This window comes from Harmonia axyridis, chromosome 7 (assembly GCF_914767665.1).
Source record: "Harmonia axyridis chromosome 7, icHarAxyr1.1, whole genome shotgun sequence".
NCBI lineage: Eukaryota > Metazoa > Arthropoda > Insecta > Coleoptera > Coccinellidae > Harmonia > Harmonia axyridis.
The window spans coordinates 10,401,181-10,877,345 of NC_059507.1; the positions used below are offsets into that span (position 1 = coordinate 10,401,181).

A 476,165-nucleotide genomic window follows, 5' to 3' on the forward strand; every position below is an offset into this window, starting at 1 on the left:
TCATTCGCTGTATGAAGTAAATAGACAGTGAAAGTGAGAACTCCCGACGCCTTCGCCATTTTGCAACACACGTAAGACCACATGTGTATATCCGTCACTTCCAAGTCCAATGCATGTTTTCACCTAAAGTTACATCATCTCCCATATCCTTGAGATCCACTTCGCAAGCATCACCAGTTCCGAGTCAACTTACGAATAGCTCTGTATAAATTCATTAGGAAGGTCCTTTGTATCTGTCCATGCAACCCCTTCCGCGCTTCTCCATTCAAACGAGTATCTGGCTCCACGTTGTCATATATACGAAAAACAGCCGACGTGCGACAAACACTTCGGAAATTATCGTATCCTTTCGCACAGGCTCCGACGCTCGCTCTGATCCTGGACCAGCACGCTCCTGCAGTTCTCTCTCGGTCTTGGAGCATCCCGTAACGTACGGTGTTGACGTGGGAAAGTGTGGACGTCGTACGACTGGTTTGCTGTGGTGATTTTTATCGTCCGAGGTCGGACGACAGGTCGTTCAACCGTGTTGTTGTTTGTCGTTCCGAGCTACGTTGATGAGGTGGTGGATTCGGTGGTGGATGTGATTGCGTGATTTTGATCGTTAGTTCATTTTCATCGTGAGTTCTATTCAGGTCTTTGGGAAATGTAGATTTTTTGTTGTGGATTTTCGCGGGAGGAAGATGAGAATAACGAAGGTAATCGGATTTAGAATAATTTGAAATGTAAGGAGGGAGTTTTCAATTGGTCGATTACACAGGGGAACAGCTGTTTTGGTGTCGATGTTTTTTGAGCTGATTTTATATCAATTTGATGTTCTGAATTCAAATTTTTAAGATAGACAATTTTAAAGAAATATAAGTTACATTATTTCAACCCAATCCGTAAGTGTAGTGAACAAAAGTAGATACGAAATTTTTATATCAGTTATACAAAATACAATATTAAGTCGTACTAAAAAACAGAAAAAAACATTGAAGAAATCGAATAGTCACTCAACAATTCAAAAACTTCTTTTCCGCGTCATTCTTGAATGTTTTTTTAAACAGTCCCTTTTTAAACTCCAGCAGTAATCTGCCATCATGTGCATGTCCTATCTTCCTTGGTAGCGGTCCTCCATAACTTATATCTTGGTGAAATCTTTCACCTTGTTCCTCACTCATGTCTCCTAAGTTTTCTGGAAAACGGTCTAAGTGGCTGTGTAAATAGTGTATTTTAATACTCATATTGAACCCTAAGGATTTGAAACTATTAAGCATCTTGTTAACCATTTCAACATAGTTTTGAGCTTTATGTTTGCCTAGAAAATTTTCTATAACTGCAACAAATGATGTCCAAGCTTCTCGTTCAACTTGATTCATTGAATTAATGAAGGCAGAATCCTTAATTAATTGTCTTATTTGTGGGCCGTCAAATATCCCTGCTTTGAGTTTTTTTGTGCTCAACTGATGCATTTTTACCCCTATATATGCAAAACATGACCCATTTTCACCAAGAGCCTTTAGAAATTGCTTCATTAAGCCCAACTTTATATGTAACGGAGAAAGTATGATTTTTTCTTCTACTTACCCGAGTTAGGGAATTGAAAAGGTCAGTTCAGGTACCTGGTAGGCAATGGTTCCAATATTTATAGATTTACCTGGAAGTCAGCTCTAAAATCCCAGGCACCAAAAAAATGTTTGTTGTTGTTGCCCTGTGTTATGTTTTATAATTATCACTTGAGGAATTGTTGCTAACCATTATTCATGTGAAAGAATAATGAATTATTTGTTTTCAATTACTTATGATAAAGTTTTTGAGTGGCGATTTTTGAAATGAAAGATACCTCTATACAATGGTCGTATATTTGTTGAATTGATTATAATTACCGAATTTTCAATTCTATATGCTCAGCGTATTATTTATATTTCATTCGATATTCAATTAGTATAATCTAAATTCAGGTTGGACAGGTTGGTATTTGTCGATAATAATTACTATATTCTGGGCAGTCGTGCGTTGGAAATAATGATCAATAAAATTTGTGTTTCGTTGTATCATGTTCGGATTTTATGAAATATATAGTCTCATCTGAAGATTAATGAGAAATAGTTATCAAAAAATTTGCAATTTCTTCTTCACCTGAATATAACTCATGTTGCATTTTATGAACACATCATTTTTCTTCGTGTGAAACACTTTCAACTTGTGGGAGGAATTTTAAAAACTTCGTGAAATACTTACGATGGATTCTGCCTATTGATTAGCCATTTTCTTTTCAAATATTTTCTTTCAATAGATATATCACATAATTTTTTTTCGGTCAAGAAATGCTTGAGCCTTGTTAATCAATCATTTAAAAAATATTGCGATCAAAAACTACCTACAGGTGTGAATAACTGTGCATACTTTCAGTATAAATAGGGGACATTTTGGAGAGTCTTTACGTTCATAAGATACAGGGTGATTCATGCATTTCATGAAAAACTCTCAACCAGTATGGAACGTTCTCATAGATGATTCGAAATTTGTTCGAATACAAAAAGTAATAATATTGGTGATATGTGTGTTAGATACTTTGCTTGTAATTTATAAGCTTAAATATGTTTTTGGAAAAAAGAAAAACAGGTTTTACTAGATATGACCTCGAAATATAATTTTCTCAGCTGATTATTGACTAGAACTGAATATGGTTGTTTATAATTCTTGAAACTTACATTAAAGTCCATAAATAAATACAGCCTCCAACCGTTTGGAAGTTTTTGATAAAATGCATAAAACAATCTATTCCAAATGAAGACATATTACGAACACTGATTCCAACGATCGAAATTATCCTCCATTCAAACTGAAAGTGTATCTTCAGTTATTTATGAAACACCCTGTATATCCTTCTTGAAGATTGATGCCGATCTGACGATATTTGAAAGTTTAGAGGGAATATATTTCGATTGAACTGGTTACGTTTGTTTTCAGAATTTTTGCTGTATTTATTAGGTGGACTAATTGCTTTCGCCATTTTGCAATCTATCAATCGAGTGATGAAGTACACAAAGACATCGATTGAAAGTTTCAAACTCTAATCATTGAGGCAGGTTTTGAATCTTGTTACGATATAAGAGAAATTTAGTGATTGTCGCCAATCATAGAATATTCACGCCTGTAAGGCCTTGCTATTCATTCAATGAAACCAAATCGATGTTTTGTGTTGTGTAATCGGCTGCAACAATCACAACCGATCTGAATCGAAAACAATTGATACGTTTGAGCTGAGCACTTATGTCGACAGGCTGAAATTCCACAATATACACAATGAAGTGATTTTGTAACATGGTAATGCCTATGTGGTGAAACCGGTCGAAACATACTTGCAATGAGAACCTAAACATTGTTGCCTTTGATTCGATTATCACCTATTTCGATTAATGACCTATGGTCTGTTATTCTTAGCTAGTGAGAAATTCGTTTCGTTAAATCAAGATGATCATTTTTCAATGCTCTTTTCAATTTGTTATTTTCTCATTCAAATACTCTGAATGAATATAAATCAATATAACCTAATATTACGTTGAATATACACTAATCGAAGAAAGTCAACAAAAATGGGTTAGATTTTATAGCACGGCTCATTCGCCATTTAGCATCAAATAAAGAACCACTATGGTATCAAATGTTAGTCGCTCTCATGTGAATTTAGCGAAGGAATTCAATTGATAATTGATTAGGGTTGTGAGAAAATCAGTAGTGACCCACATTTTTTCCAACGATTCGAAAATAACAGCCAATACTTTATAACTCGGTGCAGAAACAGCTTTCGTTAGAATCATCTATCGTAGTTCTATAGTGAAATTGAATTGAAAGGAATTGAATATGCGGTTTTATATTGAGACACCTTATTTTCAAATTTAATTAATTCATCTTTAAAAATTTGCCTGAACAATAATAACACAATTTTTCGCAACGAAAGATTTTTTTTGAAAATTGACTTTGTTAGGATATGGGGAATAATGAAACAAAACATGTTTACACTTCTACACACCAAATTCTTTGTAAGTTACTCAATCATTGTTAATTATATTAAAGAGCTTGTCGTTTACGAGTGCTCATCCAAAATAAGACTAATAAACGTAAAGAATATTTCATCAGAAAGAAAGGGCGAAAGCAAACTTGCACACCTAATACAGAATCCGCATTTCATGTTTGTTATATAGTAAAAGCCGGTGGACGCTTAACTTACGTCATAGTATAAAAGCCGAGAGTTTCTGTATGCAGTCAAGAAAGTAAATGTGGTAACTAAAATCCAGATCGTAGCGACTTTGGCCGAAAGCGGTTGATGAAAGTGCATAAAACTAAGACCCACTCACGTCATAAATATAAAAACTGGCCCTGATATATTATACTATAAAAATAATTATATCTCAATTCACCTTTTATAATAGATGCCCCCTCTGGACACTGCAAAAGTTGACAAATTTTGGGGTTGATATATTTTATAAGTATAAAAATTACAATTGTATATGTTGCTTATAAAATGATTTCATCTCACAGTTGAGACTCTTTGCATAGTGGAACCCCCTTCCAGACATTCTTAAAATTAATCAGTAATAGCGCTAACATAGCATGCATACTACAGTCGAAGATCTAAGGATAACCACACATTATCCTCTGATTAAAAATGTATCCAGTTCAGCATAATTTGTATAGACTTTGGTGAGCTTTTCTCGAGCCAAATTACGAGGTGCGCCCTCTACCAGGGGTTTGGTGTTTCGTCCCGAGATCGCTGGTGTACTCTTCAGTTAGGCAATCCAGCGATCCCCATCTAAGAAACACCATCGTGGAGAGGTGTACATCGTGAAGTACTGTGGCGCGAACACCCATAGCGCCATCTGTGAGCAGACAGAGTCACTACAGACTATGGGGATATTTAGAACAGCTACCAACAAATTTATGATTGCCAATATTCGAATCGGATAGGTACTTGAAGAAGTAGATGAGTATATTGGATTGAACAATTTGGAGATATCACTTGCTAAAGATACATGATAATATTGCAATAAACAAACTTTTCTTGATTGATTGCTAATTTTCATATATGTAATTGTATATACATGATAACTACATGTGGAAAGGGTAACGAGGGGAATTGTTCATAAAACAAAGGAAAAAGAATAAGGGCAGTTCATCACAGAGAAGTGCTAACCGTAGACACGTGTTTCGGGCTTTCGGCTCTCATCAATACGGTGAAAAAGTGTTAGAATGAGCAACACTTGAAGAATACAACAAACAAACGGAGTCAACAACAAAAACCAGCCGTTCATTTGTTGTTTCAGTAGGAAGACCCAATGGGTTTTCGGGCAACAACCATCACCACGTGGGAAGTTACAAATGGACGCTGGCTTCTTTCTGTTGTTGACTCCGTTTGTTTTTTGTTTTCTTCAAGTGTTGCCCATCCTAATACTTTTTCACCGTATTTATCAGGGCCGAAAGCCCGAAACACTTGTCTGAAGTTAGCACGTCTCTGTTAGGGACTGTCCTTATTCTTTTTCCTTTGTTTTATACATTATAACATCAAAAATGAGTAATAAGTATTGCAAGACTAACTTAGGGGTCACTACTTTTCACCAAACGCTCTGAACATAGTGAGAAAATAGCGTAAACCACTATTTTTGTATTGGCTATTCTTAACCTAATCTAACCCAATTGGGAACATGTTGTATAGAAACTTCCAACTGTTGTACTATGACGTAAGCCGCGTCCAGCGGCTCTTAGTCTTCCAACTAAAAAACTAACTATTTCCAATCGAAAAAGCTCGGAAGTGTTTCACACGAAAAAATCACCAACCGAACATGCCACATGACTCATCTCATTCCTTTCAGCGGCGATGAAAAAACGCATCTAGCACGAAATTAGCATGGAAACATTCATTTTGCTCGGTGTGTGTATCCTGTGCTACGAACTGTGCGAGTTTCTCTACCAGTGCACCGGTTCTGACGGCCCGGAAGTCCAAGCGTCGACAGCAGAGAGCAGCGTCGCGGCGGTCGACGAGCAGCGGTCGGACAAAAACGGAGAAGTCGCGACCTCTTCCGGTTCCGGAGCGGACGCAGTGATTTACACCATCGGCAACCGCTGCGGATCCCAATAGGAACGCACCCTTTGACGTCCGAGCCGTAAATAAAAAGATATATATTGTGGTTGTCCGATGGGGGCTTTGGAAAAGGGTATTAGTGAGGTTTCGGTGTGAAGCGGAATTAACGGATTCTCCGCGTAGGATAGGACAGGAATCTGCGCGTTCCTTCCTTGGAGAAGGGTCGGTGAAGAATGAAAGTTTTTGGTTGATAAGGGTAGGGCGTTTTTATCGGGGGTTTTTGAAGTCTGAATGCGGTCAAATGTGTCCAGGTTTGATTTTTCACATTGCTATTCGCGAGTAAATAGAGGAATCAAAACTGTGGACTATTCTCCTACTTTTGCATGTAAATAATTTATTTTGGTGAAATATATTCACAACATTCGGTGACTAAGGACTTCTAAGACATATTCAAAGAACCAACTAAGTGTACACTGTTGGTTCTTTGAATATGTCTTCGATATTGAATCGGTTCGCTACTTTTACGGTAAGTGAATATTGAGATTCACTAATCTCAAATTCAGATAATTAGAAATTGCTTTGATCTTGCTTTACAAATTGACCACAACTTTAAGTGAGCTTTAGACTTTACACTTCATTACCGTGGTGAGTCATCATACAGGATGAAGCTCTGGATTGGTTCCAATGGACTTCAATGTTGAGTAAACCCTTTTCGGCAGTCTTCTTGGACGATGAAGCTTTTCAACACTCCTCTGGATATTCTTATTATGTGGTCGGTAGACTCGAATTTTCTTCCTCGATAGGTAAAAGAAGGTTGAGTCGTGGTTGTCTGAGTCCTTGAGAACCTCTTCGATGAAGATCTTGTCAGCCCATCAAATTCTCAGCATTCGCTGGTAGTTTCAAAGCTGCAAGATGATCGAATTCCAGGGGCGTCAAAGAAGAAAACACTCACTGGTCCTTGTATCCAGATCTATTTTTCCTCTGCTGTGTTAATCCTGGCTGAACTGAAGCCTTGTGGTCCATGGTTTCTCAGCATGAGATTAGAGAGCCCTAAACCAGATGATACGCCACTAGGAATGCTGTAAGCCTCAATGGAGGGGTCCCTCTCACCAAAGAAATGTAATTTTGGTTTCTAGTTGAGTTGTCTTTAACTCAGTAAAGTTCGTGTTTCAGCACCAGTGGCGCAAGGAGCAATGTTCAAAAGATGATCAGTCTTCAATCTCAGTTGTCTTATCTCAAGGGCCAGGCGTTTTTTTGGTTTCAGGCTTAGAGGCCTCGATACATTTCCTTGTGCGAGATTAAGATTGAGATTTAATTAAGGTGGTCCTGTTTCACTGCGAACATTCTCTCCATAACGTGATTTACAGCTCGCCTTCCAGTTCCAGAGTTCTAATGAACTTCAATATCTGGGATGGTTTCAAGGAGGCTACTTCCCAATTCTACAAGTTTCCTGTCCAAAGCAGATTTTGCGTTGCCTAGCGATGGCGAGGCATTCCGTCACCAGGTGATCCGAAGTTTTTTCCTCCTCTCCTCAGGATCTGCACTCGTAATTTTCTGTTAGACCCATTCCCATGAGGTGTTTTCTAAGGCGACAATGCCCTGTGAGGAGTCCAGTAAGGAGGTGTAGCATATCATTACTAAGACCCAGGTACTTCTTGGATCTCTTTCCTAAGTCCTGTTGAACTCCAGTATCTGGAATGGCTTCAAGGAGGCTACTTACTTACTTCTAACGGGTGTTTTTTCTCGAGGTATATAACTTTAAGTTGGCATTACTGTTCGAGATGGCGACCGATTTAACAGTTGTCAAATGATTTATTCTCAGTTTGGTTTGGCATTTTATCATGAATAGACTCACGCCTGAACAACTCTTGCAAATAGTGCAATTTTATTTCGAAAATAATGGTTCTGTGCGGAATACGTATCGCACACTACGTCCATTTTATCGTTTAGCGATGAAGCGCACTTCTGGTTGAATGGCTACGTCAACAAACAAAACTGCCGCATTCGGAGTGGAGCTAAACCTCAAGTGTATGTCAAAACACCGTTACATCCAGAAAAACTGACTGTTTGGTGCGCTTTATGGGCTGGTGGAATCATTGGTCCGTACTTCTTCAAAAACGATGATGGCCAGAACGTTACAGTCAATGGTGATCGGTATAGAGCCATGATTACTAACTTTTTCATTCCTGAATTGAACAACCATGATGTCCAGGAGCTGTGTTTCCAACAAGACGGCGCAACATGTCACACAGCTCGTGCCACAATCGATTTATTGAAAGACACGTTGTAGTATACTCTTGCTAATATCCAGATACTTCTTGCATCTTGCTGTGAGTTTCGAAGAAAAACTTTTTGGATTGATCCAACCCAGAAAGATTCTGCCAGAGTGTTTCTCTTTCGGTTTTTTCCTTCTTTTGAAACTCTTGCTTGTAGCCTGACTGTTAGAATATATCGCTATATAACGTTACGAATATTTCATAAATAATACTCCACCATCCCTCATAGTAGACCCAAAAGCTGACAATGGCAACTCCGACCTTAAAAATTCTTTCCCCGCCCGTAGGATTCGAACCCGCGACCCCCAGCCTCGTAAATTATAAAACATAAAGCCTCACACACAGAAACGAACCTTGCAACGTCCCATAAATCGGAAACGTCACTAGCCGATAATAAATTATCGGCATAATTCGGTATGCCGAATTTCCGAAGCGACCGGCGCCCGATCGAGTGGCCATGAAAAACGATAGGCATTTAACCGCGAAATAATGGAAACTGCCTGATTCATATCATCATATTAACTCCGGTTCCTGATGAACGAGCGCTCGCGTTAATTTTAATAGGCTGATATAACGGGCCTCTGAAGTGCTCGCCTCGTAGGTCTTCCATCTCAATCTGGGCCTCATTATGGGAGTTGCGCCGTTATTTATTGCCTGACAGGAATTAACTGTTGCCAACCCCAGGTGAGGAAAAGTTCCGGCTTTATTAGTATCGTATTCTTAATTGATAATTAGGGATGGAATGGGCTTTATCGGTGAGGTCTATGTTTAATGGGACGGAAGGAGTCATGTTTATTATTAAATAGTAGAAGGAGATCATTGTTTTAGTACTGAAGGTACTTAAGTGAAATAAAAAGTGTGGGCAAATTTTTGTTGTTGTTTGTTTCTGATTTTCGTCGTAGCAGGATGAATGTACTTTATGTATCTTCACACTGTGGTTTGAAAAAATGTGTGATGGTGATAAATCATCTAGACTTATTTTCTGAATGGAATATTCCGGGTGATTTTTAGTTCACCGACAATACGACATACGAATGGTCTACAATTTCAGTGTAACACAACATTACAACTAGAATACCCACTGACAATGAACTGATAAGTGTATTTACGCTTGTTTCTAAGCATTTTTTGTTATTAATAAATCATATTATCAATAGACATTAATGGAACTGTCAAAGCCATTTATTCCCTCAAATACTCGAAATCCTACATTTGTTCCCATAATTTTTTTTTTTCGTTGAAATTACATGGCCTCTCATATGGAAAAGTTTGTAGGTGAGCTGATAAATCAAGCTGTATTGCGATCTGCAAGGAAGAAAGCACTGAAATATCATTTTAGAACTTTTAATTGAATGAACTGTAGGGTGTGAGAAATGATAAACCTGTAAATGAAAATTAGCCAAATATTGGAGGTGCATAAAGCTCCATATTCATAACGCCGATGGGAAATGTAAGACAGAAATTATGTAAGAAGAAAATAATAGAATAGAATAAGTTTGAATTTTGATTATTTGAAATATTTATCAGAAAAGCTGAAAACAGACTTGAAAGCATTCTAGCTCAACTTGACGCTGGTTGACGAGGACTGTCAGCTAACGATCTGAAGACTCCAGATTTTCGTAGATTCGTCATTCATGCGTTGAATTCAAATTCATTGCACATGCATGAAGTGAAAAATCAATGTAGTAACAGAGCTAATGCTGGTATTTTAACTTCTCACCAAACTAATCACAAGAACTACTGTACTTTTGGATTATTGTGTGCTTTCAATGATTTGAAGAATAATAAGTATTATTATTAAAATGAAAAAAAAAACTCTCTTTTCCAAATGACTGAAATGGCTACATGTTTCGATCGCCTTCAGGCCCTTCTTATTGAAAATAAAACATTGATTTGGTCTGTTTGTTTTTTTTATTAGTAGGTCGGAACATGTTGCCATTTTAATAAAACATTTGGAGTCGACAGAAAGTTTTTTTTCTCTATTCAATTATTGTAACTCCAATAAAAGAAGATGGATTACGTTTACATAAATATTTTATTATTTTCAATCTGTACCGCCAGACGAACTGGTATCCTCACAAAAGTGAATTGACGCGTCGAGTGAGGCTCTACAAGAATGCACTCAAGGTCAATCGACGCGTCGATCAGACAGCGTTTCGTCGCGTCGACTGTGTAATTTTTCTGCCTCCATGAAACGGTTATCAGTAAGGTTTGCGACGCTTTGCGAAGGGCTGTCAAGGATACCATTTTTGGGTCGTATACGCAAATGACCATTCGCAACAATGCCATTCGTAGAGTTGGGTATGATGACGAGCATAGCGCGCCCCTGGGTGCCCATTGACGTCATTATAACGCAGAACATCACGATTATATAAATCGCTACAGACCGAATCGCTGGAGAGGACGACGGCGTCGTCGACGTCGCGACGCCTTTTATTAAATAGATTCGATGGGGCCAATTAGACAGGCAGAGATAATTTTCGATTCATATTCATGGAAAACCACTCGTTTCGCATCGTTTGCGACTTGTTTCGAATTAATTATACCCCCTCCGCGCAAGCCCCTGAAGTAAAAGGTACGTCGATAACAGTTCTTCAATACTCTGTACCGCCCGGGGATGCTTCGTCATTTTTCCGTCAGACCGAGATGATTAAAGGTAATCTGAGATCGTTGGGGTGGAAGGATGGCGTAGTCGGTTCTTAATTAACTGCTGGGTTTTTGGACGTTTCTTTTCCGTCTGGCGAGAGGAGAGAGAGCTTATTTTCAACATTTCCATGTTGAAAGATTTTGGATGGGTCTTTAGCAGAATTAACGTTCGGCTTATGAGAGGTTCACTGGACCGGTAACTCTATCATTTTTTTTTCCAGCCAAAGTCTAGTAGTTTTTCACCTGATGTTTCGCTTACTACTGCGGAAGCATCTTCAGAGTTTTCTAGATCATCTATAGAAACCTGAAGATGTTTACCGCAGCTGTGCCGTTAGGTTAAAAATCTATTGAAGTACATTCAGATATAAGACGGAGCAATATAAACACAGTAAATCGAATGATTTGCGCATTGGTCGAACGATTTTGAATACTACACCCGAAATACTGCCAGGATCCTACCCGCAACAGAATGTGGATATAAATTGTCAATTGATGATTTGTATATCAATTTCAGAAAAGTAAAAAAGAAAATCTATGTCTTTACTTGTTGAGATATAATTTATGTTGATTTGTTTTGTATATTTCATTTTCAGATTAATGTGAAGTACAAACTGTAAGATTATGTGAATTATCCTTAGTTCGACACTTCCTATTCCAAAACTTGCTCCGTCTAATATTTGAACTGTATAGACCACAACTTAAAAGCCAGAAATTTTCCAATGCTGGCGACTATCTTCTCACCATTACATCTTGAATTACGTGTATCTTAAAAAAAAATCAAGGGAAACAAAACTAAAAGTGTAACGTTTCAATTGCCTATGAGACTCTAAAGACTGATTTCTAGGGGTGGTTTGGCTTATTTGGCAACAAAACTCCTTCTCAGGTTTTTACCAATTTAATAAAATTAAAATATACAAAGATCGATCTACAACATAGTTGACTCTAAAAAAACCACTTATTAGATCATTAATTGTTGAATGCAAATATTCATGTCAACACTTACCGAGAATCCCGACACAATTCTCGCCGATAAATTGAATTCCAACATTCAAATTTAACTAATTATGGCTAAAATCTAAAACAAGGTACGTATCCTTCCTGAAGTCTCCATAACTATTGAAAATATTTCAGAAAATTCTCTGTTTCTTTCTCCAGATACGCGCATCCGCATCCCGACCAATGGCATACGATGAATTGACAAATTACCGCGTCTTTGAAAATTCCAGTAGCGTAACATGAATTGAAGCGTGCAAATCGTTGCAGAAGATGGCGAAAAGGATAGTTCTTGTAATGCACTGAGCTTAACTCTATAAATTTTCCAAACTGTTTGACTGGGTGTTAAGAAATTGAAGTATAAATATATGTTTTTTCCACCTTGTATAAATTAGCTATCAACATTTTTGGAAAGTTTTTTTTCGAAATTGTTTTAATACCAAAGAATTTATCTTCAATTTGGCGTAGAAACGATTAGAATCGATGAAAATTAAGAAAGTTCTGGATTAATGGACAGCAAAATTTCAGGTGGCCGAGTTTTTTTGCCAGTCAGTGAATATAAAATATCAAAAAAAGAGGAATTTTGTATTGAAAATTTTCAAGAAATATAGACACAAACTGCATATACCTTTAACTGATATAATGAGGTGATAAAAGTCTCTAGTTCTCCATTAAAAAAAAACCCTAATGTTATTGATATTAGTTAGATTAGAGCTACTACATTAAGACTGTTCAAACAGCATTTCAATCACGCCAATCTGCCTCCATCAAACTAGCAGAAATCCAAATTGTCACGCTCCTTATCCCAACAGGCGTTATTTTGTCGCGTCTTTCCAGCGAATAGAACGAATTAGGAAAAACACTTTTGACATATTCACAGTCGCTATAGCGAAATAACTTTTCCATTTTCCTAAACACAGCGCCAGAGCCAGCTTAGCACGACTAGGCGGGCACGTACCAAACATGAATCAACGTCCGGAATACGCGATGACACGCAGACTGCAACGCCACCTATATGATTATTTTATGTCACACATGTCGTGGACGGAATTGGCCCGTCTAAATCCGTTGGGAAATCTAACTTCGGCAAAGATTACCGCTCGTGATGCTGCGTAACACTTTCTTACGTAAACAGGGCACATGGATTATTTACTTTCAGAAGGTTTATAAGATATTTTGGGGTTTGGGGATAGAGAGTATTCGGGGATTCGGCACACGGCGCTGAATTTGCGATTTTCGCTTTGTCGCATGTAACCCTGGTCGCAATCAGGGAACATCACGTTCATGCGAAGTCTTGCATAATAACCGAGCTACAATCGGGAATTAGGGTGGGGAACATGTGCCTTTGAAAATTAGAATTTCGTTGCTTGGCGGAAGCCACAGTTGAAATGAAGCAGTGAAGACCGAGAGCCTGTTCATTGGATGGCTATATCATGAAAGACTGAAAATTTCACACTTTGGTTTATTATTTCCTTCTGAACTATTTTGTATCGTTAAAGACAACTGAAATTTTTATAGTTCTGATCCAGCGATTTACACGAAATTTCGCACAAAGATTTAAATTATAATAATGTTTTGTATATTATAATTATTAGGTGTACAACTTTGCAGCCTCCGTTTTGATATAGACGGCTCTATGAAAAAATCTGCGGCTGAGGCTCTTCGAATGCTCTCAAATATCTATGGTGAGGTCGCTATTAGTAAAAAAACATGCCGAGAGTAGTTTCAACGTTGCAACAATGGTGACTTTGATGTTGAAGACCAGCATGGCGGTGGAAGAGGGAAGATTTTCGAAGATGCAGAATTGGAGGCATTATTATTATTATTATAATTTGAACTGGGGTCGTTTTGGTTCGGTAAGCCTTCCGGGAACTGCGACCATGTAGATCTTTTGTTCTCTTCCTACTCATTCATGGAAACCCAAGGAGGTCGTCAATTATGTTAATAAAACTGACAACCTCCTTAGGGGCCTTGACCGTTACCTCTCTGGTATCCAGGACCGGCTTACCCATATGAATGGTTCTTAAGCCAGCCAGCTCCGGACACTTGCATATTATTATTTGAACTGGGGTCGTTTTGCTTCCGGGAACTGCGACCATGCAGATCTTTTGTTCACTACCCTACTCGGACACTTGCATAACATGTGTTCAGCTGAGCCTGCAAATCTTATCTGTTAACTTTCCTATACGGTACAAATGATGTTTGTACCGACAGTGCCCCGTCAGCAGTCCCACCCTCACCCGAAGCTCGGCTCGTGACAGCTTCAAGAGCTTTTTGGCGTAGGTGAAATCGTCACGAATTTCTTTGCTTGAGCAAGTCTAGGAGTGTTAGTCCAGTGGATTATCCTGTTGTTCAACTCTCATAGCTGGACCGCAGCTTTATGTTGGTCTTTTGCTGGCCCATTACTTGACCAAGACTCGAGTCAAACCCAACAAGATCATTGGGAGTGACGCAATAAGCCATTTCAAAACGTCTGAAAGTCATGGAAATGACAGCCAGACCGAATATTCACGGTTCTAAAGTCACGTGGGACCAGTTTGACGTAGTGTTCATACGTTGTTGAAACCGACTGAAATAATCACAGGAGATCTTTATTGAACGCAATTAATGCGTTTGAGCCGCGCATGGAAAGACAACCGGCCGCAATACAACGAGAGATGTGATAAAGTGATTTTACAGCATGATAATGCTCGACCTCATAACTCGACTATTACTTGACTTGAACTTGACTTGATTTCAAGTCAAGATCAAGCCAAGCAGCTTGAATATCAAGTCAAACCATGAATCCCTACATGTAGTCAGTAATTCGAACCCAGAATTCGAAAAATACAGACATTAAGACGAAATGTCTGTGGCTCTCGAATCGAATCAAACTAAAAACCCTTCCTGTTGAGATACAAGAGAAACGAAACGTTCGGTAATTTGGTGAAGCATTCACAACAAATTCCTCGAGAATTAAGGGAATACGTCCCGGAATCTCAATTAAGGAATCGTTTCATTAAAGCGCTTCGCCATTTGGAGAACCTAAGCTCTCGTATAATTTCATCGGGATTCGCCAACGATCGGAAAATTGATGCAATTTTCCGAAATTATCATTCGGGACGTAATAATCCAGTAGGGGGGGTAAGGAATCCTGGGAACGAGGCGACGGTTGGAGGGCGTCACACAATACTTGGAAACAATCGAGGCGTCGAGAAAATGGCAGTAGCGGATTGAATAAAAGCAAGGCAATGCAGCAAGCGGCTAAGGGTTGGCTGAGACGTCGGAAGTATCGAAGCGGAAATTTGGTGCAAATGTACCGGCCCATTCGATCTCAACGCTTCGGATGAGATTCTGATTGCGGATTCGAAAAATGTTCCAACCGGATAAAGGTACACTTGGGAGGGATGTGGAAATAGTTGACTGAAGTCAATTTATAAAGGGTACTCGATCTCGCGAAGGAGAAAAAGATCTCCTAAAACTTGAACAGTTCACGCTTTGGAATATAGGGTGTTCCTGAATTGGAGGTACGAACAATATTTTATTCAATGATTACGAAATCATAACATTCTACTACAAACCTAAAACAATAATGGAGAATAAAAAGTCAACAGAACAGGGATAAATAAAAAACTTTTAGGCTGAAATCTGAAACAATTTACATGTCTTTCCTGAAGTCTCGATAATTATGGTAAATCTTTCAGAGAATTCTCTCTGTTTCTTTCGCTAGATACGCACATACGTTGGCGCTTCATCGGCGACCAACCACACACGACGAATCGACAAACCACTGCGTCTTTGAAAATTCCAGTAGCGTAACATGAATTGAAGTGTGCAAAATTGTTGCAAATTGTCAAGAAAGTGACATACACTGATATAAATAGATAGATGAAACTTTATAACCGTGCTTCGAATACGAGGACCCTTCAGATGATTTGTGGGCTGTGTAGGATTGGTGTCGAAAATGGTTGCTTCCTGCTTGATTCTTTATGTCATCAAGCCATCTCTTCTGAGGTTTACCTACGGTTCGCTTCGACATTCTTGGTCGCCAGTGTGTCAGCCTATTCGTCCAATTTGTTTGATGGTCTCGCGCCACATGTCCTTCCCATCGCCATTTTAGTTCAGCCATCTGTTCTATCACATCTTCTGTCGGCCAGTCTTCTGTCCGTTTCACATCTAGGCAGATATAATCCCAGGTCTCAATATATAGTCGATTGCCTCTGCTAGACTCCTGTTGACCACATCATAGCATCCTATGATTTGACCTGATCTCACCAAGTGACGGCTGAGATAGCGAAGGTCAGATAGATGACCTACACGATTCAAGGATCACATGAGAGTTGCAGACTGGTAACGCGTTTGAACACTTGAACACTTCATTGCAGCGATGTTCCTCCTTTGATAGAATATGCTGCACCGGTGTGGTGCGAGCAATCAACTCCTCTTTGAGTCTGTAAAGCGTACAAGAATTTCCTTTGGGAGGATAAGAGCAGATTGTCACGCTCATTTGAGACCACTGAATCTGCGAACCTTTGGGGATTAGCGAGATAGAGGTGATTTCATTGTAACTTATCAGGCTCTGTATGGGTTCTTTGGTGTAAATAGAGATCTCCTCTACATGAGAAGCACTATACAGCTTCAAACTGGCGAAAGAGAATTTCAGGTACAGAGATATCGTTAAACATGTCTTTCCAAAAGGGTTTTGGACTGATGAAATGAATTGCCACATAGTGTTGTTGGTGCAAATTCCTTCCAACACCGACTCGATCAGCTCATTCGAGACCAGAAACTCCTCTAACTTCTCAGTTAAGCAACTGTGAATAAATGTTGTTTCTTTATTATTTCTAGTAGTTCATCAATTCCATTTAACTTGGAATTTTGAGTTTATGAGTTATTATAATGAAAATAGTTTTCTCTTCTACGCGTATAGGCTGAAGGAGTCGAATAATATTTATAATGTTCTCTTTTTCGTGTTTACTGCAAGCATTAATGACCAGTATTCTACGGAGTTTTCCAATAAAACTTTGACGCCCAAGGCCTCAGAAACGAAGAAGTTAAAAAAAAGGGTAAACTTTTGTTTTGAAAAAGGAACAAATTTCTATCCTGAGTTTTTTCCGAAATAACCACCCTCATCAAAGTGGCATCAACTGCCAATATTTTTCGCAAAGGATAAGATGTCGAATTTTCGTTGGGACACCCTGTATATTCCTGTTCATGTTTATGAATATAAAGGCAACGTCTCACTGTGAATTCACCAGGAGAATTATATTTTGATGAGAATATTTCACTGAAAACAGAGCTTTACAACCTCTCTGTGTTGCGCATAATTTCGTAAAAAGAGAACAGTGGAAACCCCAAAGTAATATTATAATCCTTCGTCTTTTCTAATGAAAATAATGTTTGAAGCGGAAAAATCAACTCCTAAAAGGAATACAATCTTCTTCATTATTAAGTAGAATTCCGTATTTCAAAAGAGTACCCCTTCGTAGTTACAATTAATAAAAAAAAAATCCACTAATTAAATCTCAGTCTACAAGAAGAACGTCCATGCAGAAAATACATCGGAGAAAAGAGGATTTTCCGTTGGAAAAACATAATTTAATTGCGTAGTGGATGGAAAATTTTCCATACACTCGATGATAATAGCAAAGAATTCAAGGCCTGATTGCCCTGAATATCCCTCAATTTCCTTCTCGCGAGATAAAAGGGATATTTGCCTTTCAAATTCGTATTATTTCGTCTGAGAGGCGAATGTAACCGAAGCCTTTGTTCTACGCAAACATCTGACGGTAGCCCTTTCTGCAGAAATCTGTAATGATTACGTTCAAAGGAAAAATGCTCTCTTCATCCCCCTTATTTATCTTGGATTTCTACGTTTCAAACAGAAAAGGTTACATCATTCTTTCGCTAGATTCGACAAAGGAGATCCTGATTCATGATGATATATCATTTGAATGGGTTTGAATTGAAAGGGAAGGAAGAGATCTGTAATTCTACGGAAGAATGGAATTCTCAGGAATGAAGAATAATAGAATTTAGCCGAACAAGACGAAGCTGAATATCACGAATTGAGGAATTTCATGAAAATTTGAACACTAAAATCATTCTAAGGACTAAACAGACCGTTTGAAGAAAATATTAAATGAATGGAGCTGAACCTTAGGAGAATTACTATAAAGGTCGATTCACATCAATACCTCCTAGGTCTAAGAGGTATGGTTCACACAATTCAGCCACGTCACGTTTCCGTTTCAATCTTGACTTGATTTCAAGTCAAGCTCAAGTCAAGAAGTAGTTTTTCAGTCTCAAGTCAAGTCAAGTATTTATTTATCAAGTACTTGAATCATATCAAGGTACTTGATTTTGAGCAATTTTATTGTGTAGTATCTCATAAATAAAAAAAATGATGCAATGATGCAAAAAACACTTTTATTTATGAAACTTATTGTATAAAAGAACCGAAAATATCAAGTTTTTTGAAATAGAAACTTAAATTATATCACTATAAGACATAAAATAAAAAATAATGAAAAAATAAAGTTTTTTAATATTGGGAAACCTCCAGGCTTTGTTTGATTTCATAATTCTCCATCCAGGATCTAAGACACATGAGGCATCTTATGAATTTATCGCCTTACCTATTGCGGGTTTTGGTAACTGTAAGAGCAGATGTGGAAAATGTCTTTCAACAGGTGCTGACGATGCTGGCGTTGATGAAAAATCCTTGGCCATTTTGGCCAAGTTTGGAGAGATATTTCTGGAACTACCAAAATCTATCAATGGATTTCATAGAAATGTGAGAAAACTACTAATAAAGTCACACTGGCGAATGCTTCAGCCTCTCGGCGTTTGAGGAATCCCCTTAAGCGCGCACGAGATTGCAGAAATATATGCCGTGCGACGCGTGCATATCAAGCTCAAGTAATATTAAGTAGCTTGATATCAAGTCAAGTCAAGCTCAAGTAAGTAATTTTTCACGAGCTTGATTTTCAATTCAAGTAGTTGGTTAAAATGTCAAGCTACTTGGCTTGATGAATCCATACTAAACACTGAAATTTAGAAAAATTCTCAACCATGCACATACTCAAAAAATCACCGATCTTCCTTTGTTTTTGAACATAGAGGAGTTATTTTGAAAATTCATCGGTCGCCAACTTTCCTATGGCCCTTTCACACCGATTCGATTTTCACGGCTTATGTCACAAATATCGATGCAGGAAATGGAACGACTGAAAGGTGTGTGAAAACAAAAGGACTCCTCTAAACAAGGGAATCCATGCTCAAATAAACTCATCATTCCATCATGCACCTCCGTCCCAAAAGAGTGCCATACGCGTTGAAACGTGCATAGGAAAAATATGAAAATGGACGGTGTTCGCAGCGTGTTCGGTGAGCGGAACATCAAAGCGGGACTCCCTTTTGAAAACGAGTTCATAGGAAGCCGAGCGCACCAGAGTTATGCTTTTTCTAGCGAACGAGGCGATATAATTTTCATAGAATGTCGGTAATTTACGAATTGGGACAGTGTTGGATGGGGTCAGTATCTGGATGGGCGATCTTTCATTTTTGCACGATACATTATATATAATTTTGATGCTGTCAAGATCTTCGTGATGAGAGAGTATTTTTTGGGTCTGGATTTATGAGGATCTCAAATAAAATGATCTTCAGGCCTCCCCAATGAAGGAATCTCATTTAGAAAATGAGAAAAATTATCTGAAATATTCAGTCAGAAACTCATAGACGCACAAGTTCCAAAAAAGTTCACTTCGAACTAATACTAGCAGTCCTACTTAGTGACTATCCTCACTACGCCATTGAAAGAAAAAACTCGTTTATTCGATATTGTAGCGCGCATCTACGATACGATCACTTTTCCACTGAACCATGAGTATTCGTTGAAATAACGTTGAATATGCTATTTTTCAATACATTTTTCAAATCTATATAGCTCTCGCATTCTTTCTTGTTTGTTTGTAGATGGGAGACACGGATTTTTGAGAAACTCAATTAAAATGATCCTTAGGCCTTTCCAATAATCTTAGAAATCTCATTTAGAAAGTGAAAAAAATGATCTGAAATACATAGTCACTCATAAACGCAACAAGATCCAAAAAAAATTACTATGAACTAACACTAGCAAAATCGTATAACGCCGCAGTCTTGCTTTGTGACTATCCCCACTTCGCCATTGAACAATAATAGAGTATCGCGCATATACGATCAGTTCTCCAATGGACAAGAGTATTCGTTGGAATAACGTTGAATATTCAATTTTTCGAATCCATTCTCCAAATCTATATAGCTCTCGAATTATTTCTTGTTTGCTTGTAGAAAATTCCAATCGAATCGATTAGAAAATAATAAAAATATCAAAGAATGAACATTTTCTATGATGTTGTGATAATGCAAATTGAAAGCTTCTATTCTTGACAAACATCAACCGATCAAACCATATTTGCTAGGAGAAGGAAATTCTTCTAGGAGTAACAATTTTTTCAGTAAATAACTCTTGTGATGGGAAAATTCGTCCATAATGTATGGAGAAACCAAGATTTTCAGCGAGAGGTTCATATATCCTATTAATTTATGAACTTACAGCATGAATATTGCGCTCATAAGTCAAATATTGAAGGGGCCATAACTTAACGTCTACTACTTATTGCTATACTACGTGCTTCAGCCTCGAAGAAAATAAATCCTTGAGATTGACATTATTCACCATCATACCAAAAGAGTTCGGTCCCAGTGGAGGAAATAGTCAGATTTATTTATTAGGGCGCAGGAAATATACCTCTAGGGTTGACTCTCGATATCGGCTGTTTATTTAGAATATCGAGTAATTCATCTGAGGATTTTCTGCATGAATTATTGATGGTTAATTTCAGAAATGGAAGAATGTTGTGCGTACTGCTGGGTATTTGCTCCACCTATATTATAAGTGAGGTTCAATGAAAAATGGTAGGCTATAACAACATCAAGTAGGCGTGGAAATTGTCTGAATTGTGAACCAACATTTTATGGAGATCTTTGCAATAGAATAATAAATTTTTTTTTATTAAGATGGATCTTGGAAATAATGAGCTCAGTCACATGCTCAGAGCAATAAACATAAATAGAGGGAGCATATGTCAGTAAGCAAATTTTGTCCCCAACATGAATTATCAAATTTGACATGAAGCGCGCGGAAATGAAAACACATTAGTGATACGATATTTCACTCAATTCGCGAGTTTCTTCACAAAGAACGCACTACTTATGTCCAATAGTGAATCAACGTTTCATATTAACTCAAAATATATTGAAATGAATATCTAAGTATATCAGAAATTCAGAAAACAAACTTCAAGCGTGCCAAACGAAGTGAAACAACCGATGACACTAGGAGAGTAAAAATTGCCAAACCTTGGATTTCAGCAGGTAAATACAGAAAATAATAAATATTCTGTTTATTATGAATTCGATAATTAGAAAAAATATGCGATTCCAAATATTCAAATCTGCATATTTAATCAGGAATATATCAAATGAATATATTTCATTCGATATACATTCATAATTATATAGTAAAATTCTGGATTTGAAAATATCACAATTCGACAACGTTATCTAACCATGTTGGGGACATGTAAAAATTGCGTATATTCCTTCTATCTATGTTTAATACTCTATGGTCACAACTCGCAACTCGGTGAATATATTCATAGAAACATATTTATCCTAGATGTCAGTTTGACATATATCAGGAATAAAAAACCTGGAGTAAAGTGAATTTTTTAGATGTAATGTGGGACTACGTTGAGCCGTTTCTAGTCCTTTTTGTGTTCACTTTGTTTAGTTAGTTGCCCCGTCATCCTGTGCGGGCTCGGTAAAAGTCCTTTCATGCTTCAAAACACAGGAATCGAACAGTAATTATCGACAGGATATAACCTCGAAAGCGGCCTGTACCATTATCAACCTACTCCACTGAGTAAACACCCGATTTACTAGGGATCTGGTCTCTATTCGTAAGGGAAATCTACCCGATCTCTCCCTCTGTGGACTCACTGAATGCTGCGGATTTTCCGAGAGGAAATAGAGATGTACCCGGATCACAGAAACTCATTAAAGCGCGATATACCCATCCTGGAAAAAAAAATTGTTAATCCTCTTTCTTCCGGACGTCGGAGCGATATGGCCGATTTCATTTGGCGAGTATGCACGAGCTTCCTGAAAGGAAATAGGGATGAATTCGAACTCGTCATCGTCTCGTATGTTGTGTATCGTCTTTGTCTAATCCGCCGTTATTTCAATATGACGTTGAGGGTAGCTGGATTGAAATATCTGTATTGAAATCGAGAAAAAGTTCACTTATGCGTGTTATATTTGGAATAGTTTTTGTTTTGTTTGGTTCAAGAAACAAATTGAACGATCGGAAAGCACTGGCGATGGACAGATTCGAGTACCAGTTCTTCGAGAACATTTAAGATCCCATGTGTTCTCGGGATCTCGATAAGAGTTTTTGGTATCGATAACAGTTTGGTGGTCTGGTTTCGAAAACACTAACAAGAAACATAATTATTGATGTAGATACCGAGAAATCTTATGCATACCGAGAACTCTTATCGGGTTCTCAATAACACAAGAGAACTTAATGTTCTCGAGAACTCGATAAGAGTTCTTGGTATCGATAAGAGTTCTCGATATCCATATCAATACTCCTGTTTCTTGCCACTGTTTTCGAAAGCAGACCATCACAACTGTCAGTCGATACTGAGAACTCTTATTGGGTTCACAAGAACACATGAGAACTCATTGTTAACGAGAACTCAATAAGAGTTGTGATGGTCTTGTTTCGAAAACAGCGACAAGATACCGAAGTAATGATATGGATATCGACAACTCTTATCGGATTTTCGAGAACATTGAGTTCTCATATGTTATAGAGAAACCGATAAGAGTTCTCGGTAACTATAAGAGTTCTCGATATCTATATCATAACTTCTGTTTCTTGCCATTGTTTTCGAAACCAGACCATCACAACTGTTGTGTTCTCAAGAACATATGAGAGAACTCATTGTTATCTAGAACTCAATAAGAGTTGTGATGGTCTGGTTTCGTAAACAGCGGCAAGAAACAGTATTGATATGGATACCGAGAACTCTTATCGATACCGAGAACTCTTATCGGGTTCTTCAGAACATTGAGTTCTCATGTGTTATTAAGAACCCGATAAGAGTTCTCGGTATCGATAAGAGTTGACGGAGTTGATATTTTTAGGATAGATATAAAATAAAAGTTTCGAACTGTTCACATCTTCATGAAATAATTCGAGAAGAAGATTGAAAAAGAAAGAGCAACATTTCCCTGACAACAGATACGGTCGGGTTGAAATATTGAAAACTTCAAGCAAAATTTCGTGTTGATATTTTCTTCAGAACCATAGTACACTCAAGCAGAGTAACTAAAAAAAAGAAGAAACATTATGAAATCTGTGACGTGAATACAGGACCTCTTGAGCGCTATTTATTCATGCGCCAATTCTGCGATCTCTATGGGCGCATGAATTAACGAGCGCTCATAATTCCATATCAGTGCTTTCCCCATTTTTTCATAAAAGTAAAAAAAAATCCGATGGTGTGATTTAATATTACACTGTTACAAATGAATCCATATTTTGACCAAATTTGACTAATGAAAAGCAACATCCATGTATGTTGCCTTCCATTAGTCGAAAACACATATTTCAATCCCGTAGAGTACGAGGAAATCACACATCCTATAATTCCCGCAAAGAGAATGAAATGATATTTTCACTCGTTCGTCACGTGATCTGGCGTCAGCGTTTCCCGTTGGTCCGTACTGACATCAAACGGATTTTAATGGCAGAGTATTAAAATTAATGAGCAGGAATATTGAAACAAACGAATCGTGCCCTCATCAAGCTGGAGGCCACTTCAAGATAACAATGGAGTTCCCAATGCAAGCTGGAGTCTCGTTCAGATAATAAGGAAAAGCTCCAACAAATCCACGTCCCATTCTTTCGCCGAGAGAGGGGATTAGAAGTTCACTCTGTGCAAATATTTTTGTTTATTTCGAGATGTTGTGGAAGGCGAGAAGATATTTTAGGGGGAGGAAGCTGCCCTTCACTTAATTTTTTTCCGTACCCTGTATATTTCGTCATTTGTTTTTGTTTTCACTAGAAAACTATGAAAATGCTGCTCGGTTTTCTTTCCGTCTCCTTTTTTTTTATGAAGCCACGTTATCAGTGTGTCTCAATGTCAATCCGAAAAAATCAATTCAATGATCGAAGAGATGAAAGATCTGTGGTCTGGTTCAAGTTTTCTTTTTTTTTTTTGGGCCATACTAGTTCATGTTTTACTTACGAATGGCATTATTGAGGACATTATGTCCTTGGACATAATCTAAATCCTTCATGGCGCGTGGGCCTATAATGCGTTATAAGTGTTATTAACAACATCATAAATGCCATGAACATGTTTCATTTAAATTGATTATGAAATTGGCAATTCTAAAGAAAAAACCTAATTTTGAATAGCCTGCAGCAAACATGGTTTCATGTTTCAATAAAGAAAAACCAAGATTATAAAAACGTTATTAACAACATCATAAATGCCATGAACATGTTTCATTTAAATTGATTATGAAATTGGCAATTCTGAAGAAAAAACCTTATTTTGAATAGCCTGCAGCAAACATGGTTTCATGTTTCAATAAAGAAAAACCAAGATTATGAAAACATCGGTTTTTGTCTGTGGTATATTTACCGAAAGAACTCACTTTTATCTTCCACATGAGTAAGTAGCATATTTTCTTGCGATCGGCATCCACCAATCATCGTTGCCTCTAGAATGAATTCCACATCTTCTCTAACAAGAATTTTGTTTTTTTTTTTGGCCGATAGCCCTTCGATCCCTGCTTCAAACATTCGACCAACTCACGGTTATTACAGACATCAATACTCTTCTTCATCATCAGAGTCTCTATTGATTATTTGGACCATTAAGAACTCGGAGAAAATATTTCAGAAATATTGGTAAGTATCCGAGTAGCACAGTTCCATTGATGTTTTCTACACCGTTTTCTGTGGTCTACTCTTTGTCATAGGAGTTTCGTGACCTTTTTGGCTATGAAGTTTGTACTCTCTTTTTTGTTTTTTCAGAAATTTTTTTCCAGTTTTTCAATCGAATTTTTGAGCATCGAATTTGAGACACCCTGAACAGTGACCACACTTAAAACTAGAAGGCATATTTACATCTATAGTAGTTTGGCGAGTCGTTCTCGAGCCAAATTTGAAGGTGCGGTGTTTCATCCCGAGATCACTGGTGGAATCGTCAGTTAGGCAACCCAGTGATCTCTGCCTAATACCATAGTATAAGGAAAGGATAGTAAGCCAACCGCCGCTTGACGGCAAGGAAATAATCACCAGGGGTCGCTACTGTAGTTGGATTTGGATTTGGAGAAGTAACTCGATAATAGATAGCGCTGAATCATGAGCTATAGATGGCGCAGAAATAATACTATAATTCATTCAGTGGCGTGGTTGAAAAGGGGTCGCATGACATTGCCAACAATTTTTATGTTATTATAAGTTATCACAAATACACGCCACTGGCGTAAATGCTTATTACAGAGCAGAAAAATATCAAAATATAGAAATATTCTGACCACTCTATTTCAAATATTTTAGTTCTTCAAAATAACACCGATTTTTTCAGAGGGCTCCACTTTACGGACCAATTTTTGACAGTAAAATTCGAGTAAAACGTGAGTACAACTAGATGGCGCTCAACATCAACAAAATCGAAAAAAGCACTACACTGGCTTACTATCCTTTCTTCATACTATGCTAATACACTTTCCCACTACATCGTGGAGGGGTGACGCTGCTGTAATGCGGTAGCCTCTATAAACCCGCCGGGGCCGCATTAGAGTGTGTTGCGAAGCCCATAACGCCACCTCTCGAACATACAAGGTCACTACAATAGTAATAAACTCAGTAAAAACGACATTTTCGTTAATAAGATATAATTTCATGTCGGTTCTGGCAAAATCTATCTATTTTATCTGAAAATGTCTGAATGTCCAACCATATCTATCAACTGTGAAACGTTATAGAAGAAGGAACGAACCAACGCGACAAGGAATAACGCAGCAGCCATCACTCTTACCATCGCGTCAAATTAGAGGAAACCGCTCGGCAGGTTAAAATTGCAGCATCATCGCTATCGTTCGAACCGGATACATCCCGGAACATTCGGAATAACCGGAACATCGTGAACGTGAAATCAATTTAGGTAATGATACCGCGTCTATCTGGAGGTTAGAATGGGTTGTTACGGGTCCTCATTTGGAACGGCATGATTTTTGGACAGACAACCTCGTTTCTCAGTGATGGCCGGTGGGATAAGCGGTTATTGTTACTTATTTTCGGTTCATTGAGGGAGACTTGGATGGAGGAATCGTTTGTACGGAATGTTCAATGTTTTGGTTCATTAGGTATCGGTTCATCTGCGTGGTTTCAAGATGAAAGGGTCTTGATTCTATCTATAGTGGGCAGTATTGATTTGGGATTGAAAGTCTGTTGTGTTCTTCTTCTTGGAATATTGTTGTCCGGGAAAGGTCAGATTGAATCTAGTGGGATATATTGTGCTGGTAAATCTCAGGATGTAATATCAATGTATAAGAGAGAAGTACATAGAGAGTGCCAAAAGTCAAATGCTTCTTAGCTTTTCCCTTCCATAAACAGTGAAGTCCTACTAGAAACAAGAGGACAGTATATCCATACCTCTGCAAATCTTCATCTCCGTCAGCATCATAACAGGCCAATTGAAAAGTCCCCCCGGTCTACCATAGTAAAACACTTTTTTTTTTTTGGCAAAATTCGATTTTATTATTCAACATAGTTGCCTTCGAGGGCGATACAGCGATTATAGCGATCTTCCAACTTTTCGATACCATTCTTCTAGTATGATTTGTCTTTCGCTTCAAAAAAGGCCTCCGTTTCTGCGATTACTTCTTCACTGGCGCTGAATTTTTATCCAACGAGCATTATTTTGAGGTCTGTGAACAGGAAAAAAATGCTGCGGCTAAATCTGGAGAATACGGTGGATGCAGAAGCGATTCGAAACCCAATTCATGCGATTTTGCCATTGTTTTTATTGATTTGTGACATGGCGCATTGTCTTGATGAAACAGCACTCTTCTTTTCTTCGAATGGGGCCGTTTTTTAACGATTTCATCCTTCAAACGATCCAATAACGCTATATAATAATCGCTGTTGATGGTCTGGCCCTTTTGGTGGTAATCAATGAATATTATACCTTGCGCACCCCAGAATACTAATGCCATAAACTTGCCAGCTGACAGTTGTGTTTTTCCTCGCTTTGGATTCGGTTCATCGTGTGCAGTTCACTCAGCTGACTTTCGATTAGACTCCGGAGTGAAATGATACAGCCATGTTTCTTCCATTGTGACATATCGACGCAAAAATTCAGGTTTATTGCACTTACACTTCAAACACTGCCCAGAATCATTAACACGTTGTTGCTTTTGATCGATTGTGAGCTCGCGCGGCACCCATTTTGCACACAGCTTTCTCATGTACAAATATTCGTGAATGATGTGATATACACGTTCAGATGCTAACTTCACAATGCTATCTCGCTTGACTTCACTTTACGGTCATTCAAAATTATTTTGTGAACTTTTTTGATTTTTTCTTTGGTGACAGTCTCTTTTAGGCGTCCATAGCGTTTGTCGTCTTCGGTGCTCATTTCACCACGTTTAAACTCAGCATTCCAATCAATGATTCTTTTGATGCAGTCCCCGGAAACTTTTCATCAAGCCAATATTTTGCTCCAACTGTATTTTTTTCCTCCAAAAGGCAATATTTTATCAGCACACGAAATTCTTTTTTCCATCTTTTTTCAAATATATCAAGTAGCTACACACATAACGCAATAACTCACAAACTAATGATTGGACTGATGTCAAATTTTGACACGTATCTTTTGAAGGTTGGTACTAACTTAAAATCATATGGATTTAATACTAGCACCGCCATTTGTGCATTAGACCGGGACTTTTCAATTAGCCTAATACTGCGTTATTTTGATTTTAAAGAATGGAAGTCAAGAAAGGAGTTTACAGAAAAGTTAAAGCTGGATTGAGTATCAGAATGAATTTTTGTGGTGAAAGGTCAATCAAAATTGATATATTTGCAATGTATCGTGAACATTCAGCTGACAAGTTGTCACATATACCAACTATTCATAATTGGAATAAATTCGTTTCGTTTTCATAGCGTTGAAATTGAGTTATCTAACTTCATAATGGAATATACTATGTGCGACTGCTGTTTCGGTTACCATGAATTTTAAACTTGTAAAAGAGTGAACGAGTACCTAAAAAGTTTTATGCTTGAATAAATCAGAATATATAATGCATAACCTGTGGGCTGGCATAAGGGTAGTTGACATGGAAACAGTATACCCTTTTATGTTATTGGACCTGGAAATTATTGTTCTGGAATGTAAATTTTTATTGCGATGATTGATGGTTTTAGGAATTTTTATGTTCTTTATGGCTTCAATGTTTAGTGAACATCCTGAATTCGAATGAAAAGGAAATAGTTTGTGAGACTTTGATATTATCCAGGTAATTCAAAGTACTTATATTAGAAAATTGTTTTCTCTAATTCTGTGGTTATTCCGTTCATTCTTCCACATCTTGTAGAACAAAATCGTGCGAGAATATATCAGAAACGCACAGTTTTCATGGTTATATTTTATTATTCTATGTTGGTACTCCGAACTTTCCGCCACGGCTTTATCTGTCAATTCATCAATTTGCCTTAAAGAAATCAGTTCTGCCAACCAACATTTTTCAATGCAAAAATCACTAAAATATATTTATGGAAATATTTCATTAATTTCAATGAAAATGCAATGAATTAGAGAAAATAATGTATAATACTCGTACAGAAGGCTCATTCTACCACTCGTTCATTCCAAAACTCGCCACTTCGTGGCTCGTTTTTGAATTTTGAACTCGTGGAAGAATATCAATGCCTTCTGCACTTGTATTATAAATAACTATTATGATAGGATGATTGAAATCAGTCCAATAAATGAAAAATATATAAGGTGATATATTTTGTGGAACAATGACCTTTTTTGCCCTCAGAAGTTATTCTCGTTCCAGAAAAGTAGTTTGAAAAATATTAAAAACAATATTTTAAATAACCCTCGAATAAAGTTTCGAACCTTTGAACAATTCTCTTTGATTCATCAAAAAATAAATTCATGGTTACTATTGGGGATCTCCTCAAAATTGGTTTATTGAAAAAAAATTGATTCAAGAAAACTCCAAATAAAATAGAAGAACATTCAGCAAATACACAAGGAAAAATTTTATGTCGGTGGATGTGGCAACATGATTCCTGAATCTTTGATTAATAACTCTCCTAATAAGACTATATAGTACCTCAATATAATTGAAATGAAAAGTTCGAGAATCTATCAATATCACATAAATCTTCATCGTACCGAAACCTCACTAATTAAATGGGATTAAAACATAATTCTTCATCAATATCAATTCTTATTTTGCCATTTGCTGCTAAAAAACAAGGTATGAATACCTGGAAATCAGGGTTATTTCAAGTATTCATAACTTGTTGGCGAGAATAGCTGGAGTATATGCAAAATCGCTGCATTTTCCCTGTTCTCTTCAGATTTATTGATTTCGTATTTATAATACTTCTCAGAACTTGAAATTCCGTGGACGTGTTGATTGAGATCCATCTTGTAAGTAACAATCTGCCGTGCTAACATAAATTAGTGGCCTGTGAAGTGCGCGAGAGGACATAAAAAACCCGTCAATCCGTAAGTGAAACCTTCAAAATAGGCGAACCAAAGTGTAAATCTCTAACATGGACATCACGTTCTCCTGACATGGACTCATTAGAGCGGCTCATCAGCGCCGCCAAGCCGATGCCTAGGGTATTGGCGGCAACTGGTACGTCATTGCCTAGGAGGGCCCTGGTGCATGCCAGCTTGGCAACGTCGGCTGCTGTGGGCAGAAGGGGTAGACATTTGACCGGCACGTTTTGCCTGACTGGGGATACTATGGAGGGTATAATACAGTGCTTGGTGTTCTTGAAGGCCTTCTGGGTGAGTTATGTTGAATGTCAGATATTTTAAATCACATTGGATGCATGTGTAGCGTGTCCGCAAATGACATATTTTCACCATGTACTGTATGTTATGTACTTAACACTCGACACTAATATGAAATAATATGATATATATATATATATATATATATATATATATATATATATATATATATATATATATATATATATATATATATATATATATATATATATATATATATAAAACACCTCAAAAAAACTATGTTTCTTCTTCAGTAACAGTTGGAAAGGGCTTATCTCAAGAAATGAATGTTATTAACTATCCTTCAACTTAATTTTTTCCACGACTCCATATAACTCAAAGTGTCTTTTCAGCCCTTAGCTTTCTTAGTGTTCATAACAGACTTCAAAGCAAATTAGGTGAAAATTTCTTTTAGAACTACTGATCGATGTGAAATTGTAAGTCTTCAGTAAGCCCAAGTGCAAACGACAAAAATTAAAGAAGTCAATCATTTGCTGTATTTCGCAGAAACTTCAACAAGATGCCTGCTTGAATGTGATTGGTGTAGGAAACCGCAGTGCTATAGTATCATCTATCTCCCTTACATGTAAATGTGAGGGAAGGTAGCCTACCTGATGCAATTAAGATCAACCTGATTGAGAAACTAACACCATATAACCTCTGGTCCAGGCAACCTCTGTCTTGCAAGGAGGGATCCTAGTTAATTGTTAGTGTCTTAAAAAGAGCAGACATAAAATGGGGTTTTCAATAGTGATGGCAAACAAAAAAAGATATATGAATTGTTCAGCGAGGCAAGAATTATCTTTTATTTGTACGGTTGATAATACGATTATGCATGGGAAATAACATCATTCAAATCACCACCAAGACTTCTCCCTACCAACTGCATTCTGTCGACCCAATTTTTCATAATTTTTCCACATAAATTGGGCTTTATTTCATCAATATTAAGTTCAATGTTATTTTTTAATTGCTTAGTTTTGACCTAACATTTTCCCAAAGAGAGAAATCACAAGGCGTTACATCACACTACCTGGGAGGGTAATCAACTGGACCATTTTCAATAAATAGATAATTAAGGTGGCTGTGTGGAAGGTGGCACCGTCTTGTTGAAAACAAGTGTCCTCCAGATTATTTTCAACAACAGAAGGAAAAAAGTTATTCAACATTGTTCTGGTTCGTTCTTCATTGGCCATTACTCTTCGACCATTCTCTTCAATGAAATATCGACCAATCACTCTGCCAATCATTGGTGAATTATTGAGCGGACTTTACAATATAAGGTCAAACAATTCTCTATTTAGTAAGGATGTATTTTTAGGCAATCAAGCCTTATATTCAGCTTATTCTAAGCTAGCTCTCTCTTGTCTTGTCTTGAAGGATGTATTAATAAAAATATCATGGCAGATTTTTAGTATAAACGTTCTGAGGTATTATATATATTCTTCTGAGAAAGAGCAATACAAATTATTAATTTCAAACAAAGAAGCATATGTGTCTATGAATCTCAGTATTAGCAGAGGAAATGTAACGGGGCATCATACATTTCAACGTATGATACAAGTTTATATCGAGAGAAGAACAATAATATACAACAGCTTTTTTTTGGATGCACCACGTACATTTCCCCTGATGTACGGGGGCAAGTCGACAAGAGTCACGCCCGCCTCACGATCGTCCCACAATTCTTTCCAATAAACGATTGATCTAAACTGCCCCCTGCTGTCGCGACACATACGGGCCGTGCTCCTCTTTTCTACGTGGCGTTATTCGTCTTCATCAGGAGGACATTGTTCCGACGCTGTTTTCCACTGGGAAAAACTAGTCACGTCCTACTGTGACACATGCATTGGAAATAAAAATGCGGAAAGGGAGGGGGAGTTTCGAAGAATGCCTTGTAATGAGGTTCTCCTTTCGATGCCTGTCAATTTATGGCGGGAGAAATGGTGAAAGTTCCGATAAGTATACAGGGTGGCGCGAGGAATGTTTCAGATGTAATAAGGGGGTACGAGGGATTTATTGTCATGGCGTCATTAACTGGAGTACAATTGCGGCAATTGAATTAAACAGTTTGAACACTTTGAGACTATGAGTTTTGCTTATCTTTGAACATTCAGATTGATAGCATTTTCATCGGGGTGAAAGTACAGCAATTTTAAGATTAAGCCATTGGCATAAAGGGGTTTTCCTATAAGATGTTTCATTTTGATTTAAAAAAACGAGTATATTTTAAGATAAATCAATAGGAGTTTGTTTCATTGTGAAGGAAAAGGTATTTCATCAATTTTTCAATGGAAAACGATATATGACGAATGTCTGCCACGGCTACGGTTGCAAGTATGATATTTTTCAGGACCAATTGCCCGTTTGCAGCTGTATGTCCTCGATAACTTCACGAATTCCACCTTAAGCGTATTGAAAGGATTGCGGAGCATTATCATAGACCTTACCTTGCCCCAAAGGTAAAAAGTCTGAAGGTTTAAATCATAAAATCTCGGAGACCAATTGTGATCACCTCTTCGAAGAATAAAATGTCCAGGAAACTTTTCTTGTTGGAAATAAAAGTCGTCCACATCAATATCTTCCAATTCCGGTCTTAATAAGTCATTGATCATAGTTCGGCAGCTCAATTTATTCACCATAACAGTTGCAGCAGCCTTATTTTCGAATTCGTAAATAAGGTCTAATCACACCATCAGCCCAAACAGTGATACGTTGAGGATGGAGGGGCTTTTCAATAATTATTCATGGATCTTCTGAGCCCCAGATACGACAAATTCTGCTCATTAACGTAGCCACTGTGGTGAAGATGGGACCCATCACTGCATATGATTTTGAGATGAAAATCCGGATCATTTTGATGCATTTCAAGAACCCTATCAGCGAAGATACGACGTTGCTGGTGATCGTCCGGTTTGAATTCTTGTGTTGACTGAACTTAAAAGGTTATAAGACATAAGTCTGCGCAAAATAAGCTGTAATGTCTTTTGTGAAATCGATAAATCTGGTGTTCTTCAAAACTACGAGCTACAGCAGCAATGTTCTTAGGTTCGAATCTTCACATCACTAGTTTGTTTCAACAGCTCAAATTTTTCCATAAGTTCGACTATTTCCAACCGAGAAGATGTTTCACGGTGACCCAAAAGTGGTTTAATTTTGCTATTTGTGACTGCTAAATTTTCACTGTTCTGTAGTGAATTTCATCAAAATCAATGCGTTGTTGAAGCGTACATTTTCTCATCTTTAGTAAGGGCGTAATTTTTTCTTGTCAAATGTCAAACGATTACAGCTTTAAGCAGATTCGATTCTCTATCTCCATAGAGACGGGCGTATAACACCGAATATGGGATTGAATTGTTATATCAATAACTGCACTTGAAATGCATTGATGTAGAAAGCACGCGAGAAACACATACACAAACTCGTCCAGGGATTGCTGCAGGAACACGTATTCATATCTGTTATTCGAAACCATGATAAATCCGTATATTCAAAGCTTTTCAAAAGTATTAGGACAAAGCTACAATGACGCATATGAAGGATACCATCAGAAGCCGTAGGTAAATTAGTTTCGTTATGTCTACAGCATTATTCGGGATATCAATACTTCTATGACTCTTTTCGAGTTTTACTATGTATGCGGACTCGTTTTGAAGGGCTTTCATTTTTGGATTTTCACCGCCGTTTTTGTTCTCAATCGTATGAAATATTAATGCTGATTTGTGCTTTACTCCATTTGGATTTTATATGGGTGAAATCCGAATGTCTCCACATAACAGGAGACGACCAATCTTCATAGGACATATTTTTGTTATTCGACGTGGGAACATCAACCCCATTTTTAGGTTATCTTGGAATAAAACATCCCAATTAAAAGTATTTAATCTTTAATGCTATGTGTTTACAACTACTTTTTCGATATTTCATTGGTTTGAGTTGTTTTGAATATCATATTTTTATATTTGTTTCATTGGTTTTTAATCGACGGAGATCCATCTTGAGATTTTGTAGTAGAAAGTAGTAAAAGAAAACGCGTGTTGAAGGAAGCAGAATTCAATTGTAGATGTTTATATTGAATACTACTAGTTTATTATATTTTCAATGCCATAATCAGGATGAATCAAGTAGTAGTCATAACATTCTTTCGATTCATACTCACATCATCTTACTGATGGCTCAAGAAAAATTGAACTGAGTGTTGCATATCAATATTTTTATACAAGATAAATGCAATGTTCTTCTTTCTCTAAATGAATTGCTCTCGATTTGAATGAACTACCAGTGTACAACAGAAATTATTCTTCTTATCAAGGAAATTTTTGTCACAGTGTTCTGTTTTTTAACATGGAAACGTTCGAAGTTTGAACGTTTAGACATGAAAATAATTTAATTATTTATATGAAAATGAAAAGTTGAATGTACTTAATGAAATGAACAACTATAATAAAGGATTGTGGATGAATATCAGAGCTAATATGGGAGGTTGCAAATTAAATTCGTTGTTATTATAGAACATGAAATAGAAAATAAAAGAAGTATATTCAATATTTATTGCCAACAAAATTGCTATAAGTAGTTTATTGTATTTTGAATACTACTTCGTTCACCAAATGGAATAAAAAAGTGAATTTGTACTGGTTTTCCAATATAGTTGCTCATTTCCAAAGTTAAAACGTTATATCTTATGATTGAAAAAACTTTAGTGTGGAGGTTTCTAGGAGTGGCATAGCTCGTTATGCAAATACAAAATGCCTATATCTTTTTATCTAGGTTCAATCCGAAAAAATGATAGAGGAAAACCATGTTCGTGTTTGACCTCAAGAACCTACTTTTGAAATATAAAGGGTGTTTTTTTTAGGGCTATAGAACTTTAAATTGCAATAAAACAACGATGGATTATTCGATTGACATGAATTTTATTTATCCGCAAGATAATCTTGTGGCATTACATTTTAAATATGATTTCTGACATATGACCGCCACGGCTGGCTCGGATGTAGTCCAATCTGGACGTCCAATTTTCGATGACTTTTTCCAACATTTGTGGCCGTATATCGGCAATAACACGGCGAATGCTGTCCTCCGAATGGTAAAGGGTTTGTGGCTTATCCGCATAGACCAATGACTTTACATAGCCTCACAGAAAGTAGTCTAGCGGTGTTAAATCACAAGATCTTGGAGGCCAATTCACAGGTCCAAAACGTGAAATTAGGCGGTCACCAAACGTGTCTTTCAATAAATCGATTGTGGCACGTGCTGTGTGACATGTTGTGCCGTCTTGTTGGAACCACAGCTCCTGGACATCATGGTTGTTCAATTCAGGAATGAAAAAGTCAGTAATCATGGCTCTATACCGATCACCATCGACTGTAACGTTCTGGCCATCATCGTTTTCGAAGAAGTACGGACCAATGATTCCACCAGCCCATAAAGCGCACCGAACAGTCAGTTTTTCTGGATATAACGGTGTTTCGACATACACTTGAGGATTAGCTTCACTCCAAATGCGACAGTTTTCTTTGTTGACGTAGCCATTCAACCAGAAGTGCGCTTCGTCGCTAAACAAAATAAAATGGACATAGTGCACGATACGTATTCCGCACAGAACCATTATTTTCGAAATAAAATTGCACTATTTGCAAGCGTTGTTCAGGCGTGAGTCTATTCATGATGAATTGCCAAACCAAACTGAGAATAAATCACTTGACAGCTGTTAAATCGGTCGCCATCATGAACAGTAATGCCAACTTAAAATTATATACCTCGAAAAAAAAACACCCGATATGTACAAGTCAAAGACCGTAATGAAAAGTCACATCGCTAGAGAAAGACTGGCCCAATTCAGTCGCTTCCGATTGACCCGATGATTAATTCTGCACATCTATGTTCACTTCGTCCGACCTCACGTTCAGATTTCGGCCCGATGGCTCCTGAGGTGAGGGTTACATTGAAAAGCACTCCGGGCCGGAACTCCAGGGTTCGGAAATAGCTTCCTTGAAATAATTAATGAAGATACAGTTCGGAATTCGCTAATGAATTTAGATTATCGCGGGTTCGATCTACGTGGCAGATAAACGCGGTTTGATTCGGCTGAAAAACGGACGAATTAGGGCTGAAATATGTTGCCGGAATGAGGGTGTATCGGGCAGGGGTTGATTGGATGCTCCAATCTAGAGGATGAGGGCACTTGCGATATCGAATGGATTCGTTCTAGATTACCAGGGAAAAATAAGTGGAACACATGGAAGTTTCTTTTTCTTTTATAGTATTTGTATTATTTCGATGCATAAAGTAATAAACATAAATAAATAAATAAATTTTGATCATGTTATTTACCTGCTTTTCAATAGTCTATATTATTCTCTTCATTTGGAAGTGTCAGGTTTGTAATGAAGTTCTTTATTTCATATAAAAAAATATATATAATTATACGTTTCGGAGAGACTCTCCTTCTTCAGTAAAAATGATATTCATCTGATAGTTTACAATATAAAAAAATAATTAAAATTGAGCCTGCAAAAAAACACAAACATTTAAAATAGTATACACAATAATTTACTTCACAAAATAAGTTAATTAAAATAAAATGTATCCCACATTCAATTTCTCGTCAATTCCCAATATTGGAACGCGAATGTCAAAGTCAGTCTTCCCTCGTATGTGTCACGTTTTAGGTCTTGTCTTCTTCTTTTTGTTGTGTCGGTTTTTTAAGGTGTGGTACATAAAATTGACTGAGTTGTTTTACGTCTTGTCTATCATTTACTGTTTTTTCCAAGTTTGATTGTATGTGTATCATCTCCCATATTTCTCTCTGTTTTCGTTTTGGCTCTATTGTTAATATTTTTGTCTCGTCATAGTCAAATTCGTGTTTTTTTGTCTTTTTATGTTTGTGTATTAAAAACCTGACACTTCCAATTAAAGAGAATACTATTGACTAAATAAATAAATAAGCTTTATTGATCCATTAAGACAGTACAGTATAGGACAAGTCAAATACAAATGATTCAAAGAAAAGCAACAAAATAGAAAGAGAAGAAATAGCAAATAATTAATCAACTTGTAATCACTAATTAGTGATTACAAGACCACAACACCAACTCGGAATCACTCAAATATTCAGAAACTGAATAGTAACCCTTGCTAAATAGCAAACTTTTTATCGTATTTTTGAAACGGATATGTTTCAGATTTTTAATAATTATGGGTAGATGATTGTATATTCGTATACTCTGGTATAAAGGTGAATAGAGGGAGTATACGCAATATTTACATGTCCCCAACATGGTTAGATTACGTTGTCGGATTGTGATATATTTTCAAATCCACAATTCTACTATATCGTTATGAATGTATATTATATTGAAAGAAATATATTTATTTGAGTGGTTCCCGATTCAATATGCAAATTTGAATATTTGTAATCCGATATTTTTCCTAATTGTCGAATTTATAATAAGCAGAATATTCAGTATTTTCTGTATCTACCTGCTGAAATCCAAGGTTTGGCAACTTTTGCTCTCCTAGTGTCATCGGTTGTTTCACGTCGTTTGGCGCGCTTGAAGTTTGTTTTCTGAATTTCTGATATATTTAGGTATTCATTTCAATATATTTTGAGTTAATATGAAACATTGATTCACTATTGGACATAAGAACTGCGTTCTTTGTGGAGAAACTCGCGAATTGAGTGGAATATCGTATCAGTGATATGTTTTCATTTCCGCGCGCTTCATGTCAAATTTGAAAGTTCATGATGGAGACAAACTTTGCTTACTGAGAATGATATATGCTCCTCCTATCTATATTTATTACTCTGAGTTTCGCAATGAGTGAAATGAAAAGTAATTTTTTCAATGCGCGTTCAAGTTAATTTTTTCCACATTGTATGAAAATCCGAGAACACTACATGCCCCTTCCTTACTTCCTCATTGCCTCTGTCTCCACTCTATCCATTGTCATACATCCTGTAGAAGCACCCCATCCGTCTCAAACCTATTTCACTTTTGCCATCTTTCTCAACTCTTGATTATGACATCAATCATTGTTTTGCGTGTTCGCTTGATAAGATTGAGATTTAGCGTTTTGCTTTCATCTTGATGAGCTCGAAAACAACTCATTCTAATTGAGGAAAATCTCACCTCGTCAATTCATTAAGCTCACCAGCTCTTTCAACCTATTTTCTATTATACCAACTCTTACCTCATTTGTTAAGTGAGCCATTGAATAACCTTCAAAAAAAGGGACGGTGACTTATTACTAAACTTAATCATTATAAACGAATCCTGGAAAAGCATTCGAATTGTGGTTCCGTTTATATCCAAAGAAAGGAAAACAATTGGTTCTGATGGCAAGGTAGATTGGATGCCTACATTCACTCTATTAATAGAAAGCAGTTTATTATTTCAACATTCTTTACATTTCTTGTCATATGAAATTCAAGTTTATCCATATTTTCAGTTTTTTTCTTTCCTTTTTTATTATCAATTCAAAATAATATTTCTGGTGTTGTGGTGCATGTATGAATTTCTTAATTTACACGAAATGGTTTGTTGATAACTTGTTCTGATTGTACTCCATTTATCCATATTCTGAAAAAATTTATTACCATTTAACGAATTTCTTTTATCAAATAGAAAACTATATATCTTTAAGAATGAATTCGTGTTTGAATGAAACACTTGTGGGGATGTCTTCATTCACCATTGCAAAAGAAAACAAATGATTGACTGATACAATTGAAATTAGAAAAGTATTTGTGCTGAAATGGATATGCGATCTATTTTGTTTCCATTTTGAAGCTATTCTAGGATTCACAATTCTCATCTTGATTAATGATCATAATCAATTGTGAAACTCAACATTCGTGTATTAGAATGAAATTATTACAATATTCTCATAACATTGTGTCCACTCTGAACTCAAAACAGTTCATATGAATCAGATATTTCGGACAATCGATAATTCATTATCACAAATGCAACAAACAATAATAGAATATCCAAAAACTCACCAAGTTCAATTTGAATTCGTTATATCATAAACTCCAAGCCGGCAGAACAGGCTTACCATAAGCAGGGAAAAAATAACAAACATTCCTCCAAAAATTGACATTGTTATGGCGCGCTCCGCTTTACTCTATGAAATAATCTGTCTGTTATTTCAATATTTCCGACAAATGGAAAACTGAAACGTTTTATCTGTGCGGCTATCATTCAGATGATAACAACAGTTTGTTTTTCCGCTGCATAAACATCCTGCTAATTGTTCCTTCACCTGAAAATATCAATACACTCGCTCAAACATTGAGGTATTGAATATTTGATAAAAAGCCGATTATTTTCGTTATTTTCCTTCATTCATGCACATTTCAATTCGATGCCATTATATTGAATTTAAATACACTTATCATTACATTTCTTCTTGAAAATTCTACAAACATCTTTGAATGTTTAAGGCTTTTAATTTATTCACATAATGAGACAGGAGTTATGAAACTCAAAGACGCATTTTTAAGGAATTTTTTAGAATCTACCAGGATTTTGTTGCAGTTTTCAAAGGTAGATGCTGATGCTAAGTTCTATCAGAATCGAATGAAATTGAAACAAGTTATTGACATTCAGAATGGTATTTGACAAACCAATAATTCGAAAACAGAAAAAAACAACACGAAAACCGTGAAAATTCAAAGTTTGACTTGATATGCTAGCTATTTGACTTGGCTTGACTTGAAAACAAGTCAAGTAGTAGTTTCTCAATGTTAAGTGAAGTATTTGTCAAGTACTGTGTAGTGTGCACATTATGAAAAAATGATGAAATGTGGAGGAACCTTACAAAAAACACTTTTATTTCCAATGCATAATTTGTATACAATAAAATAAATATAAAAACTCCAAGCACTATTTGATTACATCATTTTTCATCGTGGATCTAGACACATGAGGAATTTTATGGATTTTCTTCCTAATCTATTCCGGTTTTTTTAACAATCAGAGAAGCTCTGGTAAATTGATTTCAACAGGAGCTGACCATGCTGGTGTCTTCGGTTATATTATCAAAGTTTGGAAAAACGTTTTCATCTATCTTCCACTATTCTAAAATATATTCAAAACTGTCAGCGTGTGGTTCAGTCAGGAATATGTCTATTTCATAACGCCAAGCCATTCAATTTGCTTGATATACAGAAGATAACTCAAAAGGAGATCGATGTTAAACTCATCTATGTATCCTTTGAAGATGATTATTTTGCCGAAGCGCACAAGAGCTTACAGAAATATATGCCATGCAACTCGTGCGTATCAAGCTCGAGTGATATTAAGTACCTTGATATCAAGTCAAGCAATGAATATCTCATATCAACTTAATTAAAGATAAGTAGTTGGTTAAAATATCAAGCTCCTTGACTTGATGAATCCCTATTTCCACAGTAGCTCTGACTTCGATACTTCTGCACATCTGTGCGGTGATCCTTATCTCTAGAATACGTTCGATGGACTTCAGCAGCAAAAATCAAGAGAACAATTAAAAAGATTCATTCTTCGAATACTTCACAAAGGCTTACAGTTTCGGAGTGATGAATTTTTGACTATATTGATATCCTATACGTTCATCATAATCGCGCAGCTACATGAAGAACCTGGGTTCAAATCCATCAGGATATGAGATATTTTACGAATAAGGCATATTGTAAAAATTTCAATGGTTTTGCTTTACGCACGCTTAACGATTTTCTATCGGACGGATGTTCTTTGCGGGTTTATAAAGCTAGTGAATTCGTTCATGAGAATTGAGAATGAGCGGAACTTCTAGACCACTTGCTTTGGAGGAATGCGGTTTGCGGTGATGGATTACCCCTGAGTGGAGAGTGGAGGGGGAATCAGTTGTCGGCGGTTTGGCTTTAGGGTTTTGCCTTTGAAAAGTTTTACAATGGAATCAAGGATGTGGCGTGAAATGATGAATTTTGGTGTTAGAATGTGAGGTTTTTTATTCCGGAACATTACTTGAAGAATTCAGCTGATTATGTGACTCGCAGAGATAATTATTTATGGAGATGAAAATTTTTTCAAATATTCTTCCGATTTGCAACTAGTAGAGGGTTGGGATACTCAGACTTGGGTATTCTATACTCTAGTATGACGACTCCAATAAAACGAAACTCAGTTAACTGATGCGCAAACAGTATTATCCTGTTGGATTTATTTCTTAAAAACGGACACGGTTTCTATTGCCTTATTAATAATAATAATAATAGATTTGTGTCAACATTCTCTTGAGTTAAAACTTCTAACTTCCTTGGCGTAATATATACTTCAATAAAATAAGGAGAATCGGGCAATGCAATACACTTAACGATGAAATACTAATTTTTCAAACGAATTTTCCTTTACGTTTTCTGTAAACTGTAGGGGAGCGCATCGAAGAGGTGATTTGAGTTTTGAGGAGACACAATATCGGTTGGGGTCTTTTCAGGGGACTGTTTAATAGCATTTGTTGAGCTTCTGGCGAGTCACTATCGATGTGTGTGGCCTGGCATTGTCCTGATGGAACACAATTCCTTTTTTATTGGACAGAGTTGGCGACTGATTCATCTAGACGGTCCAATTGTTGACAATACAGTTCCGAGTCAACAGTTGTGCCGTATGGGAGCAGCTCATCGTCGAAAATTCCCTGCCAATTCCACCAAACATACACCAAAACCTTCCTGGACGTCAATCCTAGCTTGGCCACCGTTTCTGCCGGCTCACCGCTTTGCGACCACAATCGTTTTCGCTTGACGTTGTCGTAAGTGATCCACTTTTCATCACCAGTCACGAACCGCTTCAAGAATGGGTGGATTTTGTTGCAATTCAGCAGATGAAAATTCGGTCCATGAGGTTTTTTTTTTGCGTAAACTCCTGTGGTATCCATACATTGAGCTTCTTCTTGAGACCAGCCTTATGCAAACGGCTCAAAAACGGTTTTTTGTGCAATCTTTAACTCTTGGACAATCGAAACAGTGATTACATGACGGTCGGACCCGACAATGTCTATGATTTTATCGATATTTTCGACAATTGGCCTCACAGTGCGTGTTGTATCGAAATTACCGGAACGGAATTGACGAAACCTAAGATGCGTGTGATTGGCTATTACAGTATTAGGAACCTAAACACTATTTACATTGCTTGGGTTTTCGCCTTTATGGAAGAAAAATATACCTAATTATTTCTCCCTGTTAATGTCCATCTTTGAAAGGCGCTCAAACTGAACTGAACCAACTAATCACAAAACTTCCAGAGAAGTTTTTGTAGTATGAACTCTTATATTTCTAACGCCATCTAGTGGAACTCGATTAAACTTTTACAGCGTAAGATGCAGATAACTAAAGCCATCTATTGGAGAAATAATGTATTTCTCTTTACTACATCTAATATTATCAGAGTTCCTTATTTAAATTGAATAACCGAAAAAGATTACATCATAATGGACAAGTTTAGTGATGTTGATAATATATATTCGACACGATAGAATTAAAATATAGAGCAAAACTGATAAATCAGTGAAAAAATTTTGAAAATCTATCAATAAATGACTGAGAAATAGATTATTTAAATTTACGTATTTTAGCGCGGAACGTCTTTGGTCTGTGACGTCACGGCTCTTGCCTGTGATCGCTACACCATAAATTAAGTTTAAATACTTAGCCGCGCCAAGGCTCTCGCGCCGTTTGTAGTTGTACAGTGTAGTTTTAACTCGAGTTTTGTTTTTATGTCACCATAATGGAAGAAGGCTTCGTGAAAGGACAAAGTGACAATTTGCCTAAAATAGATATATTCGCAGTGATGGAGTTTTTTTCTTCAAATCCATCTTATGTCAGTGCAGAAATAAAAGGAGTTAAACTTTTCAAGTACGTATCTACTTTTGAGTTTGCTTCATCATGGTTCAACTTATAACGATGATTTATTTGAAAAACGTTTCATAAACAGTTTGTAGTTGAGTACTGGTTGTTGAAGTCTATCAATGGCAAAACATATTTATCTGAGGAGTAAAAAGTAAAAAGAGAAAAAAGTAATTTATATGTATGTATATAGTAAGTTATTTCAGCCATCGTGTAACGAACAAAACACGACACGCACGGCACAAGTGGTTGTACACCAATGAATTCGTAAGCACTCTGCGAATACCAGTCGTCTAGTGTGTGACGTCACGACACTTACACGTACTATGAAATTATTCTTCCAAGCGCAACTTCAAAGTCCCATAACTTTTTTATTTCTAGAGATATTTCAATGATTCTTCCACATTTTTGTGTCATTTTACTTAAATTTTTAAAATTAATCCTCAACAAAAAAATGAAAACTAGTCCATTAATCCTATCTCATATAAAACTTACAACAGTTATGTGATCTTCACTAGACGCACAGATAGACGAACGCTCAAGAAGACCAAGTCACCGATTCTCTGTAATTTTTCTTCATCACTTGTCCCAATTCCCTTCGATCTCGACTGCACAATAGGAATGTGCCGACACACATCTAGATCCCGTTGGGAAAACTGGTTTCCATGGTGTGAGCTCGTGAAATACGATTTTTCAGCTTCAGTTTGATTCAATATAACTCCGGAAATCCCCCGAACGAACGCAAATAATGAGGTGAATATACCTTGGAGAAGTTCGGATGTCGAGAAATAATGGTGTCGGTTTCACATTTCCAGGACCTCAGTATTAACGTCACGTTTTTCATTATTTTTTGATGATCTTTCTCCGCAGTCAGCAGGAAATAAGACAAGGACGGCTCAGGATTACTCAGCTATAAATTGCACAACTGAAGGAGAGATGTTATTTCCGGTAGAACGGACATACTGATAAAATCCGATATCCATTTATTACTGCACCGATGCAGTATCAGTGAACTTCTCCAGGCTTCTCCATTTTGCTGAAAGAGGAAAACTTTTGTATTCGATATATTTTCTGTACAATATATTGGCACAAATATCGAAATTGGCTAGGAAATTCAAAGCTTCAATAGATGAGATGACAGTATTGTAAATGTAGAGAATAATAACATATGTTCAAAGAATGAAAATTTAAATATTGGTATTAATGAAATAGAATCATAAAACACAATAATATGTCATGTTGAAACACCAATCAGAGTTAATGTTGTCACTTTCAAGTCTATACATAGAGTAATAAACATAGATAGAGGGAGTATACGCAATTTTCATATGTCCCCAATATGGTTAGATTACGTTGTCGAATTGTGATATATTTTCAAATCCACAATTTTTCTATATCGTTCTGAATGTATATTATATTGAATGAAATATATTTGTTTGAGTGATTCCCGATTAAATATGCAAATTTGAATATTTGGAATCCGATATTTTTCCTAATTGTCGAATTTATAATGAGCAGAATATTATTTTCTGTATCTACCCGCTGAAATTCAATGTTTGGCAAATTTTGCTCTCCTAGTGTCATCGGTTGTTTCACGTCGTTTGGCGCGCTTTAAAATTGTTTTCTGAATTTCTGATATATTTAGGTATTTATTTCAATATGTTTTGAGTTAATATGAAACGTTGATTCACTAAACGACATAAGAAGTGCGTTCTTTGTGGAGAAACTCGCGAATTGAGTGAATAATCGTATCACTGATATGTTTTCATTTCCGCGCGCTTCATGTCAAATTTGATAGTTCATGTTGGGCACAAAATTTGCTCACTGAAAATTTCAAGTGCTCCCTCTATCTATGTTTATTACTCTGAGAGTCTATATTATTTGTTCATTGAGAAAATTCATCGCTAAAAATAAATATGTTTGAAAACTCATCATTTTCTGTTTTGTTTCAGGTGAGTTCCATCTCTTTCGTCTACAATAGTAAATAACTTAGGTAAGTTCTCGAATAATAGAGAATTCCAAAGATACAAAACGTGCACCGACACTCGCCAAATTGGTTGTTATACATTCTGTGCCGCCTTAATGAAATTTTCCTATTCTAACAGGAGTTGCATGAAAATTGAGGTGTAGTCGTGTTAGAAGCGTTCCTCTACTTGAATATTTCAACGACGAAAGCTTCAAAGGTCAACTTGAGCTTATGACTCACTTTCAAGATAATGAGGGTCAGAGTTCGCGGCGTTGAAGTTGTTTGTTAAATTTTGAGTGAAGCGCTCTTCATTTTTTCTTTTAATTATATTTCGGGCTTTGAAGAGATTCAAGGAGTTCATGCATCATGTATTTTATGATGGAATCAATAAGAGGTATATCTTCCAATGAACATTTTATGACTACTATTTTCACCTTATTGTCGATATTGGGACAATTCGTCGACTTTTCATATCTGTTTATTTTTTTAATTTTAGATGGAATAGACTATTTTGTCACTTACAAATTTCGCCTTGATAAAAAAATGAAAAAAAAATTGTGGAAATCAGGTCCGGACTAAATCCTGTCATCTTGAAGATCAAGCTCGGATAAAACTCTTGTATCCATACTATTTTTCGCTATAGTTTCCATATTTTCAGGTTTTCACACATCTTAATCTCGAAACTATTCCTTACTATGACCCACCTGCATTTTATTTTCAATATTTTTTTTCGGCTTTGTTGGTATGTAAAGGGTGTTTTCTTTAGAGCTATAGAACTTTAAATTGCAATAAAACAACGATGGATTATTCGATTGACATGAATTTTATTTATCCGCAGGATAATCTTGTGGCATTACATTTTAAATATGAGTCCTGGCATATGACCGCCACGGCTGGCTCGGATGTAGTCCAATCTGGACGTCCAATTTTCGATTACTTTTTACAACATTTGTGGCCGTATATCGGCAATAACACGGCGAATGTTGTCTTCCAAATGGTCAAGGGTTTGTGGCGTTTCCGTATAGACCAATGACTCTACATAGCCCCACAGAAAGTAGTCTAGCGGTGTTAAATCACAAGATCTTGGAGGCCAATTCACAGGTCCAAAACGTGAAATTAGGCGGTCACCAAACGTGTCTTTCAATAAATCGATTGTGGCACGAGCTGTGTGACATGTTGCGCCGTCTTGTTGGAACCACAGCTCCTGGACATCATGGTTGTTCAATTCAGGAATGAAAAGGTTTGTAATCATGGCTCTATACCGATCACCATTGACTGTAACGTTCTGGCCATCATCGTTTTTGAAGAAGTACGGCCCATAAAGCGCACCAAACAGTCAGTTTTTCTGGATGTAACGGTGTTTCGACATACACTTTAGGATTAGCTTTACTCCAAATGTGACAGTTTTGTTTGTTGACGTAGCCATTCAACCAGAAGTGCGCTTCATCGCTAAACAAAATAAAATGGACGTAGTGCGCGATACGTATTCCGCACAGAACCATTATTTTCGAAATAAAATTGCACTATTTGCAAGCGTTGTTCAGGCGTGAATCTATTCATGATGAATTGCCAAACCAAACTGAGAATAAATCACTTGATCTCAAGTCAATGTTTTTTCAAACTTTATGTGTCTCGAGAACGAAACTTGTTAGGATATATGTTTATAAGAACTTTTTCCATAAAAAGAGTTTTTCTATCCGACACCAAAGTTAGTGCACTGAAATCTGAACCACCCTGTATATCAGTGCAAGAGTTCTACTCTTTAGTTCACATTTTTGCTCGCTGATATTTAGGTGTAAACGCTGAAAACGAGATTTCGTTCGCACAGAAGGATCAACAAAAAATGTTCTTGTTTTAGCTCCTGTTCTTTGTTCGTTTGGTTCAAACCCACCTTAAGCTAGCGACATTCCATACCAAAAGCGAATATCAGTCTCCACACCATCGAAACAAATATAAATGGGGATTAACACATCAAGCGAATGCCGTTCGGAACGTCTCCAGAACCAGAAGAGATGAACTCTCCTCCAAGACATCGAAATCATTCCAGACATCTGATCCGAGAAAAACGAAGCGAACCTATTACGTCTCGGAACTTAACGCGCCAATCAGAAAGCCGTTGTTTTTGATGGCTCGTTTTTTTCTTGCCGCGATCGGGGATTTTATAATGCTGCGGAGAGTTGGAGGGGACAAATTGGGAGATTTTTAATTAAATGGGGCCCTCGGATCTGGAGAAGGTCGAGCCGAGGAGTAGGGTTTCGTTTCTGGAGAGTGAATTTGCGAGGGACACCATTGAATTTCTGCCCTCGCCCCTCACTCTTCTCTCGGGGGTAGGTGATTAAAGTTTAAATCTTCGTTTGTGTGTTATGCTTTACGACGAAAAGGAACGTTGGATATTGGTCGGCCTGATTAATTTTTTACGGTCGAATAGAGGGCGGGTACATCCGTCGCGGTGGCGCCCTCTAGCCATGGGATGGGGAAACGCGAGTTATGGCGTTTCATCTGCTCTATGGCGCGGATGAAATTTTATGACTTTGTCGGATTTTATTTCGTGGAAATGGAATATGGATTCCTGATTTTTTTTGCGATTTTATGAGCCTATGAAGCCTATTTTATGTACGTCATTTACGGGTTGATTATTTTGTAGGAGGGTTGGAAAGAGAGGAACTAGACCATCCGAATATGATGATTCACTATAGAACACTCCTGTTTGTTTCATGTTCATGTTTCATTCCACCTTGACGTTTATTGTGTCCCCATCAAAGTTGTCTTGGCATTATTCGTCGAATTCTACAGCTCGCTCTTCAGTTTCAGGGTTCTAATGAACTCCAGTATCTATAGGATGCCTTCATGAAGGTTACTTCCTCAAATTTACAAGCATTTTTTACATTGGCCAGTGGTGGCGAGGCATTCCGTCACCAGGTGATCCGGAGTTTCTTCCTCCTCCCCACAGAATCTGCACTCGTCATTTTCTGCTAGACCCATTCTTATGAGGTGTTTTCTGAGGCGACAATGCCCTGTTAGGAATCCAGTGAGGCTGTGTAGCATATTCTTGCTAAGATTTTGGATCTCGCAGTTTGGAAGAAACTTTTACGAATGATCCAACCCAGGAAGATTCCTCCAGAGTGTTTCTCTTTCGGTATTTTTTCCTGAAGCTCTTTCTTTTGGGTACATTTACTACCTACATCACACAAAGGTACTGGGCCAACGAAAGGAGTTTGGCTCCTTTTCTGGAAAGTGCGTTGACCTCTCCATTCCCTTCAATTCCTGAAGGACCAGGAACCCAGTCTAAACAGATTTTGCTATTCATACCTATTCCATCGGATTCCTTTCAGCACTTGAATACCATCTTAGAATCTTTGATTGCAGCCTGACCGTCAGAATGTATCACCAAATCACAGTTCTGAGTTTTTTAGTAGGTTCTTTTCCACACATTTTTCGATTGGAAGTATCTCTGCCTGAAAGGCACTTGAACAGTGGCCTAACGGTAGTGGGAATTTGGTGTCAGCCCTGTTTTTTTTTATGAATGACAATTGTCGAGCAGAGATTCTTACCCTAATTCTCTCATGGGTGATTTGGAAACCCTGACCAAAAACCCGTGCTCAATATTTCACAATATACGTAATTTACAAAAAGTCGACCCTTCTACCCTCCACAGAACTCAATATTAACAGAAGATCTAATGGGCTTCTCTGTGGTTATACATGATAAGGCTCTCCTCTCTTTTAATCAGATTAGCAGTAATGAACGAAGACTACAGATTTGGGAGATTATGGAATACGGAGACTATGGAAGTATAAAGAATGTTCAATACAACGTTATCCCATCATTAGATATCGAATTGGACCAAGGTGTACTTCTTTTTGAAGGGATCTAATTAGTGGCGTTGTTATATCGTGGACGCTGCATGTAGGATTACTTTCATCGTAACCATAATAATTTCAGACAAACTTTGGTGAAATTCAAGTATCACACTTGTATTGATTGGAAATTTGAGCAGACACAATCTGAAATAGGAGTGAACTCAATACCTAGAAAATTATGGACTGAACGGAGTCACAGTACCTGACAATATAATGAAATGTGAGGAAGACTTTCTGAAAAATAAATCACAAATTCAACCCTTGAGGGGTAAATAGGGCTTCGCAAAGAAGTTTACTGAATATATAGGTTGCGTTGATAGGAGGTTTACAGGAGTTCTTGAAGCGATAAATGAGTTGGGTTTACAATTTGGTTGTGGGAGTTTTCGCAGGGAATTAATTCCTCACTTCATTAAGTCCTCTCCGGAATGTTCGAACCCATTCCAAACTGATCGCATCCTGGTCCTTACTACGACCCAAAAGAATTTTCCTTCGCTTGATGGCATATTAATGTGATTATTCAGGTTTTGATAGTGATTTCTGGTGTACTATGCGGCGAACATTTTCGTGATCTACGCAGTCGAATAAATCAATAAAATGGTACAATAGTCCCATGGAGGAACTTTTAATTTTTTTCTATTTTCTAAGGGTTAGGTATGGAAAATTTTACGAAAAATTTTCGACAAAAACATTTTCAGGTTAGATCGAAATTCGGCTAATCAGGGATCGACAATTCTGGCACCGCTCACCGATTTTGCGTAGACCTAAAAGTTTTGAGGAAATTTGAACTCGATTTTAGGAAAAAAATTGAATTTCCATCCAAAAATCGTTATATCTCCTAAATTATTCGTCACAGACCTCTCAAATAAAAACGTTTTTGAACATCTGAATTCTGATCTGGAACATAGTGTGGTTTTAAGGACGTAACTTACGTCCAGCTGAAATTGCAGTCTCGGGAAATTCATCCATTTTTTGTAAGGAAATTCCGGTTTTTTACCTATTAAATCTCAAATAATGCACTAATCGCCAAACTGCAAGCATTTTCGTGATCTACATAGTCGAATCAATCAATGACATGGTACAATAGTCCCATGAAATAAAATTAAAAAAAAAAATTGTCAGGTGAGATCGAATTTTGGCTAATCAGGGATCGTCAATTTTGGCACCGCTCACCGATTTTGCGTAGACCTCACAGTTTTGAAGAAATTCCAACTCGAAATTATGGAAAAAATTATGAATTTCCATCAAAAATCGTTATAACTCCTAAAGTATTCGTCACAGACCCCTCAAATAAAATAGTTTTTTGAACATCTAGTTCTGATCTAAAAAAAAATAGTGAGGTTTCAAGTGCATAGCCCACGTCCAGAAGTAGTGGCAGCTTCGAGAAAATTATCAAATTTTTCATTCAAAATTTCAGATTTTTGCCTATAATTTATGAAATAATGTTCTGATCGCCCAACTCAAGCATTTTTGTAATCTACATTGTCAAATCAATCAATCAAATGATACAATATTTCCATGAAGGAACTTTTGTTTTTCTTCAATTTTCTAAGGAAAAATTTGGACAAAAAATTTTCAGGTAAGATCGAAATTCGGCTAATTAGAGATCTTCAATTATGGCACCGCCCACCGATTCTTCGTAGAGCTCCCGGTTTCGAGGAAATTTGAACTCGAAATTTGGGAAAAAATTGAATTTCCCTCTGAAAATCGTTATATCTCCTGAATTAATCGTCACAGACCCCTCAAATACAAACGTTTTTCAAACTTCAAGTTCCGCTCTGAAACATAGTGAAGTTTCAAGTGCGTAGCCCACGTCCAGAAGAAGTAGCAGCTTCGGGAAAATTATCAATTTTTTCTTTGAAAATTTCAGATTTTTGCCCATAATTTATGAAATAATGTTCTCATCGCCCAACTGCAAGCATTTCCGTAATCTACATTGTCAAATCAATCAATAAAATGATACAATATTCCCATGAAGGAACTTTTATTTTTTTTTCAATTTTCTAATTAGGCATGGAAAATTGTAGGAAAATTTTCGGACAAAATTTTTTTTATGAGATCGAAATTCGGCTAATTAGAGATCTTCAATTATGGCACCGCCCACTGATTCTTCGGAGAGCTCCCGGTTTCGAGGAAATTTGAACTCGAAATTTGGGAAAAAATTGAATTTCCCTCTAAAAATCTCCTGATCCTTATATCTCCTGAATTATTAGTCACAGACCCCTCAAATAAAACGTTTTTTGAACATCGGGTTCTGATCTGAAACATAGTGAGGTTTCAAGGGCAAAGCTTACGTCCAGGAGAAGTTGCATTGTTGATTCTATTGTTCATGTTGACGGAAAAATAGATGAAGTGCTTTATGAACTCTGTGAAAAGATTTAATGTTGAGAATGCATTCTCGCCCTTTGGAAGCGTTGTTCTGGTTTTTAACAATTACTAATTAATTGCAAAACCTTACTGAACAGAAATGTCAACACAGTATGACATTCCCAACTGTCAAACCATTGAAACTCTCCATACAGTTAAAAAAAACACCCGTTATTTCTGAATTACGGAGTGTCGCAAAGATATATTGTTTAGTCCTTTGCTGCTTAAATGCTTCAAATTTGTATAGCATTGTTTCCCGTTGACATTCAATAACTTAACTGACTAACTTCAAACGGTCGCTAAAAGAAACCGGGAAAGTTTCTTTCCGAGCTCTTAGGGTGTTCCAAATAATGTTATTTAATCAGGTCAACTGGATTCTAGCCTCCACTTTCTTCGCCCCCTTTCTTCTGCAACTTTTCTCCGACGTTTGTCAACTAAATGCACTTTTTCATTTCCCTAAATCCCTTTCTGGCGGTCTTCATCAAGTTTATCCTTTTTGTTCCATCGGCAGGCTATTTGGGAAATTGAATTTTCGAAGTCTCTCGTTAATATGATGAATAACACTATTTGCACTTTGCTTAAGAAAGGGGCTTGGAAAGGGTGCTATTCTTGTCTTGTGGGAGGCAATTTAGCTCGAAGAAATGTTTAGAATTTCATTTGATATTTGATTATAGAAGAATAAGAAGATTATAGGCAAGGCAGAATTGCAAGGACTTTAAATTCTTTGAACTAATTGTGAGATATTTGAGAACTAATTTCTTCTTTTCTTATTAACTCTTGGGCCTATGGTTTTGTATCAACGTTACTACTGCACCATTCCGAAACAACAGTAGCCAACTCTCTCAAAATGAGAAGTATAAGCTCCCTAGATTGAGCCATTTTGAGCACAGTTGTGTCATCAGAAAAAAGAACAAAGTCCGCATCAGGGTCATAACTAACAAGATCGTTGACGTCAATGAGAAAGATAAGCGGTCCGAGAACAGATCCCTGTGGTATACCACAATCTACACTCGACAAGTCAGACAGATCTCCCCCGAGATCAACACACTGTACCCTATCAGATAAATAGGAGCTCGAAAGATCAATTGCACCCTGATCGAACCGGTTATTTATAAATAAGATGCTCTCTAGACATGCAATCAAAAGCCTTGTTCCTTGTCACATAAAAATCCACACACGGCATTGGTTTATGCCGACAAACCAGCAACTCTTGAAGCATCGGAGTCAATATTCAAGCCACCATCGGCACCATAAAGCCAAATATATTTGTAAAAAGAAGCGAAAAATTAGACTATATGTAACTAGTAGTCGCGGCGGATATATACTGGCAATCATATAAAATGTCATGAAATTATCTACCAGGTTATAATGATAAAAAATTAATTCCAACAAAATCTCTGTCCAGTATTAATTTTCAAAGTTCTCAAGATTAAAAAAAACACCCATTACAAGAATGAATTCTTATGAGCTTTTCTTTCTTATTATTTCTTCCACTAACTTTACTAACGTAAAAAATGTGTTTTTTTTGTTATAATCATGACTGAAGATAGAGGGCAAGAGCCAGATAGCAGAGCACAGTTGAAATGATAAAAATTTCTGTCGACTCAATAGTTCGCGTCGTTGGAAGCGATAAACATTTCAGTCTAGAATTTATTGAGGGCCGTCCAGTTGGAAAACTTCAGCAAGTTTATAATTCAATTAGGTGAGCTGCCTCGTAAAATGGTGGCATTATTTTCGTTTACGATGCTGCTTAATTACAGAAAAATAGCAAGTACGGAATGTTACGAATGAATTTTACACTCGTACGTTGCAATCTTTTCCGCGGTTTTCCTTTTTCAATGCATTCTGCAGTACAATTGTTTCGTGATATATTACTTCATTCGACACCAATGAATTTTAAATGATTGTTCGTTTCGTGTGTTTTTTCTAGCGGAAGTTGATAATTTTTTGTATACATTACATCTTTGAATGTGATGAAAGATTGGAGGCTTCCAGAGCGGCTACCAACAGTGGAAACAACGTAGCCATCTTTGTGTAGCTGCCCAAGGGAATTACAAAGGAACATTAGAAATTACTTGTATAATTTCAAGAAAAAAGTCATAAAAACAAGGGCCCGCAAACGCTTTGTTTTAGAGATACTTGGTGCATCTTGAAGTCCTATTTTTTTGTGATAATTATACCAGTTTATCGAATCTTTATAAATCTTCCCTATAGATTGGGTAAATAAGTACCAAAACTTTAAATTAATTTCTCTATTTCAGTATCGTAATGAGTTCATTACAGTTCTAAAAACAGTGCTGTAATGAACCCATTACAGCATTGTTTTCAGTTATATTTTTCGTTCTGTGGTTGTCTACACACACTTCCAATCCTATCAAAATTCAACATACGTCAAATTGTCAATATAATATAATTTGGATATAGTGAAATGATTTGCAACTTTATTCGAAATTTCTCTTGATTTTGGTGGTGTTAAATCGATTTCGTTAGACATAATTCACGAATTCAATGCGTATTTATAAATTATTTCAAAATTCGAAACGTACGATTCAAATTGAAATTCCGTAATTTGTCAATTTTCGTAACAGTCACACCAACTGCCAAGATACAATACAAATGTCACTAGGATGTATAATCTGAATTCTTCATTGAATTTCGACAATATTTCACAAAAATTGACTGAAATAGAGAAAATATCGTCTAATACTCGTTGCAGAATGAAATTCCAACACTCATGCGTTCCAAAACTCGCTCCTTCGTCGCTCGTTTTCGAATTTCGCATTCGTGTTGGAATAGGAGCCCATTCTGCAACTTGTGTTAGAATATACTATTATTCATAACAGCTTACAAAGTGGATCTTCATAATAATATGGATTGTCCTAAGGATTACTAAAGAATTGTTAGAATTTTTTTCTCGAAATCTGTAGCAGATTGGACCAGAAGTTTCTCTTCACATTTTTCTAAACTAACAGTGGTCCAGCAAAAAAAAATCCAGAAGGAAAGAAACATGAAGAAAACTTCAAATTGGAATATCAGTGCCAAATTTAAGGTAAACATATTGTAAAAGGATGATGTTTTGAGGAAAACACCCTGTATCTTGGAAACAAATCAGGATATCGAAAAGCAAAGCGGAAAACACTGACATAACGTCAGTATCTTTTGAGCGATCTTCATTAATACGCCAGTTGAGCCCTTGGAGATTATACCTTCTGTTCTATGGTCTCCAACTCCCAAAGAGCGCATGAATGACAAGCGCTCAAAAGCCCCGACTCCTCTATATTTCTTTCCTAATATTTAGAGATATAATTTCAAATAGAACCTTATATAGTTTTAGGAATATTAATCGACTGATGAATTGAGTTTAATGTTAATTGAATGTTTCTGTTCATAGATTTTTTGCTTTCTTTTTGATTTTTTCCCGAAAAAGGCTTCTGTAAGGGTCTTTTCGGTTTCTTGTGTGAGAAAATGGCTGAAAACATTAGGATCAAAATTCCATCTTTTCATATTCAAATCGCGTACAAAGGATGGTCCATTTCTTTCAGATTTACCGCAGGATTTAATGGAAGGGAATAAACGTGAATAAAAAATATCAGGAAACAATATGTAAAAGGATGTCTAGCTTGGGATATATCCCCATAATACCGATGCTATTCCCTTCATCCGGAATTCCGGTCCATTTTATTTTTTTCGTGTGCAAACGTGAAAGTAGATCCATTGGATGTGGAAATATGGAATTAAAACTAGCTGAATTTTCGGGGTTGATTCGGGATTGTCTGGTTCATGAACCGGATGTAACTGAGAGATACTGAAAATTGCATTTTCAAACAGGTGAAATAGACAGATATAATTGAAATGCTTCTGGTATACATTCATTCGTCAACTTTGTTTTCATAATTTTTAGCAGCCTCCAACTCCAGAAATTTGAGGGAAAATCGAAAAAATTACCATTTATCAGTAATGTTCGGAACTATGCCAACAATGTGCTTCCAAGCAAGGGTTAGTTACAATATTCCACGAGCACAACATACTTGATCCTTTGAGCATAACTCGAATGCCTTGTGATGGAAATAACACGCTAACTTGTCTTGTCTGAACTTTGATTCGCTCCAGGAAATTTAATTTACCTTTAGGAGGGAACTTTGACCAGGTAAAATAGTTTGTTATTGGTTTCACATATTTCCACAAGACCTCTCGATATTTGTAAATATGCCCCTCAAGAGCACCTTAATGGTACTGATGAATGAAATTGTTCATATATGAAATAGCAAATCAATAAATCAATCGGAGATAAAGTGATGTTTCATTCTGAATAGCTTGCCATCCGGGCAGCTGTCATTTGTTGACATTTGATAAGTAAATATTACGTTATTGCTAAAATATATATTCGTACTTCAATAACACATTGGAATTGTTATCATTCATGCCTAGACAGAGAGAGCATATGTAATTTTCAGTAAGCAAATTTTGTCCCCAACATGAACTATCAAATTTGACATGGAGATCGCGGAAATGAAAACATATCAGTGATACGATATTTCACTCAATTCGCGAGTTTCTCCACAAAGGACGCACTTCTTATGTCCGATAGTGAATCAACGTTTCATATTAACTCAAAATATATTGAGATGAATACCTAAATATATCAGAAATTCAGAAGAAAAAACTTCAAGCGCGCCAAACGACGTGAAACAACCGATGATACTAGGAGAGCAAAAGTAGCCAAACCTTGTATTCCAGCAGGTAAATAGAGAAAATAATAAATATTCTGCTTATTATAAATTCGACAATTAGGAAAAATATCGGATTCCAAATATTCAAATTTGCATATTCAATCGGGAATTACTCAAATAAATATATTTCATTCAATATAATACACATTCATAACGAAATAGTAAAATTGTTGATTTGAAAATATATCACAATCCGACAACGTAATCTAACCATGTTGGGGATATGTAAAAATTGCGTATACTCCCTCTATCTATGTTTTTTACTCTATGGCCTGAAAGGACACTCACAGTTCTGTGAAAAACCATCAAATTCTAAAAAAACCTGACACTTTTTTCCGACAAAATCACAGGACGTCTGTGGCGTACTCCACAGAAACCGGATATTTTTGTTTTCTGGAAACAGCTACAAGAGCAGAGACAACAATCTATCAGACGCCAGAAAGCCAGGCCAAACAGAAATGTGAGCCTTTCAGAGAGAGTTCCGTAAAAACGGGAGCACTCCCTGTTTCCCTTTAATCCATTCCGTTGTTCTGTGCGGGAGAAAAAAAAAGGGAAAAAACCAGAGCTTTTCATACAGGACGTTATTTATTACAGAGAACAAGCGCGCGAAAACAATGGTTAACTGGATGAACCTTAAACGAGATTTTCTTTTGGACTCAGATGGCCGAAAGAGCTAATCTTTCTTCAGAAATTAGGATCAGAGTGTGTCAGTGAATGGGTCGATGAACTTTGCCAACTTGGGATATTTTGGTTAATTATATTGGGAATGATGCTAATTTAAGTGAGAAATGGGTAAAAATTTCGTGAGAAAATTCTTGAAAATATAAAACCACGTCGGGAGCATTTGAGTGTTTGATCATTCTTTATTATTTCTAAATGACGTTATTAACTTTCAATGAACGTTTCATCAACTTGCTGTCAGTTCCTTAGTGCCGCTGTTCGTTAATGTGGCAAAAAAACAGTCAAATTCCTATAAAACGTCGATTCAATCTGAAAAAGAAAATTCAATACAGAATATACTTTTTTCATCTTTTGGTGCCGATATTATTTACTTATAAAGGGTGTTTTTTTTTAGAGCTATAGAACTTTAAATTGCAATAAAACAACGATGGATTATTCGATTGACATGAATTTTTTTTATACGCAAGATAATCTTGTGGCATTACATTTTAATTATGATTTCTGGCATATGACCGCCACGGCTGGCTCGGATGTAGTCCAATCTGGACGTTCAATTTTCGATGACTCTTTCCAACATTTGTGGCCGTATATCGGCAATAACACGGCGAATGTTGTCTTCCAAATGGTCAAGGGTTTGTGGCTTATCCGCATAGACCAATGACTTCACATAGCCCCACGGAAAGTAATCTAGCGGTGTTGAATCACAAGATCTTGGAGGCCAATTCACAGGCCCAAAACGTGAAATTAGGCGGTCACCAAACGTGTCTTTCAATAAATCGATTCTGGCACGAGCTGTGTGACATGTTGGAACCATAGCTCCTGGACATCATGGTTGTTCAATTCAGGAATGAAGTAGTTAGTAATCATGGCTCTATACCGATCACCATTGACAGTAACGTTCTGGCCAAAATCTTTTCTGAAGAAGTAAGGACCAATGAATCCACCAGCCCATAAAGCGCACCAAACAATCAGTTTTTCTGGATGTAACGGTGTTTCGACATACACTTGAGGATTAGCTTCACTCCAAATGCAGCAGTTTTGTTTGTTGACGTATCCATTCAACCAGAAGTGCGCTTCATCGCTAAACAAAATAAAATGGACGTAGTGTGCGATACGTATTCGGCACAGAACCATTATTTTCGAAATAAAATTGTACTATTTGCAAGCGTTGTTCAGGCGTGAGTCTATTCATGATGAATTGCCAAACCTAACTGAGAATAAATCACTTGACAGCTGTTAAATCGGTCGCCATCTTGAACAGTAATGCCAATTTAAATTAAATAAATTAAATTTACCTCGAAAAAAAAAAACACCCATTATACATATATCTCTAAATCCCAGATATTCGAACAAAATTATAGCCTGCTGTATGCAAATTCATTCCGATTTGGACTGATAGAAAACCACATCACGATTTCCTTGACAATTTTCTTTGCAATTTTATCTTTCGATATTATTCCTCGTTTAAGGAATATTACTCCTATTTCAGTTCGAATTCTCAGAAATTGTTTGCAAGGAGAAGCAATTATTCCCGAAATAACGAATCCCCAGTTTATCGAAAGAATCAAATTCTGTTTCAGCAGTGAAGGGATCAAGTGGTGCCAATCATCGAAGCCTCATTCGTGTCGGAATTTTTGTATTTGTTTTTCAATCTTCAACAGGAACAACCTTGATTTCCCAAGAGTTTTAAATGATGCAACGGCGAATTAAGCAATTTCTGCGGATTACAAAATGACAACGGCCGATTCTTCACTTTGAATTCACAATGTGTTTTTCAGAAAAAAAAAATTATTCGCAACCGGATCAGAATCTGATTTCCCTGGAGATTCGTATGCTGCGTCGGCGTCGCTTCAAATTCAACTAGTACGGATTTTTGAACGCTCGTCTCCAGATTCGATCGCTTTATAATTTGTCACAATGTCTGTAATTTTGAGCCGGAAATGGTCGTAAGGTCCCACTCACTGATTACGAATCCGTCCTCAAATCCAATTCTGTCTGTCCTTCCGGATGGTCGTAAGAATGGTAACTAAGGAAGTACCCAGAAACTTTAAATTTACAGGGTAGGTTCGGATCTCGAATGTAGCGGTTAAGTTCGTTAATGGATAACGAACATGGAATTTTTTTTTTTTAACAAATTTTCGAACAACAACGAAAAATTCGAGATCCGGACCTACCCTGTGAATTTCAAGTTTCTGGGTACTTCCTTAGTTACCATAAAACTTTCCACACGCATTGACGTTTGGAAAGTAGTATTTTTCCGCACGCATATGCATGCGGAAAGTGAATAGCAGGTGTTTTTTCCGCACGCAAATATTAAAGAGTAGCATCAATCATAAAATTTTGGCATGTCTCTATGCGCCAATCATAAAATTCAAACGTTTCTCTATGCGGCTCGGCGCACAAAATAGTAATTTTTCGGCAACCGTCCGGGAAATGCTCACTGCCCGGACGCTTTTTCTCTGAGAAAGTAGCATTTCCCGGCCTAGTCCGGAAAGTACGTACTTCCCGGACTAGGCCGGAAAAGAATCATAGAATCCATAGCAACCGAGATAACGGCTGACAGTTCATATGAAATTAGTTGTCAAAAATTTGCATGTGTTTTGATCGCAATCGCAATAAAATATGGAAAGCAGCAGCGATAGTGTTATTTTACATGGTTGCCGAAAAAATATTGTATGCAACACGCCCGAAAATGGTTTTTTTGGACTCACAGACTTCCAGGACGAGCGTAAGCGAGTCCTGGAAGTCTGTGTCTATTCGTCCAAAAAAACCCTATTTTCCGGACTTGTTACGTAAATTACTATTACGTAACATTTTCGGGCGTGTTGCGTACAATATTTTTTCGGCAACCGTATAGAATAACACTATCGCTGCTGCTTTCCATATTTTATCACGATTGCGATAAAAAAACATGCAAATTGTTGACAACTAATTTCATTTGAACTGTCAGCCGTTTTCTCGGTTGCTATGGTAATGATCAACTGCATTTATTAAAAATATACCTATCAAGATTTTCATATTCAGAACGACACGAACAACGTGATTCTTTTCCGACCTAGTCCGGGAAGTACGTACTTTCCGGACTAGGCCGGGAAATGCTACTTTCTCAGAGAAAAAGCGTCCGGGAAGTGAGCACTTCCCGGACGGTTGCCGAAAAATATAATTTCTTATGACGTCAGTAGGTATCAAGACAAAAGGTCTCCGAGAAAGTGTTTCAATTACGCTTGTCGAAAAAATATTGTTCCTAACTCATGTGGAAAGTGCCTTTTCCGCACTCGACAGCAGTCCCTTTGGGAAAAGTATCACTTTCCACACTTGTTAGGAAAATAACTATTTCCTGACAATCTCTATAAAAAGAATTTGATCGATATGATAACTGGCAGTCAAATGAGGAATGACAATTTGAAGCCTCCTCCAAAATTCTATGTACATTGCGAAATTAAAACCCCAGAAATTTCAAGAAGAATATTCGGCGAAATTCAGATGCTGGGTGTTGATGTCAAATAACCATCTTAAGCTGCGTGCATATATTCCTAATTGATGAAATGATCGGAATAATTCAAAAAGAATATTGCAAAAAATAAATACACAATATTTGCGTGAATTCGTATCCGATCAATGCTGAATGTTCTCTTTTCATCGTAATTAGGTGCCGATATTATTGCCATATATCTAAATTGGAACCGTTCTACCAAAAATTTATCAGTATTATATTAGTTTTCATTATTTCAATGAAGGTTTGCAGGAAGACATCGCTTTGCGATATGCTCACTTTTTGCACTTTGTTAACATACTGTTGTACAACCTTTTATGCAATAAAGAGTTCTAATATTAAGAATAAAGTAATAAATAACATTGGAAGAAATTAGGTTTCTCTATTTCAGTATCGTAATGAGTTCATTACAGTTCTCAAAACAGTGCTGTAATAAACTCATTACAGCATTGTTTTCTGTTATATTTTTCGTTTTGTGGTTGTCTACCCAGACTTCCAATCCTATATCCTATCAAAATTCAACACACGTCAATTGTCAATGTAATATTTGGATTCAGTGAAATGATTTGCGACATTATTCGCAATTTTTCTCAATTCTGTTGATGTAAAATCGATTTCCTCAGACATAATTCGCGAATTTAATGCGTTATTATCAATTATTTCAAAATTCTAAATGTACGATTCAAATTCAAATTCCGTAATCTGTCAATTTTCGTAACGGACACACCAACTGCCAAGATACAATACAAATGTCCCTAGGATGTTTAATCTGAATTTTTCATTGAATTTCGGTAATATTTCATAAAACTTGACTGAAATAGACAAAATATCGTCTAATGCTCGTTGCAGAAAGCAAATCCAACACTCATTCGTGTTGGAATAGGAGCCCATTCTGCAAATTGTTTTAGAATATACTATTTCACGACATACCACTTTGTAGGTTTAATGATTCATTCATTGATCTAGGTTTGAAGCTAAATTACATAGGACGAATTCACTAATGGGTGAAATCCACTCAGGGATGACGTTTAACATTTAAATTCACCTCTATCTCCGTACTTACAGATACGATAACGCAGAAGCCTACTACTTTGTTAGAAAATAAAGGTGTGAAGGTTTATTTCAATTTTATGAATACGAATATGAACTAACGCGCAAAAATTCTTGACGTCAATTCGATGTTTTTCTCATTTTTTCTATACCAAAATATTCCATATTACGTAAGCAAAATATTCAATGAATTCAAGTTTCGAATCGTTCACATTTTCCGGAAGAAGTCCGTATGACTTGCGTCATAGAAAATAATACACGATTTTGTACGAGGACCTTAACAATAGGAGCATTATATTCGACGACGAAACTTTCATAGAATATTGTCCGAACAAGTCGATGAAAAGAAATGCCACGTCACCGCTTCGATTATTCTCCACGGGGCCTGTTCAGGGAGAGGGAAAGTGTCGGGAAACTGGAAGGAAACAACTTCGAAAGAAATTCATTAATCATATCTTTGCCATATCCGACATCAGTAATATCGAGCGAGATATAATGACTTTTTTTAGATTAAGAAATAAACGTAGTGGAAGCGTGATGGCTTCTCATATCTTGATAATTAATTTTCCTGGGGATAAAATTGCTATTTATTAGTGGCTGAAAAGACGTTCTTTTTTATTGGTTACAAAATCGTCGATTCATTCGTTTTGTTGATGTGACGTGAGTTACTTCATTTTGCATTTTTGGGCGATTCAAGCAGCTAAATGGATTATTTTTCTTTCAAGAAACGGTTAATGTGGAGGTTTATTATTTATTTGATTTAACTCCATCCCGAAATTTCCATTTTGGAATGTCAATAATTCGAAAATCGGCCTAAAAAATCCATTTAGAATGCGGGCGTACCAGAGCTTTTCTCGGTTGCAAAATGGCGAATGCGCCGGGTTTCCAATTTTTCTGCAATTAAAATTCCTATCATCTATCTGTATCAATACTTCATTTCTTTTCACTCCAAGTACCTATAAATTCGCCATAGCTGATGAGATTCTATTTATCTGACTTGAAAATCAAGCTCGTGAAAAATTACATACTTGAGCTTGACTTGATTTTAGACATTTATTGCTTGATTTGATATCGAACTACTCGAGCTTGATATGCACGCGTCGCACGGCATATATTTCTGCAATCTCGTGCGCGCTTAGACTGAATAAGGGGATTCCTCGAGTGCCGAGAGACTGAAGCATTCACCAGTGTGACTTTATTAGTAGTTTTCTCACATTTCTATGAAATCTATTGTTAGATTTTAGTGGTTTCAAAATTATCTTTCCATCTTTCTTTGGTCAAAATAGCCAAGGATTTTTCATCAACGGCAGCATCTTCAGCCTCTGCCCAAAGACTGTTTTCCAGAGGTGCTCTTACAGTTACAAAAACTCGCAATAGGTTAGGCGACAAATCTATAACATGCCTCATGTGTCTTAGATCCTGGATGGAAAACTAGGAAATCTAACAAAGCCTGGAGGTTCCTCAATATTATCATAGGAAACTTAATTTTCTTATTATCTTTCATTTTGTTATAATTTATAGTTATTTAATCTATGTTTTCGTTAAAAAAAAAATGATATTTTCGGTTCTTTATACAATAAGTTTGATAAATATAAGTGTATTATGCAAAGTTTAGTCTCATTTCATCATTGTTTTATTGACGTGACATTACACAATTAAACTGCCAAAAATGAAGATACTTGATAAATAAACACTTGACTCGACTTCAGATTGACTTGAGCTTGAAATCAAGTCAAGCTTAAGTCAAGTACCATGAGAATCAAGCCAAACCGTGAACCCCTAATAATTCAACCATCATCTTAACATAATAGCAAATCCTAATCTGAGCATTAACAAAATGGCAAATATCGTAAAAATAAGTTCTCGCCAAAAAGTGAAAGAAATTAACAAAAAATTCCTGTAACAACATAATAATACCAATGAACAGAAAAGTTTCAGCATAGCTCAGTAGAGACTATCATAAAATCTCGAATAATCGTACGAATGTGTTGGTTAAGTAGCGAGTCACACGGTAGATCCTTGTAGCGTTCAAGTGCCAAGAGAATCAAATTCCTCCCGACTTCCCAGATTGATTCCGCTAGGAATCAGACAAAGCGTAAAACCTGAAGTTTTCCCATTCAATTTAATGCTCCAACGGATATATTCATGCGTCATAATCCCTTTTATTCCGGTGATATCGAGGCAATATCGTCCTCAGCCTGAAGAATATTCCAGAAGATCAGTGGATCTCATCGCCGTCGACCGTAGCACTTTAAATTCTAGGTCGATCCGAAACTCTGCGCCGACATTTCCGTCCTACATAAACGTAGCCTCCTTAAAATTTTAAGCAGCTCTCATATTGGCGATAAATATCGTCTGCCGACCCCCCAAATGGTTTTTGGGATTTTACAACCGTATACTTTTTGAGAGGTGGTCATTCTGGGGATCAGATTCTGAATAAATCAGGAAAATCGGAGGTTATGACGCCAATTTTTGAGGTTATGGTTCGACGCACAAGGGGTGGAGCCGATCTGGAGTGGAACTAGGTTGCTTGAAGAATAAAACATGTATAGAGAGCGTGGAAAAAGTGATACAAGAAGTTAATTCGCCCTTCCTGGCAGTTATATTTTGGCGTAGCTTTAATTAGGGGAAAGAGTATCAAGGTTAGATTGAAAATCTGATAAGGGCGAGCCGGAGACGATCCTGAGGAATTAAATGTATCGGATTTTCATTCTTGATATCGAGTACCCGACTATACGTTTTCCAAACCCTAACAAACTAAAAAACATAGAAAATGATTTTTCGGCTGAAAGTAATTAAGAGAAGAGATATTGGCACACAGGCTATTTTGGAACCTTCAGCTTCCTCGATAGCTCATCGGTTAGGGCGCTGGACTAGTGATTCGGAGATTGCGGGTTCGCTTCCCGCTTGAGGAGAAGAACTTTTCATAACATATTTTTAAGAAATGGAGTTATGTTTGTATGCGTATGTATTTGTGGTTGAGAGCTTGTTCAATACAGGTCTAGAGCCAGTTATTCAAGAGATGAACGTATTAAAAGAATTGAGATTTATTGGTGTTTCGCCTATATTTTTATTATTAGTATTTCTGTTATTCTCTAAAATCTGATATATTTTTCTTTACAGGTGAGTTTTGCATATTCGAGTCTATTGAGAAGCAGGTGAAGTAGGAAACCGGTGAGGTGAAAAAAGACATAAAATTGTTATATGTTTCAGCTTGGAAATAATAATGAAAATTATCAATGTTTTTCGATTTTATGTCTGCAGTACTTACAGCGAGACTAAGAGTTTTCTTTATATAGAAAGGATCAAGCGTAGATGTCGTCAAAGTTTATTTTATTTCATCAGAGTTGAATTACAAGGTGGGAAATAGCGTAGAGAATCTATAATCAACTTAAAACTTGAGTCCGAATCCATTCCATTCTTTGTTTGCAGACAATTCCAGCTCCTAGAATTCATGCATACAGATAAAGCCATTAAATCAGAGCTTCAAGAACAAACTAAAGATGGAGCTATAATAATTTCAGTCCGTAACCACACTTTGGCTCCAACAGTACAATCTAATGACGAAAATTGAATGTGTTTTGTTCTGTTTTGTCGAGAACTAAGATGGGTCTATTCGTAACTAATTATGATTGTTCACGAGATATGATCAAGCCAATTTTATTATCATGAAGATATATTACTTTGTTTGTAACCCTTATTTACGATTTCAACTCTTAATGAAACAATAAGATTATACAAAACGCGTGGCTTCTGTGTGACAGATAATAATTAGTTTAGGACTGAGTTTAATGAATTGAGTTTGAATATGAATAGAACTACGACAAACCATTTTTTTCCCAGAAATATTGTTTTTTATATCCTGCTTGAATGTTCTATGGTTCTGGTGAAGTGAGTAACACATGTTGCAGAGTTAACAGGGATTACCACCAGGTGGCTTTCCGTGTATCAGTCAAACATTTGGTAGCTATTCATTTCCCCTCTGGCTCTTATTATTTTGCATCCAAACTCTTGGATTTTACCCCATTCAAGAACCTATAATCTCGGTATAATTTTACTCTGAAAATTTAAAGTTTCTTTTATATTTTCTATCGCATAGTTGTCATATTCACTGCTAGTTGGATGGCCGGCTCAAATGAAGTTCAACTAAAGATAATCTTTTCTGAAGATTAAAAATCAAACGAACGCTTTTTGATCTTTAATAATAACTTTGCAAGCTAGGATATGAAACGAGGTGAAGATGATTAACCTTTCGAAAATGCTACGTCTAACTTTGTCGCGACTCAGTAGAATAAATAAATAACTCCGTAGAAAATCCTTCTTACCTACTGAGATTCCAGGTTTTTTCACTGAACGAAATATTCGATTTTACAGCCGTCAGGCCTGAATCCAATTTATAACATTAAGAAGTTTTCCGCCTCACGTTCAAAACTTCGCATGAAATTGAAAAGCAACGCCTGGAATAGACGATACAATATAATTCATCAAGTGCATCTGTTGCAGACAGAAAGTCTATTGTAAAGAGCACTTCGCTGTTCTTCGGTGCAAAAGGTCGAATACTTCACTTTGAAGAGATAGATCGGGGTAAATGCGATCATAATTCACCTAGAATGAGTGTACTCGAGTTGTTTGAGTATGAATTCTTCGTGGAAAAAGGTCTTAAGTTTTCCATGGGGGTAAATAACGCTTTCCATGATTTATATACCTGCAGATTTCAAGTGAGGAATATCAGGATGGAGTACGTTGCACATCAGATATACAGAAGGTAATTCCACTGCTGGAAATACTTCGTTTCCTTTCTTAAGAGAATTATTTATATATCTCATCTAAACTTTTGGAGAAAACTTAATTTTTTTCAAACGAACAATACCACGATGACAGACATAGGAGATCATTGCTCATAATCCATCTAAGCGAAAAATAAGTGATGATTTCATTGAAATTCAATTAAACTCTCTCTTAAATTTTTTTGGTGATATTTGTATAATACAGGATACTATTATTATGTATTTAGTTCAGAATGACTCGAAGAAATCTATATTCAATCTGTAAATACTCCAGTTACCATTTAGAGTTGATTATGACGAGTAGAATAAATACAGTATTACACCAAGAATATTTCCTTGTGGGACACCACAAGGGGTTGGATCCATAATTCTTGTTCGAAAGGTTTTTCAAATCGTTTTTTTTTGGATTATGGGATCTTTGGATTCAATATATACATGTTGGAAAAAATGTATGAGGAATGCTGGACGTCAAACGCACAATGATAAAGTTTTTTCCTTTTTACTTACAGAAAGTATGAAAGTCTTTCTCAGAAAAAAGATATTATACCTCTCTCTACAAATTATAATTCATATGAATTTGACGAATTATTTATAACACGTTTACGTGTACCTCCTTCCCTCAAAGCGACGTTGGCAAGGGAATTGCTCTAATGACTTCTTTTTTAACTGAGATTTCTTTTCTGTGCTTCGTATAGAATATCTAGTGAAATATTAACGTGTTATTGTAATTTTTCTTGATCCGACTATGAGGTACATTACTAGTTCAAAAACCTGAGCAATACACAGTAAATCAATATACGAGTATCACTCGCCCGAAATCATCTCTTTGTGGAATAGCTGAGTCGCCAACTCGTTGAGGAGACAGTAATTGAATAAAGAAAGAAGAAAGAAAGAAATAAAGAAAGTGTATAACAGAAACATGAATATTCTTTGATTAATTTAGCTTGTTGTTCTTATAGTGTTAAGATGTTTTCGTTTATTATAGGATTCTAATACATACATACGTGAAAAATTCACAGGGAATGGACATATCAATATAACAGCATAATTTTATTGGATGATTTCCAAATATGTCACATCAAATGACTATATTAATGGCCTAAGAACACTGCCTTCTGGAACCCCGATCAGATTGAAAAATTAATCCATAAATGTAGTAATGTCTACCATCAAATTAACAATTTATTTTTGAATATTCTTACGTATTCGTCTCTGACGAAATCCAAATCGATAATAACACAACCAATTTCACAAAACGAATAACAGTTTAGAACAGAAATCCATTCGGCACCAAACAGGCCCAATCAATCCTCCTACCCTCGGCGTAAACTTTAAACGTGGCCGTAACATTTCTTGGTCCTATTAGAAGATTGTCCGCCCTTATGAAGTTGCCCTCCCCTCTTATCTTTCCAAAGCTCCTCGATCCCCGGACTTGGATGAGGCTAATCCCTGGCTAGGGGTAGTGTCGCGTTGAGGCGGAAGCGTCTAGCGCCAATCTCTCTGCTGTATCACATCGCAGGAAAGCGGCAAGACTTCCATTTCCTCTGGTGTTATTCTTGGCCGGGTTCGCTGAACCTGATATTCTGCAATGTTTACCGAAAGCCCCCTTCGCTATTTATAACATTCTGGTCCGATGGATGCTCGTCAAGTGTTTGATTTTGGGTGAGAAGGGTTGGGTAAATAGTGTCTGTATAGTCTTGTTTCTTGTTGGGATAGTTGGGTATGATGGTTGCTCGGGAGATGAATTGGTATTTGTGGAGTTTGACTGGTCATTACCTGGAGAAACTGGAATCGTGAATGGCCCGTGAATGCAACCTTAAAATATATCAATGAAACATTAATATTTAATTTGGAAGAGAAGGTGAAAATTAAGCTGAAAATTTCTGTTTATCTCTATCTTAATCAGCTGTGCAACAGAAAACAACTTCAATATGGCTACCCTAACCTACTGGCACTTTTCACACAATAGTAATAACACAATGATCACTAAATTATTTAATATAACGGGTGTTTTTTTTCGAGGTATTTAACTTTAAGTTGGCATTACTATTCAAGATGGCGACCGATTTAACAGCTGTCAAGTGATTTATTCTCAGTTTGGTTTGGCAATTCATCATGAATAGACTCACGCCTGAACAACGCTTGCAAATAGTGCAATTTCATTTCGAAAATAATGGTTCTGTGCGGAATACGTATCACTTCTGGTTGAATGGCTACGTCAACAAACAAAACTGCCGCATTTGGAGTGAAGCTTAACCTCAAGTGTATGTCGAAACACCGTTACATCCAGAAAAACTGACTGTTTGGTGCGCTTTATGGGCTGGTGGAATAATTGGTCCGCACTTCTTCAAAAACGATGATGTCCAGAACGTTACAGTCAATGGTGATCGATATAGAGCCATGATTACTAACTTTTCCATTCCTGAATTGAACAACCATGGTGTCCAGGAGCTGTGGTTCCAACAAGACGGCGCAACATGTCACACATCACGTGCCACAATCGATTCATTGAAAGACACGTTTGGTGACCGCCTAATTTCGCGTTTTGGACCAGTGAATTGGACTCCAAGATCTTGTGATTCAACACCGCTAGTCTACTTTCTGTGAGGCTATGTAAAGTCATTGGTCTATGCGGATAAGCCACAAACCCTTGACCATTTGGAAGACAACATTCGCCGTGTTATTGCCGATATATGGCCACAACTGTTGGACAAAGTCATCGAAAATTGGACGTCCAGATTGGACTACATCCGAGCCAGCCGTGGCGGTCATATGCCAGAAATCATATTTAAAATTATTACTTGGTTATCATCCATTGTTATTTAATAAATAAGAAAATATTGGGAATATTGGACACAATTTTATTCTATTGTTTAATTTGTAACAACGCCGACGTTTCGAAACAGTTCGTTTCTTTTTCAAGGCTAAAAAAAAAATATAAACAAATATATAAGGTATACAATATGACATAACATGATAACACATTACCTAGTTACGACAAACAATATTGTACGTTTATTAAAATCATTAAGACACTCTTCAAGGAATCGAAATTCTTTTACACCGCAGATAATCAACATCAACATCCATTAAGTTATTTCCAATACGACAATGACATAAACATATGATTACGATAAAAATATTTAATGGACTTAACACTATTGACGTGGCCAGCACTCATCTTCTAATTATATTGTTATAAATCGTGCTTAGGTGTTGTACATCTTCTCTATGATTAACTGTGTTATTTACTTTTATATTAATCATTTCGCTTATATTTCTTTTATAACCAACCTCTTCCCTATCAAGAATCTGTACATTATCAAAATCAAATTTATGGCCCGTAGTCATTTGATGTAAAGTTAAAGCTGTTTTATTAAAATTTATAACACTCTTACTATCATATTTATGTTGTTTAATTCTATCTCGTAAATATTGTTTTGTTTGGCCAATATAACACTTGTTACAGTCAGCGCAAGGTATCTTATATACTAATCCCGATTCTAAGCTATGAGGAGTTTTATATTTTAAATAGGTGAAAAATTTTTTTGTGGTGAGTAAATTATAGAAAGCACACTTGACATTTAATTCCCTCAACACTAAATTTACTTTATGAGAAAGGCCAGGTAAGTACGGAAACTTGAAGTACGAAGTAACAACTGCGTTGGAAGGAACATCAACTATATATCCAACATTAGAAGTGTGTTTACTTATTGTTCTATTTATCAAGTATAAGGGATAGTTATTCTGCTTCAAAATGTCTCTAACCCTATCTAAGTTCTTCGTATGAAATCTTTTGTTACTTAACTCTAATGATCTTTTTATCAAATTACCCATTATATTAATTTTTTGTTGCATGCTGTGATTGCTGAAGAAATTTATGCATCTATTAGTACTTATCGGTTTGGTGTACCAATCTGTGATAATACCAGAGTTTTTTCTAATTATTAACAAATCCAAAAAAGGTAAACTATTATTTCTCTCTACTTCAAGTGTAAACTGTATTTTATGATGGTAAGAGTTGAAAACATCCAAAATGTGTTGTGCTCTATCGTATGGTACCAACAATAATGTATCATCTACATAGAATTTAATGAGTGGAATGCAAAAATTAAGTGTTTCGACAACATAATAAAATATTTCATTCATAACTAAATTAGCGAAAGTAGGGCTTGTTGGTGCACCCATTGCAGTACCATAAAGTTGTTTATAAAATTCCCCTTCATGTACCATACGATAGAGCACAACACATTTTGGATGTTTTCAACTCTTACCATCATAAAATACAGTTTACACTTGAAGTAGAGAGAAATAATAGTTTACCTTTTTTGGATTTGTTAATAATTAGAAAAAACTCTGGTATTATCACAGATTGGTACACCGAACCGATAAGTACTAATAGATGCATAAATTTCTTCAGCAATCACAGCATGCAACAAAAAATTAATATAATGGGTAATTTGATAAAAAGATCATTAGAGTTAAGTAACAAAAGATTTCATACGAAGAACTTAGATAGGGTTAGAGACATTTTGAAGCAGAATAACTATCCCTTATACTTGATAAATAGAACAATAAGTAAACACACTTCTAATGTTGGATATATAGTTGATGTTCCTTCCAACGCAGTTGTTACTTCGTACTTCAAGTTTCCGTACTTACCTGGCCTTTCTCATAAAGTAAATTTAGTGTTGAGGGAATTAAATGTCAAGTGTGCTTTCTATAATTTACTCACCACAAAAAAATTTTTCACCTATTTAAAATATAAAACTCCTCATAGCTTAGAATCGGGATTAGTATATAAGATACCTTGCGCTGACTGTAACAAGTGTTATATTGGCCAAACAAAACAATATTTACGAGATAGAATTAAACAACATAAATATGATAGTAAGAGTGTTATAAATTTTAATAAAACAGCTTTAACTTTACATCAAATGACTACGGGCCATAAATTTGATTTTGATAATGTACAGATTCTTGATAGGGAAGAGGTTGGTAATAAAAGAAATATAAGCGAAATGATTAATATAAAAGTAAATAACACAGTTAATCATAGAGAAGATGTACAACACCTAAGCACGATTTATAACAATATAATTAGAAGATGAGTGCTGGCCACGTCAATAGTGTTAAGTCCATTAAATATTTTTATCGTAATCATATGTTTATGTCATTGTCGTATTGGAAATAACTTAATGGATGTTGATGTTGATTATCTGCGGTGTAAAAGAATTTCGATTCCTTGAAGAGTGTCTTAATGATTTTAATAAACGTACAATATTGTTTGTCGTAACTAGGTAATGTGTTATCATGTTATGTCATATTGTATACCTTATATATTTGTTTATATTTTTTTTTAGCCTTGAAAAAGAAACGAACTGTTTCGAAACGTCGGCGTTGTTACAAATTAAACAATAGAATAAAATTGTGTCCAATATTCCCAATATTTTCTTATTCATATTTAAAATGTAATGCCACAAGATTATCTTGCGGTTAAATAAAATTCTTGTCAATCGAATAATCCATCGTCGTTTTATTGCAATTTAAATTTCTATAGCTCTAAAAAAAAATACCCTTTACATAGTGTTTCATCATAAACTGGACAAACCGTCGAAGAGATGACACCGGGAGAATGAGTATTGCCTCAAAAATAATACCTTGTTTCCAAAGCATGAGCGAGATACAAGGTGTTCAACAGGAATATGAAAATAGAATATGGAAATATCAAACGGTACTGGTAGAATTCGAGCACAATCGCTTGCTGGTAACCAGTCGATGCGAACAATTTTTGTCTCGTCCCTCCTGCATATTGAAATGCTTTTATATTCCTACAGTTTCCATATTCATTCTCGAGTAGTGGTTTTTGATGTTAGGCAGTGCATACAAGATTGGTCTTCTTGGAGTCGGGTCAGAATGCTTCTTCTTAAGATGAAAAATTTTCACTGTTGCAAGGTATCCGTTGAAAGCTAGCCTTGGAAAGCCTTGGCATTTAGAAACTTTTCCCAATTTTTGCGTTGATTCGAATAATTCGATGTTAAGCCTCTCAAAAATGTTAAATATTCAATACAGAATAATCAAGTATCAAACCAACTAAACATTATTGAGAAACCGAGAATATCCTGATTCAGGATAGATGTAGTTTGAATTTTGACTTATAATGTAGAAAAATTACAAAATTCCATGAATTCGTCTTCTTACATTGCGTTACAATACATTATTTTGCTTCCTAATATACATTAGTCCTCAGGATGTGTAGAATGAGCTCAACTGCCCAGAATATTCAATCTCTTTATTTTCAGAACGTTATTACAGGGCGGATCAATACACCACCACTCAGCCAACCCTTGTTCCTCGGTCCTGAAGATAAGATGCTGCTTGAACGAAGGTTCATCTCGTATAATTATCTACGAGCACATTTCGTAATATACTGCTCCACAAGAGTTAAGGATATGATGGAGAGCTGAAGTATCAGAAAGGCCTTCCTCGATGAATTATTATGGTTTCAGTTTGAAGTATATGAAGAAGTTATTAGTTGATGGTAAAATATACAGGGGGGTATACCTGAAATGATTCAAAAATTTTGCAATTATTGCATTATTGGGGCAAATTTATTGTTGTCTGTTGGGTTGCCCAGTTTTACTTTAGTGTTCTGAAGCAACTCGTATGGTACTTTTGGGGAGAATTATAAGAGAGAAACACTGCAAATTTTACACAAAAGTTCATTATTTTTTTATGTCCGAAAAATTATTCAATACAGAAAATTGTGTAAAAAAAACATTTATTCTGTCGGATTTGAACGTACGGTAGCAAGATTGGTAGTTCATCGCCCGACAAGACAAGAAATATTTATTCAGAAAATTTCGTAGGCAATGTTATCTTTTTAGTTGGTATTATGTGTTGGATAAACAATTCCAACATGTATGCTTACACTCTTGTTATAGTTGAGAGTGATTCAAATGATTCTTACAATAATCAATCGATGATTTCACTAATTAATTCATGATTCTCACAGAGAAAGGTGTATCAAAATGTTTTCTGTGATTCAAAGATCTATGGAAAAAAGAAGAGAAAAACCTATTTTAGACAATCTTCGAGTAAGAATTATTAGTATGTCATGGTTATTTCTTCGTTTTTCAAAAAATTGGAAGATGTTAGAATGGTAGGTTATGTTTGGAATTGGAGTCAATGTTGTTGGACCTCAGGAGATTGATTTGTTCTGTTGTTTCGCTGGCTTGACATTGATTCTCGTAGAAGTGCTTGGATATTCTTATATTATTTTTATTTAGTTATACGGTTTGCTTGAGTAACCCATCTCTTTTCTTACGTAGAATTTACTGAAATAATGAAAAATATAGGATGTAATTTGAGAATATGAGTTTAAATGAACTTGTGTTGTCCAACCGCAAACAGTCTCATAATAATAGTTATTGGCAGGATTGAGAATTGAAAAGGTTTCATTGAAAATAACCTTTCTGCGGAAATATGAAAAAGAGGCCTCGTGGCCTCAATTTGGGGCGGCAATTTTGAGGTTTTTAAGTCGATGAAAAGACGTTTTCTTGAAATGCGAGAACAACAAAAACATCTATCGGGTGTCCCAAATTCGTTGTCTAGTGAGAAGATGAATCCCTTACAGTGGGTCTGCTATTTGAAACAAGAAAGCAGTAGTCTGTTTTAGGTAAAGGGTGTTTTTTTTAGATCTATAGAACTTTAAATTGCAATAAAACAACGATGGATTATTCGATTGACATGAATTTTATTTATCCGCAAGATAATCTTGTGGCATTACATTTTAAATATGATTTCTGGCATATGACTGCCACACGGCTGGCTCGGATGTAGTCCAATCTGGACGTCCAATTTTCGATGACTTTTTCCAATATTTGTGGCCGTATATCGGCAATAACACGGCGATTGTTGTCTTCCAAATGGTCAAGGGTTTGTGGCTTATCCACATAGACCAAAGACTTTACATAGCCCCACAGAAAGTAATCTAGCGGTGTTAAATCACAAGATCTTGGAGGCCAATTCACAGGTCCAAAACGTGAAATTAGGCGGTCACCAAACGTCTTTCGTATTTCAATAAATCGATTGTGGCACGAGCTGTGTGACATGTTGCCCCGTCTTGTTGGAACCACAGCTCCTGGACATCATGGTTGTTCAATTCAGGAATGAAAAAGTTAGTAATGGCTCTATACAGTTTTGTTTGTTGACGTAGTCATTCAACCAGATGTGCGCTTCATCTCTAAACAAAATAAAATGGACGTAGTGCGCGATACGTATTCCGCACAGAACCATTATTTTCGAAATGAAATTGCACTATTTGCAAGCGTTGTTCAGGCGTGAGTCTATCCATGATGAATTGCCAAACCAAACTGAGAATAAATCACTTGACAGCTGTTAATTCGGTCGCCATCTTGAACAGTAATGCCAACTCAAAGTTATATACCTCGAAAAAAAAACACCCGTTTTAACCTTGCAGAAATCTTTTTGGAAGAAAGATCATCATCTCAAACCCCAATATGCAAGTTTTGCAGCACAACATTATGATGAGTTTTCCATTACCATCCAATAGGGCATCGTGGTGAATAACTCTATCTTTTGAGCCTAGGCTAAATTTTCAAAAAACATACATTGTGACGAAATGGTAGAGCAAGCATTAAATTTTTAGGCTCCGTTTCCCCAGCCGTATCATCCAGTCTGAAATAACAACGGATAGCCAAAGTCCCAATCGAACCACTGGTTACGGTTACAACAAAGGTATTACGCGAGCGTAACCGCTATCCATGTACGCACTACTAATGAGCATTTCAATGACTCCTGATTTCGATACGAAATCTCCTCTGCGAAACACGACGTACTCACGGGGGCACAAATTACGAATTACTGCTGGTTAGGATGTGGTCATGGCCACCACCGAGTTAATCCGGCCGTATGATGCTGATTACTCACACTGTATAAATTCCATATTCATTTGCAATTACAAACGGGGTCGTTAACAAGGAGAGGACGCGAATGTTGACGAGCGATGGAAATATTATTTCGAGTGAGACCTCATCGACCGTCTAAAGGAGTGGCCTGGTTTGTTTCAATGGCGATCAAGGACAGTGTCTGTGTCAAGTGGATAATAAACTGTTCGGATAGACTAGGGAGTATTGGTTTACATTGGGTATACTTCGTTGGAATTTATAGTGAGGAATGGTTCATTGGTTTATTATTGTTTCAATATTAGAAGCTGTGATGTTGACGAGATTGTCTAGCTTCTGAGGAGGTGTTGTTGTTGACTTCCAATATTGTTTAGACAAGGAAGATCGACCTAGACAGCCTATAGTTCCCTGCGAAACATTCACCAAGGGCTAGATAATGGAACTATTACAATTGAACTATTTCTAGATCTGCCCAAGGCATTTGATTCATTGTCCCATGACTACATCATTGAGAGGCTAAAATTATATGGAATTAAGGACTAGGATTAACTTGGTTAAGTCTAAACTTTCAAATAGAATATAGATAACAACTGGAAGAAAAGATAAAACAACTACAATGTCTTTTTAGGAATACCCCAAGCATGTATTTTAGGCCCAGTACTTTTCATAGTTTTCTTTAACGATTTTGATGACTAAAAGGGGAATTAGACAATGAAATATTGAGATATGCAGATGACAAGAACATCATTAAATACAAATCATACCCAGAAGCTGTTTCCAGGACTGAAATGGTCAGGTGCAATGCTGTACATTGGTTCAGAACAAATGGTCTATTTTTCAATGACGAAAACTGGCGTTGACGATTCAGTCATTTTCGAAGGCAGTTTGGAGGTACTACAAAAAATTAAAATTGAGATCTTAGCTTTTAGCCAACAATTTGGCCTCGACATCAACTTAAATAAAACGAAACTAATGATTATCAGTAAGATAAGTATGCATCATGTAGGGCTGTTGTCCAGTGCTGAATGTATGCCTTCTCTAGGTTCTTCCATGTCTTACGGTTCTGAGTCGTCTTCATCCAATTCCTAGCAAATTTCTTCACCTCATCGCTCCAGCTTGTCGGTGGTCTGCTTATGTTACTCTTGTCCAATATTTCACTTTCGTTTTAGGTTCTAGCTATATGACCCGCCCATCTTCACTTCATTGTAGCCATGTGTTCAATTATGTCCCAAACTTTATTTTTTCTCCTGACAGTACTGTTAGGTATTCTATCTCTTCTGGTGATCCCAAGCATTGCTCTCTTCATGGGTCCCTGGACTACCCCTGTTGGTTTTTCTGCTGACTTTTTTGTTGGTGTCCGAGATTATGCTCCAAATGGTAGCAAACATAGTTCATACATATAGGTAAACCACTCTTGAAAGTATTCAATAATTCACCAAAAGCAGCCCAAACCAAACTTATTCTACGATGTATCTCGTGGGTTTCATTGTTTTTTCCAACTCGTATTTCATGTTCAAGGTATTTGTGTAGCAGAAAGCAATAAGACATTATGTCTGTGTCTATCCGAAATTGTCGTCACAATACTTAATATAAATGTATAAATGTATCTGCATTAGTGTAACAATGATCGTTCGTGGTACTTGTGCATACAACTTTCTCATTCATAGGGTTCTCAGAAAGATACAATAGAGAATATCTTCCCTCTACCCTAATTAGTGTGCAGGCACCATGAAACCATTGCGCAGGCAAACAACTTAGAGAATAAGAAAAGGAAGAAGAAATTCACGGTGACAATATGATTTTATGTTTGTAACCCAGGTATGAAACTGGGAAAAGGAGAGTTCAGTGGAGTAAGTTACGAGGTGATGACCAGTTGAGTTAGTAGAATGTTCAAGGATGTTTCCAAGTGCTGTACCATAATAAAGTTCTTGTCTGTCGTCCATCAGTGTTTAAATAATCCCCAGGAAAAAGCGATACCCCAAATTTGTATGTGTGTCTCTTCTATTCTGGAGTCGCCCAATGTGATGTTTTGTGCCCGTACAAAATTTGTTTTTATTCGTGTTTTACTTGCATTTATTTGGAGACCGATTTTCAGTGAGGAATCTACTAATTCCTGAAGCATTTTCTTCTATAGTGTCGCAAGAAATAATCATGAAATGCGTGTTATTGTGCTATCTAAGAATGAATCTACGGAGTCGCGTATTCAAACAGCCGGATACCTGAAATTCACAAAATGAAGACGAGCTTCGAATATTCGTTGTATCTAAATTATTCATCATATTTTGAAAGACTCGACGTACTTCCAAACGCTCGCGCTGAAGACTATCAGGCATTTAAGATGCTCCGGTTGAAAGCTTTTCATTAATTTTACATGATCTCACGAAGGAATTCCCGGCTTGAATTACGTATTAAGTCTTCTTAGCTTCCGAGTAATAACTTTGTTATCTAACCTGCCCTTCAGGGGCGGCGTTTATATTCAAATTTTACGTATAGTAAATAAATTCCGAAAGTCCTTTGCGTTCCGCTTCGACGGGAGAAAACTTCGCTCTCATTAGGTAAAGATTGATGAAAATACTATCGAGATATTCTTGAGAGGATATTCGGAGGGCCCCAGACATGAATTTTGAATCTTGATGAGTTGCGTCCAGATTGGAGGAAGTTTAGGGATTATATTCGGATCTCGTGAAAGTTTTAAGGGGGAAAGAAAGTGATGAAGGTACGTTTTTGAGCGCTCGTTCTTTATGCGCCAATCGCTTCTTTGTTATCCATGTCGTGGGTGGATTTCTTAGCCCTGTTACAATGACAACAGTATCCAAAGAGTCATATGCTTGGTTGAAGGTCAGCCATTCAACAATATGGATAGTTTAACTACTGCTGAACGTGTAAAAACTTGCTACATTAATAATGATTCTAAATTAGGACGTTTCGTGCAATACGGGCAGATTATGGTCGATATAATCAGGGTTTCATCAAGCCAAGTAGCTTGACATTTTAACCAACTACTTGACTTGAAAATCAAGCTCGTGAAAAATTACATACTCAAGCGTAACTTAATTTTAGATATTTATTACTTGACTTGATATCAAGCTACTTGATATTACTTGAGCTTGATATGTACGCGTCGCACGCCATATATTTCTGCAATCTCGTATGCGCTTAGACTAAATAAGGGGATTCCTCGAGTGCCGAGAGACTGAAGCATCCGCCCGTGTGACTTTATTAGTAGTTTTCTCACATTTCTATGGAATCTATTGGATGATTTTGGTAGTTCCAAAAAAATCTTTCCAAACTTGGCCAGAATGGCCAAGGATTTTTCATCAACGCCAGCATCTTCTGCTCCTGTTGAAACACAATTTTCCAGAGCTGCTCTTACAGTTACAAAAACCTGCAATAGGTTAGGCGACAAATCTATAACATGCCTCATGTGTCTAAGATCCTAGATGGAAAATTATGAAATCAAGCAAAGTCTGGAGGTTTCTCAACTTTATAGTGATTTAATTTATGTTTCTATTTCAAAAAAATGAATTTTTTCGGTTCTTTTATCAATAAGTTTAATGAATGAAAGTGTTTTTTGCAAGGTTCCCTCTCATTTCATAATTTTTTTTTATTGATGTGTAACTAGACCATAAGACTGCTTAAATGAAGTAGCTTGATATGATTCAAGTACTTGATAAATAAATACTCGACTTGAGATTGAAGAACTACTACTTGATATGAGCTTGACTTGAAATCAGGTCAAGATCAAGCCAAGTAGCTTGAAAATCAAGCCAAGCCGTGAATCCCCAGACAAAATCGTCCATCAGAGCTTACAGACAGTAGACAGTAAAATAATTCGAAGATACTTGATGTGTTACTGATGACCTAAGACCCATACATCATCGAAATGCACGCTTGACCAAAATATTGCTGCTTCAAGTGAAAGTGTTGAAGAAGATCTAAATGTATCCATTTCTCGACCCGTCCAACATTTGGGCCTCTCTTACGTCACGCTATGGCATACGTTGCATCTGGATTTGCATCTTCATCCTTATGGAACAGCTCACCATGGCATGCGTATCGAATTTCATTGAGCAATGGGGCAATAATAATAATAATAATAATGTTTATTCAACATAAATAAACATGGTGAGTTACAGAGGTTTTTAATTCTAAAATTAACTACCTGTGCGTAACTATAAATTAACATTTTCTCTTATTTTTAACCTGTGGTTGTACACAACTAAACTTATTTTCTAATCAACCCTGATATGGAACAACACAAGACAAATACACATCAAAATATGTCTTATCGGGTAATATATGTCTAATCGGGTTATATATGTCTAATCTATAAAAAATTGATCGGTTTTCAAAATGAAAAAAAAAAACATATTTTGCCTTTTTAACCGGAAGTGCTTAGGTATAGAAAATATGTTAGCTTAGTAGAGATTATCCAATAATATCATAATACCAATTCTCAGATTCCGCATATGTGCAAGAATATCTATTAGACACTCTCAACTAGGAACACCCCAAAGTTCTGTTTCAGTGCATATGCACGCTGATCTATGTTTTGTGTGGAGCGAACTGTATTTGACAATTCAATTCGAGCACTAGGCTCCATCACAAAGCAGATGTTGACGTTGTTTTGTACTCTGCTATGATTATAATCAATTATTCCTTTTATGCATTCAAGTAACTCCTTGCTTTGTCGGTTCTGTGAGATGATACGAAGGTGCATGCTCTTGCTGATGGGATATTCAGCGGTTCACTGAATTGGCTGATTATAAATTATCCTATTATTCCGAATTCATAGCATCACGTCGACTAAATATCAATTATAATGGAACATAATTTAGATGGAGAGCTCTCTAGAACATTAATCAGCGTGAATCGGATTATTGGAAGAGATAGAGAAAGATCTTCAAAGTGGCCGCAGGGTAATCTTGGATCTGTTGTCACTGAAATATTAGTTTTGTTTTTATATTTCGTGAACTTTTCCATGAATAAAAAGCACATTTAGGGCTGTATGTACTCGATAACTTCACTAATTTTATCTTTAAGGTCTTGAATCGATTTTGGATTATTGGCATAGACCTTTTCTTTCAGGTGGCCTCAAAAAAAACTCTAATGGAGTTAAATCACAATATCTCGGTGGCCAATTGTGATCTCCTCTTCGAGAAATAACACAGCCAGGATACTTTCCTTGCAAAATTGGGAATGTTTAGCTGTTTATGTGATACATTGCGCTCTTGCTTCAACTTAACTGTTAAAACAAATAAAACGGCTAATATTTGGAAATAATTGATGAAAATAAATGAATGACGAAGGAAATACCAATCGTAACAGGGATACGACAAGGAGATAGCCTGAGTCCAATATTATTTAATATTATTATGGACGAAATCATAGGACAGGTTAAGATCAAAGGCCGAGGATATAGAATGGGAAATGAAGAAATCAAAATTTTGTGTTATGCGGACGATGCCGTCATAATTTCAGAAGATGAAGATAACCTCCAGAGACTCCTCTACGCCTTCGAAAGAGCAGCTGATTCATTCAACATGATTATTTCCACCAAAAAAACCCAATGCCTATCTATATCCAGGGAACCAAGAAGATGCAAGCTAGCGGTATATAACAAAAGCATAGAGCAGGTTATGTCATACACATACCTTGGTTCCAATATAACAAGTAGAAGAAATCTGAAAGAGGAGGTGAACAGCCAAATTACAAAAGCCTCGTTGATATCGGGATACTTGCGCGACATAATATGGAGGAACAAATATATGAGCCTATCTAGCAAGGTCAGAATATACAAGACTTGTGTTAGGCCAATCATGACGTATGGTATTGAAACAAGAGCCGAAAATGCCGAAACCAAGAGACAACTAAGAACAACTGAGATGAGAGTGTTGAGACATATAGCAGGCTATTCATTACTCGACCATAAGAGAAATGAAGAGATCAGAGATATCTGCGGGATACAAGATGTAGTGAGATGGGCAAGGATAAGACGCAGAAATTGGAGAGACCATGTGGATAGGATGCCTGATAACCGACTGCCCAAAATAGCAAAAACGAAAAGGCCTAACACCGCAAGACTTCCAGGGAGACCACCAAAGCGCTGGTATGAAAGTTGGACCTCTGCATCCCAGGAATGAGGAATATTGTAGAAAACACAGGACTTTGTCCTAACGTATGAAGAAGAAGAAGAAGAATAAAAATAGGTACAATTTCCAATAGAGTAATAATATCATACGATATTAATTATTTCATCTGGTCCATGTATCAGCAATAGAAAACTGCCATCAACACACTCAACACTTCTGTCTGACAATGGTTGTGTTGATGGCAGTTTTCTATTGCTGATACATGGACCAGATGAAATAATTAATATCGTATGATATTATTACTCTATTGGAAATTGTACCTATTTTTATTTTAACTGTTAAAACTTTAGGGCAGGCCTAGGTCTTCATGCAAATTACGGTGTAATGTCGTTTAAGGAATGCGTGATCCCCAAGGAATCGACAACTCCGAGTTTTCATCAACAGTACGTGATACTGCAGTAATATTTTCAGTTGTATTAAATTAATTTCACTGCATTCAGACAATTTTTCAATTCTGGAAAAAGTACCTCCACGGGCAGGACTCGTACCCGCAACCTCCGAATTACTAGTCCGATGCTCTCGCTTTTGAGCTATCGAGGAAGTTGAAGATTCTCCGCATCGAGGAACCACTTATCCCAGAATTGAGTGTTAATATGCCTTATATATATAATTCGCAAGGGTTGAGGAAAATTGAAAAATTGATGGTTTCAAATTAATTTCGCGGCATTCAAACAATTCTTCAATTCTTGAAAAAGTACCTCAAAGTTGTATCGCCATAAAACTCATCTCAGCTTCGCGTAGCTGTCAAGTACGCGAATACACAAATTCCCGATTTATTGACATCCCCACTTTGAATCCGTATTTGGTCAAACGTATGTATATAATTCGAAACCCGGGTATTCCGGTAACGAATACGCCTTCATTCCCATGCAACGCTGATCATCGGCGTATATTCCATTCTGGTTAAATTTGGAACCGATTCGAGCCAAGTCTACCGGTTCAATTGAAAAACAATTCCGGATGCCCGACGGACCGGAATGTTTTTCAGAACATGCAGAAGTGTATCAGTAATTCCGATTTTCAATTAGCCTGAAACGTGTGCACGTATTCCAGCTCGAAAAGCAATTCTGTGTGGAGTCGTTGTAGGAGGGGGATGTGTTTGGAAATGGTCAAACGCGGTGTAGATAAAGAAACGATCTCTATTCTTGCCGAATATAAATTCGTGGGAAACGATTACTCGCGTAGAACTCGGAATCAAAGATTTATTTTTCAATTAATTGAAGTTAACGCAAGTCAAGATGGAATGAAGACTATCAACATGAGTAAATAAATGGAAGAATTTGTACATTTCCAAAGGATCTACTCGATAAAGGGTTTTCAATATGAATATTCATTGATTCAAATCTTCATATTCGAGAAAAACCTTTTTCAGAAATATCAATCTGCAATTTTCATTTCATTTAAGAGTAAGAACAATAAACCATGCCTTTTTATGGTTAGGATTCTACCTCTTCCATCAATATCTATGGTATGCCATCCTCTGCCGTGTTAGTCTAAGTTAGATCTCAGATCCAAGTCAAGGAATTGTATAGGTGGGGTTTCAGTTCGTAGTTTTACTTGCTTATCGAGCATTTTTCTTTAGGAGAGTGGAAGTTTATTTCACTTTATTCACTTTCAATTCTCCCTGGTATTTGACGACATCGAAGAAACATTTATATCTGATAATAAGTTATCTGATAATGTTGAAGACCATGTGGTTTATCAGAGGATTGCAAATTTTAGGGAAGAGAGTAAGAAGTTGAAGAATCAAATTATGGTGGATGTGTGGTGTGTTTTTCGATTTTATGTCACACGAAAGCAATAAGAATTCGTATACTTCTTCTTTGGTCGGCGAATATTTCCAGCTAGAGTTAAGTTGAACAAAGAATCAGAAATTCCTATCATTTGACTTTCTCTAGGTATCAACCTCAAAAAAGTAACTCTAGTCTCTCAAAAATCTCCAATGGCTTAGACCTCATGAGAATTGGAGAAAAATCATCTTGAATGACGGCCTTGTACTGACTAAAGCTGGCTAGTGCAACCATTAAAATTTTCTCCATCGGATCCACAAATGCCCATATCCATACTCATATATGGTCTTCCAGAAATGCATAAGGAGATATATTCTTATCAGACCAGCTTTCGCATTAGTCCTGTCTCCTCTTCATTAGCGTATGTTCTACAACTGATAAGAAACTTAAATAACTACACCTGCCTATTATGTATTAGGAACTTTGCAATTGATTAGAAGAATTGAATATTTGCAGCCTGATAGTGACACTTTCAAGGTTTCCTTTACCTCAGCAACCCACAGACATCAGTAACTAGATCTGAGACAAAAAGCAACTTGGTTATAACTTACACGCAAATATGAAGTTCACCCTGTATTCAATTTCTTGGATATAAGCATAAAGAGCATATTAAATTGGAATTCTTAAGGTAAAGATTATCTCTATGAGTAACTCATCTCATTAAATTCTAATCACCTCTGGCAACACAAAATGTCTGGCTTTAATTCTTTCATTCACAAATCTCAGCATCCCTTTGAGAGCACTTAAATAAAGACGAGAGGTGAACATAATTAAACAGATTATTATTTTCATTATTGGAATTGAACCAGAATCAAAGGGGCCAAAAACCCGCTTGTACCAACTCTGGAGCTACTTCAAGGAGAAAATTATGTAATGATGTAACCTCATCTGATCCCCACTTGGATTAATTTCCTCCGATCCACACACATGGATATGTTTGTGGATCCGATCCACACACATATCCATCTCTTGTGATCATTAGAGTTAACATCTTGTTATTTCGATTGCCATTCGAAATTACACACCATTATTTCCTGAATATCTCGTTTGGGGGCCAGACTATGGATCGGTTTCATCCCGCATCCACCTCACTCATCCAGAGATTTGCTCCCGGGCTTCAAGGAATTATCTCCATGCCGAATTACACCCGCCCTTATGATGCGTCGACGAAATATCAGTCAAATTTATAGACGCTGCTCTAGCTCGCTTTGAACCCGATCTACAAAAAGCTCATTATCGAGCTCAGCGCACATCGCGCTTTTGCGAATAGATTTTCAATTACAACTAGCAGGACGTAATGGGATGGGAGTTGAAACGTCGATGTTCGAATTAGTTCAACTTTGTTCGATCACCGATTTTGGATTTTGGCTAAATTGTAGGTGTGAAAATTGTACGATTTATTTTCAAATACTTTCAGTTAGAGTTGAGTAGTAGCTCAAGTAAAAGGTGTTTTTTTTAGAGCTATAGAACTTTGAATTGCAATAAAACAACGATGGATTATTCGATTGACATGAATTTTATTTGTCCGCAAGATAATCTTGTGGCATTACATTTTAAATATGATTTCTGGCATATGACTGCCACGGCTGGCTCGGATGTAGTCCAATCTAGACGTCCAATTTTCGATGACTTTTTCCAACATTTGTGGCCGTATATCGGCAATAACACGGCGAATGTTGTCTTTCAAATGGTCAAGGGTTTGTGGCTTATCCGCATAGACCAATGACTTCACATAGCCCCACAGAAAGTAGTCTAGCGGTGTTAAATCACAAGATCTTGGAGGCCAATTGTCAGGTCCAAAACGTGAAATTAGGCGGTCACCAAACGTGTGTTTCAATTAATCTATTGTGGCACGAGCTGTGTGACATGTTGCGCCGTCTTGTTGGAACCACAGCTCCTGGACATCATGGTTGTTCAATTCAGGAATGAAAAAGTTAGTAATCATGGCTCTATACCGATCACCATTTACTGTAACGTTCTGGCCATCATCGTTTTTGAAGAAGTACGGACCAATGATTCCACCAGCCCATAAAGCGCACCAAACAGTCAGTTTTTCTGGATGTAACGGTGTTTCGACATACACTTGAGGATTAGCTTCACTCCAAATGTGGCAGTTTTGTTTGTTGACGTAGCCATTCATCCAGAAGTGCGCTTCATCGCTAAACAAAACGAAATGGACGTAGTGCGCGATACGTATTTCGCACAGAACCATTATTTTCGAAATAAAATTGCACTCTTTGCAAGCGTTGTTCAGGCGTGAGTCTATTCATGATGAATTGCCAAACCAAACTGAGAATAAATCACTTGACAGCTGTTAAATCGGTCGCCATCTTGAACAGTAATGCCAACTTAAAGTTATATACCTCGAAAAGAAAACCCTCTATACATCTCAAGGCTCTTAAAAATTAATCTTCTCTTTAAGAGCCTCGAGACGTGCTTGAGCTAAGATCAAAGTCATGAAGAGAAATATTGAAGGGAGTGTTAATTTGAAAACATTTACATATTGATTGAAATCTGAGGTGAATTTGTGGATATCCATAAGAATCTCATGCGGATTCTTGCAAAACAAGCCTACCCACTACAAATGCACTACAAATCTACAGAAATAATTTCCTGTATTCAAGAAAACATAAAAATGAAACTGCGAGCTCTGTAAAAACGACCCACATCAACTAGCAGTTTGTAAATATTTTCTAATATGACTATCAAAGAAAAGAGAAAATAGGCAAAGGACCAATCACATACCACAGGTGCAACTTCCCAGTGACGAGATCATAAAGAGAATCGAAGAAACTTTCAGTACGATACTGAGTAGAGAAGAAATTGGGAAAGGAAGACCACAATCCCAGTACTCGAAAAAATACCATTAAATGGTATAGAGATGGTTCTTGAATCACGACAAGGATTGGCGCTGGAGTATTGGAGACTGGCACCAAATGCTCACTGTCATTAGGCTATCTAAGTGTCTTTCAGGCAGAGTTTTTAGGCAATAGAAAGATAGGTGGATATTAACATAGTGAGAAACTTTCAGAAATGTGATATTGTAATACATTCTGATAGTCTACGATCAGACAGTGAATCAGTTAATGAGTTTCAAATACCTCGGCGTCAACACTACTAGTAGCAGAAACCTGACAATGGAAGCGAAGAGCTAGGTGACGAGGGCTTCTATGAAATTGGGCTTTTTGAGAGATATCATTTGTAAAAATAAGTAAGGGGGGTTTTTTTTAGAGCTATAGAACATTAAATTGCAATAAAACAACGATGGATTATTCGATTGACATGAATTTCATTTAGCCGCAAGATAATCTTGTGGCATTACATTTTAAATATGTTTTTTGGCATATGACCATCACGGCTGGCTCGGATGTAGTCCAATCTGGACGTCCAATTTTCGATGACTTTTACCAACATTTATGACCGTATATCGGCAATAACACGGCGAATGTTGTCTTCCAAATGGTCAAGGGTTTGTGGCTTATCCGCATAGACCAATGACTTTACATAGCCCCACAGAAAGTAGTCTAGCGGTGTTAAATCACAAGATCTTGGAGGCCAATACACGGGTCCAAAACCTGAAATTAGGCGGTCACCAAACGTGTCTTTCAATAAATCGATTGTGGCACGAGCTGTGTGACATGTTGCGCCGTCTTGTTGGATTCACAGCTCCTGGACATCATGGTTGTTCAATTAAGGAATGAAAAAGTTAGTTATCATGGCTCTATACCGATCACCATTGACTGTAACGTTCTGGCCATCATCTTTTTTGAAGAAGTACGGACCAATGATTACACCAGCCCATCAAGCGCACCAAACAGTCAGTTTTTCTGGATGTAACGGTCTTTCGACATACACTTGAGGATTAGCTTCACTCCAAATGCGGCAGTTTTGTTTGTTGACGTAGCCATTCAACCAGAAGTGCTCTTCATCGCTAAACAAAATGAAATGGACGTAGTGCGCGATACGTATTTCGCACAGAACCATTATTTTCGAAATAAAATTGCACTATTTGCAAGAGTTGTTCAGGCGTGAGTCTATTCATGATGAATTGCCAAACCAAACTGAGAATAAATCACTTGACAGCTGTTAAATCGGTCGCCATCTTGAACAGTAATGCCAACTTGAAGTTATATACCTCGAAAAAAAAACACCCTATATATGTCAAAGCAAAATAATCTACAAAACCTGTGTGAGACCTATCATGACATATGCTGCAGAAAAAAGAGCCGAAAAAACATTTACTAAACGCTTACTCCGAACAGCTGAGATTAGAATACTGCGGGCGATAACAGGACATACTTTGAGGGGCCACCAGAGGAACAATGAGACAAGACAACGCTGCGAAGTAGAAGATGTTGTCAGATGGGTTAGAGGTAGAAGGAGAGGCTGGAGAGATCATGTAGACAGGATGGCTGCAGATCGGATAGCCAAAATTGTCAAGGAATGTGAACTGAGTAGGCAGACCACCGAAGAGATGGTACGAAAGCTGGAACTCAGCCTCCCAAGAATAAGGCCAAGGCGTTGCTGCAAAACAGGACCATGTCCTAGAAAACGAGGAAGAAGACGAAAAAGAAGATTGCAAAGTTAGCAGATTGTTTTGTGGAATTTGTGGCAGACCTGATTCCTGTGAAATTCATTGTCCTAGAGACCTAGCATTAGTTCAACCATCCATTCTAAATCACAGATATTCAGCCTAAATCAACGCTAATTTATAGCCCCGCCGCTCACGCAATACGTCACGCATACTTATAATTCGATTAAACCTAATATATCGCCTCGTAACACTCCCAGGTAGAGCCCCTGGATGAAAACAGTATCAAGGGCGGCTGTTGTATTTCATAGTCAGTTAGAGCGGCTCGTAAATCTGGGCGACATGTGGCGGCATCAGCGCAAGGGAGAATCGCTTTAGTGGGAGAGAGAGTAGCCGTGACGCCAACAAAGGAGCCGACGCGTCTCGACGCCTTATGTGTCGGTTGCGTCGGATGGGTTTCGTCGATATCTCAAATTTTCTCGGTCCCCGAACTCGATTATTTGCTTATATATGAGCGGCCAGGGTTATCATTTTCGAGAAGCACGTCTCTGATCAGCATATTATTAAGACGTATGATGAGAAGCATGGATTCGATTATGATGCTCTGCAAGCCTTCTTGATTTATTTGCAATCTCGAAGATACTGCCAAGAATATAGGAGGTGTATCGTGAATTTTATTGATAGAAAGAAAGTCTTTATTTCAAGTAACTCAGGCATCGAATAGAAGCTAAGATGTCGAATATTTTCAACCGGGGAACACCATCACGTGACTTTCTCGTGATATGTCAATATTTGTTCAAGATGAGAAGGGACAAATATAATGTGGGGTGTGGCCAAAAGTCTTCTTCTTCAACAGCCTGTCTGCATCCACTCCTGGACATAGGCCTTCCCTTGAATTTTCCAATTTTCTCTATCTTGAGCCAACTGGTGCCAACATCGTGAATGATCAGTAGAATTCAGAAACATTAAAATATTTCCAATGCTTCCAGCAGGCTTCATTTTCTCACATGTATGTAGATATAAGGGGGCACATCTGGTATAATCTCAGGTGCTGCTGTGGAAGTTGTTTGCATATTTCCAGTCACTCCAAAACCTGTTCGATTTTTGTCTACCAAGCTGAAGACACATGGGGCGTACAACCACAGTACCATTTCCGGTCTCATGCCTCATGTCTTTCCAGAGATTCTTTCACATGTGCAGTGGCTCTGGAAAGAGTCTCATCTATAAGGTTTCTCCAATTGAGTCCAGGATAACTCCCAGATACTTTCATTCACTGGAGAAGTTCAGAGTCTGGTTATTCAGGAGAAGGGTTCTGATATTGAGTTCCCTTCTTCTAGTAAATGGAATCAGTGTTGTCTTTGAGGGATAGACAGTAAGTCCTTCCAGAAGAAAATTGAGTACACTGAAGCAAAAATGTACCTGGCATATTTCGATGTGGAAATAATCGAATACAAACGTGCAAAATCTCCTGACTTCATGTCATTCATCTTCTTCATAAAGTGCCTATTCTCTGTGGATGTTGGCTATCACATTGGACCACGTTACTTTTTTCGCTCTAAATGATCTTGTTGATGTTATTCCAGTCCATGCTCGCAGGTTACTTAGCCACGATATTCATCTCCGTCCTACTGATCTTTTATCCTATAGGAGTATTTTTTCCTGAAGAATAACTTGAGGTAGGTGATATGTTGGTGATGTGTCCATAATAGTCCAGTTTTCTGCGTTTGGCAGTGGGATATTCTAGTTTTCCCCGATACGTTGTAATATGGTTTAGTTTGTTACGTGGTGTATCTGTCATTGCCTTTTTATTTTCATTCGACTCTTTTGGACTTCTATAATAAATCTCAGTACCATTTTCACCAGATAGATTAGATAAGATTAGATTTAATAAAGGAGGTCTCGTTTCACTGCAACCTAATGGTCTATTGTGCCCACCATGAAAGCTATTCTCTCCATAACATGATCTATAGCTCGCCTTCCACTTCCAGAGTTCTGATGAACTCCAATATCTGGAATGGATTCAAGGAGGCTAATTCCTCACTTCTATAAATTTCGTGTCCAAGGCAGGTTTTGCGTTGCCTAGCGATGACGAGGCATTCCGTCACCAGGTGATCCGGAGTTTCTTCCTTCTCCCCACAGAATCTGCATTCGTCGTTATCTGTTAGACCCAATCTCATGAGGTGTTTCCTAAGGCGGCTATGCCCTGTGAGGAATCCAGTGAGGTGTAGCATATTTTTACTAAGATCCAGATACTTCTTGGATCTCGCAGAGTCAAAGTTTCGAAGAAACTTTTTGGAGTGATCCAAACCAGGAAGATTCCGCCAGAGTGTTTCTCTTTCAGCTACCTCCTTTTCCTGAAACTCTTTCTTGTTGGTACATTTGTCTACACCACAGAAAGGTTCCGGACCGACGAAAGAAGTTTGTGCTCCTTTTCTGGTAAGTGTGTTGGCCTCCTAACAGATAGATAGGTTGAGATTCCAAATAGTGGATACTGTGTTGGGTGATCATCACCTGTATGTATTCCTGCTTATATAAATAAAGGATATAAATATATCCTATCTTCATTTTATTCTCCCACGCTTAAAAACTTCAATGGGGACCAGGATTCGTTTTCTGTCATCGACCTCCTTGATCCTAATTAGCATCGTTGACGATCGGACTGATTTAAATTGATTCTAGATCCAATAACGTCGACTATAAACAAGTGATAGGGGAGCCAGGTCGCGTTAGTTGCAAATTTCCGACACAGCAAATTCCCATAATCGAATATTCTGTTTCGGTGATTGATTACGGATAAGCCAATCCAGGCATTAATCACCGCTAGGTGGCGTAGATTCTGATGGCTTGTCGATGATCCAGACAGGGTAGCGGTCATTTCTGTAATAAGATTCGGGCTGTAAATCGATTGGTTGGAGTTTTAGGGGAAAGTGTCTCGGAGTTTCGGATGAATCCTTGAATATAAGGGATGTATCCAAATAAGTTTTCCGATGGTGAATTCTTGTTGAGGATTCAAAACGATCTTTTATGTGAACGGTTCTTAAGCTTTTCCTTGAAATGAGAAAATATATATTTTTGAATTGCTGAGCAGTTGAAGGAATGCCATTTTCTGGGCATGTTTTAACAATGAGAAAGTCTACTTATTATAATTTTCTTTATTTTATAGCATAGATAGATGCAACCCCTATTGTATTTTACACTAGAACTGTTCAATGAAGCGGAGACGTTTTGTTTTCAGATTTAATTATAATATATGGGTTGTCAACTTCTGGTGAAGGATTAAAGAATTTTGTTTAGATGAAGAAGACTCTTCAATATGAATAAGCCTGCTCATTCTGTAAACAAATACATAAACCAATCACTGCACCTTTACGGGGTGACAGAGTTTTTGCTGAGGTTTTTATCTGTTCTCTTGAATCATACGTTGAAATGTTTCATGCCCCGTTCCATTTTCTCTGCTAATACTGAGATTTATGGACATATGCTTCATTGTCTGAAATTAACAATATTTTTGTATTGCTCTTTCTCAAAAGAATTATGGTAAACAACAAAAAATTTTGTAACTAGTAATTGTCATTCTACATTCAAATTTTCATCTCGATCGAAAATGCAGCTTTGGAGTTAACAGGAAAACAACATTTTGAACAGCCATATTCACGGGAACCCTAGACGAATTCTGCCCATCAACAAACTTAGCCGCGGCATTCAAAATCCAAACCTACCGAAAGGATAGCGATCCAGACATAATAGAATTTAAAGGTGAATTCGCCATCAGATGATCAAACCTCATCATTTGAGTCCATTAATGGCTCAAAATTAATAAATTGTGACGCAATGATATGACAGCGTTCTGTTCGTAGCGAGAGCTCCAAAATCTAGCAGTCAATGAAGAACCTGAGTCTCTTAAATACATTCATACTTCCATTAATTAAAGTCATTATTCAGTTCATCAATTGCATCAATCGAATTTGACGTTGGGAACGGCTGAAAAACTTGATCATATCACTAACAAAATGATTCTTCATTACGACATTCATCAAAATCTGATTCAATTGTTCTCAAATTGTTTGCCTAGATTTTCCTGATCTACTTTCCACCCCATTGCAGAACTGTCCCTATCAGCAAAAGATGAAATTGGCAGTTTATTGACAACGGTCTGGCATTACCTCTGTTATCTAGAGTGCCCTGTTGATCCAGGGCCATCTGCTCTATTGTGAACGAGTTGATCTCATTAATTTCCCGAAATGAAAATTATGATCGACATATAGGCGACGAATATCGAATAATAATCCAATGGTGTGTGGATAGAATATCATAACGGTTCCTGTCCTGTGTGAATATCGAATATAAAAACCTTTTTAGATTCAGTAAGAGAGTTGAATCTTTTTGATATATAAGTTTTAAATCATTTGATTTTCGTTTTGGTTGGTTCTTAATATGTATTTGTTCAATTTGGAATTATAGGTACAATAATGTATAATTTTGATAATTATTTCGAAATGACTTCATCAAGTACTCAATAAATACTTACGTTCAAACACTACCGAAATACCAGTCCACTGCCTCTTTCTAGGTCTTATGTTTCAACAGAGTACTGTCAGCTGACAGCTACTAGGAGGACAGTCACCACTCCACAGAGCTGGAAAGACTTCTGTTTGGTCACGACTATCAATGACTACTTTGATGTTCTATTAACCCCCATCAGCTCACCAAACTATAGAGTATGGACACTTTTCTATTGTGATGTTTTTTCCTCCATTTGTGTTGGATCTCAAACTGCTTTATTATTGGAAATAACAATGAACTTCGATTTTTTTCTAGTCCTAGTTTCATTGAATTAGTTAGAAGAATCGATTCCAACAGATAATTCCAATCAGAAAATCTCAAAAAAGCATACAAACTGAAATTTTGAAATAAAAAACGCTCACTAATATGGCATTCAGAGAATTCTCCAAGTTCAGTTGAAAACCATCCTAAAATATCAATAACGAAATGTTTTATTCAGCACCTCGAATAATATCCCATTCATAATGGAACGGGATGGTTTATAAATGATGCAGTGTTGCCGTTAGATTGTCACGTAGAAATGTCTCAGTCATAGCCAAACAGTATAGCGCCAGTAATACGCTTTCAACTGTTACTCGTGCTCGTGCATGCTCAATAAGTTCCACCAGCAAAATCCGTTTTATGGCTACTAAACTGAGATAATATACAAAGTATACGTTGCAACGTTGGAAATTTATTCAGGAGAACGATCGCACTCAATTCAATTAGATGCAGCTGATCGATGCATTGAGGAAATTGGTTTAGGATGAAAGTCATGATCTTCCTCGACTGTTTTCACTGGGATGGATTTCTGCTGATGCGAAATAATCGCTCTATAAAAATGAGAAGATGAATAATATTCTACCGTTGATGGCTTATCGATCTAGTTAGTCAATCAAATGGGTTACTGCCCCTCGGTAATACAGAAAGAAAAGATCCATAGTATTTGATAGCAGAGCAGGTCTACTAGTCTGCGACATCCTTATGTTTTCGGAGGAGATAATCAGGTCTACTGCTTTAGGTGTCTGGTCACTCTGGGATCACCGAAAACGAAATAGCAAATAAGTTAGTGAGATGAAGGGGCAACTCCCTTCATTGGACCAAAGCCTTTCTGTGGTTTACCAGGCATCCTTTAGTAGATGACAATTAAGGAATAGGAACAGGTTAAGTTCTGATGAATGGTCATCCTACACCTCTAAAGTCTCCTGTGACATGCTACTGAAATTTTTGTTTTCACTAAAAGGCAAAGAATCCAGTGAAGATTGTGATCTACAGAGTTTTTAGTTCCAGCAAGATGGTGCTTATCAGCCAGTCTTACACGCGGTACTTTTCAGGAGATGTAACTTGGCCTGGTGATTTCTTCACAAGAGCAGCTTCAATCGCCAACGCACTATCCAGAATTGGCCCATGTGATTTTGATCTGAGGGGTTACTTCAAAGCACAGGTTTCCAAATATCGTTTAGGGGCCCAGAATAACCTGAACATTGCAATTGTAGTAGGAATCGCCCAAATTACCGCTGTGTTTCTCGAAAAAATCATGAAAAACGTTTACGAAAGGTGCAATATGGGTATTGCCAGCCAATGTCATCATGTAAAGGATGGAATTTTAAAAATATCAATCATTATTATCTTTCTGATAAATTTTTTTGAGAACCTCTCAAAATGAGAGATCGAGTCGTGTCGAACGCTGTGTATCTAACATTTATTTTATTCGTCCCACTCATATTTCCTCAAAAAGTTTCCTTGGGATCGGGAAAATAACACTTACTTGCGTCGAATTGAAATATATTTTGAAATATATGAATTTAACAACTCAGTGATATGACTCAAGTTCTCTCCACAAACTTCAGACCCGAAAATGTCCCAAAAAAGGTTAATTACAGTTGTTTCGGGAGTCTGATGTTGAAGAGCATATTTCCAGCTCTAACTTTTCCAATTATCGGAAAGACCACGTCCTACAAACGAGCACTTTTTCCCTGAAGGTAGACAGGCAAGTTCGAATTATAAATTAAGTCTTCTTCCAGACTGTCGGGATCAGATTCAAGTCTCTTTTAGTCTCTTATCGATGAAATATGTATCCAGTCTGAAGAGGCACAAATTGAATATACTAACTGACAAAGGAACTGCAATAATCAGAAGGAGCTGTTTAAATTTTTAATTTTTTTTGGTGAATCATAGATAGTGTAGCAAGGAGTAAATTATTGAATTTGGAGAAAAAATCGTGAAGGTTTTTTATGTGAACAATTTTTGTTTCTTAAATATTGTGGTCGTTTTTTGCAAGTTTTTTAAATTTTACAAGAAACCAGCTGTTCGAGGAGATACAAAGTCGATGTTTAGTTGTTGTTAAAATACCTAGAGCACGTGTTTGTGGAATTTATGGCCAGCTAAGTGAACTTAAAAGAGGTTGAATTATCGGTCTACGGGAAGCTGGGTTGCCATTTCGAGAAATCGCTTACCGTATGAACAGAAATCCAACTACTGTTTTGAGATGTTGTTAAACGTGGTTTTATATTGCCCAAAATCGAAGAAGAATAGGCACCGGACGTCAAAGGATCTCATGTGGCACGAATGACCGATGGGAGTTGGACGAAAAGACTGTTCGAAGAGGAAGACCCCTATATGTTGGACAGACGATTCAAAGACGTGTGCAGGCAACTGGATACAAAGAGTTCAAGACAGAAAGGAATGGACAGAAGTGGAGGAGGATTTTTTTCTTTATGTGAATGGCTTTCTCAGCCATTGACACAACAAAAATTTCATTTTCTATAAGACTCTTTCAAATTTATCAACCATCACCAGACATATACAACGTTCATTACCTAGCCAGGATTCGTACCCGGTACCGTCGTCACCACAGAAGACTCTTCAGTCCACCGTACTACCGAGGCAGTCTGGAGGAGGCTTAAGTCCAGCAGTGGATTATTATTATTATTTGAACTGGGGTCGTTGTGGCTCGTGAAGCTTTCCGGGAACTTCGACCATGTAGATCTTTCGTTCTCTACCCTTCTCATTCATGGAAACCCAAGGAGGTCGTTAATGACGTTGATAAAACTGACAACCTCCTTAGAAGCCTAGGCCGTTACCTCTCGGGTATCCAAGACCGGCTTCCCCATATGAATGGTTCTTAGGCCAGCCAGCTCTGGACACTTGCATACCATGTGTTCAGCTGTGTCTGCTTCTAATCCACAGAGCCTGCAAATCTCATCTTCTGACTTTCCCATACGGTACGAATTATGTTTGTACCGACAGTGCCCCGTCAGCAGTCCCACCATCACCCGAAGCTCGGCTCGTGACAGCTTCAAGAGTTTTCTGGCGTAGGTAGGTGAAATCCTCATAAATTTCTTGGCCTGAGTAAATCCAGGAGTGTTTGTTTAGTGGGTTATCCTGTTATTCAACTCCCATTCATTGACTGCTGCCTTATAAAGGGTGTTCTTTTTTAGAGCTATAGAACTTTAAATTGCAATAAAACAACGATGGATTATTCGATTCACATGAATTTTATTTATCCGCAAGATAATCTTGTGGCATTACATTTCAAATATGATTTCTGGCATATGACCGCCACGGCTGGCTCGGATGTAGTCCAATCTGGACGTCCAATTTTCGATGACTTTTTCCAACATTTGTGGCCGTATATCGGCAATAACACGGCGAATGTTGTCTTCCAAATGGTCAAGGGTTTGTGGCTTATCCGCATAGACCAATGACTTTACATAGCCCCACATAGAGTAGTCTAGCGGTGTTAAATCACAAGATCTTGGAGGCCAATTCACAGGTCCAAAACGTGAGATTAGGCGGTCACCAAACGTGTCTTTCATAAATCGATTGTGGCACGAGCTGTGTGACATGTTGCGCCGTCTCGTTGGAACCACAGCTCCTGGACATCATGGTTGTTCAATTCAGGAATGAAAAAGTTATTAATCATGGCTCTATACCGATCACCATTGACTGTAACGTTCTGGCCATCATCGTTTTTGAAGAAGTACGGACCAATGATTCCACCAGCCCATAAAACGCACCAAACAGTCAGTTTTTCTGGATGTAACGGTGTTTCGACATACACTTGAGGATTAGCTCCACTCCAAAGCCATTCAACCAGAAGTGCGCTTCATCGCTAAACAAAATAAAATGGACGTGGTGCGCGATACGTATTCCACACAGAACCATTATTTTCGAAATAAAATTGCACTATTTGCGAGCGTTGTTCAGGCGTGAGTCTATTCATTATGAATTGCCAAACCAAACTGAGAATAAATCACTTGACAGCTGTTAAATCGGTCGCCATCTTGAACAGAAATGCCAACTTAAAGTTATATACCTCGAAAAAAAAACACCCTTTATTAGTATTTTTCCAGTCCACCGAAAGGCTCAGGTTCAGCAGGTGTTAACCTTGATGTACTTCCTGCAAATTCTTCGGCTTTTTCATTTCCTTCAACACCACATTGCTCTGGTACACATAGTAGAGTCTAGCAGTGGATACAGAGAGCTGAATGATGATGATGAAGATCACTGTTTTTCAATATCGACAGACCCAATGACACAAGTTATCATTTCTCTTTAAACCAAAGAGCCAACTAGCCATATTGTCTTACGCGAAAACGCCTCCATAAGAAGATAGCACCCCAAAGAAAATCTACTCCATCATATGCGAAAAGATTATGACCCAATTCTTCGGGTGACGACGGAAATCAGTGGCCACTCCAGATGCAGTTATCCCCTTCCTCGCCAACTTCCAGAAAGTATTTCCATACCAGATCCACTCTGAAGAGGGGTCCAATTAAAGCGATTTGGAGGCGAACTTCCAATTTCGCCGAGATAAAAGCGTACGCTCGTCTGCGATCGGCTTTATTTGAAATTGCAACGAACCACCAATATGGATCCCTCCCTGGGCGGACGGAAAATGAATTCCGACTCTCTAACGCGGACTGGATCGCGTTAAATGAAATCGTCCTTATCTATGCGTCCTCGGTCGGACGAGAAGAGAGGAGATTTCGGGGCGGTATCTCTAGCAGACCGGACTAATTTGCGAACGAATTGGCTCGGGATATCGGGGGCGAGAATCAGCGATTTGGGAATAAGGTTTTGGGAAATGGATTGACGGTATGATGTACGAATTGCCACTCAGACGGTGAAATGACGTGGAGAAGAATCTTGGGTGTTAAGTGGACTGAGGGTTTGCGACTTTTTACGGATCTGTTTATGAGAATACGAATTCACATATATCAGCATTGGAATAAATATAACAATAAACCTATCTATATGTCAGCGATTTTAGAAGACGGGCCAAGTCGGCGATGTACACCAAGATTGACAAATTCAGGTGTTTAGTGGGTCTTACCTTACGATTAGGCGATTTTCGGTTCGATGTTTTTGTTACAAATCTGGTGTTCCTCATGGGTCTATATTTGGTCCACTGCTGTTCATAAAAGACATTGGTTCACATTTTTTTCGCCAAACTCTACTTTATGATTATGATTGCAAGTTGTTCCGTCGAACTCAGTGTGTTGAAGATTGCTGGTATCTCCAAAGTGACATAGATGAGCTTAATTGTTGGTATGGCAACAACTTGCATACTCTTCTTAACATCCTCAAGTGTAATTTGATGTCCTTTAGCCGTAAAAATAGTAGCAATTGTAGAGCTCTCATATAACAGAAAGGTTCAGTATAGAGACCTTGGCGTTCTATTCGATCAATAACACAGTTTCGCGTCCCATGTGCGTTCTCTAGAATCTAGGTTTCATCATGAGAAATTCAGGATGGTTCCGGAATATAGAGACATATTTTGCTGCATTCAATGCTTGTGAGGTCAAAATTTGAGTACGAGTGCGTAGTCTGGAGCCATAGATATAATGTACACATCAAAGGTTTAGAAACTATGCAGAGGCGATTCTTGAAGCACGTTTATTCATATATCGGCCTAAGAATCGATACGCGAGTACACAAATCGATGTCTTGAAGAATGTCTATCGCTGTCTCGTTCACGTTTAGTGGGTTTTTACTCCTTAGAAGTGAAAATAGGACAAAATGGTTGCTACAATGCAGAAACCAACTGCCGCTAAGGTTCAGCCAAAAAAGAAACAACAAATTCGTGGAAAGGGTCTCAAAAAGAAGAAGGTATCCTTGAAATTCACCATTGACTGCACCCATCCAGTTGAAGACAGTATCATGGATCTTGGAGATTTCGAGACTTACCTGAAGGCTAAAATAAAGATTAACAATAAACTTTCCAACTTCAGTGGCAAGAACGGACAACACTATGTAACATTGTCCAAGGAAAAGGGAACGAAACTAGTTTTATCTGCTGAAATTCCTTTCTCCAAAAGGTATCTTAAATATTTGACCAAAAAATATTTGAAAAAGAACAACCTCAGAGATTGGTTGAGAGTAGTAGCATCAGGAAAAGATAGTTATGAGTTGAGATACTTCCAGATCAACGACCAAGAAGAGAATGAGGAAGAAGATAAAAGAATTGACGTGAAATCATGAGCTTTTGAGCGCTCGTCATTCTTGCGTTATTTGCGCTATTGAAGGCGTCAGAACTGTGTGTAGGTATAGGTGGTGTCAAAGTTTTTTTTGTATTCGTCTCTGTACTCTCCCTTTTTTTCTTGGAAATCATTTGGGGCTGCTTTCTCTCAGTTCATTCAGCGACCTTTGCTGATTTTATTATCATGCTCGCCCGTACCTATTGATTACCTATTTGTTGATATTTTCACCAGAACTCTTATTGTTCATGAAATATCCGTTGGCCTTAATAAAATCCATGAACTGTCGCCATATATGCAGTCTGTTGGATTTGGTATTTTTGGTTCTTTTTAACTATATTTTCTGCAATCAACTGTATTGCGACATATGGCGACAATTACTTTTTGTGTTTATCTGACATTTTCTATATTGCTTGTGGTCCCATTGGCAACAAGATATTTTAACGATGCAATATTCAATCAGCAGTGGAATTCTTTCTGTGATTTTTTTCTAATCATATTCCTTTAATGGGAAATTTCATGTTCGAGAAAAATATCCCTTTGATTGCATAACTACTAGAAAGGAAAATAACTGTATCTCTCAGCAAACTCTAGCGATAAATCTAGCTCTCTTCCCTGTGCAATTTGTACAATTTTGTCGTGGTCCCTGTCGATTTAAGCGGCAGAAATTTTTATTCGCTCAGTTCATGACATGAAATCGCGCTCAGCACCCCTTGGGGTAATGGAAGCACAGATATGTTTTCCCTTTGTGTGTAGAACAACGATATATTCGTATCTTGTGTTTCCAGGTGAAGGGCCAATTCCAAAATCGTTTTTCTCTGTCGCCCAGTTTTTCCCGCTCGTCGCTGGAGTGAGGGGGAGGGGCAAACGTTCCGTGTTATGTTTGTAGATGGCGATTCGATCGATTTCTACTCGTCCGCGCGTTGTTTGTTTGCCATGATAAAAATGATCGGGGACGAGCTTTTGGGGCCTTGTTCTTCTGGAAATATAATCCCCACAAAACTCATCTGTATAGTGGCCTACGCAAAAACTCAATTCACTTCGAAAATATATAATTTGAATGTGAAGGCATTGTCAATTATAAAAGGTTTCAAACTTAAGGGATAATTGATCTAGCATCAAGCTTTGAAAAAAGGTCATATAAACCATAGTAGAAATGTTGACAGTTGTGCTTCAATTTAACGTCTATTGATTTCCAACATATTCTACTAGTACCCATAACATTCAATGTTTTTTATACCTAGTATTGCAGTATTTCTTCAAGAGGCAATGGCTCAGCTATGCGAATACAGTCATCATAAAAAAGGTGTAGTAAAAACAAATCCTTTATTGCCTCTTCCATAAAAGCCCTCGCCCTATTGGCAAAAAACTGAGACAATTGATTTTCACAAGCCCCTGTTGAAGCGAATTCTTCACCAGCAAAATTGTTTGCCATCGACAGGAACATATGGCGATCACTTGGTGGCAGGTCCGGACTATAAGGTGAATGCATAAAAACCACTCAACCAAGGACCCGGGGCTTTTGGTGAATCACTATCGATGTGTGTGGCATTGTCCTGATGAAACACAATTCCTCTCCTGTTGGGCAAACCTGGAAGCTTCTAGGCGATTGCTACCTTCAGACGGTCCAAATTGTTGACAGTACAGCTCCGAGTTAACAATTGTACCTTAGGGGAGCAGCTCATAGTAAATAATTTTCCTTACAATCTCACCAAACATATAGAAAAGCCTTCCTGGCCGTCAATGCTAACTTTGTCACCGTGTCCGTCGGTTCACCGCGTTTCGACCACGACCGTTTTCGCTTGACGTTGTCGTAAGTGTTCCAATTTTCATCACCAGTTACCAACCGTTTCAAAAGTAGGTCGATTTTGTTGCGATTCAGCAGCGATTCGCAGATAGAAATTTGGTCCATAAGCGAGATACAAATAACTAAAGCCATCTTTCAAAAAAATAATGGATATAATTTCAATACACCTAATAGTATGCTTTTTCTACAAGTGAGTCCTTTAATCCCTCGGGTAAAAAAGCATAGATAACTCATTTAAATCAGCTTAGTTGGTTCATTCGATCTTAACTCCTCTAGCGCTTCTAATGGTTGTAACCTGAATTAGTAAAAATTTGTTTTCCAATCAAAATCATAATTTTCAATTTCCTTAGCTGTAAGGAACTTTCCATACTTTCCGTGAATTTTCCGGTATTTTTGTGGCAATACATCCACTACTAATTTTGCAGCATCCACTACTATATTTTCGCGATATTCATTCAAAAAACTTTTGACAACAACTTAGGAAATGCTAGTATTCCTTTTCCGATTTTCACAGAAGAAATATAAGAAGAAAGATTTGAGGTGTCAAATCAACTTCTTGTCGGCATATCTAAGTTTTCCTTACAGACTCTTATTACTCTTCTACTACATGTGTTGGTCATACCATTTCACTTTTGTGCAGATTCTCTTATTATCTTATTCTGTAAATGGCTCAATTCAATTGTAATTCTTTTTTAATTTCGGAATCAACATTGCGGATATCTAGACCAATTACCCACAATATCCCTTTCCTCTAACACGCCAGACAAGGAACAAAATAAAGAGATCAAAAATATCGTTTGGACCGAGCTCCTCATTCTCTCTCCTGAAATAACGTAATTCGATTTCGCTAGTCGCCTTCTAGCCACGCACTTTTTCTGCTCTTGAATACCGCCAAGTCTGAGCCTACCCAGATGAGGCTCCGTAAAAGGAAGAAAACCCTGGGCGGCCCTCATAACTTGATTACGAACAAGACGTGATGAACTCTTAGAGTCTCCCACCCGTTTCTGCTCGGATATGGCGTATCCTGTATCAAATTCAATTATAGGGAGTGAGGGATGACTTGAAGACGTAGAGCATCGGGAAAAGATGGTATTAATACTTTCGGAATTGTGCATCGTGCATATTTCTATCGATAAGAGCTCGAATATCGAATGAAGATGACTGAAATGCAGAGACGGAGTCGAATGAATGGACAGCATCTGCTGATGTGCAAAAAAATAATCATTTTCAGGAAGTTATAACGGGTGTTTTTTTTCGAGGTGTATAACTTTAAGTTGGCATTACTGTTCAAGATGGCAACCGATTTAACAGTTGTCAAGTGATTTATTTTCAGTTTGGTTTGGCAATTCATCGTGAATAGACTCACGCCTGAACAATGCTTGCAAATAGTGCAATAATGGTTCTGTGCGGAATACTTATCGCGCACTACGTCCATTTTATTTTGTTTAGCGATGAAGCGCACTTCTGGTTAAATGGCTACGTCAACAAACAAAACTGCCGCATTTGGAGTGAAGCTAATCCTTAAGTGTATGTCGAAGCACCGTTACATCCAGAAAAACTGACTGTTTGGTGCGCTTTATGGGCTAATGGAATCATTGGTCCGTACTTCTTCAAAATCGATGATGGCCAGAACGTTATAGTCAATGGTGATCGGTATAGAGCCATGATTACTAACCTCTTCATTCCTGAATTGAACAACCATGATGTCCAGGAGCTGTGGTTCCAACAAGACGGCGCAACATGTCACACAGCTCGTGCCACAATCGATTTATTGAAAGACACGTTTGGTGACCGCCTAATTTCACGTTTTGGACCTGTGAATTGGCCTCCAAGATCTGGTGATTTAACACCGCTAGACTATACTTTCTGTGGGGCTATGTAAAGTCATTGGTCTATGCGGATAAGCCACAAACCCTTGACCATTTGGAGACAACATTCGCCGTGTTTTTGCCGATATACGGCCACAAATGTTGGAAAAAGTCATCGAAAATTGGACGTCCAGATTGGACTACATCCGAGCCAGCCGTGGCGGTCATATGCCAGAAATCATATTTAAAATGTGATGCCACAAGATTATCTTGCGGATAAATAAAATTCACGTCAATCGAATAATTCATCGTTGTTTCATTGCAATTTAAAGTTCTATAGCTCTAAAAAAACACCCTTTATATGGAATCAAAACCAATTTTAATACTCCATTAAATTTCATGATAGAATACTCGTAACACGGTACATCTTTGGGTCGAAGTGTTTGCGAGGCTAACATGGCCTTATCAGCCCTCCCATAAACTAATATAACTACGTATAGCTTTTATTTTTTATAAGGAACCCAAATGTTGCGTTGATCTTGATGTGGTGCTTTACCTTACGGTTTTGCAAACTAAAAAAAAAATAGGAGCAGTTTGGTGTTTGCACAGAGACTGCATATTTTTCGCTGTAAGAAAATATTTGGAATTAAAAAAAAATATATATTTCGATATAGTTCATTCTCACGTAACTCTTATATATTATTATCTTTTTCTATTTAATTTTTCTTGAAGGAATTTATTAACGACAATGGTAAACAAACCGCGAGTAAATAGCACAGCAGAAATTATCTGCAAAAAATGTACCAAAGATGTGAAAAATTATGTGACTTGTCATAAATGCAAAAGTACTTTCCACCCCAGCTGTATTTTGAAAATCAATGGACTATACGTGAATGAAATTGGGGAAATATTCTGTTGTGATGACATAACCTCCAAGAAATGTAATTGCGAGGAGAAAGAAATGGAAATTCAGAATTTGAGAGCCCGACTCTCCAGTCTGAATGAGATTTGTTTTGAGAATTCTATTAGTCATCAGCCTGAAATTATAAACGATAATGAAAATTCTTCAGTTGTTGACACACAAGAGAAATGCTTTGAGGATACGGAACAAGTAATATCGTGTACGCATTGTGTGAGATATCAGTTAAAAACACAGTATATGAAAAGCGAAAATGCATTGAAAACAAAAATGATAAATCAGCTTGAAGAAAGAATAGATGAACAAAAACATTTAATAAGGCTTATTACAGCAAAAAATGGAAATCCTGTTGAGGTTAGCCAAGGAAATGAAAACCAAAACAAAAGTAAACATGACGATGAAACTTCAAAAACGATATCTACTGTCAGGTTATCTGTGCCTACTACATCACATGGGAAAAATTTGCGAATAAACGTCACAAAAGATAACAATACTAAGGCGCCGTCTGGAGGAAATATTAAGAAAGGAAATATGTTGACGTCTTCTGAGGAGGAGAAAACTAATAGAAAACCTTACAAGACTCGTAGAATAGGCGTTATAGAAGGGACTGGAACAGAGAACTGCAGTCTCAAATCAGCAAATAAAAAAGCGTGGTTACACTTAGGAAAAATAAATAAAGATTGCAAAGAAGAGGATGTAGTTGAACTTATAAAGGCAAAATTTCCAGAAAATAAAACGGAAATTGTTGTTGAAAAAATTTCAAGAGAAGATAGTACGAGTGCATCTTTCAGACTAGGCATTGATTTCGATCTGTTAGAGGAAGTGAACAGGGGAGACTTCTGGCCAAGGGGAGTTACTGTCAAGAGGTATTTTTTTCGAAAATATCGAAGACAAGCTGAACATTAAGCCCGATTCCAGGTCTTTCAACCTGCTGAACGTCAATATAAGATCAATTAAGCAAAAAACAGATCTCCTGGAGGAGGTGCTTTTCGAGAAAAAAATCGATGCGGCCATTATCACAGAGCATTGGATGGCGGAGGAAATCGTTGAGGAGTTGAAGATCCAAGGATACAACGTGATAGATAATTATAGTAGACTTCGAGGATATGGTGGAGTACTTCTGCTTGCTAATACCAAATATAGATTTGAGGTATTAAAAGACCTCAAAAAATTTTCCGTGAAAGACACCGTTGAGATGGCTGGTATGTGGGATGCAAAGAACAGACACTTAATACTGGGAATCTATAGGCCTCCTCAAGGATCCGTTGACACTTTTTTGGAACAGCTGAGATGCTGCCTGCATAGCTTACACGAGATGAAACCTGAAATTAAATTAATTTCTGTTGGTGGTGACTTTAATGTGGATTTATCGAAGGACAAGGTGGACTCGAGCAGATTACGAGAGGTGTTCATGGATTTCGGTCTCCAGGCTAAGTTTATGGAACCATCTAGGATATCTTCGTCAAGTAAATCTACAATCGACAATATATTTTCGAACGTGAATGATTGTGAGTCACTTACTTTTCAACCACACCTTTCAGACCATATGGGTCAAATATTAAGCTATGCTACTCACTCTGCCCCGGGAAAGGTCAAAAAGATCATCTCTAGGGACACAAGAAGGTCAAATATCAATAAACTGAAGAAACTTCTAGAGGAAGAGATGTGGACAATTTCCGAAAGTTTATCATGCAAAGCTGATTTCGATAATTTTTGGGAGAAACTAATCCATCATTTCGATCGAAGCTGTCCTGAAAAAACAATTTTGAAATCAAACAGTATTAAAATGGGCAAGAACAAAAAAAGCAAAACTATGATGGAAATGAGAAAGCGGTTGGAGGCACTGGAGGCAGTAATGAAAGTACGAGGGGACGAAGGGAGTAAAAAGGCATACCATATCTACAAAAAAAAGTACGCCCAGCAATTGACAGAGTCGAAGAAGAAATCCAATATCAAAAGAATTGAATTGGCAGAAAATAAAAATGATGAAATTTGGAAGATTATAAGCCATGAAAGTAATCGTAAAAGACAACAACAACATGAGATAAATATTAGCCCAGATGACCTCAACAGATACTTTGCTGAAGTTGGTTCGAAAACCTCAAATGAATGTAACAAGGTGAAAATTACACCAATACAGTTATTGAAAAAAGTCAAAACCAAATATATAAAGTCTATTTTTCTACAGGGATGTACAGTTAATGAATTGAGAAAAGCAATGAAGAAAATAAAATCCAAATCTTCGAAGGACATCTATGGAATGACCACCACCATCTTGAAAGAAATATTTCCCCTAATAGAGATACCCCTCAGTGTCATAATTACGAAGTGCCTGGAGGAAGGATACTTTCCGGAGCAACTTAAGAAAGCAAGAATAGTACCTGTTTATAAAAAAGGCGACCCAGGTTCCCCAGAAAACTACCGACCGATCTCAATCCTTCCTGCTCTGTCGAAGTTGTTCGAGGTGATTGTGAGGGATAGACTGGTTAGCTTTTTCGAGAAACAGAAGATTTTCAGCTCCAAACAACATGGTTTTTTAGCAAATAGATCGGTGGAATCCGCAATCACAGAAGTAATGCAAAATATAAGTGCATGTTTTAATGATAAAAAAAAATGTAGCCTACAAGCATGCGATCTCTCAAAGGCGTTTGATAGTATCAAACATCCAGTGTTGCTTGAGAAGCTTGAATTCTACGGTATTCGAGGGATGGCATTGGATCTGCTGAAGAGTTATCTTACGGATAGAACACAGAAAACTTGTTTAGACGAGAAAAGTTCATCCTGGTTAAAAATAGACAACGGTGTCCCTCAAGGGTCAATACTGGGTCCCATCTTGTTTGTAATATACATCAATGACTTGCCAGAAAATGTAACAGCTGATCAGTCAGTTCTCTTTGCCGATGATACCTCATTCTTAAATTCAGGAGTAGAAGATCAGGAATTGCGGTCAAAAGATGAGAAGACAATGGCGGATGCAAAGTCATGGTTTGATGCGAATGGGATGATGATGAATATTGATAAAACCCAGAGGCTCCTCTTCGAGACCAAGCCGTCGTCTTCCGGTTGCTCCTTGAAGCTTCTTGGTGTCACATTGATGCCCAACTTGAGCTTCTCACTTCATGTTGATATGCTGATTCCGAGACTATCGAGAGCAACGTATGCTATAAGGAGAATCAGGCAGCTCGCGGGACCCGAAGCTGCGAGATTGGCTTATTTTGCACACTTCCATAGTGCTCTCAATTTTGGCGTGCTCTTTTGGGGCGATTCCTCTGAGAGTGCCAGGATATTCAGAAAGCAGAAGATCGCTTTGAGGGTGCTGTGCGGGGTGCATTGGCGACAAAGCTGTAGGGAATTGTTCCCGAGGGAAGGCATTCTTACCTTGCCGAGTATTTTTATACTTGCCTGCATACTATATATTTTCGACCATCAGGAAATAATAGAGAGGAACAACTGTCATCATGAATATGAAACACGAAATCGTGATAATTTCAAAATACCATATCACAGAGTGAAAGCAGCTCAAGTGAACGTAAATCACTTAGCTATTAAATTATATAATAAGCTACCTTCCAACCTAAAAACGCTTGAGAGGGGACAGATGAGGAGAAGGCTCAGAGGGATGTTGATGGAGAAAGCCTATTATAGTGCCAAAGAATTCCTCGATGATGACCTAGTCTGAATTCCGTTTCGATGTGTAGTTGTTTTTCAACGTGTGTTTGTGATCATTGTAACAATTTGTGTTATACATATATATATATTTTTTTTTTTTGTATAATTCTAGTGACTCCCCATGTAATTTTGATGGGTCAAAAAAAACTTATTTACCACAGTTTTTATGTAGATAAGTGAATAAATAAATAAATAAATAAATAAATAAAAAAAATAATTTTTTGAATATTGTTGCTCTCGTAACCGCCAAACACGCCCCTGTTCATCACGACAATTCAATTGGTTTCAATTTTCGAATGCGATATCACCCCATATTTCCTGAAATGGAAAAATAATTGAATATTCTAATGGAATTATTGGTTATATACATTCGGACATTTCATTTTCGCAGAATATAAATTATAGGTATGGAGGTATGCAAAACATTTATATGGGATGCTAAAAAAATAATCATAATTCACGAATTCCATGCCACTTCATGGTTATCTTAATCAAATATATCTTCATATTGCCATTGGGATGAAAACTTGCTTTTAATTGGGAAACCTTACAAAATAGGTAAAGGAACATGTTTTTCAGCTTTCTAGGTTTCCAGGTATCGAAGTAATGAATGTTCAATTGAAGTTATGTTTTGCACCAAAAATAGGAGAAGATAAGGGCAAGGAAGTTAATACATCATTATTCAAGAGGCTATATACGGTAAAACGAAAAAATTATGATATATTTTATTTGAAATGTCGAAGTTGTTGATAATCTTTTATATGAGCGGCAACAACACAGCGCTGAAAATATTTTAGATTGATAGAACAGTGGTTCCTACCCAAGAAAACAAATTTCCAATAAAATCGTACCTTCCGTTCTCCGTAAAAAAGTCCAGGGTACCATCGAACCTGGCTCACCCTATATAGATGATAAAATCTGTAGAATAACATCCCTTATATTCAATTTGAATTCTGAATAGTTCTTGGAAATTTGTCCTCCATTAATATCAACTCACATTCAGTGGATATTTATACATAATCCATTGAATTCAACATGGCAACATCCTACCCGCCATACAGACCAACCAGAGCTGTGAATGCCTGTGGTTACCAATTATTTGCGGTTTCTATAGGATAGGACGAAATGGTCTGCTGGTCCATAGAGCTGATAATGATTTAGGTTTGCCGAACATCGTCCTTATCTCTCTCTACTCGGGTTTGTTTTCAGAGAGTTCTATGAATCGGGGTATAATATCAGGGAGACCCATGAATATGTCGAATTATTTGTTCAGTGAGCCTTCACTCTCCTTTATCAGCTGGGCTTTAGCTTTTTTGCTTAAGCGAATTATCATTGGACAAACAATATAGATAGTGAATTCGTCAGAATCAAACGTTTCTAGCAGTAATAATAATTAACGTGGATTTCCTTAATTTTTGATGTGAAAAGTAAGCCATTTCTGAACAGACGTTTTTGCTCAGGGTGCATGAAAGTAGACTTCCACTTCTTATACATACAGAATAATACCTATATTTGTAATTATCAATATTCGAATTCAATAATTGCTGTTATTTTCTATGTTGAATAGTTAGAAGGAGTCAAAGGCACAAAAAAGCAACAATAAATTGTTTATACAAAATCGAAGTTTTGAGAAAAATTATTCCATCAAGCAGTAGATTAATAAGTTTGGAGTTTTTTTTATATTGAAAATCCAAGTATTAGAAAATTCCATATTTACAACTCGAATAAAACGTGAGGTTCTACAACTCGCCTAGTGCTATCAAAAATGTCGTTTTCACAGTGTTTCTTTCTATAAAATAGGATTATAAACTTCTGTCAAGAAACAAAAATTGAGTTAACTACCAGTTGTTGCTCTTACATGCTTAACTCTCATTTTTCAATTAATTTCTTGCTTCTTCTGAAACTTATCTCTTTAACTTTTTTTAGATTTCCGTTGAAGTGGGAATATAAAACTTCCATAGAAGTTTTGGGCGTCTCCCAGATAAAATTCAATATAAGGCACTTACCTAAAGGTTTCACCTACATAGAATAGAACTTAAACTTTAAATTGTCAACCGAGAGTGCCAAGAAGTGAAATGGGATTTTCAAAGGAGACGAGAGATAATTGACAGATCATCTCGGAATACACTACACAGCATATCCTGTGTATCATATCGATTTTATGCTCTACTTAACCGCCTGATAGTTCAGAAACATGGAGAAAACAAGTTTCACAGATTATTTCGTATACTACAGTATGATGATTGGTTTTTATATCCATTATGTTTGATGAAATATAGATTATGACAATTTTTAGCTCAACGAATTCACGATTGCTGAACACTAAACTGAAAAAAGCTCAATATACATAGAAGTGGCGCATTCGCCAATTTGTGACAGAGACCTAGGCTAGATCGGAGAACTGTTTCCTAAAACAACCAGTTTACAATTTTACAAGTGAGAGAACTTGTAATGCACCTTGAAAAGTTTTTTACAGAATGTTGCCATAGTTGTCTTACGAGTTACAATTTTACAAATATTATCCCAACACAGTAGTAGAGTTCCATGGCGAACAAAATCGTCAAATCATAAGGAACGTAAAGAGGCCTGTGAGAGAAGGTGATATCCTCAGCTTGCTGGAATCTGAAAGAGAAGCTAGAAGACTCCGTTAAGAATGCCGATGACTATCTGAGGGGTTATTTTATTAATTAAAATAAATAGCTATAAGATCACATTACAAAGCCACCATAAATAAAGAAGTTGCTCCTTCACCATTTTGCGATTCAGATCGACATGATTCGGGGATCTATTTCATAAAACAAGCTTACAATTTGATAAGTGGAAGTTCTTGTAAAGGACCTTAAATATTTACGAGTGTTTCACCAAATGTTGTTTATAGTGTAGACGAGTTACAATTGTATAGATTAATTTCATTACCTCGAATTGTCATTATTGAAATGATTTGATAAACGAGAGTATGTTTCTTAAATTGAAATTAATTGTATGGGAGTACACAAATATTGGGATTCAAAAAAAAAGTAAAAACTTTTAGAACATTTGCCTGTGAACTTGTAACTTGTTGTTTTAAGAAACACTGGTTTTCGAAATTATTAACTTTCAGAGGGAATCAACTTTCAGATCGACCTTAAAATTAAACACGTGACATTCTCTTGATTTGTCGATATTAGGAGGCGAAACACAAATAATGTGCGGTGTTGCCAGAATGATTGAATACTTAGTAGAAGTTAGGAAAGGAAAGACTGAGCAGACACGTGGTGGTGTTCCCTCTTAATAAAATCAACAGTGGCTGGTGATGACAGGAACCCCTGTCCTCGCAACTCCCTAGGAATGGATTTCTTGAAGTTATATCGAATTTCCATCGGAACCAACTGTCCTAAACTAATTTCAACTCCACGCTACGCATTCAGATACATCAAGGTTTCTGTGACTTCGTTTCTATGGACTACGGGGTCCAGATGATTATAATTCAATTCTGTACATCTGGCAGTCAAACAACGTCCGGATACATATCCTAATAGGGGTGAATTCACCCTGGACACTGGCAGATTGGCCATTTCTGACTGTTTCAGTAGCCTGCCAAATTTGATAGCTACCGAGGGTTCCGTAGATTAATTCAAATTTGGAGGGCTAGCTCTAGGGACTCGTAATAACTAGATATTACATTTGGATTCGTACTGTTCATCAACTCGGATGCTGAGCAATATAACCTTATTATTGTGAGTTTATAGATAAAATTGGACAGCTCTTTGGTGATTTTGCATATCTGGAAATTAATGAATTGAACTTTTGGATTCAATGTACTGGTTAAACGACAAAATTAATTTTATTCTTATTACTTACGAATCATTGTTATCACTTTTGTGGGAGAACGATTCAAAATTTTCCTCGAATATAATATTTAGTTTCATGTCCGTCTGTGTGTCCACACATTCTTGCAATAGCCTTAACTTCAACAACGATTTTGATGGAATGGTTCCACACAAAATTCAGCTATTTCATATAAAGAGTAGGCATGCGCAATCCTGATATTCTGTGGTTTCGAGTTCGATAAAATTTAGTTAGAATTGATTTTGTGGAATTTAAGCACTTTCAGGGTCTGTTGGACCTTTCTCATGCTCATTATTGGCATTGCAGGTTGGCTCATTAAATAAGCCGAAGGAAAATTAGCTATTTTCATTTTAAGGCGCAAAATTTTTTTCGAGAGTGAATAGTTTTGACAAAAATAAGTATAGTCTTAAGTCTGGATCGAGAATGGACTGGTTAAATATGCTTTATTTGTTGTTGTTTGAAAAATGTATGAGAATGAGAACGAGCAATTTTTATTATGATAACAACATTTTTTCAAAGCATTTTTAGAGATTTTTCAATTTAAAACATGAACTGAAGAATTGAGGAAAAACGAATTCTCTTTGAAAGGTTAAACAAATTCATTTATGAGAAACAAATAATTATAATACGTCACAATTAAATATAAGTTATGGAATTATAAGAGGTCATGATGATTTTTTTTCGGACTTGACAACATCTTCTAGGTCCACTATCTGAATTCAAAAAGTGAATTATCAAAAAAAAAAAAAATTCCTTCATATCAAACACTCCTAAATACTGATCTGTTTCCGAATAACACAAACCGAATTTCAAATTGGATGAGGGCGATAAACGGACATATTCATGTACGTCACTTGTCTCTGTTTTTGACGTGTTCGAATTATATCAAACTGCCCTCCATCAGCGTAAAGTCTTTTTTCGCATCTAGACCTGACAAGGGCTCTCAATTCAGCCTCTTATGGAAGATCATCGTTCATTGATGTCAACGGCAGATGGTTACGATATGGAAGACCTTCACAGGGAAAACCGTGAAAAACGAGAAAACTTTATCGTGGACAACAGATAGGACTCCGATAAAATCGGTTTAATTCGAGAAAATTGCCTAGAGTTTCTAACTTTTTTGGCTGCTTCAGCTTCCATTTGAATTTTCGTTTATTTAGAACCACAGAACGATAAAACTCTCAATAGTTGTGCTAAATTTCTTCAGGATTGTTCTACTAGAAGATAATTATTTATTCATATGAAAATTTACCTTCTGAAATATCAAACTCTGATAATACATTTTAATTTTTCAATGTAAAGAAAAGGTCTTCTAGTCAATATTCCAGAACTGACAAGCCAGAGTCAATTCGATCGAACCGATATGTTTTCTCAAACAAAATTCCAGGTGGTTAACCATCAACTGGTGACAGAGTCTACCAGACTGCGCCATATTTAAGTCATCATATCTTCCACAACAACATGGCCATCAACGATGAATGCTGTTAGGATGAGTTTGTCAAAATCATTACAAGCCATTTCAAAACGCCTGAAAGTCATGACAATGATTAGAAACAAGAAAATTGGGTTCCGTACGAGTTGAAGCCGAAAGATGTTGACCGGCGTTTGTTTGCTTGTGAACAACTGTTTGAAAGGTAAAAACGAAAGGGATTTCGTCATCGCATTGTGACTGAAACGAAAAATGGATTCATTACGAAAATCCCAAGTGCAGAAAATCATGGAGATATCCCAGTCATGCTTCCACGTCGACGACCAAACCGAAAATTCACGGTTCCGAGATCATGCTCAGAACCACCTCGGCGTAGTGTATTATGAGTTGTTAACACCGACTGAAACAATCACAGGCAATCGCTATAGACCGCAATTAATGCGTTTGAGCCGAGCATTGAAAGACAAACGGCTGCAATACAACGAGAGACATGATAAAGTGATTTTACAACATTACAATGCTCGATCCCATGTTGCGAAAGTGGTCAAGATATACTTGGGAACGTTACTCCCTCGGACTATCACTTGTTTCGTTCAATGGCACGCGGCCTTGCTGACCAGCACCTCCGGTCATGAAGAAGTAAAAGATTGGATCGCTTCAAAAGATGACCAGTTTTTTCAACCCGGGATTCGTACACTACGCGAAAGTGAATACTTTGAGTAATAAATTTATAACCAAATTTTCACAATAAAGCCTCGAATTTCGGAAAAAAAACGATGGAAGTAAAGTTGTACGCCTATGTACATGAATATATTTATATCATCATGAAACTTTGACCTTTCCCTTGCAACTCTTTTTTATATTAATCGTGAATTTTTTCTCATTTGAATGTCCAAAATACATATACTATGCAAGTTATGTTTCTTTTCTGTTGAAAACTTTCGACTCACCCAAAGAATGCTTTTTATACTTTTTCAATATTATGTTGAATTATTCATATTTCGATTTTGATACCTAAAAAACTTTGATTTTTGTCATAATGCTTTCAATGAGTGACTTCATCACTTATTCGAGTGTCACCAGTTAGAGGTTAAATGGAATGTTAATTAATATTCTTATGTTGCATCACGCTTCGGATATGTCGATTATTATAACATCAAAATTATGCTGAAATTATATTCTGAACTAATTTACATGCAACATAAATGGACATATTATAATTGCAATTCTGAATAGAAATATTGCCGGATACGTAGCTGCATCAGTTCGTTGAATCGAATAAATTATACACTATGGCCACTACAGAATTGAAGCTTTTGTCACAATTTCCGGAGTTCTATTGAATTATCAATTTCTGTATACCAAAAAGGCCGACTCAAATTAGATCCGACAGGGAAATTTGAGACTCTAAATTGAATCGCCGTATTTCGTTCATATCTGATTGATATTTCAACATGAACATGTATGCAATCGTATTGAACGCCTCGGTGACATCCTGTTTACACGATTGTCATACCCTTCATTTCTACTAATAGAATAATGGATTTTTAGAAACGTCCGCTGCAGAAACAAGTAAATTGCTAAAACAGAGTGATAGGTCACTATATATATATATATATATATTCTTTTGAGAAAGAGCAATACAAAATATTAATTTCAAACAATCAAGTATATGTGTCGATGAATCTCAGTATTAGCAGAGGAAATGTAACGGGGCATCATACATTTCAACGTATGATACAAGAGAACAGATAAAAACCTCAGCAAAAACTCTGTCTCCCCGTATCGGTGTAGTGACTGGTTTGTGTAAACGTTTACAGAATAAGCTGACATAATTTATATTGAAGGACTTCCTCTTCACTATTACAGTCATCAATCAGATCATTGAATAACAAGCAGTGCAAAAAATTATATTCGAGCCTTTTCTTCCCTCTAATACTTTGATTTCTGAAGGTGAGAGTGATGATACTGTAGAATATACGATAACTGTAGGTTGCTCACAATTATTCATGATTATCCTTGCAAAACCCTAGGTAAAGTAAGAAATCTAACTCCAATGAATCTCAAATGTCATTATGGCTATATGTCTTCTTAAAAGTTTCTGAAAAGGATCTCAAAGGACGTAGATATACCGAAATATACATAACAAAACTGCTGGGGTACGCTCAGGAACTCTACCAAAGCTCTTTGCTGCCATAGGGAAGTGGTAATACCATAAAAAATTTGGCTAGAGGCAGCAAAGTGACTCTGCTCTAAGTGCTAGAGCCTAGTGATATTGAAGGCAATGAATTGCAAAAGGCTTGAAAAACAATACTACAGGGTTGCAGTCCAGTAATTGGAGCTCAGGAAGAAGATATCCTCATTGAGAAATACACCAGAACTTATTCAAGCAAAAATATTTTTGTTTCCTATACCACGTCACTCCCCAAGTTCAGGGTCTGGCGCAGAGATGGCACCGCCAAAACCATATCACTTTTTTCTCCTTAGTACTAAACTTCAAAAGGTGCGTGTCAACATGAATACTGTTTTTTTTTTTTTGAAGTACCACTCCGCTTTCAGAACAGCATACGACTTGGTGAACCAATTCTAAATCATCACGAAACGAAAGTTAAGGAATAAATGGGATTTGTCAGATTTTCCAATATGGTAGAGGATTTTCTTGAGCATTGTTAAGTAGGGCATATGGCAAAGATTCAAATTGTTGGAACAGGAAGGCTACTTCTAGCTATCGCCCCTTACATTTAATCTAATCTAAAATAACAAGTGTTGTCATCCAAAGATCTGAAATCTAAAAACACCTTTCCATTCTCAAATTTCCATATATTCAAGCAAGAGCCCAAGAGAACTTCCTGAATGCCAACCACGTATCAACTAAATAATTCAAATACATACGTTATTTACTCGAAAGCCTGAAAGTGAATTGCACATGGCTCCTATCAGTTTTAAGAATGCAATTACTTGCTTGTCATAAACGTAAAACCGACTGCGACATTCGCCGGAAAATAAGGAAATGTCACAAAAGATACGAAGATAACTGGCTATGTTATAGATAAAACTGGCGGACAATCCCTAAGGGAGTTGCTGAATTAGAGAGCGAGCACGTCGGTTATGTTATAGACGGTTTTAGCGAATGTGACCTCTGAGGTAAGCACAATTTATGTGCCTCCTTTGTCCGATGCTACAGCAGTGAAAAGGGAACAGAACTGCTCCCATCCAATTTGTAGAAAGTTACCAAAATTCAACTGCAGAAAATTCTACAGCGAAGTTCTACGTTACGTTTATTGAATTTCAGCGAAATGACACACTGATGTGGGATTACATTATGGATGGCAGCTTTGAGTTTCTATTTCGAGCTGACCACAACATCAGAACTAGCACAATATCGAAAAAATGTATTTCCGTAAAAACAGATCCTATTATATTGAAACTTAGTTTTGTCTAATTTTCTTATTATCTTATCGATGTTTTGCCTTTTATTATATCTCTTGTCATTCCTGGCATTTTATTCCAAAGAAGACATTAATACCTCAAAGAACCTTCAGAAATTCGAATCAAATCAGATTTAATTCTATGCATCCTATAGTTTATAGTTATTTATGTATCAAGGGAGTTATGAGGGTTTTAACCACAGAGGGCAACAGATTTCAATCCCGAGGGACGTAAGTCCCGAGGGATTGTTGCGTTGCCCGAGGTGGTTAAAATCCAATAACTCACAAGATAGATAATTAATTTTATTTCATACTGCATGAAATATAAAAACCAAATTGTTTTGGTTTTCAGAACAAAACGAATTATCTTTATTAAGAATTAAGTAGGCATGGTTGCCATGGAAATGTCACTGACAACATTGTAGATATTTGTCATATCGTGTTTCTCATCATATTCAAATTTGTGAAAATGAATGCAAACTCAGAGAGAATTGAGATTTCAAGAGATTTGTTGGAAAAGGCTGAAAAAGCTCGTTCCGTACTACTACCGATAAAGTCGGAACTTAAGTACAAAAAGGAATATGAAAAATTTCTGCAGTGGATGGAAGTTAACCATATGGATAGTAAAAACACGAGTGAAACTGTAATGTTGCTCAGTTCAACCGGTTGGAAAAAATACATTCGGGAAAATTCCAAGCAAAATTGCTAGTTTTTTGGAATTGCCGAATCCAGAAACATTCACAGGACATTGTCTGCGAAGGACTTCTACGACTGCCTTGGTCAATGCAGGAGCAAATATGACAACATTGAAGAGACATGGTGGATGGCGAAGTTCAACGGTGACAGAAGGGTATTTGGCCGACAGCATGGAATTGAAAAACAAAACTGCAAGAATGTTAGCTGGAATGTCAGATGAAAGAAGGGAAACAACTTCATGTTTGAATACAGTCATTAACAGTGACAACCGTTTAATAGAAAATCCTTGCAATTCGGGTAACAACTTTAGTGGTAAATTCGACAACTGTCGGTTTGTTTTTGTGAACACTTTAGAGGGAGTTAAAGATCTATAACTGCCCTGTTTAACTCCCAAGGGAGTTATGACAATGTTTATAGTTACGGTAACTAAGCATTTATTCTTTTGTAATGTATCAGTATGAAATAATACCTATCTTCTTCAACTCTCAAATTGAGCTACACTGTTTTTTTTCCAAGTCTCATGGAAGGATTGATACATTTGAATATAAAGAAAGAACACACAAAAAACATAATTGTTCTTTCATTTCACAGGCTATTATCGGTTTTTGTTACTTCATAGGTTTCCCATCGTTCAATATCCTTACGTCATCTGGAATTCGACTACTCCAATATAAGGAACCCACTATGAGAATGCAGAGATTTATTTCATTCATGTCATTTCTGTTTCCATATCTCATGAATATTAGATAATCGCTTTCTCCTGCCATTTCTCTACTTCACGTATCTTTTTTCTACTACTTGTTACTACTTTTATCGTATCGTATCTCAGTAGTATTGAGATATTCGAATCCCCAGAAGATGTTTATTTGTATTTAATAAATCACTACTTCAAGGTTTTTTACTATAAAGTAAAATTTGCAGTGTTTTCAAATATTTAGTCGTTCCTTTCGATAATATGACTAACTACTCCTCCTGAAATACCAGTGGAGTCTGTCTTTTTATTTCAATTTCACTTTGATAATATATACATCGTCTTTGGGAGGAGATGAAGGATGAAGAGTCATAGCTTGTGGACCGTTCACAAGATGATAAACATCACGATTCAGTAATCAGTATATGGAGCTTCTCATCACTGAGATTTGCTCCTCACGACATCCTCTTCAGACGGAGCATGAGCCACGCTACCTTGTCACTACGCGTCCAAACGCAGCTCAACTCACAAGCCACGCATAATCACAAACGATAGGTAATGACTGCATGTTATTACCCGATACTCGGATTATGCGTTGAACAAACCTCAAACTCGTAACGGACGGATGGAACGATAATCGGATCTCATAACGATGCCACATGAACACATCAGCGGTCGTGACAGGATCGGAGGCATGACATAGTTGTAATTCCACTGTCCATCAGCAGGTTACGGTTTAAAATGCGAAAAATCGGATTTTTGAAATGAGGGCGGCAGGATGATAACTATCACCGCACGTTTCGATGTGACAGAGGAAAAATTGTTCGAATCGAAATTGGCAGACTTAACCCTCACTATTAATTATACACCTTATTGTAGCCTATGACATGATGTCAATTGACAGTCTGTGATTCTCATCTATGCACATTTAATTGAAAATTTCAGGAATTGATATTCAGCAGTTATATGCCGAGTGCTTGCCAAATACTCGTATATTTTACCGACTGCACGACGTCCAGGAGGGAGAATATTCGATAATTTGGCAAGCACGAGGGGTATATCAAAGAATATATTTCCCAAAAAACTGAAACTGGAACTCTTAGAGGGGAATAGTGAGCATTATGTTTTTTTTTTCAACAGGAAGCTTGTTTGAGTCGATGATACAATCCTATCATCAAATGGTGCATTTCGATCAGTTGCTCCACAAATCAAATACTCATCCAAATGATCTGAAATAAAATTCGTTAGAGAATTCTCATGGTCCAACGAATCTAAATAATCTGTATTGATGTCTCTAATTTGATTTATTCCGGTAATTTACCCTCCCCATATCCAATCCAATACGGGATACCAGCTCTCTTGTGTGGTTAAAGGAACCCGAATCGGAAAAATGCTCCTAGCTCATCCATCCCAAAACCACTGTTTACCTTCACTTAGTCTCTGTCCAAATTAACGCCAGGCGTTTAATTAGGATTGGGCTTGATAATCTTCTCCCAACGTCCAGAATGGACCAACTCGATTTTCGAGAAAGAGGGACGACCATTTGGCTGATCACAGATTTCCATTATTCAACAGACAGGTTCTTGGCGTCGAGAGATCGAAAGATGGGGAAGAATACAATTTTAATTAAAAACCGACCTGAATGAGGACTCCCGATAAATCTGAGGATTTGAAATGATTTTTCTAATTAAAATTTTCCCATCTTATGAAGTCCATTTCGAATGTCGCTGTACTGGAAATTTTCTTAATTTAATCGCTTCAATGGGAAATATGATTCGTTTCATATTCAATTCCTTGTGCATCTTAAAGCAGTAGGATGATATCCTTTGAATTTATAGTTGAATGGAAAATATTAATATTGAGGAAGTTTTAAGTCTGGAACAGCATTGGATAGGATTCGAATCTATCAGGAATGGGGAAAGCACTGAGGTGAAAGCTGGAGCTCTTGTGCGCTCGTTCATTCATGCACCAATTGTCTATATTCTCATTGAATTTTATATGATTATGTTGAAACTATCAGCTCGAAATTTTGCACGGATCTTGACATAGTAATTCTATATATAATCACATAATAAGACTCCATTCTATACCCGTATTTTCGAATTGCTATTCATTATTGGATATTTTATTAAAGACCTATTGTCAACTAAGTTATTTTCAATCAAGAGACAATGTGTGAACCGAATTTATCCCAATTATAATAACCTATACAACGTATTTTCAATACTCTATTTGCTACTACATTTTAGTAACAATGTATTCTGCTGACCCCACTGTTTTGACATAAGTGTTTCGAGTCAATTTCAAATAGCAAGTCTTGATAGGATCTTTTATATTGAATTAACGAACTAGTTAGAAGAGGATTTTCCTAGTTGACGTGGGAGTCAGATTTTCGAGGTACCCGTGGAGAAAGTAGTCAGGTTTTTGTCCGCTGGGTGGCGCACCGCAATAATCATACTGCGTAGCGTCTGCCAGCGTTCAATAAGATGCCTGCTATTTCGTTTGTTTGTCATCTTGGGTTGAGTTATGCGGTACTGATGATCCCTAATAATGATTTAAAAGTTTGGTTCTATTGCCTAGACTTCAATTAGTGTCAGCGCCGTAAGTGTAGTGTTGTGAGTAAGAAACAAAGACTTAAGTGTTTAAGTTTTTCGAAACCAGCCAATAAAAAATGAGTGTGAGCCCTACGAAGAGGAAAAAAGTTAAACTCCGCGATGAGGAGAATCCTAACCAGACGCACCCAGGAGGACAATTTCCGCCACTACCAATGGAAATTTCAAGTCCCCCGCGCATAACATTGAAAAATCGTTTCGAACCCCTAGGAAACGACATTCCCGAACCGTCAGTCCCTACAAAACCTAAATTGAGAATACCCCCAATAGTTGTAGATGGGGTTTTTGAAAAACACTCCGAAACGGTGAAAATAATCAAAAAAATTATTGGCGAAGAGACAAAATTCCATATCCGATATGGGAAAAATACATCGAACGTCTTTGTGGAAACCGAAGAGGCGTTCAACAACTTAAAAAAATATTTCTTATCCGACGACCTGGAATTCCACTCATTTACCAGGAGAGACAAAAAATCCCATGCATTCGTCGTACGAGGCCTAAACGATGACCAAAACCTTGAAGACCTGAGAACAGATCTGTCGGAGAGTAACCTAAATATAAAAGACATCTTCAAAATGAAAGGAACCAGAAATCCAGCGTACTTGGTCATAACCGACCAAAAAACCACACTTCGATACCTGAAACAACATGTCAGGATTGTCAACTACACCGTCGTATCATGGGAACGACATTACTCTAACAGAAAGATCACGCAGTGTAGGAGATGTCAAAATTGGGGCCATGCTACCTCAAATTGTTTCAGATCCTATCAATGTCTGAAATGTGAAGAGGGACATCTGACGAAAGACTGTACGAAAACAATGGACACACCTGCGAAATGTGCGAACTGCGGTGGGGATCATCCAGCAAATTCCATAAAGTGTGAGGTATATATAAACCTTTTGGAGAAACTGCACAAAACCTCCAACAAGAAGAAAGAAGAACCAAAAAAATATATACCAGCGCCTTTGCCGAAAGAGAACCCTTGGGAGGAACGCCTGAGAAGACGGGAGGCGAAAGAGAACATCCGTCAAAATAGTTCAAAAGAAATAGAAGAACGCAAAATTCCAAAACAACCCACAGGTGAATTCGGTACATTTACAGAACTCAAAAATGAATTCAACAAATTGAATAACTTCATCAATATCTCAGACTTCCTGCAAAAAATTAGAACTTTAAACGAAAAATTGGCTAGATGCGAATCTGGCTATGAAAAATTCCAAACTTTTCATTCTTTTCTTGATAGCATATAATGACTAGTAAACCAGCACATAGACTTAATTTAGCTTCCTGGAACGCCAACGGAGTTCGTGATAAGGAGTACGAAATTTCGTATTTCTTAAAACAACATTCCATCAAAATTTTCTTATAAACGAAACAAGGTTAACATCATCGGATAATTTTAAAATAAAAGGCTTCCACGTGGCTAGAATGGATCGTTCAAATAATACTCACTACGGAGGTGTTGCCATTCTCGTACATACTTCAATTCCATATAAAATTTTACCTAGTACTAGTTGTTCAATAGAGAATGTAGGTATACAAGTGGAAAATGGTCCTAAAATAATTTGTGTTTATAATAGCCCTTCGAATAAATTCAGAGAAACCTGCTTAGAAAGTCTTTTAAATAACAGAGAAACTCTTGTAATTGGAGACCTAAATGCCAAACATCGTGTTTGGGGAAATCTCAATAATAATACAAACGGAAGAACCCTGTTGAAATTCTTGGAAAAAAATCCAGACTGTAATCTACATTACTCACCCAGTCCTACCCTATTTCCGTATAACAGCACCACTCCCTCAACAATAGATATTTTATTAGCAAAATCCTTTACCCGTATTAGTGAACTCGAATCTTTACCTGAGTTAAATTCAGACCATAATGTCATAAAGTTTGAAATATTCGGAAACTTTCGTAACAATACTTCCAAAAACATCTTTGACTATTCAACTACAAACTGGAAGGAATTTCGGAGAATTCTTAATGAAAAAATAGTCATAAATAATGCCGTTAACTCTGCTGAATGTTTAGAGCAAGAACTATTGAAATTTTCAGAGTGTCTCACTTACGCACGGAACCGTACGACAAAATCCAAAAGAATCTATCCATTCGCCGAATCACTCCCCTCATATATTGTTGACTTAATTAGACTTAGGAATAGAACTCGCAAACGTTGGCAACGCTTTCGTGATCCCCTAGAAAAAATCAATTCTGAATCACTTTCCTCAATGATAAAAAGAGAAATCCAAATTTATAAAAATCAAGAATGGAATAATAAACTTCAAAAACTCAATCCATCGGACGGTTCCTTGTGGAAAGTAACAAAGACTCTGAAGAAAAAAGATACTACCATACCCCAATTGAATCACGATTCAAATTTCTTTGTCACAGACGGACAGAAAGCCGAGTTAATGGCCAAAACCTTCGAAAAAATTCACAATTTAGATCATTCTGATACTGATCGTCTCATAGAAAATACCGTGTCTGACTTTTTACGGAATTCCAACCAAAGTAACACCGAATCCAATAAATACCTAACAAATCCCTCAGATCTTCAAGAACTAATTAAAACCCTCCCACCCAATAAATCCCCAGGACTCGATGACATCGACAACAAATTAATAAAAAATCTTTCTAAAAAAGCTTTGGTACAATTGACCTATATAGTGAACGCTATCATAAAATTGAGTTATTGGCCCAGAATATGGAAAACCGCAATGGTGATACCTATTCATAAAGCAGGTAAAGACAAACACTCGCCTTTAAGCTACAGGCCTATTAGTTTGTTGCCGATGTTGAGTAAACTTACAGAAAAAGTAATTTTTAACATACTCAAAAAAACGCTTGAGAGGTCGGAAATGCGAGACCCATTTCAATTCGGATTCAAAGAAAAGCACAGTTCAACCCACCAATTAGCAAGAATCATAACCGACACCATCAATGCATTCAATAAAAAACAGAACACAGTGATGGTACTATTAGACATAGAAAAAGCGTTTGATCGAGTTTGGATCCAAGGACTACTATACAAAATGATCAACCTTAAACTCCCCACATTCATCATAAAATTAATTAATTCTTACCTATTAGAGAGAAAATTCATGGTCAAATTGAACCAAACATTATCAAATCCAATCACAATTTCGGCAGGTGTACCTCAAGGCTCCGTCCTTGGGCCCAAACTATTCAACTTGTATATACACGATCTCCCACCATTTCCCAATACGAAAACTGCACTTTTTGCGGATGATACCGCGATTTACGCTCATTCTTTCAGTGCAATAGTGGCTTCGAAATTATTACAATACCATTTACGAATATTGATGGATTACTATATTAGGTGGAAAATTAAAGTAAATGGAAATAAAACCGAAATGATCGTTTTCAGTAGGAAAATTAATGATAGAAATTTAGTTTCGCCTCTCACTTTTAATAATCACATCATCAAACAGAAAGAGTCTGTGAAATATCTAGGATTAACACTAGATTCAAGATTAAACTTCCACAAACACATCGATAATACATTAAGAAAAGCGTACGCCGTTAAAAGGACCCTACATTCTCTGTTGCACAAAAACAGTTTAGTAAATACAGAAAACAAGAAACTGATTTATACTGCACTGATCCGCCCAATTATTACATACGCAGCACCTACTTGGTGTCATTTAAAACCTACACCATTAAGCCCACTACAAAAATTCCAAAACCAAATACTGAGGATGGTTTTGAAGAAAAATAGGTATACAAGGGTGACAACACTCCATGACGCCTCAGGAATTGAAACTCTGAAGGAATACATAGATGGCATAGCCTCCAAATTTTATGAAAAATCCTGTTATGTGAGCGATCCGGTTAGTCGGATAACAAAAATTCGATTCTGTGATAAGAATCGAAATGGTCGGCATGTTCTTCCCTATGAACACCTACCAATTTTCTACGAAGAATATAAACAGTATTCTAAAAAATAGTCATAAAACCCCGAAAGGTAAAACTTAAAACCCCACATCAATAATTTATATTGAACAAATTAAAGCAGGTTTTTTCTTATTTTATTTCCCTGTAAAAACAACGAAAACTTAAATTTATAAAAGAATACTCGACTTGTATGAAATTTCAACTATTGTAAGGTAATATAATACCACATAAAAAGAAAGATAGGTAAACATCTTATGTAGGAACTATCATTGTATAAGAAAATATGAAAACAATTATGTATATTGTGTGTATTGTATATATTTTAATGTTTAATAAATGTTTTTCTGATTCTGATTCTGATGATCCCTAATAAGGGTGAAACCGGTATATCGCTACTCTTCCTTGATGACATGCATTCTACTTGGTTTACTTTCGATTATGATTCCTATGAAATAGCGTGGAAATCTTCTGTTTGACAATGGTTATGTTGATGGCATTTTTGTTGATACATTAACCAGATAGATAAATAATTAATATCGTATGATATTGCACACTTGGAAATCGTAATTCTTTTTCTTTTTGTATTTTCATCTCAATAGACACATGTAGGCAATTCCATAATCCAGAAATATGTTAACATATGAGATCGGTGTGAAAATCAAAATTGTATTTCTTAATTAAAAGTTTGTTTTGACAGTGATTGCAATTCATAATAGACTTTTTGTTATGTATGTCGTTCTTTATTAGATAATATTCATTAAACATAGTGTTACTGTCAATTTCCAATAACCTCGAAACTCAAAAACCCCGTAAGTCCTACGGAGACATCCTTAATTTAGGATCGAAAGAACGTAGTTTTCCAATTTAACTCTTGAATTCAAACCCCCACATCTGACTCAGTTCCCTCCCTTTCAGCTAATATGGGAGAATCGGCCCTAACTGTGTGTAAATCTCTGAATGTTGAATATCGGAGAACCCCGCCAGTTTTCTTCTTTATGATTCGTTAAACAGGATACGGGAATTCGGCTCACGATCCTGTGGAACTTTCTGGAAAAGCGGTCGGTCCTGCCAGTTCAAATTAGAATTTCGCAATGTTCCAGAAATACTATTGCGAAATGAGAGAAACAAACATAAAGGGGAACATTCCTTCCGAATGATAAGAGTCTAATTTGTGGCATTTCATCATTTCCGTGGGGGAGGAGATGAAGCTTGAACTTTCGATTGGGAGGGGGGAATATATTGGCGTGGAAGGAAAACATAGGTCCAGCTCACAAGACTTTCCCTTCCTTTCAGGAATTAGAACTAGAACTAGAATTGACACACAAGTGCACTCAAGGTATAAAACCCGCTTAGTAAAGGGTTCTGCAAAAAGGGGTTTCATTTTTATATAAAAAAAGAGTATAATTTGACAGAAATCAGCAATCCGACCTAACCTAACCCAAAACCCAACATTCAATTCTGGGAAAAGCGGTTTTTCGATATGCGGTAGCTCAGTTAGTGGAGTACTGAAATAGTGATTCAGAAGTTGCGGGTTCAAGTCCCTCTCGAGCAGGTACTTTTTCTGGAATGAAAATTGCCTGAAAGACAACCTATATTATGCTATTCGAATTTTTAGATTACTACATTTTCATGGTTGTTGCATTTTGTTAACGATTCCACATATTTTGTGGAAAAGGAGGAAAAACAAGCAAACCATTGTATAAAATCAGTTTTGCTCTCAAATATATTGTCAATCATTCGGACCAAATTTAAATTTCATTTCCAGATAATTGACATGTAACATGAATGAATCGACAAATATTGTAATGATTCGATTACTATTCAGCAGAGAAATATTGTAAAATTCGTAGCGGCAGCTGAATTGATTAGATTCTATATAGTCATCACTATTGAATTAAACCTTCTATCGCAAATTTGGAAGCCCCATGAAATTATTCATTGCTGCAATATTAAAAGGTTGGCTAGAATTGAATAATTAGCGAAACTTGTTGTTGTATTAAATTCTCGCGTTTTATGCAACTGATGTTCGTAGAAACGTGAACTGAATTATGTCATTTCAGTTGTATGCAACCGCTTGTAAAAAATGTTTGTTCGAGGTATATTAGTTAGTACTTATTCAAATTATAGTGGCTAAATGCATTTGTTTCTCTACAAAAGGTTAATGGCTCGAATCCCTCGGTCGGAAAATGAATTTTCAATTCGTATTTAAATTTTCTATTCCATTTTCATGAAATTGGAATTGAATTTAAACGGCATTAATAAGGATCTCAAGAATACCATTGCCATTTCTATTATTTCAGTAAGATCGACAAAGTCGTAAATTTCTTCAGGACATCGACTCCAGAATTGATACTTCAGTATATTTATTTTAACAATGGTATGTGATATCATGAATGGTTAATCGGGTATGTCGACTGCATCCACCATTAAAACATACATAAAACCCGGCAATTTCTAAAGTTTGTGTTGTTTGCCATGTTGTTGAGATATTTATCAAGATTGTACTTAAGAATTGGTTTTGGTTGTTTTCGATTTAATATTCATCTGCTATACTCATGTATATCAGCATTTAATTTGAATCTTCATACAAAATACGTTATAACTCCTAAAATATTGGTCCCAGAGAGAGTGTTTTTTAGAAGATCGAGCTCTAATCTACAACATAATGAGTTTCCAAGTTTGTTTCTTCCATCCAGGAGAAGTAGCAGCCTTGACAAAATTATCATATTTTTTTGGAAAATTTCAGTTTATAACATATAATCTCTAAAATAATGGACTAATCGCCCAACTGCTTGCATTCTCGTAATCTACGTGTTCGAATCAATAAGATGAAGCGGTACTAAATCTCCATGAAGGGACATTCAAAAGAATATAATTGAATCATTGGTAAATGATCTTTCAGTTCACAATAAAACTTCTGAATATTTTCTCGAAATTTGTTTTTTAAGCAGAGAAATCATCGTTTCCTCCGATCACTGACCAAAGAAGTATTTTCCAATGAGAGATTCCATTTGTATATTGAAAAAACGAGTATATTTTAAGAGAGAATTTCAATGCGTTGTTGAAGCGTGCATCATTCCATTTTTAATAAGGCGTAGTTTCATTTGTAAAATGTCAAAAGATAACAGCTTCAAGGCTGACAGCTACCATAATATCAAGCTCTTTACAATGAACCGATGAAAAAAATTCCATTCAATTTTATCTTAATAATTGTATTTTATTACAGCTCGTCGGCGGTGAATTTGATATGGAGTTGAACTTCGTGATACAGGATGCTCAGAATATCAGGCACATGCTCGAACTTTTGGATCACTGTCCACCAAATCTGCAGGTGAGTACAATTTATATTCAACTTTTTTTTAATAAAAGGTCATATCACCAAAAATTTTTGAGTCGAGCTATGTATAATGTGTTTCCTCATTTTTGCTTCTGTTTACACCGGTGCTGCATTAATTCATTAGTGGATTAATGGACCCTGAAATTGGATATAATATTGATTCGTTAATGTAATGGCTTTTTTTGTATTAGGTTGAAATTCTGCGTGAGGTTCGAAATTGGATTTCTATGTCGATGTCACAGGAAAATTACAAAATATAACCATCCGGTGAATTGAGAGAAAAAGTATGCAGCTGAACTAATTTTTAAATTACCCATAATACCTTTTAGTTGACATTCAGTTTTTAAGCGCTAGTTCCCCGAAAATGCTTTATCATTTCATGGTACATTGGTAATTTAGTCAACTGATTCCGTTGGTATATATTGTTGGAACGAGTTGCAACATTCACCAAACAATATATTGCTCTATAAAAGTTTGATATAAGGGAATGTATGATCGGAAAGTATCATATCAATTTGTATCGTGCATTTTTTCTGATATTGGTAGATATCTTCTAGTTGGTATTTCATTACGTCAAAGGTCATTGGTGATTCTTTTTTCTTGATTTGCATTTTGATAGAAAACATTTTCTCATTGAATTGTATTGTGTCACGGTTTCATATAACTATAGGTTTATATTATCATATTTTTGAAAGTTTTTCTAATAGGAATTTAAAATGGTTATAACGGCAACACGTCTAATGTCAATTGTTTCAGTAGGTTATTCCAATCAATACTCAAAGGAAAGACGCTTCTGCAAGGTTTGGAAATTATTAGTTTTTTCGTTCGAAATCAGTGCTCATTTATGAATACTGAGAGAAATTCATGGACGACATGATTCAGTTAATATTCTCATTATTATGACTCATCCCCCGACTTTTGCCTATACGCGTAGGATTTCTCCACGCCGTCGGCTTCTCACTCCTCGCTAAGAGGAACATTCACTCAATCCCAGATATTTAAAATATCAGAAGGGCAGAGCTCGGTCGTGTCCGGTCCCTGTGGTCCCCCTGGTTCTCGTCGAACTTCTGGTCCTCTTACAAGCGATCCTTGGACCTGTCCTTCGCTTCCTAGGAATTTTCTCACCGTCCTTGCAGTACCTAAAAGAACAGCTTTTTGCATTATATTATATATATACTCACTAAGTCCTAGTTGCTTGATATTTCTCTTGAGATTTTTGGGTACTATTCCTGTTGTTGAGATGATAATTGGAATAGTTCTCGTTGATATCATTCCCCACTGGCGCTTTATCTGAAATTCGAGGTCCCTATATTTTGAAATTTTTTCGACCTCTTTTTGACGCATGTTGTTGTTATTGGGTATTGCTACGTCGATGAGTATTGCTGCCTTTTGATGTTTATCAACTAGCAATATATCTGGCCTGTTGTGAGGGACTGTTTTATCAGTTATGACTCATTATTATTATTATTATTATTATAACGTGATACAGAGTTGAGGCTTAGCCTATAAACTCTAAAATATGTTAAAATAAGTAATGTTGTCACAAATTACAAGCTTAAAAAATATTGAAAAAAAATTATAAGAAGAAAGGGATGAAAACAAAATTCGTGCTATTGAATGAAAAAAGATCACAAAAAAAAAAAAACAATTCAATTTCACAAACACAGTACATTCTGTGAGGCCCACAAGTCAAGTTTGTTCTTGAAACTGTTCACACTAGGCGCACAAACTATCTCGGTCGGCAATCTGTTCCAAACCTCGAATACTCGAATACATTATAGTGATTTTCGGATTTCTTTCCTTGATGAGTATGATAGTGAAGGGATTAAAATCGACAGTGCTTCTCCGAATATTTTCAATACGTCCTGTGCTTCATTCTTTCCTGAAAACCCTATTAAAAATATTTAACACTCATATCGAATAGAAAGAGGTTTTCATATTCGATATTCACACAGGATAGGAACCGTTATGATATTCTATCCACTCATCATTGGATTATTATTCGATATTCGTCGCCTATATGTCGATCATAATTTTCATTTCGGGAAATTAATGAGATCAACTCGTCCACAATAGAGCAGATGGCCCTGGATCAACAGGGCACTCTAGATAACAGAGTTAATACCAGACCGTTGTCAATAAACTGCCAATTTCATCGTTTTGCCGATAGGGACAGTTCGGCAATAGGGTTGAAGGTAAATTTGAAAGTGAATTTTCTTTACGAGAGTATCAAACACTGTATGTACTTGGTATCACTCCCAAATTTGTCTACAGTCTGAATTAACTCGAATAAAAGCGTGTATGTTGTTCGTAGTTTTTAACCCAATTTATAATAATGGGTTTTTTTTTTCGAGGTATATAACTTTAAGTTGGCATTACTGTTCAAGATGACGACCTATTTAACAGCTGTTAAGTGATTTATTCTCAGTTTGGTTTGGCAATTCATCATGAATAGATTCACGGCTGAACAACGCTTGCAAATAGTGCAATTTTATTTCGAAAATAATGGTTCTGTGCGGAATACGTATCGCGCACTACGTCCATTTTATTTTGTTTAGCGATGAAGCGTACTTCTGGTTGAATGGCTACGTCAACAAACAAAACTGCCGCATTTGGAGTGAAGCTAATCCTCAAGTGTATGTCGAAACACCGTTACATTCAGAAAAACTGACTGTTTGATCCGCTTTATGGGCTGGTGGAATCATTGGTCCGTACTTCTTCAAAAACGATGGCCAGAACGTTACAGTCAATTGTGATCGGTATAGAGCCATGATTACTAACTTTTTCATTTCTGAATTGAACAACCATGATGTCCAGGAGCTGTGGTTCCAACAAGACGGCGCAATATGTCACAAAGCTCGTGCCACAATCGATTTATTGAATGACACGTTTGGTGACCGCCTAATTTCACGTTTTGGACCTGTGAATTGGCCTCCAAGATCTTGTGATTTAACACCGCTAGACTACTTTCTGTGGGGCTATGTAAAGTAATTGGTCTATGCGGATAAGCCACAAACCCTTGACCATTTGGAAGACAACATTCGCCGTGTTATTGCCGATATACGGCCACAAATGTTGGAAAAGTCATTGAAAATTGGACGTTCAGATTAGACTACATCCGAGCCAGCCCTGGCGGTCATATGCCAGAAATCATATTTTAAATGTAATGCCACAAGATTATCTTGCGGATAAATAAAATTCATGTCAATCGAATAATCCATCGTTGTTTTATTGCAATTTTAAGTTCTATAGCTCTAAAAAAACACCCTTTAGTAGGTCGATAAGGTACTACTGTGTCACCGCTTCTAGCATACATATCGTTTGTGAACTCGCGTTGGTCTACCGACCACTGCTCCATTGTGACTGAAAACCAACATGGCCGTTCTTTGGAAGACGAATAAACGCCCCCATGACTTGTAATTTTTGAGTATTGATTCAGTTTCATCGAACATTCGTTTCACATCCGTTTCTGATGCATCGTATAGTCACTATTAGGCCGTAAGTATCGACTGAAAAATTCAAACTACCTATAACGCAACATAACCTCCGGCAGCAACGTACAAACGACATGTGATAGTACAAAATGAAATATCCCTAACGGTCCAATTGCAAGCGCCATTCACCTACGTTACCGACGGCAGAATGTTCATCTGCAGCTATTACGCTAAGCAAAATGTCAGCCGTAACCGTTCGGCGTCACCATTTTAATCGTCCTGGGAGAGAGCTCTCTATCCATAAAAATGCGATAAATCAGGAGAAGGCTCGGTAAACTGCGTCCCCCAGAACCTGTGAGATACGGCTGGTAGAGCTGCTGGATGTACAGAATTTATTAGCACCGATAACGCGAAAAAAGAATTACGTGATATAAATAAGAAGAAGAAAAGATGGCACAGTCTGTGGATAACGTGGCGGGTCGGGCGGATACCGCAAGAGGCCTTACGCTCGGTATTTATGGACCTAAACTTTTGACTTTTAGATCCCATAAAACAGCATATTTTAGAAAAAAAGCTCGAGGTTCTTTTTTATTTTGCAAAGAGGTAGTAAAAAGGTGGTTACATATATCATTCTGGCATGACAAATGGAGGTATTTTTTTTTTGGGAAATCATTCGAAGGGTTTGATAAGCATATTTACAATGTTGTTAAAAAAATTAGCCTCAACTCGTCTACTGTCTACTCAAGCCTTTGAAAAAATGGTTGCAGTCTAACAGTTTCAGAACAAATGAAACGGAGATCCTACTATTAATAGTTATTAATAATTGATAATTGAATGAATGTTTATTAATGACCAGAAATGCTATCTGTTCTTGCTTCAGGCTCAGTTTAGTTTCTTTGAATGCATAAACATTCATCTATAGCTCACATGTTACAAAATAAATTCCATTTTGATGAAGTTTTGGAGTGTTTCCAACTCAAAAAAAGCAGTCTTGAAAGAAATTCTGATACGTGCTCAAAAAAAATCATGACAGGTGGAGACTAGATTGCTGTTCCAGATTGTATCATATAAGTGGAAAATGCGACAGCAGAAACTAGTGAAATTTTTCAAAATTCTTCTTGGCCTCTCTCTTCAGGAAATCCGGAATAGAGTACTATTCATTTTGAATGGTAATCGGTTCCAGACTTCCTTCTCATAGCCCAGTCGTTCACTTAGCTTTTTCCCTGGGCTATGAGAAGATTGGTGTCGCTGCTTGTGGTAGTGCGCAGCGCGTGGCGCCATCTTATCAGCTAATGAAAAGCAACCACAACTTGTCTCTCCGATAAAGTGATCGTTTGATTTTCAATTTTTCATCGAACGAAATTCATAACTAAACTTGTCTTCTCTTTCGTTATTGTGGAAATTATTGATGAAAAATTCATGACTGGGAGCCGTGTTTTCATTTCATTTGGTATGGATGAAAAATATGTATTTATAATTGAGAAATCAGCGTAACGGCAAGATCGATATGGTATCAGTAAAGAGCAGAAGAAAAAACAATTCGTTCTAACTCTGGTAATCTCCATAATGAACTTGCAAATTTTTTTTTCTGGAGGCTGTTCTCACCCAGAATTCGTCATTTTTCCTATGGGAAAACGAGATGGAATGTTGTGCTGAATAATTTCGTTCGAAATGCGTGGAAAATATTAGCATTGGAAATTAAGGAGCGCATTCGTTGAAATGATTTTTACATAAAATACGGATAATTCTGGTGTCCTGTAGTTAATCGACTTCGCAATATGCTAATTTCCCTTTCTATCTCTCGCTGTTTTCCACTTCGTTAACGAGTTTCCAAATTTCTTGATGAGTCCAAAAATTTTCTCTACAACAAGCCGTTGTTTGCCATAATGAGTTGTACCAAATAAATTTCTTCTTTATACAGCGTGGGCCACGGTCGATGGTACTCTTGACTTGAACGGAGAACAGAGGGTATGAATTTAATGAAAATTGGGTATCTTGGGTAGGAACTACTGCTCTTCCGATCTGAAATACTTCCAGCGCTGCGCTGTTGCTGCTGATACCAAAAAGTACAAATAACTTCGATATTTTTTCATTTGTATAGTAATCAATGTAATTTCACAACGATCCTGCAATTTTAACTCATCAAAATTACACGGGGTGTCATAACTACAATATAATATATACAGGCATATGAATACGAAGCACTCTTTAAATTATACAAAAGCAGTCAGATGACATACACTTGAAAAGGTAGGCATAGATACGGCAATGGACATTCTTACACGAGTAACAAATTTTTTCCACTTGACACTGAAATTTTATTATTATATTGCATTATATTGCACTTGGTTTGAAAATTTTCATCCCAAGACATAATGGTAGGTCGACTAGGGACTGCTCCATGCCAGCCGATGCTCATTGAGCTGCTACCACAGAGTCGCCGTTTTTAACATACATATCGTTTGTGAACACGCGTTGCTCTATTGACCTCTCCACCATTGTGACTGAAAACCACAATGGCCGTTCTTTAAAAGGCGAATTAACGCCCCCTTATTACGCCCTGACTCACTATTTTTGAGTACCGTCCCATCTCAAACGTAGAAAATGTTTCTCTTGGTCATCTTGTAATGGGTGTTTTTTTTCGAGGTATATAACTTTAAGTTGGCATTACTGTTCAAGATGGCCACCGATTTAACAGCTGTCAAGTGATTTATTCTCAGTTTGGTTTGGCAATTCATCATGAATAGACTCACGCCTGAACAACGCTTGCAGATAGTGCAATTTTATTTCGAACATTATAATAATGGTTCTGTGCGGAGTACGTATCGCGCTCTACCTATACGTCTATTTTATTTTGTTTAGCGATGAAGCGCACTTCTGGTTGAATGCCTCTGTCAACAAACAAAATTGCCGCATTTGGAGTGAAGCTAATCCTCAGTTGTATGTCGAAACACCGTTACATCCAGAAAAACTTACTGTTTGGTGCGCTTTATGGGCTGGTGAAATCATTGGTCCGAACTTCTTCAAAAACGATGATGGCCAGAACGTTACATTCAATGGTGATCGGTGAAGAGCCATGATTACTAACTTTTTCATTCCTGAATTGAACAACCATGATGTCCAGGAGCTGTGGTTCCAACAAGACGGCGCAACATGTCACACAGCTCGTGCCACAATCGATTTATTGAAAGACACGTTTGGTGACCGCCTAATTTCACGTTTTGGACCTGTGAATTGGCCTCCAAGATCTTGTGATTTAACACCGCTAGACTACTTTCTGTGGGGCTATGTAAAGTCATTGGTCTATGCGGATAAGCCACAAACCCTTGACCATTTTGAAGACAACATTCGCCGTGTTATTGCCGATATACGGCCACAAATGTTGGAAAAAGTCATCGAAAATTGGACGTCCAGATTGGACTACATACAAGCCAGCCGTGGCGGTCATATGCCAAAAATCATATTAAAAATGTAATGCCACAAGATTATCTTGCGGATAAATAAAATTCATGTCAATCGAATAATCCATCATTGTTTTATTGCAATTTAAAGTTCTATAGCTCTAAAAAAACACCTTTTATAAGGAAAAAATCTTTTTAAATAAATCTACTATGTTTCAGAATCTAGATTCAGCGAATAAAGCCTTCAAAACTTAAATATCAGATCCAGAAGTTAGAATCTTGTATTCGTCTCGACCCCAATTGTTGGTGTCACATTTCACGCGCCAAACCCCAACTTCTCCGCCACTGAATAAACTGAACGCCGTTCGTGTCCGTGCATTCCAAATTCCGCGCACATTCTCGAGGCATTCTTTTCATGGGGGTAAGTCTGGATCCTCCACTCCGCCAAATCTTCAGAATTACATTTCTGCTCCTAATTGCCGGCAAAGAGATCAAAGAAGCGTCGGCGAAATTAGTTTATAAAGTGAACGCGATGCTGGAAGGCTGTCTAGGCCGGAATTAGTGGGATTCCTTTCATCCTCTGCTGTCGGGACGTGATGAAATCGAGTGGGTTCTAGGGGAGTCTCGACGTTTCAGAGGTAGATTGGGATTCATAATCGGAGATATTAGGTACGTCGTTTCGATTAAGAAGAATTTGTGTTTTATTCCAATTTCAGAACGAAATTCCGAAAAAAAAATTTGATATAAAAGAATATTATGGGACTTTCAAATTACCGAATAAATTTTCAGAGACTCCTCATCGCTCTACACTTTTTCCAATTGAAGTTCATAAAATCAAAGATTAATTTCAAAAGAAGAACATGTATTTCAGAATAGGAACGTATCATTATAGTTGGTTTAATTTCACGAATTTAACGAATCGTTATCGACCGCAATTAATGCATTTGAGCCGAGCATTGAGGGGCCAACTGACCCAATACAATGAGAGACTTGATGAAGTGATACAGCATGACAATGCTCGACCCCATGTTGCGAAAGTGGTCAATACATACTTCCAAACGTTTAACTGGGAAGTCCTACCCCACCCGACGGATTCTCCAGACGTTGTTCTCTCGGACTATCACTTGTTTTGGTCAATGGCACATGGCTTGGCTTACCAATATCGAACCGTAAAGAATAAAGTTTTGTATTTGAAGTTGTGCCACATTTAGACTCGAATTGCCTAAATATCTTCTAAGGACCACCTCTAACCAATTGCACCCTAAAAACCCAGAAATAAGCATATCAAAATCAGTTCTTGGATATCCGATCCTAATTGATTTTTGTCTGGTCTGTGTTATGAATAGTTCTAATCAAAACTTATTGTGTTAAATCAGACTTAAATTTCGAACGGAATTCAGTTTTGCCGGAAACGTTTGAACTGTAAGATGAACGCTACATGTTCCTCATTCGTGCAATAACCCTAAAACGCGTTCTTATAGCGTAGGGGGAGAGCAGCAGCTCCATACCGCAATTCAGGCTTTGGGATTTGAACACGAATTGAATCCCGACGCTAAAGTGTTGGTGAGAAATTGCATTTCTTGCCTACGCCAACTTATCCCCACCCATTTTTAGGTGGCGTATCACGGAAACGGAAGATTTTTCTACGTCAGGTCCAGTTTGCAATCTCTCCCTTGGTGAATCTGATATGAGGAAGTGGGGCGTGAAGGATGACCCAATTTGAGGTTTTTTATCATTTGATGTAGGTGATGTAAGTGACAAATTGGCTAGGAGGAATAATTTCTTTCGAGTATACAGGGTGTTCCTTGAAGACATGCTTATATTTGAAGGGGCGATTTGAGAATTTATGAAATAATGTCGTGAACGTCCTCACTTTGGAGATACAATGTGATGAATTCAATTGAGTCTGAAAGATAGTATTTCATCAGTTATTATTTGTTCCACGATGACCAGTTTTGTGTTAAAAAATATAAGTCGGTAAATATTGCGTTATAAACAAATTTATTTCTTCTTTCAAACAGGAAGTTACAAAATTGTAGAGAATTTAATGCTCTTCAACTTTAAAAATGAACGTTCCGGTAGAAAATTCATTAAGTTAGAAGTTATGAACGAAAAACCGAAAAAAGTCCGAAAATGTTGAGGTTCTTCGGCCCTCCTCAAGTTAGCACAGGATCCTCGTGTTGGACACCTTGACAGAATCATCCCACAGCACCCCCAAACAACCTGTGGAAGTTTCATTAAGTTCGGAATTTTTTCGAGGTAAAATGTACAGGGTGGGCAAATAAGCGAGGTAAGCGGCTATTTCTCATTGTAGAGACTTGCGGTAAAAAAATTTACCACTAAAGTGTACAAGAGAACACACTGGAAATTGTTTTGAAGTTCATACCTCTACCGCTAGGGGGCATAATAGCTACCGTCGAGTAGAAAAATGAATTTTATTCGAAAATGTTTCATATGAAGTTGAAGAAAAAATATCATCACTGTAATCCTTGGAAAATTCTCTATCTTTTTGAATTGTCACTTTCGATTTTAGGGAGAAATCTGACTGATTGAAATGCCTGTAACTTCAGTTTGGCTCAACATTTTTGAGCAAACTAGATCTCGTCTGAAAGATAATATCTTGTTGATTGAGGACAAAATATGATAAATTTGTTTTTGCTGCTTTCGATAGGGGGCGCTAAGTCAGAAGTTCATTGTTTTGTTCATTTTACTCCGAAATTTCAAATGTAATGATAGGATTTTCTTAACAGAAACAGAAATTCCATCAAATTTGCATGAAAACACCTGAAGGTCGCAAAGCGATAATTTCAGGCTTTCTGAAGTTATGACCGAAAGAAGATATTCTTCAACTGATGCACTGCGAAAAACCAAATTGTGTCTTGTGGCGAAAACTTCACCTGCATTGGTTAGATACCGTTTCGAAACACGCATCCTGGGCCAATTGTGTTGATGCCTTTTAGGCTCAGTGGAATACCTCATTTAATTTTGCGAAATTTCCATACATTCTGAGATATATCGTGTTGGTTTTGTACCGGATATGTCTCCCATTAGAATATTTCCCTTCTGCTTTTTCCACGGAATCATTTTTTCGCAATATGCTGAGAGGTTTTCCTTTTCCGGAGTTGGGCTTTTCTGCTACGTCATTTATAACTTCTTTCTGACGTCCCATTTTTTATTTCTCTTTGAATCCCCATATATGTATCGAATTTATTTTCAATGAATATTCTTTCGAATATGAAATGGTAGAACTGTTGAAAACTATATTCGATGAACTATATGAATTTAATAATCTTGAGCTACAGAATTAGGAATACAAGCCTATCATATTCATTAAATAATAAAATTAAATAAATAAATAAATTGAAAAATTTTGCGTGTATATTCATATTCTCATTCGTTAATTTTTTTTTTAATTTGCTTTCAATATTCTGAAATAAATATGGATAAATTCTGCAATTGAAAAAAAAATGTAATCTCTCAATTATACGGTTTTCCAATTATTATTATTATTTGAACTGGCATCGTTTTGGTTCGGTAAGCCTTCCGGGAACTGCGACCATATAGATCTTTTGTTCTCTACCTTACTCATTCATGGAAACCCAAGGAGGTCGTCAATTGTTAATGAAACTGATAACCTCCTTAGGGGCCTTGGCCGTTACCTCTCTGGTATCCAGGACCGGCTTACCCATATGAGTGGTTCTTGAGCCAGCCAGCTCTGGACACTTGCATACCATGTGCTCGGCTGTTTCTGCTTTTGATCCACAGAGCCTGCAAATCTCATCTGCTGACTTTCCATACGGTACAAATGATGTTTGTACCGACAGTGCCCCGTCAGCAGTCCCACCATCACCCGAAGCTCGGCTCGTGACAGCTTCAAGAGCTTTTTGGCGTAGGTAGGTGAAATCGTCACGAATTTCTTTGCCTGAACAAGTCTAGGATTGTTAGTTCAGTGGATTATCCTGGTTTTCCAATAGAAATGATACAATTCAAAATAGTTATAATGGCAATATTGTGTAATATTTTATGACATTTCTACTCTAATTTGTGTTCAGTAGGTTATGCCATTTGATCATTATAAGATACACGCTTCAACGTTTGGAAAATGTTGAATTGTTTAATCAAAATCAGGATGTTCATTCATGAATACTTATTATTAGAGTTATTTGAGAAGAATTCAACTTAACCTAGATACGAGTATTTTGACCCTAAACCTATTTTGATAATATCAAGTTTCTATCAAATTCCACATAAATTAGATTTTAATCTCGATCTTCATCAGTGAGTCGAACTACTCGTCGCTCAATATTAGAAAATATCAGACATTATCAAGGCAGAATAATACACCTGCACAAGGTCACAAATGAAAGAATGTATTTTTCCACTGAATCGACATCGTCGGTATCATAAGAAGCACTTTTACAGTTGGAAATATTACAGCTTGTTATCTTCATTGGAAAGCCTATTTTTATCCTTTTCATACCGTCTTCCTATTTCGAACCACGCCAGGCCCATTTATTACCAACCTAATAATGCTGTTTCGTGTTTCTACGAATAGGAGAAGCAAAGGGAGAAAATGATATTACGACAATAAATATCGCATACATAGTCCAGACCAATCTCAGTAACAGCTGGAACTTTGAATGGATATCATATTTGAATTCAGGAGTAAGAAAAACATTGCCTGGGCATATTCTGATTGTGACAATGCAACACATTCAAGCAAATATTACAAATTGAATAACAGTTGGAAGAAGTTGAAATAATAGAACAGAATTGAACACTGACAAATAAATACATTGATTAATAATTTAATCATCAGAATCATAGAAAACTCAAGCAGAATAGTGGTTTCTCTAATTCTGTGGTTATTCCGTTCATTCTTCCACATCTTGTAGAACAAAATCGTGCGAGAATATATCAGAAACGCACAGTTTTCATGGTTATATTTTATTATTCTATGTTGGTACTTCGAACTTTCCGCCACGGCTTTATCTGTCAATTCATCAATTTGCCTTAAAGAAATCAGTTCTGCCAACCAACATTTTTCAATGCAAAAATCACTTAAATATATTTATGGAAATATTTCATTAATTTCAATGAAAATGCAATGAATTAGAGAAAATAATGTATAATACTCGTACAGAAGGCTCATTCTACCACTCGTTCATTCCAAAACTCGCCACTTCGTGGCTCGTTTTTGAATTTTGAACTCGTGGAAGAATATCAATGCCTTCTGCACTTGTATTATAAATAACTATTCCAAGGGTGTATTTGGAGTTCACATTGCTTTTTTCATCGGAACGTTCATTTCAATGGGAATATTATGTAATCTAATTCGAAAGAGCTCACCATAATATTATGTCCTTGAAACTCAAGTTGACATGTTCTTGCATATTTTATAAGTACGCCTCTAAGAGATGAACTGTTATTACGATTATAAAGACAACATTGGAATACTGTTCACTTTGTTATGTTTCAGGGAACTTCATCTCACCGGATCCTAAGAAGTTATTATAGCTTACTACTGTTATTCCAATTATCTCAGTTGAATTAATAGTGGCGTAGAGTTAGTTGCGTGACGTGAAAACCCATAGCGCCATCTGTTAGCAGTCAGAGTCACTACACTCTATCGGATGTTAATGATACTGCGTTGAGAAAAGAATTCAGCACTTAACCGTAATAGAGCGTCTCCTCAATGGTGAAAGACCATGTATATCCTATGTTATGATCAATTGGTGCACGAATGAACGAGCACACAAAATCTCCCAACGTCATGCCTCTATTTTCCCAATTTTTTCTGGTCGTGATGATCATTCCATTTTCTAGCTTCATAAGGGACATTCGCCTAATTCTCTTCCGCTACCTCAAATATCCATCGTATATATTGTTCCCCAGGTTCATACACGCGCATATCGAGCTGTTTGTCCAGTGGCTCGGAAATTTAATTTTGAAATGTTCCGAAAGCCTCATAACATCCAATCGAATACACGGAACGCGCAACCGAACTGTAATTTCTGGAATCTGGAACGTAAAATGAAATACGTTACACCGGGTAAACCCCCGCGCGCGCCAAGAGTTATTGTTCATTGTAGCGCGATTTTGCGCACACATTTTCGTGCATTCTTCCCTTTCGCTACGTTATGAAAAAACCTTATTAGATACATGAAAATATTATGGAACGAGTTTCGTTCGGTCTCGGTGTATGGGAGTTGGATTTTTTTTTATTTATCATGCTCGGCGGTGTATAATTGGAGCTATTCTGTATGCTGGTGTCAGGTGCGGGTAGCAGTTGGACTCTATTCATTGTATGGTTAATTTAATTTTGGGGCGAGTGTGGTGCTCTCTAGATAATTAAAGAGGCAATTATCTATCCGGTAGATTGAATGATTTTAAATAAATACTGCTGCTCGCTGAGGATTCGACGATGAAATGAACCATTGGTGTCCAAATATTCGACTAATTCAAATAAAAATCTGATGGTAACACTCCCCTTACTATCCACATCTGACTTATCTGAAATTGAAAAAAATGAGAACAGCCGACGTGAGTCAATTGCACCTTTGGAGTCCACTTTTATACCCATATGCAGTTATGTGGCCTCTAAGGATGCAATTGTCCTTTGATGAACAAGGGTTTAAAAGCTCCTGACTTCACGTCAATGCTTTCTTCATTTGTTATAATTATTTATTCACCTATAGAATCTCAACTTGATCGTAGTAACGGAATTATTGGCTAATATTTTTTTACATCAACGACATCAACTTTATGTACTGTAGGCAGCTTTGCGGATGATAGTACTCCCCATACTGCCTTTTTTTTCATGGTTTCAATACCATCAGGCTGAATCAGAAACGAACGAAGAAGATATCTCAACAACATAGATTTGAACTTAGTAACAATTCTCGAATGGGGATCCAATAACTTGCTTGAGTTCAACTTAGACGAAACATAAGCATGTATTTTGCCTAAATATGCCAATCTCACTGTGCCCAACACATAAGCTTGTCACGTGTAACCTACCATTGAAGTAATCCATCTCGATCATATCAGCAATAACCTTCCTTAGTCACCTGCGATCAACTGCTCGAAGTGCATCCCAAAAACCTGGTTTTCTGTTTGGTGGCAGGAGCTATTTCACTCCGAATTAGCTGCTTATGGTACAGTTCCCATGTTTGTCGTGGGTGATGCCTTGCTTACAAACTCGCTTACAAAAATACCGTAGAAAAGTGGACGATATAGCTTCATTTTAGAGATATTTCCATGGACGATGCTCTCTAGAAATATCACAAATAATTTTCTCGCCTGGAGGTTAACACTTACAATCTTCTCTCACACTTCTTCGTGGTCACTTTGGAGACATGCAGAACATCTCTTTTCAAGAACTGGTTCATCCAACGAACAGCGAGGCTTTGGGAGATGTTTCCCGAGGCATTTAACCTTCAGAAATTTAAGAACGCTCTTAGTGTTCTCTATGTTTTCTGAACATTAAAGGATATCCCTTCTCCTGAGAACCAGAACAAAACAAAATATTCATTCAACACGAAATTTTGAAATGATTACGCTTTATAGGCATCCAAACTTATTTTTGATTAGCTACAGTCATTCCCTGTTCATTATTCTTGAATTTTATAAGTTTTTGATGATACTATTGTTTGAGGCTTTTCTTGGCTCATAATTAGAAAATCACAGAATAATAGAGATATCGATTCAGAGAACGAGCGCTCATAAAAAACTCTACTGCACCAAGCCAACATTACTTTGCCTCAAGCTTAAAGCTGTTCGCCTCGAACAGGATTCCCAGAATCTCACATCTTCTTCATACATAGCAGTAATCGGTGCAAATAAACGAGTAAAAACTTTGTGGAAGTTCTCAAGTGCATTGTTCTTGGTAACCTCTTCGATGCCCGCTTTCTAGGAAGCTTGAGTTCCAGCTATTCCAACCTCGTCTGGACCATGCATCAGCCATATCTTCCTTTCAGGACTCCACACTTCAGAAGTTGTAGCATCCAATATTGTCCCCGATATTGGTCCGATATCAGTTCAATATTCAATATATAAATGAAATGAAAATAGTTATTTATAATACAAGTGCAGAAGGCATTGATATTCTTCCACGAGTTCAAAATTCAAAAACGAGCCACGAAGTGGCGAGTTTTTGAATGAACGAGTGGTAGAATGAGCCTTCTGTACGAGTATTATACATTATTTTCTCTAATTCATTGCATTTTTATTGAAATTAATGAAATATTTCCATAAATATCATTTAGTGATTTTTGCATTGAAAAATGTTGGTTGGCAGAACTGATTTCTTTAAGGCAAATTGATGAATTGACAGATAAAGCCGTGGCGGAAAGTTCGGAGTACCAACATATAATAATAAAATATAACCATGAAAACTGTGCGTTTCTGATATATTCTCGCACGATTTTGTTCTACAAGATGTGGAAGAATGAACGGAATAACCACAGAATTAGAGAAAGTATCAATATTGGACTACATAAGTTTGGAATCAGGAATTCTCGATAATTCCATCTTCCACATCTTGAATTCACATTCAAGAGTTTTGTTGGCTGTTTCAAAAACCATTTTATATGTTAATTTGTTGAAATCAGTCGGAGAGTCCACAATCAATCAAATATCTGAATGATGATAACACAGATTGATGTTTGGGGAATCTGTAACTCAATCGGATATTTTGAAGCCAGGTGTTTCTTTTGCTTCGAAACCTTTTCTGAGTAGTATAATTGAATTGAATTGAGCTAGTTGAAATAGTGAACAAGGCCATGTAACTAACGCTCTTCTAAAAAACCTCTCGGATCCGCCAGTGGATCACATCTACCGGTAGGTGTCGAAAACACGAAATCAACTCCGACCACGCACGCAAATAAATGAGAAGAGACGCCAACAACCGGGCAACGGGACAAATCGGCCGTACCAACAGACAATTAATTCCAGAACGACGATCTTCTTCCGCTTCCGGTCCACTGATCGATTCTACCGTCTACGTAGGCAGGCAACGGGATAATTCCCGGTAACCGGACTCCGCAGATCCCTAGGGACGCGCGTTTTCATTAACTCGCCAAGACGTCCCTGATCCATATTGACTTCGACGTGTGTTGACGGTCTGCAGTGATTTAGGACGTCGACTGAGTTATTTCGATATCGATGTCTTGGTTGTTGGGGACCGCTGATGGATGAGGGAGGGGCTCTGGTTACGGGCCGCACGTGGAGGCCTAGATAAGATCTACGTTTTGGGGTATCTGTTACAACGTTATCGGGATATAATTACTGCCGGCTTCCTATCAAGTAGGCTCTGGTTTCATTGGGTTGTCATCGATGTTGGGTTGTGCGATGATGGTAGCTACGAGAAGGGCGAGACCTGTCTATCTTTACTCACCTTTGATGACAGCAGGTTTCTCTGTGGTTAACTCCTTACCTAGATTTCGGAAAGTGCAATACGCAAAGAGATTATTGCTTTCAGAAGATTCCCTTTCAGTTTTCTGTAATGCAGAATTATTAGAGGTGCCTTCATCAGTTCTTTAAAAATTACAAATGTTGGAGGAGAGAAAGGAAATGTTGAAAATTTATTTCCAGAACAATAACTGTGCTAGGGCTACTGCGAGGATTTTAATGAACGACATCCGGATAAAATGTTTATCATTCAGTTGGTACTTAAAATTTGAGGTAACAGGATCAGTTGCAAACAAAAAACATAATCGCACCCGTACGGTTACGGGTGAAAATGATCAAGTTGCATTAATTGGTCAACTAATGGCTGAGGAATTGGAGAAGTTTTGGTAAATTTTACTAATACTGAAATATCATATTATAGAAATTATACGATCATTTAAAACATCTCTGTTTCATTTAGTTTTATTGGTACCATAATTTCATAAACAAACACACAGTAACTTTGTGAATATTCACTTCATAGAACACAAACTACTAGTTCATACAAATTTGAATCCATGCATACAATTGTGCTACGAAACTACCCACTTTCCCTATTCAAATTACTGATGGGATTGCAACCCTCTCCAGAGAGTTGCTAGTAGAAACAAGTTTTGTATACCAGATCATGTCCCTGTCTGAGTGTTTTCACAAATTCTGATTCGTTGTTGAGTTATTGAGGGTGGACACTTTTAAATGAGACACCCTGTATATACTGACTGAATTTGTACCTTTTCTTATCTATTTTTTGTTATTTCGAATGAAGGCATCGACTGCTATGGTCATTATCTATTCTCACGAAAATTGTTTTGGGAGCTGATGAGAATCATGAAGAGGAGGGATGTACCGATCTGTTCGTAAAACAAGGTGTTCTTTTGTAGAAGCTATTAAAGCATTATTCTGTTTGAGATATATCATAGGCAATTTTCAAATCATATTCAGCCAAAATATCACCGGCAGTGAAATGGAAAAGAGTCGGATTCACCATCAATATAGGTTGGAGAACCTCAGGGGTCCATTCTTGGTCCAATATTGTTCATCACTTTCAAAATGATCTTTTCAGTAACGTTATATCCTTCAAAACTTTCAGCTATAAAGATGATAGATCAATATCGCGGGAAAAATCTGTTCGAAAATTCAGAAGTTTGTGTAGGGAGTGGTTCCAAACTAATGGACTGATTCCAAAAGACAAACGATCATTTTCACGAAAACTGATATAAACACATCCCTATACTATCTTGGGTTGGAATTTGAATCCAGTCTGTGTCATCTTCTATTTCTTATATTATCTAACGGTGTTAAACGCGAAGATCTTGGTGACCACCGAATATTTCAGTTACCTGATGTTCACAGATTATCAAAGATAGGCACTTGGTTGTTTTTGTCATATGAAGCTTGAAAACAGTTCAATTCAGGAGGTTGCGGTTCTAACCAAATAAATTCTCTCAAAACTTGAGCCTTAAAATGTGTCATTCATTTTTTCTAGACCAAAAGGATTCTGAGATCCCCTTACTAGACAACAAATTTGGGACACCCAATACCAACGAGTTTTAAAGATGTGCTTGTCTTGTAACCTAAAGTCATTAAGATGTGATCTTATAAATCTGTCAATCTTTATGAAATATACGTCTGTAAACTCTACACAAAAATGAACAGTCACTGAAAACAGAAACCAGCAACAACAGTCAATCGAATCAATAAACCCAACATTATAACAACATCAACCATAATCGATATGGGTTGGAGTGAGACTCAGATGTCATTCCGCAATTTCTTGATCAAAAAAAAAAAAAAACGAGAAACGAGAAAATTCTTCAGCACCGCCTGAGATCTCGCGCTGAGATGGAAAACCGATTGGAATATTTTCCGGGCGCCGATCATCATATCGTATCACGCTAGAGCGCTCATCTGCGATGTGATTTTCATGTTTCTTCAGCCCTGGAGATGAGGATGTTTCGCGTTATGTCGCCATGGATATCGACACTCGCATTCCTGCTCGTCGATAGCGTGTAACTCGGGGGTATACGGTTTGATTCCGGTCGAAAATGTGAGGAATTTAGGGTTGTCTTCCAATCGACTGAGGATTTTCCGGTTCAGACTAGCGGAGAAGATGGATGCTCCGGTGGCGAGGAAAATATGCTAGAATTCTCTGAGTTAATTCCCGTCGGAGATGAGGTTTTATAACTTTTCGTGGAATTATTAGGTGTACAATTTTGCTTTCGTCGTTTTGCATTAGATGGCTTTAGCGGTGAGTGGCTGTCGAAATGAATAGATCGTAGATGTCATACAATGAGCTTAGGTATTTGTTAATATAACGCCATCGAAATATTAGTCGATTTGTGTCTGCATCATGAAGTTATTCTCGATTAAACATGTCAACTTACGAGCCAAATCTCGTCATTTGCGGGATGTTTTAATTTTCTGCTTTAATATGAAGAAATCTGCGGCTGAGCCTTTTCGAATGCTCTCAAATACCTATGGTGAGGTCGCTATTAGTGGAAGAACGTGCCGAGAGTGGCTTCAAGAACGGTGATTTTGACATCGAAGACCAGCATGGCGGTGGAAAAGAGAAGGTTTTCGAAGATGCAGAATTGAAGGAATTACTTGATCAAGACTCGTGTCAAATGCAACAAGAACTGGCAGGATCATTGGGAGTGACGGAACAAGCCATTTCAAATTTCCTGAAAGTCATGGCAATTATTCAGAAACTAGGAAATTGGGTGCCGAACGAGTTGATGCCGAGATATTTCGAATGGCGTTTGTTTTCTTGTGAACAGCTGCTTGCAAGGCAAAGGCGGAAGTGATTTCTGCATCACACTGTAACTGGAGTCGAAACATGGGTTCATTACGATAATCCCAAATTCATGAGGGTATCCCGGCCATGCTTCCACGCCGACGGCCAAAACGAATATTCACGGTTTCAAGTACATGCTCAGTATTTGGCGGAACCAGCTCGGCGTAGTGTATTATGAGTTGTCAAAACCGACTGCAAAAATCACAGGCGATCTTTATCGAACGCAATTGATGTGTTGAGTCGAGCATTGAAAGATAAACAGCCGCAATACAACGAGAAACATGATAAATTGATTTTACAGCATAACAATACTCAACGCCTTGTCGCGAAAATGGTCAAGGCATACTTGGAAACGTTGAAATCGGAAGTCTTACCTCACCCGTCTTATTTTCCAGATGTTGCTCCCTCGGACTATCACTTGTCTCTATTAATGACACAAGGCCTGACTGACCAGCACTTCCGGTCTTATGAAGAAGTAAAAAATTGTATCGATTCGTGGATCGCTTCAAAAAATGACGAGAGTTTTTCCAACGCGGGATTCGTACGCTGTCGAAAGAAAGTAGTGGCCAGCGATGAACAATACTTTGAATCATAAATGTATAACCAGTTTTTTACAATAAAGTCTCGAATTTCGGAAAAAAAAACGGCGGAAGCAAAGTTGTACGCCTATGTATTTAGCATTCACTTAGGGTATTGTCCCTATATCGCCGAGAATTTAAGAGCGGTTACAAGTGGTTTTCAATGTCTGAAGTAACCTGCTTCGTATTTACGGACCGCTTGACACATGTCAATGGTCAACAAAATTTTTCATCGACAGAATTTGGAGGTTATAAACGGTTGATCTCTTTTAAATCGTAAATAACTAATAGTTCTTAATGGCTTTGATGGTCATTTGTTTCATAATTAAAATAATAAAGTTAATCTGAGAATTAAAAATCACAACTGCCAACCGGAGTGGGCGTGGTTACCGATCCTAACCAGAATAAAAGTACGGTTGCTCTGGTGACAGATAACTCACCGAAGTTTGAGAGAATAGTCACCGGTTTTTGAGGAATTTGACATATACGGACCACTAACTTACTAACCATAGTAACGAAGGTGATATAATAATAATAATGATAATTTATTGATCCTTTCAGACGAAACAAGGTATACCCTTATTAACGATGATGGCTTAATTCTTGTAATTTATTTATTTTGCATCTGAAAAATGGCAGGATCGAGTGATCCCATCTCCTCGCACACATTATTTATTTTAAATCGGACAGTTTTTCCTAAACCAGTGCGAAAACCCGTATATCGTCGTTATGATCTATCCTCTCGGGTTCCGGCCAAAGGGGTCTTCCTTGATCTATGGGTCCTCCTTTCCGGTCGTACCCGAAGCCTTACTTCGGGCCCCGGATCCAATAAAAGTAACAGATTGAAGTCAGTTGGTGGTAGGATCTTCTTTATTTTGTATAACCGGTTAGGGTGCCAAACTTTGCCAAAAGCTTAAAGGAAATTTGAAGTAAGAGTGAACGACAACACGACAGATTATGCGGGACAGTGTCCTGCAAGGAAGCGTCTTTGTCCCTCTACTATTTTTGTTATAAACACCTAAGCTAAATTGTCTAGCGATTCTGAAGGATTGTTGAGGACTTGTCACTAGAGAAGACCTCACAATAATACTCAAGATCTTCTAGCTATGAACCAGCAAACAAACTGATCCGAAAAACGATGCTAAACAAACTGATCCGAAAAACGATGCTAAAATAAACCTTATTTCTACTCTGTTATTTCAGCATTCACTTATTAACGATGAAGACTGAATTCTTATAATTATTGATGAATACATTATGTCTATCTGAAAAATGGCAGGTTAGAGTTACAGACCTCGTCCACCATGAAGGATCGAGTGATCCCATCTCCTCGCACACATTATTTATCTTAAATCGGGAAGTTTTTCCTAAACCAGTGCGAAAACCCGTACTGTCGTTATGATCTATCCTCTCGGGTTCCGGCCGAAGGGTCTCCCTTGAACTATGGGTCCTCCTTTCCGGTCGTAACCAAAGTCTTACTCCGTGTCCCGGATCCGATAACCGTAACAGATTGAAGTAAGTGGGTGGTGAGTTTTGTTTTTATTGTTTATAATAGGCCAGGGTGCCAAACTTTGTTAAGAGCTAAAAGGAAATTTAAAGTCAGAGTGAACGACAACAAGACAGATTATGCGGGACAGAGTCCCGCAAGGAAGCGTCCTTGGCCCTCTACTATTTTTGTTATACACTCCTAAGGTGAATTGTCTAGCGATTCTGAAAGATTTTTGAGGACTTGTCACTAGAGAAGACCTCACAATAATACTCGAGATCTTCTAGCTATGAACCAGCAAACAAACTGATCCGAAAAACGATGCTGAAACAAACCTTATGTTTACCTTGTTAGTTCAGCATTCACTTATTAACGATGAAGACTGAATTCTTATAATTATTGATGAATACATTATGTCTATCTGAAAAATGGCAGGTTCGAGTTACAGACCTCGTCCACCATGAAGGATCGAGTGATCCCATCTCCTCGCACACATTATTTATCTTAAATCGGTCAGTTTTTCCCAAACCAGTGCGAAAACCCGTATATCGTCGTTATGATCTATCCTCTCGGGTTCCGGCCAGAGGGGTCTTCCTTGATCTATGGGTCCTCCTTTCCGGTCGTAACCGAAGCCTTACTTCGGGCTCCGGATCCGATTAATAGGGCGCCGAGATAAATCATTCGGACGTGGAAAATTAAACGTTTTCCCAAAATGTTAAATCGGGCACGGGAAGGCTGATTGCCCTGCGAGTGACGATAAATCAATTAAGGAGTCGGCACAACAAAAACAAAGGGGTTAATGCATGTATCCGGCCGCCATTACCCGAAAGTAACGGCTTCGTTAGAGAGAGGGAAGTACCGAATTGAGAGTAATCAAGCCGCAGAAGAGAGTTATCACGGTCGACGGACCATAGAAAATTCGGTTGGTTTTGTTGATGGGTGGGGGGTGGTGTTGATGATTGGTCGTTGGTGTAGGGTGGCTCCCTCTTGCGGGAGTTATACGCGGCTACTTAACAGGTACTATTTAATGAGGGTTTTTTTTCAATAGATTGAGAACTTTAAATTAGTAATACAGGACAGAAATATTGTTGAGATCAATTATGTTTCATTATAATCTGGTAGATAATTTCATACATGTCCATCGCGTCTACAATTTACATAGCCCATTCGATCTGTCCAGTATTCATTTACATAAATCTGACCGTATGGCGTCAATAGTGACTTCAATATTGGCTTTCTAAGTCTCAAGAGTTGCCGGTTTGTCGGCTCAAACCAATGGCAAACATAGTCTCATAAAAAATAAAGCCAGTTTAAAGGACCACTTTCGAAAAAAAAAATTTCATCATATTGATTCATTATTGAAAACAAAAAATCAGTCAGAATGGCTCGATAGCGCTCGCCTAGGGATTCATCAAGCCAAGTAGCTTGACATTTTAACCAACCACTTGACTTGAAAATCAAGCTCGTGAAAAATTACATACTTGAGCTTGGCTTGACTTGATTTTAGAGAATTATTGCTTTACTTGATATCAAGCTATGTACTTGATATTACTTGATCTTGATATGCATGCGTCGCACGGCATATGTTTCTACAATATCGTGCGCGCTTAGACTAAATAAGGGGATTCCTCGAGCGCCAAGAGACTGAAGCATTCGCCAGTGTGATTTTATTAGTAGTTTTCTCACATTTCTATGAAATATATTGGTAGATTTTGGTAGTTTCCAAAATATTTCCCCAAAAAACATGGCCAACGATTTTTCATCAACGCCAGCAACTTTAGCTCCTGTTGAAAGACAACTGCTCTTACAGTTACAAAAACCCGCAATAGGTTATGCGACAAATCCATAAGATGCCTCAAATGTCTTAGATCCTGGATGGAAAATTATGAGATCAAACAAAGCCAGGAGGTTTCTCAATATTGAGAAACTTTATTTTTCATTATTTTGTACAATAAGAATAAAATTCCAAGAAATCTCTTTATCATAAAAACCCGTTTTACGAAACTGTCAAGCAAAATCTCGACGTCTTTTCTCATCCCAGATGCAGCACAATATTTCAGAATTACGGTCAATGAAGAATTTGTATTCGTTCTCCAGTCCCAATCCCAAAGTACACTTTCAGCAAAATACCTCCATATAGTGCAAGCTGTGGCTCGGGATGATTTTCTCATTTTTCACTTCGGTGTAACATGTTTCTACCGGATCCGCAAGGTTTATGGAATATTTGAAAAATTCCCCCCATCATGAAACTCACGGGTTCATTCCCTTCATTTGGGATTCAGGTTTTATGGGCAACAGAGTTTATTCGAGGCATCTCCGCGAGACTGAATGAATAACTGAATTCGAGGGAGATTTTGGGAGAACTTATTGGATCCTACAGGTAATGGCCCTCCGTACATCATGAGAATGAATGGGTGGAAGTTGACTTCCATTTGAACCTAAAGATACTCATTGCTTGAAATAATGCAGCTGTATTATTTTTTGACATGGATGGATTGACAGCATCCTGTAAAAAAAAACGATATTTCGTTTCAATGAAATATTTGTGAAGAACCTTTTATAAACGCCAAAGATGTTGATGGCTCAAGACTTTACGTCAGTGCATTCCTTGATTATAAAAAAATCGTTTTTCTTAAATATTAGAGGAGCATTTCAAGTAACTTTCTCATGAAATGTCGCATGAAGTTTGTTGGAATTCTTCATTAAGAAATGTCTGAGTTGGATGACAACCAAATTTACAGCAACATTAATCCCTGTGAAGAGGAGAAATATGTAAAATATGTGACTGATATATTATATTGAATATAGAATGTCCTCTCTCATGACTTGGTGCCATTGGCTTGATTATCAAGCTACTACTTGGCTTGAACTTGACTTGAAATCAACCTGAGTTCAAGTCAAGTAGTGGTTTTTCAATGTCAAGTCAAGTATTCATTTATTAAGTACTTAATATTGAAAAAAATAGCTTGGCTTGATATTCAAGATACTTGGCTCAAGCTCAAGTAGCTTTACTTGAAATCAACTTGAGTTCAAGTCAAGTTGTAGTTTTTCAATATCAAGTCCAGTATTTATTTATTAAGTACTTGACTTAACATTGAGAAACTTGGCTTGGCTTGATATTCGAGCTACTTTTCTCAAACTCAAGTAGCTTGAGCTTGACTTGAAATAAACTTAAGTTCAAGTCAAGTATTAGTAGTTTTTCAATGTCAAGTCAATTATTTATCCATTAAGTACTCGACTAACTACTACTTGACTTGAACTTGAATTGATTTTAAGTCAAGCTCAAACTACTTGAGCTTGAGCCAAGTATCTTCAATATCAAGCCAAGCCGTGAATCCCTAATAACAGTAGAAGATTGTTCTACAAAATTCTCTCTCCAAAATTGTATTTTTTTTTTAGTTCCAACATACAACAAAAGCTGTGTCCATTTTGATGTGAAAACCACAAGCTAAATTCAAGAGATCAAATTTGTATATCACAAACATTTAACTGATTTATCAATTCAATATAATCAAATATAACATTAGACGAGCAGTTTATATCTGGGCAGTACCCAGATATTTTAATTTATTTACATATGATAGTCAGCATATGGTTAAATCATGCCCCATTCTGGTGTAGTATATGAAAATTAAAAAAAAAATTCTTTACTTGGCATACATCCTTCTTGGAGATAGTGTCGGAAATATCAAACTCGAGAATGCCTCCATCTCCTTCACCTCGAAACTTTAATCTCCCTACTTCGTGTAGTAGGCACACAAACTTCATCCTGTTATCGTCTCCATGCTGAATTGCTATTTGCATATTCATGATTGCTAATTTAATTTGACAACACAATAACATCGAAAACAAGCTGGCTCTTATCTGCTCTTCTCGCACCTGTTTTCATCTTCGTCTGCGTTCGAAGAAAATTATGGATTAGGTATTGAAGATTATATTATAGAGAGAGAAAATTTAGGAGGTGAAAGATGAAGTTTGGAAAGATTCTCTTGAATGGACTAGTTTAGTGATGTTGATAATACTATATTTGACACGATAGAATTAAAATATAGAGCAAAACTGATAAATCAGTGAAAAAATTTTGAAAATCCATCAATAAATGAATGAGAAATAGATCATTAAAATTTACGTATTTTAGCGCGGAACGTCTTTGGTCTGTGACGTCACGGCTCTTGCCTGTGATCGCTACACCATAAATTACGTTTAAATACTTAGCCGCGCCAAGGCTCTCGCGCCGTTTGTAGTTGTACAGTGTAGTTTTAACTCGAGTTTTGTTTTTATGTCACCATAATGGAAGAAGGCTTCGTGAAAGGAAAAAGTGACAATTTGCCTAAAATAGATATATTCTCAGTGATGGGAGTGCAGAAATAAAAGGAGTTAAACTTTTTAAGTAAGTATCTACTTTTGAGTTTGCTTCATCATGGTTCAACTTATAACGATGATTTATTTAAAAAACGTTTCTTAAACAGTTTGTAGTTGAGTACTGGTTGTTGAAGTCTATCAATGGCAAAACATATTTATGTGAGGAGTAAAAAGTAAAAAGAGAAAAAAGTAATTTATATGTATGTAAATAGTAAGTTATTTCAGCCATCGTGTAACGAACAAAACACGACACGAACGGCACAAGTGATTGTACAACAATGAATTCGTAAGCACTCTGCGAATACCAGTCGTCTAGTGTGTGACGTCACGCCACTTACACGTACTATGAAATTATTCTTCCAAGCGCAACTTCAAAGTCCCATAACTTTTTCATTTCTAGAGATATTTCAATGTTTCTTCCACATTTTTGTTACATTTTACTTAAATTTTTAGAATTAATCCTTAACAAAAAAAATGAAAATTTGTCCATTGGAACTCAATCATTTCATTAGATATCAAATGTGGTTATTCATTCCAAGCAAATCCTGAATTTGATTGTTTGCATTTGCCTTCAGTGTTATTCACACAATCAACAGAATTATTCAGCATCATTTACGTCAGTCGAACAATCCATTCGAAGATAATTCCTGATTGAGGATTCACTATCTGTTGTAACTACAATAATTAATTTCGAATGTTATCATTGTTAATCAGTAGTGATCAACTCTCGATCGTTCAATGGAGCATATATCATAAGAATCGCATTCTATACATTCAATTTTGTACGCAAATTATCTATAGATATTATTGTGGAAGATTGAGTGTCAAATTCATGTTACATGCCGATTGATTAACAGGCCAATTGAAAAGTCCCAGGTCTACCATAGTAAACAAATTGGATTTTATTATTCAACATAGTTGCCTTCGAGGGCGATACAGCGATTATAGCGATCTTCGAACTTTTCGATACCATTTTGTAGTAAGATTTGTCTTTCGCTTCAAAATAGTCCTCAGTTTCGGCGATTACTTCTTCATTGGAGCTAAATTTCTTTCCAGCGAGCATTCATTCTTTTGAGGTCTGAGAACAGGAAAAAGTCGCTGGGGGCCAGATATGGCGAATACGGTGGATGCAGAAGCAATTCTAAGCCCATCATGCAATTTTGCCATTGTTTTCATTGTGGCACAGCGCATTATTTTGATGAAACAGCACCTTTTTTTTCTTCAAATGGGGCCGTTTTTGAACGATTTCATCTTTTAAACGATCCAATAACGCTATATCTCTTTTAGGTTGGCCCACACTTCTTATTGTCCCTCTTGGTCTCCATATTATCACCCTCTGGGTCCATCTGTCCGGCTCCTGTCTCACCACATGGCCGATCCATTGCCATTTTTGGCTTGCTACTCCTTTAATAACATCTGTTACCTTGGTTCTATCACGTATCTGGCTATTTCTAATTCTGTCCCTCAAGGTAACTCCCAACATATTCTCTCCATGGCTCTTTGTGCAACTCTCAGTTGTTCTGCTGCTTTTTGGGTTATTGCCATGGTTTCCAAGCCATAGGTAAAAACAGGTAGGATGCAGCTGTCGTAAGCTTTTCTCTTTTCGTCAGAACAGTGGCAGGAAGACAGTGGATGAGATTGGCAACAGATCGTGTGGCATGGAAAAACCTGGAAGAGGCCTATATCCGACAATGGATGGACAGGGGCTGAAGAAGAAGAATAACGCTATATAATAATCGCTGTTGATGGTCCGACACTTTTGAAGGTAATCAATGAATATTATACTTTGTGCATCCCAGATTACTGATGCCATAACCTTGCCAGCCTACTGTTGTGCTTTTCCTCGATTTGGATTCGGTTCATCGTGTGCAGTCCACTCAGCTGACTGTCGACAGGACTTCGGAGTGAAATGATGAAGCCATGTTGCATCCATTGTCACATATCCACGCAAAAATTCAGGTTTATCGCACTTAAAGAGTTTCAAACACTGCTTAGAATCATTAACACATTGTTGCTTTTGATCGATTGTGAGCTCACGCGGCATCCATTTTGCACACAGCTTTCTCATGTACAAATATTCGTGAATGATGAGATGTACACGTTCAGATGATTTCTTCACAATGTCTGCCATCTTGATCAACTTCACTTTGAGGTCATTCAAAATTATTATTTGAACTTTTTTGATTTTTTCGTCGGTGACAGCCTTTTTTGGGCGTCCACTGCGTTCGCCGTCTTTGGTGCTCATTTCACCACGTTTAAACTTAGCATACCAATCAATTACCGTTGATTTTCGTGGTGCAGACCCCGGAAAGTCTTCATCAAGCCAAGATTTTGCTTCAACTGTATTTTTTCCCTTCAAAAAGCAATATTTCATCAACACATGAAAATTTTTCCATCTTTTTTTCAAATAACAAAAGAAGCTACACTCACAACGCAATATCTCACAAACTAATGGTCGGACTGCAGTCAAATTTTGACACGTATCGTTTGAAGGTTGGTACTAACTAAAATCATATGGATTCAATACGAGCACCGCCATCTGGGTATCAGACCGGGGACTTTTCAATTTGCTTAATATTATGGAAAGGGTGAATTCTTGTATTCTTTCTATTCGTCATTTATCACCTAACCCCATCTATGGAAATGCAATTTGTGAGGTGATTAGTTTTCGTTGTACCCCACATATGTTTGCCTGAGCATTTGCATCCTAGAAAAATGTAGACTTGGAGGTTCTAAAAGTTCTGCTCGAAGCCCTCAGAAGGCTGACCGAGCCTCAACGATTCGAATTCAAATAATAATTGAGCATATCATAACAGGTCCCTTATGCGCCTACTGTGAAGACTCGTGATTCGAATGCCTTTGAAATTGCAACGATCAATTCAGACGCAGTTGCTGCATATCGTTAATGGATAATGTTCGATTGATCAAGGGCATGTATCAATGAAACCTCACTCGCAGCCCGTCCATTAGGAAGGTTCACAAACTGTCTATAGATAATTATTATGGAAGTCGTGTAGGTAGGGGTAATGGTGCGGATTCAACGTTGTGTAGAGGAGTCTGCCTGTTGACGTTCACCACGATAGTTACATTGAATATCCCATCCAGAATAGACTGTACAATACGGGAGTAATGGCGCGATATATGAATCACAATAACTTGTTTGATGTTCAAAATTCAGTGGCAAAGAGAGATATTGAGGCATAATGCTAAAACAAAAGCTCATTTAATTCGTATTGAGTCTGGAAGGGAGAAGAGATCGAAGTTTGTTATATTGAAAATAGAACTATCGGAAAAAACAATTGTGTTCATCTCTTCTCTTTGATGAATAATCATTTTGCCGATTAACGAACTTGTTGGTGTGGTTGTATTCACGATCGAGTGGGAGTCTTATGCATTCTGCAATCAGTATCAAATTATACCACATGCAGGCATCATCTGTACCAGTTATTGGAATAAATATTAAGTTCAATATAAAAAGAATTTCTTTCTTACAAAAGTTAATTTACCCTAAAGCAAAATACATCACAAGATTTATAACCGTTTGACCATTAAGAATTGCTCCTTGTGCAAACTCTGCTATTTATGTAGTTTATATTGCTCCGCTTTATATTTGAATGGATTTTAGTGGAATTCTGCCAATTGAAGAACTAACCTCGGCATTCGGAATCCAAGGTGAAGTGATGTCACCAGAAGACTAGACTCCATTTCCTCTTTTTTAGAATTTCATATTCATTCAAACCCAGGAGTGTTTTATCCCACCAAACTGATATCTACGTCTTCATCTACAGAATAAATACAAGTTCTGGTCGAGATCCTGAAACAATTATCCCCTTTCTCGAAATCTGTCTGCACCATCATCCGAACTCCGTATCGAATACAATTTGACATGTATCCCAGTTCTAGGTCTCCTACCCGGGCATAATAACAAAACTTCAGGCACGCTCCTATTCTAATTCGAAACTTGGCTCGGCGTGAAAAGTTTCCACATTAATTTCGATGATGTACTGTTCCATCCCAGCAGTGACATTCCGCCAGGATAATGAAGCGTAATTCACGGCGAAGTAAAATGTACATTTTGGGCGAAGATGCGGTGCGCGTATCCCCTGAACTTATGCTGAATACCCTTATCCGTTGAGTGATGAAATTGTACCCTTAGTTAGTGGGAGGACTGGCAAAATCTGGAATTATCGTGATCGATAATGAGGCGGTTGGGAGAGGATTCGTGACGTATTCTCCGTCGTGGTAACGTTGCTTTATCGAGGAACTGTGGCAGAAAGGCTAGTAGGCTTGACGGATTGTGGGTTGAATTGTGGGTCATGTGGGTAGGTCCGGCCTTGAGGGTATTCTTTGCATCATTACTATTTCATCACTATTTGTGGTGATTGATAGATGAAGTAGCAAGTGAATTATCGTTGATATTTACATGGTTCGTCAAATCTTAATATATAGGGTGTTCCTTAAAAAGAGGTACAAAGGAAAATGGGAGATTCCTTGGATAATTGTAAGAAAAAAGTCTCGAGATACTAGCTGGTTCTTGTAGTCCTAATTTTTTGTGATGATTAAACCAGTTTATCGAATCTGTATTAATCTTTGCTACAGATTGGGTACATAAGTACCGTTGAGAGATTAAATTGTACCCTTAGTTAGTGGGAGGACTGGCAAAATCTGGAATTATCGTGATCGATAATGAGGCGGTTGGGAGAGGATTTGTGACGTCTTCTTATTCGTGGTAGAGGCGATATTAGAAAAGAACCGAGGGCCGAGAGTGATTTCAACGCTTCAAGAAGGGTGATTTTGACGTCGAAGACCAGCATGGCTCTGGAAGAGAGAAGGTTTTCGAAGATGCAGAATTGGAGGCATTACTTGATCAAGACTTGTGTCAAACGCAAAAAGAATTGGCAGGGTCATTGGGAGTGACGCATCAAGCCATTTCAAAACACCTGGAAGTCATGGAAATGATTCAGAAACAAGTAAATTCTGTGCCGTACGAGTTGAAGCCGAGAAATGTTGAACGGCGTTTGTTTGCTTGTGAACAGCTGCTTGCAAGGCAAAGACGGAAGGAATTTCTGCACCCCATTGTGATTGGAGACAAAAATTGGTTCATTAAAATAATCCCACTCGCGGAAAATCATTGGGATATCCCGGCCATGCTTCCACGTCAACGGCGAAACCGAATAATCACTGTTCCAAGGTCATGCTCGGCATTTGGTGTGACCAGCTCGGTGTAGTGTATTATGAGTTGTTGAAAGCGACTGATACAATTACAGGCGATCGTCATCGAACGCAATTAAAGCTTTTGAGCCGAGCATTGAAAGACAAATGGCCGCAATACAACGAGAGATATGATAAAGTGATTTTAAAGCATAAAGTTGGTGCTCGACCTCATATTGCTAAAGTTGTCAAGACATAACAAATAAAACGGCTGATTTTTGTGAATAATTGATGAAAAGAAAAATAAGTACAATCTTTAGTACAATTTCCAATAGAGTAATAACATCATACGATATTAACTATTTATCTGGTTAATTTATCAGCAATAGGAAACTGCCATCAACACAACCATACTTCGAAACGTTGAAATGGGAAGACCTTACCCACCCGCTATATGCTCCAGACGTTGCTCTCTCGGACTATCACTTGTTTCAATCAATGACCCAAGTGCTGGTCAGCCAGGCGACCAGCACTTCCGGCCTAATGAAGAATTAAAAAGTTGGATCGAATTGTGGATCGCTTCTAAAGATGACCAATTTTTTCAACGCGGGATTCGTAAGCTGTCCGAAAGATGGGGGAAAGTAGTGGCCAGCGATGGATAATACTTTGAATCATAAATGTGCAGCCAGTTTTTTACAATAAAGCCTCGAATTTCGGAAAAAAACGGCGGAAGTAAAGTTGTACGCCTCAAATTCTGGGACTTGTGATTGAAACAACGAACTGTTATTCTACGATATGCACTTCTCAACCGAAGAATCAAGTTCCAAGTCTTTTCACAAACATTCTGTTGTATTTCTCCTATTCCCCATTATTTTCGGGATCGAAGGGGATTCAATCGGAGTCGACTTCGTCCCGCGATAATCTGTTCGTCGTGTTTCCCGCGGAAAATCGGCGTGGAAATGGAAATCAATCACGAAAATTTCTCGTCTCAACGACCTGATAGGGATAAGGCGACTCGAATTAATGGCAGAGTTTCCTCGCTTTGGATTTCCTTTGACGATTTCCATCAGTCGAGGTTCCTCTTGGAAAATGCCGATCCGTGGCACTGTTTCCGATCGACGTTTTCCACGATTTTTGTAATCTTTGTTCATCGCGTCGCTTCTCCTCTTTGTGAGGCGTCATCGTTAAATTTCTGATGTTATCTGTTAGGATTCGTAAATATATGAACAATAAATAAACAAATAATTATTGAAACGAACATTCAAAAGTTGTCACAACATGACCAGCAACAGCAGGTTATTCCCCAGAATAAATGGCGCTCACCCTCTCGAAATTTGGTGGTATTTCATGCAGGTTTGACTGTTCAGTGGTCCCTGCCATATACACCTCCACACATTCATAGCGGAGTCTTGTAACTTGGGCTTGGGCATATACCCAAGCGCTCTATTAAGTATTGCGTTGCATGCAGGGCCATCTTACGGACTGGAATAGAGTCACCATAATATAGGGTGTTTTTTTAGATCTTAAGAACTCTGAATAATAACACAGGGCAACAAAAAAAAATCTACAAAAATTCTTCGACAAAAAATTTTTCGGGTGAGTTCGAAATTCGGCTAGTTAGGGATCGTCAATTCTGACAACACTCACCGATTTTTCGTAGATCTCACAGTTTTGAGGAAATTTGAGAAAACAAAATAAAAATTGAATCTCTATCTAAGAATCGTTATATCTCCTAAAATATTCGTCACAGATCCCTCAAATAAAAACGTTTTTCAGAGATCGAGTTCTGATCTTGAACATAGTGAGGTTTCAAGTGCGTAGCTTATGTCCAGAAGAAGTGGTAGACTCGAGAAAATAATAATTTTTTTTTTTGAAAATTTCAGATTATTACCTATAATTAATTAAATAATGGCCTAATAGCCCAACTGCAAGCATTTTCGTGATCTCCGTAATATAATCAATCAATAAAAAGGTACAATAATCCCATGAAGGAACTTTTAAATTTCTTCAAATTTTCTAAGGGTTAGGTATGGAAAATTCTACAAAAATTTTTCGACAAAAAATTTTCGGGTGAGTTCGAAATTCGTCTAATTAGGGATCGTCAATTCTGACACCGCTCACCGATTTTTCGTAAACTTTGTTCGGGAAGATTTATGAGAAGATAAAAAAGGGATATTTTTGCACTCTGAATAAATTGACATCAATTGGAATATCAGGTGGTTTGAAAATTTGAGCTTATTACGATGACGCAAGGATGTAGATGGTGAGTGAAAATCGGAAAAAAGAAAACATATCTTCGAATTGAAATTGATTGGATGCCGCACATGTTTTTCCTCCTCGCGTCCCGACCAGATGAGATAAAATTTTCTGAACCAGAACTTCAGAAGTCGGAAAAAGAAGCTGAATTGAATGTCTACAAAGCTGAATCACATTATTAGATTTGAACTCTGTCCGAACGAATAATCCCCGAAGACGAAAAAAGAATAAGAAGTTGCAGATACAAAGAGGCTCTGGATAGTCTGAGACCATTCGATGCCAAGAGAAAAAGGAACTGTCACAGTTATATTGTGAAAACTCTGGAGGGTTGAGATTCGTAACCATTTTGGGGATACTAATATGATTAAAAGGAACCAGGAATTAATCAATAAAACATTAAATATGCAATAATTATCTGTTTCTACTCCCCCTACTCGCCATCTACGTAATTGCCTATTTTAAGTACTGTGCAACGGAAAACTGCGCGATTTACTTTACCGTAAACAGAAAGCACGATTAACTACCAATGCGGTAGCATATGTAAAGTGAATCGCACGGCGGAAAACCAATAAGATACAACCATTAGCAGTTGCCACGGAAATCTTCACTATCTGAATTAATCTTTTTCAGCAAAACATTCTCAATATTTAGATATCAACTTAATTTGAAAACGTCAAAATTATCAAAGTTACATTCCTTCCCTCAGAACAATAATGGAATATTCCCTTTCGACCAATCGAATAGAAGCAGAGAAGTATAGAAGCACAGATTCAACTTTTCAGATTTATTATAGTGAGTTATAAAGGGGGTTTTTTTTAGAGCTATAGAACTTTGAATTGCAATAAAACAACGATGGATCATTCGATTGACATGAATTTTATTTATCCCCAAGATAATCTTGTGGCATTACATTTTAAATATGATTTCTGGCATATGACCGCCACGGCTGGCTCGGATGAAGTCCAATTTACGATGACTTTTTCCAACATTTGTGGCCGTATATCGGCAATAACACGGCGAATGTTGTCTTCCAAATGGTCAAGGGTTTGTGGCTTATCCGCATAGACCAATGACTTTACATAGCCGCACAGAAAGTAGTATAGCGGTGTTAAATCACAAGATCTTGGAGGCCAATTCACAGGTCCAAAACGTGAAATTAGGCGGCATCAAACGTGACATGTTGCGCCTTGTTGGAACTTGGAACCACAGCTTTTGGACATCATGGTTGTTCAATTCAGGAATGAAAAAGTTAGTAATCATGGCTCTATACCGATCACCATTGACTGTTACGTTCTGGCCATCATCGTTTTTGAAGAAGTACGTACCAATGATTCCACCAGCCCATAAAGCGCACCAAACAGTCAGTTTTTCTGGATGTAACGGTGTTTCGACATACACTTGAGGATTAGCTTCACTCCAAATGCGGCAGTTTTGTTTGTTGACGTAGCCATTCAACCAGAAGTGCGCTTCATCGCTAAACAAAATAAAATGGATGTAGTGCGCGATACGTATTCCGCACAGAACCATTATTTTCGAAATGAAATTGCACTATTCGCAAGCGTTGTTCAGGCGTGAGTCCATTCATGATAAATTGCCAAACCAAACTGAGAATAATCCACTTGACAGCTGTTGAATCGGTCTCCATCTTGAACAGTAATGCCAACTTAAAGTTATATACCTCGAAAAAAACACCCGTTAGTAGTGAGTTATTATAACTCACGCTGTTTCTTGAAGGATACTATTAATTGCTCAAAAGCAGTTGAATAATGAAAATAGAACTCAATAGGAGTAGATGAACATGTTAAAAGTTACAATGGGGTAATCACGGTGTGTTTTCTACGGAACGAATGTTTTATTCATGGTTTGCGGTAGATGGAATCACTTTCGAGGTACACATTTTATTAAGCAAATAGCTGGAGCTGGCAAACGCTTCAGAAAGTAAACAGAGAAGTACGTTTCACTTCGCGTCATACTCTTCCAGTGTGGCAATACATTACTCGAAGTGTTATTGTTAACGTATTTTTGTTGCGCAAAAATTTCCTCGGTCTTGTTTATTTCCACGTTCATTTTCGTGTAGTCTATTCGAGCCCGAAGTGGGCCGATGGAATTTTTTTGTTAGTGCTCGACAGGTTTCATTGACGTTGCTCTGAAAGCCTTTTCTGGGAATGTAGAAGATATGGAGTGTGGCTCTTTGATGGAGTTGTCGCCAATAATGCTTGGAATCTCTCTATTTGGAAATTGGAACTGTGTGACTACGTTGATTTATTCGGCTAGCATACGATGTTTTTGTACTAGAATTGGGTTTTTTGTCACTCAAACATTGTAATTTGCGACAATCTTGGAATCAACATCAAATAATCATCAGGAGAATATGAAATATGATGATGTTTTCCTCAACTCCTTTCATAGTACGCAGAGATCATTTTTTTTTTCAATACAATTTTTTTTTTGTGTATAAAACTTTATTTAGGTAGGTATGTGACTTCTTGAACAAGATGAAATGGAAATATCGTTACTTTGAACAGAATCATAATTTTTCTTCTGTCTTCGCTTTCAAATAATAGAATTTGAGTTATAATATAACGCTCTCTTTTCCAAATAAAGTTAGATATATCTTATTGTTTTTTTTTCATGTCGTTCTTTGTTGACAAACTCTCACCTTCTGTTCGAATATTTAATGCAACAAATAATATTATTCAACATCCATATTTTCCACTATGTTTACATTCCTCATATAAATTCTGTATTTCACCAACTGGACTAATTGAAAAATATTGTTTATTCGAGTTCATAGTTCATTGCGAATTGCTGAATTGGAAACTCCGAAAATATCATCATGGATGATTTAAAAAACAATCCATTGATATTTTTTTTATTACGTCCTTTCCCAATTTTCCGTCAAATATCATGCAAAATTGAATTAAACTTTCGAACGGTATTGGCATGGGTATAATACATTGCTTTATATTGAAAAACTGTAAAAATTGAATTTCTACACAATAATCGTTATATCTCCTAAAATATTGGTCACAGCTCCCTCAAATAGAAACGTTTTTTGTAGATGACATTGCCATCTTGAACATATTGAGGTTTCAAGTCCGTATCTTGCTTCAAGGAGTATTGGCAGTCTCGAGAGAATTATCGAAATTTTTGGAAAATTCCAGTGTACAACATATAATTTCTGAAATAATGGACTAATCTCTGAACTGCAGGCATTTTCCATATCTACTTTATCGAATTAATCGAAAGAATTGTATTGAATACCAATGAAGCAACTTTTAATTTTCAGAGATTGGGAATCGCTGTTCATCACTTCTATGACTTCAGTTTTTTTTTTTGTCGAACGGATTCCCCTCCATATTGTTGGAAAATTTAATCAAGAACTACTACGCTGAGTTATTGTCCATTTCCTCTGATTCTATTCACACAGCATCCATTTCGATGATGACAAAATAATGCTTTTTCGTTTTAGTCGTGGTTCGTCCTTATTTTCATCGAGTTGAAAATTTCAGTGGCGCGCCCCTTTCTCATTTATTTACGACACTCATCTGCGTTTCACGCTTGGTTTATGTCCCTATGAGACCGTCGCTCGGATTCTGTTGTATCTTCGCCCTCTCATACACTTGGCAAATACATTTTTTACAACGTTTCATTAGAACTGTCAAATCCTTGCGGATTTCAGTGGTATATGAATTGCACGGAATATGAGTCAAGCTGAACATTGTAGTAATTACTTAACTCAGTTCAATATCAATACAGAATTACTATAACACCTTTTCCAATTGTTATTCAGATAGCGTTAGATGTGATTGAGAAAAGCAAATTGAATTTCAGAAGATCGAAATTGTTGAAGTTATATTCAGAATGGGAAATTTGAAATTCAGAGAAGAACTTTATATTCAGAAACGGTGCATTGTATTTCAGAGTAGCAATATGTATTTCAGAGTAGCAATATGTATTTCAGAGTAGCAATATGTATTTCAGAAATATAAAATTGTGATTCAAAATTGGTTACATGTATTTCAGAATCAATTAAAATGAATAGCCACATGTATGTAATACCTGTGTTGCACATTGTACTAGTACCTCTCATTCTCTACTGTTCTGAATTACATATCATAATATCTGAAATTGAATTGACAACCTCTGAAATACAATTTTCTTTTTCTGAAATATAATTTGCTGTTTCTGATATTAAATTCAATATTCTGAATAACAACTTTGTTTTTCTGAATTCCAACTTCGTAATCAGAATTTTAATTTCGTTTTTCTGAAATTAAATCATCTATTCTGAAATACAACTTTTTTCCCTGAATTATACTTTCTTATTCTGAAATACATATTCCCTTTCCTGAAAATAAACTTTGGTTTTCTGTACCTTGAATACGAATAGTGATGTTTTCAACATATTATGATTTATCGATATTACATAAAGATCTAATAATTCTAACGCTTCAACTTGAAACATCATTGTTTGGCGTTCATCATTTCCAGGAATAATATGGTTTTCATATGAATATCAATGGACCAATTGAACAGAATATCGGATGAAGTTCATTTCAGAATTGAGATATTATTGATGGGTTATATACGTGTCCATCATATATCTTCATTAGGATATTGTTTTCGGTGGTATCCAATATTTATCGAGGCAATATATATGTGCACGTGATTGTATTGTTCATTTCCGAATTGGTTGGTCGACGTGTGGTGTCTATCGGTGGGATGTTTCGAAAATGTGTTCTATTTTAGAATTGACGTAATTTGAATATGAATTGCAATCTTCTGGTTTTGACTGAAGAGGATTAGGATTCCGAGAATTTTGGCTTTTATAATGACATATTGATGTCATGCGAGATAGTTGATATATTAATCTAAACTTGATAATCATGGGTTTTTTTTCTTCAATTCGAAAAAATTATTAGGTATACAACTTTGTTTCCGCCATTTTGCATTAGATGGCTGTAGCGGAAAGTGGTAGTCGAAATAAATAAATCGTAGATATCATACAATAAGTTTAGGTATTTGTGAAAATGAAGCCATCGGAATTTAAGTCGATTTGTGTCTGCATCATATTCCCGATTGAACATGTCAGCTTACCAGCCAAATTCTTGTCATTTGCGGGAGGGTTTGATTTTCTGCTTTAATATGAAGAAATCTGCGACTGCGGTTCATCGAATGCTCTAAAATACCTATGGTGAGATCGCTATAAGTGAAAGGACGTGCCAAAAGTGATTTCAACGCTTCAAGAACGGTGATTTTGAACTCGAAGACCATCATGACGGTGGAAGAGAGAAGGTTTTCGAAGACGCGGAATTAGAGGTATTACTTGATCAAGACTTGTGTCAAAAGCAAAAAGAATTGGCAGAATCATTGGTAGTGACGCACCAAGCCATTTCAAAACGCCTGAAAGTCAATGGAATGATTCAGAAACAAGGAAATTGGGTGCCGTACGTGTTGAAGCCGAGAAATGTTGAACGGCGCGCTTGTTTCCTTGTGAGCAGCTGCTTGCAAGGCAGAGACTGAAGGGAATTCTGCATCGTATTGTGAATTGTCACTTATTTCGATCAATAGCACACGGCCTGGCTGATCAGCACTTCCAGACTTATGAAGAATTAAAAAATTGGATCGATTCGTGTATTGCTTCAAAAGATGACCAGTTTTTTCAACGCGGTATTCGTTTGCTGCCCGAAAGATGAGGGAATCATGAATGTATAATCAGTTTTTTACAATAAAACCTCGAATTGCGGAAAAAACGGCGGAAGCAAGGTTGTACGCCTATGGATATTAATCTGAGTTCCATTTTTAGTTGTTTACTTGTCAGTTATCAAAAGATGACAGCAGCCCTGATAGCGGACTATTCAAAATGAAACCTCTCATTGGAAAAGCCTATATAATGGCTATATATCAAAAGGGGGAAAGTCGGATTTGTCAAGAATACATTAATCATTTTCATATACTTTTTCGTTTTCTCAAGAAAATTGTTCCGAAAAGTGATAAATGATATGGTGATGAAGTATTCTATGGCATGCCACAGACCACGAAAGATTCACTTAGAATATGAATTGTAGAATAATTAATAAGTAAGTACATCGAAGCAAAAATCTACATGCGATATTCCGTTAAAAAAATTATCTGTTAACGAACATGAACAAGCATGCGAGAGCTCCCGACTCAACGTCAGTGCTCTCCTCATTTTTTTCATTCAGCCTACTAGGATTTCGCAATGAAATATGCCTCGTTCAACATCAAAGTTCCTGACGCTGCGAAATTAAAAGCGCTCGTTCCCTGAAATGAAAGGGATCGACTCACTCAACTTCCTCTGGTTGCGAACAATAAATTAAAAGGTGCGAGTTTTGAAGCCTGAATGAAATACTATACCCTTCAGCAAATCAATGGCGCATATTTCACGGTGAAAAAACACATTCGATGGCAGGTTGGACATTTATGGAGAATAACAAACTTTCGTATCAAACTTTTCTATACATCCGAAACGTATCTTTTTGTTTAGGTTATGTAGTTCAGAATGAATTGCTGGAAAACAAGGATTATTATGGAAAAGCAGCCAAATCGGTCAGAAAAAAGAAGAAGTTTGTACTATTAATATAAAAGTCAAAAACACACTGAAAGAAATCGTGCTACTCGAACGATTTTTTCAACCAACTATTAACTAGCCAAAAATTCTAAGGAGTAACGAACCTTCTAATGACGCCTCATCTAAAAAAAATCATGATTTATCAAGTCAAGTTACCCTTCAGTTCTCTAATGAAGGGTGTTTTTTTTAGAGCTATAGAACTTTAAATTGCAATAAAACAACGATGGATTATTCGATTGACATGAATTTTATTTATCCGCAAGATAATCTTGTGGCATTACATTTTAAATATGATTTCTGGCGTATGACCGCCACGGCTGGCTCGGATGTAGTCCAATCTGGACGTCCAATTTTCGATTACTTTTTCCAACATTTGTGGCCGTATATCGGCAATAACACGGCGAATGTTATCTTCCAAATGGTCAAGGGTTTGTAGCTTATCCGCGTAGACCAATGATTTTACATAGCCCCACAGAAAGTAGTCTAGCAGTGTTAAATCACAAAATATTGGAGGCCAATTCACATGTCCAAAACGTGAAATTAGGCGGACACCAAACGTGTCTTTCAATAAATCGATTGTGGCACGAGCTGTGTGACATGTTGCACCGTCTTTTGGAACCACAGCTCCTGGACATCATGGTTGTTCAATTCAGGAATGAAAAAGTTAGTAATCATGGCTCTATACCGATTACCATTGACTGTAACGTTCTGGCCATCATCGTTTTTGAAGAAATACGGACCAATGATTCCACCAGCCCATAGAGCGCACCAAACAATCAGTTTTTCTGGATGTAACGGTGTTTCGACATACACTTGAGGATTAGCTCCACTCCAAATGCGGTAGTTTTGTTTGTTGACGTAGTTTGTTGGACGATTTTGTCGACGATAAAATGGACGTAGTGCGCGATACGTATTCCGCAAAGAACCATTATTTTCGAAATAAAATTGCACTATTTGCAAGCATTGTTGAGTCGTGAGTCTATTCATGATGAATTGCCAAACCAAACTGAAAATAAATCACTTAACAGTTGTTAAATCGGTCGCCATCTTCAACAGTAGTGCCAACTTAAAGTTATATACCTCGAGAAAAAACACCCGTTACAAGGTGTTTCTGAATTGGAGAAATAAACGAAAATAAGAGATGCCTACATATTCTGATAGCATACAAGCTTTCTTCAGCTGTGCATTTTTTATTAGATTGCGTAGTAAGTACTGGACTATTTTGATATATCCGAAACGTCATGAACCAAGCTTGGACATATTATGGAAAACAAACACATTAGTGATTTTATTTTGGCTTCATATACTCCGGGTTGAGTGAATATATCTCATTTTGCGGGAAGTGTTGATTACCTTATTCTTCCATTCAAAGAAAACGATGGCTGAAGCGTATTGAGAGCTCCAAAAAGTTTACGGAAATGCTGCTCTATGAGAAAAAACTGCTGTTATTGGTTTCCTCGCTTTAAAGACCATGATTTCGATGTTGACGACTTTGTGCGTGACCTCCCGACCTCTGGAGATGTTGGATTGGAGGTTAGGCGAGGCTTTCTCGAGCCATATAAAGTAGGAATTACGTTGTTTCGTCCCGAGATCGCTGTTGGACTCATCACTTGGGCTATCAAGTGATCTCTGTCCAAGACACACCCTTTCACACCATCTTGGAGAGGTGAATTCGGGGATTCTTTATGTACCCACCGATGTCTCGCTAGAGAGTGACGCGAAGCCAGCAACGCCTCCTCTCGGGCATGCAGAGTCAACTGCTCGATGAGGATCCGTGACAAACGCAAGAAGATCTTTCCTAAGAATTAGGAGTTGCCTGCCAGGCTTTTTCCAAGCGACTCCATGCGTTGGGTATGATTCAAAAACTGGGAAGTTGGATTCTTTATGATTCGAAGGATGTTGACGTCGTTTTTTTTGCCTGTAACGGCAACCCAACGAAAAGAAAGTCATGGGAAGTATGTTGTGTATTTGGTGGGACCAGGTCGTTGTTATGAGTGAAACCATTACTAGGAAAGGGTATCGACTTCAATTGATGCAGACCCATTAAAACCTATCTGGAAAAGCCCGAATAGAAAGTCCTACCTTCGGTCTTACTCCACATACCCTATTCCCCAGATATTGCACCTTCAGACTTTTACTTGTCCTGGTCGATGGAACATGGTTTGACTCATAAGCAGTGCCACTCACGGGAAGACACCAAAAAATTTCTTGAGTAGTGGATAACCTCAGAAGGTTATTGTAACGGAATTCGAGCTCTAGCAGAAATATGAAAAAAAGTTGTAGCTAACAGTAGGAAATACTTCGAATGTTTCATTTGTAACCGTTTTTCAAAATAGGTGCATTTTCATAAGAAAAAAACAGCTGAAACTTAGTTGCGCATCTTATACTAAACTTGTAACTGGTAACATAAAGAATGAATTGCATTGGATTGAATTGTTTCCAAGAAATCAAGTTGATGAAATCATTTCTCTATAGGAATGTCGAACATCTCCATTGAAAGTTTATAGATCACAGCATCCTAAAAACGACGAAGACGTGGAAAAACTCATAACTCAATTTCGCGAAATTTTTCCTCCCATTCTCAAGTTTCATACTTTATTGCAACTTTCAGCCAGAACCATCCAATCCATACACCATATGGGGATCGGGAAGTCCCCGGAATATCTAGTTAGCCTCTCAATTTCGTGCATTCAGGACTCTCCTTCGACTAACCCCCCTACACACCCATCCCAACTCTTGCACAAAGCATCCCTCTAATCTGATTCGATTGAACCCGCGGACGTTTCTCCTTGACTGAACAGATCGATGAACCGACAATGGAATAACTTCTCAGGTCGCTGATTTTCGCATAATTCAGGTCTGGTCTGGATTCCAGTCTGTAATCGCTTTGTTTCGAAGTTTTCCCGATAAAATTTTTTTCGGTTTGGGGTTCCGAAGGGAGCCAGATGGTTCAGATTGATGGAAAATGCGAGTTTGCGGTATTTGCGGCACGCAAGAAGTGGCAGCAGGGCTTTTGTTACCTGGTATAGGGACGGTCGACTCTGGATATTGAATTTTCACGACTATTTTCTTCGTCGTTAATTTCCACCAATCTCAATCCGCAACACCCCGTATACTCGAAATCTAGGGTTTGGAAGTTTCCTGGGGCTTCGAGACGATTTCAAGGGGGTCGGTCTTATTCTTGTCATTTTTGCTCTAGATGGTCCCATTTAGGTTATGATTTTGTATACCTACATACCTGGATTCTTATACAGGGTGTTTCATTGGGAAACGAAAATACTTCACAGGTGCATAGGTGGCACCAAGGCGGTTCTGGAGATACCCCATTTATTGGGTCTTACTGTCTTCGTAGCCGAGATACAGTGTTTTATGAATTTTGCCCGTTTCTTTCTGAGTTCATATCAAACGAACCACCCGGTATATTTTCTTCATATTTGGCAAATATGTTCATAATGGAGAGCCCAAACGTATCATGCAATAACCACCTTGAAAATCCAGGTCCGGGTTAAGAAAAAATTATGAATCGTTTGATTCCTTGTAACAACACCCTGTACATCGGAATTTTGAAAATCTGTTTTAATATTCGGAAACACCACTAAAAACTGAACTGAGACGTGTACTTCGAATTTTCGCGCAGACAGTTTAACTGCACAAATTTTCAACGTAAAAGTGAAGTTTTTAAGAACTTGGATACCTGAAAGTGGTTTGCAGTGACTTTTGACAATGAATTATCAAAAATATTGGATCCATAATTATTTCAACATTACTTTGTAATTCATTTTCACATTGGTTTTCCTTTTTCTAGCTGTATACTATTTGAGTTTCTATTTATTGAGAATTGAGTTGCATTAGGTTGATATCGTATATTTTGAAACAATTATGAACAGAAAAATATAACAACAAAATAATTAATCAATCTGAATTATCCTAAACAACAATGGTCTTCTGTCAAAGTGATGGTTGTCAACCTATACTTGATTGAATACGAAATTTTATGATTATTCGTAGTAGTGAAAAACAGCTCTGCTAAAAGAAACAATAGACTTTACACACAAAAAAAGGCTATGCTCTCAATAACTCACTTATAGATTTATCACTAAAAGTTACTTTAAACCACTTCCAGCAAACCAAATTCTTAAAAACTTCACGTTTACGTTGAAAATTTGTGCAGTAATGAGAAACGACGAGAGAGTCACTCAAAAATAAAAACTGAAATGGTATACAGCTATAAAAAGTAAAACCAATGTGAAAATGAATTACAAAGTAATCTTGAAATAATTATGGATTCAATATTTTTGATAATTCATTGTTAAAAGTCACTTCACCCCACTTTCAGGTATCCAAGTTCTCAAAAACATCACTTTTACGTTGAAAATTTGTGCAGTAAAACTGTCTGCGCGAAAATTTGGAGTACACGTCTAAATTTAGTTTTTAGTGGTGTTTCCAAATATTAAAACAGATTTTCAAAATTCCGATTTACAGGGTGTTATTTCGAGGATTCAAATGATTTATAATTTTTTGTTAACCCGGACCTGGAATTTCAAGGCGGTTATTGCATGATACGTTTGAGCTCTCAATTAGGATTCATATTTGCCAAGTATGAAGGAAATATACCGGGTGGTTCGTTTGATATGGCCTCAGAAAGAAACGGGCAAAATTCATAAAACACCCTGTATCTCGGCTACGAAGACAGTAAGACCCAATAAATGGGGTATCTCCAGAACCGCCTTGGTGCCACCTATGCACCTGTGAGGTATTTCCGTTTCCCAATGAAACACCCGGTATAAGACGTAAGTCAAGCTTCCACGTGCTCTTCGATAACAACCATTGTGTGTTGAATCAAATTCAACACTCCCTCATGACGAAGATAACCAGGATAATGTGTGTGTCAGGAGGGTAAAGTGATGTGTGTCACGAAAGGTGACATGCGAAATCCTCTGTATTAACTCGTCGAGGATTCCGATTCCGAAGGTTTTAAACATTCATGAGATGAGCTCTTTCCTGCACGACGAGTAGAATTCGATATCCCCTGTTGAAAATCAACTCTGCTGCATTCATGTGCTCTTACTGCGCTTTTACGATGCTGCAATCTGAAGAAAGAATTGATTTTGTCGGCGTTGGCAGGGATTATTCTGTATTAACGTTAATTTTTAAATAGGAGGAGGCTTAGGTTACCACGTTCGAGCCAAAATAGAATAAATATTTATTTGGTGGAAATTGGAATTGTGCTCAGGATTCGTTATTTCCTCTGAGAAATATCTAATCAAAATCTTCTTTACTAAATATAACCGTAACTTCAAAAATCACTCCAAGGTTTCTAGCTCTGTAATTAGGGGTTTATTGCAGAGTTTTGGGGTTTGAATGAAAAAGACCGGAAAAAATAAGATCCTTCAATAAAATTATGTTCCACCGCGATATTGATTAAAATGTATTTGGTATAATTCATAACGTAACTTATGAAGGATCCCACTGTAATCATCGTAAAATCTAATATCCTTGTCGTAAAACGAAGATGGTCTTCTCTTTATAATGTGGTTAAGGATTGTGATATCATTAGTCTTCCAGCTCTGGCTTTATCACTTCAATAATTATTATCCTTATGATCCTAATCATCGTAAATTATATTTCTCTCGTCTCAACCATTAGGTTATTTGATTGTCTTCGAATGACTGTTCTAATCCATTATTATATTATGTATTCTTCACTTAGTAATTACCGGGCTTTACCAATAAAAAATATTTGAGGTTTCATTTTAAAAACTGCGCCATTACTAAAAATAGAAGATATTCGCTTTGACGACTGACTCAATTCCATTACAAGAATTGGTGGAAATCTCGCTAAACTAAAGCACTTCTGAGTCGTCTATTTCTCATGTGGCAATAGTAATAGAAAAATGTATTGATAATACTGAGATTTTATCTACACATGCCTTATTGCTCGAAAGTAATAATTATTTTTATTGTTCTCTCAAAGGTAAATCTTCAACAAGACGGTACTACGTGCGACACATGTAACGAATCGATAACAATTTTGCGAAAAAAAAATATATGGATATGGCACTGCAACCATAGTCGTAGATGCTATTTGGCCTGATCGTTTTCCATCGTTAATGGCATACCTTTCTCTTAACAAAGGAAAGGGAAAATTTGAATCCATTGATTTCTCTCGATATATACTCGTTATGAAATGAAACCTTTTATTGGAAAACCCTGCACTGCAACATACTCAATTTGTTTTTTTTTCCTTTCAGGCCGAAATATGGAGCGTTTTCATCGCCATCTTGAGGAAAAGCGTCCGGAATCTACAAGCCTGCACTGACGTGGGCCTGATAGAACATGTTCTCAAAAGACTCAGGAATGCGGACGTCGTGGTTGCCGGTAAGTGTATGAATTAACGCCTTAATGGAATCGAAATTCCCCAAATTCCTTCACATAGAATCTACAGGTTCATTTAAAGGAGAGTATACAAGGGATTTCTGAAGACATCGTGTTGAATGCACTCTTATTGTTATCCTTCTTCGTCCTATTGATTTGATTCGCTGAATTGAATGAATGGTTGTATTTCTATGAGGATGAGGAAGTGGCAGTAATAATAAAAAATTCAGAAGTGGGTAACCCGACGAAGAAGACATCTGTTTCCAGAATCTGATTATGCTTTGTTATCGACTGAAAAGATTTCATATTCTAAAATATCAACTGATTTTGTACCAAATTTCATGCAAATAGCTCTTTATGTTTCTGACAAAAGTTTCTGAAGGACCGACGGTCTGATTTTTAGCTCACCCAAAATCCGGCAATCCCAGGCAAAAGATGAATACCTACTGATTTTTATATCAGACTCTGTTCATCCAAGAGAAAATACCGCAACGATTCAACTTTCAGGGCGTGTAGGGAATATAACGGAACTCACTCCATTATGTTCTAGCAGCACTCAAGTGAAGATAAATGGCCATAAATGGAGATTAAAACTTGTAGAATCCTACGCTCCGCATTCATTATAACTGCAAGTTCTGTGTAGCTTAATTCGCAATCAAATATGGGGTTGGTTAAAGTTTCAATTGAATTACACCTTAAATGCGTACTTGGTTCGAATTCAATTCGAGTAATATATTGTTTGGGATTGTTACTTGCTCAACAATTACTGTTCAATTTAAATTTATTATGTCATGGCGAAAAATTTTCTGTTCAAGTTTTAAAATATATGTATATCGGATTATCTACAGCTCTCTTCGTTCCCTACACTTTCTGTTGAAACACATATAACATCCTTAGGAATAATTTGGAAATCCTAAAGTAAAACCCCAGATCTTCAATCGAAAGCTAAACATTGCTAACTTTGAGTTGCGCGATATTTCACATTTAAAATGACACATTGTGTTATGAAAGAGCGTTATATGACGTATACAAGTTCAAGGATATGGAGCTTCACTCAATAAAACATTACAACAAGTATAAAAATAATTTGACTTGTAAGCGACATAGCTTTGTAAATGTGCCTGCATTTACTCGCGAAAGTCACACGAAATTTTCGCGAGGAAATTGCGCTCATGTAAACTGAAGATAAAATGATTTGCGGCTAGTGCGATAAACCAAACATTTCTTAAGAGTGTACAAGTTCGATTCACATCTATGAGAGTAAGAAATGTGGTTTTATCAAATTTTGCCCCCAATTTCATTGGTTTCAAACCGGGCAGAACTGAATTAACATAAAGACACGAAATACGAAATTTTGTATTTTTTATACAATTTTTCCTCATCAGTGCCTTATCGTTCAAAAATTTATCGAATTTACCAACTTGTAACGGGTGTTTTTTTTCGAGGTATCTATATAACTTTAAGTTGGCATTACTGTTCAATATGGCGACCGATTTAACAGCTGTCAAGTGATTTATTCTCAGTTTGGTTTGTCAATTCATCATGAATAGACTCACGCCTGAACAACGCTTGCAAATAGTGCTATTTTATTTCGAAAATAATGAATCTGTGCGGAATACGTATCGCGCACTACGTCCATTAGCAATGAAGAGCACTTCTGGTTGAATGGCTACGTCAACAAACAAAACTGCCGCATTTGGAGTGAAGCTAATCCTCAAGTGTATGTCGAAACACCGTTACATCCAGAAAAACCTGTGAATTGGCCTTCAAGATCTTGTGATTCAACACCGCTAGACTACTTTATGTGGGGCTATATAAAGTCATTGGTCTATGCGGATAAGCCACAAACCCTTGACCATTTGGAAGACAACATTCGCCGTGTTATTGCCGATATACGGCCACAAATGTTGGAAAAAGTCATCGAGAATTGGACGTCCAGATCGAACTACTTCCAAGCCAGCCGTGGCGGTCATATGCCAGAAATCATATTTAAAATGTAATGCCACAAGAATATCTTGCGGATAAATAAAATTCATGTCAATTGAATAATCCATCGTTTTTTAATTGCAATTTAAAGTTCCATAGCTCTAAAAAAAACACCCTTTACTTAACAAAAATTGCAATTGAGGAATCTCGACAGGTAGTCATAGATTTCTCTCTTGTTCTTCCTGACAAATATAAATTAGCTTGAGCTTGGCCCGAAAGCTCACTGAAGCATTAATAATGTAATATAAAATCAGGACTGCATAGCCCCAGTATCCTACTATCCTAGGAAACCAGCATAACCCCTGGCCAATGAAGCTGCAACTCCAATCCAGTTCTTTCCCTGAAAACTATCGATTCTACCTGAGAGGTATTATCGAGTTATAAATTACAAAGTCCCCCCATGGAACTTGAAACTTTCCTAGTGTTCCATAGATTAATTCCCACGAATTTCCCAACCGGAATTGTAGCTGTAAATATTAGCACTGTGGCAGTTCCTCCGCAAAGTTCAGACGGACATTCCCTCCAACAGTTTACCACCTCAGAATCACTGGGGATTTGACCCAATTTCAGTTCCTTAGCCAGGATTAGGGTAATTTCTTGAAAACGCTTCTGAGGGGTCGTAATTGTGCGGTCTTTATTCTGGTGAAGTTTTTATTCCTTCACGTTCAGTCGTTTTCAATTTTGTATGGTTTTTGATGGTTATTTTGAAGGAGGTATTCCATGTGAGAGAGTAGTAAAAAGAAATTAATTATTTTTCCAATAGGTCGCTTCAGTTATCTGTATCTCGCGTTATATAAATTCGATTGATTTCCAATAGACAGCGTTAAAAGAATGAGATTTGGTAATATAAAAACTTTCCGACAGTTTAGTGATCAGTTGACTCCGTTTAGTTTGAACGCTCGTAGAAGATGGACACTTGCAAAGAGAAAATACACTATATTTTATAGTTTTTCTTCGATAAAGGAGAAAATGCAATCCAGGCAACTGAAAATGTAAATAATGTTTATGGTCCTGACACTATAGCAGCCAATCACGCGCAGTTCGATTCCGTTCCGGTAATTTCGATGTCAAGGAAGAAAATTTTCGGAAATATAATAATAATGTAGTTTATTTTATCATAAACACTCGCTCTGCTCGCCGAAGGGGCTCCGCCCCTTGGACCCCGTCACTATGCCGGTAGATCCTTCACTGGGTATCCCTCTAGAAAATAAAAGATTTTTTTCGGAAACCTTGTATCGTTAGCTGATTTCAGACGATTCACTCGGTCGCAACATGGATATTTGAGAGGCAGATCGGTTCAGACTGCGGTCGCACAGTTCATAAACAATATTCTGAAGTACCTAGAACAAGACAAAATAGCTGCTGGAATTTTTATAGATCTATCTAAAGCTTTCGACTGCGTTAATAGAGAACTCTTAATACATAAGTTAGAGAAATATGGAATTGTGAGAAATGCTCTGAACTGGTTTGTCTCTTTTCTATCAGATATATGGCAATGCGTAAAAGTTAGTAAAAACAATACTACTGTGTCTTCAGATTGGTTGAAAAATGAGGTTGGAGTTCCACAAGGAGGTGTTTTAGCATCACTCCTATTTTTGATAATGATCAATGACTTGTTTTTTTCGGCAGATGAGATTGAAGATTCTGACATAACCAACTATGCAGATGATACCAATCTACTAGTAGCAGGTATGAACTCCAATCAGTTAGAGCAGAAATGTGCCATAATTTACGACTGGGCAGAACAGTGGTTTTTCAAAAATAATTTTGTAATGAATACCACTAAAACCAATATTGTAATATTTCGTGCAAGTAATATAAAACCTAAACCGTACACAATAAATTTTAACAACTTCACCGTAAACACAACAGAAAGCACCAAATTCCTCGGAATTGTCATAGATGAGTTTTTAAAATGGACTCCACATATAAACAACTTGGTGAAAAAACTTAATATATTCTGTTATGCACAAAGAATATTAAACAAATATGTGAATGAAAAAATTAAAAAAATTCTATATTTTGCTAACTTTGAATCTTTGATTAGATACGGAATAATTTTTTGGGGAATTAGTGCCTCAGTACAGTCGGTATTTATTATTCAAAAGAGAGTAGTAAGAATACTTTTGAACTTAAGATACAGGGAATCGTGTAGGGGAAAATTCAAGTCCTTGGGAATATTAACTGTATATGGTCTTTACTTGCATGAATGTTTGTTGTATCTTCATAGTAATAAAGCTGAATTCCTTCAGAATAATACAAATTTCACCTACAATACAAGAACAGCCAATATCAATGTTCCCATGCACAGGTTGACTATATCCGAAAAGTGCCCTTCTTATATGTGCATACGAATTTTCAATAATTTGCCCCAAAATATTAAATATATACAGAATTATAGACAATTCAAATCAAAAACTAAGAAGTTCTTGATAGATCTTGAGGTGTATGGTTTAAATGATTATTTTGAACGGAAATTGTAAAATATTTAGTTATAGGTTGAGTTTATTTGAGTAGAGTTAAGTTATGTATTATTGACACTATTTCATTTCTTCTTTATGTATTATCAGGGAATATTTGAAATAAAGATATCTATCTATCTATCTATCTATACTATGCTGATTCTAGGGTGGAATTCTATATGATTTTTTTTCCTAGAACATACCGTTTGGCCCTTGCTCACATGAAAATATTTGATGCAAATAACTTTCCATGACGACAAATCAAGGGCGGTCCTAGCCTTAAATTTTGAGGGGGTTCGCCGTTATTAGCTTCGAGTATTTCTATGGGACCAAATCCCAGATTAAACAGATATCAAGCCTTACCTCTCAAAAATATTTATATTTAGATATTCATATAATAAGTCCTATTTATTTGGATATAGACTTAATTGTGTTTCTCTGCAATAAATGAGGGATTTTATTAGCAACAATTACATCAACAATATAAAAACAAACCTGCAATAAATGAGGGAAACTACATTAAAAGCCTCTATCACAATTATGAAATAAAACAGATTATCTTTTTGACAATTCTGAAATGTCAGTTATTGACATTCCAGGTAACTAGAAAACTAAAGGAAACCCTAATAAAATGTGGTTTTCTTTACATCTCCCCTCCTCAAAGAGAGAAAATTTACAATTGATAATGTGCATAATAGATCATTCACTGACAAATACTGGAGATAATTTCGTTATATGATAAAAATTTGATTCTGCCTTTCTGTGTCCAGTATCCACTTCATAGATTGAACCGGAAATCTTCTTCAGAATTTCAAATGGGCCAATTCTCAATTCGTCCAATTTCTTCCTATTCAATCGATTTCCATTTTCTACGTAGACTATGTCTCCCTCTTTGAATTCATATTCCTTCCTGTGTGAGTCGAATATTCTCTTATTATATTCATGTGATTTTTTTGTGTTTTCAAAAGCTATTTTTCTATCTCTTTCAAGAATTTCCTTGGTACTTGTCGATTTTAATTCATTAGGTAGAATATTTACATTTTCACCCTCCAAGAGATATTTTGGAGCAAACTTTGTGACTGTATGCTCTGTTTCATTATATTTTTCTACACATTTCTGTGCAATAGTAGACCATGCAATTTTTTTTTTACTTTCATTAATTTTACATCTTATTTTATTTACTATAGTTTGATTCAGTCTTTCATTGAGTCCATTTGAAAATGGTGCATCCACAGCAGTAAATATCAATTTTATGTTTTCTTTCATCAGAAACTTCTTGAATTCTTTCGAATTTATTCCAGGGTATTGGTCTGTTAATACCATATCAATATTGTAAGTTTGTATCACATTTTTTAACAATTTAATGAAATCATCAGAGCTTTGATTTCTCGATGTTAAAATGAAGGCATATCTAGTGAAATGATCAACCAAAAGATGCAAATATTTTTTTTTTGATCGCAAACCTCCAAATCCTCCAATGGTGTCAATAGACACAATTTCAAATGGCCGAGTTGCTGGACCTAATTGTGACATTAACCCATATTTTGGTTTTCTCCTCGATTTGTTTTTAATACAGATTTCACATTCATCACAAATTAGTTTTATGTTCCTGATGATATTATTTGCTGAATAAAATGGTGTTATTTTATTTTGCATCTGAGTTCGTCCAATGTGACAGTAGAGATCATGTACATTTTTAATTAAAGTTATACTAAATTTTTCTGACAGCATAATTTTTTTTCTTTTCTTATTCCGCTTGAAATAAATTCCATTTTCTAATATGAATTTTCCATTTTGTAAATTCAAATTGCTATGTTGGTCTCTTTTTATATCTTCAAGATTTATTAAATTGACTACTTTCAAAAAATCATCATCATTTTCATTTGGTTCCAAAACAGGATTTCTGCTCAAACTATCAGCTTCTTGGTTCGTCTTTCCTGGGTTATATTTGACTTTAAAATTATATTGGGATAAATAATATGTTAAATCTCCTAGTTCATCATCTGTTCTAGATTTAATGTTCATGTTTTCTAATGGTTTATGATCTGAGTAGACCACGAATTCTTTTCCCATCAGCCAATGTTGCCAATATTTCACAGCTTCTTTTATTGCCAAACATTCGAGATATATTGCCTTCTTCTTTTTTTGTGCTTCATTTAATTTTTTTGAAAAATAAGCAACTGGTCTGCTGCATCCGTTCTCATCTTTTTGTTTTAGAACCGCCCCCACTCCTTTGATACTAGCATCTGTGTAAATGTATATTGGCAGTTCAGAGTCGAAGATCTTTAGGATTGGTTCAGAACACAGTAATAACTTTATTTTATCAAATGATTCCTGGCATTCTGTAGACCATATAAATTTTACATCTTTCCGTAATAAATTGTGTAAAGGGTCTAGGATTAGGGAACTCTTTGGTACAAATTTATTATAAAAATTTATCTTTCCTAAGAACTGACGTATATTTTTTTTTGTAACTGGAACTGGAAAATTTTTCACAGCTGCTAAATTATCTTTCAGTGGCCGGATTGAATTATTTTCTATAATGTGACCTAAATATTTGGCATAACTATTCGCAAATGTACATTTTGAAAATTTTAGTCTGAATCCTTCTATTTGAATTTTTTCCAACAATATTGATAGATGTGATAAATGTTCTTCAAAGCTTCTCGAAAAAATCAATATGTCATCTATGAAATTTACTGCAAAATCGGATAGTTTGTATTTTCTAATAATGTTACTCAATATCCTCTGGAAAATGGCTGGAGATGTCCTCAATCCAAATGGAAGACATGTCCATTGAAAATGGCCTTCTTGTGTTACAAATGCAGTTTTGTATCTATCTTGTATTTTCAAAGGAATTGACCAAAATGCTGAATTAATGTCGAGAGTAGAAAAATATTTACAATTTACAGTTTTGATCATTAAATCTTCGATCAATGGAAAGGGTTGTGATTGGGGAACAACAATTTTGTTTAATTCTCTGAAATCTATACATAACCTTGTTTTTTTTCCATCTTCTTTCTTATATGCCAGAGTTACTGGAGCAGCAAAGGGACTATAAGATTCTTCGATCAAATTTTTTTCTAATAGTTTTGATACTTGATTTTCTATTTCCTTCCTATCTTCATTCGTACATCTATATGGACGTTTGTAACAGTATTTATCCACTATCAAATCAATATGAGCTTCGTAATGTCTTACAGTACCAACGTCATATTTATCTTTTGCAAATACTGATTTATATTTCTCTATCAATTTCTCTATTTCTGATTCTTTGTTTGAATCTAAATGGTTCACGACTATCTCAAATTCATCTATATTTATATGTTCATTGAAATTTATCTCAAACCTATTAAAATTTTCGATTTCTTGATCATCAGAATCAGAAAAATAATTCTCCTCGTTCTTTTCACCCAGTACATCAGGAATTTTTAAATTTGTTGAACTCAGGGAATTATTTTTTACGAGATTATTCCTTTCGGCAAACTCTTTATTGGAGCTCATATCATTTTGTTCTAAATCAAATTGTTTGATTTCTAAATTTTCATTTTGAACTAGTTTGAAATTTTTGATGCAATCTAAACCAATTAAGAAATCATACTTAAAATCTTCATTGTCCACTACAAAAATGTTCATAAATCTTTCTATATTATAAATTTTGATTTTAAGAGTTACTATACCTTTTGTTTTTCCATCACCATTGATAGTCTCCAAGTTCACTATTTGATTATTGCTAGCAATTTTGTTCGGGTGTATTTTCAATAATTTCGCATTAATCAACGAAACATTCGAACCTGAATCATAAATTCCAGAAACTTCTAAAATGTCATTCAATAGTAACTTTACTTTTATCAATGGTGGCACATCTAGTTTTTTTGGTTAATCCCATTTAGTTCAATCTCCAATTCAGTGTTATTCACATTCTTCAAATTTCCTCTATGATTTTCCCCATTGTACCAGCAGTTTTTCTCGGGATGATAACGTATCCCTTTTTTTTCGTTCACACAGATTCGGCATGGTTTCCTATCATCATTTCTTTTTGGTTTTTCATCAGAATTCATATTTCTTCTGTTATCATATTTAATATTTTTCGCAACCAGATATTCTAATTTTCCAATCTCATTGTGAAGATCTTCGGTTCCTCGTAAAGTTTCCCTATCAATCTTGTCAACAACATAATTAGGCAAACCAAATGCTATGAGGTCTATAAGTGTCCCTGTATCAACTGATTTCCTGACTTCTAACAATAATTTTTCTTTTTTTATTGCATACTCGAGCAATGAACCTGCTTTATATTTGAAGGCTAAAGCATATCTAGCCGGTGACCATCCTCTGTTAGTGAAAGTATCACAAAAATTTCTTTCCCATATATTCCATTCTGAGTCTATTGAAAATTTAATCATCATGCAACTGTACCACTCTGCACCGGAATATTGCAAAAAATCTTTCAAAATTTTAATTTTCTGTTTATCCACATTGATTTCAAAACGTTCACACTCTTTATTAAAATCTTCAATCCATTGGTTTGCATTGAAATTTCTGCCAGTAAATTTTCCTATCATAAATTCATTCGCAATCTGTCCTAAATTTTTTGATTCTAATTGTGCTGGCTTATTGTCAATTAATTTTTCTAGGAGTTTTTCCAAACTTTGCTCTGAGCTAGTGCTAGTAGAGGTAGATTTATTAGTATTTGCTTCTTCCCTTATTTCTTCTAGGTAAATATCATCAAATTGTAAATTTTGCTCTTCATCTAAATAAGTGTTCGCTAAATCTTCTGTTAATTTTATCCATATTCTTCTATTTTGATATCTCTTAGTCAAGGATTTTTTCACTTTCATAAAATTTGGAGTATTAATAAGGTGCTGATGCAAATTTACTGGTTGGTATTCATCAGGTAATCCAAAAACCTCCCCGTTGCCTGTTGCTATTGAAGTAACACATAAAATATTTGACTTTCCATCTGCCGTAGGTTTCACAACGAAATCGAATCTGAGTTTTTCCATGATTGGTAGGATAGGTACGAGTAGATGACGAAAATGTAGTTTTATAATAAGTCCTATTTATTTGGATATAGACTTAATTGTGTTTCTCTGCAATAAATGAGGGATTTTATTAGCAACAATTACATCAACAATATAAAAACAAACCTGCAATAAATGAGGGAAACTACATTTAAAGCCTCTATCACAATTATGAAATAAAACAGATTATCTTTTTGACAATTCTGAAATGTCAGTTATTGACATTCCAGGTAACTAGAAAACTAAAGGAAACCCTAATAAAATGTGGTTTTCTTTACATTCATATGAATATTTATATAAGGCGTACAACTTTGCGTCCGCCGTTTTGCAATAGATGGCTGTAACGGTAAGTGGTAGTAGAAATAAAATCGTAGATGTCATACAATAAGTTTAGGTATTTGTGAACATAACGCCATTGACATGTTAGTCGATTTGTGTTATTCACGATCAACCATGTTAGCTTACGAGCCAAATTCTCGTCATTTGCGGGAGGTTTCAATTTTCTACTAAAATATATAGTGAGAACGATATTGGTGGAAGAACGTACCACCGATATTGTTTATGTCTAGGTTTAGTTATTTTCTGGTACATCAGTAAAATGGCTTGTTCCGTTTGATTAAATAAATAAAGAAATAGATGAGTGGTTTCAACGCTTCAAGAATGGTGATTTTGATGTCGAAGACCAGCATCGCGGTGAAAGAGAGAAGTTTTTTGAAGATGCAGAATTGGAGGCAATAATTGATCAAGACTCATGTCAAACGCAACAATAATTGTAGGATCAATAGGAGTGTCACTAAAAGCCATTTCAAAACGCCTGAAAGTCATAGGAATGACTCAGAAACAAGGAAATTGGGTGCGGTACGAGTTAAAGCCGCGAGGTGTTTGAACGACGTTTATTTACTTGTGAACAGCTGCTTGCAAGACAAAGACGAAAGGGGTTTCTGCATCGGATTGGGACTGGAGACGAAAAATGGATTCATTACGATAATCCCAAGCGCATAAAATCATGAGGATATCCTGACAATGCTTCCACATCGACGGCCAAACCGAATATTCACGGTTCTAAGGTCGTGCTCAGTATTTGGTGGGACCAGCTCGGCGTAGTGTATTATGACTGAAAGAATCACAGGCGATCGTTATCGAACGCAATTAATGCGTTTGTACCGAGCATTGAAAAACAAACCGTCGCAATACAACGAGAGAGAAGATGAATTGATTTTACTGCATGACAATGCTCGACCCCATGTTGCGAAAGTAGTCAAGATATACTTGGAAACGTTAAAATGGGAATTCCTACCCCACAACCCTACCCGACGTATTCTCCAGACGTTGCTCCCACGGACTATCACTTGTTTCAATTAATAGCACACGGTCTGGCTGACCAACACTTCCGATCTTATGAAGAAGTAAAAACTTGAATCGATTCGTGGATCGCTTCAAAAGATGACCAGTTTTTTCAATTCGTACGCTGTCCGAAAGATGGGAGAAAGTAGTGACCAGCGATGGGCAATACTTTGAATTATAAATGTATAACCAGTTTTTTACAATAAAGCCTCGAATTTCGCAAAAAAAGTTGAACCCTTATGTATTTGTTGTATTATAATACCATTATTTACTTATCAGGGTTTTAACCATTCAGGTAGAAATTTAAAAAAAATTACATTGTTTAATATGAAAAAAAGAAGACAACATGGGCGCCCGCAGGGGAGGGCCAGGGGGGGCCGTGGCCCCCCCCTGAGATTTTGATTGCCTCATTTTTCAGCACAACACACTCAATATTACTTTCTCAATCCTAAGGGCATGGAAAAAAGGAAAGTAATGGATTCTCAACAATTTTCCGGTTTTCAATGACAATCATGGACGCCTTATCGTTTTTCAATAATTTTTTTTTTGCCCCCCCTGAGAAAAATTGCTGCGGGCGCCCATGGAAGACAATTGGCAACTACATCACAAAATCTAATTTGGTCTTTAAAACTTTGAACCCTTTGAAAACCTTGTAATCGCAGCGTCCTCGTCAACATCAATGTCCCTATAAATGTTCAGGAGGACAAAATACTCCATAAAAATGGAAGCAAACTACTAAATATGTCGTTTTCCACTGAATCTTGTCATCTGAATCTTATTATTATCCTCTATGATAGAAAAACTTTATTCAAATCAACAGAATTTTCTCACACCAAAATATCACAGCGATATATATCGATATTTTACTCTTACATATTTCGACACATTTCGATAGTGTCAGAAAATATCGATACAATATATAGATATCGATAGTTTTCTGACCTTTGTCCATCCCTAGTGTGGATTTGCCGAACGCAGTCATAACCATAAACAAAGTTTTCTCTATGATCATAATTGTCAGTCACACGCATGTCTTAAAATTTTGTTGAAATATAAATCGTATATTGTATTCTTTAATAATGAATAAAAAATAACCGATATCAACCAAATTCTCAGATCTCATTTTTCCAGTAATGGCAATTTCTTTCTTTGAAGAATTTGGGAGAAATGAATAATCAAAATGTGAGCATCAGTCTTTCAAGAAAGTTATTCATGCGTATAGGTTTGTAAAAATTTTTTAGAGAATATTGAATAATAATATAATCCCAACATTAAGATTTTAAATTAGCACATTTCTTCTTTATAGAGACATGTATGATGCATAAGTCCAAATTTAATTGATGATTGGGTGGGAAAAATTGACAAAAAAAGTTTATGTTTGTTAGTTAAGTTGTAATCCTTTTTATGGTCCTTTTTTTTTTGTTTATTTAATAGTTACAATAGACAATTATTAGCATATTTTTCTCTGAATTTCAACTTTGAAAGAAAATTTGTCGTTTTATGTCTTGCCGATGAAAATATTGATACTCTTGTAAGTCAATTCGAAATGAATAATAGATATATTTTAAGGGCTATTATTCCATTGGATATTTACTTGTGGGCCCTAAAATGAAGTTACATTTATTCAATTGACTCATTAATAGAAATACTACCTGAAATAAAGAAATTGCATTCAATGTTTATTTTCAGTTTTGACAAATATGGAATTTACATAATCGTTCGATAAGATCTATGAAAAGACCTACAGTGAGATTTCTGTTTTAGGAATATTCAGTATAGCTGCAATAAACAAACTGAAAAGAGGCAGAATGAATAATAGATCTACCTTTCGGATACCCATATCTGAGAAATCAGGTTATAAGAAGTCCCTCATTTCCAAGGTTTATCAATACATTTTTCAGTTGAGCAGCAAATTATTCTTCTATTCCATATTTTGTGAAGAAATACAATATAATTGCAACAATTTGAAGGACCTATTGGAAATTCCTGACGAACTAAGGAGTTTTTTAGTATCTGAAGATTGTATTGATGCTATGTTATAGAACGAGACTTGTGGCTCTGGGTGAATTAAACAGGGCAATTTATGTCCTATATAGTAAATAAAATTTTGATAGATAAAAGTTTCAAAAGATCAACAATTGATCATAGTATTTACATAAATCAAAAAATAACTGGCTTACTATTGTTGCATTGTACATGGATGACTTTTTTGTTTCAACTAATGATAATTCTGAATGAATTTTCTGATAGAAAATTTTATGATAAAGAAATTAGGGGAAGCTAAAAAATGATTAGGGATGAATATTACTAGAAATTATGGAAAAGGTAGTAAAGCTATTGATTATATTCTTCAAATATGTATTGCAATAATTCAACATGTCTGATTGTGAACATGTGAAAACTAAATTGAATTTTGATTCAACAAAAGAGAGTTGTAATGATGAACCATATAAGAAATTAATAGGTTTATTAATATCTTCAGCAGTATTAACTAGTCCTGATATAGCATACTCTGTTAATTTCTTGAGTCAATTTAATAATTATCTCATTGTTGAACACTGGAAAAGTGCAAAACTCATTTCAAGATACAAAGATCATTGTTCAATTTTTACTTCAGTCAAAAGGAACTGAGTATTTGAAATCGGTACTAAAATTGTATCGGCCAATACTATTTACCCATATTAGTGGGTTCGAATAACTACATTGACTTGATTTTTTCAAATGTTAACTTTGGATCTGAATCAATGAATAATTCAATTCTTACCAAAATGAAAAGCAATGAATAAATCAGTAGGATAGCATTTTTGAAATGGCCATATAGCACCTATTCCTATAACGATTAAAAAATTGGAAACTTTAGTGAACAAATAGGTAGGTATCTACATTTTTATACAAATTTGATCATTCATTCATGACATGAAAATTTTCAATAAATAGTTGCTTTTTAAAGTATTTTATACCTTCATTGAATTGCTGGAAAATTGATACCAATTTCGAAAGTGACTGCCATGTTAAAATTCTTCATATACTGAATGATCCTTCAAAATTTATTTGTGTCGTAACATTTTGACTAGTATTTCAACTGATATATTCCATACGTCATTGAAATCAATATCTTCAAAGTACTATTCGAAAGACTTATAATGGAATTTAGAAGAATATGTCTTTCTCAATTTCATAGTCATATATGATATGATGTCCAAATTTAATTAATTCACATCTGAAGTGAATGTTATTTTTAGAAATATTCAGTATAGCTATAATAAACCAACTAAAAAGAGACATAATGAATAGACTTGCCTTTCAAATACCCATGGCCTATGTTACCTCATAAGCAATTACCTACAATATCTTATCTTGGTGAAACCTTTTTGAGAAATCAGGTTATAAGTTTGAGAGTCTCTAATTTCCAAGGCTTATTAATACATGTTTCAGTTGAGTGGAAAATAATATAACAGGGTATATATAGTTGAAATTATAAGTATGAAAGATTTGACTTATTCATTATAAATTCAACAGCACTGCACTCAAATTCTTCAAAAACGGAGTGGTCACTTATATTTTTGCACTCCTCTGTCGTAAAAGTGTATATTTTAGATATTCAAAAAACTCATGGAAACTTTTGACTGTTATCTGACTAACTTGGCTCTTTTTTTCCAGTAATAAAGCCAATTGTGAATTATCTATAAGGAGTCTTTCTATCTGTTTAATACTGTTTCATAGTAGCATAACTTTTACTCCAATCCAAGACTGAATTGATGAATGAAGCTTCTATTCTCTTTGGTAGTTCCATCTTCTGTCGCAATAAATTCAAATTCTCACGAAAGGGAATGTAGTTTTATAGATTGTGGAAAATAAACGAAAAATTCCTGAAATAAAGTAACATTCATCCAATTAATTCCAAATAATACAAACCCTTCAAACAAACCTGAATTGAGGAAAATGCATTCGATGTTATAAATGTTCATTTCCAAATTTTGACAAATATCTATCGAATTTTTGATTCGCCGAAGACTTTGCATTTTATCTGTCGGCATTTATTTAAATATTGAATAACAATTTTGGAAACTGCAAACTTTTTCAAGAACTTTCATATATCGAAATGGAATATTTATTATTAACATGACACTGACAGTCAAATTGTCCACAGATACCACAGAAATATGGGACTTGAAATGTCAAAATGATCCGAAACACCCCGTATACTCGAAAACCGCGGGGAGAATCGAAGGTTTGGGATTTTTCCCGGGATCTCCAGACGATTTTGAGGGGGGTCTTATTCTTGTCATTTTTGCTCTAGATGGTCCCGTTTGGGCTGTGATTTTACGTTTAAAGTTTGACGTATATGTGCAAGCGGTTTTATATCTACTTAGACTCGCTCTGCTCGCCGAAGGGGCTCCGCCCCTTGGACCCCGTCACTATGCCGGTAGATCCTTCACTGGGTATCCGGCTAGAAAATAAAAGCTTTTTTTCCGAAACCTTGTATCGTTAGCTGATTTCAGACGATTCACTCGGTATACTATGCTGGTTCTAGGTTGGAATTCTATATGATTTTTTTCCTAGAATATACCGTTTCGCCCTTGCTCACATGAAAATATTTGATGCAAATCCTAACTTTTCATGACGACAAATCAAGGGCGGTCCTAGCCTTAAATTTTGAGGGGGTTCGCCATTTTGGGCTTCGAGTTTTTCTATGGGACCAAATCCCATATTACACCGATATCAAGCCTAACCTCTCAAAAATATTTATATTTAGATATTCATATGAATATTTATATAAGGCGTACAACTTTGCTTCCGCCGCGGCAACGGCGCGCCGTTTTGCAATAGATGGCTGTAACGGTAAGTGGTAGTAGAAATAAATATAACGTAGATGTCACACAATAAGTTTAGGTATTTGTGAACATAACGCCATCGACATGTTAGTCGATTTGTATCTGCATCATAAAGTTATTCACGATTAGCTGCCATACGTCCCGGTACGCCGGGACATGTCCCGGTTTGGACCATTGAGTCCCCGTGTCCCGGTTAGTTATTCAATTGTCCCGGTCAGTAATTTGACCGTTATGAGATTCATATTTCCTTATATAGTGTAGGTGAGACAAAATTTGTTTTCATGGAATCTCAACGGATTCCAGTAATCATAAATCTGAAATGCTGTTTCCGTTGCTCAAACATTATTTTTCAGAAACCGAAGGATTGAAAATAAAATTATTAAAATTGTTCAAAAAAATAGTCTTATGCAATCACTTTATTTTATATTGAATCCTTAGAGTACCTTAATATTTCCATATAAAATATTTTCGCTGTCAGTGCGGTACTTACTTCGAAGTAAAATAAAGGCGAGTTTTTTTTTAATTCGACAATGAAACTATCGGTTGTCCAGCGCATAGACTTCACAATACTGCTTCCACTTCCGCCGATATGATTTTAATTTCTGTGCATTCTATTGGTCTTAAAATTTTCAAATATTTTTCGATATTTTTTGTAAGGGTCGAACGATGAAAGGTTTTCGTGAGTATGCAGAAACAACTTACAAGCAATGTTCTTTCTTATTCTAGAATTCGATGGCTTTCACTAGTTCTAGCTATTGAACGCTTGCTGAAGCTATGGGTGCCATTGAAAAAAAATTTCTTAGCTGAAAAAAAGGCCTTAAAAGCTGTAACCGATTTTTTTTGACTCTTTATTAGAACTTTATACTCTATTTCTACACAGTCAAGCATTTCTGATTGACAAACCGATTGAAAGTATTGAAAAATCATTAATTACTGTTATTAAAGATTAAAGTAAAAATTAATTGAGAGGATAGGTACTAAGAAAGAGTTGAATGGAAGATTACTAAATAACTATTTCGGAAACCAAACAAGACAAGTCTACAGGGTGGCCACTTTTTTAATGGGTTTGTATTGGTAGCTTTTAAGCCATAAGAGTTAGAAGGTCGGTCAAATGGAGAAAACAAATCGAGATTATCAGGGCCGGTTATTGAGATATCATAAAAAAAGTAAATTATGTCATTTTGATTTTTCTTTTTTTCCCACTTTATTTCAAATATTATCAAAAAATGTTACATGAATTTTTTATTCGACAGTAAATTATCCTCAATTTGACGTATTCAGATTTCGTATCCAGCGTTTCGAACTCTCTGGGACACCCTCAACCTCATTTTTTTCAATACGGACCTGCATATTTTATGACATTTTTCGAAATAACTTTTAACGCTGAATTCAACGATATATCACACAATGTCATTCAAAGTTGATTTTCAGATGATTTTGACCCTCATCCAAATTTAATGGTGTGTATGTAAGAAAAAATAAGTTTATTAACGATATCAATGTTCTGACCCAAATTCAATCGAACCCAGAAAAAAATCGAGAACTGTGGCCAGTGAATGGAATTTTTCAAAAACTGCTGTTAATAAAATAGTCAACAGACGCGAATACAATGATTTCAAATTTGAATACCAAGCCTTGCACAAATTATATCGTAATGATCTCAAAATAAAGTTCGATTCTGTAATTTGTTTCAACGGAACAAATGACAAATACAACAATAGTGATACCTCGCGAGAAAATTGAGAATGTTTCGAAAGGTATTCAAGGAGACCAAACAAGCAAATGTATAAGAAGTATGGGTTCCAGAACCGTAAAGTGTACCTATTTTACAAAATGGTGGACATTTCAAGATCTCAATTTTCATTTACTCTAATTTTCATTTACTTTCGAATAATCATCTGATTTTTCTTTCGTTAAATGATACTTTCGTTTAATTATTATGAATTGAAATATTTAAATGATTATTATAAAAGAAGAACCAAGAAACCAGTATACTGGTTTCTTGCTTTGATTCTAATATGTTCCATTTAGTTCAAGATGGGTAAGTTGACTTTCTTATCGAAATTTATTGCATATTGCATGTTGCCAATTAAACTGAATAAAGGTAATACAGATCCGACCCAAAGAAAATTGGATAAGGGTCAAAATCACCTGAAAATCTACTTTGAATGATATATCGTTGAATTCAGCGTTAAAAGTTATTTCGAAAAATGTCATAAAATATGCAGGTCCGTATTGAAAAAATTGAGGTTGAGGGTGTCCCAGAGAGTACGAAACGTTGGAAACGAAATCTGATTACGTCAAATTGAGGATAATTTACTGTCGAATAAAAAATTCCTGTGACATTTTTTGATGATATTTGAAATAAAGTGGGAAAAAAAGAAAAATCAAAATGACATAATTTACTTTTTTTATATCTCAATAATAATGCTTCTATGCATGCAACTTTTTTTCCATTTGACCGACTTTCTAACTCTTATGGTTTAAAAGTTACCAATACAATCCCATTAAAAAAGTGGCCACCCTGTAGACTTGTCATGTTATGAGTTTCCATACAGTTTTATAATACGTCATAATCTCAAACAATTTATTAATATGAATTTCTACCAAGTAAAGACCGATCCCATCAAGAAGATCTGGGCATACTGGCAACGTTGCAGATTATTTGGCATTTGACAGACGTTACGTAAAGAACATAATTGCCGCCACCGGATGTAAACAATGAATAAAATAGTAGTTTTTGACGAGAAAAAGCCATTTTTTTTTAGGGAAAAGCTTGAAATGTGATCAATTAATCATTTCTAACGAGAATCAGTTGATAAAATACAAGAAAACTAGCTATTAATGTGGATAACCTTACCTTCATCAAGCCAATTTTACAAATTTTTAAAAAAAAACAGCAGGATTGAGGAATTTATGTCACCGGATTCGTGATCTAATACCCAAAATTAGTAAGTAAGCAAAATTTCATCACTTTTGAATCATTATCAAAATTAATTCTATATAGTAAACATTCACCTGTTTTTCTTTTCAGAAGATGGATTATTATACAGGATTTGGATGGATAATTATACAGGATTTTTATTTGTGGAATATCAATTAGAAATATCTAGAGATGTTGGACCAATTCAAGTCTGAAAATTGAGATTAAAGCTTCAAATTATTAACTAATTTGTAAAGAAATACACAATATTTGATCAACTATTATATAGGGTGTATATATTTGAAGTAGTAATTAGTCATTTTTGGAGAAATGAGACATTTTGAAATCTGAAATTCTCATTTCTCTAGAAATGGCAATTTCTTTCTTATTTAAAAAATTTGGGAAAAATGCATAATCAAAATGTGAGAGTTATTATCAGTCAATAGAAATACTACCTGAAATAAAGAAACTGCATTCAATGTTTATTTTCAGTTTTGACAAATATTGAATTTACATAATCATTCGATAAGATCTATGAAAAGACCTACAGTGAAATGTTGTTTTAGGAATATTCAGTATAGCTGTAATAAACAAACTGAAAAGAGGCAGAATGAATAATAGATCTACCTTTCGGATACCCATATCTGAGAAATCAGGTTATAAGAAGTCCCTCATTTCCAAGGTTTATCAATACATTTTTCAGTTGAGCAGCAAATTATTCTTCTATTCCATATTTTGTGAAGAAATACAATATAATTGAACAATTTGAAGGACCTATTGGAAATTCCTGACGAACTAAGGAGTTTTTTAGTATCTGAAGATTGTATTGATGCTATGTTATAGAACGAGACTTGTGGCTCTGGGTTTTACTCAGAAGTGAATTAAACAGGGCAATTTATGTCCTATATAGTAAATAAAATTTTGATAGATAAAAGTTTCAAAAGATCAACAATTGATCATAGTATTTACATAAATCAAAAAATAACTGGCTTACTATTGTTGCATTGTACATGGATGACTTTTTTGTTTTAACTAATGTTAATTCTGAATGAATTTTCTGATAGAAAATTTTATGATAAAGAAATTAGGGGAAGCTAAAAAATGATTAGGGATGAATATTACTAGAAATTATGGAAAAGGTAGTAAAGCTATCGATTATATTCTTCAAATATGTATTGCAATAATTCAACATGTCTGATTGTGAACATGTGAAAACTAAATTGAATTTTGATTCAACAAAAGAGAGTTGTAATGATGAACCATATAAGAAATTAATAGGTTTATTAATATCTTCAGCAGTATTAACTAGTCCTGATATAGCATACTCTGTTAATTTCTTGAGTCAATTTAATAATGATCTCATTGTTGAACACTGGAAAAGTGTAAAATTCATTTCAAGATACAAAGATAATTGTTCAATTTTTACTTCAGTCAAAAGGAACTGAGTATTTGAAATCGGTACTAAAATTGTATCGGCCAATACTATTGACCCATATGGGTCAATAACTACATTGACTTGATTTTTTCAAATGTTAACTTTGGATCTGAATCAATGAATAATTTAATTCTTACCAAAATGAAAAGCAATGAATAAATCAGTAGGATAGCATTTTTGAAATGGCCATATAGCACCTATTCCTATAACGATTAAAAGATTGGAAACTTTAGTGAACAAATAGGTAGGTATCAACATTTTTATACAAATTTGATCATTAATTCATGACATGGAAATTTTCAATAAATAGTTGCTTTTTAAAGTATTTTATACCTTCATTGAATTGCTGGAAAATTGATACCAATTTCGAAAGTGACTGCCATGTTAAATTCTTCATATACTGAATGATCCTTCAAAATTTATTTCTGTCGTAACATTTTGACTAGTATTTCAACTGATATATTCCATACGTCATTGAAATCAATATCTTCAAAGTACTATTCGAAAGACTTATAAAGGAATTTAGAAAAATATGTCTTTCTCAATTTCATAGTCATATATGATATGATGCATAAGTCCAAATTTAATTAATTCACATCTAAAGTGAATGTTATTTTTAGAAATATTCAGTATAGCTATAATAAACCAACTAAAAAGAGACATAATGAATAGACTTGCCTTTCAAATACCCATGGCCTATGTTACCTCATAAGCAATTACCTACAATATCTTATCTTGGTGAAACCTTTTTGAGAAATCAGGTGATAAGTTTGAGAGTCTCTAATTTCCAAGGCTTATTAATACATGTTTCAGTTGAGCGGAATATAATATAACAGGGTATATATAGTTGAAATTATTAGTATGAAAGAGTTGACTTATTCATTATAAATTCAACAGCACTGCACTCAAATTCTTCAAAAACGGGGTCACTTATATTTTTGCACTCCTCTGTCGTAAAAGTGTATATTTTAGATATTCAAAAAACTCATGGAAACTTTTGACTGTTATCTGACTAACTTGGCTCTTTTTTTTCCAGTAATAAAGCCAATTGTGAATTATCTATAAGGAGTCTTTCTATCTGTTTAATACTGTTTCATAGTAGCATAACTTTTACTCCAATCCAAGACTGAATTGATGAATGAAGCTTCTGTTCTCTTTGGTAGTTCCATCTTCTGTCGCAATAAATTCAAATTCTCACGAAAGGAAATGTAGTTTTATAGATTGTGGAAAATAAACGAAAAATTCCTGAAATAAAGTAACATTCATCCAATTAATTCCAAATAATACAAACCCTTCAAACAAACCTGAATTGAGGAAAATGCATTCGATGATATAAATGTTCATTTCCAAATTTTGACAAATATCTATCGAATTTTTGATTCGCCGTAGACTTTGCATTTTATCTGTCGGCATTTATTTAAATATTGAATAACAATTTTGGAAACTGCAAACTTTTTCAAGAACTTTCATATATCGAAATGGAATATTTATTATTAACATGACACTGACAGCCAAATTGTCCACAGATACCACAGAAATATGGGACTTGAAATGTCAAAATGATCCGAAACACCCCGTATACTCGAAAACCGCGGGGAGAATCGAAGGTTTGGGATTTTTCCCGGGATCTCCAGACGATTTTGAGGGGGGTCTTATTCTTGTCATTTTTGCTCTAGATGGTCCCGTTTGGGCTGTGATTTTACGTTTAAAGTTTGACGTATATGTGCAAGCGGTTTTATATATACTTAGATTAATCGCAGAGGCTTTAGAGCCTTACGCGATAAAATCATGAACATTGTCGAGTCCGACCGTCATGTAAGCACTGTTTTGATTGCCCAAGAGCTAAAGATTGAACAAAAAATCGTTTGGAACCAACAACATAAAGCTGATCTCAAGAAAAAGCTCGATGTATGGGTACCACATGAGTTAACGCAAAAAACCTCATGGACCGAACTCCCATCTGCGAGTTGCTGCTGAATTTTAACAAAATCGACTCATTTTTAAAGTGGTTGGTGACTGGTGAGGAATAGTGGATCATTGACGACAACGTCAAGCAAAAACGGAAAAACCAACAGAAATGAATAATTGCAAAGTTCTCACAGGGTTTATTACATGAAATTATAAGTTCTGTTGGGATATTGTGTTTTTGTCAAATTGGCAACGTTTGAAGTTTGAACGTTCACAGAGATAGAGAACTTTTGTACGAAATGAAGTAAACAACGATAATAAATGGTTATAGATGAAAGTTAATGTGGGTGCGATTGCAAGTTGGATTTGCTATTATTATCCAAAACGAAATAAAAATCAAGAGAAATATTCAATATTTATGGCCAACGAACTTGCGGTATTTTGCTGAGCAGGGATAGATATTTGTTTCGAAATATTTATTGAATATATATATATATATATATTGAGATATACAATTCAAGGAAATATTGGGGACGTGAAATTGAAAATTCCACGACGAGGAATGGGATTATAACTTATTTTACTGAGCGGATGGAGTGAGTCTTCTATGTATATCGATTTCTATGCGGTAGAATGATTTCAAGATTAAATTGAATTCTGAGGAATTTTATGCCTGTACATAAATAAGATATGGATGAAATTCAACTCGTAAAACTCTTAGTAAAAGAAAAGAAAGAAAAGGTGAATTCCGTTTAAAATTCTAGAAATAATTGAAGTCGACCTGATGAGTCTTTTATCGCTGTGAATTTCAGCATTAAATATACTCCGAGATATAGAATTGAGAATGCTTACTGTAAGTGAATATATAATGCCTGGTTTTTAAATATCTTCGATAAGTGAATTGTCAAAAATTAGGCATTCCTGATTATTGAAAAGAACCTTTAAATGAATTATTGATTTTCTTTGGAGTCATAAGTATTTCAAACTATCTATACTTTGTAACAAAGTTTTGCAATAGTCTGATAAAAATAAACTGAGTTACTTCAATTCATAATATCGCAGATCTCCTTAATGTTTGCAAAATATAATAGAGATTGAACCCGAAGAAATTGAATATTTACATTTCAGTCATTACAGTTTCTTATTGAAAAATCTTTGAATTTGGAATATTTTTAGAATTGAAATTTGATTTATTAAAACATTATATAAAATTTGCAGCATTCAACAACTTTCACGAAATGATTGTTTTACCTCTTTTGTAATAATTTAATCAATAATAAGTATTTTTTCACGAAAATTTCGAAAATATAACAATATTTTGTATCATAAATTTTTTTGCGAAAAACGAAGTTACCGAATTTTTTTTCATGTGAAAATTAAAAATATTTACTTTCTTCAATGTAGATCATTGTTTGAAGAAATTATGTGAAAACCTCATAAAAATCGGCGATTTGTAAGAAGAAATATCTCGTTTTGAACTGAGCAGCCACGCAGTGGTGTTCCCTCTCAACTCATCTCTACCTCCGCATTTTATCAAATTGAAAATACGATTAAACCACTCGGTCATAGCACTTCGTGGTCCCCCATAATTCTCGTAGCTTAGGATCTAAGAGATAAGGATTTTCGTTAGGCCCTGTGTGTATTTAATGTATTCCATTTATTTGCGGGATCTCAGAATTTACGGCAAGAATGGAGGGATGAGATTATGGACCAGAAAATTGAATTAGACGGGCGGTATTATAAAATATCACATTTAGCGCAAACATACGAGGATAGCTGAGCTAAAGATTAAAGCTTATTGACGTTCGCAACTGCAAATCCATTGAGTATAGTCTAAAAGCCGGTATATGACAGGCTCACGTTATAGTATTAAAGCTGAAAATTTTTCATGTCCACCATAGGGGTAGACACAGTGCTTTTAATTTAGATAATGGGTTGTCGGGACCATTTTCAGAACTTATTGAATTCACAGCAAATTTGGATTATTTAGGGGATCCCGAACTTTTGTGCAAAAATAAATCCTGGTACTCTAAAAAATGAGAATGATAAATTAATTTCATACATATATTATAAATAGGTTGAGTGAATTAACCAAAATAAGTGGCAGTGGAGCTTTTCGAGATTTTTAGAAATCTAATGAAACAAAGAAGTTATGTACCTACGTAATTTGTATGCCAAGTTCATGAAATTTTTTCAAGTAATACACAACTGATTCAAAGAAAATTTCCAAAATAAAAAAATAAGTGTGCGTCCAATTAACAGCAATTATTTCTAAGATGGTATAAGTTTTGGGCGACCAAACGACCATTCTACATTCTGAAGTGAACACTTTTTTTTCAGCTTTCAAAAAAGCTTTAATTGAATTTTCACACTTCATAGTTTTTACACAATCAATATTTTTCCGAAACAACTAAAAGTTATCCTGAAAAATCGAAAACCTCCATTGCTGAGTGAGCATCGTTTTTTGATCCTTAGTTGTCTGGAATTATAAGGTGCACAACTTTGCTTCCGCCGTTTTGCAATAGATGGCTGTAGCGGTAGGTGGTTATGGATCGTATAGCTTAGGTATTTGTAAACATAACGCCATCGAAATATTAGTTGATTTGTGTCTGCATCATAAAGTTATTCTCGATTGAACATGTCAGCTTAAGAGCCAAATTCTCGTCATTTGCAGGAGGTTTTCATTTTCTCCTTTAATATTAAGAAATCTGCTATTAGTAAAAAAACGTGCCGAGAGGTTTTCATTTTCTCCTTTAATATTAAGAAATCTGCTATTAGTGAAAAAACGTGCCGAGAGGGGTTTCAACACTTCAAGAACGGTGATTTGGACGTTGAAGACCAGCATGGCGGTGGAAGAGAGAAGTTTTTCAAAGATGAAGAATTGGATGCATTACTTGATCAAGACTCGTGTCAAACGTAACAAGAATTAACAGGATCATTGAGGGTAACGCATCAAGCCATTTCAAAACGCCTGAAAGTTATTGGAGTATTTCAGAAACAAGGAAACTGGGTGCCGTACTAGTTGAAGCCAAGAGGTGTTGAACGGTGTTTGTTTGCTTGTGAACAGCTGCTTGCAAGGCTTGCAAGAAGAGGAAAAATGAGTTCAATGCGATAATCACAAGTGCAGAAAACCATGGGGATATACCGGCCATGCTTCCACGTCGACGCCAAAACCGAATATTCACGGTTCCAAGGTCATGCTCATTTTTGGTGAGACCAGCTCGGCGTAGTTGCACCCTCCTATCATTTGTTTCGATCAAAGGCACACTGTCTGGCTGCTCATAACATCCGGTCTTATGAAGAAGTTAAACATTGGATCGATTCGTGGATAGCTCCAAAATATGACCAGTTTTTCCAAAGATGGGAGAAAATAGTGGCCAGCGATGAATAATATTTGAATCATAAATGTATAACCAGTTTTTTTACAATAAAGCCTTGAATTTCGGAAAAAACGACGGAAACAAAGTTATACGCCTAAGTATTTAGATTATGACATTCTTATCGTTCAGTTTAGTGAGGGGTTCTGTTAATTAACATTCGATTGGCTATTTCAAATAAAGAAACTCATTTTTTTTCGAATTTAAGTATTGTTACGGAAATATTTGGTATTTTTTTAGTTTTTATTTTTTTATGATTCTGCCTAGGTTTCCGTCATGAAGTTATGTAACAACCATTTTGAATTCCAGATACGACCCTGCCCTGAGGGTAAAAATTTCCAGTACGCCAGAAAACGAGTTCCGAATTATGAAAGCGGCCCGTGAAAAGTTCATTCCTCAGCGGAAGTTTTCATATTTCATGACATCCGGGACTGAGACCGCCCCATTTCAAATTAAGCGTTTAGATTCCTTCCATTGGCCAACGAATATAGCATTAACGAGTACAAAAATGCGAGCAAACGAGGTAAAACGTGATGCTTTAGCAGCTGCGGCTCGTGGAAACATTTGTGGTGGCTGAACTGCGAAAATTCAATTTGAACTTAAACAAGTTTGCTTGGTGAAATGGAGAAATTTACTTTTCGAACAAGATTGCACTTAGTGAACATGGAAATTGAGCACAGTACGTTTATTTTTCATTTCATTTTCCACATTCACCCTCTGCCGTGGAAATCTGTGGACAGGGGCAAAACCGGAGCTTTTCTTGTGTACCTACATAAATCGGAGTTCTTTGAGGGCGTAATTTGATGCTGAAACCTGAGGAGCTTCCAAGATAGAAAAACAGATTTTTTGTATTCTATCAATACGTTTGTTGTCGTTGAATTCGGTTTCCGAATGAACATCCGAATGTGAGGAGAGCGTGCTCCTCTGATCTGTCTCTAAGGTTACAATCTGGGGATTGGTAGGATGTTTGAAAGTCTTTTCTCAGATGGCTTCCTTGAATTGCTAATCACTTTGGATATATGCAGGAAAAACATTGCCTACGTTCATATTCATCGTATATTGTTCTTTATAATGTTTGATATCAATATATCCTAATCATTTTGCTTGTTGTTCTTCTGTAACTAAATTTCGAAAGATTGACCTTCTCAAATTATGTGTCTGTTAATAATCATCAAGGAATTCGCTCAAGGAAAAAGAGAATCAATTTTGGGCTCTGGGCAGCTGACACCTTTGAAGATGTCATCTTTTGACATTTTACGAACAAAAATCATTACTAGAAATGAAACAATACACTCTTCAACCACGCAATGAAGTTGTTGAAATTCACTACAAAAATGGTGAAAATTCTGCAGAACTAAAACACTTTTGGATCATCGTGAAGCAGCTTCTCAGGCAAAAGTGAAACTGGTGCAGGAATTTGAGCTGTTGGGACAAGTTGGTGATGTAAAGAATCCAAACCGTGTACGTCGCTCAAGCACAACTGAGAATATTGAAACTGTAGCCGGTGTGTTGTCGATCTTGGGAATTAGGCATTCCAGGATAGATATTACACCGTATTCTGCATAAATACTTAGGTCTTAAGACTTTTAAAGTTCAGTTAACACAAGAACTCGAGTTGGTCGATCACCAACAGTGCATTATCTTTGCTGATTGGGTCCTTGAAATGCATCAAATTGATCCGGATTCACATCGAAGAACCATCTTCAGTGATGAGGCCCATTTTCATTCGGAGGCTACTTAAATAAGCAGAATAGTCAGATTTGGAGATCGGAAAATCCAAGAATGATTATTGGAAAGTCTCTCCTTCTCCACCGTGTCACTGTTTGGTGCTTTTTTGGTTGTATGGTGTCACTGGACCTTAGTTATTTATTTTTGTTTGAGTTATTCAAAAATGAGGATGAGGCCACTGTTACGGTGAATGAATTGCGCTCACCGAGCTATGATTAATTTTTTTATGCTAGAATTGAAATAAATTTATGTAGATGACATTTATTTTTTATGGAGCTACAATCTACACAAGCAACAAAACGCAATTTTGCAAGTGTTCAGACCGTGTTATATCTAGAAGAGGTTATCACAATTGGCCACTGAGATCTTGTGATTTAACACCTTTGGCCATGTGAAAGATTTAAAACATTATAAACAAAGACCATTATCGGGGAGATCGTATTTGATTGATAATCTGGTACAAAATGGCGAAGGCGCTGGGTACTTTTAACGCATTTTTTCCTGAATTGATTAGCTGTATTTCCCCATGAACTATTGACGAAAAAACATTCTTATCTAAGATTAATGTTTGTTTCAGATCTACTGATTGAAATGTTGGGTGTCCTGGCAAGCTATAGCATCACTGTAAAAGAACTGAAACTACTTTTTGGAGCCATGAAGGCTGTGAATGCAAAATGGGTAGGTATCAAACTGCTGTTAAATCGATAGAACGGCGAGGAAAACTTCTTTTCAAGATCCTCCCTGTACATTTCTATTGTCGTAAATTATAGTTGAGTGGACAGTGCCGTAATCGGGTATGTTTATGGGGGATGTTGTCCAAAGCACGCCGTTTGTCCCTAACTTCATACCATTAGAACAGGGTCTTTATTGCCTGCTACAAATTATTATCTACCTCCAGCGATTTTTTGTCCCCCCTGACTTATTGGACCCCGCCTACTTTAACTGCTCTTCTCCTGCTTTCAGCCCCGTCACTCCGCCAAACTACTGAACGTGCTCCGTCAGATGCCCCAGAGGAGCGGTCCAGATGTTTTTTTCAGTTTTCCAGGACGCAAGGGATCGGTAAGTGATTTCTAACGACTTAACGGAGTTGAGAAAACTCCTTCCTGTTCCTTCGGGCCATTCAAAATTCATGAACAGCTGAAGGTAATCTGGACGTTTTTTCGGAAATGTATACGGGTCGGTAACGGAAATTCCTATAAACTGGCTTGTTTCACTCTTCATAACATTCATTTTCCTATCCCTTTATCATTAACTATTCAGGATTTTATGATAACATTCGAAAATCGCCTGAGTATCCATACCGTATGTAGATATATTATGATGAGAAATAGTTTCGGGTTCAAACAAGAAGATGGCGCTTGTGATTATAACTCTTACTACAAATTTTCCTATTTTTTCAGTTTATAGATCGTTTTTATGGCTTCACATTCGTTTTTTTATGAGCTGAGTATAAGCAAATTCGCCCAAAAATAATGATCTAAGGCCTCTATTTGAGGGGCGACAATTCGGTCCAGTTTGCAGAACGCCTTTTCATATTTCATCATTCTTATCCATGTTGTTAATGAGGTTTTTTCTGCGGAGAAGCTGAAAATTACTTTGCATCAGGCGCCAAAATTACTCACGCTAGCCCTGATCTAGAGTTACTATCAATTGCATTTTTTTGTGACGGCATAACGATCGATATTTCATCTCTATTGACACTACTTACAAAACTTATTTGTACCCACAATTTGATTGATACATTTCCCATTTTGATATGCATAAAATCTCAGACTAATAAATATAGATAGAGGGAGCATATGCCATTTTCAGTAAGCAAATTTTATCCCCAATATGAACTATAAAATTTGACAGACAGTGCGCGGAAATGAAAACACATCAGTGATACGATATTTCACTCAATTCGCGCGTTTCTTCACAAAGAACGCACTTCTTACGTCCCATAGTGAATCAACGTTTCATATTAACTCAAAATATATTGAAATGAATTCCTAAAAATATTAGAAATTCAGAAAACAAAATTCAAGCGCGTCAAACGACGTGAAACATCCGATGACACTAGGAGAGCAAAAGTTGCCAAACCTTGGATTTCAGCAGGTAGATACAGAAAATAATAAATATTCTGCTCATTATAAATTCGAAAATTAGGAAAAATATTGTGTTCCAAATATTCAAATTTGCTTATTTAATCGGGAATCACTCAAATAAATATATTTCATTCAATATAATATACATTCATAACGATATAGTGAAATTGAGGATTTCAAAATATATCACAATCCGACAATGTAATCTAACCATGTTGGGGACATGTAAAAATTGCGTATACTCCCTCTATCTATGTTTATTACTCTATGCATAAAATAGACTGCTGTTGCATGAAGAGCTAAATGCTTTCGATAAAAATGAATAAATTCATCTGTAATAACTTCAAATCTACTATTTATGTCATTCTTTGTTTGCTCAAGTTTCACAATATAAATCGTCTCTGTGAACTCTGTGAATAACCGGAAAAGAGCAGACCATGAAAAAAATGTATTATTCAGAAGGTCTGCACTAGTGGAGGCAGTAAAACTAGATGGCCAAAAGATAAGGCAGACTAAAAATGTTTGAATGAAGTTTCAGACAAGGGAATTATGCAGTTCTACGATGATACATCCGTCGAAATTTCTCTTTTGTCTTTGAATGAAAAGAGTGGAAGCTTTTCCGCTACATTTCTGGATTGAGAGGAATTTTCCGACTAGTTTCCACTTGCTATAGATATTGATGGGCTGGTTCATTCGAATGAATGGTTTTTATCAATGAGTAAAAGGTGTTTTTATTCTAAAATCACAGCTGGAAATTCATTCATTTCTGAAAATACTACACCAAATTCCTTTCTCGTGTAATCAAACTTCAACAATTGTAAGAAATATTCTTTTTTGCAGTACAAAGTACGCTACTGGTTTATTCCTCCAGTATTTATTATAATTTATAATGATAGACAATGATACAAATCAACTCATAAGCTTCAACGGGTCGAAAGTAACATCGTTTCGAAATGTTCTGATTTGAAAACACTCCATTTTTCCGAAACGAAGAATCAACAGAATATTTGAATCAGTACATATATCCCCTAACTACAGCCAATGTTTGAGTTATATAATCACCCTGTTTGAAACGATTGCTCTTAGCCATTCCTAAATCTAAAAGCAAACTCTCATCCACAATATTTCATTGACAAACTGATTTGCCAATGTGAACATCCACTAAATATCAACGTTATAACTCAAAGCTCACTTTTGTTTGTTTAACAACTCAAACAAGGTGAAGGTACATATGTTTATCACAGGATCAAAGAAAAATGTTAACCGTAAATTAATAGACGTGAATATAAATTCAGATTTAAGCTTTTGAGATTGCAGAGCTTGCGGTTGGAAAATCGTAAATTACTTTAATTCCTAGGACATCCATATAACACCGAGCTACCGAATTCTAGTCGAAAAAGCTTTAATGATATTCCGATAACCCTTATAGAACGAAATATGCCAATGGGCGAATTTACCGCTCTCTAAGGATATAATTTATAAAGATTACGAAATAAAGGGTAGGTATTATTCGAAATTTTCCTGTCGCAGGGCATTATATTTCATAAAAATGTGGATGGGGTGAAATTGAACCGCAGATAATTTTTCATTGTAGAATTTTTGTGATCGAAAATATATGTTCAACCTAATCCCTAAGCCACATTTTTCATCTATCAAATTTTTTTGAAATCCTCGTGGGTTCCATCAGACTGCTGCAATATTGGGAAGCTTCCAGAATTTTAGGTGGAATTAATCAATATAAAAAGTATAACTCCGTTTCAAAGTTGACAGCTGCCAGGCTATTCAAAAAGAAACATCCAGGAGGGTACCTGGAGGGGTATAATACCCCGGAGAAAAAAAACTCTGATTACTGCTGAACTGACGGAAGGTCAGTACCAGTTGGTACTAAATGCTATCATGATTAAATGATTGGGTGATCTTTTAGAAGAAATGACTCCCAGAAAATACCATGGTAACAAAATGGCGGATGCGTCGGTTACATATTTCTTATTGATTATCAAATTTTATTCTGTAGTGTGTCTTTAGTGTTCGTGATGTGTATTCAACACTTTTCTAGAGGTAAATAGATGATTACATGAATTGTATTGTTTTTCATGAATGACTAACATATTATTCATAAAGATCAATCTTTTTTTTATATACACATAGCATATTCTAAAACAAGTTGCAGAACGCATGAGTGTAGGAGCCAATTCTGCATCTTGTTTTCGCATTCATCTTGGAATTGCCTTTTACAAGGAGTATTAGACGATATTATCTCTATTTATGTCAAGTTTTGTGAAATATTGTCGAAAGTCAATGTAAAATTCAGATTATACATTCTAGTGACTTTTGAATTGTATCTTGGATTTGGAGAGCTTTTTACGAAAATTGACATATTACGGAATTTGAATTTGAATCGTACATTTCGAATTTTGAAATAATTCATGATTACGCATTAAATTTGTAATTTATCTCTGACTAAATCAATTTTACACCACCAGAATTGAGAGAAACTGCGAATAATGTTGCAAATCATTTCACTATATCCAAATTATATTATATTAACAATTGATGTGTGTTGGAATTTGATAGGATCGGAAGTCAGTGTAGGCAACTACAAAACGAAATAATAACTGAGAACAATGCTGTAATGAGTTCATTACAGCACTATTTTTAGTACTGTAATGGACTCATTACGATACAGAGATTGAGAAAGCATTGAACATAATTTTCATCTTTTGTATATAAAAAAACGATTGACTTTTATGAATTATGTGTTTGTCATTCATGAAATACAACACAATTCATGTAGTCATCATTCAACTGTAGAAAGTTGTTGAATAGACATGGCGAACACTAGAGACTCACAACAGAATAAAATTTGACAATTTACAAGAAATCTGTAACCGACGCATCCGCCATTTTGTTGTCCTGAAAAATAGAGAAAATATCGTTTAATACTCATTGCAGAAGGAAATTCCAACACGAATGGAAAAATAAGTTGCAGAAAACTATGTTTAACGACATTTCGAATTTGCCACTCAGTGTAATATACCCTTTAGAAGACATAAATTCATCTATTGTACCAAAATCTTTCCGTGTAATGGTATTGAAGATTCTCATCATTACTGAACCTTGCCGTTTTAATACAGTAAAAGCATTTTTTCTTCGTTTCATTCTATCGAATCCCATCTCCCACTCCAGAACGTCAGAAACGTCACTTAATTCCCCAGCAATGAGTCCCAGAAATAGTAATCAAGAAGATTGAAATTCCTAAAGGAACGATCCATGCAGAAGGAGAAAAACTGGCGATCCATTCAAGTTCCTTCCACTTCCGACGGTTCTAAAGATAACACCCTTGTTTGTTTTACGATGCAGTTGTTTGTGAAGCTGCTAGTCCTCCTCCGTTGTTTGAACAAGGCGGATACTTCCCAAAGGAAATATTATAACTAGGCTGTAAGCGGCCAAGAAGTTTGTCTGCAAGCCTGGGGCCATCTTGAATGTTGATGCTATGCGGCTAGTCCAAGAGCTGCCTATTAAATTCAGCAAGAGACCTGTAATGGCCGTAATACAATATGATGATTATAACATGCCCTACAAGTATTTTATGCTTATCGAAACTACCCAAGTAGCAAAACTTATTTCATAAGGGTTGTAAGAACTATTATACAGCATATCTTATAGAACAGTGAAATTCTTATAATGTGACTATAAACCATTATACAATATCTTTACAACCAAAAAGGGCCCCAGTTTATACAACACTTCAGTGCTTTTAGGACAATCTTTTAGTACACTACACAACCATTATAGGATAATGATTATATAACTGTCCTATAAGTATGTCTTCAAGATAACTTATACAATGCATTTACAAAACTATTTAGGAACTGCTATAAAACTGTTGTATAGAACTACTAAAAAAGTATTTTATAAGCATTTTATAATGCAGGCAGAATCGCCAATACAATAATTTTGTTTTCTACTGTTGAAATTCGGAATAGAATTGTCACAAAAATATTTTATTAGGTAGGTACATAAAAGTTTTCATGACAGAGATGTTAGATCCAATATCAGGCAATATTATGGCGGTGGGTGATGGAGTCATTATTGTATCTGTTGGTTATCATATAGAAAATATTAAAAACCTTTATCGCTAATCCAGGGACAAAATTGATTTGCGAAGCTAGCTTTTCTGACATTATATATATATATATTTTCGATGAAAAATTGATGCGCCTCATATTAGCATACATTTTATTGAAATTATTAAAATAATAAAAATAAAAATTTTGTTTTATTTGTTGAATTTTAAACTCAAAACAACATATATTATGACTGTTGTGAAAGCGGAAAGAAAATCTCTATATTTCTTTGAAAAATCTATTTTTATTTCATCTTTTTACGTTTCTATATGATTTTTTCAAAATGGCGGTGGTTTCTGATGATCCGAACATTCAATAAATATAGCGTATATGGTAGACTACAAATTGGAAACCTTATACAATAATTCTGTTTCCTACTGAGCACTATACGATATTACAGTTTTATTATGTTGTTCAATGCAGCGCCATAAAATTGTTTTTGACAATCTCAGGAGTCAGTTGCAGTTTGATTTTTGACCACTTTTGAATGTTGCCAGATTTAATAATATATATAAAATATTTTCCCTCAACATTTTGTTTTTTACAGAAAAAATAGGTAGAATTCAATATAAAAGTTGATATTGATATAAAGGTGAGTTTAGTAAGTAGTCTACCACATTGTGTGCAAAACATATACGTCACTGTTCTGCATAAAATGTAGGTAAAGAAGATTTTTTGCTATAATTATTCAGTTATTATAGAAATAAAGTTGTTTTCTCAGTTAAAATATGGGGATCTGTCGCAATATAGTGTTTAATCATATGACGAAACTCCCTTCAATACAAGTTTACAGTTAAAAGTTACAATGAACCCCCTCATGACAATCGGTATCAAATAGAAGACTTTTCACAATAGAATTGCCAAAACATACATTATAGGTGCATTTAGAACATCTTGAACTACAAGATGTAGGTATCATAATAAAATAAATAGTCCACCTATTCATTGCTACTAATTTTATGTATGTTATAGCTACTTACTGCCTAAACTAGCAATATTGCACGTTAGATTTGCGTGTTATCTTATAGCGCGGTTGCAAACTACATAATAGGACAGAAGTATCGCTTAACATGCGTACCGTACAACAGTAAACAATTATTTAGTTATATTGCGTTTCGAATAACTTCTGCAAACAGATTCTTTCCACGCGTGAACTACCCCAAATTATTGGATTTGGATATGATGTGCATTAAAATTCGCTACTCCTGAAAATAAATAAAAATTAATGTTGAAAAAAATTGTCACCTTTGATGAAAGCTCGCGCGGGAGAATCTGCAATAAAACATCGAATTTTTACTTGAATTTTCTTTTTGTGGCGCTCAACAAAAATTCCATTCGTAAGCACTTGTTTTGCCTCGCTCACAAAATATCGCAGATAACTGTTTATATCAGAAGGTTTTTCAGTTCCACTATAGAAGTATTTTATTTTTATGGTATTTCTTTTTTACTGATCTTTCAAAATGACCACTTTTTCTTATTCGTTTCCATTCAGATATTGCCGAATTCATTTTGTAAACGAAACCTGCTACAAAACCCGTGTAAATTTTTATTGTTTTATGTGTATAATGTTCTTTAATATATAGATGAAATGAATATATTTTATAACGCAGAACTTGGGATAAATTTATTCCTGGGAACTACATTTTTATTCTATAACCTCTTCATGAGAGAGAATACTGTTGTGGTTATAAGATTATTATAAAATAATTCTATAATTATTGTGTAATGTTTTACTTCTGCATAAAGCAACAATTTTATTACTTTTCTTAAGCAACTCTAATGCAACAATTTATACAGCTTCTTTACAACCATCTTTTAACGTCGCTATTAAAAGTAATACAATAGCTATGCAACCGTATTATAATTTGTATAACACTGTTTTATAATTATTCTATAGGAATTTTATAGTACGTTATGCAACTGTTATAAAGTTTATATACTTACACTATTTATTTGTCGTATAATATTAGTTGTAAGAACGTCTATACAACAGCATTATAGAAATCCCTTCATTATATGATAAAATGGTCGTATTCACACGCATTAAGAAATTATTTTATTCTTTCATGCTGCACTTTACGATAATTATAAAATAATTTCATTCTTTTAGTGTTCAATTTTGCTACTTGGGTATGCAGATCTCTGGTTTTAATAATACAACAAAATTTGAAAAAAGGATTGACTTGGCGTCAGAAGCTCAGGAGAGTTTGTTAATTCATGCATATATTGCGCTATTTGAGACAATTTGTATATACCGTGCGCCCGTGAAGTCCGAGGTGAAGTCTAATATCATCTAAATGTTTTTCTCTTGCATTGCGGATTTCTCATCAGGTTAACTTCAAACGGAACACCTGAACATTATTGTATGTCTCTCATAACATCACCTTATTACTTTCTTGTCAACCGATTTTGTGCACAGATCTGCTGTTGTAAATTGCGCTCCAGAAAATATCAACTTCTTATATGCCTTCAATAGTTATTTTCTCAAGAAATGGCGAACTCGCGAACTACTCAATAGATCAAAGAAAACCTACACAAAATTAACGTAGAATTGAAAAATACATTTGAATATGCACTAAATACAGTGTGTTTCATTCGAAATGAGCCAGTTGATCTTGCTTGATCTTGAAATTGAGATTTGACTCAAAACAATGTAGAATATATGAAAATCATACTGTAAAGAATTCGAAATCACATAAAATTTTTCAACCCTGTTAGATTAAATCTAATTCTTTTTTAGGTTTATGTTTTCCATGTTATCTTTCTCAAGACAATTTGTTTTTCTAGGCGGTTGTGTTACCTCCATTAGCGAAATGGCCTTATGAAAATGGATTCACCTTCACAACCTGGTTCAGATTAGACCCAATCAATTCAGTTAATATAGAGAGGGAGAAGCCTTATTTATATTGGTGAGTATATGATATCGGAACTAACTATACGTCTATACATATTAGTTTGTTATTACCAATAATAATGAAGATATTATTATTCAATAGGTATCGTGGCAATACATATTTTCAATTCCATTATTATATGTTGTCTAGTCTCTGAGAAATAATTATTTTTAAATTGGTTTTTCTATTAAAACTTCATTGATCGCATTCTCAAACTACGAGTACTAGGATTCGATAATAACAACTGGTTTTTGTAGCAGATTTTATGCTAACATGCGAACTTTTATACATTCAAAAACGTAAACTACGTAAGTTTAAAGAGGATTCCAAAAGGTTTATCGTTAAAACTTGATATTACCGGTTTTCCTATTTTAACTATTGTCGAATGGATGTTGGCATACTAGAGATGAAAGAGAGGTCAAATGGAATATTTTTAATTGCATTCCAATAATCCTTTGATTTTTATTTACTGAAAATAAAATCGACATCCACATATTGAACGAAGCATTTTAGTCATTATTCACGTTGTTGGAAACACAATATAAACTCTTGAAATGCAATCCGCTTAAAAGATATACCTCTATTTTCGTCCAAATTATGGCTTCCCATTTCACCCTGAAGTGAGAGTTGGGTAAACAAAAAGCATGTTCTTCACTTGTGTAAATAGAATTTCAGTCCAGAGTAGCAGGATATGAGGGATTCGTTAATTAAACCTGGGCTTTTGCACTCAGAAGGATTTATTTAAAAGAAAAATTTTGTTCCGGATACCGTATGCCTAAAAATATGTTTTAGGGTTATGGGAATCGAAGTATTCTCCAATCAATCGATAAAAAGCTTTATTGTTTATAAACGGTTTTTTGATGTAAAGGGTGTTTTTTTTAGAGCTATAGAACTTTAAATTGCAATAAAACAACGATGGATTATTCGATTGAAATGAATTTTATTTATCCGCAAGATAATCTTGTGGCATTACATTTTAAATATGATTTCTGGTATATGACCGCCACGGCTGGCTCGGATGTAGTCCAATCTGGGCGTCCAATTTTCGATGACTTTTTCCAACATTTGTGGCCGTATATCGGCAATAACACGGCGAATGTTGTCTTCCAAATGGTCAAGGGTTTGTGGCTTATCCGCATAGACCAATGACTTTACATAGCCCCACAGAAAGTAGTCTAGCGGTGTTAAATCACAAGATCTTGGAGGCCAATTCACAGGTCCAAAATGTGAAATTAGGCGGTCTTTCAATAAATCGATTGTGGCACCAGCTGTGTGACATGTTGCGCCGTCTTGTTGCAACCACAACTCCTGGACATCATGGTTGTTCAATTCAGGAATGAAAAAGTTAGTAATCATGGCTCTATACCGATAACCATCGACTGTAACGTTCTGGCCATCATCGTTTTTGAGGAAGTACGGACCAATGATTCCACCAGCCCATAAAGCGCACCAAACAGACAGTTTTTCTGGATGTAACGGTGTTTCGACATACACTTGAGGATTAGCTTCACTCCAAATGCGGCAGTTCTGTTTGTTGACGTAGCCATTTAACCAGAAGTGCGCTTCATCGCTAATGGACGTAGTGCGCGATACGCATTCCGCACAGAACCATTATTTTCGAAATAAAATTGCACTATTTGCAAGCGTTGTTCAGGCGTGAGTCTATTCATGATGAATTGCCAAACCAAACTGAGAATAATTCACTTGACAGCTGTTAAATCGGTCGCCATCTTGAACAGTAATGCCAACTTAAAGTTATATACCTCGAAAAAAATACCCTATAGAAACAAAGATTATATTATAAGAGAAATCAATGTTCATTTTATTGTAGATCATTCATCTTAAATCAATTTTTTCTTTCAGTTTTAAAACTAGTAAAGGTGTAGGATATACAGCTCATTTTGTAGGAAATTGTTTAGTTTTAACCTCTATGAAAATTAAGGGCAAAGGTTTTCAGCACTGTGTCAAATACGAATTCCAACCAAGAAAGGTGATGAACAATCAAAATATCTAATATTCAAAACGAATTCATTGATTATATTCTAGTGGTACATGCTTGCAATAGTTTATATATATAATAGATGGACAAAGAGTGAGATAAAATGTTTAGTCAATGGTCAATTAGCTTCAAGCACAGATATGGCTTGGTTTGTTTCTACGAACGATGTAAGTGTGAACATTCTATCGATTTTTCTCGTTTCTTACCTTGTTTTTTTCAGCCTTTTGATAAGTGTTATATTGGTGCCACGCCTGAATTGGACGAAGAGAGAGTTTTTTGCGGTCAGATGTCTGCCATATATTTGTTCAGTGAAGCACTAACAACGCAACAAATTTGCGCTATGCATAGGTTAGGTCCAGGATATAAGGTGGGTAAAAAAATGGAATCAATTTGAGATTTTTATCTTATGATCTCATGGGCAATCGCATTTAAAATATGCTCTATTGAATAAGCGCATGATCATATTTTTTTGCTATCATAAATGTTTCATAAATTAAGTTCCACGAAAAATATTTAGAACTGAAAAGTCAAAGAAAATATTGTAGTGTAGTGTAGTATTTTTCATTTTGCAGATCAATAACAAATTTAAAGTGACATTTTATGAAGTAGTTTGTTACAATAGCTCCTTGACTTGAATGTTGTCGCATCTCTGTAGACTTTTCAACAATGATTTCAAGATCATTATAATTCAAAAAAGTAACTTTCCGATTCAATACAACCAACCTTGAAAAATTTTTTTTTTCAGAGTCAGTTTCGTTTTGATAACGAATGTAATATTAATTTGCCTGACAATCACAAAAGGGTGAGTGATAATGACCAATCATCTAGCATGCCGTTGACTGCAGTGGATGCACGTACCGTAAGCATTTTGTTTTTTTTATTCATTATTATCAGGTCTTAAAACATCACATTTCCCTGAAATAGACCATAAGATTATGTCACTGCTGCTACGATTCAGATTCTGTATCTAAATTTTAAATCAGAGATGATACTAGTTTGAATTTAATACCAATACAAGAATAAATGCATTTAAAATATCAGTCTCCAGGATCTTTTTTATATACTTATATGAACCAACGAAAACTCAACACCTCGATTTCCCAACTTTAATATGACAATGTGGAAAATCGCTCGGACAAGTCAATTTCTGATTCAAGGGGAAACAACTTTTCCGTTTTTTTCATCCTCGTATTGTTACGAATAATGTACTGATCGCCCAACTGCAAGCATTTTTGTAATGTACATAGTCGAATCAATCAATAAAATGATACAATATTCCCATGAAGGAACTTTAATTTTTTTGAAAATTTTCTAAGGGTTAGGTATGGAAAATTTTACGAAAATTTTTGGACAAAAAATTTTTCAGGTGAGATCGAAATTCGGCTAATCAGAGATCGTCAATTATGGCACCGCTCACCGATTCTTCGTGAAGCTCCCGGTTTCGAGGAAATTTGAACTCGAAATCTGGGAAAAAATTGAATTTGCCTCTAAAAATCGTTATGTCTCCTAAATTATTCGTCACAGACCACTCAAATAAAGCGTTTTTCAAACTTCAAGTTCCGCTCTAAAACATAGTGAGGTTTCAAGTGCGTAGCCCCCGTCCAGAAGAAGTGGCAGCTTCGGGAATATTATCAATTTTTTCTTTGAAAATTTCAGATTTTTGCCTCTAATTTATGGAATAATGTACTGATCGCCTAACTGCAAGCATTTTCGAAATCTACATAGTCGAATCAATCAATAAAATGATACAATATTCCCATGAGGGAACTTTAATTTTTCTGAGAATTTTCTAAACGTTAGGTATGGAAAATTTTACGAAAATTTTTGGACAAAAAATTTTTCAGGTGAGATCGAGATTCGGCTAATCAGAGATCGTCAATTCTAGTACCGCTCACCGATTCTTCGTAAAGCTCCCGGTTTCGAGGAAAATCTGAACTCGTAACAATCCCCTAACGGGGGTGAACACAACCCATTGATTTTGAATAGGGATGAGTTCAAGAGATCCATCGATAATGAAATAACAGCGAAACTAAGCAAAAAGGCAATGTGGAATTTATCTCGAGAATATCATTCATATCCGACACATTTCAAAGGTACTCATTAGTTGTACTCTTCCACTATTTCACCTGTCATTTCGTTATCGATGGAAATTTTGGAACGAAATTTCAGGATCAGATAGTACTCGATAAAATCTTCAAAATGAGGTATCGTAATACCCCTCATCCCTTTTCAAAATGAAGGTGTTGTGCTCACCCACATCAGAGGGTTTCAGTTACTGGAATGCAGGGAAGTTTTCATTGGACCACACTGTATATGTTATAAAGGGTGTTTTTTTTAGAGCTATAGAACAACGATGGATTATTCGATTGACATGAATTTTTTTATCCGCAAGATAAACTTGTGGCATTACATTTTAAATATGATTTCTGGCATATGACCTGGCTGGCTCGGATGTAGTCCGATCTGGACGTCCAATTTTCGATGACTATTTCCAACATTTGTGGCCGTATATCGGCAATAACACGGCGAATGTTGTCTTCCAAATGGTCAAGGGTTTGTGGCTTATCCGCATAGACCAATGACTTTACATAGCCCCACAGAAAGTAGTCTAGCGGTGTTAAATCACAAGATCTTGTAGGCCAATTCACAGCTCCAAAACGTGAAATTAGGCGGTCACCAAACGTGTCTTTCAATAAATCGATTGTGGTACGAGCTGTGTGACATGTTGCGCCGTCTTTTTGGAACCACAGTTCCTGGACATCGTGGTTGTTCAATTCAGGAATGAAAAAGTTAGTAATGATGGCTCTATACCGATCACCATTGACTGTAACGTTCTGGCCATCATCGTTTTTGAAGAAGTACGGACCAATGATTCCACCAGCCCATAAAGCGCACCAAACAGTCTGTTTTTCTGAATGTAACGGTGTTTCGACATACACTTGAGGATTAGCTTCACTCCAAATGCGGCAGTTTTGTTTGTTGTCGTAGCCATTCAACCAGAAGTGCGCTTCATCGCTAAACAAAATAAAATGGACGTAGCGCGAGATACGTATTCCCCACAGAACCATTATTTTCGAAATAAAATTGCACTATTTGCAAGCGTTGTTCAGGCGTGAGTCTATTCATGATGAATTGCCAAACCAAACTGAGAATAAATCATTTGACAGCTGTTAAATCGGTCGCCATCTTGAACAGAAATGCCAACTTAAAGTTATATACCTCGAAAAAAAACACCCGTTATAAATTAATGGAAAATTCACCGTACTAGAATGGGATAGTGTCTGATTAAACAATGATGAAAAAATAAAATAATCAGTTCATCCAACCAAAAATCCCATTATGCAATTCCCCTTTGCGAATGCAAACTCATCAGAAATCCTATTTCGAATATACTGTATAATATGGAATTAAATGAATGAATTCCACACATCTGATTACGTGTTTCGATGCAAATATTTCAGATTCAGGCAAATCCACGATACAGTCACATGCGCAGGTACAGTTGCCTATTAAATTCGGTAGTCATGGGGTAATCAGTGATACGGGCCCCCAAAGACAAACCTTGTTCTGGTTCCGAGGACACACCACAATGCATTGTTGACGCCCGTTGACGTAGTAGTGACGCGATATACATATAGCAATAATTAACAGCGTTATAACAATAGGGTAATCAACACCGTTGATTGATTCAATTCAACTGGAAACCTACCCCAATTAATTTTTTTTGTATGGAGGTGGCGAATATGCGTAGTAAAATTTCAATGCCACATTTGCATGGGCGTCTCTATAGAACTACTCTATATTCGACGATATTTCACAAAATACACACACAAAGCGTCCGAATAGAAAATTTATGGGAATTTAGTTACTTTAAAGCGTTTCTCGGGAGAATATCGCGCGTTGTGCGAATTCCGCTACTATATCGCGGAGAAATTTCCATAATATTCGAGGTTTTTGTCACCTAAATAATGCGCCAAGCATTCCTCTCATTCATAAATGGGTAGAAAAGTTTGGAGGGGCCGGTTCAACACTAGATAAAGTAAATCCGACATTCAAAGTTTATTGAGAATATATGAGGAGGTGGAAGGGGTTATCCGTCTGTTCGTGAAGATCCCGACCTCTCCATTCGGAAGCGTGCAAGTGCTTTGAATATTCTTATATTCTTTTTGTGTCCCATTTCGCACATATATGAAGCCTTTTAAAAGTCACGTAAATAAATTTAACGTTAGTAAACCCGTTAAAATAAAATATTCGCCATCAATGGAAGCCGTCACACAGCATACTTGCAATTGAAATTTAGTGCAAGATTGAATACGTGTCGTAAATGCGTCATTTGACGACATTATTTTCAAGAAGTAAATTCCCAAATAGTGTATTTTCATAATTAAAAAATATTTTTTCGCCTAACAAATTTTTTTCAATCACTTTTCTACACATGAACATTATTTTGAAATACCTTGTGCTATATGTCGAATTTGCGTAGGCAGCAAAATGATTATTCCCAATGGGAATAAAATATTTCATAAGTTGTCTAACTACTCGTATAATTATTATGGATATATACATTTCCATAGCAGCCAATCATTCCAACAATTGCGATTTCTATCAAATTTTGTATTAATTTATCACTACAAAAAAAGATTGTGGGAATTGTAATAATTTGCAAATACAATATCCTACATATATCGGGTGTCCCAAGGTGAGTGGCCTATTAGATTATTATGGAAACTATTGATGGTAAAGATTTCAAATTTTGTGGATAGATATTTGGCCATGTAAGGTACATTTTTAAAATAATTTCACATTTCCAGTGTTGCCGGATGTACGACAATTTGGCAACAACTTTGTTATTTTGAATAGGACATCCGGTATTTCTATTTTTTTTATGATACTCCATAACATATTGAATCTATTCACTCTTACTTGTCCATCCCTATCTTCAACGGTTTTTGAGTTATTAATTATTTTTCGAAATTTTTGATCAAATTGGCGTATTACGAAAATGACTCTAGTTCGTTCAATATTTGAGATTTAAGTCAGAAATTTTGCAAGTCGTTAGATATTGATCTGATCTGTGTCACTGCTCTTGAATTATGGTTGTCAATAATACAGGACGGACCAAAAAAATTCATCATTTGCCAAGTTGCAAAAATTGTGAAAAAGTCTATTTTTTCAAATTGAACACCTAGTATATTTTCAATTTTTGGAATCAGTACAACACACTCTACAATTTTTCTATTCACGTCCCTATACCTATCTCAACTGGATTCCGAGTTATATGCGTTATATGTGTATATCTTTCTTGAGCCATTATTTATAGAAAAACCTCGGAACAAAACACCTGTTAGGCAATTATTGTTTATTTTGACATTTATGGATTGAACTGATTCATTGATATATCGATCTATGAACCACATAGAGAACATAACAATACAAAAGATATTAACACTTATTGAATCAATGTGAAATCTAATAAACGCATATAACTCGGAATCCAGTTGAGATAGGTATAGGGACGTGAATTGAAAAATTGTAGAGTGTGTTGTACTGATTCCAAAAATTGAAAAATATACTAGGTGTTTAATTTGAAAAAATAGACTTTTTCACAATTTTTGCAACTTGGCAAATGATGAATTTTTTTGGTCCGTCCTGTATTATTGACAACCATAATTCAAGAGCAGTGACACAGATCAGATCAATATCTAACGACTTGCAAAATTTCTGACTTAAATCTCAAATATTGAACGAACTAGAGTCATTTTCGTAATACGCCAATTTGATCAAAAATTTCGAAAAATAATTAATAACTCAAAAACCGTTGAAGATAGGGATGGACAAGTAAGAGTGAATAGATTCAATATTTTATGGAGTATCATAAAAAAAATAGAAATACCGGATGTCCTATTCAAAATAACAAAGTTGTTGCCAAATTGTCGTACATCCGGCAACACTGGAAATGTAAAATTATTTTAAAAATGTACCTTACATGGCCAAATATCTATCCACAAAATTTGAAATTTTTACCATCAATAGTTTCCATAATAATCTAATAGGCCACTCACCTTGGGACACCCGATATGACTATAAACAATCGGAGAAAAAATTATATGTTCAACTCGGCAGCAAAGTAGATTGACTGCCTTGGCTGAATTTATAGCTATCAGCCGTGGCAGTCAATCTACTACTTAGCTGCCTAGTAAAACAATTCAAAGTTCCGCAAATAATATTGGAGCATTTTAAATCAACTTCTACTGGAGTATAGCGGATAAATTTCATTATTACGAGGCTACATTCACATGCCTTCTTAAGATCGTCACTGAAAAGTTTCGACTAATCAGTTTATCTTCAGTGGAATTATATGCCAATACAAAACCTGACTACACATTAAAACTTTATGTGATTCCATTGGTGATTACCAAATTTTTGTTAGAGTTACCTCGAAATATATTCTTCCGATATAAATTCTCATTCGAGAAAGTAGGAAACTCGAGGGTTTAGGATGTAAGAACTATAGGTAAGATCGGTAGTTAGAATTGCTGCAAATGCTTGCCTAGATGAAGTAGATATTGAGTCCAAAATTTGCTAGCTACACATAAATCGAATGCATGTTCGTCCCTGAGGTATTTTCTTATAAATTTGCTTATCGTTGTTATAGATGTTAGGAAAAAATTGAATGATTGAAATTAGTGAAAGCTGATAAATCCTTGTTAGTTTATATCCATTCGAAAGTATATTTATTTATTTTGTAGTGACTTTTGAACTCTGATGTACGAACTTAATTATCTTGACGGATTTTTTCAGGTTTTATATGACGGTAAACTTTCCAGTGCTATAGTTTTTATGTACAACCCAGTTGCCACAGATAGTCAGTTATGTTTACAATCAGCACCTAAGGGCAATCTATCTTATTTTGTACACACCCCTCATGCTCTTATGTTACAAGTGAGTATAAAACATTGAATTATCTCAACTTCCACCATAAAAATACGAAAATTGGATTAAAACTCTTGATACTTTCGGTTTCATGAAAAATTATATCTTGAGCTCAACAACTTTTTATAGCTCCCAATTCGAGTTGAATGGTTTCATCATTCTGTAAGTCAGTACAGGTAGTACAGAATTAGCCCAAGAAACTTTTTTCTCTGAGTCCTACTAAAGTTGATTCGAAGGAATGTAGAAACAATTATTTAGAATATTTTTTATTGGTTTGTATTGCAACCCCCCTCTTCATCTTGGAAATGTGTAGTATTACCCGTAAATATTAGGCCAATTGAAAAGTCCCCGGTCTGATGCACATCTAAACGTGTACATCATATCATTCCCATGAGAAAGCTGTGTGCCAAATGTGCCAAATGCAACAACGTGTTAATGATTCTGAGCAGTGTTTGAAACTATTTTAGTGCAATAAACCCGAGAATAAACCTGAATTTTTGCTTCGATATGTGACAATGGATGAAACATGGCTCCATCATTTCACTCCGGAGTCCAATCGACAGTCAACAGAGTGGACTGCACATGATGAACCGAATCCAACAGTCAGCTGGCAAGGTTATGGCATTAGTATTCTGGGATGCGCAAGGTATAATATTCATTGATTACGTCTAAAAGTGCCAGACCATCAACAGCGATTATTATATAGCGTTAGTGAATTTTTATAGGATGAAATCGTTAGAAAAAAGGCCTCATTTAAAGAAAAAAAAGGTGCTGTTTCATCAAGACAATGCGCCGTGTCACAAATCAATGAAAACAATACCAAAATTGCATGAATTGGGATTCGAATTGCTTCTGCATCCACCGTATTCGCCAGATCTGGTCTCCAGCGACTTTCTCCTGTTCTTGCTCGCTGGAAAGAAATTTAGCGCCAATGAAGAAATAATCGCCCAAACTGAGGCCTATTTTGAAGCGAATTACAAATCATACTACAAAAATGATATCGAAAAGTCGGAAGATCGCTATAATCGTTGTATCGCACTCGAAGGCAACTATGTTGAATAATAAAATCGAATTTTGCCAAAAAAGATGTGTTTTACTATGGTAGACCGGTAGACTTATCGATTGGCCTGTTATTTAACGAATACTCAAACTCGAATTGAGCAGTTTATTTTACTTTCTTTTCGTTTCCGGAAGTTATCTACATTCATATTTAGTATTGCGAGTTAGTAGGGCCATTCTCGAAAATTGCATTTCGAGACCACTTCGACAACTTCCATCGCCCAATTAGGCTAAACTCCAACGCAAAACTCATTAGAAGCATCGCGGGTGCTCGAGATCGTAATGCACCGGGACATTGAAGCTGCGCATCTTGCGTCTTTTGCCTGCCTTATGCCACAAATTTCGTTTTGCAGGACGTGAAAGCTGTGATAACACATTCAATCCACAGCACTCTTAATTCCATCGGAGGTATTCAAGTATTGTTCCCGCTTTTCTCCCAATTGGACCTGCCTTACGAGTTGAACTCTGCCTCAGACTTCAAACGTGATCCAACTCTATGGTAAGTCTCATCTTCAGGTTCATTAACATAACGAATATTTTTTGGCAAACCCGTGAGAAATTCCAATGTTGAAATGCCTTGAGAATTTCAATTTAGACATCAGGTAGTAATAGTAATAGTAATCTTTATTAATCCTTCAGATTGAGAACATTCAATATAGGACAAGTCATTGAACAATTATATTATAGGTGGTACACAATTAATTAAATTCACTATCATTCAAGAAATCATTAACATGGTAATAACATTTATCCAGTAACATATTTCTCACGCTTTTTTTGAATGCAGAAATATTTTTCAGTTCTCCATTGGAGTTTGGTAGCTTATTGTATAGTGATATACCAAAGTAAGCTGGATTCTGTTCACAAATACTGAGATTATGCCTAGGTATACAAAATTTCTCACAATGCCGTGTGTAATACTTATGATAATCGCTATTCCTCCGAAATTTATCCAAGTTAGATTTAACAAATACAAGAGTTTCCAAAATATAAATACAGGGTACTGTGAGCAATCTATACTCAATAAATATGTTTCTACATGGAGTATATCTTCGAACACCTGATATTATGCGCACAGCTCGCTTTTGAAGTTTAAACACTCTTAAACTAAGAGAGGAACATCCCCAGAAAATGATACCATATTTTATTCTGGAATAAAAATGAGAACAATAATAGGTCATTAATATATTCGCATTAGTTAATTCCCTTAATCTATACAAAGCATAGCAAGAAGATGCCAAGCTATTACATACAGTACTAGTATGGCTTTCCCATCCCAAGTTGTTCTCAAGCCATACCCCCAAGAATTTAGTTTCTGAAACCTGCTGTATACTTTTACTATTGATTTTTATCAGAAATGATTCCATGCTGAGTTTAGTTCGAGGGGTAAAGTTGATAAATACCGTTTTTTCTATGTTAAGGTACAGTCTATTATCTTTAAACCAATTAACGAATCCATCTAACATTTTTTGTGCATACATTATGAGTTCTTCTTTATTTTTATGGCTACATAGGTAGCTGATATCATCGACAAACATTTCAATCGAATTTCTCTCATCTATATCTGGTAGGTCATTTACAAATAGTAAAAACAATAGGGGTCCCAATACAGAACCCTGAGGAACACCAAACTCTATATTTTTTTCTTTAGATCTTACACCATCTATCTCCACTACCTGGGCTCTGTTGGTCAAGTAGGATCTCAGCAAATTATTTACTTGCCCTCTTAATCCATAGGCTATCAATTTTTCGAGAAGCAATTCATGATTAACCAGGTCGAAAGCTTTACTCAAGTCCATGAATATTCCTAGAGTTTTCATGTTTTTACCTACACTGTCATATAGTTTGCTCAAAAAGTCGTGAATGGCTGTTGTTGTTGATCTATTTTTCAGGAATCCATGTTGCGCACTGTGAAGGATATTGTTACTAGTCAGGAATGAAATAATTTTATCGAAAAGAATTCTTTCAACTATTTTAGATATGACGGACAGTACAGCTATAGGTCTAAAATTTTCAACTTTTTCTGTATCTCCCTTTTTATAGATTGGAACAATTTTCGCCAATTTAAGAATCTCCGGAAATACACCTCGATCCAACATCAAATTTATGAGGTATGCCAATGGGTGGGCAATCAAATCTGCGCATCTTTTCAAAACTTCCATATTTATGCCATCCACTCCAACGCTATTCGAATTTTTTAGATTTTTCAGTACATCCCTGACAATTTTATCATCTACTGGCGTAAGAAACATTGAATGAGTCAACCTTGAGGGCAAATCACAATTAGTAGGCGTTTGCGGCAGTTTTTTATTCAATTCGACTGGAATATTCACGAAATAGTCATTAAAATAGTTGACAATATCCTTTGTTTCCGAAATAGTGTGATTTTCTATTCTTATTTTATTTACTTTACGATTTTTGTTACTTTTATGTGAAATATTACTGCTGATGACCTTCCAAGCCGCTTTTGATTTATTTTCAGTTTGTTGAAATATGCTGATATTCTGCCTCTTTTTTGCTTCATTAATAACTTTGGAATAAATTCTTTTGTAATTTCTATAGTAATTTAGTATATTATCGTCATAGTTGCTGTCTAATAAATCACAGTATATTCTTTTCAAGTGTTTAGATGACGTGCGAATGCCAGGTGTTATCCAAGATTTTTTGTTGTAGTGTAGATTTGGCTTGTATTTTCTGAGTGGAAATGTTATATCCGTGTAATATTTCATAGTTTCAACAAAATTCGAAAACGCTTCATTTACCTCGTGACATGTGAAAACTTCACTCCAAGTTTCTTTTAATAAATAAGATCGAAATCTATGATGATTTTGTTCCGTGAATGACCTAGCATACTGCGTCAATACAGGTTTATTAATATTTTCGCCTATGGTTAAGATTTGTGCAGAATGATCAGATAACCCATTAAAAACAACGTTGCATTTCAAAACATTTCCTGAATTATTTACACAAATATAATCTATACCTGTTTTTGAATTTTTTGCGACCCTCGTTTCAGTATTTATCAATTTAGAAATGTTGAAAGATGATAGTACATCTGTTAGTTCCCTCTTAGCAGTGGCGTCGCCTAGGTTATCGATATTTAGATCTCCACAAATTATGATCTCATTATTGACGTTTCTGCAGACTGAATTTAGAATAATTTCCAATGACTTGAGAAATGGAGATATCTCACCGTGAGGAGGGCGATATACAGAGATAATACATAGTTTTTTGTTAGTCAAATATACCTCGATTGCACTTATTTCTACTATATTTTCAGTTGACATTTCCTTTATCTTTTTTAATTCTTTAACATTGTTTATTAAAGATTCTTTACAGAATATGGCACTACCACCACAACTTTTCAGAATTCTACAAAAAATACTAACTAGTTTATAGCCATTTAAAGATATATACCCTGACAGTTCCTCTGTTAAATGATGTTCTGTAAGACAAAGTACATCAATTTCCTCATCCATCAGAAATATTTCAAGTGAATCTAATATTGGATAAAGAAGCTTGTAGAAATTCATATCGCAGAGAGATCTGCGGTAGGATCCTACTAAGACGCCTAAAATACTGGTGTGCTCACTTACTATTGAAAAACCTTAAGATTAAAGTGGCGACTTCTGAAGGGACCAGCCTTCTTGGATTGTAATGGTATTGGTCCCTTTTTACTTGATTTCCGCATCGTTTTTTATGGTGGCGCTCACGTCGTCTTTCTGTCAATGTCATTTTGAGGTTAAATCAACAATAAACTACTTTTGACAGACAAAAGTTGATTCTTTGTATAGCGCCACCTTAAGAAAGAAAAGGGCAAAAGGACCCATGCCGAGTCGAGTCGTCAGAATCATCTTGAACAAAATCTAATCAGTGAACACACCAGTATTTCAGAGATCCTGATCTGTGTATTTATTTCTATGTCATGTTAATCAATGTGTCAAAACGAATACTCGCCAAGTTTTTCATTCTTATTAATTTTTTTTCGAATATTCATGAAAACAAGATTGAAAATGTATTTATCTGATGAGGAGCTACCAGAAGATATTCTGGAAGCAGCTAATATAGCAACTATGGATCTATTGCCTGAAAATCTAAAGAAAGGTACGAGAAGCAATATGCTAATTTTTTGCACATGATAAGAATGTGAACAGCTTTAGAGAGGAAGTGCTTTTGGCGAACTTTGGTAATCTCAATAAAGTACTCGATCCAAATACACTTTGGTTACGTTATTCAATGATTGAATGTTTATTGAACATGAAGGAAAAATTTATATAAAATTTTGTTGTAATTTTATAATACTTGAGGTTGTGAAAAAAATATTGTTTCTGTCTTGAGCGGAAAGTATTTTCTAGATAGTAAAATAACCATTTCCCTATTTAATACATTTTTTGACCTTTTCAGCTCAAAGCTTCTGGGGTTTATTTGCGAACTGGTGGAGACATCTCAAACAGTCCAACAGCACATGATACAGAACCGTGGATTCTTAGTGATAAGTTTCATGCTGCAAAGGTCTTCTAGAGATCATCTAACTGTTGATGTACTCGGTTCATTCCTCAGCTTAACTAAGTATCTTGTTACATGCCTCAGTGCCAATAGCGAGCTCTTGCTCAAACAGGTTTGTATTTGGTATATTTAATTTTCAAAAACCTTTATTCTCCCGTATAATTCAAAAAATACAAATGAACCAACTAATTATGTCAGGAATTACTCATTTTTGATTAAAAAAAAATGACAGAATTGAGAGGAGTTATCATTCACCAATCTCAACAAAATTGATTCCGTTTCTGGTTATTATTCTGGAGACATTTATTTTCTTAGTCTTAATCACACAAGTGATTGTTGTCTACCAGTTGGGTGTACTCCCTTTGAAACTAGAGAAAATTTTGAATGCAAATCTCAAATAGTCTGTCAGCAAATTAGCTGTGCCATGAAAAGACACCTTATTTCATGACAAACTTTCAAGATTTGGTTATAAGATTGATTATATGTCTGAGAAAAAAATTGAAGTACGTATTCCATTAAACACAATAAGTTTATGAGCATGTTATGACCCACAAACCATATAAGACTGCAAACCTCCGCATCGAAAATCATTATCTTCAATTCATGGTTGAATAGAATGAATTTCCCTCCCAACAACCTCCAAACTTCAAAACTTCCCAAAATCGGAAGTTTTAAAACCTCGACCCATATTGCATCTACGAATACAACAGAGAACTTGTTCCTAGCTTAAATGATGCTTGAGATCCTAATTGCAGAAGTATAAGCTTAGTAATTTTTTTGCATATCCAATTAGTTTGTGAAGAACTTGGAGTGCCCAGAGAGCTTTGCATGTTTCCGGTTAGATTAAAATTTGAATAATTAAACTCTTCATAAAATTAAAACGCGGAATATTGAGTTCAATATGCTGCTGTATTTATGATGGAATTTCTAAATAAAAACAAATTATGTAGCGAGGTGATTCTGGAATAATCTCCGTTTTTTCAAATCAAAATTTCAATAAAGTGCAAATTGTACTTTTTTTTTTCATTTTAACTGGGTAATATCAAAATATCGAATGATTTTGAATCAACGAAATATTGAATGATCTACTTTTATCTTCCATTTGAAACCAGCATTATTTTGCGCTTTTTATTTTTATTTACCAACCCGTACTTATCCAAGCATGTGTAAAGATCATCATGATTATTTTAACCCCCCTTCTATGCTTCAAGTCAACGCTATAATTATTATCTTCTCCACTCTCGCAAGTATATACATGTCAATGGGTAAGTACGTGGGACAGATAGATCAATTTTGAGTCAGTTGTTTTGCTTTTCATTTCTGACCTGGCAGCTGTTGGACCACGTGCTGTTCAACCCAGCACTCTGGATATACACACCGGCTCCTGTCCAGACGAAACTGTACTCCTATCTGGCCACAGAGTTTCTGTCGGACACACAGATCTACTCGAACGTGAGAAGGGTTTCGACGGTTCTGCAGACTGTACACACGCTCAAGTACTATTACTGGGTGACAAATCCGAGGAATAAGAGTGGGATAATACCGAAGGGTTTGGGTAAGTTCAGTTACAGAATGAAATAGATTTTCGTATTTTTTCTACGGATGAAATTCAATCAGAGATTTTCAATTTAAAATAATATTATTGGATAATATTTGAATTCCCTTAAATCTCTTATAAAAATATGCATGTGATAGTAATTAGTTCATTACAGCACTGTTTTTGGTACTGTAATGAACTGATTACGATACCGAAAATGAGAAAATCATATTGTTTATCGTTTCATGCAACAAGGATTGAATTTTGGAGGAAGTCTATGTACATTTATAATCGTCACTCTTGTAAATCAGCACATCAGAAAATAATATGGGGTTATAGTTTCGAGGTTCAGTCTGTTCTTCAGTCAAGATTTCATTTCCTAGATGCTTATCGTGATAAAACGGTTAATCTCATTCCTGTCTTCAGATCGGAAATGATTCTCTTTCATCTTGCTATAATCTGTCCGTTCTATTCCCTTTGATCAGTAAGCCTCTAGGATTAAACACACTAAGTATTACTTGTGTTGACATCAGAATCCTTCGGCTTTTGATACCTTAGATATTTCTGTTTGAACTTAAATCTGAAATAGTATATCGTTTCATTTGGAAGGAAGACATTATTAGTTTATCATTTGAAGAGAATGCCAAAGAAGATTATTGAAGTTCCTTTTTGACACAAATGTTATCTATACTTATCCAGCTTATGACCGCCATCTGTTTCGTGGTTTGTTCATAGTGCTCCATTTTATTATGTATTTTGAATGGGCAATGGAATTTCATGCGATAAAGCATTGGGAATGTTACATGAGGTTTACCCTAAATTACTTTATCAAAAACACGTGCATATAATTTGTACAGCTCAAACAGAAGCTCCATTTTGAAAAGTGTACTATGGAATGTCGTTAAAAGTATTGAAGATGACTCGCAGAGAGATGAGGACAGTGAAGTGCCTTCAGTTGAAATCATTCCAACTTTTTAAGAGAGAAGGATGAAAAAATATAATGTAACAACCATTGGCAGTTTCTTCACTACATTTTCTAATGATTTGAATAACCATAGTGTAAAATTTGCAATGTTTTTTCGATTATCAAAACACCACCTTGCCAGTTTGTGACATTTATCAATACTGAATTCAGTTTAATGATAATAATATAATAATAATAATATCATTTATTCAATTAAAGTATACATTTAGAATTAATTACATTTTTGGAATGGTGAATAAATGAGCATACTTACGAAGCAGAGCACGTCTGCTTGTGTGTAAGAATATATAGCATATAGTGTGATCAAATATATAAAAATCCAAAAGGATCCACATGAACAAAAATTTCAAAAGTAAAAAATATAAATATAAAAGCATTAAAATAGATCGAGCATACAATTGTCACATGATAAAAACAAATATGCCGAAGCAGACAAAAGACGATAAAACACAAAATTACTGTTTAACTCATTTGTGACAACAAGTCACTTTCAGTTCTCGATCATCTCGTGCATTTCAGAACGGGAAGCATGTCGAACATAACATTTAAGTTTATTCTTGAATTTTCTAAGGTTGAGCTCACATTTTAGTTCTTCTGGTAGACTGCTAAAAAGTTTGGGACCCAAATAATTATAGTTCCTTTGGCCGACCGACTTGTGCATGACTGGTATTACAATACTTTCTTTATGGCGGGTCTTATAGTTGTGATCGTAGGTGATTAATTCATTTTTGTACTTGTATTGAACTGTAGCAACACTTATGAAGAATAGTTGTCTTGGGTCAAATATTTTAGTCTCCGAGTATAGCAGGTTGCTAGGATAGTCGTATCTCCTCTGCAGAATACATCTCAAACAACGTCTTTGAATTACCTCAAGGGAACGCAGATGCGTTTTAGAGACTCCTCCCCAACCAATTATGCCGTAATTCAAGTGAGACTCTACCAAACTTTTGTACAAAATTATTTTTTGTTCATTATTTAATATACTGATCACTGTCTTGAACCCATACAGAATACATCGTAGCTTTTTTACAAGATGTAATACTTGTTGGTCCTATCTTAAGTGGTTGTCTAGAATAATAGTTTATCAATATTGAATTGACTATGTACAATATAAGGAATGGAAAGGTTCAAAAGGTTTGAAAAAGTAATCAAAATTTCTTATTTTTGCAGATGGCCCTAGGCCTGCCCAGAAAGACATTTTGGCAATTCGGGCATATATACTACTCTTCCTGAAACAACTTATAATGGTTGGAAATGGTGTGAAAGATGACGAATTGCAAAGCATACTGAATTACTTAACTACAATCCACGAAGTTAGTATACTACCATATTTTTCTTCTACTTACCCATAGCTGCCCGATATAATCACAATTTAATTGAATGATTAAACCTCTCCGTAGGATGAAAATCTTCACGACGTACTCCAGATGCTGATATCTCTGATGTCGGAACACCCATCCTCTATGGTTCCTGCATTCGACGCTAAATTTGGAGTGCGCTGTATCTTCAAACTCCTTGCTTCCGAAAGTCAATTAATACGATTACAAGCTCTGAAATTGCTGGGATTTTTCCTCAGCAGGAGCACCCACAAGAGGAAATACGACGTTATGAGTCCCCACAACCTCTACACGCTCCTTGCCGAAAGGCTTTTACTGAACGAAGATAGTCTGTCATTACCGACATACAACGTGCTGTTCGAAATTATGACGGAGCACATCAGCCAGCAGATTTTGTACACGAGACATCCTGAACCCGAATCACATTTCAGACTTGAAAATCCCAGTAAGTACTCGTTTACCTTTGAATCATATAACGGGTGTTTATTTTCGAGGTATATAACTTTGAGTTGACATTACTGTTCAAGATGGCGACCGATTTGACAACTGTTAAGTGATTTATTCTCAGTTTGGTTTGGCAATTCATCGTGAATAGACTCACGCCTGAACAACGCTTGCGAATAGTGCAATTTTATTTCGAAAATAATGGTTCTGTGCGGAATACGTATCGCGCAATACGTCCATTTCATTTTGTTTAGCGATGAAGCGCACTTCTGGTTGAATGGCTACGTCAACAAACAAAACTGCCGCATTTGGAGTGAAGCTAATCCTCAAGTGCATGTCGAAACACCGTTACATCCAGAAAAAATGACTGATTGGTGCGCTTTATGGGCTGGTGGAATCATTGGTCCGTACTTCTTCAAAAACGATGATGTTACAGTCAATGGTGATCGGTATAGAGCCATGATTACTAACTTTTTCATTTCTGAATTGAACAACCATGATGTCCAGGAGCTGTGGTTCCAACAAGACGGCGCAACATGTCACACAGCTCGTGCCACAATCGATTTATTGAAAGACACGTTTGGTGACCGCCTAATTTCACGTTTTCGACCTGTGAATTGGCCTCCAAGATCTTGTGATTTAACACCGCTAGACTACTTTCTGTGGGGCTATGTAAAGTCATTGGTCAATGCGGATAAGCCACAAACCCTTGACCATTTGGAAGACAACATTCGCCGTGTTATTGCCGATATACGGCCACAAATGTTGGAAAAAGTCATCGAAAATTGGACGTCCAGATTGGACTACATCCGAGCCAGCCAGTGGCAGTCATATGCCAGAAATCATATTTAAAATGTAATGCCACAAGATTATCTTGCGGATAAATAAAATTTATGTCAATCGAATAATTCATCGTTGTTTTATTGCCATTTAAAGTTCTATAGCTCTAAAAAAACACCCTTTACATACCAAAAAGCCTAACTGCTAGTTTCAGGCGTCTGTCAATGTTTGTATTCTGTAGTTATAACTAGAGACTTGAAATTTTCAATACAGATTTGAGGTCTGAATTTGGGAATCTAGCTGGATGAAAGGTTTATTCGAACCTCAGACTGCAATTTATTCTGTAAAGATATTCTCCTGAAGTTTGCAGTATACATTTTGTTCTACTGAAGTTGTAACAATCTCAATCTAATCCACAGAATCTTTAATATCGTGTAACAAATGTTTCGACAAATATGTTGTTATCTTCACAATCTTAAAGTCATATGTGATGATATAATAGAGAAAGTTTTATCCATTCATCCATTCATAATTGAACTGTGCATTCTACTGACATTTTGTGTTAACATTAGGAGGTCCATTTGTCGCCGGGAACAATATCTTCTGAGGCACTTAACGTTCGAACGATATCAAAAGTTTATTTGTTCAAATATCCACTTCATTCCTAGACTTGTTCTCTGCTTTAATCGGCTTTATTTAAATTTCCAGTGATTCTCAAAGTTGTTGCCACACTGGTGCGTCAATCGAAGCAAGACGAGCAGTTGTTGGAGGTCAAGAAACTGTTCCTGTCAGATATGACGCTTCTCTGTAACAACAACAGGGAAAATAGGAGAACTGTTCTGCAAATGTCGGTTTGGCAGGAATGGCTCATCGCGATGGCTTACATCCATCCCAAGAACACCGAAGAACAGAAACTGTCAGACATGGTTTATTCTCTATTCAGGATGCTCCTACACCATGCTATCAAGTATGAGTATGGAGGCTGGAGAGTATGGGTGGATACACTCGCCATAGTGCATTCGAAGGTAAATCATTATGTCAAATGTCATCCGCTCTAAGAGAAATACCTGATACGCGTTTTTTCAAAGCTGAATTAATCTCCTACTTTTGTTTTCTCCAGGTTTCCTATGAAGAATTCAAGCTTCAGTTCGCCCAGATGTACGAGCACTATGAACGCCATCGTGCCGACAACATAACCGATCCCTTGGTGAGGCAGCAGCATCCGATTAGCACCATTTCTGGATGGGAAAATCAGACGCAGGCTATAGCGAACGGTTGCCCAGAAGATCCCGATGAAAGATGGAATGGTAGAGGAAACATGCGCGAAATCGCACATGGTAATGATAAGTCTGATCATCACTGTAACTGCGACTACAACATGTCAGAAGATAGTCCCATGTCTTACACTGCGAAACACGAGGATAGTGAAGGTGTTAGTTTAGACTCGAGGACTAGTGATCTTTATAGTGATGTTAAAGTAGGCAAAGATTCACCTTATTCCATGGACTCGCCGTTGAAATCGCAGATAGCTGAGAGCACACCCGAGCCTTGTGAATATCAGATGGTGGTGTGCAATGGTCTGCATACCGGAAGTAGTTCTAGTTTCGGATCTCCTGCGAAGAATGCTGAAGAAATGGAATCGACAGAGATTATAACTGAAATTGTGGAAGAAATAATAAGAAAGTCTGAGAAACTCTTGGAAGACTGTGATGAAGACCTTGAAAATTCAAAAGTTCCCCCTTCTATTTTGTCTAAGGAAGAAATACATCAAGCTGTAAATGAAATCGTTGAAAGCATTGTCGACTCTGTTAAAGAAGATGAGGAGGCTAACATGGAGTCCACGCTGACGCAAGATCAAGAGGATGAAGAGAGAAATGATAAATCCATCGTTTCCCAGCAAAGCATTCAGAGTATTGAAGATACAGGCTCGCCAACAAGTCCGGAAAGAGATATACTCGACAGTGATTTGTCAGAGAGATATCAAACTCCTACTGATTATGATGAATTTGTTGAAGTCGCTACCAGTGGGTCGCCAATCAAAGTTATATCTATTGAAGATAAGAAGGAAGATGAAATAGTGAAGGCTGAAAAAGGTAAGATTTATTAATTAATCATTGTCTAAAAATCTATGTATTTATTTCTCTATTTAATTTCATTTTCGATTGTTCTTTAGAAGAAGAGAGTAACCATGATGAAGGAATCTCAACTGATTCAAATGAAGACCAGAAGTTGTCAGAGGAAGAGGCTGCTCAAAAGAAGGCTTCAGAGGAGAATATTTCCGAGGAGAAGGCATCCAAAGAGAGCTCCGAAGTGTTTCATGAAGCAAAATCCGATTCTCCCACCCCTGAGATTGTCCCAGATATTCAAGAGGAAGTCGAAAACGTTAATCCAACTGAAGGCGTTGAAGGTGATGTGAGAATCGATGAACCGAACGAATCCACCATTAGTGAACATCTAGAAACTGAAAACAGAAAGTCCGAAACTGTGCCAATTTTCGAAAATAGTGCTGTGTCTGTAGAATTAGAACCGTCCAATATTAATTCTAGTCTAAATAATGAATTACCTGAAAACATTCCTAATGAAACAAGTGAACTGAAATCTTCTGAAAACAATGTCGTTAAAAGTACTGAAGATGACTCGCAGAAAGATGAGGACAGTGAAGTGCCTTCAGTTGAAAGCATTCCAACGATTTCGAAAATCTGTGATCCTAGTTACGATGTCGAAAATAATTCTTCTCCTAGTTTTCCAAACCCCAGTGGGAGTGAAAAGGTGACCGAAGTTGATGCGTCAACCCAAAATGATAGTAAGTATTGCACAAAAACTATTCATTAAATTGGGGTTTCTCTCTATTACGAACTCTTTTTGCTCTTCAGTTCAAAGATATATCATGGGTTCTTGTAGATTCACCATAAGATTCAGATTCAATTAAGGATGTTTCGTTTCACTGCGACTTAACGGTCTATCGTACCCCCCATCAGAGCTATTCTCTCCATAACGTGACTTACAGCTCGCTTTCCAGTACCAGAGTTCTAATGAACTCCAATATCTGGGATGGCTTCAAGGAGGCTAATTCCTCACTTCTACAAGTTTCGTTTCCAAAGCAGATTTTGCGTTGGCTAGCGATGGCGAGGCATTCCGTCACCAGGTGATCCGGAGTTTGTTCCTCCTCCCCACAGAATCTGCACTCGTCGTTTTCTGTTAGACCCATTCTCATGAGGTGTTTTCTAAGGCGACATGCATCACCCTGAACTGGCAGTGCCAAATGCTAATCGATTTTTTATGGACAATCTGATTACACCATAATTGTTGTCATATTTCAGTGTTTTATTCTCGGGAGTTTCTTTATGATTGGGTTTCGCTAGCTTAACGGTAAATCAAGGAGAACCCAGGAGATTTTTTGAAACCTAAATTTAGAAATTTCACCGTTTGTTCAAACGTGAGCTTGAAATTATGGTGTACTCAGTTTGTCCATAACTAAGCGATTGGTTCTGCTAGGTTAGCATTGAGCTAGCAGAATCCTCTATTCTTCGCACAATAGAATTCTGGGCTAAATCTTTCGATACAAGCTGACCTATTAGTAGTAGCGTATTGATGAACATTTTCCCTGATAGGAAGGACATGGAGCTATAAGTTTGAGAAACTCTGCATTGAATACATCGCTCATGAATTATTTTACAGCAACAGTGCCTCTAGAAGAACCCAAACGAAGAGTCAGCCTACCTAGCAACCACTTAGACAGCCAAAGTAATGATACAATTAATGAATGTTCGGAAGAGAGACGACCAAGAAGTGCGTCAACTTCAACCCAGGTGGATCCAAATCATTTTGGAGGTAATATCTCTTTTTCCACCTCATTGTTGAATTATATCTCTATTCATTCATTTTAACTTCCGGAAAACACAGGAAAAAAACTGAAATTCGTTTCTCTATTCATAATACTTTTGTTCAGGTAATAAATACGCTAAATCCAACTCTACCTCATCGAGGCCTATGTTCAGCCCTGGACCGACTAGACCTCCTTTCAGGATACCAGAGTTCAAATGGTCGTACATACACCAGAGACTTCTATCGGACGTCCTCTTCTCCTTAGAGACCGACATCCAAGTCTGGCGCAGTCATTCAACCAAGTCTGTGCTTGACTTCGTTAACAGCACTGATAACGCCATATTTGTTGTGAATACCGTACATTTGATATCGCAACTTGCGGACAACTTGATCATAGCTTGTGGGGGATTGCTGCCATTATTAGCTTCTGCGACGTCTCCGAATGTACGTTCCATTTTATACTACTGGGTCTAAAAATTACCGGGAATTGGTCAGTGAAACAAAAAAACAAGAAAGTCTGCTTCGAAGTGATCTCCTTCCGAAATAATACACTTCCCATTGACGCCAACAAATTATTCAATCAGAAGACTTTTTCCGAAGATATTTTCGAAATGGCAATGAACTACTTTTCATGTCTGCCAATAGAAAAAATAAAAAAGTAGACCAGTGCCATATAAGAAAACATAGTGGTTGTTAGATAATATTTGTTGGAGATCAGTTGTTCCAACTTCAAGCGTATTTTTTTGATGATCAATTCCCGGTACTTTATTAAAGTTCCTATAAGTTTTCTTCTAAATAATTCCAAGTTAAATTTCAGAGTGAACTCGATGTGATAGAGCCTACTCAAGGCATGCCTATTGAAGTAGCAGTATCGTTCCTTCAAAGACTTGTCAATATGGCTGATGTACTTATATTCGCTAGTTCCTTGAACTTCGGGGAGCTTGAGTCAGAGAAAAATATGTCAAGTGGAGGAATTTTGAGGCAGTGTTTGAGACTGGTACGTTTGCACACAAAAAAACTAATTGAAAATGGAATATTCATAATCGGATATAATTTTATTGATAAATATTTTTGAGATAGCTTTTCCTAGATTATATTATATAACTGAGTAGATGAAATAGATCATCTTTTAGGCAATTGAGAAAAGAAACTTCGCCATTATCTGTTCATGTAACATTTATTATCTCAACTCTTTATTTGTAGTGTATAGTATGAGTCAAATGACAACTGAAGGTGTAATTATGTTTCTGAATAAAATTATTTTGTAGTAGTGCCCATAAAATAAGTGGAAAACAGGTCATATTTATTTCAAGAAATAGTCTTGATAGGATCCAATTTTTATTTGAAGTTAAATGTAAATAATGCAATCAAATGATGAGATTGTTCTGTATGTTAAAGCACATTGATAATTTTAAGTATTTTGCCACTTTTGTGTTATGCATGAATTTGTTTTGACAACTGTCTATGTGCTTGTATTAGGTTTGCACTTGCGCAGTGCGAAATTGTTTGGAGTGCAAAGAGAGAAGCCGACCGCACCTATCACTTGCACCTGCCTCCATTAATGCCAGTCACAAAGCTGCACACCTCCAGTCTTTCATTCGGGGTGTACAGAATTCACCCAAGGTAAGTTTTGAGGCACCTGAATAAAATATATCCCGAATAAAATGATTTTCATATTAGCTCGAATATTACTTCCCAACCAGTAGGAAAAATTGAAAATAATTGCTTTCAGAATGTCGCTGACAACTTGTCGAATAATTCAACACCTGTGAAGGATCCGGAGAAGCTCCTTCAAGACATGGATGTCAACAGGTTGAGAGCAGTCATATACAGAGACGTGGTATGATTATTATTATAATTTCACTGAATCGGGGTCGTTACGGCTCTGTTAGCCGACCGGAAACTGCGACCAAATAAATGTTTTGTTCTTAACCCTACCTATTCATACAAACCCAGGGCGGCCGTCGATACTGTTACCGTTGCTTCGTGTATATCCAGAACTCACTTTCCCATGCGAGTGGTTTTTAGGCCAGTCAGCCCTGGGTACACTATGTGTTCCATAGTGATTTGAATTCGCGCACCTTTAAGGCTTCTTTTAAGACACTCTTGGGCGCAAGTATAGACAGCTAGTGTCTCGGTTTGCAAGATAGAGGGCTCAGTTCCTAGGGATATAGAAATCCCCGTTTTAGGCCTATACACCCCAAAAACTGTACTTTTTTCTGATTTCGATCCATCAGTATACCACATGAAGGACTTTTTGTCCAAACGGTTTACGAAGACGTGGCACGTATTAGTTTACTGCGAAATTGATAAATTTTTTCGTAACGATTCACACTGTCGGCATCATATTCTGAAATACCCTGTATAAGCATATTTTCATCTTTTTCTTGAAATAATCGATTAGTGATTTCTGTTATATACTCTTTAATTACAGGAAGAAACGAAGCAGGCCCAATTCCTATCGTTAGCTATAGTCTATTTCATATCTGTGTTGATGGTATCCAAGTACAGGGACATCCTCGAACCACCAGTTTCGATAAGGGTTGCAACACCACCTGTACCTGCCAAAAGCAACGGAACATCACATCACTCCAATAGTCCACAAGGTATGCTATGCTTTTTCAGTCAATCGACATTGAGAAACTTCTAGCAGAATATAACATAATTTTTTTTGAATCCATAATTTTGATAACATGGATTTGAAATAGTGCCTCATCACTTATCACATCCACGCTTAAACATTTGCACAACGCTTCAAGAATAGTTTCTGAAGAAAGGAGACAATTTTGAAGTTGCTCATATTTCTATAAAACTAGAAAATTCACCTAAAACCTAAAGGTTTTAATCTTGAATATAGTATAACAGTGCCCTTGACTCTTTAAATTAAGTTACCTATTCAAAACGTGTGGAGTTGATCTACTTGATTTCTACATCTCAAAAAGAGTCTCTTGGTAATTTGGAAGCAATAATTTAGGGGACATATTTGTTGGGAGCTTGAAACATTTATGTTTCTTAGGAATGATGATTTAATTCGTTTTATTTCTCTCTTTGTAAAACGTAAATAATTATTTGTCTACACCTCCAATTCAATGTTGAGTGTACTTTTGTTTGAAAATGCTATTCGAACTAAAAAAAATGTTTAAAATCATAATTTGAACAATTTCCATTATCTCATACCCACATACATATGGAAATCAATTTATTTCATTCTGTGTTGCAACTAAAATTTTTCTTCTTACGTGCTTACGTAGGAGGGAGTGCCAGACCTCTTTTTCCTCAATGGTCCCACCACGTCTACCCCCAATTCCTACCAGGTAGCCACCCCAACGCAATTCCTCACCACACCTATATCCGCCACCGTCATTCCTACATGAAACATCAACACTACCAACATAACCTGAATAACAATCACCATTCCCACCACCATAACCACAAAATCGACCACCGCTATCACCGAAACTCAATAGCTAGCCATCCAGGTAAATGGTATTAATGGTAAATTGATGAAGTTGAGGATCAGGATTTTATTTATTTTTTGAAGTAGTAATTTAGATAATTTCATCCCAACAACGTTTTTTTCAACCAAATACCCTTCATGATTATTTAGATACTGATCTTAAACTCCATTGAATAATACCAACATATTGTTTTGCACTGTAGATTTTCACTTAGCACTCTTAGTATGAAAGTAGTTGATGTTTGTTTGGTCTCGTCAATAACTAATATTGCGAACATTATATTTTCGGTTACTTTACTGTTAATGTTTAATTTTCTAGTGTTTGACAAATTTCTGAAAGATATTTCTGAATAAGTACTCTTCTTTAAAATTTCCTTTGACCTTATTGTTATTTTCTTGAGTATATTAGTCTAAATTGAAATATTTGATGAGTTAGGTACAATATTTGTGTCTTTCCTGTAGACAATAGCAACCTTCAAGTAGGTGAGGATTCTGTAATCTGTCGTACAGTTCATTAACGAAAATTCTGTTTGAATCATCTAATCATACTAATATTCTTATGAATTCTCTTTTATTGCTCAGTGGATTTCACTGTGAAACGTCTAAAAATAACGGAGTCTCATTTAAACTCTCGATTTCTCAGCTACAAGGTCTATACACAACCAGACACAAGAAGACACCGACTATGAAGTTATCACTGCCTATGTCATGGATGATAACCATTCCATGAGCCAAGAAAATGAACTCCACTCGGGTCCTGCATCGATGAAGGTTTGTATATTGCTACTCACATTGCATGGGGTCGTAGGTTTTAAGGATTTAGTTCAATCTAAAAGAGATTAGTATCTACAGAAGTTGAAAAAATAAGTTTGATAAAATTTTCTCTTATTCGTTTTCTATTATGTTTAACTCTTTTTTCAAAGTTTTCTAACTTTTATTTATTTTCCTCAAAATGTTATTAATCTTCTGTTATGTTTATACTAATGTTAATAATTAAAATTTCCGTTTATAGTTTCTGTATCTATGTATGATATAAACTGTACAATGTAGATGGTAAAAATAGTTTTTAATTGCACTAATATTGGTGTTGTATCTATGAAAATGTACTGCCTATACATTCCTAGTAAGATAAAACACCAATATAAAAGTTTGATTCTGCACTAGTTCTAATAGAAAGAAAAGTTTCAACAGTGTGGAATGACTTGAGAAATGTATAAAATTGGGACTGAGTAGATTATTTTGGAGTTTACTATACCAGAGTAGAGTTAGATTGATGCATAATTATGTTCATTATCTTTACTGCTACAAAACGTATACAAATTGTTTGAATTATTTGTGATGGATTTGTAATAGGAGCCTCACACGGTATCTGATCTGAAAATAATGAAGGGGACTATTTTGGGTGCCACGGTTCTAGCAATTGCCTGTTAACAAATCCAGGAGTTATTCAATGATTCATTTGGTTCCGTTGTTCAACTAAAACTCCATAAATCTGATATTGGTTATCGGCTATTGCAAAGACATTCACTGTTCAATTTCCATTTGAAAATATTCCTATTAGCGAATTCGAAGGAATACTATGAAAGTTATCAATATTATACATTTTTCCCTACTTAATCTCTTACTAACTGGCTTATCTATGGCGTTTTTGCCCATGACAGACCAGCACTACCGTAAGGCAAAGGCCGCCTGTTAAGGGATATGGGTTTTCTGTAGATTACTCTTTGGATGGAATAAGGCATGCAAGGTCTCGTGATCATGCTCGTTTTAATACTAAGGTAATGCTTGTTTGTAGTTTAGTTATTGCTTTATTCTTTTAGATTGTGAATAACTGTTCGAATCGCTGGGAAAATGAAAGTTGTTCAGATGGTTTGTATATATTTTCTGCATGGTTAATTTTTATTCATGGTATTTGGAATCGAATATTACTGTTCATCTTTGAAAGCTATTCATTGCTGTGAAGAGTGAAAATAAAGAAAAAATGGGTGGATTAAGGAGGAATATTTAAAATATTAATACCGGCAAAAAGATCTGTTCGATTTGTAAGTTGACGAAAAGCATAGTACGATTTGTCGTCATTTTAAACATAACTTTGCCAAAAGCATTCAGTGTGAATACAATTTTAAACTGTACTGAAAAAATGGAAATCTGTGGCTATGTTATAAATGCAAATGTTCAATGCAACTCAAAATATATAATATAATTCATCCAAACTCAATCTTTCTGCTTCTTATGAACTTCTCATATCAAACAGTTTTTTCTGTCGTACTGTGAACCATCAAAAATCAACATAACACATTTTCATAATATTAAATAAACCTTAGAAAAATATGCCTGGCACATTGGCACCCTTAGAAATAAAATCTTTTCATTAATAAAAACAAGTTCCTTACAACACTTCACTCAAACATTGAACTCAATGTAATCCTGATGCACTGATACACTTTCGTTTGATAGATATCCGTTAATCCGATAATAAACTTTAGTGTAAATTTGCAGTGTTTTTTATCATTTTGTTGTATGAACAGATGAGGATTTCTTCTGCTTCATTATATTATGTATAAATAAAAAAAATGTAAATATCTAGATCAGATGTGGTCGATGTACACTGGTTTGGTATTAAATATACAATGCACGAGAGAACCCTTATAGGTTGGATTGCCTCACTTATCACATTTGGTCAATCTGCTTGATATATCTATCCGCCTAGAATATCCCTCTTAAGTTATTACTCCTTATCATTTGCAAGTTTAATGGTATCCAACTTTTTTAGAGCACCGATTCAGTGGAAGAAATAAATTCTGAAAATTCAGCGGATCTCAACAACATGGGATCACAAAACGAAATCACTATACCAGATAACAAAACACTGTCAAACGATGAGAACTGGACAGATATTAATCTAAACGAAGATAGTGAATCGAAAGATGATTCGCGCAATATGCAGAATATGGCTCATTCTCATCCAGGTCTAGTGGACATCGAAGGAAATATAAAAGGTGAGGACATTCGAAAAAATAATATATTGATGTATTCAACTATATATTCTTGCTCCTAGATAAACATCATTCCGAAATCTCAGTGGTCCAAATACCGCATGACGTCATCCAGAACTCCAGCCAAATCAGAGAAGATGACCTTCCCATGAACAGTATCGTAGAACATATATCCATTCCAACACCATCTAGAGAAGCATCCCTCACCCAAAAACTAGAGATGGCACTCGGATCTGTATGTCCCCTGCTCAGGGAGATAATGGTGGATTTTGCGCCCTTCCTATCGAAGACATTGGTTGGGTCACACGGTCAGGAACTTCTGATGGAAGGAAAAGGTCTCACCACTTTTAAGAACAGCAATTCTGTTGTCGAATTGGTCATGCTGTTATGTTCCCAAGAGTGGCAGAACTCGTTACAAAAGCACGCTGGTTTGGCCTTCATAGAACTGATCAATGAGGGTAGACTGCTATCTCATGCAATGAAAGATCACATTGTTCGTGTGGCCAATGAGGCTGAATTCATCCTGAACAGGATGAGAGCTGATGATGTTTTGAAACACGCAGATTTTGAAGTGAGTTCTTTAGCGTGCATTGCATTTAGTTCAATTGGATGCATAGATCATCGATATTAATATTTGTTCCTTTCCAGAGTCAATGTGCTCAGTCATTATTAGACAGAAAGGAAGAAGAGAGGATGTGTGATCACCTCATAACTGCAGCTAGAAGAAGAGACAATGTTATAGCAAGTCGTCTTCTCGAAAAGGTCAGAAACATCATGTCCAATAAGCATGGTGCTTGGGGTTATATTGACCCTTCATCTCCTAGGTAAATAAAATAAAAATTGATAAGTAGTATAGTATATCCAAAGTCACTTGAACTAGTCCGTAAAAACGCTTGACCAGATATCCCTTTGAAGAGGATACCGCGATTCGCTAAATACTGGGGTTCATTTTAGTAGTATTGTGTGGCAATAAATTCACTGGTCCGAAAGGAATTTCTAGAAACTTGGACAGCCCTTGAATAATCGAAATATTCTGGCTACCTCCAAGTGACTTTGGATATACCATACATGATTTGATAACTCTGTGCACTTCAGGATAACCGAATTTTGGAAACTGGATGCTTGGGAAGATGATGCCAGAAGGAGAAAGAGGTTCGTCCATAACCCCTTAGGTACGTCACATCCAGAAGCTAGTTTGAAGGCAGCAATCGAGCATGGAGCCCCCGAAGACGCTATATTGCAAGCTAGAGAAGAGTTCCATGCTCACTTGGCAGCAACGAGGAGTCATCAGAATGTTCAAAATACGGACTTGATGGACGATAGTGAACTACTGCTAGATGACAGAGAATTAGATAATGATTTAACGGGTAAGTTGAGCATTTAAGGCTGTCTTTTCATTTTTTTTTCGATTCCAAGAACAATTTTCTTATTGTGGTGATTTCAACTTGCAGGACCTGTGAATATAAGTACCAAAGCTAAGCTTATTGCTCCTGGTGTGGTGGCGCCTGGAATAGTCTCCATCACTTCTACAGAACTGTACTTCGAGGTTGACGAGGAGGACGAGATATTCAAGAAGGTCGATTCAGAGGTAGGTGACCTTTTCATTCAAACCATGTGCAGGGAATTTTATTGGGAAATTGAATGGATCGAATTATCCATAATGTACAATGTACTTGGAGCTCTATTCTGTTGACAATTTCCTGAAAATAGAATGATATTCAAAATCGAAGATATAACGCTATATAAATATCTAATATGAAATTTTGAAAAGGATTTCAATCTAAGTGTGATGTCTAGATGGCACTACTGAATAATGATTACATAAGATATACTAAGGTCGAACTGACCTTTACTTCATTTTAAGGCCTTTTCGATTTATATAGAGTCGATGTTAGAAATTAAAAGTTACTTACTTTATTCAAGACTATACATGCAACAAGGAATATCAAACTAGTTCCAAAACTCAATCTATTATAATCTATTGCTAAGCTTTCTCTTTTCGGATAAATACAGTAAATAATGAGGATCATTACTAGGTGTCAAAATTGAGAAATATTTCTCTTTACATTGGTAATAGGAAAGGTTTTATTCGATCATTTTGAAAGTTTCAATGAACCTTTCATTTTTCACCCTAAAACCCATAAGAAACTGCAGAAAATTTTATAATTGTTATTGAATATGTAGAGATTAATGGATTGATATGGATACAAACTGATCAATTCTACCACTTCTTTAGAATTGAAAATATTTCTCAACTCTTCAAAGAAAACTGTACACGAGCAGTTTCATTTATATTCGCCTAAAAAAAATCAATACTATGGTATTGAGGTAGAATAGCCTTCGAAATAGACTACTTACTTCGAATAAGGTTAGATGGCGCTACTTGTATGGATGAGGAATAATCGTTACTAGGAGTAATAGAGCATGAATAGATGGCGCCATTAGTTGCAGTTATATTGATTCATTTCTAGAAGTCTGGATTTAAGAGTTACATCTCCCTGTACTCACACATTTCGAAGTTTTATTGCGGAGACTTATTTTACTTGAATTAGTTTTGGAGAACTCTCACTGTGCTTGTTAGAACTATGGAAAAATTAAAAATAATTATTATTAGTCGTGTTAAACTTTTGAATGTATTTGAAATTTTTCTATCGGATACTTTACGATGTACCTATTCAATTGATTCTTAGAATAGTGAAGGAAAGGTTGATGTTGCTCATAGATACATCAATATTACCAGTAGCAGATTGGATTCATCTCATATTTTATTCAGCAAAATTGTAATTTTTCAATGAAGATCCCATCATTTTCGAGTAATCTCAAGATGTTTGATGCTGTTTTTCTCAAAAAAGAAGTTTGTTTACAATACTTACAGAATGGCTAAAGATATTTCAATGTTACTAAAAATAGCAACATTGCTTATTAAAAGTTATTCTTTTAAATTCTTCCATGTTTGAAAATTTTCAGTGACTCAAATTAAAAGATCATTTAAAATTACAACGTTCCTCACTGAAAGGTTTCGCAAATTTTTTTATGGAATTGCAGTTTTTAAAGCAAATGATTTAATCGCTTGTATAATTCAAAATCGACCCTATTAGTCTATTTCATCTACTTTAGGACACCCTGTATATGTGATCATTTTCGAGTCTGATATCGATAGCATCAGATATACATGCCCTTAATTCGTCTTGTACTGTATCAAAAAATTTTTTTTCATGAAACCCAAGTAACTAAGAACTCTAATTCACCATTTGTAAATATGAAATTAGGCGTTTCGTATTCGTATTCGTGTTAGGCGCTTATCGATTCCCGAACATATCACGGAAGGAATAATGACATAATGTGTGGTTTTCCATCAAATATCATAAATCATACTTGATATGGGGAAGATAGCTCATAAAATGAATGAAAATTGTTTTAGAATATAATGTTGGGATCACTCGTCGATTTTGAATTATTGGAGCGATCCAATCATTAGCAGAGAGATATGAGACAGGTAAAGTGGATGCTGTACAGGTGCGGATTCAAGGGAATTCATAACGTCTGAAAAAAATCGGACTAAAATGTCCATCATTCAGTTTTATTTCGAAAGTTTTTATTCTTGCTCATCCAACTCGAGACCATTCGCTGAATATAATTTTTCATCTAAAGGGTGTTTTTTTAGAGCTATAGAACTTTAAATTGCAATAAAACAACGATGGATTATTCGGTTGACATGAATTTTATTTATCCACAAAAAAAAACTTGTGGCAATCTGGACTTCCAATTTTCGATGACTTTTTCCAACATTTGTGGCCGTATATCGGCAATAACACGGCGAATGTTGTCTTCCAAATGGCCAAGGGTTTGTGGCTTATCCGCATAGACCAATGACTTTACATAGCCCCACAGAAAGTAGTCTAGCGGTGTTATATCACAAGATCTTGGAGGTCCAAAGGTCCAAAACGTGAAATTAGGCGGTCACCAAACGTGTCTTTCAATAAATCGATTGTGGCACGAGCTGTGTGACATGTTGCGCCGTCTTGTTGGAACCACAGCTCCTGGACATCATGGTTGCTCAATTCAGGAATGAAAAAGTTAGTAATCATGGCTCTATACCGATCACCATTGATTGTAACGTTCTGGCCATCATCGTTTTTGAAGAAGTACGGACCAATGATTCCACCAGCCCATAAAGCCAAACAGTCAGTTTTTCTGGATGTAACGGTGTTTCGACATACACTTGAGGATTAGCTTCACCCCAAATGCGGCAGTTTTGTTTGTTGACGTAGCCATTCAACCAGAAGTGCGCTTCATCGCTAAACAAAATAAAATGGACGTAGTGCGCGATACGTATTCCGCACAGAACCATTATTTTCGAAATAAAATTGCACTATTTGCAAGATTTGTTCAGGCGTGAGTCTATTCATGATGAATTGCCAAACTAAACTGAGAATAAATCACTTGACAGCTGTTAAATCGGTCGCCATCTTGAACAGTAATGCCAACTTAAAGTTTTATATCTCGAAAAAAAACACCGGTTATATAGGATGATTATAACTTCAATTTCGAAAAAATATATTCCCAACATTAACTAACATAAATGGTATCTTTCATTTTACACTCCACGTCCTTTTCACCTCTAAGGGTGTAACATTAGGGCAAAATGTTTCGTAAACAAAAATTCAACGATAGACACCCTCAATATTCACTTCAAAAGCAAGAAATGTGAAATACGAAAAAAATTTTCTATTTTAACATTGAAAATCCTCATCGTTATTTTCGAGGTTATTTTAGTAGTTTCAATACAGATTAAGATTCGGATTTGTTGAAAAAGAGTTGACATATTATGGACTATGTCGCTTAAATTTGTTATTCGTTGGCGGTGCCCAGTTCAAAAGAGAACTCTTCTGAATTCTAAACATGTTCCTTTGTTAAACACATGGTCTTATGTTACATTGTGCTACGTGTTTGGTTTTCGAAATGACGTGAAATAAGAGTACCTAAATCGGAACAAAAGAGTTCTTTTCAAAGTTTTAATTCTTTCAGGGAATATCACAAATCTGTTTCTGATTTCGTTTTTCAAAATGAGAATGATTTTCACATTATCTCTTTCAATGGTTTAAATTCTGAATGTTTTATTTCATAAAAAGAATCATTTCTTTTTGGTAGATAGGTCCGATAGGGGTCCAATATTCAGTGATTCTCACCAGATAATTATGTATAATAAAGTGGTAATTATGTGTAATGGCTCATTGGAATATTAATTATGACAAGGAAAAAAAAATTAACATCGATATCACAATTGAATAGAGTTTAATTAAATCTTATCGACAGTACATCCTTACAAATTTTGTTCGTGTTATCAAATATGAAAAAAAAAACAATTTCACGCTATGATTTCTCATTCTCTATTTCAATTCAAAACATGTAACGAAGAATGTAAAAATATTCATTTGAAAAATTTGAATGAATTTTAGCAGTGGAATCGAAGCCGGTTTAATTTTTTGAAACACAAATAGAAATTTAAAAATGTTCAACTCCGAAAGTCTGTATGCACTCAGTATCATCGTATATTTTCCTAATTTCATGATTGCATTGTTACGTTTTCTATACGCGATAACTCTCGAATGTTTTGCGGGAACCATATAATTTAAATATTTTCGGAAATCTTTTGAATAATAGAAAAACACACGCTCATGTAAAATTTCTTGAGCATCGTTTTTGGGAGAACACATTTTTTTTAAATTTCTCAGAAACTATTCGGCAGTGATTTTTTTTTTTAAAGTAGTAGTGATTTTTTTTATATGTCTTATCGAAACCAATAAATATTAATTGGATTAAATTGATGTAAAATTGTGAGTAAGAGAAGCTAGATCAACAATATGGATAGTCCGGTACTGAGATAGCACAGCAATTCCTCACTCTCTTCTCTCTCCATCCTGCAATGAGTGCTAGTTTTTCTTACAGGGAAAATCTCTGGACAAACAAGCCTAATTTGCACGTGTTGAAATTCTAGTTACAGGGCAGTCTTAAAATACAGCTTTTATGGGCAAAACCTCCATATTTTACACGGGGCTCGATCGCATGTAAACTGCCACTTATTATTCAATAATTCCAGGGACCCCTTATAAATTATGCATAATCTACCATCGGGGAAGAGCACAGTCAAAAATTATGGACATCGTTTCGACGCAATTGAAAAGGAGTTCTGAACTGTTGGTAACCCTGCTTTATTATGCGTCATTTCGTAGTGGGATGTATTCGGTTTCCATGTACGGGTACCAACCGATTTGTGAGTTTCTTCTATTGGTATTTCTTTTTCGAAAGACGATTTATTTTACGAGCTATTGTACTGAATGAAACAGTACATTGTAATAAGTATTGTATCTATTGTAAATTCTCTGTTAGTTCTTGAAGTTATCCTCTTTATCGCCTAATTCGATGGATTTGTTGATAACCGTTACTCTTACAAATAAAACACATATAATTTCAAGAAGAAAAGTTTGGTCTCGCAAACGCTTTGTTTTCGAGATACAGGGTGTTTCTTGTAGTCCTACTTTTTTGTGATGAGTATACTAGTCAAATTTTAATAATTTTCGCTACAGATTGGGTAAATAAATACCAAAACTTATAACTAATTTATTCATCAAAGCTCACTAACTGCATCTTCATAATAATTTGGATTATCCTGAGGATTACTAGAGAATTGTTTGAAATTTTTCTTTCTTTTCTCTCAGATACGACAAAACTACAAACCAAAAGTGTAATTATATTGGATCAAAGTTTTTTTCGACAATTTTCTAAACTGCTAGTTGGCGGCCATCAAATTTGCTTCAAGTGGACTATCTTGCTTACCGGCAAGTAGCAAATGCACTTTTTTGCTGTTGAAGCATGGCAATTTTAGTGTCCGCTAAATTAGCTAAGTGTTGACAAGATATTAATTTTCAGCAATATACAGGGTGTTTCCTAAACATGCGGCAAAAATTCAGGGGGTTGTTCCTTGGACTATTTTAAGCATGTTTTGTCCCTGGATGATTTTTGAAAAACCTCTTTGTTTCGAAGATACAGGGCGAACAACATTTTTCATATTTTTAAAATTAATAATAGTTTAAATAAAAATGCGTACCGCACTGTGTTTACTAAGTAGGTACAATTTATTTTTAAATTTGTTTAACAACATTCCAATTACTAAAAACGGCCAGTGTCTTTCCTATGGGGCCATCTAAAATCATTAGTTTATACCACTCCAGTAGAAAATGTGGAAGACTTGCGAAATCGGATCATTGCTGGGTGTAACTTAATAAGAAATGATCCTGGTGTTTTTGAAAGGGTTCGGCAGTCAATGAGGAGAAGATTGGATGCTTGTATGCTGGCTAGAGGTGGTCATTTTCAACAGTTTTTGTAGGTTGAGTTGAATTTTCATGTAATTTTTCATAATAAAATGTTATTATCTGAAATTTTGTTTCCCCTATATCTTCGAAACAAATAGGTTTTTCAAAAATCATCAAAGGACAAAATATTCTTAGAATAGTCCAAGGAACAACCCCCTGAATTTTTGCCGCATGTTTAGGAAACACCCTGTATATCAAGAACACTACTTACTCTTCTCAGACCGTATCTAGGTACTATAGCGCCTGTGGCAATATCTTAGACAGCGCCCCGCATTTTCTAAGATTTTTTTTTCATGGATTATATTTTCTCATAGTATTTTTTTGTTTATAACTTAAGTCATATATTTTGTGATTTTTTTATGCTTAGTACGCAAATTCTAGGGAAGGCTAGCAATATTTTCAATGTTTCTAATAAGGGCGTAGAAATGGGGGGTAATTATACCCCTCCCCCCAATATTTCCAAAATATAATATTTCAGAATTCTCGCAAAGACGAAAAACTAAAATTTCTTCATAAAAAGAACCAATAAACATTTTACTTTTCTCTGAAATCGACACGAACTACAAAATCGGACCCTTCTACGGTTAATGAGTTTATTATCGCTTTCAAGATGAGTACTTTTACTGCGAGCACATCTATGTCCGCGGTTCATTATTTTCCTTTATCTATCCGCTTTGTCGCCGTCGTCCGTTATTTGCCATCTGTGATTTTTGCATTCGTAATCGGCATACACTTACTCGTTGTTTTCGGTTTTTTGTTCCATTTCAGTCACAAAATTTCAATACTGTAGTTATCAAAGCACTGAACTAAGTAATTCGCAGCGATCAATTGTCTGGGCCGTGTTATACAATTTATTGTGATTCATTCAAATTGCAATTTGATTGTGCAGATATCAGTTTTGAATTGATTATATCTAAACGGTGTTCCTAATGTGTACAAATGAAAATGACAGATTTCTCGGATCATTTTAAGAAAAAAGTCCTATAACATGAATCCGCAAACGCTTTGGTTTTGAGATACCGGTATTAAAGTTCAAGTTTTTTTTTCTCATATAGCACTTTCCCTTCACAAGATATTTAACTTGAATTGGCATAGATCTTCCGATTCAAAGTTTTCATCTTGTGATATGCTTATTTTGTATGCAAATCTACAGGGTAATATTTTTTCTGATTCTTTCCACCTGAACTATTTTTTGATGAAGCACTGGTACTTTAAAAGAATGTGAAAAGAAACTCTGGTCTAGTACAACACTTTTTGATTTTTTTATGTTTTGTAGTATCTGCTTTTGATTTCGAGAAAAAAAATCAAACAGCTCTCTGGTAATCCTCAGGAAAATCCAAATTATTATAAAAATCCAGTTTGTAAGCTGTGATGAATAAATTAATTATAACTTTTGGTACTTATCAACCAATTCTGTAGCGAAGATTGATAAAGATTCGAAAAACCAATAAATATGAGCATCCTGAAAAGTATAACTATACAAGAAACACCCTGTATCTCGAAAACAAAGCGTCTGCGGGCACATGTTTATGAGAATTTTTATTCTTAAAATTATCCAAGGAATCGCTTCTTTTCCTTCGTAACTCCGTTTTATACCCAGTATAAGGTGAGAACAATCGAATAAGTAATAAAAGAATTATTTTGAGTAATTTGGTTCATACTTCGTTATCAAACCTCTTTTTCTCACATTACAGATATGAGTAAACGTTGTTGTAAAAATTTTTTTTTTCGAGAACCCCCAAGAAAAAAAAAAGATCTCCGTCCTTGGTTTCCATATGCCTCGGCATTGCCCGTTGCGAGGCGTATACATGAAAACCGAGTCGTGATCTTCCGAATTATTCTGTTTGGTGCTCCAATATTTTTTTTCTCTTGATATTTTCGAGCGCCCCTTCAGACCTTGCGCCCGTGACAAGTGCCACCTTTGCCACGCCCTAGATACGGCACTGACTCTTCTTCCTCGTTAAACGTTGAGAAGTCTTCCTGTATGGATTCTTCTATGGCAGTATACAAAGTCATATTGTAGCTTCTGATTAATTTAAGAATCGGTTCACTTAAGCGACAAGGTAACACAAAATATGTGAACAAATTCAAAGATGACACTGTTAATAAACTTCTTATTCTTCTTTTTCCTTTAGATGGGAAAGTCTCCCTGTTTTCCAGGCTTTGGCTTCTATTCAGTAGATGAGGAAACCAACTTTGTCTTCATCTTTTCGGTGGATGTCCATGTTTTTTTTCCATTGGGTCGTTCATGTTTGTAGATGTATGCAATTCTATCTGACGCCATCCTATTAACATGGTCTCTCCATTTCCCCCTTCTTTGCCTACTCCACTTGATAATATCCTTTATACCTAACCTTTCTCTAATTGACATGCTGGTCTGTTTATCTCTCAATGTTATCCCCGAAATACTCCTCAAGATCTTCAATTGTACCATTCTGAGCTTCTGTTTGGTTCTCTCAGTTTCCGCACTGGTTTCCATGGCGTAGGTCATAATTGGGCGCACCATTAATAATAATAAAGGCCTTTATTTATAGAAATTATGATACAAAAAATGCAACAGAATTGCTGTATAAATTTTCACTTCCTTCGAGTATGTATTTGTTTTGCCAAACCATTGTGTTCAGATATCCAGTTATTTGTGATGCCTCAATGGCTTGTTGTTGGACTTCTGCATTGAGATCTCTGTGACTGGTGATTTCAACTCCGAGATATTGTCTGTTGAATGATGGTGCCTTCCAGTTTTAGTTTGTATGGCAGCGGTTCTTTAATTATCACCTTGCATTCAGTTTTGTTGCTGTAAATAAGCGAAAAGCGTGAAGAGTACTTAAGTTATGTTCCTTTTTTTTGCTAGATCAATGAAGCACATTCTAGAAAACTATAATCTTAATAAAGTTGTTGATTCAAATTCCACCCAGCTTTCAGCTCACCTGGAGATTCTGTCTGATTCTAATGTAACTGTTACAGTGGTCGAGTACTGAAGTCCTTGAAAAATCGCATTCTACGCGGAAGAACATGAAAGAGAAAGACTACGAATATCTTGCTTCAGATCTAAGAGAGCATGTAGGATATCTCCGACCTCCACATAACGTATTCAGAAAATGACAAAACGAGACTATCGAACAATCGCGTATTATGCTGCGAGCATAAATATGGAAACATTTCAATACCTCCTCGGGAAGTTATTCATAGTTCTGTACGCGGTTCATTGGACATGATTTAGAAGTAGTTAACTTTCTTTGTTTTTTAGATAATCCATTAATCTTGTCTCTCGGTTTATTGAAATTAGTTGCGCGCATTGCATATTCATCAGCGGAACGATAAATCATCTTATTAATAGTTGTTCTGACCGCCTGTCCGGCTTATGTAAACATAGAGACAGGGCCGTAGACCGGAACTGGCCGTCGGGGTCTGGTATTGAATATCTCGAATGTGGTGAAGTCATAATAGATTTATGTTCCTGATCTTTCGTACTGTTATGTATTCGGTTTTCCTTCATCTCTGTTTTTTTTTTCTTTTTTGTTCTTACTGTCTGGATGGTGTTTGTGGGGGATTTTATGAATAAATATTAACCCATTTAAATGTCCCTGGTCTGATGGCGGTGCTAGTATTAAATCCATATGATTTTTAGTTAGTACCAACCTTCAAACGATTCGTGTCAGAATTTGACAGCAGGCCGACCCTTAGTTTGTGAGATATTGCATTTTGTGTGTAGCTTCTTTTGTTATTTGAAAGAAGATGGAAAAAAATTTCATGTGCTGATAAAATATTGCCTTTTGAAGTGAAAAAAATACAGTTGAAGCAAAATCTTGGCTTGATGAAGAGTTTCCGGGGTCTGCACCAGAAAAATAAACCATCATTGATAGGTATGCTAAATTTAAACGTGGTGAAATGAGCACCGAAGACGGCGAACGCAGTAGACGCCCAAAAGAGGCTGTCACTGACGAAAAAATCGAAAAGGTTCACAAAATAATTTTGAATGATTGTAAAGTGAAGTTGATGGAAATAGCAGACATTGTGAAGAAATCATCTGAACGTGTACATCATATCATTCACGAATATTTGTACATGAGAAAGCTGTGTGCAGAATGGGTGCCGCGCGAGCTCACAATCGATCAGAAGCAACAACGTGTTAATGATTCTGAGCAGTGTTTGGAAGTATTTAAGTGCAATAAACTTAAATTTTTGCGTCGCTATGTGACAATTGATGATACATGGCTCCATCATTTCACTCCGGAGTACAACCGATAGACAGTTGAGTGGACTGCACACGATGAACCGAATCCAAAGCGAGGAAAAACACAGTAGTCAGCTGGCAAGGATATGGCATCAGGATTCTGGGATATGCAAGGTATAATATTGATTGATTACCTCCAAGAGGGCCAGACCATTCAACAGCGATTATTATATAGCGTTATTGGATCGTTTAAAGGATTTTTACTTTAAAAAACGGTACAATTTAAAGAAAAAAGAAGGTGTTGTTTCATCAAGACAATGTGTCGTGTCACAAATCGATGAAACAAAGGCAAAATTTCATGAATTGCTGCATCCACCGTATTCGCCAGATCTGGTCCCCAGCTACTTTTTCCTGTTCTCGGACCTCAAAAGAATGCTCGCTGGAAAGAAATTTAGCTCCAATGAAGAAGTAATCGCCGAAACTGAGTCCTATTATGAAGCGAAAGACAAAACGTACTACAAAAATGTTATCGAAAAGTTGGAAGATCGCTATAATCGCTGTATCGCCATCGAAGGCAACTATTGGCAATTGTTATATGTTAAATAAATAATTTCTGAAGACGACGTCTGCCGCATCTACTCATCCAAAAAATTATATTTTATCTTTTGAAACAATCAACCAAAGTAATGAGTTCCACTAGTTAGGTACGTCCCTGGCAAGCCAAACAAGAGTCTCTCATACCTTTAATAAGACGCTTTTTAATCAACAGCGCCTCCTCCAAGTCAGTTTTGTCCGTCTCAGATTGATTATCGAGGCAGGACTACCGGTCCAAATTATAAGCAATTAAAATCTTCTCAATCACGGTCATACCTCGCATTTTTCACCCATCAAATTGGTACATGTGTGTGCTTGATCAGATACCAGGGGCATTTGGCTTCATATTGACAAGGGTTATTTTTCTTTGGGACAGAAAAAGTATCGATCATAATTTTTGGTTTTCGCCTCGTTCTTCGACCACTCAGACTGGTATTTAATGGTGCAAAGAACGTTAATTATTTCCTCAGCTGGGTGGTCGACCTCCTGCTTGACTTTGTGCTACTTGTCTATCAAGAAGCTCACGGGAAAGTGGTCGATATTTTGTATGAAGGATAATTTTTTTTTTAGTCGACATTTCCGATTGAATCTTAAGTAAGTAGTAGGTACCTTTATCATAATACAAATGTATAGGTTAACAATTGAAACACGCTCAGCAAGTTCGAGGATGATGCGGTGTGGAGTGGTCATAAGGTTACAAATTTTTTAGTCGCTTATACCAATGTATCATAAGCTTTTTTATTATATCAGCATTATAACTTCAATAACACTGCTGAAAATTAATTTTAGATTCGAATCCGAATTATTATTTGACAGTTGATATGAATAGTCATAGCCAATAAAAGAAAATTCTCTTTCAAAATTCGAAAGATAAACAAGGATTCTAAATCAAAAAAATCAAGAGATTTGTATTACAGAGAATAAGAAAAGTTAATGCTATGTCTGGAAAAGACACCGATTTCATTACCTAACTACATTTAGGACAAAACATGCTTTAATATAAATGTTCTTCACAATATAGAACAAAGATTATGATGATGAAAGTACGATGAAACGGTTAAACAAAAGTGAATTGAAATAATTCAAAGTGTGATTGAATATTATATAGTCGTTGAGTTGTTCAAAACCTGGATTGTAGATTGAAAGGAATGTTAATCTGTGACAACTAGTAGGTAGGGCAAATTAACTTGAATAAATTAATTAATTCTCGTTAATCATGTTTTCTAAGGTAACTATGGTATGTATTCTCATTATAAAATTTACTTGAAAATCAATATTTGGAATCTTCGAAACTTTTAGATTCTAGAGTTTGAGAGGTTCAACTGTCTGTTCAACATCACCTTTTGACGGTGAGTTAAATATTATATTATTTCGGGAATTTTGAAAATGCAAAGTGGACAGAACATGAATAACTTTGAAACTAACCGACATCTATTCCCTATTCAAAAAATGTTGGAGGTTGATGCCACCTTCATGGGTTGTGTTTTTTTTTCGTGTCCCACTCGGAACAGAAGTTGACCTGTTTTTTAAAATTCCGAATTCTTCGTTTCTGAGTTCTGGGGAGGTCAAATTTTTTTTGGGATGTATATCAAAACTGCATTGTTTTTTCAACATCGAACCTCTAAGATCACTTGCCGAAAAAATTCATAAGTTTAAGTAAGGCAGTTTTTTTTTTCAGTCGAGATATTTCGGACCACCTCTCAAGTCAACAGTTCGAATCAGGTCCGTAAATAACAGAGCGGGATATAAGTTTTCTCAATCGGTTTTACATCCCGCTGTTTGACAATTTTCCACGTAATTAATCGACCTACAACCAGTTTTACATGCTGAACATCGAAGTTGCGTGATTAAAAATTCGGTTGCTAATAAAAAGCATCCAATCATCCGAATGGCTCTGGATACCGATAGTGCACGTATAAGCCACGCTATTCTTTAATTTATGCCATTTTATAGAACCGCATATCGTATGAACTTGCGAAGGAGTAATCCTGCAACGCTTATGAAGTGAGTATAGATCTAATAAGTGAGGTTAGAATCATTCTGTCGGCGGAAATTTTTTAACCGTGTAATGTTGTGGAGGACGTGGAGGTTCAACCCTCGGTTCAACCTTGAGATGGAGCTAATTAAAAGTGAATCTAGGTATAAAGACATCAAATATTTGGTAGTGAAGGAACAGAACTTTTGCTTTCCGAGTGTCATCGGTTGTTTCACGTTGATTGACGCGCTTGTTTTCTGAATTTTTGATATATTTAGGTATTCATCTCAATATATTTTTAGGTAATATGAAAGGTTGATTTACTATGGGACATAAGAAGTGCGTTCTTCGTGAAGAAACTCACGAATTGACTCTAATATCGCATCACTGATATGTTTTCATTTCCGCGCACTTCATGTCAATTTTGATAGTTCATGTTGGGGACAAAATTTGCTCACTGAAGATGACATATGCTCCCTCTATCTATGTTTATTACTCTGAGCATGTAACACATAAATGAAGTGGAAAACATCACAGTTTGAACATAGAGTACCAATTGTCTGAAAACCTTATAGTTCAGAAGATTACCGAAGTCTTCATCAACATCAATGGATTTTCACTGAAAAAAAAACGCAGATGCTCATGTAGCTGAAGCTTTTGTGGAATTTTTATTTTTTGTCAGTTAATATGCTATTATTAATGCAGTTGTGGCTGTAAGTTTTCACTTCATAGAAGTAAAATAAAGCTTCTGAAACGTGAGTGGCATTGAGTATATGGTAGCTGCATTCCTCAGATTCGGAAAGTTACAAAACCATTTTTTCGAAGAATTTCCGTGAATACGTGAAGAAAATGTCAGGAATTTTTATGGTCCGCCCAGTGTGTCTCTTAATAATTCAAATGGGTTGAAATACTAATTCAATCAATTATTCCCTGGAAATATCTCATTATGGTATTAGTATACGAATATAATGATGAACACATTCCGAATGCTAATCAAGAAGCCAGACCTCAAACAGTGTGGCTCCAAAAAAGGGCCCTAGGAGGTCCTTGATTTAACAACGGGGTGTCATTGTTGCTTCGTTCAGGGACTGAAAAAAAAGTTGCTACCCGAGAACTTTTCAATATGCTATTAGCATGCGTTGACACGGGTCAAGAGAATGCTGTCTGGCAATTTCATCCAATATTGAATGTTTTCAAACCTATCCACTTGAAATCGGGTCGTTACTCGTTCATACATTCTTTCAAGAAATAATAATAATAATAATAATAATTTTATTTAATTCTTTAAGACACTACATGGTGTATAGGACAGGTCACAATAAGAAAACTCATTACAGAGGACCTAGGTAAAACATTCCTAATTCTAGCGATTGCAAACACTGAACTGTTTAATTTTTACATAACACGTCAATATGAGTAGTCCACCTTAAATTTCTGTCCACATGGATTCCAAGAAATTTAGTTGTTTCTGATGTTGTGATAGTGTTATCCCCACATTTCAAACTAAAGGTACTAACTTCATTATTTTTCATAGAGAAGTAAACGCATACAGTTTTATCAACGTTCACCATCAAATTGTTTGAGCGGCACCAGTTAACAAATTCCCTCATAATAAATTCACAGGTACTCCGAAGTTCCTCAGGACTCCTGCCAGAAACCACCACAGACGCATCATCAGCAAATAGCGTTATTAAGAAAGAAGCTAATTTTATAGGCAAATCATTTATAAATAATATAAATAAAAGGGGTCCTAGCACGGATCCCTGAGGAACTCCAAGACCAATATCGTGATTTTCAGAATAATTAGATCCTACTTTAACAGACATAGTTCTTTCATGTAGGTAACTAAATAGCAGGGAATTGATAATTTTATTATTTTAAAAATCCGCTCGAAGGATTGTCTCAATTTTTTGTCGTTGAGTTGGTACCACTCACACATCTACTACTAACCCATGGTATGACCCTCAGAGTAATAAATATAGATAGAGGGAGCATATGTTATTTTCAGTCAGCAAACTTTGTCCCAAACATGAACTATCAAATTTGTCATGAAGCGCGCGGAAATGAAAACATATGAGTAATACGATATTTCACTCAATTCGCGAGTTTCTCCACAAAAACTGCACTTCTAATGTCCCATAGTGAATCAACGATTTATATCAACCTAAAATATATCGATATGAGTACCTAAATATATCAGAAATTCAGAAAATAAACTTCAAGCGCGCCAAACGAGGTGAAACAACGGATGACACTAGGAGAACAATAGATGACTAACCGTGGATTTCAGCAGTTAGATACAAAAAATAATAGATATTCTGCTCATTATAAACTTGACAATTTGGAGAATTACCGGATTGCAAATATTCAAATTAGCATATTCAATTCAGAATCAATCAATAAATATACATTCATAATGATACAACGGGTGTTTTTTTTCGAGATATATAATTTTAAGTTGGCATTACTGTTCGAGGTGGCGACCGATTTAACAGCTGTCAAGTGATTTATTCTCAGTTTGGTTTGGCAATTCATCATGAATAGACTCACGCCTGAACAACGCTTGCAAATAGTGCAATTTTATTTCGAAAATAATGGTTCTGTGCGGAATACGTATCGCGCACTACGTCCATTTTATTTTGTTTAGCGATGAAGCGCACTTCTGGTTGAATGGCTACGTCAACAAAGAAAACTGCCGCATTTAGAGTGAAGCTAATCCTCAAGTGTATGTCGAAACACCGTTACATCCAGAAAAACTGACTGTTTGGTGCGCTTTATGGGCTGGTGGAATCATTGGTCCGTACTTCTTCAAAAACGATGATGGCCAGAACGTTACAGCCACGATTACTAACTTTTTCATTCCTGAATTGAACAACCATGATGTCCAGGAGCTGTGGTTCCAACAAGACGGCGCAACATGTCACACAGCTCGTGCCACAATCGTTTTATTGAGAGACACGTTTGGTGACCGGCGTGACCGCCTAATTTCACGTTTTGGACCTGTGAATTGGCCTCCAAGATCTTGTGATTTAACATCGCTAGACTACTTTCTGTGGGGCTATGTAAAGTCATTGGTCTATGCGGATAAGCCACAAAACCCTTGACCATTTGGAGAATAACATTCGCCGTGTTATTGCCGATATACGGCCACAAATGTTGAAAAAAGGCATAAAAAATTGGACGTCCAGATTGGACTACATCCGAACCAGCCGTGGCGGTCATATGCCAAAAATCATATTTAAAATGTAATCCCACAAGATTATCTTGCGGATAAATAAAATTCATGTCAATCGAATAATCCATCCTTGTTTTATTGCAATTTAAAGTTCTATAGCTCTAAAAAAAAACACCCTTTAGTATAATTTTGGATTTGAAAATATATCACAATCCGACAACGTAATCCAACCATGTTGAACACATTCCGCCATATTTTTTCCGAAATTCGAGTCTATTGCAAAAAACTGGTTATACATTTATGGTTCAAAGTATTGTCCATCGCTGGAAACTACTTTCTCCCATCTTTCGGGCAGCGTACGAGTCCCGCGTTGAAAAAACTGAACGTCTTTTGAAGCTATCCACGAATCGATCCAATTTTTTTACTTCTTCATAAGTGCTGGTCAGCCAGGCCGTATACGTATACCATTGATCGAAATAAGTGATAGTCCGAGGGAGCAACGTCTGGAGAATACGGCGGGTGGGGAAGGACTTTCCATTTCAACGTTTCCAAGTCTGTGTTGACCACTTTCGCAACATGAGATCGAGCATTGTCATGGTGTAAAATCACTTTATCATGTCTCTCATTGTATTGCGGCCGTTTGTCTTTCAATGTTCGGCTCAAACGCATTAATTGCCTTCGATAACGATAGCCTGTGATTGTTCCAGTCGGTTTTAACAACTTATAATACCCTACGCCGAGCTGATCCCACCAAATACTGAGCATGACCTTGGAACCGTCAATATTCGGTTTAGCCGTCAAAGTGGAAGTATTGCCGGGATATCCCCATTATTTTCTGTTTATGATATTGAAACATTTTTGGTTTTCCACTTCAAGTTAAGAAAGGTTCTTTTAATCTCCAACACATTTGTCCATCCTTGAAACGATTATACTCGCACTAGAAGCGAAAGCGTTCATTGATTTCCACCAGAAATACCGATACCGATCAGAAACAACGCCACGAGCACCGAAACCAAGAGACAGACGACTCCGTATGCCTATCCCAGACCATCGAATCTCGCATCGAATTATGTATCGTTATTTATAACATAATCATAGAGTAGCGTTGTGACAGGGTGTTGCCCGTGGAGTGCGTGGGACCACGGTAGTCGGGCCATAGACCGAGACCACCGAGTCGAAGCCGCTAATTTCAGTGATTATCTCGGCGCTCGATTACAATAGGTCGGGCTGGACGTGTCGATGTACTGCCTGATGGATGAACGCATAAGCATTAAGGGATTATTTATGGATTTATGTGGGTACCAATGCCATGGGTGAGGTTGAACGAGTGTGTATAAACGGTCCGAATGAAATTTATTTCTTTGATATGGGGAACGGCGGATAACTTCCATTTATAGCGTGGTTTTAGGAATAGGGATGTTGCCTTTATTTTGAAATTGCTTTTAATTTGTAGATAAGCCCTATATAAACTCAAAATAAAAAACATTTTTATGGAAAAATACAGGGTCTTTCATTGGGAAACGGAAATACTTCACAGGTGCATAGGTGACACCAAGGCGGTTCTGGAGATACCCCATTTATTGGGTCTTACTGTCTTCGTAGCCGAGATATGTTTTATGAATTTTGCCCGTTTCTTTCTGAAGCCATATCAAACGAACCACCCGATATATTTTCTTCATATTTGGCAATATGTTCTTTATTGAGAGCCCAAACGTATTATGTAATGACCGCCTTGAAAATCCAGGTCCGGGTTAACAAAAAATTATGAATCGTTTGAATCCTCGAAACAATCTGTTTTGATATTCGGAAACATCACTAAAAACTAATCTGAGACGTTTACTTCAAATTTTCGCGAAGACAGTTTTACTGCACAAATTTTCAACGTAAAAGTGAAGTTTTTGAGAACTTGGATTCCTAAAAGTGGTTTGAAGTGACTTTTAACAATGAATTATCAAAAATATTAAATTCATAAGTATTTCAAGATTACTTTGTAATTCATTTTTACAGTGGTTTTCCTTTTTATAGCTGTATACCATTTCAGTTTCTATTTATTGAGAATTGAGTTGTATTAGGTTGATATCGTATATTTTGAAACAATTATGAACAAAAAATTTAATAACCAAATAATTAATTAATCTGAATTATTCTAAACAACAATGGTCTTATGTCAAAGTGATGGTTGTCAACCTACTTGATTGAATACGAAATTTTATGATTATTCGCAGTATTGGAAATCTCTGCTGAAAAAACAATAGACTTCACACACAAAAGAGGACTATGATCTCAATAAATAACTCATAGATTAATCACTAAAATTTGCTTTGAACCACTTCCAGCAAACCAAATTCTTAAAAAATTCACGTTTTCGTTTAAAATTTGTGCAGTAATGAGAAACGACGAGAGACTGAGAGAGTAACTCAAATATAAAAACTGAAACAGCTATAAAAAGGAAAACCAATGTGAAATGAATTACAAAGTAATCTTGAAATAATTATGGATTCAATATTTTTGATAATTAATTGTTAAAAGTCACTTCAAACCACTTTCAGGTATCCAAGTTCTTAAAAACTTCACTTTTACGTTGAAAATTTGTGCAGTAAAACTGTCTGCGCGAAAATTTGAAGTACACGTCTCAGTTTAGTTTTTAGTAGTGTTTCCTAATATTAAAACAGATTTTCAAAATTCCGATGTACAGAGTGTTGTTTCGAGGATTCAAACGATTCATAATTTTTTGTTAACCCGGACCTGGATTTTCAAGACGGTTATTGCATGATACGTTTGGGCTCTCAATAAGGAACATATTTGCGAAATATGAAGAAAATATACCGGGTGGTTCGTTTGATATGGCCTCAGAAAGAAACGGCAAAATTCATAAAACACCCTGTATCTCGGCTACGAAGACAGTAAGGCCCAATAAATAGGGTACCTCCAGAACCGCCTTGTTGCCACCTATGCACCTGTGAACTATTTCCGTTTCTCAATGAAACTCACTGTATAAACTCGAAAAAAAAAACATTTTCATGGAAAAATATAATGTGAATAAAAATAGTTTTCAAAATTCCCGCTGAAACGCTCCATTCTGTCACGGTATTATAGTGACGTCACTGTATAATAGAGTCACCACCATAGACAAACTAACTAGTTTATCTATGGTCACCATGTGCTAACGGTCTGTCAAACTGAACTGATATCAGCTGATATTGACAGTCAAGTCGGTTTGATTATATCATCTGACGTTCTAAACTATAGACAAACTAGTACTAGATAAGATTAGTTTGCCCCGATTGGCGTTCGCAGTCACGTGCTAGTCGATAAGAATTAACACAATTTAAATCAATTTTATTCAATTGAATTCAGGAAATAATGAAATTCTATTTTAGTATTTTAAAAACGACCTTCAATATGGAAAACCTAAATTCATTTGATTTTATTATATGACGCAACATCCCTATTCAAATCGACATTTTTTAGGAGTTATAGCAAGAAGAAACAATACTACGTACTTTGCAAGATCTTAAATTGTAAAAGAAGTATTGAATTGAAAATTCAAAACAACACTGGCGAGCAAAAAAAAAGTCACTAAGATTTTACACTACTTTTTCCAATTAAATTAGATTAGATTTAATTCGTTTCACTACGACCCAATAGTCTATTGTGCTCCGCATCAAAGCTATTCTCGCCATAATGTGATCTACAGGCTCTAGAGCTCGCCTTCCAGTTCCAGAGTTCTAATGAACTTCAGTAGGTATCTGGAATGGTTTCAAGGATGCTAATTCCTACCTTGTTCAAGTGATCCGGAGTTTCTTAATTTCATAAAATGAGTTTACCAATTCAAGATTGTGCGAGAATAGTGGCACTAATTGAAAATAGGCGGAGCCAGAGATATGTTGCTAGAAGAATGAATGTTAGCCTATGTACAGTCCAAAAAATATTGACAAGGCATCAGGAGGCAGGCAGGCTGATCATAAGATCTGGATTTGTAAGAAGACGTTCATCGTTGAGAGATGAAATCGCCATATTACTGCTGTTTAAGTTCCAAACCGATTGATCTAGGTACGTCAAGGTAAAGTGAGATGACGTCTCAGAATCGAAGTTACCACCACACAGACCTGCAACAGGTCCAGAACTTCTCAGAGAGCATCGAATTGCTCTTCAATTTGCACGAGATGACATAAACTGGTAAGAAGCTCAGTGGACCCAGGTAATTTTTTCTGATGAATATAGATTCAGCATTCGATGAGCTGATGGTCGCACACGTGTTTATAGACGTCCAGGAGAAAGATACGCCAATGCATGAATAGAGGAACGAGTTCCATTCGGTGGAGGATCTATTATGGTCTGGAGAGGTGTGTCTTTGTACCTTAGTTCCATTTCTGGGAGATTAGGGAATTTTTATGGATGATAATGCACGCCCACATTCTGCTCGAATAGTGACAGCGTATTTGAATGAGGTTGAAATATTTCTGTTCTATTGCATCAAAAATATATGTGTGAGTTTTCGAAGATCATCACCATTTTCGGTAACAGGCATACCTAGTCTTTTATTCATTAAATTCTATTTGGATTTCCTCACTGTCAAAAGTTAGTCTTACAACGAAAAAAAAATTATGATGAATCTGCTAAAATAATTAACAGTGTCCATGACTATATTAAACAAGAGTAAACTTGAAAAATTCGAGGAAAACACTTTCTTGTCGTCAGGAGTTTTTGAGAGTTCTTTCTTATATTCCTATGGCGTCCTTGGAAACCCAATGGTTGTCTAGATCTAAAGAGATCTAGAATCTGGATTATATGATCCCCTGAAATTAGGCATTGGTTATTTTACATTTAGAAATTAAATTCAAACCTAGTCGGATTTGTTGTTAGGGAAATACTATCAGGTAATTTTTTCGATATTTTGCTTGCAGTTTCTAAGGTTCTGTTCACACCATCAACATCAAATCCTGGATCGAGCTTGGAATTGCTATTATACATATACAAGCAAATATTTTCACTCAATATTATCTGTTGTCACTGAAATAAAATTTTTCGATATTCTGCTTCTGTTTTATATCGCTATCTACACGAAAATTGAAAGAGGATGAGCTTGTTCTGCTAGATACACGAGAATTGCAGGAGGCCGAACTTGTTATACACCATTGTGTTAATTTTATTTGTGTTTTTCCTAATGAGTTGCATTCCGTGGGATATTGAAAATAATGAGCCTTTGTCCTAAAAAAAAAAATCGTTGCCAATTCATTCATTTGAATTAATGAAAGTACGAATTGTTGGAAGAAGGTTACCTTTGACTGATATAACCAAGTTGAAATCATTCGCATGATATATATAGTTTCGGCAGTTTGTCAATATTCTTGAACTGGTGTGCTTCTTGTTATTGTGAATAGTGTTAAAATCGACTGGGTCATGAAGGAACAGAACTATTCCTATGTATTCAAATTTGAATCGGAATTCAATGAACAAAAAGCTATAGCTTGGATAACAGACCACTTTAGCCATGCATTCTACTACGATGCTATTTACTTGACGGTGATTTTCACATTGAAGAAATTCATGGAGAATAGACCTCCCTTGAAGATGAAATTACCTGCAGTGATCTGGAACATCTTTCTTGCTACGTTCAGCATAATCGGAACATCAAGAACGATGCCTCATCTGATACATTCCATGAGACACCATGGACTCAATTATACTATATGTGATCGCTCATTCCTTCTAACAGACCCAGTGACCAGAGTGTGGGCATACTTTTTTCTGCTCAGTAAAATTGTGGAACTAGGGGATACCGTTTTGGTAGTTCTAAGAAAGCATCCTCTTATAACTCTTCATTGGACCCACCATGTAATGGCCCTTACGTATTGCTGGTGGGGCTACACAACAGCGACATCAACAGCCAGATGGTTGGGTACCAACAATATTTTCGTTCATTCGCTCATGTATTCTTATTATGCCCTTCGTTGTATGAACTTTAAACTTCCGAGGCGAATACCAAAGATGATAACGACGCTTCAGATAGTGCAGATGGTCATTGGTGTTTACGCCAATAGCTACGTTCTTTGGCTTCACTCACAAGGCATTGAATGTGGTTCTACCAGTGTTAATGTTGCCTGTTGTTTAGCTATGTATTTTTATTTCTTCGTTTTATTTACCCGTTTTTATCTGAAAACATATAGATCTAACAATAAGAAAAATCATTTGAAGAATAATTAAAATTTTGAATTTTTAAGAGCAAGAAGTATTTTCAAACTGTTTAATATTTTGAACATTTTTGTTAGTTGGTTAGGTATTTATGGAGAAATAGAGATATTTATTATTATTATTATTCTTACTGATGTTGTTGTTTGAAATCTTGAACTATTATTAATTCATCGAATATGGAGAATTATTCGAGTTTGGAGGGAATAATAGACAGTTGTGTAAAATTCGTAATGATTCAGTCACATTAAGTTAATCTCAATTCCATGGAGTAATAAATAAGTGGAAATATAATTTTTTTGGTTTCAATTATTCCTTATATGAAAAAAATGGTTAGTTCGATTCGTTCACATAAAATTTTAACGTCTTCTGTTGAACTGTTCGTACATGTATTGTCATTGATCATTCGAAAAAGGGTGAAATTATTTGTTTTTGTTTCAAAATACTTCTCATTAATCAAAAACGATGAGAAGATTTATGACATCTGTAATAAATATCCGTCAAGTCGTCTATCTTTAAGCACAGAACGTTTTTCATTTTTTCAACAAATATTTGGACAATTTACGACTAAAATTTCATTTGAATTATTAATGGAACGTCTACATTGAGGTCGTTTACACGGAAAATTGAAATTAGATTACAGAGCCATCTATGATGGATCGTACAATACTTTGGCATTTATTGCCGTAGAATACTTATATGCAATAGAAAACAAGGGTTTCCATTTGGAATTCCCAAATTGATCCCCGTATTGCCCACAAGAGGGAATTGATTGAAAGAGGTTCTGGCATGAGTGGACTTCCCCGTGGACATTTTTCCGTAAGTAGTTTCCTTTTCAAGATTTCGATTGACTCAACTAGGATGTCTAAAACATTGATGTGCTCACTAAACTCTCGAAAAACCTCAAGATTAAAGTGGCGACTTATGAAGGGAAAAGTCTTCTTGCATTTCAATGCTATTGGTCCCTTTTCACTTGATTTCCGCATCGCTTCTTATGACGCTCACGTCGTTTTTCTGTCAATGTCGTTTTGAGGTTATATCATATAGTTATAAACGTAGATAGAGGAAGTATACGCAATTTTTACATGTCCCCCAACATTGTTAGATTACGTTGTCGGATTGTGATATATTTTAAAATCCACAATTTACTATATCGTTATGAATGTATATTATATTGAATGAAGTATATTTATTTGAGTGATTCCCGATTAAATATGAAAATTTGAAATCCGATATTTGACGAATTTATAACAAGCAGAATATTTATTATTTTATATATGTACCTGCTGAAATCCAAGGTTTGGCCACTTTTGCTCTCTTAGTGTCATCCGTTGTTTCACGTCGTTTGGCGCGCTTGAGGTTTGTTTTCTCAATTTCTGATACATTTAGGTATTCATTTCAATATATTTCGAGCTAATACGAAACGTTGATTCACTATGGGACATAAGAAGTACGTTCTTCGTGGAGAAACGCCACGAATTGATTAAAATATCGTATCACTGATATGTTTTCATTGCCGCGCGCTTCATGCCATATTTGATGGCTCATGTTGGGGTGAAAATTTGCTTACTGAAAATGGCATATGCTCCCTCTATCTATGTTCATTACTCTGAGGGTTAAATCTAATGTCGATCAAATTTTGACAGAACAAATGAAAATTTCAAAATGATGCCGTTGATTGGTTAATTCTTTGTATAGCACCACCTTCCGGGCGAGTTTTAGATTCAACTTTTAGACGAACAAAAACCATAGAAAATGCAAGATGATGATGATAATTATCCGATCGGGACGAAACTTTTCACATATGGATACAGACACTCCTCGAAAACTTTCGCCTAGTTTCATTCTCCTAGAGAAACAAAAACCATAGAAAATGCAAAACTGAATTTTGACACAAAATGGCTTTAATCTATGAAGACACTTATCCGATCTGGACGAAACTTAGCAGATATGGATACAGCCAACCCACGAAGACTTTTGCCAAGTTTCATTTTCCTAGAGGAACAAAAACCACGAAAATATTCAGTACTTTTTCAAGTGGTACAGTGGTAGGTAAAGGGTGTTTTTTTTTTCGAGGTATATAACTTTAAGTTGGCATTACTGTTCAAGATGGCGACCGATTTAACAGCTGTCAAGTGGCAATTCATCAAATTCAGCCAAACGATCATCAAGTAAGGCGTAGATTCGTCGAATGGGCCCAAAATGAGATTGCCATTGTTCCCGATTTTCATAAGCGAATTTTGTTTAGCGATGAAGCGCACTTCTGGTTGAATGGCTACGTCAACAAACAAAACTGCCGCATTTTGAGTGAAGCTAATCCTCAAGTGTATTTCGAAACACCGTTACTTCCGGTCCGTACTTCTTTAAAAACGATGATGGCCAGAACGTTACAGTCAATGGTGATCGGTATAGAGCCATGATTACTAACTTTTTCATTCCTGAATTGAACAACCATGATGTCCAGGAGCTGTGGTTCCAACAAGACGGCGCAACATGTCACATAGCTCGTGCCACAATCGATTTATTGAAAGACACGTTTGGCGATCGCCTAATTTCACGTTTTGGACCTGTGAAATGACCTCCAAGATCTTGTGATTTAACACCGCTAGACTACTTTCTGTGGGGCTATGTAAAGTCATTGGTCTATGCGGATAAGCCACAAACCCTTGACCATTTGGAAGACAAAATTCGCCGTGTTATTGCCGATATACGGCCACAAATGTTGGAAAAAGTCATCGAAAATTGGACATCCAGATTGGACTACATCCGAGCCAGCCGTGGCGGTCATATGCCAGAAATCATATTTGAAATGTAATGCCATAAGATTATCTTGCGGATAAATGAAATTCATGTTAATCGAATAATCCATCGTTGTTTTATTGCAATTTAAAGTTCTATGTGTCATTTTCAGTTGTGGTCCCAACTGAACATCTCAAAACAGAGAACCTGTCGTCCTCTCCAGGAAAGGACGGTCCATTAGAAATTATCTTATCTAACGTTCACCTGAGAAATGGCCCGGTCCGGTTCAAACGGCCCGTAAATCTGAATAAATTGACATCGGCCGTATCGATTATAAATCAAACGGGGTCTAAGTTGTTTCGACAGATGAACGTCCCGGTCCACCTCTTATGCTAACCAGACCGGACCCATCGTCGTGCCAGCGTCCGAGAGTGGGACTAGATAACCCGCGGGTGGCCGGCCGGCCGGCCACGTCTGTCAGTGCCCCTTTATCCAGTTTAGGTAAATATTTGTCGGGTTTTATGAATAACGACGGGCTTCCGTTTTTTAATTTACGGGCCGTTTAAAACGGGGCCCCACAGCCCCCCCCTGAATCGGCGCTCCCGACCGAAGACCGAAGACCTTCGCCGGGACGGCCAATTATGGAAAATGATTGATCGCGATGGATGCCTCGTTTTCTGGACCCCCTAACAGGAAACATCTCTATAAAAATTCCGTGTATCTACGTCCTCGTGGGTTCTTCAGGGGCGCGTTTTTGGTTCGTTATTTTCGATAGATGGTTGTTCTTGATTCACTCGAAGAATAAATACGCCTCTTATTATTCCTACGTAATAGGATTCGAGCATGTGAAAAGGAAAAATTAAAAATAATCAATAAAATGATAACTTCAAGTATTACACATCCCGAAAAACTCTACAAACTTACATCATCATCTTAATGCTAAATAATCATAAAAATCAAATCGATTTCTGCTTCAGTTTTTTGGCTCCATAAAGCATTCTGATCTCTCCTAGTCCTAATCTCATTATGTATTGAAATGATGGAGTATAACACATTCTTTTGGAAATAAAAATTTATATTTTGTTGGCTCCAAATAGTCTCAAATCAAATCGTTTAATTATGTTGTACATGTTCCCTAAATATCCAAGCTGCCTCCACAGCTGTTTGTTTATTAACAAGGTGATATAGTACTCTTACAAAACTCGAAACTAAAGGGTGTTTTTTTTAGAGCTATAGAACTTTAAATTGCAATAAAAAATCGATGGGTTATTCGATTGACATGAATTTTATTTATCCGCAAGATAATCTTGTGGCATTACATTTTAAATATGATTTCTGGCATATGACCGCCACGGCTGGCTCGGATGTAGTCCAATCTGGACGTCCAATTTTCGATGACTTTTTCCAACATTTGTGGCCGTATATCGGCAATAACACGGCTAATGTTGTCTTCCAAATGGTCAAAGGTTTGTGGCTTGTAGTCTAGCTAGCGGTGTTGAATCACAAGATCTTGGAGGCCAATTCTCAGGTCCAAAACGTGAAATTAAGCGGTCATCAAACGTGTCTTTCAATAAATCGATTGTGTCACGAGCTGTGTGACATGTTGCGCCGTCTTGTTGGAACCACATCTCCTGGACATCATGGTTGTTCAATTCAGAAATGAAAAAATTTGTAATCATGGCTCTATACCGATCACCATCGACTGTAACGTTCTGGCCATCATCGTTTTTGAAGAAGTACGGACCAATGATTCCACCAGCCCATAAAGCGCACCAAACAGTCAGTTTTTCTGGATGTAACGGTGTTTCGACTTACACTTGAGGATTAGCTTCACTCCAAATGCGGCAGTTTCGTTTGTTGACGTAGCCATTCAACCAGAAGTGCGCTTCATCGCTAAACAAAATAAAATGGAAAAATAATGTAGTGCGCGATACTTATTCCGCACAGAACCATTATTTTCGAAATAAAATTGCACTATTTGCAAGCGTTTTTCAGGCGTGAGTCTATTCATGATGAATTGCCAAACCAAACTGAGAATAAATCACTTGACAGCTGTTAAATCGGTCACCATCTTGAACAGAAATGCCAACTTAAAGTTATATACCTCGAAAAAAACACCCGTTATTAACAGCTAATGATTTAATAACAAGTAAATTGCATAGAAAGAGAAGAATCGACTCTAACAGAAAGGTGAAACGTACCAACCAACCGATGTTTTGATTGATTGAACATACACCACCATTTGATATCACGTGATGTTTATCCTCTTATCATTAGTTGAAATTGCAAAATCTTTTCTATACCTTGTCGTCACGCAACATCAGGCTCAATCTTTTTCTTTAACGTTGAAGACAATGCTCTGCACTGCAATACTGCTCAAGGGCGTGTGTCTATATTATTAGATCATTGGTCTCAGCAGACTAACCACAAATTTGAGATGTAATGCGAACCTGTTACAGATAATTTTATCAGATTCATCTAGATCTATGCATCTGTAAGAAAATCGATGGCCAACGCATTGATTCTCCGAGCACAAGCACAAAATTTATACATTTTTAAAGCAAAAACAAGCTGATTGAACTTGAAAAAGTGATAACTTGAAAGAAATGAGCTTGAAATTGAAAACATGAAAACTTTTTATGAGCAACTCATCTATAAAGACCAAAATAAGACTATCGACTCTTTTTAGTACTTTTGTATTGTGTCGAAGCATGGACATTTACTGAAGCACCCTGCAGTATATTGGAGGTGTTTGAAATGTGGTTTTACCGTCGTATAGATCTCATGGGTGGACCACATCAGAAATGAGGACGTACTCAGGAGATTCAACACCTGAGAAATGAGCCCTCTATCTTGCAAAACAAGACACTAGTTGTCTCCTCTTACGACCAAGAGTGTCTCAAAAGAAACCTCAAAGGGGGGCGCGTATTTACATCACTACGGACAGCCAGGACACGCTGAGTTCTCTGGAGTTCTATAGTCAGGGCACTCTACATGGGAATGCCGTAATACCATAAAGCAACTGGCCAAAGGCAATAAAGTAACTCTACAATAGGTACCGAGGCATTGTGGTATTGAAGGAAATAAAAAAGTCGATGAACTTGCAAAAAGGACCTCAAGGTTGACACTTGTCGGTCCTGAGCCCTTCTGTGGGCTTGGAAAATACTCCTACGAGACAGCGGCCCAACAATATGAAAATCCTCTGGAGGAATACTCCGGGTCTTGCTCAGGCAAAGAAATTTTTGGTGCTTCCACCGACCTATACCATATTTATACCATATTTCTAAGCAAATCATTAATTTTGTCTTCCCTATTACCGAAATCTCCACCTTCTACATAGTGATTTGCCTTCTTTCTCCATCCTCCAGTAGGTGTGTTTAACTTGAATGGCCACAAGAAGTTTGATGCAAACTTGAATTTATCACCAACGGTGAATATTTCATGAATCAAATCCTCCACACAAATAATGTTGGACTGGCTGAGTCGTTCTTCTATCAACTCGTTACTAGTGATTGGCACTCTCTGCCCTTTGATTTTAGCGAACCCACGTTTGTAGTTAAGTTCACGAACTGATTTGAGGTTAGGATAACCCCACGCAATGTAGGGTTCACATATCCTCAACATATTGATGGTAGCTTTGTTCAATTTAACGAATACTCCATTATTAATTTGACGCAATCTGAATAGTTGCAAGACCTTGCGTACTTTTGGGGCTACCTTGTTGATACCCCTTATCCTAATTACGAAAGCCAATTTGGCTTCTCCGGGAACATAATAGTTTCCACGGTTTTTAGCTTGACGGTAAGCTTGACCAGTGAGCTCCTGAAGCTACCACGAGCTGAGCTTTGGATTTTGATGGGACTGCTGACAGGACACTGTCGGTGCAAATACCTGTTGTAGTGCATGGGTAAATCAGCAGTTGAGTTTTACAGGCTCTGTGGAAAGGAGGTAGAAAAAGTCCAGGGCTGACTGACCTATGAACCTCTTACATGGGAAAGTCGGTCCTGGATACTCACGAAGTAATACCCAAGGCTCCTAAAGATGTCATTGGTTTTTAAATAGCATCGACGGACTCCCTGAGTTTATATGAATAGGTAGGGTTAAGAACAAAGGATCAATTTGGTCGCAGTTTCCGGTAAGTTAACAGAGCTGTAACGGCTCCGATTAATTGAAATTATAATAGGAGATTCAAGAAGGAGAAAGAGATCTTGTACCAGGTGAAAAAACGGAAACTTTCATAACGGGTTTTTTTTCGAGGTTTATAACTTTAAGTTGGTATTACTGTTCAAGATGGCAACCGATTTAACAGCTGTCAAGTGATTTATTCTCAGTTTGGTTTGGCAATTCATCATGAATAGACTCACGCCTGAACAACGCTTGCAAATAGTGCAATTTCATTTCGAAAATAATGGTTCTGTGCGGAATACGTATCGCGCACTACGTCCATTTTATTTTGTTTAGCGATGAAGGGCACTTCTGGTTGAATGGCTACGTCAACAAACAAAACTGCCGCATTTGAAGTGAAGCTAATCCTCAAGTGTATGTCGAAACACTGTTACATCCAGAAAAACTGACTATTTGGTGTGCGTTATGGGCTGGTGGAATCATTGGTCCGTACTTCTTCAAAAACGATGATGGCCAGAACGTTACAGTCAATGGTGATCGGTATAGAGCCATGATTACTAACTTTCTCATTTCTGAATTGAACAACCATGATGTCCAGGAGCTGTGGTTCCAACAAGACGGCGCAACATGTAACACAGCTCGCGCCACAATCGATTTATTGAAAGACACGCCTAATTTCACGTTTTGAACCTGTGATTTAACACCGCTAGACTACTTTCTGTGGGGCTATGTAGTCATTGGTCTATGCGGATAAGCCACAAACCCTTGACCATTCGGAAGACAACATTCGCCGTGTTATTGCCGATATACGGCCACAAATGTTGGAAAAAGTCATCGAAAATTGGACGTCCAGATTGGAGCCAGCCGTGGCGGTCATATGCCAGAAATGATATTTAAAATGTAATGCCACAAGATAATTTTGCGGATAAATAAAATTCATGTGAATCGAATCATCCATCGTTGTTTTATTGCAATTCAAAGTTCTATAGCTCTAAAAAAAACACCCTTTAATATCATGTTGAGTTTGGTTCAACTAAACAACTACAAGGCTATGTCCATGTCGCCATCATATCAGCCAACATCCAAAGTAGATAGGCACCAAGAGAAGAATAAGAAGAATGCGCTAACAAGAAGATCGATGAAAGATTCAGATCCGGATCTCTCAACAATAAAACGAGCGCGCGGACTGGCCCTATTCACATTAATTAAATCTCGGCGGTGCCATAAACCATGCAGCGTCAACCTAAGGGTTCCCGGCGCACATAACGGTCGAAGACATCGAAGATCATTATAGGAACGCAGCGGTGCCCCGCGTGCCCGAGGAACCAAAGAACAAACACACGGGTCGTCTTAATGAATGTTCCTACGTATGGGGTTTGATACGTCGGTAATGGATGCTGACCCGTGGCGATGGAGAAGTGCGACGCCGTCTTTGATTAATCGATCGATCGTAATTCCTAGGTTTCAAGGTACTGCCTAACCTATAATTGCGAGGTACGTGTAGACTGTGTAGAGAGACCGTCGGAAAAATGACGCCAGGACGTTTGTCTTGTATCGGTATGATTAATTGTAGCGTTGTTGGGTGTTGTGACTTACGGTTCAGCGCATTTTTGACGTTGGTAAAGGTGGTACTTGTGTAGCGCCGAACTTATCTTGGTATCCCATTTGTCGTTTATCAGTTGGAAACGGGATTCGATGCGAACTAACTACCTATTCTATTCAAAAAAGCTAGTTGGATAGTACCATTCAAGCCTTCACATTATTGAAAAAAGGATTTTTTTTTTTTTTTATATGCATCTCTCGGGAAAAGACTGAGCTTATAACGCCCTTTCAAGCACCCCGAGATGAGTTTAGAAGAAATCGGTTTGTGCGTGTCTTAAACTGCTGTAAGTTGTAACCAAGGGGGAATACATCTTGAGGTAGGGTATTCCATAGCCTTGCAGTTCGGTAAAGAAAAGCCTTCTGATACACCGATGTCCTAGCTGTAGAAAGATGCACGACAAACTGGTGACTATTATCGGCTAGCCTTGTTCGTCGATCAAATTGAACCCCTGGTGGAATCATGGAGGCAATGGCAGCAGAACACCTTCCGTGGTAGTATCTGTAAAAAAGTAAAAAAACTATAAAACCTGCTTAGGTATTCAAAAACACAACGCAATCGAAATATCAATCGATTTGTGTCTGCATCAGAAAGTTATTCTCAATTAAACATGTCAGCTTACGAGCAAAATTCTTGTCATTTGAGGTTTTAATTTTCTGCTTTAATATGAAGAAACCTGCGATTGGGGCTCATCGAATGCTCTCAAATACCTATGGTAAGGCCGCTACTAGTGAAAGAACGTGCAGAGAGTGGTTTCAACGCTTCAAGAACGATGATTTTGACGTCGAAGATCAGCAAGGCGGTGGAAGAGAGCAGGTTATCGAAGATGCAGAATTGGAGACATTACTTGATCAAGACTCGTGTCAAACGCAACAATAATTAACAGGATCATTGGGAGGGACGCAACAAGCCATTTCAAAGCGCCTGAAAGTCATGGGAATGATTCAGAAACAAGGAAATTGGGTGCCGTACTAGTTGAAGCCGAGAGATGTTGAACGGCGTTTGTTTGCTTGTGAACAGCTGTTTGCAAGGCAAAAATAAAAGGATTTCTGCATTGCTTTGTGACTGGAGATGAAAATGGGTTCATTACGATAATCCCAAGCACAGAAAATCATGGGAATATCCCGTCCATGCTTCCACACCGACGGCCAAACCGAATATTCACGGTTCAAAAGTAATGCTCAGTATTTGATAGGACCGGCTCGGCGTAGTGTAATATGAGTTGTTAAAACCGACTGAAGCAATCACAAGTGATCGTTGTCGAACGCAATTAATGCGTTTGAGCCGAGCATTGAAAGACAAACGGCCGCAATACAACGAGAGACATGATGAAGAGATTTTACAGAATGACAATGCTGCGAAAGTGATCAAGACATAGTTGGAAACGTTGAAATGGGTCCTACCCCACTCGCCGTATTCTCCAAAAGTTTTTTCTTCGGAATGCCCTTGTTTCGATCAATGGCATACGGCCTGACTGAGCTGCACTTCCGGTCTTATGAAGAAGTGAAAAATTGGATCGATTTGTGGATCGCTTCAGAGGAAGCAAAGTTGACGCGTTCAACCCGCGAAATTTTGCATAAATCGTAATGTTGTTATCGTATACTCTTTGTCATAAAAAATGCAACACCAAGAGTGAAGTTTTTCGACCACCCTAGGCAAAAAACTAGTCAAACTAAGTTATTCATTAAAATTTCTACTAAACAAAAGAAAGAGGATTTTTCTATTGATAATGCGTTATACCACGGCTATTAGTTTCTAGTTTGACACTCCCGCAACCTTTTTGGCATGGATTTCACTAGGTGATGGTCTGGCTTATGGAGGATTAGATTGGTTAATTGCTTCAGTATTTTACCCCTCATATCCTACACAAGATTGATAGGCAAAAGGTCGGGATATTTGAGTGCATCAATTTCGTGAACATGAGCACTATTGAACCAAACAGAACAACAGTAGTCAGTACTCAGCAGCAGAGAAAACCAAGGCCATAGCTATCGTACGAAATGTACTGGCATCAGCACTCCATGGGGAACCAACTAATTTTTGAAGAATATTATCCCTAGATTTTCTTAACGAAAAACTCCATGAGTGTGTCTGGTGATGAATTAGAAAAGAAAATGGAAGACACACTAATTTATATAATTGTATTCTAAGACAATCGATTTCGGCACTAGGCCAGCATCAAGTCAGCTGAAAATAAGATATAAAAATAAAATCACAACACGATAACCTAACATATACAATTTTCACAAAGCTTTGACAGTGATAGTGTCCGATATAAATAAAAATCCCTAGACTTCAATTTCATAAGCAAGTTTTCAAAATGGACCACGAAGAAAAGAGAATAATAACATAAAGGTAGGGATCATTCAAAAAATAACAAAAGACAAAAAAACCTTGAACAATTATGATTTTCAATAATGATTTCAGATCTAGAAACATCATTTCATACACGTCGAAGCATCAGCAACCATATCCACCTTTTTTGTCGATCTCCAACTCTACGAGAGTTTTCCCACAGCTTTCTTCCAACGGTCCTCGTCGACCCGGTCCCTTTGCCACCCACGTGAACCACGGCGAGCGCCTCGGAATTGATTTTAAATACCTCGATAGCCGTTTTATAGAACGATAATGGCCGCGCGAAATTAAAAATATACCCGCTCTCTCTTTCTCTCTCTCGAATTATGCTAATCCGGCGACAGCGAGCGTCGTCTGTTTGTTTTCCTGCCTCTCGGATCTTCCTTCGCCACAAGCGCAACGTTCGCTTCTTCTTCTTCTTCTTCTTTTTTTGGTGGCGTTACTTTGTTCGTTTTTCTCCCTTTCCGCTTATGTTAAGGTGATCATTACAACTTCATAAATCTCGGGCTTTGATAACTCAACGGAGGTAGTGCGGATAAAGAGCCGAAAGCGGAATGAGGGTTCCGCGATTCAAACTCGTTCATCTTCTTCAATGAGCTTTTGAACATGTTCTGAGGAGAAAACACGTTCAAGACAAACCAACGAATACTTTATAAACTTTTGCATTCTTGTTCTAAGGGTGTATTTCGCCCAAATGTCTGTAATAGGCTAAATGACACTATTAAAGATTCCAAAAACTAATGATATTAGGGAATAATCCATATACAGGGTGTTCTGATTTGTTTCCGACAAACTGAAATGGGTGATAGATCACATCATTTTAAGCAAAAAAGTTCCTATGAACATGGGTCCGGAAATGCTTCGTTTCCGAGATACAGGGTGTTAAAGTTGAAAAAATAATTCGCGTTTTCTTTAATACGTTTTGACTGCTTCGAAATCCTTTCATGAAATTATTCCTATTCAAATATTAAATTTAAATTCATTTTGAAAATTTCTAAGGCGAAATGCATGCGGATTTTCTATTGCCCACTAATAAGTAGAAGTGGTATACTATGTAATTGTTGTTTTTAAGTGTTCTGAATATTCTGTTTCCTGAACTATTGCGTTGTTGGGATGCTTTACGAATACTGAGTTTTTATTTTCTTCGAAGGTCTGTAAAATCCTATTTCTCTGTAGATGATTTCTTCTTTGTATGCTTCGTTCGGGCCTTTGGTAACCAATACCATTTTCCTGTATTTGTTGATAAGCTATCAACTTAGTTAACTATAATTATAATTAATGACATCTGAACCTAACACACTTTGAATCTGTCATTGTGTATAGCCATTTTAAATCTATTGCCGCAACAATTGTTGAATGTAAAACAATCAATCATTTGTGCATTCAACAGAACGGTGGACATTTCGAACACCTTCTTTAAAAATTATTATGTTATTTTGTTTTGTTCTAAATTGTTACTTCTAAAAAATATTTAATTTAAAATTATTACAAATTTGTTTCTACATGTTTTAGAGATTACAAAAATATGGATTTGGCTTTAAATGCGGTTTTCTCTGAAACGGTTGCCCCTAGCAACTTAAATGAGTTATACCTTTTTTAACTAGAAAAGTCAGGGGAATCGATTTTTTTAGTCCAGAATGACGTACAGGGTAGCACAGAAAAGTTGCTACGGTTTAAATGGGACGAAATGATTGCCAGTGGCGCCCTCTAGAAAATACAACCAAATCGACCACAAATTTGAATTTCTCACCTCAAAAAACCCTATGTACCAACTTTCATGCAATTATTTGGAATCAGTCGAAAGATATTCAAGAAAACGCGAATTATTTTTTCAACTTTAACACCCTGTATCTCGTAAACGAAGCATTTCCGGACCCATGTTCATAGGAACTTTTTGCTTAAAATGATGTGATCTATCACCCGTTTCAGCTTGTCGGAAACAAATCAGAACACCCTGTATGTATTGAAAGGGTATTTTGGTTTACACTTTACAGTCATATAAATTACAACGTGGTTCTTTGGGGCTCCTCGACAGTGTCAAGTCGAGTGTTCATTTCTCAGAAACGTGTCGTACGACTTATTTTCAGACTTCGCCCATGCGATTCATGTCGTCCGATTTTCGGTCAATTTGGTATTCTTCCCTTCCCATGTATTTACATTCTTAATTGCCTCAATTATATCCACCTTATCATCAGTAAATACAAGAAATGCTCTGACTTTCATAGGTATGAAACGCGCCATACTGATATAGTATATCCAAAGTCACTTGGAGGAAGCCTGAATATTTCAATTATACAAGGGTTGTCTAAGTTTTCAGAAATTCCTTTGGAATTTATGAAAATATTGCTATCAATACTCTCAAATAAACCCCGGTATTTAGCAGATCGTCTTGGAAACAAGAATGTCCCGATTTGATTGATCTTATTGGCTGAATATTTCCCCTTGTATTCCCCTTTCCACTTTGAGAGCGTTTTTGGTTACACTCATTGGCTGCATCTGTCACTTCTTAATTACTTTCTAATAATTCGCATAGACCAGTGTGGTCCATAGGGGTATTATTGAAATGCATTTTTACGTAGTTTTAGTTCGTTGTGTGACTGATGCTTTTAATGATTTCGACTATGATGTTTGGCACAAATCTACGGTTTATGTAAAAAAGATGAATATTTCGCAATCATATCTATTCCTCTCTATTTTTGAAAGTAATTTCAAAGTCGGAATTGATGTATGATGGGTTCTGAAGAAAATGGTTTCGCATCCTAAATATCTTCATTCCACTGAAGGCAGAATTGATTAAAATGAGATTAACCAACAAAATTTTCATTACATTTTCTGATTTTTAGCAATGTTATTACTGGTTTGAGAAATCATGAAGAATAGGCGTATGATGTTGAGGCTCTTATACGTCAAATTAGCAGCTACGTAGCCAGATCGAAAAATCAATCAAGTATTTAATAGATAATAGAAATATTTCACCATTTCCTGCCATCAGTCGGGACAGTTTTAATAATATGTTACATATATCTTTGAATATTTATTCTGATTCTGAATACGAAAAAGTTATCGAGGAAGAACTAAGAAAATACTACAATTTCTAACTGGGTGAAGTAGTCTATGACTCGGTCTATGACTTCCGGAAAACATAGAAGCTAATATTGAAATTCAGATAACTAAATTTGACATTTCATGAAATGTCATTAATTATTCGTAATTGAAAATTTTATTGGTTTATGGATTTTCAACCATCTTAACGAATAATTTATTACAATTCATGAAATTTCGACTTTTTAGTTTCTTTTTATGTTTTCTGGAAGTCATAGACTACTCCATTCAATGAGAAATTGCAGTTTTCCTTAGTTCAAGTTTTTCCTCGATAACTCTTTAAGTATAGGATTTGCTTGAGACCCCTCTCTTTTCATACCTACGTTGAATTTACTAAATGAATTAAAAATATAGGTTTTTTGCAAAAAACTTTTCATAAGATATCTATAGGAATCTCTTCAACTTATGAACCGTTGAGCTCATACTCAAGTATTGCCATATTGCTGGAATTATCATCAACCAAGCTATCTGATAATGCAATAATATACTGGGTGTGCCGTTTGAAATAAGAAAGTAGTTCTCTGTTTCCGGTATAAAAGGAAATTGTATAAATTTTCAGCACAAAATTATTATTAGTTTACCATAAACGTCTAATAGGCCATCGCGGTGAACCACCGTGTACATCATTATCATTTAGCCTTCTGCTTCCACTGAGGGACATAAATTTCGCCTTACAATAACGAAAAAATAAAATGCAATTCGGCAACGTAGCTGCTAATTTGACGTAGAAGGATGTCATTCAAGGATCTCAAAGTCATGCACCTATTCTACTCTAGTTTGTTTTAGGTTTCAGAGAGAACATTTCCGAATTCATCTCATGCTCTATGCAACGATCGGTTCATCATCGTTGATAACGTTCCTTAATAGTATATTACAGGTCGAGAATAAAGAATAATCAAATTATAACACCGTAGAATGACAAAGTATCATTTTTGATGTAACAGAAAAAGTTACTCACGTCACAAATTTTCTGAAAGAATCGACATCTGAGTCACATACATATCTACGCAAAAATATTATTTTCAACTCAAGGGTTTGAAAATTGTGCGCTTATGGTTTATGACTGTTTTGCAATTATCTCTGGCCAAGCGTTTTTATAGACTAGTTCAAGTGACTTTGGATATACTATACCATAGCCTTCCCCAAACATCGTACAGCTAAATATGAGTCCTCACCGACCTTTATGGGCATTAAATTGTACAACCGTTTGCCTAGTAGGTTGAAATCAATGAATGGAAGGTCTTTCAAGCGAGAAGTAAAGTTGCTATTAATTACAGTATGCTACTATAGTGTTGATGAGTTCCTTAAGGACTCCATTCATTAAATCTGTTTTGTTTTTTTTTTCTATGAATGTATATACTATTTTATATGACTTGTCCTATACATTTCTTAAATGTCAAAAAGGATCAATAAACTTTTTTTTTTTATTATTATTATTATATTTTTTTTATTATTATTATTATTATTAAAGGATTCCAAAAAAAATCACTCGAATGTAAACATTTAGGTAAATAGGATGAATGAAATGCTCAGAATAAGAGAGATAGACCAAAAAAAAGGGCTAGTCAAATATAGAAAAATATACGGGGTGTTCCATTTGAAAAAATGAAGTTGCAATCAATATGTTGCCCCCTCTGTATATATTTCATTTTGTGGAATCATTTTAAAAAACACTAGTCGATTTCGTGAAACTTTTGTAGAAAACATTTTTTTGTACCTCTTTCAGTAACAAAGTTAAAGGGGGGGTCAAATTATGGTGAAAACCCCTGTATATCTCAGGCATCTTTGGTATTGTGTAACTCGACGCTGGAGTACTTTTAACTGACGGTAACGGCCGACGTTTACTTCCTGATGATCAGGGTGAAAAGGAGTCCAGTTGAACTCCTATACTCATTGCATGAGGGGAGTCACACACTAAGTAGTTCTTATGAAGATACCAACGCGCGTATCGAAGAGAGTACCTTGTTTGCAAAATATGGCGTGCGCAAACGACGCTATCTCAAAAGCCGATCGGAAATTAATCATTCAGCTCATATTTTCGCTATTCGTCGACGTGTATAATCCAATTAGCCAGCCGATCGAGAAAAAGTTGCGGAATGAAAAAGACGCCCAGCGAGAACGGCGGTAATAAAACTGTCATTGGGGAAATCGATGCCCGAGGAATTTTTTCGCGGCGGCATCTCCGTTGCACCCGATCGGATTCTTATGGGGGCACAACGGTCGACAATTAAATCAAGAGTGCCTGGGACGTCTCGGTGTTAATAACGGTTCGAGTGTCACCGTCCAGAATGTCTTTCTACGTCTCGGGAGGGTTTTTTCGGGCGCAAGTCGACCAGTTTATCCATTATTTATTGAGCGATCGCGGTGGACGGGCGGAATCTGGGTTTTTCTGGGGTTGGCGAAGCGGTAACAGGCCAGAGGCGCCCTGATACCCGGATTCTGGGACAGATTTTCGACTTGATTTGGTTCTGGACTGTATGAGTTGTATGGAACAGGTGTTTTTCCAGCTGTGTGAAAAGTTCGATGGTTGTTGTCTATGGTTTTAAGTTGAGAATGTCAAATTCTTCTTCTTCTCAAGGTACCATCTCCACTCAATGAAGGTTGGACACAATCTCAGCAAATCTGTCTCGGTCTTTAGCAATCTGAAACAGGGAGCACTCGTTCATACCAGTCCAATCACGAATATTCTTCAGCCAGGAGTATTTTCTGCTTCCAACGCCTCGACGACCTTCGATTTTACCTTCCATTATAAGCTTCAAGAGGCCGCATCTGTTACTCCTCATCACATGACCAAGATAGGAGGTTTTTCTCCTCTTAACAATCGTTAGCAGCTCCCTATCTCTCTGTATCCTTCTCAGTACTTTGCAATTAGTAACATGTGCTATCCAGGGTAGTTTGAGCATTCAAATTGTGTTGATATTTCTCTTAGGATAACTCCCATCACCTTTGAGCATTATGTATAACGGAGTGTTCGCTTCAAGTGGCAAAGATATAAGAAAGACAAAGCCAATGATGATTCCCTTGGACTCGTGGTTTGCAGCTCATTCAAATCTATTAGAGTCATTCTGAAACTAGTAGGTAATGCCTTAAGGTGTGAAACCTTCTACACAACAGAAACCAAAATGGTTTCAGTTTTAAGAATCTACCAAAGAGGGCATATTTATGACAAACCAATTTTAATCAATTGTGAATATATTCCTTGGTGCAAAACAATTCAAAAATGGACTCTATCTCATTTTGTGGGAATGATTAAATGCAGAGAATTGAAACTATAGACTTGGCTTTCCTTCGAAATAAAACCCTCCATAAAACCCATATATCACCGAAATTTCGAGGCAGGAGAAAATAAAATGACCTGTTTTTAATCAGGATCGGTAGAGGTCTCCTTCCTACAATCACTCCTCTACTTAGAGACTAATTGATTGAAGTACAAGACCTGTCTTGACAAATTAACCAAAATAAGAGATAAAAGGTCCTAAAACACACATTGAGATTCTTTCTTAGGCTTGTAGTGGATTATTATTATTATTATTTCACTGAACTGCGACCAAAATGATCTTTTGTTCTTTACCCTACCTATTCATACAAACCCAGGGGGGCCGTCAATGCTGTTAATGAAACCGACGACATCCTTAGGAGCCTTGGTAAATACTTTGTGAGTACCACGAACTGACTGTCCCATATGAGTGATTCTTAGGCCAGTCAGCTCCATGCATTTGCACACTAAGTGTTCGGCTGTTTCTACTTCCTTTCCACAGAGCCTGCAGATCTTATCTGCTGACTAAAATCCATTTGGTACAAAAGGTATTAGCACCGACAGTATCCTGTCAGCAGTTCCACCATTACCCGAAGCTCAGCTCGTGGTAGCTTCAGGAGCTTTCTGGTATAGGTCAGTGAAAGCACCACAAATTTCTTTGTGAGTTATTCCTCCAGAGGGTTTTCATATTGTCCCTTGTTGGACGCTGTCTTGTATTGTTATTTTCCAAGCCCACAGAAGGGCTCAGGACCAATAGGTGTCAACCTTGATGCTCTTTTCGCAAGTTCCTCCTTTTTCACTTCCTTCAATACCACAGGTACCCATAACAGAGTTACTTTATTGTCTCTGGTCAGTTGCTTTATGGTATTTCGGCACTCCCATGTCAGTAGAGACCCCTGGCTATATGAATTCAGTGACCTCAGGGTGGCATGGCTGTCCGTAGTGATGTAAATACGCGCCTCTTTTAGGTTTTTTTTTTGAGACACTCTTGGGCGCAAGTGTAAACAGCTAATGTCTCGGTTTGTAGGATAGAGGGCTCACTTCCCAATGGTCTGGAGATGCTCGTTTCAGGCTCATATACCCTGTTGTGACTTAATTTCATGGATCAAGTTATACAAATCCGAATTGTTCATCATACATCAATTGGTCATCAGAAAGTTCCTCCTTATATCCACACGTTACGCCAATGGGTTGTCCTTCTGACATTCGTCCGGCCATTGTTTCTATCTTGTGTCGAGTCGGGCCCGAATTTATTCTCGCGAATCTCCGAAATAAAACAGGCCATTGTTTTCGCCATAAGAAATAACTTACGTGCCGATGCGATCGTCAGCTGCCTCGCGCCCAAGACTCTCCGTTTTGGTTACCGGTTTCGGGCATGGCTTTTGGTGACACAGAGACGGTGCGACCGGTGTGTGTTCTTCTTCGTTTCACTCCTACTCGCCGCGAATGTTTATGCCTCGATTTCTGCGGTTTTTCTTCGTTTGAAATCAGATGAGATGGTCGAACGCTATAGCTGAATCGTTTTTGTCGAACCGCGGGATTTGGAAACTCTTATTTGATTTGGTGGCACGTAAGGAATTAAAGAGCCTATTTTGTTGGTTGATTTGCTTCGCTTATTTCAGTGCAGTAGCAGATTTCAACTCTTTTTGTTCATTGGCTATTTGGAAAACTGAATTTTCTAGAATTCTGTATGTCCCTCTTCTAATTGTTCAAATCCCTTAAAATGTTCTTGTGATTGTGAATCCTTTGAATGCGGAACAATCTTTTGTAGATCACTTGTAATCCTTCCTCGTATGAGCCAACTTGATGTCTGTCAAACTGACATCAAGCGATATTCTGCAACTTAAGATCGATCGTCAAATTCCCATAACCTTTGGTATATGATGTTGAAGAAACCGTATTCAGAGAGGGATAGTTGAACTAGACGGAATAAGAACTATCACATGACGGATTACTACAGAGTGGGGTGATCCAAGGTAGTATACTTGGACCATTACTTTTCTTGATCTGTTTCCAATTTCATGATGGTGAAATTGGTGGTTTGGTCATTTTGTATGCGGATGGTAGGAACATAATAGTATCCAAGAGGAGCAGAAATTTCGAAATATCATCAGCACAGCAGTTTCTAACTGGTGTCAGAAAATAAAACCTATTAAGACAAACTGCATGATTTTTCGGCTGCTAGAAAGCCTATTGATATTCCAAGTTAATTACATACTTGATGATAATTCATAATATTCGAATACTATCCAGCATGAAATTCCTTGGTGTCACTTTTGAGACTGCTCTTAACTGGAGTGAATTTCTAACATGCCTCAAGCAGAGGCTGATGTCAATCTGTACTCTCTGTGCCTTGTCATGCATATGTCAGGGTGTGTTTGAAATTCTCTATTTTTCAATTTTCCCTTGAATTACGAGTTAATTGTTTGGGGAAGCTGTTCCGGTACCGAACAGATTTTTGTTGTTCATTAGACAATGTTTTTTATTCGAGAATCGTTCGTGTTATCTACGGATAACTGAACAGCAGAATAACTCGGAGAAAATGGACTGATTTGTTTTGAATATTTTAGGTTATTTGTAGGGGGGGTCAAAGGAATATCAAGGTACTTTAAGATACAAGAAGGATAGGATTTTCTTGTTGAGATAATGGAAGCTGCGAAATTATTTTTTTTTTCAAAAATTTTTGAATTTCAATCAGATGATTGTTTTGATCCGAAATAGACAAATGTTTTCATGGCATGTCACAGACTAGCAAATTTTAACTTCAGATTTGTGTTCAGAAGCTGAATTAAATATTGAAGAACCAAATACCTTATTCCCATAATAATACTGCTTCCAAAATTTCAAATATCCACTTCATGCCACTAGTCTTCAGTCAGAAATCGATTTTTCAAAAAGCAATATTTCAGAGAATTCAATTTCAGTCCACTGTCAATATCCAATCGAACAGCAATTTCACGAAAAATACGATATCATAAACAACAAAACGTATCCGAAAAGTTCCCTCCTCTTCAAGAAATTGAATTACATTACCACAGAGTCCACAGCTCATTAAGCCACTAGCTGATACTTAATATTCAAAAGGAGCGAACGCCATATAATTATTGTAATTACCGTGATGGGATCGAAATTGTCAAGCATCAGCTCCAAAAAGATCATCGCTCTGCATCATGGGCCGGCCAGAACCATCAGTCTCGACAGCTAGTCTTAGGTTAACACGATAATAATACCGTAATTAGGAGTGTTTTGATGAGTTGATGTTTGTTCAAAACGTTCGGATCTTTTATATCGCGGGAGATGCTGAGGATGGCGCACTAATTTGTTCGATTAAAACCTCGGGACATGGAATTTCGGGTTTGGGTATAAGGTGCTTTGACCTCGGGGATGTGCCATCTATTGGTGAAATCGTGAATTTTCGAAATTGGTACGTTGATCAACTTCTAATTTTTTTTCTATTTTCTAAGGGTTAGGTATGGAAAACTTTACGAAAATTTTTCGACAATAAATTTTTCAGGTGAGATCGAAATTCGGCTAATCGTAGATCGTCAATTCTGGCACCGCTCACCGATTTTGCCTGAACCTCACAGTTTTGAGGAAATTCGAACTTGAAATTTTGGAAAAATTTGAATTTGCCTAAAAAAATCATTATATCTCCCGAAATATTCGTCACAGACCCTTCAAATAAGAACGTTTTTAATTTCAAGTTACGATGTAAAACATACTGAGGTTTCAAGGGCGTAGCTCACTTCCAGGAGATGTTGCAGCCTCCGGAATATCATCAATTTTTTTCTCAATAATTTTAGATGTTTAACTATAATTTCTGAAATAATGTACTAATCGCCAAATTGCAAGCATTTTCGTGATATACATAGTCGAATCAATCAATAAAATTGTACAATAGTTCCATGAAGCAATTTTAATTTTTTTTCAATTTTTTAAGGGTTAGGTATGGCAAATTCTACGAAAATTTTTGGTCAAAAAATTTTTCAGGTGAGATCGAAATTCGGCTGAGTAAATTCTAACTCGAAATTTGGGAAAAATTGAATTTCTATCCAAAAATCGTTATATCTCCTAAATTATTCGTTACAGACCCCTCATATAAAAACGTTTTTTGAACATCGGGTTCTGATCTGAAACATAGTGCGTAGCTTACATCCAGGAGAAGTTGCAGCCTCGGGAATTTCATCCATTTTTTTTTAGAAAATTTCAGATTTTTACCTATAATTTCTGAAATAATGTACTAATCGCCAAACTGCAAGCATTTTTGGGATCTACATATTCGAAGCCCAACTTTATATGTAACGGAGGAAATATGATTTTTTCTGTTACTTACCTGAGTTAGGGGATTAAAAGGGTCAGTTCAGTTACCTAATAGGCAATGGTTCTACTATTTATAGAGAGAGAAGAGAGAGAAAATGTCTTTATTGACTCAAAGCCAAGAGCCATCGACCTTAGGTCCTTCAGCTCAGTACAATTAACATATACCATATTTTATTCATAAAAAAAAATAAATCTATATATAACAACAACAATAATAGTATTCAAATGGTTATATTATAAACTCTTTTCATACTTTGGATAAGTGTTGCTGCGGGGAATTTCCTTTTCTTTCTGACGTGCTCCTCATCATAAAGACGCAATGTATCTACCATGTTTTGTAGTCTGCTGTAGAATCTCTTGTTTAGTTTTTGCAATCTGCTTGATATGGGTTCGATGTTCGTTAAAGTGTACAGCAAATGGTTGGGTGGGTTATATAGTCTATTCCTGGGGTGTCTCAAACGATTGATACTTCTGAGAGGTGTTCTCTCTGCTACTTCCAAGTTTTTAATCTATTTATAGATTTACGTGGAATTAACTCAATCACAGAATGACAATAAAAACATTGAACCTACATTAATGAATATATAACAATTTTAGAACTCTCAGGAATGAATATACTGAATGGAATCCACATTGGTAGATAAGATGTCCAATTTAAAAAAGCTGATAGAGAAAAACGGATTGCATGTACAGATTTAGCGTCCCAAATATAGTTAAAATCAGTTCTAAAATCCCAGGCACCAAAAAAAAATTTCGTATTGTTTTTCCGCATAACTCCCTAATTCATCACATGAATATCCAACTCTTCATTGAAATTGTAACACAATATTATCATGACTCGAAATGCAATCCCATGACTCCTCATATCCAATATCCCACTGCGTTTCCGAGACGACCAGCCTTATCTCACAGACTGGCAATAAGTCACAGGGATATGATCGGGATACGACCACGTAACGACGTGAAAACGTCGAAACAAGCGACGTTTCGTCGAAAATTCCCGGGATCGCATAATATTCGGCAATAATTCACGAAAAACGTCGCAAAAAGTCGTCGCCGGCGGGATGCCGCCGTACCATTACCATTATGGTACCTCGAGGAAGGCACTCCGATATTTATCTATCGGTAGTTGGATGTCAACTTGATTTAGCTGGGGTCGAGTCGTAAACGTTCACATTATATCGAAATGTGGACAAGCGGACGGTGTTACCGGGGAGAAATTGTAAGGCGACAGTGCCAGATTGATCAAATGCTCCGTAGATAACTTTTTTGGCCGAATCCGAAAGTTGTGAAGTTGCCACGAAAGTCCGTGGTAACAAATAATAGGCCAATTGGAAAAGTCCCCGGTCTAGCATAGTATTCAACATACACTGCGCAAAAAAATTAACGCACATTCTGAAAATCTCAATTTCAATGAAAGTTAACTCTACATTGACTTTATAACTTATTTTTTATGTTCTCTCGGGAAGGTTTTGAACGAAACAAGACACATTAAATGGAAGAAAAATTCAGGATTTCACCGAATCTTATGTGAAAGAAGAGAAATAAACAATTTTCAACATACTGGAATGCTGATAAGTGATTTAATACTTGGTATTTCCACCCCTTGCGTTAATTCCAGCTCGGCAACGACGATTCATATCAAAATGAGAGATCTTAAAATGTTCTGATCTAATCCTTCCCAGATTTCTCTGAGTTGGATTCCTAAGTCATTAAGAGTAGCTGGATGATTTTCTGAACTTCTCAGCCTTCTATCGAGGTTGTCCCAAAGTTGCTCAATCGGATTGAGATCTGGACTTCTTGCTGGCCATTCCATTCGAGAGACTTCAACCTCTTCAAGGTACTCGTGAACGATGCGCGCATGATGGGGTCTGGCATTATCGTCCATAAAATTGCAATTTTCACCAATGTATGGGGCAAATGGCACTACATGCTCTTCAAGAATGTTCCTTATATACATACCTATCAGTACTCATAGCTCCATTATCAACGACCACTAGGTCTGTGCGAGCAGTCAAAGATATTCCACCCCATACCATAATCGATCCTGCCCCGAAACCAGTAGTATTCAGGAAATTGCACTGAGCATATCTTTCATGTGGACGTCTGTATACAAGGGAATGTCGATCACAATGGTAGAGACAGAATCTAGACTCATCTGTGAAGAGAACTCTTTCCCAATCAGCCTCTTCCCAATGGATATGCCCCTTTCACACCATCGTGGAGAGGTGACTCTGCTACAACACGGCGACCCTCATAAACCCGTCAAAGCCGTAGGTACAAGAGTGTAAAACGACACCCATAACGTCACTTCACGGACAGACAGAGTCACTTCAATATATTCGATGAATTCAGTCCTTACTCGATGGAAATTCATATTGACTTAATAAAAATAACGTCATATTCTGTTATGAATTAAGAAAAATTGACGAATAATGTTCACAAGGATAGCTTAATCAAAATCCATTTTGAAATAACAAGAAGAGTTCATCGATACAACTACAAAAAACGAAATAATAATGTACTCTGACGAATATCTCATCGAATTCTGTCTCTCTATTTGTTACGCACAAAGAGAAATTCAAATTAAAAATTGGACAGCTTATTATATTATATTTGTTAATTGATAATTGTTTTTGGCTGCATGCACACTATAATAAACCATCCAACTTTAACTTGTTAATTGTTATTTGATAATTGGTTTCTGCTATTTGAAATTTGATACTGCATAAAGGCACACTTACTGCCGTCTTTCTGACATTGTTTATGCATCAAAATAATTGTTATCAATTAACAAATTATGTAAGCTGAACAACTTTTAATTTGAACACTTTTTCTCGTTGTGTGCAACAAAAATACGAAGATTTCTTTCTCGGAGATTTTTGGCCACATTTGGCTGAAGTTCTGTGCAAACACATATGGAATAGAAAAATTGAATCATTCAATTCAACTTCGTATCTACTTAATCGGAATGCAAAATAAGATTTTTCCCGAAAAATTTGTGTCCATGTAATGAATAATTCCACCCTTTCTGATCAATCTATGAGAAGTCTCCCACTTCCACATTTACTCATCCAAAAAACAGACCAAGCCATGTAACCGATTCCACAGCGAGATTCCTAGAAAATTGTGTCTGTTCATGTGTGAATAAATTTTCGGTGATGTGGCAACAGCGTTATTTTGCCTATGGTATTTCTTGTCCGGTAACAACAACGGTAAAACAATAAAAGACGATGGGCTAGCCTGGACCACGGACTGGGTGTGTGTCCCCCGGAGTGCAGTTGCTGGCGCCATCAACGAAGGCGAATATGCCGAGCTAGTGACTTTAGGGCCAACTGTTTTAATGTACAATTTCACCTCGGTTGAAATTGCAAGGAGGAACGAACAGCTCTAGTACATACAGAATCTATGTTGGCATTATATTGTTGCGTTTCTTGAATTAAGAGAAGATTCAACTGAAAATATCTTTTTGAGCGCTCGTTCCCTGAACAGATCGGTCTATCATTACGTCACAATGTCTGCATTTTCGAATTTTGAGCCGGGTATAGTCCCAAACGATAATAATCGAACGGAAAACTTGAAATTTTCTGGGTAGGTCTGGACGAAGTCGTTTTTTTCCTGATTATACCAAAACAACTACTGTGATTGAACTAGAACTAAAAAAAAATCGTATAGAATATCGTAATAGAAATACTCATTATTTCAGTGACAACAGATTCGACCGTGTTGAGAATGTTGTGATTTTACGTGTAGACTTGAAATAAAAAGTTTAAGCTTCGTACAAAATTTCGGAACGATAGAAAATTCAAGTGAGGGGAATATTTATGCCAGATTCCAGGAGGATTGTTTTACAAATTCATTTTTAGCTAAACAGACCTTTTTAAGTAATAATCCTGAAACACGTCGATTTTTGATTTTAAATTACCGTATTTTAAAATAATAATCTAATATACAGAGTAAATTAATTTTGAGTAATGCCGTCACCGTCATTTTTTTAAATGGAACACCACCATTTTGTCTCAATTTTCCGATTACTCTAGATGAGCTGATTCCAAAAATGTATCACATGTTGATTCCAATTGGTACAATAGTTTTGTGTGTGCTCATAAAGTAAGGCGTAACATTCTTCATTAGTTAAATTTACAATATTATCAAAAATAGTTATTGTCTAGCGGCAATTGGTTTGAATGTAACACCCTGTAGTTTGTTACATTTTTAGATCAATAAAAATGTATAATAATAAGAAATAATTTCTTTCATATTCTGTCTGCTAGACAACAAGTACCAAACATGTTTGGAAACAGCTCATTTTTATTAATCTAAAAATGTAGAAAACTACAGGGTGTTACATTCAAACCAATTGCCGCTAGATAATAAGTATTTTTGATAATATTGTTAATTTAACTAATAAAGAATGTTACTCGTTACTTTATGAGCACACACAAAACTATTGTATTTTTATCCATCCTGTACCAATTGGAATCAACAAGTGATACATTTTTGGAATCAGCTCAGCTAGAGTAATCGGAAGATTGAGACAAAATAAGGTGGTGTTCCATAAAAAAAATGACGGTGACGTCATTACTCGGAAATAATTCACCCTGTATATTAGATTATTATTTTAAAATACGGTAAATTAAAATCAAAAATCGACGTGTTTCAGGATTATTTCTTAAAATGGTCTTTTCAGCTGAAAATGAATTTGTTCCATACTTTACGGACACAGTGTATAATATATTAAAGCAGTCAGGTGGTCTCCAATAGGCGTATGAATGAGCGAGAGCTCCAAAGCTCCTGACACCAAGTCAGTGTTCTTCTCGTTTTACGAAGTCTGTTGACGATATTATTGTCCAGATGTATATTTAATTCAGTTTTATGAAAAACAACGATTAGAGCTCTTAGGTTATATTATTCACACAATAATCGACTTGAGATTCAATAAATCTTTATGTATTCGTTACGTATCAATAAAATTCTTCTTTTTTTTCAGGTAAGAAACAACTCCAATTTTATGATTGCACTAGTCCAATGAGGTAGGTAAGTTTATTGTTGAAAACTGTCAAATATAATAATATTATATATACAGAATTTAGAATTTACCCAATAACAATTATTGCAGAAATGCGATGTGTAGAATTGAAATACTCTTTTCGAAAATTTTTTGATAGTTGTTCGCAGTAGATTGAATTAGAATGAAGGAAGCAATAATACTCCTATGATAACTCCAATATTTTCGTATTTTCCAAACACAATAAACAATTTTATGAACATAAGCATCTTGATTACCGCTGATCGAAATTTTAATATTGAAACAATTTTCCGAAAGAGGTATACGTTTATTAGTTCAAGTGAATGAAAACTGATAGAAACCACAATTTAATACTGTTTTATCGCCTGTTTTAATGTTTATTGATCTGCGAAATATCTTCTGCCCACCAACTCACGTGTAGGTTTATCAGACAACTACCATAAAAATATTATTTATGACCACATTTTGAATAATTCCTCACTGGCCTCTTACAGGTGCACTTAAGTACGTTGTACGCCAGTATAAATAATACCAAACTTGTTGTTGATGGTATCTGCTGTTTTCCATATATTTCATTATGATGGATTATATTCTGCATTGTGTTCAACGTACGTACGGACATCAGGTAATAAATGGAGGAGGTAGTAGTAACATTATTTTTACGACTTGTCGGTGTAGGATCGAGATGATGGACCAGTGATTTTTCAATCGCGAAGATCGGGATATATGAGAATCTCTGCAAGCTATTAACCTGCAAAAGAATGCAACAATTTTTCTTCAAGACTTTTCAGTCGCCACTGATCTCGAATCCGTCCTCAAAATTCAAGTTATATTCGTCCGGCCGGACGTAAACACGATAACTCTCGAACATAAAACCTAGAAACTTGAAATTTCCACGGCAGGTTCATTCATGAGCAATTGGGGGTTCAAAATCACTAAAAAAATTTCCATTTGGATGGAAAATATCAATTTTGACCTTGAAGTTCAAGAAGATATCGAAAAAACAATAGCCAATATCCATGAAATCCGTGATCCTGTTCGTATTTCAAGGATGTAAAATAACAATTTCAAGCCCCGTGAAAAAATTCGTGTTGTGATATCAGAACCATAAAAGTTAGAGCAGTATATCGAAAAATCTAAGAGCCAGTTGCACCATTTACCCAAACATTGATTAAAAATTTAAACATTGATTACTCTTTGATTTCTTGAGAGAAATCAGCAGTTTAAATTTTAATCAATGTTAAGGCAAATGGTGCAACTGGCCATAATACTTCCACAACAATTGATCCAACCGAGTTGACATTCAAAGTATTTATTTATTTATATCCTAACAGACCATAAAAGTCTCATTACTAGGATAAGTATAGATGTTCACTAACAATTTCAAGTTTGAAGCAAAGTATTTTGCTCGCCGCTTCACGAGAATCATAGAGAATTCAAACATACTTTACCTTTGTTTTCTAGTTATCAGGCATTTGTGAATGACGGCGATGTTTCATCGCTGATTTTTTCACTCAGTGACCCCTGCCAATTACACCTTCTTATTTGTTCAAATATTCCTGACATCAGGGCTTTCCTCACTTTTATTCTATTCTGTTTTATATTCCTTCGAAATGCGATATCAGCAACATGGCTTTCGACCGGACAACTTTTCAATTTCCAGGGCATAAGTTGCAAACTTCCATGGGGCACTATACGATACTGGTAATGAGGCAGATGCAATGTTCGTGCCTTAGGGGCCGACGGCCAACGAGCAAAATATAATACCAGACTATTATTTAGTGATCATCGATAAATCATTCTCTGTAGGTACACTATGAGCAAAAGAAATTACATATATTGTATGAATAATAGTATCCTTAAGTAATTGGAATCGCGAGGAGATATAGCGAAGTCATTTCCAACTGGAAGATGTGTTCGAAATGCTCAAAAAAAGCATTAATTCGAGGTGAATTAAAAATTAATCATCATACCACAAAAAATCAATAAGATGATGAATTTTGGTGTATTACGTCGCCAGGGACAATAGAATCGACTATACTGCACCTAGTGATAGAAAGCGTCTCAAACTGGAGGCTTTACGAGTAAATTAAAAAAAAAAATTCCGTACCTCAATAATCTTCAATTTTATAAGAAGTTTTCGAATCCGTTTTCCTTCAAAACGGTGCATCAAGTCGGAAACAGGAAAGTGTCGGATGTATTCACTAATTCTTCTTCAATAACAGACTAGGGATTCACGTCTTGGCTTGATTTCAAGTCAAGCTCAAGTCAAGTAGTAGTTTTTCAATCTCAAGTCAAGTCAAGTGTTTATTTTTCAAGTACTTGAATCATATCAAGCTACTTCATTTGAAGAATGATGAAATGAGAAGGAACCTTGCAAAAACACTCCTATTTATTAAAATTCATAAAAGAACCGAAAATATCAACTTTTAAAATAGACCCATTCATAACAAAATGAAGAATAATAAAAAAATTAAACTTCTTAATAGCGAGAAACCTCCAGGCTTTGCTTAATTTCATAATTTTCCATCCAGGATCTAAGACACATGAGGTATCTTATAGATTTGTCGCCTAACCTATTGTGGTTTTTTGAAACAGTAAGAGGAAAATTGTTTTTCAACGGAGTTGAAGATGCTGTCCTTAAAAAAAGTCCTTGGCCATTTTGGCCAATTGTGGAAAGATATTTCTGAAACTACCAAAATATACCAATAGATTTCATAGAAATGTGAGAAAACTACTAATAAAGTCACACTGGCGAATGCTTCAGTCTCTCGGCGCTCGATGATTCCCCTTATTTAGTCTAAGCGCACACGAGATTGCAGAAATATATGCCGTGCGACGCGTGCATATCAAGATCAAGTATTATCGAGTAGCTTGATATCAAGTGAAGCAATCTTTCTAATATATAAAATTCTTCTGTCACGGGGTGCGTAATCGAACTCCTCCGAAACGGCTCGACCGATTTTCGTGATCCTTAGCGAGGATATTAGTCAGGGGGGAGAATCGAACAACATCTATTTCTCATCCCTCTAAATGTTAAGGGTGGTCCACCCCTTAATTTTTTTTTTTATTTTCTAGACAAAATTTTTTGTTTTTAATTTTTTTATGATACATCATACAAAAATACATGCAACCCTTAATTTTCACCCCTCTACGATCAACCCTTATTTTTTATTTGGTAATTAAAAAGTTTTGAATCCCTTTTTTCCTTGGTCACGGCATCACGCGTGAATGGCTGGACCGATTTCACTAATTTTTTTTTGTTGTATTTGCTATTATTAGGAGAATGTTCTTATGTAAGAAAAAAATACGAAAGTTGCATAATTCACGTAGTTGACATTGAAACAAAGAAACGTAGTTTATAATGTTTATATGCTCTTTGCAACTACATCGGTCAGAGCCGCCTCCAGGCGTGGTCGGCAGAGACCTTGACTGCGGCACCGAAGGTCCGGGTTCGATACTCAGTGAGGGCATAGATGTTTAGTGGTTGTTCAAGTCTTTGAGAAAAAATAAAAATTGTATGTTGACATAAAGATGATTGCGAGTGTGAATTATATGTAATACATGTGGAAAAATTAGGAGAAATCGAACAAATTTGTGACTGGGTACACATAACCAAAAGTTGCGCCCAACAAGCGAGTAAGATGAATGAATGAATATCGGACAGAGTTGATCTGTGGTAGCGCATGGATGTTTAGTGGTTGTTCAAGTCTTTGAGAAAAAATAAAAATTGTATGTGGACATAAGGATGAATGCGAGTCTGAATTATATGTAATACAAAATTAGGAGAAACCCAACAAATTTGAGACTGGGTACATAACAAAAGGTTGAGCCTAACAAGCGAGAAAAAATGAATGAATGAATATCGGTCGGAGTTGGTCTGTGGTAGGGCATCGATGTTTAGTGGTTGTTCAAGTCTTTGAGAAAAAATAAAAATCAAAAAACAAAATAGAAGTGTTGTGTTCAACCCCTATAGAGCTGCATTTAATTATAACAAAGAAATTGACTACAGTACACTGCATATCGTTGCTATTGGAACAATGAACGGGGTTTTTCAATATTGCAAGGCATTTAAATTTAAAAATGAAATCTTGAAAATTCATGTTTTTCACATGGCCAGTTAAATGTCGCCTGTTCCCGTGTCGAAATACCAACAACACTATTTATATACGCTCCAGAAAATAAAACTAAGAATATTGTGCATCATAAAACATAAGAATAATAAACACTTTGTTCTTAGAATAATTTTGATTTATTAATATTCCAACAGCAATACTTAATAAAGAAATTAACTTGATGCAGATAAAAAAGTAACAGATATTTCTTGATTATAGGGCGGTACGAAGTTCGCCGGGTCAGCTAGTAAATATCTAAAATCAAGTCAATTAAGCTCAAGTATGTAATTTTTCACGAGCTTGATTTTTGAGTCAAGTTGTTGGTTAAAATGTCAAGCTACTTGGCTTGATGAATCCCTATTACAGGCAGAACAAAAGCGCCCTGTATATGCGAAATAATTTCATGAGCAACGACATTGCCCATTTCACGTTTCCTAAATCCCATAACCCTGGCAGGTGGCTTCGAAATGAAGTTATTTCACACTTGACTAGAGCGCGTTGGTTCGCGTAGATGAAGTCGCAGCATCCCCCTTGACATTGTGCATTATTATAGAAAACAAATCACCGGAGTCCCGAGAGGAGTCGTGTGTCCCATTAGAGTTCATCACCACGCTTCGGTGAGCCCTGATTACAACAGGATTTACTTGCGGCAGAGTAATCCCGGAATAACGAATGGGGAGTCTGGCCAACGGCCGGAGAAAATATTACTGCCTTTTTTTTTGAGATTTTCATGAATTTATAGAGGGGAAGTATATTGAATTCGTGTAGTTAATGTGGAAAAGATGTGGTGGATTTTTGGATTGAGTTAACCTCGCTCTTGTCCACGGCTTGTTAAAATTTTGCAAAAACTCCCTTGAAGGGATTGTAAATTATTTTTATCGCATCTCAAGCACTGACTTGTAGTCAGGAGTTGCTGTAAGCATGTCCCCAACATGGTTAGATTACCTTTTCGGATTGTGATATATTTTCAAATCCACAATTTTACTATATCGTTATGAATGTATATCATATTGAATGAAATATATTTATTTGGTGGTTCCCGATCACATGTACAAATTTGAATATTTGGAATCTGATATTTTTCCTATTTTGTCGAATTTATAATATGCAGAATACTCTTTATTTTCTGTATCTACCTGCTGAAATCTAAGGTTTGGCAACTTTTGCTCTCCTAGTGTCATCGGTTGTTTCACGTCATTTGGTGCGCTTGAAATTTGTTTTCTGAATTTCTAATATATTTAGGAATTCTTTTCAATATATTTTGAGTTGATATGAAACGTTGATTCACTATGGGACATAAAAAGTGCTTTCTTTGTGAAGAACTCGCGAATTGAGTGAAATATCGTATCACTGATATGTGTTCACTTCCTCGCGCTTCATGTCAAATTTGATAGTTCATGTTGGGAACAAAATTTGCTCACTGAAAATGAGTTATTCTCCTTCTATCTATGTTTGTTACTCTGAGATGTTGATATTTGTTGATTGTAATTTTTTTTTATGAAATTACGCTTGAATTTTCTTACTGTTCTTTATCAACCAAGTAATTCATTTCTGCTTGTCATTTCTTAAATTTTCAAAGTGGCCTGTCATGAAAACAAATAGAAATTACAATGCATGTAGTATTTCGTCACAAGTTGAAGAAAAATATGGAGAATCGACATAAATGAAGAGAAACCAAAACAAAAGTTTTCACACATTCTATAACATAATATTTTGAAACTATTATTTGAATTGATATGGATTATAAGCTGGTTACAAGAAAACAGATAAAAAGTAAAAATACATGGAGCTGAAGAAATAAATATTAAAACAGAGAAATACTGGGCCGAATAAGTGTAGATAGACAGTATAAAAAAGATGAAAAGCTCAATTACTGAAATATATTAACTAACTTATGCTCAATTATATTCATTATTTTTCTGCTGACAATTTATTTATTTATTTATTTATTTATTTATTTTCACCATAAAATGCTGAAAATTTATTTGAACAATAAAGAATCAGGTCGTTTCATTTCCAAATTGTCCCCTTTGAACTAATATCGAACCTGTTCACACTAATTTTCCTGGGACGTTTACACCTCAACGAGACTCTTTAATCTACTAATTATCCAAAGGATGGACATATTTCTAAAACCCAATCATCGTTATCCAATGGCGTCGTAAAAATTATCGGAATCGTCTAAACAAAAGGGCAGCATATGTCGAACACCTCACAACAGTTGTTCCTCATTTTTTCAAAAGCAACAGGATATTTTGATTGCCTCGAGAGGATATATAAAGTAGACGCGAGGGAGAGAAGTGACAACGTTTACGAACGATCGTCACATAACAGACGCTACGTAGCGGTACGTGCTGCGATATTATAATAATCGATACTTTTCAAAAATTCGAAACAGAAGTTGGTTTTGAAATGAGTGATTTTTTTCAATCGAATTCACACAGAAAATATGATCTTTCCGCTTTTTTTTGCATGAAATTTGATACGAAAATTAATTAATTAATTGAAAATTAATTAGGGATTCACGGCTTGGATTGATTTTCAAGCTACTTTGCTTGACATTGACTAGATTTCAAGTTGAACTCAAGTCAAGTAGTATTTTTTCAATCTAAAGTCAATTCAAGTATTCATTTATCAAGCTACTTGGTTTTTAGCAGTTTTATTGTGTAGTGTAGTGTCACATCAATAAAAAAATGATGAAATGAGGAGGAACCTTGCAAAAACACTTCTATTTATTAAACTTATTGTATAAAAGGACCGAAAATATTCCCTTTTTTTTAATGAAAACTTAACTTAAATCACTATAAGTCATAACAAAATAAAAAATAATGCAAAAATAAAGTTTCTTGATATTAAGAAACCTCCAGGCTCTGTTTGATTTCATAATTTTCCATCCAGGATCTAAGACACATGAGGCATCTTATAGATTTGTCGCTTACCTATTGGGTTTTTTGTAACTGTAAGAGCAGCTCTGGAAAATTGCCTTTCAACAGGAGCTGAAGATGCTGGCGTTGATAAAAAATCCTTGACCATTTTGGTCAAGTTTTGAAAGATATTTCTGAAACTACCGAAATCTATCGATAGATTTCATAGAAATGCGAGAAAACTACAAATAAAGTCACACTGGCAAATGCTTCAGTCTCTCGGCACTTGAGGAATCCCCTTATTTAGTCTAAGCGCACGAGATTGCAGAAATATATGTCGTGCGATGCGTGCATATCAAGCTCAAGTAATATCAAGTAACTTGATATCAATTCAAGCAATAAATATCTAAAATCAAGTCAAGCCAAGCTCCAGTATGTAATTTTACTTGAGCTTGATTTTCAAGTCAAGTAGTTGGTTAAAATGTCAAGCTACTTGGCTTGGAGAATTTCTAGAGAGACGGCATAATTCCTTTTAGCTCAAGAAAAACATAAATTCGTAAGGAAAAACAAGAAACAAATTATAGGAAATCTTCTCTAGATTAATATATTATATATAACTGTTTTTATAATTAAATTAGTCGGAGAAGAAGTTAGCAAAAATCCGATTTTGGGCGTCATTTATCCAAGATTACAGTGCGAGCGGCGAAGATACGAGGTTGCAGAGTTGAAATTCGGGAAGATCATATGTTAAATATGTTAAAATCATCAATTTTCAAAACTTTCCAAGTAACCCCAATTTTTCGCATTCCTAACTGGACACTGTACACTATTCGTGTACTTGTTATTGCATATGACGATAATCCTTTTTATCGGTAGTTTTATGAACAGCTTTTTTCGATAATTTGATATATTGTAGGAGAAAGTTATAAACCACTGTGCAAAATTTACAGTGTTTCCATAAGAACAGACCTTCTGTCTCCTTTCCAATAAGCAAGACGTATTTCCTCCAATCTTCAGATTCTTCCAACCGTGTGTGCACAAACCAGGTGAACGACGCCCATCCGTCCCAGTAGTTTAGAGGGAGCACTTAGCGGTAATGTAATGTTTTGTCTGCTTCAGTGTCCCTCGGGACGCCAAACACCGTGAGCAAAGGAGGAGGGTGAGCGGGCAACCGGCGCTTCCTCTGACAGCCACAATAAATCTCTCGGTCCAAAATGCGCCGCCACCCCCGGTTTCTCCACCGTGATCGCAACCCCCGAAACATCAATCCGGCGGTAATCAAATTTGGATTAATTTTCGCCGTGCAGGTTCCGAGGGGTGGTCACCCCAGCTTTCGGTTCGATTCATAGCGAAAGCTGAGTGTATTGATAGAATATTTAAAAAAAAATTCATTATACTCGTATCTAACCGAAAATATCTGTCATATCTATGATTCGATTTTGAAATATCCTTTTTGGCTTTTAGCGCATGAAGACACTAAATCAGAGTACCAGACAGATTTTTCCGATTCCTAATTTCAATTGCCTCAAAAATGACTTAACTCAGCATGAATAGGTACGAGAAATATATGACCAAATTGCAATATATCAATCAATACGACGATCTATCTGTAGCAGTTCTAGGAAATAGTATATTCTATACCAAGTTACAGAATGGGCTCCTATTCCAACAAGAAATTGAAATTGCCTCCTGCAACGAGTATTAGACGATATTTTCTCTATTTCAATCAAGTTTTGTCAAATATTGTTGAAATTCAATGAAAAATTCAGATTATACATCCTAGTGACTTTTGTATTGTATGTTGTCAGTTGGTGTGACTGTTACGAAAATTGACAGATTACGGAATTTGAATCGTACGTTTTGAATTTTGAAATACTTTATGAATACGCATTGAATTCGTGAATTATGTCTGACGAAATCGATTTAACACCACCAGAATTAAAAGGAATTGCGAATAATGTTGCAAATCATATTACTATATCCAAATTATATTATATTGAAAATTGACGTGTGTTGAAATTTGATAGGATTAGAAGCCAGTGTAAACAACCACAAAACGAAAAATATAACTGAAAACAATGCTGTAATGAGCTCATTACTGCACTGTTTTTGATACTATAACAAACTCATTACGATACTGAAATAGAGAATAATAATTTACGTAACAAGTCCGGAAAATAGGGTTTTTTTGGACGAATAGACAAAATTCCAGGACGAGCGTAAGCGAGTCCTTGAAGTCTGTGAGTCCAAAAAAACTATTTTCGGGCGTGTTGCGTACAATATTTTTTCGGCAACCATGTAAAATAACACTATCGCTGGTGCTTTCCATATTTTATTGCGATTGCGATAAAAAAAAACATGCAAATTTTTGACAACTTATTTCATATGAACTGTCAGCCGTTATCTCGGTTGCTATGGATTCTATGATTCTTTTCCGGCCTAGTCCGGGAAGTACGTACTTTCCGGACTAGGCCGGGAAATGCTACTTTCTCAGAGAAAAAGCGTCCGGAAAGTGAGCACTTCCCGGACGGTTGCCGAAAAATATAATTTCAAAGGACCTCATTTAAGGCCGTTTAGAATTTTATTTTCCACAATTGTTATGAAAAATAGCCTATATTTCAAAGCTTACTGGATCTCTTATTATGAATTTTGCTCCTAAACGAACCTAGCCGCAGCATTCTTGATCTTGATCTGATCCTACCCTGAAATTTTCAACTAGAAAAATTCTGTGGGGATCAATTTTGGTGGCCATTCATGGAAAATCCGTTGCATAGCTACGGATCAGAATCATTGGCATAACTAGACTTTACTCCCATTTTTATAAACCAAAATCTTTCAATTTTTTATAAATTTTAGCTCTCGAGCTAAAATCTAATACTTTTTCCCCTTGTATAATAAATAACTATTTTTCACGCTGTTTTCAAAAAATGAAACTGAAATTCACACAGAATCGTAAGAAAAAATCAAGTTCAATATGAATCTTTATCGAAAATGCTCGCGTGCCGATTTCAACAAGGTGAACGCATCTCCGAAAGAATCGAGAATAGGCGGTGCAAGACATGAAATTCAACAATCGTATACATGTTTTATGGCTGAGACGGAGCCTTGGATCTTGCCGATGAAGGACCTACGCCCATATCACTAATTGATAGGTCGGCAATTAGGAGAGGTACACCTCTTTCAAACTTATCGTGATATATAACAAGGGGGCCAATTTGGAATGCAACTATTCCAGAACTTATTTCTTAATGAATTTTTTAATTGTTGATTTTTCCCCACATCCTGATATGAGGTAGGTAATAGATGGTGCTTATTAGACGAAATAGATTGGTTGAATTGATTTTTTATGAGGAGAAAGTCCTCGAATTCAATAAATTAATTTTCAGGCTAAATTTTCATCCACACAATATCAGAGAAATGAAGCAAATATTGAGCAAACATACTCAATGAGTAGGGCATCTAATCTTTATCATATAAACAACAATCATCCAGAGGAAAGTTGAACCAAATAAAAAAATCCCTCCTGAAAGATAAGAACAAACATAAATTCATTTATTAAATTAATTTGTTCGTTGGTCGATTGGGTTATTCACGCATGAATCAACAAGAGCTCAAAATCTCCGGCCCCGCTTCAGTTCTTTCCTCATTTTGATCAAAGTGTTTTTCTACTTCTAAACGTAGAATTTTACTCCATCGCATCTGTAGTTTTAACATTATAAGGAGAACAAAATTTCGAATGGCCTTATTTACGGAACTTTTGTTTGAATTTTGCCCATGAACGAACTCATGAAGTAATAAACATAGATGGAGGGAGTATACGCAATTTTACACGTCCCCAACATGGTTAGATTATACGTTGTCGGATTGTGATATATTTTGAAATCCACAATTTCACTATATGAATGTATATTATATTGAATGAAATATATTTATTTGAGTGATTCCCTTTTAAATAAGCAAATTTGAATATTTGAAATCCGATATTTTTCCTAATTGTCGAATTTATAATAAGCAGAATATTTATTATTTTCTGTATCTACCTGCTGAAACTTGGCAACTTTTGCTCTCCTAGTGTCATCGGTTGTTTCACGTCGTTTGGCGCGCTTGAAGTTTGTTTTCTGAATTTGTGATATATTTAGGTATTTATCTAAATTTATTTCGAGTTAATATGAAAAAGTTGATTCACTATGGGACATAAGAAGTGCGTTCTTTGTGGAGAAACTCGCAATTGAATGAAATATCGTATCACTGATATGTTTTCATTTCCGCGCGCTTCATGTCAAATTTGATGATTCATGTTGGCGAAAAAAAAATTTGTTTACTGAAAATTACATAATATATGCTCCCTTTATTGATGTTTATTACTCTGAGAACGAACTCAATTGCAGCATTCGAGATTCAAACCTACCCTGAAAATTGCAAGTTTCTAGGATTCCCCTTCGAACGTTAGAGAAATGATGAAGCGATCTTTTCAGGAAAAGAATTCTCAAAATAATGCAATGGTTTAATACTTTTGTATATACAAAATCGATTAGTTAAAAATTCTGTTATACAACCAATGTTCATATTAATAAAACGTCGACAATGACTTTCTATGGCATCAATTCTAAGCATTCCTGCCTTCACCTGTCAACTCACTCCAAAACGAACAATCCATTTGTCAATGTACTCCTTAACCTCACATAATTCTTAGTCGAGAGGCCGACGAGATATCCCTAACGAACCCAATTATTTTTATCGTGGACTACGTACAAACGTAAAACGATCTCGAGCAATCATCGAACTGCCCCTAGTTGTACAATTGAAATCATTATGTACTTCCAAACGGAATGAATTATTCGAGCTATTATAATCTGCAAGAAACGTCCGTAATATAGCACTTTATATGCAAGTTTCAAACTGCAACAGTCGGTGTTCTCCTGTTTCCTTTCTCTTCTATGCTACGACTAGTTCTCGATGGCACTGCGAACATATGGTATATTATCTGGTTGATTTGTTAACGTAATAGAGAGATTATTCATGGGAAAACTTGAACATAAAACGGACGCTGAGATGTGTTTAGCATTCGTTGATGACTTCCTTGATGCATTCGTCATAGGAATATATGTATAGAAAATGTTTGGGGAGAGTCGATTTCAATTTCAAATTCAGCTATTAGAAGTTACATAGTTCTCTTGGTAGGAGAAAAGCACGAAAAATTTGTTGAATGTCCGAATCAACTCTGTATGCACTTCTTTCCTTCTCTAGTCACTTTCATTCAAGTTGCTCCTTAAGTTCCAAGATTGGTATTCATCTATAGTTACTTTTAATACAAGTGCATATTATATTTCTATTTTTCTACGAGTTCAAAATTCAAAAACGAGCCACGAAGTGGTGAGTTCAGTGATTTTATAAAGTGATTTATAAAGAACAGTAAGAAGATTCAAGCGAAATTTCATGAAAAAATTACAATCAATGGATACGAATGTTAACATCTCAGAGTAATAAACATAGTCAGCAAATTTTGTCCCCAACATGAACTATCAAATTTGACATGAAGCGCGCGGCAATGAATACATATCAGTGATACTATATTTTACTCAATTCGCGAGTTTTCCACAAAGAACGTACTTCTTATGTCCCATAGTGAATAAACGATTCATATTAACTCAAAATATATTGAAATAAATACCTAAATATATCAGAAATTCCGAAAACAAATTTTAAGCGCGCCAAATGACGTGAAACAGCCGATGACACTATGAGAGCAAAAGTTGCCAAACCTTGGATTTCTGCAGGTAGATACAGAAAATAATAAATATTCTGCTTATTATAAATTCGACAATTAGGAAAAATATCGGATTTCAAATATTCAAATTTGCTTATTTAAAAGGGAATCACTCAAATAAATATATTTCATTCAATATAATATACATTCATTACGAAATAGTAAAATTGTGGATTTGAACATATATCACAATCCGACAACGTAATCTAACCATGTTGGGGACATGTAAAAATTTCGTATACTCCCCTGTTCATTACTCTATGGTTCAATCTGATCATGTAATAATCCACTCAAAGCTACAACCAAGTACACAAAATGCATGAAATGATCTACACGTAGGTATATACAAGTTATTTCAAAGTTGAAAAACGTTATACACATTTCCAATAATATTACCACTTCTCAATACTTCGAATTCGTATCGGCTTATTGAAAATCCATCGATATCACCCGATTGAAAGCGTCTTATAATTTTCCTGGCTTCTATATCTCTACTCTAATAAGCGTTTGGTAAAAGATAATATTTCCCTTACTTAAATACTGTGAATAGTTAATCGTGAATCGTGATTTTGTGATAGTATAACAGATTAGTGACCAGATACTCAGTACTTCATTGTGATTGTGTTTTTTTGGAAGTATAAATAGACGCAAAACTAGCGGAATTTGGACTTTCTTCACAAAGGTTGATGGAAATTATGCTACCTGTAATTCATGCAAAATTAAATTCTCCTTTCTATTTATCCTGAGGGGTTTTGTTCTTCTAATAGTGATGAGCGATATCGTGGTTTTAAAATCATGTTGTTAATCGCGACCGTGATTTTCCTATATCAGTGATTTTCAACCGTGATTTGATCACGGTTTGAAAATAATTTCGGATATACCTGACTAAGGCTTTAGTTTCAAGAATTGATGAAAATCGAAGAAATTTTTGATTTGTTTGTACTTATATCGATGATGAAAATATGAATTAATAAATTTAAAAGTTGTAGAACTTTCTACATCCATACATCATAGTTTTATTTACTATGGAATCTTCTCAGCGTATTGAATAACAAGCTGCTCGTAAGTCGTGAGAAGATGAAACAGATAAGCCGTTAACTCATACGTGGATGCACGAAGAATGCAATCCTCCCACAAATCTCACTACCTATTTCATTATATCGGAAATTAGCCGAAATTATCAACAGAGGGAGGGAGACGAATAATGAAATATTATCGCACGATCTCCGGTAATCCGCCCGTGAGTAATAAGAGCTATTTGTAAAGGCCACGGCGAACAATAGACGAACACGAAAAATCCCTTTTCGTATTCACCTTTGTCCAAACAACTGCTTGAACGGGTTGTAATATGAGACGATGGACGTTTATCGTAAGGAACTATCGAAAATGGTCGCTGGCAGGGTGTGCGAGATTGGACGGGAAACTATTATCGAGATTTCGAATTCCTAATAGTCATTATTTATGTTGCGGAGTGTAGTGGGATGAAGAAAAAAATTTTGAGAAATGTGAGGAGATTTTGAGCGCTCGTCCTCGTTCATTCATGCGTCAATTATCATAATTTTTCGAAATCAAATCAAATTTATTCTGATTCCAATTACATTTCTATCAAATGTTGTTTATTAATCACTTAAATTTATCAATTCAATTAATTAAATTTCTATTTTTAATATTCCGATGATGCGGTAAACATGAATATTCACATAAAGCTTAAGATTGATATTTGTTTGTTGAATCTCAACTAGGTCAATATTCTGCTTGAGTTTTCTATCAGAACCAAACTTTGCACGAAGCTGGAAATGACGATTCTACCGGGTGGTACATCCTAGGGCGGATCTCATTTTGAGGGAGGAAATGAATATATTTTGAAAATCTTACAGACAAGGTTTTTTCAAGTAGACATATTGGCTACCTCTATGCAGAAAAAAAATTAAACTCGGGATTTTACAGACTATTTTTATTAGGTTGTCATGCACCTAGACCTCATAGTTTTCCAGCAAGTTTTTGGCCATTTTTTGTAGGTAATAAATTATGATCAGTCTGTAAAGTACCGAATTGAAAATTTTTTCTGAAGAGAAGTAGAATTTTCAACTCGCTGAGAAAACTATAAGGAATTTTTACGGTCAATAAGATATAAAAATACAGGTTGTGTTGTTTGAAATAAGAATAGTGTATTCAAAAACAAGTTGCAGAATGGGCTCCTATTCCAACACGAATGAGAATTTGGAATTGCCTTCTGCAACGAGTATTAGACGATATTTTCTCTATTTCAGTCAAGTTTTATGAAATATTGTCGAAATTCAATGAAAAATTCAGATTATACATCCTAGTGACTTCTGTATTGGATCTTGACAATCGGTGTGACTGTTACGACAATTGACAGATTACAGAATTTAGATTTGAATAATACTTTTCGAATTTTGAAATAATTTATAATTACGCATCAAAATCGTGAATTATGCCTGACGAAATTGATTTAACACCATCAGAATTAAGAGTAATTGCGAATAATGTTGCAAATCATTCCATTGTATTCAAATTATATTGACAATTACCGTGTGTTGAAATTTAATCGGAAGTCAGTGTAGACAACCACAAAACGAAAAATATAACTGAAAACAATGCTGTAATGAATTCATTAGTACTGTAATGAACTCATTACTATACTGAAATAGAAAAAGTTTATTTGGCAGAATTATTTGTAGTAAATGAAAATAATTTCAAATTGTGCTTTTAACTACCCTATACAAGACACCAAAAAAGATTTTCAAAATATCTTAATTTACTTCCTCAAAATGAGATCCGTGTCTGGGGTTGGCCACCAGGTATATAGGGTGATTTATTAGCTCACTGGCAAACTTGGCATTGAAAGAAGTTCATAAAAAAATAATTGCCGAAACCCGGGATCGAACCAGGGACCTTTAGATCTTCAGTCTAACGCTCTCCCAACTGAGCTATTTCGGCTGATTAACTTTAAAGAATTTTTGTGTTTTGACAATATTCGCACATTTGATTTCATTTATATCCCATAACTAAAATTATCTGAAGTTGGAGGAAAAGTCTATAATACACTTCTGTTGGTGGAACCTTGTATATTAAATCATCTGGTTACATGTTTCAACTTTATACTCAACACTTCAAAATGGGATTTTATGAGATTAATATTATCTGAATAACTCAAATTCGTGTAGTTTTTAATCTTTATTTTTTTGTTCATCCACTTCATGAAAATCTTTCCCTGGGACCTTTCAAACCCAAGAAGAACTGGCCCGTGTTCTATCCAAAATTGTTAACTGATCAGGCGCCTCTAGTTTACGATCTGTCTGAGTTCTTTCGATAATAAGGCGCCTATTTGACCCTTCAGCGGTTATTATATCATTGGAATAATTTAAGACACGGACTTGGACCGCATATATCCCAGAAATTAATCTGCTCCACGGCCGGTGAAGACATAAGACCGCCTTTTTATTTTAATTAGGGCCATACTACACCTATTTATGGACGCTTTATATCAATAAACGTCCGAGAAGGGAACTGACCGCAGTAAAAAATAGGAACACGAAACGTTACGGGGGAATTGATTAATGTGTACCCGAAAATTATGGCATTCCGAATGTATAGGTTGTTGTTTTATCGATTTATCGAATTAATTTACAGATGTTCGGCTGAATTTTCAGTCTAAGCTTGATACCTGTTCGAATCTTTTGTTGGTTGATTTTTTTTTTTCAAATGATGATGATTCATTGTAAACACCAAGAAGTTCACAATAAACATAATATTATTCTGTAGTTGAACAACACACTCTGATCCACAAAATCCTTATAAGCGTTTTACGAATCGTTTCGACAACATAAATTCTGAAAAAGTATAAATTTTTTATTGGAATATGATCTATTGAAATTATTCCACCATACAATCAATTTTTCAGGTGATTGTTAGACGGAATGAGATTTTATAATGCTAATCCACAGCCACGTTTTTTTCAGAAAGATATTTATATCTGGTTGGAAATTTTCACAACCACTCCCAGAACAATTTATTCTATTGAACTGAAAAATGTGGATCAATCATCCACTTGGTATGTTTTCAACAAAGTATAGTCTTCATCTTCAACAAAATAATGTACTCAATGTAATAATTATCGGGATCTAATTTTCTTGTACAGATAGGTACTAAGGTGGTGACATGAGTTCTCCTTTTTCTAGGGCGGTCAAATTTGAAGAAAAAAAGAACATTATTCCATTCCAACACTTGGAGAAAAAAATCTTCTAGGACCCTATCTTTTTTTTCGAAATAATGATATAACAGAGAACAGGTCATAGATATCTCGATTACTTCTCAAGTGGTTTTAATTTTCTGCTTTAATATAAAGAAATCTGGGGCTGAGGCTCATGAAATGCTCTCAAATACCTATGATGAGGCCGCTATAAGTGAAAGAAAGTGCCGACAGTGGTTTTAACGCTTCAAGAACGGTGATCTTGACTTCGAAGACCAGCGGTCAAAGAGAGAAGGTTTTCGAAGATACAGAATTGGAGGTAATACTCTTGTCAAACAAAACAAGAATTGCCCGGATCATCGGGAGTGACGCAACAAACCATTTCAAAACGCCCAAAAGTCATGGGAAAGATTCAGAAACAAGGAAATTGGGTGCCGTACGAATTGAAACCGAGAGATGTTGAACGGCGTTTGTTTGCTTGTGAACAGCTGCTTGCAAGGCAAAGACGAAAGGGATTCCAGCATCGCATTATGACTGGAGATGAAAAATGGGTTCGTTGCGATAATCTCAAGCGCAGAAAATCATGCAGAGATCGTTATCGAACGCAATTACTGCGTTTGAGCCGAACATTGAAAGACAAAACGCCGTAATACAACGAAAGACATGATGAAGTGATTTTACAGCATAACAATGCTTGCGAAAGTGGTCAAGACATACTTGAAAACTTTGAAAGTCCTACTCCATCCGCCGTATTCGCCAGACGTTGCTCCCTCGGACTATCACTTGTTTCGATCAATTGCTCACGGCCTGGCGGACCAGCACTTCCGGTCTTATGAAGATGTAAAAAATTGGACTGGTTCGTAGATCGCTTCAAAAGATGACCAGTTTTTTCAACGCGGGATTCGTAAGCTGCCTGAAAAATGGGAGAAAGTAGTGGCCAGCGATGGAGAAAACTTTGAATCATAAACGTATAACCAGTTTTTTGCAATAAAGCCCCTAATTTCGGAAAAAAACGGCGGAAGCAAAGTTGTACGCTTATTGTGGGAAATTTAAAGTTAAAAATTGTAGAAGCGAAATTAACTTTTTCAAAAAACATCATTCAGTTCTCTTGTCCTGAATAAGAGTGAAATATTCAATTATTTATTCATTAATTCCAATTCAATTTCCGTACCAGTAATCAATTCTAGCATATTAAACACTCGAGGATAATTCGTAGAAGGAGCGTAATCCATTATCATGACTTATTTGAAACAGGACTCGACCCCTGGAGTTGATCATTTTAACCCTTGCACTCGACTGAAAGTAATTTATGTAATTCAAAAGCCATAAAATAAATTACGCCGCCTTTTAGTTTCTATGTCGGAGAGTAGAGAGGCCATATTCGGTCTTTTTGCTCGAAAACAAATGATATCTATGTCCGTAATGACCGGCTTTTACCGCTCGATCCTTGGCTTTCGCGTGATTTCCCTTGGGAGCGACTTAGAACTTGAGAAACGGGAATGAGCAGCCGCCGACTTGATCTCTTCAAGTCCCGAAAAGGATGCACCTACCTAGAGTGGGAGTGAGTACGTTTAGGCGCACTGCAATCGAACCACATTCTTCGCTATAATGAATATGAGGAATTATACACAATCATTTTTTACATTATAACTTTTTTTTTGTTACTTCCGATGATAAATTTCAAAATCCTTCATATTCACGAAAAAATTTATAATTCTCTCCTATCATAGAGGACTCTGAATCAATTGCCTGAATGAATACCTATACTTCTAGTTCTAATGCCTCATGTAATTATCAAGAGTCAGAAACTGATGGTTATATACTTCCTGAGCACTCTCATTGGATTGTAGATTTGTAGCCAATTCCCTGCTACAAAATAATAAAAAATAAAATATTTTATACAATAAAAAAACTTATTGTATGAAAGAACCGGAAATATCAACTTTTTTGAAATAGAAACATAAATTAAATCACTATAAATCATAACAAAATAAGAAATAATAAAAAAATTAAGTTTCTTAATATTAAGAAACCTCCAGGCTTTGTTTGATTTCATAATTTTCCATCCTGGATCTAAGACACGTAAGGCATCTTATAGATTTGTCGCCTAATCTATTGCGGGTTTTTGTAACTGTAAGAGCATCTCTGGAAAATTGTCTTTCAACAGGAGCTGAAGATGCTGGCGTTGATGAAAAATCCTTGGCCATTTTGGCGAAGTTTGGAAATATATTTCTGAAACTAGCAAAACCTACCAATAGATTTCATAGAAATGTGAGAAAACTACTAATAAAGTCACACTGGCGAATGCTTCAGTGTTTCGGCGCTCTAGGAATCCCCTTATTTAGTCTAAGAGCGCACGAGATTGCAGAAATATATGCCATTCGGCGCGTGCATATCAAGCTCAAGTAATATCGAGTAGCTTGATATCAAGTCAAGCAATAAATATCTGAAATCAAGTAATCAGAATGCTCGAGAAATTGAATTCCAACTAGTTTCGTTTTCTATTCATTCAAGAAATTCACTATCTAAAATATAATAAGGCGGAATCTGCTCAAATCAAATCGTTTGTGATGGCAGAATCGTAAATAATCTGCTAAAACTTCGAACGCGATGTCCCTAAACGAAGTCAACGTGCCTCTGAGTTTACCTCTCTTTTCCTTTTATGACTGGCATCGTAAATACATTGCAGAAAAATGTGCTATCTCAGAGCTTTATTGATATTTATGGATTTTCCGAAGTAGAAAACAAATTTGAAGCACTTAGGTAATAGGAATATAATCTGAGAAAAAATGGAATAATTGAAATAAATGATCCTTCATAAATATTAAATTGTATGAAAAAACTTCATATTTCATCCTAATAAGAAACTGAAGTAAAATGAAAATAATCAATCAAACGCAAATTTCGATTAACTATTTCATGAAAAAAAAAAAAAATTCTGGCAGATATAGATTCATGTTCATGTATAGAACATAATTGCAAATCGTTCATTTCCGATGGAGTTCATATTATGCCAGTTGAGGTGGAGGAAGGAAATTATGAATCAAATTGTTTAACTTTACAGTGAAATTTTTCTGTTAATTCTTCCAATTCTCTTCTTTTCAATAATAATTTTTAGGTGGTTAGAGGTTAATCAATTTTTGCCCCCCCCTGGTAGTTTCTGGAACGAGTAGAATCCAAGAATCGAAAAAAAATCTACCTGACCTAAGTCCAGAGCTTTCCTCGAAAACTATAGAAGAGCTATATGCCTAAAATTTGATACAATCAGTTGTTACACCGCATGCTTCGACGAAAAAAATTTCAAAATTGTGAAAAATTTAGCTTATTAAATTATGAAATTTCAAACGGGTATTGATTGCCATGCTTTTACTAAATAATACAATATTCTTCAAGGCGAAGAACTAGCTTCAATAGTTTCAGAGTCAGAATTACTCCGAACACCTTTACAACAACAAAGTCTCTTGTCTGAATTGTCTGCACGCAAGATCTAGTAGGCTCAAGTTAAATTCTGAAAAGGTTCAACACCATTTTCACTTATTTTTTAGGTAGATTCCTATTGGAAAAGCACAGATTGCATTGAAATATTTGATTTAATTCTTCCTACTCACCATTTCACATAACTTCACCCGCAAATTCTTCGAGATAGGAGGAAATAATCATTGTGTAACATTTATACAATGTTTTTCAGTTAAGCTCAAATTAAAATTATCCATACAATTCTGAGAGCTCTTTGAATAAGTGATTTAATTACTGAATAGAACGAGGTTTAAGACGCAAAATAAAATTCTATCTAATTAAGTTCAAACGAACGTTTTTTGAAAAGCCTCAATTTCACAATCCACAAATCTTCGCAGAATCCCCATTTCGGCTTCCTCTCCAGTTGATACCAAACCTCATTAAGATCCTCGAAAATTCCCGACTTCAAAGTGCAAATGGATAAATTAACCGTCTTATTGGACAGGCTTTTAACGTCTCTCCACCTATTTTCGCCCGTCTGACTGAATCACCAACATCAGGTGCAATCTCCTTGAGAGCCTCTTATTCCTTTATCTTAAGTAGTCAATTAGGTTCGTCACTATCATATTTATCCGGACATTGCCGAAACGTTTCATATTTGATAAGCAGGGGGAACGTAATGTTTGTTAGCAGCTGCTCCAGGGTTTTATGCTCTCCTTCTTATCCCGGCATATGGACGATTTTAGAGGTTATCTTATGTTGTCACAATCGTGACAAGATGTTGGAGGCGTGGTATGGAAAAAAAGCCTTAACATAACTATCAATATGAGGGGTTCCAAAACAGGTTTTCTATTTAGTGACCAAATTCTAGAAATTTTGAAGGAAATGTGCCCAGTACTTTTTACTCAAAGGGATTCATTTCTTCAACTCGATCATTCGACAAGAAGAGGATGCTATATTTCAATTTATCAGAGTCTTACAGATATCTATCTGTACCTCATTTTATTTCACCTCTATTGGCCAAAATGTCCTGAATTCGAGGGAATTGAACTTATTAACTAGAGATTCACGCCTTGGCTTGATTTTCAAGCGACTTGGCTTGAGCTTGACTTGGTTTCAAGTCAAGCTCAAGTCAAGTAGTAGTTTTTCAATCTCAATTTATAAAGTACTTGAATCATATCAAGCTACTTGATTTTTAGAAGTTTTATTGTGTAGTGTTACATCAATAAAAAAACGACGAAATGAGAAGGAACCATGCAAAACACACTTGTATTTATCAAACTTATTGTATAAAAAAACCGAAAATATCAACTTTTTTGAAATAGAAACAACCTGAATTAAGTCACTGTAAATCATAACAAAATAAAAAATAATTAATAAATAAAGTTTCTTAATATTGAGAAACCTCCAGGCTTTGTTTCATTTCATAATTTTCCATCCAGGATCTAAGACACATGAGGCATCTTATGAATTTGTCGCCTAACCTATTGCGGGTTTTTGTAACTGAAAGAGCAGCTCTGGAAAATTGTCTTTCCACAGGAGCTGAAGATGCTGGCGTTGATAAAAAATCCTTGGCCATTTCGGCCAAGTTTGGAAAGATATTTCTGAAACTACCAATTTCTACCAATATATTTCATAGAAATATGATGAAACTACTAATAAAGTCACACAGGCGAATGCTATTGTCTCTCGGCGCTCGAGGAATCACCTTATTTAGTCTAAGCGCGCACGAGATTGCAGAAATATATGCCGTGCGACGCGTGTATATAAAGCTCAAGTAATATCAAGGAGCTTGATATCAAGTCAAGCAATAAATATCTAAAATCAAGTCAAGTCAAGTCAAGCTCAAGTATGTAAATTTTCACGACCTTGATTTTTAAGTCAAGTAGTTGGTTGAAATGTCAAGCTACTTGGCTTGATGAATCCCTAGTTATATGACATGTTTTGTTGCAAAACTCCGCTTAAATTTTGGTACTTTTAAAAGTAGACATAGTATTCAATAATTATAATTTTTCCATAACGTTCCAAACCTAATAATTTTCCCCGCCATTTTTTTACATTCCTCCAAACACTAAACCATGGATTGAGAATCCGCTCAATGAAATCAAATTATGGCCGATACACGTAGCTTGGCGGTCGCAGGATCGTAAAATTTCCTGTAATCTCGTTTCCATAATTCTTTATGGCTGCAACAACATTGTAGCTCAGCCGTGTGCAGGTTTGCGTGTTAATGAAGACAAAAATGTCATAGCCGGTGGCATTTTCTCGACACCCTATGAACGGGGTGGTCTCCATACATAATTTTCGACTTGAATAACATTATATATATATATATATATATATATATATGATGCTGGGAGGTAGGGAATTGATAGCGTTCGGATCATTGAATTTTCTGATCGGATATTGGAGGGAAATTCTACGATTTTGGGTATATTCATGAAATCATTTATAATAAATATGTCTCAGTAGATCAGTGGCGTATACAGGGAGGCTACGAGAATTTAACTTACGTTTATAGTAGGGATTCTTCAATTCAGCTTGACCTTTTAAACAACTACTTGACTTAAAATTCAAGCTCGTGAAAAATTACATACTTGAGCTTGACTTGATTTTAGATATTTATTCTTCGATTTGATATTTAGCTACTTGATATTACTTGAGTTTGATATGCACGCATCGCACGGCATATATTTCTGCAATTCGTGCGCGCTTAGACTAAATAAGGGGATTCTTCGAGCGCCGAGAGAAAGAAGCATTCGCCAATGTGACTTTATTAGTAGTTTTCTCACTTTCTATGAGATCTTTTGGTAGATTTTGGTAATTCCATAAATATCTTTCCAAACTTTCAAGGATTTTATATCAAAGCCAGCATCTTCAGCTCCTGTTGATGGACAATGTTCCAGGGCTGCTCTTATAGTTACAAAAACCCGCAATAGGTTAGGCGACCAATCTATAAGATGCCTCATGTGTCTTAGAACCTGGATGGAAAATTATGAAATCAAACAAAGCCTGGAGGTTTCTCAATACAAGGAAATTTTATTTTTTCAGTATTTTTATTTTGTAATGATTTATAGTGAATTCATTTATGTTTCTATTTCAAAAAAGTTGATATTTTCGGTTCTTTCATAATATAAGTTTAATAAAGGAAAGTGTTTTTTTGCAAGGTTCCTTCTCATTTCGTTACTTTACTTGAGCTTGAGTTGATTTCAAGTCAAGCTCAAATCAAGTACTTGAATTTGATTGGATGTCAAGCTGTGAATCCCTAATTTCTGGCGGTATGTTTAATGTAAAAAGCATTCCAACATTTCTCTTGTGAATACCTTTAACCTGTTTGCAATGTATCCTCTGGATATTGTCTCAAAAAGTCGGTGACATTCGATTTTATTTTATTTGTTTTTTTAAGAAATGTTGTGATCGGAGAAGAAGGGGGAATAATGATTAATTAAATAAATAATCTTTCTCTTCTTATTCTTAAGGAATATTTGAATGACATTGAAGTGCCTAAATCACAAGTGTAATACTTGTATTACATATAAATTTTAAAGATTTTCCATAACTTTTGGCAACTCTATTATTGCATCAGCTATCTTTCTTGAGGACTACTTTAGAGCTTTCAATTTTCCAGAGTTAATAGTTAAATACCGTCTGCAATATAAATAGAGAACATTTCACCGCCCATATGCTACGAGCAACCATGTCACGTGACCGTTTAATTTCGCGGGCTACTTGATGAGAAAATAAAATAATTACAAGTTACAGATTTCAGAGCTTTCAGATTGAATAACTCCCATTTCAGCGTCCGCCTTCAAATTCGGAAACGCCTATAATTAAGCAGTTGGCATTCGCATGCAGATAATAATTAAGGTCGATTTTCTGAGCGCGTACAGCGCTTTTGATGGAAGAGCAGGTGAAACACTATCTCGCCACAAAATAATTAAATTCTGACTTGGAATGCAAACATTGAAATTATCATTTTTGGATGAACTATCGGAAGGGAAAAATTATAGCTTTAGTAGAGTAGGAATTCTGCAATAATTCTTGATATGTATGTAACGGGTGTTTTTTTTCGAGGTATATAACTTAAAGTTGGCATTACTGTTCAAGATGGCGACCGATTTAAGAGCTGTCAAGTGATTTATTCTCAGTTTGGTTTGGCAATTCATCATCACGCTTGAACAACATTGCAAATAGCGCAATTTTATTTCGAAAATAATGTTCTGTGCGGAATACGTATCGCGCACTACGTCCATTAGCGATGAAGCGCACTTCTGGTTGAATGGCTACATCAATAAACAAAACTGCCGCATTTGGAGTAAAGCTGATCCTCAAGTTTATATCGAAACACCGTTACATCCAGAAAAACTTACTGTTTGGTGCGCTTTATGGGCTGGTGGAATCATTGGTCCGTACTTCTTCAAAAACGTTGATGGCCAGAACGTTACAGTCAATGATGATCGGTATAAAGCCATGATTACTAACTTTTTCATTCCTGAATTGAACAACCATGATGTCCAGGAGCTGTGGTTCCAACAAGACGGCGCAACATGTCACACAGCTCGTGCCACAATCGATTTATTGAAAGACACGTTTGGTGACCGCCTAATTTCACGTTTTGGACCTGTGAATTGGCCTCCAAGATCTTGTGATTTAACACCGCTAGACTACTTTCTGTGGGGTTATGTAAAGTCATTGGTCTATGCGGATAAGCCACAAACCCTTGACCATTTGGAAGACAACATTCGCCGTGTTATTGCCGATATACGGCCACAAATGTTGGAAAAAGTCATCGAAAATTGGACGTCCAGATTGGACTACATCCGAGCCAGCCGTTGCGGTCATATGCCAGAAATCATATTTAAAATGTGATGCCAAACATCGTTGTTTTATTGCAATTTAAAGTTCCATAGCTCTGAAAAACACCCTTTATATTTTATGTGGTTGGTTGAGTGAAAGATTAGTTAATAACTACTAGTTATTTTCAAGTACTTTCCCAATTTGTTGTCGTGGTTGTTTGTATTTTTTTATTTAAGAGTTCAGGGATATTCAATAAAAGATGATTAGGTACAGAATTTACCCAATTTTGCACAAACTTTGGCGGAACTTCCTCATGTGATATAGATAGCCAAAAATGCAACGCTGAACATTTCATGAAACTTATTTCTCAGACACTACAGTTAGAATTTTTATTGTTTAAGTACAAATAAGTTATAAAAATTAAGCGTACCTTATTATTGAAAGTTCAAACATATTAGGTTCATACTTATGACACTCTGTTGAATATTCTGTTGAATATATTTTTTATAACTATCTACATTTTTATTGATTTCACTATGATTAACTGCTTTGTATTATGAACTGAATGTTAATTTTGATGATTGAGGTCTAAAATATAATTTTTATTCCAGGTAAGAGTTCCCATTCTTCTCCACCATTGAGAGTTTCATAGAATTAGGAATGGTAAGATTCGTTTTTTTAATTTTCTCCCTCAATTTTTAAAATAGAGAAATATGCAATGAATTGTTGAGCAAACCTGAATCCAAGTGGATATTTCTTCACAATAATCGCAGAAAATTTGTCTATTTTGAATTCAATCTATTTTTGAGCTATCGTTTCGAATTATGAGCAGGGAATGGTCTCCAACGATGAATTTGGAATTGCTGATTAGGAATCCGACATCTTTAGCTATGTACTTGACATTTTTAGAGTAGAATACCGCGGTTTGAGTTCTTTAAAAATCCGAGTAATAAAATACCAATTTTCGTGATTAAGGCTCTGATTTAACTTATTGAGATTTTGCGTGTATGTATGTAGGTAGATAGAATAACTAATAAGATGAGTTATACCGTTTCAGCGATAAGTTCAAAAATGAGTACCCTTTTTTTATGCTAGAGTCCATCGATTTATATCAGGTTTTCACTATTATTCATTTTGAAGAGTTCGTCACTGCGTCACTTATATTTGAAGTTCGAATATATATGCATATCACTTTCCGAATATTTATTTTTTTATGAATTTTAACATAAAAAATTTATACAAAAACATTTGACAAAAGCTGAAAAATCGATTCTTCTTAAATTAAGAATAAAGATGTAAAAAGGTATTTGGAATCCTACATGGGCGCCCGCAGGGGGGGGGGGGGGGCAGGAGGGTCCATGGCCCCCCCTGAGATTTTGATTGCCTCATTTTTCAGCACAACACCCTCAATATTACTTTCTCAATCCAAAGGGCATGGAAAAAAGGAAAGTAATGGATTCTCAACAATTTTCCGGTTTTCAATGACAATCATGGACGCCTTATCGTTTTTCAATAATTTTTATTTTGCCCCCCCTGAGAAAAATTTCTGCGGGCGCCCATGGAATCCTAGCATGTGGTACAAATATGAGAGATTTTCGTCAAAAATTGAACGAATGTAATTTTCACTCCGTAATATCCCAGTGGAGTAATTTTTTCTTCTAAATTGAGTATTATGAAAAGTCAGCTGTTAAGAAAAACTTCAACACTTAGAAAACGTTTTTGGGAAAGAAAGTTTTATAGAAAACTGCAATTATTCTTTTAAATCGAGTCTTTCTTGAGCCAAGTTATGAGCTGCGCCCTCTCCCAGGGGTTACGTGATTCGTCCCAAGATCGCTGGTGGACTCTTTGGTAAGGTGATTTCTGCCTAAGACACACTCTCTCACACCATCGGGGAGAGGTGACCCCGTTGCGTTTCAACGGCCCCCTTCAAATCGGCCGGGGCCGAAGTATTGTAGCGCGAAAACCCACAGCGCCATCTGTGAGCAGACAGAGTCACTACACTTTCATACAGAATCACCCCTCCTGCAGTTTGTCGCACTTAACACGAAACTAACTATAAGTAAGTATAAAGTGTCAGCTTCTTTCTCGAATTTTTCACGTCCTCGTCGGAGTGCAACGCGTCTGAACAGTCGCGGCATAATTCAATCCACGTTGAAATTTTCGGACACGTGCAGCAGCGCCGCGGAAAAGTCAAAACAACAGTTCGATACGGGCAGCACTATTTTAGGCTAGGGATCTTCCCCGCAGGAAATTATAACTCACGGCAGCGAAACGGCCCGCGGCTGCTCCCCCCCGATTGAGGAGGGTAGCCGGGTGGGACGAGGGGGGTTTTTGACGGATGGCGCTTGTCATTCATTCGGACCGGCCCTTTAAATCAGCCTGGAAATAGCCGACCGCTAAGAGGGAAATGGATGTCGTGAAAACGGCGATGGAAAAGAAGAAGGGGTTCTTTAGACGGTTCAAGGGCGGTCTGTGTCTGGTAATTTGAGATTATTCGAGGAAAAATCATCATGCTTCATAGAATACGTTTTGTCAAGAAAGTACAGGGAAATTGTTTTTCAAAAAGCTCGCTCAATGGAATTGTCGAAAATCTTTTTTCGATAGGTTGGCACAACTTTCTTCAATCCTTTTCAATGCGTAGTTCAAGTGTCATCTGTTGGTAATATTGGGAAGGGTAATACCCAAATACGGTGAATTAGTGATGACGTCACACCGCCATTTTAGTTCTCCTGTCAGTGTTCGGAATCCAAACAAACTAATTGTCATTCAAATTAGTACGTTGTCGTTGAAGAAATTGGCTTATTTTGATAAAAAAAGATTATTTAAGGAACGATTTTACTATTAATTGATAGACAGAAGGAAAGAGATTAATGCCAGTAAGTTCGAACAAGAAGTTCAACTAATAAACACGGCTTTTTACAAAATCTGGGAAATGATACAGGATTCAATCTTACTGGTATTAACCTCGTTCCTTCTGTCTTTCAATTAATACTGAAATCGTTCAAATACTCTTATTTATGAAAATAAGCCAATTCCTTCAACGACATCGTACTAATTTGAATGACAATTCATTTGTTTGGATTCCTAACACTGACAGGAGAACCAAAAATGGCAGTGTGTGACGTCACACTAATAGAGCGTATAGTATTTTCTAAAACAAGTTGCAGAATGGTCTCCTATTCCAATTGCCTCTTCTGCATTAGACAATATTTTCTCTATTTCAGTCAAGTTTCGAGAAATATTGTCGAAATTCAATGAAAAAATTCAGATTATACATCCCAGTGACTATTGAATTGTATCTTGGCAATTGGTGTGACTGTTACGAAAATCGACAAATGTCGAATTTTGAATTTGAATCCTACGTTTCGAATTTTAAAATAATTTGTAATTACGCATTTAATTCGTGAATTATGTCTGACGAAATCGATTTAACATCACCAGAATTGCGAGTAATGTTGCAAATTATTTCACTATGTTCTAATTATATTATATTGACAGTCCAGATAGCCAGCCGTCTATTGAAAAATTATTGGAAAACCCTATATTACATTCTGAATTATCCTAACAATACACATTTTCAATTATTATGATGATTACATTTTACCAAGTTTTCGAGAAATTTATTTAAAGATTAAAAATGAAGTTAGAAAATACTTGAAAGAGTCATGAAATAATGTTCTGGGCTGGAGGTTGCAACCTTATGATTTTCGAAAAAAGCTCTAATTATTTTGTAGTGAATTTTAACAATGTCATTGCGTTTTCAAGGCGTGAATCGTTCCATTTTTAGTAATGGCGTAGTTTTTACTTGTCAAAAGTCAAAATATGACAGCTTTAAAGCTAACAGCTGCCTAGATAGCAGGATATTCGAAATAAAACCTCTTATTGGAAATTTCAAGTGATCAGTACGAAGTAACACAGTTTTGGCTAGCCGACAAAGAGGCCTCTCCACTCCTGGCGTGTCAACATCTGCAATATGCAACTGAAAAAGATGAAGAGCATCGCTGTATCCCGTTCCGAAAGAGCAGCCGACGTATTCCCGTCGGACGAAATAATTTCGAATATTTCGATACGAAAATTTCTCACCGCTTGTTAGACTCCAAAATGATTTATTAGGTTCGTTCTTTGGTATAATGAATGAGATATCAAGGAGAGAAGGGTATAATTGCTCCGGATTCCGCAGATCACTCGGTAGTTGTTAATAGTTGGCGGTGATGGAGTCGAAAGAAATGAGAGTTAACCTCACCATGTTCATGAGAGAAAAAGAATTGAAAAATTTTCACGATGGTTTATTATGTACTGCTCTTTCGTGAAATATCTAAACTCATATAAAAACGTTTCAAATTTTACACCATAGTTTATTATTTCCATCTACAGAATACCTCACACGAATGAAAAAATATATGCGTTTTAGAGCACCATTGTAAATCAGGGGATACATATTTTTGGGTTTTAAATAAATAAATTCAAATCAATAATAAATATAATACAGCGAGATGGGCCCAGAATCATTTGTTTAGCTGTAAAAATAAAATTTTCTCATATCCATAACTCTTAATAATAGGTCCAGTACTTCGCGATAAAGCTCAATTATTTATGCAACAAGGACAAAAATCAACTAAAGAAATGAAATGGCCAACAAGGCACTTACGGTGAGTTGAACAATAACTTGAACGTGTTCAACTCTTTCTTTTTGCACTTGTTTCTCACAATATTTTCCTACGTTTCATGAAAAAACCAGGAAATGTATAATTTGGCTGAAATTAATGAAATTGAAAAACTGAATTTTGCGAAATATTCAATGATTAATTAACATTATTACTATGCATTGAGATGTTAAGGATCTAATTATAATATGTTGAAAACGCTCTTTAATTGGGTACAATTGTTCAAAAAGTAAGAGAATCTTACAGAAAAAAGACATGATATGGCGTCGTAATAGATGTTCAGTTGAGACCAAGAAAAATTTCACTTTGCAATAGACAACCATGTGCAATAGGTGTTGTACCTATTAGATGTTCAGGTGAGACCAATGAAAAAAAATTATTTTGCAATAGACAAAGATTTTTCTCAATGCATGAAGCCCAATGAAATTTTCTATTTTTTTTTAATGAACAAAACAAATAATATAGGTATTCAACTTTGTCATTTCATCATTATACAGGGAGTTGCACCATTGCGTTACGCTCTATTACAGTTAAGCGCTGAAGATTTCGAATTTTTTTTCGACTCAGAATCATTAGGCTCTATCAGAGCTACATTCTCTAATTGTTTGGAAATATACAGGGTATATGTAACAAAAACGTGTAAATAACCAAATATAACGTTCTTTCAAATTGAATTTTCAGATTGTATTCTTCTAGGATTCATTTCATTTAGACCAAAGACCCTTCAATTTATGAAAAATCGAAATGACTCAAAAGTTTTAATCATATAATACTTTCAATAAACTCGGGTTCATTTATTTCATGAAATCTGAAAATTCAATAAAAAATAGATAATAAAAAAAAATATGTTTGGTCATTCACACTTTATTGGTAGGCACACCCTGTGTATTTCCCAAAAATTTTAGAATTTTGCTCTAATGAAGCCTAAGGATACTGGGTCAAAAAAAAAAAAATTAAGCGCTTCACCGTAATAAAGAGTCGCGTCAATGGTGGAACATCCTGTATATCAATAGATCCCAAGTTGCCAGGCGCGGATCCAGGGGGGGGGGAACTGGGGGAACGTTCCCCCCCCAAATGGCCCGGGCACCTCTTAAATTTTGCCGGCCCTCCTAGAATTTGACATACTAAGGCTCAAATAATTACAAGATCAGAAAAAATGTTACCTTCAATACATTTTGTGAAAACCCATATTAATGAACGGCAAAAAAATGACGTCCCAAAATGGCGGAAGCATTTTCAGTATTTTGAGAATCTGAAAGTTCCCCCCCAAAAGTGGGGCCTGGATCCGCGCCTGCAAGTTGCAGAGGAATTGATTATTTCCAATATGGTTGCTTGATGTTAATTCCCCTTAAAATTCAATGATTGATTTCTCGATCAATGCAGTGTATCCAGTGGCGTCGTTAGAGAGGGGTTAGGAGGGACCCGGCCACCTCTAATTTTTTGCTGATCCCCCTAAATTTTTGCTGTTTCCCTAAACTATTGTATGAGAAAAAAATGCATCATGAATTTATCCTAAACTGGAAATCTTGTCCCCCCTTCAGAAATTCTGTCCTCTTCTTGGCTCTCTATTCTTGAAAGCTGCCGTCGCCTCGAAGTGTAACAATTTTTATGAAATAATCGTGTAAATAGCTGTAATAGCACCCCAACAGTTTAGAAGAGGCCTATTTTTTATTTGCTCCAGAGCCCATGGTTATCCAGCTACGCCACTGATTCCAAAAATTAATATCGATAATAATAAACCATCCATTTGTCGTTGATAAATATCCTGTTTTCATTCCGTAAAACATCCAGATATTTCATTTTTCCGTGAGGCAGTATATGAACAACACTCCTCATATTCCAATCTCAAGCCTTAATAGCTCGGCGATTATCGTAATTCATATTAAATTCCGACGTCTCATCGCTTCATTCAAGCGCTCGCGAATGCAGAAATTTCCACGTTTATAATCGCCGCTATAAAACAAAACGGAGTTACGATTCGTTTTCGAGACGGCACAGTTATTTTTTCATACAATTGCAACCAGGGTTCAACGCTTTCGAAAAGTCACACATAATTCAATCCACGTTGAAATTTTCGGTCACGTGCTGTGCGGAAAAGTCAAAACAGCTGATCTCGGAGATATCCTTTACTTTATTTTGATGTTGATATGGAAATTTCAATGCAAGGTTTTTTATTTGAAAGTGTTCCAATTTTTGAGTGCTCATTTTTCAAAGCGATCACTCTATCACTTCGTCACAATGTCTGTAATTTTAGAATTTTGAGCCTGAAATGGTATCCGTCCTTAAATTAATCATATACAGGGTGTACCGGCACTACTCAGATGTAAATTCAGTATATTAAGACGAGTCAGGAATGCTTTGAATTTTTTTCTTACTAAGCCCAAGATATGTGCCTCCAAATGGTATTCCTATAATTCCGTTCTTTTGTGAACGACTCAACCGATCCTGATAACTTTTTGAACACAAATATCAGTAATGATTTATTTCCAATAAGTTTTCTCATAAGTCTTCAAGACCGCCAGGGGCGGACTGATCCTAGACGTAAATATGACCGATTGAAATTTGTATTTTTTTGTTATTTTCAAAACTGCAAATTTGATCCAGTTGAAAATTTGAAATAACGAGAAAAAAATGAGGAAAACACTTGATGCGAAATCAGGAGGTTTTAAATGAATGAGTAACGAAACTGACAAGCTTGGAGACGAGACCTCTTGACAAAACTCAGTCAAGTTAAGAAATAAAAGACAGCATTCAGAAAAGAACAGACGTGAGGTCAAGACCTTTTGATCGCTCGTTCATTCAGGCACCAATTGCACCCTTTGAGACTTTGAAAATACCTCTTTACAGATCCATGGTTTCCAAGGGTGCAATTGGTGCATATGGTGATTCATCAAGCCAAGTAGCTTGACATTTTAACCAACTACTTGACTTAAAAATCAAGCTCGTGAAAAATTACATACTTGAGCTAGACTTGACTTGATTTTAGATATTTATTTCTTGACTTGATATCAAGCTACTTGATATTACTTGAGTTGAGCTTAATATGCACGCGTCGCAAAGCATATATTTCTGCAATTTCGTGCGCGCTTGACTAAATAAGGGGATTTCCCGAGCGCTGAGAGATTGAAGCATTCGCCAATGTGACTTTATTGGTAGTTTTCTCACATTTCTATGAAATCTATTGTTAGATTTTGGTAGTTTCAGAAATATCTTTTCAAACTGGGTCAAAACGGCCAAGGATTTTTTATCAACGCCAGCATCTTCAGCTCCTGTTGAAAGACAATTTTACAGAGCTGCTCTTACAGTTACAATAACCCGCGATAGGTTAGGCGACAAATCTATAAGGCCCAGTTTCACCAAACAGCACTTGATCCTAGATTGATTAAACTCCGCTTGTTACTAAAGCAGGCTTAACAGTGTTTTCTGTTTCACCATGCATCAACCCGTCCGAAGATGATCGCGACTAACCAAATCGCGATAAAATAGTCAAACCATTTGGCAACGTTGTGAACAATAAGTTATATAGTGTTCTGTATCGTATTAGCAGTGATGACCACCATTGGCGCTAGGTGTCAGGTGTCATTCATTCATAACTCATAACATTTCAAATCATTTGTCATCTTGTAAACAAAAAACAAAGTTAATTTTTGCCGAAAATGTCGAGTGATGTGCTTCGAAATGTCGGAAACTTGCAGAAGTTAAAAAGAAATTATCCCATTTCACAAAACCACACATTCTGGAAAAAAAAACTATATAAGTAATTTTATTAACTTATTTATTTTTATTAACAAGTTTAACTGCTTCTTAAATAATATTTCAATCAAACATATCAATAAATTATTCTTTGCAATAAATTTCATAAAACACAAAAACAAAGTTTACGTGTATTTTAAATGGGAATGAGCCTATACATATAGTCATATTTTGATAAAATTGCTCCAAAAATTAGAAATTTCCGGAAAAATAATTACATAGACAAGAGTTCCATACTGATAAATAATTATTAATCTCAACTTGAAAGGTTATAATCCTCCAAAAATGGCCGATTAGTGCTAAATCGCGATTGGTCGATTAAATGGCGCTTTGGAGTGTGGTGAAACGCTACATTACATTAATCGTGATCTAAGGCCTCGCTTAAGAGCTAAGTCAAGATTAAAGCATTTGGTGAAACTGGGCCTGAGACACTTCATGTGTCTTAAATCCTGGATGGAAAATTATGAAATCAAACAAAGCCTGGAGGTTTCTCAATATTAAGAAAACTAATTTTTTATTATTTCTTATTTTGTTATGATTTATAGGGATTCAATTTTCGTTTCTTTTTCAGGAAAGTTGATATTTTCGGTTCTTTTATACAATAAGTTCAATAAATGAAAGTTTTTTTGCAAGGTTCCTTCTCATTTCATCATTTTTTTATTGATGTGATACTACACAATGAAACTGCTAAAAAAAAAGAAAAATAATGAATCTTGGAGAAAAATTCTGTTCTTCTAGACATCTAGACCTAACTAAGTGTATATCCCGGACTCTATAAGTGTCGACAAACTCCCATACATTCTGAAAGCATCCCATTTTAATCTGGCCCGATAGTTTCGAGCGATTTGATCTTCTTTGAAGCGTCTTCCGCCGACCGTGCCAGACATATTTTACCACTTAGGCTCAAATACATCATGCCCGGCTTGTTTTTTTTTTTCATACGGGGGACTCACCTCAACGCCGACGTTCAAAATAAGTCATTATCTAATTGAAATGACCAGTTTTTCCCCAAGATACTGGCTAATTAAGCTAATTGGCCGTGGACTCTCGTTTTCGACGCCGATATCTTATGAAGGAAGCTTTATATTATTCACGCAATGCTGACCGACAGCCTCGAAGGCTTTTTGACTGCGATAGATCAGATGATCTCATCTATAAAGTGGAAAAATAGGCCAGAATTTAAGGTGGATTTATGCAGCATCAAATAACCATAGGCTAATTTAACGTAAACATACAACGGCAGCACCATTACCAAAGTTACGTATTCTCCAAAACTTCTTCACTGTACCAAATGATCCATGATAATAAAACATGCGAAACTTTGCAATATTAATCAATCAAATATCAAAGTTGTTAAAAAATGGTTTTTAACGTCTGTGAATTTATATGACAAAATAACATCACATAGACAAATTTTTCAATTCCGAAAAAAGTACCTCCTCGAGCGAGACTCGAACCTGCAACTTCCAAATCACTAGTCCAGCGCTCCTCGCTTCCTCGGTGGCTAAGTGGTCGAGCGCTGGACTAGTGATTCGGAAGTTGCAGGTTCGAGTCCCGCTCGAGGAGGTACTTTTTCTGAAATTGAACAAAAAGTAAAAAAGTTTTCTGCATACCGTGATGTTATTTTCTTATGTCAAAGTTATTATTGTAGCAGTCATATCCATCTGTATTATTTTAACTTCGGCGAAGATATTATAAATATTACTATAAGTCTAAAATTATGACATTTAGATATAGGTAACATATTCAGGATGATCCATTTGAAATGAGAAAGTTCATTATTATTCCGGAAAAAGTAAAGATCTGATAACAACCATACTATAGGCCATATCTCAAAATCCTTGCACACTAAAATCATTAAAGATGGATCTATCCGGTTCCTAGATAATTGAGGCGTTCCATACTTAAAACTCAAACTGTATATTATAAAACACTCCATAAAGTGAAGACCGAAACAATCAAAGATATCATTTTTCTGAAAACGTAGTCGTACGAAATGTTTTAGAATTTTATAACCTCAAATTGATTGTGAGTGTTCGCATTCGACTTGAGTTTGGGATTACCATTTCATTTAACTATAATTAATTAACCTACATTGTTGTTATAATATTTTATTGGCGGGGTTCATCCTTCACCTTTACAAGGAAGTTATTCATATTATTGCATTCATTTGTATTCGTGTCTTGTGTAAAAAACATCAATAAATATGAAATTCAAATTGATTTATTGCGCGCTGAAAACAATCAATATTCAAAACTAGCGAATGTTCATCCCTCATATGAATTTATGCTCCATTCCAAATAGTAACAATTAAAAGGGAATCTCTCCAAATGCTTCATTGTAAACATAAGATACATATTTTATGGACCGGCTTGAAGTGGAAGATTAATCATCCCATATGTCATCGCGACATTTAAAGCCCATTACCTGAACAGGAAATCATCAGAGGATGATAAAACGATCACAGAAGTTTTTTTTTTGTCTGAAGTTACACCATCAACCTGTTGAGAGTTATCAACGTTATGAAGAAAGAGAATATATACCTGAATTAACAAGGGAAATATTTTATGTATGTACATAACAAATGCACTTGAAACGTAATCGGCAATCAGGCAGAACTACTTTTTTCTTGCTCTGGCGGAAATTCCAGAAATGTGGATCAGCTAAGTTGTGAATCATGGGTAATTACATATTAAATATTGAAGGAGCAAGATGCTCAGTATAGCAGAATTTTTAATGAACAATGCAAAAAGTTTTATGCAACAAGGACACTGCAATTATATGCGCTTATCTCCTTTAGCGAAAAAATATTCAGAAAAGCATTGGCGGCATTATTATTATACAGGGGGGATTCAAGCGCTATTAGACGTTTATGGAAAACTAATAATAAATTAGTTTATTGAAGCAGAAAAAATATAACGAAAAACAGTTTCTGAAAATAAAGGGTGTTTTTTTTAGAGCTATAGAACTTTAAATTGCAATAAAACAACGATGGATTATTCGATTGACATGAATTTCATTTATCCGCAAGATAATCTTGTGGCATTACATTTTGAATATGATTTCTGGAATATGACCGCCACGGCTGGCTCGGATTTAGTCCAATCTGGACGTCCAATTTTCGATGACTTTTTCCTACATTTGTGGCCGTATATCGGCAATAACACGGCGAATGTTGTCTTCCAAATGGTCAAGGGTTTGTGGCTTATCCGCATAGACCAATGACTTAACATAGCCCCACAGAAAGTAGTCTAGCGATGTTAAATCACTAGATCTTGGAGGCCAATTCACAAGTCCAAAACGTGAAATTAGGCGGTCACCAAACGTGTCTTTCAATAAATCGATTGTGGCACGAGCTGTGTGACATGTTGCGCCGTCTTGTTGGAACTATAGCTCCTGGACATCATGGTTGTTCAATTCAGGAATGAAAAAGTTAGTAATCATGGCTTTATACCGATCACCATTGACTGTAACGTTCTGGTCATCATCGTTTTTGTAGAAGTACGGACCAATGATTCCACCAGCCCATAAAGCGCACCAAACAGTCAGTTTTTCTGGATGTAACGGTGTTTCGACATACACTTGAGGATTAGCTGCACTCCAAATGCGGCAGTTTTGTTTGTTGACGTAGTCATTCAACCAGAAGTGCGCTTCATTGCTAAACAAAATAAAATGGACGTAGTGCGCGATACGTATTCCGCACAGAACCATTATTTTCGAAATGAAATTGCACTATTTGCAAGCGTTGTTCAGGCGTGAGTCTATCAATGATGAATTGCCAAACCAAACTGAGAATAAATCACTTGACAGCTGTTAAATCGGTCGCCATCTTGAACAGTAATGCCAACTTAAAGTTATATACCTCGAAAAAAACACCCGTTACAATTAATTCGTAAGGTACGCATCAATAAACAAATTACAACGCACAGGGGTATATACTTGTTCATAATTTTGTGCTGAAAATATTTGCATGCAGGGGTTTGAGATAATGATCTTTCTTCCTAAAATATTTTCAGTTCTCTAGAACTTCTGGTTATACCCAAGTAGCTTGAGCTTGACTTGAAATCAACTCAAGTTCAAGTCAATTAGTAGTTTTTCAATGTAAAGTCAAGTATTTATTCATTAAATACTTGACTGATGAATTCACAGAAATAAACCAATTAATATCAATGAAAAACCAATTCGAAAAACAAACAAACCCATAACCTATAACCCAAAATTAACTAACAATGGATAGTAACCTATAAACATAAACTCAAACCACGAGCCATGCACCGGTGACACTTCTTCTTTACCAATGAGGTCTCCAATAATTACCCACTCTCTCTTAGGCAGATTATGACACCTCGACAGCTACAAACGATTTTTTTCTACCTGTCCTGCACTCGACGTTATGTAATACCTGGATGATGAACTCTGTGAGAGGTGTAGATAAAAATATGGGCATGTAAGAAAATCTGTAAGAGAGAAGACGTATTTGACGTCCTGTGGTTTCGGGTATACCCGTGAGCGTACGCAAAGAGGACCCCTGTTGAGAAAGGGCTGGTCTGGGACGGTAGGGGACAGGCGCCACATCACCACACGTCACCGCACAGAAGCTCTCATTTAAGGCACCAAATGCAGAGGCGTAGGCCACTACGACTTTGGGGAAACGAAAAAACAAAACGATCAGTATAATAGAGGGTGACGAATTGGCCACCACGCAGTTATAATTTAACGCCTGTAGACTTTATCACACATTCAAACAAAGGTTACTCTCTTCACTACTACAGCAGTCACATGTTTCAAATTCCTCTTTCTTTTAATTCAAAAAATTACTACTTTTGCACATTAATCTAAGTAAATGAAAACAAGTATTGAATAAAGATCTTTGGTTTACCATCATTACGAACAACAAAATATGAATCTGGAAATAATAATTTATCACAATAAGTGATATTCCTTGCCGTATATGCAGATAAGATTTTTGTTAATATTTCAGAAGGTCGATTGAACATTTTATGAAAATGGCGGAAATATGTATTATTTAAAAAAGAGTAAACCATTCCGAAAATTCAATGTGTTTATTCAGTATTTGCTTTCATTTATGTTGCCTTTCTTTGGTTTATGAGCAATGAAGTAATTTTCAGAATTGAATGCTTTTATTCAGATTACGAGCAATTAGAAGTAAATTTCGAATTAAAAAAAACTATTTTAGAACTTAGGGGCAGCTTTGGTTCCTTGTACGATTAAACTCCTTTAATCCGGATTATTTAACACACTCAAACTAAATTTTCAAGTTTCTACAGTTTCGACAGAATTTAATTCGAAGACGGATTCGTCATCATCGTTCGAACATTGTCGTGTAGACCGTTGACAGCTCATTGGGTTTAAAATTATAGATCACCCGTCAATCGATATCTCAGAGTAATAAACATAGATAAAGGGAGCATATGCCATTTTCAGTAAGCAAATTTTGTCCCTAACGTGAACTATCAAATTTGACATCAAGCGCGCGGCAATGAAAACATATCAGTGACACGATATTTCACTCATTCGCGAGTTTTTCCACAAATAATGCACTTCTTATATCCCATAGTGAATCAACGTTTCATATTAACTCGAAATATATTGAAATAAATACTTAAATATATCAGAAATTCAGAAAACAAACTTCAAACGCGCCAAACGACATGAAACAACCGATGACACTAGGAGAGCAAAAGTTGCCAAACCTTGGATTTCAGCAAGTAGACACAGAAAATAATAAATATTCTGCTCATAATAAATTCGACAATTAGGAAAAATATCTGATTCTAAATATTCAAATTTGCATATTTAATCGGGAATCATTCAAATAAATATATTTCATTCAATATAATATACATTCATAACGATATAGTAAAATTGTGGATTCGAAAATATATCACAATCCGACAATGTAATCTAACGATGTTGAGGACATGTAAAAATTGCGTATACTCCTTCTATCTATGTTTATTACTCTATAATCGATATCAATCATTTCATATTTTCGAAACTATTGGGAAAGTATGAATTCTATTGGCATTCTTCACCTCTTGCCAAAAATGCCCTCCGACGCCCATGACCGAAATATATCATCTCGCTGACGGTCAGCAAACCTGTGTTCTAAACCATTTCTATTTATCATTTTTTCCTTAATCCCATACCAACCTCCTTCTTCGGATGCAATAATGGATCATTGACTACGCAAACATAAAAGATGTATTTATTGTGTTGATATTGGGGAGGATTGTTTGGTTTCATCTCTCTGTCTGAGCTTAGGCTACTGTACAATGTATCTTTTCCGTGTCTGCTGAAGTGGTCCTTTGAAATCGGAACCTTTGAATTGCTTTTCGGGGATAACGGAGCTCAAATGAGGATGGTATCTTCAAAGGCAGATATTGAAACAATATCGACCTTTTCTATATGTCTGATGCCGAAATATTCGAATTGTGTTTTGTTTATTTTTGTCTGTTTGATATCAATGGTTAAGGGTTCGTTCTCTAAACCTAAATATATAAAGGGTTTTTCAATAGGAATGATACAATTTAAAACGGTAATAATGGCAATTAATAATGGTATTAATTTCTGACATTTCTTATGTCACTTGTGTTCGGTAGGTTATGCCATTCAATCATTGGAAATAACACGCTTCCACAACATTTAGAAATTCGAAATCAGTGCTCATTTGTGAATACTGAGAGAAATCCAAGAAGAAGTTTTAGACGACATTATTCAGTTAATTCACTCACTATTCGTAGTATTGTAAACAAATTTGAAAATGGTACCCAGTACGGCTCAGTACTTGGTGTAAAAAAATACACTATCAAATTTGTCCATCATGCCTGATTTTGTTAGAACAGTTTTATATTTTTTAAACGTTGTTGATGCTTGTATCTTTCCATGGTTGAATGGCATAATCTACACAAACGAAATAGGAACGTCAGAAAATAAAACACAGTTTGACATTATTACCATTTCAAATTGTTTATTCCTATTGAAAATATAGGTTTCGAGAAAGATCGCTCAAAATCTGATACCTATTGAACAGACTGAAAATAACAAAACATTGCTCGAATATTTCGGCATCAGACTCATAGAAAAAGTCGATATTGTTTCAATATGTGCCTTTCAAGATCCCATCTTCATTTTTGAGAACTGTCAAACCCGAAAGGGAATCAAAAGCTTCCGATTTCAAAGGACCACTTCAGAATAGATACATTCTAGAGTAGCCTAAGCTTAGACAGAGAGATAAAACCACAAAGATTATTTATGGAACTTCAAAAAATGATACGCTATATTGCCATTATAACTATTTTAAATTGTATCATCCCAAATAAAATAAAACAAAGTAATTTCCACTAAACTATTTAATTGTTAGCGACAATTATTTCGCCACACGGTGACTTCCATAGGCAACATTTCTGACTGATGATTAATCAAAAATGTAACAATTTCCTAGAAGAAAATTGTCGAGTTCGACCGTCATGTGAGCACTGTTCCGATTGCCCAAGAGCTAAAGATTGCACAAAACCGTTTGAAACCATTAGCATAAGGCTAGTTTCAAGAAAAAGAATGTATGGGTACCACACGAGTTAACGCAAAAAACCTCATGAACCGAATTTCCATCTGCGAATTGCTTCTGAATCGCAACAAAATCAACCCATTTTTGAAGAGTTTGGTGGTTGTTGATGAAAAGAGGATCACTTACGACAACGTCAAGCGAAAACGGTCGTGGTTGAAACGTGATGAGCCGGCGGAAACGTTGACCAAGCTAGGATTAATGGCCAGGAAAGTTTTGCTGTTTCTTTGGCAGGATTGGCAGGGATTTATCCACTATAAGTTGCTCCCCTACGGCGGAACTGTTAACTCGGAACTGTACTGTCAACAATTAGACAGTCTGAAGGAAGCAATCTCCCAGAAGCGGCCAGCTTTGGCCAGTAGGATAGGAATTGTGTTCCATCGGGACAGCGCCATGCCACACACATCGATAGTAAGTCGCCAGAAATTCTAGAAGCTTTGTTGGGAGATTTTTATGCATCCACCCTATAGTCCGGATCTTTTACCAAGTGATAACCATCTGTTCCTGTCCATGGCGAACAATTTTGCTGGTGAAAAATTCTATTCCACAGACTGAAAATCTACTGTCTCAGATGACGTCTATGAGAGAGGCATATTACCTTCAAAATGGAAACAATTTATGGAACAAAAGGGCTCATATTTGATTCAAATCGGATCATTCTAGCTATGGTAATTGAAACTTTGTTTTTCATGGAAGATCACTAGATTTCTTTTTACTAAACCTCATAAACTAATGAAATATAAGTATGAAATCTGTGTGTAACTGGGATATTCCTGGTTGATTTTGGTTCTACATGGTATGACAGAATGAACGGATTTGCCACACAATTAGAGAATTAAAATTATAGGACGAAGGGAAATGAAATAACAATTTACCCAACCTAGACAACCATCAGCAAATCAACCTTACGCTCTCAGGCGCATCAAATGGTATTCAAAAGAGCAATCAAACACGCAACTCAAATCTCGATAACCTCCCTTGTCCCTCCTGGAAGTCGTCTCACAACGAACGCTCCAATATTTATTCAATAAATTACCCGGAATCCCGATGTGCGAACAGGCGCTGAATCAATTACCTCGCTTTTTTCCTCCCGGTTAATTACCGCCCATTTACATACAAAGAGGTTTTCGTATATTGTCTTTATTAGGGCCGCGAGGGGGCGCTCCGACCGTCTGACATGCGGACAGACGGACAGACGGGCGGGCATTCATGCAAATAACGAAATAACCCGTAAGAAAAAAACAAAAGCGGGCTCTGACTGACGTGGAATCACGTGACGCAGTTTTACCAAGTTAATTTGATGGACAAGGGGGTCTAGCTGCAGACGGATAAGTGAACGGTTTTCGCTGACAGGATGAAATATGGCCGTGGGTTCGCCAGCGATTTTTCTATTGTTGTGATGGGATATTATTTTGCTTGCGGAAGTGCACCAGGTGACACGGAAGGTGGAATTGTTAAAATGGTGTGATGGTCTTTGAAGACTTTGCCTTGAGGATTGCTTCATTCGTCGCCAACAAGAATTGTACCTACCTATCTTTGAATTAGCCATTGAAATCTTATTAATTAAAAAAAGCTTCTTCTAGGTGAAGATTGGTGTTCCATCCAAATACTGACCCTGATCAATCAACGCTACTTTGTTGAAATATCATGAAAATGTCTATTCTTTTTCAAGTGTATTAGGCCAATTGAAAAGTCCCCGGTCTGATGCCCAGATGGCGGTGCTAGTATTAAATCCATAATATGATTTTTAGTTAGTACCAACCTTCAAACGATACGTGTCAGCAGTCCAACCATTAGTTTGTGAGATATTGCTTTGTGTGTGTAGCTACTTTTATTGTTTGAAAAAGAATTTCATGTGTTGATAAAATATTGCTTTTTGAAAGGAAAAAATACAGTTGAAGCAAAATCTTGGCTTGATGAAGAGTTTCCGGGGTCTGTACCAGAAAAATCATCCAGCATTGATTGGTATGCTATGTTTAAACGTGGTGAAATGAGCACGTAAGACGGCGAACGCAGTGGACGCCGAAAAGAGGCTGTCACCGACGAAAAAATCAAAACAGTTGATAAAATAATTTTGAATTACCGTAAAGTAAAGTTGATCGAAATAGCAGACATTGTGAAGATATCATCTGATCGTGTACATCATATCATTCACGAATATTTGTACACGAGAAAGCTGTGTGCTGGAAAGATGCCGCGCGAGCTCATCATCGATCAAAAGCAACAACGTGTTAATGATTCTGTTTGAAGCTGTTTGAGTGCAATAAACCTGAATTTTTGCGTCGATATGTGACGATGGATGAAACATGGCTGCAGCACTCCGGAGTCCAATCGACATTCAGCTGAGTGGACTGCTCAAGATGAACCGAATCCAAAGCGAGGAAAAATACAACAGTTAGTTGGCAAGGTTATGGCATCACTTTCTGGGATGCGAAAGGTAAAATATTCATTGATTACCTTCAAAAGGACCAGAGCATCAACAGCGATAATTATAAAGCGTTATTGGATCGTTTAAAGGATGAAATCGTTAAAAACCGGCCCCATTTGAAGAAAAAAGGTGCTGTTCCAACAAGACAATGCGCCGTGTTTCAAATCAATGAAAACAATGGCAAAATTTCATGAATTCGGTTTCGAATTGCTTCTGCATTCACCGTATTCGCCAGATCTGGCCCCCAGCAACTTTTTCCTCAGACCTCAAAAGAATGCTCGCTGGAAAGAAAGAAGTAATCGCCGAAACTGAGGCCAATTTTGAAGCGAAAGGCAAATCGTACTACAACTGAAACTGAAATTTAACACAGAAATTATTTGATCGCGCAAATCACCACCATATAATTTTTATGAAAGCCACCATTTTTAATATCTTGATCCAGAGCTCAGAACTCTATGTTATGATTGTATGATGTATCGTCAAAGGCATCTATGCTCATCAAATCTGAAGCATAAATTCTTTTTTCTAGTACCTACTCAAATACCGCGTGTTTAAAATTGTGCCAATTTGGCGACTGAAAAATTCTGAATTTTTTAAATGTTAATACGTGGTTCTTATATCAGAGTTGTGTTTCAGAAAATAATTTGATAATACCTGAGTTATTTTCATATTTCGTCCGTAAGAATCACGTCATGAAATTAAAATTCGGACATTTCGCCTACACTTATGAAATTGTTTTCGTTTAATTATATGAAGATATTTAATAGAATAATCCTTGCTGCAATTTTTCATGTTAGCACCTTGCTTGATTGCATTTAGATAGAAGAGATAATAACGCCTGATAGAAGAAATAATAACGCTTGTGTAAAATTTGCGAAGCGTTCTTCAATGGTGGCATCTAATTTAAAACCTAGCAATACTCCCTTCATGCCGCAAAATTATGAGGGTACATCTCATCGACAGGTGCCTCTACTACTACTATAAATTAACCCCGGCTGTTATCGAAAATTATTATTTCCAATGTTAATTTTTTTCGTTTCGATCACGCAAACGGCTTGATTAGTGACACCCCGTATATACGGCCGTATATTTCGTTCCCCTATTGGTTTCAGGTTCGATAAACCAACGACCTGTGCGCAGCACAATGGCCATAGGTCAATAAATTAGATTAAACGGGCATTTTCCTGTTTGCCCTTTCGTTGTATGATTGAATTAGTTCATTACTTATTCTTACTACCTTCATTCGGTAAGAAATTATCCTCAATGTGGTGGGTATATGAATATAAAGTCGTAAAGCCGTTTTGTCTGATGTAAGTAAGTGTTTTTTGAACTACTGTTAGCTCTATGAGTTTGTGGTGAAAATTATGGAATTCATTTTCATTGAATGATTATAACGCTTGTGATATTTCATCCCTTGATCTTTAACCAGATATTCATTGATTGGACTTTCGAGCAGAGAAGATCAGTGTGGTAGGTATAGCAACCTATTGTTGTAACAACTTTCTTGAAAATTATATAATTTCCGAGATAAGTTCAATTGATGAATGTCTTGCCGTTGATTTTTGGATTTCACCAATTATTATCGAATTTTGGACACACTGTACATCAATATAACGTTTCTTAAATTAATGCTGAGTGTTAGTTGTTCCGATAAAATATTAATTACATAGAAGAACTTCGTTCATTAGATTAAACATTACATTAAATTAAATGAACAGTAGATAAAATAAAATAGAATTTATTTGCTCTTAAACATAACAAATAAATCGAATTAACCTTCAATAGCTAATAACTTATACATTATTGATACAAAGTGCAACCAATCGTATAATGAATCGAACATTGTAATAATGAACATTTCAATTGTTTAATCTAAGGTGTTATTTGTTTTAATCGAAACAATTCATCAATATGTTGGGCGACTTTTCATTGAATTGATGTTTCTGTTCATCAAAATACAATGAACTTTATTATGGAATTTATGTAAATTTTTGGATCGTGTACTAATTGAAATGAACTTAAAGAGCTTTGCAATTCAAAACAATCATTTCTCGTTCGACAACAATATCATATATGAAGTTCTGTAATTTAGCTCATAGATATCACAATAGATAAAAAGAGAAAATGTTCAGAAAAGATGGGGCAACATCTAAATATTCGTAAACATTCTCGTCTGTCACCGAATCACTCCACATATTGTGCTGAATACGATCTTACTTTTCATTTTTCCTGTTCATCCCTATTATATATAACAAAAAAGGGAAGGAAATGAGGACATATAATTCAAGAAGATAATTGCAAAATCGGCCAAATGGTTCAAGAAATAATGAACTACAAACTTAGGTCAGAGTTTATCGGTTCCTCTAATTCTGCCGCTGTGAATATCAGAAGTAGTGAAAAGAAATTCATAATTTTTGGAATAGATAGCTTAAGTAATCTGTATTTCGCGTTGTATCCGATTGGGTTCATTAGATGAGATTTCGTACTACAAAAACTTTTCTGACAGTTTCGTGAATTGTTGGCTCAATTTAGTTTGAGCGCGTGTCAAAGGTGGACACTGGGAAAGAGAAAATAGGCTATATTTTATAATTTTTCTTCGATGAAGGCTAAAATGCAAGCCAGACGTCTGAAAATGTAAATAGTTTTTATGGTCCTGATACTGTAACAGCCAATCACGCGTAATTTTGGTTCCGTAGATTACGTTCCATTAATTTCGATTATTATATCGAATTTCACTGGAAGGCCAATTGTCAAAATTGTCGATAAAATCATGGACGACCGTCATGTAAGCACTGTTTCGATTGCCCAAGATCTAAAGATTGTACGAAAAACCGCTTGGAACCATTCGCATAAGTCTGGTCTCAAGAAGGTGTGTACAATGTGAGGGAACGCAAAAATTTCATGGACCAATTTTTCATCTTTGAATCGCTATTGAATCGCAACAAAATCGACTAGTTTTTGAAGCTATTGGTAACTATTGATAAAAAGTGGATCACTTACGACAACGTCAAGCAAAAACGGTCGTGATCGAAACGCGGTGAGCCGGTGGAAACGATTGCCAAGCTAGGATAGACGGCCAAGAAGGGTTTGCTGTGTGTTTGATGGGATTCACAGGGAATTATCTACTTTGAACTGCTCCATTACGACACAACTGTTAACTCGGAACTGTACTGTCAATAATAGGACCGGCTGAGCGTTGCCAAGGAAAGATTGAGGCCCAGAAGGTTTTGCCGTGTCTTTGGTGGGATTGACAGGAAATTATCTACTTTGAACTGCTCCCCTACGGCACAACTGTTAATTTAGAACTGTACTGTCGACAATTGGACTGTCTGAAAGAAGCAATCGCCAGCTTTGGCAAATAGGAGAGGAATTGTGTTCCATCAGGACATCCAGGCACACATATAGATAGTGAGTCGCCAGAAGCTCCAGGAGCTTGGTTGGGAGGTTCTTATGCATCCACCTTATACTCTGAACCTGGCACCAAGTGATAACCATCTGTTTCTGTCTATGGCAATCAATTTGATGATGAAAAATTCTCTTCAACATAGGCTTGTGAATATCCATTGTCTCAATTTTTTGCCAATAGAGACGAGGGCTTTTATGAAAGAGGCATAATGATATTACCTTCAAAATGGCAACAAGTCATCGAACAAAACGGCGCATACTTGACCTAAATCGGATCATTTCAAATATGGTAATGAAAGCCTTGTTTTTTCATGCAAAATGATGGATTTTTTTAGTACACTTTGCAACGATTTTGCCCATGTTACGCTACTGGAATTTTCGAAGACACGGTTATTTGTCAGTTGATCGTGTACCATCGGTCGATACGTACCTAAGATTTAGATTTCAGTCATTATTAATTTAATTTGAGATTTGGAATCTAATTTATCGGCGAGAATTGTGTCGCGATTCTCGCACCTCCCGTGGAATTGGAAAAACAGAAACCTTTCTTGGGATTAAAAAATATCAAGAAGTACTTTTTTGAGATACAGAATTTGGAATAGTACGTACGTTAAACCACTTTAGTTCCTGAATCTGAGAGAATACCTGCGTAATACCTGGCATTAGCACATCAACTTCGTCGAATGGGGATTGGAGTACTATAGCTTCCTGATAAGATCTGGTGTTCAGAAGGCTGAAAATAATTTACAGAAGAGGTTCCATTCTAATAGCAGAGTAACTCATTTAAAACCGATTTAAGTTAAGTTTTTATTTCATTATTTGTTCAGAGTGAAAAGGATCGATCATTGTATATTTTAATTTTATTAAATTTGTGAAAACCTGGGTAGGAGTTTTGTTGCCAAATAAGCCAAACCACCCCTAGAAATAAGTCTTTACAGTCTTATGGGCAATTGTAACGTTACAACTTTATATAAAATTACAGGCATTTGTGTGAAAATATGATTCCCTGAAGAAATCGAAATCATGCAATCAATCTGTTTGGCCGAATCGCGCGATGCCGCATTCTCCCACAGCCTCAGCCGGACGTCTCGAGACTCTCGCCGCTCGGCCTGTAAAGATCGAAAAACAAACACGCGAAACGTCAGAAAAATCGGCCGATCTCGTTCTGGCGACGTAAATCACGCGGCACGATCGGCGGCCTATCCTCTCTCTCCCTCTCTCTCTCTATCCAGCATACGCACGTCATGCGTTCGAAATGTTTAATTTACAATCATGGCGGCCGTGGGCCACGGACAAAAGAAGGCTCGCGGGAGGGAATAATTTAATGATGTTCGAGTAGGAGAACAAACGGGCCGCCTCGCTCGACCAGAACACGAAAGCGGCAGAATCAATCAGCAATAACTCGGCCGGTCGAACGCTGCCTCGATACTGGATAATGACGAATACGCGCAGTGTTACCATCTTTCAAAAAGCGAATCTACTTTTACGACGTGAGAAATCTACTAAAATCAACTATCAGCTTTGCGCATACTCAGAAGTTCGGAGGTCTTCGTATATCTGTAGGCTATAAAGTGAAGTGGTACTTGTTACTGTCAAAAAAAATATATTTTGCTCCCATTCTATTATATAGCTTTGGGGAACAAAACAAATATCTTTTTTCATTTTTCGAATTATCCAAATATCTAACCCAAATCACAAATTAATCTGAATCTAGACTGAAACCGGGTTAGATACAGTGACTTGATTAAAACTTTCAAGTTTTATCAAGTCATTGAAGGCTTAGTCAACAGTCAAACAAGTCCGAAGACTATCAAAATCTACTATGAAAAATTCATTTACTATAGATGGCCTGAAATCTACTGAAAAAGTAGATAAGTAGTTAACTCTCGAAAGAAACGGATCTGAACGTACATTTAAGAAAAATGAGGAAAGCATTGCCGTGAAGTCAGCAACTTAGAGCGCTGGAAAAACTGCTTGGACGAGCGTGCCTTCAGTGTGTACTACACTCGCCAACAAAAAAATCGGCAATCTAAAATTTTGCTGAAGTTCATTGATCAAGAACCGTAATTTTTCATCGATTTCAAGGAATTAAATTCCTTGGTATTGAAACAAACACCATAAAAGTTCGCCAAAAATGTTGATAGCTTATTTATAGAGGATGGAAAAATACCCATGCATTTGTAATTTGGGATTCACGCATTGGCTTGAGCTTGCCTTGATTTCAAGCTCAAGTCAACTGAAGTTGTTCAATCTTAAATCAAATCAAGTATTTATTCATCAAGTACTTGAATCATATCAAGCTATTTGATTTTATAAAGCAGTTTTATTGTGTAGTGTTACATCAATAAAAAAATGATGAAATGAGAAGGAAACTTTCAAAACACTTTTATTTATTAAACTTATTGTATGAAAGAACCGAAAATATCAACTTTTTTTAAATAAAAACAAATTAAATCACCATAAATCATACCAAAATGAAAAATAATAAAAAAATTAAGTTTCTTGATATTGACAATTCTCCAGGCTTTGTTTAATTTTATAATTTTCCATCCAGGATCTAAGACACACGAGCCATTTTATAGATTTGTCGCCTAACCTATTGCTGGTTTTTGTAACTGTTAGAGCTGCTCTGGTAAATTGTCTTTCAACAGGAGCTGAAGATTATGGCGTTGATAAGAAATCCTTGGCCGTGAATGCTTCTCCCGGCGCTTATTCAGTCTTAGGGCGCACGAGATTGTAGAAATATATGCTGTGCGATGCGTGCATATCAAGCTCAAGTAATATCAAGTAGATTGATATCAAGTCAAGCAATAAATATCTAAAATCAATTCAAGTCAAGCTCCAGTATGTTATTTTTAACGAGCTTTATTTTCAAGTCAAGTAGTTGGTTGAAATGTCAAGCTACTTGGTTTGATGTAATCCAATTTGTTAACATCCTGTGGAACAGTTCTGGAAATTTGTGGAGTTCACGCTCAATTTCTTACAAAGACCATCCTTTTCGCCATTCTTCAGTTCTTGTTTCACCTTGATATCTTGATTTATTTTAAATATATACGTATTCAAATGTTATAAACACGGCAAGCTCAATATTATGGAGAGATTTCCCGATTGCACTTATATCTGAACGAGTCTCATATCAAGCAGGTTCTGTTATGGTATGGGCCGGTAAATCAAGACGTAGCACGTACCGAATTATTATTTATTGAAAATTGTGCTCTGAATGCTCAAAGTTACATACAAGACGTTCTAAAGGAAGCTGTAGTTCCCTACGCTTCATTTGTTGGAGATGACTCCATTTCAATGCATGACAATGCAAAACCGCAAGCAGCAAATATTGTTACCAGTATGTGGATGAGGTTGATATCCAATGAATAGAATGGCCTGCACGTAGCCAGGATCAGAATCCAATTGAACATCTCTGGGATAAATCTATCTGGTGAGCTATGAATGCATTTATGCAATTCCTGACTAATTGATAAACCTTCTGTTATAGTTTTTTCTAATTATTATTTCAATTAATTGCGTTTTATTTAACTTATTTAGTTCCGCTAACAACGAACGATACTGGGCACTCTCAGCCACCTTGAATCCTCTCTCTAATTAATAACTAATATTTATAAATAGGTATAAAAAATACAACTATTACTGAAGTTTTCATAGAACGATATTCAATTCCTGAAACATTCGCATCGGAAACATATCAGAAATTTCAATTTAAAAAAACTGACTGTTCTTAATTCTCTATTTCAAAAGAAAAAGTTTAATTCGAGCGCATTCACCATTTAGTAAACACAGATAATAGAAACTACTAAGAATATGTGCTTTAGCCTTCACAAAACCTCTTGAACTATCTATTATTCAGTCGTACGTTAAGGACGGAACAAATACAATTTTTCAGTAATTCTCTAAACATTTTGCGCTAACAACTATTAGGTATTGCTAGAGATAATTCATATCTGACTTCATAACTTGAAATTATCACCTTCATATAATTCAAAAGATATATTTGCCTGCGAGCAGACAAGTTGACAAAATAAAAAATTATCACATTTGAAGAAAATAGGTTAAGTGTTTACTAACTGGAAAATTTATTTATCATAGGTAGATACTCAGGCAAAATAATGGATTTTTTATTATAACACTGGTAATGTTATATCTCTCCAGAAGTTAACATTCTTTATAGATAAAATTGTATAATAGTAATTCTGACTTGTTAGTGTAGAATATGTTACTCATTTTTCCAAATTATCAACCATATATTGGTCGAACAGTTTGTTGACCTTTCATAAAAATTAGATAAAGGTAGGTAGCTAATGTGAAAAAACGAAAAAAATTCAATATAAGTACTTAATCGATTCCGTTCCATGTCTTATATCATTAAGTCAATTCAATTTAAATGATAATCGTATCAAAACAACCAAGCAACAATTATTTAATTGATTATCTATAGAATTTAATCAATATTTATGTGAATCACTTCACATAAGTTCAATTAAATTAAATGAAGCCTCAATAAATTGCTCGAGAATTGACGATACATACATGCAATTTCATGTATCATAAAAGGTGAAATGTCTCTTCGATTACTGGCTATGCAGGGGATATAATTATAATAACATTAAATTGAAAAAGCTATATGGAATTTAGCGGATTTGAAGTTACGTATACTTGGTCTCGTATTCGGTATGGTTAATTCTTTTTTAGTAAAATTGAATAATCGGTCATTATCATGATCTTCAGAGTACTGTGAAAAACCAGGATATAGAAAAACCATGATAAAACTTTTGTGAAATGAGAACAACTTACTCTAAACTGAAGGTTGCATTAAAATCAGTTTTATACCTACTTTAATTCACCCGAGATTTTATTCTCAATCTCAGAAACAATATGTGAATACCTAACAGCTGATAGTATTTCATGTCATATTTTATTCTGTTATGCAAAATTTGAATATATGTAAGGAAAAACCATAAATGACAAGATTCATTCACATTTTTCTTTTCGATTGGTGTAAATTACATATCACAAGCACTTCAGTGCTTAGATGTGTTTTCGCTCTACGAAAATGGCCGAAACTTCAATATTTGCTAAATTTTATATGTATATACGCATTGTATTCGAATTTATGTTGAAAAAAATTTGATTTATGCTTTGGAATTCACGTATTCTCCTGTGAAACATATCTAAAGTTTCAATTTCAATGAGAGGATTTGGTCATGCATCGAAATCAAAGGAATCAATGAAGTATAAATAATGTTTATTCGTAATAATTAATAATATACAAAATATACCATACCAATAATAATATTTCGCTAAAAACCTCAGATCACAGTCTCGAATAAAAAAGGGTTACTGGCAGTTCTCTCCAAGAGGAGTCTTTTCATGGATTAAATAAATAAGGTTACAATCTCAACAAGAATTACTCGATTTGTACTTAACTAAACAATCGTTCTCTTCCACACGCACAACGAAAAAACTATAACTTATCAAAACATCTCGTGTTCGTCAACATCTCCCTAGTCAGTCTCCAAACTTGCTTGGCCGCGTTTTCCAAAGCGCTAGCCGATTTTCCCTTGAACAAGTCCACGTTTGGAACGAAATAATGTGGACATCTGCGACACTGCAAACATGATATGAGTTGCAGAAATATCCCGTTGATTCTATCTGCTATGCAGGATTCATCCCATTCGGATTCTCTGGGATGTTTCTCGCACTCGTATAAGAGCAAGGTTTTCATGTGATAACTGGTGACTGGATTGCCTATGAGGTCCAGGTGTCTGTCCCTCAAGGTCTTCAAGATGCTGAGGCAGCGTTTTCGACAACCGCCTTGCAGAAGTCGATTTTCGGCTTCGATGAACGACAGGACCCAAGCGTCACCTTCCATGGCGCTCTGCTTGCCTTGCAACGTGATGCATTCTTTGGATAACAGGTCGAAACCTTCGGTTTTCACTTCGACTACCAAGTTCGGGTGAGGCCACGGTATTTGGGGAAGAGGCCAGTGAGCTGCACTTCTAGGCCACAAACCGGCACATTTAAAAGCGGGAGTTATTTGAACTATATACCTTTCCCGGATCCTGAGTTTGACTTCCGTGGTATCCGCGATCATTTTCACTGAATCCCGATACGAACACTTGTCACAAGCTTGCGCCACTAAAGTCTGAAACCTGGACCTCATCTTCCTCGCCGACAGATACCCAGAAGCCGTTATAAACTCCACCCAAAGGGACATGGACCGCTTCCTGCCGTCGGACAACTTCAGAACGGCACAACCGGGCAATGTTCCGTCGTCCACGAAGTTCAAAACGCCCATCTGGTTCAGATAGATCACCACCTCGAACTCAATGGGCGATATCACCTCCAAACCGTCGTACCTTCCGTTATAATCCGTTAGGCTGGATATGAACCTTGGTTCCTGCACTTCCACCTCCTTCAAGACGTCCTGCACCACCCTGCAAACCTCCTGGATGGTCTTGCTGATCTGCAGCTTCCTCGTCTGGACCTTCTCCGTGTAATACTTGTTGATCTGGTACACCATCTTGCTCTGGGCGGCAAGCATGTCTGGTGGTACCAGCATGGTCGAAGATTCGCGGCTGTATGAGCCGCCACTGCGACACGGTGCCACAGTTGACACTTATTTTAATCACAATTCGTCTTTAATTCCTCCCCTGGCACTCAGGTGGGGTGGGGTGCGCGTTTACACGTACGGACAAAAAAAGCGCGTTAATTTCGGGCCACTTTTACGTCTTACGCGCGGCGTAGAGATAGATCGTCTTGGGAGTTTGGTTCGACACTGCGGGTTCCCGTGAGCGGGGAATACGCAGGTGAATCGAGGAGAACCACTCCCCGCCGGGCGAGGGCGGGGCCTGTGCGCGGCTGTGTGATACGTCGTCCAATGGCGACGATCGGCGTAATTGGGGATTGTTGCTCGTGTGGATATGTCTGTGTTTTGCGGGACTGGTTTGCCGTTTGATGTATGAACGGGTAACGTATGGGATTTGCCGGGGTCTGTTGATGTGGAGAAATTGTGGCTGTCGTTTCGGAATTTTCATATTAGGATTTTTATTGTCGAGGAGGGGAAATTATGTTGGTTAGAATATCGAAATCGATCTGAAAGAATTTATAATCGCAGTGATAAAGGTAGATAGATATCATATTTGTAAGAATAAGATTTCAACGTTTCATTTCAATTTAGTCTCTGATTTCAATAACGATCAGCACACTATCATTATTGATGATGGATATATCGACTTTCAAAAGTCAGGTTGGACTTTCAGATACTACATTTATATCTTCATCATCAAATTGATGAAAAGAGATTTTCCTTGCATATGAATGAATTCAAATTGATACCTTACAAACAAACAATTGATTTTGACTAAGCTGAATACTTTGGTTTCTATTACATTCGCATATCGTCAGCAACATTATATCTAACACCAAGGAAATCATCATTTTTCCTTAGTTATCCCGTAAGGACCTGACATTTCCCTCAATTATTCCTATTAATTGTCAAATTATGATTTCTGAAAGAAATACCTTTATCTGATTTTTAGGCGGGTATCTACATACATATAATAATCTCCTTCTAAAGTAGGTTTGCTATAGAATCTGCCTTTCATACAAATTCAAAATTCCCGAATAAGCATAAAAGAAACGAAAAAACTGTCTCATAATTTACTTAGATGTAGATTAGTTTTGATTTTTACAAAATATTTTCAAGTTATTGTAACACTAAATTATTCTTTACCGCTTTTCATCAGAGCTAGGTACTTAGATTGGAATTGACAATCATAAATCGTGTTCAATGAATTTTTATTCAAATTTTATGAACCCTTTGTTTCCTAGCCGGCGCCGGCGATAAGAAAATATTTGAAAACCCATCTACGATGCTACAATCATGTATGAAAATCTTGTAGGTTCCTACCTTTCGGTAATAAGAAATACGTTCAAGGATTGCTTCAGGAGTAATTTAGATAGGTATACCTACCTACAGTTATATAAATCGGTAAAATTATCATCTAGGTATACCTATTTCTAATAAACTCCAAACTATTCGTTGATTCTGGGGCTATCAAAACGAATTTATTAATCAATTGATCTGATTCGTTGGAGAATGCGAAGAAATCAAATATCAGTTTCCAGAGAAATCTCTGAAGATGTTTCACCCCAGATTTAGGCGAAATGTCCGGTGAAAAACTGATTAGACCAGGATTAGATTAGACCTGAAATTTTGTAACTCTGTTTCTCTGTTGCACAATTCAGCCGTGAAAGATTTCAGCATAGATAACAGCATAATCGAAAAATATTACAGAAAAACAAGATGAAAACATAGTTGTGTCTGTTAATTGAATTATGTGTTGCATTGCATTTGATTTTGAAAATTTTCGTAGAGCCTACTAATAGGTATCTAAAGGAAATTGGTTTGGAAAATTTTCATTTTGGAGAGATCAATTATTTGAAATGCACAAATAATATAAAAACTTACATGCATTACAGTTAGTTACCGACCGTCCGACCCCTTAAAAAATTACTTGGTTGATGTTCAGTTGACTAGGTATATGTTCAGTTACTATTGGTTGATGATCAGTCTAACTTAATCTAACCTATAAAAAACTTACTTGGTTGAGTTTTCTTCATAAATTTTACCTTTAAGTAATATATTCTACCTATAAGTAAGATATTCTTGAATACATTGACTTCGTTCTAAGATACTATTCAAATTCAACTTTTCATGTAATTATATCAGCATATTTTGCTTGTTTCTAGTCTACCAATTTTATGTAATATATCGTGAAAAAGATATTACCCAAATTATTTTAATGAAAGTTAATAAAAACATTGGTGATTTATAAATATTGTGAGGTTTATTATAGTAATAGATCTTAGGTACCTATTAATAGTTAGGTACCTATTAATAGTTAGAACAGATTAGATTATTGTTTTGATATGATTGCATCGATTCTTTTATTAGGTATATCTAGAATTTCCTTCTCGGAAAATAATAAAACAGAAGTATAAGCCAAAATTTAATAAATAATATTATCACAAACTAATTACGAAATATAAACAACACATATAATCACACATAGAGCACCATTATATTACAATAACAAAGAAATAGCAGTCTTCTATAAATAACAACTCAATCATTCAAAGGATAAACGGAAAATTTCGATACTCAGACTCAAATAAATACTTAAATGCTATATCACAACCATATTTTACGCCAGAGAACGTTGCTTTATCTACAATATGGCACAGGAAACGGGTCGAGATCAAATTTACAGTTTTTCCAAACACCTGGTGTTTGTCAACATCTCCCTGGTAAGCCTCCAAACCTGCTTGGCGGCGTTTTCCAAAGCGCTGGCCGATTTTCCCTTGAACAAGTCGAGGTTGGGGAGGAAATAATGCGGACATCTTCTACACTGCAAACACGAGATTAGCTGCAGAAAAATTCCATTTATTCTATCTGCAATGCAAGATTCATCCCATTCGGTCTCTCTGGGATGCTTCTCACATTCGTACAGGAGAAGAGATTTCAGATGGTAGCTGGACACAGGGTTTCCTGGTAGGTCTAGGTGTCTATCTCTGAGGGTTTTGAGAATGCTGAGGCATCTTCGACGACAACCGCCTTGAAGAAGACGGTTTTCAGCCTCTAAGAAGGATAAAACCCAAGCGTCTCCTTCCATGGCGCTTTGTTTACCTTGTATCGCGATGCTTTCCTTTGAGAGTAAGTCGAAACCTTCAGTTTTCACTTCCGCGACTAGGTTGGGATGTGGCCAAGGAATGTGAGGTATCGGCCAATGGGCAGCACTCCGCGGCCAAACGCCTGAACACTTGAAGGCCGGCGTAATCTGCACAATGTACCTATCTCTAATCTTCAACTTGACTTCAGTTGTATCCGCGACCATCTTCACAGAATCCCTGTAAGTACATTTATCACACGCTTGAGCCACTAACGTCTGGAACCTAGATCTTATCTTTCTGGCCGATAGGTAACCAGAGGCCGTTATAAACTCCACCCAAAGTGACATTGAACGTTTCCTCCCGTCGCTGAGCTTCAACACAGCACAACCAGGCAGTGTGCCGTCGTCCACGAAGTTAAAAACCCCCATCTGGTTGAGATACAACACCACCTCGAACTCACAGGGAGAAATCACCTCCAGCCCTTCGTATCTGTTATTGCACTCCGTCAAACTCGAAATAAACCTCGGTTCTTGCACCTCCACCTCCTTGAGGACGTCCTGTACCACTTTGCACACTTCCCTTATGGTTTTCGCGATTGTTCCCATACGCTGTTGCACCCTTTCGCCGTAATATTTGTTTATCTGGTATAGCATCTTGCTTTGAGCCGCGAGCATATCGCTCGGGACCAGCATCTCGGTAACTTCCTACCTTACCGACGGTTTGCGACTAATTCTAGCGGCGCGAACCGCTGTGGGAGGCGCTTTGCCCGATAGGCGGGGCCTGCATTGTGCTCGTACGCGACGATAACGGAGCATGGTGTGATGCGTAGTTTCGCGTATCGATCGTCCCAGCACGCCTGTACGTTGTTAGGGACCGCCTTGTTGTCAAACTAGTCGTGATAAAGTGAGGCGAAGGATATTTATTTAATGAACGTGTACGCGCGGGGTTTTCGAACGTAATTTGGGGTAATCCGAGGTGGGTATATTTCAGGGACTTGATGGGATGAGTTTGAACTTTTGAGATGTTTGTGAACTTCCGATTCTAACGGGCTGTATTGAGATTAATTTTATGGTTGCGGGTGTTATTTTTTGAGGATGAAAGGATTTTTGGAATAGCTCATTCGTCGTTATTAGGATCGTGCTTCTTAAGATCATGTGTTTATATTTTTCTTTCGAGTCGTTCGTTATGCTGCATAAGATTGAAGCTTTTTCGAGTGTATTTCATTATCTGTTTTATTGCTCTATAAAATTAACGAATGCCTGAAGACTTTAAAATAACTATTTTATGATCGGTCGGTGTCTTCATGAATATTTCCACAATCCATAGATTATCCAATTGAACAAGAATGATTTCTTCCAAAATATAATATGAATGAATTAATGATTCATCAGTAGATATCTATTTCCCTAATATCTATTTTTTTTGTTACAGGTAAGCTTAGGCTTTATGATGGAAACATCCCATATGCCTATACAAATCGAAATACAAATGTTCACCATTTAGTAAAATAATTTTACACTCTCCATATATCATATAAGGTGAGCGAACTCAATTTCTTCAATATATCTAGGTAGGTACTTATATACCTCCGTCACTGCAGGAAACAACAATTGTTCCTTGATATTGTGGCTTCATAATTCAATCGTTTAATAATTATAAATTAATGAAATTAGAGAATACACATAATGAAACGGACACTATCGATATCTTAAAATTTTTAAAAGAAAGTACCTATTTATGTTAGTTGGTTGTTGGCGGCACAGATGTTCATGGACAAAACCCACAATAATAATAGCTCTCGGCAATCATTTGTTTTGTTTACATTGGACACGTTCTAGATGCATTTAATCTCTATAAAAACATCGCAATCGTATAGGTACAGGGTATCTGACGACCAATGGGACAATGGTCAAGTAAATATAGAGGTCATTTGTATGAGTTTTAGGAAATTTGAAATATCTCAGGTTGGGATTCTCGGCTTGGTTTGATTTTCAAGCTACTTGGCTTGAGCTTGACTTGATTTCAAGTCAAAATTAAGTCATATAGTCGTTTTTCAATCTCAAGTCAAGTAGGTATTCATTTATCAAGTACTTGAATCATATCAAGCTACTTGATTTTTAGCAGTTTTATTGTGTCACATCAATAAAAAAATGGTGAATTGAGAAAAACCTTGCAAAAAACACCGAAAATATCAACTCTTCTGAAATTGAAACATAAATTAAAGCACTATAAATCTCAAGAAAATAAAAAATAATAAATAAATTAAGTTTCTTAGTAGGATTGAGAAACCTCCAGACTTTGTTCCATAATTTCCCATACAGGATCTAAGACACATGTGGCATCTTAAAGTTTAAAGGAAAATTGTCTTCCAACAGGAGCTGAAGATGCTGGCGTTGATAAAAATCCTTGCCCATTTCGGCCAAGTTTGGAAGTATATTTCTGAAACTTCCAATGGATTTCATAGAAATGTGAGAACAAATAGTAGTTTTTTAACACTAGCGAATGCTTCAGTGTCTCGGCGCTCGAGGAATTCCCTTATTTTTATTCCGTGCGAAGCGTGCATATCAAGCTCAAGTAATATCAAGTAGCTTGATATCAAGTCAAGCAATAAATATCTAAAATCAAGTCAAATGAAGCTCCAGTATCTATGTATTTTTTCACGAGCTTGATTTTCAAGTCAAGTAGGTGGTTGAAGTGTCAAGCTACTTGCCTTGATGAATCCTTACTCGGTGTACTCTTCATGGTGACTGTGTTGACGAATAAAGTCAAAAATTTAGGAAAAAAATTAGTTTTTTATAGTTAGGATCGGGATTTATTGTGTTATAAAAATATATAAAATAAATTGTGTGATGCCCTTAAGGGAATCAACCTCGTGCCTCACCTGAAAAGGAATCGGTTACACAACAAAGGCCGAAAGTATCCATTAAGTCTCCTTAGCAAGAAGAAATGGAGACGTCCCGGATTACCGATCTGTCAAAGGTGGCTCTGACAAAGTGACGGATAAATGACAAAGCCGCGCGCTGCGTCTCCTCTCTTGATCGCGACGTAAACCGCCTTGTTACATACACTCCAAATCTTTTTTTCTCTTCGGGCTCAGCCGCTTCATTGTGCCCGCTCTGTCTGCTCCCTGCAAGAGCCCATTGTTCCATTGTTTGCTCGGCTCTCGTCGGCCGAGATGATGGGATGTTGTTGCTCTTTTTCGTTTTTCGCTAAGTACCCTTTGTTGCCCCGGATGGTTTGTGTAACAGTTCAATTGTTGACCTTTTCTGTCTAGGTAATTGGGGGCCTTTGGTTTTCAAGTATTTTTTTTTTGTGAAGGGCTCTTTTGTCGTTTTTATTGGTTTTGAGAGATCCGTTACTTGTTTACGATTGTTGATTAGTCAGCTTCATATTAGTTCACAGTTGTCCAATGTGTGTTATGCCTTGTCAAGATTAAGAGAAACCATTTGTTATAAAAAATTGATCGTTTGTGATTGGTGTGTGATTAAGTCGAGGGTCGGAGTTGTAAACAGCTTCCAAGTATGTACCCGTACCTCTATTCCGTCTGCATTCAAAAAGGGTAATTTCATGTTTTAATAACTGGTCGAGTGTTGTTTGTACTCGTACAGCCATAGAAGAAGCCTTTGAGTCTGGTACCCACGCAGTACGAATGCTGTGATTCAATTCCTCTTCTAAATTCAAAGGCGATGGTTCACGTCTCGTTGCTAGATTAGATAAAGGTACTTTATCCTCATCAGCATAAGTGAAATGGTCTTCGGTTTGGAATTGTGTTTTGTCTTCTAAAGACGTCTCTATTTGCAACCTGTCAGTCAAACTCGTAATTTAATTTCGTAATGTTGATTTGCTATGAAGTACAAATGTAACTTCTTGGCCATTTGTAGACATTGACTGTTATCCCAGAAATTCCAGATATTTGCCTGGGTTTTCTAAATACGGTACCATACTTGACATTAATGAACGGCGCTCTTTTATCCTTGAAAATAGAGCTTTAACCATTTCTTTACCCAATGTCAAGTTATAATGACTTTCCAATTTGCTGATCATGAATCGTAGTGTAGTTTCAGCAGTAACTAGTGTTGCATCTTCGTCCGTAACTTATGAGTGGTTTATTGCTTTTTGGGACGTTTTAAAAGACGTTTGCACATTTATTGTCTAATAGGCAATTTTAATATTGAATCCCACAGATCCCGCATGGAAAATCCCTCAATTTTGATTCAGCAGAATTTCAGAGGGATCCCGCATTTGCGGGGTTCGCCTAATACAATCTTCTGGAAAAATTTCTTAAGTACTTTTAAATGATTTATACCATTTTTTCAAAATATGTCGAACTGTGTGGTCCAGTATCAGCTCATCCGTAAAATGCCGAGAAAAGTCAATTTTTATTTAAAGGGGGACATCTTGCGATTAGATTGTATAACCTTGGGGCATGGCAACTCCCTCAAGAATCTTAAATGGCAATAGGGTTAAAGTGATTCTGTTTATGAATAACTTTTTTAAGAAAGTTCTGTTTGGCGTTAGTATAGGAAAACGAATATCATAAGATGTTCAAAATACCTACCGATAATTTCTAAACAGTAATAATTCTTGAAAAGTAAGAAACTACATTTTTGAAGGATTTCTTGATTTGATGGAGTTCTAAACGATGTGATAATTTTGTCCAGGAGTGTACCTAATAGTAGTCCCAGTATTTCTTCTTCCCTCGAAGTCATCCGATATCGAAATTTAACGACCTCAAACTACCATCCCATATGCCGGACACATATACATTCATTCATAAAAACCGAAAACCACACTATACTATACGGTGTGTTACGCAAACCCATAAAACCGCACAATGGTGGCCATCCGTCACGCCAGAAACGCCACCGTTGTTTTGACATTCGCCAGACTGATCCCATAACTCAGAGGATTCATCGTACGTACGAAATGTTCCGCTTGGCCCCGGGATCGCATAAGTCAATTAGGAGGACCTGAGTAGGCGCCAACAGCCTTTTCGGGCGGTGTCCACGCCCAAACGTCAATCGGGCCCTAAGCGGAAACACGATAGGGGAAATCACAGAATCGTTTTATCGGTTCCCGATGTCCGTGTTGTCGAACATGTGAGGCGTTTCGCCACTCCGAAATGACGTGTGATTTATGTGGTCTCAAAGAGTCGTTCACGGCTGACTGCTGATTTATACGAAACATATATGTGCGTTTTTTGACGTGATGAGCACTCTGCGAGAAAGGTAAGGTTCCATCGGATGTAGGGACTCCCTTGGAATTTCCGGTGGATGGTGCTTTTATTGGTGCTTCTGTTCGAATTGTTGTACTAGATCATATTTCATTCTTTTATCATAACTTTTTCTTGAAAAAATATATCAAATACTTGAAAGTAAGGGTTTCAAATACAAACATATAAAAGTCGAATAGATCATTGCAAAATGAATTCCAGTAGTCTTTTCAGCATGGAAATATATAAGATATACAGTGTGTCAATTTGAAAGAAAAGGTACCACCCTTAATATCTCGGCCTCCATGCAAACTCAGAAAATATACAAACATAGATACACTTTGGTTCGTAGGTAGGGATTTATCAAGCCAAGTAGATTGACATTTTAACCAACTACTTGACTTGAAAATCAAGCTCGTGAAAACATACATACTTTGGCTTGACTTGACGTGATATTAGATATTAATTGCTTGACTTGATATCAAGCTACTTGATATTACTTGAGTTTGAAATGCAAGCGTGGCATGTAATGGTATATATTCCTGCAATCTCGTGCGCGCTTAGACTCAATAAGGGGATTCATGGAGCGCTCAGAGACAGAAGCATTCGCCACTGTGACTTTATTAACAGTTTTCCCACATTTCTATGAAATCTATTGGAAGGTTTTGCTTGTTTCAGAAATATATTTCCAAACTTGGCCAAAATGGCCAAGGATTTTTCATCAACGCCAGTATCTTCAGCTCCTGTTGAAAGACAATTTTCCAGAGATGCTCTTACAGTTACAAAAACCCGCAATATGTTAGGCGACAAATCTATAAGATGCCTTACGTGTCTTAGATCCTGGATGGAAAATAGTGTAATCAAACAAAGCCTGGAAGTTTCTCAATAATAAGAAACTCAATTTTTTTATTATTTCTTATTTTGTTATGATTTATAGTGATTTAATTTATGTTTCTATTTCAAAAAAGTTGATATTTTCGGTTCTTTCATACAATAAGTTTACTAAATAATAGTAATTTACGTAACAAGTCCGGAAAATAGGGTTTTTTTGGACGAATAGACAAAATTCCAGGACGAGCGTAAGCGAGTCCTGGATGTCTGTGAGTCCAAAAAAACCATTTTCGGACGTGTTGCGTACAATATTTTTTCGGCAACCATGTAGAATAACACTATCGCTGCTGCTTTCCATATTTTATTGCGATTGCGATCAAAAAACATGCAAATTTTTGACAACTAATTTCATATGAACTGTCAGCCGTTATCTCGGTTGCTATGGATTCTATGATTCTTTTCCGGCCTAGTCCGGGAAGTACGTACTTTCCGGACTAGGCCGGGAAATGCTACTTTCTCAGAGAAAAAGCGTCCGGGAAGTGAGCACTTCCCGGACGGTTGCCGAAAAAAGTGTTTTTTGCGAGATTCCTTCTAATTTCATAATTTTTTTATTGACGTGACACTACACAATAAAACTGCTAAAAATCAAGTAGCTTGATATGATTCATGTGCTTGATAAATAAATACTTGACTTGACTTGAGATTGAAAAACAACTACTTGACTTGAACTTGATTTGAAATCAAGTCGAGCTCAAGCCAAGTAGCTTGAAAATCAAGCCAAGTCGTGAATCCCTATTCTTAGGGGGCATTTTATACGGTTGGTTCCAATCAATTTGTATCAACTCTGTGAGCGCGATGACAGCAGCCCCTAAAAACTTGAATGAGAAGGGGGTATAGTGATTCCTTGTTTTGAAGGTAATTCAATTCAATAATTCAATGACCTTTTCCGTTTGTACCTTCGAAAAGAAAGTAGATAAGTTACGAAGTTACGATATCAAGGGTTGGAATGATCATTTCCTAGAGAAATAGATTTGTAGGGGGCGTAATTGGCGCAAGGTTGAAGAGCACCCACAAATCCCTGACTGATGTCAGTGTTTTCCTCATAGTTTTTTTTTGGTGATTTTCGTTCTCTGATTATTTCCTTTCCACGTGTAGATATGAGAAACTAGGACCCTCTGGCATACCAGAAATTCTTTGTGGATCGCATGGTATCCCTACTACTCTGTATAATTGGTTAGTAATTGACCACACACGCAAAACTAAATTGGTCTGCGGGTGTTCTGGTATTTTGGCGCAGTCTTATAGAATGTTTTTGGTGTAGGGGTTGTTTTTATTCCTGAAGGAAGTCCTAGGGGGAGTTGCACTGTGCGGAGGAATTTTAAGGACATTTGAGTTCATAATATTGAATATATTTATTATTTGACATACCTAGTTTTTGGATTTTTAATTTGGAGAACTTTGTTTGGCCTTCAGTGATACGATCCTTAAGATCTATTGACAAACGGTATAAAAAAAATCTCAATTTTAATTGAATTTTAATTATTTGATCTCCAATAATAAAATATAAAATATTTTTGTTGAATGAAATACTTTTGTCATTAAAATCCACTAACAAACATTTTCTTTATGATTTCAACGAGAATCGAATAATTGGATTACAAAGGAGCAAAGGTCTTAGCGAAGGCGTAATTTCGAAACCATATAAAAATATCACGAATATGCAATGTGTTTTTTCAAATCGACATAAGTATCCAATTTCAACACCGTCCTCATACCAAATTACCAAAACATACACCGTATTAATAACTCGTTAGCCGGGCTGTTTCACAGCTCGTAATACAGCGTCGATCCTTGAAAAAAAATAATGCAATAAACAGTGTCGCCTTTCAGGCTAACAACCATCCTGAGCGTGATGGATGAAACACCGCATTTTTTTTTAAACGGGTGTGAATGAGATAGCACTCGATTTACGACAGCACTCTTGGACGCCTCTTCAATGGAGAACATTTGTTTCGGCGTTTCTTGATCATTTTTCCTTTGATGCTGATGTTCCTTTGAAGTATCCGACCAATTATGGAATATACATCTCACATTTTGGTAATTTTGGCTAACTGGAATATATGGACGAATTATTGAAGAGCCCATCGTTTGGTTTATTTGTACTAGAATTTGTTTTCTCTGTGCAAATCGATTCATTCTGCCGTACCTTGTAGAACAAAATTATCTGAGAATTTCTCAGATTCGCACAGATTTCATGGTTATGTTTCATTATTATAGGTATGTTGGTTTTCGGAAGTCTCCTGATGTAACAGATTTATCTATTATCAGTCAAATTTGTGATACGGAAAACAGTTCTGCCAACCAACAATTTTCAATGCAAAAATCACTAAACGATATTCATGAAAATATTTAATAAATTTCAATGAAAATTCTATGAATTAGATGATATAATAATAATAATAATAAAATTTATTTAGCACCCGGCTAGTACAAACAATAGAAAGTCAACACAACAATAATATAATCATTCACATTTCTCTGAAGTGGCCATTCAATCTTCCGCAGAATGCACCCAAATATGGTGCCGTCTTAATTTCCTCTGGGAGACTATTATACAAACGAACACCCTCATAGAACAAGGACTTCTGTAAAGAAGTTGTTCTCACTGTGCAGATATTGATAGTATATTCTAAAACAAGTTGCAGATTGGGCTCCTATTCCAACACGAATACCAAATTCGAACACGGGCGACGAAGGAGCGAGTTTTTGAATGCTTGAGTGTTGGATTTGCTTCTGCAACGAGTATTAGATAATATTTTCTATATTTCAATCAAGTTTTGTGAAATATTGTCAAAATTCAATGAAAAATTCAGATTATACATCCTAGTGACTTTTGTATTGTATCTTGGCAGTTGGTGTATCTATTACGAAAATTGACAGATTACGGAATTTGAATTTGGATCGTTCATTTCGAATTTGGAAATAATTTATAATAACGCATTAAATTCGTTAATTATGTCTGACGAAATCGATTTAACATAAACAAAATTAAGAGAAATTGCGAATAATGTTGAAAATCATTCCACTATATTCAAATTATAATTACAATTGCTGTGTGTTGAAATTTGATAAGATCGTAAGTCAGTGTAGACAACTACAAAACAAAAAATATAACTGAAAACAATGCTGTGGTGAGTTCATTACAGCACTGTTTTTAGTACTGTAATGAACTCATTACGATACTGAAATAAAGAAAATAATGTATAATAGTCGTACAGAAGGCTCATCTAACACTCGTTCCTACAAAAGCTCAACACTTCGTGGCACATTTTTCCATTTCGATCTCGTGGAAAAATATCAATGCCTTCTGCACTTGCATTAAGTGTAAATAACTATACCAGTTTTCCTGATTGACAGAATATCTCACGTTATCTGCAAGTTATTACATCTTTGAATTTTTTTTTATTCAATCGTTTTTTCGATGTTCTCTGTTTTTGACACAAATTTTCTAGAGAATGAATATTGAGATATAGAAATTAAATTTTTCAATTTCACTTGTCGTTATTCTCTAACGCCCTACTAGGCAGATCGATCGAGTTATTGGTAAAACTGAATTTCAGATGCCTTCGAAACCGTTGAGCGGATTTTTCATATAAAAAATCCATTGAAAATGGTATAAATTTTGCAGTTATTCATAAACTTGCCAATCGAATCTTTCCTACTCTTTGATCCTGCTTCAATCTTGCAGTTAGCGAGCATGAGACATCTCCGACGTGCAGACAGGATGCGGATGCAGTTAACTGGTAACCCCTCATAGCCGCCTACTTAATTGCGACCAAATTATCCCTTAATTTAAAACAAACACGAGGAAGTCAGTTGTGAGAAGAGACTGACACTTTTGAATTTATGACTTCTTGTCGAGATGTATTGCTCGAGGCTCGATGGAAATGAGGGGTCAAATGATAAATGGATGGCGTTTTAGTCCCGATGTTGTCTTTTTTTCCGATTTGCGCTATTCAGCAATCACAATGTATAATTTCATGTGATGATCTCAAAAAAAAAGGTCTTAGCAGATTGATCTTCACTTCTACATAATCAATTAATTACATTGGTTATTTTGACTTAATAATTTCGATGGGTCAACGGACATTTTTCATTACCTCCCTCTCTTGAATGTCCTGGTTCATTAATGGTTAAAATCTGACTAGGGGTTCCGTTGATATAGACGTTCGAATAATTGATTTCGTAAGTAATTGCACAAGTGCATCAAAATTACCGATAATTTTGCATGACAGCGTGTTGTCATAAAAACTGCATGAGTTCATTTTCATTTTTTTTTTTCATTCTTTCTCCAAAAATGAAAATGACCGAATGCAGTTTTTCAAGGAAAACACGCTGGAATGCAAAATTATCCGGTCATTTTGATGGAGTGTAATTCGGGGGAATATTTCCCGAATAAACTGTTACATCACTTGTCAAACTGATGTAGAATGGAATTGCCATAGATTCGAACTGTGTAAGATGCATAGAAACTATGCATCTATGAACAGAACAATTATCGCAGTGCTGTTTCGCTTCCTACAATGCAATTATCGTAAGTAATTGCACAAGTGGATCAAAATTACCGATAATTTTGCATGACAGCGTGTTGTCATAAAAACTGCATGAGTTCATTTTCATTTTTGGAGAAAGAGCCCGACACCGAAGGTGGAGGGCTCTTTCTCCAAAAATGAAAATGACCGAATGCAGTTTTTCAAAGAAAACACGCTGGAATGCGAAATTATCCGGTCATTTTGATGCACGAGTGTAATTCGGGGGAATATTTCCCGAATAAACTGTTACATTACTTGTCAAACTGATGTAGAATGAAATTGCCATAGATTCGAACTGTGTAAGATGCATAGAAACTATGCATCTATGAACAGAACAATTATCGCAGTGCAGTTTCGCTTCCAACAATGCAATTATCGCTGTAATTTTCGATAATTGTTCTCCATATACATAGAATTTTCGACAGGAGGGAAATATTCCTGGTAATTTAAAAAAATTCAACTACCAGTGATCCCAAAGAAAAAATATCACCACCTGGATTTGTATTCAAAATTACACCCTGTATTACCCTGTATCTCGAAAACAAATCGCTCCACGTTGGGCGCCAATTGCTATGGATCTCTCATTTTGTATTTTGAAAATTTTCTTAACTAGATCCAAACGAAAATATGAATTTTCTCTACTTGAAATAACTATTTTCCCAGGTTTGTTTGTTTTGAAAAAGAAAAAAATTAATTTTTATAGTTTTCTCTGAACCCACCTGCGAAAGAGTTATTTCAAGTAGAGAAAATTAATATTTTTGTTTGGATCTAGTTAATAAAATTTCCAAAATTCAAATTGAGAGATCCATATCAATTGGCGCCCAACGTGGGGCGATTTGTTTTCGAGATACAGGGTAATACACGGTGTAATTTTGATTACAAATCCTGATGGTGATATCTAGTTAAAAAAAATTTCAAAATTCAAATTGAGAGATCCATATCAGTACCTATAGAGAACTTTTGTGCCAACAAAAGAGTAAGAAAATTCCTTCAAAGGATTTTTTAAATTATCAATTCCCTGTACTTTATTGATATAATAATTATGTATACATCTGTACATCTCTACTTCGATTTTGAGGCATATGACGTTAAATTATATGTTAATCATTATGGTTATTATGAAGTCGGTTCTCGTTAGAAGTAATGACTGTAGATATTTCCGCGATATCATATTATCACATCAAGTGATAATGAGGGTATGCCTAGATAAATGCATTCAATTAAAATAATTGTAAAGAATGCCAATTTAAGTATTATGTGCAATGAAGTATATTCATTATTGCGAATTTATTGGGTCATTATCGAAAAATGCCACTATAAATGTGATTGATATGATAATTACCTACATAAAATTTAAATGAATGGCATACGAGTTGCAGAAAATTGTTTATTTCCATCGTTATCCACACGAACTACTTTCCTATTGGAAAGCCATCTAGTAATTTATTGTAAAAAGTCGATTCGCTATAATTTTACTATTAGATATTATTAACTAAACTCTAACATTGGACGAGTGTTACATCGTTTGAACAATGTTATGATTTTAGTTATTTATCCTTTTTAGATATACCAAAAATTATCATTACAGAATATATATACCATACTAGCTCCTACATTACTTTGAATAAAAGACTCTTACGCATAATTCGTATTTGTAATAGATTCACTGATGAGGATTCAGATTAAGAGTGATGAAGATGAATTTTCAAGTATTGTTTCGAAAAGTTGAATCTGATGTGGTTTTTGTTTTTGTCTACAAGGCCACAGATCCAGGTAATAAATAAGCAGGTCTCAGAGGAACCTGCCAGTTTTAATTAAGCCTGTCTCGATGAAGAGATACCAAGAGAATATCGTATGTCCAGATATCATTTCACCAGTGGCGGTTCATATGAATCCAAGGAAATAATTACTTCAATACTTCATTGCATTACAATTAATTAACTGAAATATGTATTTGTTTCCTTAAGGTTACCCCAAGTAACATAATATTCCAGTGAAAATATATCCAACTAGGTTGGGAATTCATGTGAAAGGTGTTTTTTTTAGAGCTATAGAACTTTAAATAGCAATAAAACAACGATGAATTATTCGATTGACATGAATTCCAACAGTTGTGGCCGTATATCGGCAATAACACGGCGAATGTTGTCTTCCAAATGGTCAAGGGTTTGTGGCTTATCCGCATAGACCAATGACTTTACATAGCCCCACAGAAAGTAGTCTAGCGGTGTTAAATCACAAGATCTTGGAGGCCAATTCACCGGTCCAAAACGTGAAATTAGGCGATCGCCAAACGTGTCTTTCAATAAATCGGTTGTGGCACGAGCTGAGTGACATGTTGCGCCGTCTTGTTGGAACCACAGCTCCTGGACATCATGGTTTTTCAATTCAGGAATGTAAAAGTTAATAATCATGGCTCTATACCGATCACCATTGACTGTAACGTTCTGGCCATCATCGTTTTTGAAGAAGTACGGACCAATGATTCCACCAGCCCATAAAGCGCACCAAACAGTCAGTTTTTCTGGATGTAACGGTATTTCGACATACACTTGAGGATAAGCTTCACTCCGGCAGTTTTGTTTGTTGACGTAGCCATTCAACCAGAAGTGCGCTTCATCGCTAAACAAAATAAAATGGACGTAGTGCGCGATACGTATTCCGCACAGAACCATTATTTTCGAAATAAAATTGCACTATTTGCAAGAGTTGTTCAGGCATGAGTCTATTCATGATGAATTGCCAAACCAAACTGAGAATAAATCATTTGACAGCTGTTAAATCGGTCGCCATCTTGAACAGTAATGCCAACTTAAAGTTATATACCTCGAAAAAGAATGTATAGATATAATAACAATTTCAAGACTAATGCGAAATTTATTGTAGATCGCGTCATCAGGAGTCAAGCAGAATATCGAGAGAATAAACCTTAATATTTGTGTGATAACAGGGTTAAAATTTAGTTTGTATGTGTAAAATACTCATGCCGAATTTCAGAAGGAATGTATAATCAGAACTCATCCAGAAGAAATAACCCACAACAATGTCATCTTTATAAATCATATCTCATATATGGATATATACAGTTCTGTGGTCTTCAAAGGCGCATGAAAATCGAGTGCTCAAAAGCTATCGACACCAAATCAGTGCTTTTCTAGAATCTTATAAAAATATAGAACGTAAAATAAAAATTTAAGCCAAAGTTGGTCGCCTCTGGCCGGTTGCTTCCTTTAGACGATCCAATTGTTTACAGTACAGTTACGAGTTAACAGTTGTGCTAAAGGGCAGCAGTTCATAGTAGATAATTCCCTGTCAATCCCCCAAATACACATCATAACCTTCCTGGCCATCAATTCTAGCTTGGCCACCGTTTTCGGCGGCTCTCCGCTTTTCGACCATGACCGTTTACGCTTGACGTTGTCGTAAGTGATGCACTTTTCATCACCAGTCACCAACCGCTTCAAAAATGGGTCCATTTTGTTGCGATTCAGCAGCGATTCGCAGATGGAAATTCGGTCCATGGTTTTTTTGTGTTAACTCGTGTGATACTCATACATCGAGCTTCTTCTTGAGGCCAGTCTTATGCAAATGGTTCCAAACGGTTTTTGTGCGATCTTTAGCTCTTGGGCGATCAAAACAATGCTTACATGATGGTCGGATTCGAAAATGTCCATAATTTTATCGACAATTGGCCTTTCAGTGTGTGGTCCATCTTTGACATCGAAATTACCGGAACGGAATCGACGAAACCAAAATAGCGCGTGAGTGGCTGTAACAGTATCTGGACCATAAACATCATATACATTTTCAGCTGCGTGGCTTGAATTTTCGCTTTTATCGAAGATAAACTGTAAAATATAGCGTATTTTCTCTTAGCTAGTGTCCAACTTTGACGCGCGCTCAAACTGAACTCAGTCAACTGATCACAAAACTGTTAGGGAAGTTTTTGTAGTATGAAATCTCATCTTTCTAACACCCAATCGTAATTATACAACGCGAGATACAGATAACTAAAGCCATCTATTCTATCCATATTCTAATAAAACGTTGACATCGTTATCTAACATGCAAGGAAGTAGTCGTTTTGTTACCAAAAAATATTGAAGAATTATATTGATTCTGGGTTTGACAACTGACACTTCAATCCGCATTCGACCACAATTCAATACGCCACTGGTTACATTCTGATCGCAGCCAACTTGGCGAAGTGACCCTTGTTCATTGCGGACAATTTACATTCTATGGTCCGACAAAGATCGGGTAATCGATGACGTGCCACCACGAAAGAAATTCCCAGGCGAACGGCGATAGTCGGGAAAAAAACAGAGGAGGAAGGCGCCTCATTTCAGAATGACATATCGCGTTGACAGTTATTAATTGGATTGATTGCCGTCAGGAAGCGTGAGCGTCAACGACCAACGGGCTTCGCCAGTTAGATAATTGTCGTCAGGTGATGGTTCATTAAAGGTTTAACGTTTTGAACGACGGCGCTTTTCCTATATTTCTTCTGTCACATACACGACAGAAAAATGTCAACCTGTTTGCGAAAAAAATAAGTTCAAAGTTTTAATTGTATATGGATTCGCAACGAGAATCAAGTAATTGGTGTAGACGTCCAACAGTTATATTGACGGAAGCATAACACACCTGGGACTTGAACCTAGACCTCCGTGGTAGAGCACTTAACCATATCAACCACCTGCTTGTGAAATAATTCCAGTCATTTCAGAAACAAAGAATCTTCTGCATCTATCAATAATTTTTTTTGGTTCAATAGTCCCATGAAGGAACTTTAAATTTTTTTCAATTTTCCAAGGGTTAGGTATGGAAAATTTTACGAAAAATTTTCGACAAAATATTTTTCAGCTAAGAACGAAATTCGGCTTATCAGAGATTGTCAATTCTGGCACCGCCCACCGATTCTTCGTAGAGCTCCCAGTTTTGAGGAAATTTGAAATCTAAATTAGGGAAAAAATTGAATTTGCCTCCAAAAATCGTTATATCTCCCGAATTATTCGTCACAGACCCCACAAATACAAACGTTTTTCAAACATTAAGTCCCGATCTAAAACATACTGAGGTTTCAAGGGCATAGCTCACGTCCAGGAGGAGTTGCAGCCTCGGGAATATTATCAATTTTTTTCTCGAAAATTTCAGATTTTTACCTATAATTTCTGAAATAATATTCTGATCGACCAACTGCAAACATTTTCTTGATCTACATAGTCGAATCAATCAATAAATCGGTACAATAGTTCCATGAATGAACCTTAATTTTTTTTTTTAAGTTCTAAGTGTTAGGAATGGAAAATTTTACGAAAAATTTCCGACAAATTTTTTTTATTTTGGCTTGTCTCAGAAAATCAATTAACCTGTATCTCAAAAACTAAATCTGATAGAAAAAATCTGTTGGCGTTTTTGTTATCAGCTCATTGAAAACATTCAAAATCAGTTGTTTTATTTCTGGCACCAACTTTCTTTCTTCATTTTGTTGGCCTGTGTTATTTCTATTCAAATATATGCATAAATTTATTCGCAAATCATCTTCACAAATAGCAGCGAAACCCAACTGAATTGAATAATGCTAAAATCCAATATTGGAAGCCGTAATCGAATTATTGCCATCCAGCTGATCATAACTTGGTCAATTAAGTGACAACGCAACGATCAATAAATTCATAAATAATTCTCGAGTATAACGCTCACAAGAGACCAGCTCGTATATCTGGGCTCCTGAAAAGTGCCACAGGATTGCGGTATGCCGGTGAAATCAACAAAAATGGCGAGTCGAGAATTACAACCTCCACATATATCTGAATTGTAAATGTCAATTAGAATCCTGAGATTCTGGAAAGAGATAACGTCGAATCGAGTCGGTAACAAGATCCCGAGGCTCAAATATCCATCCAATTAAATTTAATTTCATTATGGACCTGGGCAGGGTGCAATAAAAAGATGGAGAAACAGTTAAAAAATTTGCACATTGGCGATCGGTTCCATTCGGTCTCTGAGAATCCTGGGAGACCTCTATAGCCATAGAAACTATTGGGAATAGTTATCGTACAATTTGATGTTCCTTGAATTCAAAACTTGTTCTGTCTGAATTTTTTTCTTCAAGAAAAAGTTTTTGTATTCATCAGATGCAGTGATAAATGTTAAAGTAGCTGAGAGTTTTAGTCAAGCTGAAAAAAAAGATGATGAAGAAGAAATAGTCTACGAAAAGATGAATGTTTTGATGACTCTACCACAGCTTCCTCCATAAGTGATGGCTTTTCACGGTTAGGCCTTTTCTGGTTCCTTTTTCCTCAATGTTCATTAAGTTTTGCGTAGTTCGCAGATAATCTTGTTATATCCATCTACCAGTTGGTAGAGCACTGGACTAGTGATTTGGTGGTTGTGGGTTCGAGTCTCTCTCGAGGAGGTACTTTTTTCGGAATTGAAAAATGTCTGCATGCTCTTCTCTTGTTTTCCTTAAAATAGGGATTCATCAAGTCAAGTAGCTTGACATTTTAACCAATTACTTGACTTGAAAAACAAGCTCGTGAAAATTACATACTTGACCTTGACGTGACTTGATTTTAGATATTTATTGCTTGACTTGATATCAAGCTACTCGATATTACTTGAGCTTGATATGCACGCGTCGCACGGCAAAGATTTCTGCAATCTCGTGCGCGCTTGGACTAAATAAGGGGATTGCTCGAGCGACGAGAGACTGAAGCATTCGTCAGTGTGACTTTATTAGTAATTTTCTCACATTTCTATGAAATCTATTGGTAGATGTTGGTAGTTTCAGCAATATCTTTCCAAACTTGGCCAAAATGGGCAAGGATTTTTATTAACGCCAGTATCTTCAGCTTCTGTTGAAAAACAATTTTCCACAGCTGCTCTTACAGTTACAAAAACCCGCAATAGGTTAGGCGACAAATCTATAGGATTTGTCCTGGATGAAAAATTATGAAATCAAACAAAGTCTGGAGGTTTCTCACTATTAAGAAACTTCATTTTTTCATAATTTTTCATTTTGTTATGATTTATTGTGATTTAATTTATGTTTCTATGTCAAAAAAGTTCATATTTTTGGTTCTTTAATACAATCAATTATAGTAGCCTGACTCAATATTTTGGCTATTATGAACGCTAAATTGTATATTTTCGCTCTCTACTCCCGGAAAACTCTCTGATCGAGGTGCCTTTGTCTCTGTTTGCACACCCGGTGGTTTTCCTCACCAAACGTGTCGTATCGCATTTGTTCCAGTGCCAGTTCCCGGGCCAAATCCCCTAATCGTTTTCGGCACATGCCTGCTAAGCTTCCCAAATAATTCATTATAATGTTTCTGCTTTATGTTCGATGGACACGAATGATGTGACTCACGCTCAGTACAATCATGATCATTCTCAAACAATAATTCATACTCTACGTGTCGATTCGAAATGTGGATCTGTTAATTTATATTCAATCCTTGTGTGTGGTAATAAGATATGTACTTTTGAAAAAAATTGTGGTTCTTTTTACACATATTGTTATCTTAATTTTGCACTTATTTATATCTCCTGTTTAGAGACTTTCTGGAAGGAATGTTCCAGGAATTGATAATTCAAAGGGATTGTCTGAATTGATTATGTAACTGTATATTATACTCACGCAGAGTTGGAGTATCATCTGTCTTTTAGTCAGTTGATTTTATAAAAATACGATAAAAGAAAGTTTTAAATTTTCGATATCACACTCACTTATTATTGAACTGATTACTTTCGTATCGCTTGTGAAAGATAGTCCCACAATATTTCTATTTCAAATTCACACATTTTGAGTTCATTTTCAGGCGTCTTTAAAAGGTTCACATCTGTTATAAAACTGTTCAGTTCTTTTTGATCGAAACACTTTGTTTTCAAATCATCATCTGTACTTCATCTGACGATGTTTCTGTATCATCTTCTGGGTGTTCAGGAAGATTGCTGTACGATGGAAAGGGTATTTCTACATGTCCCCAACATGGTTAGATTACGTTGTCGGATTGTGATATATTTTCAAATCCACGATTTTACTATATCATTATGAATGTATATTATATTGAATGAAATATATTCATCTGAGTGATTCTCGATTAAATATGCAAATTTGAATATTTGGACTTCGTTATTTTTCCTAATTGTCGAATTAAAAATAAGCAGAATATTTATTATTTTCTGTATCTACCTTCTGAATTCCAAGGTTTGGCAACTTTTGCTCTCCTAATGTCATCGGTTGTTTCACGTCGTTAGGCGTGCTTGAAGTTTGTTTTGTGAATATTTGTTATATTTAGGTATTTATTTCAATATATTTTGGGTTAATATGAAATGTTAATTCACTATGGGACATAAGAAGTGCGTTCTTTGTGGAGAAACTCGCGAATTGAGTGAAACATCGTATCAATGATATGTTTTCATTTCCGCGCGCTTCATGTCAAATTTGATAGTTCATGTGGAGGACGAAATTTGCTTACTGCAATTGACATATACTTCCTTTATCTATGTTTATTGCTCTGAGCTTAGAACTAATGAATTTTTAAAATTGTCATTCTGATTCCGGAACGAATTTTTCACACTTACTCAGATATTTCGCAAAGAAAAACCTCAAATAATAAACCACAGTGTAAAATTCGTTTCTTCATCGCAAAACCCCAACGGTCAGATCGTATTCCCGAAACTCCGATAATATTGGCCGTTCCGAAAAAAAAGGCACATAAGTCATTCGGAATGTCACCGTGGCAACGCTTATAAATAAAAATGGTGGGCCTCTCTCGGACGCGGAGGGACCGTATAGGAATAACTTACAGGGAAAGGCCATTTATTTCTTTGTTTATAGTCGACCATAATATAAAGGTAAAACAATAACCTCAGAATATCAAGTGTTATCTGGACATTCCGATCGAGACGGGTCGGTATAAACTAGTTGTCAGGGTGACAGTCGCTATCTGTAATAAATAACGAGAAGGGACAGACAGACAGAACGAGAGATCCATGGGAAGGAATCTATTTCAGGTGAAAGACGAGACCTGATGCACCCGTGGTTCATCGGGGATCTGAAATGACTCTCATTAGGAAATATCGTTGGGGTACTTTAGAGGGTGAGTAGAGCAGCAATGGTTGATTTACGAAAAATATTTGCAGTTTTTTTTTTCGCTATAGTTGATCGTTTAAAAATGTGAGAAATCAATCGAATATCTTGAAAGAATAATCATTTAGTCATTTAAGCAAAATTCAATTGATGAAGTAAAGATTTTTCAACATTTTTCTAGAAATGAATGCGAGAAATTGTATCCATTAGTCAGGTGACAATAAAAACGAATCAAAGCGCGTGATGTCACAATCTCAATATAGAATCAAATTGTGACTATGTGCAATTCAAATGAGTCTGTATACTTTGTAATAGTATATTCTAGAACAAGTTGCAGAATGGGCTCCTATTCCAACACGAATACGAAATTCGAAAACGAGCGACAAAGGAGCGAGTTTTCGAACGCAAGAGTGTTGGATTTGCCTTCTGCAACGAGTATTAGACGATATTTTCCCTATTTCAGTCGAGTTTTGTGAAATATTGTCGAAATTCAATGAAAAATTCAGATTATACATCCTAGTGACTTTTGTAGATATTGTATCTTGGCAGTTGGTGTGACTGTTACGAAAATTGACCGATTACGGAATTTGAATTTGAATCGTACGTTTCGAATTTCGAAATAATTTATAATTACGCATTGAATTAGTGAATTATGACTGACAAAATCGATTTAACACCACCAGAATTGAGAGAATTTGCAAATCATTTTACTATAACCAAAATTATATTATTTTGACAATTGATGTGTGTCGAAATCTGATCGGGATCGGAAGTCGGTATAGCCAACCACAAAACTAATGAGTAATGATATAATGCTGTATATTCATTATAGCACTGTTTTTAGTACTGTAATGAACTCATTACGTCACTGATATAGAGAAAAAAATATATACTCAATATTAAAGTCACAACAAATCAGACTAGATTGAAAATTACTATGTACATATACACTGTGTCCGTAAAGTATGGATTCATTTTTAGCTAAACAGACCATTCTAAGAAATAATCCTGAAACACGTCGATTTTTGATTTTAATTTACCGTATTTCAAAATAATAATCTAATATAGAGGGTGAATTACTTTCGAGAAATGACGTCACCGTCATTTTTTCAAATGGAACACCCCCATTTTGTCTCAATTTTCCGATTACTCTAGCTGATTCCAAAAATGTATCACATGTTGATTCCAATTGGTACAGGGTGGACAAAAATACAATAGTTTTGTGTGTGCTCATGAAGTAACGCGTAACATTCTTCATTAATTAAATTAACAATATTATCAAAAATACTATTGTCTAGCGGCAATTGGTTTGAATGTGACACCCTGTAGTCTGTTACCTTATTAGATTATTAAAAATGTATAAAATAAGAAATAATTTCTTTCATATCCTGTCTGTTAGACCACAAGTACCAAACATGTTAGGAAACAGCTCATTTTTATTAATCTAAAAATGTAACAAACTCCAGGGTGTTACATTCAAACCAATTGCTGCTAGGCAATAAGTATTTTTGATAATATTGTTAATTTACCTAATGAAGAATGTTACGCGTTACTTTATGAGCACACACAAAAAAAAACTATTGTATTTTTGTCCACCCTGCAGTACGATTTGGAATCAACATGTGATACATTTTTGGAATTAGCTCAGCTAGAGTAATCGGAAAATTGAGACAAAATGGGATTGTTCCATTTAAGAAAAACTACGGTGACGTCATTACTCGAAAGTAATTCATCATATTAGATTATTATTTCAAAATACGGTAAATTGAAATAAAAAATCGACGTGTTTCAGGAGTATTTTTTAAAATGATCTGTTTAGCTAATAATGAATTTGTTCCATACTTTACGGACACAGGGTATGTAGAATCATCAGTGTTGAATGTTTAGCCCGATTTTTTTGGAATATCTATACAAACCAACCGAAAAAAAGTCAGCGCCTTTCTCGAATTTTTCCGGAGAATTTAATCATATCCACCCTCCGCTTTGCAACAACACACAGCCAGGGGCAGATTTGGCCTGGCTGCAATTCTATAATCGATGTTAATTCGATTAAACGTCGATCTACTCCACTTCGACGCGAGTCATTCGTTCATACCCCTGTCGGAATGCTTTCATAGATTCGAAATAACTAGATTAAACCGGCAAATGGGAAGCATTACTCGACAGTAATTTTGTTTATAGTCCCTGCACCCCCGTTTTCTAATTCGATTGCCGTCTCCTAACCCGATTTGATGGATAATAATTTCCGAGTCCGACTGTGCTGGAGTGCGACTTTGTAACCCCCCTGTATATGTATTTTATAAAAGTTTGGGAATTTCTGCGATAGAAAAATTTGGTATAATATTATGGAATCGGCATTACGGTATCTAAAGGATGGTTTTTTTTAGAGCTCTAGAACTTTAAATTGCAACAAAACAACGATGGATTATTCGATTGACATGAATTTTATTTATCCGCAAGATAATCTTGTGGCATTACATTTTAAATATGATTCCTGGCATATGACCGCCACGGCTGGCTCGGATGTAGTCCAATCTGGACGTCCAATTTTCGATGACTTTTTCCAACATTTGTGGCCGTATATCGGCAATAACACGGCGAATGTTGTCTTCCAAATGGTCAAGGGTTTGTGGCTTATCCGCATAGACCAATAATAATAATAATAATAATATGTTTATTCATTCGAAAAATTTACAAAAGAAAATAAACTCAACAAATATATGCTGGAACAATATCAAAATGAAAAATGTCCATGGGCAGCAATAAAAGTCACTCAAATGGTAATGGAAAAGAAAAAAAGACATTCTGGTGCTGAATAAACATAGTTTCCTCCAAAAACCGATTGGTTGCACGGAATGACTTTACATAGCCCCACAGAAAGTAGTCTAGCGGTGTTAAATCACAAGATCTTGGAGGCCAATTCACAGGTCCAAAACGTGAAATTAGGCGGTCACCAAACGTGTCTTTCAATAAATCGATTGTGGCACGAGCTGTGTGACATGTTGCGCCGTCTTGCTGGAACCACAGCTCCTGGACATCATGGTTGTTCAATTCAGGAATGAAAAAGTTAGTAATCATGGCTCTATACCGATCACCATTGACTGTAACGTTCTGGACATCATCGTTTTTGAAGAAGTGCGGACCAATGATTCCACCAGCCCATAAAGCGCACCAAACAGTCAGTTTTTGTGGATGTAACGGTGTTTCGACATACACTTGAGGATTAGCTTCACTCCAAATGCGGCAGTTTTTTTTGTTGACGTAGCCATTCAACCAGAAGTGCGCTTCATCGCTAAACAAAATAAAATGGACGTAGTGCGCTATACGTATTCCGCACAGAACCATTATTTTCGAAATAAAATTGCACTACCTATTTGCAAGCGTTGTTCAGGCGTGAGTCTATTCATGATGAATTGCCAAACCAAACTGAGAATAAATCACTTGACAGCTGTTAAATTGGTCGCCATCTTGAACAGTAATGCCAACTTAAAGTTATATACCTCGAAAAAAAACACCCGTTTCAAACAATAGATTCAATTTGTTGAAGGGAATGAAGAAAGAGCTCTCAAGAATATGCTTCTATATTTTAATACATAGCCAAAATTGCTAAAATAATTATTTCTCTATTTCGGTTTCGTAATAAGTTCATTACAGTTCTAAAAATAGTACTGTAATTACATCATCGTTTTCAGTTATATTCTTCGTTTTGTGCTTGTCTATACTCACTTCTAATCCTATCAAATTTGAACAAACGTCCATAATCGTCAATATAATTTGGATAGAGTGCAATGATTTGCAACATTATTCGTAATTTCTCTTATTCTGGTGGTGTTAAATTGATTTCGTCAGACATAATTAACGAATTTAATGCGTAATTATAAATTATTTTAAAATTCGAAACGTATAATTCATATCCAAATTCCGTAATCTGTCAATTTTCGTAATAGTCATATTTACTGTCAAGATACAATACAAAAGTCACTAGATTATATAATCTGAATTTTTCATTGAATTCAGACAATATTACACAAAACTTGACTGAAATAGAGAAAATATCGTCTAATACTCGTTGCAGAAGACAATTCCAACACTTTCGCATTAGTGTTGGAATAGGACCTTGTTTTAACTTGTTTTAGAATATAGGTACTATTGTTTTACTAGGAATTCAGCCAAGGCAGTGAATCTACTTTGCTGCCGAGTTGAACTTATAATTTTTTCTTCGATTGTTTATAATAATAATGATGTAGGATATTATATTTGCAAATTATTATCAAAATATTTTCATTTTGCCTGTAATGGTAAATTAAAACGAAATTTGATAGAAATCGCAATTGTTGGAATGGTTGGTTGCTATGGAAATGTATATGTCCATGATAATTATAGTTTGACAACTTATGAAATATCTGACAATTTTTGGAAAAATATCGAATATATTTACATTATGATGGACAGTGATAGCGACTAAGTACTTACTCATCCAGAAGGAAAGTAAGGAAGGTGCAAAAAATATACTGATTGAAATAGAGAAAATATCGTCGAATACTCGTTGCAGATGGCAATTCCAAAACTCATTTCGACTTCGGGTTGGAATAGAAGCCCATTCTGCAACTTGATTCAGAATATACTATGATATTGTGCTCGAATTTGCTCTGGTTATGGTGATGCAATCGGTATCGGAATTTTACAAAAAAAATTTTTTTTTTCAATCTTTCAATGGTCCGTAATGTTGTATAAACATTTGTTTGGGCACAATTGTAGCTCGCTGTTGTCCTCGTATTTACAGATTTTATAGAGGTTCCTTATCAAAACATCACTGGAACAATATAATAAGTTCTTACCATCCTACCTCATATCCGATATAATGATACCGTGATATTCATCAATTATGAATAAAATTCAATTTTCTATGGTTGGCTCGAGCACAATGTACCGAATTTATCAGTGTTCAATTTGAACCATAAATTACTGCGGCTTTCATGTTATGAGACCATATGGAGTGTATTAGCAATAATTCAATTTCCACGCGTCTGAAAGCACAGAATTACCAGTGAATTATTGTGAGTCCACACACCTGGATGCACCTTTAGGTTCACGGTATCATCCCCGAAAATATTTCCACTAAAGGTCGAGACACATCAACGGACTTGTAGGCGGCAGCCGTAGTATTATGAGTTTTTATCACTTTCAGGTGAATAAAGGTGAATATCGTGGTATTTTTAATTATTCAATTAGCAAAGTTAGTGAGTACATAGTTACGCAGCTCATTTTGCTATCAAAGTACTAAGAATTGAACGTATCGAAACCCTTGTACGAAATTCGTTTTGTCTTTCAATTGGCGCAACTATACACTGTGTCCGTAAAGTATGGAAAAAATTCATTTTTAGCTAAACAGACCATTTTAAGAAATAATCCTAAAACCCGTCGATTTTTTATTTTAATTTACCGTATTTTAAAATAATCTAATATACAGGATGAATTACTTTCGAGTAATGACGTCACCGTCATTTTTTCTTTAACGGAACACCCCCATTTTGTCTCAATTTTCCGATTACTCTAGGTGATCTGATTCCAAAAATGTATCACATGTTGATTCCAATGGGTACAGGGTGGACAAAAATACAATAGTTTCGTGTGTGCTCATAAAGTAACGCGTAACATTCTTTATTAGTTAAATTAACAATATTATCAAAAATACTTATTGTCTAGCGGAAATTGGTTTGAATATAACACCCTATAGTTTGTTACATTTTTAGATTAATAAAAGTGGGCTGTTTCCAAACATGTTTGGTACTTGTGGTCTAGCAGACAGAATATGAAAGAAATTATTTCGTATTTTTATACATTATACATTTTTATACAACCTGTATATTAGATTATTATTTTAAAATTCGGTGAATTAAAATAAAAAATCGACGTGTTTCAGGATTATTTCTCAAAATGGTCTGTTTAGCTAAAAATGAATTTGTTCCATACTTTACGCACACAGTGCATATCTTTTCTACTAGGCGGAGTTTCAGCGTTATCTTTTATTCAATTTATTTAAAGAACTTCATTTTTTCAGTTTATCTCTAGTGTGTTCGCCGTTCGGCGTTTTTTTTTCTGCAATGAATACAAATGCCAAATAAAGAATTTTGTCTTGAATTTTTCTTTGCGAATGAAATTTTCGAACGCCAAAGCGAATTTTCGGCAAAACACTGGACAAATCTACTTACGGTTTCCATCGCCTTTTTTTGCCTTCCAAAACACAAATACCTGATTGCTCCGGTACTTTTAGAATATAGTTTTAATCTTCATTGCATTCAATGAATTTTTTGTGTGCATTTCTGAACAAAAAAGTTGTTAGTCTGCAGATGTCACATTAACTCGTCTTTTGAACTTTTCAACCCGCATATTATTATAATGCTTAGACTATTTGATATGAAATAACTTGTACGTGAAATGTTGACGAGTAAAGATGCCTTTGTGGTTAATATCCATATGATGCATATCTTATTCATGATTGTTAATCAAGTAAATATATAATCGATCAACTATCTTGAACTCTGAATAATCGACATCAATTATTATTGTTTTTCGTAACTTTCCATCTCAATTTCCTTCGGAGGTAATGAACTATCGTGTGTGTCGAGCTTTAAAGGAGCACATGGCCAAATTCCCATCACACAACTCTTGATCCACGCTCCATGAACATCCCGGTCCAAATCCCTGGTAATTCCATCCACCAGCCCCTTCGCAATGTTGAGTGCATGCTTTTTATATGTCCATTTGTCAGAGATTTAACGTGATTTGTTTCACTTCAAAACGTAGGGGAGAAAATCTATTTCGGCTGGTGGGTACATTGTTGAGAAAACTTGCTATTTTCTTCGATATTGTTATGGAGGGACACCCATCGCGATGGTTATGATATCGGTATTCATTCGATTCAATCTAAGAATTATCACAAACCATACAATACGTTACAATTCTTCAACTTGAAGGTTTTTTTTGAAGTGCTTCATTAGTTTGTACGCTTTTTTGGTTCTTAATGTTTTATTCCTGCTTGTTTTTTTTCAACTATTCCTGTTAATTTTTATTCTATATATTATAAAATATTTGTAAAATGGCAAGCAAGTCCGTTTATGGCTGAATAAATAAATAAATCGTACAGGGTGTTTCAATTCGATGCCCACTGAGAGCATCTCGAGAAGTATAAGACTTAGATAAAAAAATCTTCTATGACCCCCGATCTTTATTTTCGAAATTATAAGATATCAGCAAGCAGATCATAGATATTTTGATTCGTTCTCGAGTAACAAGGCGTCTGAAAAATGACTGTTGCAAATATTTTTCCGTATCTTGGTTTCAATCAAGATATCTATGACATGCTTATATTATTTCAAAAAAAGGGATTGGGGTTTCTTGAAGATTTTTTCCTATGGTTCTCAAGATGCTTTCAGTGAGCATCAAATTTGGGACACCTTTACAAGATAAATTCCAACCTACTGTTACGGTAGAACTGGTTATTTTTTTGATATTCTGCTAAGATTTTTTAAGATTCTTGTTCGGAAAGAGAAAAAACTGCTTCTATCAATCGTTCAGAGGTAATATGGAATATGATCACATAAAATTCAGTAGCAAATTAAATGAACTAACGCTCCGAAAGTACAAAGAATCGGACGATAAATCACAACTTTTTTATTGATCATTGTATTTTTTTTAATAGCCCGTTTCCAAGATCAAATATTTTTTGTACGAATTCAAAGGATTCTATTTCAATTTTTATAGCGAATTCTATTCTGTCGACTATCGATTGGAAACGGCTGTATAAAAGAATGGGTAACAAAGCGAAAAAATATCGGCCAGACACTTATCAAGGGTATACTACATTTGTTGAATTTGACCATTCGTTATAGAGGTGCATTTTACTTCGAATTATGCACAATTCAAAACAGATACTTCATTCGATATTTTCAGCCATCGTAGAAATCGCGAAATACTCTTAGCAAAATAAAGCACTGTAAAAAAACTTGACAAATGATGCTCAAACTCTGCATGAGTTAAGAAGTCAGTAATTTCTACAATGCTCTCAAGCTCGAATGCTCTTGTACCTACATTCCTGCAATTTTACTCGATATTTTGTCTACCTATAGTAGATATAAAAAAATATTTCTATGAGTATGAGGGATTGAAGACAAGATTATCAGATTAAAATTTCTGAGAATTCATTATATCGAAACTATATCAGGCTAGAACTTCTTCGTAGGTAGCTATATTTTCAAAGTTTGTTTTCTTTCTAAGCCTCAATTTTTTCAGCTCTTAAAATTTATGGATAGAATTTTCGGTTTCAATGTTCAATTTAAGTTCGATATCACCTGCGAAAAAACTCTTTATTTGAGGAAAAGACATTGAAATGTGGTCGGTTGAAATATTCGTATGTTTTTTGTATCATACTCCCAATGTTTAAATTAAAAGAATGTTAGAGGATCACAATTTTTCATCCTTCACCGATTACATCATTTTTCATCCCAAAAAATGAAGCAAAATGGCCCAAATCTCCGATGATCAAATCCTTCCATCGCAATCCCTAATTGAAGGGTGTTAAAGAACAAATTCGCCCCGCAGAGTCCTAATCTCCTCTGAATACCCCCGAGACCCAAAACGTACTTCACAACCCCCTTTCAACAACAATGCTTCGGTGTAATTTCATACTGCTCGACGTCATCGGAAATGTTTTTATAGTAGGCTGAATAATAATGGACAAGTCGAGGGTATATTATCCGATCTTGACAAGCCCTCAATGCCCAAAAGCGGGCTTGTATTTCTGAAAGTTGACACCTTTATTATTGCCGATAGATGAGGAGGGAAATGAGCTGTGTTTTTTGGGTCGATTGGATTCCCTCAATTTTTTATGTTTTGGTTTTTGGCGTATGAAGCAAAAATCCTAAGTAAAAAAGCAGTTACGTGAAAGTCATGAGCTTTTGTATGATCGTTCTAAGGATGCATGAGTAAAAGAACGCTCAAATTAATCTTTTTCGTCAATATTCTGCTTGAATTTTCTATATGCCTTTGATGACGCCATCATAATCATCGGCTACTTCTTTTTCAATATTCTTCTTGAATTTTATATGATTTTGATAATGGCCATCATTTTTAAATTGTTTTTTTTTTTTCATATAACAACCCAGATTTGAACTAAGTCGGTTTTGGAGTCACGGAAATAGGGAAATTTGACTAAATTCCAGTAGGCGAGTATGCTCATTCAAGACTTTGTTTTCCTGTTTATTTAAAATCTGGAGATTAGATCAAGATGAAAGATTATCATTTGGATGAAGAATTACAGACTATAAGTATATCTCCTGAAATATTTGTCACAAACCCCTCAAATAAAATTTTTTTTTGGATAACTACCACTGATCTTGAACATGATGAGGTTAAAGTCCGTATCTTGCGTCCAGAAGAGGTTGCACCCTCGAGAAAATTATAATTTTTTTGTTGTTGAAAATTTCAGTTTATAACCGTTAATTTCTGAAATAATGAACTAATCGCCCAACTGAAAGCTTTTTCGTGATCTACGTAAGCGAATCAATCAATAAAAATTACAAAACTCCCATGAGGAAACTTTTAATTTTTCGTGAAAAGAATTTTTTTCAATGGAAAATTCTAGCATAATTTTTCGATATAAAAATTTTCGGGCGAGTTCGAAATTTGGTTAATTGGGAATCGTGAATTCTAACACTGCTCTCCGATTTCTCGTACTCCTCACAGTTTAGGAAAAGTTGAACTCGAAATTTATAAAAAAATAGTATAATTGAATTTTATTCAAAAATCGTTATATCTCCTGAAATATTAGTCACAGACCTCTCAAATAAAAAAGTTTTTTGAAAACCAAGCTCTGATCTAGAACATATTGAGGTTTAAAGTCCGTATTTTGCTTCCAGAAGAGGTGACAGCTTCGAGAAAATTATCAAATTTTTCATGAAAATTTCACTTTACAGCCTATAAATTCTGAAATAATGGACTAATCGCCCAACTGAAAGCATTTTCGCGATCTACTCAATCAAATCAATCAATAAAGAGATACAAAATTTCCATGAGGGAACTTTTGATATTTCGTAAAAAAATTTTTTTTCAAGGTCTAGGTATGGAAAATTCTAGAATAATTTTTCGATATAAAAATTTTCGGCCAAATTCCAAAGTCGGCTAATTAGGGGTCGTGAATTCTAACACCGCTCTCCGATTTGTCATAGACGTCACAGTTCAAGAAAATTTGAATTTGAATTTGGTAAGAATCAGTAAAAATTGAATCTCTTTACAAAAATCGTTATATCTCCTGGAATATTTATCACAGATCCCACAAATGAAAACGTTTTTGGAAAAACGAGCTCTGATCTAGGATATGATGAGGTTTCAAGCCTGTATCTTGCGTTCAGATGAGATGGGAGCCTCGAGAAAATTATCAAATTTTTCTTGAAAATTTCAGTTTATAACCTTTAATTTCTGAAATATTGGACTAATCGCCTAACTGAAAGTATTTTCGCGATCTAATTAATCGAATCAATCAGAAGAAAGGTACAAAATTGCATGAGGTAACTATTTATGGAATTCTTTCATCAATTTCAATAAAAATTAGAGAATTAGTGAAAATAATGTACTTATAATACTCAAACTGACGACTCATTCTGTCACTCGTTCATTTGAAAACTCGCCACTTCTTGGCTCGTTTTTGAATTTTGAACCCGCGGAAGAATATCCATGCCTTCTTCACTTGTAATAAGATGAATAGGTAACTATTCTCAACTCACAGATCTTTCTATCCAACTTTTTAAAATGAATGTTTCGAAATTTTTAAATAATCCAATAGAATTGGAAAATTTCAGCTTGGTAGTCGTGAAGTCCTTCAACAATATATACAGCATTTTATTTTATATTCCTTGATAATTCTCTCCAATTTTTTTGTACTTTGAGTTAAGTATTCAAAAGACTAGTTTTGCCTTTTTCAAACGGTAGTAAAATTCACCATGCTCTGACGAAATTATTGCTGTAATGGCGATGAAATATTGTTTTAATCAAATTTAAACTTGATAGTTCTTCAAGTAAAGACAATCAAATATTTCCATACATCAATTTCTCTAATTTTATCCGAAACATTTCTCACTTTACGATCTCTCTGAAAGAGGGAACCATAGAATCAATTATTTAAACAAATGAAAGGCGCATTTAGTCCTTGCGTTCTCCGCGAGTCCTGGCGCAGCCGCGGCCTTATCGTCCTTTGTCTGATTCGCCGCCAAGCCTTCTCGATCGATATTATCGCGGATGCCTAGCTTCCGCTTTGCGCCGTGGCTCCTCCCAATGGGAGCTCGGGAGAAACGCAGCCATCTTGCTTTTTTAAGGTACCGTAACGAGAATTCCAACAGCGATAAGAATCGGAAAATTCAAGAAAAATGCCTATATTACGTCTGGAAGTTTCGAGACTGCATTCGATAAATTTTGAATGATATTTTATCAGTAATAATGTTTTTTTTTTCAATATCAGCCTGAATTGATAGAAGATAATTTCATATAAAAAATATTTATTTACTTGTAGGTATCTTATCAGTTTAAACATTATTCAAACTCAATATTTTCTATATTTATGTACGATGAACTCTGTTCTTCTGACGGTCATCTTTATACCTAGTAAAGATAGAGGATGCGTTATTTTTCATAACAGAACGACCTCTTAAATAAAAGTTATCCTGTAGGTAATATGATTAAAATTATTTTCAAACTCACTTTATTGAATAAACAACTTCTCATCATTCTCAGAATGTTTATGTTTCTTCTGAAAAAATCCACATGAACCAATGAATATGTTTTATCGGGCTCATTTAAGAAAGTATTTTAAATCGACAATTTGGTTGGTGTAACCTTTTTATAGCAAACATTAATTTTCCAATCTCCAGAATTGAGAAAGTTCTTCATAGCTTTAAAAAAAGGTTCCATCGGTTTACATTCCCATCTATTTATCAAAGTCTACAAATATAGGTCAAACCTAACATTTTTCGAAGCTGAAACTAGGATATAATATGCTTCCTTCGTAATCCCAACATTTAAACTAATCAGCACTCAGCATCAGTACCTTGAAGCTGTTAAAAACAAAACAACAGGCAATTTAATCATGGCGTAACAATTTTAATAATTTATTTTATCGTATAATTTTTTGAAGAATGAATTTTACAATAACATAAATTCTTGTCGAGCCTATAGTCTATTCTGTTAGTTTTCTTCTGGTGTTACTTTACTACTACCTATATAAACAATGCTTTAGTATTATCAGAAGAAATAATCAATTCCAAAAGTCTAAATTTCACTTCATACGAAATTTTCCAATTTGAATTTTTAGACTATTTGAGAAAACTCACTTGATAGAACAATAACTGTTGCATCTCAAGGACCAACGAGTGATATTTGATATGAAATAATATGTAAATATATTCGTCCTCAAATTGAATCCTATAAAGAATTAAGGCTAACTACTCAAAATTTGGTTAAAGTATAACCTCATTGGAACACTCGTTATTTTATTGTCGACCATATTTGTACTTGTTGGTTGGAATCTCAGAGCATGATGAAGTTCGTGATGACATTCCTAGCTGAGCGCCATCTGTTGTGCCGTATCCATCCTGAATAATATTATGCCTTTTCCCTTCTCCTCTATAAAATCCTATAACTAATGATGATAACTTTTAGAGATCTTCCACGCTAATACAACTTTTTTTTTTCAGGTCTTGAAATACTGTGACCACTTACATGGCAAGTGGTATTTCTCTGAGGTACGAGCTATATTCTCCCGAAGATACTTGCTGCAAAATGTGGCAATTGAAATATTCTTGGCTAGTCGAAGTAAGTATCACAATATCGTCTTTATGTTGACAAAGAGACTCATAAGCAAAATGTTTGTTTCGTTAAACTTCAATAGGGTAAATGCTCTGGTTAGCCGACCGGCACTGGATCTCGACCATTCCGTGCTTTGAGATAAAATAATAATAAAAAAATTATCATGTAGTGCAAAATATTTCCGCCGTACGTGTTCTCGACCATTCTACCCTTCCAAGATAGTTTGAATGGTAGGGGTATAGGTCAAAGTTTTCGCGCTGAAAATTAGTTTATGATCGTCTATCATAGAAAAGGGTTCTTTCTCGTCCTCTCTTAGAAAAGTGCTTTGTGATAAATGACCAGAAAACAGTGATTATAAGATTATTTCTTATTTTAAATGAATTATGTGTGTATATTTTGTTCCATATGAACTATAAGACATATTTTTGAGTGTATTTCAATCAAGAAGCAAATAAATGTTTAATTTTTTGTTCAATATTCGGCGGTCGCGAACTGGAATTGGAAAATTTGTATCTTTTATTTCTCGACCAAAGTGGTCGAGAACCAATATGTTACTTCAATAATTGTTTATTTCAACCGATATATTTCTGTTGGATATTTTATTTAATCATAAATTTCTAAATAGATATTAAGAGCAAAATAACCAAAAAATGTTTCACGAGTTCCAATTTTGAAATATTTATAGAAAGTGGAAACTTTTGCAAAATATTTTTTTTTACGTTCCGAGTGTTTTTTACTAAATTACCTCATCTGAAACCCATTTGAGTGATAGGTAGTGATGTCGATGGTACGGTACGAAAGTAAGTACTAATCACTCAACTCGCTCTAAAGTTTTATATAAAATTTTTAAGTGGAGCTGCAACTATTATGAGTGGTCGAAAACTAACACAAAAATGGTCGAGAACTCTGCGGCGTGGTCGAGAACTAGAGGTTTTAGATATTTTCTATATGTTTCCACATTTCAAAGGTTAAATGCGAAAAAACGCTTAAAATTATATGATATATCTCGATCCTGATTCTATATGTTTGGACCCGCATCTTTTGTAGCTTGGTACTAAAGAGAACAAAAAAAAGTGGTTTGGCACTGAGTGATGCCATCTGTAGGTAAGATCTGGCAGTTATTCAGTGGCGTCTTGCATAAAAAACCCAATCCTGTTCTTCATTTACCTGATATCTAATTATTACTAATGTGAAGATTTCTGTTTCTGATTTCACTCGAATTGCATTTCCTGCGTCACTCCCAAACAAGGACTGCACATCCTGGATAGAACGAACTTAGTATTCATACTTATTTAACATACCAGCAAAAACAAAATGAACCATGCTCACCTTATCGCGGACGATTATGATAAACATGGAAACATGGATACGTAAATGACATCCAGACATGTTCATTTTGCTCGCATACATTTTTTCAAAGAATCCGGGTAGAATGAATTATCCAGACGTTTCATTTCCTCTCGGGTCCACTAATTAATTGAATTAATGACTTAATTTCTTCTTTTATTTACAGCCTCGATTATGTTCGCCTTCCCAGACCAAGCCACCGTGAAGAAAGTCATAAAGGCGTTGCCGAGAGTGGGAGTTGGAATCAAATATGGAATACCACAAACCAGGTACAATTAAATAAGACATGTTTTAATTTTTGTGTTCAGTTCATTTTCAATTATTAGAGTGATTGAATCTCATTAGTTTCTCGGATTTGAATCATCATGGAGGCTTTGAGCACTTTTTCATTTGCCTTTTTGCAGTAAAGATTCAAAGTTTCTGATGAGTTCCATCAAAACAGACAAGAAAATACTGGGAATTCATCAATCAAAAAGCCAATTCAAGGGAATCATTTTTTTACTACTTAGTTCGAATAATTATTCTCTGCAAAAATGTAATGAAAGCATATGTGCTTTCAGTTTGTTTACAGCGTTCTATTTTGTTAGTTCATCATGAATGTAATATGGGATTGGTGAATTTATTCCAATATTGAAGTGTCTATTCGATTTTACCCTCATGCCACAGTGATAAAATGTTTAAAATGTGAAACGATCATCGTTTTCTACAACAAGGAAATACTTTTTTCTTCAGTGTTTTGTAGCGCCCTCGGCTGCCTTCTCGGGCTACAAACTAGGGATTCACAGCTTGGCTTGATTTTCGAGCTACTTGAGTTTAACGTGATTTCAAGTCAAGCTCAAATCGAGTAGTAGTTTTTCAATATCAACTCAAGTCATTTTATTTAATATTTATTCATCAAGTACTTCAATCATATCAAGCTAGTTGATTTTTAGCAGTTTTATTGTGTAATATCACTTCAATATCATTTTTTTTTCCATTCTCCGTTATGATGTAATTCCTTAATTTTTGTATCGAGGATAATTCTCAATGACAATATTTTCCATTGTAGGTAATAAGAAAATGATGAAATAATATTAATAACCTTTATTCAACAAGTACAAAAAAAATAATGTTTCACAATAAAATAAAATGAATGAACAAGGTTGACGAGCGATAAGTGTTCTTTCACTTGTTTCGCATAAATATAAAAAGTCAATAAAAATTATTACATAAAAACATACTTATAAATAGTACCAAAAATATAAATGACAAAAATACACGCAAAAATAACAAACAACAGAAATAAAATAAATACACAATATGAAGAACCATAATAGGTTTCTCCTACTTAATGACCCCACTAAATGAGAAGGAACCTTGCAAAAAATACTTTCATTTATTAAACTATTAGTATAAAAGAACCGAAAATATCAACTTTTTCGAAATAAGGACATGTACTAAATCAATATAAATCATAACAAAATAAAAATAATAAAAAAAAAAGTTTCTTAATATTGAGAAACCTCTAGGCTTTGTTCGATTTCATAATTTTCTATCCAGGATCTAAGACACATGACGCATCTTATAGGTTGGTCGCCTGACCTAATGCGGGTTTTTGTAACTGTAAGAGCAGCTCTGGAAAATTGTCTTTCAACAGGAGCTGAAGATGCTGGCAATGATAAAAAATCCTTGGCCATTTTGGCAAAGTTTGGAAAGGTATTTCTGAAACTACCAAAAATGTCAATAGATTTCATAGAAATGTGAAAAAAGTCACACTGGCAAATGCTTCAGTCTCTCGGCGCTCGAGGAATCCCCTTATTTAGTCTAAGTGCGCACGAGATTGCAGAAATATATGCCGTGCGACTCGTGCATATCAAGTTCAAGTAATAACAAGTAGCTTAATATCAAGCCAAGCAATAAATATCCAAAATCAAGTCAAGTAAAGCTCAAGTATGTTATTTTTCACGAGCTCGATTTCCAAGTAGTTGCTTGAAGTTACTTGGCTTGATGAATCCCTACTACAAAAGCATCTTTAAAAAATAATGTATTTTATTTCCTTGGTGTATAATCTTCTATTGATGAGGGCAATATATGAAAACATGTTCATAATACAAATTCAACCAGAGACAAAAATCTTGTTGTAAAAGCATTCTTGAAGGATCGTGGATGTCGCAGTGTTAACTTAAGATACAATCAGATAATATCAATATCGGCTTCAACAAGGATTGAAAATAAAAGTTGAATTGAATATACAACTTCGTTGACGGCTAATTCTTCACTGGCAATTTATCGAACCTGTTTTATCTCTCCACTTAGACAACGATAAATCTTTGAAATCATCTTGACATCGAGAGCTATCAAAATATTTCTGTTAGAATGTTCGAAAAGGTTAAACAGATGCGAATCATGGAAGAATAATTTTTGGAAAGGTTTTGGGATACCGACAGGACCGATAAAAGTTAGCTCATTAATCAACTCTATCCTTGCATTCTTCATGAATATTCGAAGATAGCTTTTTTGTAAATGGTTGGATCGAAGTGCTAATTTGGGGTTACAAAAAAAAAGTAAACCAGAGTCATATCAGGAGATTACGGATGTTGTTCGTTATGTTTTGTTGAGGTTTGGACAAAACTTCGTTATCATTATGCAAAAACAATAATTATTCTCCACAAATCTGGTCTTTTTCCATGAATTATGTATGAAATATACATGATCGATGTTTTAAGCATTTGATGTCAGATGACAAAATTGGGCAATGCAAACAAACTTAATGAAAGATGACGTGTGAGTATAAGCAACAGTTGTGTCAAAAAGAAAAGAATTTAAACAATCCCTTCAAGCTGGTTTTTTTAATGATCGTCATCAATTCTCGAATTGAATATGTATATTCATTTTTGAATGCATCTAGCTCTTGCGGTATGATATAACTTCTGATTCTTCTCAAATTCTCAAATATGAATAGATTACTTACTAGAATTGCTTTTGAAATATTTCTCTATTTCAGTATCGTAATGAGTTCATTACAGTTCTAAAAGCAGTGCTGTAATGAACTTATTACAGCATTGTTTTCAGTTATATTTTTCGTTTTGTGGTTGTCTGCACTGACTTCCAATCCTATATCAAATGTCAACACACGTTAATTGTCAATCTGTGTTGTCAATATAATATAATTTGGATATAGTGAAATGATTTGCAACATTATTCGCAATTTCTCTTAATTTTGGTGGTGTTTAATCGATTTCATCAGACATAATTCACGAATTTAATGCGTTATTATAATTATATTAATTATTGTTATTTTGATGATTTTTTTCTGAATTATCATTTCTTCTTGTAGAAGAGCCAGTATGATGTCCCCAAGGCAGTTGATGAGGAACTCCAACATGACTCAAAAGTGGCAGCGTCGAGAAATATCAAATTTCGAATATTTGATGTTTTTGAACACCATTGCAGGTAATAATTTATTCATTCCGTATTCATCCCGGATTTTTAAAACTTTAACATACTTCTAGTCAGAGTTCCCTCAGTTTTCTTTCATTTTCAATTTTTCATTTCATAAAATACACAAATTACAAAAGAAATGTTCCTCCCATTCGAAAGAATGTCTGTTTTTGTTGTATAGTATGTTTTTATATTAGACTAAAACTTCAAGCGTCTAAATCGTTTTGAATAAGCTTCAACCTTGAATCCCTCATTCAATTTCTTATACCATTAAACTCAATTCTGAATTAATTCGATATGACATCCTGTCTACTTCCATTTTTATAGATCCTACGACGCTTGGCGTCGGGCCGATTCTACAATATTTACGGCCGTAGTCTACAAAACTGATAAGAGTATTTCTTCAATTCACTTCCTCTAAATTTTGTTGATTCAGGAATTTCAGTGTGTGAAGTTGTTTTCATTCCCCTTTACTTCAATTTGATTTACCGATTATATTGTGCGTCAGAATGAATTCTGATGTGTACAGTGCATCCCATTTTGGGTGAGACTGCCAGGTTTCTCGCTTGTTATTTAAGATAGAGCCTTGCGGTTTTCACGTTCCTGTCCTACTTTTTCATGAAACTCAAGTTGGTCTAATCAGATTTTGCATAACTGTTTCCGTTCAAGAGATACAGGGCGATTTTGGAAATTTATACTTTTCGGACCCCTCCTTTATCTCCGAAATTATTAGAAATAATGCTGAGCTGAAAACTACGTCTGAATCAGAATTCTGCGTAGAATCCAGTGGCGTACTCAATTTTTTTTTTCGGGGTATGGTTTTGAAGATTCAACACAAACCTATATTTTTTTTAATGGAACACCCTATATATAATTACTTCGTTGAATTCGTTATTTTTTTCCCTTCAAAATGATATATGATACTATGTAGGTAGGATGTTCAGACATGTTAAAAAAACACTAAAACGTCAAATAATGATGATTTTTTGTAAATGGGCCATGAATTTTCTATGTTTCAATAAGAGGATTATTACTTTCGATTTTTAAAAGTAGAAGGTCATTGATGACACAAACATCCTTGTTGTTATTATGGCTACTATGCATTTGGGAGCATTGTCTTATCAAGTAGGCATTGGAGGGAAAAAACCAATCTGATCTAGCTGTCATCGCTATAAATTATTGTTATCATTATTGATTCTTCTTTTCTATGGGAAATCCATTGCCCATTAACAAAAAATCATCATTATTTGATGTTTTAGTGTTTTTTTAACATTTCTGAACATCCTACCTATACAGTGTAATATATCATTTTGAAGGGAAAAAATAACGAATTCACCGAAGTAATGATACACATGGTGTTCCATTAAAAAAAACATAAGTTTGTGTTGAATCTTCAAAACCATACCCAGAAAAAAAAAATTGAGTACGCCACTGGATTCTACGCAAAATTCTGATTCAGACGTAGTTTTTACCTCAGCATTATTTCTAATAACTTCGGAGATAAAGGAGGGGTCCGAAAAGTATCAATTTCCAAAATCACCCTGTATCTCTTGAACGGAAACAGTTTTGCAAAATCTGATAAGACCAACTTGAGTTTCACGAAAAAGTAGGACAGGAACGTGAAAACCACAAGGCTCTATCTTAAATAACAAGCGAGAAACCTGGCAGTCTCACCCAAAATGGGATGCACTGTACATCTAGTTGATCAAAATTATGTATAATTTTGATCATGTAGATACATTTGATCAGGATAAGGCTAGTGGTAATGGATGAAAAATTGGTCCCAATGAATAACACAGAAGTATTATCTCATTACAAGTAATACGCCCTTTAAAATCTTTCAATTTCAATATGCTGTTCTTTCAACATATGAATAATTAAATTGGTCCCAGAACCGTACCCTGATGCACACCAGTAGTGAAACAACTAGGAATGAGAATTTCAATCTAATTCAAAATCATCGCAAACCATACGTTCGGATTTGAATATGTCCTCTGTTTACTTAATAAAAGTTACTATTCGAAATAGTGCCATATGAGTATGCAATAACATTTGTATGGAGGCAATTCAAAAAGTCAATGCCATTCCAATTCGATCAGAACTTGCATCAGCGCTATCTAAAAAAGAGTAACAAACTTATCCAGAAATTAATAATAATAATAAATTTTTCACCATCAATTCAGTACATGTTAAGTCATAAAACATAGGTATAATAACAATAAAAACATCAAGAAAAATATCAAACAAATTCATCAACAGAATACTCGTAAAAACAATTTTGCACAAGGCAAACCTATTTCAGGTATTTTATGAACTATCTGAATACAGGGGCGGATTAAAGCAGGTTTTGTGCGATGGCGGTGCACAGATGGCGGTGCTAGTATTAAATCCATATGATTTGTGAAAAAGTTCACAAAATAATTTTGAATGACCGTGAAGATATTATTTGAACGTGTATATCATATAGTTCACGAATATTTGTACATGAGAAAGATGTGTGCAAAATGGGTGCCGCGCGAGCTCACAATCGATCAAAAGCAAAAACGTGTTAATGATTCTGAACAGTGTTTGAAGCTGTTTAAGTGCAATAAACCTTAATTTTTGCGTTGATATGTGACAATGGATGAAACATGGCTCCATCATTTCACTCCGGAGTCCAATCGACAGTCAGCTGAGTGTACTGCACACGATGAACCGAATCCAAAGCGAGGAAAAACACAAAACGGTCAGCTTACAAGGTTATGGCATAAGTATTCTGGGATGCGCAAGGTATAATATTCATTGATTACCTCCAAAATGACCAGACTATCAACACCGCTTATTACATAGCGTTAAAGGATCGTTTAAAGAATGAAATCATTAATAAACGGCCCCATTTGCAGAAAAAAAAGTTCTGTTTCACCAAGACAATCCACCGTGTCACACATAGAATAGAATAGAATAGAATAGAATAGAGTTTATTTAGTACAAATACAAAATATACTACAGAAAATAAAGCTGTGAGTTATTCACCCTGAGGTAACAACTGTGTACAGCATTCAAATTATTATTTATTCCCTATTTTACGGTAACAAAAAACTTAAAAACTAGCAACTTTACATAATAAATGATAAATAAGTTCCAACTCTAAGTTATCCCTGTCTCAGCCGGTATAGGTACGTCTCTTCATCAGTTTCATTTCGTCTTCATCGGTTACTCTTCCTTTTCGGATCTTTCCCCCCTGTCGCTTTTTGCGTGTATTTTTTCTCCTCATCTTTTCTCCCCTATTTTTTTCTCTTTTTTTAAGTGGAATTTATAATCTTATGTATCTCAGTTCGGTCTTGTTCAATCAGCCATCTCTTTAGTTCTTTGTTGAATTTATTTTTATTATTAATTTCTTTTATTTCTTTTGGTACGATCGGGTATAGTCTTGCAGCTATATATTCACTACATCTCTGTCCAATTCTTTTTTCTGCTCTGGGTCTCTCATAATTTTCGTTATCGTCTCCAGCTCTCGTAGGTATTTGTGTTCTTTTTGTATGATGGAAATTTTATTTTGTTTGATATGCGAGATAATCCTTTGAGCAAAAATTTGTCTTATATCTAATACTTTAGCTAAACTGTATATACTGTCACTAGAGAATGTAATTTTGACGCTTGCTATATATGGTTACGATACCACAGTGATAGCAGTGTATGCACCCACGAATGATTCTACACAACAACTTAAGGACGAATTCTATGCTGATTTATCGGGAATTTTAAACGGTCTTCCTCATCACCAGGAGGTTATTCTTACTGGTGACCTAAACGCAAGAGTCGGATCAGGGTTCGACCATGATGTGGTGGGGCAGTTCGGTGAGATATGTGTTAACAACTCTGGAGAAACGCTTATGGACTTCTGTACTCAAAACTTTTTGAAAATCCTGAATGGGTTCTTTGAACATAAAAAAATACACAGGTACACTTGGGAGAGGCCATCTCTACATCAGAAATCTGTTCTGGATTATTTCATATGTAAACAGAAAAGTCGATTCAAGTGGCAAGATTGCAGAGTAAAAAGAGGTCCAAACTGTGGATCCGATCATTACATGGTGGAAGCTAAGATAGTATGTCCTTTTATTAGGAAACAACTGAGTAAACATCCGGACAATGAAGAACAACAGAAACTACCTGAAGAACAGAGATTGAATCTATACCTATTACAGCAGGAAAGTATAAGAACCCTATATCAAAGTCGACTAGTAGAAGAGCTTAGAGCTAGACCGCCAAACAATAACGTGGAAACTGAATATGAAAACATAAAAGCAGCACTACACTCAGCTGCAATGCAAGCTCTGGGTCCAATGCCAGTCAGAAAAATGAAAAGAAAACCTCCATGGTTTACAGAAGAAATAAAAAAACTAATAGAGGATAAAAACAACTTATTTAATAACTGGTTATCAAATAAAGATCAAAACAGTCGAGACAGATATAAGAGCAAGAATAGAGAACTGAAAAAGAAAATCAAAGAAACTAAGGACCGATTCTGGGAGGAAAAGTGTTACCAAATCGAGAACTATATAGGTGGAGCACAATCAACGGAAGTATGGAGAACAATTAAATCACTCAAAACCAACGAGACAAATAAAACACTGAATATAATTAACATGAAAGACTGGGAAGATCATTACAAAACGCTTTTAACGGAAAACAGAGACTACGCAAGGAATGAAGCAGAAGAAGGATATAGCCATAATCACCCTGATATGACGATAACTATAGAAGAAACGCAGCAACAAATGAAGAGAATGAAGAATGGAAGATCTCCCGGCCCTGGAGATATACCGATAGAGTTGGTCAAATATGGAGGTACAGAAATAGTCAAAAGACTGACGACTTTTTTGAATATATGCTGTAGTATGATAACAACCCCAAAAGAATGGAAACATGCCTACCTAGTTTCGATATTTAAAAAAGGAGACCGGAGGGATCCCAATTGCTACAGAGGCCTCAGTATTACCAGCAGCTTGAGCCGCCTTTATGGTAAAATTTTAAGCTCTAAACTCAGCAAAGAGATGGACAGTAGCATAAGTGAACAACAATCTGGATTTAGAATGGGACGCTCATGTGTGGACAACCTGTTTGTGCTACAACAACTGGCAGAGAAAAGAATATCAACAGGAGAAGAGGTACACATGGTCTTCGTAGATTTGGAAAAGGCTTATGATACTATTCCCCGTCAGAAACTCTGGGAAGCATTGAAAATATTGAAGATCAATAAACAAATGCTGTTGATTATCCAAGAAATGTACAGGGATAATAATGCCTCTATCAGAATTGGCAAACAGTTATCAAAGCCAATTAATATGTCAAAGGGGCTGAGGCAGGGATGTAGTTTGTCGCCTCTGTTGTTTAACCTTTATGTCGAGGTGGTGTTGGCTAGGTGGAGAACGAACTGCGGAGAGATGGGCATTCTTGTGGGGGACCACAAGTTATTCTCGTTGAACTTTGCAGACGATCAGGTCATCTTGGCACAGGATTCTTTTGATATTGAATATATGATCAGAAAATTATACACGGAATATGAACAATGGGGCCTGAGCGTGAATCTGAAAAAGACCAAATATCTGGTTGTAAACAGTGAAGCATGTTTTGAGGTGCTCATCGACGAAGACACGAAAATAAAACAAGTAGATCAGTTCAAATACTTGGGTGCGGTCGTTGACAGAAATGGCATTGGCGGAGTCGAGATAAAGCAGAGAATTCAGGGGGCAAGAAAGATTATTGGTTGCCTAAACTCTTTGTGGTGGGATAGAGGAATCTCCAATCGTACGAAGATACGGGTAGGAAGAGCGATGGTAGAATCAACTCTGTGTTATGGCAGTGAAATATGGACCATTAACGCTGACCTAAAACGCAGACTGAACGCAGTTGAGATGGACTATCTGAGACGGAGTGCAAGAACATCAAGGCTACACCATGTCACCAATGATAGCATAAGAGATCGGTTACAGGCCAGAGAAACAGTAATAGACCGAATCGAAACCAAAAGTCTAAGATGGTTTGGACACTTAATGAGAATGCCTGAATATCGATGGCCTAAGCGGTTATTTGAATGGGTCCCGCCAGGACGAAGGAAAAGAGGTAGACCGAGACGCTCTTGGAGTGAGGGAGTGCACCAATCTATGGAACAGAGACAGTTGAACGTGGAACTGACACAGGATCGCGAGGCTTGGAGAAAAGGACTGGGTAGACGGCACTAGGCTGTATCTTACTAATATGTGATATGCCATATTATTAAGCCCAGAATATATATATATATATATATATATACTTTGAGGATATTTTTTTGGAGAACATCAATGATTCTCTTGTGTGTGTCAAAAACACCTCCCCATCCTATTATACCATACGAAAGCTGTGGCTGCACCAGCGACTCATAGAGCATCTGTAAATGTTTTGGAGAATTAACATAATTCATTATATACTTAAATCTATATAGGATACCTCTAAGTTTTCTCGAAACATACGTTATGTGTTCATCCCACTTCAAATGTTCATCGATGACTACGCCAAGATACCTTGTTGAATGTGTTTTCGCTACATATAACTGGTCATCGAAATTCAAGTCTCCTAAATCTGGAATTCCCTTTTTATTTGAGGCGAAGGTTATATATTTGGTCTTACTGATATTTATCGTAAGTTTATTCAATCTAAACCATTTTGTCAGAGTCTCAAATTCTTGGCATACTTGTTTTTTCAGATTCTTCCATGTAACATCATGAAAAAGTATCATGGTATCGTCCGCGAAACCGATAATTTCACCTTTGTTATTAACCCTGAAGAGACTGTTTATATACAATATGAACAGGAGAGGCCCAAGAACTGTACCCTGTGGTACTCCGAAATTTATTTGATTACTTTCACTATATTTTCCATTTAGGTGTACAATTTGTATTCTATCTGATAGATAGCTTCGTAGCAGATTTAATACTTTGCCGCGGAAACCATAATTTTCAAGCTTTTCTATTAGACGATCATGACAGACAGTATCAAAAGCTTTTGCAAGATCGACAACTACCGCCAAAGTTGGAATTTTACGGTCAATATTTTTATATATAATGTCTGTGACTTTTTTTATGGCATTTTCTGTCGACATGCCTTTTCGAAAACCAAACTGATTATCTGATATAATCTTATGTTTATTTATAAATGTCTCCATACGAACTTTAATCAATTTTTCGAGGATCTTTCCCAGATTTGAAACTAAAGTTATCGGTCTATAGTTCTGCATGCGACTCCTGTCTCCTCCTTTATAGAGTGGTTTCACTATTCCTACTTTTAATATTTCTGGAAAACAGGCTTTTTCGAAGCAGTTATTCATAATATAAGTGAGCGGATTAGATATCTCCTGCCGTATCTCCTTCAAATGTTCTGCGCGTACTCCGTCATATCCAGCTGATTTTTTCGATTTCAAACTATTGATAACCTCTTTCACTTCTTCAGAATCAGTTGGAAAAAGAAAAAAAGACTTATCAAAATGTTCACTCTGCTCTGTGAAGTCAGCAGGAGCAATTATTTCATTTGCATAACTTTCCCCTAGTCGACTATAATTGTCATTGAAAAGATCGCACATTTCTTGTTCACTCTCTATGATTTCGTCATCGTCATTTTTTATGTGTTTTATATTTGTATCCGGTTTTTCGTAATTGGTAATCCTTTTCACACCCATAAAGCCTTGGAGTCTTTTTCATTATTTTTTATGCACTTTTCAAAAAAATGTGTTTTGGCTTCTTTTATGAGCCTGTGTAATTTATTTTTTAATTTAGAATACTCGCTCTTCAGTTGTGAATTGTTTGGTTCTCTTTTAACCCTATTAAACAATTTTTGTTTTTCATCTATCACTTTCATGATACTTGGAGTAACATAATCCTTTCTGATCTGATTTTTCTTTTTCGCGGAGATCACGCTTGTGCATTTATCTATATATTCTTTCAAGATATTGATAAAGTTTTCCATCATTTTATTGACATCATCACAACCCTAAACCGTATTCCATTCCTCATTAATCAAAAAATTTCTTAGTTTGTCGTAATTAATATATTTTTTAATACGTTCTTTTCCAATGTGATGTTCTTTTAGTTTTCTATCTGCATATAATAATACAGGATAATGGTCGGTAATAAGATTGCGAAATATGATGCCACTAACATTTAAATTTTCTGGATGCATAATACCTTTCACAAAATAATGATCTAAGCAGGATCGGCTGTCTGGCCGTGTGACATCGTTAATAAGTGATATAAATCCATATGTACACAATATATTTTTATATTCTTCCACAAGAAATTCATGAGATAATAAATTTATATTTATATCACCATTAATAATATGATCGGAGCAATGTTTCTGTTTTTCTAGATAAACTGTTAATTCCTTATTAAATTCCATGATAGGATAATGTGGCGACTTATATATCGCAGTGAGTTTTAAGTTTTTCTCTTGACTCTGAATATTCAATTCCAATGCTGTTATCTTTCCCAGTGTGATATTTTTGTGATCAAAAACAAAACCTTCTTTGACGTATACAATTATCCCATCGTTCTTGTTATATTTACCCTCACTGTAAACATGGGCGTACCCCCTCATATTAAATAGTTTCGGATCCTCTACCTTGTATGTCTCAGTTAGTATAACAATGTCAAAATCTGCAGGAAACATTTCAAGTAACAATCTGAATTCATCGAAATTTTTTTGTATGCTCCGTATGTTCATCGTTATAATCTTCAATTCACCAATTAAATTCATCTTATCTAGTTCCCTCATACCATCAATGTTGATAGTTTGATAGTCTTCATTTTGATAGGTTCTGATGAAATCATCCATAATTCAAACTTTGACGAATTGGATATACCCACAAAAAAAGAAAGAAAAACTCCTATGTAAACCCCAAATACAACTAATTTAGATTATATAATTTAATACACATATATTGTTTATTATTTGTATATATATATATTTTTTTTTTTTTTTTTTACATAATGAAATTTCACTTATCCAATGTTGACTTCTACCGAAGTTTCATCCCACTCGCACCTTCCTTTGAAGGTGGTTTCTTCCTATGTAAAAATCTTTTCTTATGCGTTGCCAATTGTGGTGTCATCAACTTAGCCAAACGTTCTTTCACACTACTTGTAGCTACCCCAGAAGCTGAATCTATCAATCCATAATCTGTTCTCTGTTCTAGAGGCTTAGTTTGCTCCTCAGCGGCAGGAGTACTTGGTGCGCTATTTGGTCTATTTTCCTCTTCAGAACTATCCAGCTCCTCCAAATCGTAAATCCTCTGTCCAACCACCAACCTATTCCCCTTTATATAGGATTTTTCGGATGAATTTGCCCTAGCTTTCAGCAAGAACGACCTGAGCCTATTATTTTCCTGTCGCTGCCGAACAGTTAGATCATTTGCAACGGATACTGCAGTGCCTTTCAAGTTCTTCACGTGTTCGAAAATATTTTTTTTTGTTCGATATGAAACAAATTCAATTTTAACAGGACAATTTTTTTCCCTTCCCAGCGCGTAGCAATCACTAATTTCTGAGGTTTCAATGTTAGTCTTCAACAATTTATTAAGTTCACAGCAGAGAAACTCCGATGTCACTTTTGTATCCCTCTTCAAACCAAAAACTAAAACATTATTCTTATTCAATATGCGCTCAGCTTTTTCGAGTCTTTCCTTTAGGTCTGCGCTCTCTCTCTCCAAATATTCGTTTCTGCTTTTCAATGCTTGAATCTCCAACAACAACCTAGATTCTGATGCAGATATGCAATTTTTAACCTCTTTTTTAGAATTTTTAATTTCCTCCAAGAGTTGTTTCAGTGTTATCTCTTCCACTTCTCGATCTGGCATCTCCGTTCCAATGAAAAAAAGAACAAGAAAAAAAAACAGAGGACACACGCTTCACTCCACTGAGACCGACCAGGGAGACTTAACTTTTAAACGTGCACAGGAAGGTCTAGGTTAAGAAAGGTGACAAACGAAGGGACAGAACATGGGAAATTCAGAACAATCTACAATTCCTGCAGTGTGTGTAACACCTTATTTTAAACGATATCGGATATCAGCATGTGAGCGCAAGCAGATGTCGCAAGAGAAGTCGAAATCCAAAATTCATAACAAACAATCAATTTCAAATTCTCAAACACCTCATTAATGACGTGTTATTTCTAATAATTAAAACGATAGGTACCTACTCAGGGTTCGTCTTGACTTTGAACAAACCAAAACCAGCAAATATCACAGCAGATATCACCCAAAAACAACAACTGGAAACAGCGACCGACCGAAACATTCGAACACCGTGTTATAAATGATGATCAATGAAAACAATGGCATTATTGCATGAATTGCTTCGAATTGCTTCAGCATCCACCATATTCGCCAGATCTGACCCTCAGCGACTTTTTCCTATTCTCAGACCTCAAAAGAATGCTCGCTGGAAAGAAATGTATCGCCAATGAAGAAGTAATCGCCGAAACTGAGGCCTATTTGAAGCGAAAGACAAATCGTACTACAAAAATGGTATCGAAAATTTGGAAGATCGCTATAATCGCTGTATCGCCCTCGAAGTCAACTATGTTGAATTATAAAATCGAATTTTGCCAGAAAAAAAAAATGTTTCACTATGGTAGACCGTGGACTTTTCAATTGGCCTGTTATATCTTATTTATCTTCTATCTGATCTGAAGATTCCGTAGCAAACTAATTGACTGCATAAATTATGAGAACAGCTATAGCAGGTTTTTATGCCTCAATTTTTTCACCCCTATCTAAATCTGAAGAATCGCCATCCACTCTTCAGTAGACGGGTTCATTTATATCCCACCAATTAATAACATCTGAATATTCCGGAGAAATATATACTTCCGTTCTTCTTAACGCACAACATACCTACACCATTCTCCAGAAATAATCCGTGATATATGTGTTTTAGATTAAGAACCGTCCCAACTGACAGGCTCTAATTTTGCGTAGGAATTTTTTTCTCCCGAAGAGGGCGCCACCCGGCATTCTTTTCACGCCACGTCTACTTTCTGGATTATTTCCGTTACTTCGAGATGAAAAATGAGGAGAAGATGTATCTGATTATGATGCTTGTCTTCGGATCTCGGCGATATGTTTATTTGTCTTTGGATGGATAGTTGACTGTCATTTATAAATTGGGCTTTTAAAGCTGGATTTTTGTATAATTCTTTATCGATGTTCTTTAATTGGTTTACAATATAATTCAGATAAATAACAGTTTTTAATATTTTCTAAAAAGTATTATAAACTTTTTGATTGAGATTGATTTTTTTCGGATTTTCAAAAAAAGACAATCATCGAAACTATCGATCCACCAATGACGCGATTTGTTCACTGACATCCAAAATATATAATAGCCTGGATAGGAAGAAACATTCTCTAGCTGTTTTTTTGGATCTCGCAAAGGCCTTCGACACTGCTGACCATATACAGCTTTTAGGGGATTTGCGAGATATGGGATTCAGGAGAAACGTACTTAAATTATTTGAAAACTACCTGGGTAACAGAAAGCAACGTGTAGCAATCGAAGATGTCCTTAGTGAAGAAAAAACAGTACAATATGGGGTGCCACAGGGGACAGTATTGGGACCGGTATTATTTGTCATTTACATGAATAACATACTCACCTCACAGACCAATGGAGAAATCATTAGTTTTGCGGATGACACGGCAATATTCTATGAAGACACATCCTGGAAAAACCTGAAAAAGAAAGTCGAATGTGATATGAGTCAAATCATAGATCGTTTCAAGCAAAAAAAGTTAACACTAAACTTTGAAAAAACTTCGTTTTTACCTTTTTCTTGTTACTCATCTCATCTCCCCGATTTCAATCACCTGGAAATAAAAAATGCTGATGAAATTATTCAATTGAAGTCCTCAGAATTTGTCAAATATCTAGGTGTTCATATTGACAGACACATTAGATGGGATGTCCACATAAAAAAAACTGTAGGTACTTTGAGAAGCATCATTTTTAAATTTCTACATTTCAAAGATATATTGAATACTCACCAAATGAAAATCCTGTACCATGCATTGGTCGAGTCTAGATTATCGTATGGAATCCTAGGTTGGGGAGGTGTTGCCAGCAGTTACTTATCTCATCTGGATATTTTACAGAAAAAATTCCTGAAGATTTGTTTCAATAAATCTCGAACGTATTCATCGACCTTGCTTTATTCTGAGAGTAAAATATTAGACCTCAGACAAATCTACTTCCTACGTATAGCGATAGATCAATTCAAAAACAAAAGTAGCCTAAAGAATATTGACCACAACTACAGTACCAGGGCAAAAAAAGAAAACATGGTGCGCACGGAATATTCATCCAAAACTATTGGGCAGAGAAGATATACTTATCTTAGCACACGAATATTTAACAACATCCCTAGGAAAATCAAAGACTCAACATCAGTAATATCATTCAGAAAACATACAAAACAGTACCTTCATGAAACAGATAGAGAAATAATACATAATCTCATAGACACGAATAAAGTTCCATATAGTGCTTATCACTGAAAACAGCAGACTAATGACATTATCCCAAAATTTTAATAAGTTGTTCACAGATTATTAGTATCATCGTCATCCTATTGTCTCATTTAAGCAGTAGACATTGTTGAAATAATTGTTAAATTTTATTATGTAAAAAAACACTTTACAACCACGCGCTGGCTTTTTAGCCTTAGTGGTTCATTTGTTTATTTCAAAAATGATTTTTTTGTGGAATTCATAATAATGTTATTGCTATATTGTATATATACAGGGTGTTTCCTAAACATGCGGCAAAAATTCAGGGGGTTGTTCCTTGGACTATTTTAAGCATGTTTTGTCCTTGGATGATTTTTGAAAAACCTCTTTGTTTCGAAGATACAGGGCGAACAACATTTTTCATATTTTTAAAATTAATAATAGTTTAAATATAAATTTCATACCGCACTGTGTTTACTAAGTAGGTACAATTTATTTTTAAATTTGTTTAACAACATTCCAATTACTAAAAACGGCCAGTTTTTTGACTAAAAATTGATAAGTGCAGATGGTAAAGGAATACAGATTAAACACGGTTTTCATTTGAATTCGTTTTGTGATGTATTAGCAATTTTTAGTCAAAAAACTGGCAGTTTTTAGTAATTGGAATGTTGTTAAACAAATTTAAAAATAAATTGTACCTACTTAGTAAACACAGTGCGGTACGCATTTTTATTTAAACTATTATTAATTTTAAAAATATGAAAAATGTTGTTCGCCCTGTATCTTCGAAACAAAGAGGTTTTTCAAAAATCATCAAAGGACAAAATATTCTTAGAATAGTCCAAGGAACAACCCTCTGAATTTTTGCCGCATATTTAGGAAACACCCTGTATATTTACATATAGATGTTACTTTATGCAGAATCTACGTTGTTATTAATATTGTTATTTTTGTAATATTGTTGTAGTATTCTACTTGTTATTATTGCACCTGTTGTGCATGGTTTATTGTACCTTTGTCTTTGGAAATAAACATTATTATTATTATCAAGCAGATTTAACGACTGTAACTAAACATTTATTTAAATTTAAGTCAGAATTTCATTTGTAGAGATTCATTATTCTTCATTCTGAAACCTCTTGGAATTTTCATATTTCTGAATTCTTCAATCAAAAATGAGAATAGAAAATAATTTTTTTACGACAACGTTTACTCATACATATCTGTAAAGTGGGAAAAAAGTTTTGATAACGAATTTTTAATCAAAAATCGCTGTTGATGGCCTGGCTCTTTTGGAGGTAATCAGTGAGTATTATACCTTGCGCATCCCAGAATACTAATGCCATAACCTTGTCAGCTGACTGTTGTGTTTTTCCTCGCTTTGGATTCGGTTCATCGTTGTGCAGTTCGCTCAGCTTATGGAACCATGTTTCATCCATTGTCACATATCGACACAAAAATTCAGGTTTATTGCACTCAAACAGCTTCAAACAGAATCATTAACACGTTGTTGCTTTTGATCGATTGTGAGCTCGCGCGTGACCCATTTTGCACGCAGCTTTTTCATGTGAAAATATTCGTGAATGATATGATGTACAGGTTCAGATGATATCTTCACAAGGTCTGCTACCTCGATCAACTTCACTTTTTGTGAACCTTTTTTGATTTTTTCGTCGGTGACAGCCTCTTTTGGGCGTCCACTGCGTTCGCCGTCTTCGGTGCTCATTTCACCACGTTTAAACTTAGCATACCAATCAACGATGATTGATTTTCGTGGTGCAGACCCCGGAAAGTCTTCATCAAGTCAAGATTTTGCTTCAACTGTATTTTTTCCCTTCAAAAAGCAATATTTTATCAGCACACGAAATTCTTTTTTTTCCCATCTTTTCTCAAATAACAAAAGTACCTATACTTACAACGCAATATCTCACAAACTAATGGTCGTACTGCTGTCAAATTTTGACACGTATCGTTTGAAGGTTGGTACTAACTAAAAAACATATGGATTTAATACAAGCTCCGCCATCTGTGCATCGGACCGGGGACTTTTCAATTGGCCTAATAAATTGCATTACTGTAGTCTCTGACGAAGCAATTGACGCATAAATTAATGAGAGCTCAAAAATTCTTGAAGTTGGGATAAGCTTTATACAGGAGGACGTAATGGACAAAGTTAATTTGCAGTATTCATACCCACCCGAAAAGTAAACTGAGAATGTTCAGGGATTTATTGTTTTCCTCGAACAATTCCAAGAGTTTATTGCTGAAAACAACAAAACAACAAGAGAGTTAAATTAATCCTGACCTCTTTGAACTCCCCGCACATAATGAATCAAATAACAGATGACCGTTTAATACCGGTGCTATACAAAAAAAAAGAAAAACATGAATAACACTCGGGAATTAGCTATTTCGATCTCTTAATTATATTTATATACGGTATGGATACATAATAGTCTCATATAATTAGGTTGAGATATACAGCTGTTCGCTGACAGCGCGTATGAATCTTCACTGTGTTTATTTTTGGATTTAACAGTGTTTTAGGAAATTCAAGCAAGATGAATTGTCGAGTTGACGAACTCTACTCACTTTTAAATAGGTACTAGACGTTTTTCGATAATAATTTATGTTTATCCAAAATATCCTGCCCTACAGAAGAAGATGGATATTTATTGATTTTATTTTTTTCAAATATCCAGATAAGAGGAATATTATTGACCATTTCAGTTAACATTTCCATAATGGGATAACCTATGATGGATTTATGTTTTTCTTTGATTCTAACTCTCTCAACAAACTCTTCTTGTGCTACAAAATTAGAATCCTCTTTTTACTCTGAAAGAAATCTGTTTAAAAAAAAAATTTTTTTTTAGGGAGGACATACAATGACCTGAATCAGTATCCAGTTTTTCCTTGGGTGCTCACCAACTACGACTCCAAGGATCTAGACTTGAGTCAACCTAGCAACTACAGGGATCTATCCAAACCTATTGGAGCGTTGAACCCCAACAGAAGAATTTATTTCGAAGACAGATATTCCTCATGGGAACATGACAGCATACCTCCGTTTCACTACGGAACCCACTATAGCACCGCCGCCTTTGTGTTCAACTGGCTCATTCGATTGGTACGTTGAAATTCTTTTGAAAGGTACCTTAGTATGTTCTAACATCCAGAACATAGTTTTTCATTTCTCCTAAATGGGATCATTTGAGCTCCAACCTTTTGTAATTAAAATTTATCTAACTTAACAAACAGTCGAGTTATTTTCATTTCAAAAACGACCCTTCATTGTTGTCTCGCATTGTTATATTACTAATCTTCTTCAGGAACCGTTCACCACGATGTTCTTGGCCCTCCAAGGAGGAAAATTCGACTACCCCAACCGACTGTTTTCTTCGATCAGTCTTTCATGGAAAAACTGCCAAAGAGATACCTCCGACGTCAAAGAACTCATTCCAGAATTCTACTTCCTACCAGAAATGTTTGTCAATTCAAACAAATACCGACTGGGAGTTACCGAAGATGGTAAACCTATAAGTGATGTTGAATTACCTCCGTGGGCGAAGACACCAGAAGAGTTTGTGAGGATAAATAGAATGGTGAGTGTCTCAAAATTTTAGAGTGATATAATTGATTAATTATTTTCTATTTCCAGGCACTAGAATCTGAATTTGTCTCATGTCAATTACACCAGTGGATTGATCTCATCTTCGGCTACAAGCAGAGAGGTCCTGAAGCTATTAGAGCCACCAACGTGTTCTACTACCTAACCTATGAAGGAAGCGTGGATCTAGACGCTATCCAAGATAAAGTCATGAAAGAAGCGGTGGAAAACCAAATCAAAAACTTTGGGCAGACACCAAGTCAACTTCTCATGGAACCACATCCGCCAAGAAGTTCTGCTATGCATTTGGTGAGTTTTTGGGCATTTGAAAAGATCCAGAATACGTTAAAACATAGTAATTTTGTGATGTATATAAGTAGAAATGAAGACGCAGATAAAATTGGTAGAGATTCTAATTTCTCTGTTGTGTTGTGAAGCGAAAATAAGCGAAATAAAAGTTTGTACGCTGTGCTCCTCAGTATTCTATCAAGTATGAAAACAGAAGAATTGTCTACGATACAAGAAATGAAGAGTTTAACTATCCCAAGCATAACCTAACATCTCAGAAGCAGGCAGAATATAGATCTTCAAAATTGTATAATTTTCTTCCATGGAAGATAATTATAAATTTATTTCATTATCTCTCTTGCAGTCGCCCATGATGTTCTCCAGTATTCCGGATGATGTCTGTATGACCATGAAGTTCCTGTCAAATAGTCCTGTGGTCCACATCTCTGCCAATACATATCCCCAGTTACCGAACCCATCAGTGGTCACTGTCACCATGCATCAGCAGTTTGCTGTCAACCGCTGGAACTCTGGATATGCAGCAGTAGCACAGTCGCCTAGTTTTGCAGATACGCCTCAAAATCAAAGCGTCAACTTACCACTGTCAATGGACCCAGTTCTATGTGAGTTAAAAATTACATTTTTTTCTACGTGATCCGACAAAAAAGTGCCATTCTTCATCTGAATATTTTTCCAGCCCAAACTACAACCAATGCCAATGCCAACCAGATGCTACGTCGGCATCTGGGCGACAACTTCAGCCAGAACCTTAAAATTCGTTCCAATTGTTTCGTTACGACGGTAGATTCCAAATTCGTGATAGCCTGCGGTTTCTGGGACAACAGTTTCAGGGTCTTCTCCACGGACACGGCCAAAATTATCCAGATCATATTCGGACACTACGGCGTAGTGACTTGTCTTTCCCGGTCGGAATGCAACATAACCTCAGACTGTTACATTGCTTCCGGTTCGGCCGATTGTACAGTTCTATTGTGGCACTGGAACGCAAGGACTCAGAACATAGTTGGCGAAGGGGAAGTACCGACACCGAGAGCTACGCTTACCGGACACGAACAGCCTGTATCCAGCGTTGTCATATCGGCGGAACTCGGATTGGTTGTTTCTGGCTCTTATAGTAAGTATTATTTCTTGGGGAGCTTTGGCTAGTAGTTAGGACTGTAAATCTGTACCTTTGTAGTCGGCAGTTCGAACCCCGCGTCTGTTAAGAGATTATCTACTTTCGAAGGCCTTCTAAACATTTACTGTGCTTTTCCTGTAGTGTGTTTCCTAACTTGAAGTGCAATGGTGTCAAATAGCAAAAGCGCGTTAGCTTTTTCTTGTTCATATTTTCAGGGATTGCACGATCATGAAATGTTTCAATTTCATCTTACTGAAACCACTTCCCTCCCAGCTAAGGTATAAAAACATTAATCACAGCATGACAACGAACGTCAGTCACAGTTGATGAATTTCATAAGGCCAGTTAACTGAAATTTCCTCATTTCAGATGGACCAGTATTAGTGCACACAACTTTCGGAGACTTACTCCGTTGCCTTGATCCTCCCAGTGGATTCAATTCTCCAGAAAATATTACCATGTCCCGTGAGGGAGTGATCGTAGTTAACTACGAGAAAGGAAACATTGCTGCGTTCACTATAAATGGAAAACGTCTTAGACATGAATCACATAACGACAATATACAGGTCAGTATCAATGAAATTATATGCTCTTCCCATTTTAAATTTTTTTGGTTATGGCTTCCAATTGTACTCAGCATAAATTTCACTCATTCACATAATGAATATGATTTCAGTGTCTTTTACTGAGCCGAGATGGAGAATACCTTATGACAGGTGGAGATAAAGGAATAGTAGAAGTGTGGCGTACTTTCAATTTGGCCCTGTTATATGCCTTCCCAGCATGTGATAGTAGTGTTAGGTCTCTTGCTTTATCACATGATCAGAAGTAAGTGCCTTTTCTATCAGAAAAACATTCTTCTGTTTATTCACATTCTGACGAAATCTTAAACATTTTTTTTCAGATTTTTGTTGGCTGGTCTGGCTCTCGGTTCATTGGTTGTATTCCACATTGATTTCAACAGGTGGCATCATGAATTTCAACAACGTTACTGATTAGACTGGAGCGGTTACTTAACGAAGGATTATAAAATAATGCTCTTTCAGGAGAATTGTACTTAATGCTTTTCTTTATCTTATTAACTTAGTATTTTTTCCGATTTTAATCTAATGTTTTTTCTGAAGTGAATAAAAGTATTAGCATTGGCTTTCGCGATGAAATAAAATTAAATCACAGCTTTTAGGTAAATGAATCTCTAAAATAATTGGAGTTGAATTCGTATGCTCAATTTGCTGGAATATGAAAATTTTCTTCACTTCATTAAAAACTCTCCCAGTTATGTAGTAGGGTAGGTTCAAATGACGTTACTTTTTGTGCAATACACACATTATTTAACGAAAAAACTTAAAATTAGAAATTGTTCACTTGTTAACTGAAAAATTTTTAGGTATAGTTACATTGATATTTTTCAGGTCACTGCATTTTTTTCTAAGAATTTAATCGTAGTAACTAGTTCTATATATTTCATTTTTTACCCGGATTGTATTAGCCAGATGGTTTTTGTATTGATTTGTGAAATCTATTCCTTCATGTATTTTAAAGTATCTGGAAGTCACGTATATAATATAATAAACGAGTCACATGAATTCTGAAAGTGAATTTCTCCCAAAGGTAATTGAATTTCTTGTTTTCGATGTTAAATGTAATGATTTTGACTTCCAGGTAATTTTCGAAGTGATTTTATTGAAATAAGAATTCAAGGAAAAGAGCACATTTTGCTTAATGCTTGCACATCCAAGAAATTCTGCAAGTTGTTGTTGAACTTTCTGTGATAATATGAGAATCATCTACATTTTTTTCAACTCTGCACCACTCCCTCTGATTTTAACTTCACAGAAACTTTAGTTATGAAAGTCAACATTACTTTAAACCTCTAATGAAAGTAAGGGTTATATTGTTTCTGCAACAATTAATTTACACAAAGAATCACACCACAAGAGTTCATATTAAACTAATGATGGATTTATGTACTTAAATTGAAAACTTCAATAGCAATGTATTTTATTTACAGTAAAATTTGTAAGTTGATTCCCATAGTATTTAAAGAAATGATAATTCCAATCGCAGCACATTCGGTTGAATTTCTAACAGGTTTTAGCCGAATTCACTTGTGCTTTTTTAAAACATTCCCTCCAAGCATGTGTATTATATAATTATATATTGCAATCTGTCCATTTAAGAAATCAAACACTTGTAAATAAAAAGGAAGGTTGTTTTATTTCTCAAAGAATCGATAACGAGTATTCGAATGAAAATAAAAAACTTGTATTATTTTGTTACTTGAAAAAGAAAGGAATGTAATTATTTGTAAGAAATTTATGTATGTTTGATGTCTAGCAATAATATTGTATCGACTACTCATTTGTATACACCATATTAAGAATAAAAAATTAAATGTGTTTTGTTCAAAACGCTTTCATTGTATTCTTGTTCAAACTGTACCTGACCAACTTCTGACTAGTTTTTTCATTATCAACTTATAAAAGAACCCGAAGAGTCATTTTTATCGAATCAAAATTGGGTATGCGATGAGGAGACAAAAATGGATTTATTTTACAACTACTGTTTGAGGTTTTCAAGTGTATATTAAATGCAGCATGGAGTAACATTTGGATTTAGCTTCAATGAACTTCGAAAGGAAGTGAAAAAAGTTAAATACATTTAAAAACGCGGGTCTAAATGGCAAAATGGTAATAAAAAGAAGCGGGGAGAATTGTGATACTTGGAGTATGGGCTCTGAGGTTTTATAAGTATTGATAAACATATACTCATAATTCTACTTTACAATACTAATGCTTTGCCCTCTCCAAAAACTAATAGCACAGACTAACTAGTAATCTGTGCTAATAGACAATAATTTTAAATCATGCAGAATGTAATCGAATATTTTTACTGATTATTCTTTGCTAAATAAAGTAACCGTATCCGACTACTGACTAATAATAGACATTTAATTACTTTTTTGTTGGCTGACCTGGAAGGACACATTAGAACTAAAGTACATTAGAACTAATTCTGCATGACTTTTGTTATTATTTGTTTTATTGAGTACTGTCAAATTTTAGAAATCAGCTGACATTTATCAGAAAAACCCATTTTTTAACGTGCTTTATATTTATGTGTCATCATTCTTTGTTGAAAGATTGATTTTATAAACAAGAATTGATCGTAACGATAACTATATAAATAAGTTCAAAACTAAAAGTTCGTGATGAAATTTGTTGAGTTGAAAACCTAGACCTAATTTTCTCAGTTACTACAATGAATAAACCCCTACACAATTATGGGAGTATTTCATCCACTTCCCAGGATGTTTTATTCTCAGGAGATAGATCTGTGGAATTCAATGCTGCCTGTGATAGTGTGGTTACCAATATTTATACGATAAACTCTAGTTTCAAGGTGTTGGACACTGCCCTGAAGAATATAGGCACAAAAAAAGATAATCATGGATTGAGAAATAAAGTGTAAGCATGATTATCAACAGCCTCAATAATCTTATCACACAAATTATACATTAATAGAACATAAGTAATGTATATATAGTTAATGTATGAACATTGAAGAGATATTAATTTTTCTGATCTTTTTTGTAGCCATGTAACACAACTGAGTACAAATGACATTGCGGCTGTAACCAGTAAAGAAATAAGGAAATTGAAATCTTTGATGAAGAAAGGAAATAAACAGCAACAGCTACAGGTTGAAAAACTCGAAGAAAATTTCAAGGAAGCAATAGGCCGATACTCTGTTGTGCAAAAGGTAACCTCCAAAATTTTCATTGCTGAATTATCAAAACATGTAGAGTTAACACTTGATAGCATAGATAAAAATTTTTGTTTTACTGATTCAATATATTCGAGTGAAATATGTTTTAAGAAGGTAAAACTTATGATGTTGAATCCTTGAAATAAATAACTTGTTAATTGAATTGAAATTTTTTCTAGGGAATAGCGACCAAGCAGAAAGCTCATTTACTTGTATCAGTCAACATTGAAAACGAGTTGCAAAATGAGAATAGTTCATCCCAACAGGAGACTCAGAGACTACTTGCTCGGGAATTGGCTTTTGAACAAGAAATGCTTATGGAAAGAGAAACTAGAATCAGACAAATTGAGTCTGATGTTCTTAACGTCAATGAAATAATGAGAGAACTGGGTACTTTAGTTCATGATCAAGCCGAAGTGATAGGTAAGATTCTCTTCTTTAGGTTGATAATAATTTATTTTAATTGTCATACATTCTATTTTCTTCTTTCACTTATTACTTATCATTGCTTACCATTTTCTTATTGGCCAGTAGGTACCTACTGCTTTATTATATGCCTTTCACATATTTGATATCTATGAGTATATATCTAAACTGTATTTTTATAGTAAATTACTGAATTATGTATTTTATACTATTCTCTTTTTTCTGTAGATACAATAGAAAACAGTATTGACCATGCTGTAGGAAATGTAGAGGAAGGAACTGAGCAATTACTGAAAGCAGCTGAATATCAGAAAAAAAGGAGATGGAAATTGTTTTGGTTAGTTCTGATTCTATTGATTATTGCTGCCTTCTTGATCATCATCATTGTATTTTCTATGAAGAAATAGTGAATTATGAACTGATTCTCAAATTGTGTACTTTAATATGTTATGTATATAGAGGTTCTGAATGTAATGGGCTAATCATGGGCTCGTTCAAAGCTAGTTGGCTAATTAGGAAATTTGAAAGATTAAATTAGAACTGATTCCAGACAAGAAAAAAGGCCAAGGGAAATGAAATTTTATTGAAAGCTGTTACATTTGTTTCTTTTTTGCAGTTAGAGATATCATCTGGTGTGATTCATCTTTGTCTAAGTATGAGTAGTGATAAATTTGCTCATTTTAATAGGTTCTATTTATTAAGAAATATATTTGACAATCTTATTGTTGTTGCCATATATGAATATTGAGGCTAATAATTTAAATCTGTTTTGAACTATTTATTATTCTTATTCAATATTTTTGCAAATATTTATCTATGAATCAATAATCTCATTACTTTTTTTACATACAAATACTACAAATTCATAATAGACCATTGCAGTCAATGTTGTATTTTCTGAGAATATCCTCACAAATAAAAGATATATACACTACAATATAGTTTGATTGCTTTTGTACTGGAGGATTAATGAAAATATGTTCATTAACCGATAGACCCAGAGGCTTTTAAGAAAAATTTATTATTTCTAGACTTGTGTGCAATGCTTTGTTAGTACTTGGTTTATTAATGACACTTATGGCAAAAGTTGATTTGTCTATTCTTCTATTTTATATTTCTCTCTGTTGAGTTGAATAACAATGAGCAGATTTATTTCAAATATTTTTGTATGATAAAGCAATTTATCATCAAATTATAATTGTCAAATATTTAATACCAAATCTATATTAATTATAATGATTATCGAAATAAACTGAAATTTATGAATTTTTAGTTGTAATTATTGATTTCAGGAATAATCTTTACAATTACTAATCGTCTTAGAGATCAATAAAACATCTGTCAATGAGAACTGGTTGGAGGACTCTGCTAGTTTAAAAGTTAACAGGAAAACAATATTTCGAACGGCCATATCTACAAAATCCCTAGTTGGATTTGGCCCACAAAATTAGGCGCGGTATTCAAGATCTAAACCTACCTAAAAAATTTCAAGTTTTTGGATCAAAATCCCATTTGAAAATTGATAGAGGTTATTTCTGGCTCAAAATTCGAAAATTAAAGACATTGTGATCAAGTGATAGAGCGATGGTTTTTGAGAAGAGCGCTCAAAAACTGATATTTTTTATTGAAGTCTATACTACTTTGTACATTTTTATTTGAGTTATTAACCTCTCGTTCATCAAACAGCTCAATATCACTTTTCATCTCCATAAGGACTATGGTGTCTTTGCCTTAGAAGGGTTGAGTGTCTCCCAAGCGATATCCGAGATATGCGCAGCCCACAACGCCATCTCTCGGGCTAGCAAAGAGCCACTATAGAGTTATATATTATGATGAAAGATATTTGAAGTATATACTTCAAATAGTTTAGAAGTTACTTCGACAAAGATGATAGAATCAATATACTACCGTTTAGGGGTTGAAGAATAACTACTTTTATTATAGATAATAGGTCTTTTAGAATGAATTTTTAGAGTAAAAACGTAAATATTCACATTTCATTGGAAAACTCTTGTTAGTACCTTTTTGTTCTAAAAGGAAAAATTTTTGCAACCAGTAGTTTTGGACATCTTAGTTCAGATGAATAGATATAAATAGTGTTCATCCAAATTGTATTAGACATGCGAGAAAAGACATCAGGCTTTTGTAGAAAATTTTGTATGAATTTTCATTCAGAGCACATCTTCAAAGTACAAATTTGTCTAAAGATTTTGGAACACATATTTCTAGATAACTGCTAATATAATCATATATACTATATATTACCAATCCGGAAAAGTTCGCATGATATTAAAATTTTATCTGATGCTTGCACTGAAAAATGAATCTGATACCATACATTCGAAGGAATTCATTTTACTCAAAAAAATTGTAATATTCTTGGATAACTACCTAATAATTGTTTTATAAGCTATTATCAGCTTCAGGAAGCACATAAATATTATGCCATAAAAGCTCAGGAATGTTTTTTCCAGAAACTCTTCTATAAATCCTAAACAGGACTTACTCAGGGGTCCAATCTAAGGGAGTACTCCCCGCCAGGAACGGCAGGAAAGCCTATGTTCGAGAACAACTTATTGGTGCATTAAAAATGGGAACCATAAGTTCTGAGTTTCACTTGCTGAAGACCTGTGCAGAAGTGAATTAACGATTGGAAGATAAGAAAGAAGCGAAAAGATAAAGAATGGGTAACGTCAACAACGTAGCGCTGCCTCATTCCAATTAAGATGAATGAAGCGATATGCTTCGGAAAAATATTTTCGTTGATGTTATTTGTTCCACGTTTTTTTTCGTTTTTTCATTCCGATAATTTCTTAGGGCATTAAATTTTTATGCACGATACTAATGTCTCCATTTAAGGATTTAAAGGCTTTTACCATTATTTATCTTCGTTCAGAGAGTAAATACACATCTGCTCTCAGTTTAAGCTATCAGCATTGGTTATCCTATTATCCACTATATTAATCTTGACGTCTATCATTATTAGGATTTTCTTAATGAATCTCTACTGGCTGACAAAAAAAGGGAACGACAAAATAGCTAAACGACCATCTTATATGTTTATTCGATTTTGATAATTCTTTTTCATAGTGCTTCATTACAACTTTCTAGAAATACAGGTCAAATGGTGTGTAGGCGCCACGAAAATTTTGTTGGCCATTGGCAGATTTGAGAAAGGCCATAGGGGTCCTGACAGCTATGTTCCAAATAGTCGTAATTGGTTTAAAAAGATATGCTACCAGCTAAATCTCAAAAAAAATCCCCCGTGGAGAAATTCAGAAGTAATGAATGAAAATACCAATAAATCTCAAACAAGAAAAATATCGAAAATTACAAAAGGTGTAATCATCCTAGTCTGTCTGTTATTCCCTCAAGGGTGACTGCCAATTTCCTTGTTAACAAGTTGTGGGTGTTATAATTCATCAAACTTTATTGGCAATCTTTTAGATTAATGTCGTCTACGGCTAATTGATTTTAGGAGAGGATTCTTCTTTGGCGAGGCTTTCTCGAGGCAAATAACGTAGGTGCGCCCCTGCGCCCTCTCTAGGCATTACAGTGTTTCGTCCTGAGATCATCAGTTGGACCATGCAGTAATCTCTGCCCAAGACACACACCTCCCACACCATTGTGGAGATGCTAGTCTGCACAAATTCGAGGATTCTTTATGAACTCACCCAAACCTCGCTAGAGAGTGAAGCCAAGCTAGCAACGCCACCTCTCGGTCATGCAGAGTCACTACACTCCGATATTTCAGATGCGTTTTTTATTTTCGATGTTGTCCCTCTCTCAGACCTGTCATCTTATCGAAACATATCGTTGTGGATTGTGTAAAAGTATTATTTCATATATGTGCGATTGCTTCTCAAATGTAGAGTTGGACTGTTATTTCAATGCTCATACCTTTTTCACTAATTTCAGGAACTAATGCATTGATTCCCAATTTCTTTACTTATGGCAAATACGGCCAAATTTGATTCTTCTAAGAGACCGTTTTCACCATTTCATTGTAACTCAAAATAGGTTCCTTCGCCATTTTGCATCTAAGCGTTGCAAAATGGTGAATGCAACAGCTAATTTCAGTTTATAGACTTCCAAGTTAGTTGAAACGAGCCAACGAATAGGCGACTAACATTTGAAAATTTTAGCTGCTGGTCAGAAGTTGAGGATATTGAATTAGTTAGTGTTTTCTCTCCAGAAAAACCCAATTTCCTTCTGAAATATGTATTATGCAGAGTATTTTGGGTGAGAATTCCTATTTTTGGCATCAATTGAGTTACCAAAACGGAAGCCAAAATTCTACTTCTACTAAAACACTATCCCAAGTATAAAACACTATTACAATTGAATATAACTGCATGATAATCGAGAAAATATTTTTTCAAGTTGAAAATATAACACAATGAAAACTGAAACACACCCTACAGCATTTTCGATCATGGAAAATATCAAGCTGAGTAAAAAGAGACAAATTAATTTAGATGGAAAATCAAGTCTAGAGAAACGTCTAAAAATATTAACTCTGGGTCATAAGCTCTTGGACATTTTTGTCGGCAGGTGCTAATCCTCATAACAAATCCCCGGGAATGAACAGCTCCAGAAAAATCCATTTCGATATAATTTCCCAGAAACAAATGAAAGAAGATTAATCTTTTGACAGAGTTTCAGCTGCCTAAACGAGCTTTTTCCCATAACAAGGAGCGAGAGATCAGTGGCGGAGCAAGCCTCAGTTATAATGTTGTTGTCCTCTTCCTAGAGCGATATGAACTTATTCACAATAGCAGGAACAATTGATGATTTCTTTTGTAAACAGACAAGGTTATGTTTCGATAAATCTTGTTCAAATAAAACCTAATGAAATGTCAGGGAAATATATGGTGGTTGTTCGATAAGATTTGTAATTTTTGGATGAAACATGGATTCATACACTACCCTCTTGAGCTAAAAAGAGCGCCAGCTGAAGGGAAATTAGTTGCTGAAAGCCATACAAAGCTACAAATCAGCTGACAAGATTATGGCATCCGTATTTTGGGACGTGCATCGGTATTGTTCATTAACTATCTTGAAAAAGCTAACACTATCAATATTGAATATTACATTACGTTCTTGGACCGATTGAGTGCAGAAATGAAGAAAAAACGTCCTCAAATGCAAAAGAAATACTTCTCTTTCACCAATATAATGTTTTTTGTTACAAATGACAATCATAGTCAATTGAGAATTACGCTTCCAACTTCTGCAGATAGATACATGTATTAAAATAAAAGCCTGGAATTTTATAAACACGCCAAGCTCTATTAACGAACAGGCCGGTTTAATAAGAGCAGCACGTACCGAATTATTATTTATTGAAAAAGGAGCTCTCATCGTTACATAGAAGACGTTTTTGTGGAAGCTGTAGTTCCCTATGCTCCATTTGTTGGAGATGACTTCATTTTAATGCACGACAGTGCAAGACCGCATGTAGCAAATATTGCTAACCAATATTTGGATTAGGTTGATATCCAACGATTAGAATGGCCTGCATGTAACCCAATTGAACATCTCTGGGATGAAATTTCAAAGAAACATTCATCGTCGTCCTATACTACCCAAAACACTTGACGAGCTGCGTTTTTCGTTGCAATCTGAATATGACGCAATTCCTCAAGATCATCATCATTATTCTTCTTATCATTTCGATGTCTCAGCTATTGCGTGCAGTTATTCCCTCAAGGGGTGCGCATATGAAATATTGAAAAATGACAATTATGTTTTTCTTTTTGTTTCAAATTTCTGTTGAATAATAACATATTCCCAATTAAATTTTTTCCCTGAATAAAAATTCCAGGCTTTTATTTGAATACGTGTATCTTCCAAAGAAACCAAGGTGAAATAAAAACTGACAGATGGCGAAAAAGATGGTCTCTGTGATAAACTGAGCGTAAACTATACAAATTTCTCGAACTGTTCCGCAGGATGTTAAGAAATTGGACTACAAATACATGTTTTCTTTCACCCTGTATAAATAAGCAATCAACATTTTTGGAGAACTTTTCTGGAGTTTGTTTCAATAAGAAACAATTTATCTTCAATTTGGCCTAAAAACAATTGAAATCGATGAAAAATTACAAAAGTTCTTGGACAACGAACATCAGCAAAATTTTAGGTAGCCGAGTTTTATTGCCGGTGAGTGTAACGATAAAAAAACTTTTTCGGCTGTTGAATTGCTACGCCACTGGCGACCAGTAATGGAATAATGCATCCAACAGGAAACTCCAACCCGTCCTTCGATTTTCGAGATGTTAAATCTTTCGTACCTACCGTCACGTAACAAGCATTTTTTCGATGGTGAGTGTTACAAGACATTTACTTCGTTTTCGGCATCACATCTGGCATTTCCGATTCTTCATAAAATTTATTATTTCGCCGAAGGTTTTCCTTAATATTCCCCTTAGCCGTTTTACGTTCAGCAGCCGGTTGTTGGAAATGAAAAGATGATGTGATTTTGATAGGTGGCAAACCTGCGAGACTCTTTACGTTGCTCGAATGTAATTCGCGTCAAACGATTGGTGACGTGACTTATTGATAGTGGCGTTTTGATACCAGTGGAGATGATTTCTGCTTCTAATTTTATTTTGAAGAGTGTTAAATGTTGTGTGAAACTTGAGAATGTTAAGTCAATAAGATTTTTTTCATCTACAATTCGTTCCAATATATTTACTTTGCGACATCATTTATGTGTTGTTGGTTAGTTTTAGATTAAATGCTGAGACTGAATATATGGTTTGTGGTCTAGTGAATGTTGACCATGAGGTAGAGTGTCCATGGTAGAAGACAATGTTATGCTATGTTTGATTTTTAATGCACGGTGAAAATAAACACAAGTTACACTATGGATAAATGTAACGATGCAAATGATTGCCTCTTAGCATATCTAAGTGTACTTCCCAGCACTTGTAGTATCAAACTTTTGAAAAAACTCTTCGGTAAGGTCCAACTCATGAAGATTCAGCGAGTGTTTCTCTTTTAATTTTTTCCCTCTCCTGCAACCTTTATATCACAGAGATGTCCTGAGTTAAGCAGGTGAGGAGTTGTAGTATATTCTTGCCAGGTGATCTGAAGTTTCTTCCTCATCCACGCAAAAATGCACTTATCAGAAGCATTCTGAGGCAGCAATGTCTTGTGAGGAATTCAATTCTTGCTAAGGCAAAAATATACTATACCTCCTCGCCTACTCAACTCAGAACATCTCTGTGATATAAAGATAATTGTACCATCCTTCAGGAGAAGGAAAAAATGAAAAGAGAAAAACTGGCTGAATCTTCATGGGTTAGATCTTACCAAAGAGTTTCTTCGAAACTTCGATACTGCAAGATCTAAGAAGTATCTGAATCTTAATGAAGATACTTCTTAGCTCTTGCAGTATTGAAGTTTCGAAAAAACATTTTGGAATGATCTAACCCAGAAGGATTCCAGAGTGTTTCTCTTTTCATTTTTTCCTTCTCCTGAAACTCTTGTAGGTACAATTACCTATATATCATAGAAGGGTTCTAATTCAATGAAAGGAGTTTCTGCTCTTTTTCTGGCAAGTGTGTTGGCCTATTTCCTTTAATTCTCCACTGGAAACCCAGACCTTGTTATTGAGATGCTGAATCTTCCTTATTTCAAGATATTTATCATACCTTGTATATCACAGATCTATTTCAGATATACCCTTGGAGAGAGTAACTCATATGTTATGTTAGATCAAAAATACATTTCAATAGGACCAACCAAACTTTCAATCATGAAATATTCCAAGGGACTATAAATTATGTGAGTCTATAAACGTCTTAATCTTGTAAATGAATCGACTACATATACTCAAGCAATAATTTTGACCAATTATTATTATGGTTGAATGGCTTTGATCCTACAGGATGAATTGTATCTGATTGAATTTGAGTGGGTATAATTTTGAAGATCTTAATTGATGTTTAGCTAATAGTATGATATTTTCTTTTGAAACTAATCAATTTTTCTTGTAATCCATGGTGAATGGTATTTATTTCATGATATTGTTGAATTCTTAGAAGGTATTCTCCTATTCCTTTTTCTACATCTTCTAATAATATTTTCAAAATTTTCAGAACAAAGCTTTCATATTCGAATTCTTCTTGTGAAATTCTGATGAGATGTTTACGAAAATTTTGGTCGTACATATCTTTAATACATTCAAATCTAATCAATTCATCAATACTGCAAACCTGATTTTCTTTCCGAATAATTCAATTATCGTAACACTTTATGTTGGGCAACTTTCAAAAGTCCAAAAATAGGATTTTCAACATTATTATTATCCCACTTTCACCCTTTCAACTGAAATTCCTGTCAACTCTACAAAAGTAATTTTTACCAATGGAATTCACGCCGAGTTCTTTTCATTTGAATAATTGAAAGCTGGGATCACGTGTTCGCTAGTTAGCCAATTCAACCGTTAATAATTTTTGGAACATGCAAGGCAACTGTCAGCTTACTCTCATGTTCGTGTGATGGCAATTGTATTTGGTGCAGAAATAAACATGGACTAATAATTCTGATAGCCCGAACCCAAAAGCTCATTAGGCATGAACACAAAGTTTTCAACCCTGTTCACCGCACTTAAAACATGACGGTTACAAGCTTGTTATAGGCAGAATGGTGTCATTATCATTATGTGCACTGAGATACAAACAGAGGTGGTTTGAGTATGATTTCTATCGTAAAAATGGAATATTTTCGATCAATATCAGGTAAGTTCAAATAAGTTTGGTTAGGTTTTTGATAGCACAATAATGAATTTTTTTAGAGAATATCTTTCATCGTACAAATTAAGGGTTTTCCGCTAATTTTTCTTTTTCGTTATTTACTTATTTTCTTAACGCTGTTTGTTTTTTTTTGTCCTACCACTATCTCTTGCTATCTTTATTCTGCTTGATTTGATATGCACATCTCCACTTTCTCCTTTGTAAAGTGAAATCACACGTATGCCTGTCGGCTGCTCAGTTGATACGGTGAGGGTGTGGGCACCAAATGAACTTGTTAACTTGACTAATTAATTGTTGGGCGCCAGGCTTACTAAAGTAAACCAAATTTCATAAAAATGAAATTTCTCAAAAAAAAAATATTAATAGAGATGAAAAAAAAAATGAAGTTAAGTAAGAGAAACGGGAGATAGATAAGAGAGATCTTGCTTAGTGGTAAGAAATAAAACGAATTAAATTTTACAAATATATTAAAACTATTTAAAAAAAATATTGCTGAAGGCTGAGAGAAAAATAAATTCAGAACATTTACAAATGATGAAAATTTCACTGATCTTACAATTCGGATATTAGGTCTCCAGACAGAATTTGGAATAAGTAGGTTATCGAAAGATGAATTTTGATATCTCACGTGGTAGATCTTGTTTCTCAATTTTGATAATTGCTTGGTATCAGAATATTGCTCTTGGATCGAAGTGGTGAAAATAAATTCAAATATCGGGTTCCAATTTGGTGGATGCTCGCCTGAAGTGAAACTCAACGGCACTTGCAGTATTTCGTCCAAATATTAGATGAAGGTTTCTGTGTAACCTTGATCAGGATGAAGATTCAGTGCAGCCTGGTTAGGAACTTGTACAGGAATTGTGGAATCTTCTTCGTATCAAAATCGATGCTTGAGCCATTAAGATACTCAACCAAACGTAAAGCCACCAAAAAATATCACACTCACTCTCCACCTGTTTTCAATCAGTCGTCAAATCATAATCATCCTCTTTCAGCTGAAAACTGAAAATTCCCACATTGAACGGCAATCTCCGCGCACTCTCTGTATCAAATATGAGAATCGATAGTGTTCGATAAATTACATCGGGGATCAGTGGCGTCTCTTAAACATGAGCTGGGCAAAATTATATACGGTCCGTTGAATCGTTACACCTTTTCTTCAATAAAATACCAGTACTAGGAATTATACAGGGTGCGGCAGAGCTGGCTGACGAGTTTCAAAAGGATATTAGAAAAAAAAATGGTAAAAGTTAGAGTGAAACGGTTTCATTCATTCGAAGCAGTAGGAAATATAGTTTTCTTGCTCAAGTTTTGAGAACGATATCACTAAGATAGCGGCCGTCAGCAGCGACACACTGATGTAATCGATTTTGGAAGTTTTCGACCGGTTTTCGGCATTTTTCGAGCAGTATGGCCGGGATTTCTTCGATTATTCGCTGCTAGAGATCTGACGTGTGGACGATGTTTGAAGACCTTAACTTCAAAATGGCCCCAAAGGAAGAAACTGCAGATGCTCAAATCTGGTGAGCGCGTTGGCCAACCCACGTCCTCTCTCAGTGAGGCCAGTCTCTCTGGGAACATCTTTCTCAAAACAGATAATGAAGTTCGAGCTGTGTGGGCTGCAGTGCCATCCTGCTGGAACCAGTTATCACTCAGATAACAGATAGTGTTCTTCAGCAAGTTCTTCCTATCCAGGCTGTAGGAAGGTTTCCAACATTGACACATAACGCTGGGAAGTTATTGAGATGGTGACATCTTCCTCCTCAAAAAAATAAATGCCTATCACACCGAATTGAGACACAGCGCACCAAACTGTGACTTTGGGTGAATGGAGTGGTCTTTTATGGAGTTGAAGAGGACCACCAGCGTTGACGAACAAGCTGGTGACAAAATTCTTTTACAATGGCTAGTGTAAAAGCTTGGATTTTTGAGATTAAGATATATGGCAATTTCTCTCGATTTTAGAGAGGAAGTGAATACAACAAGGCTCGTTATATCAATAGTTATTAAACTCAACTCAGAGGGGTAAGAAATGGAGATCGGGAAAATTATATCAGGAATTTATCAAAGGCAGACAATTCCATCTGGAAACTCATTAAAACAACCAACAAACCGATAATTTCTATTTCTCTTGCACGATGGGAATGGGCGGAGAGTGACACAGAAAAAGTCAATATACAGGGTCTTTCCCAGAGTTTATGGAAAACTAATCATAATTTTGTGCTGAAAATTTGCATTTTGGGGTTTGAGACGATGATCTTTCTCCCTAAAATATTTTCAGTTCTTTACAAGTTCCGGTTATACCAGAAACAGACTACTATTTTATTATTTCAAATGGCACACCCAGTATATTATCACATCATTAGATAGTATATTTGATGACAATTTTAGCAATATATCATATTCCTTGAGTAGACACTCGACGGTTCATAAGTTAATGGGATTCTTATGAAAAAAATTATGGCGATAACGACATTTTTTTTATATTTCCGCAAAAAAGCTTTTTTTCGAAAAAATCTTTTTCTTTTTCGATTCTGCAAATACGTTGTATTTATTATAAGATTGTTTGCGGTTTGGTCCAAAAATATAGAGGGTGTTTATCAGAAGATCCTAATTTTGGACAATACAAATTTATCTTTGGCGATTTTAGGCAAGGACTAATGAAATTTAATGAAATCGATAACCACTCAATCCGCTGGATATCTGCTAGCAGAATTTTTTTCTTCAGTTAAATCGAGAAGGGGAAGGACCGCATATAATGTGATTTTCATTCGATTACATTCTAGCCTTAATTAAATCTGAATTAATCCTCAAATATTGATTTCCCTAATGGGCAGATCTACTTCGTCTGTTTATTTTAGATTATGATACAAATTGAGCTGGGAAGATGGTTTGACAACGTTGTCGATGGTGATAAAAAAAAGGGGTAAAACAATAAGTTTTCGAAAAGTATCAAAGTATCTCTAAATAAGAGTTCAGTGTTAACAGATCATTAGAAAACACTGGAATTTCAACAAATAAAAAAAAACTCACAAAATGAATTTTGTGAAAACATTACATGAATACGAATTAAATCAAACAAGCGCGTGGAAGCTTTACCGTCTTTACGTCAGTGCTTCTTTAATTTTTCCAATATTCATTCCATAAAAGAACGATCTCCCCCTATATATCTTTTTTAGCCCCAGGAAACTTCATATTCATGACAGAATTTTCCGCCACTTCAATTCATATTCATTCTGATTGGTACGAGAAAAACAGTTGAGCCCAATCGGACTTCCAATGCAGGTGAGCTTCCGGAATGAAGTGTTTAATCGGAACATCCGGAAACGATTTTTATGTTCACGAGTTGCTGTTTTTTGTACCAGGGACGTATCTGCTAATATTTTGCCAAACTTTTGTTGGTTGAATGGTTGGATTGCACGATTTCTAGAAAGAAAATGTGTATCGGTTTCTTATGAGGTTTATTTTTTTTTATCTCTGAATGTGTTTCTTCGATAATTCGATAATCTCTGAGTTGCATCAAACGAAACGACATCTCAAAATCTTTTTTTTTGCTCATCATGAAGGGAGTTTATTGAATCTTTATTAATCATCACATTTCCTAGCCAACAGTTATTTGATATAGGAGGAGTCCAAGATGTAAGACAGCTGTATGCTCTTAAACTTCTTTCTAACATCATCTCAGGAAAGACAACCTTAAATACTTTACAGCATCAATATTCGACGAGAGGAAGAGATCATACTTACCAACCACCCAGATGCAATAAAAGTATAGGCCAGAGAAATCACACCTACCTAGGAACAAAAATTTACAATGTCCTTCCTGATCAACTCAAGAACTTGAAAAATCTAAGAACATTCAAAAAGCGTTTAAAAGCTTGGTTGGATGGTAAGAACAGAAAGGTAATCAGTGACTTGATAAATAATAGTTGAGATCCTAAATACAAGACTGAAATATACAGGGTGTTTCCTAAACATGCGGCAAAAATTCAGGGGGTTGTTCCTTGGACTATTCTAAGAATATTTTGTCCTTTGATGATTTTTGAAAAACCTATTTGTTTCGAAGATGTAGGGGAAACAAAATTTCAGATAATAACATTTTATTATGAAAAATTACATGAAAATTCAACTCAACCTACAAAAACTGTTGAAAATGACCACCTCTAGCCAGCATACAAGCATCCAATCTTCTCCTCATTGACTGCCGAACCCTTTCAAAAACACCAGGATCATTTCTTATTAAGTTACACCCAGCAAACGAATTCAAATGAAAACCGTGTTTAATCTGTATTCCTTTACCATCTGCACTTATCAATTTTTAGTCAAAAAACTGGCCGTTTTTAGTAATTGGAATGTTGTTAAACAAATTTAAAAATAAATTGTACCTACTTAGTAAACACAGTGCGGTACGCATTTTTATTTAAACTATTATTAATTTTAAAAATATGAAAAATGTTGTTCGCCCTGTATCTTCGAAACAAAGCGGTTTTTCAAAAATCATCCAAGGACAAAACATGCTTAAAATAGTCCAAGGAACAACCCCCTGAATTTTTGCCGCATGTTTAGGAAACACCCTGTATAAGACTGGCCAGAACTTTCGAAACCGAATAAAGAAATGCACTCACCAATTTATGACAGATTATGCAACGATGACGACTTTAATAATTACCTGATTGAGACAGTATAAAACAATTAATTATAAATATCGGATGTGAAATAACTTTTTACATTGTGCTTATGAATGATTTTTGTTTTTCTCCTGGTATTGTAATTGTTTTCTTTTGAATTATCTTATGGAACATTTATTTCAGAAATCTTAATTAAGTTAATATCACATACAGGTCATACCTCATGTACCTCCGTGATGTAAAGTGTTTATTTATGAAATAAACTTTATTATTATTATTATTATTATCTGCGCTACAGATTCGCTGAATAAGTACCAAAACTTATAATTAATTTATTCATTACAGCTTACTGATTGGATCTTTATAATAATTTAGATTTTCCCGAGGATTATGATATAATTGTTTGAAATCTTTTCCATGAAATTGGTAGCATATATGGAAAAACTTCAAGATATCAAAAAGTGTAGCACTGGACCAAACATTCTTTTAACATTTGAGCACTGAGCTACCAGTGGTCCACCAAAAAAAGTTCTGGAGGGAAGAAGTCGGTACTGTTCTAGAAAAAATATCACCCTGAAGATTTGATGGAAATGAAGTTCTCAAATGCTTATGAGTTCACGTCAGTACTTCCCTAATTTTTGCCTTGACATAGTAATAAACATAGATAGAGGGAGTATATGCAATTTTTACATGTCCCTAACATGATTTGATCCCTGAAGATTTGATGGAAATGAAGTTCTCAAATGCTTATGAGTTCACGTCAGTACTTCCCTAATTTTTGCCTTGACATAGTAATAAACATAGATAGAGGGAGTATATGCAATTTTTACATGTGCCTAACATAGTTAGATTACCTTGTCGGATTGTGATATATTTTCAAATCCATAATTTTACTATATGAATATATATATATATATATATATATATATATATATATATATATATATATATATATATATATATATATATATATATATATATATATATATATATATGAATTTATATTATATTGAATGAAATATAGCTATTTGCATGATTCTCAATTGCATATGCAAATTTGAATATTTCGAATCCGATATTTTTCCTAATTGTCAAATTTATTATAAGCAGAATATTTATTATTTTCTGTATTAACTTGCTGAAAACCAAGGTTTGGCAACTTTTGCTCTCTCGTTGTCATCCGTTGCTTTACGTCGTTTGGCGTGCTTGAAGTTTGTTTTCGAAATTTCTGATATATTTATTCATTCATCTCAATATATTTTGAGTTCATATGAAACGTTGATTCATCATGGGACATAAGAAGTGCGTTCTTTGTGGAGAAATTCGCGAATTGAGTGAAATATCGTATCACTAATATGTTTCCATTTCCGCGTGCTTAATGTCAAATTTGATAGTTCATGTTGGGGACAAAATTTGCTTACTGAAAATGACATATACTCCCTCTATCTATGTTCATTACTCTGAGGCCTCGACTGACGCTTCTTTATTCAAACTTCATAAAACATTGTTCATGAAATAATTGTACAATACGTCAACGTTGAGGGAAGTATGAATCCATAGTTTTTAAACCATTAATCCATACTTCAATTCATAATTAGGATACTTTTCAGCATAATTTCACACTGTTAAGCGTTTATAGGACATTCTAGAGGTAGGAATATTACAATGCCGATTATTTCTATACTTCAATAAGCACTCAGTTATATTCAAACTGATTATGGTGTATTGTACCTAAGCCTCAGGTGAACCCATCGGCAAATCCAGTGATCCATGCCTTGGACGCGAGGTTTATTCCACAATGAATAACGCATCAGAGTGGAATGAAAGATAATTGCGTAGTGTGAATTTTCTGCTGCCCAGTGGATACCACAAGCCTCGAGGTAGAAATGGCTTTTATTTCTCAATGAAAACGAAAACGAGGTTTGTGACTTGAGGACAGGGAGAATCAAACAAATCCTAATTGAATTGTCAACGTTTTGAACTCAAGTTTGGATATTTTTCAAGACATTTCAAATGGATTTCTGAAGTAATACAGTGTGGATATACTAACTGACAAAGAAACTGCAACACCCAGAAGGAGCTGCTTAAATTTTAAATTAAATAAATATTATAGCAAGCAGTATATGATTGAAATTTGGAGAAAAAAAAGGTTTACAATTTCTTTTTAATAAATTTGTCAATAACGTGTTTGTCCACTGCGATTATCTATACGCTCCCCAACACGTCTCAGCATTGATGCAATAGGATGGTTAATTTCTTTCTGAGGGATACTATACCAAGCTACCTGTACTTCATGTCTCAGAGCCGCCAAAGTCCGTGGGGGGCTAGGGTAAATTTTTAAGCCTTCTACCCATGATGTCCCAAACATCTCTATGTGCGAAAGATCGGGGGATCTGGGCGACCAACTAACTCTGGCAACATGAGGTCGGGGATTATCTTGCTGAAATATTAGATTCTCGAGCCGGTTGAGGTAAGGGAGAACATATGGCTACACTATTTCTTGAAAATAACGCAAGCGCTGTCATGTTACTTCGAATAAAGACTAAAGGTGACCTATTGGCATGTGCAATAGCACCCCATACCATAACGCCTACTGTCTGGTGTACATGACGCTCAACATCAAACTGAGGTTCACGTCTTTCTCGCCGAAGTCGCCTAACCCTTCTTCGGCCATCATGTGCACTCAAGGAGAATCGAGATTCATCAGAAAAGACGACCTGATGCCATTCTACATTCCAATGTTGACGTTTTCTGCACCACTGTAATCGTTGCCGGCGATGCTCAACCGACAAAGATAACACAAGATCGGATCGATAATGCTGCAGTCCAAAAGACTTAGCTGGCGGTAAACCATTCGGACAGTTACAGGTTGGCCTTGTTTTCCTAATCACTCATCAGCCAAAGATCGAGTTTTTGAAAATCGGTCTCTAATGGCCATATTATTTCATATTTCATATTTCATTTATTACCCTCAAAAACATACAGGGAAAGTCATACATAAATATATAGTTTCGGTAAAAATAAATAATCTGCAATAATGCAAAAATACAATATGGTTACACTTATAACACATAAACACATACTCAAGAACGAAATAAAAGCATAGATAAATCATTCTAAAAATATAGTGATTGACTAGAACTGACAGGACAATAATTCATCAAAAGTGTACACTACGCATTCGGTAAGGTTATGCTTCATGATTTTTTTGAATGCTTTGCCATCTAGTGATGTAATTCTCTGGGGAAGATTGTTGTAAAGTCTCATCCCATTGAAAACGTGAGTGTTCTGTGTTTTTTGTAGCCTGTGTTTTGGAGTTATGTACTTTTCTTTGAATCGTGTATTATGGTTGTGCACTTCTGAGTGTTTAAGGAAATTGTGTTTGTTGTTGTGTATATACATGAGGCACTCTAACATGTAACAACCTGTGACAGTCAGTACATTGTATCTTCTAAATAGTGGCCTGCAGCTGGTCATCTGACCGACGTCCGCCAATGCACGTAGTGCTCTCTTTTGTTTTAAGAATACTCTCTCCGCCTCTGGTGATGCACCCCACAAGATAATGCCGTAGGTCATTCTGCTATGAAATTGAGTATGGTATGTGAGTAACGCTTCTTTTTCGGTCAATATATGTCGGATTCTTCTTATTGCGAATATTGACGTGGATAATTTTCCGCACAGCTCGTCAATATGTAGCGTCCATGACAAATTCCCATCAATTTTCATCCCTAACAAGGAGATACTTTTTGTAGTGTGATGTTTTGTACTAACAATAAGTTCCTGTGTTTTATCCGTGTTCACTTTCAAGTTGTTTGCCGTGAACCAGATTATAGCTTCCTGTACTGATCTCCGGGACCTATCTTCCAGTAAATGCCTATTCTTAGATTTATTAAGGAATGACGCATCGTCGGCAAAGAGAAGTTCGTTGTCAGCTTCAACATTACTCACCAGGTCGTCAATATATACGAGGAATAAAATTGGTCCGAGCATTGATCCCTGGGGCACACCTGAGGTCATCTTCATTTTCGAGGACTTTGTTCCTTCTAGATCCACAACCTGGTACCGATCTTGCAAATATGACTTTATCAGGTTCAATGCGGGGCCCCTGACACCTATATTATCGAGCTTGCGTAGCAATATATCATGGTTCACACAGTCAAAAGCTTTGCTGAGATCCATGCACGATATTTTTACCTCATCTTCCTCATCGAGTGCAGTCGTAATGAACTCGATCATCTGGACTAGGGCAGTAGTTGTTGACTTTCCTCTTCTGAATCCATGTTGATGGTTGTCCAGCAAAGAGTTTCCTTCTAGAAATGCTGTTAATCTCTTCCTTAGGAGTGACTCGAAGATTTTCGACAGAGCTGGCAGAATCGATATTGGTCTGTAATTATCAAGTGAATCTCGATCGCCCTTTTTATGCACTGGGATTACTCTAGCGACCTTCAGTTCCTCAGGGAAGTATCCTTGCTGAAAACAACGATTTATAAGATCTGAAAGTGGGTGTGCCAGACATTGGATAATCTCTTTCACAATCCTGACTGAAAAACCATAAATATCTTGCGAGGACTTCTTTTTCATCTTCGAGACCACATTCATGACTTCCTCTGGAGATGTCGGGGAAATAAATAATGAGCATGAATTTCTAATTTTCTTTTTCTTCATAAATTTATCACTCTTTGCTCGATCATTGTTTGATCCAATTAACTTGTCTGCAACTTTCGAGAAATAGAAGTTGAAATCCTCTTCGGTTAGTGTCTCTGATTTCGCGCTCTCTTTGGTTTTCAGCTTCGAATTTATAACCCTCCATATAGCCTGGCTTTTGTTTTCTGCTTCATCGATTAATTTCTTATCTTCATTTCTTATTACATTCGTTATTAAAACTTTAAACTGCTTTTTCAATTCCATATATAATCTTTTTGAGTCTTCATCTCTTTTTACTTCATATATTGTTTGGGCCGCATCGACCTTCTTCTTGAGTTCAGTTAACTCTGCATTTTCCCAACATCTTCTTGGACGTGACTTCCTTATAGTTATTTTTTTCTCTGGAAAACAATCATTATAAACATTCATGATGGCCACGTGGAATTTCCTGTATGAATCATGAACTGAGTCATTATGAATGAAACTCCAATCTGTGTTTTCTAATCTTTCCCGAAATATGCGAGTATTTTCTTTATTCATGATACGAACAGTTCTGCATTTATCTTTCCCACATGCGTTTGTCATTTGAATGTCCAGTCTCTGCGCCAGGTGATCAGAGATGTGATAATTTATTGTTTTCGTTTTATAGGTGTTCTGGTTTAAATCGGAGAAAATATTATCAATACATGTACCTGATGTTTGTGTTTTACGAGATGCCTCTTTGAAGACAACATGCAATCCATATGATGTCAGGACTTCCTCGATTTTTCGCGTTTCATTATTTCTTTCAAGAAAGTTGATATTGAAGTCCCCGGCGATTACTATGTTATGATGCGCTTGTTTACTTACTATGTTCAGGGCTCTCTCAAACTGATCAATAAATAAATCAAAGTTTCCATGTGGTGATCTATAAATACATATATAGAATATTTTTGTTCCTTTCTCTAAAACTGCACATATTTCTATGTGCTTCTCAATAGATAGTTCGTTGAGAGTTTTTGTTTCAGGACCACTTTGAAAATCTTTCCGTGCAAGTATCAGGCAGCCACCGTGTTTGAAAACTTTACGAGAAAAAGAACTAGCCACCACATAGTTTTGTATGTTAAAGCCCTGTAACTGGTTATCAGTCATCCAATGTTCAGTAATGCAAGCCAGTTTGTATTTTCCGGTATTCAAAACGAAGTCGACCGCGTCTAGTTTATTACTTAAACTCTGAATATTGATATTTAATATTGCGTCACTTTTCAATTCTGACAGTTTTCTTGATTTTAACACGTCGTTTTTATCGTATTTAGTTTTTCCTTGCTCCTCGAAAAAATCTGAAGCGTTTCACGACCACACCTGCAGGCCAGTTTTGTGGCTTATAAAGTTCGTCCACAAGCGATAAGCTCGCACCTATCTTGAACGAAGAGCTGTTCGACATAATATCACGTTTAGAAAGTTTTTCAATCGAGAATTCCTCATCAGGGAATTTTTCCTTTAGATGTTGTTCTATTTCAGATTCTTGTACTTTTTCACCCACTCGGCCCACGTACATCCATGCGCGTCTTTGTGCACACAAAAAAGTCGACGATCCTGTACCAGTTCCAGTGACACTTTTTTCGTTCCTTTCACCTGACCTTTTCTCCCTCTTCAAATTTGTCTCATTTGATTTTGATTTATCATCCTCGTTCAATTCTAGTTTATCGCTTCCATTTGACATATGTTTAGAACCACTAGCCTTTTTGCTTCTAGTTTTATATCTTATTTGTTTAAATTCTTCATCTGATTCGGACTGTGATGCAGGTTCCTTCAATGTTTGAACCGCCGTTCCTTCAAGCGGAATCTGTTGATTTTGTAGTGGTGTTTTATCTCTTGATGCATATTGCTCAAATCTCATACCGGTACAGTTTTCTGTACAGCTGTCAGTTTTCTTGACCACATCTGATTTGGATTTTAATAAAGATTCCTTCAACGTGTGTGCAACGTTCTCCTTAGCAGTAATAATATGTTGGTTTTGTTGTGTCATCATTTCCTTTCGGGTAGAATTTATAGATGGCTCCGGTGATTTATTTTGTTCTATTTTCTCTAACAAGAGAATGTATTTCTTCAAAACATCTACTTTGTCTTGCAGTTCCACCATCAAATTTGATTTCTCATCTATTACCCTATTTAAGTACCTCACCTCTACTTCTCTGTCGTTCTCCCTATTCTTCACTGTCTCCCTCGGGCTACTGAAAGTATCCTCGTCATTATATTCTTGGGAGTGTTCATTCACAATTTCTGATTGCTGTTGGCTTATTGACCGTTCAAAATTTAATTCATTGAGTTCCGAAAGCCGTTCTTTTAGCTTCCGTATCTCCAAATCTTTGTCTTCACATTGACACTTTTTAGAGGTTATGTTTTCGCAACAAACTACCTTTCCTTCATCTCCCACATAAATACCGCAGATTTTAAGTACACAGCTATGGTGATATGTCTTTTTACACTTAGAGCAGGTAACATACACTTTCACTTCTTTTGAACATTTATTGCAGCTATTTTCTCCACTGTTATCATTTCGCGGCGCCATGTTTTCAGTCGAATGGTGGGACCAGCTAGGTATGGTTTACTATAAACATAAGTGTTATACGTCTTGAACTTCATTTGTGCCCCTTCGACGTCCGGTGCCTACTCTTCTTAGATTTTGGGCATTATCAAACCACGCTTGACAACATCTCATAACAGTAGTTGGATTTCTGTTCGTAAGGTTAGCGATTTCCCGAAATGACAACCCCGCCTCTCGTAAGTAAGCCAATAATTCGACCTCTTTTAAATTCAGTTAGCTGGCGATAAATTCCATGTACACGTGCTCTAGGCATTTTAACAACAACTAAACATCGATTTTGGATCTCCTCGAACAGCTGGTTTGTTGTGAAATTTAAAAAACTTACCAACCCTAGTAATCCAATTCATTATTAGAAACGAAAACGCTAAAATTTGAAGAATTTTATCCTCACAAGCAACATAATTGGACGTTCGAAGGAATCAGAGAACATTTATCGCCAAAGTTTAACCGACCCTGGCCAGAGATAAACGTTTGTTATAGAATTATTAAATTTGCATATGGCATGCTGCAGCCAGCCTTGCCATTGTCATTTCAATGGCCATGGCGTGCGTAAATATGCAGTGAATATTCGTATACGCCTCGGCAGTCTAATGCCACCAATTTCGAATTGAACTTGTCGCGTTGAAAAGATTAGTCCTATATAATCGGGATATGGTATGTGAAATGATTGTAATTGAGGGAGATTTTTCTAGAATTATTTATTGAGAAGGGGTGGAATTCATTTTCTGCATTTGGTTCTTTGATTTGTTATGAAACCGTTTTCAGTTCTCCACTCCTGTGATTTTTGTTCAATCTAGTCCAAGGCATTGGCAACTGAAACATATCAATTCAACTTCTTTTGAAATGAAGGTTCCCAGAACATACAGAATAATTTAACACAATATCAAATAATCAGGATCATGACACTAATCCAAGATGGACGAAATCAGAGGTAGGTTGCAAATTTGTTGCATATTTAATTGACTGTATAACTTAGGATGTGCTGAGCTCCTTCTCCAGTGGGCAACAACTTGATAGTGTCCGAACCTTCTGAATCAGTAATTTTCGTAGGATACAGCCAGAAATAGTTTTCACATTCAGTTCTCAATTCGACATTATCACTGAAGTGTCCCAAATTCGATTCTCACTGAAAAATATAGGGTGTCCCCGGTGGAAACACCGTCCTCTGGTAATATTTACAAAGCCTGCAATCTCACCAAGTAAAGTCATAGTTTTTATCTCTTACTCTTCAGTGAAATGGATATACAAATCGCCATTTACAATTGCAATGACTATTTTCGAAAATTAAATTTCATATTTTAGTTGATTACTTCAAATTGAATAGCGCAAATGATTCTACTTGATGAAGGGAATCGAAGATAACTATCAAAATTATGACATCATTGCGCCAAATCCTTTTTTTTTTGTTTAGAAATACATTACATTCCAACTGACTAAATATTGGAACTACCAAAAGAAAAATTTTGTCAGTAAATGGCTGATGAATTGAATAACTAAATTAACATAAATGTAGGATCCAGTTATTGTTCCCTGTAAATAATTGAGATGGTCAACCGGATGCTTGGAGACCTATTAGTTTCTTCAAGTGTCGAGGGCATGACAGTTTCAATGAATTTACAAGGAACGAATGCCGAAGATATGTCATGGAGTTGTAAATCTTGAAGAGATTTACTGGGGGGTTGGGAAAGTTCGAAGACAACACGGTCATACCAGATGTGTCACATCTGTGTATCAGGTTCTAGTCCTTCGAGAATATTCGATTTCCAGGAATCCGCGAAGATCTTTGTGGGTGGTACGGCAAAATTCTTATTGGACTAGGGGATGATACTTTCCCTAAGGGTGTGGTCAAGCCGGAAGGAGGGAAGGATATTCAGAGTGGACGAGGTAAGTTGCGGTCAGAAGACGAAGTAAGTTCGGGTCGAGAGTCAGTTCAAGTTAAGTCGAAGACGAGTAAAGTTCGGTCGGTCAACCTAAGTCGAAGTAAGAGTAAGTCTAGTCGGTTGAAACTTAAGACGAAAAGACGGTTAGCGGACTAGATTAAGACGAGTCGCGAACGAACCAAAGTCGAGACGACCGAAACTTGTAATAAGACAAAGACGTGATATTCGAAGACGCTTCGAGTAATGAACACTCGAGTCAAAGACGAAATTCAGTACCATAGTGAGAAACTTCTTATTAGGACGTTATTAGGATCATCTCAATACTGAGTTTGTACTGCATAATTGTGGCTTTGTGAATAGATGTAAATAATTCAAAAGAGTTTAATTATTACAAATCCAACAAAGTCACGGAAAAAAAGACGAAAGGCCAGGTAATCGAATCATACCTCCAGACGATCGATTAACCAAGCCTACATAAATATTGCAGAGGTTTTGGCACAATGATATAATTTTGATATTTATATTAGATTGCCTTTATCAAGTAGGCTCATGTGACCTAATTCAAAGTATTCATATATTGATTAAAGTTACCAGTTGACCTTTATAATATAATATCTAGTATTGAAAATAACAAACTCACATTAGCACTTTAGATTGACCTTATTTCAGCGATATCACTGCTTACTATTTATATCAAATGAATCGAAAAATGCAAATTTCCCACTTCAGTCATAAATCATGAAGACGATTTGTTTCGGAAAAAAAAAGAACCTCAGAATAGATAGCCGTAAGCATCAAGAGAAAGAAGATCAAAATACTCCTCCAAATGATGCCCGATTCAGAAGTTCTCAACTCGAATCCTCACCAATATTTGACTCTCAAATCAGTTCGCGGTTTAGTCAGATGGCGGTTCTAGACACCAGAAATATTACGTGGAATATAAGAAGATGATATGGAAATTATTTGCAGCCGTCGCGTTTATTCGAAACTTTTACTCTATAGAAATCTAAATTACTTATTCCCGAGCTCATTTTCATATCCTGTGTCATGTTTTATTCCGAGGCGTTTCGCATTCAATGAGGTCTCACAGCGCCTTCAACAATGGACCGAGAGAATGAAGGAGTTCGTTCATCAACGGGAGCCTATTCCGTCAGGCATAAGACATAATCCAATTAATTTGTTTCTCTTTGTCTGCCTCCTGGAAGGTATTTATTCTTATCAATAAATATCAGGAAATGCGATTTCTAAGGTTCAATTGTTCGAAGGGAGGAAGAGGTCCTGAATGCAGAAGAAGCCTTTCCTTTCAGACAATTGGAACATTTAGAAAAAAAATTACATAGGTCTTTGTGTTGTCTTATTATTGACTCAGGAACTTTATCTAGAGACCACCAGCAGCGATCAACACTGAGAAAATTTTCTGTTAGCTGAATCCTCCAATGTTCACCAATTGCAGTGTTATCATGTAAGGAGAAATCCATTATTTTTGCATGAAAAACCAGCCTTTGATTTCCATAGTTGAAATGATCTAATTTAGGTCAAATATGAGCCGTTTTATTAGATAATATGTTGCCATTTTGAAGGTGATATCATTAGGCCTCTTTCATAGGAGCTTTTGGCAAAAAAATTGAGACAGTCGATTTTAACAAGCCTTTGTTAAAGCGAATTTTTCACCAGCAAAATTTTTCGCCATCGACAGAAACAGATGGTAATCACTTGGTGCCAGGTGCGGACTATGAAGTGGATGCGTAAGAACCTCCCAATCACTGTCGATGTGTGTGGCCTAGCGTTGTCCTGATGGAATACAATTCCTCTTCTATTGGCCAAAGCTGTCCGCTTCTGGGCAATTGCTTCCTTCATACGGTCCAATTGTTGACAGTACAGTTCCAAGTTAACAGTTGTGCCATAGGTGAGCAGCTCATAGTAGATAATTCGCTGCCACAGCAAAACCTTCCTGGCCGTCACTCCTAGCTTGGCCACCGTTTCCGCCGGCTCACTGCGTTTCGGCAACGACCGTTTTCGCTTGACGTTGTGATCCACTTTTCATGACCAGTCACCAACCGCCTCAAATATGGGTCGATTTGTTGCGATTCAACAGCTATTTGCAAGTGGAAATCCGGTTCATGAGGTTTTTTGCTTTAACTTGTGAGGTACACATATATCGATCTTTTTCTTGAGACCAGCCTCATGCGAATGGTTCCAAACAGTTTTCTGTAAAATTTTTAGCTCTTGAGAAATAGAAACAGTGCTTACGAGATGGTAAGAATTAACAATGTCCATAATTTTATCGACAGCTCAGACTGTGTTATTTGATAATGGATTCAAAGTCTTATTTGAGATGCCATCAGGTCCTGTGGTTGTTCTCTCTTTAAGTTACGAAATGATATTTAGAGCTTTTTATATGGTGCTTGTCAGTATGATGTCCTCTTAACGGGCGCTTCAAAAAAAAACGCTTTTTCGTTCTTCTATTTTAAGATCAATCCTCTATAGTACGATCTTCTCGGTCTTGTTATACTATTAAAAAATATCATGACATAATTGGTCATAAGCTCAGTCAAGGAGACCAAAGTCTATGCCACTATCTGATTAGGATTCTGCACATTCTTCTCTTTTTTTTTATTCAGCAGCTAAAGGAGCACCAACAGAACCACCAGCCTACGAACATACTTCAGATATGAAGCAAGTAAGTCAGAGGTCCAGCAAATTCTGTGTGAAGCATATTAATTTAATCCTTATTTACAGCTGTATAAAGATCCAATCACTAGACAATCCAACATATTAAGGGTCGATATTGAATGATGTCAGAGAAGATACTCCACCAAGATTGGCAACCATATTAGGGGTAATAAATTCAGAAAAATCGTCATTCCACAAATACCGAATGAAAACCATCATGGAGAACACTTTGAAGTGTACTGATAAAACAGTAAAACTCCGACGGCGACGTTTTAGGTGTAGAAGCATTCGAATTGTCTTTCAGGATATCCATCACAAACAGGATGATGACCCATTTGACGAACTCAACTGTTCTCCATTTTTGTGGAAATCAATAGTTTTGGAAAACGGTATTTATACATCAGAGTCTGTAACCAAAATATGTTTGGCTCATACTCATTTTATATTCAAATCGAAACGATATTCGCGTGAGTTATTGAAGCGTCCTTCCTTTAAGGAGATTCGCGTGATATTTTCTTACCCCATTTTTCTTTAAGAGCTGCTTCATTCCAATGCTTTCATACAGCCACATTAATAACAAACTTACTTGTTTGTTCGTAATAGCAAACGTGATTTATTAATAGAAAATAAACAACTGAAGCGAATGGCCTGGGGCATGAAAGTTATTCTTCGATATTTTCTATGGTAACCGCCTCTGAACGATTCAACATTCATGAAATGAGTTTCATTACAACGTCTGCTGTTTTTCTGTGCAGAAAACTGCACAATAGGTAACGGTTGTGGTTGTTTAAATATGTATGCCGAAGTTTTCCATCTATATTTGATTATACAGCTTTTAATTTATCCAGCTGCAGTCATAATGGAGTTAGCATTAAGTTGGACAAATAAATTACGACATTTGATAGAAAAAACAATACATGGCCAGTGACATAAGCACTGTAAAGGTCAATGGCCAACATCAATATACAATATCTAATTAATAATATTGACACTGTTTGATTTTTTCTTTATTTGGTAAAAAATAATTGTAAACACTTACTTTCCACAGTTTTTAAAAACTGTGGAAAGTAGTGTTTACAATTATTTTTTACCAAATCAATATGATTCTCCACCAAGTAAGGAATGAATCAATTAAATAGATTTTTTCTTTGGTTACATTTAAAGAACAACATTTATAAATTTGAAAATTTTGAAAAAAACAAACGGTGTTAAATCCGGAGAACTTGGCGACCAACGAATATTATAATTATATGAAGTTCACAGATTATCATAAATAGTTGCATCAATAGAAGTAATGGTTTCACTCGGTTCCAACAGCTCATATAGATAATAACAACCTAGTCCCACCAAATACCCAGCATATAAATGCTTTGAAAGACAAACTTGAAGCGGCTAAGATTATTGCTTATGTAAAATGAGCCTATTGAAAAAACTCAACCTGTAAGAACAAAAAAATTCAAACGACTTGAATCTTGATATGATTATCATATGTGCAATAATAGGACATAAATAAGATTCTGTATTGCCAGCTCTGATTAGGGATTTATGGCTTGGTTTGATTTAAAGCTCCTTGGCTTGAGCTTGACTTGATTTCAAGACAAGCTGAAGTCAAGTAGTAGTTTCCCAATCTCAAGCCAAGTCAAGTATTTATTTATCGAGTACATAAATCATATCAAGCTACTTGATCTTTAGCAGTTTTATTTTGTAGTGTCACATCAATAAAAACATGATGAAATGAGCAGGAACCTTGCAAAAAAACTGTTATTTATTAAACTTATTGTATTAGAGAACCAAACATATCAACTTTTTTGAAATAGAAACATAAAATAAATCACTATAAATCATAACAAAATGAAAAATATTAAAAAGATAAAGTTTCTTAATATTGAGAAACCTCCAGGCTTTGTTTGATTTCATAATTTTCCATCCAGGATCTAAGACACATGAGGCATCTTATAGATTTGTCGCTTAACCTATTGCGGGTTTTTGTAACTGGAAAAGCACCTCCGGAAAATTGTATTTCAACAGGAGCTGAAGATACTGACGTCGATGAAAAATCCTTGGCCATTTTGGCCAAATTTGGAAAAATATTTCTGAAACTAGCAAAATCTTCCAATAGATTTCGTGGAAATGTGAGAAAACTACTAATAAAGTCTCACTGGCGAATGCTTTAGTCTTTCGGCGCTCGAGGAATCCCCTCATTTAGTCTAAGCGCCCACGAGATTGCAGAAATATATGCCGTGCGACGCGTGCATATCAAGCTCAAGTAATATCAAGTAGCTCGATATCAAGTCAAGCAATAAATATCTAAAATCAAGTAAAGTATGTAATTCTTCACGAGCTTGATTTTCGAGTCAAGTAGTTGGTTAAAATGTCAAGCTACTTGGCTTGATGAATACCTAGCTCTAATTTACTGAGAACAAATTTCAACAGCAGTTGAACTAAGGAAACAAAATTCCCCATACTGGGCCTGTTTTATTTTGACATCCAATTTTGACCCAATTTAGCGAGTATCATTCGATAGCGTCATCGGTTTGAGAATCATTTCGCGAAACTACCGTTGTTCCACTATTGTATAATCCACACATACAGTGGTATCGCCAACATTAACAGACCGTTGTGAACATCACTGGTCAAATTTTAACCTCGAAAGCTATAAATTCGAAATCTCGTTCGAGTGCCAATCAGATCAAGCCTGATGAATTATCACAATAGCTGCCCACTTTTGTATCTCTCTCGCCTTTGGGAACATCGACAACATACCGCGAAAAATAACGTTGAATATTCTTCGGGAAAGTCTCGTTTCTCGATAATTCATAAATTCTCGTCATAATGAAATGAAAAATCTGTCCGAATACACCCAATAACTTGCAAAACTGGAAAACATAAATCCTCCTAATGGATTTCTGGTGAAATGTATGGCGCGTAAATGTCATTCATTTTGCAGTTGACAAGTAACGAGGGGCTTAATTTCGGAATAGTTTCGTGTTCGAATATGCCATAGATTCGTTGAAACTATTGCCGTCGCGAAATTGTGCGAGTTTATGTGCAATCTGGTTTTTATGTACGCCGGCACTGAATGCATCAGATATGGTCAGAGGCTGTACCAACGCCGTTAATAAAACCATTCGAACCAATCACTCTGTTAGTATAAGGTTTATAGGTTATATTTTGTGATCATAAAGAAGTAAACGTTAAATCTACAAATAATATGGAGCTGCAGTTATATCCCGTGAGATTTCAGGCTATCAACTCCTTTATCGTTAGGCCCGTTACATATTCAGATGTAACAGGCTATGCCGAACGTGCATGATAGCATTTTTCATTATTATCAAACAACAAGAGCTAACGCTAAACGTTTGAAGCGCAGAAACAAAAAAAGATACAATACATAAGTAATAAAAAATTGCACAAATAATATATACAAATTCAAGCATTCAAAGGGGCAACAAGTGGGCAAAATCCATGATAATCAGATCTGTTCTTGAAGGCGTTCACTTTGGGAGCACAAAACACATCCACAGGCAATCGGATCCAGGTTGAAAAGATTCTATTGGACAGGAAGTTTTATCGATGGGTAGTCCTGAAATTTTCTTCTCTCATCTTGTACATATGTCCTCGTGAGTTATTAGTGTGGTGGATAAAAAGGGATGATAGGTTGACACCAATCATATTGTTGATAGCCCGGAAGCTAAATATGAGATCACCTCAATTGAGGCTAAGCCGAAAATATATAGAGTCTCTCTTCATACACAGGATGGTTAGAACCAAAAGGAATGCGAGTAACTCAACGTTGCACTTCCTTTAACTGCTCCATGTCAATCTTTAGGATAGGGTACCAGGCAGGACCAGCAACTTCGAGGATTTGACTTATATAAGCTAGAACAGAAACACTTTGAGAACATAAAGACGAGGCTTCTTGCCCTGGATTCTTTACATGAAGAGACCAGTTCAAACCATGTTTGATGGCAATCCTAGGTCCTTATGTGACTCTGTTGTAGTTAGCTAATGCCCATCGAGAAAGTATTGAAGCAGGGGTTCCGCTTGCCAATGTGAAGAACAACGCACTTCTCAAGGTTTAGGGGAAGCAACTAATTCTTGGACTAGTTGGAGAGAATATTCAGGTCGGCCTGGAGCAGTTCATAATCAGAAATAGGGTAGTTAAAAAGCTTCGTGTCAAGCAAGGTGACCTCAAACTCGGCAGTGTAGAGAGTACCCAGAACTGTCCCCTGAGTCACACCACTGGTTACAGGTGTAGGCGAAGAGAAACTGTTAGACAACCTTAAAGAGAAACTCCTTCTCTGAAGAAAAGCCTCAATCTACCACAACAAATGTCCTCTGATTCCCAAATACTCAAGCTTGCAGACGAGTTGTCGTCACGGTTTGAAAAGTCGAGGTAGAAGTTATCAGTATTTAGTCGGATGTCGTGAATGTTACATATAACAGATAAAAGAGTTAAGTATCAGTTAAATTCAAACGCAACAAATCTATTTTGGCATCAGAACTAAACTAACCTAACATAACCTAACACTTTCCATCAATTTTATCAAAAAGCTTAAACGAAACATCCACACAGAGATTGAGATGTTGCAGAAAAAATGCATCATAAGTAACAGACTAGATATCCCATTGAGTGCTATTGCGCACGTCACATATGAAGCGATATTCGGTATAAGTCGACTGGGGAAAGTAGATACCACATAATTATATAAGGGTAAATAGGATCTTCAAGGGCGCAAGTGGCACATGACTTCACATCAGTGCTTTCTCTATTTTTAATCCCGTGTTGTAGAATTCTAATACATAGCATCTGTATTATTTGGCTGTTAGTGTGAACCGGGCATAAGGCCGAAGTAGATTGTTTGCGATATTTTGCTTGAATTTTTTCATGGCTATGACGGGGGCATTGCAAAAAAAACCCGTTATATTTTGGGAAAAAATATAGGATTGAAAGAGTAGCTTTAGACTAATCGTTTTGCTGTTTTTTGGCGGGCTTGTGGGCGTATATTACTGGGAATGCTTGGATTATAATGCTGACAAGTGCGCATTTGTTGCAAGAGGGCGGCAATTCTAAGATTTTATTCCTCTTGGAAAAAATCCAAGTTCCGTTACAGTCTTTTCATTTGGAATTTCAAAGGTCCACCCACCTCTGGAAATTTTTTGTGCAGCGAGATATGCTTCCTCCCAATTATAAATCCACCAGGCATGGCTTTTTTTGCGTGAACGCTCTACAAACGATGTTTTTCCAGGTGATGGGGTTTATTTGGGACAGCATATAAATCGGAAAGTTGGTATATTTGATTATTCCGTTGTTCTGGGTTTTCTAAGGGTCGATAGAATTCCCCTGGAATATTTTATAAGGAGTTCTATGGAAACTTCTCGTATTTTGTATGAAATCTTTCTTTGCGAATTTAATAATTTCCATTTTCCTTTGTTATGAACCTATACAATAAATATGTCAGGGAAAGAATTCTGTATTTCTATTTCACCATTGAATAAAATATGCCCCTGTTACGTTGATGCTCAAAAATGTATTTTTTTCGGACAGTAGTATACAGGGTGTTGATGAATGAGTTCGACAAACTTCAGAGGCCAAATCTACATGAAAAAATAATTTTTGCTTCATAACTTTCGCTCCCAGATACTTCGTATTTCGAGAAACGGATCATTACAGTTTTTTTTTTGAACTGACTATTTATTATTCTCAAATTTTTGATATGAAAAATGGTACGCCACTAAGATATTTCGATCTGAAAATCATTTATTTTTGAATTAATCAATAATCTCTCATGACTATTTTCTATGTTTATGTTTGAATTCAGCTTCCACCGTTGAATCAATTTTCTAAGCCCTTATTAACGGAATTAAATGAGTTATTTTCAAAAGACTAGGTATTTGAAACATGCATATTTTGAATCATTAAGTTTGAATTTCCTGTAACACCGATTGAAATTACCTAATATAAATAACAGTTCTCATAACCTACTATATTATCCATCATGATGAACCCCTATTAGAGCTGACATATTGTAATCATTCATGAAATATTTCGAATAGAATTCAACGCATGAAAGACCAACTAATCTCGAGACCACAACGAAATACAACACGAATAAATAGAAAACCCATCAATCAAGGAACACAAACAATTGGTTTTCGTTTTTACTTCAATCATATAAATCGATCAAATGCAATGAAACTATTACGGAATAGGTTCATATATCATCAATTTTTCAATCCGAAACGAATTACAAACACCGATTTTTCAATTTTATCCTGGCCTTTTTATGTGGAATAAATGGGTTATCGATCAAGTGAGGATATATGTATATGAATGCATGGTGTAACAAAATTGTCGGTTTTAGTAGGAATTCATATCAGATTGGTGCGTCCATTCAAAATCGATTATAATTTAAGAGGGATTACCACCACGTGCTTTTTCGCGTATGTGTACTAACTGACAAAGAAACTGGAACACCCAGAAGGAGCTGTTCAACTTTTATTTATTTTTTTGGTGAAACATAGATAGTAAAGCAAGGAGTAAATGATTGAATTTGGAGAAAAAAATCGTGAAGGTTTTTCCATGTAAACAATTTTTGTTACTTAAAAATTGCAGTCGTTTTTTGCACTTTACAACAAACCAGCTGTTCGAGGAGAACCAAAGTAGATGATTAGTTGTTGCTAAAATGCCTAGAGCACGTATACGCGGAATTTATCGCCAGCTAAATGAATTTGACAGAGGTCGAATTATTGATCTACGGAAGGCATTTCGACAAATTGCTAACCGTACGAACAGAAATCCAACTACAGTTATGAGATGTTGTCAAGCGTGGTTGGATAATATCCAAAATCGAAGAAGAGTAGGCACCGGACGTCGAAGGGGTACAAATGAAGTTCTTGGGTGCACATGATTGCCTAAAAAGGGTTAGACGACGTCGAAGGGGATAAACCCGTGAACCTTATTTTGATGTTGAGCGTCATGTACACCGGACAGTAGGCGTTATGGTATGGAGTGCTATTGCACATCCAAGTAGGTCACCTTTAGTCTTTATTCGAGTAATATGACAGTGCTGCGTTACATTCAAGAAATAGCGGGGCCATATGTTTTCCCTCACCTTAATCAGCTTGAGAATTCATTATTTCAGCAAGATAATGCCCGACCTTATGTTGCCAGAGTTAGTTTGAACTATTTCGAAGCGACCCATGAGAATCTTTTGCCATGGTTGCCCCGAACACCAATCTTTCGCCCATAGAGCATGTTTGGGACATCATGGGTAGAAGGCTTGGAAATTTACCCCAGCCCCCATGGATTTTGGCGGCTCTGAGACATGAAGTACAGGTAGCTTGGCATATTATCCCTCAAGAAGAAATAGACCATCTTATTGCATCAATACCGAGACGTGTTGGGGAGTGTATAGATAATCGCGGTAGACACACATTATTAAAAAAGTTATTAAAAAAATTGTAAACCCTTCGTTTTTTCTTCAAATTTCATACATTTACTCTATATACTATACTATCTGTTTTCCAGAAATTTGAAATTTAAACAGCTCCTTCTGGGTGTTGCAGTTTATTTGTCAGTTGATATATAAAACACTTCACTTTAGCGACCAACACAATATCGAGCTAAAATCTTTCCTTTGTATAATAAATAACTATTGTTTTGACACAATTTATCAGTAAGCACTCGATTTCCTAAAAGCCCAATTTGCTCAGTCTAGAAAGAAAGGCACACATATGTTTTAAAAAAAGAACATTTCAACTAAGAGTCTGGTAAAGAAAAATATCCTTGTTATTTGTCTTTGGGTAGAACTCCGACCACATTCCTCGATTTTCGAACTCATCATAATCACTCCTTTTAATTACTGGCCTTTACATTGTTTCAGCCTGTGCAATCAGAACCGAACGATCGATACAGAATTGGGTTTCTAAACCTAAGCGACTCTGGACCGGTTGATCTTAACACATTCCAAGACCTAACGATGTTATGGCGTGGAATCGATTCATTTTCCGAGACAGAGAAATTCCAAAGTGGATTTATTTGCCGTAATTGCATTGTTAGGAGCTGCATGATTCAATAGACAACGTGAATAGAGCAACAATTGATTCTGCAAGGAATAGGTAGCGAAATAGATAAATTGAAGTGGAAATCTGAGGATGAGTTCACCGAACGAAATAAAGTGAAAATTTATCTATCCACTGTCCAGGGCTTTTTTTATGGGAAAATAGAATGAATATCTTGTGTAAATTTGTTTTGTTACGAAAAAATTCGAGAAAAACATTGTCGTCAGAACCTTCTGTGAATTCGTTTAATTTCGGTGATTGAAGAATCTTCGGAATTATTAGGTGTGCAACTTTGCTCCAAAATGAATAGATCGTAGATGTTATATAATAAGCTTAGGTATTTGTAAACATAACCCCATCGAAATATCAGTTGATTTGTGTCTGCATCATAAAGTTATTTTCGATTGAACATGTCAGCTTACGTGCCAAAATCCCGTCATTTGAGGGGGGTTTTATTTTATGCTTCAATATGAAGGAATCTGCGGTTAAGGCTCATCGAATGCTCACAAATACCTTTGGTGAGAGTGGTTTGAACGCTTCAAGAATGGTGATTTCGACGTCGAAGACTAGCATGGCGTTGTAAGAGAGAAGGTTTCCGAATATGCAGAATTGGAGGCATTACTTGATCAAGACTCTTGTCAAATGCAACAAGAATTGGCAGGATCATTAGAAGTGACTCAACAAACTGTTTCAAAACGCCTGAAAGTCATGGGAGTGATTCAGAAACAAGGAAAATTGGTGCCGTACGTGTTTAAGCCGCTTGCAGCTGCTTGCAAGACAAAGACGGGATGAATTTCTGCATCGCATTGTGACTGGAGACGAAAAATTGGTTCTTTATGATAATTACAGACACAGAAAATCATAGGGATATCTCGGGCAAGCTACCACGTCGACGACCAATCCGAATATTCCAAGGTCATGCTCAGTATTTGCTGTTATTTTGATTGTAAATGTCGATTTGCATATCCATTTCACGGAAGAGTAAGAGAGAAGATCTATGACTTTCTCCTGAAGTTGATACCTCTGTAAATGCGTATCCGTTACCATATGATCCCTAAAATTCACTTTTGTGAAATAAATATCCAAGTTAAATTGGTAAATAATAATAATTAAATTGAAAAATACGAAAATTCCAAAACGTACTTCTGCCTCTATTTGATTCAACTATTTGATTCAATAACAGATAACTCTATTTGTACAGTTGAGAATGATTCATTTTAATTGTGTTGGTTTTTTAATATAATGTCCATTTATAATTGTATTTCTAGTAAAAAAAAAGTGAAAATCAAAAAGTGTTATTTTATATAGATTTTTTAGTAGGTACACCTTATTCTGGTGGATTAATATTCAAGGGTTCAAGCGATTTTCGAAGCCACCTGGCCCCAATACTTTATTTCAACTCACACCCTTCTCTACAACCGCTAGCAGTAGCGGCAATGAAAATTCATACATGTTAGCAATTCATAATTTAATACTAAGCTCATGTAATACTGAGAAGATAGAATCATAAGCACAACATGCTGAGGCCATAATTGTCAGATTGTCAATCACGCGCATGAGTCTCTATGATCGAACCCAAACTACAGGGTAGGTAGCAAGGTACCGTCGCTCTAACAATCACTTTCCATAAAGCTCTCCCTTGTAAAGGGTGTTTTTTTTAGAGCTATAGAACTTTAAATTGCAATAAAACAACGATGGATTATTCGATTGACATGAATTTTATTTATCCGCAAGATAATCTTGTGGCATTACATTTTAAATATGATTTCTTGCATATGACCGCCACGGCTGGCTCGGATGTAGTCCAATCTGGACGTCCAATTTTCGATGACTTTTTCCAACATATGTGGCCGTATATCGGCAATAACACGGCGAATGTTGTCTTTCAAATGGTCAAGGGTTTGTGGATTATCCGCATAGACCAATGACTTTATATAGCCCCACAGAAAGTAGTCTAGCGGTGTTAAATCACAAGATCTTGGAGGCCAATTCACAAGTCCAAAACGTGAAATTAGGCGGTCACCAAACGTGTCTTTCAATAAATCGATTGTGGCACGAGCTGTGTGACATGTTGCGCCGTCTTGTTGGAACCACAGCTCCTGGACATAATGGTTGTTCAATTGAATGAAAAAGTTAGTAATCATGGCTCTATACCGATCTGTAACGTTCTGGCCATCATCGTTTTTGAAGAAGTACGGACCAATGATTCCACCAGCCCATAAAGCCCACCAAACAGTCAGTTTTTCTGGATGAAACGGTGTTTCGACATACACTTGAGGATTAGCTTCACTCCAAATGCGGCAGTTTTGTTTGTTGACGTAGCCATTCACCCAGAAGTGCGCTTCATCGCTAAACAAAATTCGCTTATGAAAATCGGGAACAACGGCAATCTCATTTTGGGCCCATTCGACGAATCTACGCCTTACTTGATGATCGTTTGGCTTCAATTCTTGCAAGAGTTGGATTTTGTAAGCACGCAATCCAAGATCCTCCCGTAAAATCTTCCATAAAGTGGATGGACACAGATCCAATTCCTGTGCTCGATGGCGGATAGACTCATTCGGGTTTTCCTCAATGCTACGCTCTACAGCAGCAATAGCTTCTTCTGTACGCACCGTACGCCGTCTCTGGGGATGCGAGTTATCAATAAGAGTAAACGTGGTGCGAAAACGTTCCATGGTCAATCAAATTAACTGCTCTGATGGACGATTTTGTCGACGATAAAATGGACGTAGTGCGCGATACGTATTCCGCACAGAACCATTATTTTCGAAATGAAATTGCACTATTTGCAAGCGTTATTCAGGCGTGATTCTATTCATGATGAATTGCCAAACCAAACTGAGAATAAATCACTCAACACCTGTTAAATCGGTCGCCATCTTGAACAGTAATGCCAACTTAAAGTTATATACTTCGAAAAAAAAACACCCGATATCTCTTCGATTCAGATCCTGTATATAGTAAGTTAGTTCAAGTGTGTTTGTTTTAATAAACTCTGCATTCTGGGTGATAGTATTATTTCTTACATTAGAAACTTAAGATAATTTAACATTTACGAGCTACAAATTTTGGAAATTCAAGTGAACACCTAACAATCCTGCGAAATTCTAACATCTTTTAATGACTGCTTCGATCATCCCCTGCAATCAAACCCTCCATCCATATAAAGACAAAACTTATCTCTATTTCTCCCCTGTCCATGTTTTTAAATCTACACCAGCACAACGCAATACGGCATCCCATGTTTCCGCACGTCCCCGTTTCCGTTTCTCTCCCCATCTCTTGGCATCGGACGCGGACGTCCCGGCGCCAGAAGACGTCACCCAGAAACGAGGCGCCGCCGGGACCCGGTCACAACTTGGAACGAAACTATCTCCGCCACCCGGTTTAACGGATCATGGGTGGCGGCCCTAATAGCGAGATCTTCGACGCAGCAGAGAGATGAAGACGGAGATTGATCAGAGAATGTTTGTTCTTGTTGCAGCCTTGGATCGTCTCGCCAATTAGGAGTTTGAAGGAGATGAATTTTGCCGCCTGATGTAGGTCTGCAGTCTCGATTAACACCATTTTTACGGCAGTGGCGTTACGGGATTTGAGGCAATTGGTCGTATTGATTGCTGACCGTAATTACAATTCCAACACAAAGTTAATCAATGTCAAGCATAAAGGAATAGATTACAGCCTAGTGGTCGCAAAATGTTTCAACCGTAAAAGCCAAATATATACAATATAAAATTAAACTTCATTCGAATAGACTTTTTCTACTGGAAAAGTTACATTGGCGTACAACTTTGCTTCAGCCGTTTTTATTCCGAAATTCGAGGCTTTATTGTGAAAAACCGGTTATACATTTATGATTCTGATTGTTTGTTTATTTTATTGATCTATAACTGATGAATGATATTTTTATATTATCCATAGGTCATTTTAGACGTGATATATGTACATAGTTCTTTTCTTGCTTTTTTGTTGACTTCATTTTTGCCGTTTATTCACGATAATCTCATTGCGGGTTTTTTGTTTTCAAATGATGTGTTTTTTATATTATCCATAGTTGTGACCCATGATTATGTTTTTTTTATATGAAACAACCCACGCACAGGTTTATCCTCTTGTGGGGATTCTATATTGTTTATCATTAGCTAAAGGACAATTGTGTATTTAAAATTGAAATGGTAAATAAATATTATTATTATTATTATTCAAAATATTGTCCATCGCTGGTCACTTCTTCCTCCCATCTTTCGGGCAGCGTACGAATCTCGCGATGAAAAAACTGGTCTTTTTTTAAAGATCCACGAATCGATCCAATTTTCTACTTCTCATAAGACCGGAAGTGCTGTACGGCGGGTGGGGTAGGACTTCTCATTTCAACGTTTCCAGGTATGTCTTGACCACTTTCGCAACACGAGTTCGATCATTGTCATGCTAATAACTTTATCATGTCTCTAGTTGTATTGCGGCCGTATGTTTTTCAATGTTCACCCCAAACTCGTTAATGATTGATTGATTCAGTCGATTTTAACAACTCATAATACAGTACGCCGAGCTAGTCTCACCAAATACTGAGCATGACCTTGGAACCGTGAATATTCGGTTTGGCTGTTGACGTGGAATCATGGCCGGGATATTCCCATGAATTTCTGCGCTTGGGATTATCGTAATGAGCCCATTTTCCGTCTCCAGTCACAATACGATGCAGAAATCCCATCCGTCTTTGCCGTCAAGCAGCTGTTCACAAGCAAAAAAACGCCGTTCAACATATCTCGGCTTCAACTCGTACGGCACCCGATTTCCTTGTTTCTGAATCATTTAATGACTTTCAGGGTTTCTGAAATGGCTTGTTGCGTCACTCTCAATGACTGCTAATTCTTGTTGCGTTTGACACGAGTCTTGACCAAATAATGCCTCCAATTCTGCATCTTCGAAAACCTTCCCTCTTCCACCGCCATGCTGGTCTTCGACGTCAAAATCACCGTTCTTGAAGCGTTGAAACCACTCTCACCAAAGGTATTTGAGAACATTCAATGAGCCTAAGCCGCAGATTTCTTTATTTTAGAGCAGACAATTAAAACCTTCCGCAAATGACGAGCATTTGGCTCGTAAGCTGACATGTTTAATCGAGACCAACTTCATAATGCAGACATAAATCGATATTAATAATATTTCGATGACGTTATGTTTACAAATACCTTAGCTTATTGTATGACATATACAATCTATTTATTTCGACCACCACTTACCGCTTCAGCTATTGCAAAATGGCGGAATCAAAGTTGTACACCTAATATAACAATAGATCCGACTATGGAGAAATTCAGTTTGTTTAAGTGAAATGATCACTTGTATGATTATGCCTAATTTTAAAAGAAACTGTCACCTTGATAAACTTACCGGAACAATGACACAGTTTTTCTAAAAATTTTGAATGAATCAATTTACTCCGAAACGTGGCTTGAAAGTGAAGTAGCAGTTATAAAGATTCATAAGTAAAAAAAAAATTAAGATCTGAAAATTAACTTCTCTGCAAATCCCACAAAGTAACTCATTGACCCAGAAAAAATATATTTCCATAAATCGAAATTTACAACATTATTACCAACTCAATCTAACTTGATATTGATTCAGAAGTATATAAATGCCTCTCACACCGATTTCATCACTTGATAAAACGAATGCGTCATTTCCTCGGAATCTCCGAAACAACTTCCGTCACGCCATCTTCCGGAAGATTGCCAGATATTTGAAACTCACTGTGCGAAATCGGAGAGTTGAAAATGTTGAAAATACTTCGCACGAAATCTTTTAGTAAACTGAATACATATTCTGTTTTTCAGAAATCGGAGATATTGAAAATACATTCTGCTGAGGAAGTACCAGGAATTGATTATTGAAGGAGATAAGGAAATAATATCAAGCTCTCTTCTTCATTTGGCGGAGTTTCAGCGTCATGTGTCAATTAGTTCATTTGAAGTTCTCAAAATATCGCATAATTTATCTGTCTGGAAATGAGCTCTCTATACCTTCTCATAAGTTGATAGTTTGTGAAAATGACCCAGCATTCATGGGAATAATAATGTACAATAAACTACCAGATGACCTAAAAAATCATCATCAGAATATTCATTCTTTCAAGAAATCCGTGAAGTTGTTACTTTTAAAAAAATGATATTATAGTGTTAAGGAATTTTTAGATGATGAATTTCTTTAAAATAATGGAGGAATGTTGTTTATTGTTGTTTATTTTGACTTATCCTATATTGTATAATATTATACAATCGATGGATCAATAAATTCATTTAATTATTGTATTGCAGATATAATATTGTGCGCAGAAGACCAGTAATTCCCAAGGAAGTTGATAAACAGAAGAGGTGAGATGAATTGGCCTCCACGTAATTCTCATTTACACCCAGTTGACTTTTTTATAGTTATCTCATAATCATTGACTGACTTCTTCCAAAAAAAAAACGTTTTGGGATCAAACTACGAATTCCAACAAAAACAACATATGAATCGAATATCGCTCTCAAAATGTTTTTTTTAGGAATATTCACATTGCAGTCGCGATATCCCAGTATAAACCTCAATGAATTAAAATAGAAAATTGTTAATCGATTGGGAAAAAAAAATGATGGAATCTCATGAATTTGATTGATTCGTCGATTATGAACTGTATATCACTAATTCATTAAATTTAATAACAATTATAGGTAATTTCATATTTGTATCTTCGATAAATTGCATTTTCAATGATTAATTTAGAACGAAACTAACATAACTAACAAAATTCCGAACATATTATGAAGGAAAAACTGAATTCCATTTATTTTGTAATTGATGAACACACTACAATGGAATTATTGTCGGAATGTCCCAAAACTTTTAACAGTATTTTCCAATTTTGTTCAGGGGATCTCTATTAATTTTCATCTAATGCTATTTTGTATTATTTCATAACGCGCTTGTAACAGGGGAACAGATGATTATAATTCACTTCGAATGTCGTTAATTTTCAAATTTTGAACAACAGTGATCTCAAATTGTTTTGGTTGGACTCACCGATGTAGAATTTGAGGTGAGAATCAATTCAGTTCCTACGTCGATAACTGTCGAATAGAATGTGCCAGAGACTTGACATTTTCAGGGGCCGAATATCACAGTTGAGTACATGAATCGACAAAATCTGCTTCAATTCCGATATCAAATTAAACTTTTTCAATTATGGTATCGAATAAATAGCTGAAATTTAGATGTTGCATCCTACATTCAGGAGGAATTTTGTCAGTATTTTGATCGATTTTATCTGAATTGATACATTTTGCATCTTCAACTTCCATTTATAATGATATTTTGAAAAGGGGAAAATTAATTTTGAATTATTATACTTGGCCACCAATAGAGTGTTGAGAGTTTTCAGGATATTCAGATGGGTATTCTGTGACTGGAAATTTTTATATCGGAGACCACAATTTTTTCACTACTTTAACTATACTAGGATTGAAAGCAAAATATATTTTCTTCTTACACCTCACATAATTTGGCACATTTTGTAGCAAATAGATTGCAGCTTATGAAATGGGTTGCCCTAACCATCAATATCTAAGTGCGAAGAGATTTGATGTGAAAAATCATACAGAGTTGATTTATTTATTCGTATATGTATGTATAGGTAGGTATATTATATCAATGGAATAATTTGAGGAATAAAAAATCAATTGAAGTATCAATCACATAAATTTAAAGCTGCTAATGAATGAAGATTTATTTCATATTCAGTGTTTCATAATTCAAGAACAAGTCAATAAAACGACTACCTACCATCTAATTTTTATATTCATATTTTAAGATTGGGTGTTTTCTTAGGGAGGGTTGGAACATCATTTGTAATGGAAGTCTTTCTTGAGAATTTTATCTACCAGTTCGAACAATTTTCTGGAAGTAGTTTTTTTCTCGTCTGAATGCTGTTTATACCATAATTAATAGCATTTGAAATTGTGAGCCTTATGAAAATGACAAAGGTAATGATTTATCTTCAATATTCAACTGAAAATTACTGTAATAATTTAATCTCAGCTCCTATTTCCAGGTGGGCGTGACTTGTGAGAGACGAAGTTTATCAGCTATTAGAGTCGTGTATTCAAAGTTAATAGCTTCGAAAATTCTACACTGAAGATTCACGAAAACGATCTATCGTTCATGAAAATATTGTGAATATTACAGTCATTTCGTTTGGGAGGACGCATTAATAAACGACCACTGATACGTCAGTGCTTTTGTCGATATTTTTATGAAAACTTCAATTCCAGTCATCCATCCATCATTTGAAGGTTACAGTTAAAGTTTCCCTAGCCTCTATTTCATTCATAATTTAATATAATAAAAGCGCTGGGGAGCAACTGTAAACTGTATAATAACAAAAATGTTCACATGCCTAGGTGGGTTATATGCTTTTCTGATAGGCATATAGTAGTGAGAGTTCTCCAGAGAATTATCCACTCAAGTTAAGATTAGTGCGCTCTGAAAGACTTCAATATTGGGATACATTATTACTGTCTTCAATTTGTACCCGTCAACATCCTAAATTTGGTTGATATTGCAATTTTTACTGTACGTGTTCAACTTTTTGAACACTCGTTCCCCGGTAAGATCGTTTTAGGATTTCGTCATAATGTCTTCAATGTCTTCGAAGGGAGCACGCAACAAAAAGGATAAAAAATGTGAAAGGCACTGACTTGAAGCCAAGAACTTTCGGCGCGTATTCATTCTTGAGCCAATTGGAACCTTGAGGAGCACATAATTCTATATAGGTATACAGGGTGTCCCGTAAAGACCACGTCAAACCAAGGAAGAATGTAGATGAAAGGATAACCCACCTGCTATGACAAAATTCCCATTATAAAAGTCTTACCGTTTTCGAGATATTTTTTTTTTTGAAAATAATGAATTTTTGCCCCTTTCAATAGTTTTGCCCTTACGGTTGGTACAATTTCACATCTTTCTGGTTAATTTTTTCAATAAAATATTGCTGAAGAATGATTTTAACGTTTACATTAAAAACATCCCCTGAAAATTTTAAAGGGGGGCTATGAGAATTATTTTTATTGGAAATTTTGGTAGTGGATTATTTTGTTCATGAAGTTTAGCCCATCGTAGTGGAAAAAAATTTACCGAGCTACTGCTGCACATTACACCAATAAATTGACTATTTTATAGTGATTTCAAAGAGGTATCACACAAGTCATTTGTTATTCAAAGAGAAAAGATCTGGCTGTTTTTATCCAAATGGGTACGTTTCTGACAAGTTTGTCAATTCTGTTAAGAAATCTTCGATGTTGCATTACTTAGTGAACAATGGCAATTGTTGACGTGCGAAAATATTACTCGCATAATTATTCACCTCAACGAAATTCAATTTTGCCGGCAAATTTTGGATAACATCATGCAGATCCAGATTTTTTTAATAAGATCATTTGGAGCGACGAGTCTTCCTGTACCAAGGATGGGTAGGTACATGAAGACCTAAATCATCCAGACTTTTAATATTGGGGCTGCCTAAAAGACAAAGTATACACAAAATGTAGGCCTGAGTAAGTCCAGGCCACGAAATTAAAAAAACAATGGAAAAGCACTGAAGTGGATTCGGGAGCTTTTGAGCGTTCATTCTATCTTACGCTAACTGCAGCTCTGTAGACCACATATACAGGGTGTCCCGTAAAGACCACGTCAAACCGAGGGAGAATGTAGATCAAAGGATAACCCACCTAACCTAACCTAACCTAACCCACCTGCTATGACAAAATTCCCATTATAAAAGTCTTACCATTTTCGAGAAATTTTTTTTTTTTGAAAATAATGAATATTTGCCCTTTTTGTGTATACTTTTCGTGGCCTGAGTAAGTCCAGGACGAGGAAAGGATGGTCAGAATTGCACGCGATAAATCACCACTAGGTCGCAGAAGTTTAGGACGCCCTCGAAAGCGATGGAGCGACAATTTGTCGGTGTAGGCAGAGATTCGACGGAAAGAAACAGGCGAATCGCCTAAAAAAGAAGAATGAAGAAGAAGAAGAAGAAGAAGAGTAAGTCCAGGAGTGTTTGTCCAGTGGGTTATCCTGTTATTCATTAGAATTATTATTAAGTTTGTATGTTTTATATTGGCTATGGTTAATTTTATAAGTTGTATTAAAAATCACGTACAGGCTCACGCCTCTGTAATTAATATTTATCGAGAATAAACTATATTATGATATTATTATTCAACTCCCATTGCTGGACCTTATATTGGTCTTTTTCTAGCCCACAGATAGGCTCAGGTCCAGCAAGTGTTAACCTTGATGCACTTTTTGCAAGTTCATCGGCTTTTTCGTTTCCTTCAACACTACAGTGCCCTGGTACCCAAAGTAGAGTAACTTTATTGCCTCTGGCCAGTTGCTTTATGGTGTTATAGTACTCCCAGGTCAACAGAGACCCATGGCAGTAAGATTCCAGGGATCTTAGCCTGGTCTGACGGTCCGTCGTCTATATTTCTAAAACTGAAATTGATTTTTTGATCTGTTATGAGTATCATAAAAGATTTTAGAATTTTTCGAATACCTCGAACAGAAACCAAGATATAGCGAAATATTTGAAACAGTAATTTTTCAGAATCGCCCTGTAACTGGAGAACGAATCAAGATATTTAAGATCCTTTTTCTGATATCTTATCATTCCGAAAAAAGAGATGATTGGTATAGAATATCCAAAGTTACTTGAACTAGTCCATAAAAACGCTTGACCAGATGACTCTTTGAAGTGGATACCACGATCCGCTAAAGACCGGGGGAAAAGTAGTGTTGGGCAATAAATTCACTTGCCCCAAAGGAATTTCTGGACCTTGGACTACCCTTGTATGATCGAAATAATCTGGCTTCCTCCAAGTGACTTTGGATATACTATACTTGAAGATTTTTCTCCTGAGTCTTATGGTTCTCGAGATGCTTTCAGCGAGAATCGAAACTTGCCCACCTTGTACATATTCAAAATCTAACCACAACAATAACCCAGCTCACATCTCCATAAATGAGGTGAATAGAGTTCGTAAAATACGTTACTCATAATTGAGACGAAAGCTCGAAAATGAAGGCATCAATGCAAATGCGAATTTCATCATGATCTACTCGAGCCACTAATTGTCTTCGAGAAATCCACGCCATCATTAAATTAATTCTTATAAGGTCACGCTGAAGGAATATACACCCAATTGTAATACTATGAAGAACATCTAGAGGCTTTGACGCACTCTTCTTTGAACAGCTGGAATGCTCATTTATTACACAATCGCAAAGAAAATCTTTTCTTCAACAATATCGCTTCGCTTTGTTCGCGGTTGTGTTGGCAGTGCCTAATTTGATGCCGATACCTTCTTATACGATGAAAGGAAGGGGTAATATAACTAATTTCGTCTCATTTTACCGCATTGCGTTGAACATTTGAGACACGCGAATACGAGTCGGTAATTCAGGAAACTTCACGGTCTTTGAAACGTAACGATGAAAAATAGAATCTTATGGCAATCTTTCACCTGGCTTGAAGACGGAAGCTGAAAGTTTTGCAGGTTATAATTTGCGGAAAAACTTAATGTTCATGATGAACGCAATGTCAATCGGGCCACGAGGGTTGAGTTTATTATAGCCTGTCATTTTTGACGTTTATTCGGTAAGCTGGGTAGTTTACTGGATTTTGGAGAGATGAGCTGTGAGCACGACTTTGTAATAAAATTATCCGAACAAGAAGATTTATAACTGTTTAAGTTCGAGGGTAAACTAATTGTTTTGAATTTAAAAATATCGAATATCAGTGTAGTAAAAAGAAATCGATTATTTTCCTAAAAGATTCCTAAAAGATTCACGTTGTAGGTATAAGTCCCATAGGATTCTCTATATGACGTTAGAAAGATGAGCTTTCGTACTACAAAACCTTTTGTGACAGTTTTGTGATTAGTTGATTTTGTTTAGTTTGGGTACGCGTCAAACATGGATACAAGCAAAGAGAAAATATGCTATATTTTTCTTCGACAAAGGCGAAAATGCAAGCCAGACGACTGAAAATGTAAATATGTGTAGTCATGCAATTTGGGTTTTCTCGATTCCAGTGATTTCGATGTAAAAGATGTATAACGCACTGGAAGGCCAATTGTCGAAAATGTTGATAAAATAATCTACATTGTCTAGTCCAACCGTCATATAATAACTGTTTCGATTGCCTAAGAGCTTAAGATTGCAAAAAACATATGGATTTATTTCCATAAGGCTGGTTTCAAGAAAAAGCTCGTTGTATGGGTATCACACAAAATTAACGCAAAAAAACCTCATGGACCGACTTCCCATCTGCGATTCACTGCTGAACCGCAACAAAATCGACCCATTTTTGAAGCGGTGGAGACTGGTGATGATAAGTAGATCAATTACGACAACGTCAAGCGAAAACGGTCGTGGTCGAAACGCGATCAGCCGGCGGAAACGATGACCTAGCTAGGATTGACGACAAGGATTGTCTGAAGGACATAATCGCCCAGAAACAGCTAGCTCTGGCCTATAGAAGATGAATTGTGTTCCATCAGGATAACTCTTGGTCTCACACATCGATGGTGACTCGCCAAAAGCTCCGGGAGCTTGGCTGGGAGGTTCTTATGCATCCAACTTATAGTCCGGACCTGGTACCAAGTGATAACCATTCGTTACTGTCCATAGCGAACAATTTTGCTGGTGAAAACTTTGTATCAATAGAGGATTGTGAAAATCGACTGTCTCAATTTTCAAGATGGCTCCTGTGAGAGAGGCATAATGATATAACCTTCAAAATGGCAACAATTAACTGAACAAAACGGCGCATATTTGACCTAAATCGGATCATTCTGAATAAAATAATGGATTTCTTTTTATTTCACCTTATATTACCATCTTCGAATACAAAACCACTCCCCTAACTTCATAACTTGATATCGCGAAGTTCACTGGAAATAAAAGGAAATATCAACATTCATATCTGGCGTTGAAATGGTCAGAATCTCGCTGAAATATGGTCTCAATACGACCAGATATCAGGAAGTATTCCTATGAGTATCGTATTCGCACGTATATGGCTATGGGAGTCGAAGGAATTCTGCCATGAAATATTGAATGGATCTTTCGTGAAAACAAATTTTCTCTACTCGTTTTGCTTGGAAAAAAGTGGCTACGACGAGCAAATCAGAATATGTAGGGAGGTATATTGTGAAAATTACATTTGGCATGCCTTCATTAAAATGAGTCAAATTGGATGAAATTCAGTTAGCGCTGTTGCTGCAGTTAGATATTGGGAAGTATTTTAAATACTTGTTGGCTTGGTTTTGAAGTGACTATTTTCTTCATGCGAGTTCAACTGTTGATGATCGATCTAAGAAAAGAAATTGAAAAATGATTATATTTCATAGAGTTATAAACATAGGGAATATACGCAATTTTTATATGTCCCCAACATGGTTAGATTACGTTGTCGGATTGAGATATATTTTCAAATCCACAATTCCACTATATCGTTATGAATGTATATTATATTGAATGAAATATATTTATTGGAGTGATTCCCGATTAAATATGCAAATTTGAATATTTATAATACGATATTTTTCCTAATTGTCGAATTTATAATGAGCAGAATATTTTAAATTTTCTGTATCTACCTGCTGAAATCCAAGGTTTGGAAACTTTTGGACTCCCATTGTCATCGGTCGTTCCACGTCGTTTGGCGCGCTTGAAGTTTGATTTCTGAAATTCTAATATATTCGGGAATTTATTTCAATATATTTTGAGTTGGAATGAAACGTTGATTCAATATGGGACATAAGAAGTGCATTCTTTGAGTTGAAACTCTCGAATTGAGTGAAATATCGTATCACTGATATGTTTTCAATTCCGCATGCTTCATGTCAAACTTGATAGTTCATGTTGGGGACAAAATTTGCTTACTGAAAATGACATATGCTCCCTCAATGTAAAGGGTGTTTTTTTTAGAGCTATAGAACTTTAAATTGCAATTAAACAACGATGGATTATTCGATTGACTTGAATTTTATTTATCCGCAAGATAATCTTGTGGCATTACATTTTAAATATGATTTCTGGCATATGACCGCCACGGCTGGCTCGGATGTAGTCCAATCTGGACGTCCAATTTTCGATGACTTTTTCCAACATTTGTGGCCGTATATCGGCAATAACAAGGCGAATGTTGTCTTCCAAATGGTCAAGGGTTTGTGACTTATCCGCATAGACCAATGACTTTACATAGCCCCACAGGAAGTACTCTAGCGGTGTTAAATCACAATATCTTGGAGGCCAATTCACAGGTCCAAAACGTGAAATTAGGCGGTCACCAAACGTGTTTTTCAATATATCGATTGTGGCACGAGCTGTGTGACATGTTGCCTCGTCTTGTAGGAACCACAGCTCCTGGACTTCATGATTGTTCAATTCAGGAATGAAAAAGTTAGTAATCATGGCTCTATACCGATCACCATTGACTGTAACGTTCTGGCCATCATCGTTATTGAAGAAGTACGGACCAATGATTCCACCAGCCCATAAAGCGCACCAAACAGTCAGTTTTTCTGGATGGAAAGGTGTTTCGACATACACTTGAGGATTAGCTTCACTCCAAATGCGGCAGTTTTGTTTGTTGACATAGCCATTCAACCAGAAGTGCGCTTCATCGCTAAACAAAATAAAATGGACGTAGTGCGTGATACGTATTCCGCACAGAACCATTATTTTCGAAATAAAATTGCATTATTTGCAAGCGTTGTTCAGGCGTGAGTCTAATAATGATGAATTGCCGAACCAAACTGAGAATAAATCACTTGACAGCTATTGAATCGGTCTCCATCTTTAACAGTAATGCCAACTTGAAGTTATATACCTCGAAAAAAACACCCTATATGTTCATCACCCTGAGTGACAGACTCAATGAAATGAATAATAGTTAAAACTTGATATAAATCGATGATCTCTATAGTAAAATAATGCGTAAGAGTTTTGAACTGTTCGCTGAAACGGTAATGACCCCTCTTGAACGGAAATTATGCAATTGAAGGAAAATCCAAATTTTTTCTTTATTTATAAAGCTGAAGTTCAAATAACTGGGAACAAAATCAGGCAGCAGGCTGGAGCACGATCATAAGCCATCAGCTATTGATATCCTAAACCGAGACAAAGAAGAAACTGATTTATTAAAACCCAAATAAAATTCCAATAAAACACCATGAATATATCCATGATGCGCCACATTGCGTTATGAAATTATTAAACTCAAGAATTTCTCATTAAAGAATGAATTTTCTCGCAAAAAAAGAGCTCTTCAACTTACGATCCGACAGAATAAGGAGCGATAAGCGTTCTGCTAAATCCCAAGGTTTCGCCATTAAATTCTTTCGGCGGTTTAACTTTGATTTACACCGAAAATTATAAAATTCCAACGATTACAGCAACTGCAGGCGTTTGAAATACTTGACTCATAGTTTGATATCAGGATATGGATATTAAGATTGAAGGGAACGCCTCGTTAAGCAGTGATATTGAGTGAAATTAGATTATATAAAAAAAAAGGTTTATTTTTAACTGACAAAAACATTAGGTAGGAAAAGTTCAAAGAAGTCTCAAACGAATGTATGAATTACTTAGATAATTCCTAAATTGGAGGTACAAATCGAAACGAGAGATTTTCAGGATAATTTTAAGACAAAAAAGTCCCATAGACGCTTTTTTTCCGAGATACAGGATGTTTCATTTTTTCTCAAGTTTTCTTATCATAGCATCTGCACTTCACAAGATATTCAACTGGAATAGATTCCATTTTATATTGTAAATCACGTAATACGCCAATTTTGGTTGCAAATATACAGGGTGATATTTTTTCTGAAACAGTGCCTGCTTTTTTTCTAGTTGGCCATTGGTAGTTTTTCTTTAGTTGGCCATTAGTAGTTCAAAAAATGCAAAGTTGTAGTGTTTGCTTATAAGTTTGAGGAAATATATCAAACAATTCTCTTGAATTTCTCAGTAAAATCCAATTACAGCAATTATAGCGATCTTCTAACTCTTCGATACCATTTTTGTGGTACGATTTGTCTTTCGCTTCAGAATAGGCCCCAGTTTCAGCGATTACTTCTTCATTGGCGCTAAATTTCTTTCCAGCGAGCATTCTTTCGAGGTCTGAGAACAGGATATAGTCGCTGGGAGCCAGATCTGGCGAATACGGTGGCTGCAGAAGCAAGTCGAAGCAGAATTCATGCAATTTTGCCATTATTTTCATTGATTTGTGACACGGCGCATTGTCTTGATGAAACAGCACCTTTTTTCTTCGAATGGGGCCGTTTTTTTTAACGATTTCATCTTTTAAACGATCCAATAACGCCATATAATAATCGCTGTTGATGGTCTGGCCCTGATACCATAACCTATCCAGCTGAATGTTGTGTTTTTTCCTCGCTTTGTATTCGGTTCATCGTGTGCAGTCCACTCAGCCGACTTTCGATTAGACTCCGGAGTGAAATTATGGAGCCATATCGACGGAAAATTCAGGTTTATTGAACTTAAACAGCTTCGAAACTGCTCAGAATAATTAACACGTTGTTGGTTTTGAGCAGTTGTGAGCTTGCGTGGCACCCATTTTGCACACAGCTTTCTTATGTACAAATATTCGTTAATGATGGACACGTTCAGATAATATCTTCACAATGTCTGCTATCCCGAACAACTTCACTTTATGGTCATTCAAAATTATTTTGTGAACTATTTTGATTTTTTCGTCGGCGACCGCCTGTTTTGGGCGTCCACTGCGTTCGCCGTCTTCTGTGCTCATTTCATCACGTTTAAACTTAGCGTACCAATTATTGTTGGTTGATTTTCCTGGTGCAGACCCCATAAACTCTTCATCAAGCTGAGATTTTGATTCAACTGTATTTTTTCCCTTCAAAAATCAATATTTTTCCATCTTTTTTCGAATAACAAAAGTTATCTCAGAAACTAATGTTCGGACTGCTGAAGGTTGGTACTTACTAAAAATCATATTGATTTAATACTAGCACCGCCATCTGACCGGGGTCTCTTCAATTGGCCTTATATAAAAGAGTATCAATTTAGTGACAAAAATGTCTAAGGGTATCCAATTGTCCCACTGTCAAAACTCCGAAAAAAACCATTGAACAATGTTTGTGTCTCATTGGCCTCAGTTTTCAATTCAACGTCGGTGGCTCATTCAAAACCACATCTCTCCAGCCAGTTATGGATTCTGAATCATCTGGAGCATTCGGAAGTGTAATGCACAATTCCTCCCAATCGTTTTGTTCTATCGTAAAACACACTTGAGACAATCAAAAAGAATGGCAAATAATACACAAACCTGACAAAACGAATCATCGATGAAGCTCTGCTTCAGTATAAAGGGCAGTTGTATAAATTCAGCGACAAAAATGTCTGAAGGTATCCAATTGTCCCAGTGTCAAAACTCTGAAAAACCATTGAACAATTTTTGTGTCCCATTGGCCTAAGTTTTCAATTAAACGTTGGCAGCTCATTCAAAACCGCATCTCTCCAGCCAGTTATGGAGTCTGAATCATCTGGAGCATTCGGAAGTGTAATGCACAATTCCTCCCAATCGTTTTGTTCTATCGCACAATAGCCAGAGGCATTGTTAACCGTGAGCTCACAATTCTCACGTCTCGTCCTGTAATATGTAGCGTGCGATCGGAAAATCGGAAATATTTCCCTTGAGATCGATCCGGTGGAGCAGTTAATGCGGAAGAGGAAAAGCAGGTAATAAATCGGGATATTTCTTAGGAAAAAAAGGCAACCAAGAAGCTTAATGGGATAAATATTTGGCCTTGCTACCGCCTTTATTTTTATCGAAGCTTTATCGGAATACAGGAAATAGACGTGGATAAAACAACAGGGTTAGTAAACAGGAGGATTTGTGGACACACAGACTATCTTGATGTCTTCCGGAAAATATGTTACTATTGACATATGCGCATGATCAAATGCACAGTAATTAAGATCGATCTCTCAAGTCAATTAACGGGCGCCGAAGCAAATCGATGGCATGTCGTCTGGATTTCAGATGGTAACATCAAATGAAAGGGAATATTCTATTTGACTTTACAAATATATCCTATATTTCAAGAAAAATAAATATTGATTTGACAGAAAATATGTTACTTAATATGCAAATGAATACTGTTCAAGATCTGGTCAAACAGTATTCACAACAAATAATATATATTTTCCAATTGATTGGTACAGTGGGTATTCCCAAATTGGAGGTTGAAAAAAAATGGGAGATTCATTAGGTAATTTCGAGAAAAAATACCAAATACATAGCCTTGTCAACGCATTGTTTTCGAGATACGTGGTGTTTCTTGTAATCTTACTTCTTTGTGATGATTGTACCAGCTTATCGAATCTTTATTAGTAATGGCTACAGAGAAGGTAAAGAAGGTACTGCATTTTAAAGTAGAAATGAACCCATTTTTCAGAAGCAAACAAACATCATTCAACATCTCTCGGCATCAATTAGTACGGCACCCAATTTCCTTGTTTCTGACTTTCAAGCGCCTTGAAATGGCTTTTTGCGTCTCTCCTAATGATCCTGCCAGCTCTTGTTGCGTTTGACATGAGTCTTAATGCCTCCAATTCTGCACCTCCGAAAACCATTTTTGTTCTACCGCCATTCTTGAAGCTCAAACCACTCTCGACACGTTTTTTTCCTAATAGCGGCCTCACCAAAGGTATTTGAGAACATTCGATGAGGCGCAGCAGCAGATTTCTTCATATTAAAGCAGAAAATTAAAGCCTCCCGTAAATGACGTTAGTTTGGCTCTCAAGTTGACATGTTTAATCGAGAATAACTTTTTGATGCAGACACTAATCGACTAATATTTCGATGGCGTTATGTTTATAAATAACTAAGCTTATTGTATGACATCTAGGATCTATTTTTTTCGACGACCACTTACCGCTATTGCCATCTATTGCAAAACGGCGGAAGCAAAGTTGCACACCTAATACTTGTGATGTTATCGGAAGCAACTGTATCACGTAGCACCCTCGTGCAATACTAATTACTACACTCTAAAGTACCAACTTGAAACAGGAGATAATAAGAGCTTCATCTTAAGGTTAGTTTTCTTAGAGAATGGATGAAAAACGCAGAAGCAAGAAAAATATTGAATGATTTCCAGGTTGACTTGATCTCGTACAAATACTTCGTGCGATCACGCTGGAGGCCTAAGTGACGTCTTTGGAATCAAACTTCAACAATACATATTGACATTAATAAAATCGATTTGTGTAAAAAATCGCCCTTGTATTGATACATTTTTTTCTGATTCCCTTCATTCTGCCTGAACAGAATAAATTACAAGAATTTTATGTAAATTAGTCGATACTGATTGATTTACCCGTTGGCTATTCATCTGCAATTCTGTGGACCTTTTATTGATCTAAGTAACTCATTATGAAAGCTTGGTTCGGCTCATTCCATTGGATGTTCGGGCTACATTGTCAACAAATGAGTGATTATGCATTATTTCAAAACGATCGATACATAAGTTCCTTTCAAAATTTGTTTACAATGTGTATAGTCTAGTTCACTTTGTATTTCATTTTGAGTTGGTTCGTAGATAATGAACCTCATTATTTCCTTTTCAATCAATTTACGTCAAAGGCTGATAGTCAGGGTCGATTCAGCAGATTTGGTGCCTGAAGCAAAACTTTTGTTTTTTTTTTGTCATCATCGAAGGAACTGCAAAATTACACTATCTTTTGATATTTCCACGTTAAATATCTCGAATCATTAAAAATTATATTAACAAAGGAAAAAATAGGACGCCACTGGGGCGAAGTCGGGACATTTTGAGCGCTCGCTTATTCATGCGTCTAACCTACGCCCACAAACTGCTCTAATAGTGACAGAGAACTCAAATGATGTTGGAATTTCAAGGTTCAACTGGCCAGCATGAAGTCCTGACATGAATCCCATCGAACATCTATGGGATCTAAAACTTCAAGTGAGGAAGGTGTACCTTAATGATCAAGCTACCCGTTTTTTCTACTCGCCAGTGTATTCAAGATTCGTTTGGTATCGGAAGATATACAGGGTGATTTACTGCGATGGCCTGTTAGACGTTTATAGAAAACTTATCATAATTTTGAGCTGAAAATTTGCATATTGGGTATTGAGACAATAATCTGAAAATATTTTCAGATCTCTACAACTCCCGGAAACAGACTACTACTTTCTTATTTCAAGTGGCACACCCAGTATATTATTGCATCATTCCATGACAATTTCAGCAATATTCCATACCTTGGACCCAACAATTCATGAGTTAATGAGATACTTATGAAAAAAATTATTGCGACGAGGAATCATATTTTTTTCTATATTTCTGCAGAAAAAGAGACTTTCGAAAAAACCTTTTTCATTTTCGATTCTGACAATACCTAGTATTTGAAAGATTGTCTGCGGTTTGGACCAAAAATGCACAATATGGTGTTTATGAGAAGATCATAAACTTGGACAACTCAAATTAATCAAAACTCAAGATTTTCAAATTAGAACCTATATTTTTTATTCTTTCAGTCAATTCTATGTATAAAAAAGAAGGGTTACCTGAGCAAACCCTAAACCTAAAATGAAAACTTTCAGAATAATCGAGGAAAAACGCGAACTGAGGAAAAACCGCAACTTCTAACAGATTGGAGTAGTCTGTGGCTTCCGGAAAATATGGAAAGAAACTAAAGGTCGATATTTCAATAATTGAATTTTCACATTTCATGAATTGTAATTAATTATTGGTACTTGAAAATTTTATTGACTTATTCTCAACAATCCCAACGAAACATTAATTACAATTCATGAAATGTCCAATTTAACTATCGAAATAGTTCCTATCTATGTTTTCCGGAAAAATGCTAATCCACTGTATATTTTATATGTAGAGGGTGTTTTTTTAGAGCTATAGAACTTTAAATTGCAATAAAACAACGATGGATTGATTATTCGATTGACATGAATTTTATTTATCCGCAAGATAATCTTGTGGCATTACATTTCAAATATGATTTCTGCATAACACGGCGAATGTTGTCTTCCAAATGGTCAAGGGTTTGTAGCTTATTCGCATAGACCAATGACTTTACATAGGCCCACAGAAAGTAGTCTATCGGTCTTAATCACAAGATCTTGAAGGCCAATTCACAGGTCCAAAACGTGAAATTATGCGGTCACCAAACGTGTCTTTCAATAAATCGATTGTGGCACGAGCTGTGTGACATGTTGCGTCGTCTTGTTGGAACCACAACTCCTGGACATCATGGTTGTTCAATTCAGGAATGAAAAAGTTAGTAATCATGGCTTTATACCGATCACCATTGACTGTAACGTTCTGGCCATCATCGTTTTTGAAGAAGTACGGACCAATGATTCCACCAGCCCATAAAGCGCACCAAACAGACAGTTTTTCTGGATGTAACGGTGTTTCGACATACACTTGAGGATTAGCTTCACTCCAAATGCGGCAGTTTTGTTTGTTGATGTAGCCATTCAACCAGAAGTGCGCTTCATCGCAAAACAAAATAAAATGGACGTAGTGCGCGATACGTATTCCGCACAGAACCATTATATTCGAAATAAAATTGCACTATTTGCAAGCGTCGTTCAGGCGTGAGTCTATTCATGATGAATTGCCAAACCAAACTGGGAATATATCACTTAGCAGCTGTTGAATCCGTCGCCATCTTGAATAGTCATGCCAACTTAAAGTTATATACCTCGAAAAAAAACACCCGTTATGTATAATGCTCACTTTGCGTTTTAAAAACTCCAATCAGCCTATTGAACTGCATTCGGTATTATCCAAAAAAAAAACTGAATTTCAACATAGTAATGATTTAATTGCAACAACCACCATTATTGCTTTATAAAACCCATAAAGACTCTATCAAAGGCATTTCATTAGATCAGATATTCCATCAAACAGTTTAGAATAATCTCCATGGCCATATTAACATCTAATTCACCACACGTATGTATTCAGAGACTGACGTAAAATGTAATCAATATTCCATTGATATCCAGGATCTAATGTTACATTTAATCAGACCTTACTAATAGGTGCGTTCGTGCCAAGGGCCGGAATAATATCCATTCGAATATTACGAATTGTTACGGATAATGAGGACATTGATTTGGACAGTAAGCATTATCATTCAGAAGGGCAGAACAGGATTACTATCTTGATTGAATACAAGGAACATGGTGATAATAAAATTTTCGTCGAATTCTTATACAGCAGGCTGAAGGACCCAAGGTCGATGGCCTTTTGTTCTGCAATAAATGGCAGTTATCTATCTTATACAGGGTGGTCCAACGAAAACATAACAGGCCTATTGAAAAGTACCCGGTCTACCATAGTAGAACACATTTTTTTGGCTAAATTCGATTTTATTATTCAACATAGTTGCCTTCGAGGGCGATACAGCGATTATAGCGATCTTCCAACTTTTCGATATCATTTTTGTAGTACGATTTGTCTTTCGCTTCAAAATAGGCCTCAGTTTCGGCAATGAATTTCTTTCCAGCGAACATTCTTCTGAGGTCTGAGAACAGGAAAATGTAGCTGGGGGGCCAGATCTGGCGAATACGGTGGATGCAGAAGCAATTCGAAGCCCAATTCATTGTCTTGATGAAACAGCACCTTTTTTTCTTCAAATGGGGCCGTTTTTTAACGATTTCATCCTTTAAACGACCCAATAACGCTATATAATAATCGCTGTTGATGGTCTGGCCTTTTTGGAGGTAATCAATGAATAGTATACCTTGCGCATCCCAGAATACTGATGCCATAACCTTGCCAGCTGACTATTGTGTTTTCCTCACTTTTGATTCGGTTCATCGTGTGCAGTTCACTCAACTGACTGTCGATTGGACTCCGAAGTGAAATGATGAAGCCATGTTTCATCCACAAATCGACGCAAAAATTCAGGTTTATTGCACTTAAACAGCTTCCAACACTGCTCAGAATCATTAACACATTGTTGCTTTTGATCGATTGTGAGCTGGCGTGGCACCCATTTTGCACACAGCTTTCTCATGTAAAAATATTCGTGAATGATATGATGTACACGTTCAGATGATATCTACACAATGTCTGCTATCTCGATCAACTTCACTTTACGGTCATTCAAAATTATTTTATGAACTTTTTTGATTTTTTCATCCGTGACAGCCTTTTTTGGGCGTACACTACATTCGTCGTCTTCGGTGCTTATTTCACCACGTTTAAACTTAGCATACCAATCAATGATGGTTGATTTTCCTGGCGCAGAACCCGAAAACTCTTCATCAAGCCAATATTTTGCTTCAACTATATTTTTTCCCTTCATAAGTAATATCTTATCAGCATACGAAATTCTTTTTTTTTCCATCTCTTTCAAATAACAAAATTAGCTACACTCACAACGCAATATCTCAGGTTAATGGTCGCCATCTATGCAACCCACCGGGGACTTTTCAATTGGCATAATGAGACAGCCAAGTCCCTCACTTCGTCTGTTTCATGTACCCTCTTTTTGTTTCCGATTGAACCAGTAGCGTGAAATTTGGCAACCAGTTTGTGGTCACAATCAAATAAAGACCTCAAAAATGGAATTCGTGAAGTTATCGAGGACAAACAGATGCAATCACTCGAATTGGTCATGGAAACGTTTTGTTAAAAAACTATTTCATGTGATTCCTGTTGAAAACTTCATTGGGTTATGTTCTGAAACAAAAACTCAGAAACGAACTATTCCATCAATGGAATTATTTTCTCCTTCTGGGTATTCGTATATTATGCAGATACGATAGACTATAACCTCATTTAAAGTTTGGTACCTACACTTCACCTCTATACTGCATACTAACCGCTGTTAAATGAATTAACCTGAAACGTATTGAGTTCAAGAACACTCCATATATAGCCGAAATCCTTTAACTATAAATACCCGATGCTGATTGCCTGTTGCCATTATTCGATTGATGTAATTGAACTTAACCCAACTTGGAGTACCTGGTGCGATATAAACGGATACAAATGTGTTGCTTTCAAGAGGTTGTTTATTTCGATTTATGCTAGAGGGAAGGGAAAATATTGCTATTGATTTTCACGAACGAGTTTTCAGTAAGGTATTGAAAGAGCTGCTTCCATAATTATAATCGCTTATGCAACTTAAATTGACTTTTATAGTGGTAGTGATTTACAATTATTTTTAAGTGCTCGTTCTCGGAATCGATCACTATACAGGGTGTTTCCTAAACATGCGGCAAAAATTCAGGGGGTTGTTCCTTGGACTATTTTAAGCATGTTTTGTCCTTGGATGATTTTTGAAAAACCTCTTTGTTTCGAAGATACAGGGCGAACAACATTTTTCATATTTTTAAAATTAATAATAGTTTAAATAAAAATGCGTACCGCACTGTGTTTACTAAGTAGGTACAATTTATTTTTAAATTTGTTTAACAACATTCCAATTACTAAAAACGGCCAGTTTTTTGACTAAAATCATTAGTTTATACCACTCCAGTAGAAAATGTGGAAGACTTGCGAAATCGGATCATTGCTGGGTGTAACTTAATAAGAAATGATCCTGGTGTTTTTGAAAGGGTTCGGCAGTCAATGAGGAGAAGATTGGATGCTTGTATGCTGGCTAGAGGTGGTCATTTTCAACAGTTTTTGTAGGTTGAGTTGAATTTTCATGTAATTTTTCATAATAAAATGTTATTATCTGAAATTTTGTTTCCCCTATATCTTCGAAACAAATAGGTTTTTCAAAAATCATCAAAGGACAAAATATTCTTAGAATAGTCCAAGGAACAACCCCCTGAATTTTTGCCGCATGTTTAGGAAACACCCTGTATAATTTTGTCACAATGTCTGTAATTTTAGAGCTGGAAATAGTCTCAAAAGATACACTGATGACATATTTACATTACAACGCAAAACACAGCTCGTCAAGTGTTTCGGGAAGAAAGGTCGGCGACAAATGTTTCTTTGAATTTCATCTCATGATCTTCAATCGGATTCAAATCCGGGCTATATGCAGGCCATTCTGATAGTTGAAAATCAAACTCAAACAAACATTGGTTAACAATATTTGTTTCATGCGCTTGCATTGTCGTCTTGAAGTCATCTCCAACAAATGGAGCATAAGGAACCACAGCTTTCTGAAGAACATCTGGTATGTAACGTTGAGCGGTACGTGCTGCTCCTGATATATCGGCCCATACCATAACAGAAGTCATCTTAGTTTTTCTTCCTTAATAGAGATTTGCGTGTTTATAACATTCCAGACTTTTATTTGAATACCTGTATTTTCAAAAGAAATCAATATATCAAGGTGAAACAAAAATTGAATTATGGCGAAAGGATGGTCCTTAAAATACTGGGCTTAAACACTGCGAATTTTCTCAGGATGTTAAGAAGTTGGACTTCAAATACATGTATCTTCACTTTGTTCAAATGAGTTATCAACAAATTTCGATAACCTTCTGGAGATCCTAATACCAATGAATTTATCTCCAATTTGTGGTAAAAACAATTGAAAATGTGGTAAAAACTACGAAAATTCTTGCAAAACGAAATTCAGGGTGATCGAGTTCTGAAAAGGGGAAAAACAATTTCATTATTCATTGGTTTACATTAAAAAAAAACCACAAATTAGTGTTATTACTTCAAAACAAATTGCAAAAAAAAAATAGAACACCAATGGATATTACTACATGCCTGTAAAATGGTTTTGTTTCATGTTAGAACCAGTAATAAAGAAGTTATGAGAATTTCACGTCATCTCAGGGCCCCCGCAAGGGCCATCAACGCCCGCGTGCCGAAAATATTTTGACGCCCCTTAAAGGGGGGAAGTGGAGAAAAACGTCGCAGGATAATCGGCAAAAAATGTTTCAGTTTTTGTTAGGAATTTATTTGTAGAAGGGTTAAAAAAACTATCAGCAACCTTTATTGGATGCTTCAAGAACTTTATGCTGTCAGTTGTTGCATAATACATTTTTTAAATTTTTCATTATGTTATTCAAGCATTCGATCAAAACCGCATTTTATTTTAATTTTGTAATGAAACTGAAGAGTTTTCAAAACCTGAGCTTTATTCTTCTTTAATCTATTCATAAATATATAAACCAAACAATAAACAAATAACAAATAAAATATTCAATTAAAGGGTAAAATTGAATGGATGTTTTTCTAGATTTGGCTGCTGCGAATTCTTTTATTATATCATCAAAATCAATTTTATCGAGTATCTCTTGCTCTATAGCTAAGATGGCCAAACCAGATAATCTTTTTTGTGACAATCGTCAAAAGTGTCGCTTGTAGTCGTAGTTGTTAGGATGGCCGACTCTACAGAGGCTAGATTTTCAATACTTGTTAATGTCGATGGTTCACATGTTGCAGAAGATGGCGATGGCGCCGCTTTAGAAACTGTAATTTCTTCTCCCTCTATCGTTTCAGTATTAGAACATACTCCCAGCCATCTTCTCCCTTTGTTGAAGTCTAGCTTTTTTTTGCTGTCGAAATTTTGCACCAGAAGGTCGTTTTCTCTTGTATGGCTCCTAGAATTGAAGAAAAACTTGATCCAAAATTGGTAAGGACATTCACCCACTTTGCGCCATCTCTTTGAGAATAACCCGTATGTTTTCATTTTTATGAATTTAAACCTTAAATCCGAGCCTTTAAACCTAAACGGAGTTAATATTAATAATAATAATAATAAGTTAAGACCGATCTGAAGCACATACCCTGTTCCTGTTATAATAATTAATTTTTGGCAAAGGTGAAATATAATTTTTTTAGAATGTCAAACGGCTACGAACATCAAATAAATAATACAGATCCAGGGTGCATATTAAAAAAAAAAATTAAGTATAATATGATGGTGGCCCCAGGTAACAAATTCAAAATATCAAAGTCGATTCAATTTTTTCACGATTACAAACAATACTTCCCTATTTGAAGCAAATAAAAATAATATTATAGTATATAGGTATGGGCTAATTTAGGATGTGCACCATTTTAAACAGAAAAAAAAATATCGAATTTTATAGACTAATAGAAATGCTAATACTGTATGTGGATAGGTACTTACCATTTCATAAAATTTAATTGAATCACAACAAGAAACAGTAAAACAAACCACAATTACACAAAATACAACAAATCTTTTTAATTATCTGAGTATTTTAATTTTTTGCGTCTTGACCTCAACCCCTAAACGTTTCGAAACAAAATAACTATTCTTTGGATAGGTTTCTGCTGTTATAGCATAGCAAGCAGATTTTGGTAGTTTCAGAAATTCTCTGTAACCTGTAGTATTTTTCCTACAGATGGTGGCGAAAGTTTCAGTAATTCCCCTGGCTAAAAGCTATTGCTTCGGTATTTATGATTGTTTATGTGTACCATATGCGTTTTAGTGAAGATCGAAGAAATGGTGCCCGCCGTCCGGTGCAGGTGGTCCATAAAAAAATCCCGTACCGACAAAGGGATGATTATTTATGATTTGTTTACTCGAAAAGAATCGTATAATTGCAATCTGTGGCCGAGGTTATTTTATGGGGATTGCGACGTTCGGGTTCGGGAACTTGTTTGGATGTGTAAAAGATGTTTTTGCAAGTTGAAAATTGTTGAAAAAATAAAAAAAAAACTTTTTCAAAAACTTTTGGTCTTTCGGTTTTTCATGCGGTCTATAAGAGATTTTGGGCCCCTTCAGAGTGGCGCCCGCGTGCGGTGCACGCGTTGAACGCGCGGTTGCGGGGGCCCTGCGTCATCTTCCAATTTTCTATTTTAGCTTGAAAACACTAGAATCTATGAGGATGCGGTTTTCACCAAATTATCAAATCTCAAAAATTTAATGTGCTATGAATTTCTTTCTTACTCAAAAGGACTCTAAGATCCTTCCACTTAACATTGAATTTGCACCAATTCAGAGTAATAAACATAGATAGAGGGAGCATACGTCATTTTTTGTGAGCGAATATTGTCCCCGACATGAACTACCAAATTTGACATAAGGGACGCGGAAATGAAAATATATAAGTAATACGACATTTCACTCAATTCGTGAGTTTCTCCACAAAAATCCGCTTCTTATGTCCCATAGTGAATCAACGTTTCATATCAACTCAAAATATATTGAGATAAATACCTTAATATAACAGAAATTCAGAAACCAAACCTCAAGCCAAACGACATGAAACAACCGATGACACTAGGAGCGCAATAGTTGCCAAATCTTGGATTTCAGCAGGTAGATACAGAAAATAAAACATATTCTGCTCACTATGAATTCGACAATGGACTAGTTCAGTGATGTTGATAATACTATATTTGACACGATAGAATTAAAATATAGAGCAAAACTGATAAATCAGTGAAAAAGTTTTGAAAATCCATCAATAAATGACTGAGAAATAGATTATTTAAATTTACGTATTTTAGCGCGGAACGTCTTTGGTCTGTGACGTCACGGCTCTTGCCTGTGATCGCTACACCATAAATTACGTTTAAATACTTAGCCGCGCCAAGGCTTTCGCGCCATTTGTAGTTGTACAGTGTAGTTTTAACTCGAGTTTTGTTTTTATGTCACCATAATGGAAGAAGGCTTCGTGCAAGGACAAAATGACAATTTGCCTAAAATAGATATATTCGCAGTGATGGAGTTTTTTTCTTCAAATCCATCTTATGTCAGTGCAGGAATAAAAGGAGTTAAACTTTTCAAGTAAGTATCTACTTACTGAGTTTGCTTCATCATGGTTCAACTTATAACGATGATTTATTTAAAAAACGTTTCATAAACAGTTTGTAGTTGAGTACTGGTTGTTGAAGTCTATCAATGGCAAAACATATTTATGTGAGGAGTAAAAAGTAAAAAGAGAAAAAAGTAATTTATATGTATGTATATAGTAAGTTATTTCAGCCATCGTGTAACGAACAAAACACGACACGAACGGCACAAGTGATTGTACACCAATGAATTCGTAATCACTCTGCGAATACCAGTCGTCTAGTGTGTGACGTCACGACACTTACACGTACTATGAAATTATTATTCCAAGCGCAACTTCAAAGTCCCATAACTTTTTCATTTCTAGAGATATTTCAATGATTCTTCCACATTTTTGTTTCATTTTACTTGAATTTTTAGGATTAATCCTTAACAAAAAAATGAAAACTAGTCCATTACGGAAAATATCGAATTCCAAATATTTAAATTTTTATATTTAATCAGGAATCACTCAAATAAATACATTTCAGTCAATATAATATACATTCATAACGATATAGTAAAATTGTGGATTTGAAAATATATCAATATCCGACAACGTGATCTATGGAGACATGTAAAAATTGCGTATATCCCTTCTATCTATGTTTATTACTCTATGGCGACAACCGATGCACCCTTAAAAACCTGTAGGGTTGAATTGACATCACATAGCAAAACCCTTTCGTCTCCAATCTCAGTCAATCTCCATAAGACACGTTTCAACCGCCTTCTCACATTCATTCGAAATGCCACAACGTACATGATAAGCCGGGATTTCGGCCAAATGAGGAAATACACAGATTTCGTCTGGGTCTGTTTGGACCGAATTGGGTTTCGGTCAGGTTAATGATTTATATATTCAGCTGGTGCTCATTACTCATATTAACCGGCCGGTATGCCAGTTGTCACTGTCATACCTCTGCGATGGAATTGAATGAGATCATTAGCAGGTGGAATGACAGGATGGTCATCCAAATTAAGCTGAATTCGGTTTGTTATTGTCGCCATTGAACCATTAGGTTCAATTTGAAGGAATTGACTTTGTGTAATAACTTCTAAACTAATTGCAAAAAAAATGAGAACAACAATGGATTTTATTAAAAGAAAGACTTGTAGAATGTTTTTGTTTCATGTTTATAGCACCAGTAATAAAAGAGTTATGAAATCTCTTCATTCCACGCCAGTTTCCAATTTTCTCTTATAGCTTGAAAACAGTTGTATTTATGAGATTGTCGAATGTGCTATTAATTTTTTTCTAACTCGAAATGATTCTGACATCTACTTGACACCGAATTTGGGCAATCTCAGAGTGATAAATATAGAAAGAGGGAGCATACGTCATTTTCAGTAAGCGAATTTTGTCTCCAACATGAAGTTTCGAATTTGAAATAAGGGACGCGGAAATCATAATATAGCAGTGATACGATATTTCACTCCGTTCAAGGGTTTTTCCAAAAAAAAAACACGTCTTATGTCCCATAGTGAATCAAAACTCAAAATATATGAAAATAAATACCTAAAAAACTCTTTGCAGTTGCAAACAATGATATACAAAAACTAAAATGCTGTGAATTAATAAATATCAACTGAATAATAGTTCACTAAAAATGACTTGAAAATCAATGAGAAAAAACAGATAAAATCTCATTTTTGACAAGCAAAACCATCGGAGATAAATATTATTTGGTGAATTTTGAAAATAACACAAAGCTCTTGGAAATTATAATCAATGAAATTCTGCTTAGAAAACTTTTGTGTTTTCAAGAAAAAGAAGTCCTATAAACATGAGCCAGCGAACGATTTGTTTTCGAGATACGAGGTGTTAAAGTTAGATTTTTTAACACTTTTTTTTTCTTATAGCCTCTATAATTCACAAGATATTCAACTTAAATTTGATATATATATTCTGATTCAAAGATTACATCACGCGATATGGTAATTTTGAATACAAATTTACAGGTAATTCTTTTTTTGGAATATGAGTATGAAAACTCAGCCTGAGGCTGAGTTTTCATACTGAGCATTTCCTGAGAAATGCAGAAATTAATTTTTTATAGTCAATCTGTACTCCCTCAGTCCTACTTCATCTCCGATAAGAGTATGTTCAGTTACTTCCGACACATCCTGTATATTTCAGTTCGAGAAACTTCCTGAACGAACGACAAAAATGTCGAATCCTCGCAATAAGGATTTCATTATTGCTTTGCAATGAACGTCAACATGCACCTTCATACTCAAAGGCTTTTATTGACAATTCACCAGTGCTCATTTGATTTCTTTTTTCAAACGCAGTATTCATTCATTACTGAAGTAGACATGGAATTTTATCTGATGTTGGTCATTCAACTAGAAAAAATGAACGCTCGAATGGGTCCTCTGTTTATTTTTATTCTTGTGCGTCCTTTCAATTGCAGCGCATATACAGAATCAAAGCAGATAATAATTTTTATGGATATTGAAAAATATCAAATATCACTATATTCCATATTGTTTCATATTGTATGTTTCGTTCGAATTAATTCTCGGAAATCAATTGATTTTTAGATTTCCGCATAATCCAATGAAATTAAATCAGACGAAATAGCTTTTTCGATATTTGTTGCAAATACCGTGAATTTTAGATATATTGCATTGATTTGTATAATTAATAAATAATCTGTAGAAACACATATGTATCATACAGGTGGTCTCATTTGAAAGTGTCCAACCTCAATAACTCAACAACGAATCAGAATTTGTGAAAACACTCAGACATGTCCATTCTTGATGACAAGGGGAAATGATCTGGGATACAAAGTTTGTGTCTACTAGCAACTCTCTGGAGAGGGTTGCAACCCCATCAGGAATTTGAATAGGGAAAGTGGGTAGTTTTGTAGCACAGAATGTATCCATGGATTCAAATTTGTATGAACCTGCAGTTTGTGTTTTATAAATAGAATATTCACAAAGTCACAGGGTGTTTTTTTATGGAATTATGGTACCGATAAAACTAAACGAAACAGAGATGTTCTAATTTATCGTATAATTCTTACTGGCCAGTGCTTAACGTAAACAGGGTCAGACCGATGCAAAACGTCAAGTCGAGCTTACCGATGCAAAACGTAAACTCGAGCTGACCGATGCAAAACCGCTATATGCAATCTAATTGCGAGCACTTTTAGCGTTTGTTGTAAATTTTTAGTAATACTGTTTGTTAAAAATTTCTCTGTCAATAGAAATTTATACGATCATTTAGAACATCTCTGTTTCATTTTGTTTTATCGGTACTATAATTCCATAAACAACACCCTGTAACTTTGTGGATATTATTAGAACACAAACTGCAGCTTCATACAAATTTGAATTCATGCATACATTTGTGCTAAAGAACTACCCACTTTCCCTATTCAAATTCCTGATGGTTGCAACCCTCTCCAGGGGTTTGCTAGTAGACACAAACTTTGTATCCCAGATCATGTCCCCCTGTCATAAAAAATCGACCTGTCTGTGTGTTTTCACAAATTCTGATTCGTTGTTGAGTTATTGAGGGTGGACACTTTTCAAAGAGACACCCTGTATATTACCAGTAACAGGTCCAGTCTCTTCGATTTTTTCTTTATCTTATTGACAATGAGCCCGGTCCTGGAATATAGAAATAATTAATATTTCGGATAAGAGTATGTAAAGGGGTTTTTTTTCGAGGTATATAACTTTAAGTCGTCATTACTGTTGGAGATGGCAACCGATTTAACAGCTGTCAAGTGATTTATTCTCAGTTTGGTTTGGCAATTCATCATGAATAGACTCACGCTTGAACAACGCTTGCAAATAGTGCAATTTTATTTCGAAAATAATGGTTCTATGCGGAATATGTATCGCGCACTACGTCCATTTTATTTTGTTTAGCGAAGAAGCGCACTTCTGGTTGAATGGCTACGTCAACAAACAAAACTGCCGCATTTGGAGTGAAGCTAATCCTCAAGTGTATGTCGAAACACCGTTACATCCAGAAAAAGTGACTGTTTGGTGCGCTTCATGGGCTGGTGGAATCATTTTCCGTACTTCTTCAAAAACGATGATGGCCAGAACGTTACAGTCAATGGTGATCGGTATAGAGCGATGACTACTAATTTTTTCATTCCTGAATTGAACAACCATGATGTCCAGGAGCTGTGGTTCCAACAAGACGGCGCAACATGGCACACAGCTCGTGCCACAATCGATTTATTGAAAGACACGTTTGGTGACCGTCTAATTTCACGTTTTGGACCTGTGAATTGGCCTCCAAGATCTTGTGATTTAACACCGCTAGACTACTTTCTGTGGGGCTATGTAAAGTCATTGGTCTATGCGGATAAGCCACAAACCCTTGACCATTTGGAAGACAACATTCGCCGTGTTATTGCCGATATACGGCCACAAATGTTGGAAAAAGTCATCGAAAATTGGACGTCCAGATTGGACTACATCGAAGCCAGCCGTGGCGGTCATATGCCAGAAATCATATTCAAAATGTAATGCCACAAGATTATCTTGCGGATTAATAAAATTCATGTCAATCGAATAATCCATCGTTGTTTTATTGCAATTTAAAGTTCTATAGCTCTAAAAAAAACACCCTTTATAACGAAATGAAGGCACGTTATTATTATTGTTATTATCATTATAATTATCTGTTTGGTACACGAGCGCTCAATAACATAAGCCTCCTCTGGAATTCTCACAGTTCTTTCCGAAGAACTCATTCTCTTTGTTGTCTGGACGCAAACTCATCAGAGGCGATTTGGAAACTTGTATTAGCTATTGGGAGGAAAATCTCCATTATTTCAAAAGAAACCTGAAATCTCTCTCAAGATGCGGAAACCTTTTCGAGTGGTCTTTCAATAGCCTCATATCCGTTCTGCAGGAAATTGGATACTTTTATTCTAGGGTATTGGGACCTTCTTGATTTTATGTGACATTCATCGCTAATTGGGGCTGAAAGTTTCAGACTCTTTGTTAGCGAAATGCAAATGCTTTGGGGAGCAACTAAAAATATTTTTTTCTGGGAAGATCTTAAAATATGTAGTTCGAAGAAAAATAAATGTTTTCATCTCTCGGTTTTCATGGATGGATGGTTATTGAAAATATTCCAAGAAAAAAAAAGTGGAATAATTCGATTTGAATAAAAAAAACTCATTATCTTCATTGTATTGATTTTCAATTGGATTTGTTTCATACATATACCTAGTCTTTCATCAAAATATGGACAATATTCATTCAAAATGAATAATCTGATCATTTCTATGTCTTTATAGCTCTTCAATTTGAGTATTATTTTTTTTTCAGATAAATATTCGTATCATTTTTCAATATATCTTTGTAGTGTGATAATAACACTTTCCACAGATTTAGATCTTTCTACACGGAGCATGTCGAACAGTCGTGGAATTAGTTGCTCTCAATGTTCCGTTAAAATAGATAGATACGATGATTCTATTTGTTGTAGTAATTGTGAGAAAACTTATCATATTAAATGTGCAAAGTTATCTGTGGAAGGTTTCAATAAAATTCGTGAAAATCCCACGAATAAATGGATTTGCGAAGCCTGTCGGCAACCAAAGACTTCTGATGTGGGACGAGTCAAAACGGGGAATTCCTCTGGTAGTATTTTCGTCACTAAGGAGACCCTAGCCGCTATGAGGATGGAAATTGTGAGTGAATTATCTACAGTTTTCTTAAAAGAAATTGATACTTTGAAAACTATGTTAGAAAGTCAATCTAAACAAATCCAAGAACTAAAGAAAGAAATATGCGTTCTTTCAACGAACAAAAACGTTATCGCAGAAACAGCTGACATGAGTGTTTCTGAGATTCCACATATTGGGAATTCCGTTGCGGGCCCATCTGAATCGCATGCAATACAGTCTAATACGATTATGACTCAGAAAGACAAGGAAATTGCCGTGAATAACAGAGCAGTGGCGGAGACGAATGGAAGAATCAAAAATGATGTCTCTTCCGAGAGTTCCCAGTGGACTCTGGTCACATCTGGCAAGAAAAAGAAACGCAACCATCCCATTGGACCAGCTAGTCATACTACTGCTTTGGTATCCAAGAATGTTGCATCATCCAGAAGAGTATTGAAGCCAATAGTGGGTACATCAACATCTAGTAACCTAAAAGTGGTCCCTAAAGAACATGTTGCACATTTACACGTCTCGCGTCTCAGTCCTTCAACTACCAATGATGAATTGAAGGATTTCTTTGGTGAACTTATACCTAATGTGACATGTGAAAAATTAATTTCTAGAAGACCCGAGATTTACTCGTCATTCAAAGTCACTTTACCAGCTGAGCTTCTTCAAAAGGTCTTGGATCCTAACTTTTGGCCAGAAGGCGTTGCTGTAAATAAGTTTTTTATGAAGCGTCGTCAATCCAGCATAGCCCCTTAGGGAATAATTTAAAATATGTAAAGGTTCCTGAGGGTAATTCTTCACTCGACAATTTAATAATTGTTCAGTTGAATGCTCAGGGTATTTCTAATAAAATCAACCAACTCGAAGTCTTCACTGATCTCGAGAAACCTGATATTTTGTCCATTGCTGAACATTGGTGTGATAAAATAGAGATTGCTTTCATGAACCTTGAAAATTATGTTTTGGCCGCCTCATATTGTCGTCCTACAAGAATGCATGGGGGAACGGTAATTTACTTAAAAAATACACAACAATTTAAGAATATTCCTCAAATTGAAGAATTCTCGCTAGAGATGCATTGCGAGTTTTGTGCAATCAATTTAAAATATATGTCTAAAAGCATTTGTGTGGTAAGTGTCTATAGGCCTCCTACTGGTGATATTGAATTATTCTGTAAAATGTTTACTTATGTTCTTAATTATTGTTACACAGGGTCAATATCAGTTTTTATTTGTGGAGATCTTAATATTGATTACTTCAAATCCCACAGACATTTAGATTGCCTTCTCTTGGAATTTGGTCTGAGTATCAGTTCCTTGGAAGCCACTAGGATATTCACCAATATTCACGGAATAACGTCATCTTCCAAAATCGATTATATCCTGACGAATATTGATAGGGAGCTTTTGACTGATAGGGTTGTTGATGCTGGTATTGGAGATCACAAGGCTGTAATTGTGTCTGTCATCACGGACACCATGAGGGTTCCCACTACGGGCGAGATTCGCACATTCAGGTTACTTTCAGGTAATAATCTTTTTAATCTCGCCTCTATGGCCTCTTCTACGTCATTTGAAGACGTATATGATACATCTGATCCTAACGACGGTTTCAAGCGGTTCTTCGATGTTCTGGAGTTTCTGTTGAACTCAGCTTGTCCTATCAAGAAGAAAAAAATTTTGAACAACCGGAAAGCACTGTGGATAACTGAAGAGGTAAGAGTGGCTAATCGTGAATTGAAAAATACTCATTGGCTATTTCAACAATTGAAATCTGAAAGGGCTAGAGAACTTTACCTTTCAAAAAAGAGGGAGTACAAAAATTTGCTGAACCAAACCAAATTAAATTTTCATAAAGATCTCGTAGAGTGTTCTAGCAACAAAGTTAAAACAATATGGAATCTTGTTCGGAAGGAGACTGCCAGCAAGAGCTGCCATAGTAACATCAATTTAAATGTAAACGGGAGAAATTATTGTGATGAACGAGAGGTAGCTGATATTTTCGGTGAATATTTTTCCAATATTTGTTCTTCGAGTTTGAGTCAGCATTTTCAAGATAGTTTGTCTGGCTCCTGTACAACTGAGCCACTATCAGCTCGAAATTTCTTTTTTTTTCCGGTGGTTGCCGATGAAGTTTATGCCGTTATAAATAACTTTAAGAATAAAAATAGCTGCGGATTCGATATGATTTCGATTAAAGTTTTGAAAGTTCTTTCACCTCAGATCTCGGAGCATCTCGCCCACCTGATTAACTTGTCGATCACTTCGGGTAAATTTCCTAGTGTCTTGAAAATCGCGAAGGTTATCCCCGTACACAAGAAGAATGCTGTTAACGACATTTCAAATTATCGTCCCATATCTCTTTTGAGCACTTTATCGAAAGTCATAGAGAAATTGGTATTCAATAGAATGTTGGATTATTTGAACAGGTTTTCATTAATTACTGAAAGCCAACACGGCTTCCGACTCAACAGATCGACCAATACAGCTGCTTGTGATTTACTTAGTTTTGTTTACGACTGCCTTGATGGTGGATCCTATGTTGCAGGGCTCTTTTTCGATGAATCAAGAGCATTTGACTGCCTTAATTTTGAGTTCATTCTGGCTAAGTTATACAGCCTTGGATTCAGGGGTGTTTTTCTTGAGTGGGTCAAAGATTTTTTGAATGGTAGGTATTTCTATGTCCGCATAGGACAACAGGAATCTTCCAGATATCCAGTTGAATTGGCGGTCCCGCAGGGTTCTGTATTGGGACCTCTATTATTCATTCTGTTTGTCAATGATCTTCCTCTTCACGTCATGATGTATTCAGCAATGTTGGCCCATATCAAGATAGTTTTGTTTGCTGACGATACATCCTTTATAATTTCCGCATCAAGTCTGATTGAACTCACAGCCAGGTGTGAACTTTTGGTGCGCTGTTTCACTGATTGGTGTTTTCGTAACTCGATAATTCTGAATGTCAATAAAACCGATCTTTTGTACTTTCAGTCGCGGGATATGGGTCGCCAGTTAATCTTGGAGCTTCCGTCGGGTGAGTTGAGGTGTTCCGAATGTGTGAGGTTTCTTGGACTGCAGGTTGACGGTGTCCTGAGTTGGAGGAACCACGTTGACTCAGTATATTCGAAATTGAGTAGTGCATTTTTCGCAATTAGACGTCTCAAGCAAGTCCTTTCGGAGGAATCTCTAATTTGCGTCTATTATTCTTTGGCCTACTCTCACCTTAACTACAACATCGTGTTATGGGGAGGATCCTCCTCGAGTCATCGTGCATTCATCGCACAGAAAAAAATCATGCGGCTCATTTTCGGCCTTTCACCAGTGGAGTCCTGTAGACCCTACTTCATTTCCAACAGATTGTTGAGTTTTCCCTGCGTTTTCATATTGAATTGTTTATTGCATATCAAAAAGAACTCAAGGTTGCTGAAAGAATGCTCTGATTACCATGATTACGATACAAGACATAAAGATATTCTCTGTATTCCAAAACATAGAACAACAAAATTTCAGCACTCGCCAACCTACTATGGTATCAGATTGTTCAATCATCTTCCGGAGAGACTGAAAGTTTTGGAGTACAGAAAATTTAAGAATGACATTAAGGAATTGTTGTTGATGAACTGTTTTTATAGTGTCAGCGAATACTTGGATTACTCTTTTGTTTAAGGAATTTGAATCTTTTGTAGATCAAATTTTCTGTTTCAGTTACTAATTTCTTTCTTTTTTCGTATTATTATTGTTATTATTGTATGCATATTCATTTTGACGTTTTCTATACAGTGTACTCTGTCTTAAGGAAATAAAGAAATATTATTATTATTATTATTATTATTATTATCATAAACGAGTATAATACTAAATTCGTCATGTAGTGACGGCGCATAAGAAACCACACATGGTATATATATGACGTTCGGTCATTCGTCGCTGCATGACAAATTTAGCAAATGTCCAAGACGATACGCTCCATATGAAGAAGCCCTTAGTATTTCGGAAAGAATTTCTTAGTTGGCGAAAAAGATTACATTATTGGTATGACCGTGAAAACGCCAACACTTTTTTTGAAGGGGGAGTATGTCATATAGTACCTAAATTTGAAGGTCTTCCAATTACCTAGTGAATGGTATAAATTTTTGTTGGATCTTTTCATACAGGATGA

The 476,165-nt window shown here is 36.0% G+C and overlaps 5 protein-coding genes, 1 long non-coding RNA gene and 1 other non-coding gene across 13 annotated transcripts; 3 read left to right on the forward strand and 4 right to left on the reverse strand.

Moving 5' to 3' along the window:
- The first annotated feature begins 29,897 nt into the window (after positions 1-29,897).
- On the forward strand, positions 29,898-402,427 carry LOC123684381 (neurobeachin). Of its 6 annotated transcripts, none has more exons than XM_045623617.1 (44): positions 29,898-30,131; positions 126,393-126,497; positions 172,261-172,387; positions 199,981-200,081; positions 200,367-200,462; positions 208,405-208,526; positions 210,375-210,501; positions 210,558-210,677; positions 210,731-210,877; positions 211,256-211,369; positions 217,312-217,452; positions 218,856-219,001; positions 222,907-223,120; positions 224,311-224,563; positions 226,701-226,843; positions 226,931-227,312; positions 228,800-229,116; positions 229,212-230,184; positions 230,265-230,894; positions 231,770-231,922; positions 232,041-232,360; positions 232,734-232,913; positions 233,396-233,539; positions 233,649-233,756; positions 234,351-234,522; positions 235,168-235,395; positions 236,017-236,144; positions 237,035-237,151; positions 238,147-238,372; positions 238,432-238,940; positions 239,018-239,193; positions 239,465-239,736; positions 239,821-239,957; positions 377,591-377,708; positions 379,216-379,318; positions 382,366-382,481; positions 397,869-398,122; positions 398,325-398,597; positions 398,654-398,911; positions 399,255-399,513; positions 399,588-400,025; positions 400,398-400,594; positions 400,705-400,856; positions 400,933-402,427. In XM_045623617.1, the coding sequence occupies exons 1-44, from the start codon at positions 29,913-29,915 to the stop codon at positions 401,021-401,023; spliced, it is 9,606 nt and encodes a 3,201-aa protein (XP_045479573.1). In that variant the 5' UTR covers positions 29,898-29,912; the 3' UTR covers positions 401,024-402,427. The 6 variants fall into 6 exon arrangements, with proteins under 6 accessions (XP_045479573.1, XP_045479574.1, XP_045479575.1 ...); XM_045623618.1 differs by having other exon boundaries at positions 224,341-224,563; XM_045623619.1 differs by lacking the exon at positions 237,035-237,151.
- Positions 260,942-262,146, forward strand: LOC123684385 (elongation of very long chain fatty acids protein 6-like). The gene has a single exon (XM_045623625.1). The coding sequence runs from the start codon at positions 261,064-261,066 to the stop codon at positions 261,865-261,867; it is 804 nt and encodes a 267-aa protein (XP_045479581.1). The 5' UTR covers positions 260,942-261,063; the 3' UTR covers positions 261,868-262,146.
- Trnaf-gaa lies at positions 304,013-304,085 on the reverse strand. The gene has a single exon. It is a non-coding gene; the product is annotated as a tRNA-Phe (tRNA).
- On the reverse strand, positions 340,666-342,228 carry LOC123684382 (protein mab-21). The gene has a single exon (XM_045623623.1). The coding sequence runs from the start codon at positions 341,997-341,999 to the stop codon at positions 340,902-340,904; it is 1,098 nt and encodes a 365-aa protein (XP_045479579.1). The 5' UTR covers positions 342,000-342,228; the 3' UTR covers positions 340,666-340,901.
- LOC123684383 (protein mab-21-like) lies at positions 344,439-345,912 on the reverse strand. Its single transcript, XM_045623624.1, has one exon. It carries the CDS (start codon positions 345,802-345,804, stop codon positions 344,707-344,709), a length of 1,098 nt encoding a protein of 365 aa, XP_045479580.1. The 5' UTR covers positions 345,805-345,912; the 3' UTR covers positions 344,439-344,706.
- Positions 394,140-395,062, reverse strand: LOC123684386. The gene is made up of 3 exons (XR_006748138.1): positions 394,528-395,062; positions 394,310-394,350; positions 394,140-394,215 (listed from the first exon to the last, which is right to left on the reverse strand). It is a non-coding gene; the product is annotated as an uncharacterized LOC123684386 (long non-coding RNA).
- A 660-nt stretch (positions 402,428-403,087) lies between the features above and the next one.
- LOC123684388 (syntaxin-12) lies at positions 403,088-405,488 on the forward strand. 2 transcript variants are annotated; one of them, XM_045623628.1, is made up of 5 exons: positions 403,097-403,232; positions 403,282-403,495; positions 403,625-403,790; positions 403,976-404,219; positions 404,451-405,488. In XM_045623628.1, exons 2-5 carry the CDS (start codon positions 403,290-403,292, stop codon positions 404,627-404,629), a joined length of 795 nt encoding a protein of 264 aa, XP_045479584.1. In that variant the 5' UTR covers positions 403,097-403,232; positions 403,282-403,289; the 3' UTR covers positions 404,630-405,488. The 2 variants fall into 2 exon arrangements, with proteins under 2 accessions (XP_045479582.1, XP_045479584.1); XM_045623626.1 differs by having other exon boundaries at positions 403,088-403,495.
- The last annotated feature ends 70,677 nt before the right edge of the window (positions 405,489-476,165 follow it).

Coding starts and splice junctions, on each gene's coding strand:
- LOC123684381 (XM_045623617.1), top strand. CDS start 29,913: ATGGACTCATTAGAGCGGCTCATCAGCGCCGCCAAGCCGATGCCTAGG. Junction 219,002..222,906: donor AAACGTGATCCAACTCTATG/GTAAGTCTCATC, acceptor TGACCTTTTCAG/CTCAAAGCTTCTGGGGTTTA. Junction 229,117..229,211: donor TCGCCATAGTGCATTCGAAG/GTAAATCATTAT, acceptor TGTTTTCTCCAG/GTTTCCTATGAAGAATTCAA.
- LOC123684385 (XM_045623625.1), top strand. CDS start 261,064: ATGAAGGAACAGAACTATTCCTATGTATTCAAATTTGAATCGGAATTC.
- LOC123684382 (XM_045623623.1), bottom strand. CDS start 341,999: ATGCTGGTACCACCAGACATGCTTGCCGCCCAGAGCAAGATGGTGTAC.
- LOC123684383 (XM_045623624.1), bottom strand. CDS start 345,804: ATGCTGGTCCCGAGCGATATGCTCGCGGCTCAAAGCAAGATGCTATAC.
- LOC123684388 (XM_045623626.1), top strand. CDS start 403,290: ATGAATAAACCCCTACACAATTATGGGAGTATTTCATCCACTTCCCAG. Junction 403,496..403,624: donor CATGGATTGAGAAATAAAGT/GTAAGCATGATT, acceptor TCTTTTTTGTAG/CCATGTAACACAACTGAGTA. Junction 404,220..404,450: donor TGATCAAGCCGAAGTGATAG/GTAAGATTCTCT, acceptor TTTTTTCTGTAG/ATACAATAGAAAACAGTATT.